Source organism: Choloepus didactylus, chromosome 7, assembly GCF_015220235.1.
Source record: "Choloepus didactylus isolate mChoDid1 chromosome 7, mChoDid1.pri, whole genome shotgun sequence".
NCBI classification, from domain to species: domain Eukaryota; kingdom Metazoa; phylum Chordata; class Mammalia; order Pilosa; family Megalonychidae; genus Choloepus; species Choloepus didactylus.
In genome coordinates, this window is record NC_051313.1 from 79,432,395 (window position 1) to 79,993,830 (window position 561,436).

Below are 561,436 nucleotides of genomic sequence, written 5' to 3' on the forward strand. Positions count from 1 at the left end.
TAGTTGAATGACTATTGCAGTATAAGATACATCATAGATCTATTCAGTGTGCACTTTAATCTTCCACTATCAATCCATTATACTCCAGCAGGCAGAGGCCACACCTGCTTTCTCAGATGGGAGTTCTCAGGACTTTTGCATACAGCCTAGCACATTGTGATCCCTCAAGGATTTTTTGACTCAATGATTAACCATCAAACAAACCAACCCAGCTCTTGCCAATCCAAAAAAAATGCAGCCTTGTGCTATATTATGTGTTCCGGTTTTTTGTGTCAGATCTGTACAATCATTCCAAAATATGTATTTCAAAAGAGATTATATTTAAAATGGAGAGAGGGAAGTTTTTCAACATTACAAGAGTGAGAAGCAATTAAAGCAATTGTGATATAGATGGGCAGTATATGCATATTAAACCACTCCACCCCATTCTAGAAATGCATCCTATGAATCCCAGACTTTCTATGAGTGTGTGCATGAGAAGAGAGGTCTGCTTGTGAAGGTGTGTGGGCAAGTTATCTGCAAGAAGATCATCTATGGTAAATTCTGAGAGAGCTGAGCTTTCTATTGAGTAAAGAAAGTCTTTTTAAAGGCCCAGAGTTTTAGAGAAAATGAGTCTCAAAATTCTAGCTGTACACTGAGTTTGAGCATCACTTGTGTTGGGTCCAAAGAGAGTCAATTAATAAAATTTGGCAGTTCCTCCAAAAATCACATAATTCACATGTATAGAGATGTTAGAGAGTCAGTGGCCAGTTAATAACCCATGGGCAATAACACAGAACATATGGTTAGGGCAGCAATGCTGAGACTAGTTGAACATGGGTAATTTTAACCTAGGTACATGTTTTCCCACTGAAGCCTCAAAGATCTTTCAAGAATCCCCACAGGGCAAAGACATTTTCTGTCTGTGCTGGTTTGTATATATTATGCCCCCAGAAAAAGCCATATTCTTTAATGCAATCTTGTGGGGGCAGACATACTAGTGTCAGTTAGGTTGGAACCTATTGATTATTTCCAAGGAGATGTGACTCAATCAACTGTGGGCAAGATCTTGGATTGGATAATTTCCATGGAGGTGTTACCCCACCCATTCAGCTTGGGTCTGAATTAAATCACTGGATCCATATAAAGAGCTCACAGACAGAAGAAGCAGAGAGCAACTGAGAGTGACATTTTGGAGAGAAGCTACAGCTGAGAGATACATTTGAAGAAGGCCATTGGAAGCTGACACTGACATTTTGGAGAAAGCCATTTTAAATGAAACCAGAACTCAAGAGCAGACGCCAGCCACATGCCTTCCCAGGCAACAGAGGTTTTCTGGACACCGTTGGCCATCCTCTAGTGAAGGTACCCAATTGTTGATGCCTTACCTTGGACACTTTATGGCCTTAAGACTATAACTGTGTAACCAAATAAACCCCCTTTATAAAAGCCAATCTATTTCTTGTTTTTTGCATAATAGCAGCATTAGCAAACCGGAACACTGTCCAACCCCATTAAAAGGCTCTTAATTTACATAATAGATATGGTACTAAAAATAGTACTTCAGAATTGTGTATGTTAACAAGCTAAATTCAATTTTAACTGTATTAGGTTTGTTTCTATTGAGTGAATAATATTCTAAATCATTTTGGAAAATAAAGAACATTTTTGTAAAATATATAATTACCTCATACTTTCTTTTCTGTGTAGATGTGGCCTATCATATTTGCATTTTAACAGGCAAGAGGCACTGCTCTAGAACTTCTTTTAAAGAGCTCTTTCACATGAAGAGATAAAAAACTCTTTGGGGCTAAAACAACGAGATTGTTACCAAACAATAACGTTCCTTCAGTATCTGTGACCCTTGTATTTTACTTGTGTTAAAATCTCCAGGTGTTTTATTGTATCAAACCACCAAGCAACTCTTCTTAGATGTCATGCTAAAATCTCTCTGACTATGAAAGGGATGGGAGATGGTATTATTTTAGCGTTTAAGGTGGTTGAAACTGACAGAGGGCAGAAAAAGCCTTGTTTATTAATGCAGTTGTTCTCAACACATTAGGATCATTCAGGGACTCAGCTGGACATGCACATTCTGAGTTCTGACCCTCAAAGTTTCTGATTCACGAATCAGAATCAGGTGTGAAAAATCAGGTGCAATGTAAGGACTAAGAAACTGTACTTTAACAAGCATCCCAAGGAATATGCTGCAGGTGATCAATAAACCAGACATTGAGAAAAATGCTTTAAACTTTAATGTTTAAAGGCCACAGTTTGTTTGTAATTTACAGCCCTCATAATATGTCCCATACCTTAGGAGCCAGGCTATCCCATATACCCCCTCCTCCTGACCCATTCCACATACATAAACACAGACACACACACACACACACACACACACATCATTTTAATATCCTACACCAGATCAAGCTCCTTCTGCCATGCACATGGGGCAGTATGCAAACAGGTGGTGAAGAGCTGATGATTTTTCTTCTTTAATAGATTCACTGTTTAATATCATCCTTGAAATCTGGTCCACTCATTGAAGGGGTCTTTCTTCAATAACTCAACCAATCAAAGAAGTGCCAGTGTGTGTAGTAGTTGTGTAGCAGTCTAACCCACGGAAACCCATTGTGTGCCAACCCAGAATATCAACATCAACGCCTGGGCCCCGTACATTCTCTGTTGAAACCTTGAGCCCTGACCTTGAACTTTGATTGGAAAGCAATAGTGAAATTACCATAGGCTTTTTATCGGAAGGGCACTTCAGGAAGCCGGTGACAGCAACTGTTACCCACACTACCCTTGTGGCTCCAAAATGTATCATAGAGACATTGTGGGAGTGGGTGAGGGAAGTGCCCTGGTCAATTTTTTTAAGCAAAATTTTACTTAATCATTTATATTGCAAGAGGTTGACAGCAAGATTTAAAAAAAAAAAAAACACTCTACCAACCAGAATAATATTAGTCCAAATGCCCAATGTTCATAAAATGAATACTTTTGGCATCAGAACCTGAGAAAACCAAAATGCACTAGAATTCCACAAGGAAATAAAGTTATTCAGAAGTTTAAATTCATGAATGACTTTCTGTATTTAAAAAAAAAAATCATATGAACTAAGCCTTCAAGCTCTTAATTCATTTTTGTAGGATGAACAAAATTGAGTACCTATACATTTCTGTTAAATAAGACCATTTTAACCCTTTAATATAGGAGTAGTAAAATAATAGAATATCTAGAATGTTATCTTTGAATGTCTGGGTATACATGGGTTGCATTCATCACTATCAAGCATATTATTAACAAAATACAGAGAGCAATAAAATTCTGCTCATAGAATGGTTGTGAAAAATGAAAATGATACACAATAAATCTAAAACTTTTGGCATAATTTCAGGCATGTTAATAATGCTGGGTAAGGTCCTAAGGACACAGTGACATTCTTGAAATATAAAATAAAAACAAGGAATATGTATTAATATGAAAGAAATGACTTTTGCATTTTACCTTTTTATAACTTGCCAAAAGTATGCGTGAAGGCAAAGGAAAACTTCTAGGAAATAAAGTGTGCAAAAATAGACAGAATGGGCTAAATGACCTTTATTCATGCTATGAAAATGCCTTCTGGGCTTTAGTTTATGGAATATCATCATTGGAAATAACATTTATTTAACACATTTTAAAAATGAATAACCATTTCAACAGGAAATGCTACTAACATACTGTTGGAATGCCTCGTGCTGTTTCTATTACTAAAAATTTATGAAACAGGAAAAAAAGAAAAATTTTTATTATGAGAGACTGTAGTGAAAATGCCATAGAATAAATTTTCATTTACAAAAACAGCAGGTACTACTTTAACAGGTGACACAGCTAAATAGGCAATGGCCTTTTAGATAACTTTCAGTCAGATTCCCACTCTGGGCCACAGGATTTTGCATATAAATTTAGATAGATTTACCCATCTTGGGAACCTCTCCTTGGATGTATCTAAGGGTATTCTTGAAAGTCAAAGCCCTATAAGGAAAACAAAGAGAATAACAGAACCCACACTACCAAATGCATTATGAATGTTTTCCAAATGTGATATGTAAGCAACTACTACAAAGGACAGGAAAAACAATAATTACACAGCTATTAAAGTCTGGTGTTACTATCAATTCTTCATAAGTATAATAGCAGTGATATCACCAGAATACGGAAGTAAAACATATCCTGGGCCTGTTCAGGTCCTCATCTCACATCATCCAAATTAATATCAGCCCCAGAGAATCGGTCATTGGAAGCAAATTTTCCAAAAGGAATGAGCCAAGTGTCAAAAACTGAAAAAGGAGGCAAGAAAATTGCAAGCTAGAGGAACTAAGCCAAGACAAGACAAAATAGCAACAGGAGGTCAAGTGTAGAGAAAGCCAAAAGTATGAGAAAGTCAAGTTGAAGGCAGAGGTGGGGTCTGCTTGGTGGCTACTCTGTAAATGCCAATTGTGCAACTTGTAGGTGGAAGGAAGTTTATTCCATTTAAAGTCCTAGAATATGAAGATTGTATTTTTAATAGGAAACAAGTCAAAATATTAGTCATATGTCTCTATTCTTAAAATTGTTGTAGGGGTTAAGTATTTCTGTAGATGAAGAAGAAAAATCTTCTCTAAATGAGGACTCAGGGAATATTATAAACACTTGTGCTTGAAACTCTTTTAATGAACAAAATTACCACTGGCAAATGCACTGTGGGACAGCTCTAGCACTAGGTATAAGGATCTAAAACAGATGATCTAATGGTGGGTCTTTTCCTTACCCAAAAATGATAATTCTGAAAGGTACCTGAATCATTTTAAAATAAGCTTTAAAAAGAAAGCAAAGACATGAAAAATGAAAATAGCTGTTATATTATTAGAATGCAGCTGAATTTGAAATATACACAGGGAAAATTATGCTCCAAGGAAAGGCAAGAAGCCAGAACTAGTATCTTTCTTTTGTTTTTGCCTGGGGAAGAAAAAATGGAGATACCCAAAAGCAATTCTCACTTACATGCTGTCTGGAAATGTTTCAACTGGGATGGAGACAGAAACAATTCAGGGTTTGGCGAAGATTAAACCATGAAGAAGGTAGAAAACAAATGAAAAAACGCAGGAGGTGTTTCTGTTGTCAATAAATGCTCTAGATAAGCATGTACAAAAAATACAGAACAATGTAAATTATTTCTTTTGGTATTTGAGCCTGTTCCATATGAGTTTCATGACTGAACGATTCTAAAGACAGGATCTAGCAGTAGAAGCAGCCCAGAGACTGAATGGGACAAGGCTCAGTGGAGACCGTGCACTTATTCTCTTAAAATGACTCTAAGATCAGCTTGTTTTGTTGGCTTTGTTTATTTTTTCACTACTGTACTTGCCTCTTTCTCAGAAAGATGGTATAAAGTATATAAATTATGAAGCCTAATCCCTCTGGAAACTGGTCTCTATCATGCATGACCATATTTGATTCCATGACCCTGACTCAGCTTCAGCTTTCACCACTCTACTACTGTACTGTTCAATCTGACTGCAGGGATGTTAAATACACCACAGGCCACTCATGCATGACATCCCCAAGGAGTATCACTATCGAGTCACCACATTCTTTCCCGGGGAAAACAGAGTTGACCTCAGAATTCTTCACAAGACTGCACACCAGAAAACTGCTGTCAGTGAATCAAAGTTAATGCCAGTTTGTCATTAATGCTAATTTCCCCAACATTTGCAATACTCTTTAGTTACATATCTTGGTCATGATATTCCTGTACCAGAAGCATGACATCTCTCCTCAACTATCCTTGCCTGTCAAATTGATCTAATTCTTCAAGGTTATTCTTTAAGACTGTGACTTCCATGAAGACTTTCTGGATCCAGATGTTTTCTGTCCCTTTCTAAACCCTTAGACCATTTGGTTTGTACCACAGGATTTTGTGTCACATCACCATTCTTTCATTCAACATTCACTGATCCTAATTCTATAGGGATACCAAGTGAATGAAGGGATAATGTAATCAATACAGAGGCAAATATAGGAAATCTGAAGGGAGAGAGAGATTTACTCTTGCTCAGTTATGAAAAACTTCACAGACAGCAAACTTCACATTGAGCTGATTTTAAAAGGTTAAATAGAGGAAGGACATTCCACAAAGAGGGAGCTATTTGTACAAAGTGGAAGAACATGATAAATTCTGAGTATGTGGAGTAGCTGCACGGCAAACATGGGGAGGTGACATGAGAGAAAATAGAAGAAAATCATTTAGAGTCTTACCAGCTTAACACAACTGTTATATGCTTGTCAAAATGCATAAAATTGGACCAATTTCCAGATATAGAAAATCTTCAGAATGAACAAAGGATCAAACAATTAGTAAGACTTAAAATCCAAGCATTTCCATTTAACACCAAGATCACCATGCCAGTTGTTAAATGGACACTGCCATTACTTTTGCTTTCGTTTTCAAGAACACCAAGACTATAAATGTCAATGAAGGACAGAAGTAGGAAGTAGGCTGCAAACAGTACAAAAATCTCCTTAAACCAGGGTTTAGGGCCCTCCTCCCTTCATCTTGAGAACTCTGACTCCAGTGTTGGTTTCGGTCCCCTGGCCAAACCCTGACTGATTCAAAATTGAGGACCAGGAATGGGTCCCAGGAAACAAGCCTGCAAAGATGGATTGGGGAGTTTGGTTTGTTTGTGTCCTTAGGCTTAAATTAAGTGCTTATCTCCTTTCCAATCATGATTCTGTGAATTAATATCGTGGCATGCAGTAACATCATGATCAATCAAATGATCACCTGTGATTGATTGTGATGAAATGCCTCTTGGAGCAAGGGCATCGGGAGATCAAATGACTGCTGCACTTGACTAGTTTACCACAAGGACTGTGATAAGGGATGGATTTTTCTGAGTGCACTTGAACACTTACAGAAAGCAAATGACATGCCCATGTACTTACGCTCTCAGTCCAAGCCAAGCTCAGAGATTCAGAGGGCTTCTGAGATAGCCCTAAAATAAGCTCTTATTTCTTGTAGTCACAAGACCAGTGTTGCTGAAAATCAATATTTAATTGTATTGGTGGCAGTTGAATTCAGAGCTTCACTTAGTTTTTCGCATGAAAGTTAGGGCCTTGATTGTGAAGAAGTGTGACCTCAACACTTGGAATGGAACCATCTGTTTGGACTCAAGCGAAGCTAAAAATCTTGAATCCCTGAATTACTCTTACACTGGAAGTGGCTTTCCCTCTCGGGTGTAAGAAGACTCACCTTCCCTTGCTTGAAGAGCCTGTAAAGCCTCACCTAGGGCGAATGCCTTGTGGGAATGTCCATTCTCATCAACACCTGCCCAAATACCCCTTGTTACCATTAGACCCATAAAGAGAGTCATATCTCATTGTGTTCCAGGAAGGGAAGGCCAAAGGCTGTTTCGAAGGAAATTGCTTATATAAAAAAGAATTACAAGATTTTACTAACATCTAGATAGGTAGGTAGGTAGGTAGGTAGACAGACAGATTAATAGAAACCTGACACCAAGGAGGACAGACTATAATTCTGGATCAGACTAAATTTGTTGATATGGGTGCACTTACCAGTGATATTGTAGTTAATGGCAGCTCTTGCAGCTGGAAGTGGCTTCAATAGTGTACTTGGTTATTAGCTAAAACTTGGACTTAACTGTGGTTTATATTTAATGAGGTTAAGGTGTCAGAACCTCCCTGCCATAATGTAGAAAAAGGAATTCAAAGGTTTGGAGATATAAAAATGTTAAAGTGGGTTTATCGTTTGTGACCTGCACTGCCACCCACCCCTACACTATACATGGAGTGGCAGAAGACACTACCTTTACCACTGAGAAATACATTTGTAAGAGGAAGACTAGCACCCTTGAAAGCTCTATTGTTCATCAACTAGATGTGTCCCATTTGCTCATAAAGTTGACATACCTTTTCAACATGAACAGGTTAGGGTGGTCAATGTCTAGACATCCCTGAAGATCAGGAAAGTGATTAAAATAGAGGAAGAGGTAGCAACAGATAAGATGGAATTTAATAAAGGATTATGAATACTGAATCTTTATATAATTTTCTTTTTCTTAGTTGTCAGGGTATTAGGATAGTTAGAAGGAAAGAATTGAAACGGTGGAACTGTAACCCATAGCATCCATTGAAATTTGTTTATAGCTACTTGTTAAATTGTAATTTGAAAGCTGTACATTTTTGTATGTATGTTAAATTTCACAATAAGGAAATAACTGAAACTATGGTACTATAATTCATAATAACTTTGGAAATCTCCTATATATCTACTTGTTAAATCATACTTTGAAAAATATTACTTTTTTGTATATATGTTATATTTCATAATAAGGAAATAATTGAAACTGTGGAATTGTAACCTATAATATTCTTTAAAATTTGCTCTCTAACTACTTGCTAAATTGCACTTGGAAAGTTATCACTTTTATGTATATATGTTATATTCTACAATAAACAAATATGATTAAAAAAAAAACCTCTATTGTTGCCCTCCTAGATAGGCCATGTATGATGTAGAAGATACCACCATTGAGATGGGCTCCCAGATCTCAGTGGGATGATGGGATTCTGGAGCAGCAAAGACCAAGTAGTAGTGCTTGCCCACCAAAGACAAGTGGATGTATTTACTGTAAAGGACAGCAGGGGCAATGTGGCAATCAGAATTACTTGACCTGTAGGAATCTCTGGCAGGGCTAGTCAGAGTGTACCTAGGAATGAAATAGGTGGACAGCTATAATATTACTAAATATTATAAATTTTTTTTAAAATATTAAAATAAATATTACTAAAATATTACTAAACCAACATCTCAGGAAAATTCCCCAGCTTGGTGGCCAGAAACCTGAACTGAGGTGCCACAGTGGAGAGTCATAGCTCTCACCCTATCTCCAGACCTAAGCTGGTTCCCTGGCCTAGTGTCTCTTAATTGAAGAAGAGGCAGGGTCCCCTTGAGGAAGAATCCTTCAGCATTGCCACCAGTATGTATTGCAAATTTTCCTCCAAGCCCTTTCCAAAGAATCTATGGCATTTACTAGAATGACTGGGTACTTGGGAAAAGGAAATACTCCAGATTTGTCAGGAATTACTAGACATGGCTCTGAATTTCTAATAATTTCTGGGGACCCAAAACACCACTGTGGTCTCTATTCAAAGTAGAGGTTTATGGTTGTCAGGTGATTTAAAAAAAAAAAAAAAAAAAGAAGAGCTTTGGCCCAAGGTCAAGCCACAGTGGGGTCAGTAGTTACATGAACCCACCTGGAATTATTGCTCCAGGTCCTAAATGTATTATTGGAGCAGATATAATTGGTAAAAGCAGAATCCCCACATCAGCTCTCTGACCTGTGGAATAAGGGTCATTATGGTAGGAAAGCAATAAGTGAAAGCCTCTTAATTCCTCTCTCTGCCAAGACAGCAAACCAGATGTAATACCATGTCCCTGGGGGGGGGGGGGGTTTCAGAGATGAATGCCACCTTAAAAACTTATCACAACCCCCATTTAGCTTGTCTACATCACCTGTGCAGAAGGCAGATGAATCTCGGAGAAGAACTGTGAATTACCATAAGCATAATCAGGTGGTCACTCCAACACAGTCCCTGATACCTGGTTTGCAACTACTGACCTGACAAATGCTATATACGTATAGCATTGCTAGGACAACCAGAAACAATTTGCTTTTACTTGATTTCTTTATTCCAACAGGAAACTCTAGTGGAATCATAGAATATCAGAGATGGAAGAAAATGGGATACTCTTATCCCCAGTCTTCCCATTCACAAATAAACATACTAAATCCCAAAAGAAGTTAAATTATTTTCCACGATTGGTAAAGACAGGCGGAACAGGAATCCAAAGTTCGTTCCTCCCTCCAGGTCTCCCTCACAGCCACTGAAATGAATGGAGTAAACTTCAAGGGATTTTGCACTCTAACAATGATCAACCACCTGACTTCTGTTACAGCCTGGAGCATCTTAATTCAACTTTCGTTTTTCAACTCCCTGAGATAAAAATGTGGCAAGATACAGATCTTTTAAATTACCCTTAATGATAAAGAACTAAAATGGCAAAATAACTCAGTGCTAATCCTGTTGCTCAATTCCCACCCTGTGCTCATTACTTTCAATTCCTCAAAACAAAATGGCTGGTGGGGCTCGGATTGGAAATAAGAAAGTGAATGAAGATCAGGGCTTAGAAGATAATGGTAAATTAATGGACAAAAAATATGACTAAGCCAAAATATAAGATATGTATCTCTTCTTTTTTTTTCTCCCCACACCAACAAATTTGCTGTTCTGAAGGAATCATCATACTCACCAACAATTAAACTTGTTAAACAATCTAATCACCATAGAGAGAAACACTCAATGTAAACACAGTAATCCCTGTGGAAAGATTGGAGGGCAAAGACCGGTTTCTTGCCCTTAACATCTGTGTCTAACAATTTTGTGGAAAAGACAATCAAGGAACTATGAGAATTTCCAAAGGAATGCTTTGAAAGATCATTGAAATAGGCCCACAGAGATAAGGAAGGATCAGCAGGTTAGATTTCCATTCTTTAACTCCTAAATTCATAGTTGTGCTTATTTCAGTAGAAGAAACCAAATATGCCTTAAAAATATATACATTAAGAAAACAGATCATAAAAGTGAGGAGATGAAACCAGGGCTCATTTTAGTAAAGCAACTCGCGATTACTCAGAAATCTGAAGTATTTTTGTCACGCATAGAGATCAGGCTTAAAAATAAAACACTATGGTGCCATGCTAATTTTGTTCACTTCCCTCTTGTAAATACTCTGAAGGATATAATTTCCCTCTAAAATTATAGGAAAATTTCTTAGATATGAGATCAAGGTCACCATGACTGAATTTGATTTTGATATAACATCTAACACTGAGATTAAAATTCATGGTACTTTAAAAAGTTAATCAAGATAAATACAAGAAGGATTTACAGAAGAATAGCAAAAAATTATATATCACTTCTCAGGCACCACTTCAACCACATGGAAAAAACTGGGAAACCAGGACTAAATTTTAAAAGCCTCTGAATAAATGAAATACATGACAAAAAAATTCAGTTTTAGGCAGCCAAACAGACCTTAATTCACATTAGTGAGTTTCAGAAAGATATCTAAAAAATATCTAAGAAGGTGGAAGTGCAGTGATTTGTAAGAAAACAGTTCTGGAGTCAGTTTGAATCCCGGATCCAGTTCTTATTCCCTATGTGAAACTGACCACCTCATTTAGCTTCTCTGAAATCCATCTGGACAATGGGAAAAACGACATTACCCATCATTATGAAGATCAAATGAAATAATCCACTTAGAACACTTAGAATAATGCCCAGCACCTAATAAATATTCAATAAAAGTTGGCCGTCGTTATTAGCTACCGTCCCAACCACTGGCACATTAGAAGCAGCAAACTACAAATGAGACCTTCAAGAAGTAGTAGACCTTTGCAAATGCAGGACAGCCGATGACTGGTTAATACAGAATACAAATGCCCCTAAAGTGGGCAAATTCTGAAGGGCTATTCCAGCACCAAAATGGGGAAAGGGGGTGGTTGTTGCAACTGCATCTCAGTTCAGTTATACCTCTGCCCAATCCAACTTTCTTCACTCCCTCACAGGTGTTATTCCTGAGGGCACATGTCCTGCATGCAAATATGCATCTCAGAGTCTGTTTCCTGAGAAAATCAATCTAAGTCATCAGGCAAAATGTACCCAGTTAAACACTTTTGTTTCCCAGCCTCCCCCACACCTGGAGGTTGCATTAACACGATTTTGATCAATGAGTTTCTGGATGGAGCATCTAGGAAAGATCGGAAAAGTGGTAAGACTCAACACATTCCTATTGCCCTTTACCCTACCCTCTTCTTCCTGCTTAGAATACGGGTGTGATCTATAGAGACACTCACCGAAGATGGTGTTACAGCCTCCCTGCAAATTCCTTGTTAGGGAGATAAAAATTAAACCCCACTCACGACCACCACTAAACAGTCAGGGCTTCTGTTACTCAGAGATTAAAGCATTTCTAGCAGATACATGAATTGACAACAATCTGGCATGTATCCATATAATCACATGCTGACGTCTTCTCCAGTGTCAAATCATGATCTGAGTCGAAGGCTTCTTCATGGACAAAGTCAAATGACCCTTCTCAGTCCCTTTTGGCTATCAACAGTTGTTCATAGGACCCTGGTGTTTTCTGCTCTTTATTGTCCAAGATCATGATTTTGACTTTTAAGAATCTTCAGGACTAACAATATAATCTCAAAGTATATTGAAGACATTGACTCCATTTCTTATTGATTTCTTCCTGACTGTCATATCACTTGAAGTTAAATAGTTGCCCTTGGAAGTCAGACAAGTTTTTGACCAAGAAGTGTTCACTATCTGTGCAATAATCCCTAACAACACAGAGAACATAGCAAGCTCATCTAGCTTTGGAAGTTCTATGCTCCACTCTGAGGTATCTGGCAATTTCTACCACTTTTCATTGCATTGCCTATAGAATGACATGCATTCCTTGGCAGAGACAACTTTCTGTTTTATTGCTGCATTTGCTCATAATCTTGTTAGATGACTTTGTGTGACAATTAAGGATCCAGATTTTAAACTCAACCATGTGTGCAGATAGCAATGCCATAATTAAACTAAGGTGATAATCATATGAACTGATGACATCTGTGCATAGCATGGTTCTTGCATGTACAATGACAACCATGTCATAAATTTTTCCTATGCTTGGCAGGCAAAATGTTTTCCACATTACATTCTAGTTTCAGACATATAAGAAAAAAGAAATGCACGTCTTAGAACTGTGGGAATTTGGTACTGATATATATTACTTAATCTAGATATAATCATATTATAGCATCACTCTGCAACTTCTCTTTTCACTTAATATTTAAAATAGTCATCTTTGTATCAGTATATATAAATCTACATATTCTTTCTAAAAAGGTATTCTATGCTGTGTTTAATGGGATTGCATAAAAGAATGTTCTTGTTCATGGGAATTGTATATGTGAATTATAGTGTTTGTTCAAGGATGTGTGCAGCTAGCTCTCATATGTTCAGAAAACAGAGCAATAGATGATGGATGATAGATAGAAAGGGAGGCAGGGAGGGAGGGAAAGAAATAGCGGTGTGACAGCATGTTAAAGTTGGTGGATTGGGGTATCGGGGGAGGGGGGTCAGGGTATGCTGGAGTATGTTATAATGTACTTAACAATTTCCAAATTTATGTGCATGTAAGTGATTTCTTTCATTATTTGTATTCATTACAAATAATGTTAAAATGAACATCCTAGAAGTGAAATTCATGGTTTCAAGGGTATACATGCTTTTAATGTAAAGTGGTACTGACAATTGCCCACCAAAGATGCTGTATTAATTTACTTTTCCATAAAACAGTGTATGAGAGTATATGCTTCTCTACATGCCCAACTCCATACCGGAATTATTAATCTTTTAAAATGTTTGCCAGTTTTATGGACAAAAAGTATTATCACCTTTTCTTTTAATTTATATATTTTCAGATTTATTGGTCACTCATATTTCATTTGTGAATTGCCTGTTCATATCTTTCACCTATTTTTCTATTACACTGATGTCTTATTTCTTTATTGATGTCTATGATGCTTTCATTTTTTTATATTAAGACTTTGTGTTATATGTTGCAAACATGTAAACCTGAATCTCTGTCAATTATTTCTTAACATTGATTATGGTGTCATTTGCCATATTAAAGTTTTAGATTTTTTTGTGATTAAATCTTCAATATTTTTCTCTGCAGCTTTCAGTTATCTAGTCGTACCCAGTCCAAAATTTAAAATAATATTCATTTACTAATAAATGCATTTGAGACTAAAATATTTAGTGCTCTTTAGGTAGTATCTTACAGTCTTTTGTGGTTTTAAGTGGTCTCATTTTCACTTACTCTAATAGAAAATTATTTCAATTTGTATTTGACCCTTTAGGACAAAAGGCTTTTAAAGGAATATCTTATAATTTCCAAATGTATGGGGTGTTTTTTAACCTTTTTTTAATGTTTATTTTCTTTTCATATATTCCAAAATATAGTATGTTTTATTTTTAGTTTATGAAAATTGTTGAGATTTTTGTGTGGCTAATATATGGTCAAGTTATATAAGTGTTTTCTAAGAATTTTAATAGAATAAATATCCTTCATAAGTTTTGTACAAAAATAGATGATTGAAAAATTAATTTCATTACTCAAATACCATGTAGAAATAATTTTTGTTTTCTACCTGATATATAAAATTCTGAGTGCTACATTCAAATCTCACACTGGTGTTAGGGTTTTGTCAGTTTCTCCTTTTATTTCTAAAAATTGTGGCTTTAAATAACGTGATGCTGTGTGGTTGAGTTGTGGGGAAATAATGTGTAGAGGCTATTTTTAGTTAGGTCTTGATGATTAGGCATACCAAGTAGAGAAGAGAAGAAAGAGCTTTTAAGACTGGTAGACAACTTATGCAAAAACATAGCATACATAAAAGAAGTGGTAACCCCATTTCTTCTTTGCTTAGAGAGTCCTGATTTTTCCAAAATTATGCGACAAAAAGCTCCACGAAGGTAAACTCCTCCCCAACCACAAGAGATTAAATACAATTGTGAAATTGCCAAGGTAAGTTTAAGGATGAATATGTGATTCAGATACAGCAAATGGGACGTATGGGGAATTCTGCTGGGGGCCTTCTGGAAAAGAATTTCCTCTCTTATAAAAAGACACATGCAAGAAGAAATCTCCCTTCTTTCTTTTGGATGTGATATGGGTGAGCATGAGGCCTGGAGCTGAGGATGAGTGTGAGTACAAAACCAAAATGCATGGAATGCAAATTAAAGCTTAAAGCACCTGTGTCCTCGATGACTTCTTGTGCGGCAGAATTATCAACCCTATCTGCTGTTGGACTTCTTATTACATGAGTAATAAATGTCTTTATTCTTTACACCAGTTTTAGCCCAGGCATTCTGTTTCTTGCAGTTGACATACTGATAGAAAAGGAAACATGGAGAAAACATCGAGAAGTCTGATAGGACTGGCACTAAAAGCAAATTAGGGAAAGTGATGGGAGAAAGAAAGGCTGAATATAGGTTTTAAAGGAGCTTTGGATACTGTGCTCAGAGCCATACTATAAACAATGAGGAACTGTGGATCTGCTTGCATGTTGGAAAGAGCATTTGGGAAGAAATTGGAGAGACACTGAAATTAAGGCCTGGAAACAGCAGTAAAGCTAAGATTCTCACCCACAGGCACAAATTGACCACCCTTTCACTTCCCTCCTCCTCTCATTCTCTCTCTGTTCCTTGGTCCCTTTTATTTCTTTCCTTCCAAAAGCACTTTTAAGCACCTGCTGTATGCCAAAAAGTGCTGTGGTTCCAACCAAACTTCTTGAAAGGGCAGCATGCCCTTGTTGACTTCTTTTTCATCTCCACTCCAAGGTAGTGAAAAACTGCTCTGCATCCTTAAACTGAGACTTGAGATACTCCCGTTCTATTTCCCATTCTACTCCTGATTTGCTGCAAAATCTTGAGTCATTTTATGTATTTCATATACTTTATCTCATAATATTTTGGTAAAGATTTTTAGTATTAGGTTTCAAATTTGGGACATTTTTGCATTCCAAGGATATCTTGTTCGGGACTTAAATTTCTTATGCAGTGTTTGATGCAATATATATAAATAGCTTTTTGAGTTCCAAAATTACTATGTGCTGCTTTGCACATTTCTGTAGTGGAAACCAACCAATGAGGTAGCCAATCACCCAGAAGAAATATCTACAATATTACCTAATAGTTTCCTTAACTCAACCTGACATGTACCAGATTATCAGTATCCTCATTCACCATCACAAGAATTGACAACGACATAGGGAGCTTTATCGTCTTGATACCATAATGTGATTCCAGCAGCCTAGTGCCAAGAAAATGTGAGAAAATTATGGGACTCTATGAAAACGCCAATTTTTTCTGGTTCGCTGTATTTCAGTTCAGTGTTTTTTTCCAGATCAGTTAAAGAAAAATAGCACTTCAGTCAATATTCCTTTATTCCCTGATGTCACAAGCCCACATCCTGTAAAAGCAGTCAGCTTGCGCATACATAGTTGAAAGCATTTGGCAGCTGGCTAAGTGATCGTGCCTTGAGTGGGCTTGGCAAATGGAGGTTCACTGATATACTGTGCAAATTTTATTTCCAGACTCCCTAGGAAATAGCATGAGAATGAGATTTGTGAGTTTGACTAAAATAAAGTTGATTTCTTACAGAAAGAGTAACAAATTCATGGTTAGAAATGCAGAATTGGAAACTAAGAAATAGTGAAGAAAGGACAGGAAGAAGGAAATTGCAGTCTGGGAACAGATACATTACCTAAATGTAGTTCTTTTCTCTCTTCATTCTCCTCATTGCACTCTTCACCTCAAGCAATAGTCCCGTTCTTGCTTGTGAGAACAATTGCAGGAAGCAACAAAAGTCAATATCCCTACCTGTCACTTGTTATTTAGATATTTTTAAAGTTCTGTAACTTCAGAAAGTCTGTCAATGCCATATTTAAAAGTTTGGAAGCATATCAAGATCTTTCTGCGTCTGTGCATACAATAGATAATAATAATGATGACCTTCCCTAAACACTGATCAAATATGCCTTCAAAAAAATGGGTAGAACAAGTAATCTACATACTCCTAGAATCCATAGTCTGGGTGGCACTATTTCCAAATATGTTTCCGAGCATTTCCATGTTTGGAATGCTTCAATTAAATAAGAAACATTCTGTTCTTGATTGACAGATGAACAAAACCTTTCTAGAGGGTACACAACTGGTACAAGTCTACTGAAAGTCTACTGTTTAACTCTCTGCAGCACTGCTTCATAAGTGTGCAACATAGTACACCCAAATTCTTTGAGAAAAAAAAAAAACTGCAACAATGACAACCACAAAAAAAAGAAACCTCTAGGGAAAAAAAATTATCTCTCGAGTTGGATTTTGGCCAGAAATCCCCTTTCTAGAAGTATTGAATCTTTCTACAGATACCAGAGGGTAAAAAAAATCAGTATGAGGTAACCACAAATCCACAATAATATCCAATATTTACCAAGAACCTCTTTCACATTAGATGCTTTATATTAATTATTTTGAATCCTCATAACTCTGTATGGTAGGTATTATTATCCTCATTTCACACCTAAGAAGGCTTTTCTTTTAGTCCTAGTCCAAGATCAAATGCCTAGACATTAGTAGAACAAAAATTTTAATCCATTTATTGTGACTTCAAAGCCTAGGAACTTTCCACTCTACTACAATGTTTCTAAAGAACTTTAAAGATGAAAAGGCTTATGTAAAGGGACACCAACCGTTAGTGGCACAACAGAGCTAGAAATCTATTCTCTGAATAACATTACATTCTGCTTATTCTGAAGTAAAGATTTTTCAAAATACTTTTTTAAATTTACATTTAATATTTGTAAAGAATCACACATATTCTCCCTTTGTCCCCATTTTAATAATTAATTGCTAAAAAGCAACAACAATCATTTTGTTATAGGGAAATCAGATAAGTCTGACAAAGATGTTTTATGAAGCATTTGTATTATCTATATTATTTCCTCAACCAAAAGAGTTAATTATGCACTAATCCATAACCCCTCTTTGCCTATGCCAAGAGTGAGTTTTATGAAACCATGTGATGTCGGAACAGATTCAGTACTGTCAGAAGAGGGTTGGAGCCTCTGGTCTACCACAAATAACTGCCTGATCACTGACAAATCACTTAATTCCTTTATCTTTGTTTTCTCACCAGAAATTAGGGGAAATACTTACCTAGAATATCTGTGGTGATGATCAATGAGAAATTGTAGTGTTTAGTGTACGATGCATGAGATAATGACTAACATTGACTCTTTAATAATAATGACCAGTCCCACTCTTAACACACTATTTTAAACCAATTGATAAGCAAGAATGATAAGAATCATGGGTTGCTAGTTATATGCTTTTTTAGATTAATTTTTATGCAGGCAAGGAGTCATCAAAATTATCTCTTTACCTGGATGTTGTTTTGTATATGGTATTTGGTTCCTTGATGTTTCACTAGGTCTGTGTTATGAGTGATCAACACACTTCAAATTATGGGATTTCTTAAGATATTTCCCAAAAATATAGTCTACTACACAGAATAAACCAATTTCTTGTACAATATTCTCTTCTTAGATTCTTTTTCAGTAGTCTGCATAAACTCTGCTGATTCCAAACAGACCCATTAAATTTAGTCTCACCCATCTTTTCACCTCTAAGTCAAATACCTTACACATAGTAGAATTCAATAAATTGAGTGGCATTGTAAGAGCACTTAATTTACACAAGTTTCAAGTATATGGGGGAAAAAAGACAAAGGAGGAGGAGAGAAATAGCAACTATATAGTTTAGATAATTCTTCCATTCATTCTACTAAATATCTCTATCTATACCTATCTATCTACCTATATAGGTATATATATATTTATATGTGTAGATATGCATATTTATATGTATAGGTATATATACATACATATATAGATACATACACATACATACATTTATACATACATACATATATATATACACAAAGACAGAGGGATTTCTAAGTGAGCACAAAATGGAAGATGTGAATTTGCTTTGCCACTGTTTTTCTGGCAACCTCTCAAGATATGAAAAAATCACTGAACTACTTGACTTTACCATTGCAATATTCATATTTTTCATACAAGATGACTCCTGAACAAAGCAAAATATGTCATGTATTGCTCAATCAAAGAAAGAGTTTTCTGTTCCAACACCAGAGGTAAAACTGGCTGTGCTGAACTTAATGAAGGATGTGAACTCTTCGCCAAAGTGGCATTTTCCTAAGAACTTTTTAAGTAAAATTTCAGCTCTACACAATCTAGCTTTTTGTGCTAGGTTTAGAATGTATGCTGGGTAACTGATCTTTACTCTCACGTCCATCCTACTCCCATCTCCTACTGTCTTATGTATTTCAGGGGGCTACAGTTTCCAAGGTTCCTTGCCCTCTGCCTTCCAGGTAGGTTGGTTAGTGGGATGCACTGGCAGAAGACTGGCATGCAGGAGGAGTAAGTGAAGCAGAGTATTTCTCCCTCTCTCTCTCTGCTTTTGTTGGTGACTCTAGCAATTGCTGTGTCACTTCTGTAGCTCCAGTTCCCACTAGACAGTCCCCACCATGGAAGCCCCAAATTCTAGGATCTGGAAATATCACTTCTCCCATGGTCCCTCTTATATGAAGGAGGGATAGGTGTCCTGCTCTTGCTATTCTCTGGATTGCCTCATCAACTGTGTCACTAATTCCCTTTATTAAATTCTCTCTGCTGAAAAGCCCAGCATAATTATTGTTTTCTAGTTGGAGTCTAATTGATGTAGAACCTAACCCACCTCCCACTCCGCTGCAAAATGGACTGCCTACAATTTGTATTCCTCATTGTGATTATTTTTAAGTAATTCGGAAAGAATAGATTCTGAGCAGAAAAGTAAAGGGGAAAATATGAGCAATAACATAGAAGAGAAAGCAACTCTATCCTCTAACTTCTGAAATGCCTCACAAACAATTAAGAGCCTCATTTTTGGATAGCTAATCCCATATGGAATCAAACGTGAATGCCCAAATATAGGGAAATGAAAAAAAAAAAGTCACCACTAAATGCTAGATGATTAACTTAAACTGGATTGGATGCCTAACCTCTGATGATAATTATATGATTTTATTCTTAAATAAAGTTATTCAACTTCTTAGTGTCTCAGTTTCCTCAACTCTGTTAGCTAGAGGATTTAGGCTAGATCAGTGATTTTTCAATTTTTTGAGATATCTACTCATTTGAGAATATGATAAAAGCTATGAACTCTTTTCCCAGAAAAATACATTTATTCACAAAGATTTGCCCACCATTTCAGGGATTCTCAGATCCTTAAAGTTCATACACGGTCTTTCATCCATGGTCCATGGACTGATGGCTATGAACCCCTGGGCTAGCTCCTAGATATCTCCAAAGGTGCATTTAATTAAGTATTGTGGTTTTTCCCACGTCAGGTAAGGAAGATGAGACAGATGGAAAATGATTTGAGAAGACAGCTACAGTTATCTTCAAAGTTTCCCAATAAGAGTGAGCTGACAAAGATTTTCCCAGTCCTAGGACACACAATTTCTCCCCAGATGCCTGAGATGAGATCATTTTCTTGGAGTTATCAGAATGCTGGCAGGCACACAGAGCATGATAGGCAGAGTTGTAGAAGCTCACTGGGCCTGATGATGGAACAAGGCTGTTTGCCATTCCCTCCCTAGTCTGTGAAAAGGCAAGTATAAACTCCTAGGGGAACTGCAGAATGCTATTATTTCCAAACTTCAGAACAGAAACTGGAAACTTTAATGAAATTCAGGATTGACTCAGCTGTTCCAACATCATTCATTTGGATGGTTCTTTCCCAGTCTCCCACTCCCCAACTCTTCTCACTCCCATCCTTAGACCTCCTGGAGCCCATCTGTTTCTGAATTGACTTCTGCATGGACAGACAATGCCAAAATCTAATCGTAACACTTCTCGTGAAAAGCAGGCATAGTTTTGATCAAGAAGGAAATGCTAACAATTCTAGAGAGTATTATTCAGATAGCAGAAAGAACATCAGTTTTATATTTAATTTAAATTGAAAAAATGCAGGCTTAATTCCTTTGTTTTGGCCCAATAAACATATGTAATTTTAAAAGCTCTATTTTTATGTGTAAGTTGTTAAAATGGGTGTCAGTGGTTACACTGGGCTTCAGAAAACCTGAGCTTTATGTTTCAGCTCTGCTAGTAAATAATTGTGTGACTTTAGATAACTTAAAATATTAGGATTGGGATAAATCATTTCTGAATTGTATTCAGCTGTAAAAATTCTATGATTCTGCCAGCATTTCCCAAAGTATATTTTGGGGAAGATCCATCCTCAGGATGTTTTCCAACATAAAAAGTGCCAATATGCAAATAACTTTGGGAGACTCTGGAAATCTCTCCCCACTTCCTTCCTACACATGAACTTACTGAAGGCTATGAGAAATCCTAAAGGGAAAGAAAGAAGGGAGAAACCTGTTTGGCTTTGTTTAATTCACCATTTACTAAATGTATTTGGCCTCAGAGACTTCATTAAATAGTACCTTTTGACAGTCCATGGAACACATTTTTAAAAATGTTGTACTACATATTAGCAAAAATGCTAATGGTTGAAAATTACTCTTAATAAAGTAGAGTTCTTAGAAATTTGAAAGAAGAGGATATGTCTAGATAATGTGTAAATAAAAGGAAAAAGGTCTAGAATGTTGTGACCCAATGTCACAATTGCTAATCAAGTTAGAGGGTTTGAAGTGGATCCCCTGATGAAGTATTAATCTATTAATTGGAGTCACATGTTTTTAAAACTAGAAAGACTGGCTGGAAGGTGGGAAGTATTTCCAAGAGATAACCTTGCCCCTTCCACTATGCAGTTAGTAGCCAGCTGAGCTCTGTGGTGTGACCGATCCCCTGCAAGTAATACTTTCCAACCATCTGTTGCCAGGTACAACGAGGTGAGCCTTACACTAAAAGTCTTAACAGGACTCTAAGACCTGCTCATAAAAGTCCTGGATCTTCTGTATGAAGGGTTGTTCCAGGACCTCTAGTCTTTTACTTGTGGAATTTATTGTCCTTCTCAGCCTGTTTATATATTATATATATGTTATTCATGTTGGACTCTTATTAGAATATCATACACCTTAAATTCTACTGATTGTGAAAGCAATTAAGTTTGCTTTCACTTTTTTGTGCACTTAGTAATGAAGCACCTTCAGTTTTTCATTTTGAATTTCTCCATCTAGAAATTTGGAAGAAGCATGAAGGGGAGGGCAAGAAAGGGTACAGAAAGCCTTTGCTTTGCTAGGCACCAAAATAGCGATCTTCTTAATTATATTCTGTTGGGAATATTTGGGTAAGGGATGATATTTGTGCTGCAAAGCCTCCATGAGGATCAAAACAGGATAGAAAAATTCCAAGCTGGTTTCTAAAACTGTGATTCTCTGCTTCATTGCAGGAGGTAGATGTCTAGACTACAATAGCAAACATTACTGAAATGAACCAGGTGAGCACATAGCATCAGGATGGATGTCATTAACCATGACGCTAATGCAGACCCGCCATTGCCTCTTTGCTCTTTTCCCATTTGTATTAATTTTCTATTGCTGTGTAACAAGTTATCACAATTTTAGTGGCTTAAAAGAATGCAAATTTATCTCTCACAGTTTCTGTAGGTCAGGAATCTGGGCAGTGGGTGGCTGGGTTCTCTGCTCAGTTTCTCTGAAAACCAAGGTGTCAGCCTGGGCTGCAGTTCTCATCTGAAGCTCAAGATTCCGAGCTCACTGGTTGTTGGCAGAATTCATTTCCTTGCCGTTGTGAGACTGAAGTCCCCACTTTACTGCTAGCTATCAATGGGGGACCACTTTCCGGCCCAGAGGCCTACCACAGTTGCTTGGAATCTGGCCACCATTGGCAGTTCAAGTTCTTCCAAGCCAGCTGGTGCGTGTCTCTCTGACTTCCTCTTCTGCAACCAACCAGAAAAATCTCTCTGCTTTTAAAGGATTCACATGATTGAGTCAGGCCATTCAAGATAATTTTCTTTTTGCTATATAATAGCATAATCACAAAACTGATAGCTCATCATAATCATAGCTTCCACCCATAATCAAAGAAGGGGATTACACAAGAGGGAGGCTCACTGGGGGGTCACCTTAGAATTCTGCCTATCACATCATTCAAGTTTTCTCTTTTGTGTATCCTGGACACTTTTAAAGCCTGAGGCATTTCATTTGAAAAGCATGAACAGGTCCAAATGGCATCAGAAGCCATAATTTCATCAGCAGTGTTCAAACTGTTTCTAAAAACTAACATGTTTCAGTTGTTCAAAGTTATATAGAAAATCTATCATGAGGCTGGTGCTGTCTTTTTTTATCTTTATCCAAAACATAATTTTGGGGGGCTATTTTAAGAGGAGTAGATTCTGTCACTGTCAAGTTATACACCTGGAGAAAACATGGGAGGGAGAATATTATTTTTAATTTCTTTTGAGTTATTTCCCTAGAATGTGGACTTTGAAACAAATCTGCTTTACATCAGGCTGAGAAAAAGTATGACAAGCTGCACAAAAACTTAAGAAAATGTGTCAGATAAAGATACAATTCCTTTTATTAGAAAATGATACATGCTTCTCTACATTTTTTTCTAGAAGTTTGATAGTTCTGGCCCTCATATTTAGGTCTTTGATCCATTTTGAGTTGATTTTTGTATAAGGTATGAGGTCAGAGGCCCTGCTTTTTTTTTTTTTTTTTTTTTCCAAATGGAGATCCAGTTTTCCCAGCAACATTTATTGAAGACACTATTCTGTCCAATTTATAGGTCTTTGGCCCCTTGTCAATAATCAGTGGACCATAAATGGGAGGGTTGATTTCTGGGCTCTCAATTTGATTCCATTGGTCTATATGTCTGTACTTATAGCAGTACCATGATGTTTTGATTAATGTGGCTTTGCAGTAAGTTTTGTTCTTCATTTTTGTTTTCCAAGACTGCTTTATCTATTTGGGACCCTTTACCATTCCATATAAATTTGATGATTGGCTTTTCTATTTCTGCAAAGAAGGTTGTTGGAATTTTGATTGGTATTGTGTTGAATCAAATCTATAAATTGCTTTGGATAGGATTGGCATCTTAATGACTTTAAGTCTTCCAATCCATGAACTTAGGCCATCCTTCCATTTCTTTAGGTTAGGTCATCTTTGACTTATTTTAGTAATGTTTGTAGTTTTCTGTGTGCAAGGCCTTTACATGCTTGGTTGCCACTGTGAATGGAATGTTTTTCTTGATTTCTTCTTGTGATTGTTCATTGCTTATGTATAGAAACACTACTGATAGATAGGTGTAGATCTTGTACCCCACCACTTTGCTAAATTCATTTATTAGCTCTAGGAGCTTTGTTGTGGATTTTTCATGATTTTCTGCATATAGGATCATACCACGTGAAAATAGGGAAAGTTTTACTCCTTCCTTTCCAGTTTGGATTCTTTTATTTTTTTTCTTGCCTAACTGCTCTGGAAAGAACTTCCAGTACAATGTTGAATAACAGTGGGGACAGTGGCATCCCTGTCTCTTTTTCCTCATCTTAGAGGGAAAGCTTTCAGTCTTTCACCATTAAGATGTCAGCTGTGGTGTTTGCATATATTTCCTCTACCATGTTTAGGAAGTTTCCTTCTATTTCCAATGTTCTAAGTGTTTTTATCATGAAAGGATACTGGATTTTGTCAAACACCTTTATGCATCAATTAAGATGACCATATACTTTTTCTTTTGTTCTGTTAATATGGCATATTACATTAATTGATTTTCTTATGTTGAGCCACCCTTGCATACCTGGGATAAATCCCACTTGCTCATGTGTATAACTCCTTTTATATGCTGTTGGATTTTGTTTGCTATTATTTTGTTGAGGATTTTAACATCTATGTTCATAAGAGATCTTGGTCTATAGTTTTCTTTTCTTGTAGTATCTTCACCTGGCTTTGGTATGAGGGTGATGTTGGCCTTGTAGAATGAATTAAGGAGTATTCCCTACTCTTCAATTTCTTGGAAAATTTCTAATTTTTTGGAAAATTTTGGGAAGCATCTTTAGCATCTTGTGTTAGGCAATGATTTCTTAGACTTTACACCCAAAGCACAAGCAACAAAAGAAAAAATTTTAAAATGGGACCTCATCAAAATAAAAAATGTTCCTGCCTCAAAGGACTTTATTATGAAAGTAAAACAACCACACAATGGGAGAAATAGTTGGAAAGCACATATCTGATAAAGGTTTAATGTCCAGAATATATAGAGAAATCCTTCAATTTAACAAAAAAAGACAAACAACCTAATTTAAAAATGGGAAAAAGATTTGAATAAACATCTCTCGAAAGAAAATATACAAATGGCCAGAAAGCACATGAAAAGTTGCTCAACCTCATTAGCCATCAGGAAAATGCAAATCAAAACCACAATGAGATACTATTTCACATCCATTAGAATGGCTGCTATTTAAAAAAAAAAAAAAAGGAAAATAGCAAGAGCTGGAGAGGATGCTGAAAAATAGGAACATTTGTTCATTGCTGGTGACAATGTAAAATAGTGCAGCTGCTGTGGAAGACAGTTTGGCGGTTCCTTAGAAAACAAAGTATAGAAATGCTATATGGGGGAGGCAGGGCAAGATGGCGGACTAGTGAGCTGTATGTTTTAGTTACTCCTCCAGGAAAGTAGGTAGAAAGCCAGGAACTGCGTGGACTGGACACCACAGAGCAATCTGACTTTGGCCATACTTCATACAACACTCATGAAAACGTGGAACTGCTGAGATCAGCAAAATCTGTAAGTTTTTGTGGCCAGGGGACCCACACCCCTCCCTGCCAGCCTCAGTCCCGTGGGAGGAGGGGCTGTCAGCTCCGGGAAGGAGAAGGGAGAACTGCAGTGGCAGCCCTTATCGGAAACTCATTCTACTGATCCAAACTCCAACCATAGATAGACTGAGACCAGACACCAGAGAATCTGAGAGCAGCCAGCCCAGCAGAGACAAGACAGGCATAGAAAAAAACAGCAAGACAAACTCCAAAATAAAAGCGGAGGATTTTGGAGTTCTGGTGAACATAGAAAGGGGAAGAGCAGAGCTCAGGCCCTGAGGCTCATATGCAAATCCCGAAGAAAAGCTGATCTCTCTGCCCTGTGGACCTTTCTTTAATGGCCCTAATTGCTTTGTCTCTTAGCATTTCAATAGCCCATTAGATCTCTGAGGAGGGCCCTTTTTTTTAATCCTTTTTTCTTTTTCTAAAACAATTACTCTCAGAAACCCAATACAGAAAGCTTCAAAGACTTGCAATTTGGGCAGGTCAAGACAAGAGCAGAACTAAGAGAGCTCTGAGACAAAAGGCAATAATCCAGTGGCTAAGAAAATTCACTAAACACCACAATTTCCCAAGAAAAGGGGGGTGTCTGCTCACAGCCATCATCCTGGTGGACAGGAAACACTCCTGCCCATCGCCAGCCCCATAGCCCAGAGCTGCCCCAGACAACCCAGTGTGATGGAAGTGCTTCAAATAACAGGCACACACAACAAAACTGGGCATGGACATTAGCCTTCCCTGCAACCTCAGCTGATTGTCCCAGAGTTGGGAAGGTGGAGCAGTGTGAATTAACAAAGCCCCATTCAGCCATCATTTCAGCACACTGGGAGCCTCCCTACACAGCCCAGCAGCCCAGAACTGCCCTGGGGGGACGGCACTCACCTGTGACATAGCACAGTCATCCCTCAACAGAGGACCAGGGGGTGCACAGCCTGGAAGAGGGGCCCACTTGCAAGTCTCAGGAGCCATACGCCAATACCAAGGACTTGTGAGTCAGTGGCAGAGACAAACTGTGGCAGGACTGAACTGAAGGATTAGACTATTGCAGCAGCTTTAAAACTCTAGGATCACCAGGGAGATTTGATTGTTAGAGCCACCCCCCTCCCTGACTGCCCAGAAACACACCCCATATACAGGGCAGGCAACACCAACTACACATGCAAGCTTGGTACACCAATTGGACCCCACAAGACTCACTCCCCCACCCACCACACAGGCTAAGCAGGGGAGAACTGGCTTGTGGAGAACAGGTGGCTCGTGGATGCCACCTGCTGATTAGTTAGAGAAAGTGTACCCCACGAAGCTATAGATCTGATAAATTAGAGATAAGGACTTCAATTGGTCTACAAATCCTAAAAGAACCCCATCAAGTTCAGCAAATGCCAAGAGGCCAAAAACAACAGAAAATTATAAAGCATATGAAAAAACCAGACGATATGGATAACCCAAGCCCAAGCACCCAAATTAAAAGACCAGAAGAGACACAGCACCTAGAGCAGCTACTCAAAGAACTAAAGATGAACAATGAGACCATAGTACGGGATACAAAGGATATCAAGAAGACCCTAGAAGAGCATAAAGAAGACATTGCAAGACTAAATAAAAAAATGGATGATCTTATGGAAATTAAAGAAACTGTTGACCAAATTAAAAAGATTCTGGACACTCATAGTAAAAGACTAGAGGAAGTTGAACAACGAATTAGTGACCTGGAAGATGACAGAATGGAAAATGAAAGCATAAAAGAAAGAATGGGGAAAAAAATTGAAAAAACCGAAATGGACCTCAGGAATATGATAGATAATATGAAACGTCCGAGTATAAGACTCATTGGTGTTCCAGAAGGGGAAGAAAAGGGTAAAGGTCTAGGAAGAGTATTCAAAGAAATTGTTGGGGAAAACTTCCCAAATCTTCTAAACAACATAAATACACAAATCATAAATGCTCAGCGAACTCCAAATAGAATAAATCCAAATAAACCCACCCTGAGACATATTCTGATCACACTGTCACAGAACACAGAAGAAGGAGCAAGTTCTGAAAGCAGCAGGAGAAAAGCAATTCACCACATACAAAGGAAACAGCATAAGACTAAGTAGTGACTACTCAGCAGCCACCATGGAGGCAAGAAGGCAGTGGCACGATATATTTAAAATTCTGAGTGAGAAAAATTTCCAGCCAAGAATACTTTATCCAGCAAAGCTCTCCTTCAAGTTTGAGGGAGAGCTTAAATTTTTCACAGACAAACAAATGCTGAGAGAATTTGCTAACAAGAGACCTGCCCTACTGGAGATACTCAAGGGAGCCCTACAGACAGAGAAACAAAGAAAGGACAGAGAGACTTGGAGAAAGGTTCAGTACTAAAGAGATTCGGTATGGGTACAATAAAGGATATTAATAGAGAGAGGGGGAAAATATGACAAACATAAACCAAAGAATAAGATGGCTGATTCAAGAAATGCCTGCACGGTTATAACGTTCAATGTAAAGGGATTAAACTCCCCAATTAAAAGATATAGATTCGCAGAATGGATCAAAAAAAATGAACCATCAATATGTTGCATACAAGAGACTCATCTTAGACATAGGGACACAAAGAAACTGAAAGTGAAAGGATGGAAAAAAATATTTCATGCAACAGCCAAAAAAGAAAGCAGGTGTAGCAATATTAATCTCAGATAAAATAGACTTTAAATGCAGGGATGTTTTGAGAGACAAAGAAGGCCACTACATACTAATAAAAGGGGCAATTCAGCAAGAAGAAATAACAATCGTAAATGTCTATGCACCCAATCAAGGTGCCACAAAATACATGAGAGAAACACTGGCAAAACTAAAGGAAGCAGTTGATGTTTCCACAATAATTCTGGGAGACTTCAACACATCACTCTCTCCTATAGATAGATCAACCAGACAGAAGACCAATAAGGAAATTGAAAACCTAAACAATCTGATAAATGAATTAGATTTAACAGACATATACAAAGCATTACATCCCAAATCACCAGGATACACATACTTTTCTAGTGCTCACGGAACTTTCTCCAGAATAGATCATATGCTGGGACATAAAACAAGCCTCAATAAATTTAAAAAGATTGAAATTATTCAAAGCACATTCTCTGACCACAATGGAATACAATTAGAAGTCAATAACCATCAGAGACTTAGAAAATTCACAAATACCTGGAGGTGAAACAACACACTCCTAAACAATCAGTGGGTTAACGAAGAAATAGCAAGAGAACTTGCTAAATATATAGAGATGAATGAAAATGAGAACACAACATACCAAAACATATGGGATGCAGCAAAAGCAGTGCTAAGGGGGAAATTTATCGCACTAAACGCATATATTAAAAAGGAAGAAAGAGCCAAAATCAAAGAACTAATGGATCAACTGAAGAAGCTAGAAAATGAACAGCAAACCAATCCTAAACCAAGTAGAAGAAAAGAAATAACAAGGATTAAAGCAGAAATAATGACATAGAGAACAAAAAAAACAATAGAGAGGATAAATATCACCAAAAGTTGGTTCTTTGAGAAGATCAACAAGATTGACAAGCCCCTAGCTAGACTGACAAAATCAAAAAGAGAGAAGACCCATATAAACAAAATAATGAATGAAAAAGGTGACATAACTGCAGATCCTGAAGAAATTAAAAAAATTATAAGAGGATATTATGAACAACTGTATGGCAACAAACTTGATAATGTAGAAGTAATGGACAATTTACTGGAAACATATGAACAACCTAGGCTGATCAGAGAAGAAATAGAAGACCTCAACCAGCCCATCACAAGCAAAGAGATCCAATCAGTCATCAAAAATCTTCCCACAAATAAATGCCCAGGGCCAGATGGCTTCACAGGGGAATTCTACCAAACTTTCCAGAAAGAACTGACACCAATCTTACTCAAACTCTTTCAAAACATTGAAGAAAATGGAACACTACCTAACTCATTTTATGAAGCTAACATCAATCTAATACCAAAACCAGGCAAAGATGCTACAAAAAAGGAAAACTACCGGCCAATCTCCCTAATGAATATAGATGCAAAAATCCTCAACAAAATACTTGCAAATCGAATCCAAAGACACATTAAAAAAATCATACACCATGACCAAGTGGGGTTCATTCCAGGCATGCAAGGATGGTTCAACATAAGAAAATCAATCAATGTATTACAACACATTAACAAGTCAAAAGCAAAAAATCAATTGATCATCTCAATAGATGCTGAAAAAGCATTTGACAAAATCCAACATCCCTTTTTGATAAAAACACTTCAAAAGGTAGGAATTGAAGGAAACTTCCTCAACATGATAAAGAGCATATATGAAAAACCCACAGCCAGCATAGTACTCAATGGTGAGAGACTGAAAGCCTTCCCTCTAAGATCAGGAACAAGACAAGGATGCCCGCTGTCACCACTGTTATTCAACATTGTGCTGGAAGTGCTAGCCAGGGCAATCTGGCAAGACAAAGAAATAAAAGGCATCCAAATTGGAAAAGAAGAAGTAAAACTGTCATTATTTGCAGATGATATGATCTTATATCTAGAAAACCCTGAGAAATCGACGATACAGCTACTAGAGCTAATAAACAAATTTAGCAAAGTAGCGGGATACAAGATTAATGCACATAAGTCAGTAATGTTTCTATATGCTAGAAATGAACAAACTGAAGAGACACTCAAGAAAAAGATACCATTTTCAATAGCAACTAAAAAAATCAAGTACCTAGGAATAAACTTAACCAAAGATGTAAAAGACCTGTACAAAGAAAACTACATAACTCTACTAAAAGAAATAGAAGGGGACCTTAACAGATGGAAAAATATTCCATGTTCATGGATAGGAAGACTAAATGTCATTAAGATGTCAATTGTACCCAAACTCATCTACAGATTCAATGCAATCCCAATCAAAATTCCAACAACCTACTTTGCAGACTTGGAAAAGCTAGTTATCAAATTTATTTGGAAAGGGAAGATGCCTCGAATTGCTAAAGACACTCTAAAAAAGAAAAACGAAGTGGGAGGACTTACACTCCCTGACTTTGAAGCTTATTATAAAGCCACAGTTGCCAAAACAGCATGGTACTGGCACAAAGATAGACATATAGATCAATGGAATCGAATTGAGAATTCAGAGATAGACCCTCAGATCTATGGCCAACTGATCTTTGATAAGGCCCCCAAAGTCACTGAACTGAGTCGTAATGGTCTTTTCAACAAATGGGGCTGGGAGAGTTGGCTATCCATATCCAAAAGAATGAAAGAGGACCCCTACCTCACCCCCTACACAAAAATTAACTCAAAATGGACCAAAGATCTCAATATAAAAGAAAGTACCATAAAACTCCTAGAAGATAATGTAGGGAAACATCTTCAAGACCTTGTATTAGGTGGCCACTTCCTAGACTTTACACCCAAAGCACAAGCAACAAAAGAGAAAATAGATAAATGGGAACTCCTCAAGCTTAGAAGTTTCTGCACCTCAAAGGAATTTCTCAAAAAGGTAAAGAGGCAGCCAACTCAATGGGAAAAAATTTTTGGAAACCATGTATCTGACAAAAGACTGATATCTTGCATATATAAAGAAATCCTACAACTCAATGACAATAGTACAGACAGCCCAGTTATAAAAGCGGCAAAAGATATGAAAAGACAGTTCTCTGAAGAGGAAATACAAATGGCCAAGAAACACATGAAAAAATGTTCAGCTTCACTAGCTATTAGAGAGATGCAAATTAAGACCACAATGAGATACCATCTAACACCGATTAGAATGGCTGCCATTAAACAAACAGGAAACTACAAATGCTGGAGGGGATGTGGAGAAACTGCAACTCTCATTCATTGTTGGTGGGACTGTATAACGGTTCAGCCACTCTGGAAGTCAGTCTGGCAGTTCCTTAGAAAACTAGATATAGAGTTACCATTCAATCCAGCGATTGCACTTCTCGGTATATACCCGGAAGATCGGAAAGCAGTGACACCAACAGATATCTGCACGCCAATGTTCATAGCAGCATTATTCACAATTGCCAAGAGATGGAAACAACCCAAATGTCCTTCAACAGATGAGTGGATAAATAAAATGTGGTATATACACACGATGGAATACTATGCGGCAGTAAGAAGGAACGATCTCGTGAAACATATGACAACATGGATGAACCCTGAAGACATAATGCTGAACGAAATAAGCCAGACACAAAAAGAGAAATATTATATGCTACCACTAATGTGAACTTTGAAAAATGTAAAACAAATGGTTTATAATGTAGAATGTAGGGGAACTAGCAATAGAGAGCAATTAAGGAAGGGGGAACAATAATCCACGAAGAACAGATAAGCTATTTAACATTCTGGGGATGCCCAGGAATGACTATGGTCTGTTAATTTCTGATGGATATAGTAGGAACAAGTTCACAGAAATGTTGCTATATTAGGTAACTTTCTTGGGGTAAAGTAGGAACATGTTGGAAGTTAAGCAGTTATCTTAGGTTAGTTGTCTTTTTCTTACTCCCTTGTTATGGTCTCTTTGAAATGTTCTTTTATTGTATGTTTTTTTTTTTTAATTTTTTTTCATACAGTTGATTTAAAAAAGAAAGGAAAGTTAAAAAAAAAAAAAAAAAGAAAAACAAGAAAAAAAATATGTAGCGCCCCCTTGAGGAGCCTGTGGAGAATGCAGGGGTATTGGCCTACCCCACCTCGATGGTTGCTAACATGACCACAGACATAGGGGACTGGTGGTTTGATGGGTTGAGCCCTCTACCATAGGTTTTACCCTTGGGAAGATGGTTGCTGCAAAGGAGAGGCTAGGCCTCCCTATGGTTGTTCCTAAGAGCCTCCTCCCAAATGCCTCTTTGTTGCTCAGATGTGGCCCTCTCTCTCTGGCTAAGCCAACTTGAAAGGTGAAATCACTGCCCTCCCCCCTACGTGGGATCAGACACCCAGGGGAGTGAATCTCCCTGGCAACATGGAATATGACTCCCGGGGAGGAATGTAGACCTGGCATCGTGGGATGGAGAACATCTTCTTGACCAAAAGGGGGATGTGAAAGGAAATGAAATAAGCTTCAGTGGCAGAGAGATTCCAAAAGGAGCCGAGAGGTCACTCTGGTGGGCACTCTTACGCACACTTTAGACAACCCTTTTTAGGTTCTAAAGAATTGGGGTAGCTGGTGGTGGATACCTGAAACTATCAAACTACAACCCAGAACCCATGAATCTCGAAGACAGTTGTATAAAAATGTAGCTTATGAGGGGTGACAATGGGATTGGGAAAGCCATAAGGACCACACTCCATTATGTCTAGTTTATGGATGGATGAGTAGAAAAATAGGGGAAGGAAACAAACAGACAAAGGTACCCAGTGTTCTTTTTTGCTTCAATTGCTCTTTTTCACTCTAATTATTATTCTTGTTATTTTTGTGTGTGTGCTAATGAAGGTGTCAGGGATTGATTTAGGTGATGAATGTACAACTATGTAATGGTACTGTGAACAATCGAATGTACGATTTGTTTTGTATGACTGCATGGTATGTGAATATATCTCAATAAAATGAAGATAAAAAAATAAAAAAATAAAAGAAAAAAAAAAAAAAAAAAGAAATGCTATATGACTCGACAATCCCACTACTCAGCATAGACCCAAAAGAATTGAAAGCTGGGACTCAAACAGGTTGCTTATCAATGTGTATAGCAGCATTATTCACAATTGCCAAAAGACGGAAGCAACCCAAGTGTCCATCAACCAATGAATGGATAAATAAAATGTGGTATATATGTACAATGGAATTTTATTCAGCTCTAAAAAAAAATGAAGACCTGATACATGTGACAACATGGATGAACCTTAAAGACATCATGTTGAGGGAAATAAGCCAGCTACAAAAGGACAAATATTGTATGTTCTCACTGATTTGAAATAATTAGAATAAGCAAAGTCATAGCATCAGAATCTAGAATATAGGTTCCTAGGAGACAGGATGGGGAAAGGAAATAGGAACTTAAGTTTTAAAATGTATCAAGTTCCTATTTAGAATGGTGGAAATATTTTGGTAATGAAAGGTGATGATGGTAACTCAACATTGTGAAAGTAATCAACAGCACTGAAATATATATCTGAATATGATTAAAAGAGAAAATTTTTGATTGTATGTATGGTGACAGAATAAAATTTTTTTAAAAACCCATATAACTATACTATATAAAGTATATTCTACCTTAATCCATGGACTGTAGTTAATAGTACAATTATAAAACTGTGCTTTCATCAATTGCAACAAATGTTCTACACCAATACAAGGTGTTAATAAAGGGTGATATATGGAAATCCTGTATTTTATGCATGATTATTCTGTAAACCCACAATTTCTCTAATAAAGATAAAAAAGATGATGAAAAAAGTTATATATTTTAACATTATATTTTATTTAAATCAGCAATTGCTATATAATTAAATACAAAGTTTCAGTATCCCTTTCTAAACATGCTTCATTCTGAGGCAGAAGTTCTAGAACACTGACCCAAAGCATTCTCCTACATAAACAGTCCTACCTATAGCATGCAATATGCACTTTCACAATAGGGGATCCAGAAGAGAAGTGAAAATATAATGAAAAAGAATTAATTCATACATTTGTGTTTGTGTGATTAGCTGATAATCTCTCTGGTGGGGAGGGACTTGCTAAGCATATTAAATCAAGATGGGAATTGGAGAAAACAATTTTATTTACATATTAGACAGACTTTGTTTCATTTGGGATATATTTGACTGCAGGTAACAGAATACACGACTAATGATGGCTTAAACTATGAGGATTTCTGCTTTTTCTGTGAAGAGGTTCCAAGGTGAGTTCAACAAGTCAACAATGTTATCTAAGACATTGACTCCTTCCACTCTTCCCATTTGCCATCCTCAGCATCATAACTATGCCATTTCTCAGGACCACAGGGTAGCTGCATCCACTGTGAGCATCATGCACTCAAGCAGGAAGGAGGAGAGCAGATGGAAAAATAGTTCTCTCCCCATACCACCCTTCCCTAGGAAACTCTTGTTAGATGTCCCCTAACATTCACTGGCCAGAACTGGCTCACATACCTACTCTAGTTTATCACACTATTGCAAGAATTTTAGCACCTTCATTGGGAATTAATTTGAAATGAATTCTGTTGGAGCAGTGTTAGATGTCTACCCAAAGTTCATTTCTCCTTCTCTACAAATGCAACTTTTCTCTCCATGTGTCTCATGTAAAGGTAATCCCATCTCCAGCTGTTAATTTTTCTAAGTCAATGAAGGATATTCCAATAAACTGGGGTTTGGGGATGCTTGCCACTGAAGGTATCTTAACCAGTGCACTAAACAATTCACTAAAATGGACCTTGAGCCAGCCCAAGCATCCAAAACAGGATTTAGTGTAGAAGAAGAAATCATGAAATGGAAAATATTGATTATATATTAGGTGTCAAAACCTAAATAGAAAATAATATAAGCCCATTTCTGAATAAATAAAATATATATACATAGGGAATAAAAGACTGTAAGGATATAGGCCAAAATGTTAGCAATGTTTATTACTGGATGATGAGATTATCAATAATTGACCCCTTTCCTTCCTTGTCTTTTCTGTGTTTCCTAAATGAATATGCAATATTCTAATAATAAATAGCACTAAATTTAGTTTATGCCAAAAAGAAGGACTGACATTGCCCATTAGTTGAATGTACTTATAAAACTTGATTTCTTCAATGTATTTGATAATACCATAAAGTAAACTAATTTGATATATATATTCCAATAAGTATACTTTATAACACTATTTATTTGTTTTCACTGAAAAACATCCATGCAACAATAGTAAAAATAAGTAAAGTTTCTCCAACACAACATTAAAATCACTTGTTATAAAAGTAATAACTATTGGTTAGCAGAGAATGGCGATAACTTTATTAATATAGTATAGGCCAAGAAATTGTCACTAATGGGTAGAGTTTCTTTATTTTAGGAAGTTTTAGGAAGAAGAAGGTAAAAATATGGGGCAGTGGGGGTGGAATAACTAGTCAGTCTAAGGCAGAGCAGTTAAGAAAAAATATTGTAAAGCCTAGAAAAGCTAATTTCCTATTTTCCAGAAGCCTTAAGTTCTGCAGCGATGTCTTGGGGGACAGCACCCTTGGGATACAGTGTGAGGCTGGTAAGTTGGGTGCCTGGTGCAACTTCTCTCACTCCAACTGAGCTGCTTCTCTTTCACCCACTTTTTTTTTTTTTTAGCAGCTTAATATAACATGCATTTATTATCTCACAGTTTTCATGTATCAGGAGTAAAAAACATGTTTCCTAGGTTTCTTTTGGGAAAAATAAAAGGCAAAGTAGATTCTGCTACTAAACACCAAGCACCACTGTCCAATCAAAGCTCCTGGTTCCTTCTAAGAGAATGAATAGGGGTCCCCAGATGCCTGAATGATTTGTTTTTCCAATGAAAACAAACTGGCTTTTAAATTTCCTTCCAAATATGTCATCATACTCTGAACAGCTTTTAATGAAGGTGGGGTTATGGGAGGAGAAATTGAAAGACAGCTCTGGTTCCTGCCAAGATGCTGGCTCCCTCCTCCAAAATCAATTCTAGAAAAACAATAGAAGCTAGAGGGAAACACAGTTTGCCACAATTAATAACAAATAGAAAGATAAGAAAGCCTGGAGACTGAAGCCTTCCAATAAACTGGATTTTGTTTGTTGGGTGGTGGGAGCCAAGGAATCCGCATGAGAAGATGGGCTGGAGAGGTCTTTTTAATTCTGTTCTTGCCTCTTCCCCACTTTGTCTTGGGATATTAATTTCCTGACTCTATATCAGATATTTCATTAGCAATCACCTAGTCCATTTGTGACCACGAGGAGGAAATATCAGAGCAGTACATGAACCCAGCAGTCGTAAAGAATGTTGGGAAATAGATACTGACTGACGAGCCATCCTCATTTCTCCAAATCCCAGGGCTGGTGGGTTATCATTCAGGAGTCTATCTCCTTCCCTGCTGCTTCTCTTCTAAGGTTTCAAGAAAAGTCCATGGCCAGAGAGGAACTGAATGAAGGACAACAAACAGGAATTATATGTAAGGGTTCTGTGGTTGCTGGGGCTCTCCCTACCTCTTCCCTACATTTATTGAGACTGAGCCTGACTAGCATCCTTTCTCCAATACACAGAATGGCTGAATAGCCCCAGGAAAGTGAACTCACAGTCTCAAATAACAAACAAGACATCTGAGAATAAAGAATAACTTTTATTCTTTAAAAAAAAAAAGCAATGAACTAGAAAACCTATACCATTTGAAGTAGAATTATTGGAACAGGCAAGATTTTAAATTAAGCATGGTAGATATTCTTTAAGAGATAAAGAGAGAGGCGGGGCAAGATGGCAGAGTGGTGAGGAGCAGAATTTCGTCTCTCCCCTAGAGCAGCTGGCAATTACCCAAGAACTATATGAAACAGTGTTTTCGGGGTCTCCAGTAACCAGTCACACATTGGACACAAGTTTGGAATTGGAGGAAAAGCTGAGATCGCAGCAAACATTGCTTCAGTCAGCCACGCCCCCGACAGGATCAGAGTCACCAGGAGAACTAAAGGCTCCACACCTCCTTACACTGGTGGGGGAGCTGTGGGCTGGCCAGCACCACCTGCTGGACAGGAGAGGAAAAGCACCAATTCTAAAGGCCTCATAGGAGGGTCTCATTCTCAGGAAAACTCCATACCCTCCCACTGAGACCTGGGCCTCACTAGACTGGGAAAATCTGACTAGGGTCGACCATATCTGAGGAGACCCACTCACAAAAAGGTTACATAGAGGCAGAGCAAGAAACAGAAAAAACAAGAGGGGAAAAATTCTGATCAACTAAATAGAACCTAAGTTAGAGGTCTAGAATAAGCTGAACTGAATAACAGAGGCCAGAAAACAAAGCCAACCAACAAGAAAACCACTAGGTAAAAGACAGAAAACAAGCTCCAAAATAAACTAATCAAGAGAATCAGATGCCTAGACAACTTAAGATAACAAGCCATACCAGGAAACACGAAAACATGGACCAGCCAAAGGAACAAACTAATAGCTCAGCTGAGACACAGGAGTGGAGGCAACTAATGCTAAATAAATTTGATGAAATGAAGGAAGATATAGCAAAAGACCTGAAGGATATAAAGAAGACACTGGCTGACCATAAAGAAGAATTCATAAACTTAAAAGAGATAAAGAGAGAATAAAATGAAACAAGGACAGGACATTGGAGGAAAAAAATAGCCTAAGTGGAAATTTTAGGTATGAAAATAAAATTGTCAAAATAAAGAATAGAGTCAATTGGAGTAATAGAAGGTGAATACTTTAAAGAATGAATTGTAAGCAGACCAAGCTGAAAGGGGGCAGGAAGAAGGAAAAAAGGAGAAAAATATAGACATATGAAGGCAAACATAGAACTAGAAACATCCACATAAGAGTCTCAAAATGATACAAAAAATAAAAACAGAATGAAAAAATATTAGCAGACATAATGGAGCTAAATGTCCTATTGCTAAAGAAAGAGGAAAGCTCTCTTATTGAAATTGCCAGTTCTGTGCCAAATAGATGGTACAAACCAAATTTACCTCTAGATATACTGAAGTGAAATTAAGAATACTAAAGACAAAAATTTTAAATATTCCAGAGACAAAGAACAGATTACTTACAAAAGAACAAGGATCAAATTGACATCAGACTTCTCAAAAGTAGAACTGAAGCAAGAAACAATGAAGTTACTTCTTTAGGTATTGTAGCAAAAGATTTTGAACCTGGAATTTCATATTCAATTGAGATGTCGTTCAATATTGAAAGTATGCTAAAGCCATTCTCAGTCTTACAAGGCCTAAGAAATTTTGCCACCCAAATAATCACACTGCAAACTTTTAGAAGTACTCAAATAAAAGAGGATGAAAATGCAAAAGATGCTACAACAAATATGGGAAGTTAGGTTACTCTAACATTAAAAAAAAACTAAGACCAAGGAAAAAAACAGAGAAAGCATATTCATACAAAGATCTAAAATTCTAGAAGATATCAACATCCCATGAAGAAAAGTGGAGGAAAAGGGAGATTGGAACCCAAGGCAACCTGAGTTCATGAGCACTTGCCTAGTAGTATGGAAAGGTACACAATAAGTTCAAGAAACCAATAGAAGTAAACAAACATGAGGATACCTTGATTAAGAGAAACTGCCATAAAAATGAAAGCAAAATACATATTTTTAACCAGAAGAAGAAAATTTTATCTATTGGAAAACAAGGAAGAGAAAACTTTGAAAGTAAATGGAAAATATAAAATAAGATAGCAGAAAAAAGACCTGATAGAATAGTAATTACAATAAATGCAAATGATTAAACTTACCAAATAAAAAGATAGGACTCCTAGATTGAATTTTTTAAATCCTATAATATTGTCTATAAGAAATATATGAAAAACAAAAAGATGCAGAAAAATTTAAAAGAGAAAGATGAAAAAGATACACAGGCAAATATGGTATAAGAAATATGGGATGACAATCATAATATCTGAAAAATTTAAAATGTGAAAGGTGACGACTGACCTGGGAGAGCCGGAGGGTCACCTTGGACTCCGTCTGAAGGGAACTATCTGTTTCTTTTTTGGCTCAGTGGAGAAAGCCCCAGTCATTTTCAGTTTCCAGGGCTGTGACTCTGGGAAGGGTGGAGACACCACAAGCAGAGCGAGACCATTGAAATGCTAATGACCTCCACCTGAGGGGTCTTTCTTCTCTAGGAGGAAAGGGGTGGGGCCCTTTCCATTCAGAACCAGACCCCAGAGCCTGGGGGAACACGGCCATACCTCCTCACACCAGTCAAGGATTATAGGCTGACAGGCGTCACCTGCTGGGCAGAAAAGCACAGTGACCGAGGCATCAAAGGGTGGAGCAATTTTCTAAGACGCACCCGCAGGGAAACCAGATACTGAATATTTCTTCCCTCTGGGACCTGAGCCTGTTCTGGTCTGGGAAAACCTGATTTGGATAACCAAGGAAACCATGCCTAGACAACAGAAAATTACAGCCTACACTAAGAAAAACAAAGTTATGGCCCAGTCAAAGGAACAAACGTACACTTCAACAGAGATACAGGAATTTAAACAACTAATGCTAAATCAATTCAAAAAGTTTAGAGAAGATATTGCAAAAGAGATAGAGGCTGTAAAGGAAGCACTGGACATGTATACGGCAGAAATCAAAAGTTCAAAAAACCTACTAGTAGAATCTATGGAATGAAAGGCACAACACAAGAGATGAAAGACACAATGGAAACATACAACAGCAGATCTCAAGAGGCAGAAGAAAACACTCAGGAACTGGAGAACAAAACACCTGAAAGCCTACACGCAAAGGAGCAGATGGAGAAAAGAATGAAAAAATATGAGCAACGTCTCCGGGAACTCAAGGATGAAACAAAGTACAATAATGTACGTATTATTGGTGTCCCAGAAGGAGAAGAGAAGGGAAAGGGGCAGAAGCAATAATAGAGGAAATAATTAATGAAAATTTCCCATCTCTTATGAAAGACATAAAATTACAGATCCAAGAAGCGCAGCGTACTCCAAACAGAAGAGATATGAATAGGCCTACGCCAAGACACTTAATAATCAGATTATCAAATGTCAAAGACAAAGAGAGAATCCTGAAAGCAGCAAGAGAAAAACGATCCATTACATACAAAGGAAGCTTAATAAGACTATGTGCGGATCTCTCAGCAGAAACCATGGAGGCAAGAAGGAAGTGGTGTGATATATTTAAGATACTGAAAGAGAAAAACCACCAACCAAGAATCCTGTATGCAGCAAAGCTGTCCTTCAAATATGAGGGAGAGCTCAAAATATTCTCTGACAAACAGACAATGAGAGACTATGTGAACAAGACACCTGCCCTACAGGAAATACTAAAGGGAGCACTACAGGGTGATAGAAGACAGGAGTGTGTGGTTTGGAACACAATTTTGGGAGATGGTATCACAACAATGGAAGTACACTGAAAAAGGTAACTATGAATACGATTGAGAGAGGAAGATGGGGAGCATGTGAGACACCACAAGAAAGGAGGAAAGATAACGACTGGAACTGGGTAACTTGGTGAAATGTAGAGTATTCAACAATTGTGATAAAATGTACAAATATGTTCTTTTACGAGGGAGAACAAGCAAATGTCAACCTTGCAAGGTGTTAAAAATGGGGAGGCATTGGGGGAGGGATGCAATCAGCATAAACTAGAGACTGTAACTAATAGAATCATTGTATTATGCTTCCTTTAATGTAACAAAGGTGATATACCAAGGTGAATGCAGATAAGAGGGGGGATAGGGGAGGCATGTTAGACACTTGACATTGGTGGTATTGTCTGATTCTTTATTCTACTTTGATTTAAGGTTATTTTTCCTTTTGCTGCTTCCTAGCTGTCATTTTTTTGTTTCCTCTTTCTTTTGCCTCTCTACCTTCTTTGACTCTCCCTCCTGCCTTGTGGAAGAAATGTAGATGCTCTTGCTTGGTATGAGCAGAATGTTCAATTAGGATGAACTAAAAACTATGATAAGGGACAAAGAAGAATATTACAAGAAATAGGAAAAATCAAGAAGATAAATTCGTCATAAAATATACTCAAATAACACAAGACTTCAAAATATGTCAATCAACAGGTGATAGTACCTTAAGAAGAAATAAGGTATTCTAGCTGTAGATTTTAACAAACTCCCTCAGAAACTAACATATTAAGCAGAAAAAAAATATATTGATATCAATGACCTGAACAATAAAAATAATAAGCTCCAGCTATTAGATATAACAGAATATTCATTCTTTACAAACACATGATGGATGAAATATTTAAAAATAAATAAATCTTACATTGAGCCATAAAGGAAGCCTCAATAAATTCCATAGTATCCATATTCCATATACAGTGTCCTTCAAGCACAATCAAATAAGTTAGAGATCGCAAACAGCTTTTTAAAAAATCTCATCTGTTTGGAAATTATATGTTTCTGAATTATCCTTATGTTAAAGAAGAAATCAAGAAATATTTATAACTAAGTGATAATGAAAACTCTGCTTTTCAAATTTTGTGGGACATAACTAAAGCAATACTTATAGGAAAATTTTAACATAAGAACAGTTAAAAATAAATTAGTAGATCCTTCAACTTGAGATCATGGAGAACAAGTGACAGAGTAAACTTAAAGGAACAAGAAGGAATAAAATAATAAAAATGGTGAGAGAAATTAGTGAAATAGAGAACAAATGTTAAATAATGGGAAAAGTAATAAAACCAAAACCAAATAAATTTAACCAAATTCTAACAAGATTTAAAAAAAATAGAGAGAAGATGAAAATAAGATGAAAAAGGAAAAATGGAGACTAATTATAAACAACATGATAATTTTTAAGGAAATAAAAATTTTTATGGCCAATGATATATTAATACTTTTAAAACCGAAATGAAACAGCAAAATTGCTAGAAAAATTAGAAATGCCCAAATTGGTGTAAGAAGAAACAGAAAAGCTGGGTAAACCAATAAACATTAAAGAACAAACATTAAAGAATCTGAAGAGGTACTCCATCTCCCTCAGAAAAAGAAAAAGAGAAAACAAGCCCCAAATGGTTTTGTATGTGAGTTATATCAAACTTTCAAGGGATTATTAATTTTGGTATTAATATGCTATTCCAGGAAATAGAAAAAGAACATAAACCAATCCATCAGACTGTTTTTTCCAAAACTAGTAAGGACAGTGCAAGAAAAGGAAAATATAGGCTCATGGCACTTAGGAACACAGTGACAACCAAAAGAACTAACTAAAACATTATGTAGAGGAGAGAGGGAGCAGTGCCCTAAAAATTATAAAGGCATTAGAAAAACTTTCATTTAATGATTCTATTTTGTTACTTTAATAAGAATGTTAGCAAATTAATGCATATAATTTGCTAACCATTCTATCTGTAGGCAAATCATACAACTTTGTTACTTTGGTTGGATAAGCATTGAAATGACTCTACCTAAGAAATATTTCCCCATCACACATGAAATTCTAGATAAGTGCAATAACAGACATAAAGCATTTTATTACGTAAAAAGACAGCATACAGCTCACATATAGAAATAGAACGATTGGTTTATTATACTCATTCTACTTACCCCAAAGCCATTCATTTGCTAATGGGGTACAATCCAAGGAAATGAAATATGGAATGGCAAGTTAATAGAGGAGAAATAATTAATTGGTGTAGGCTTTGCTCAGAGCAAGACTGGATGCTCCGGAGAGGTCAGCAGGCCTGTACTGGATTCCTGGTGTGACAACTCTCCTGAGTCCGCCATAGACTGGTCCCAAAATACAAAACCACTAAAGCCATTTGCCTGCTACCAAAATGGCTGCCCGCAGCCGGGAAGTGCATAGATGCCATGGCTGATTATTTTATGTATATTTCTTTGTCCTCATCTTTCTGGGTAATTTGAGTTATTAAGGAGGGGAGAAACCAGTTTTCTAGGAAGCCATTCCATAACAAAAGAAGCATTATAAATCCCTTCACCATATCCAGAAGAAAAGTGGATTATATATTTAGACTAAATATCAGACCACATCCTGTCACCTGGCAGGGTATGGCCTAATGACTGTTCCCTGGCACCAAACATAAGTCTTTGGAAAAAAAAGTCTTGTCCTTTTTCAGGAGTCATTACTTTAAAAATGTAATGAAGCTAATTCTTCAGGAAAGAAGGCCAAAACCAGTGTATCTGCCAGGCAGACAAAGATGAATTCCTCCACCCCCCTTCACCCCCTCCACTGTCAGGCACCAGACCACAGATGCTGTACGGGATGGAGTTCCTGAGAAGAACCCCAAAGCCACACAGCAGGGCCCTAGAGGCACCAAGGTTTGGGGCTGTCAAGCGCATCTCAGGATTTTCTCTCTTGTTCTCCTATTTCTTTATGCTTTCTTATGTGGAGGCCAAGGGAAGTCATGTTTAGTTAAACGATGTCTCCATCCAGGAATACTGTTGCCAGGAGAAATCAATTCTGACCCTCACCAGGGTAGAAAAAGACTTTCCCCCAAAACCTTATAGAGAGTTTGCATTCTTTTGTAAAAAGAGGATGGGGCAAGAATTAGGAAATCCTAATAAAAAGAATCAATAGCAATCTTCATACCATTTAATACTGATTTCATTCTTGTTTTGTTTTTTTGCTGTTCAAAACAATTTTTGTGTAAGTCTTATAGTCCACAGGATTGTAAGGCAGGAAGAAGTCCAAATGAGGACATTTTATAAATAAGGAAGCTGCAGAAAGGCTCATTCCAAATGCCATGTTTAGGCAGAGCCAAGACTTTAACCCAGGTGTTCTGATCACCATTCCAGAATTCTTTCCACTCTGCTGTGTTGCTCTTCTGATAATGATGCATACACCTATTTTTGAAGATACATTTTTAAAGGAAATCTCATTAGTCATCATGTTTTAATTCACAATCAAGTAATTTTGCTGATTGATTACCGTATATCCATGTCCCCCTATAAGACCAGGAATGGTACTTACAGCTCTACTTAAATAAATACAGCAACAACAAGTGAAAATAAACTAATAAGGATTTTCTGCTAAATAGGTACTGTACAAGCCAATTTTGTTTCTTTGGGAGAAAACTCCCATTAATGCTTAATAACATTCAGAAAAATAGGAAAGATGAAAATCTAGTTTCTTAAATTGTGATTGAAATAGATTACTGAGAAAGTAGGAAGGATCTGGTATGTAATAAAAGAGAATTATACCTCATACTAAATTAAACATCATATCATGTCTTCATTTGGCATGCTGCTGTCACTAACTACAGTGATGCCACTGTAAATGCCTTTTCATCTAAGCCTTTCATTAAGCATTGCCATTATTTTATTTATTCACATGTAGGGAATTTAAAGAGAAAGGTGGGGGAAGTTCCAAATTCTCTGCATCTATAAAGACTTTCTACTATCTTTTACTTCAAATTCTTCTGTTAGAACACATACCAAACTTAGTCATCAGTGCCAACATAATAATCAGATAAAACTAAAAGCAATAGCCTGTGGCTAGAAACGAGAGTAGCCCCAAGTTATTCTTTTGAATTAGAGGCAAAAGTACTGATTAAAACAAATGATTAAAAAAAAAAAACTCCCTCAAATTTGGCTACAAACTTCCCCACATGCTTGGACTAGCCAAATTATGTCATCAAGCAGGGTCTAAATTAAAGGAAAATTCTTGTACTGACTAGACAACTGTCTGTTCTGCAATGAAAGCTTTTGGAAATTGTTTCCTACCTTATATTCCCACTAAGCTCTTCCTATTAGGCTGAGCCATATTCGGTTCATCCAATGACATGTGTTCTAGTTTGCTAATGCTGCCAGAATGCAAAACACCAGAAATGGATTGGCTTTTATAAAAAGGGGTTTATTTGGTTACACAGTTACAGTCTTAAGACCATAAAGTGTCCAAGGTAACACATCAGCAATCAGGTACCTTCACTGGAGGATGGTCAATGGTGTCCGGAAAACCTCTGCTAGCTGGGAAGGCACATGACTGGCATCTGCACTGGAGTTCTGGTATCAAAATGGCTTTCTCCCAGGATGTTCCTCTCTAGGCTTCAGCTTCTCTCCAAGATATCACTCTCAGTTGCTCTTGGGGCATTTGTCCTCACTTAGCTTTTCCGAAGCAAAAGTCTGCTTTCAAAGGCCATCTCCAAAATGTCTCTGTAAACTGCAGTTCCTCTCTCACCTCCTGTGCATTCTTCAAACTGTCCCTCTTGGCTGTAGCAAGCTCGCTCCTTCTGTCTGAGCTTATATAGTGCTCCAGTAAACTAATCAAGGCCCACACTGAATGGGCAGGGCCATGCCTCCGTGGAAATTATCCAATCAGTTATCACCTACTGTTGGGCAGGTCGCATCTCCATGGAAACACTCAAAGAATTACAATATTATCAACACTAATACATCTTCCCACACAAGATTGCATCAAAGATAATGGCGTTTTGGGGGACACAATACATTCAAACTGGCACAACATGCTTCACAATGGCTTAAAGTATGTCCTATTTTCTTCTAAAGCAATGTTTTAACATGTCCAGTGTACACGAATGTATTAAAGATTCTCTGCTCTTTCTTATTCCCTGTTACAAAAAAACTCACAGAATTAGAGACTCACCCTATAATCGGATAGTTGAGAAAACTGAGATAAAAAGAGATTTACACCTGGTCCATTGTTATTTCTCTGACATGATAATGACTTTTCCCATCCTCATTACTAAATACAATATTGTGTGGTCCCAGCAGTAACATAATAAGTCCTACAATAAAAATAGCTCAAGTTTCATTACCTACAAAAAATTATGCTTAAGTATTTCCAACCCTTATCCAAATGGTGCATTTTAAAAGAAACATTTGATAATAAAATTTCAAATCAACAAAATATTTAGATGTCTCCTTAAAGCTAATTGTGCTTATATGTAATTCCTTTGTTCATTTATTCACCCGCCTCTTTTTGAACATCAACTTTAGGAGTTGATAATGCTGCTGGAAATAGGAGACAAGGTCTTTGACATCTTAGAACTTATGATCCACTGGGGAAGCAAGTAATAAAAAGTAAATTTAAAAAAGAATTTTTATCATTTCTACTAGTGAAAAGGACCATATCCAAAAAAAAAAAAAAAAATCAGTAATGCAACAGAAAGGGATTGCTTCAGGGAGATGGAAGACAGGATTGCTTTAGATTGAGTAGAAAGGGAAGACATTTCTGAGAAGTGACATTAGAGCCCAGTTCTGAATGACAGATAAAAGTAGGATAAGTGTGCCAGTTTGAATGTATTGTGTCCCCCAAAATGCCATTATCTTTGATGTAATCTTGTGTGGGCAGACATATCAGTGTTAATTAGATTGTAATTCTTTGAGTGTTTCCATGGAGATGCAACCCACCCAACTGTGGGTCATGACTCTAATTGGATAATTTCCATGGAAGTGTGGTCCCACCCATTCAGCATGGGCCTTGATTAGTTTACTGGAGCACTATATAAGCTCAGACAGAAGGAGCAAACTTGCTACAGCCAAGAGGGACAGTTTGAAGAATGCACAAGAGGTGAGAGAGGAACTGCAGTTTACAGAGACATTTTGGAGATGGCCTTTGAAAGCAGACTTCTGCTCCAGAGAAGTTAAGAGAGGACAAATGCCCCAAGAGCAACTGAGAGTGACATCTTGGAGAGAAGCTGAAGCCTAGAGAGGAACATCCTGGGAGAAAGCCATTTTGAAACCAGAACTCCAGTGCAGATGCCAGTCATGTGCCTTCCCAGCTAGCAGAGGTTTTCCGGACACCATTGGCCATCCCCCAGTGAAGGTACCCATTTGTTGATGTGTTACCTTGGACACCTTATAGCCTTAAGGCTGTAACTGTGTAACCAAATAAACCCCCTTTTATAAAAGCCAATCCATTTCTGGTGTTTTGCATTCTGGCAGCATTAGCAAACTAGAACAGATTTTGGTACCGGAAGTGGGGTGCTGCTGAGTTTGCAAATACCAAACATGCTGGAATGGCTTTTTAAATGGTTAAGGGGAAGATTCTGGAAGAATTATGAGGAGCTTGATAGAAAAGGCCTAAACTGCTTTGAAGAGACTGTTTGTGGAAATGTGGACTCTAAAGATACTTCTGATGAAGCCTTGAGCAGAAATGATGATCGTGCTGTTGCAAACTGAAAAGAAGGTGATCCTTGTTTTAGAGGGGCAGAGAATTTGGCAAAATTGAATCCTGGTGTTGGATGGAAGGCAGAATTTGAAAGCAATGACCTGGAATATTTAGCTGATGAGATCTCCAAGCAAAATATAGAAGAGGTAGCCTGGCTTTTACTTGCAGCTTATCATAAAATGTGAGAGGACAGAGATAAGCTGAGAACTGAACTCTTGGTTTCAAAGAAACCAGAAACTGATGGCTTGAAAAACTCTGGGCTTCCAAGAGATGAAACCCCAGAAGCTACAGCCCAATGTGAGGATGTAACCAAACATGGAACTCAGCCACCATTTCAGTACAAGCCAAGATTGGAGAAGGAGTTAAGCCAAAAGGATTTGTGGAAAGTCCTATTGTCTGACTTCTTTGGCCCCTGTGTGCTTCACGTGAAGCCAACAGAATTTTTGTGAGCTCTTTACAGACAGAGCCGCCGCCAGTCGGGACTGGAAGAGACAGACAAGGAGCAAATTGAAGGAAAATTTTCTTCAAAGACAGAGCCATGGATATTGAGATCTGGAGTCAAGAGGTCTCAGGTTGGGAGAGCAGGGTGACCCACATGCATGGAAAGGGTGAGTTTGCCCCAGAGGTCAAGGGTGGGCCTTCCACCTCAATGCTCAGGAAAAGTTCTGCTACCCCAAGCCCCAAAGAGGGTGGAGCACATTCCCAGGGAATTGGGGAGAGCCTGGCTGCCATCCCACTGTTCTGAAGGGGTTGAGCGTTTGCCCTGGAGATGGAAGGGAATCTGGGTGCTGCCCTGATGTTTGAGGAGGGTGGGGCTGAGAAGGTGGTCTTCCCAATGTGTGGATATGTTGGAGCACTCACCCCAGTTTTTGAAGAGGAAAGGGCTGCTGCAAAGGCCCTTAGGAAGAGTTAGACTCTCACTCTCTCAAGCCCCAAGGATGCAACGTGGTTCTGTTAATGACTCTCAGACTTTGAATCTAATGGAGTTTGCCTGCAGGTTTTAGAAACTGTTTTGGTCCTGTTAGCCCTGTTTTCCTTTCAGTTTCTCCTTATAGCAATGGGAATGTTTACCCTATGACTGTCCCTCCTTTGTATATTGGAAGTACATAACTTGTTCTAAATTTCACAGGTCCACAGCTAGAGGGGAGTTATGCTTTTGGACAGACCATGCCTGTAACTGATTTTGATGGGCTCTTGTACTTAACTGTTGTTACTGAAATGATTTAAGTTTCTGATATTGTGATGGGATGAATGTATTTTTTATAAGGAAAGATCATGTCATTTTGGGGTCCAGGGGGTAGAATGTGCCTGTTTGATACATTATGTCCCCCCAAAATGCCATTATCTTTGATGTAATCTTGTGTGGGCAGACATATCAGTGTTAATTAGATTGTAATTCTTTGAGTGTTTCCATGGAGATGCAACCCACCCAACTGTGGGTCATGACTCTAATTGGATAATTTCCATGGAGGTATGGTCCCACCCATTCTGCATGGGCCTTGATTAGTTTACTGGAGCACTATATAAGCTCAGACAGAAGGAGCAAACTTGCTACAGCCAAGAGGGACAGTTTGAAGAATGCACAGGAGGTGAGAGAGGAACTGCAGTTTACAGAGACATTTTGGAGATGGCCTTTGAAAGCACACTTTTGCTCCAGAGAAGCTAAGAGAGGACAAATGCCCCAAGAGCAACTGAGAGTGACATCTTGGAGAGAAGCTGAAGCCTAGAGAGGAACATCCTGGGAGAAAGCCATTTTGAAACCAGAACTCCAGAGCAGACGCCAGCCACATGCCTTGCCAGCTAACAGAGGTTTTCCAGACACCATTGACCATCCTCCAGTGAAGGTACCCGATTTTGATGCATTACCTTGGACACTTTGTGGCCTTAAGGCTGTAACTGTGTAACCAAATAAACCCCCTTTTATAAAAGCCAATCCATTTCTGGTGTTTTGCATTCTGGCAGCATTAGCAAACTAGAACAACAAGCATTCCAGCAGAGACAGCAGAGCAGGGTTTGACCTGTGAGATAGTATACATGTCCTCTCCAGATAGCTCTTCTCCAAGTGGTTAGGCCCAAGGAAAATTCTTTCTACCTTTAGGCTACCTATGGGCAAAATTGGTTTTAGGTGAAATTTGTCCAGGTAGTCCAACGTCTTTCTACCCATCCTTTACTTTCCTCTCTTCCCTCTATTGATGTCCAAGCCTTAGTCTTCAAGTCACTCTCACCTCCTCCTTCCTCTTCCCAGCACTCACCTAGCCCTGCACACAAAGTGACACTGTGATGCAGTGCTTCTCAAACTGCTCCACAAAACCTCTATTGCAGTGAACCATGAACCCATGCATATAGGATCATAGAGCTAGTGACCATCAGTAACCCACAAATGTCTTTCATCTCTACAAATTTGTTACTCATGCCATGATAAATCCTTGTTTCCTTTAATATAAAAATTTATGTTTCAAATTACCAATAAATAAAATTGGAGTTTCGGGAAGAAGAGCCACATAACCCAATGCTTGCTCTCTCTCTCTCACACACACACAGACTCATACACACACTCCAAATACCTAGACATGGGGACACATCATTTCAGAAGGGTAGATTAAGGTGAAACCTCTCTCAGGGATATCTACATTTCAACAGGGGCATCTGCATTTTAAGAGAGGGATCTGAAAGATTTTCTGATCTCAAAGGGATCAGAAAGAAAAGAAAAATTAGGCAAGCTCTTCACAACATTTTTACAAAGGACATTACATAAGTAAACTATTCTACCTGCTTTAAAAGCCCTGCCTGCCCATCATTGATCTTCCCATCTTAAATGATAAGGATGAAGGAAAAGCAGCATTAGACCATCTACCATCCTTGATAAAATAAAAGAAGCTGTCGATATAAGCACATATTCACCCAGCATCAATCCAAGAATACAACTATAGGGGCCCTGCACATGCCCAGCTCTGAGCTGAATGCCATGTCTATGGGAAATGTAAGTCATAGGTCAAGCTCTCCAGAAACGAACAGTCTGATTAGGAAGACTCAACATACAAATAATGATCAGAAAGTCCAAGAAGTGCACTAACCATGTGGTAGAAACCAACTTCATGGTTAATTCACATTAACAGGGGTTCCTAAAAAAGGAGTACCACCATGGGTGCTAATGGCTGTATTAACTTGGACACAACATTATTTTGACTATGTGTTTTTCAGTTTTATCTTCCTTCCTCAGAAATGAGAACCACATTTAATATTTTTGTATAACTTCTAGCCCCTCTTACAGTTTTCAACATCCTAGAGGCTCTTATCAAGAAACTAATTTTGAGTAAGACTTTATCTTGCCGTTATTGCAGTTTATTTCTAAAAACTTCATCCGTTTCATACGAGAGCCATACTTGATCTTAAATGAGAAAGAAAAAGGAAAGACAGCATTAAGGCAAAAGATATTCACATCAGCATTTGTTTTTTAATGCAATTTTATTGCAATATAATCACATAATATGCAGTCATTCAAAGTGTACAATCAGTTGTTCACAGTATCATCATATAGTTGTGCATTCATCACCACAATCAAACTTTGAACATTTCCATTACTCAAAAAAATAAAATAAAAAAGAACATCCAAAACATCCTATTCCCCTCCTCACCACTTTGTTCATTTACTTTTTTTAATACAGTTTAATTGAGATATATTCACACACCCTACAGTTATCTACAATGTACAATCAATTATTCACAGCACCATCATACATTTGTGCGTTCATCACCAGAATCAATTTTTGAATCTTTGCCTTACTTCAAAATAAAAATAAAGGCAAAAAAGAATACCCAAAACTTTCCATCCCCTCCATCCCACCCTATTCTTCATCCCATTTTTGTCCCCATTTTTCCCTCATCTGTCCATACACTGGATAAAGGGAATACAAGCCACAAGCTTTTCACAATTCCACAGTCACACTGTGCAAACTGCATAGTTATACAATCATCTTCAAGAATCAAGGTCACTGGGTTGCAGTTTGACAGCTTCAGATATTGCCCTCTAGCCATTCTAACACACCAAAAACTAAAAAGTGATATCTATATACCCTCCAGAGTGACCTCTCATCTCCACTGAAATCTCTCAGCCACTGGAACATTATTTTGTTTCATCTCTCTTCCCCCTTTTGGTCAAGAAGATCCTCTCAATCCCACATTGCTGGGTCCTGGCTCATCTCCAGGAGTTGTTTCCTGCATTGCCAGGGGGATTTACATCCTGGGGTGTCATGTCCCATGTAGGGGGTAAGGTACAGGCTGGGGTGAAATCCCGATACATCCCAGAGTGATCTGGGCAGAAAGTAAAAGTGTATTTGCGGGGCCCCCTGAGGAACTGGGGAGAAATGAGGAGGTGTTGGACATCCCCACCTGGGTTATTGCTGATTTTCCCGCAAATATTGAGGACTGTCAATTTAGTGGGCCAGGCCTTGGATCTGGGGGCTTTCCCTTGTGAGGCTAGTTGCCGCAAGGGAGAGGCTAAGCCCACTTATAATTGTGCCTAGGTGTCCCCTCCACACACACACTTATAATTGCTCAGGTGTGGCCCCCTCTCTCTCTAAGCCCACTCTGCAGGTGAACTATTTACAAATACTTTTATAATTACCTCTCTTAATCCTTACAGAAACTTGGTTAAGTTGTCATTGTTATCCCCATTTTACAGAGGAAGCAACTGATGCTCAGAGATTCTGTGACTACTCAAGACAAAAGCAAGCTCCAGTCTTCTTGTCCTGAATCTGCTCTTTCTACAGGATCACAGGATTGAAGCATGACTTGTTGCAATACATCTTTCTAGGTGGAATATATGCAGAGTTGCTATAACATCAGACAACCTTAAAAAGCAGCTGTTAAGAGTGAATGAGGGAAAATGCAATATAAGACCTAACCAAGAATTATTATAAAACCTTAGTCAGAAATTCAGAGCTACAAAGACTGGCAGATGGCACACAAAGCCCGTAACGCAGCTTGAAGAGGGGATTCCAAGGTGGACTTTATAAATCCAAACTTACTTTAAAGTATCATTGAAATAATCAACTGCATTAATTGAAGAGTTACCAAACAAAGCTTCAAAGAGACGTGTGACCACCAGCAAAACACTTAACTGCTTCTATATAGTTTTATTATAAAATGAAGGAGGTGGACTAGCCGATTTCCAAATTCAGTTTTAGCTCCATAATTGTATTGTGTAATTTAGGCTTCTCTAGGGAAACAGAACCAACAGGAGATACCTGTAAATATGAGGTTTTAGGAAAATGTCTCACACAACTGTGGGGATGCACAAGTCCAAATTCCGTAGGGCAGGCAGTGAGCTGGCAACTCTGATGAAGGTCTTCGATGAACTCCCCAGGAGAGGCTGGCTGGCTGAAGAAGAAATGAAGGTTCTCTCTTTTCTCCCTTAAAAGTCTTCAACTGATTGGATTAAATCCAGCTGATCAAATTCTCTCAGTGCGGAAGACACTCCTTTCATTGATGTAATCAACCACAAATGCAATAAATTGACTAACGATTTAATAAACCAGTCTTCTGGTTTATTAACCAGCCACAAATGTCCTTGCAGTAATGGTGAGGCCACTGCTTGCTTGAGCAGATAACTGGGCACCATCACCAGGCCAAGTTGACACATGGATCTGACCATCACATGTATAATCAATCAATATAGCATGACTGAATGCAAGAATGTTCCCTGTGAAAAGCAAGGTGGAAAATAAGTGGGAAATGTGTTTTTTAAATGTACCAGAGTCAATATACCAATAGGTGGTGCATTATACCCTTGAATGATTTAATTTAACATGTTCTTCTCTTCCTTCTCTTTCTTCTTATTCTTCCTCTTCATAATTTTCTTTATTTTCCATAAATATAAATCAAAACACACTTATATACATCAAAACACCCTTTAAAAAAAAATAAAGGCTTAGTTGATGAGTAGAGGTGGAACTAATGGTGAGACCCTCAAGATTCCCAATTTTTTGTACCTCATGAAAGCCCAAAGTCTTCAGAAGCACCATTTCTATTAGAAAGGCTGTTTCTTCAAGTCCATTTTCCATTCTGGCATCTAAGACATGCTCACTACTTGCAGCATTTCTAAGTTATTTGTGATATTTCCACTAAAGTAAATATGTGAAAAAAAATGCAATAAGTAATAAACATGGTGATAAACTGTTTATACAGAGAACATCAAGTGGAACTACCAAACGCAGTTGGTTTAGGAAGAACTTTAGGAAGAGAAGCTGAGTGTGGAGTCTATTCCTGCTGGAAGAAACAGAGGGCTCTGGATTCTAACCACCCATATGCAAACTGCACACTCCAAGCAGAACATTTAAACTTGTTTATAAGTGCCTCGTAAGGAACTGAACTTTGAAAGAGACTTTGATGAAATTTGGCTTGGCTTTCTCAGGTCCAAGAGAGTGGCATCTGGGGTTTGTTTGTACAGTTTGGGATAAGGCACTATTTACATTTCAAACACATATTTTCTTTTGAAAGAATCAACTTCAGATGGTTTGGAAGTTTTATTTGGAGACCCAGCCAGAAGGCTGAGTTTTCAAACATTGTCCCAATTTTGACTGTTACAATGGGGTGGTGTTTCCACAGGCATCCAGTATCTGGGGTAATCGAGGAGCCAAACATCACGCAAGGCACAGTCACACACAACCAAAAATTGTCCCACCCAAAGTGCCAATAGTGCCTCCAGCTGATATACATCAAATGCCAATGTGATCTTGAATCTCCCAAATTGAACATCAGAGTCAAGGAACAGGCTCCATTCTCTTCTGTTACTCAGCAATAACTAAGGGTATATTGTGTCGTTTAGTCATAATATGAGACCCAGAGCCAAAAAACAGTCTAAAGACCCATGAAATATAAATAAGATGCTAGTACATATCAAATTATTGTGAGATATGTGAAAAAATTATTCCATTTGGTCTAAGAGCTCAGAGAACACCTCATTTGGTTCCAAATGTGATTGTGTATAAAAGATCTTTTTTAAACTGTAAAACAATATATAAATAAGGCATTATGCTTCTTATTCAATACAGATCCTTAATCCTGTCCCTTCAAATTAAGACATACATTCTACCACAAACAGAATTGGAAGGGCATTAACTAGCCTAAGTACCTCAGAATACAATGATTATTACACATTGGGGGTTGGGGGACATGTGAATTTGGCATGATGGTATGTGCTATCAATTTTGATGTTTAAACTCTTAAAATCAGTAAGGAAAATATGACATCCCTAGTGGAAAATGGGAAGGGACATGAACAAGCAGTTTTCTAAAGATTTACAAGTGGACAGATAAATGTATGAAAAAGTGTTTAAGTTCATTAATAATCAGAAAATGCTAATTAGAATAATTAAGATGTTTAGTCTTATCAGCAAGATTAGAAAATACATGGCTGTAGCATCAGCCCTCTTTCTTGCCTTCCTCTAGATGAAAACAGAGAAAAATAAGATCTTTGACTAAAACACATCCTTGCTAGAATGGTCTCACAGATTGCTTATGATATGCAAAGATACAGGCACTAAAGAGAATGTAGATCCTTTCCTATTCCCCCAGACCCTAAGGTGAATCATCTGAAGCAGAAATAAAGAGAACATGACCCTGAACGAAAAGAGAGAAGCAGTTTGGATGTGATTAACAGCACTGAATTATATATTTGAATGTAGTTAAAAGGGGGAAATGTTAGGTTGTGTGTTAGTTAGTAGAATAAAATTTTTTTTAATCCATGGAACTGCCCAGCACAAACAGTGAAACCTAAGTTAAACCACAGACTATAGTTAATAGTACAATCATAAAAACCTGCTTTCATCAATTGTATCAAATGTTCCACACCAATGAAAGGTCTTAATAATAGGGTAGTATATGGGAATCCTGTATCATATGCATGATTGTTCTGTAAACCACAACTTCTCTAATAAAAAAGGGAGATAGAGAAGCAGTTTGCAGTTATAGGACAAGAAAATAATTCATCTTCTTTAGAAGTTTAGACTATAAGGTGTCTGAGAATTAAAACTTAACCTTGGGAGATATGTGAATACTTTCCAGATTTAACAGGAATAATGGTAAAGAAATAGAGCTGAACGGGCTCCCCAGTGTGGATTACAAAGGATGCACAAGCCAGAGAGAGGGGTCCTCACCCATGCTGGCTCCACTGAGAGAGATGCTCACCAAACCCTCTCTGGGAGAAATATTTAACTTCTTAGCTACTGCCCTTTGGAATTTGAAGAAAGTCTTACTTAATACATTATTTTATTTTTCCCTTCCTTTGTTCAAAGTCCCTCTTTAAACTACCTGGGCTCTTCAATAAAGAAAGTTGGGGAAGTGGAGGACAAAGGGTGCAGAGAAAGGTTCCAGTGGGGCCTGGGGAGGCTGCAGCATTCTGTCAAGGGGTCTGTGTCCTAAAGGTTCAAGCAATGGGTCACAGTAGAGAGGCCCCACTGAGATTGCAAACTCCGGCAGTGACGGGATCTTCTCCATTTTTGTATCTTCTCTGGCATTAGGCTCAATGCCTTATCCATAAGCGGTGCTCAATAGACATTGTTAATCAAACAATTCCATGATACATTCATTCCCAAGAGCTAATACTTCCTTGGGCCCACTTTGCTGGTAACCGTCCAGTGGCATTTTCCTTTAAATGAAACAAAAACTGACTCTTTTCCTCCTTGTGTTTTTCTTCTACTAGAAGTTTAGTGCAACATTTTATTAACTAAAATATCTCAGTGATGGGTTACAAATGGCCCTGGGGAAAGAAGTGGGAAAGTTCCTTAACAAAACATCCCATCCCCATTTCTTCTAGGGCGAATCACATGGGGCCCAGGGTCTGCCAGAACACCTTACATCACTTATGGATTGCAAGGCTGTGTTTCATTAGGAGATCACTAGGAATTTATTTCAATGTGAATTCTGGTTGGGTCCCAGAAGCCAAGTGCTGATGACGGGTGAGACACTTTATGCCCAGCTCGCCTGGAATGAAAGAAAACAACTGTGTTTGTAGAAAACAGGTGGACATCATTAACACAATGGCTGAGTGTTCACTGGATAAAAAATAATTTCTTCCCTTTACAGGAGGCAAGGAGATGGGTCCGTCAGAGGAATGCTCTTTGTAATTAGTGCCTAGAAATTTGGAGAAGTTGCAAAATTCTCTTCATTACTATCAGTTCCCTAGAGTCCCAAAAACTTTGTAACAATGGCACATCTGGTGGCTTTAGTGCCATATGGTTTTGAGAAATAAGTAAAATTCCCTGATGTGATATTTTCCTTTAGCTATAAGTCAGGAGCACAGTCTTGGCTCCAGATGTCTAGAACTACCATCAGGATGGATCAATCCCAGGCTGGGAGGGCATCTTACAACTACAAAGAGGGGAAAAACAGACACACATTCCAATGCTGTACATCAGGATGACTCAAGGCATGTCAAGAATCTTCCATGACATCTGTTACAATCCATTGCCACCTAATAAATGGTTCCCCTCTGACCCCCTGGCATGCACCCTTCCCTCACAGAACCATAGTGCAGGGAGAAAGAAATGGGCAGCATCCCTAAGTCTGCAATCAGAACCATACTTCTGGGGTTTGTTTCTCACTGACTCTGTCACCTATTCCTTTCAGTTCTGGATATGTCTCAAAAAAAAAAATGTCCTTTATCCCTGCCACCTTCGGGCCTACCTTACTGGAATAGCCTCTGAAAATCCCCACATCCTCTCCAAATAACCCTCTCACCTCCTCCAAATTTACCCACATACTACATTTTCCTTTAAGAAAAAATTTATGCAATTCATTATGACCCTCTCCAACTCAATTATAATAATAATAAAAGCATTGTTTGTAGATTAAAGTCCAAATGCCTCACCACCACATCCAGTCTAGCCCCACCCTTCTTATCCTAAATTCCTGTCCACAAGCTATTAGGGTAGATTACTGGACAGAACTTGCCTCAATGGACCTAACCACACAAACACAGCTTGGCCTGTGGTTTCAAGACAGTCTGAAGTGAGATTGGATCTCTTTAGGCAAAGGTGGGAGTCTTCTGCAAGCCTGGCCATAAGTAAAAGTGGGTGAGATGGGGAGGGGCATGAATAGGGCTCTGAATTGTCTGGTCAACGACATGGGCTTCAGTCTTGAATCAAAGGTGAGTAGGTTGTAGGAGTGGGCTGAGCCAAATGAAAAGTGAGCCCCCACAGGGAGCCTCAGGATGCAGCTGCAGCCACTTAACCTTGAACATGTGCATCTGCGAGAGACTGGGTATGTGCCAAAGGCATCTCAACAGAAGCCGGTGGACCACAAAAGCAGCCTGGAATAAGGATTCAGTTATAGGTAGAGTCTTCCCCAGTCCTTTAGGCCGTTGAGTTTCTCAGTCAGGTCTGCAAGGCAGCTGAGTTCTTCCTGTGCTACAGAGCACCCTCAAGGTTCTAGATTTAACTCTTCAGTGCCAGGACTAGGCTGGCAGCACTAGACTGGCTACACAGAATTTCATTCTGCATTTCCAAGGAGGGAGCTATGGCAGGACCAACCTGGCAGCTTACGGATATGTCTAAAGACACCCACTAGCACAGGGTATCAAGTTGGCTCTGAATTTAATCACACGGGAGAAGGAAGCCTTCCCCAGGAAGCAAATTTTACAATCCTGAGCAACTTCACTGCAAGAGGTAGTGCAAACACCAGTGTGGTGCAGGAACAAAAAAGGGTGCACACAAGAGAGAGTGGTGGGGATGTCATGACTCCAAATTTCTCAACTTTGCAAGAATGCAATGATGGTCTCAAACACCACTGGAAGCAAGATGGATTTCCCCCCAAACATGGTAAATGCATATTGCCAAAACTGATGAAAATATGCTCCCGGTTGATTGTAAATTCATTCGTTGTGGATTCTGGACAAACAGCATTGATTGGCATCCTGGTAAAACTAACCAGTTTTGTTGTTGTTTGGCAGGCTGGTTGGTTGGTGCCTTGCTTTGCTTTGTTTTGTTTTGTCTTATCTGTGCTCCTAGCATCAGATACCATTGGGTTTCTGCCAAGTCCTTTGGCAATGCTGCATACTAGGTTCTGGGAATATAATTGTGTCTAGATGACTTGCTAACCTGAGGTTGGGGGTGGAAACAATGCTCTGAGAGCACTATTGACATTTTGGGCTCTTTTAAAAAGATATCTCAGAGAACTGGCAATAAGGAATTCTTCGACCCTTTACCAGCTGCACCCATTCATGACAGGGGTCCAGAACCTCTCTACCTGAGATGGAGCAGAATGAGAATTTGGGAGGGACTGTAATTTCTTTTATAGTCCAGGCACAAGAGAAAATAATTTTGGACATTAATTTCTTTCGATTTTCTTTTATAAGGGGAAGGGTTTACGTCCATGTTTGGGACATCTCTATGTTTTTGTGGACAGAATAAACTAATACGTGCTTTAGATGCTAGAGATTTATGCTGATTTTTATTAACGGATCAATTTAATAGTCCCATTTAATCTCACCGAAGCCTTGATAGACAATGTCAAACTACATGGCTGGATATAAACTGGGATGAGAATTAGAAGATGGAATATTTTCATCCTTAAACATGAAGGGTCTTTGAACTTTTTTAATTAATATATGTTTTAACCCATTTCTGTACTTTCTAGGTCAAAATCTATATTGTCCACCAGTGGTCCCAGCAGTTGGTATTGAGGAGTGGGTATGTGAAAGTGGGATCAGGACTGCCCTGAAAGACAGCAGATCATCCCACCCAAGGTGATAGCCGTGCCCCCAGTTAACCTTGAACTCAGTGGTTCAGGCCAATAAGTAAGAGATCACAAAGCTGGGAAATGTTAGGGGGGCACATTTCCTCCACACTCCTAATGTTTCCTTCCAGGTAGAGAGAGCTCCTTTGTTGTGCGACTGCTCGCCTCTTGCCATCACTTTCCTCTCTCAAAACAGGCAAGGTGCAGTGATTTTTGTGATTAGCAAATTTGGAGAGTGTAACAGCTCAATCCTCTCTTCCTCCTGTTGGAAGTGAGCTTCTTAGGGACACCACCTACTGTGCTCCTCCTCCAGGGATCAGTTAGCAGTCCTTTTGGCTCTCACACTAAGCTAGAATCTTCGATTTATCCTTTATTGGAAAGACAAGTGATATCTTGGTTCCTCAGCTGTTACTCCTTTGTTTTACTTCTCAGTTTGCTCAGCCCTGGCACTATTTATTGGGACCTCTACTACTCCTCTAGCACCACCACTCACTGGAGCCAGGCCTATCGTTGATTCTAAGCCTTTTAGGTGGTTCCACCTTCCTCAAAAGTCTTTCCTCCTCATTTTCCAATTCTCAAGGTTCAACAACTCCACAAATCGCTTTCTAAACTTTCCCATCCCCTGTAACTCATCTACTTTCCACTCTAGCATTCATGATAATACAGAGCTATTTTACATGGCTTTGTCTTAATTTCCCAGGAGGTCAAGTTGTACAACAACTGAAGTCTTGTCTTGTATTCATTGTGTAATGTCTCCATCTTATAGCACCCAACATAGAGTATGGATGTAGAAGGTACTTGGTGATAAATTATCTTTTTAAAGAAAGTATTTTCTCTTCATTTCTCTGATATCTAAAAAGGCTGAAAGCTTCCCTTTCTAATTTTCAAAGAATGATAATAATTTCAGGACTCTGAATGTTTGGACAACAAAAGGCAGAAATTCTTAGGGGTATATTGCTTTCTTCAAAGTGTATAACTCATGTGTGGGAAGTCAAAGGAATTATATATTTCTATGAACTAAACCTCAGAAAAATTTTGGCATTCAATATATATTTGTCTCTTGAGTACCTACTGTATGCCTGGCACCATTCTAGGGAATTCAATGAGGAAAATAAGGGTCTGGCTCTCACGGAAATTGCCCTCAAAATTAATGAGATCTCAAACTGGGCCCTAAGACCATCTCATCCGAATCACCAAAACCAGTAGCTTGTAAAATATTCAAACACATGGGTACTGGAATCTACTGAATCAGTATCTTCGGAAGTGGGCCCAATATTCTCTTACTAAATGTGTTCCCCAGGTAGTTCTTAGGCATGCTGAAAATCACTACAGATGAGGACAACAGAGACAAGTGAGTGCTGTGATCAAATTATGAACAGGACACCAAAGAAGCACAAGGAAAAGCATCTGGTGTAGGCTAGGCTTGAAGGGAAACAGAGAAGGCTTCTTGAGGGACCTGAGGTCTGAGCAGAGATTAATGATAGATAGTTAGCCAAATGACAAAAAAGAGAAGGAAGTTCCAGGAAGAAGCCGGTGTTTCTGTTTTTGGTTTTAAATTTTATCTGTAATGGTTCTTACTCAAAATAAATTCACCCAACTGGATGTTGTTGGTGTTGTTTTTTGCATTACCACCTGTCATCTAGATAACACCACTCCCTCAGATTCTCACAACACCTCTCCAAGACAAGCAAAGGTAATTTTTTTTAACATATTTCATAGACAAAGAAACTGACATTAATGATGTGTCTAATGTCATACACCTGGCCTGGAGTAACTAAGGTGTTGTAACCCCAATACCTGTGCCTTTTGTTTCACCATGACATGCTATCTCTTAAAAGAATTTATACCACCTTTAAAATACATTCTACCACTCAATCTCCCTGTTTCAATTAAGGATTCAAAAAGGATTTATGCCCAATAGGTTACCTTTGAAGCCCACCCAAGTACTAAAATTCCACAGATTTGAGAAAAATGTTTAAAACTTCTTAAAGTAAGATTTAAGATCATTCACCACCAATAGATTTATTCATGAAACATTGCCCTCCAGATTATTTTCCAAGCATGTGTTTATTTTCAGACAAAAGCCATGGTTAAATTGGGAAACACCAGCTGGAAAAAACATCACAAATTAATGTTATGATTCAACGAAGAATGCAAATAAAAGGAAAAGGCCACCAAGACTGAATATTGTGACATGAGATGATGTCATATGAATATTATTCAAATACCAGTAAACTTTTAAAGGAAAATGTTTAGCTACTCATAGAATTAATTCTGGTTTTGGAATCATTTATTGGACTCAAGACACAGCCTTTATTAACTTGACTTACGTTTGGCATAACAAATGAATTGTGTAGAAGACATATCCAGATCTGTCTTTCAAACAGCATTTGTATTTGCTTCAAGTGTGACTATTGCTAATTCTGATAAATATCAGTAAAAGGCTTCTTTAAGAATTGGAGAGTGGGAGCAAGAAAGCAAGAAAAGATATATCATTTAATATGCCTTTAACTTAAGTAACTGAAAAAAAACCTTGGCTTAATTGACTTAATCAATAAGGAATTTATTATTTCACATAGTAAGAAGTCAAAATACAAAATAGTTTCAGGACTGATAGATTTAGCATCTCACTGGCACCATTAAGGATAGAGTCTTTTCCCTTTTACTGTTCAGCAAATTCACCTCATCCTCAAGCAAATGGTAGTCACAGCTTCCAGACATCATATCTTCATGACAATGGCCAACAGACCAAAAAAACTGTTTCTTCTCACGTGTCTCATTTTATCAATGGGTTATATCTTTCCCAGAAGACTTTCCTTCGCATTTCACTGGCTAGAATTGGGTCAGATCCCCTTGCCAATACCATTCACTAGCAAGAGAACTAATGGTTCTCACCCCGGCTACTACCGCCGACTACTCCCCACATACGCCCACATGCCTTCCCATCCCCTGCTCACATGGGCATCTAGAAATGTTTGAGAGTGTTTTTGGTTATCACCTGATAAGGGATGCTTTGAAATTTAGAGGGTGGGGGTCAGGTGTTAAATGTCCTGTAACACAAGAAACAGTCTAGCAAAACCAAGAATTAGCCTACCAATAATTCCTCAAGTATCCACCTTCCCCCTTTGAAAATCACCAGCCCTCTCCGCTGGGGCTGAATATAGGGCCTGCCTCCCCTGAAGCACACAGTCCTGTGGAAAAGGGTGGATCCTGGAACAAAATCGGGATTCTGGTGGGTAGGTGGCATCATTAGGATCTGCTTAGGTGCACAAACCAGTGAGACCAATTAGAGAGTGACAGTGGTAAAAGTGAATTAAAGGTACACCTTCTTACTAAGCTCTTAGAGTCACACTTCAAAAGTCTAGCATAATTTTATAACAATCAGCACTTCAAACATGAAACACGTAGGAGAGTCCATGTTCAAATCAAATGAAGGGATGGGCATAATGACCATCACTGTTAGTCCCTACTGTTTTGACAAGAATGATAATTACCAGTGCCTGTTTCATTCCTAGTTGTGAAACAGCAAGTTATGCACATCCCTAAATGGTTACAAGGAGAAGCATATTTTATTTATCCACCAGTGCCAACTTTTTTCCATTAAAAGCAACAAAGCACTGTGAGGGTTGGCTATGGAACGTGGAATACACCTACACTGGGCTCATGGACGATAGGGGCCGCATGAAAGAGGTGGGGTGGGGCAAGCGACACCTGGCTGGTAAATTAGCAAATCTTGTTCTGATTTACGGGGGGATGGGGATGCTAAACTCTGCCAGTTCTCTTTGTTTTCCTCTTGTACACATGCCTCTTGAATTGAGCCCTGGGCTATATGGATAAAAGATTCCAGTCTTTGAAAATAAAATCATATTGTCTTTAATTATCTGAAGACTAATCACATGAAAGGGAGAAAATTTTCTAGCAGTCAGAGATTTCTGAAGATGGAATGATAAGTCTTCAGAAACAGTGAATTCATAGGTTTTGCAATCTCTTATAAAAGAGTTGAGGTGCCAGGTGTTCATCCTAATTTTAAAACATGCTTTGGGCAGCCAATCCCAACACTCCACTCCCACAATCTGACCACATATTTCACGGAGAATTTCATCAGATCTCCGCAAACCAAACCCAAATTGTGGTAATCCAAATTGTGCTAATTTATATCACTTTAAAGAACTAGTGCATTATAATATAACTATTTAAGGAGGAAGGGGAGGTTAAAATGTCCTGCTCACATTTAACTGGTGTTCAAGCAACTTTCACTACTGCATGATAAATACATCAAAGTAAAATATATTAAGAAAATTCTTCACAAATCAAACCCAACTTTGTTCAAATATCCTCCCTAACCCAGACTTTGGGAACCTATCCAAAAACCTTCCAAATCACATGCAGTTCTAAAGCATCCATCTTTTACAGCCTTCAGAAATTTCTGGCTTCTCTAGTCAGTTGTTAAAAGCATCACCCCATATATTTGAAACACTCCCTTAGAAAGTTAGATCTCTCATATTTCAATATATCTATCTACATAGATAGATATGTAGATAATATACATTTTTTAAAGTGACTATTTTTCTCATTAGAGAAGTTTTAGGTTTACAGAAAAATCATGCAGAAAATACAGAGTTTCTATATACCTTCTCCCCTATCATTAATGCCTTAAATTAGTGTGGAACATTTGTTACAACTTATGAAAGAATATTATTGTATACTATTAATTATAATTTATGGATTAAGTGACTTTTTAGTGTTCCAGATAGAAAAATATAATGCAGAATTCATGTTCATCAGTGAAAGCTTTACTAAGTGGTTATAAATTCACTTATCCCTTTTCTGCTTAAGTGGCAAAGATATTAAATTATATTTTCTTTTCTAAGTACACAAACAATTCCAGATGAGAAGAATGATAAATGGAGTCAGGAAAAATAGATAAGATTTATACATTACCAAGGTCAAGCATTCATTATTTATGAAATTGACAAATATTTAGATGCTTGATCAACATTTTCAACTATAATAAATATAAATATTTAGATAATAAACATATATGGAAGTTTCGTTTATTTCTAAGATGGCACTTGCCAAATCAGTTTCATCAACTTCAAGATAATCTGTTACTTAAAGCTTCAAAACTACTCTTACTGAGGCTGCCCTTCAATATAAAATTCAACCTTCCATAACTCTAGATTTGTGGGACTCCAGTAATACATATGATGTGACCTGTTTAATGATTTTTCACTGTACCGGTATGTTAAATTTCAGGAAATATGACTTGAATATATCTAAATAAAAACAGTCATTTTAAAATGTGTTCAACTATTGACACCATAATGTTCTGAAAATTGAATTTCAGAGTACACGTCATATAATAACCAGTCCTGATGTTACAGGTGTCAAAAGATAAAAACAATCTCCCAAGTCCTCCAGTGAGGTCTGTATGTCCTCAAATAAGACTGAACACTCAGGAGTCACAAGCTTAATGCAGTACCCTGTGCAGGGTGTGCCTTCAATATGCATAGACAAAGGGTTCTCAACCTCAGCACTATTGACATTTGGGATCAGATAATTCTATGATGTGGATGACTGTCCTGTACATCTTAGGAGGTTCAGGAACGTCCCTGGCCTCTACCCACCAGGAAAACACACCCCCAAGTTGTGACAACCAAAAATGTCTCCAGACCTCACCAAATGACCTGGGGTGGGGAGGGGGAGCAAAACATTGCCCCAGTTTGAGAACCACAGGTGTAGACTGACCGAAAGAGAGAGAAAAGGAGAGAGACAGAGAGAGACATACAGAGAGAGAGAGAGGTGGTTTTTAATTCTCTTCTATTTTTTTCTCTGTGCCTGTTAAATCCTGATTTTTAAGAAAGAAAATTCAGTTCAAAAGTCTGTTCTCTCCAATTATTCAAAGTAGAATTTGTACACTGAAATAAATGAAAACAGTTTGAAGCTTTATCAATCTTCCTAGAGCCCAACCCTGATTGTATGCTTCCCTTACTCAAAAGTCTCTAAGAGTTATTACCAAAATAAGTTCAAACTCCTAGCCTGGCATTTGGGACTCAACACAGTTTCATACCAACCCACATTTCTAGACTTATCTTAAACTTAACTAAAAGTGACTAGAAAATATTGTCAAAGGACACATAATGATTATAAAAGTGAAAAACATTACAATGACATCCTAGGTGAGGGGTCCAAGATTTATGCATACAATTAGGTTACAGAAAAGTTCAAAAATATAACAAATCAAGCATTTGGTTTAGTTTAAAAATATAGAGCGTGAGACATAGTAAAATTGATACTTAAAGAAAATGGATGTTATTCATGTAAAAGGAGGGAGAAGCTCAAAAAAGAGAGGAGAATAATTTGGAAATGTTTATATTTGAACAAGATAAAACAAGTCATTAAACAATAAAGAATTTATTATTTCATATTATAAGAAGTCTTGATGTAGAATAACTTCTGGGCTGACTTCAGCATGAATCCAGCTCATTTTCATTTTTCCACTTTTTCTGCCTTTGCATATGGCCTCATCCTCAAGCTCTCCTCATATTTGAAAAATGGTAGCCACAGCTTCAGAATTCACATCCTCTTGAGTATATCCAGAGGAAAAAAATATTAAAGCACTATGTTATCAAGTTGGAGTTAGAAAATAATATAGAAATGATTATAATGTTATAATGGCATCATGATCCTTAAAAAAATTATCTCATATTTCTCTGTGTCTTTCACTAAATTGGACTGGCATCAGACTTGCCTGCTTTCTAGTACTCACATGGAATAATGTGTACATCAGGAACCCAGATCTTGGTTTCTATTACTATTTTCTACTAAAAGGAGCCAGAAATCCTTGAAAACAATATGATTCCCTGGTTTCTCTTGGCCTGGAACTTTTTACTACTGCAGAAAAAAAGTAGTGGTGGGTGATCTCGCTGCCCTCCCCTCTATGTGGGACCTGACTTCCAGGGGTGTAAATCTCCCTGGCAAGGCAGGATATGACTCCCGGGGATGAATCTGCACCTGGCATCGGGGGATTGAGAACATCTTCTTGACCAAAAGGGGGATGCAAAATGAAATGAAGTTTCAGTGGCTGAGAGATTTCAAATGGAGTCGAGAGGTCACTCTGGTGGACATTCTTATGCACTATATAGATAACACTTTTTAGGTTTTGATGTATTGGAATAGCTAGAAGTAAATACCTGAAACTACAAACTCCAACCCAGTAACCTTGACTCTTGAAGACGGTTGTGTAACAATGTTGCTTACAAGGGGTGACAGTGTGATTGTGAAAATCCTGTGGACCACACTCCCTTTATCCAGTGTATGGATGGATGAGTAGAAAAATGGGGACAAAACCTAAATGAAAAATAGGGCGGGATGGGGGGGTGATTTGGTGTTCTATTTTTATTTTTATTTTTTACTCTGATTCTGATTCTTTCCAGTGTAAGGAAAATGTTCAAAAATAGATTGGGGTAATGAATGCACAACTATAAGATGGTACTGTGAACAGTTGGTTGTACACCATGGTTGATTGTATGGTATGTGAATATATCTCAATAAAACTGAATTTAAAAAAAATAGGCCAAGGATTTGAATAGACATTTCTCCAAAGAAAACATACAAATGACCAATACACATCTTAAAAGATACTCACTATCATTATACATTAGGGAAATGCAAATCAAAACCACAATGAGATACCACTTCATGTCTACTAGGATGGCTATAATCCAAATCAAAAGGAGGCAACAGCAAGTGTTGATGAGGACGTGTAGAAATTGGAACCCTTGTACATTACTGGAATGTAAAATCACTGCCAGACCAGCAGTTCCTCAAAAGGTTGAACTTTATTATCAAGTTACTTTATGACCCAGAAATTCCACTCCTAGATATAAACACAAAAGAGCTGAAAATATATGTCCACACAAAGACTTGTATACAAATGTTCACAGTAGCATTATTCATAGTTGTCAAAAAGTGAAAACAGCCCAAATGTCCATCAAATGACAAATGGATAGACAAAATGTGGTATATCCATACAATAGAATATTATTTGGCCACAAGAAGGAATGAAGTGCTGATTCACAGTACAACATGGATGAATCTTGAAAATATATGTTAAGTGGAAGAAGCTAATACAAAAGGTCACAGATTGTATGATTCCCTTTAGATGAAATTTTCAGAATAGGCAATTCCATACAGACAGAAAGTAGAGTAGTGCTTGCCAAGGTCTGGGGAGAGAGGGAATAGGAAATGAATGCTGTGCCAGTTTGGATATACTATGTCCCCCAAGAAAAACCATGATTTTTTTTAATCCAATCTTGTGCGATATTTGGATTTAGTTGTTTCCATGGAGATGTGGGTAACCCAACTGTAGGTGATAATTTTGATTAAATTGTTTCCATGGAGGTCTGGACCCACCCATTCAGTGTGGTCTTGATTGGTTTACTGAGGTCCTTTAAAAAGAGCCACCACAGGCCTAGGCATTTGGAAATGACCATCGAAAGCAAACTTTTGCTAGCTCAGAGTTTCCCTGGGAGAAACTAAGAGAACACCCCAGATGCTTAGAGAGAAATGTCCTGGGAGAAAACCATTTTGAAACCAGAACCCTGGAGCAGATGCCAGCCACATGCTTTCCCAGCTGACAGAGGTTTTCCGGAGCCATCACCATTCTTCAGTGAAAGCACCCTATTGTTGATGCCTTTGTTTGGACACTTTTATGGCCTTAGGACTGTAACTTTCTAACCAAATGAACACCCTTTATAAAAGCCAATCCATTTCTGGTATTTTGCATAATGGCAACATTAGCAAACCAGAATAAATGCTAATAGGTATGGGGTTTCATTTAGAGGTGATGAAAATATTCTGGAATTATAGAGTGGTCATGATTGCACAACTTTGTAAACATACTAAAAACCATTAAAGGGGAGAATTTTATGTATGTGAAATATATCTAAATAAGAAACCTAAAATTAATAATAATATGGGAAGGATAAAAGCAAGTAGAGCTGTAGATGAAACAAAATTGACAATGAATTTATAACTTTTGGAGCTATATGATAGATGTAGGATGTACCTTACATTATTCTAGCTACTTTTATCTATGTTTGAAATCTTCCATAATTAAAAATTTTTTTAAGATTTTTGCAAGGCAGGGAGGGTATACAAAATTCTACCAGTTCAAATCACACTATTACAAATAAATCTGCTATGAAAATAATTGTACAAAAAATAGCAAAAGATGTTAGAGTAAAAATATGGACATATTGATGTGGAATGTGCAGGAAGCGAAAATAAATAAATAATAAGGCAGTAAATACCTGGCCATAAGAAAGGCACCATATTGAAAACCACCAGCTTGGATCACAGAATTCTAAAAAGTGCATCCAGGTGCCATATTCCAATCCAAATCCCCAACCAAGTAACTTTTCAGCCAAAGGTGGTAGTTCTGCTTTTCTTGGTTGTGTAGATAGCCTTCAGACCCCAGGAAGAGAAAAAAAAGGAGATGATGAAGAAATTAATCAATCTCAATTATTAATTTCAGGGGGATGTTGTTAGGTTAAGTAATCATAATTTTTGTAATCATAATATTGCCTTTGTATATTTTGAGTTCTAAGGATGTTTGAAACACTAAACATGATCTATTATATGAAGTTCACAAATTATAAGCTTGATTTATGACATTTTTCAGAGATTGTACTTGCTTAATGTATAAGACTACCTTGTACATGAGTGAAAGAACCAGTGATTTTAAATTGCAATTGTATATTGAAATGACAAAGAGAATTTACTCAAGCACCCAAATGGCATTAATTGTTCAAAAGCACTATATATATCAAATTTGTAATGCTAATTGACTATTACTCAAATATTACTCTCAATGTGATTATAACAAGTGCAAAAAAAAAAAAAACACATGAAATTCATTAGCAAAATAGCAAGATTTGAGGTGAGTCTAGGAGGTGGTGGAGTAGAGAGCCCCAGGACTCAGTCTCCCTACCGAAATTATCATTAACCAGGCAGGAATGGTCTGAAGCAACTATTTTGAAACAACAGAGGCTAGAAGAACACTGTGCAGCACCCAGGGAAAAGCAGGAAGAAGAGGCTGGTAAATTATGGTAAAGAACTATAAATTGCTCTTTCCGTACCATGGCTACCAGTGCCCATCTCCCACTCTCTTGGCAGGTGACAGCAGGGTACAGCCCCTGGTTAGCTGCTGCTAACAGAGAGAGACATAACTACCCTCTTCCCCAAGAACAGGGGTGGGCATAGCTGATCACTGATCACAGTTTTTGATTAGTGAATTCAGATCACTAGGTCCCAGCAATGAGGGCAACCATTGTTTCAACCCACCTTGGACAGGGGAGGAGGCAGTGAAGATTTAGAAACACAGTGCTACCTCAGGGATACTGGGAAGTTTGCTGAAGGGTTGTATTTCCTCGGCAGGCCAGGAAAGCTCAACTTTGGGAGCTGTTGGAGAAGTTTTTGGTGTCCTTCATTACCCACCTCCCCCCCTATACAGGCACACCAGGACAATTTGGAGCCAGTCTGTACCCCCATAACTGGGTCCCTGGCCCTGTTTTGCCTAGAAAAGATTGAATTGGGAAAGTCCTCCCCAGGTGACCCTCCTCCCAGAATTTGCCCTCCAGGCAAAAGCACCATGAAACAACAAAAGAGTGCTGAAAACTATAGAGGCAGATAGTCTAAGAAAGGTCTGCCAGCATCAGATACCCAGGAGAGGGAAGTTTATCCCCTGGGAAACAGAGGGGACAACCAGCCTCCTGCAAACAAGCCAACTCCAAAACAACTAACAATCAAAAGTGCAGGACAAGACACTGTGCACCTTGGCTAGACCTTCCTGATAGAAAGGCGGAAGCTCAAGAAAATCTCTGTCTTATCACCAGCTGGTGACAAAAACAGGAAACAGACATCCCAGGGAGGAAATCCCAGAGTTAACATTCTTAAATACTAAAATGTACAGCATGCAACAAGCAAAAGACAAACAAAGAAACAGGAAATGATGGCCCATCTGAAGGAAGAGGATAAAAATACAGGAAACACCACCAAGGAAGACAAGAATGTGAACACACCAAAGATTTTTTTTTTAATTATCTTAAAAGTGCTTAAGGAGATAAAGAAAAGTACAGAGAAAGAACTACAGTATATCAGGAAAACAATGAATGAACAACATGAAAGTCTAAGAGATAGAAATTTTAAAAAGGAACCAAATAGAAGATCATGATAACTGAAATGAAAAACTCCCAAGAGGGTTTCAAGAGCAGAATGGAGCTTGCGGAAGAAAGAATCAGTGAACTTGAAGACAAGGCACTTGAAATGTGTCAGAGTGAGGAGTTGAAAGATAAAAAGAAATATTAACAGCAAAAATAGCATAAGACTGCTATGGGACACTATATTAGGGTTCACCAGGGAAAAGAACCAACAGGAGATATCTGTAAATAGTATAAGATTTTATAAAAATGTCTCATGCAACTGTGGAGATGCACAAGTCCAAATTCCCTAGGGCAGGATGCAAACTGGCAACTCTGATGAAGGTTTTCAATGAATTCCCCAGGAGAAGCTAACTGGCTACGGTAGAGATGAAAGTTCTCTCTTCTGACTGCTGAAGTCATCACTTCTCCTTTTAAAGCCTTAAACTGATTGGATTAAACATCTCTCATTCCTGAAGACAAATGAAACCTCATCAAAATCAAAAACTTATGTTCCTCAAAGGACTTCATCATGAAAGTAAAAAGAAAGCCAACACAATGGGAGAAAATATTTGGAAACCACATATCCAATAAAAGATTAATATCCAACATATATTCATATATATATTCATATATATATATATGAAATCGTTCAACTTAACAATGAAAAGATAAACAACCCAATTTTAAAATGGGTAAAAGAGTTGAACAGACATCTCTCCAAAGACGATACAGCCAGAAAGCACATGAAAAGATGGTTAATATCATTAGCTATCAGGGAAATGCAAATCAAAACCATAATGAGACACCATTTCACATCCATTAGAAAGGCTAATGTTTAAAAATGAAAAATAAGAAGTGTTGGAAAGAATTCAGAGACATAGGAACACTCATTCATTGCTGGTGGCAATGTAAAATGGTGCAGCCCCTGTTGAAGACAGTTTGGCAGTTCCTCAGAAAGCTAAGGATAGAACCACCATATGACCCAGCAATCCCAGTCCTAGGTATATATCCAAAGGAATTGAAAGCAGGGGCCTGAAAAGGTATTTGCACACCAGTGTTCATTGCAGCATTATTCACAATTGCTAAAAGATGGAAGCAACCAAGTGTCCATCAACTGATGAATGGATACATAAAATGTTGTATTTACATACAATGGAACATTATTAAGCTTTAAAAAATGAATGAAGTTCTGATACATGCAACAACAAGGATGAAACTTGAAGAAATAATGTTGAGTGAAATAATTGTTTGTCAGCACAAAAGGCCAAATATTGAATGATTTTACTGATTTGAAACAAGTAAATAAACTCATAGAGTCAGAATCTAGAATATAGGTCTCCAGGGGATGGGGTGAGGATAGGAAATGGGAAATTAAGGCTTACAATGTACTCGGTTCCTACTTGGAATGATTTTGGTATGGATGGTGGTAATGGTAGCACAACACTGTGAACAGAATTAATAGCACTGAACTATGTATCTGAATGTGATTTAAAAGGGAAATGTTAGATTGTACTACAATAACTGTGCCAGTTTGATTGTATTATGTCCCCCAAAATTGCCATTATCTTTGATGCAATATTCTGTGAGCAGACATATCAATGTTGATTAGATTATAATTCTTCGATTGTTTCTATGGAAATGTGACCCACCCAATTGTAGATGATAACTCTGATTAGATAATTTCCATGGAGGCATGGCCCCACCCATTCAGCATGGGCCTTGGTTAGTTCACTGGAGCCCTGTAATAGCTCAGACAGAAGGAGCAAGCTTGCTACAGCCAAGAGGGACACTTTGAAGAACACACAGGAGCTGAGAGAGGATCTGCGCTTTACAGACACATTTTGGAGATGACCTTTGAAAGCAGACTTCTGCTCCAGAGAAGCTAAGAGAGGACAAACACCCCAAGAGCAACTGAGAGTGACATTTTGGAGAGAAGCTGAAGCCTAGAGAGGAACATCCTGGGAGAAAGCCATTTTGAAACCAGAACTCTGCAGCAGATGCTAGCCACATGGCTTCCCAGCTAACAGAGGTTTTCCAGATGCCATTGGCCATCCTCCAGTGAAGGTACCTGATTGTTGAAGCCTTATCTTGGACACTTTATGGCCTTAAGACTGTAACTTTGTAACCAAATAAACCCTCTTTATAAAAGCCAATCCATTTCTGATGTTTTGCATGATGGCAGCATTAGCAAACTGGAACAGTAAAAAAATTAAAAATTTTTTTAAAATCCATGGAACTACACTACACAAACACTGAACCTTAAGTTAAACCATGGACTCTAATTAATAGTACATTTATAAAAATGTGCTATCATTGATTGTAACAAATATTCCACATGAACGCAAGGTGTTGGTGGTGGGGTGGTGTATGGGAATCCAGTATTTTATGCATGATTGTTCTATAAACTCACAACTTTTATGATAATGTGAAAAAAAAAGATTAAAAATAGCAAAATTTATAGATGGGGCTTAAAGACATAAGAAAAACAAAGGTTTTTAATTTACGACTTTAATAAAATTGAGTATTAATTAACATGCAAACCAACTGTGTACTCTCTCCCAGGCAAAAAAATTCCTTGCATACATTTGAAACTCAGTGAATAACATTATTTTTAGCTCTTACCCCATTGTGCCTTACATTAAATTCATTTGTGTATGCATCTCACTTTCTCTGCAAAATTTTAATTTCCTTTGAAGTCACAAATCATGTCTTTCTCATCATTTATCCCAACAGAATCTAACAAAATACTTTGCACATGAACTAGTGTGTTATATAAAAGCACACATGTACCATAATATACAAATAAAATTTTTTTCATATTAGGCACTCCATAAATTTCTAATAATGATGCATATACTTAATCTTTAACAATAAAAAGGGTTCATCTTAATGTATTCACTTTCTCCTATATGTCACAGTCCAGATTGTCAGTATCATTACTTATACCACAAATGCTTAATGAAAATGTCACTCTGAGCTAGGACTGCATCTGATCAATCTAAAGTGGGCAGCATTTCCTAGAAAGCTATTAACCCTATTTTCATGAAATGCAGGAGTTTTGCACTAACAGATTTGCCAAGTTTAGCGCCAAAACAGAATTTACTGTTTCTATTTTTGAACTAAGTTTAGTTCTTTGATGTAATAATTTAGAAAACCTTGGCTACATCAGGATTTCCTAACTTCTGAACCAAGCTCCCAAATGGTCAATTTTAAACAATCATAGAGAAGTGCTTCATTCTTGGATAAAACAGCTTGGAAAAAGTAAACTTTTTTAAGAGTTTAAGTATAAATTAGACCCCTGCCAACTCTAAGATTCTATATGTGAATGAGAAACATAGGGATTCTATTTTTCCTTTAGGGAGAAGACAATTTGGTTTGAATTCTGGATTTTATCTCACCATGGGCATTTGAAATGTCGAACTGATCCTCTCAAAATTGAGCTCATCATTTAAATAAATGTAGCATGTGATATTTAGAAAGAGAAGTCTCATTTTGGAAATAGGACTGAAAGATTCCTTTTCCTATTTAAGAGAGATGGAAATATTTACTCTAAAGGTGAAAGATACTTTTAAATTTTGATTTATTTTACTATTGAGTTCCTCATAATTGAAATGTGTGTGGTCAACCATTCCTTACTTTTTCCATATTAAAAAATAGGGAAACTTTACAAATTAGATGGGAATAAAATTAGAAATAATGTCCTCCAGGCAAAAAAATGTATTTTACTTGTATGAAGTATTAATTTCATTTCCAAAGTTCCAGTTATTTGGAATAATTCACAATATTTCCCACTCTGATATCATTCATAAGCTCTGAGCACCAAAGGAGCCAAATATAAATTTGACAAAGACTCTTTCCTGGAAGTTGAACAATATATATTCAGTACATTAACAAGAGACACAGTTGGAAAAGAATGAAGTCTATGCAAGAGATATAGCATATGAGAGATTTTAGATAACTTTTAAAAGAATCTGATAACATTTTATTTAAGCAGCATGTATAAAAATTATTTGCAATAAATTTAAATAATTGAATAGAGAGTTTAGAATGTATGTGCTTGATTATGTGTGCCTTGACAACAGTCCATACATCTCTATTCCCTCCTTAATATATGGGATCAGGAGTCACATTAATTCTCTCTAGAAGTCACATCTAGAAACAATATGCCTTAACATGTCTAAAAGGGAGCATTAAAAAGTATGTATTCTAATTCTGTTGCTAGCATTTCTATTATCTGATCCTATTACCTCCTATGCTTCATTGACTATGTTAAGTAGTCAACACGGCTGATGCTAGGGTCTTCTCTACAGGCGTGAACTTCCCAACCTCTTTGGTTGTTTACTACATCTCACAATTTTTTTTATACAAGGTAAAATAAACACCTAAAGCAGAGGTGACAGGGAAAGAATCACAAAGATAGGCATAAGAGAAGGGCAGAGTTGGAAAGAGAAAGGGAAAGCCCCAAGAACTGACCTGGAGAATGCTTTATGAACTGATTTTATGCCACCATATGGAAGAATCCACTGCCTTGGTGAATCTGTACCCAGCCACTCCCCTCACCACACTACTTCTATATTACCCATTAACGCATCTTGTGGAACACTTTGTCTTAAGATAATATCCCTGCAGGTGCCAACTTCAAAGGAAACAAATCTTCATCTAAGCGTCTTGGCCATACCACCTCCTTATGATATCCACTTTCACTCCTCGGCTGGCCAAACACTAGTGTTCTCTGAACATTTCCAATGTCATGTAGAATACACCACTCTTCCTTTTCCATCCCTGATTTCTATTTTTGTTCATATCCCGAACATCAAGTACAACCAAATATTTCTTATCCCCTCTTCATAATTCCAGTTACAGCACTTGAAAACCCAGAAATCCACCCAGTAAACTAAGTAGATACTTGTTGACTGGTGATGGGTGGAGGGAAGAAAAGACAATAGAGCCAATGGACTAAGCAAGTCCAAATAAAGGACACAGAGAAGAAAATGAAAAGCATTTGAGCCAGAATAGAGATGGAAATACCAAACGACAATACTACATTCAAAAACAAAATCTGAAAAATACGTATAAGCCTAAAGCAGGGACCTCCAAAGCTCTGAAGATGACTGTTAAGTGCAAAGGCAGCTAATTCTCATCAGTTCTGCATTCCATGTGTCATCATTCATGCAGATCATCTATGAGTTCTCCCAGACATGAAGGTGTCTTTACTTAGCTAGAATTCACCATAAAGAAATTGTTTAGCATTCTGATATTATCCATTTTCCTCACATTTCTTGCTTATTAAAGTCAACTTTCTATGATTGTTATTTCAACCAACTAAGGCTCTTGCCTCGCAGATTGATTGTTGGGAATTATAAGGCTACTCTCTTCTCCTTCAGGAAATCACCCAAAAACAACTAGGAGAATGAGAACCAGAAAGTCAGACTCCATTTTTAATAAAATTCAGAGACTTTTATAATTCCAAAATATAATACATGAAGATGGGCTGTCAGATGCACTGAAGGTCAAGAAGAGGTATAGGAAGACAAATAGAGAGGAAGTATTTAGCTGAAGATCTCAAACAAAGCTGTCAGAGCACAGGTCCCCAGGACTGGTAGGACAATCTGAAAGGGTGTGCAGGCTGGATCATATTTTAGGAAGCTGTGAGAAAGTAAGGCAGGGTATAGTACATTACGGACAGTGTTGCAGCTGCCTATCCCAGGAGACTGAGAAGAAATAAAGGCTAAAAGAATTTTCCCACATACCCTGTACAGTAAGGAATTTTACTTGTAGCAGAAATTTTCTACAACCCTGGAGAATTCCCTAACCCCTGTTTCAAATAAATCTATAGATATATGGTGTAGGAAGAACCCTACTCATTCAAGGATGAGGGAGAAAACAAAAAGGGATCATCAGATAAATATTACCAAAATATCCAAAACAAAAATGAGAGAGAGAGAGAAAGAGATCAAAAAGAGACTTGGAAAACAAATGGCAAAGAATATAAGAAAACTATTTTCATGGAGCAGATAAAACACATTTTAAATCTTAATGATGACTTCTATAAAACAGGAGCTCAAAGCAAAGATTCAAGAGTTCAAGCAAGACATGGAGAGATCACAGGAGATGAACTATGAGCTGTCAGAACCCAAGGAAAACATGGAAAATTCAAACCAAAATCTTTAGAAATGAAAACCAGAACAACAGTGGACACAGAGTCCAGGATTTAGAAAAGTATGCAAAATTAAATAGAAAAGAACAGAACTTTAAAAGATGAGAGAGAAAATGACAGACATAGAAGAGAAATAAAAGAGCATAACTGATGTCCCAGAGATAGAAAAATAAAATAATGTAGGAAAAAATATTTAAAGACATAATTCAAGAAAACTTAGCAGAAATTTTGAAAAGACTTGAATCTACTCATTTAAAAGACATACTTGTGTCAGAAAAATATAATCCAGAAATATCAATACTGACACATAGTTTAGAAAGGTTGCTGGACTTTGAATATACATAGACAATCCTCTGAGGAAAGAGACAGAAGGATCAAATCGCCCATAAAAGGGGAAAAAGCCTGTTTTACACTTTAATATTTACATTCAGTATCATTCAATCCCAGGGGACAACTCAATCTACAAAGTTTGGGACAAAAAAGAAAACCTATGTTATTCAGGCATAAAAGCAAATAACAAACATATTGTAATTGGTAAAACTCATGTGAGAGTACTAACTTCAGCTAATCATCATATAAGTGGAAAAACTACTGTAACAAGTGCAGATATTGAGCACTGAATCCATCTACTGATCTTTAAGATTAATACTAGAACAACTTTGGTGATTGTGGTTACAGAAGATAATGTAAATGTTGCTAATCTGACAACATGAAAATTAAGTTGGCACCCAGTGCCCAGATCTCGAATTTTAAAACCATTCTTCAATAAAAGGAACCAGGGCTCCTTGGAAAAAAGGCTGAATCTAGGACTGGAGCAGGGAATAAATAAGATAAACCTGGAGAATCCTATAGTGCCAGAAAGTAAAGAAGTGCTCAAAAGAAGTTAAAGGATGGAAGCATTTTAAAGGGACACAGGAATTAACTGAAAGAGTTCCCAATGGCCAAAGATGGAACAATTTAAACAATAAAATATATAAAATAGGATTGGATTATAACACAAAGTATATAAAAATATCCATGAAACCATGCTGATATAAGGTATTGAATAAATAAATAAATGGGAGAGAAAAGAGAAACCTCCCATACAGAAGAATTTCAAATACTTTATGTGGATACTTCACCTTCAAGAAGAGGGAGCATAACTCCTCACCTTTTAAGTATTGGTTTCATGACTTGCTTCCAAAATGTACATATGGAAAGAGTAGAAGGTAATTTTACATGGGAGAAACCTGACAAACTATCTGAGCCGGGTGATCAAGGTTGACATCTTCAGTGATAAACCATACAGAAAGCATATATCCTTGATATGGTATTTTGAGAATAGAACTTCAACTCTGTAATCTTAGAGGTATACCTATTCAGTGTTAGTAGGGTAGCAGAATGGTGCAGCCCCTCTAGAGGGTAATGTAGTGGATCCACAGGAGGCTAAATATAGGGTCGTTATATAATTAGGCAAGCCCGTTACTAGGAATATACTGAGAAGAACTGAAAGCAGGGACTCAAAAAGACATTTGCATACTGATGTTTATGGTGGCATTATTCATGATAGTCAATGGATGGAGATGGCTGAAAGTTACATTAACTAGGAAGCAGAAGGGTGAACTATAGTGCATACATACTATGAAATATAGTGTGGCTACAGAAAGGAATGAATTCATGAAGCATGCAATGAGGTAAATGAACTTGAGGACTTTATGTTGTGCAAAATAAGTCAGAAACAAAAGGACAAATTTTGTATTGTCTCATTTAGAAAGTACTTATAACACAATTAGGACCTAGATTGTAAGCTCTTACAGCAGTCACATTTATTCCTGAGCTTTAAGTGTTATTTCTAAATTCTGAGATGCTATGCTCTGTGTATTTTCTGGTATTTCCCTGGAACTTTGGGTATCTGTATGACACCTAAGACTCAGAGTTGGAGTCCTGCAGTTCTGAAAGGCAGCATTATTCCATACAGAAACTGTTAAAGAAACCAAAAAAGATATCAGACTTCAATTAGAGATAAGAACAAAGCTGATCTGGATGGGACAATGATAAATCAGAACATAGGGTAAAGGATGATATTGTCTGTATTTTAAAACTTTACCACCTGTGTGAAACCAAAGGAAAAGATGTTCATTTTGTTCAAATCTTAAATTTTCTGTAGCACATGATCTAAATTAACTTGTCTTGCCCATTCATTTAAACAACCTAAACACATGGAGCCTAGAATAAAGAATGAGATCTTATAATTCTATATAGCTTAATTCTATATACCCTGATACATTCCAGAGTATGTTGGGTAATAATCAAAAAGTATTGGCAAAGTCCCTTGAGGGACTGGAGAAAAAAATATGTAACTATTAAACTTCCCCACCTGGGAAATTCCTGATACTCTCTGAAGGAGTTGGGATGCACAAGTTAAAAGGCCAACCCCTTGATTTTGAGTCTTTCTCCTATGAAACATATTTTGGTAATGGGGTTGCTAAGCCTACCTATAATTATGCCTAAGAGTCACTTCCAGAGAATCTCTTTTGTTGCTCAAATGTGGCCTCTCTCTAAGCCCAACTCTGCAAGTAAACTCAACCTCCCCTCTATGTGGGACATGATTTCCAGGGGAGTAAGACTCCCTGGCAATGTGGGACATGATTACCAGGGATCAGCTTGACCCTGGCATCATGGGATTGACAAATGCTTTCCTGACCAAAAGGGGGAAGAGAAATGTAACAAAATAAGGAATCTGTGGCTAAGAGATTTCAAATATGGTCAAGGGGCCATTCTGGAGGCTACTCTTAGCTAGATATTACAAATTGCCATGGTATGTCAAGCACCAACCAACAGTATTCCTGAAAACCCTAAAGAATACCTAGGGCTCTATCTGAGGCTCTATAAAAGTTTAACTCACTAGGTTTGTTTTTCAGAAACTTAAAATCTTCAGATAAGCCCTGAAATCCAGAGGCACTAGGTTTATTTTTCAGAAACTTAAAATCTTCAGATAAGCCCTGAAATCCAGAGGCACCAGTCTCTCTAAAAACATCAACTAGTTGCATTCCCCTAACCCATAATATTGATACCCCTTTTCAACATGAAGAAGTTAGAATGGTTGTTGCCCAAATATCTCTGAAAATTGAGAGAAGGATCAAATGAGAGGGAGGAGTTGTAACAGAAAAGATAGACTTTAACAAATGATTGTGACTACTGAATCATTATATTGATATTTCTTGTTAGTCTCTAGAGTATAAGAACAGCTAGAAGGAAATATGTGAAATTATGGAACCATATCATACTTTGACATTTGCTCTGTAACTACTTGTCAAACTGTACTTTGAAATTTATCACTTTTCTATATATATGTTATATTTTACAATTTAAAAAAGCTAAAATGCCTAAAATCTGAAAATCTATTAAGAATCCTTTTTTGTTTGGAAAAAAAAGTGAAATATAACTGACTGCATGCAATAAAATACCCCAGTGTAAGCAAAAAAGGAGATGTGTTATAAGGTGGGTGAGTCTGAAAGCACCAAGGGCAGAGTTGCAAATGGACCTGGGCAACAGATTAGAAAAAGCAGAGAGGACAACACTGTAGAAAAACAGGAAATTCTGTTTCTCATCTCTGCCACTACCTATGCACCTCTCTCAATATAGTCCTGATTTTGATCTCTTTTTGAGAGAACAGCCAAACTGACTAGACTCTCTTGGTCCCAGCATTAAATTCAAAAAAAGACATATTGGCGCACATTTGACCAAAGAGTCACATAGCAGGGAATATGCTGTGAAAACATGGCGGCTCCTGCTATACTCACATGAATGGAGTGGGAGAGGGGTGAGAGATGGAACATTACAAGAGAAGAGGCAATCACTGTGAGCTAGGCAGGCAATCACATGGATGTCCTCTATAAAACCCACACACGTTTTTAGCTTTTCTCTTATTTTATCAAATTCTTCCTTTTCTCTTTCCATAACTGGTTCCTACTGCCACCCCACTTTCTTCAAGGTTCTTGTGCCTTCCAAGCTCACTGGCCCACCCATGCCTGCCTTGATTAAAATGTTCGATACTGGGGATAGATAACCTGTCCTGGACCCCCTTTACCAAGAGTTCCTCCTTCTTCTCTTCAACTCAGAGCAACTCATTTTGGTCCTTCTCAGGTGACCCCATTTGAATTTTTACCAAACTTTCTGGGTGTCATATTTTATTTCACTGTGCCTTTAATAAATGTTTTAGGGCAGAAGTTTGTATACACCCCTCAAATCATGCCATGTGAAAAGAAGTGACAAAGGCAAATGAGTCTGGGTTATCTGTGATGTTTGTCCTTTATAAGGACAATTGTAGGGTGGAGAATTTATAAATTTAAAATTATATCTATAATTATATATAATTTTTAATGAAAACACCAGTCATGGTGCTATATAAATTTCATTACCCTAGTGAAAGAATAAGACTTCAAAGTGGTAAAATATATTATTAAATTAACTACAAAAAAAAATGGTTTCCATAGAAAAAGAAACAAAAACAATACAAATTGCATAGAGGAAAGAGTTTGCACAAATCAAAGACAGATGATAAAAGTTGAATACTAAATAAAGAAAGAATGGCACACAGATGGTTCAAGAGCAGAACAGAATTAGCAAAACAATGTTGAGGAACACAGAGACTGTGTCTACAGTGCTCCCAATTTTTCAGAAAAGCTATCTGCTTGGAAGGATGTCTGTTCTGAGTTGCAAGGCAGCCAGACAGAGTACTGATATATCTCAGTGGTTAAGAATGTGGACCCTGGAGTCATAGCATTGGGTTTAAATCTCACCTCTGCCTCTTGGCAATATAAAACATTGGAGAAACTACTCAAAAATCCTAATATCATCTGTAAACTAAGGACAGTAATAGTATCTACCGCCATGTGATGGTTTGAACCTGTATGTACCCCAGAAAGACAAGATCTTAAATTTAATCCATTCCTGTGGGTGTGAACCCATTGAAAGTAGAATATTTTGATGAGGCTACTTCAGTTAAGGTTTGAGTCACCTCATTCAGGATGGGTCTTAATCATCTTTCCGGAATCGTTTATAAATGGAATGAATACAGAGAAAGAGCGCCACGGAAGCAAGAAGCTGAAGGCAATGAAACCCAGGAGAGATGGGAGAGAACAGCAGATGTTGCCCTGTGCCTTACCATGTGGCTGCAAAGCCAAGGACTGTGGCAGCTGGCCTTCAGGAGGAAAGCATCGCCTTAGTGATGCCTCGATTTGGACATTTCCTCTGTCTCAAAACTGTAAGCTAATAAATTCCCATTATTCAAAACTGAACCATTTCATGGTATCTGCTTTAAGCAGCCTAGGAAACTAAAACACCCCATTTGGTCACAGAGTGGATTAAATGTAGTGTATGTGAAGCACTTCCTTTACACTTAGTTAAGGTCTAAATAATATTTTAATAAATACTAGCTATATAATTTTAAAGTAAATATTAATGAGACAAATACAAAGAGTGATATCCCAAGTCACATTATTCCTTGGTCACTACTGAAAAAAACTCTGGTTTTAACTCTGGATTGCTCTCCTCTAAGAGTAACTTCCATTTAGGGACTCACACCAGAACCAGACTGCTAGGATTTGAATCCAGGCTCTCCACCAACTATCATTTGGTAGATACCTAACCTCATTTCGTCAGGATCTTCATCTGACAAAATATTGTTCCCACCCCACAAGGCATTTGGAAGGATTAACTGACAATCAATGTTAGCTACTGTTACCAGTGACATACCATGGCCCCTGAGAGTTGCTTGGAGGGCAGCCGTCTTTGTGACAAGACAGTACAGGTATTCTGGAAGCCCCTCCAACGACCTGTGCTATGATGTCTCCTTTCTCACAGGAGCCCATGGGGTTAATATTCTATGACTATAAAGCAATTGTCATCAACATCTGGATATTCCTTTCCCAGGAAATAAACAGCATGGAGGAGTAAAAAATGAAACACCCAGACTCTCCTGCTCAAAGCCCCTTTGTTAGGATGGGAATGGCTTGCTTCCTTCATTTCTAAGTAAAAATAGAAAGGACTTTGCCCTTCAGTGACCAGGATGAAGGAAGAAGGTAATGATGATTCAAAGTCACTGCAGCCTACTATTTCTTTCCAAGGGAAGTCATAAAAGAGGTCGCACACACACACACACACACTCCTCTGAAGAAAGCATCTAACCGCACCCTCAGGGCATGTCTGTGCTCAAGTTCCTAGAGTGCTTGAAAGAATCCCACTTTCAGTACAGGGCTGGAGGCCATGCAACTAATATCTAATATTGTTTAGCACTGTCTCGGGTGGAGAAAAAAGAACCAACAGAAATCTTTTGTGACTGGTTTTTATCTCTAGTTGTCCTGAAATTTTATCTAATTGCGGAGAAAGACTTGGCCAACAAAATGAAACATTCCTATTTCGGACAATGTCATAACAACTTGGACTCAAGAAATATGAGTTTTAGCCCCTGCCTAGACTTTAACCTCGTGACCTTGGGAATGTCACTTGACCTCCCTGAACCTCCTTACAGTTGGGTGAGGCAGTCAGCTCTCAGTTGATAATAGATAATAGATGAATCACCTACTCGGTCTTCTCAGTCTAGTAACAAATAGAATAGAAAGAACTTGGTCAAGGGAGATGCTTAGAGGGCAGCTGTCTGCAGCATTCTGTGTGGGAAGAAATGCCCACCCTCCCCTCATTCCAATGTCCTAATCTGAGTGTCTGAGAGGACCCCATCACCTTTCAAGGTGGCAATGAATGAAGGCTCTCGTGGGGAGGAGGGTCGGGCCTTGTAACCCTGACTTTAACTTTGTGATCCTGACATTCAAACTCCTGCTTTCAAAGTCTGATCTATTAAAGCCACCATCTCCACACTGGCCTCACAGGAAAGAATGTCTCTCACTTTACAATTTTTGCTCTCCCTTCTATTCTCCTCAGTACAGCTGGAATAAAGCCAAACCCTTTAGAAATCACTGACATCTAGGAGGTAAGAGGAGAATAAATAAGCAACTTGATCACCTGGTTCACAAGGTAAAATTCAGTCATCTTCAGTCTCCTCCCTGCCTCCCAGGCTCCCTCTGTGTGGCAGAGGCCACCATAAACCCCTCAAGCTATTTAAATACTCCGAAGTCTAGATACCAGAGAGAAATGCCCTGAGAAAGTCAAGAACTCCCCCCTGGTCTCTTAGACCCACAACTTCCCTAGATTAAGGCCTTCAGGAATGACTGCCCATTCAGGGGCAGGCTCTCCACATCCCCAAGGCCTTCCCTCACCAGGACAATTGTATCACAGACAAACATTCATGCCACGGAAGGAAAAAAGAGAGCAGGTGGGCCCTTTGGAGGGGAGGTCTCCTTATTGCTGTATTAAACATTATTAATGCACATTCTTGACTGAGAATTTTTAGACAACCCTCCCAAATGAGAAGGGTTTCCTGGATGCTCTTAAAACATTCTTATACAGATAAGCAAGTTCACAATGGAAAAAAACATGTGAGTCCCAGTGCTAAGAAGCACACTGTGCAACCAAACCTCCCCTCACAAGTCCATTTTGCTACCTTTCAGCTATATTTGTTCATTTCCATCTGTGATTAGGAAAGAAGCAGTATCTAAAAAAAGAAAATACTTCAAGCACAAAGCCAAAGTAGGTGGAAAAAGATAGTAACAAATACATGTTAGATGATTAATCGAGACTCTTTGATTCCATCAGGACATTAAAATTCCACAAATTCTAGGTCAAACTTTACTTGCCGTAACTTATTCTCTAACCAAAACAGGCAAGAAGAACAGTAGTACAATTTGACAATCATACCTTTTTCTAATCTCTCCAAGGGCTAATGATCTCCTGGCTTTTGAAAATCAGGATTTATTTTTAGAAAATCAAAAAGCAGCTCCCAATGTGTCCATCTTCTATACACACAAATCATGAGTTAAAGTAAAGAATTCATCCTTTAAAAAGTATATGGTAAAAGCAGTAAGCAGAATATTTTAATAATCTTATTATCTGTTTTCACTGGAAGGAGAAAACACCTTTAGATTTTATTTCATTTCCATCATTCAGAATTTTTTTAATTAGGTAACAATTTGGTTGAAGTAATTTCTTTCCTCTAATCCTTTTCTGCCCCCTAGTGGCAACATAGTGTTATGTACTAAAAATTACCATTTAAGGATATTCAATTTTTATATTTCCACAAACTCTATTGTATTTTATGGCTATTTATATAGAGGTCCTGTATCACCAAGTTTATTGTAAAATAAACTTAATAAATACATTTGACTATGTCATAAGATTTCATGATCACTTTGTTACTTACATATTGTGTATTACATGACAGCTCTTTTACCCATAATGTTTTTCCTAGAAAACTCACAGCGAGAGCTGATCTGTGGAAAATGACATTCATTTGGTGGTCTAAAGGTTTAGAAAGCACAAAATATATCCTTCTCTTAGAATCCAAAATATGTGTTACCAAATTAATATATATCCTACAGTAATGACACTAACTTGTTAGTGATTTCCTAAATGTTGCACTTTTTTTTCACATCAGACCTACTGGCATCCTGTAAAATACACCCTAGAAAGTGGTGGGTAGACACAGTTTTCTGTTGTTTTCTCCCAAGAATTGCTAAGAAATTCCTTTGTAATTCTTCTTCTTTGTCACACCTGTTATTCCCCATAATACCCATTTCAATAATTTCATTTGAACATTTTATATCAGTTTGGCAAGGTGATGTACACTCCATCCCTAAAACCCAGCATGATATCAAAATCAAATCCTTGGAATACTACTCCTCAGTAAAAGGGAATGAACAATTGATTCACGCAACAACTTGGATGGATCTTAAGGGCATTGGGGGGGGGACCTCAACAGATCAAATACTGTGTGATTCCATTTATACAATATTCACAAAATGACAAAATTATAGAGATGTAGAACAGATAGTGGTTTCAGGGATTAAGGAAGGGGAAGTTGGGTGTTACTATAAATGTGAAGCCCAAGAGAGTACCTTTGTGGTGATGAAACAAATCTGTATCTTGATTGTAATGGTGATTAAACAAATCTATACATTTGATAAAATGTCATAGAATTATACACAAAGACTTTTTTTTAAAGTGCATGCAAAGAGATTGTGAATGTTGAGTAAGAGCTATAGTCCAGCTAATTGTATTGTGCCAATCAGTGGGCTGGCTTCAACAATGCCTCATAGTTACACAAAATGCCACCACTGGGGGAAGATGGGTGGTACAGGACCTCTATGTCCAATGTTTTACAACTTCTTGTGAATCTATAGTTATTTAAAAAGCCACATCCTACTCTCATATAATGATTTGATGAGTCTCATAGCTAAAGACCTATCAATGGGCAAAGATAAGATTTTCCTCATAAAGTATATGCTGGCTCTCTGCTATCCCACAGAAAATGGGATAATCAAGATCCCAAAGTTCAACAATGTAGAACAGGACCATGATAATTGTAGCATGAAGTTTTTTCCAGCAGAAAAATGAAAATCTGCATTCATTTAAAAAAACTCAATATGGAACCCACTATGGGAAATTTAACTTCAAGCCTACAACTCCCTTCCAGACCTGCAAGAAAATAAACTGGTGAGAAAATACATTCATAAGAAAGTGAAAGTTAATTTTTATATGGGGTTGTTACCTCTAAGTCAGTAAAATGTCAAGAGTTATCTACTAATAATGATTATGGTTTTAGAATACATGATCTATTGGGCTCATTTTTGTGCAGCTAATTGATAACAAAGATCAATATGGATTAAGGCCATCCCCTAATGTTACATTTCCACCCATACATCTCATAGCACCTCAAGCTTCATTTTGGTAACCGGGAGCCATGTACCCCAGAAAAACATGTTCTAAAACTTAATCAATTCCTTGGAATCGGTGTGAACCGATTCCATTGTAAATAGGACCTATTGATGGGGTTATTTCAGTTAGGTGGTGGCCTGCAGACTCAGGACGGGTTTTAAGCATATTACTGGAGGCCTTATAGGGAAGGTCACAGAGAGAGAGAAAAGCCAAGGGAAGAGGGGTTTGGAGGCTGGCTGTGTGTGCCACCAGAAGCTGAAAGTCAGCAGAACCTGAAAGAGAAAGGAGAAGCCAGGAGAGGCTGCCATGTGCACTGCCATGTGACAGAAAAGTCAAAGACCTAGAATGACTGGCAGCTAGCCCCAGAATGCCACAGTCCTCTGAGAGAGTGTACCACTTTGATAGTGCCTTGATTTTGGACTTCTCTTAGCCTCAAAACCATGAGCCAATAAATTCCCATTGTTTAAGCCAACCCACTGCATGGTATTTGCTTTAGCAGCCAGGAAACTAAAACACTCGGCATGTCTAAAAATGAACTCAATGTCTTGCCCAGGTATGTTCACCCTCCTGTTGTCTCTTTCCTGGTATTTATAGCACTACCATCCTTGGGCACTAGAGCTAAAAACTGAGACTCTCCCTGGGGACTCCTTCTACTCCTTAAATGTCTCTAGAATCAAACTCCTCCTTCCCATCCCCACAATCAATTACTGAGTTCAGGCTTCTGAAGATTGTTCCCCTAGATTACTGCAAGGGTGTCCTAGCTGATTTCCCTGACATTAGTCCATCCTCCACACTCCACAGGTACAAAGCTCACTTCCCAATGAGATCTGAGTTCTCTGAGAGCCAGGCATCTCTGTTTTTAGAATGAATGGATGAAACAACATCAGTGCAAAGACCATGACCTTGGTCCCTTTCATCTCCAAACACTTCAATAAACTATTGTTAACCAACTGCTGCATTATTGTACTTATTATTTACTATTGCATTATTATAATTATTATGGGAGAATGCCAAGTTTAAAGGCAGTCATAACTATTTTATTCATTTAATGAACATTTTTACTGAACCTACTACGCATAAAATAAAATGCTTTAAGGCAGTAGTTTTCAAGTTCTGGGGCAGTGAAACCATTTATTTTCTCAAATAAACACAAAGATTTCCAAAATATTGAACATATGGATTGAAGTAGATCTTAGATTCAATCATTCATTCAACAGATGCACCAGGCACCAAGAACAAGTCATACATTATTTCAAGAAAAAAATATATATTTGTATTATGGAGGGAGGGAAAAGCATATGAAGAAAAGACTTTTCTTAATTTTCTTTTTACATTGTGTGATGGGAAATGAGGGAAAGAATGCAAGGAGAGATTCAATATATTTACTCCGGTGGGAGGGGAATCATTAGACATTGTTCTTGCCTTCAAGAAGCTTCAACATACCCCCCTTAGAATCACTAAATTAACTCTCTTAAACTACAGGTGGTAATGTTGTTCTGAGTTATATTATTCCACCACTCACTTCTCACCACAATGGAAGTTACTTTTCAGTCCCAAAAAGGAAAGGGTCCTCAGATGGTATACAGGTGAAGTCCCATGGTCGTAAGAGCTTGTAGCAATCAAGGGAAGGCCTCAGATCTTACAGACAGGGTCAAAATCTCACATTCCACCTCCACCTGTCTGTTTTCTACAATTTTTTCAGACCATGTCTGCCTATATTACTGACCCACACACAAAAAATTCCTTTCAAAATTGGCCTTGTCAAATATTAAAATGTAGCTAGACTATTAATACTGCATAGAAGTCTAATCAAAATGCAATAACGTTCATTATGTCTGCTCTGTAATTTTAACTCCATTCTAGAGAAGATAGCTACGGAGGCGGGGCAAGATGGCAGACTGGTGAGCTGTATGTTTTAGTTACTCCTCCAGGAAAGTAGGTAAAAAGCCAGGAACTGCGTGGACTGGACACCACAGAGCAATCTGTCTTTGGGCATACTTCATACAACACTCATGAAAACGTGGAACTGCTGAGATCAGCGAAATCTGTAAGTTTTTGCGGCCAGGGGACCCGCGCCCCTCCCTGCCAGGCTCAGTCCCGGGGGAGGAGGGGCTGTCAGCTCCAGGAAGGAGAAGGGAGAATTGCAGTGGCTGCTCTTACCGGAAACTCATTCTACTGATTCAAACTCCAACCATAGATAGACTGAGGCCAGACACCAGAGACTCTGAGAGCAGCCAGCCCAGCAGAGAGGAGACAGGCATAGAAAAAAAACAACACGAAAAACTCCAAAATAAAAGCAGAGGATTTTTGGAGTTCTGGTGAACACAGAAAGGGGAAGGGCGGAGATCAGGCCTTGAGGCGCATATGCAAATCCCGAAGCAAGGCTGATCTCTCTGCCCTGGGCACTTTTCCTTAATGGCCCTGGTTGCTTTGTCTATTAGCATTTCAATAACCCATTAGATCTCTGAGGAGGGCCGTTTTTTTTTTTTTTTTTTTTTTTTAAATCCTTTTTGCTTTTTCTAAAACAATTACTCTAAGAAGCTCAATACAGAAAGCTTCAAAGAATTGAAATTTGGGCACGTCAAGTCAAGAGCAGAACTAAGAGAGCTCTGAGACAAAAGGCAATAATCCAGTGGCTGAGAAAATTCACTAAACAACACAACTTCCCAAGAAAAGGGGGGTGTCCGCTCACAGCCACCATCCTGGTGGACAGGAAACACTCCTGCCCATCGCCAGCCCCATAGCCCAGAGCTGCCCCAGACAACCCAGTGTGACGGAAGTGCTTCAAATAACAGGCACACACAACAAAACTGGGCGTGGACATTAGCCTTCCCTGCAACCTCAGCTGAATGTCCCAGAGCTGGGAAGGGGGAGCAGTGTGAATTAACAGAGCCCCATTCAGCCATAATTTGAGCAGACTGGGAGCCTCCCAACACAGCCCAGCAGCCCAGAACTGCCCTGGGAGGACGGCACTCACCGGCGACATAGCACAGTCATCCCTCAACAGAGGACCCGGGGTGCACAGCCTGGAAGAGGGGCCCACTTGCAAGTCTCAGGAGCCATACGCCAATACCAAAGACTTGTGGGTCAGTGGCAGAGACAAACTGTGGCAGGACTGAACTGAAGGATTAGACTATTGCAGTAGCTTTAAAACTCTAGGATCATCAGGGAGATTTGATTGTTAGGGCCACCCCCCCTCCCCGACTGCCCAGAAACACGCCCCACATACAGGGCAGGCAACACCAACTACACACGCAAGCTTGGGACACCAATTGGGCCCCACAAGACTCACTCCCCCACTCACCAAAAAGGCTAAGCAGGGGAGATCTGGCTTGTGGAGAACAGGTGGCTCGTGGACGCCACCTGCTGGTTAGTTAGAGAAAGTGTACTCCACGAAGCTGTAGATCTGATAAATTAGAGATAAGGACTTCAACTGGTCTACAAACCCTAAAAGAACCCTATCAAGGTCAGCAAATGCCACGAGGCCAAAAACAACAGAAAATTATAAAGCATATGAAAAAACCAGACGATATGGATAACCCAAGCCCAAGCACCCAAATCAAAAGACCAGAAGAGACACACCTAGAGCAGCTACTCAAAGAACTAAAGATGAACAATGAGACCCTAGTACGGGATATGAAGGAAATCAAGAAGACCCTAGAAGAGCATAAAGAAGACATTGCAAGACTAAATAAAAAAATGGATGATCTTATGGAAATTAAAGAAACTGTTGACCAAATTAAAAAGATTCTGGACACTCATAGTACAAGACTAGAGGAAGTTGAACAACGAATCAGTGACCTGGAAGATGACAGAATGGAAAATGAAAACATAAAAGAAAGAATGGGGAAAAAAATTGAAAAACTCGAAATGGACCTCAGGGATATGATAGATAATATGAAACGTCCGAATATAAGACTCATTGGTGTCCCAGAAGGGGAAGAAAAGGGTAAAGGTCTAGGAAGAGTATTCAAAGAAATTGTTGGGGAAAACTTCCCAAATCTTCTAAACAACATAAATACACAAATCATAAATGCTCAGCGAACTCCAAATAGAATAAATCCAAAAAAACCCACTCCGAGACATATACTGATCACACTGTCAAACATAGAAGAGAAGGAGCAAGTTCTGAAAGCAGCAAGAGAAAAGCAATTCACCACATACAAAGGAAACAGCATAAGACTAAGTAGTGACTACTCAGCAGCCACCATGGAGGCAAGAAGGCAGTGGCACGATATATCTAAAATTCTGAGTGACAAAAATTTCCAGCCAAGAATACTTTATCCAGCAAAGCTCTCCTTCAAATTTGAGGGAGAGCTTAAATTTTTCACAGACAAAGAAATGCTGAGAGAATTTGCTAACAAGAGACCTGCCCTACTGGAGATACTAAAGGGAGCCCTACAGACAGAGAAACAAAGACAGGACAGAGAGACTTGGAGAAAGGTTCAGTACTAAAGAGATTCGGTATGGGTACAATAAAGGATATTAATAGAGAGAGGGAAAAATATGGCAAACATAATCCAAAGGATAAGATGGCCGATTCAAGAAATGCCTTCACGGTTTTAACGTTGAATGTAAATGGATTAAACTCCCCAATTAAAAGATATAGATTCGCAGAATGGATCAAAAAAAATGAACCATCAATATGTTGCATACAAGAGACTCATCTTAGACACAGGGACACAAAGAAACTGAAAGTGAAAGGATGGAAAAAAATATTTCATGCAAGCTACAGCCAAAAGAAAGCAGGTGTAGCAATATTAATCTCAGATAAAATAGACTTCAAATGCAGGGATGTTTTGAGAGACAAAGAAGGCCACTACATACTAATAAAAGGGGCAATTCAGCAAGAAGAAATAACAATCGTAAATGTCTATGCACCCAATCAAGGTGCCACAAAATACATGAGAGAAACATTGGCAAAACTAAAGGAAGCAATTGATGTTTCCACAATAATTGTGGGAGACTTCAACACATCACTCTCTCCTATAGATAGATCAACCAGACAGAAGACCAATAAGGAAATTGAAAACCTAAACAATCTGATAAATGAATTAGATTTAACAGACATCTACAGGACATTACATCCCAAATCAACAGGATACACATACTTTTCTAGTGCTCACGGAACTTTCTCCAGAATAGATCATATGCTGGGACATAAAACAAGCCTCAATAAATTTAAAAAGATTGAAATTATTCAAAGCACATTCTCTGACCACAATGGAATACAATTGGAAGTCAATAACCATCAGAGACTTAGAAAATTCACAAATACCTGGAGGTTAAACAACACACTCCTAAACAATCAGTGGGTTAAAGAAGAAATAGCAAGAGAAATTGCTAAATATATAGAGACGAATGAAAATGAGAACACAACATACCAAAACCTATGGGATGCAGCAAAAGCAGTGCTAAGGGGGAAATTTATAGCACTAAACGCATATATTAAAAAGGAAGAAAGAGCCAAAATCAAAGAACTAATGGATCAACTGAAGAAGCTAGAAAATGAACAGCAAACCAATCCTAAACCAAGTACAAGAAAAGAAATAACAAGGATTAAAGCAGAAATAAATGACATAGAGAACAAAAAAACAATAGAAAGGATAAATATCACCAAAAGTTGGTTCTTTGAGAAGATCAACAAGATTGACAAGCCCCTAGCTAGACTGACAAAATCAAAAAGAGAGAAGACCCATATAAACAAAATAATGAATGAAAAAGGTGACATAACTGCAGATCCTGAAGAAATTAAAAAAAAAATTAACTCCATTCTAAAATTTTAAGACTAAAATAGGAAATTATGGTACCAAAGACAAGTACTCAAAGAGTGTCTTAAGACTCACATATGGATTTTGGTCAAAATGGTCAGAAATTAGAAATAGGCACTATTCCTGGACAAGTTGAAGCAGTGATTTTAAAGGATCTTAAATATTAAAATAAGATTAATAAGAAAATGCTGAAGAACCATCCCAAATATATATTCAATAATAAATCCATTTTTCATATTTTTCATAAAGTAATGTTGAACTGACCACATCTATGATATAATTGCTTTAATAGGTATTATTTCTGTCAAAACATTGAACCCCATTCATGTCATTTCAAGGGATGAAGAAATTTTAGGAAAAAAGCAAAGGATGTCAAGAGATACAGATTGGGGGTTGTTTGAGTTATAAAAGCTGAATTATATTTATCATTTTAGGAATATAGACTTTTAGACAATTCTGAAGAGAAGAAGACAGGAGTTTTCTTTCCAATCACTGATTAAAGCCAATAATGTTCTAAACCCTGATAAACAAAACAAAACAAAATAAAACCTAAACATTAGCTATGGCCCACACCAATGAGTTTTACAATATGAATTCCTTTGCATTCTTCTAAATTCCTCATTAATAGCAAAATTCCTCAAAAATTACAAAAGAACAAAAACAGGATTAGAGCATTATTTGAAAATAATTAGGTAATATATTATTATTTTCTGCACTGACACATCAACTGGGGATCATAAGTCTTCACCAGGTATGGAACAAAATAAATGCAACCCGGGATAAGCACACACACACACACACACACACACACACACACACACACACACACATTTTCTTCTTCCAATGTTTCCTCTTCATCCCAATAAATGCCTCTCCCCAGTCACCTTTTGCTGAGACCAGATTGCTTCACTTGCCCCTCTTCCTCACTTCCTACATCCAATCTATCACCAAGTCCTACTGATAATACCTCCGAAATATCCCAAGTCTTCAGCCAAATAACACACAAAGGGAAATGAGAATTAAGGAAACTGAGACAGTGCATCCAGACAGATGGAGAAAACTCAGAAGAGTGCAGGGACATAGGAGACCAAGGAAGAAGATTTAGGAAAGAGAGTGGGCACCAGCATCAACGTTACCAAGAAGTCAAGAAGAGAAAGAAAGAAACTGTCTATCAGATGCAGAGTAAAAGGAGAGAGTGGAACACTTTATTTGGAGTAGTTTGTAAAACCAAGATTTAGTGGTTTGAAGTATGTATGAGAAGTGAGGAAGTGTTCAAAATACATGTCTATCAAGGAGTTTGGATATGAAGGGAGAAGACAGTCATAGCTAGAAAGGGACAGAGAATTTTCAATGTGGGAAAGCCTTAGAATTAAAAAAAAAATTCTGCTATGGGGAGTCATAATTACTATTCTTTCATGATATATCTTATTTTATAATTATTATAGTACAGCAAAATATCTTTAGTAATTCACAACTACTGTATTCATTACTGAAGTTAGTAAAAACTAAAAATCTAAACCATCTTATTCCTGCAGATTCAGTCAAAGGCAGCAAGAAATTAGATAACACACCAAGAATACACATGGCAGGATTTTGATCATAATTTTATAAATTAAGATTAACTGTTTATTTAGCACTTAAAATACAGGACTAAATATCTATAATGTTTGGAAACTATATTCTAATAACTGAAATTTAATCATCCACCTACTGTTCAGCATACAGCTATTCTATGTTTCTCCCACCTCTCCACAAATAATGTATTGAGTGCTTGCTACCTACCAGGCAGAAATCCCAATATTGCTCTTAAGAAGGTGGGAGGTGGTGGGGGACAAGTTGTAAAACTTGTGGAGGGCATTTAACCTTCCTGGGTCTTAATAAAATTGGGGAACTAAACTAAAGATCTTTTAACCCCTAATATTTCTAACACACAGTGCAAAAAAAGTAATGGATGTGATACCACTTTTAAAATGTCAGCCACTTACTATTTCTAACACACAGTGCAAAAAAAGTAATGGATGTGATACCACTTTTAAAATGTCAGCCACTAATGATCATGATCCTCTGCTAAACAACTAAAGAAACTGTGTAATCATCACTTTCTAAGACAGTAACATTCTATTTGGTTCCTCCTAATATTAAACCAAAATCTATCCACTTGTAATGATTTGCAACTTGAGCTTGTATATGGTAGCCTTTCAGATATTTGAAGACAACCGTTACAGTCCACATTGTCTCTTTCACCAGCTGAGCATCCTCCCATCCTTTGATCTTTCATCTGACGCCATTGTGGCCACTCTGCCCCATATGGACTCCAGTTGGTCTACCTTCTTAAATTGCGACATTTGTAACTGGGCACAATACCCTGAAACATGCAGGCTGTGCTAGAATAGCCTCCTTGTTTTGAAACTGGAGGCTTTTGCTCTCATGACTGACTCATACTTTAACCAAGTCTTTTTCGTGTATACTGCCATTTAATATGTATCCCTCATCCTGAACTTACACAGTTGTCTGATTTTTTAGATAATCAGGATATCATAAAAGAGAATAAAAGCCTACTGGCAATTGGGGTGGAGAATCATCCAAATTCTTTCATCATTCCCCCACCCTAGGAACGTAGCCTAGCAGCAGAACAGGCAGAAGACAGAAGAGTTTGACTCACAGTTCCTGCAAGACAAAGAGAAAACTTAGGGCAATGGGGGAGACTCGAGACTGCTAATTCCTGGAAGGAAGTAGCTGATAGGAAAAGTAGAGAAGATGGGAACTTCAAAAGGGAGAACAGATATAAAAGACAGGGTTGTTGTAGAGGGTGGCCTAAAGAAAGCAGGAAGCATATACCCACAAGTTTCTCTGCTAGCAAAGGAAATATCCTTGTGGAGACACTGAAAAAAGTCTGGGACATGAGATCTCATGTTCCTATTCAGCCTGATAGTACAACAAAACTAGTTCAAGAGGCATAATACCCTCACATCTGAATCTCTATAATTTGGACTTACCACTGGTGACTTGAATAAATTGCTACTTGAACCTATTTCAAGGACCATTTGTGAATTCAGGTTAGCAGAGATGATGGCCCAGGCAGTAGCAGCACAAGAAGAAGAGAAGATCCACCCACCCCGAAGCCAAGCACCACCTCTGGTACATTGTGAGTATTAGAGACCCCTTGAGTATGGGTAAGAGGGCATCAAAGGGCCCACCCACAGATGGCTCCACTGGAGGATACTAGAGTTACCTCCCCTTCTGCCCAAAGGGTATACAATACAGCAAAAGCCTAAACTATACCCACTGACATATGCAGACTTAAATATACAACCATAATTTATTAAGCACTTAAGATGTACCAAATATTGCAAAACTTGCCCAAGATCACACTTTTAGTAAGAGGTGTTGGGGTCTCTGAGGGAGTGTAATAAATAGCATCCTTCATGCACATCTGGTGGGCAAAAGTCAACTGAAGAAGAAACCAAAAGTACTCACTCTATTCCTGATAAAGCCTAAGCTGGGGGACACAGTTTGGTGTGAGAAGCAAATAGACCTGCCCACTAAATGCCATTCCTGGCCATGCTTCCTCATCCATCCCAGGCAGCACTGGGGGAGGTAAAACCTAGGACAGCATGAGGGAACTGAGGAGATGTCAGTGTGGAACCCAAGATGGAGATGAGCCAACCACTTCCAGCACCTCCTTCCTAACATGACAATTCAGGGAAGTACACTGTCTTCTTGCAGGTGGAATGAGTTAAGAGAAAGCAGTTCAAGGATATATAGGAAAAATTCCACCTCACATTCATCAGAGAGGAAAAGGCTCTTCCCTCTGACAAGAAACAGAGCCAAGATTTGAGCCCAGGCCTACCTGATATTAAAGCCCAAACACTTAACCCTCATGATACTTCGGGAGTGGGATGGGGGCTACCAAGAATCAATTTTGCCTGAAAAATCTGGAGGGGTGGGGAGAGACAGCATGTGTGTATGTGTCAGAAAAAAGGCATATTGGGAGGACAGAATGGTGTCTGCACCCCATAGCATACAGCCCAGCCTCCTGGATTTGGGTCAGAGCCAGAGAGAAAGAGGCTGCAAGCAGAAATGGCAAGAACATTAACCATTAATGAGCACCGAGGCACAAGCAGCTCCACTCTGTACCAGAGGGACAGAGTACAGCACAGAGTCAGGGAGAGAACGAGTCCCCACTTCAGTGTGGAACTCGGTGTAGCTTTGGAGTAATGAGGGCTCCAGCGAGTGCAGTGATAGAAGTGACAGTGGCAGTGGAGGGCACCAGAGGTAATGCTAAAGTGCTCCCAGGCCCCTTAACAGCAGGAAAGATGGCAATACCACGTACACCTGTTAGAAGTAAGTTAGCTGCATATAACAGAAGCAATTTTTTTTTTGAAAACTGGTATATGGTTTTTCTATTGCTGCATAACAAATCACTGCAAACTTAGTAACTTAAAATAATGCACACTTATCATCTCACAGTGTCTGTGGTCAAGAGTCCAGGTACTTAGCTAGGTCCTGTTTAGGGTCCCACGTGGCTGTAACCGAGGTGTCAGCTGGGACTGCAGTCTCATCTGAAGCTCAACTGGGGAAGGATCTGCTTTTGTTGACGGAACTCAGTTTCTTGCCCACTGTCAGCTGGAGGCAGCCCTTGGCTACCAGAAGCTGCCCTCAGTTCCTGGCCACATGGCCCTCCCAACATAGACAGCCCACAACATGGAGCTTGTTTCTTCAAAGTCAGCAAAGGGAGAGAGAGAGCCAGGAGGAGGGACGCTACAATATTATGCACCTCCTGCCACCTTTCCATATTCTATTGGTTAGAAGCAAGTCACAGGTCACCCCTACAGAGGAGGGGATCATGCAAGGGCATGAATATTGGCAGACAGAGACCACAGGGCCAGGCTAGAGTCTGTCCATCAATACAGGTTTGAACAAGATAGAAGCTTTTGCTCTTATAAAAGAAATCCAAAGGTAGGCATTCCTAGGCATCTCCCTAATGATCAGGGACCCCAGCTCCTCCAAACTCTCCAGCTCATAATCCTTAGGGTTTGGCCTTCCTAATGGACCAAGAGGCTGACTGAGCTTCCACCAGACACACACATTCCAGGCAGAAGGATGAAGAAAGGACAAAAAAAGGGTCATACCCCTTCCCTTTTAAGAATGCTTCATGGAAGTACCACCAATGTTTCAGCTTACATCCCACTGGCCAGAATATCATCCAGGACTCTGCCTAGCTGCAAAGAAAGTTAAGAAATGTAGTTGCCACTCTGAATAAATTTAGGGCTCCGATGCTAAGGAGGAGGGGGAGAACAGGCAGAGCAGGAGGAAGCAAATGACACTCTCTGCTACACTAGACACTATAGACATTTTCAAAAAAACAATTACTACAGCTTTTCCCAGTTTTCAAGATAAGTTCACAAGAGTTGAGATAAGAAATTATTTGTTAGTCTAAATACCTGTCCAGTGGTTCTAATGATTCCATGGAGTACAAGAATGGCATTAATCCTATTCAGTTAATTGACATCACTAAGCAATCTAGAAGTGCCCAGGATCTCTTAGCTAGAGGGTTTCTTAACCTCAGCCCTATTGACATTTTGGGTTGGGTTTTTCTTTATTACAGGCAGATGTTTTGAGCATTTTAGGATATCTAGCAGCATGCCTGGCCTCTATGTACTAAATGCCAGTAACACACCCCTTCTCCAAGTTTTGACAAACAAAAATGTCTCCAGACTTTGCCAAATGTCCTGAGGGACAAAAGCACCCCAGTTGAGAACCACTGTACTACCTTCAGCAGTTCACGAAGCCCAGAAAATTCATGGTAAGGAAACTGTTAATAACACTGGGTGGGAGTCAAGAAAATGTACCCGAAGCATTATGCTGCAAATGCAGCACTTTGTGCTTCCACTTCCCATGCATACACAAATCATGTATTTGGTATTTGTATATAATTTTCTGAAATTGAGTAAGTGCTCACCTGATATTATTTTTTTACTTCTATATCTCACTGACTTCTCCACCAATACCACCCCAGGACCTAGAGCAAAGCATGAGGAGGGAGGTGAAAGGGACTGGTGGTCAAATGTCTCTCACCTCACCCATATCAGGCCCATGCGTTTTAGTTTCCTTGGCTGCTCAAGCAAACACCATGCAATGGGTTGGCTTAAACAATGGGAATTTATTAACTCACAGTTTTGAGGCTGAACGAAAGTCCAAATCAAGGCATCGTTAAGGTGATGCTTTCATCCCAAAGACTGGCATTCTGGGGCTGGCTGCTGGTGATCCTGGGCCCTTGGCTCCTCTGTCACATGGCAAGGCACATGGCAGCCTCTTCTGGCTTCTTCCTTCTCTTCCAGGGTCTTTTGATGTTCAGCTTCTGGCTGCTCCCTCTGTAGCTTTCTCTCTTTCTGTCTGAATTTCATTCTGCTACTAAAGGACTCCAGTAATAGGATTAAGAGCCATCCTGATTGAGGTGGGACACACCTTAACTGAAGTAACCTCATCAAAAGGTCCTACTTAAATGGGTTCACACCCAGAGGAATGGATTAAGTTTAAGAACACGCTTTGGGGAGTACATTCAGCTCCAAACCACCATACCATGTAACACAGTAAAGCCCACTGTAACCTGCCCCCAGACATCTCACTACTCACAATTAAATAGATTTAGATAAGGAATATTGCTATGTACATGCTTTAAGATAAAACAAAAAGAACACAGACAAAAAAAAACAGATGGGAAAGTTAATTTTTATTGATAACCCACAATTTCCTATTGATACAGAATAGTGTACAATTAACAAAGACATAACATTTCAACATTTAAAATAAAAACTTTCAAAATCTCTTTGATCAACATATAAAGCCTTGGTTTCTGGAAAAGAATGTTTTATTTCAAAAGTACTTTCCTCATATTCAAAACAGATCCTCAAAATAGAGGATTTATGAATAAAATTTTATAAAGTTTCCTGCATAGAAAAGAAAAACTTACTCTACCGTATTAACTCTACCCTACTAAATTCCAAAACATAAAGGTTTGAAGGACCAGACGAGAATTTCATCCCGTTGAAGTTATCAAAGACAAATCTTAAAGCTCTATGAATGGAATGTGGAACTACCCTCTACCTCCAATTTAATACACCTGGCAGAAGAGTGGCAAATCTTGCCCTTGTGACAGCAAGAAATAGAATACTGATTCTTAAATATGTACCAACACATGTTAATATCATCCCAATTACAGAGACACACACATACCAATGAATAAGTGTCCTTTGAAGCAAGAAACTCAGAAATCACCTAAGAAATATCTATCCTCTGGTATGTTACAATAATTGAAATGAAAATGACAACACAGTCTAGGCATGATGCAATGTGGCACTGTCTTTTGATGAAGCACATGGAAACAACTCACTGGCTAAAAATATTTTTAAAACAAGCCTACTCTCACTGATAAACTCAATGGAAAATTTACATTTATGTTTAATTTCCTGAAGAAAGTAGAAAAAAGATCCTCTATTCAAAGTAGTGATTAAAAAAAATTGCACTTCAAATTATTCCCAATGTAACTTAAGATATTTAATAATATTAACATAAATAGCATCTTGAATAGGTAGGAAAATTTTTTAAGTTCTTAAAAGTATGCTATGCTTTACTGAAATTTGAAAACAAAGAAAAATGAGGAATATACTTTTCTGCCTGTCAAACAGAAGCTTCTACTGAGAATGTAAAAGATTCTGAAGCTGATTCAAGAGAGTTTACAACATGCAAGAAGATGATGCACTCAACAATATATAATGGTACTTTGACCCATGACAGCTTCTCAGTAGGCTCAAGATAAGTACTGTCCTTTTTTTAAGAAATCTTGCCAATGAAGCATTTACAACATATTTTTACAGAAATCAATGTTCAAGTTCAATAAAGTAAATTAGAAAAGGTGGGACTGTTACAAAGAACACTAGATTATATGCCAGCAAGTTGATAAAATGGTTCCTTAAAAAATTACAAAGAAAAATCTGATCTCCAAATTTTTAAATGTCATAGAACAGCCAGAAATGTTGAATGAATTAATTGAATTATGTCAAAATATAATTGGCATTATATTGCCAGACTACTTATCACTATATTTATCATAAATAAAAATTAAGGCTAAATATAACTTTAAAAAAATAACTATACCCAGCTTGGAAAGAAAGGGGGTGAAGAGTGTTATACTATCCACAATTATGAAAATTCCCACATGTAGATTGTGGTAACTAATATTTATGTAACAAAATGCTAGACGGATACATATTTGTATTCTATATGAGCACAATGCTCCTCAGGTTATAATCTTACCAAAAGACTACTTTTTGAATATTTGGAAAAATATTAAGAATAATAGAACAATACAAATAAAAGGAAGTATTTCACTGGGCATATTTTATTGGGTTTTCTTTTTTTAGAATTATTACTGAAGGTGGTAAGATGATAAAACCAAATTTAACAGTGTTAATTTTGTTAAACAGAACAGTGCTGTTCTGCCCTAAAACTTTTTAGCTACTAGTTGTTGCCAAGGTTCAGTTTCTGGAGCCACTAGCCGGACAAAAATGAAAGTGAGATATACTGGTGTCTTAATAAGGTTCCCAATCAGTGAAAAAAAAAGGGGAGACTTTAAATTTGTTCATATCAGCAAATGAAATTAACAGACTTCTAAATAGAAAAGTTTCAACAAACCAGACTTAAAGGTAAAATGAGTTTTTAAATATTTATTACTCATGGCATGCAAAGAAAAACAAGTCTATACTGTTAATTAGTTATCACTACTTCCTGTACTCCCTTTCCTCATGCCCGTGGTTTTATATTCTCTTTTAATCCAAACCCACTGCTTGTTTTAGCAGAGAAAGTTCTCTGCTAAAAACATAAGGAGGAGGAAGTGGCCAAGGCATCTCCACAGCACCACCATAACATGATGCATTGCTAAATCTTTATGCACTTTCTTCTCCTTTTTTTTAATAAATTTATAAAAAGAGAAGAGTTTAGAAGTTACTTTTTACCTGAAAATTTGAGTACTTCACAAAAAATTATTAGAGTTCTAGGTTTTAAGCGAGTAAGTATTTTCTTAAAAAAGATACAACCTGCCTTCCAATGGCCTTTCCATTCTAGTGTTATCTAATTACTACACTGGAAGGTCAGTATAATTTACTGAAGAATATAAGGTATTGATGGCCAGTATAAGGTTCCATTGGCAGGGCAGGGAGGGGGCATCATTTGCCAATACACACCACTCCCAACTCCAGTATAAGATGTCATCTATAAAGAAGTACTAGTGTATAAAGGCCAAAACCACTATTACAGGAAGTAATAAGTGCCTTTTTTAGATCAGACTGTTTCAAAGGTGTAACAGATCTAAAAACATTTCCTCACTTAAAAATAAATACAAGGAAATCATTTATTTGATACTTAACCACTCTCTCCATAGACCACTCTGAGGTTTAATTTCTGCATATAAGTTATAGGCTTCAGAATACTTAATTTTGGTAATTCTTACCTTTCTACATCGGAATAGGTACCCTTGCTATCTAAAAACACCGTAAGCAATACATGAACATCCACTCCACTATATATCTTTGTAAATTCACTAAGATAAAAAGATTTTTAAAACTAGCCTTAAAAGCTAGATTTGTATATTTTATTTTCAATGAATCTTCTTTTTAAAATAGTTCCAAAAATTGTAATGTAGACTCTTTGAAGCCAATGGCAATTATTTTCATTTTAGCAAAACTAAACCATTTCTTAGAACAGTAAAAGAACTTTTTTTTTGTTATATCTAAAATATTTCAATGTTTTTAAAAAGGAAAGAAAAAAGGTAGAAGGAAAAAGTGAAGGAAGGAAAAGAAAGAAGGAAGAAAAGGTAGGAGGGAGCGAGGGAGGAAAGGAAGAAGGGAGGTAGGGAGGGGGGAGGAAAGGAATTTTTTTTGAACCTTTCACTCAGATAAATGAATATTATCCTTCGGAATACAGGGCAACCAATGATCCATGTCTTCAAAATTCAGGAATCTTCTTAAAGATTCACAGCCAGCATCAGATGTCACTGACACTCAGACACCTCAGCCTGGAAGGGATTCCCCAGGATTCCGGCCAGCGCTCTAAAATACTTTAGGTCAGCAGTCATGTCCAGACTCTGGTCTCACCAAACCCCAACTTCATTCCCAGACCAGAGAGACGATAAAATGCTGCTTTTCACACAGCATTTCATCGTACCGCTGGCTTATAGTTCACCATTACTAACAAAAAGTACGTCTCGTGCCTAGGATCTTCTAGTCTAAGCCATGTAAGGCACATTCTCTGGTGCTCTCAAAGTCTCAGCCCCAAAGCAACCCAAGTGCCTGGAGCTGGGGGCCTGAGAGGGAGAACAGCACACCAGTACCCCTTAGGGCGGTTTTCATTACAATCCTCAATCTCTGAATCCACATATAAACACAGAGCACATTCCTTCTCATTCTTCTCTCCAGAGAGAAGAATGGCAAAGATTGGGGCTCATGATCAGAGTTGGGATGGAAAAAGACCATTACACATTTAAAAAAGAAAAAAAAATCACCACTCACATTCTAGAAAGAAAGAAGCAATGTCCATAAAACAAATATATATTGAGGCCATTGGGTGTGGGGTGGGGTAGAGGGTAGGGTTAGGTCAGACCTAGGAAGGGAACAGAACAAGCATCCCGGCTTCAGGTTGTTCTTTCCCATTTCCCAGGGAAATGCATCTTTAATACTAAAGCAAACACTGATGTATAATAATGCATAAGACCTAAGTTCATTTCTTTTTGAAAATGGAAAGAATATTTAATCTAAAATAACAATTTTATTCCGGAGAAAACCAACATCTCAAAATTCCTAAGACATTTCAAGAGGGGAAATAAAGATATACAACTACAATAATTCTGATTCTTGTTCCACAAAATGTCAGGGGAAGAAATCTACACAGTTATTCATACCAGGACCTACTGTACATCACCTTCCCCTCTCACCTTTAAAGGAAACAAAAATGGTTTTCAAAACAGGCAGAAGCAGTATTCCATGATGAAAGCAATACAATCACACATGACCTCCAGAAATGTTAGTGTGACAAGAGGTCCTTAAAAAATAAATCACAGCCAACATTGCAAAGAGAACAGAAGTGGGAAACAGAAAATGAACATGACTGAAGACTGACGAAGGGATCCTGAGGCTCCATCCCCACAAGTGTGGCAGCCGGCGACATCTCTGCAAAGGTCACAAGAAGCCAGCTTCGCTTGGGAGTTGTAACTTCTCACCGCTTGTCTCCCTGTTCAAAGAAGTGGACATCAGTTTACACGTCTCTCTTGTTTAGAAGCGTTTACTTGGCCAAAACTCAAGAGTATTTCAACACACTTCTCTGAGTTTTCCATTCTTCACCTAATTTTATCTTTCTTTACAAGAAACAACTGAAATGCTACATCAGTTCGAGAGGGATCCAAACTGCTAACCAAATCCATGAGAGAAACAAAGTTTTCAGTCTAGTCTATCCACCACCAGCAGCTGGCAAACATTAAAAGAGGGAAAATAGACTGCAGCTGCATGTGGCCATCACAAGCACAACTTTAATCTATTACAGGAACAGGAAAGATTTTAAATCGGGATTGCTTAGCCTCCTTAAGAGTTTATTTTAAGGCAACATTTTCTATGAATTTCATACACAACTCTATAATTAGAACTATTGAAAACATATTTACAATGACCTTTATTAAAAATATACAAATATGAAGAGAAGTTTGCCCATGCAATGCCTTGTGTAAACATTTTAAAACACTGAGTACATAATATCTGCAAACTATTTATTCGACCTGGGTAAAATTTATAGCACAACCTAATACAAAATTTTATTTGAACCAGCTATAACACCACAGTAAACTCACTACAGCATGTTAAATGATTTTTTTGGGTTGACAATTTCTTTTTTAAAAATATTATATTTTCAATTTTCAAGATTTTCAGTTTTTCATAACTGTGTTTTCTAATTTTAAGAGTTTTAAAAATAGGTTGTTGGGATTTCATTATTCTGAACTTTCCTATACTTTCATTTTTAAATGGCTCCCTTATAAATAAATTGTTTTCAAAAGAAAATTTACATAGACTAAATCTTTTTTTCCTTAAATGTTTAATATGTTCTCTTTACCTGTGAAACATAATTGGGGAATTCTGCCACTAGGTTAACAGAGTTGGATAACTAGATACTGTCACTAAGTCTCAACAGTGTATCCTATCCCTCCACCAGAAAAAAAAGTGTCACATCACTGTTTTACCAAAATACCTGGAAGAGAACCTAGATGTCTGCTCTTCCCCCAATCAAGACTTGAAAAGGAGGCAAAAGACAAGAGGAACTGGCTTGTTGACACGGGAGTGAGAACTAATGCTAACCCTCAACACTCAATCAAATACTACCAACAGTGTAAACGAGTTCATTTCATTTTAAAGTCTAATTATCTACAACCATCTAACATGAAAACATTCACACTTCTCATGCACTCTGCTGACTCTGAGCCACCAGAGTGGTTATTTAGGATTTGACTGTTAATAAGTAGAAACTTTAACCCAGAAATCATACACCCCCAAAAAGTCACTCTGGGACTGAATGTAAATTAGTCCTAAATGCCATTATTAACTTCTGTGATCTCCAGACCACATCTACTTCCACTTCCTAAATTTCTATCATACTGTAAAGTAAGAAATTACCAGTAAAATAAAAAAAGTACAAGTTATTTTCCAAACAGACTATTTTTTCTTGATACACTAACTTAAAATTCTGCTTTAATGTATGAATGTTAGCAAAACAACAGACTCAATTAATGAATAGCTAAACCCAGGCGAAGCTATTGCACTGCTGATGCTGATCCTGTGCTCTCCTAAAGGACTCCCACCTTAAAACAGGAACAGGATGGAATGCATGCTCAGAATAAAAGCAAAACCTTGGAAACTAGGCAAAACTGAACTCTCTATGTCAATTTTCCTTTGTAAATTTTGTAATTGTGAGTTAAAAACATAAAACATAATGAGCAAAAGAAGTCACTGTCTATTTTCATTAGCTAAACACTATCATTCAACCTCCCACACTCCCACTCATCCTCCCCCTCCCCACTCTCCCCAACCAATCCAGTAGGTAAAGTGGACATCTGGGAAAAATAAACAGGCAAATCTGTGTGCCCGGCTTAACTTCTGAGTAACAGTATCAGGGGCTCCAGAAAACACTTACTTGGTTCATAGTAATCCACTATGGACACCAAAGCATCTTGGGTATTTGAAACTTTAAAGTTTCTCACGGCAGGAATATCGACACAAAACTGGGTTTCATTTACCTTGAAAAATACAAAAGACTTTTGAAAGGGTGGCAGACTATGTGTTCCTGTGACTGATGCCTCACCCAGATACCCTGTCCCAAGTAGTGTACCTACCCACCTCCACCCCCCCCACCCCCCGCTGTCAGCATCAGCTACTAATGCCTGACTGATATGGGGTACAAAATGCTGGCCCCCTTGTCTCCAGAAGGGACAGTTATGCTAATTTGGGAAACAATACTGGTTAAGGAATCTGAAATTAGTAAATTCCTTCAAATATTCTATTACTTGCTAAAAGTAATAAATGAAGTCAAATTAATCAGTCAAAAAGTATCACAGAATGCTGAAATTAAGAGAACCATTAACAAACTCCAAAATCAATTACATTACCAAACAAAAACTGTAATTTTTTTTCCAAGTTCCAAATCAGACTCATGGATTTCAAGCAATATTTAATATAAGAAACTTCCTGAACAGCAAAAGAATTTAGAGATTCTGAATTAGTTTTAATAGGATTTAAAACAGAGTGATTTTTGAAATTCTAGAACAAATTAGAAAATTGGAGAACTAGCATTTTAAAAGTAGGGATTAGCAACATTTTTTATTCATATTTAGCAGAATTGGAATAAAAAACATATATAATCCCTTCCACATAATATGAGATTCTAAGATTGCTTAGAACTCAATTTCGGTTCAACCTATGAGATTCATATGGATGTTAGGAAAAAAGAATACACTTACAAGCCAGGAGTTTTGAGACAAATAACATGTTGAATCAAGAATTCATCATTTATTTTTCCTCACATATTTTATGTATCTTATTCTTGGATCAGTAATTTTCAGATACTAATGGCAAGAGTATATGAAAATTAATAATTCTATGTCAAGACCAAACCTCTGGGAAATTCTTCTGTGATTTAAAGGACTTTTCAATGCAGGAATATTAAACTCTTTGGGATTTTTTATGAACTTTATGAAAACATATTAAAACATGTAACTAAAACTTTCATTTGCAGTAAACAAGTACTTTTAGCAGTTCCCAGAGGCAGGAGTTCTCAAAGTGAGGACTGGACTAAATTTTTGAAATTATAATATGGCACTTCTATATATTTTTATACCTAGCATGAAATAAGGATTTAGTTACCAAGACTTTCACTGGGCTCATCTTTGACCATAAATCTCTTTAAACTAATTTTATTGAGAAGTCTTTTTAACGGAGAAAAATAAACGCTGCCCTACTAAATTCATTCATGACACACAAAAATTAAAATAACGATGACTTAAAGAAAACATGTTTAAAGTAAGGTAGACTTTTGAACACACAAATGGTAGCTTTGTCAATAGTTACCTATTGAAACTTACGTTTTACTACTTACAGAATCTAAATACAAGTTGATTTTTCCATGATCATGTTCCACATTCTTTATTACCTCACTCTGAGAAATTGCATCTGGAGGCACAGTAAAACCACTGAGCATGTTAACCTCCATAAGAACCATGCCACTACGAGCTGGGCCCAAAAACCTAAAACCAAAGAGAAGAAGAAGGAAGGAAATCTTTTAGGGAAAACCTAAAACTGATGTCAACAAATGAACTTGAACTTCATATAGAATTTAAAACTGCCAAGTGTTATTCCACTGACTTACTGTTTGAGTTCAAATAAAAATCTTAGAAAAATTTAAATCAAGTCATCCTTTACTTACATATGTGATATTCTTATAACTTTCAATCATATGAGGAATGATAATATGGCAATGTGTTCTAGTTTGCTAATGCTGCTGGAATGCAAAACACCAGAGATGGACTGGCTTTTATAAAAGGGGTTTATATGGTTACACAGTTACAGTCTTAAGGCCATAAAGTGTCCAAGGTAACACATCAGCAATCGGGTATCTTCACTGGAGGATGGCCAATGGTGTCCATAAAACCTCTTTTAGCTGGGAAGGCATGTGGCTGGCGTCTGCTCCAAAATTCTGGTTTCAAAATGGCTTTCTCCTAGGACGTTCCTCTCTAGGCTGCAGTTCCTCAAAAATGTCACTCTTAGTTGCACTTGGGATATTTGTCCTCTCTCAGCTTCTCCAGAACAACAGTCTGCTTTCAACGGCTGTCTTCAAACTGTCTCATCTGCAGCTCCTGTGCTTTCTTCAAAGTGTCCCTCTTGGCTGTAGCTCCTCTTCAAAACATCACTCTCAGCTGCACTGAGTTCCTTCAGTTATGTCAGCTCATTTATATGGCTCCACTGATAAACTTAGACCCACCCCGAATGCGCGGAGCAACACCTCCATGGAAATTATCCAATCAGAGTCATCACCCACAGCTGGGTGGGGCGCATTCCAAATAAACACTCAAAGAATTACAATCTAATCAACACTGATAATGTCTGCCCATACAAGATTACATCAAAGATAACTGCATTTGGGGGACACAATATATTCAAACAGGCACACAATGCATTCACAAGACAGATACGTAGGAAATCAATGCCTGCATGTACCTGTAAGTTGTAACAAGTACCAGCAATGTGCCCTTCCAACGGACAAGTCCCTTTTTTAGTGCTGATTTTAAGCTGAATTGCATTATTCATTTTCTCAAAAGTTGACAGCACTAAACTTTCCAGCTGAAAGCTGAGAACCAAGAAGGAGATATAACTTGGATATTTGTGGGAAACCCTGGCCAAGTCTTTGGAAACCTTTTCTTCATCTGGTTTTGGAAAAAGATCAGTAAGGAGACACCTTCCCTTTGTTCTCCCACCTGCTTGGAGCACATTTTGTGTTTCTTTTGGCCACCTTGAGAGAATGACAAGCCTCGGAAAGTTTACTACACTGCATCAATCTCTCATCCTGTTGTACACATGTGAACATCAAAAGATCTGAGCACTTGGGGATGAGCCTGGACCTGGCATCATGGGATGGAGAAAGTCTCTGGACCAAAAGGCAAAATGAAACAAAATAAAGTTTCAGTGGCTGAGAGATTTCAAATGGAGTCAGGAGGTCATTCTGGAGGTTATTCTTAGATGCATTAGATAGATACCCCTTTTTAGTTTTCAGTGTATTGGAATAGCTAGAAGGAAATACCTAAAACTGTTGAACACAACCCAGTAGCCTTGATTCTTGAAGACGACTGGATAACTATATAGCTTACACTGTGTGACCATGTGATTGTGAAAACTTTGTGGCTAAGACTCCCTTTATCCAGTGTATGGACAGATGAGTAGAAAAATGGGGACAAAAATTAAATTAATAATAAGGGGAAATGGGGGTAATGAAGTGTTTTGGGTGTTCTTTTTTACTTTTATTTTTATTCTTATTTCTTTTTTAATGTTTTGGAGTAATGAAAATGTTCAAAAATTGATTGAAGTGATGAACACACAACTATATGATGGTACTGTGAACTGACTGTACACTGTGGATAACTGTATGGTACATGAATATATCTCAATAAAACTGAATAAAAAAAATAAAACCTGCAGAGAGAAAAAGAATTAAATGCAATACATGATCTTGGACAGGATCTAATAATGGAGGAAAAAAAGGCTCAAAAGGAATATTAATATTAGAATATAAGCTTTACATAAATATTAAATGTCTTAAACTTGACACCTGTACTTAAGGTGGTTACAGAAGTGAATATCCTTGTTTCTTAGAAAAGTATCATGTATTCAAGGAGCATGCTGCATACAACCTACTTTCAAAATGTTTAGAAAATAGAGGACAGATAGACACATTGGCAGAATGATGTGGCAAATGTGGTAAATATGTTAAAATTGGTGGATATTGGTATCTGGGGAAGGGATGTTGCTGGCATTCTCTGTATGGGTTTTGTATTATTTTTTGCAGCTACCCTGTAAGTTTCAAATTATTTCAAAAGAAAGTTTAAAGGAAAAAATTAAATCAATTTAAATTTAAGAAAAGAAAAAGAATCATGAACCTAATGTTCAACAGGAATTATGGTGGTACCATGCCTGGAAACAGGGAAGAGTAGAAGATGACTAAGTGAAAGTGGAGAGATCATGAGGTCAATTTAGGACATGTGGAGTTTAGGGTGCTGTGCTGGTTTGAAACTATTATATACCCCAGAAAATTCCATGTTCTTTTAACCCATATCTGTGGGTGCAGACCTGTTGTGGGTGGGACCTTTTGATTAGGTTGTTTCAACTGAGATGTGACCCACCCAATTCAAGGTGGGTCTTAATCCTTTACTGGAGTCCTTTATTATGATACAAGACAGAAAAGGCCCAAAGAGCTCAAAGAGAGAAACACCCAGAGAAGATTGGAGAGAGCTGAGAGAGAAAAGCCCTGGAGGAACTTAGAGAGGACCCACAGAGGAAGCCACTGGAACCAGAGCTGAAGGCAACAAAACTCAGGAGCGAAGAACCAGCAGACACTAGCCATGTGTCTTGCTATCTGCCAGAGGAGTCCCAGATGCTGGCAGCCTTTCTTCAGAGAAGGTTTCCTCTTGTTGAAGCCATAATTTGAACATTTTCACAGCCTTAGAATAGTAATTTGTAACCAAATAAATCCCCATTGTTAAAGGACAAAAAAAAAAAAAAAAAGATTTGGGCACCAATAACATTTTATCTCTTTGAAAATAACTGGTTTTCTAAAATGAATAGGTGGTGTTCTAGTTTGCTAATACTGCCAGAATGCAAAACACCAGAAATGGATTGGCTTTTATAAAAAGGGAGTTTATTTGGTTACACAGTTGCAGTTTTAAGGCCATAAAGTGTCCAAGGTAACACAGCAGCAATTGGGTACCTTAACTGGAGGATGGCCAATGGTGTCCAGAAAACCTCTGTTAGCTGGGAAGGCACGTGGCTGGTGTCTGCTCCAAAGTTCTGGTTTCAGAATGGCTTTCTCCCAGGACGTTCCTCTCTAGGCTGCAGTTCCTCAAAAATGTCACTCTTAGTTGCTCTTGGGGTATTTGTCCTCTCTTAGCTTCTCCAGAGCAAGAGTCTATTTTCAATGGCCGTCTTCAAACTGTCTCTCATCTGCAGCTACTCTCTCAGCTTCTGTGCATTCTTCAAAGTGTCCTTCTTGGCTGTAGCTCCTCTTCAAAATGTTACTCTTAGCTGCACTGAATTCCTTTTGTTTGTCAGCTCATTTATATGACTCCAGTGATTTAATTTAGACCCACCCTGAATGGATGGGTAACACCTCCATGGAAATTATCCAATCAGAGTCATCACCTACACAGTTGGGTGGGGTGCATTTGCATGGAAACAACCTAATCCAAACGTTTCAACTCAATCCCCACTAATATGTATGCCCCCACAAGATTGCATCAAAGAACATGGCTTTTTCTGGGGGACATAATATATACAAACCAGTACAGGTGGCAAGAGCTTTTTGCTTGGAACAAAAAGAGACCAGCATGATTATGAAAAGGAATTCATTTCCAATATGAAAGGATCATAACATTGTTAAGGTGGTTCCTCTTGTCATTTCAGCCGGCTTCTCCCAAGCAGGCCTTGGGAGAATCTTGCTTTTTAGAGCTTGGAGATCACGCCTACCAAACATGACTGACTGAAAAGTCACACAGTGGTCTCACCAATCCAACTCATCAGCAACTGAAACCATCTGCCAGGTGATGCAACTTAGCCAAAATAGATGCTACTGAAACAACTGGAGTGAAACTAGTGGTGTTTCACTGATCAGAAATTCCAGATGAGAAAAAATGGCCCATCTGTTGAAATACAACTTTCCATGTATCATCAAAAGAACCTTGGTTCTTGCCAGGGAAAGAATTTGTTATATTGCCATGCCTCACAGAAAACCTAGTCTGAAGTGAGTAATTACAAAACATTGAAATATCAGGTAATCTTTTTATATAGTACCACTGAAAAACTTCACTTAATACATTATTTGTGTTTCATCCCAGATTTTTTCTATTACAACATCTGTAGTGGCTTGGAGTTATATACCCCAGGAAAGCATGTTCCTAATCCCAATCTATTCCTGTGGCTGTGAACCCATTGTAAATAGGACCTTTTTTTTTTAATTGCGATTGTTCACATACCATACAATTAACCGAAGATTCAAAGTGTACAATCAGTTGCCCCCGGTACCATCATACAGCTGTGAATCCATCACCACAATTCATTTTTTTTTTCAACTTTTAGAACATGTTCATTACTCCAGAAAAGAAATAAAGACAGAAAAAAAGGAAACTCAAATCCTCCCATACCCTTAACCATGCCCCCTCCATTATTGATTCATAGTATTGGTATAGTACATTTTTACTGTTGATGGAAGAATGTTAAAATACTAACTGTAGTATATAGTTTGCAATACATATATTTTTTCCTATATGCTCCTCTATTATTAACTTCCAGTTATACTGTCATACATTTGTTCTAGTCATGAGAGAGATTTCTAATATTTGTAAAGTTAGTCGTGGACATTGTCCACCACAAGATTCACTGTTTTATACATTCCCATCTTTAAAACTCCAGCTTTCCTTCTGGTGACATAAGTGACTCTGAGCTTACCTTTTCCACCACATTCACACACCATTCAGCACTTAGTTATTCTCACAACGTGCTACCATTATCTCTATCCATTTCCAAACATTTAAGTTCACCCTAGTTGAACATTCTGCTAATAAGCAACCACTCCCCATTCTTTAGCTTCATTCCATATCCTGATAACTTACATTTCATGTCTATGAGTTTACATATTATAATTATTTCATATCAGTGAGACCCTGCAGTATTTGTCCCTATGTATCTGACTTATTTCACTCAATATAGTGTCCTCAAGTTTTCTTCAGCAACCTATTTTTTTAAGACGGTTTTGTTCACACACTTTACATTCCGTCCTAAGTAAACAATCGATGGTTCCCTGCATAGACACTTATTTATGTATTCACCACCATCGCCACTATCTATATAAGGACATCTCCATTTCTTCAACAAAGAAGGAGGAAGAGTCAAAGAAGGTAGGGAGACAAAAGAAAAAGAAAAAAGAGAGAAAAAAACAAAACAAAACAAAATGTGACAGCTAGGAAGCAACAAAAGGAAAAATAACATTAAACTAAAGTAGAATGAAGAGACAGAACACATCACCAGTACCAAGAGTCCTATACCTGTCCCATGTCCCTCCCCTCCCATATACATTTAGCTTTGGTATATTGCCTTTGTTATATTAAAGGAAGCATAATACAACGTTTCTGTTAACTATAGTCTCTAGTTTGCATTGATTGTATTTTTCCCCCAATCCCACCCCATTTTTAACACCTTGCAATGTTGACATTCATTTGTTCTACCTCATGTAAAAACATATTTGTACCATTTATCACAATCCTTGAGCACCCTAGGTTTCACTGAGTTATACAATCCCAGTCTTTACCTTTACTCTTTCCTTCTGGTGTCCCACGTGCTCCTATAACCTTCCTCTTTCAAACATACTCACAGTCATCTTTGTTCATTGTACTTACATTGCCGTGCTACTATCTCCCAAAACTGGGTTCCAAACCTCTCACTCCTGTCTTTTCCTTTCTGTCTGCAGTGTTTCTTTTAGTGTTTCCTGTAGAGCAGGTATCTTGTTCACAAACACTGTCATTGTCTGTTTGTCAGAGAATATTTTGAGCTCTCCCTCATATTTGAAGGGCAGTTTTGCAGATATAGGATTCTTGGTTGGTGGTTTTTCTCTTTCAGTATCTTAAATATATCACCCTACTTCCTTCTTGCCTTCATGGTTTCTATTGTGAAATCCACATATAGTCTTATCAAACTTCCTTTGTATGTGGATCACTTTTCTCTTGCTTCTTTCAGGATTCTATCTTTATCTTTGGTGTCTGATAATATGATTATTAAGTGTTTTGGTGTAGGCCTATTCAGATCTATTTGGTTTGGAGTATGCTGTGCTTCTTGGATCTGTAATTTTATGTCTTTCATAAGAGATGGGAAATTTTCATTGATTATTTCCTCTATTATTGCTTCTGCCCCTTTTCCCTTCTCTTCTCCTTCTGGGACAACCATCACACGTACATTCCTGTATTTCATGTTGTCATTCAATTTCTGAAGATGTTGCTCATATTTTTCCATTCTTTTCTCTATCTGTTCTTTTGTTTGTAGGCTTTCAGTTGCCTTGTTCTCCAGTTTCTGACTGTTTTCTTCTGCCTCTTGAGATCTGCTGTTGTATATCTCCATAGTGTCTTTCACATCTTGCGTTGTGCCTTTCATTTCCATAGATTCTGCCAGTTGTTTTTTCAAACTTTCTATTTCTACCTTATATACACCCAGTGTTTTCATTATACATTTCATCTCTTTTGCCATATCTTGATTTAGTAGCAGCTGTTTAAATTCCTATATCTCAGTTAATTGTAAATTTGTTCCTTTGACTGGGCCATAATTTCATTTTTCTTAATGTAGGTTGTAGTTTTCTGCTGTTTAGGCATCTGGTTTCCTTGGTTACCCCAGTCAGGTTTTCCCAGACCAGAATTGGCTCAGGTCTTGGAAGGAGGCAATAGTGTCTGGTTTCCCTGGGGTGTCTTAGATTGATACACCCTGTGAGGCCTCAAGTCACTGTGCTTTTCTTCCCAGCAGGTGGTGCCTGTCAGCTTGTAGCTCCAAACTGGTGTAAGGAGGTGTGGCCTGTGGCTGCTTTCCCCCAGGCTCTGGGGTCTGGTTCTGAATGAAAGGCAGGTAGTAGACCTGGGCCCCACCTCCTTCCTCTCAAGGAAGATACACCCCCTAGAGAGAGGTCATTAGCATTTGAATAGTCTCTCTGACTCTGCTATCTCCTTGTCTGGGTCAGAGCACTGGGAACTGAAAAGGCTGAGGCTTTCTCCACTGAGCCAAAAAAGGGACAGAAAGCCCCCTTACAGGGCTGGTTTGCAGCCCTCCTCAGTTTCACCAGTCGGCCAGAGATAGCACCCAGTCCTCTGGGCTTCCCCTCCCTCCCAGAGAGGTCCTCCTACTCTCCAAGGTCAGTTGTCACCAAAAGCCTCTGTCTGCTTGTTGGGGATACATAGTTTGTATTGAGCAGTCCATGTTTGTTAATTAAAACCCCAGCTGGAGCTCAGCTGAGCTATATTCGCTTGCTCAGAGAGTGCTGCTCTCTAGCAATGTGAGGCTTTGTCGTTCAGGCTGTAGGGGGAGGGGCTCCCGGCTCGTGTTCGCAGTTTTTACTTACAGATTTTATGCTGCGATCTTGGGCATTCCTCCCAATTCAGGTTGGGGTATGATGAGTAGGCAGTCATGTTTGTCCCCCTGCAGTTATTCCAGATTATTTGCTAGTTGTTCCTGGTTGTTTATTAGTTGTTCCATGGGGACTAACTAGCTTCCACTCCTCTCTATGCTGCCATCTTTTTCCTTACCATAAATAGGACTTTTTTATGAGGTTACTTTAGTTATGGTGTGGCCCAATTGATTTAGGATGGGTCTTAATCCTATTACAAAGGCTTTATAAAGAAACCTACAGAAAGAGAAAGCCACGGGGAAGCAGCAAGACAGAAGTCAACAGAGCATGGAAGAGACATCTGACAGAAAAGCCAAGGACCAAGGATCACCTGCAGCTAGCACCAAAAGGCCACAGACTTCACGGAGAAAGCATTGCTCTGCTGATGCCTCAATTTTGAACTTCTAGCTTCAAAACCATAAGCCAAAAAATTCCCATTGTTTAAGACAATCCACTGCATGGTATTTATCAGCCAGGAAATGAAAACAGCACTTAAATCCTTTTTATAAAACCTCTATTCTCTTCGGGTTCTCCAAAACTACCTCATATATGTGTGTGTGTGTGTATATATATATATATTCCATTCATCTATCAAAAGTCATTGCCCACCTGATTCCTGATGCTAGATATAAGAATTGGAAACCTGCATCCTTACAGGAGCAACCCCTATAAATGATGAGGCCCCTTCATGAGATAAATCCTGATTCCATCTCATTTTTTTTCTTTTTTTTTTTTTCTTTACCAGACCTCCCTGAGAGGTAAAAACCACTCTCATCACTCCACGAGACTATTCTTAGCCCTTCTCAAAACTTGAGGATTTTTTGGCTAATCTCTGTCTCCTCCTCCAAACAGTAATTTCCATGAAGGCAGGACCTGTCTCTTTCAGCTCATTATTATGTTCCTACACCTGACTCTATGCCTGGCACATAGAGACTCACCAATATTTAATGAATGAATGAATAAATGAATGAGTGAATGAGAAAAGCACACATGACAATAGCACCTACCTAATACAGTTATTGTATGGATTAAATAAGATGAATGTAAAAGGACTTGGTACAGTGCCTAGGGTGTAAATTTGTGATAAATAACAATACAATTATTATTATAATACAATAATAATAATGACTCAATGTTGTGATCCTGAAATAGAGTTCCAATTTCAAGCTTAGCAAAGAATAATGGGGGTCCTACTTTCTTCTCATCTGAAAAGGAAGCTACTGTAGAGATTCTGATAGCACCTGGCTGCTGATCCAAAATGCCCAGGCAGGTGAAGCATGGGGTAAACATGTGTGACATTTTACATCAAAATCATGAACAAGAAGGCCCAAAGAAAGTGGAGATGGTAGCAGTAAAGGAGATGTGTTCAGGCAATAGCTAAGAAGGTTGACCACCTGGAGGAACACCCAGAGATGACCTTGAAAAGCATCTGGCAGCTCGGAACCACATCAATTTACTCCTGGCCCAACAACAAGGTACATTCAACCAGAATACAATGGGATCTATAAATAGAGCAAACAGCACCACCTCAATATCAGTATACCTTTACAGTAACTTCCAGATCAACACCAAATAATGCAGAGGTAAAAGGCTGAATTGATACCAGAAAGAAATTGTAAAGCCTCTTGATTCAAGAACTTTCAAAAGGAGTTGTTCTCAGACTTGTACGTGTATTAGAATGACCAAAAAACGCTGAAGAACGCAAGTCACAGACCCTAACTCTGTGAAGTCAGCAATTTGCACTTGGGACCCTTTGCTCCTTATGACCCAACAAGGTCCTCAGATCCTTACTATACAGACCAAATTTAAGAATCACCCAGAAGCTTCAGTTAAGTACCCAAATATCCAAGGGGAAGACCTTCTGTGCCAGGTTGAATAGATTATGTCCCCCAAAACACCATTATCTTTGATGCAATCTTGTGTGGGCACACGTATTAGTGTTGACTAGATTATAATTCTTTAACTGCTTCCATGGAGATGCGACCCACCCAACTGTAAGTGATATCTCTGATTAGATAATTTCCATGGAGTTGTGGCCCCACCTACTCAGCCTGAGCCTTTTTTAGTTCACTGGAGACCTATAAAAGCTCAGACAGAAGGAGCGAGCTAGCTAGAGCCCAGAGGACACTTTGAAGAATGCACAGGAGCTGAGAGAGGAGCTGCAGCTTACAGAGACATTTTGGAGATGGCCCTTGAAAGCAGACTTTTTCTCTGGAGACGCTAAGAGAGGACAAATGCCCCAAGAGCAACTAAGAGTGTCATTTTTGAGGAGCTGCAGCCTAGAGAGGAACGTCCTGGGAAAAAGCCATTTTGAAACCAAAACTCTGGAGCAGACACCAGCCACGTGCCTTCCCAGCTAACAAGTCTTCTGGATGCCACTAGCATCCTCCAGGGAAGATACCCAATTGTTGATGCCTTATCTTGGACACTTTATGGCCTTAAGACTGTAAATTTGTAACCAAATAAACCCCCTTTATAAAAGCCGATCCATTTCTGGTGTTTTGCGAAAAGGCAGTGTTAGCAAACCGGAACACCTTCTAAAACAGAGTATGTTTGCCATGTCTAAAGAACTATAAGTCTCTTCACTGAATTTGAAGGCCTGTTATGTTTTGCATTAAAAGCATTACACTTAAGATTAATGTGAATGTAAATCATTATTTCAAAAGAAAAATAGCTCAAAACAAGAAGTTTTCTTTAGACCTGAGATTTTATTAATTTAATATTTGTTTTCTATTCAAATTTGTTAGAAATACAGGAAAATTCATAAATAACTTTTGGGCAAGTTTTTTTTAATAGCTTAAAATAATTAGTGGTATTTCTAGTTTGAAATCTGAAGTGAAACGTATAACTGAATTCTTGTTAAATATAACTCCTTACACTGATATAGCTACAGAACTACATATAATTAAATCTTCAAATCTATTTTTTTAAAAAAAGAGAAGGAGGGGACGCGAGAAGGACAAAACAAATACCTACCTTGTGCACACATTCAAATTCAAGTGGTTGACATCATCTTTGCTATCTTTTACAGCAATGTCTAAATCAAAGGCTTCTTCATTTTGGAGAGATCTTCGTCTTCTAGAAGACCCTGAATTCTTCACATTATAAATAACATTGAGCTGCAATAAATAACAATAAAATTGCAACAGATTATTAGCAATAAACAGCCATTATTTATATATTTGAAATATTAGGTAATGATTCATTTTGGGATAATCCCAATCATATTTGGAAATAATCTTCAAAGTAGAAAAAAAATAGTTTTAGTGGCTAAACAAGTATCACTATTAAAAACATTGTTGTAAAAGTTTATAAACAATGATTTTTTAAATTGAGAAAAATTGTTAGGTAATGTTCCAAAACAAGTATCAGAAACAACCATGAACGATATTCATGAAACAGTGTTTTTCCAATGAACATAAATATTCCCTTGAGGGAAAAGTAAAGCTATTGTCAACTTTATTGAGAGCATCCACTAATTTCTAAGCTCTGCTGCCTAACTGGAGTCATTTTCCACAAACTGAAACTTGAGAAACTCTCAGTAAGATAAATCAAAGCGAAAACATCCAAGAACCTTAGTTGAACAGAAACCTGGCCTCTAAGACCAGCTGAGGGTTCCTTTTGATTGCAGAACATTTTTTTCAAAGATGATAAAATAAATAATGGATTTCAAGTCAACAGTCTTTTTTTGGCATTTATTCTTCACCCACCAATGTGAAAATTACTGTGGGGACTCTGGGGGATAGTTCTTTCTCAAAGGAACTATAAAATCAGAAGCCTAGGAATGTACTCAAATTTCCTAGGTCAGCCTCTTCCCATCTCTTCCACTTTTCTTGACACCAAGGCACATAAAGTTTACTGTTGCTATGTCAAGTTGCCTTTTCTTATACTCGCACTTAAAAAAAAAACATGGCTTTTAAAACTAAAAATCTAGTGTCCTTTGTGGATTTACATACCTTTAAAAATCATGTAAGCTTTCATCTTTCAAACCTAAGAGTTCCAATCTTTATATTCTCAGACTCAAATAATCCTTCATCCCCTTAATCATTCCAGTTGTCTCACTCTGGACATTGTTCAACTCTTTCTTAAACTACAGCAATTAAAATTATAGGGTATTCCTGGAATAGCTGAAGAATGATTTCATAAAATTGAAGAGCTGATTTCTGTTATTTCATTATCCCCTTTCCAATGGCATACCATTATCCTTCAGCAAGTGATGTCATCAGTAACAAACTAGGACTACTACATTTATTCCTTGGGTCTAATTAATACCCACCTATAACTAAGTATTAGGGTTTATATTTGGCCTACAGTAAAGCACACTCAGAGAATTTCAAGAGATCTTGTAGATTATTCCCAACAGCTTAGCATTTTACTAGTCAGAAGAGGTTAACATTTACTGCAAGCCTGAGACTTTTCTTTGTCCTCCATATTCCAGAGCACTTATAAAAATATCAACTAAAAGAAATCTGAATATCCATTCCTGGGAGACCAATTTTTTTTCTGCAATTTTTCCTCCACCATGAGAAATGCCTGTTAGTACCTACCTTTTGTTTTCTGCATTTTGATAGATGTATAGGACTGGTGAACAATCTGCCCATTTACCCCTATGTCCTTCAAACCTCAAGTAAAAATCATTTGGTTGCAGTAATTTATCTATGTTGGTTTATCAAGAATGAATTCCAACCAGTCTGGTGATTTAAGTATATAAAACTTTTCAATTGTATCTAAATATCCTGTGTATTTATTATTGGATTTACAGTTTGCATCAAAACGCAGCTTTAGAATGAGAATTTTCCTGTGGTCTTTGTTAGTATAGACCAACACAAATAATTCATTCCTTCTCTTTCTATACTTTTCATTAAATACCTTTCCTTTTAACTGTGATCATCTTTCCTTGATTTTTAAAAACATTTACTGTGTTTTGAGTATCATGCAAAGTAAACTTAGCATTATTTGGAAGTTTCTAAATTATACCTGACAATCTGCTCTACTTAGCAAGCACACCTGTACTGTCAACTAGAACAATCACTCCAATTTTTGAAAAAGTACCTTTTCCTTATAATAGTCATTTCTTATACCTTCTTAAAACTCTTACAGGGTTTGTCTGGTTTGTTTTTTCTACCCAAACACATAATCATTTTTGGTCCCATCAAATATTACTCGGGGTTTTCAATAAGATGACTTTAAAGTCCCCGTGATTTTCATGTATTAGTTATTATAATAACTATTCCATGCAGTATTTTTTATACTAATTCCTTCTTATTGTAGCTCCCATTGCATTATAAAAGGTAGATTTCTTTGGGTTTCCTTCCTGTACCAGAACATTGAACATAATTGCTATATTTACCTTTATATAAGGAACTTTAAAGGGAAATATTTCCTATCTTCAAGTCAATACCCTGTAATACCACATTGACCTTTATAATCTTAGATAAGTCTTAAGAAGTTGTAAATAAATGTATATTTGTTTACTAAGTCATAATAGAAACTCCACCAGTATTACAATTTCTGAGCTATATTTTCACACACAAAAAGAGATGGGAGTTCCGAACAATTCACATGAATCATGTTGGAGGATTTTAACCCTCATTTCAAAAAGCAATTAATCACCAAGAAAGATTTTTCAAATAGATTATCAATTCCTATAATAGATGTCTATTTACTAGCTGGTAACATCTCATACTTTTTTTTTAAAAAAAAAGAGTGACTTATATTGCCTAAGCCATAGAAATAAATCATTAAGAATTTTATACAAGTTATCGAAGTTAAATACTTAGCAATTTACAAATCAAAGATTATAAAAATCATATTTAGCTAGACAAAAATGAACATTACTACATACCTGACAAATAGCAAATCCAAAACCACTTGCAGAAATATTAACTGCAATTGGCTGTTCCACAGTAAGCTGAATAAAGGGGTAAACAAAAGGTTAATGAGGTTAATTCTCCATATCTAGATACTACCAAGTAACAGGAGAAGATCAGTGTTATCCCATATTCAAAGCACAAACAATCTTTGGAAAGGGCTAATAGCTTTACACAGCCTCACAGGCCAAAAGCTATGGGTCAACCAGGTGAATGAGGTAAGGGCAAAGGAAGGACACACTCCAGGCACCCTCACCTCATCCCTTTGGGAGGGCACATTAGTGCTACTGACAGTTCTGTTCTGCTGCAGGGGTTGAGAATCATAAAAGACAAGTAACAAAAGTCATCTTCCTCCCCTAACCTCCGTTGGGACCTTAATCCTCGGAAACAAAATGGCACATCATCACCTTTGCCTACTTTTCTTACTTATTCTCCTTTTCCATTCTGTCTTCTTCAGTCTCCAGCCTTGAAGTCATCAATTTCATCTACTATCCTCAACTTGCCACAAGGTTAATCAAGGGAATAAAGTTAGGGACTAGCACATTCCTTCATTCCATTTTAAGGTAAAAAATTTTACAACTGGTTCTACTCAATTGTCCTAAGGGGAAGTGTAGTACGGCTGAAAAGAATATGGACTTTGAAATCATGGGTTCAAATCCCAGCTCTACTATTTCCAGTAACATTATCTTGAGCAAATTGTCTAAGCTCTCTGGTCCTCAGTTTCATCATGTGTACAATGGGGATAAAAGTACCTACTTCACAGTGTTGTTTTACAAAGTAAATGAAATAACATATGCAAAGCAATCTAGCACAAGGCCTGCAAAGAATAGGAACTCAATGAGTGTCAATTCCTTTTCAAGCTGGCCATGCTCATCTTTTCTCCTTTTCCACCAATCTTTGCAAAATTCCTATCCCCTCCACCCTTCTCCACCTCAGCAAATTCAACCAAAGGAAGGTACCCTTTCCTTTCTGTCTCTCTGAAGGGCCCTGGGAAAAAGTCTTTGTTGAAGTTAATATAATGGGAATAAGGCACAATTCCAGCAAAAATAATGATTTACACAGCATGTTAAATAACCACCCCTTATCCAAAACCTGCATTACTTACCTCTGCCATCTGAAGGAGAAAGCGGTTCTGTGTGTCAATTAGAAATTTTACAGGACTCGGTGAATTAGGCCCCACCACTGTCACTTGGATATTTGTCCTTTCTGTGTTTGTTAGGGCTGCAAATTCAGAAAGGGCCTTCAATGCCACAATAGTGTCCTGTTGAGGACAGAAAAATATTTGGACATAAAAGTTTATATCAAGGCCCCTAAAGAGTAAGTTTAGTAATGTTTACAAAATCTACCATACATTCATCCATCTTCTTTGGAAGTGGAAGTCTCCCTCACTCATCTTTGAATCTCCTTGCCCTAGCAAACAGGAGAGGCTCAGGAAATGTTTGCTGAATTGAACTAAGCATTTACTTGTATCAGTTACCACATGGATGAAAAACTGGTGAATTAATCAATTCCTTAAAAATATCACATATGAAGTTCAAAGCAATGATTAGAAAAAATTTAAATTAGTAACAAACCTTTGACTTAAGTTACTAAACTTTCAAACTGCCAAGTAATTTTATGTAGACGTAAGAAGCAGCAACATATACTTCCAATAAAAAAAAGTCATTTATATATATACATATATACGCACACACACACACACGGGATTAAAAGAAGAAAACTATCATTTCTCACCTGGGTAGATGCAAAACCTCCCAAGCTATTTCTTTGCCTGCTTAGCCACCTCATGATAGGGATTCCCTCAGAAACCCGAAACTGCAGGAAGTGGGAGAGGAGTGCATAGGCTGCAACTTCAATATCCAGTGAGCTCGGCTGCCAAGATTCAGAAAGTTTGGACACTGATGAAACCCAGAATTGCATACCTCCTGCAAGTGAAAAGAAATAGCATTCTGATCAATTATAGAAAAATCACATTTTATACCACTAAATATTCCTACACTGGGCCAAGTTCTACTTGATTAGCATATATACACACAGACACACACACACAAACACACACACACATATATTCATTCCAGGCAAATACATGTGTTTGTATTCACATATATAAACATGTACATATTTGTCACTTTTTAAACTATTTCGAATTATAAATTTTCATCCCTTTCCTATATTTGAGGATGTTTGGATAAAAATACTTCTCCCGAGAGAAATTCCGTAAGTTTGGCTCAAAACTAAACAGCTATAAATAAAAGTAAGAAAAATCATACCATATTCCTGAAAATAACATACATAACTTATCCAACCAGGCCATCTTAAAAAGATTTGAGCACTGGACAGAGTATTTTGGAAAGAAATTTGTTCCGGGATTTGTCATTAACCAGCGCAAATGTTCTGGAAACCTCTCCCTTTTCCACTATCTGAAATTTGGTGTTATATGTTCAAGATCCAAGCTCCCAAGGAAAAGTTAGATGAAGGACATGGCCAACCCAACCACTTTCCTACAGATATGACTGCTCTAGACCCTGGAAGACCATCCTGCCTGATCCCCACTTCCCCTCTGTCAAGTATTACTATCCAAATGATGATTACACTTAAATGGAATGTAAAATAACTACCACTTGGACAAGCAGAGAAGAAGAAATGTCAAGGACTACTTCAGCCTGTATGCAATAATCTTCTAGCCCCTAGCACTGGAACAGGTGATGAGGATTCCACCTAAGTTACTGCTAATAATAATATAATACTTTATGCAGCCCCTAAGCACTTTCTACAGTTACGTCTTCCTAAATTAAGAGAATGTTCAATCAGTGAGCATAGCCTAAAATTATTTCTGTACACACACACACACACACACACACACACAGATTCCTGCCTTCAAAGAACCCATCTGGGCAGTAGCGACAGCTGTACTTTTTGTCCTGTGTAGCCCCAACTCAGTCCTCCCTCAAAAAAAAAAAAGAAAAGAAAGAAAAGCACAAACAAAATCACATACACAACCCATTTACTAATAAACATTTTTTGGTATTTGGATTTCTATTAATTAGCATTTTAGTTCATATTTTTGAGCACTTGCTATGTGGCAGCACTGTACATTATTTCATTTAATCCTTGCAGCAACCCTAAAATAAGTGCTATTAAAGCCTTACAGTAGAGGAAACTGAAACCCATCGAGGTAAGCGGCAAAGTCAGAGATTGAAACCAAATCTCTCTAAAACCCAAGGCCTAAACTACCACGCAAGGTCTTCAAACCAGAAATGCTACCAGGGAACTAAGGACGTAACTGACAAAAGCAGAACATGTCTAATAGAAAGATACACCCAAGCCATGAAATATCTAGAAAACATTTGGGGGGAACAGAAGTAGGTGGCTATGCCAGGCCCATCATGATCCATTCCACATTTCATTTTCCATCTCATTCAGAGGATGCAAATTTAATCAATTTCATTCCTGCCTTACAAAATTTTCTCACTAATTTATATCTTTCACAATGCATAACACAATCTAACATCCTCAAATGGGTCCCATCACTCCACACATTACCTTCTTGTTCTGATCTCCAGGTCAGCATATTCAAAGCTTCCTGCGCTTTAGAACTCCCCACCGATGACAGCGCATAAGTTATAAGAGCTAGAGTATAATTATCTGAAATTCCTCTATTGAATTCTGACTCCAAAAAGTTGATAGACTCTTGCACATCAATATTAGGCTTGGAAGAAAAAATATATATATTTTACTATTTGAAATAATCTATTACCACATATTTAAACAAAAAGTACTTTGAAACAATCATTCAAAAAATAATTTCAGTTATCTGTTAAGCACCCAGACTTTCCTAAGCAATAGGAATCAACAATTGTGCTGGTTTGGATATATTTTGTTTCTCAGAAAAGCCATGTTCTTTAATGCAATCGTGTGGGGGCAGACTTATTAGTCTTTTGATTAGGGTGGGACTCTTTGATTAGGTTGTTTCCATGGAGATGTGACCCACCCAACTGTGGGTAAGACCTTTTGATTAGATCATTTCCACAGAGATGTGACCCCTGCCCAGTCAGGGTGGGTCCTTAATTAGATCACTGGAGTCCTTTAAGAGAAGCTGAAGGAGACATGTTGGAGAGAAGTTAACATATGTAATCCACAGTTTGCCCTTGGGAGAAGCTAAGAGCCGACACAGACCCAGATGCTTGGAGACATGGGCGATGCAGACAGATGTTTGGAGATGCTAAGCTAAGAAATGAAGCCCAGAGTTTGCCCTGGAGAAGCTAAGAGAGGCCCCCAGATGCTTAGAGAGAAACACCCCAGGAGAACCAAGCAGCAACGTGAGAGAAGCTAACAGAGACAGAAGCCCAGAGACATTTTGAAGAAAGCCATTTTGAAATGCAACCTGGGAGCAAAGGACCAGCAGATGCCAGCCACATGCCTTCCCATCTGACAGAGGTGCTCCAGATGCCACTGGCCTTTCTTCAGTGAAGGTATCCTCTTGTTGGTGCCTTAGTTTGGATACTTTTATGGCCGTGGAACGGTAAACCTATAACTTAACAAATCCTCTTTATAAAAGCCAATCCATTTCTGGCATTTTGCATAATGGCAGTTTTAGCAAACCAGAAGAATGATCACTGATATTTAAAGATTTGCCATGCATTTTGAAAATAACAGTTTATCAGTTTTTAATAGTAAATAGGCCCCATTCCTTAGAGGAAATAAGAAGTGGAGCTCTTACCAGTATTTCTCTAACTGGGTATCATGAACTCAGAAGACAGCAGAAAATATAGTTTGAGAAAGATATTTCTCATATTTGATCTTGGGTGTTGAGGCTATAAACTTGGGGAACAAGTTTATCTTCTACATGCCTAGTACTAGGCTAAGAAAACAGTAGCAGCTTATTAAAGAGAACAACTGTTTTGGATCATGTGAAATGCAGACAGCAGTAAGCAGTGAAGGCATCAATCACTAAGACAGCTCTGGAGAATTAAGCTTACCAGCATAACTTTACACGCACACATACATTCTTATCCAGGCATCCATGCTCATTAGAAAGTGCTTTTCAGAGTGTGGATGTACTTTGCATTAAATTATCAGACATTGCAATTGTTCTACGATATTTTAGAAATTAAAAAAAAATCTAACAAGCTAGACTTGTAAGAAAACATTCCCAAATTCTAAAAGATTTTATTGCCCCCAAAAAATCAACCTTTCCACTGATAAAATATACATTGACTTTCCTTACCAATACCAAGTACAATGACATTTATATTAGAAAACATTTTCAGTATTCCCTTAGTTACTCTGAAAGTGTAGGTTAATATTTTTATTCTCTGTCTTTGGAATGTGACTACAAATGCAAAGCAAAAGGGTGCCCAAATTCGGATTTGAATGTCAGGTAAAATTGCAAAATGCTTATTTTACAGTCACATATTTGACCCATTAAGGCCTATCTTCCTTTAACTTTCCATTCATCATTTATTAAATTATAGATTAAATACCTGATATTTTTTATATCCAAGGAGAGAAGTCACAATATAGGCAGTCAGTGTTACTGGGCTTCTATTGCCCCCTTGAAGCTCACTATGGATCACCCTTCCTGGCTCCCAAAATTCACCATTGGATTTTTGACGTCCTTTGAGCCAAGTATATGTTCTGTGTAATACATTCTCATCAATATCTATATAAGGATCAGCTTCAAGGAAACATCGCAAAACAAAAGCTGACAACCTTGGTAAAAGGGGGGAAAAAATTACGTGAAATACATTTTATGAAGTCCTCCAAATAACATTGTGCAAGAAAAAAAAAAAGCTAACAAAAACAATATTTTTTTTCCTTTTAGAGAGAATCATTGAAAAGGAACAAAGGGAAGAAACACAGCCAAGAGACCAGGTAAATGACCACCTCAGCCTAGCAGGCAGCCTGGGTTACATACGGAGCGGGGCCATGAAATTGCAGCTGGACTCACAAAGTATCAGACTTTGAAAAGAACTTAGAAATCATCTAATCAAGCCCCCCATTTGATATTTTCTAGATTGAGAATTTGACACTGATAGTTAAATAAATTGTCCAGATTACTCATCTTTACTGTACTAGGTATTTATCAAAGATCAAATTACACACTTCTTTCAGATCCAAAACCATGGATGAAATACATATAGTTCAGAACCAAACCATAGTACTTTTAGGGGTGGGAGTGGGGAACCTATATTTTCTCTCCTATAGAATAGGAATCAGCAAACTTCAGCCTGCTGACCAAATCTACCTGGCCAAAATCTGGCCTTTGGGACAAACAAGACCAAAGCCTGTTTTTGTGTGGCACCCTCCCCACTAACTAAAAGTATTTTCAAAGAGAAGAAGGAAGGAAGGAAGGAAGGAAGGAAGGAAGGAAGGAAGGAAGGAAAGAAGGAAGGAAGGAAGGAAGGAAAGAAGGAAAGAAGGAAGGAAGGAAAGAAGTAAGGAAGGAAGGAAGGAAGAAAGGGGGAAGGGAGTAGAAAGAGAGGGAGGGAAGAGGGAAGGAATATGGGAGGAAGGAAGGGAGAGGAGGGGAGAGGAAGGAGGGGAAGAATATGCCACAGACACTCTCTGTCACCAAGAAAGCTTGACATACTTACTACCTAACCCTTAATAGAAAAGGTTTGCTGACTCCTGTTACAGAACACTAAATACTGAGGTACGAGAACATCAAATAGAAAGTGGAATTTATAGTCAACCTAGATGGCAGCATAAGACATGCCAGGGTGTCACAACCCTACAGAACCTCTGAACTAGCAAAAACTAGCAAGGCCAACTTCCTCAAAACTACAGCAATCATTTTAACTGTGTCAGTAACTGGGAAAGTGCAAATCAAGAAAACATACTGGCATCCTTGCTGACCCCTCCCCCAACATGTCCCCAGCATGGCATGAGGCTGGCATCATTCCCTTTCTGGGACCCTGGCCCTGTTGCAGAGGGATCACAGTAACCCCTAAACAGACACTAGGGTGCCTATATATCAGTGCCAATCTATCGGGTGGCAGCCTGAAAGATTGAACCAGGACACTCATCTCTGGTGCACACTCCCAGAACTTGCCCTGTGAGCAGAAGCTGCTTGTGGACAGCTAAAGCAGAGTAAGAAATAATTTAGTCAAACTGGCCTATGGCAAAGGATTTCCACTTGTAAGACATTCAACAAAGCTTGGGGGTTCTGTTTCATAGGAAGTAGAAGGGATACTCATATACCTAAAAATGGGGGAATTCCTAAGGCCACGAATGAGCACAACCCAAAACAAGACACAGGCTCAGAGAAGATGGAGAGGACCCTGCACCTCACTTTGGCAAAGAAACTGAGTTTCTTGACAGGAGGGAAGGGCTAAACTTTGCAGGAGAGCACCAACCAAAGCAGAGCCAAATTGCAAAGACTGTGAAAGGTGCTCTTTGCATTGGTTTGTTGCTTTTTGTAACCTCCTGCCACTCAAGGTAATCTCTATCCTAGCATTCACTGAATAGAAGCTTAAGGAACAGACAGCTCAGGGACCAAATCCCAGAATTAACACATTAAATTATTAAAATGTACAATATGCAACAAAACATTACAAGACAAACAGAGAAACATGATATGATGACTCATCCCAAGGAATAAGGTAAAACTTCAGAAATCCATCAATGAAGAGCACCAGATTTGAACATACCAGACAAACACTTCAGGCTGAAAGAGAAAAAGGAAAACATGGAAAAAAAACTAAAGGATATCAGGACAATAATTAAAGAACAATATGACAATCTCAGTAAAGAGACAGATATTTTTAAAAGGAACCAAATAGAATTACCAGAATTGAAGACCACAATAACTGAAATGAAAAATTCCCTACAGGGTTTTAACAGCAGGTTGGAGTAGAAGATGAATCAATGAACTTGAATGATTGAATCAGTTGAAAAAACCTCCCAAGAGAGAAAAGTCCAGGACCAAATGGCTTCACATGTGAATTCTACCAAACATTCAAGATAGAATTAGTACCAATCCTACTCAAACACTTCAAAAAAAAAAAAAAACTGAAGAGGCAGGACAGCTACCTAACTCATTCTATGAAGTCAACATCACCCTAATACCAAAGCCAGACAAAAATACAAGAAAAGAAAATTACAGACCAATCTCTTTAATGAATATAAATGCAAAAATCCTCAACAAAAGACTTACAAATCAAATCCAGCAGCACATTAAAAGAAGTATATACCATGACCAAGTGGGTTCTATTATAGATACGCAACAGTGGTTCAACACAAAAAAAAATCAAATAATAATAAACCACATCAATAAATCAAAGGGGAAAAACCACATGATCATCTCAATTGATGCAGAAAAGGCATGTGACAAAATTAGGCATCCTTTCTTGATGGAAACACTTCAAGGGATAGGAATAGAAGGAAATTTCCTCAACATGACTAAGGGAATATACAAAAAACCCACAGCTAACATCATACTCAATGGGAAAAGACTAAAAGCTTTCCCCCTAAGATCAGGAACAAGACAAGGATGTCCACAGTCACCACTGTTATTCAGCATTACACTGGAATTTCTAACTAGAGTAATTAGGCAAGGAAAAGAAATAAAAGGCATCCAAATAAGGAAGAAGTAAAACTTTCACTGTTTGCAGATGACATGATCCTATATGATTAAAGCTACTAGAGCTAATAAATGAGTACAGCAAAGTAGCAGAATACAAGATCAACATGCAAAAATCAGTAATGTTTCTATACACTAGTAAGGAGCAATCTGAGGATATCAAGAAAAAATTTCCTTTACAATAGCAACCAAAAGAATCAAATATTTAGGAATAAATTTATACAGGAGATGAAAGACTTTTACACAGAAAACTACAAAAATTTGCTAAAAAGAAATCAAGGAAGACCTAAATAAATGGAAGGACATACTGTGCTCATGGTTTGGAAGACTAAATACAGTTGTCAGTTCTATCCAAATTAATGTGTAGATTCAATGCAATGCCAATTAAAATCCCAATAACTTACTTTGCAGAAATAGAAAAATCAATAATCAAATTTATTTGGAAGGGCAGGGTACACTGAATAGCTAAAAATATCTTGGGAAAGAAAAATGAAGTTGGTGGCCTCAACACTACCAGACTTTAAAGCATATTACAAAGCTAGAGTGTTCAAAACAGCATGGTACTGGCATAAAGATAGATGTACTGACAAGTGGAATCAACTTCAGTTCAAATTGAGTTCAAAAATAGACCCTCTCATCTATGGACAATTGATCTTTGATAAGGCAGTCAAGTCAACTCAACTGGGACAGAGCAGCCTCTTCAAGAAATGGTGCTTGGAGAACTAGATATGTATATCCAAAAGAATGGAAAAGGGCCTCTATCTCACACCTTATACAAAAATTAACTCAAATGGATCAAAGGTCTAAACATTAGAGCTAAAACCATAAAACTTTTAGAAGAAAATGTAGGGAAATATCTTAAAGATCTCGTGATAGGAGGTGGTTTCCTAGACCTTACATCCAAAGTGCAAGCAATGTAAGAAATTGATAAATGGGATATCCCCAAAACTGAATATTTTTGTGCATCAAAGGACTTTGTCAGGAAAGTAAAAAGGCAGCCTATACAATGGGAGACAATATTTGGAAACCACATAGCAGACAAGGGTTTAATATACAGAATATATAGAGATCCTGCAACTCAACAACAAAAAGACAGGCAACCCAATTTAAAAATGAGCAAAAGACATGGATAGACACTTTTCTCTAGAGGCACAGAAATGGCTTAAGAACATATGAAAAGATGCTCATATTCTCTAACTATTAGGGAAACGCAAACCAAAACCACAATGAGATATCTCACACCAACTAGAATACGCATTATCAAAAAACACAGAAACTACAAGTGCTGGAGAGGACATGGATAAAGAGGTACATTTATTCACTGTTGGTGGGAATGTAGAATGGTGCAACTGCTCTGGAAGGCAGATTAGCAGTTCCTCAGGAAGCTAAGTATAGAATTGAAGTATGATCCAGCAGTCCCATTACTAGGTATACACTTGGAGGAACTGTAGGGAGGGAAACAAATGGACATTTGTACACCGATGTTCATAGTGGCATTATTCATGATTGCCAAGAGACGGAAACAGACCAAATGTCCATCAACAGATGAGTGGATAAACAAACTGTGGTATATACATATGATGGAATTTTACACAGCTGAAGATGAAATAAAGTCATGACACATGCAACCATGTGGATGAACCTTGAGGACATTATGCTGAGCAAAATTAGCAAGAAACAAAAGGACAAATTCTGTACGGTCTCACTAATATGAACTAACTATAAAGAGCAAACCCTGAGAGTTAAAGTTGACAACACAGGTTATCAGGAGATAAAGAAAGAGGGTAGAGATTCAGCTTTAGATGATGAAGGAATACAGAAGTTTCAACAGGATTGACTGTAAAGATCAGAATGGATAGCACAATAGTAGGTGATGGTAGCACAACACTGTAAGTACAATGAACAAAGCTGAGTGTGAGTATGGTTGAAAGAGAAAGGCAAGGAGCGTGTATGACATCAGAAGAAATGGGATAAAACTTCATAACTTAGCGAAAACTAGAGTGGACAATGATGGTGATTAAATGTACAAATATAAGAAAGTTTTTATATGAGGGAGAACAAGTGAATGCCACTATTGCAAGGAGGTGAAAATGGGATGGTATACGGAAAAAATGCAATCAATGCAAACTAGGGTCTACAGTTAACAGTAACATTGTAGTATTCTTTTAATTGTAAGCAAGGCAATATACCAAAGCTAAATGTCAATAAGAGGGGGATATGGGGTATGGGATTCTTACTGTTGTTGTTGTTGTTTCTCTTTTAATTTTTTTATTCTTTATTTTTTTCCTCTTCTTTCTTTGCAGAAGAAATGGAAACGATCTCATATGGATTGTGGTGGTAAATGTGTAACTATGTGATTATAGAAGGAGCCATTCATAGTTCATTTAGGATGGATTGAATGGTGTGTAAAAAAAACTGTTTAAAAATAAACAGAAAGCTACAAGTGCTGGAGAAGATGTGGACAGTAGAATGGTGTAGCCCCTTATGAAAGGCAGTGTGGTGGTTCCACAGGAGGCTAAAGTATAGAGTTGCCATATGTTCCTGCAACCCCGTTATTAGGTATATACTTGGAAGAACTGAAAGCGGGACATGAATAGACATTAGCACACTGGTGTTTACAGTGGCATTACTCACAATTTGCAAATGATGGAGGTGGTCTAAGGGTACATTAACTGATGAATGCAAGGCAAACTGTGGTGTATACATACAACATAATATTGAGTGGCTGCAAGAAGGAATGAAGTTGTGAGGCATGCAACTAGGTGAATGAACACTGAGAACATTATGTTGAGTGATATAAGCCAGAAATGAAAGGGCAAATATTGTCTCACCAATACAAACTACTACAAGGAGCAAATGCTGAGAACTGAGTTCAAGAGATTAGGTTATCAGGGGATAGAACACGGACAGAGATTGGGCAATCAATGATTTAGGAGTACAGAATGTTCAATAAGGCTTATTGTAATGGTTCCTAGATTGTAAGCTCTTAGAGCAGTCACATCTATTCCTGAGTATTAACTCTTAAATAGTATTTAAGAGGGGTTTATGTGGTATAAAATTTATATTCTCTGCAGCACACTAACTAATTTAACATGTATGGTCAGTTTATTTAAACAGCATAATTATATGGAACATAGAATAGGGAATGAGATCTCGTTATTCAGTACATGGTAATGTAGTACCCCGATACATCTCAGAGTATTTGGGCAGAAAATAAAAAAGTATTTGCAAAGTCCCCTTGAGGGACTGGAAGAAAATGTGGAAATATTAAACTTCGCCACTTGAGGAATTCCGGATATTCTCACAAGCACTAGGGACTCCCAATTTAATAAGTCAAGCACTTGATCTAGGGGCTTGCCTTTACGAAACTTATGTCTGCAAAGGAGAAGCTAAGACTATTTATAATTATGCCTAGAGTCACCCCAGAGAACCTCTTTTGTTGCTCAGATGTGGCCTTTCTCTCTAAGCCAACTCTGCAAATAAACTCACTACCCTCCCCGCTATGTGGGACATGACTCTCAGGGGTGTAAGTCTCCCTGGCAACATGGGACATGATTCCCAGGGATGAGTCTGGCCCTGACATTGTGGGACTGACAATGCCTTCTTGACCAAAAGTGGAAAATAAATGAAACAAAATAAAGTTTCAGAGGCTAAGAATTTCAAGTAGAGTCAAGAGGTCATTGTGGAGGTTATTCTTATGCATTATATAGATGGTCCTTTTCAGTTTCTAGTGTATTAGAATAGCTAGAAGGAAACACCTGAAACTGTTAACTGTAATCCAGTAGCCTTGATCCTTGATGATGATTGTATAACTGTTTAGCTTTTATCATGTGACCATGTGATCATGAAAACCTTGTGACTGACACTCCCTTTATCCAGCGTATGGGTGGATGAGTAATAAAATAAAGAAAAAAAAGTAATAGGGAGGATAAGAGGTAAGGGATGTTTTGGGTGTTCTTTTTTATTTTTTATTTTTTTGGAATAATGAAAATATTCTAAAATTGATTGTGGTGATGAATGCACAACTATATGATGATACTGTGAGCCAAAGATTATATACTTTGGATGGATTATATGGTGTGTGAATATATCTCAACAAAATTGCAAAAAAAGAGAGTTGGGGTAGCCATACTAGTATCAAATAGAATAGTTTTTAGGTCAAAAACTGTTACAAGGGACAAAGAAAGTCACCATATCAAACTAATTCAAAAGAAGACATAACAATTACAAAAATATATGTCCTAATAAAGGAAGCAAATATTTTCAGGTTTAAAGGGAGAAATAAACAGTTCTACATTAATAGAAGACTCCAGTACACCACTTTCAATAATGGATAGGTAGGACATCAAGACAAATGATCAATAAAGAAATAGTATACTTGAATGATACCATAAACAAACTAGATATAACAGACATATACAGAACACTTCATCCAGCAACAGCAAAATACACATTTTTCTCTATTGCACATGGATCATTCTCCAGGATAGGCCATATGTTAGGTCACAAAACAAGCTGCAATAAATTTTAAAGTACTGAAATCATACATTGTATCATCTCTGACCACAATAGAATGAAGCCAGAAGTCAATAACAAAGGGAGAACTGGAAAATTCTCAAATATGTGGAAAGTAAACAACACACCCTTAAATAACCTATGGGTCAAAGAAGAAATCACAAGGGAAATTTGGAAATACCAAGAGGAAATGAAAAAGAAAACACAGCATACCAAAACTTATGGGAGACTGAAAAGGCAGTAGTACTGAAAGGGAAATTTATAGCTCTAAATTCTTACATTAAAAAAGAAGAAACACTTCAAAACAGAGACTTAACCTCAAAACTGGAAGAACTAGTAAAAGAAGAGGACACTATACACCCAAGGGTGGGGAGAAAGAAGGAAATAGCAAGATTACAGCAGTAATAAGTGAAATGGAGAATAAAACAATAAAGAGAATCAACAAAACCAAAGTTGGTTCTTTGAAAAGATCAACAAAATTGACAAACTTCTAGCTAGACTGACAAAAATAAAAAGAAAGTGGACACAAATAGCTACAATCAGAAATAAAAAGAGGGATATAACTTCCAACCCAACAGAAATAAAAAGTATTATAAAGAATACTATGAACAACTGAATTCCAACAAATCGAAAACCTACATGAAATGGACAAATTCCTAGAAACACACAAAGTACCTACACTGACTCAAGAAGAAAGAGAAGGTCTCAACAGACCAATAACAAATAAAGAGGCTGAATTAGTCATTGAAAAACCTCCCAAAAAAAGAACAGCTCAGGAACAGATGGATTCACAGGTGAATTTTACCAAACATTCCAAGAAGAATCAACACCAATCCTGCTCAAACTCTTCCAAAAAAAACTGAAGAGTAGGAAGCACCTCCTAACTCATTCTATGAGGCCAGCATCACCCTAACATTAATGCTAAATAAAGATTCCACAAGTAAAGAAAATTATAGACCAATATTCATTATGAATACAGATGTAACAATCCTCAACAAAATAAAGCAAGCTAAATCCAAGATCACATTGAAAGAATTACACACCATGATCAAGCGGGATTTATCCCAGGTATGCAAGGGTGGTTCAACACAATAAAATCAATTAATGTAATATACCACATTAATAGAATGAAGGGGAGAAAACTACAAGATCATCCCAGTTGACACAATAAGGGTATTTGACAAAATCCAGCATTCTTTCTCCACAAAAACACTTAGAAAACTAGGAATAGGGGGAAACTTCCTCAACATAATATAGGGCATATATGAAAAATCCATAGCTAACATCATACTCAATGTTGAAAAGACTGACAGCTTTCCCTCTAAGATCAGGAATAAGACAAGGATGACCACTGTCATTACTATCATTCAACATTGTAGTGGAGGCTCTTGCCAGAGCAATGAGCAAGGAAAAGAAATAAAAGACATCCAGATTGGAAAGGAAGAAGTTAGATGTTCCTTATTTGCAGAGGGCATGACCTTATACTTTAAAAATCCTGAAAAATTCACAAGAATGCTACTAGAACTAATGAACGAATTGAGCAAAGTGGTAGGGTTTAAGATCAACACCCAAAACCAGTGGTTTTTCTACACACTTAGAATGAACAATGTGAAGAGGAAATCAAGAAAAAAATTTCAATTACAATAGTAACTGAAAGAATCAAATATCTAGGAGCAAACTTAAAGAAGCATGTAAAGGACTTGAACAGAGAAAACATTACTAAAAGAAATCAAAGAGGACATAAATAAATAGATCTTGGATTAGAAGCCCAAATATTAAGATGCCAATTCTACCCAAAGCAATTTACTGATTCAACACAATCTTAATCAAAATTCCAAACAGCCTTCTTTGCATAAATGGAAAAGCCAATCGGCAAATTTATATGGATGAGTAAGGGGCCCCAAATAGCCAAAACCATCTTGAAAAAGAAGAAAAAAGTTGGAGGACTCACACTTCCCATCTTTAAAACTTATTACAAAGCTACAATAATCAAAACAACATGGTACTGGCACAAGGATAGACATACAGACCAGCGAAATCTAGCTGAGAGTTCAGAAATAGACCCTCACATCTCTGGCCAACTGTTTTGTTTTTTTTTTTAATAATAAATTTTATTTTGAAATAAGTTCAATCTTACAGGAACAGTTGTAAAAACAGTACAAACCCCATACACAGAACTCCATCATACCCCGAACCCCCTCCCCCGATACCCCGATCCATCACCTTTAAGATCCTGTCACACCACTGTCTCTTTCTTTCCCTCCCTCTCCCTCCCTCCCTCCCTCCCTAACACCCATCATCTATTGCTCTGTTCTCTGAACATATGAGATCAAACTGCACATATCTTTGAACAAACAATATAATTCACATATACCTTTCCCATGGACAAGAAGATTATTTTATGCAATCTCATTAAACGCAGCTAAGAAGTTCAAGAAATTCAACACTGATATAAAGCTTACATTCTATATTTCCTTTTTTTTTTTTTTCTTCTGTCCCATCTGTGTCCCTTTGAGCCTCCTCTCCTCCAACCTCAGATCCCATCAAGGATCATCCTTGGCATTTAATTGTCATCTATTTAGACTGTCTTATTTTTTTTTCAATTGTGGAAAGATATATATAGCCTAAATCTTCCTATTCCACCTCTCCATAGCATTCCATTAGTGGGATTAATCACATTTAGCATGTTGCAATTCTATCACCTTTCTACCATCCATTTCTAGAAGTTTCCCTTCACCCCAAACAAAAACCCTACTCTCATTTCTTAACTCCCCATTGCCCCTTCCCCCACTTCTTGGAACCCCTACTCTACTTTTCATCTCTTTGGTCATATTCTCTGATACTTTCTTTGTGTTTACCATGGGGCTTAAATTCAACATCTTAAATCTATAACAATCTTGTTTTTCTTTGATACCAACTTAACTTCAATAGGACACGTAAACTGTGTTCCTATACTCCTCCATTCCCCCACCTTTATGTAGTTCTTGTCAAGAATTACATATTTTACATTGAGTCCAAAACCACCAATTTATCATTACAGATTATGTATTTTAGATCCTGTAGGAAGTAAATAGTGGAGTTATAAATCAACAATACAGTAGTATTGGTCTTTATATTTACCATGTGATCTTTACTGGAAATCTTTATTTCTTCAAATGGTTTCAGTCCATTGTTTAGTGTCCCTTTCTTTCAGCCTGCTTAGAACTGATCTACTGGTGATGAAGTCCTTCAGCTTTTGATTATCCAGGAATGTTTTCATCTCCCCCTCATTTTTATCCTTCAGGTGTTTGTGAATTCTCTAAGTCTCTGATGGTTATTGACTTCTATTTGTATTCCATTGTCGGCAGAGAATGTGCTTTGAACAAATTCATTTTTTTATTTTTTATTTTATTGAGGCTTGTTTTTATGTCCCCGCATACAGTCCATTCTGGAGAAAGATCCGTGATCACTAGTGAAGAACGTGTGTCCCAGTGACCTGGGATGTAATATTCCATATCTCTCTCTCATTTCTTTGTTTCTCTGTCAGTAGGGCTTCCTTTAGCATCTGAAGTAGGGCAGGCCTTTTATTAGAAAACTCTCTCAGCATTTGTTTGTCTGTGAAAAATTTAAGCTCTCCCTCAAATGTGAAGGAGAGTTTTGCTGGATAAAGTATTCTTGGTTGGAAATTTTCCTCTTTCAGAATTTTAAATATGTCATGCCACTGCCTTCTCGCCTCCATGGTGGCCGCTAAGTAGTCATTACTTAGTCTTATGTTGTTTCCTTTGTATGTGGTGAATTGCTTTTCTCTTGCTGCTTTCAGAACTTGCTCCTTCTCTTCAGTATTTGACAGTCTGATCATAGTATGTCTTGGAGTGGGTTTGTTTGAATTTATTCTATTTGGAGTTCACTGGGCATTTATGCTTTGTGTATTTATATTGTGTACAAGGTTTGGGAAGTTTTCCCCAACAATTTCTTTGAATACTCTTTCTAGACCTTTACCCTTCTCTTCCCCTTCTGGGACACCAATGAGTCTTAAATTTGGATGTTTTATTTTATCTGTCATATCCCTGATGTCCATTTCTATTTTTTCAATTTTTTCCCCATTCTTTCTTTTGTTCTTTCATTTTCTGTTCTGTGCTCCTCAAGGAGGCTGAGTTGTTGTTCACCTTCCTCTAATCTTGTATTATGAGTATCCAGAGTCTTTTTAATTTGGCCTACAGTTTCTTTAATTTCCATAAGATCTTCTATTTTTTTATTTACTCTTGCAATATCTTCTTTATGCTCTTCTAAGGTCTTCTTTATGTCTTTTATATTCTGCACCATGCTCTTCTTCAAGTCTTTTATATCCCGTGCCATGCTCTCATTGCCTGTCTGTAGTTTTTGATTAATTCTGCCAGGAACTGTGTGTGATTTGAGTGTTTGGGTTCGCGTTCTCCATGTCGTCTGGTTTTATCATATGCTTTAAGATTTTCTATTGTTTTTGGCCTCTTGCCGTTTGCTTTACTTGATCTTTAATTTGTTAGAATTGCAGCTTGGTGACACACACTTTCTCTAACTAACCAGCAGATGGCGTCCGTGAGTCACTTATTCCCCTCAAGTCAGTTCTCCCCAACTTTGTGGTATGTGGGGATCTGATTCTTGTGGGGTCCAATTGGTGCACTTAATTTGGGTGTGTTGTCGGTGCTATCTGCCCTCAATGAGGGGTGTGTGCCTGAGCGGTTAGGGAGGAAGGGCAGGTTTAACAATCAAACCTCCCAGGTGTTCCCGGAGATTTAAGGCTGTTCTCTGCCACTGACACAAAAGTCCTTGGTATTGGTGTAGGGTCCCTGGGATTTCCAAGTGGTTCCCCCTCCCTGCTGTGCTTTTCCAGGACCTCTGCTGAGGAGGGGAGAGCCATGCCACGTTACAAGTGAGCGCCGGCCTCCAGGGAAACCCTGGGCCGCCGCTCTGTGTAGGGGCGCTCCCAGCCCGCTTCAAAGATGGTTGAATGGGATGCGTTAACTTCCCCCTTTCCGCACAGCTCCGCTCTCCCAGCTCCGGGACGATCAGCCGTGGGTGTATTCAAGGCCACTGTCCATGGCCGATATTGTGTCATGTGAGTGGTGCTGCGGGAAAGACTCCCTGTCAGGCTGGGTTTCTTGGCTCAGCTCTGTGCTTGTGTTCGGCCCGGGGCAGGAGTAGCCCCGCCCGCTGGGGAGATAGCTGTGAGGCTGGGTTTCTTGGCTTGGCTCTGTGCTGTGTGTTCGGCTGGGCAGGAGTAGCCCCGCCCACTGGGGAGATGGCTGCAAGGCTGGGTTTCTTGGCTCGGCTCTGTGCTGTGTGTTCGGCCAGGCAGGAGTAGCCCCGCCCGCTGGGGAGACGGCTGCCAGACTGGGTTTCTTGGATCGGCTCTGTGCTGTGTGTTCGGCCCCAGGCAGGAGACGGCTGCAAGTCGTGCATCTCCCCTTTGCTTTCCTGGACCCGAGACAATCAGCAGTGGGTGTGGGAAGAGGTATCCTCCACCCCAGACACCGAGGCGTTAGTCCAGACCGCTCCCGTCTTATCTGCAGCTGTTCCCGGGCTTCTTCTTTTTTTAAAAAAAAAAACACCAACCCACCATTTCCCCACACCGCAGCGTGGCCGAGGGATTCAGCCTACTCACTCACTCATTTCAGAATCAGACTCCTGGTTTCACCAAACACACGATCCCTGTGGCTTTAGCAGAACTTGTCTGGCTGGTGCTACTCTGGAAGTAGTGTTCTGGGTCCTTTCTGGTTTTTTATCTAGTGTTTTCCACAGAGGTGTTTTTTTCTCTGTCTCACCTAGTCGCCATCTTAGGTTCCTCCATCCAACTGGTTTTTGACAAGGGTACCAAGCCCACTCAATGACGAAAGAAGAGTCACTTCAACAACAATAACAAAAAACTAGATATCCATATGCAAAAGAATGAAGGTAGACCCCTACATCACATCATATACAAAAATCAACTCAAAATGGATCAAGGACCTAAATATAAGAACCAAAACTATAAAACTCAAAGAAGAAAACATAGGGAACCATCTCTAGAACCTTGTGCTAGGCAATGGCTTCTTAAGACTTTACAACAAAACCCAAGCAACAAAAGAAAAAATGGAGTGGGACACCATCAAAATTTAAAACTTTTGCATCAAAGACTTCATCATGAAAGCAAAAAGACAACCTACATAATGGAAGAAAATGTTTGGAAACCACATATCCAATAAGGGCTTAATACCCAGAATATATAAAGAAACCCTACAACTGAACAACCAGAAGACACAACAATTCAATAATAAATGGGCAAAAGACTTCAATAGGCATTTCTCCAATGAAGAGATACAAATAGCCAATAAGCAGATGAAAAGATGCTCAACATATTTAGCCATTAGGGAAATGAAAATCAAAACCACAATGAGATAACATTTCACACCCATTAGAATGGGTAATATTTTCGAAAAATGGAAAATTACAAGTGTTGGAGAGGACACATTCATTGTAGGTGGGAATTAAAATGGTGCCGCTGCTATGGAAGACAGTTTGGCAGTTCCTCAGAAAATGGGTATTGAATTACCATAAGACCCAGTAATCCCCATACTAACTAGGTATATGCCTAAAAGAAATGAAAACAGGTACTGAAACAGATATTTGCACACCGATGTTCATGGCAGTATTACTCACAACTGCCAAAAGATGGAAGCAACCCAAGCGTCCATCAATCAATGACTGGATAAGCAAAATGTGGTGTAAACATACAGTGGACTCTTATCCAGATGATAAAAGGAATGAAGTTCTGATACATGCGGCAAAATGACTAAACCTTGAAGACATCATGTTGAGTGAAATAAGCCAGACACAAAAGGATAAATATTGTATGATCTCAGTGATATGAAATAATTAGAAAATTCATCGAGTCAGAAATTAGCATACAGTTACAGGTGCAGGGATGGAGGTAGGGAATGGGAAGATAACACTTAATTGGTACAGAGTTTCTGTTTGGAGTGATGGAACAGTTTTGATAGTTGGTGGTGATGGTGGCGCAATATCGTGAATGTGATTGGCATCAATGAATTGTGTATTTAACTGTGGTTGAATGGGGAATTTGGGGTTGTGTATATGTCACTAAAATGAAAATTTACTAAAAAAGCCATAGGAGTGTACAACACAAACAGTGAACTCTTTTGTAAATTATGGAGTATGGTTAATGGTATAATTATAGTGATGTTGTTTCGTCAGTTTTAGTAGGGGTGTCACAATGGTGCAAAGTGTTGGTTATGGGGAAGACTGTGGGATAGGGGTGGGGATGCATATGGGAGCTCTGTATTTTCTGCAGAAATTTTCTGTAAACTTGCAACTTATCTAAAAAAAAATCAGAAGTAGTTCAAAACTAAAACCTTTCTATTTATGGATCCATATCCTGACTCATGCCAAAACAAAATCTGAAACAGATCTATTTCTTCTTATAAAAGGTTTAGTGCAGAAAACATTACTAATATTCAATAATATCCAGTTTTCTTGTACTTTTGGTATGTGAATTGAGAAAGTGAGGAGAAATTTTAGTCTCATGATGAAGCACCTAATTGCCAGTACCAGATACTCCAACCTTCTCTTTCCTGGCTGTGGCAAGCCCTGGAGCCTCCTGTTGTGATGGTGGCAATGGAAGCTAAATGACGGAGCCCCCTGCCAACCCACCAAGGAAATGCAGCATGAACAAGTAATAAAGTTACGGTGTTGTAAGCTACTGAGATTTGGGCAGGGGTGGCGGTGTTTGTTACCACAACATGCCTAGTTTAATGTGACTGATACAGTTAGGCAATCTTTTTCTGAGTGAAATATGAAATTGAAAACAGTGTAATGGGAGAGAGTAATCATCCAAAATCAGACACGCAGACATTCCATTCCTGAGACAACTCTGGATGTTCATCACTTAATTCCATCAATGCTTGTTAATCACACAAAAATAATCTTAAAGAAACTACACTAATTGTATTAACACAATACTTGCATTAATCATGTTCAGATTAAGAAAAGAACTATGTCACAAGCACTATGTATTTCTAATCAAATTTTCTTATCAGCTGCACCACCATCATAAAATATTTATATTGTTGCTTTTCCCACAAAAAAGAGGATTTGTTAGTTATCTTTTCTAAATATAAAACTTTGATTTATTTAAATATTTAAAATGATACTCTCTTAAAGTTGGGCTATGGGTCAAATGAAAAGCAGCCTCCAAGCACATACAAAGAAACATGCCCATCAATTACATGGCCATTACGGCCTAATGAAATCCCATTAGGATTTGGATTTGTTCAGTTGGCAAAAACACTTACCAAGTGCTCCCAGAAGGGTCATAATTCCCAAAAGCACTGAAAGAGCCATCTTCCCTCTGATACAGAAGTTCTCTCTGATAACCTGAAGACATAAAAATGGACATCCAATGTAATCAACTTGCAATGAATGAAAGTTTCTAATCATGATTATATACTGGGGAAACATGAGCAGAGAAGAGGAAAGAAGGAGACAGCAAGTCAAACAACTAATATTGAGCATTTTCTATGTTAAGTACTGCAGGACAGGTTACAATAAAAATTCAAGCAGAAATTGTAAAAAAATGATGACAATATCCCCAAATTAAATACAAAAGAACACACAGGCTAAACAACACTTCTAGCCATTCGAAATCAAGCAAATTAAGGGCAGAGTTTTATTTAACCCAGTATTCACTACAAGGGTTTCAACGCTTAGTCATTTAAAATTATTTGCTACTTAAGAAAAATACTATCTAGAGAACAATAATTAAAGTTTAAGACCAAAACAAAAAGAAAAAATTCTTTCTATTCTTAGGCCAGCAATACAGGGGAAAACACTAAATAATTGAAGACAATGGCTCTTACTTCTTTTGGCCATGGCCAACCAAGGTAAAACAAAACAATAACAATTCCAAGTTTCCACCAAAAGAACTTGGATGGAGGTGAGGCAAGATGGTGGCATAGGGAGGTATGGAATTTAGTCTGTCTCCTGGAGCAGCCAGAACAACCAGTAAATAGTTTGTAACAACTGTCTGGTGGACATCCATGACTGGACACACATCGTACACTAATCTGGAATGGGTGAAAGGGCTGAGACCATAGCATAGAACTGTAAGTAAAGCCCCCAAAACTGTAGAGGTAGTGCCCCTCCCCCACTGGCATGACAGGCTGAGTTGGAACATTTCCCTGTGGGAAAAAGAAGCAGTCTGTTGGAAGCAAGGGAAGGTAGCTCAACCAGGCTCCAATCATGGTTTTAATTAACAAATCTGGACTACAGAATAAAAGCTATGAGCACAGATAAACCCAGAGCAAGCAGAAAAGGAACCCTGAGGTCTCTCTTGGCAGAGAGGAGGTAGGACTGGTGGAAGGAATGAATGAATGAATAAATAAATAAATAAATAAATAAATAAATAAATAAATAAATAACAGAGGCTTTTGGAGTTGGCTGAGCTCAAAATACTGGAAAACGGCCGTGCCCCAAGAAAAGGGACACAGAGAGCCAGGTACCAACTCCAGCTCTTGACTGGCAAAACCGGAAGGCTAGGGACTGACTCTGAAAAGGGTATTTTTTCCTTTCTTTTTTTAAACTATTCTAAGTAGTTCATTAGAGAAAGCCTAAGGCATTTTCAATTGTCAGCTCTGATCCAGGCAAGGGAGGAGTTAAGATAGGTCTGAGAGTAAAGGTAAGGAGTCAAGTGAAAGAGATAATTCCCTAAAGAGCACATCCTCCCCAAGAAAAAAGGGGCAAAGCCCTCCTCAAGCAGTGGCCCTCCTTCAGAGAATTCAGACCCCAAAGGATGAGGGGGTGGTTACAGAAACAGCTTAACCTTGGATTCTGACTCACCCTCAGTCTTAACTATGCCTCTGGCAGGGACAGGGTCTGCTGAGAATTAAAGGTACTGCACGTCTTTATGCTGGTGGGGAACTGTGGGCTGACAAGTACATCTGCTGGGCAAGATATGAAAAGCATGGAGTCTAGAGGCCTCACCGGAAAGTCTGACAACCTGCTGGGTCTCAACCCCTATGGAACTTGCTACTGATTATACCCTCTTCCTGAGATCTAGGTCTGTCTGCTCTGGGAAAATATGTTTTGGGTCAATAATAGCTGGGTAGACCTTCCTCCAAAAAAAAAAAAGCTTCCATATAGTCAGGGAAAGAACCATATAACAAGTGCTAAAAATTTCTGATCAGTTAAACAAAAGCTATGCTAGAGGTCTAGAACAAGTTGACCTGAATGCCAAAGAACAAATAGAGAACAAAGTCAACCAACAAGAAAACCATAGGTAAAAGAGTGAAACTGACCTCTAGAATAAACAAATCAAGGAAACAAAATGCCTGGACACCAACAAAAAATTACAAGTCACATTAGGAAAAACAAAGATATGGCCCAGTCAAAGGAACAAACTAACACTTCAAATGAGATACAGAAGTTGAAACAACTAATTAAAGATGTTCAAACAAATGTGCTAAATCAGTTAAAAAATCAAATCAATGAGTTGAGGGAAGATATGGCAAAAGTGATGAGGATATAAAGAAGATATTGGGAAAACATAAAGAAGAACTTCAAAGTTTGAAAAAACAATTGGCAGAACTTATGGTAATGAAAGGCACAATAAAAGAGATGAAAAACACAATGAACACTTACAACAGCAGATATGAAGAGGCAGAAGAAAGGATTAATGAACTAGAAGACAGAATATGTGAAATACTCCACACAAAAGAACAGATAGGGAAAAGTATGGAAAAAATAAGAGGAGGGTCTCAGGGAGTTGCATGACAACAAGAAACACACAACTATACATGTCATGGATGTACCAGAAGTAGAGAAGGGAAAAGGGGCAGAAATAATAATGGAGGAAATAATCACTAAAAATTTCCCATCTGTTAAGAAACACGAAAAATGACAGATCCAAGAAGCTCAGTATACCCCAAACAGAATAGACCCAAATAGACCTACTCCAAGACACTTACTAATCAGATTGTCAAATGTCAAAGACAAAGAATTCTGAAAGCAGCAATAGAAAAGTGATCCATCACACACAAGAGAAGCTTGATAAGGCTATGTGTGGATTTCACACTGAAACCATGGAGGTGAGAAGGCAGTGGTATGATATATTTAAGACACTGAAAGAGAAAAACTGCCAACAAAGAATTCTATATTCAGCAAAACTGTCCTTCAAAAATGAGAGAGATTTTTAAATATTTTCAGACAAACAGACACTGAGAGAGTTTGTGACAAGACACCCGCTCTACAAAAATACTAAAGGGAGCACTACAGGGCAGATAGGAAAAAACAGAAGAGAGAGATTTGAAGAAGAGTATGAAAAGGAAGACTATAAGCAAGGGTAAAAACAGAGAGAGAGGGAAAAAATAAGATATGACATAAAAAATTTAAAAAGTGGTAGATGGTAGCACAATATTTTAAGTACACTGAACAAAGCTGAGTGTGAGTAGGGTTCAAAGAGGAAGGCTTTCTGACACCAGAAAGAAATTAGAAGATAAGGACTGGGACTGTCTAACTTAGCAAAACCTGGAGTGGACAATGATGGTTATTAAATGTACAAATATAAGAATATTTTTACATGAAGGAGAACAAATGAATGTCAACATTGCAAGGTGTTAAAAACGGTATGGTACATGGAAAAATACAATCAATGCAAGTTAAAGTCTATAGTTAACAGTAACATTGTAATATACTTCCATGAAATGTAACGAAGACAATATACCAAAGCTAAATATCAATAAGAGGGGGATATAAAGAAGGAGAATGGGATTCTTGATGGTGGTGTTATTTCTCCTTTTTATTTTATTTTTTATTTTTTTATTCTTTTTTTCCTTTTCTTCTTTGCAGAAGAAATGGAAATGTCCTTATATAGATTGTTGTGGTGAATGCATAACAATGTGATTATACTGGGAATAACTGATTGTTTACCTAGGATGGATTGTATGGTGTCTGAATAAACTGTTTAAAAAATAAACAGAAAGATACAAGTGCTGGAGAAGAAGTAGAGAGAGGGATGTACATACTCAATGTTGGTAGGGAAGTAGAATGGTGCAGCCCATCTAGAGGGCAGTATGGTGGTTCCACAGGAGGCCAAGTACAGAGTTCCATATGACCCTGCAACCCCATTATTAGGTATATACTTGGAAGAACTGAAAACAGGGATAAGAATGGACATTTACACACTAGTATTTATGGCAGCAGTATTTACAATTTGCAGTGGATGGAGGTGGCCTAAGGGTACATTGACTGAACCGAAGGGCGAACTGTCATGTATACATACAATGTAATACTAAACAATTGCAAGAAGGAATGAAGTGGTGAGGCAAGCAACTAGATGAATGAACCTTGAGGACAGTATGTTGAGTGAAATAAGTCAGAAACAAAAAGACCAATATTATAATGCTTCACTAATATGGACTAAATATAATGTGCAAACTCTGAGAATTGAATTAGAGAGCATAGGTTATCAGGGGAAGGTTTATTGCAAAGGTTCCTAGATTGTAAGTTCTTACAGCAGTCACATCTATTCCTGAGTTGTTACAGTTATTTCTAAATTCTGAGATTCTGGGCTCTTTGTGTACAACCTGGTCATTCCCTGGAACTTGGGGTATCTGTGTGACACATGAGACTCAGAGCTAGAGTTGTACAGCTATGAAAGTCAGTATTACCCCATACAGCAACTGTTTAAAAAAGCTGAAAAAGAGATCAGACTTCAATTAAAGATATGAAAGAAGCTGATCTGGTTAGGACTAAGGAAAATCAGACTAAAGGGTAAAGGATGGTATTGATGGCATTTTAAAACTTCAACTTCTGTGTGAGACCAAAGGAAGAGATGTTTATTTGGGGCAAATTTTATATCTTCTCTAGTACACTATCTAATTTAACTTGTATGGTCAGTTTATTTGAACACCATAATTACATGGAACCTTGAATAGGGAGTGAGATCTTGTTGGTTTGTACAGGTTACTGTGAAGCCCAGATTCATCCCAGAGTAATAAAAAAGAGAATAAAAAAGTATTTGCAATGCCCCCTTGAGGGACTGGGGAAAAATGTGGAAATGTTAAACTTCCCCACCGGGGATATAAAATAAAGATAAAAAAATAAAATATATTCTTATTTTTATTTTTTGGAGTAATGAAAATGTTCAAAAATTGTGGTGATGCACAACTATAGGATGTTACTGTGAATCACTGATTATATACTTTGGATGATTATCGGGTATGTGAATATATCTCAATAAAATTGCATTTAAAAATACATATTTTTTTTAAAAACTTGCAGGTAGTAATGAAGTATAGCTAAAACAGTAAATTGGAACAGGGTTAAAATTCATGTATCTGCTCTAGTAATCAAGGACAGATGTTTCATATTTGCAATGCAATGCATACAGGTCTCAAAGTTCAGTGGCTGAGAAATCATGGGCCAAACACTATAGGAATCACTAAACGACCCACAACAAACTAACTTGCTAAAAATGAAGTTAAAAAAAAAAAAACAGCACTTTATCATTTGCAAAGCAAGTAGAAGCAAGAACCAAAAACATTCCCAATTCAAGACATTATCAACAATGCTGTGATAACCAAGAATCTTTCCTGAAAACTATAAGATTCTCGCTATCATTAGATGAGCTTTGTAGCATGGCCAAGTAGAGTCTGGCAACCATACTCATCTGTAAAAAGTTGAATTCATTCCCCAGTAAACTCTAATAATAAACAACTTTTACATTATGAATACCACATTTTATGGACATCAATAACTATAAATAATCATTCATATCTGACTAATAAAACATGAGCTTTAATAACTTAAAATTATAATTAATCTGCTTCTTCCATGTCCCAAACATTTCTCCTTGGGACTTTCAATAACAGGCCCCAGATATAGTATCTAATTTAAGTTAGGATAAAACAAGGCACATGAAAAACAAGACACTATGCTTCATGGTGATCTTTTGGACCTGTAGTAAAAGGAATATGAACAACATTTAAAGTGGTGACAAAATTTTGCTTAATTTTAGAAGAGAGCATTATGCTATAATCTTTAGGATTATAACTGAAATATTATGGTAAATAGCCAACCTTTATTCAACACTGACTATGTGTAAGGAATTGTTCAAAGCACTTTGCAGGTATGAACTCAGTTAATCCTCAGAACAACCCTAAGATACAGATGCTATTATCATCTTCTTTTTACAGATGATGAGACAGGAACTCACAGAATACAAATACTGTGTGCAAGATCATAAAGCTGGTAGGTAGTAAAGATAAGAATTAACCAATGTCTATCTGGCTCCACTGTCACTGTCCCCTAATTCACAGAACCCTTTCAGTAATTAAACATGATAATATATGAAAGGTCCTGTGCTGATTTGGATGTATTATATCCCCCAAAATGCCATTATCTTTGATACAGTCTTGTGTGGGCAGGAAACATATTGGTGTTGATTGGGTTAGAGACTTTTGATTGGATGTTTCCGTGGAGATGTGATCACTCAACTGTGGGTGAGATCTTTCACTGGATAATGGGGGCATGGCCCCACCCATTCAGCATGGGCCTTGATTAGTTTACTGGAGAACTATATAAGCTCAAGACAGAAGGAGCGAGCTTGCTACAGCCAAGAGAAACACTTTCGAGAATGCACAGGAGCTGAGAGAGGAACTGCAGTTTACAGAGACATTTTGGAGATGGCCTTTGAAAGCAGACTTTTGCTCAGGAGAAGCTAAGACAGGATAAATGCCCCAAGAGCAACTGAGAGTGACATTTTGGAGAGAAGCTGAAGACTAGAGAGGAACGTCCTGGGAGAAAGCCATTTTGAAACCAGAACTCCGGAGCAGACACCAGCCACATGCCTTCCCAGCTAACAGAGGTTTTCCAGACACCATTGGCCATCCTCCAGTGAAGGTACCCGATTGTTGATGTGTTACCTTGGACACTTTATGGCCTTAAGACTTAACTGTGTAGCCAAATAAACCCCCTTTTTATAAAAGCCAATCCATCTCTGGTGTTTTGCATTCCGCAGCATTAGGAAACTAGAACAGATTTTGGTACCAGAGAAGTGGGTGCTTTTGCTGCTGCGTCTGCAAATACCAAACATGTTGGAACACCTTTTCAAATGGATAAGGGGAAGATTCTGGAAGAATTGTGAGGAGCTTGATAGAAAAGGCCAAAACTCCTTTAAAGAGACTGTTTGTGGAAATATGGACTCTAAAGATACTTCTGACAAGGCTTTGAACAGAACTGATGAATGTGTTGTTGTGAACTGGAAGAAAGGCGATCCTTGTTTTAAAGTGGCAGAGAATTTGGCAAAATTGAGTCCTGGTGTCAGATGGAAAGAGAGACTTGAAAGCAACTACCAGGAATACTTAGCTGAGGAGATCTCCAGACTACATGTGGAGGATGTACCCTGGCTTCGCCTTGCAGCTGATAGTACAATGTGAGCAGAGAGAGATAAACTTAGAACTGAACTCTTGGGTTCAAAGAAACCAGAAGCTGATGGTTTGGAAAATTATGGGCTTCCAGGGGGTGGAATCCCAGAAGCTACAGCCCAACGTGAGGATGTAACAAAACATGGAACCCAGCCGCCATTCCAGTACAAGCCAAGATTGGAAAAGGAGTTAATTTCCAAAGGATTTGTGGAAAGTCCTATTGTCTGACAGCTTTGACCCCTGTGTGCTTCAAGCAAAGCCAACAGAATTTTTGCGAGATCTTTATAGACAGAGCCGTTGCCGGAGTGGACTGGAGGAGACAGACAAGGAACAAATTGAAGGAAAATTTTCTTCAAAGACAGAGCCGTGGAGGTTGAGGTCTGGAGTCAAGAGGTCTCGGGCTGGGAGAGCGGAACAGCCCACATGCATGGAAAGGATGAGTTTGCCCTGGAGGTCGAGGGTGGGCCTTCCACCTCGATGCTCAGGGAATGCTTTGCCACCCCAGGTCCCAAAGAGGGTGGAGCACATTCCCAGGGAATTGGGGAGAGCCTGGCTGCCACCACACTGTTCTGAAGGGGTTGAGCATGTGCCCCGGCGATGGAAGGGAATCCAGGAGCTGCCCTGGTTTGAGGAGGGTGGGGCCGAGAAGGTGGTCTCCCCAATGTGTGGATATGTTGGAGCACTCACCCAAGCATTTGGAGAGAAAAAGGCTGCCACAAAGGCACTTGGGAAGCATTAGACTCCCACTCTCTCAAGCCCCAAGGATGCAACATTGTTCTGTAAATGACTCTCAGACTTTGAAATCTAATGGAGTTTGTCCTGCAGGTTTTAGGAACTGTTTTGGTCCGGTTAACCCTGTTTTCCTTACTCTTTCTCCTTATGGCAATGGGAATGTTTATCCTACGAATGTCCCTCCTTTGTATATTGGAAGCACATAACTTGTTCTAAGTCCACAGATCCAAAGCTAAAGGAGAATTATGCCTTAGGACCCACAACGCCTGTAATTGATTTTGATAGGATCTTGCACTTAACTTTTGTTACTGAAATGATTTGAGTTTTTGTGATATTGTGATGGAATGAATGTATTTTGTACTTGGAAAGACAATGTCATTTTGGGGTCCAGGGGGTGGAATGTGCCAGTTTGAATGTATTGTGTCCCCCAAATGCCATTATCTTTGATGTAGTCTTGTGGGGCAGACATTTTGGTGCTGATTAGATTTGCTTGGAATGTGCCCCACCCAGCTGTGGGTGATAACTCTGATGAGATATTCCCATGGAGGCATGGCCCCACCCATTCAGGGTGGGCCTTGATCAGTGGAGCCATATAAATGAGCTGACTCAAAGAGAAGGAACTCAGTGCAACTGTGAGTGATGTTTTGAAGAGGAGCAAGCTTGCTAGAGAGAAACGTCCTGGGAGAAAGCCATTTTGAAACCAGAACTTTGGGGCAGATGCCAGCCACGTGCCTTCCCAGCTAACAGAAGTTTTCCAGATGCCACTGGCCATCCTCCAGTGAAGGTACCTGATTACTGTTGTGTTACCTTGGACACTTCATGGCCTTAAGACTTAACTGTGTAGACAAATAAACCCCCTTTTTATAAAAGCCAATCCATCTCTGGTGTTTCGCATTCCGCAGCATTAGCAAACTAGAACAACTACATTCATGATAAGAGAAACGCAAATTAAAACTATGCTGAAATATCATTTCTCACCAATCAGATTTGCAAAGACTCAGAAGCTTGACCACTAACTCTGTTGGGAAGGCTGTAGGGAAACTGGTACATATTCAGTGCTAGAGTGAATTCAAAATGGTTCAACTTCTATAGAGGAGCATGTCTTTTCCTTTTAACCCAATGATCCCAATTCTAGGAATCCACCCTGAGAATATGCTTCCAACAGTACAAATATATATACATACACAGAAGATTATTCATTGCAGCAATCCATTGCAATTCATTGCAGTATTTTGCAATTATCGATAAGGTAATTGCAAAATACAGCAAACTACCTAAATGCACAAAAATTGGAGATGGGTTGAATAAACTATGGTACATACACAACAGAGTACTATGCAGTTATGGAAAAAGAATGAGGAAGATCTTTGTGAACTTATATAATTCCAGGATACACTGGTAATTGAAAAAGGCAAAGTCAAAAAATCAACATATACAGTATGCTACCTTGTGTGGGAAAAAAGGAAAAATAAGAAAACCTGCATGTATATGCTTATTTCTGCCCCCCCCCCAAAAAAAAAGAGAAAGAAAACCCAGAAAATGATAAACTAGGAATTAATAAAGTTGATTACTCACAGGGCATGGGGGAATGGATGGGAGACAGATAGAGACACCTCTAAATATACCTTTTAGAATAAATTTGACTTTTGGAAGTGTGTTAATATTCTGCATATTCAAAATATAAAATACAATCCATAAGAATGGAAAAATTAAATGATAGGCATTATTATTAACACTGCCCTAGTTTACTTTAACATGTTTTAATTTTCATATAACCTACAGAAAAACCCAACATGTAATCTCTTCATTTATTTGGAGGGGAAGAGGGATCACAGAGAAGCTGAATAATTTTCTAATGTTCACAAAGGGAACTAGCAAAAGAGTCCAGGACTTCCTTCCTCGATTTACAGGTTAGGACTAAATTCACCAGGTAGAGAGAGTTTTACTGTGAAATCAATCTGACGAGAGAGAGACAGACAGACAGACAGAGAGAGAGGGAGGGAGAGGGAGAGAGAGAGAGAAAGGAAAGAAAGAGAAGAGAAGAAAAGAAAAGCTTTGGGGCCCACCATCACTAGAGGAAGTACTTCTGTGAGAAGAAGGACCTGCCAGCCTCAAGGAGAAAACCATGTGCCTTCAAGCCCCTGAGCATCACATCACCAATTGCAGTTCCAAGTATGAGATATTGCAAAACTGGTCAGAGAGATGAGATCATGCAGATGAGATCAGTGCTTATGGAAATTACTCTCAGGTGGCTGACCTCCAACATTCCTCATGAATATCAGCAACCAGCACCCTTCTTCCACTAGGGTCAGCCAGCCCAGAGGAGGGGGCTGCCACACGCAATCTCCAGTAGTGGAGGGAATTTCTTGAGCAGTTTAGACAGAACAGAGAACCCAAACCTTCAGCTCTGCTCCCATGGCAAAATAAAGAAGAAAATCAGAACCAGGAGAGGAGTTTATTTGACGCTCCTTGTGGGAGTCCCCTGTGGGAAGGTTTCTTTGCTCATTTTAACCAGCCATGAATTACTGGGGTACCCTTGACTGTCTTCATATCATCCCCATGTATCAGGTCTGATTTCCACTCCTTAAACAAAAAAAGACACTGCTGACTCCACTGCTGTGTTTATTATTAATACAATTCAGCATTCCAGTGTAGTCACCAAAGTTGGAGTCTTTTCATCAGGAGGAGTGAGAAAGGCAAAAACATAGCTTTTTTTCCTAAGTTTATGAGGAAATAAGATATCATCTATAAGTTAACAGCTTTATGAATAGCTCTTGAGTTAGAAAGCAATCAGAATTATAAGACCCTTCTGCAAATTGAAATAAAAAGAAACTGAGAGATGCTTAGGATAATGACTCCTGAACTGCTACTTATAAAGAGCCAGATAAGATCCCTGTTTTGCTGGATCAAGAATTTTCCTTGGGATATCCTTGAGTGCACAAATTTCTGAATTTTTCATAGGAAAGTACTGTTCACAGAAATGCACAGAAGAGTGAAGTTGTGAATACAATTTGACTTTGTTTACTTCATGTCAAAATTACATGTAAATAAAAGAAACCAAAATTACAGCTCCTTTTGACTATATGATCCACTTTCTCTGATAAAAAGCTGATAAAAATATTCTCTGTCATAAAAGAAAAGTAATCACTATCAACTTCCTCTCTCTCTACAACATGAAAAGAAAGTAAGGACTTTACCAAGTTGTTTTTTAAGCTTCATCACTATTGTCTAGTCATTCTTGTGATCTCAGAATGCAACATGAGAATTCTGAAACTTAGTTTTTTCCTGTTTTTATTTCAGTAGAGAAAATAAAATGTGTTTTCAACTAGACTTGGTCTGAGTCTCACTTGAAAAATTGAGCCACAGGCACTATGATGTAAGTAGTTAAGGAAAGCAAATGGTTTAAATCAATTAACAGGGTCAAATTTGCAATGCTTATCAAAAACAGTTTTCATTTTATGGTTCTATTTTCCTTTTAGACAGTATAAGACACTCGTTCAACAACGTAGCTGTTGTTTTGACCAAAAAAACAATGGGTTAGGTTACAGGGCTGCTGGGCCAAGTATGATTTAAGTAAAACAATGCGCAGTTCATAAATGACATTTAAATGATATAAACATGAATCATGCCAAAGCCATTTAATTTCTTTTAAAATTTAAAACGACAGTATATTTAAAGGACTTTGGCAAATGTGGCAAAAGAAAAACAGATTCTCTGAAATGAGACACTGATTTCACAGTGAAAATCATTACACCGAGAAGGTTTTGTCCACTGCTTCTGAAATGTAATTTAGTTCAGCTTATGAGACGGTGTATTTGGGGGAGCTCTATTGGGCTGATCTTCATCACCCACTTCACCAGTTCAAAGGATAATAAATACTTTGAATCCACGGGTGATACTGCCTAGCTAGGAGAACGTGCCAACACAGGAAAGAACCTTTAGCTTCCACAGGTAATCACTGAGTGGTGGAAGCACATAGAGATCTTCTAGGCCCAACCTCAACAATGAGATGATGAACTTTAGGCCCAAAGCAGTGATATTGATAATAAATTCATTTGCCCATTCTGTATTTATTGAGGTGCTTAGTGTGAGTCAAGCAAAGTAGGAGCTGGGAATTGTATCCCCATTGTATGGGGAAGAAAATAAACATGGTGTCTGCTATCATGGAGATTACCTTCTAATGCAAGGAACATCAGATAACAGACAAACAAGATCATTTTAAATGATGTTACATGTGGTTAAAGAAAACAGAATGAAGTATTGTAAATGAGAGTTACTGAGTTGTCAGGAAAGGCCACTCTGAGGAAAAGATGTATCAGCTAAGACCTGGATGATTAGAAAGAGCCAGCCACAGAAAGATCCGGCAGAAGAGCATTCCAGGGAAAGGAAGAGCCAACTTAATGGCCCCGAAGCACCGTGTAGCTGGAGTGTTCCAGACGCAGCCAGAAGAGGAGCCAGAGGGAGCGGCATTTGATGAGGTCAAAGACAGAGGCCAGTTCACAGAAGGTCATGTAGGCCAAGGCCAGAAACCCACTGGAGGTCACACAGCTGGGAAAATGACATAATTTTGATGTTTTGAAAGATCCCTTTTATGATATATGGAAAATGGAATGAGCATAGAAGCAGAGACCACTTAAGAAAGCTACTGAAATAATCTCATATGATGGTGGTTTGAATGAGATGATTAGCCAAGGGCTCAAGAGAAGTGGAAGAATTTAAGATACGTTTTTGGAGGTAGATTGACAGGATTTACTTGCTGACTTTACACCCTGACTCCGTAGTTAAATGTCTAACTCTATGGTAGACATTTATTGGGCATTTACTATGCATTGAATGAAGTGCTAAAATATGTCTCTTAATTCTCGTAGCAACACTATGAAGCAGGTACTTTTATTAACCTGTCTTATAGGCAGGAAAACCCAGGCATGGGGAGACTAAGGAAACCAGCCCAAAGTAAGAGCTGGGATTTAGAGATCAAATCTGACTGCCTCCCAAGCCAGTGCTGTAACCACTGGACTCCACTCTATCCCAAAGTGGGACCTGCTTACCTTACAACAGTAATGTTCATTGTGCCAACAACAATTTGAATAATATTTTGTATTTAGAGAACAATGCTTTCTGTGTCCTCTGGCAGCTCTGTACCTTATAACAACCAACAAACATGAGGAAGGCTCCCAAGTGACCACCCTGACACCTATCCGATCAGGACTGGTGGACAGATGGGCCAGTGCTGCTTTTGGAGGAACAAAAAAAAAAAACAGACACTGAGGATTTGGACTATTCATTTTTAGGGCCTCTGCTGACCCAGAGCATAGTATCTAGGATACACACACAAGTTATTTTTAAGGGATGAGTTATGATTCCTTAAATGATTCAAACTATAAAAAATTCTCCTGTCTTTTTAAAACATTAATATTTGATTAGCCAAAGTTATAGTTCACAAAGCATACATAAATATAGAATTACATGGCATTTTCTGAAATATTTTACTTAATGCTTTTATTAAAAGATCCAAAATAATTTATACCAAAACATAAGCGCCAGTCATTCCTATTTACTTTCTACTTGAAACCAGCCAAACTGAATCTTTTAATTTTTTCTTTATTAGAGAACTTGTGGTAAATTTACAGAACAATCATGCATGAAATACAGGATTCTCATAAATCAGCCTATTACTAACACCTACACTGGTATGGAATATGTTACAATTGGCAATCACATTTTTATATTTGCACTATTAACTGTAGTCTATGATTTAACTTAGGGTTGGCTGTTTGTATAGTGTAGATCCACGGATTTTTAAAAAATTTGTACTCTGTTACCATATATACAATTTAACATTTCCCTTTTAATCACATTCAGATATATATTTCAGTGCTGCTAATTACATTTACAATGCCGTGCTCCCATCACCAACATCCATTATTAAACATTTCCATCATTCCAAATAGGAACCCGGTACATTTTAAGCCTTAACTTCCAATTCCCTATCCTCACCCTGTCCCATGGAGACCTATATTCTAGATTCTGACTCTATAAGTTGTTTGCTTATTCAAATTATTTCAAATCAGTGAGCTCATACAATATTTGTCCTGCTTATTTCACTCAACATTATGTCATTAAGGTTTACCCATGTTGTTACATGTATCAGAACCTTCCTTTTTAAAGCTGAATAATGTTCAATATTTTATGTATATACAACATTTTATATATCCATTCATCAGTTGATGGACACTTGAGTTGCTTCCATCTCACGGCAATTGTGAACAATGCCACTATGAACATCGGTGTTCCAGTTTGCCAATGCTGCCGTTATGCAAAACACCAGAAATGGATTGGCTTTTATAAAGGGGGATTATCTGGTTACAAAGTTACAGTCCTAAGGCCATAAAAGTATTTAAACAAAGGCATCCACAATAGGATACATTCACTGAAGAAAGGCCAGTGGCAGCTGGGAAGGCACGTGACTGGCATCTGCTCTGGGGTTCTGGTTTCAAAATGGCTTTCTCCCAAGACGTTTCTCTCTAAGCATCTGGGGATGATCTCTTAGGTTCTCCTAGGCAAACTCAAGGCTAGCAAAAGTCTGCTTTCAAAGACCATCTCCAAAATGTCTCTGAGCTGCAGCACTGAACTCCTATCTGAGCTCTTACAGGGCTCCAGTAAATTTATCAAGACTCATGATGAATGGGTGGGGCCACACCTCCATGGAAACAGTCTACTCAAAAGTATCACCTACAGTTGGGTGAGTCACATCTCCATGGAAACAACCTAATATAAATATCCCACAAGATTGGATAAAAACATGTCTTTTGTAGGGACATAACATATCCAAACCAGCAAAATCGGTGTGTAAATATCTGCTCAAGTCCTGGCTTTCAATCCTTTTGGGAATATACCTACTGGTGGGATTGCCAGGTCATATAGTAGTTCGATACTTAGCTTTCTGAGGAAACACCAAACTGTCCTCCACAGTGGCTGCACCATTTCACGTTTCCCCCAGCAATGAATAAGCATTCCTATTTCTCCACATCCTCTCTAACACTTGTTATTTTCTGGTTTTTAAACAGCAGCCATTCTAATGGCTGTGAAATATCTCATTGTAGTTTTGATCTTTCCATGTGCATCTTTCCATGTGCTTTCTGGCCATTTGTATATCTTCTTTGGAGAGATGATGGTTCAAGTCTTTGCCCATTTTTAAATTGGATTGTCTTTTTGTTAAGTTGAAGGATGTTTTAATATATTCTGGATAGTAAACCTTTATCAGATATGTGGTTTCCAAAGATTTTCTCCCCTGCGTAGGTTGTCATTTTACTTCCATGATAAAGTCCTCTGAGGTGAGAAAGTTTTTAATTTTGATTCAGTTCCATTTATCTATTTTTTCTTCTGTTGCTTGTGCTTTGGGTAACACAAGTTCTTAAAGATGCTCCCCTATATTTTCTTCCAGGAATTTGTTAGTTCAGGCTCTTATACTTAGTTCTTTGATCCATTTTGAGTTGATTTTTTGTACAAGGTGTAAGGTAGGGGTTCTAATGTATTTTTTTTTTTTTTTTTTTTTTTTTTTTTGGCAAATGGGGATCCAGTTTTCCCTGCACCATTTGTAGAATAAACTATTCTTTCCCAATTGAGTAGTCTTTGCTCCCTTGTCAAAACTCAGTTTGCCATAACTGGGAGGGTTGATCTCTGAGCTCTTAATCCTATTCCATTGGTCTGTATGTCTGTCCTTATGCCAATACCAAACTCTTTTGATTACTGTGGCTTTGTAATAAGTTTTAAGATCAGGAAGTGCAAGTCCTCCAACTTCAATCTTATTTTTCAAGATGGCTTTAGCTGTTTGGGGCCACTTAGCCTTCCCTATATATTTGATGACTGACTTTTCCATTTCTGCAAAGAAGGTTGTTGGAATTTTGATTGGGATTGTGCTGAATCTGTTAATCGTTTTCAGGTAGGACTGACATCTTAATGATATTTAGTTTTACAATCCATGAACACGGAATGTCCTTCCATTTATTTAGAACTTCTTTGATTTCTTTTAGCAATGTTTTGGTAGTTTTTTGTGTCCAAGTCCTTTACATCTTTGGTTATATTTATTCCTCAATATTTGATTCTTTTAGTCACTATTGTAAACGGAATTTTTTTTTGTAATTTCTTCTTCCAATTGTTCATTCCTTGTGTATAGAAACACTGCTGATTTTGAGGTGCTGGTCTTGTACACAGCCACTTTGCTGAATTCACTTATTAGCTCTAGGAGCTTTGTTGTGGACTTTTCAGGATTTTCTGTTTATAGGATTATGTCATCTGCAAATAGGGAAAGTTTTTAAAACCTCTGTCTCTTTATTAAGATTCTCATATTGCTCATTGTTTTCCTGATACACTTTCGATCTTTCTCTGCATTTTCTTTCATCTCCTTGGACATTGTTAAAATCATCATTTTAAAGGCTCTGTTCAGTATGTCCACATTCTGGTCTTTTTTGTTAGTGTTTTCTGTTTTTTTATCCTCTACCTTTTGATGTGCCATCATTTCCTGTTTCTTTGTCTTGTACTCTTTTCTCGCACACTATAAAATTTAATACTTAAAAATGTTAACTTGGAATTGATTCCCTGAGATGTCTGTTTCTTGATTCTGTCACCAGTTGATGAGAAAACTGAGATATCTGAGCTTCAAGCCTTCCTATCAGGAAGGTCTGCCCAAGGCAAATGCAGTGTGCTGGGTTTTCCCTGTTTTTCTGGGCCTCTGTCTTGTCCTAGGCTTTTGCTTGTTAGTTGTTTTGGATTCCCCCTGTATACAGGAGTTTGGCTGTCCCCTCTGTTTCCCAGGAGACAGACCTCCCTCTCCCGGGTGTTTGAACCTGGCAAGTTTTTGCCCCAGACTGTCCACCTCTGTTTACACTCCTTTCTTTGTCTCATGCTGCTTTTGCCTAGAGGGCAAATTCTGGAAGGAGGAGCACGAGGCAGAGAGGAGTTTCCCTAGACAGTCTTTCCCAGCTGAAACAGGCACAGGGCCAGGGACACATAAAGGGGACACAGACCAGCTCCAAAGTGCCCTAAAGAGGGGATCAGGAAGTGCACTAACAGCTTCTTCATCGGCTCCCCTAAGCTGAGCTTTCTTGGCTTGGGAGAAAATGTACCCTTCAGCTAACTGTCCCCCACAGCCCTGAGGAAGCATAGCATCTTTAAGTGTCCTCTGCCATGTCCTTTGTGCAGTGTGGGTTGAAACATGGCTGTCCTCATAGACAGGCCCCCAAAGATTCAAAGTCACTAATCAAAAGCTATGACCAGTGAGAGAAAAGGAGCAAGATGGTGGCATATGGAGGTGTGGAATTTAGTTAGTCCCCTGGAGCAACAAATAAACAACCAGAAACAACTAGTAAATAAACTGGAACAACTGCTGGGGGACAACCATGACTGTCCAAACATAGTACATCAACCTGGATTGGGTGGAATGGCTGAGATCGCAGCATAAAATCTGTAAGTAAAAACTGTGGAACTGTGCTGGGAGCCCCCTCCCCCTACAGCAGGCTGAGCTGCAAGACCTCGCTATGGGAGAAAGCAGCATTCCCAGAGCAAGAAAATATAACTCAGCCTAGCTTCAACTTGGGTTTTAATTAACAAATGTAGACTGATGAATACAAGCTACAAACATAGACAAACAACTAATAAGCAGCAAAGTACCCTGAGATCACTCCCAGTGGAGAGGAGGTGGACTGACAGGAAAAAACATTAATTAAAACAAAAAAGGAAAAATACAGAGGCTTTTAAAGATGACTGGCCTTAGAGAGCTAAAAAACACCTGTGCCCCAGGAAAGGGAGCCCAGAAGACCAGGTGCTCTCTCTGACAGACAGGCAAAACTGAGGGGCCATGGACTGGCTCTGAAAGAGGGCTTTCTTTCCTTTTTTTTCTCTCTCAACCTGAGTGGTTCAGTGGAGAGAGCCTCAGCCATTTTCAGTTAACAGTGCCCTGACCCAGACAGGGGTGGAGTTAACAGAGTCAGAGAGACAAAGAAATAATTCAAATGCAGAAGATAGCTCCCTAGGGGTGTATCTCCCCTAAGAGGAAGGAGGTGGGCCCAGCTCTAGTGCCAGCCATCCCTTCAGAACTGACCCCAGGGCCTGGGACAAAACAGTCAAAACAGAAACAACCTAAGAGGAGAATTAAACGGGCCGCACCTCCTTACACCAGTCAGGAGTGACAGGCTGACAGACGCCATCTACTGGGCAGGTTAGGAAAAGCACAGCAGCTAGAGACCTCACAGGGAAGTCTGTCAATCTTCTAAGACACACCCTCAGGGAAACTTGACACTAAATATAGTCCCATTCTGAGACCTGAACACATTCTGGTCTGGGAAAATCTGATTGGGGTGTCCAAGGAAACCAATGCCTAGACAACAGAAAGCTACAAATCACACCAGGAAAAACTAAGATATGGCCCAGTAAAAGGAACAAACTTACACCTCAATTAAGATACAGCTGAGATACTGTTTCACTTTAATGAAACAATCTATTAAAGATTTTCAGAGAAATATTCCAAATCAATTCAAAAACCAAGTCAATGGGTTCAGGGAAGATATGGCAAAAGAGATGAAGGATATAAAGAACACTGGGCAAACATAAGGTAGAAATCAAAAGTTTGAAAAACCAACTGGCAGCATCTATGGAAATGAAAGGCACAACACCAGAGATGAAAACACAATGGAGACATACAATAGCCGACCTCAAGAGGCAGAAGAAAACACTCAGGAACTGGAGAACAAGATATCTGAAATCCTACACACAAAAGAACAGACAGAGGTATGAAATATAAGTTACCAGAACATAGAACGAGGCTAAAGAATGGAGAGCAGTTGCTTATTATGAGCAGAATGTTTAACGAGGTTGAACCAAAGTGTTTGAAACTGGACAGAGGTGACAGTAGCACGTTATCATGAGAATAATGATATTATGTTTTGGGGGACATAATACATTCAAACCGGCACAGGCAGTGTGCATGGATCCTGACTCCCAACTCCTTGCCTGTCTCTATCATTCAACCTTTGTCTGTACCATCCTACTCAATGCAGATCCAGCTCATCTACCTGAATCAAACACCTTACAGCTCACTCTGGTCTAACCCAACACACTCCAGGTTCTAACCTTGGTGTCTCCTTCCCTACAGATCTACATTTTCCTCTCTTAGTATTTTATCAGAACTCCTATTGAGACCTCTTTCACATTAGCCATACCCAAGTATCTAGGCCCAATTCCTGGTTCTCTTTCATCCTATCCTGTTGCCTCTAACCACCTGGGAACCTGAGTTCATGGCCCAACTCTGCCCCATGTGCTGGGTAATCACAGGCAAGTTATTTAACCTCTTGTGCCTCAGTTTTCTCATCTGTAGAATGGAAATAATAAACAACAATACACCTACCTCATAAGGGTTTTGTGGGAATTAAATGAAAGCATTTGTAAAGCACTTGAACGGGATTAGTTGTTATTACTACTATCACATAGAATTTGGTTTAGGATAAACTGGTCTCTACATAATGAGGAAAACTAGAAGGACGGCTCACATCAAAATAGTATCTTAGCTGAGTCTTCTAATTCTTAACTGTGGAAAATTTATCAAAAAAGCATAACAGCTTGACTCTACTTTGAATTTAACTCATTCTTCATGAAAAAAAAGATTTAGGAATTGGAAAATGTTGAATCATGCTTTTTTCAGATTATACTAAACAAGCATTTTCCAATAATTCTGTATAAACCCTTCTAATATTCATGAGTTTGATGGATAGTGTGTATCATACAAATCATATATACACATCAACTCATATGCACAAAGATCTCTCTAGAGGTTCCCTGAAAAAGAAGCACAAAGCTGAGACTATAAGTTTGGGCATTTGGCTTTTTAAAGTATTTCAGGAAATCAATTTGCTTTGTTATTATTAAAAACTTCTCACAACTTCTAATTTTCACATAAGTATGGATGCTAACAGCATGGACTCTGGGGTCAGATATCAAGGCCAAATTCCAGGTCCACCAACTTACTTGCTATGTGACCCTTGGAAAATCAGTTAAATTTCTGCCTCATTGTTCTCATCTGTAAAAATAGGAATAATACAAATACTACTAGTGAGCATTAAATGAGCTATTGGAAGTAAAGTGCTTAGAGCACTGCCTGCTACACAGTAAGTGATAATTAACAGTTATTAATTAACATTTAATAAGTGCTGTTATTAGCGAGCTGCAGACACCAAGTGCCTGGGCATCTGTGAATGGCATCCATCTCTCAAGGAGTCAGCATACAGCCATCATCAGCATGGCATTTTCCAAGGGGCCAGCAGGTCCTTCACATACAGAACTTTCTCTCCTAACACCTGCTTGATATTTTAAATGAGCTGAGATGACCCCCACCACATGAACCACACAACACTATGTATGTTTGTGTACAGGACTGTCTTCCCCATTTAACAATGAATTCCTTGAAAGGAAAGGCTCTGACTTCTGTTTCTTCAGCACTAGAACCAATTCTGGCACAAAAGAGATACTCCATAAATGTGTAATGAATAAATGAACACCCACTCCTTTAGATATTTAAAGAATTTTAGGTTTTAGGTCCCTTATTAAAACGCAAACTGCTCCAGAGACTAACTCCTCCAAGCCATTTCTAACATCTTAGCAATAATTAATGGACAATTAGCTAGAAGTACGAATGGTAACAGCTTCCCATTGCTTGTATTTCTAGCACATTTCAACACCAACTATCCCTACCATCACATATCAAAGACAAAAATCTGTTTTTGAAATATGGTCTAGAGTAAACTCCACCTGGAAAAAAATTTAAAAAAACTTTTTTGTACAAATAAAAGTATGTCTCTAAAATGCTTACCTTGCCTCATAAATGAAAGGGCCTTTTCTTTTAAATTATCTGTCAGCTGTTTTGTTTTAGTCAAATAATCCAAGATATAAATATTTGGAGCAAAATTTATCATGTTCTGTTCACCACAGCCGTAAGGCATCTGAATCAATGAGGCTAAGCCGTTGATAGAGGGACCAAGAATATCTCCTGAAAGCAAAGACATCCAATTAATTCAGTAAATATTCAATAAGTGCTGGTTGCAGAGACTTCCACTGAGTACAGAAGGCATCTGTCACTGAAGAAATATGATTATTCCACTGCTCAGAAAAGAATAGAAACATTTGAGAATTTTAGGAAAACTGGTCAAATGAATGATACTGCAAGTTCAGTGGTACCGAACTTGCAGATTATAGAATAACCTAGGACCTAATAAGTTCTTCAGGGTGTTTAATTAAAGCATTTCCTTCAGTTATTTACAAAGCACAAGTACATAAACAGTTTATGAGGAAGCTATCTTTAATAGTTAATCCAAAAGTTCTTTCAGGTTACTGGGAGGTGACAGGAAAGGGTGACCAAATCTACTGTAAAGTTTACTTGGTTCCTGCACAGAGAACTGCTTTTGGCTGTAGTTCTCAATCTTTGGAGGTTGTAAGAATCACTCACAAACTTTTTCAAAATACACATGCCCTAGTCATACGCCATGAGATTCTGATTTAGTAGGTTTAGAGTAGAGCCCAGATATTTCTTTTTAATTTTTTTACAAAGCTCCATAGAAGTTTCTGATATTTACCAGTGGTCAAGAGCCACAGAATCCAAAATCTCTGTTCTTAGAAATAACCCAACCACATTATTATCAAGGTCTTGCTACTCAAAGTGTGGTCCGCAAACCAGAAGCATCAGCATCCCAGGCCCCTCTCCACACCTAATGAACCAGAATCTGCTTTTTAATAAGATCCCCAAGTCTTTCATATGCACATTGAAGAATGAAAAGAATTCATATAGAATTCATATTTTGATAGTTTTCCTATTACAATCAGGAGATGGTACAAACTAAAAAGTTTTTAAACCTCTTCTCATTAGGACTAAATAAGAAAAACACATCTATAAATAGATGGAAATATATATTACCATATACAAATAAATCAATAATGGAGATATATTCTATTCTTACCTATTGCAGTGATGTAAACTCTTTCACTACCACTCACTGTATCAGGAGGAAATGAAAAACTCAAAGTTTTCAGGGTAGCTTGTTTCTTGTTGTCAGTCAAGTCTAAGAAGATGGATTGTGAATACGATTTTTCTATTCCTTCAGCCTGTCCAAAAAAGGAACACAATTAACATGATCTCAACTAACCTATTTACAGGGAACTGTACGCAAATATGAAGACAAGCATCTGGCTTGTTGCACCTGCAATTTGTATATGGCTACTTAGGTACCCACCATTTCTTGATCCTTACTTCAAATCTGATAATAAATGTTTACTTTCTAGTTAAATTAGACAAAACATTTTATGGAATGGCAATAAAAATGGCAAGGAAGAAGAGAAAGGGTAATGAGAAAACTCCTCTGAAGTAGGCCCTATTATTATCCAAACAGAGAGATTAAATACCTTGTCCAAAGTCACACCTGGCAGAGCTGGGATATGAACCCAGAAACCAAGTGCTTGTTCACTATGCTGAGCTGCCTTTTTGTGCATAATGTATTCTCTGGAAAAATCTACAAAATCTCTTTTACCTGCTCTGAGGAATTCCAAAAATTCCAAATCTATATACCAACTTAACTAATTTAATAGGATCCCAAACAGTTTGTGGATGTAATTGACTGTAAACATTTTTTAATAGTCACATTCCCTTATTAAATCTAAAGGGAAATTGGCAATTACTTCTAAAACATATATTTGAGATATTTTTACACAGAGATGAGAAAATAGTTATACATTACTAGAAGGCTGGAGGAGATAACCCATGAGGTCTTGCCACAAATTTAACCAAGAGAAAAACCACTTTTTGCTTCTTTTCAATTATGTATTTTCCTTTATTTAAGACCTCAAACATTTACCTTTACTAAAATCTTCTGGGTGACAGCATCAGAAGCAGTGGGAGAAATAGCTGTGACAGTGATAGGAATTTCTCCCAAATGTGTTGGCTTTATAGGGAAAAGAACAGTTGCTCCATCTTCACTGCGAACCAGTACAGTCTGCTGATACCCTGTGGCATTTATTTCATTTGAAGCCATTAGAATATCAAATTTGTTACTTTTCCCAATGGTTATGTTAACCTGGAAGAAAAAAATATATCACTTGGTTTGTATAATAAATGCTCTCCGGTAAGTGTTGTTTTATCACCACTTTAAGTGCTATTAAATCTGATGCCCAAGACTAGAAAAACTATGACAAAGTTTCAGCCAAAGAGGACCTCATAAAGGTTTCAGGGAAACCTTAATTTCTTTTCTATGCTTTCTCCTTCTACCTTAATAAATTTGGGGAAAGATACTCTTCAGATCCACTTCAGGTCCTCCCACTAATATTAAATTCTTTCATTACCCTAAGCCATAGAGCAGTAAGAATGAGCCAGAAAGGTTATTTCATATATTGATATTGCTACCAGCCTGATATAACTGTGTCACCCTGGGACACTGGTCTCATTAGAAAAATCTGAGACAAATAGGACAAAATGTTATCACTCTTTGAGAGTCTCTGCTAAAATTACTCAAGTGTGACTCAGACATTAGTCCTGGTGCGATTCTGGTTATAAACTTTTAAAAATTATGCTGAAGTTGCCAGCTCATCACGAATAGCATTTCTCTAGGCCTTACACTGTATTGTAGCAACTGTTTTCCCATTTATTTTCTCATTTGCTTCTCAAAATATTTTTGTAGATATAATAATTAAGATTCCCATTTCACAGATGAGAAAATTAAGATTAAGTTATTTGCCAGTAAGCAGCAGAGCTTGACACTGAATCCAGGGCTTCTGATTCCAGATCCTTTCTCTTTACGCTATACCACATTGACAAGATTAAAAAGCAAAAACAAAAAACACAAAACAATTTATTTTATGAGTGGGGCTGGGGCATTAACACTTAATTTGTACGGATTTTCTGTTTGGGGTGATGCAAAAGTTTGGGTGACAGTGGTGAGGGTAGCACAACATTGTGAATGTAATTAACAACCACTGAATTCGTTTATTTGCGAGCATGGATAAAATGGGAAATTTTAGGTTGCATGTATGTTCCCAGAATAAATATTTTAAAAACCATAGAAATGTACTATATAGTGAGCCCTAACATAAACTATCAACTACAGTTACTGGTATAATTATAATAACATTGTTTCATCAATTTTAACAAAAGCACCACACTAATGCAAAGTGTTAATAATAGGGAAAACCATGGGGGTGGCAGTATATGAGAACTCTGTACTTTCTGCATGATTTTTCTATATACCTACAATTGCTCTAATAAAAAAAGTGACAAAAGAAAATAATTTACTTATAGTGCTTAAAGAGATTATGGTGTTTTCACGTAATAAAGTTAATTCTATATCCCTACTTACCCTGGATGGGGGGAAGCGATCATTTGGTTAACACTACTATGGACACAACATAAACAACTAACCAGCAGCTAAGAAGACAAAAGGCCCATGACTCAACAACATTTCCTTGAAAATATAACCCACCATATAAACATGGGACTACAAACATAACAGAATGGGGTGAGATTCCTCAGGGAAGGTATCTTAGTTTTGAGCCAGGTCTTGAAGGGAATAATTACTGCCAATGCAGTGGGCACAAGGAATGACAGTGAAAAATTGACAACATGGGGAGGAGCAGGAAAAAATGTGAGGCGGGAAAGATAAAGCCAGGCCTCAGAGACGCAATAAGGCAGTAACCTGCCTGAAGTGGAGAGCCTGTGCTGAAAACTAGGGAGAGAATGCTTAGACGTGTTAATAACATCCTTAAATGTCATAAATAAACAGAAGAAATTCCTGTCAAAGTGTATTTTCAATCTCTCAGAAATGTATAAAATGCCTTGACACCCAGATACCCCACCGTTACACACACCAATCCCTACATAATAAGAACATGCTTTCTCCATTTTCTCCAGAAATGCAAATGATTAACAAAAGCTTGAATATATTACCTCGGTGGCAAGTTTCAAATAATTGAGTATGGTTACTTCCAAAGCAAATTCTTCACCTCTGATAACAGAGTAGGGAAGATTCAAAAAAATGAAAAATGGTTGGAAGGCTTGAAGCTGGAAAGAACACAATGAATACATATCATTTTAATTCAGGTTAAAATGCTTCACACTTTACACTTAGTGGGTAAACGTCTGAAATGCTCAGCACAGTCCCAGACAATGAAGAATTGTCTCACATTCCTTACGACTCTTAAATGTCCCTTCAGACATTAATGTAGACATAGTACCTGTTTATAATTACTTAAGCCTAAAACTTAATTTTAATTTATATATAAATCCAAAGCATTTTTTGCACAATTTTAATACACACTTTTTTTCATGAATTCGACTTATTTTGTAAATTGGGAGAAGGTTGTGCCTTGTTTTGTTTGTAACTTTACCAAAAGTTGTTCACAATTTCAGAACTATGCATCACCACAGGCAACACCACTCAAAGTTTTTGAGTTGCTGAAACAATACATGTATATCAAACTGCATTTGTAGCTGTTACATGGAGGGTGATTCTATGTCTGGAGTAAACATAGAAGTATGTCACTAAGCCTTCTAGTGGAGCTGTGCCTGGTCACTTATACTCTGAAATACATATTATATTGTTATACATTACGTTCTTTTGTTTCTCTTTAGTATCTCATTTAGGGCATCATACTGATTTTTTTTTAATTGTGTATGTAGGTAGGTTATATTATCTATGAATTTAATTTCAGGATGGCAAAGGGACAATGCAAAATATCTGCTATGAAAAGGGAGCTTCAGCCATGGTAACTACAATGAAAATATTGGAGAATATGCAAGTCACAGAGACAGAAATTAGAGTACAGGTTGTCAGGAGCAGGAGGCAGGGGGAATGAGGAGTTAATGCGTAATGGGTGTAGGGTTTCTGTTTGGGGAGATGGGAAGTTTTAGTAATGGAAGGTGGTGAGGGTACTACAGTATTGTGAATATGATCAATCCCATTGAACGGTATGTTTGGGAATGGTTGTGCTGGGTATGTGCCCACAACTAAAAAGAAAAAAGCAACTAAAGAGACAATGACAACTAAATGGAATACATAATCCTGTAGGGGATCCAGCAAGGGTGGAGAAAAGGCTCAATCGGACACCACTGGGACATATGAAAAACTGGACTGTAAATAGACTGTTAGCTTTATGTTAATGTTAAATTGCTTGAACTTGATAACTGCATTTTAGTGGTTACATGAGTGAATATCCTTGTTCTTAGGAAACGTACATGGCAGTATTAAGTGTTCAAGGAGTCTGACATATACACCTACACTCAAGTGTTCAGAAAGTAAAAAGATAGATAGATGAGAGAGAAAGAAAGAAAAAGAACAAAAGAAAAAATGGCAAATATGGCAAAAAGTTAAAATTGACAGACCTAGGTATCTGGGATTGTAGGGGTATGTTGGAGTTCTCTGTATAGGTTTGTACCATTTTTGTAACTGTCCTGTAAGTTTGAAAGTATTTTCAAATAAAAAGTTTTAAAGGGGGAGAGGCATTCAGGTTTGACAGAGCTGAGAACTACTGGTCTAGGGCCAATCACAGTCACTATATTCCTCTTGCCAGTGACTGGTTTAGGAAGCAACATGTGATGCAATTTGACCAAAGAGAGGTGGAGGAATGTCTGCTAGGGTGGACAGCTCAAGAAGTTCTGCTGATCCTTGAAGAGGGACATGCAGAAAGCACTCTATATTCTGGCCTTTGGAAGTAGTTGGATCAGGTCAATAATAAACTTTTCTATTCAAATCTTAATATGGATCTAGTTTAATACAGCTCACATTCTAAACTATAAAACAGTTGAAAAACAGAAGGGCAAAGCCAAGGAATCCCTAAACTGTGATCAACATCATAAATAATCATTTATTAAAAATCCATTGAAGAACTGACACTTCCTTAGATTCATGGCACTATAACATTTATGAGCAGCCCTTTAAAATGCTACCTCCACTGGAGTAGTTGTTAGTCCAAGACCTAAGTCCTCGGAGATCACAAAAGCAGTAGCCACCCAAGAAGTGATAGAATCAGGTACAGTAACTTCAAAATCTTGGTAAATCCTAGAACTGAAATTAAAATAAACATAAAAATAACAAAACCAAGAACTGGCTCTGAAACATTTCAAAATAAGTCGATATAACCTATTTTTTAGAAGAATTTTTATTTCCCAAACCATTTACATATTTAATTTAAAGCCATTAAAAAATTTTAAGCATAAAACAGTAAATCCCAAGTTCTCAACAATAGGTCATAATATCCCAACAAAATCTTTCTACAATATGTTTATCTCTTCAGAATGAAAAATATTTTCATAAATTTTAGACAAGGAGTAAATACCTATTTCAAACAACTACAATTTTTTTCTCTCAATTTGCAGAAAAGTTTTTTTCTCTGTACTCCTAACAATACTATGTATTATGTTCTTGAGGCTTGACTTGTGTCTTATTTCAAATTTCCCTAAATGGCTGACCAATAAAATACTGTGTAAACTTCACAATTTACCTATTCAATCATCAGGCAAGACAGTGCAGTTATGTTAGCTAAGCTGAATGTTTTCCAGTACCCACACCACCAGCCAGCCTTGTAGCTCATGGGGATGTTTTATGGAGAGTGAGATCAGTTAGCAGCACTGCCACATGGGAGCAGGAAGTAATCATGAGTGCTTCAAACTCCGAGGCAACAAATGTACTACCAGAAATTTTTCTCCATTCAGGACAAGATTCAAGGTAAGTAAAAACCACCTTTCATTAAGAAAAGGCCAGAACCTATCTTCTCCTTAATAATTCTCTCATCAACACAATTTGCATGTGGCTTTATTAAATACTATATTAAAATATGATTAATGTTCTAAAACAAAAACCTCTTGGTCTACCTAGTTCTTAATCACACATATTTGTACTTAAACATTAGAGAAAGGTCAAAACTTATTTAAAAAAACTAAACAAAATATAAACAGGTAAAGAACTTTATAAATTTTTACCCCATGTTGGTGTCTAGCCAAATCCAAGTCTCTGGAAAATGTTTTCTAACACGTGGATTGCTAACCGAAGAAAAGTCATACGATTCATATACTATGGGTCCTCCATTTTCCTCTACAAACCTCTCAGCAATCTCTGCATTGTCATCTAAAAATAAACATTGAAAACTGTTAGGAAAAAACTAACTGGAGAGAATGAATTATAAACCTAGTTCACAGAGTCTAGCCCTTCTCTCTGACCAGGACTTCAGAGTTTGTCTTGGCTACCCTTCTAATTTTACAAGTAAGAAACCTGGAACCCAGAAAAGTCATGGCCATGAGACAGGTTACAGCAGAGCCAAGACTAGAAAAAATGGTCCCTATCCCTACAACCAATATCTGAAAAACTATTTACAATTCAGTTGCTTAAAAAAGCAAAAAAAAAACTTTTTTTTTTAATTAAAATCACACTTTTAAGAAAGCTACAATTCTGAATCTCTCCTCCTTTTAGCTCCCTAATGCCAAGTACTATTGGTTACACCAGCCATAAGATGCTACAGTCTCCCAGTTCACTGGTCTTTTTTGTGTTTAAAAAAAAAAAAAAGCTATGCTGCCTGTTGCCATACAAATTTCTGATCATCCGTTTCTATTTTTTCAACATTTCTATAACCCTAAACTATTTCAAAATAAAATGTGAAAAAAAAAAAAAACACTGTAGTAGGTGCAAGGATACAAAGATGAATAAGACAAGCTTGTTCATAGTCTATGGAGAAAGTATATACACAGAAAACTGTAATGAACATGATAAGGGTTATAATAGACAAATGTTAGGCATACATTGCAGAGAATGACTGATTTTACACAGATCTGAATGATGACTAAGAGTCTGGCTAGGAGAAAGCAAGTGAAACAGACATTTCATTTTGCACAGTCCCTCAAGTCTCCAGATAAAGAGCATCCCCTACAGAAAAAGAAAAAAAAACCAATAAGCCAAACAAAAAGGCATGTCCAGGGCTTGACAATGAGAATTAGGTAAGAGTGCAATAAAACATTAAGAAAAAGAATGGTTGGGTCCAGATTTTAAAATGTCAAGTATCCCATGCTGAAGGATTTAGGGTTATACTCCTTAAACAACGGTGAGCCACTGAAGGTTTTTAAATAAATGAGAAATACGACCTGACCTATGTTTTATGAAGATAACTTTGGCATTAGTGTGGACAGTGGTTTAGGGCTGGGAGGAAATGGGGGTAGGGAAAACATTTCGTTAGAAAGCTATTGCAATGGCCAAGGATCCACTGATGAGGGCCTGAAGCTGGAGAGAGGAGAGGAGGGAATGGTCTCGAGAGAGCATTCTGCTCCGCCTCTTGGTTGGATGCCTCTGGGAGAGCCTATGGCACTCTGTACTTCCCCCATCGTAGCCCTTAGCACTTTTCTAACTGCATGCTGGTCTGCCCCACTAGATCGGGTTGGAATCCCCACTGCCTGGTGCACGGCAGACATGCAATTAATATCATCACTAACTGGTAAATAATAAATAAACTGGATATGGGGGATAGGACAATGGTTAATTGCAGGCTTACTAAGTGCCAAGCATGTGCTAAGCATTTTACGTGCATTTGCATTAAACCTCATAACAACCATATAAGACAGATACTATTATTAGCCAGATTCTGCTGGAGAAACCTTGAGGCTTAGAGAAGTTCATTAACTTGCCCAGGATCATAAAGGCAGAATTCAGAGCCAGGAGTATTCAGTTCTTAACCACTCTGCCATTTCATCCATGAGAGGAGAGGGAGGAATTAAGGATGTGTTCTGGGTTTCTTATTTGGACATCTGGGTAAAATAGATGATGGTTTCATTAACAGAGATAGGGAAGAGCATGGTTGTGAAGGGAGAAAAGAACATGAACTTGGGTTGTGGTATACTCAATTCAATATATATGTAGGGCATCAGGATGGAGAAACAGAAGAGTAAGAATAAAAAAATTAAGTTATTCCAGAGTTGGAAGATATGATGGAAGGACAAAGAACTAAGAAGAAATTCTACCAAACTGAATAACCCTGTGGTCTGGGCCAGACCAAATAAGACATTTATTAAATTTATGGGAGTGAAGGAGTATATAAAATAGACGTATAGGCATTTGAAACGTTAGGAGCAGAGTAGTGTTCAGGTGATAATATGGCCTTGGTGACTGTTGTTGCCATAATAGTGACCTCAGGACAGTGTGCCTTAGATGGTTCAACCACATGGACATTCAAATGCCCCAGGATGACAATAGGAGTAAGACTTAGGATCTTTTGTAAGAGGCATAAACATATAGAGAGGGAGACAGAAAGGGAAAATAGATGACCTGAATGTTGCTAGAAGCTACAATTGAGCATTTTTAGCTTCAAATGATAAGGGGCTTTTGACTGAAGGTGGTTGAAAATGAATGGTTTGGAAGCAGTCAAGAAAATTCTGAACCCTGTATTTCTACTGCTCCCAGCCAGAAAAAAGACAGAGAAATGAATGTTGACAACATGAGGTGGCTTCTAGGGACACAATGCACTCATGAAAGGATTAGGTTTCTTCTACTACAGTGAAAAAGTAGAAAAAAGCTCTTGGAAAACTAAAGGATATAATAACTATCTATGACAATAGAATGAGATTACAGTAGGCATCAGAAAGGATTTGATAAGTAAAGATGAATAAAAATGTACAAAGGCTGAGACTGACAAAGAGAATTAAAAAATTATATACTTGGAAGGTTGTCTAGGATAGAGAATTAAATGAAGACAGCTAAAGGCACTACATGTCTTTAATGTATAGAGACAATAATGAATTTATAAAATATTTAAGGATATAAAATTATCTTTTAGAATATTTATTGTTAACACTGCAAACTCCAAAAATAAAGAATCAAGAAGCCTTCTAATCTTAGATGAAGGGATAGGGGTGCCTAAGTATAGTGCTAAGTATAGTGTACATGTTCTATGTACCCAAACAATGTTTTCACACAATTTCCATTTCATCAAGTCCACTGAGTCAACTAATGTTAATATTATATTAAAGTCATTCAATAGTGTATCTTCCTTGTAAATAAAATAACACTATTTTGTATTTTTCTTTTAGAATTTGTTGTATTGACTTATAAAGCGGTCGTGTGAATGCTTACATGCCCTTCCTACATGCATTTATCTCCATTTTTAATTAATAAACTCTGTGAAGACAAAAAAAAAAAAAAAGGAAGCCCTTCAAGCCATGTAAAAAAAATGCTAAAGACATCTCTTGTACTTAGTAAATAACCAAATTGAGTAAATTCCCTGCATTTTCAAGGATTGAAATTAAAAAGAAAAGAAAGCATCTTAAAATCTCAGTAAAAAGAAACAGTAAAATTCAGGCTAAACTGACTGATAACAAAGGGAAACCGCTCCCCCCACTTCTCTGTACAGCTTAATAAAGGAGGCAGCAATCATCACCCCTTGTCAATCCATGTCACCAGAAGAAGCAGCTCAGTGCTTAGGTAAAAAACCCAGATGAGAGAGGCTAAAATAAAATTAATTTCTCATGAAAATGGCAGGTCAGAAAGTTCCATCAAGCCCAAAATGTAATATAGAATAAGACTGAGTCAGAGCAGGATCAGGCATCAACAGGCCAGAAGCCATAAAACGAGACTGGACATAAAAACTGGGAAAGAGTAAGGGCTGGAGGCCAAAAATTCAAACACCCAAAACCAAATATCTTCAGAAATTAAAATGGTAGGATGAGGAAGGGATGTAGGGATCTTCCAGTACATGAAGATTTCCAAAATGGAAACAAGTGCAGCTCAAATGTTCCATGGTGGGAAGAACCAGCCCAAAACCAGAAAGCCTGGGTCTTAGCATGGAGTATCCGAGAAAACCTGTCAGAAATCAGAAATCAGGAAAAGGAACTGTGACAGTTACAGAAAAGTTTAAAGATGGTATCAGTATAATTTACCTAAAAGAAAAGAGAATGGGTTCTAGAGTTAATATTCTCATCTATACATTTCTTTTAGTCAGAATATTTTATGACTTCTTCCTAAACTCACATATTTTTGTTATTACAGGTGGCCAATTCTATTCAGCAATTCAGGGACCCTAGAATGTACAGATGTGACTCTGCCCAGAAAGAACTTAAATTTCTCTGAATTGACAAGATTTGTATATGTGTATATAAATACACACACACACACACACACACACACACACACATTCCAGCATGCTTTTATATCTTCTGGGCTATTTTCTAGGTAAACATCAAAAGCTAGAAAACACAGATATTTCAAAAATATATTGTCTTTTTTATCTAATTCCAAAAGAAGAGCACAGTTTGCAATTCAAATTGGAAGCACCAGAACGTTCAAAAATATAAACACCTCAAAAAATTAGAGAGAGCAAATGGAAAGCATTCATTTCAAAGATTAGACAGGAGATCAACTGAACATTCTAACATCATGGTCCAGATGTACTACCAAGTTCATTAAACTCTAAACATTTTAGGACCAGAGAACTAAAAATGAAAATCAAAATATCCTTCTTCAACCAGAGAATATCCACTAAGTAATGTTAAATATCTGAGATGAAAGACTTAAATATGTTTACAAGCATATTGCCAGTGTTTACTTACAGACACCATCAATGTAACCCTTCACAAGGTTTGCATCCGTCAATACCCAGAGGCCACATTCCTAGAAAGAATATTTTAAAATGAAGTTTATCATTAATTGTAACAAATTTTCCACACCAAAGCAAGTGTTGGTGGTGGGGAAGTGTATGGAGATTGCTCTGTAAACCCACAAACTCTTTAATAAAAATGTTTTATTTAAAAAATAAATAAAATAAAGTCTAAATGCTCTCTAAATTGTCACAGCAGTCTCCCACACACCTGACTCACTCTTGCTCTTTTTGACAGCTTGGGTACATACATGCACATACTCACTCTCTCTTTCTCTCTCTCAATCTCTCTCTCTCTCTCTCTCTCTCACACACACACACACACATGAATAAAGAGCCATTTCAGAGTTAAGGAAAGTATTATAAAGGAAATAAATTATTTGTTTAGTAATAATTCCATTGATTAATGGTGTATTTTTCTATTTCTTTCAAAACTGAAAGTATGATTCTCTTTCCATTTCAAATTACACTAATATACTGCACTTCAATGACACATTCAACAAAGTTATAATCATGATTATTCAAAAAATGTTTGCAATAATAAAACATATCAACTTTTCAAATTACATAGCAAATTAAACATACCTGAAACACTGCAAAAGAATTCACAAACATGCCTAAATAATATCCTGTGTTATAAAGCTCCAACTCATGGACCACCTAAAAATAAAGCAAAATATTCAGAATGAATGGATTTATATCAAGCTGGTTCTGCTAGTCACATTTTTATATGTAACATCTCAGTTACATATAAAATGCTTATCAAATTTGAAGATGACACAAATTGAAGAATAATGAATATATGAACACCCTTGTTCATAATTTAATCAGTCAAAATTCCATTTCTTATTTAAACTTATAATTACTCTATTCAGCAAGTATGGGCTTGTGTTTTGCCCAGAAAGAACTTGAGTGTCTCTGGCTTGATGAAACCGACATGTAGAGGTCAGCATTAAAAATGACCCATACTTTCAGCACAGGTTAAAACTGATAGGGATTAATGTAAGTTCTGCAAAATGTCAGTTGCCCAAATTTTAAAAAAAAGCATGAACTGGCAATTTACAAAAGAGGAAATGCAAATCATTAATAAGTAGAAAAAATATATTCAACGTCAATGAAAAGTAATGCAAATTACATCAATGAGATAAGGTTTTCTCAACAATAAGCTATCTTCATGTATCATATTAGCAACGCTATTTCTTTAAAAACAGTACTCATTGCTAGCAAGAGTGAATGCAATGGGTATTTTCATACTGCTTGTGATGGTTTGAAGCTGTATGTACCCCAGAAAAGAATGTTTTCAAAGTTAATCCTTTCCTGTGGGTGTGGACCCGGTGCATATAGGATCTTTTTGGTGGGTAGAATCTTAACTTAAGATGTCACCCACCTCATTCAGGGTGGGTCTTAATCCTCTTACTGAGTCCTATATAAGAGAATGAAATTCAGACAGAGAGAGAAAGCCACGGAAGCAAGAAGCTGAAAGCAATGAAACCCAGAAAAGAAGGGAGAGACTAGCAGACACCACGTGCCTTGCCATGTGACAGAGGAGTCCAGGATCATCAGTGGACAGTCTCCAAGAAGATGGTATTGTCTTGAGGATGGCTTGATTTGGACATTTTCAAGGCCTCTCTGCTGGTTTGGAACTGTTATGTACCCCATAAAAGGCCATGTTCTTTTAATCCAATCTTCTGGGGGCAAACCTATTGTGGGTGGGATCTTTTGATTCAATTGTTTCCATGGAGATGTGACTCTGCCCATTCAAGGTGGGTCTTAATCCTTTACTGGAGTCCTTTAAGAGAGCTCATAGAGACAGAAACTCAGAAAAGCTGAGAGAGACATTTGGGAGAGAAGCTAAGATATGTAATCCAGAGTCTGCCCCTGGGAGAAGCAAGTAAGGACCCACAGGAGCTGAGACAGAAGCCCAGAGACATTTTGAAGAAAGCCGCTGAAACCAGAAGCTAAACCCAGGAGAGAAGGTTCAGCAAAGACAGCCATGTGCTTTCCCATGAGACAGAGGAAACCCAGATGCCATCAGCCTTTCTTCAGAGAAGGTATCGCCCTGTTGATGCCTTAATTGTGGCATTTTCATGGACTTAGAACTATAAATTTGTGAACTAATAAACCCCTATTGTAAAAACCAATCCATTTCTGGTATATTGCATTTTGGCAGCTTTAGCAGAGAGGAACAGCCTCAAAACTGTAAGTTTGTAAGCTAATAAATTCCCATTACTAAAAGCCAACCCATTTTATGGTATCAGCTTTCAGCAGCCTAGTAAATTAGAGCACTTCTCTAAAAGAATAACTTAGTACCAACTTTCTAGTAAATAATTTGATATTAAAAATACAGAGCCTTAAAATGATCATAATTTTTAACTCCGTAATTCAATTCCTAAGCTAAAAAAATATAGGTAGATAAGGAAAAAGAGGAAACAACCGAAATGTCCCTAATTTAGGAGAATAGTTCATGAATTATAGCACATCCATATGCTGTAGATTATGCAAACTTACATTTGCTTACCTGTAAAATGGGTGTAATATGTATAGCTATCTCAAATAATTATAAAGATTAAATGAGACCAAATATATATAATGTGTTTATTGTTCCAGTTTGCTAATGCTGCTCTTATTGCAAAATACCAGAAATGGATTGGCTTTTAAAAATGGGGTTTATTTGGTTACAAAGTTACAGCCTTAAGGCTATTAAGTGTCCAAGGTAAGGCATAAACGATAGGGTACCTTCACTGGAGAAAGGTCATTGGCATCCAGAAAACCATTGCTAACTGGGAAGGCACGTAGCTGGCATCTGCTTCCTCCCAGGTTGTACTTCAAAATGGCATTCTTCAAAATGTCAGCCTTCAATGGCCATCTTCAAAATTTCCATCTAGGCTGCAGCTCCTCCTCAAAATGTCACTCTCAGTTGCTCCCAGCTGCTCTGGGTCTGGGCCTATGTGGCTCTTTTTAAAGTACTCCAGTGATCCAATAAAGACCCACCCCAAGTGGGTGGGCAACATCTCCATAGAAATGATCCAACGAAAGGTCTCACCCACAGCTGACTGATCACGTCTCCATGGAAACAATGAGCCAATAGGTTCCAACCTAATCAACATTAATACATCAGCCCTTACAAGATTACATCAAAGATAATGGTGTTTTGGGGGACATAATACGTCCAAACCAGCATATTTATCAATAGACATTTCTTCAAAGAAGATACACAAACAACCAATAAGTACATGACTAGATGCTTAGCATCATTAGCCATCAAAAATAGGATAGCTATAATCAAAAAGATAGATAATAATAATGTCTTAGCAAACATGTGGAGAAACTAGAACATTCATACGTTCCTGGTGGGGATAGAAAATGGTTCAGTCACTTTGGAAAACAGTTTAGCAGTTCCTCAAAAAGTTAAACATAGTTACCGAATGACCCAACAATTCCATTCCTAGATACATACTCAAGAGAACTGAAAAGAAATGTCCACACAAAAACTTGTACACAAATATTCATAATAGCATTACTCATAGCAGTCAAAAAGGAGAAACAACTCAAATTCCTATCAACTGACACTGGACTGGAATATTATTCAGCCATAAAAAGGAAAAAAGTACTGATACATGCTACAACATGGATGAACCTTGAAAATAATATAATAAGTGAAAAAAGTCAGTCACAAAAGACCACTGATTGTATGATATATTTACGTGAAATGTCCAGAATAGGGAAATCCATAGAGATAGAAAGTAGATTCGATTCGTGATATCCAAGAGCTGGGGGGATATAATGGTTGGAAAGGTGATAGCTAAGGGGTGCAGAGTTTCTTTTTGAAAATGATTGTAGTGATGGATACACAACTTTGTGAAAAATTAAAGCCACTGAATTTAAATGACTGAACTGCATGCTATATGAATTATTTCTCAAAAAAGTTGTTTTTTAAAGAAGTGTTTAACACAGTACCTGTAACCAAGTAAATGCTCTATCCTTGCTAGATAATGTTATATTTTTAATGATGTTTACAAAATTGTTATACTAATAGAGGAAATACCTGTGATGGGATGAATAAAAAGTACACACACACACACATATATATGTATGATTTCAACTATATAAAGGAAAAAAGTATGGAAAACCATCATTATGCTTTTCTATATTAGTGCTTGATAATCAAACACACACAAAATAAACTGTTCAAATAGAAGTAACAGTGCCTGAAAAAGTTCTCAAATTTTCAAGAACAGAGATTAGGATTAAAAGGCTCCGTGGAGATAAAAGCATCCAAATACTTCAAAGCCACATCTTGCCAACACTGATCCAGGGAAGAAATATTCTCTATGGGTAGATAGACCTCCAAAGTGTAACACAGTCCTTTGCTAACACTGATAGACAATGTGCCCAGAACAAAATTCAGTATAAATAGTTCTAGGTAACACTGCACAGACTAGATAGTGCACATCTATAGCTTGGTGTTTAATTTTTAACACTTTTTAAATATTTGCCAAAATGGAGCACATTCAGAAAAATGAGAATCCAGATGGGGAAGTCTAGAGGAGTAGTTGAAGGACTTGGGAATGCTTAACATAGAGAAGAGAGAGAAGAGCTGCCAGCTGGAAGAGAAACTAGACACAAACGAAACAGTTCCAGAGGACAGTCCTAGGATGCAGATTCCACACAGCATAAGGAAGGACACTTAAACAGTTAAAGCTATCCATCAACTGAATAAAACACATCATAAAATGGGAAACTCCATCTCTCTGAAAATATTCAAGCACCAGGCTAGCAGCCCCAAAAACAAGGAGTTTCTCTGTACTCCCAGCTCACCAAAGATCCTGACACACAGGATCGGTAAATATGTGAATGGTTGGAAAGAAGTAGGTACTGTATCCTCACCTGTTAACAGGGAGGATTCATCTTTGGGTGCAGGATTGGACCACCAAATAGTGAGCTTCTTTCCAACTCTATGATTGTATGCCTCAAAGACTGTGTGAAATTGTGCATGGCTATCAATTTTACATTTAGAGACAAATATCTCTGACGTTCATGTTCATATTCATATTGTCATATAGAATAAAAGGGAAAAAAGCAATGTTGATTCATATAAAAAAACAATTTTTAAAGTCTGAAGGAGGCTAAAATACCGTGATGAAAAAAGAGAAAGTGAATAGTATTCATTAAAAATATCTGGTTACTTCTAAGTAATTGTTGTCTGAAAGATACTATAAAGCATTAAGGAATTATAGCCTTTTTTGGTAACAATTTTGATACTTCTCCCTTATTTACATTAGCATGAGTCAGACAAGTTAAGACAGAGCCAGGATTAAATGTAAGATTCTAAGTCAAGTTCAAAACACATTCTTCCATTAAATTAAGCACCCACAACCACTGTTACTGCCATGCTAACAATCACCACTGCTACATCCAGAGTGAACAGACCTGATGCTAGACTAGGCACCAATTTCATAATGTTCTCAACAAGCTGGCAATATAGTTAGCCCAAGTACAGACAGTGCAGCCAGAGCCAGAAATAATGAGAGAAAAAAATTAGTTTCATGGCTCAAACTCTGCCACAAAACATAAGTAAATTCAAGATCTGCTTCTGCTCTCACTCAGGCATGAACGGATGGAAACACTCAGGAAGAAGCATCTATCTCTAAAGAAATCCTCCTTTTCCCAATGAGTCAATAAAAAGGCACTGCCAAAGCTGCAGCACAGACTGATGAGGGGAACGCAAGTGTCTGAAAATTATTCCTGGAAGACCAAGTACACTTCAATTATTCCAAGGAGTTCAAAAGTCTTTTGGCAACACATACAAATTTATAAAGAAAGCTCCTGACCCCCTCCAGAACCAACTTTGGAGAAACAACAAAAGCAAGCAGGAAAGTTGGATGAATGGATGAGAAAACCCTGGGAGAGTGAAGACTATCCTGAATTGATGTGTTTGGAGGATGAGGGTGGCTTCAGCCTTGGGCAAAAAGTATTACAGGCAGCAGTCAGATGACAAGTTGGAGGAAAGGTTTATAAATTCTGCTTTTGCTTCTCTCCAGTCGGCAGCCATGGGATAATCATTCCTTACTATTTCACTGCCAAAATCAGCAGCCACAGCAGCCCAGAATGCTTGTGCAGGTGTCTCAGGGATAACACCGGGTCAGCACCCTTGCCCTTCTGATGTTAGAAAGTGAGGAAAACATATGTGGACAAATCCATGGACCTCAAGAATTTCCTCTTCCTCCTCTGCTCCTCCAAACCCCCAGGGCTTGGATCATAACTCAGAAAACCACCTCTTCCTTACACTGCTTTCTTTAAGGGTTTAGAAGTGCACAGAACAGAGACAGCAAACAGAGGGATCAAGAGTTCTCTGATCCCTGAGGCTCAGTGGCTCTCCTCTCTTTAAACTCATAGGTCTGACACAGATTAGAGCCTGGTGTTCAGCACCCCCCCCCAAGAGATATCATCAAAGTAGCTGCTAAATCAAGTAGAGATCCAAAAACTTAACTACTGTAAAAGAAAGACATCAAATAGTCTAGAAGTATCAAATTAAACAACATATACCATGTGAAACAGAATTATTCAGCTTTAGAATTTAAAATAAGCATAATAAATATGCATAAGGAGATAAGGGAAAACATTAGCCATTAAAAACAAGAATAAAAAATAAGAACCAAATGAAAATAATAGATATTAAAATATAATAGTTTGCATAAAGAGTAGACCATAAGGGATTAAAGCAGAATAGAATCAGCTAACAAATGATCAGGAGTTGGAAGAGCCAATCAAGGAACTCTCCGAGAGATATACAGAAAAGACAAAGAGATATAAAACATAAGACGAGCAAGTAAGAGAGATGGAGAATGGAAGTAGAAGTGCTAACTTCTGAATATTAGGAGAAACTATACTAAAAATCTTCTGAAAACATTATACTTAATGGCAACATTTAAATGCATTCTCTTTATGACTGAGAACAAAACAACTGCCCACAATCACTGCTACCGTAATATAATTCTGGAGGTCCTAGCCAAAGCTATAAAGAAAGAAAAAGAATTAAGGTGTAGGAATTGAAATGGAAGACAAAAGATGACCATTATTTATAGGTGATGTGAGTATACACGTAAGAAATCAACAAAATCAATAAACTATTAGAACTAATAAGAGAAGTCAACAAGGTTGCTCACTATAAGATCAATCTACAAAAATTAACATTTCTCTACACAAGCAATAACTAAAAAATATAAGCTTAAAAAAGTCAAATATCATATAAAGAACGCCTACAACTCAACAACAAAAATACAGCCCAATTTAAAAATGGGCAAAGGACAAATGGTCATTAAGTACATGAGAAGATGCTTAACATAGTTTGTCATTAGGAAAATGCAAATCAAAACCACAATAAGACTCTGCTTCACACCCACTAGGATGGCTACTATTTTTAAAAAGGAAAAAAACTAGTGTTGGTAAGCATGTGGAGAAATTGGATCCCTGTACACTGTTGGTGGGAATGTAAAATGGTGCAGCCACTGTGGAAAACAGTTTGGCAGTTTCTCAAAAAGTTAAAAACAGAATTACCATATGATCCACAATTTCACTTCAATGTATATATCCAAAAAAATTGAAAACAGGAGCTCAGATACTTGTACACCAATTTTCACAGCAAAATTACGTGCAGTAGCCAAAAGGTGGAAGCTACTCAGGTGTCCATCAACAGAAGAATGGATAAAGAAAATGTGATATATACATAAAATACAGTATTATCCAGCCATAAAATGAAGTTCTGATACATGCTATGTGGATAAAACTTGAAAACATTATGCTGAGTGAAATAAGCCAAACACAGAGGGACAAATATGTGAAATATCTAGAATAAGCAAATTCATAGTGACAGAAAGTAGAGGTTACCAGAAGTGGGGAAAGGGAAGAACAGGAAGCTACTGATTAATGGGTACAGAGTTTCTATCTGGTGTGATAAAGATTTTGGTAATAGATGGTGGTGATGGTAGATAACATTGCGAATGTAATTAATACTGCTGAATTGCACACTTCAAATGGTTAATATGGAAAATTTTGTGATATATATATATACCCAATAAAAAAATTTTTAAAAGACAATTGTGCCAGTTTGTATATTTATGTCCCCAGAAAAAGCCATATTCTTTAATGCATTCTTGTGGAGGCAGATGTGTTAGTGTGGATTGGGTTGGAACCTATTGGTTCAGTGTCCATGGAGATGTGACCCACCCAACTGTAGGTGATAACTCTGACTGGATAATTTCCATGGAGACATGGCCCCCCCATTCAGCGTGGGCCTTGTTTAGTTTACTGGAGCACTATATAAGCTCAGATGGAAGGAGCTCATAGCTAGCTGGAGCTGAGACAGACATTTTGAAGATGGCCATTGGAAGCTGATGCAGACATTTTGGAGAATACCATTTTGAAACGCAATCTAGGAGCAAGCAGAAGCCAGCCACATGCTTCCCAGCTAACAGAGGTTTTCTGGATGCCAATGGCCTTTCTCCAGTGAAGGTACCCTTTGTTGATGGACACTTTACGGCCTTAAGACTATAACCTTGTAACCAAATAAACCCCCTTTTATAAAAACCAATCCATTTCTGGTGTTTTGCATACCAGCAGCATTAGCAAACTAGAACAACAATTCTCAAAGCAAAAAAATACATAAGACCTCTAACCAAGAACACAGAAGACCTCTATGGAAAAAAATATAAAGCTCTAATGGAAAGATATTCCATGCTTTTTGATGGGACAATTTAATGTAACAATAATGACGTCAACTTTCCCCCAAATTAATCTTTAAAGGTGATGCAATCCGAATTAAAAAAATCAGACTAATTTTTTAAGAATGTGATAAAATTACTGTAAAATGTAGATGGAGGAATAAGTGTTCATATGTAAGGTCGACCTTAAAAGTTAAGAGTTAACAAGGGGAAGAACAAACAATGGGATAAAAAGATACCATTGAAACACCATAGTATTGATGCAAAACAGAACCAGACCAATGGAATCTAATAGGGGCTCAAGACTATGTATTTACATCTCTATCTATACATGTAAATATCTACATTTATATATATGATAAATTCAATATATACCAAAAAGGCACCACAAATAAATGGAGAAAGGATAGATTATTTAGTAAAGTAGTTCTCAAAATACCCTTTCACAGGATTCACGAGGTTGAAAATTTTTTCATAATAATGCAAGACATTATTTGCCTTGGTCTCTGTACCGACATTTGCACTGACGATGCAAAATCAATAGTGGGTAAAACTGCTGATGCTTTAGCACAAATCAAGGCAATGGCACCAAACTGTAGTAGGAGTCACTGTGTTCTTTACCCCCAGGCATTCACAATTTTAAAATGCCAGTTTCACTTAAGAATGTCCTTCATGGAGCAGTAAAAATTATTAACTGTATTATACCTTGACCCTCCAGTACATGTTTTTTAATATTCTATGTGATAAGAAGGGAGGTACAGCAAAAAGCACTTCTGTTGCATAACAAAGTACAATGGTGGCTCAAAATAAAACACCTGTGTGATTGTTTTGAGAGCTAAACCAAACTCTTTTTTCATGCAACATCACTTGTACTTAAAAGAATGACTAATGTACAAATCATGGTTATTTAGTATTTGGTAGGCATTTCCTCTAAAATGAACTAAATAAACCTGTTACTGACAGTATTTGTTTCCAATGATAAAATTCAAACTTTCAAGAAAAAAATTAGAAGTTTGGAAAACCTGTATCCACTATGAGCTTGTGTCAAACTGTGAGCTTGACAGTGTCCTGATACTTACAGACTTTTATGATAGATCAGTGCAGATATTAACAGATTTGATTTTTTGGTATTGTAAAATGAAAACTGTCAATATTTGAAAGATCTGCCTAACTCAGTGAATATTTTCCAAATTACCAGTGCATGCTGTTACAAAATAATCATCAGTAAAAGAATCATTTGAAGTACAAGACAGCCCAGTGGATTTTAATGGCACAGAGGATGAAAAGTTCAGATGGTTTCAGATTCCACACTGTAATTAACCTCTAAGGAAACACCATTTGCAGTTTTGGTGTAAATACAAAGAATAATATGAACATATATCTGAAAAGACTATTAAAATTCTCTTCACTTTTCCAACTATACATCTGGGTGAGGCCAGAATTTCTTCATAGACCAGATTGCACCAATCTTAACTAAAAAAGCAGAACACAGGATATAGATTTTTAAAAATCTAACACTGGACTTTACATAAATTTCTAACAAATTTCAAATACTCCTACTTAAAAGTTTCTCATGCTGTGTGAACATACATTCAGGAAGACTTCACTCACAAATATAGAACAGCCTACTACATGCAAAGTACTAAGCAGAAAGGAAAGACATTCTGTATGTCCCTGCCCTGAAGCTCACAATCTAACAAAACTGATGTGAAATTATAACTATCAAAAATTTTTATGTGCTCCCTCGGCATCCATCTTACTTTGACTAAGCCATTTGCCTCAACACTGACTTTTGGCCTAATTCACAAGCAGCTTTCCAGCCCTGGGGTATAAACTCCCCCAGGGCACGAACCCACATCTGCCACCACCATCCCTATACCACCCCCACACCTCACCCAAAACCCACAGCTGGCTCCAAATGACAGTTAACCATACCCACCACCCTTGGACTCATAGTCTCTTTCCCTTTTTGCATGCTTGCTTTGGACTAACCAATCCTTGATTCTCATAGGAAATCTAACCTCCACCCCTGGTCTCCCGGACCAACAAAGGCACAAGCCCACAGGTCCCTCTTGCTCTCCCTGTGTGCTCCCCACCCGCTGATTGAGACACCAGAGCCGGGGGCACATCCCCTAGGCCCCTCATGGCACCACCACCCCCCTCTGGGACCTGTAAGTAACACACTGTCATTTCTCATGCATTATGGACTCGGTTTCCCATTGTGCCACACCTGGCTTCCACACAGATGCAAATTTAAAATCTAACTTAATTAATTTGAAACAAACCACAAGACAAACACAAGTAGCCATTCTCATCACAAAATATGAAATGAAATGGTGACTGATAAATGTACCATGAATGATCAGAGCCTTGCCAAACCAAATCAGCCACTCAGTCCTCACTCCCCTCACTTTCATGAGAGCAGTGTCTATCACAGAGCCACAGCCCTCATGATCCTTTTTCCCAGTGGGGATAAAAGAATTAAGAAACAGAGAAAGATGGAGCCCTAGTTAACAAGTCCCAGCCCGGAGTATAGTGCTTTGGAAACACAGAACCTCTACCATACAAGCCAATCTGCCTCTCCTCACCACAATGCTCTCCAAAGTGTGGCCACAAAGGACAATTTTCAAGACATTTCACAAGTACAGTCCACCCACAACATGATGTAGTAAGTAAACACTGGACTATGAATCAGAAAACTAGTATAATAATTCCAGTTTTATCATTTGCTAGCTCTCTTAACTTAACCTCTCTGTATCTTATACTTTCTACCTATAAATTGATGACAAGCCTGACATGCCTATCTCACTAGGTTATCGAAAAGGAAAAATGAAATTTATATATATACACACACATATACAGTTATATATATATACACATATGTATACATGTATGTATGTGTATTCATATATTTAGAAAGCCATAAAATAAAAGATATTAATATATTTAGTTAAATGTAGGATGCTATAGGAAAGGTCAAAGAGGGAAAAAATGATCAATTGTTTTAAAGGCTTCTTTAAAAAGGTTTAAGAAAAATTAGCTTTATAGACTGAAAGAAAATGTAGAAATTTTCTCAAGTGAATCAATGTTACAATATGATGACCAAATCAGCCTAAATATGTATCTTTTCTCCTAGCATATTGTTAATCACTGTACAGAATTAGTCAATGGACACAGGTCATACAGTGTAGCTTACAACACATGGTGGTACACAAGACTATACCAAGGACTTATAAAAAAGAATGAAATGACTAATCAGCATGGGATTAATTTATGCAATGCTATATGTTCATATGCTTCTTGTTTTGTACACTTTCTGCAGGAGATTAACGTGAGTGATCTTACTCCCCAATATAGTACAAATTCCAGATTTACAGGAGACTGGAATTATTTGTAACTATTATTTATAACCCAAATAGAAAGTACTCAAAATTATCCAAAGCTCTTTTCTCTACTATTATCCAGAATTGTGTGAGTGAATTTCCTAACACTTTCTTGAGTTTCTTAATTAAAATAAAGTATGAAAATGAGGAAAAACTCATTTAAGACAGCAGAGATACTTGACCACATTTCCAAAACAACCACTGAAAAGCAGATCTTTTTGATTTGGAAGTTTTACTGAGTGCTGACTTATACTTGAAAAGGAACTAATGAAATTTCCTTTAGCTATTTATAGCAATGCAATAACATTTCTTTTTTTCTCTTTTAAGATGCATTTTTGTAATTTAAAAAAAAATCTACACTCACATTTTCCATTGTAATATCGTTTGAGGCATTCATCAGATTCACACTTTTGTCAATAGCTACAATCCCAACTCTTGATTCAGGCTGTGTCACAGAGATCCTAAGAGATACTTTCTCTGAGGGCTCAGCAACAGCTTTACTCCAAAATAGCTTTATCTAAGAAAGGGAAAAAACAGGATTTATTTATTTCACTTTTTCAAAGCATTAATTACATGTCTTAGCAACAGTAGATCATTTAATGACTCCAAATCTAGCAGAATCTACATTTGTCTTGATTTACGGATAATTCTAAAATCATACATAAATCATCTCTAGAGAAAGGTGTAAATAAAAAAATTTTACTCCCAAAGTGTTTGCAAGTCACGGAACTTCTCGCAGTGGCATAATCTGATTATCCTTTCCTTCTCTATTTCTTTGCCTTTTCTCTTCCCTTTCTCCATTCCTTATCCCCACTCCCACCCCCAGCCAGTGCTGAGCAGAAGGCAGCAGTGCCTAGCAGACCTGCGGAAGGCTAGTACCCAGGAGGAGGAGCAGGAAAGGAAAGAACTGCAGATGCCTACATGGTGGTGACCTGGACTTAGAAGTGAGTACAAGTGAGACTTCCCAGGGACTCACAGAACTACCCAGGCTGAGGGTCCTTCTCAGGGAGGGGGCAATCATACCGAACCCTCGTCGGGCCCCAGCCTCTGGGTCTCTAGGTGGCCTGAACTTCCTCTAACTTTATACTCATTGCAGCATGATCCTACCGGTCCTTCTTAAAGAGCATCAATCATCTTGTCCATCTATACCCTAAGTGGGGCTGGGAGGGGTCTGGGAAGGGGTGGGGGTTGTGGGCGGAGTGATGTTGCATATTCAAGACTCCGTCTCAGGCCTTGAACTTCTCACTCTACCCTCAGCACCTCAGAGACCCCGTGGCTTCACAGCTAGCACTTCTGTGTGGATGATTCCAAAATCTACTTCTCTTGTCCCTTCTCTAGCTCATTCATTTAGTTCACACCCATTCTAGAATATCAACAAGGAATCACTAATTCTTTCTGGATTAAACATACTCTATTTCCAAATAAGTAATTTCTTTGTGAGAAAACATGATAATCATTATCATATAAAAATTAGAGAAAGAAATATATTTGCAAATGTAACCAAAACTAATTTCCTATCTCTTACATACTGTTTATATACCATGTTGCCTCAAAGTCAATGATCTTTTACACTGTTACTGTAACTAGTTTTAGAACTCACTCTCACTTTCAGAGGTGTGTACCTCCATGTTTAAGCCTGATTCCTACTTTAAAATTTGGGGGCAATTAATTGAATCATTGCAAGTAAAAAATTGTGCTCTGACACTAACAGAATATAGTGTGTCTTTAAAAAATTATTTTCATAACACAAAGGATAAAAGTCTGTATAATATTATTTTTTGCTCTGTATTTTATTAGTTTGTACTAGTATATTCTCATATTACAAAGGCAATATAGTGGTGGAACCTTCCCTTTGATATTGGAATCATCTGAAATAACACCAACAGAACTTTACATTAAAAACAAATTCTCAATTAGAAAACAAAACAAAACAAAAAGACAAACAAAAAAAATCTTTCCTTCCTTACAAGTGGATATTGAAGTGGACCTAATTTGATTTTCTTTTGAAAACCTCCAAAGACAAAATCAGCTTAAAATCTAATTAAAATGAGTAAAAATTGCATTTACTAAGTTACTGGTCTCCAGCACCGTTTTCTGTTTTCTGTTGTTTTGATGCAGGTTCTTCCTTTTCTGCTTCTTCTCTTGCTCTTTTCACTGTTCCAGCTGCACCATTTTCATTACGTTCATCATCCTATCAAACTTAGTTTTCTTGCCCTGAAACTGTTCTTTTCCTTTAGCAGACCCAGTCTGGGCAGCTTTGTATTACAGTTTGATAAGTAGAATTAACAGCCTTGAACCAGAGAAGATATGATGACTAATTCTCAAAATTTTACTAAATTAAGGAAAAAGAAATATTGCAAGAAGAAACATACTCTGCAAATCACAACTTTAAAACCATGATTATTTTGCGTAAGAGGGCCTGAGAAGGCAATAGGTTTTATCAAAAACACTGGCTTATTTTAATATGTGTGAACTGATGAAGTCCCTCTTGGCACTCCTGCAATCAGGTTTCTTTCCAGAGTTGATCTCGTGGGGGTCTCCAACACAAGCCAGGCACGTTAGGCTCTGAAATGACTGGTGCATTTGGAAACCGGATATTCACATGCAAGGCAAGCAAGCTTGTTGAAAATTTGTCCTTGGTTAATTTCCAGGCTGATAGAATGCATAGATAACACTCGGATCTGCTTCTACATACAATCGCAGATGGCCTCCCTCCTTCCCCCACCCTTCTTTTCATTTTCATACCAATATCAGCACCACACAAATTCTATATTGCCACTGGAACTCTGTGACAGAGCAATATTGACTCAACCATTTGAGAAATCCTCAAATGGCTTCATGGATTTGAGTTCAAGTCTTAAAATCAATAAGACCCACAGTGTTTAATAATTCCATATATGAAAATACATACGTAGTGACTAGTTATGAAGAGGTTGAACATAGTTCTAGAAATGAATAATACAAATTTCTACTCAATTTGATTTAATGATACTTTTCTGAAGAAGTCACAATGATCAGACTTCACTAATGTGAAGTTTTCTTCTACAAATCATTACCTTAAATCTTACCTCGTTTTTAAAAACAAGCCGGACTGGAATTTTTAGAACATCATTTATAATTTCCCCATCATCTTCAACATAATACACAATTATACAGGCTTTTGGGGCCCAAGAATTTTCTGGTGTTAAAGAGAAGGTTGCTGAATTTTGTTTGCCTACAGCTACCAACTGTCCTTTGGATACTACCTGAAAAGAATAGAGGACAAGTTTCATTTTATGATAAAGCCAATAAGAACCTCAACAGCAGCTACATTTATCATAATTTTAAGCATACACAACAATCTCTGACTTAAACCAGTTTAAAGGCCTTTTTAATGCAAGAAAACTTCCTGACAAACACAGATTGTATAAACTGGGAAACAAAAAATGATAAGATTAAGATAGCACCTACTGGGGCAACAGCAGCTTCACAGTTAAGAATTTGTTTTTGATTGGCAGGCAAACAGAGCACCAGGAGAAGAACCGGATTAGCAAAATTACAAGGCTGTGTCCAGGAAACTTTTTATTTTCCTTTTTGTTAGTCTTATATTTTATCATTTTTCTACAATGAATATATATTGCTTATCTAATAAAAATGTAAATTTTTAAACAATGCAAGATCTAATTATCCATTTCAAATTGGAAACACAAATATAGGTGAAGAAAGAAAAGAAAGACATTTTGTTGCAATATAAAAATGACAGACTAAAAAGGAGTGACACCAAATTTTTAAAAGTTAGTAAATTTAGTCTTGATGTAAGGTAAACACCATTCAAGACGATTCTATACTAAATCATAAATTTAAATTCTGTAAGAGATTACCATATAGCTTAATTCCTTCAATTGCTTGTTGCCAGTAACCACCAACTCAAAAGGTGATCCCACCTAGAAAAACACATCTTAATTAATATACACATATAAATGACAAGAGAGGCCAATTAGATTGTAATTATCATGTCAGTTGTAAACATTACCTTTATATTTTCATTTTTTGTCTTTAGTTTGATGTAGGTCTTACTAGGAGACACAAACATGCCATGAACTGCCATGTTACTTACACTATCAAGAAAATAGGCCTAGAACAGAAGAAAAGGAAAGTATTAATTTTCATCCTTAGAATGCACCTTGAGAAAAGATGCTGGCTACTGCACAATTACTGAAAGCCAAATTCACTTTTCTTTATGTAGGAAACATACATTCACCAGACACTGCATCTTCATCAAATTACAGCTTATACTAATTATAAAGAAACTAATAGTTTTAAAACATAGACAACGGTCTTTACCATCATAACCTAAGAGAAAAATGATAGGCCTAACTTATTTCAGAAACACTGTGAAAAGAGGGAATGAAAGAAAAAAGAATCCTTTCCTTCACTTCATAACACACAGCTTATTTACAAGTACGATTTTATACCACTCCACTTGATCCACCAATGGTCACCGTAAAATCACCTCCAAAGAAACCTGCTCTATTCAGGGCTGAACAAACAAAACAAAGGCAGCCAGAATGACTGGGATTCTCAGATGAGATGCTTTGGCAAGGAGAAGTCAGCTCCCACCAAAATAAAACTTCAAATGATTGAAAACCAACCTAGATACGGAATTTGAGAGCTTCTCCATTGTATCTTCACATTACTATATTTTACCGTGCTCTTCAAAATGACCTTACAAAGAAGTGTTCAGTCTAACCCTCAGCCACTGCCACTGAATTACTTTTAACACTTTCTACCCTTTTTTTAAATAGAAATGTGTCCATTCCCTTTGCACTTTGACCTCCAAGAGGTTGAATGCCTACCACAGATTACTATTGCAATGCTGTTGTTGCAGTAATACAATAATGGGAAGCAGATGGTACCTTCAATTGGAGCTCACTGGAACCATTCAGGATTGGGAATTCAATCTTAAAGATTCCATTTTGGGGGACAGTATAATTTATGATCTGGACATCTTCCATTTCCTTATTTTGACTTCTCCATGTGCTCCAGTAGTTGGTATAATTTTTCTGTGTCACTGTTATGACTACATTATTTCTTCTTTCTTCAGGAGTCAGTTGATTGCCATCAGAGCGGGTTAGCTTCACCTAATTGTCAAAACATGACATTTGAAAAAGAGGTTAACAAGAAAAGCAAAGGTTGTAAGTTCATTTGAACCTAGTTTCTACCTGTACTATTCCCAGGAAACTGAGCTCTCAAAAACTGTTAGTAGAACCCTGTCTTCCAGATTCAGTGGTCTCTCTCAGTCATTCTCTTGGCCTTCAGGAGGCACCCACTCAATGAACCATTCCCTTCTTGATATTATGGCTTCCCTTGCTTTCTATGGCTCCACAACAACCTTCCTACCCTTCTTTCTGCATTTTCTCTGTGTCCTTTCTGGTTCCTCTTCCTTCTCCCTAAGTGTGGACATCTGGCAAGACCAAATTAACAGTCTTCTGTTCTTCCCTCTTCCTGAAAGGGCTCAGCACTCCTGTGTCTTGTTACCTCTATGACTGCACCTCAAATCCAAAATTGCCATCCTCAACTTGTTCTGGAGCTCAGGAGCAATACCTCCAACTCTCTGCAGGAATTTCTGCTTAGCACATCTAAAACTGAGCACCTCATCTTGCCTTTCCTACTTTTGTTAACCCCACATTTCTGCCAAACTTAAGCTCTCCATTTTTCTCACCCTCTTCCCCACTTCCCAAATCCATTGAACACCAAGTGACCAACTTCTCTCTCCTCTCTCCACTCCTACAGCCACTACTACAAGGCAACTCAAAGCCTCACTCCTGGGCTGCAGCCATTCTCCTTCACACAGCCCTGATCAATCTTCTTTCAACACTGAATTCATCATACCCCTCCCTGCTTCATAAGCTTCCTAGACTCCTCACTGCCTAGAGTATAAGGTTCACTTAAGATCCTCTATACCTCCCCAAGCTTCACCTCCCGTTTTATCTCTGACCACTCCCAGATACACTTCAATTTGCATTGGTCCAGTCATTGCCTCAAATACACCCTGAACCTGATTTGCTGACCACAGCTCTTGCCTCCCCACCTCCCACTATCACACATTTAAAATGCTACTGATTTTTTAACAAATAGCTTAAATCTTCTTCTTCCATAAAGCATCCTTTATTGAGTCCCATCCCTATCCCAAAGCTAACTCTCCCTCACTGAACTCCCCTTCTTTCACTCTACTCATTTGGAAATTACCATTTGCAGACTTGTGTTTTTTTACTTACCTTTCAATCTGTCTAAATAATAAAATCATTGAAATCAGGAACTACCTAAAACTTCTCTTGATCCATTCAACAAGAAGTGACCTTCCTTTCTTTAAATCAGAGGTCAGCAAATTATGGTAGGCAAGCAGGCCACTCTAGCCCTTTTGTAAATAAAGTTTTATTAGAATACAGTGACTTATTTATTTATGTTTTGTCTACGTCTGCTTTTGTACTACAACAGCAGACTTAAGGAGTTGCAACAGAAACCATACAGCCTGCAAAGCTGAAAGTATTTACTATCCAACCCTTTACGGAAAGTTTGTCCATCCTTTCTTTAAATCTTTATAGAAATTTATTTCTGACCCTGATCTTATTCTACCTTGAATTATAGTTATGTGCATATTTTCCTGTCACCATCACAAAAACTATGAAATCCTTCAGGGCAAGGACTAGGTCCTTCTTAGCTCTGTAAGTCTCACCCAGCACCATGCCTTTCACATCCTCAAAACTCACTCAATAAAAAGGTGTTAATTCAATATCCTTTTCAAAAAAAATGGGTAGATCTGTTGGTAAATTTTGAATACTAGAGCATTAAAATTTGAATGTTTTGCTAGAGACAAAATTACTCATCCTTGAGTAATTTGCTAGAGCTAAAATTATTCATAATAGAAATCAAAGTGAAATTGAAATTTCTAAATTGACAAGCACCTAATTCCTTCAACTAATTAATAAAAGCTTCAGCGTAGCAATCCAAATCTAACTTACATTGCTTATTAAGTAAATTTTCAAGAAAATATTTTTGTTGCTGTTAGAGACTACTTTTTCAGAAAATTAGATAAGATCATTGGAAAACAGTCCTACATACTTTCCATATCTAAACTGGGGGGAAGTAATCTATCTACTTTTTGCCTTAAATTTGTAGAAAAATTTTGAAAATACTACTTCTCATTTTATTTCATTAAATAAGACTGCAATAGACCAGTAATAAATATGCCAACTTACTGTGGCTGTGAAGTTGAGAGATGGCTTCAAGACAGTAGCATAATCAAAAAATTCAATGATGTAATCATGTTGCTTGAAAAATACATTGGAACTTGCATTTCTTGATATGCCTGTTTTGGAAATTGCACCATTTAGCAACCAAAAATAATACTTCACTAACAGTTTCTATCCACTAAATCTCTCTACCCAAGCTACTGTCCAAAAGGTTAACACACTAGGGCACACAGCCTTATTCCCATATTGGCTTGGGCACTGAAAGTACCATACAGTTCTTTTATGTTCTCTAAGCACCATTACTGCCATACTCCCCTCAATTACATGTGCAGCAGCAGATTACTACCATTGAAAGAACAGTCTTTGTGCACTTTATGTTGGTGAAAGAAAAGTCCAAGGAATTAACCTCTCTTTTCTTATTCAAAGATAAAACTATCTAAGAAGAAGGGATATTTCAGGAGAGTCAGGTGATAAAAGAAAAGATGTTTGGCCAGTGAAAATGTAGGCCTTTCCATGTAGTTTTCAGGCTGAAAGAAAGAGTAGAAACAGGAAAAAATGACAAATAGCTATCACATGTGGTTGAAGTAGAGCCTTGCATACATAATGTTTCCCCTTCATTATGAAAACATACTGCAAGTTAGACTAATAGTCACGACTTTAGCATTCAATGGCATCATTACAAAGGCAGTGATACTCCCTAATAAAGGCGCTAGTTATAATTAGAAAGGTGATAGAGCAGCACCACATGAATACCTTTACCTTCACTTCAAAGTCTACAAACCTGTAAGTGATTCTGTCACTATGGCTAAAATTTCCACAGGCCCAAGGGAAGACGCCTCCATGTGCTCAGAAAGGTCAGCTGAAAAATCCATTACTTTTTTCATCTCTTCATCATTAAAGGAGAAGTGTGCAGATCCATTTATCTGTTTTGTTAAAAAGTTCAATTTTATTTTTCACTTTAGCAATTCAAATTTTAGAAATAAATAAAACTCAAAGTTACAATAATCTGATGGCTTCTGGCTCCATTTTAATCACTCTAAATGGGTAAATGCCCACTTGTTCATACCGGAAAGCTTTTGATTTTCTTACACTCTATCAATCTTTTGTTCATTCAGTACAAAAATCTTATTTCTAGAAAAAATACACTTACAGTTTTCCATTATAAATTACAAAAATATGCAAAAGTTACCTTAAAAGTTTTTGTAATATTTTTCTCCACTCCCCAAAATGATAAAGGTAAAAATATAAGTGTTACATCTCCTTTCACTGGCTTCCCATATGTATACCTATAAATATAAAAACAGATTTTTTACATTTTAAACTTGATATTGTCAAAATAACTCAATGAAAATATTATTTAGAAAAGCATACGCTATCAATCCAACAGAAAATAATTATATTAAAAACACACTTCTACTACAAATCTTTTTTTAATAAATACAGTTAGGAATGTCCTTAATAAATGGTGATCTCTGGAATTAAGTCTTCAAACTGGGAAGACTTTTAACTATAGTATCTCAAAACAGTTCATGGTACACACTATCCAGCCTCCGACCATCTGTGAGACCTCAGAGAAAATCTGATCATATTTGGAAAGTGATGGTTTCCTGTCCAAAACATTTTAAAAGCGTGTGGAAATCTTTTACTCCTAGAAATATGGACTGGCCCATGAACAGCAGGCCCCGGAAGTTTAACAGCTTCTGAAGGCTTTTAAATGTTATCTGAAATTCCAGGCACCAAGGCCTTCGGCAGCTTATTCCTACTTTAGACGGGTGGTTTATTAGACCATAGATCCAAGGGCACTTAGTCAAAAACTGATTTAACATATTAAAGTGCTCAAGGAGGAAATTTTTAAATGGGTAGTTTTTTAAACCCACCATGGTACTAAAATTGTCTTCTTGAGCCAAAGCTTATTCTCTGCTGCTTTGCATTCTATATATTAATTTTATCCCCTCATGATGGGAAAGCCTCTTCATGTGGGGAAGAGGTAGTCTTTGGTAAACCATTTTACTGCTGGAAAGTCTTTTTAAATGCATTTCCTAGATTGCTTCAATCTCTATTGGGAAATGGTGAGCCAAAAGGAAGTCAATTTTGCTTAACACTCTGTAAATCATAATAGTAAACTCCTGTTTCCTGAACCCATTAATTGAACATAGAAATAGCCCCTCACCTGGATCAACTCAACCTAAAAGGCAATGGTAAAATATAGCACACTGTAAATTAAGAAAAGAAAAACAAATTCACCTTCAAATGCCCTAGTCTTCCAAAAGTAAAGGGAAACCCCAGTTAGCAATTTCAGTATCAAATTCACTCATTCCGATGAGAGTCCCTGAAACCTGATATTGCTTGCATCTTGTTAGAGATTAAATAAAAACATAACTAGAATACTAGAATTTAGTATTTTAAAATAGAGTTGCATCACATGACAGTGCAGGGAGCTTTAAAATCCAGACATAATTTCAAGTATTCTCAGATGCAAATATCTTCAATTTTGATTTAAATGTGAAACAGATTTAGCTTTCCAAGCACCAAGCTAATTATAATAATTGTGAATTCAAAAACTAATAGCTTGACAACATTTAAAAAAGCAACCACAGATACTTTGGGATAGTATCATTGGTGAAACAAGGAATAATTTTTTTTCCCAAAAAAACTAGTTTTTTAGCACAAAAACTTAATAAAATAGTACCTAAAAAATTGAACCTATCAATATAATTCATACTTCTCTCCACCTTTTTCTTTTCCTATGTCAATTCCAGAATAAAAATGTCTTGATTTATCATATTTCTATTAACCTTAGATTAAGTAACATGTGAAAAATTCTACTGTTCTCAAGAGTTATGAAAGCATATCAGATGTATGCTAAATCATTTTCTTTATAATCCTCTAGAACCCACTGTGGCTTAGTGGGAAAGAATCTATTACTTGTTTTAATGAGGGTGGCAACAGTGAGCAGATGTTCACATCAAAGCTAATAAACAAATACAGATTTTTATTCACCTCAGTTAAAGATTTCAAAACCAAAAAGAGTCTATTCTTCTCTGGGAAATTTCTAGCAACACTCTGCATATTAATTAATTAAACCTTGATGGGTGGGACAGATGGCTACTAGGAAAAGAGTAATCTAAATTGTCTACCTACTCATAGAAGTGATTATAATGGCTATTATGAAATAAATATTTACAAAATTATCTCTGTAATTTAATAAACCCATCTAAGTAGTAATATAACAGAAACCGTCTTTGAAAATACAGCCAAGAAACAACTTGACTTCACACCCTACTTTATACCCACTAATTCGATGATGAGACCAGAACTATCGCCCACAGGATTCAATTTGGTTCACTCCAAACAGGCAGGCTTTGATTGGGTTTAAAGACTTTTGCTGCGCTACTTACAGCTTGGAACTGAAATTTTAGGGTCATCATTTATCCATTTGTTCTTTCATTAAGTATTTATTGGATGCCTAGTCTTTGGCTGGCACTATACCAAGCAACAAGATGCAGTAGTAAATAAGACTCAGACCTGCCTTCAAAGAGGTGGACCAGCAAACAACACTGTGTGAATAATGCTGTGAGAGGTACAAGGCTAGAGGGTTAGGGGCAAGTAGACAAGTCCCTTAAAAATGTCTATGTAAAGGACTATTGGTCAGAAAAAGAGTTTTCCATTCTTAGAAGTTCACGTAAAATTTCACGGTGGACTGGGAAAGTAGAGAAGGGCCTGAGTGGGAGGTTTCAAAAGACATGAAACCAGAAAAGAAAAGAACCCTGTAAGATACATCAAAAAAAATTTTGAAGTTCACTCTCAGGGAACTGGGAGTCTGAAAATTTCTGAGCAAAAGAGTGATAAAATTATATTTTCCTTTTAGGGAAAAAAAACCACTCTGGATACAATGTACAGTAAAGAGTGGAAGGGGTAAACTAGAATCAGGAAAACCATTTAAGAAATTACTACAGTATTCAAGGGGAGAGATGATGGTGGTCTGAATCAAGAAAGTGGCAGTGGAGAAAAGTGGACAGACTTGCGAGATATTAAGGAGAGAGAATCAATAGCATTGGATGTTGACTGGATATGGGGATTGAGGGAGAGGGAAGAATGCAGGTGACTTAGACAACTGAACAGATGGTGATGCAGTCCATCATGACACGGATGCCAGAGAAGAATCAAGTTTGGGAGACGATAAAATGTTGAGTTTAAAGTACCCACAGGACACCCACATGGGAGATGTCTAGTGGACAGCTAGATATGAGGATCTGAATCTCAGGATAGAAACGTGGACTACAGAGAAGGATTGACGTGTCATCAGATTATAAATAATAGCAGACGCTCCAGCCATGGAGAAGAAAACTCTAAGAAGATAACAGAGCCCAAGACAGAGCTCTGAGGAATAAGAACTTTCAAAAGATGGAAAGAGTGCCCTTATAGGAGACTAGAGAATGCGGCCAAGATGACCTGGACACTAACACCATAGGGCTACTCTTGGAACTTTCAGGGCCTCTGGGAAGGGGATGTGGTTGGGTTTCAGAGAAATGTAGTAACCTCCCTCAGAGAATTTCGGGAATCTGACAATATACAAGTGTGAAAACCCCCAATTGGAACATAAGGAAACAGTTGCTGTCAGGTCCCCCAAAGAGACAACCCAGGCTGTGGGACAAAAGGATATGAAGGCTGCAGATGTACAGGGAGATTAGGATGCAGTGCTGGAATTCCCATCATATCTTTTCCTAAGATTCTCAGTGATTTTAGTCAGTTAAGACCTTAGATTTCAACCAACTTGTGCAGGACTGGACTGGTCTAGCAGGTAGATGTGAACAAAATTCAGACAGAGAGAAAGAAAGCCACTGAATCAAGAAGCTGAAATCAACAAAACCAAGAAGAGAAGGGAGAGACCACCATGTGCCTTGCCATGTGACATAGGAGCCAAGCATTGCCAGCAGTCAGTCTTTGGAAAGAAAGCATCCTCTTGATGATGCCTTGATTTGGACATTTTTCCACCTTCAAAACTGTTGGAATCTTGTAGCCTAACTACAGGCTGTTGTCTAAGTATCTCTAAGGCTGTCATCAAAGCCAAAGACTGGAGTTCCAGGAACATGGCAGATTACGAGAGACAGAGCAAATTTCTCCTCCATGAAAAACACTAGATAAAGAACAGAAAGCACTCCAGAACAGCAGTTCCAGGGTTCCAGTGGCTGGGCAGGGACTTCTACACCCATAGTGAGCATGTACTTGGAGAAGCCAAGAGACTACATTTAAAACGGGTGCATGTTTGGCCCAGAATGCTGCCAGGGAATGGGCGGTTGAGCTGGCGGAGGAGAATGGAGGGGAGCAGCCTTCCATGCCCCAGCAACCTCCTCAGCACTTGGCTCAGGTAATAACCCTTCACAGACCCACGGCCAACATCCCCCATGCCAGGGACTGGTGGTTGGAATAGGCAGACGAGCTTGGAAGGGGGCAGCTTTCCACACCCCATGCAGCCATCTTTGCAGTTGGCTGGGGAGATGAACCTTCACAGCCCTGTAATTGAGAGCTTCCTTGAGGGAATTCAGGATTTGGCGGGCTTGTGATGGCATCTACTCTTCCTCCATGGAAGCCCACAGTGTGCAAAGCCCAGAGGAATGGGGACTGCACGGAAGTGCCAGGAGGCCTCCCCCAATTCCAGGGAACTCGTGGGCACAAGGCAGACAGGGGTCATGGGGCATTTGAGCTGGAAGGTGAGATGCACATACTGCAGCTCCAGAGTACTCAACCTGCAGCCCTGGGAATGGCCAGGACCACTGTGTCCTAGAGGGGACTCCCTGCCAAACAGCACAGGCATGCCCCCCAACCACAGGGCTGGCAGTCCCCAGTGCACACAGAAAATTGGTGCACTGACTGGAGTTCGACATGCTTTGGACCCCACTCTGAGCATGGATGAAGTTGGGGGGAGAACTGGCTTCAGGGTAAGAGGTGGCTCAAGAGCACCATCTGCTCGTAGGTCAGGAAAAGTGCCCTCCACCAAGCTGTAGCTCTGCCAAATTAGAGATAAATGCTCAAATATCCTGCACATCCTAAAAGAACCCTATCAAGATAAGCAAATGCCAGAGGCCAAAAACAACAGAAAATTATAAACCATATCAAGAAACCAGAAGATATGGATAACCCAAACATCCAAATTAAAACACCAGAGGAGACACAGAACTTGAAGCAATTAATCAAAGAAGTACAAACAAACAACAATGTCATGGCTCAGGAAATAAAGGACATGAAGAAGACCCTAGAAGATCATAAAGAAGAATTTACAAGAGTAAATTTTAAAAAAAATCATGGATCTTATGGAAATAAAAGATTCTGTTGATGAAATTAAAAATATTCTTGAGACACATAACAGCAGATTTGAACAGGTAGAAGAATGAATTAGTGAACTTGAAGACAGCATGATGGAATGTGAAAGCACAAAAGAATGAATGGTGAAAAAAAATCAAAAAATTTGAAATGAATCTCAGGGAAATGAAGGATAACATGAAGTGTACAAACATAAGAATCACTCATGTTCCAGAAGGTGAAGAGAAGAGTAAAGGGCTGGGAAGAGTATTCGAAGACATTGTTGGGAAAAGTTTCCCACCCTTCTAAACGATATACATACGCAAATCAAAGAAGCCCAATGAACTCCAAAATAAGTGTCTTATAATGTAGAATACACAGAACCCAGAGATAGTCAGAAGCTAGTGAAGGGGGAATGATAATCCAAAATGTATAGATATGAAAATGGGGGTAAACTTAATGGTATGGGAATGGTCAGGTGTGACTATGGTTTGTTAATGAGATTATTAAAAAAAACTGTGATAAACCTATTACATATTAACACAAATAACATTTTTATAAAAATAATTATTTTTCCTCAAACAAAAAAATTTGGGTGGCTTTTCTTTTTGTAAATACATAGTTGTGACTCTCTTTAATGTCTGGCTTAATAGAAGGCAGCTATTTCTGTATTCAATCTTTTGCGATATGTTGTTTTGGCTGAAGTATATGAAGAAAATCTGACTTCATACAGATATGTAGTTGGAAAATGGAAAAGTGTCTTAGTAGCCTTTTCAGATAATCATGGTTATTCTTCTTTGATACTATACCAAAACACTAAAAATGGTAGTTTTTTTTAAGATTATTTGCTATTTGGACTCTGAAACCACATCAATGAACATTTAATATCCTGTTACATTAAAATTCATTGATTTAGATTGCACCTTGAATGCATATTTTCCTATGCATGATTTTGTAATATGCATTGGTCGTTTGAAAAATATTGATTAAATCATGCAGTTCTTCCAAATATAGACACATTTCATTATTCAATATAAACAATCATGTGTTAAAAACACTGCTAATGTCATCAGAAAATTCATTAAGTATTAGGAAGTTGTCAAACTTTTGGTGGCAGATACAAGTTTTTTAACATTCAAATTGTTGCATGAAAATTCAAATTTTATCATTAGCCACAACTATTTTCCTTGAAGTGAAATGCTCACTTCATTTATTTTCAAGAAAATGTCTGTCAAAAACCCAGTCTTAATAACCTTAGTTTTTCTGTCAGTTTTTCTTTCCAGTAAAAATGGTGTTTCAAGATTAGAGCAGTTAATTGGTTCAGCTGACATTCAAACAGTCTCACAAGTGGTCTTCCTCAAGATAACCATCATATGTATTTTGATATATAACAAAAATGCTATATGTATACTTCCCATTTTGTTACACAGGCTAATAAAAAGGTGAGTACTCAAAAGTGTTCAGAAAATGGATTGATAGATAGATAAATACTACATTGTTTCATTGATGGTTAGCTAGATAGAATGATACAGCAAATATGGCAAAATGTTAAAATTGGTGGATCTATGTATTATCTAGAAGGAAAGGGGTGTGTTGTTCTCTGTATAAGGTTTGTATTATTTTTGTAACTGTCCTGTAAGTTTGAAAGTATTTCCAAATAAAAAGTTTAGAATTAAAAAAAAAAAAAAACAATGGAGGGAATAAATAAAACCAAAAGTTGGTTCTTTGAGAAGCTCAACAAGATTGAAAAACCCTTGGCTGGATGAATGAATATAGATGCAAAAGTTCTCAACAAAATACTTGCAAATCAAATCCAAAGACACATTAAAAAAAACATATACAATGACCAAGTGGGGTTCATCCCAGGCAAGCAACGTGGTTCAACATAAGAAATCAATCAATGTAATATAACACATTAACCAATCAAAAGGGAAAAATCAAAGAATCATCAATAGATGCTGAAAAAGCATTTGACAAAATTCAGCATCCTTTTTTGACAAAAACACTTCAAAAGGTAGGAATTAAAGGAACCTTCCTCAATATGATAAAGGCCATTTATGAAAATCCCACAGCCAGCATAGTATTCAATGGTGAGAGACTGAAAGCCTTCCCTCTAAGATCAGGAATGAGACAAAGATGCCTGCTGTCACCACTATTATTCAACATTGTGCTAGAAATTCTAACCAGAGCAATCCGGCAAGACAAAGAAATAAAAGGCATCCAAACTGGAAAGAAAGAAGTAAAACTGTCATTATTTGCAGATGATATGATCATATATTTGTAAAACCCTGAGAATCAATGGCACAACTACTTGAGCTAATAAAATCAACAAAGTGGTGGGATACAAGATTAATCCATGTAAGTCAGTAATATTCTTATACACTGGAAATGACCTAACAGAAGAGACACTCAAGAAAAAGGTACCACTCACAATAGCAACTAAAAAAATCAAGTACCTAGGAATAAACTTAACCAAGGATTTAAAAGACCTGTACACAGAAAATAACATAACTTTAATAAAAGAAAAAGAAAAGAAGGACCTAAAGAGATGGATAGATATTCTGTGTTCATGGATAGGAAGGCTAAACATCATTAAGATGTCAATCCTACCCAAAATGATCTACAGATCCAATTCAATTCCAATCAAAATTCCAACAACCTATTTTGCAGACTTCGAAAAGCTAGTTATCAAACTTACTTGGAAGAGAAAGGGGCCTCAAATTGCTAAAAACATTTTTCTGAAAAAGAAAAACAAAGTGGGAAGACTTACACTTCTTGACTTTGAAGCCTACTATAAAGCCACAGTAGTCAAAACAGCATGCTATAGGCACAAAGATAGACATATTGATCAATGGAATTGAATTGAAAATTCAGAAATATACCCCCAGATCTACGGTCAACCAATTTTTGATAAGGCCCCCAAATCCACTGAGCTGAGACAGAACAGTCTCTTCAACAAATGGGGCTGGGAGAACTGGATATCCATATCCAAAAGAATGAAAGAGGACTCCTATCTCACACCCTATACAAAAATTAACTCAAAGTATATCAAAGATCTCAATATAAGAGATAGTAGATAAAACTCTTAGAAGATAATGTAGGGAAACATCTCGAAGACCTAGTACTAGGAGGTCGCTTCTTAGACCTTACATCCAAAGCACAAGCAATGAAAGAAAAAATAGATAAATGGGAACTCCTCAAAATCAAAAGCTTCTGTACCTCAAAGGACCTTGTCAAGAAGGTGAACAGACAGCATATGCAATGGTAGAAAATATTTGGAAACCATGTATCTGATAAAAGACTGATATCTTGCATATATATAAAGAAATCCTGCAACTCAATGCAATAGTACAAATACCCCAATTATAACAAGGGCAAAAGATATGAAAAGACATTTTTCCAAAGAGGAAACACAAATGGCTAAAAAACACATGAAAAACTGTTCATCTTCACTAGCTATTAGGGAGATGCAAATCAAGGGCACAATGAGATATCATCTCACACCAATAAGAATGGCTGCCATTAAACAAACAGGAATCTACAAGTGCTGGAGAGGATGTGGAGAAACTGCAACTCTTATTCATTGCTGGTGGGACAGTATAATGGTACAGCCACTCTGGAAGACAGTTTGGCAGTTCCTCAGAAAACCAGATATTGAGTTACCCTACGATCCAAAAATGTCACTTCTCAGTATATACCCAGAAGATCTGAAAGCAGTGACATGAACAGATTTTTGCACAGTGATGTTCACAGCAGCATTGTTCACAATTGTCAAGAGATGGAAACAATCCAATGTCCTTCAATAGATGAGTGAATAAACAAAATGTGGTATACACATACCATGGAATACTACACACCAGTAAGAAGGAATGAAGTCGTGAAACATATGACACATGGATGAAACTTGAAGACATAAGGCTGAGTGAAATAAGCCAGACACAAAAGGAGAGATATTATATGTTATCAATAATGTGAACTCCATGAAAAATGTAAAATAAATGTCTTATAACGTAGAATATACAGGTCCTAGAGAAAGTCGGAAGCTACTGAAGGGGGAATGATAATCTAATACGTACAGATATGATAAGGATAATGGTATGGGAATGGTCAGGTGTGACTATGGTTTGTTAATGGGATTATAAGTATAAGTGACTCATTGAATGCAAACATGTTGGTAAATGGTTGTTTAAAGGCATGTAACCCACAGAGTAGCACCACAAATCTAAATAATAGTTAGCATGATATACTTATAAGGTATGACACTGGTGCAGAGGGTTAACAACAGAGTGGTATATGGAAAAACTACCCATTACATATTAAAGACTATGTTTAATAGAAATATCTTACCAACACTACACTAATACTAGGGATGAATACTTAGCAGTTAATAAGAGCTCTGGGATGTTATGATAATTGTTTAAAGTTGAAAGTGATGAGGATTGCACAACTAAGTGAAGACAATGTAAGAAACTGACTGTTTAGCTTGGGATAGAATATATATTAAGTGAAATTAGGAACCCACTACTTAATAAATCAAACCCTTGCCTTGCGGCTTGCCCTTGCGAAACAGCGTCATAAATGGGAGGCTGAGTCCTCCTATAATTATGCCCAGGAGGCACCTCCAGGGAACCTCTTTTGTTGCCCATATGTGGCCTTTCTCTCTCTAAGCCCAACACTGCAAATAAATTCATTAACCTCCCCCCCACAGGGGACATGACTCCCAGGGGAATGAATCTCCCTGGCAACATGGGGCATGATGCCCAGGAATTAGCCAGGCCCTGGAAGCAAGGGATTGAAAATGCCTACTTGACCAAAAGGTACGGAAAAAAAAGAAAGGTGAGAAGCTGAGGTCAAGTGGCTGGAGATCCCAAATAGAGTCGAGAGGCTATCCCAGAGGTTTCTTTTATGCAAGCTCCAGCTAGACATCCCAAATGGTCACAGTATGCCAGGCCCTTACCAAAAGTGGTCCCCAACTACCTATGTCCCTACCTGAGATTCTATAATATATTCACTCGCTAAGTTTTATCTCTCAGAAACTTAAATCCACCAGTGTTCCTATACCAGACAAGTCCTAAAACCCAAAGGCAACAGCCTCTTTAAGAACAACAGTCAGATGCAGGCCTCTTCCCCATACTGTTGACACCCCCTTTCAATATGAACAAATTAGGGTGCTCCCTGTCTAGACACCCCTGAAGATAGAAAAAGATTAAGTGAGAGGAAGGGGTAGCAACAAACAAGATAAGATTTAACAAAGGTCTATGAATGCTGAACCTTTATATAATTGTGTGCGTGTGTGTGTGTGTGTGTGTGTGTGTGTGTGTGTGTGTGTGTGTGTATATATATATATATATGCTGCTGGGGTGTTGGAATGGCTGGAAGGAGGTAAATGACATGGTAGAACTCTAGCCTATAGCATCTTTTGAATTATGCCTTGAAGGTCTTCACCTTTCTGTATATACCTTGTATTGCATAACAGGGAAGGGACTGAGACTATGGAACTGCAGTCCGTAACAATTTTTGAAATTACCTGCATAACTGCTTGTTGAGCTGTACATCGAGAATGGATACCTTTCTATATGTATGTTATATTTTACAATAATGGAAATGACTGGGGTTTTGGAACTATGACCCATGACATTCTTTGACATTTGCTCTCTAACTACCTGCTATATTGTACTTTGAAAGTTATCACTGTTATGTATACATGTTAAAGTTCACAATAAAAAAATGCATTAAAAAAAAAAAAGATGAATAGAAGAGTTGTGGGCAAAGAGTCTCAAAGGCGCAGCCAAAGAGAAAAGAGGAAATTCAGAAGGGAAATGGGAATGGACAATGGTGTCACATGCTGCAAAGCCTAAATAAGTACCCACAGGAATGAGCAAGAAAAAGGTCTTCATGACCTTGGTGAAAGCAGTTGCAGTGGCGAGGATGAAAGACAGATGGCAGATGGCTTTAGAATGGATAGAATGCAAGGAAGTAGAAAATGCAAGGCTAGCTAGCTCTGCTGTGAGGAAGATGCGAGAGATAGGATGGTAGCTGGAAGGAGCCAAGAAGGTCAAGAGATGGTTTGTTTGTTTAATGATAGAAATGTGAATATGTTTAAACACAGAGTGAAGACACCACTAAAGAACAAAATGTTAAAAATATCAAATGGAAGAAGTCAAGACACAGGCAAGAGAGGAAGTGGGATTCTCCTGGCAGGAGACAGTATCCAAGGCCCCCATGGAGGAATCAGCCTCTGAAAAGAAGAGAGACGCAGCTTCCATTCTGTCAGACAGTCTGGATGATCATGATCAAAACCATGATCATTTCCATCATTTTAGGGACACGGGTTTTATAGAATAGGTCCTTGCAAATTTTATAGATAAAAGACTGCCAGTTAAAAGAATTCCTTAATGTATTACAAAGCTGTAAATTATATTCTCAGTCTGATTCTCCACCCTGGAGGCAAAAGTGGACTCTCCTGAAACTGCATTGGTAGACCCAGAATTCATCGCAGGGAAGGCAGAGAGGGAATGTTCACCCTTAATTCACAGGCCTCTGTGAAAAGGGGCCTCAGCCTTGTTGGTGGCAATTCCTCAAAATACTCTGGTCTGTGGACAACCGCTAAGAGAGTCAGTACTGCCCATCACTTGCAACTGCCAGAAAACCTCACCAAGACAGGAATAATGGTGATGAGATAGCAGAAAGAGGATGTCTAGTTTTCACTATTACAAATAAATTAAGAAAACATTTCAGAAACTAAAGCACAGATATTGTCACATCAAAAATAAAAGCTACAGTGATTAATCCCACTGAATGGTATGCTTGGGATTGATTGAGATGGGAAAATTTATGTTGTATATATGTTTTCACAATTTAAAGGAAAAAAAAGAGTAGAAAAAGAGGCAATGACGATTAAATCCAATACATGATCATGAACTGGATCTAATAACGGAGGAGAAAAATCCCAAAAGGACATTATTGAGACATATGAAAAAATTGGAATATAGACTGTAAGTTTTATATCAATGTTAAAGTTCTTAAACTTGATAATTGTTAAGGTGGTTATATACGTGAATATCTTTGTTCTTAGGAAATGTACATGGAAGTATTATGTACATGGTAGATTGGATGGATGGATAGATAGATAGGCAGGCTGACTAACTGGTAGAATGATACAGTATTGCACATATTTAACATTGGCAAAATGTTAAAATTGGTGGATCTGCGTATCTGAGGGGTAAGTATGTTAGAGTTCTCTGTATGGGCTTTGCACTACTTTTGCAGCTGCCCTGTAGGTTTGAGATTATTTCAAAACAAAAAGTTAGAAAGAAAGAGAGAGGGAGGGAGGGAGGAAAAGATTACAAGACACCAGACCCTGAATTACTTGAGGACATCCCTAGACCATACTTTTGGGAACCAGTAGTCTAAACTCTGAGTTTTGCCTCAGCAAAACAAAATTCTATGCTATTCAAGCCACGGAGTGAAAAATAACAAGAGCAACTATACATGTGATATGCAGGGTGGGCTGGAACCCTCTGTGTATATAGGCTGAAATGGATGAATGTGAATTAATTGCAATAAGACAACTAAATCCCTCCCCCAAGATCTCTATTCTGGTCAGCGGGGGAGAAAGTAGGACTTAAGAAGTCTTCAATTCCATGTCAGCTGGAAAATAAAGATACAACTTTTTTTTTTTAATCTGGCACAATCCCTTGATTAGATTGGAAAGACACGGGCTTGTGGGAAACATTTTAGGACTGGACCAGCTTGGTAGCAGAGAGGTGGATGCAAGACCTGTAGAGATCTATTCCATGCTTAATTATTTATTGTAGACATTTATTTATCGTCTACTAGGGCATTTTAATAAGCAAAACATTGTGATAATATTCTGGAGAATATAATGAGCTCTTTGTCATACAGTCTTACAACAGTTTATAATCATATAAAAAAGAAAAATAATACTTACTTTGCTGTGACAGTACCATTTAAACTTCTAGAATTCAAAGAACAATATAATGGTGTCTGCAAAACAACTTCAAATTTTGGTAATACTAAAAAAGAAAAGCAAGGACAAATCTTTTAAAAACTATTTTACTATTATTTCAGCTTAACAAAATAAAGAATAGAATTGTTCTGAAAGAGTTGATAATCAGTACTATTTGAACTTAAATTCATAATGATCCAAATACTTGTTAGTACACAGATGGAAAGCCCTTTGTTTCACACCAAAATTAGAAATCTCTACTTTGGTCTTTACATAATTACCATATGAATATTTTATAAATATTAATACTGTCTTATGTAAACCACTCCACCAGAGTAAAAACTTTTGTTTCCTTCCAGTCTATAGAAATATTTTTTTTCTCTAACTTCACTGACCAAAGGTGTATTTCACCAAACTTTCATAACAAAGCATCTCACTTTTCAATCAACACAAGAGAAGTATCAAGAAGGCCAATGGGTCAGCAACATAGGGCAGACCTCCAGCTCCAAATGAGGCTGAAGGTCTTTAAAATGCCAAGACCCTCCTGGACTCTAGACCAGTCTAGGACAAGGAGGGCCATAAAAGCCACATGTGTCAGCTAAGAGCCTCCTCCAAGGTTTCCACCAGCAAAGAAGTTTAACAGTCAACACAGGGAAACCTAAATGCCCTCTCAGATACACGGTGATACTCCATTCAGCAGCATACAACCAGCCAGCACCAACATTATGTGAAATTAAAATATCCTATTAAATGTTGTCCCCCCCCCCGCCAACCTACTCTTCTAAATCGGTGCTGTCAAAAAGAAATATAATGTGAGCCACATACATAATTTTAGATTTTCTACTACCCACATTTAAAAAGTAAAAAGAAGGTGAAATTAATTTATGTAACATTTTATTAACCTCTTATGTCCAAAATACTATCATTTTAACATGTTATTGATAGAGAAAATTACTAATGAGTTATTTTACTTTGTGTTTTGTTTTTTTTTTTTTTTTTGCTCTAAGTATTCAAATCTAGCGGGCATTTTACACGGTACAGCGTATCTCTTTTTTGATTAGCCACATCTCAAGCAAGCCAGCCACAGCCAAATTGAGGCTAGTGACTCCCCTATTGGACACTGCAGTCCCAGATAAAGGGTCAGCAAACAATGGCCTGCATAAGCTAAGAATGGTTTTAATGGTTGAAAAACAAACAAAAAGAATGTTTCATGACACATGAAAATTATACAAAATTGACAATTGAGTGTCTATATGTAAAATGTTATTGGATCATAGCCACACTCATTCATTAACAAATGTCTGTGGCTGCTTTTATGCTACACTGACACAGTTGAGTAGTTACAACAGCAAATTATAGCCCACAAAGCTTAAAATACTTATCATCTAGCCTTTATAGAAAAAAAATTTTCTGATCTCTGTTCTAGATGATCATGAAACTCAGACCTGACAATGCTGTATTAGATACATGGAGTCTGACTCACAAAGGTATAAGCAAACTACTTCCCAGAATATCTATTGCCTGAATGAGATGCAATCTCAAAACGTAGAACAAATCAAATGAGAAAGCTCATGCAAAACCTGAAAATAGCCACTTAAACTATAAACTAATATTGAGGTTCTATGCTTTCACTATCATCCACCCTTCCTTTCCTTCTATCAACAAAATAGTTGGGTCACTCTATTTTCATCTGTGTATTTCCAGTTGTGCTACTCTAAGTGTGGCAGGTGCAAGAAATGGATTTACATGACTTCAACAGACTGCCTTTAACTGTGCTGACCAAATGAAAATTATGGAAAATAGCTAATGTTAAGTTAAAAAAAAGAAACAGGGTACAAAATCATAAATACGTTATAATTTTGTAATATCACAAAGTAGAAAATTGAGCATAAGGTAAAGACGAGCAAAATGGGACCAAAGGTTTTTTTTTTTTTTACTTTTTTCTTTATAATAAGCTTTTATGACTTTCAATTTTACAAAGAAAAAAACATGTTTAGGACTATAAGGAACAATATAATTTGATCTTCACTGGGATTTTTACTGTAAATATAATATATCTTTTCATAATTTCTCTCATCTCTGTTGAAAGTAATAAAATTTTTCTTTTTCAAAATAAATTGAACAACTCTTACCATATTCTGAAACCTCAAAAGATTGATAATAGGTCTGGCCCTATTGGGAGAAGAAAAAAATAAAGAAAATACATGAGTTCTTATTTAATTATTTTGCTTGCTTACTTACCTGCATAAAAGATTTAGAAAATTATCTTCAAATTACATGTATAAAGATTCAGTGATTCCATACAGTTGATTTAAAAAGGAAAAGAAGGTTAAAAAAAGAGAAGGAAAAACAAGGAAAAAAATATCTAGTGCCCCCTTGAGGAGCCTGTGGAGAATGCAGGGGTATTGGCCTACCCCACCTCAATGGTTGCTAACATGACCACAGACATAGGGAACTGGTGGTTTGATGGGTTGAGCCCTCTACCGTAGGTTTTACCCTTGGGAAGACTGTTGCTGCAAAGGAGAGGCTAGGCCTCCCTATAATTGTGCCTAAGAGCCTCCTCCCAAATGCCTGTTTGTTGCTCAGATGTGGCCCTCTCTCTCTACCTAAGCCAACTTGAAAGGTGAAATCACTGCCCTCCCCCCTACGTGGGATCAGACACCCAAGGGAGTGAATCTCCCTGGCAACGTGGAATATGACTCCCGGAGAGGAATGTAGACCTGGCATCGTGGGACGGAGAACATCTTCTTGACCAAAAGGGGGATGTGAAAGGAAATGAAATAAGCTTCAGTGGCAGAGAGATTCCAAAAGGAGCCGAGAGGTCACTCTGGTGGGCACTCTTACGCACACTTTAGGTTCTAAAGAATTGGGGTAGCTGGTGGTGGATACCTGAAACTATCAAACTACAACCCAGAACCCATGAATCTTGAAGACAGTTGTATAAAAATGTAGCTTATTATTATTCTTGTTATTTTTGTGTGTGTGCTAATGAAGGTGTCAGGGATTGATTTAGGTGATGAATGTACAACTATGTAATGGTACTGTAAACAATCGAAAGTACAATTTGTTTTGTATGACTGCGTGGTATGTGAATATATCTCAATAAAATGATGATTAAAAAAAAAAAAAAAATGTAGCTTATGAGGGGTGACAATGGGATTGGGAAAACCATAAGGACCACACTCCACTTTGTCTAGTTTATGGATGGATGAGTAGAAAAATAGGGGAAGGAAACAAACAGACAAAGGTACCCAGTGTTCTTTTTTACTTCAATTGCTCTTTTTCACTCTAATTATTATTCTTGTTATTTGTGTGTGTGTGCTAATGAAGGTGTCAGGGATTGATTTAGGTGATGAATGTACAAATATGTAATGGTACTGTGAACAATCAAATGTACGATTTGTTTTGTATGACTGCGTGGTATGTGAATATATCTCAATAAAATGAAGTTAAAAAAAAAGATTCAGTGAACAAAACAGTTTATTTTAACTTGTGGGGGTTTATTTTCAATCAGCTGCAACGTGAAGACTGTGAGATTGCATGAGTTTTTCTTGCTAACTCACCAACATAAAAAGGGAATCTGTCTGCAATTGACTGCAAATAGGATTAAACAAACTGCTTAACCCCACTTCCACCATTTGCAAAATGAGGACTAGATTAAATTAGATAATTTCATCTCCCTTCTAGCTCTACAAATTTCTGAAGGAAGGATAACATGTCTAAAATAAATAACTTTAAATTTGTTTTTGATTACCAGTATCAAAAAACAAATGAAAAAAAAAACCCATAGGACTGTCAACACAAACAGTGAACCCTAATGTAAACTATGGATTATAGTTCATAGTACAATTATAATAATATTCTTTCATCAATTTTAACCACACTAATGCAAGGTACTAATTATGGAGTGGAGGGTAGTAATATGGGAACTCGGTATTTTCTTCTTCTGTAAACTACAACTTCTTTAATAAAAAATTTATATTAAGAAAATGGAAAAAATGAAAATCAGTTTACAGTTAATTAAATATTTATAAAGAATAAAGGATACAAAATCATCATGGGCCAATATTCTCCACCTTTCTAATTCCTTGAATGATTTTTCTAGTCATACATCCTACCCTATATTAGCAGATATTATTATTTCAATACATCAATACATCCTACCCTATATTAACAGACATTGTTAATTATTTCCTTTTCCAAACATCAACAAGAAAACATGTGGCCTATTATTAAATCATTTTTCTAACTCCTCATATTTCTGTCCATTCTAAATTATATGTAACACATTAAAAAAAAAAAACCTCTTCAAAATAACTAAATAATTCTACTAATGAAATTTGTTCTAAGTCTAGCTGAAACCCTTAATTTATCAAAGCAAACACACAGGTACAGCTACAAAACATTAGTTTCTCTTAAAAATCACCCTCAGTCAATCTAAAGCAACTGTACACTACAAAGTTATGTTTTATCCTAAAAGAATAATGGAGTTCATTATAACCCAAATGTAACTACTTACATGCTAACAAAACAATTGCTCAAGGCTTGGCTTCAATGTTGGCATTTAAAGTAGATTCCAAAGAAATTGTGTTGTTTTTATCAAATCCTTAAGAATCTCTACATTTATGTCTCCTAACTTAAACTGTTTTCATGTCAATATAAAGGAATGTTATAATTACATATATTTGACTCATTTATATGCTCTAATTTGTCACCCTCAAAAATCAGATCAAGAGGGTAATCTATCTATATTACCTGTAATTCATGGTAAACTTTAGGCTTTTACATTTTAAATTATTTTTGCTTTATTACTGAGGCTAGCACAAGCAAGGTATAGAATAAGTAATTTGACAATAATGATGGTTCTGTCAAGTTAAATTCAAAAGTAAATAATTAACTGAGTGACTACTGCATGCAAAGCACCATGAGGGTCTGTAAAGATCAATACATTGCAGTCCTCAGCCTCAGGGGGTCAGTGTAGTGGTGGAGACTGACACAACCAAGGTTGACAGTGACCTGGAGTTTCAGGCATGCACCCTTCCTCCTGCTTCCCTCTGCTTGACAGACACATACATCCATCTCTACCCATCTTCCAAGGCTCAGCGCAAATGTTAACATGCCCCTGCACCTCCAATCTAAAAGCACGCTCTCTGCCCTCTGCATCTCCATGCACTTTAATCCTTCCCTGCTACTTTCTACCCTGTCTCATAGCTATTTAGGTTTATGGGTTATCTTGCTGTAAGTTCTCTGAGGACCAGGTCCGTGCCAGATCATATTTTCATCCTTCACAGTTTATCCTTCACAGTGCCAAGTAACAACAAAGTGTCTGGTACAAAATAAATGCTCAATAAATATGTGTTTGATTAAATAAAGATTACTAGCTTTGACAAATTTAGGATGTCAACGAGTTTATTTGGGCCTACTTTAAACAACAACCTTGAAACCAAGTTTTAGGCAATTATTTGTTTAATACATAAGAAGTTGCATCAGATTATATTTGAAATGAATTCTGTCTCTTTTCCTACTTCCTACACTGCCAGTTATCCCTTATCACTCCTAGATTCTCCATTTCTCTGTTTACTGGCTCCTTCCCCTCATTCAGCCTACAAACATTTTCAAGTCTTCTTTCTCCTAGTACTCACAAATGTCTTTCTGACTCCTTTCTTGTTTGCTTTATGGTCCTCTCTTTCTGATCCTTAAATACTGGCCCTTCTCATCCTGAGTTCAATGCTCTTCCCACTTTGCTAACTCTTGAGTGAGCTCATCAATTCTCATGGTGATGACAACCAACTCTATAGTGAAGACTCCTAAATCTTCATCTCTAACCCAGACTTCAACCCAGATATTCAGACTCAAATGGGCCTGCTGGACATTTGCACCTGCATGTCCTACAGACCCCTCAAACTCTAGTACAAACTCCAATACAAATTCATTATGATCTTCTGATATCTGACCCTCTTCCCAAACTCTCTCTCTCAGTTGATGACAACTGTATGAGAAACCTAGCAGCATACTTGACTCTTTCCTTCCTCATCCCCAGTAATCCACACAGCACTAATTTTACCATCTAAACATTTTTTATTCCATCCCCTCTTCTCCATCCTTTCTACCAATGCCTTAGTTAAGACCCCCATCGTCTCTCACTTGAATTACTGTAGCAGGGTCCTAACTAGCTTCCGAGCCTTCTATCATTTTATATTCAAATATGTCCTCCATACAGAACTAAGGAAAACACAAATCTGACAAAGAGACTAGCAGGTTTAAAACCTTACAATCCTGCTAATGACGTTAACTGCTATAGGAATTACCTTCCCACAATAAACAGCAAGAAAAGCAGGAAAAATATAGAAAAGAACAGTTTTCAAAAAACGTACAAGAGGCAGCACAGTATTGTGATCCCTGAAACTTAACAGCAAATGAGGAGATCCCTATTTGCTGACACTGCCTGGAAGCAATTTTCATGCCACAGCACAGAGAGGAGGAATAAAACTGAGCCTGGTGGTCCTGTTGAGTTGAGAGACAGGAACCAGAGTCAGGAAGCTGAAGCAGATAGAATTTGCCAGGCAGAATACCAGAGAGGAGGGAGATGCACAGAGAGTGCTCTAGATATTGGCAGAGAAGTCCCCTCAAGTCCCAGCTGAGTTTTGATCTGCACATGCATGGGAGGAAACTAACATATGGTCAGGAAAAGGACCACTAAAAAGTAGTAGACTAAATAATTCCCAAAGACCATACATGGCTGGGAAGGGTTCATGTTCTCACCAGCAAGAATAGAAATTATGTCAACAGAAGGGTTATGGCTTAGTAGTAAGGTTCAGTTACTCCTAGAGTAAAGGCCACTTTGGAACCACCATAATAAAGCTTAAAAACAAGCCACTTTGGGGGCAGGTCAAGATGGTGGACTGGTGAGCTGTATGTTTTAGTTACTCCTCCAGGAAAGTAGGTAGAAAGCCAGGAACTGCGTGGACTGGACACCACAGAGCAATCTGACTTTGGGCATACTTCATACAACACTCATGAAAACGTCGAACTGCTGAGATCAGTGAAATCTGTAAGTTTTTGCGGCCAGGGGACCCGCGCCCCTCCCTGCCAGGCTCAGTCCCGTGGGAGGAGGGGGTGTCAGCTCCGGGAAAGAGAAGGGAGAACTGCAGTGGCAGCCCTTATCGGAAACTCATTCTACTGATCCAAACTCCAACCATAGATAGACTGAGACCAGACACCACAGAATCTGAGAGCAGCCAGCCCAGCAGAGAGGAGACAGGCATAGAAAAAAAAAAACAACACGAAAAACTCCAAAATAAAAGCGGAGGATTTTTGGAGTTCTGCTGAACATAGAAAGGGGAAGGGCGGAGCTCAGGCCCTGAGGCGCATATGCAAATCCCGAAGAAAAGCTAATCTCTCTGCCCTGTGGACCTTTCCTTAATGGCCCTGGTTGCTTTGTCTCTTAGCATTTCAATAACCCATAAGATCTCTGAGGAGGGCCCTTTTTTTTTTTTTTTTAATCCTTTTTTCTTTTTCTAAAACAATTACTCTAAGAAGCCCAATACAGAAATCTTCAAAGACTTGCAATTTGGGCACGTCAAGTCAAGAGCAGAACTAAGAGAGCTCTGAGACAAAAGGCAATAATCCAGTGGCTGAGAAAATTCACTAAACACCACAACTTCCCAAGAAAAGGGGGGTGTCCGCTCACAGCCACCATCCTGGTGGACAGGAAACACTCCTGCCCATCGCCAGCCCCATAGCCCAGAGCTGCCCCAGACAACCCAGTGTGACGGAAGTGCTTCAAATAACAGGCACACACCACAAAACTGGGCGTGGACATTAGCCTTCCCTGCAACCTCAGCTGATTGTCCCAGAGTTGGGAAGGTGGAGCAGTGTGAATTAACAAAGCCCCATTCAGCCATCATTTCAGCAGACTGGGAGCCTCCCTACACAGCCCAGCAGCCCAGAACTGCCCTGGGGGGACGGCACTCACCTGTGACATAGCACAGTCATCCCTCAACAGAGGACCCGGGGTGCACAGCCTGGAAGAGGGGCCCACTTGCAAGTCTCAGGAGCCATACGCCAATACCAAGGACTTGTGGGTCAGTGGCAGAGACAAACTGTGGCAGGACTGAACTGAAGGATTAGACTATTGCAGCAGCTTTAAAACTCTAGGATCACCAGGGAGATTTGATTGTTAGGGCCACCCCCCCCTCCCTGACTGCCCAGAAACACACCCCATATACAGGGCAGGCAACACCAACTACACACGCAAGCTTGGTACACCAATTGGACCCCACAAGACTCACTCCCCCACTCACCAAAAAGGCTAAGCAGGGGAGAACTGGCTTGTGGAGAACAGGTGGCTCGTGGACGCCACCTGCTGGTTAGTTAGAGAAAGTGTACTCCACGAAGCTGTAGATCTGATAAATTAGAGATAAGGACTTCAATAGGTCTACAAACACTAAAAGAACCCTATCAAGTTCAGCAAATGCCACGAGGCCAAAAACAACAGAAAATTATAAAGCATATGAAAAAACCAGATGATATGGATAACGCAAGCCCAAGCACCCAAATCAAAAGACCAGAAGAGACACAGCACCTAGAGCAGCTACTCAAAGAACTAAAGATGAACAATGAGACCATAGTACGGGAAACAAAGGAAATCAAGAAGACTCTAGAAGAGCATAAAGAAGACATTCCAAGACTAAATAAAAAAATGGATGATCTTATGGAAATTAAAGAAACTGTTGACCAAATTAAAAAGATTCTGGACACTCATAGTACAAGACTAGAGGAAGTTGAACAACGAATCAGTGACCTGGAAGATGACAGAATGGAAAATGAAAGCATAAAAGAAAGAATGGGGAAAAAAATTGAAAAAATCGAAATGGACCTCAGGGATATGGTAGATGATATGAAACGTCCAAATATAAGACTCATTGGTGTCCCAGAAGGGGAAGAAAAGGGTAAAGGTCTAGGAAGAGTATTCAAAGAAATCGTTGGGGAAAACTTCCCAAATCTTCTAAACAACATAAATACACAAATTATAAATGCTCAGCGAACTCCAAATAGAATAAACCCAAATAAACCCACTCCGAGACATATACTGATCACACTGTCAAACACAGAAGAGAAGGAGCAAGTTCTGAAAGCAGCAAGAGAAAAGCAATTCACCACATACAAAGGAAACAGCATAAGACTAAGTAGTGACTACTCAGCAGCCACCATGGAGGCAAGAAGGCAGTGGCACGATATATTTAAAATTCTGAGTGAGAAAACTTTCCAACCAAGAATACTTTATCCAGCAAAGCTCTCCTTCAAATTGGAGGGAGACCTTAAATTTTTCACAGACAAACAAATGCTGAGAGAATTTGCTAACAAGAGACCTGCCCTACTGGAGATACTAAAGGGAGCCCTACAGACAGAGAAACAAAGAAAGGACAGAGAGACTTGGAGAAAGGTTCAGTACTAAAGAGATTCGGTATGGGTACAATAAACGATATTAATAGACAGAGGGGAAAAATATGACAAACATAAACCAAAGGATAAGATGGCTGATTCACGAAATGCCTTCACGGTTATAATGTTCAATGTAAATGAATTAAACTCCCCAATTAAAAGATATAGATTCGCAGAATGGATCAAAAAAAATGAACCATCAATATGTTGCATACAAGAGACTCATCTTAGACACAGGGACACAAAGAAACTAAAAGTGAAAGGATGGAGAAAAATATTTCATGCAAGCTACAGCCAAAAGAAAGCAGGTGTAGCAATATTAATCTCAGATAAAATAGACTTCAAATGCAGGGATGTTTTGAGAGACAAAGAAGGCCACTACGTACTAATAAAAGGGGCAATTCAGCAAGAAGAAATAACAATCGTAAATGTCTATGCACCCAATCAAGGTGCCACAAAATACATGAGAGAAACACTGGCAAAACTAAAGGAAGCAATTGATGTTTCCACAATAATTGTGGGAGACTTCAACACATCACTCTCTCCTATAGATAGATCAACCAGACAGAAGACCAATAAGGAAATTGAAAACCTAAACAATCTGATAAATGAATTAGATTTAACAGACATATACAGGACATTACATCCCAAATCACCAGGATACACATACTTTTCTAGTGCTCATGGAACTTTCTCCAGAATAGATCATATGCTGGGACATAAAACAAGCCTCAATAAATTTAAAAAGATTGAAATTATTCAAAGCACATTCTCTGACCACAATGGAATACAATTAGAAGTCAATAACCATCAGAGACTTAGAAAATTCACAAATACCTGGAGGTTAAACAACACACTCCTAAACAATCAGTGGGTTAAAGAAGAAATAGCAAGAGAAATTGCTAAATATATAGAGACGAATGAAAATGAGAACACAACATACCAAAACCTATGGGATGCAGCAAAAGCAGTGCTAAGGGGGAAATTTATACCACTAAATGCATATATTAAAAAAGAAGAAAGAGCCAAAATCAAAGAACTAATGGATCACCTGAAGAAGCTAGAAAATGAACAGCAAACCAATCCTAAACCAAGTACAAGAAAAGAAATAACAAGGATTAAAGCAGAAATAAATGACATAGAGAACAAAAAAACAATAGAGGGGATAAATATCACCAAAAGTTGGTTCTTTGAGAAGATCAACAAGATTGACAAGCCCCTAGCTAGACTGACAAAATCAAAAAGAGAGAAGACCCATATAAACAAAATAATGAATGAAAAAGGTGACATAACTGCAGATCCTGAAGAAATTAAAAAAATTATAAGAGGATACTATGAACAACTGTATGGCAACAAACTGGATAATGTAGAGGAAATGGACAATTTCCTGGAAACATATGAACAACCTAGACTGACCAGAGAAGAAATAGAAGACCTCAATCAACCCATCACAAGCAAAGAGATCCAATCAGTCATCAAAAATCTTCCCACAAATAAATGCCCAGGGCCAGATGGCTTCATAGGGGAATTCTACCAAACTTTCCAGAAAGAACTAACACCAATCTTACTCAAACTCTTTCAAAACATTGAAGAAAATGGAACACTACCTAACTCATTTTATGAAGCTAACATCAATCTAATACCAAAACCAGGCAAAGATGCTACAAAAAAGGAAAACTACCGGCCAATCTCCCTAATGAATATAGATGCAAAAATCCTCAACAAAACACTTGCAAATCGAATCCAAAGACACATTAAAAAAATCATACACCATGACCAAGTGGGGTTCATTCCAGGCATGCAAGGATGGTTCAACATAAGAAAAACAATCAATGTATTACAACACATTAACAAGTCAAAAGGGAAAAATCAATTGATCATCTCAATAGATGCTGAAAAAGCATTTGACAAAATCCAACATCCCTTTTTGATAAAAACACTTCAAAAGGTAGGAATTGAAGGAAACTTCCTCAACATGATAAAGAGCATATATGAAAAACCCACAGCCAGCACAGTACTCAATGGTGAGAGACTGAAAGCCTTCCCTCTAAGATCAGGAACAAGACAAGGATGACCGCTGTCACCACTGTTATTCAACATTGTGCTGGAAGTGCTTGCCAGGGCAATCCGGCAAAGACAAAGAAATAAAAGGCATCCAAATTGGAAAAGAAGAAGTAATACTGTCATTGTTTGCAGACGACATGATCTTATATCTAGAAAACCCTGAGAAATCGACGATACAGCTACTAGAGCTAATAAACAAATTTAGCAAAGTAGCGGGATACAAGATTAATGCACCTAAGTCAGTAATGTTTCTATATGCTAGAAATGAACAAACTGAAGAGACACTCAAGAAAAAGATACCATTTTCAATAGCAACTAAAAAAATCAAGTACCTAGGAATAAACTTAACCGAAGATGTAAAAGACCTATACAAAGAAAACTACATAACTCTACTAAAAGAAATAGAAGGGGACCTTAAAAGATGGAAAAATATTCCATGTTCATGGATAGGAAGACTAAATGTCATTAAGATGTCAATTCTACCCAAACTCATCTACAGATTCAATGCAATCCCAATCAAAATTCCAACAACCTACTTTGCAGACTTGGAAAAGCTAGTTATCAAATTTATTTGGAAAGGGAAGATGCCTCGAATTGCTAAAGACACTCTAAAAAAGAAAAACGAAGTGGGAGGACTTACACTCCCTGACTTTGAAGCTTATTATAAAGCCACAGTTGCCAAAACAGCATGGTACTGGCACAAAGATAGACATATAGATCAATGGAATCGAATTGAGAATTCGGAGATAGACCCTCAGATCTATGGCCGACTGATCTTTGATAAGGCCCCTAAAGTCACTGAACTGAGTCATAATGGTCTTTTCAACAAATGGGGCTGGGAGAGTTGGATATCCATATCCAAAAGAATGAAAGAGGACCCCTACCTCACCCCCTACACAAAAATTAACTCAAAATGGACCAAAGATCTCAATATAAAAGAAAGTACCATAAAACTCCTGGAAGAAAATGTAGGAAAACATCTTCAAGACCTTGTATTAGGCGGCCACTTCCTAGACTTTACACCCAAAGCACAAGCAACAAAAGAGAAAATAGATAAATGGGAACTCCTCAAGCTTAGAAGTTTCTGCACCTCAAAGGAATTTCTCAAAAAGGTAAAGAGGCAGCCAACTCAATGGGAAAAAATTTTTGGAAACCATGTATCTGACAAAAGACTGATATCTTGCATATACAAAGAAATCCTACAACTCAATGACAATAGTACAGACAGCCCAATTATAAAATGGGCAAAAGATATGAAAAGACAGTTCTCTGAAGAGGAAATACAAATGGCCAAGAAACACATGAAAAAATGTTCAGCTTCACTAGCTATTAGAGAGATGCAAATTAAGACCACAATGAGATACCATCTAACACCGGTTAGAATGGCTGCCATTAAACAAACAGGAAACTACAAATGCTGGAGGGGATGTGGAGAAATTGGAACTCTTATTCATTGTTGGTGGGACTGTATAATGGTTCAGCCACTCTGGAAGTCAGTGTGGCAGTTCCTTAGAGAACTAGATATAGAGTTACCATTCGATCCAGCGATTGCACTTCTCGGTATATACCCAGAAGATCGGAAAGCAGTGACACCAACAGATATCTGCACGCCAATGTTCATAGCAGCAATATTTCCAATTGCCAAGAGATGGAAACAACCCAAATGTCCTTCAACAGATGAGTGGATAAATAAAATGTGGTATATACACACGATGGAATACTACGCGGCAGTAAGAAGGAACGATCTCGTGAAACATATGACAACATGGATGAACCTTGAAGACATAATGCTGAGCGAAATAAGCCAGGCACAAAAAGAGAAATATTATATGCTACCACTAATGTGAACTTTGAAAAATGTAAAACAAATGGTTTATAATGTAGAATGTAGGGGAACTAGCAGTTGAGAGCAATTAAGGAAGGGGGAACAATAATCCAAGAAGAACAGATAAGATATTTAACGTTCTGGGGATGCCCAGAAATGACTATGGTCTGTTAATTTCTGATGGATATAGTAGGAACAAGTTCACAGAAATGTTGCTATATTAGGTAACTTTCTTGGGGTATAGTAGGAACATTTTGGAAGTTAAGCAGTTATCTTAGGTTAGTTGTCTTTTTCTTACTCCCTTGTTATGGTCTCTTTGAAATGTTCTTTTATTGTATGTTTGTTTTCTTTTTAACTTTTTTTTTCATACAGTTGATTTAAAAAAAAAGGGAAAGTTAAAAAAAAAAAAAAAAGAAAAGAAAAACAAGGAAAAAAAAAGATGTAGTGCCCCCTTGAGAAGCCTGTGGAGAATGCAGGGGTATTTGCCTACCCCACCTCCATGGTTGCTAACATGACCACAGACATAGGGGACTGGTGGTTTGATGGGTTGAGCCCTCTACCATAAGTTTTACCCTTGGGAAGACGGTTGCTGCAAAGGAGAGGCTAGGCCTCCCTATGGTTGTGCCTAAGAGCCTCCTCCCGAATGTCTCTTTGTTGCTCAGATGTGGCCCTCTCTCTCTGGCTAAGCCAACTTGAAAGGTGAAATCACTGCCCTCCCCCCTACGTGGGATCAGACACCCAGGGGAGTGAATCTCCCTGGCAACGTGGAATATGACTCCCGGGGAGGAATGTAGACCTGGCATCGTGGGACGGAGAACATCTTCTTGACCAAAAGGGGGATGTGAAAGGAAATGAAATAAGCTTCAGTGGCAGAGAGATTCCAAAAGGAGCCGAGAGGTCACTCTGGTGGGCACTCTTACGCACACTTTAGGTTCTAAAGAATTGGGGTAGCTGGTGGTGGATACCTGAAACTATCAAACTACAACCCAGAACCCATGAATCTTGAAGACAGTTGTATAAAAATGTAGCTTATGAGGGGTGACAATGGGATTGGGAAAGCCATAAGGACCACACTCAACTTTGTCTAGTTTATGGATGGATGAGTAGAAAAATAGGGGAAGGAAACAAACAGACAAAGGTACCCAGTGTTCTTTATTACTTCAATTGCTCTTTTTCACTCTAATTATTATTCTTGTTATTTTTGTGTGTGTGCTAATGAAGGTGTCAGGGATTGATTTAGGTGATGAATGTACAACTATGTAATGGTACTGTAAACAATCGAAAGTACGATTTGTTTTGTATGACTGCGTGGTATGTGAATATATCTCAATAAAATAAAATAAAAAAAAAAAAACTAGCCACTTTGGAAGGATCAAACTAAACCACAAGTAATTAAACAACATTCTAGAACAAAATCTAATGCTCCTTAAAGGAATACAATAAAGCCAGCATCCAAAAATGCCAGCGTCCAATCAAAACATAACAGGAAAGCAAGAAAAGTAGGAAACTATGACCCATAATCAGGAGAACAGACCCAGAAATGATGGAGAGGACAGACAAGCTATTATAAATATGCTCCATATGTTCAAGAAGGTAGAAGAAAACATGAACATGATGAGGAAATAAATGGAAGGTATTAAAATACTCAAATTGAACTTCTAAAGATGAAAAATACACAGATTAGTTATTGCAGAAAAAAAAAGCAGGGAGCATAAAAAAACTCTTCAAAATGAAGCAAAAATACTGGAAATTAATAAACAAAGCCTCAGTTAACTGTGAGATGATAACAAACCATCTACCATATGCATAATTGAAGCCCCAAGAAGGTGGGACATAAAAACATTTGAACAAAACACATAATTTTCCAAATTTGATGAAAACTATATAACCCACAGATCCAAAAAGCTCAATGAATCCCAAGCAAAATGAACTAAAATAAAACCATGACAAAGCACATCAAAATCAAATAGCCAAAAACAGTAAAAAAAAAAAAAAAAAAAGAAAGAAAGAAAGAAAAAGATATATATTAATAAATGCAGCCATAGGTAAAAAAGACATATGACATACAGAAGAACAAGACATATTACATACAGAAGGCAGACTTTAACAGAAACTATGCACACCAGAAGAGTTTGAGGTACTGAAAGAAAAAACTATCAACAAAGAAATCTTTATCCAGTAAAAATATCTTTCAGAAACTAAAGGAGAAATAAAAAAATTTTAGACAAACAAAAGCTGAGAGAATTCATTGTCCACAGACCTAGACTGCAAGAAAGAAAATGCTTCTTTTTAGTCTTTTAAATTGTTCCAATAAATCAAGAAATCATTTTGAAACTGAGTGCTGATAGCGTACTTTGTACCAGACAGTGTCTTCCCAGGGTGTTTATAAGTGGTGAAATGCAAATCAAGAAATAAATTATTTTGATGTCCAATGAGTTTAAAACGCAGAAATGAGTGTTGCAATTTTCAATGTATTATCCATTAAACAATCAGGCCATATCAATTTTCACAATGAGTTTAGTTATTTTTATAAAATATATGATTCAAAAATGGTAGGGGGCACTGAAATATTTAAAATCAATAATAATTCAGAGAATTAGTAGCAATTTATACCATATGTAACCACCAAAACACTCATGCGAAACAAAGGTCTGCAATAGTTTTCCGTAAAGATCCAAATGGTAAACATTTCAGGGTCTGCGGGCCTTGTAGTCTCAGTTACTCAGCTACACCATTGCAGCACAAAAGCAACCATAGATAATATGTAAACAAATGAGCATGACTATGCTCCAATAAAACTTTATTTATAAAAACAGGTGTGGGGCCAGATTTGACATTGAGGGTAGGGTTTGCTGACACTAAGTCTAAAAAAGAATAAAACTGATTTTTGAATTGTTGTATGTCAGTTCTAGTTTAACTAACTAAACTTAACTTCGCTAAAACATGGTGGGGAGGATCTAGATCCAAATTTTTGTCACCAAGGCCTTTTGTAGGAAGTACAAGTTTCATTTACTAAACAATTTGCCTTCAGAACCATAGGGACTAAATCTCCTTCAAAATGAGCTTTTATGTTTACTCTAGTTCATCAAATATGGCTTGTGCTCATTCATCCTGCCAGCAGCTGGAGAAAGAGGCTGACCTGAAGGCTTAAATTCTTAGACAGTATATCTTCTAAGCAAATACCTTTCCAGACAAGAAAATACATAACTCATCAACTTCTGCTGAGTTCTTTTTTCCCCAATATGGTCAATGTTCCATGAGAAAATCTCTCCCCTAGTAAACTTTCTCTGAAGCACATATATCACTCTCTACTTGTACTAGATGTAAGCCTGCCTCAATTAGATTTTCAGAACAACAGAAAAGAAGAACCAGTAGATAATTACCTAATAGGATAATTACTTTATCCCCTTAACTCTTAAATCAATAGTTCTTTATGAAAGTTCATCTTATGGAACACAGTCAATAAAGGGGAGGGAAGAGAGAAAACATGCTATTTTTACTACCCTTCTGAGAAGTATTCTATGACTAGAGTATAAATTGAAGACATGTGAATTACTAAAACCATCTTTTCTGGTTACAGACTTCTCCCTCTCTTACCACAAAGCATTGTACTCTGAAAAGCTTCTATTTTTAGCAAACTTGAAGGGATATAGCATACTATATGACCATTAAAATCATATATTTTAAAATGCAGGTCAGTTTTTTCAACTATTGCTTCTGAAATGTGTTAAAAAAAAAAAAAAAAAAAAAAGAGCCAGACACAGAACTAAGGAGCTGGATGGATTATTTTGTTCGCACATTTATAATCATTTCAGTTTCCCAAAAGTTTTCTTTAACCCTGATCTCCAGTGTCTGGATTTAAGTTTTATTTAAAGACTAAAAAGGCACTGAAATTTTTAATTCTTTCTTGTCTCTGACTTATCACTGCCCTTAAAATGCTTGAACATACATAACAGGATGTTAAAATGGAACTATTTCAAGCTCAGTTTTGGCTTTGGCCCTCAAGACAATAGATGCCAACTAAGTCCACATTCCAAGGCAGTATGGTACAAGACTACCACACAGGACTTGCAAGGGAGACTTCCAAAAATTGACTTTACAGCTCTTCGTCTTTCACCCATGTTGAGGGCACAAAAGAGTCAAGAGGACATTAAACTAGAAGACAATTTTAGGAAAAAGCTTTCAATGTGCTAGGAGTTGCGCATACCCTGCCCCTGGGGATCGGGTAGAGAGCTATACCTCATTTCAAGCCTAAGGAAAGGCGCGTCAATTGAGCCATCCAGAGGGCTGGAAGATACAAGCTCCCAAGAGCATCTCCAGGCTGTCAGTGGCCGAGCACTCGACATACTTGAAAAATCCAAAGAGCAAAAAAATACCGACCAGCCACTCTGTCGGTAGATCTAAGAGTGTGCTGTTGGGGTGGTCTGCACCCCCTGAGTTAGAGCAAAGAATGCATGAGCATTTTCCCTCAATTAGATATGAAAGAGAGAGACAAAGGGTGAGGAGAGAGAAAGCCAGCATGGGACTATCTTCTATCCCAATCAAAATGGCCCCAGAAGGGGTAAAGCAACCTTAGGAGAAGGAAGCTAGAGGTGTGTTCTAGATGCCCAGGAGTTTAAGAAAGGGTTATAAACTGCCAGTTGGAGGAGACAGATTGAGAAGCATCAAAGGAACTATACATGAAAGACCTCCCAGCAATGGTAGGGTGCTCCAACAAATCCTCCACCAAGAGTTCTAAGAAAAAAGGTGTTAGTTTTAAATGCCTGCAAGCCCAGAGAGCAAAGATGCCAGATCACAACAATATTATGTTAGACCATATTCAACTGACAATTCTGTAGGTCAAATATTGGCAACTTCATGTGATTCATCTTCATACATCAAGAAAGAATTTTTTGCCCCTCACCTCTCTTCCTTCCACCCACTTCAATCCTGGAGGAGTCAAAGGCAGCCTAGCAAGTAGGGGACAGGCAGCCAGTCCAGAGAAGTACCCAAGCTGGTTAAAAGAAGTACTTTTATTTTATCGAACCAGACATATTAATTACTGAATGTAAACTGTTTCATGTGTATGAATGTAACCAAAACGACAGGATCGTTGATTACCTAAGGATAACCAGGAAAATGACAGGATTCGCCTTATATTTCATGCAGGAGAAGGGAAGAATTGGCTCCAAAGAACAGGACTAAATGGCAGAACAACAATGTGCTTCTTTATTGCACCTGTCAAGTAATACATGTTCAACCTCACAGTCTTACACCAATAATTGGGCATACAAAACCAAGAAGGCTGGGGATACAGAGGGCATCCAGATTTCTGACTTACAAGACACTTTCTCATAGATACAGTCATGTTAAGAGATCTAGAACAACCCACAGAAGTTTACTTAATCTACAATATGAATGAAATTATATAGCATTTTGCTGCCGTCCCCATAAGATCCCACATGAATTCTCCCTTCCCAGGGACAAAAGTATCAAATGAGCTGTCTGAACTCGTTATGGCCCCTGTAATCTGGATTATGCCCCTACTACTTCACTGGTACCGAGAGGTTGCTCAGTAAAGGAAGCCTGCTTGCCTCTGCTAATTGCACATCACCTGTCTTGAACTTGTTCTCCTTGAGGCCTCTTCAGCATCTGGCACTGCAGCCACCCTTCTGTGAAACTCTTCCCTCTTCTCCTATTCCTGCACTCTCATGAGTATCTTCCCAAGCTTGGCTGTTCTTTCTCTTTGGCTTTGGGTGACTCCTTTCCTAAGCTCTTACGTGTGATTTCTGACAGCTCAGACTAAAGACCTCTTGCTCATCTCCCTCCCCCAAGCAGAGCTTCCAGCTCTGACTTTTCTAGAGCTTGTAATGGGTCATTTTCCAAAAGACTCACATTTTAAATCCCAGTCACCTTTTATACTCTTTTCTCCTTTGCCTCCATCACTATCCAGTCACTAACCCTGACGATTCCTCTGTAAGGATCTCTCTTGAATTCAACCATTCCTCTTGAATATTTGCTGCTTCCCTAAAGCAGTTCCCTATTACCTTAAGTCTGGACTATTATAATCTAATATAGAAAGTATCCAAATATTTATTAAATAACTGACACTAACTCCTATAGCTCTCAGACTCTAGTTTTTCTCCCTCTAAGCACCCCTCACAGTGCCACCAAAATTTTCTCCCTAAAATACTATTTTAATCACATTGTTCTACTGCCTAAAAACTTTCTAGAACAATTTGCAAGAAGACAATAAATATTGATGAATTTTTTGTTCAGGGGTTTATCATAAAGGTGTCATATCTTCTACTGTATAATGTTCAGGTATTTTTACATTGAGCATGCATTACTTTTATAATCAGAAGAGAATAATAAAGGTATAATTATTATATCTTTAATGATTTCAGAGATGCACTCATAAACATTTTTGCTTTCCTTATCCCAGAAGTTGTACATTAAATTTATAACTGACATTAAGAGTAAAGCAAATTAAAGTTTTGTAACTCACCACTGTCTGTATGTGAATTCTAAAATTATTTTTAATCTGATACGCAAGACCCTCCACAGCTCAGCCCATAAGCTTTTCCAACTTTCTTTTCCACTACTACCCACTCTCCAAGCCCTCTGCTCCAGGTCAGCGCACGCTCCCAGCTCTACAGCCTGTCACCTAGCCAAGAGCCTCACTCCACCTCCACCCCCACCCATCCTCATCCAAAACCTAAAGTCCTCTTGAGCCCCATTAGTTGAAGCACGAAATTTTAAAGCTGTGAAAAGCCTTAAAAATTCTCTGATCTAAGCCCCTTATTTTACAGCTGATATCCAGAGCTTAAACGACTTTCCTACAGTTCCTTCACAAAAGACCTGAGACCCAGGTCTCATAACTCCCAATCTAATGTTCTTTGCATTTGTTATGTGAAGCCATTCCTGATTATAAGCTCCTTGAAAGCAGGGTCTGTGTCTTCTCATCTTTAGATGTGTACTGATTGGTGTTTTTTCCCACCTAACTACAACAGAAAAGTTTCATATTTTTAGCTTTATTCAGATCCCTACTAATGTTCCTATACTTAAATTTAATGCCTACAGAATGGTAATCATATAAGATCCTATCATTTTCCATCTTAAATTTTTCCCATAAAATTGGCAAAGCTCTTAAAAATGAACAGGAAATCACAAATGGCAACATCATCCCACAAAAGTGTCAGTAGCTGTATATTGGCCTTTTACTTAGATTAGAGGAATGACAGCCTGTGATTTGCGAAAAAACTGAAAGTGTTTTTAACCTTTACATTGTCCTCTCATTTCCTGTTTACAGTTTAAACATCTGTGGCCTAAACTGTGGTTGTAACATATTTCTCCAAGACACTATTTTTCTATCTGGGCTGAACATCAAGATCATCTGCAATGGGTTTAAAAAATACAGATGCCCAGTTCCTACCTCATGGCTAATAAATCAGAATTACCAGGGCTGAGGCCCAAACATAACAAATGCACGCATTCATCCATTTCTTCCACAGAGATTTATTGTGCTTAAGTGCATTGGGTCACATGATGGGGATACACTTTTTTTGCATAGAGCTTTTGGCTCGTGGAAAGATAAATATTTATCAATCATATGCACAAATACATAATTACAAACTATGATAAAGGCCATGGAGTAAATTTACTGGGAATTTTAATTCTCTGTAGAATCAGCTCAGACAGGGCCTTGGGTAGGTCATGGTAAAACAAGTGAATGTTATTCTAAGGGCAATGGAAAACCTTTGGAGAGTTTTAACCTGGGAAATAACATGGTGCAATTTAATTTAGATTGCTTTTGCCACTGGGTGGAGAATGGATTACAAGAAGAAAGAAGTACATTTAGGGAAAATCAGTTAAGAGATGCTAAAAATATCCGGGAAGAAAATGATGGTGGCTTGGACAAGGTTGGTGGAGGTTGAAATAAAGAGATATTTAAGTCTTGGATATGGGTGCTGATAGAACACGAGATGTTAAAAAAAAGAAAAAAAAAAAAAAAAAAAAAAAAAAAAAAAAAAAACCTAGGCCACCAGCTTACAAAACCAGATGGATGCTGGAGAATTCACTAAGATAGGGAATGCTAGAGAAGAACCAGTGAGGTGGGATAATATGGGAAGGATGATTTGGGGGTGTGAGGACTTTAGGGTACCTTTGAAACACCCAAGTGTGAGATGTTAAGTAGGTGGATAGCTATATGAGTCTGGAACTCAGAGATCTGGACTGGAGAAAGAACTCTGAGAACCAGTGGTGTATAGATGGAAATAGAAACCAGATCTGTGAATGAACTTGCCTACCACAAGAAATGAAGGACACCTAACCAAACCTTGAGAAGCCTCAACATGTAAAAGAGGATAAATGGCAAAGGAGACCAAGAAGAATTCAGACCAGTAGAAAGCAACCTAGGAGCCAAACAGAAGTTTGTTGGAAAAATGGGTACAAGTGAGAATAGACACTATTTTTGTAGAAGAAAATCAGCTTGAAAGGGAGAGAGAGACAAAGGGGAGTGTTTCTCTTTTTTTTTTTTTTTTTAAGTGTGAGAGAGTTGAGCATATTAAATTTTATGGAAAAGTCCAGGAGAAAGGGAGATCCAGGTTGAATACCCAGGAAAAAGAAGAGATGATCAGTACTGTAAGGTTTCTGAAAAAAAGGAGAAGAAGGGGGGAACCAGGACAGAGAGGGAAAGATTAGTCTTAGAAATGGAGTAACATCTTTTCAGTAAAGGGAGTGAACATGCATGAGATGGGTGCAAAGGCAGGGAGACATGTAAATCTGACAGAGGAGTTAAAGAAACCCCCATTTGATGCCTTCTGTTTTCTCTGTGAAGTAGAGAGGGAGAGGAACTACTGAGAGTGAGGCAGGAGGAAACAGAACCTTCCCATGAGCTGGCATTTTCTCAGTCCTTCCCTGTCTTTGGAAGGAATCACAAATATCCTGGAATAAGAATGTTCTGGTTCAAAAACTAGAAATAAACAGTTGAAGAACTGAAATTGTTCTATACACCATGATTATTCATAGAGATAAGACTAGAGAAAAACAGACCTAACCAATAACCAAGACAGACCGTAGGAGGCCCCCGTTAGTGACCACGCATCCAGAGTCACAAGCACACTCACATTTCTAAAGCATTTTATCATTTGCAGGTTCTTATGCTGTTCAAGACATAAACCAATATTCGCAGCAGAAAAGTACTAAAGGAAAGCACAGACTCTAAAAAGACAAACAAAACAAAACAAAACATTTACCCATTAAACCCTCTCTGTTCCTACTGAGAATGGAAAAATTTAAGGTTTTTAAAGAAATGCAACCCAATCACCTTTCTTGGGCACCTATCTCAAGCGGGGGGGGGGGGGGGAACGCAGCAGTATATAGCCACTGTATTAAATGTAAAAGTTACTATTCAAGCAGTTTGACAACCCTTTCTTTAAGGCAAAATATGAAGTAGTGAATTTATATTTATACCTCTCAGCTTCTTTCCATTTCTAGCTCTTTTCTCCTTTCCTCACTCCACCCAGTGGACTCAGTAGTTATTTCAGTACCCCTCCCAGGTATCCAGTGCTGCCACCACTGGTCAGAGTCTGGTGATTTATAATTTTCCAAAGCTCCCTCCAGGCCATTAAAAATTAAGCATAAATAGCAAATTCCTGCCTATGACCTTGTCCTATAGGATGGAACCACTGGAGCAAACTGTGTGAAGGATACACAGGTTCTCTCTGTACAATCTTTGCAACTTCCTAAGAATCTATATTTATCTCAAAATTTAAAAGTTTTTTAAAATTAAGTTTCTTATTTTAATTTAGTGATAGTTTTATCACTAAGGTTTTACAGTCTGCTAGGAGAGAGCAACCAAATCCATAATAATGAGTTACTGGATTTCAACATGTTTCCCCTACCAGATAACCTATATGCTGCAATGCAAGTCTCTCAGACTCAAGTTTCTCAAGCTAAAGGAATGGCTGTTGTGGTCAGAATCCACGACACCTTGGGAACAATGCAATATGTGAGTGGATAATCCACACAGTACTCTTAAACCTCATCATAGATATGGGCACATACATTCTCCACCAGTGAATTCAGCAAGTCCTGTTGACATCTAAATTCAACCCAATAGGGTTAATATTTTAAAACAGAATTGTTGCACATATAAAATAATTTAATTTTATAGTGCTGAAAACACTGGGAAATCTAGCTTCCAGTCCTGACTCAACTGTATAACACATTGCATGAACCTAACCATATCATATCACTTCTCTCAGTTTCTTCCTCCATAAAATGAGCAGATGGATCTAAGAGACATCTAAGATCCTCTCCAGCACTGAAGCCCTGTGATATGTGCTGACAGTTTCCTCAGATCCTCCATTACACTGATGAGCAGGACATACCAAAGTCTGATCCCAAGGTTTTCTGACTGATGCTGAAAAGAAGTGCCCTGCAGAGAAGGGGAAGAGATACTTGAAAGGAGGGGTGTGCCTAAAGTAGCTTCTTGGGGGAGAGAACAAGACAAAGAAGCCCTCATGAAAATTTGTTTGAGGTACAGAAATGAAAAAGCATATACCTAAGGACTGACTATAGCAGATCCAATGGCTCAGTAAAATCACAGGAATAGTATGGCACAAAATTATCAGTGCACTTTAAATTTCTGTAAGAGGCTAGGATAGTCAGCCCCTGTTTTTATTTTCATTTTTCAAAATCAGAAAGTCCAAAAGCTTTACTCCAAAGGTCCTATTTTTCCATAAAATACAAGTTCATCAAATACAGCAGCCATATATATTCTCAAAATGAAAATATATGAGCCTATTCCTACTAAGTTATAGTCTCCAACAGAAGAGTGAGACTATAAAAGAACATCACAAAGGATAATGATCAATAGCAATAGTCTAGGAGAAACTGTTCATTTGTTCCAGTCACTGATTCTTTCATCCCACAAGCATCAATGAGTCCTACAACAGATCAGATACTATTTTAGAAACAATAAATACAGAAATTAATAAAATACAACTCCTTTCTTCAAGGACATCACAACCTAATAAATGAGGCAATCATATTTAAATTAAAAAAAAAAAAAAAACTACACTGACTGCCATAGGAGAGAAGAGTATACGGTCCCATGGACAAATGAAGAATGAAGTGTCACACTCTGCCAGCTGACCGCTGAGAAATCAAAATTCTAAAACTTACTACCTCTGTCCTTTTCTCACTGCTCATGGCAATAAGAACTTGAAGTATTTCCCACAAAAAAAAAAAAAAAAAAAGAGTCTTCTTTTAAGCAGAGGCTAACAAAAGTATTTTGGAAGCCAAATCCATATTCCAGAGAAAATGCCACTGTTTTCTGACCTGTCACAGTTTGCTCCACGCTTTCTGTTAAGCTGTCATCATGAGCCACAGGGGTTACCAGATGCTACTTCTAGAGCATGTCAGGAACAAGAACTGTCTAAACAAAGACGTGCTCTTTTGCAAAGGACAAATGGCTCAAGACAAACCTGACAGCAGAAGCAAGCTGACCCAGGAAACAGCTGGGCAGCAAGGCAAGGAAAGATAAGAACTATTCTGAAAGGCTATAAAAAGCAGTGAAGTGTTGGCAACCCTTACCTAACCTTTCTAGAACAACTAACAAGAGAAAGTAGATGTAACTTTTATAAACAAAGGAATAATTCAATGCAGATTGCTTCTGAATTACATAATAATGGGCTCCAAAAGAGTGATTTTAAGCCTTGAGCCTGCTGAGTTTTCTACATTCTATTTCTCATCCCCCACCCCACAAACACAGGTTTAAGACTGGGACAAGGACTGAGAAACTGCAGTCTGTTACAGTTACAAGAAACTACAAAGATTATCTAGTTCAGAAGTTCCCAATCCAGCTGTGCATCTGAGTCACCAGAGAAGCAGTTGTAAAAATACAGACGATTCCCAAAACTCTGCTTTAGTTAGTCTAGAAGGGAGCTCTGCTGAACTAGTCACCCAAAGAGGTGAAGTGAATCAAATAGTTAGAGAGTTCAAATAATAAATCAGGTGGCCTGTCCCAGTTCCATGCCTTTTCCACTATCCAATACTGTGTCTCAGTGCCTCATCTAAAGGCACTTGTCAGTGGGTATCTATCAGAACTTAACAAAATGTGGTCTAAAACAAATAGAATCTCCTAGAGTGCTTATTTAAATTGTGAATTCCTAGGATCCCTGCCAGAATTACTGAATCACAATTTCTCAGGGTGGGACGTGAAATACCAATCTCCAACAAAGCCCCCAGTCAGCTAACTCCTAATGCACACTGATGTTTGAGAACAACCAGATGTGCTAGAAGGTTAGAGTCTCTAGTGGCTTAGCTGCATAAGCCACTTTGGGAAGGGAAGACAGGCTTCCATCTGACGCTTAAGAAAAAAGGCACAGGGCCAAGATTATCAGGAGAACAGGAGTATCTCAGTAACTATGGCTCTTCCTTTGGGTTCTCAGAGAAACATGGGCCCCAATACTTGGATTACCCAAAGTCTTGGTAAAACATGTGAAGAGAGGGCTGAGGAAGCCAGGTCCCTCCAGCTCCCAGGTGCCAGTTTCTCAGACACCCAAGTTACCCTTTCTTTTCAAGAACCTCTAACTTTGCTTTCTAGTAGCCTGGAATATAATTTTAGAACTGCAGACACAAAAAGCATTTGCAACCATTTGGGAGAACTCATCCATACCAGTCAAGAGAGAGATAACTAGAAATAAGGTTTCTAGAGAAACCTCTAGAGAAGTACTGCAAAAAATGAAAATACAAGCAATGTTTAACTTATAAAACAAGGTAACTTCCCAAGGTATATTTGTAAACCAATTATCAAATGGGAAGTGGGGGTGTTTCCTTGGATAATTTGAAGTGTAACAACTCTGAAACACATTTCTATGGAGAGATGTTACAACTTAAACCTCTTTCCTATGAGGGGAAGGCTTAATGCTTAGGATGTTAGGGAGAAATGGTGGGAAAGGGCTGGGCAATCAAAGAGTATGCAGTTGAGGTGGAAGAGTGATAGTTCTTCTCAAGAAAAGAAGTGCAATCCTCAAAGCAGCAAAGAACTATTCACATTCAGGGCAGGAATATAAACTGAGCATGTACACTAGTAATAGGACAAAAAATTAGTGTTCTCACTAAATTTTAAGAGGTCTTATTTAAAAAATCATTTATTTGCTTTGCAATCTAATTAAAATAGCATTACAAAAATACATAAGTCTATGAATATATGGAGAATTTATGCTCCACTACCATATAATCTATAAAAAATAAGAGTAAAAACCTAGAAATTTCACTAGATAAAAATAATTACACATAATTTATCATTAAAAGTCTGAAGGTATAAAGCAATACCCGAAGGTGAAAAGCAACTGAAGTAATCCAGACAGGTGAACAGTATAATAAATTACTCATTTTCATTCTACAAACAAACAAGTTGCAATAGGAGAAATGCCAAGGAGTCTACCACGTGTGTTTTACTTAAAGGACTGCTTTTCCTGACCTAATGGAAAGGGTGACTAAAAAAATGCCACTTTTGGATTATCAGCCCAGTCACTCCAAATAAAAGCTCAGAAAAGTCCTTTTTTAAAAAATGTATTGTCTTTAAGTAGTAATACTGGAATAATGCCATATTTTTTTCTAGAGTAAAAAAAAAAAGGATTTCAAAACACTCTCCTGAAAATATTTTCTCCTTCCTGAGTTTTATTCTGAGAATGGTTATTGCCTTAGAAGAATGAAAATACAGTCTATAGTGGTGGACTATTAAAATAATAAATATATTTCCTTCATAGTCATTATTTACTGCTAAAAGAAAAGGGGTTTAATAATAACCAATCTATCATCCTTTAATAGTGTTCAGCATTCAAGCGAAGCTAAAAACTAGAGACCTAAGTGGGGTCCAGGTTTACCTCTTGTGACATTTCTTTGATTATACTGACCCCTGGTGGCCTTAAGCAGACTCATTTTTTTCATAGAGTGGCATATTTTTTCCTAGATGCATGGCTAAAATAAATATTTTATTACCTATGAGAAACTGGTCAATATGTTTGTTTCTGAAAATATAAAGATGCTTTATATAATGAGGCAAAGGGGGAAATTATATTTAGTTCAAGACAAATGACCATAGCTTTCATGCATTCATTTAATAAATACTGGCTTCTACCTACATGCAAAGCACTGTGCTAGGACACAAGGATACGGGGGTGAACAAGAGACTGCCCTTACAAAGATTAGTCTTTTGGGGACCACCAATTTGAAAGTGTCATGAATGAGGAGTGACGTCATCAATATGGCAATGTAAGACAGTCCCTGAAAAGGTCTCCCCAGAGATTCAGTGAATAAAAGACAAATCCCACTTGGTTAGAACTCTGGAGGATAGTAGAGACCGGAGAAGGACTCTACAAATACTGAATCAAAAAAAAGAGAAAAATATCAGGTAGGAAATTTCCGTCCTGGATGCATTGGTCCATTCCCATCCCCCTCACTCAGTTCCACTTAGCATGGGAGTCACACAGAGACAGAGGCCAGATTGCTGCCACCGTGGGCACAGACTGTAGTCGGTTAGAGCAGCAAGTTGGAACCTTATGTATAGCCAGGCACAGGAACCCAAGTTCCAGGAGACCCAGGGCAGAACCCACTGCCACCAAAGAGTGCTGCATACAAAAGGGCCTCAAGGGAGAAGGAAAAGAGACCGGTAAACTATTGGTAAGACGTATGCTCACTCAATCCAGATTCTGTTGGCTGGAACATCTAAAAGCAAATAGAGTTTTCTGCAGTGACCCACTTTCATGGATTGACCCCATCTGGGCTCCATAGGATGGGACACCTTAACAGGAATCAGAAAAGCCTCACAGAGAAAAAAAGGGAGGGGGTTTAAACTGAAGTGCTGTAAGACTGGATGGGTCCCAGAACTGAAAAGTATAAAGAAAAGGGGGAACTGAGTGAGGGAGAGAATTTAAACAAATCATAGGATTTGGGGAGAAAATTCTACACAAAAACAAAAAGAACAGATAAAGATAGCTAGAGAAGGAACAGAGGAAAGGGAGCTTTCTCCTGGAGGTGAAACAGGCACAAAAAAGTACAATTATAAAACCTGTACTGCATATCCAGGGCAAGAACCAGATAAAGAAGAATTAAGAAAATATGAACAGTTAAACTTGGGCTATTCTAAAGGTCTAGAATAAGTTGGAACAAGCGTCAAAGAAGAGTCTTCAAAGGAAGAGATGTTTATCTGGTGCAAAAATCTAAATTTTCTGTAGCACATTATACAATTTAACTTGTATGTTCTGTTTATTCAAACACTATAATTACATGGAACTTTTTTTTTTTTCAGATTGATGTAATTATTTAATGACATTATGTTGGTTATTACAAAGTAATGAGTAGAGGATAACTTCAGGTTAAAAAAAAAGTTGAAAGTATCAGTATGCCTAGAAAAAACCATACAGTTAAATACCCAAATATCAACAGTATTTAGTTCTGTTCAATGATTAAATATTTGCCTTTTTGCTTTTGTATCTTCTTTGAAACATGATTATTTCTGAAATAAACAAATGAAACAAGCCACTGGAGGGAAAGTTATTAAATGCCAGGAGCTGGGAGCCCAGCAGCCCGTTCTGATCCCCAGGAAGACAGGGCCAGCCCGGCGCCCGTGGTCAAGCCCAGATGCAGCACACTGCTCTCTTCTCTTCCTGCTGGAATGCTATGTGTAAGACTGTGTGCCCTACACCTGTCGTTCTCAGCGTACTTGTTTCATTGGACTCTATGAACGTAACTTGGCACAATAGCAAAATGATGCTGGCAACTTTTGGTTTTGAATTGCTACAAAATAGAACTACCACAGGACATAAAACTCACCAGAAATCAAGTGCTCTTACAACAGAAAATCCACCTGACTAAACCACTGACTTTGCTGATTTTTGCTGACCTTCCTTCATTTTTAACGTTCACTGCCAATCTGTTTTTGTTTCATGGATTCTGGAAAGAGGTAATTTTGCTCACAAAGACACTACCATGAATGATTGCAGAGCAATGACTACTTGACGGCTTTGCTACAAGTCTACTGATATGCAATCTTGCTGTTTAAATACTCTGCAAAGTCAAAAGTACCAAAATCCAAACTACCTTGAAATTAACAAATTTGAATGTTAATTTCAAACTATTGTTTTTTAAAAAAGGGTCTTGGCAAAGTTACCAAATATAGAACAATAGAATACACTTATATTGGTATAAAAGAGGCTCAAAAGGCCAGATTTTCTCCCCCATTGTAAAGACTGCAAGGAGTGTTTTATTCAAATAGCAGCCAGTATATAAAAATGGATACCACCTTTAACCTAAAGTGTTTCCAAGTTATTTCCCTAAGCTCTCTACCTTTTTATACTGCAGCATTTCCAGAAAGGATCAAGAACTGCTGTGAAAGACCAAAGAAACAACCAAAACCAAAAAATAAACCAAGACTATCTTCTGCATTACCACCACCTCTCCAGTACACCCTCTCACTTGCCTTTTCCAGTGAGTTAGTATAGACATCTTTGCATAAAAATTTTCAGGCACCAGGAAAGAAAGGTACAGAAAAAATTCTATTAACAACTAACAACAATGACATGAAATTTGGGGAAAAAAAAGATTTTAAATTGAAATATTGTATCATTACAACAAAGACTAAAATTTCCCTTGCTTTGCCTTTGGGCAACCAAGAAAAATTGAACTGTTTTCTGCCCAAAAAATAAAAAAGAGATTTGCTGGAAATAAAGAGTGCTCAGTACTTGCAACTGAAGTTAATTAATACTCTTATTAGATCAGTACAAATCATGGAAGTAAGTTCATTTGTTAGAGCAAGGGAAAATACTCCATTTAAGGACAAAGTTATTCAGGATGAAAGGAAGGTGTGTCTTCAGTGAGAGAACTGCCTTCTGTCAGATGATTTCTTGATAATGTTTTTGAAGATTTTGGACTTCTCAATTTTCTTGGCTTTCTGGTAGCCGAATCTGCCACCTCCTCCTCTCTTTTTCCGTTTGTCATCGTTGCTGTTCACATTCAGATCAACAAAAGGAGGCACCTTGAAATCGAAAGACAGAGCAACCTGAGGCAAATTTAAGTTACTGACATTATAGATTTGTTTCAGAGAATGGGAATCATATGCTCGAATGTATGACTTATATGCTTCCTGGGCTGACTTATGAAAGAAGTAGTTCTTTTCAATCAATTTCTCAAGCTGACACTGGATGTCAGAAATTTTGGACCAAGAAAACTCAAACTCACTTAATGGAACTTTGGACTGCTTCAAGTAATGAAGGAAACCCAATTCCTCTGGGCGCAAAATGAACAAGACATGTCCTCTTCCATTTAGGCCTCTGGCTGTTCTACCCACACGATGAATATATTCCTTAGGGTCATCTGGAGGGTCATACTGAACAATCCAGTCAACTTCAGGAATATCCAGCCCTCGAGCTGCCACATCTGTACACAACAGTGTCTCTGAATCTGCATTGCAGAACTGGAAGAAGGTGGTTGTCCGCTTATTTTGCTTCTGCTTTCCATGAATGGCCAAGACAGGCAAATTGATGTAGTTCAGCAACTCATAGTGGTATTTCACAGACTTACAGGATGAAAAGAATACCATCATTTTCTTCTTTCGGTTCTTCTTAAGGAATGTAAAGAGCAGAAGGAATCTCTTTTCAGAGGGACAAACAACATATCCCTGCTCAAGCCCATCTACTGTTGCATTAGTTTTATCATCATCAACACCAACATACAGTGGCTCCTTTTTCAGAGAAATTCTTGCCAGGTCTTCAACTTTTCGAGTTTGTGTGGCAGAAAAGAGCATGGTCTGTCTGCGTACTGGCAGAAGTTTAATAATTTGCTTTAATTCCTCTTCAAACCCAACATCCAAGATACGATCAGCCTCATCAATAACAAGACACTGTAGGTTTTTATACATAAACCCTGGGGTATTCTGCATATGGTCCAGGAGTCGACCCGGCATGGCCACGATGATGTTGATCCCATTAGCAAGTTTCTGTGCTTCAGCAGATCTGTTACTGCCCCCCATTATCAACCCGTATGTGTGGACATGGTGGGTCATTAGCTCCTTAAGCACACCAAATGTCTGCATGGCCAGCTCCCTAGTAGGTGAGAGAATAAGAACTCCTCTTCCATTCCTTGGCACGAATTTTAACTTAACAATGAGTTCAACAGCAGGGATGAGAAATGCCAGGGTTTTGCCACTGCCTGTCTTTGCAGCTGCTAGAAGATCTCTGCCTTCCAGAAGTGGTCTGACACTTTTATGTTGAATTTCAGTCATGTTCGTAAAGCCCATTTCTTTTATCGCCCTCAGAGTGTTTTCATTGACAAGGTTAGTTAGGGATGCAAATGAAGTATCCTCAAAAGCTCCTATCAGTCCCAGGGGCAAGGTGGGCACTTCACTGTCATTGTCATCATCATGTGGCTGCTTCACGCTATTTTCTGTTTCTTCAGGAGCTCCAGCACCTTCTTCTTCAGACTCCACTTTATCTTCGGCTTTTGCTTTTTTTGCATCAGGCCCAGCATTTTCTACAATTTTTCTCTTCTTCTTTTTTGATTCTGAATTGGATGACTGTGTTGCTGCTTCACCATTGGTTAATACAGTAGACTTCTTTGGGGATTTTTTAGCTTTAATGTTTTTTACTGTTTCATTAGCCAAGTCTCCATTTTGGGCTTCTGACAAGCCCACATTCATAGACTGTTTTAGGGACTTTTTAACTTTTCCAGCTTCCACAATTTCTTCAGACACATCTCCATTTCAGGTCTCTGATAGGCTCACATCTGAGGCCCCCTGTAGCTTTAGGTTTTGCTGCCGCAACTTTAGGTTCCGCTTGTTGATCTTTCTGTGCAGGAGTTTCATCGGTAGGTGAGACATGATGTCACCAGGGCACCTTCACCACAGCAGTGCAGCAGGATTCCAGCACATTCGGGGTTGATGTTCAATTACATGGAACTTTGAATAAAGGAGTAAGATCTGGTTGATCTGTATGGGTTAGTGCAAAACCCCAATAATCCCAGAGTAATTTGGGCAGAGAATAAAAAATGTATTTGCAAAGCATCCTTGAGGGACTGGGGGAAAATGAGGAAATTAAACTTCCCTACCTTGGGATCTACTGACATTCTCACAAGCATTGGGAACTACCAATTTAGAAGGCTGAGCCCTCAATCTTGGGGATTGCCCCTATGTACCTTGCTACTGCAAAGGAGAGGCTAAGTCTATTTATAATTATGCCTAAGACTCACCTGCGGAGAACCTCTTTTGTTGCTCAGATGTGGCCTCTCTAAGCCAACTCTACAGGTAAACTCACTGCCCTCCCCCTGAAGTGGGACATGACTCCCAGAGGTATAAATCTCCCTGGTAACATGGGACATGACTTCCAGGGATGAGTCTGGACCTGACATTGGATGATTGAAAAAGGCTTCTGGATCAAAACAGGGAAGATAAATGAAACAAAATAAAATTTCAGTGGCTGAGAGATTTCAAATGGAGTCGAGAGGTCATTCTGGAAGTTATTCTTATAAAACTCTACACAAAAGGGAGGAACTGACCTTCAAAATTAACTCATCAAGATAATCAGATGCCCAGACATCAGCAAAAATTACAAGCCTTACTAAAAATCAGGAAGATATGTCTCAGTCAAGGGAACAAATTAAAACTTTAAGGAGAAACAGAATCTAGAACAATTAATCAAAGAAATTCAAACAAATCTCCTAAATCAATTCAAGGAGATGAAGGAAAATATGCATAAAGAGATAAAGGATATTAAGAAAGCAATGTGTGAGCATGAAGAATTTGAATGTATAAAAAGAAACAACAAAAATTATTGGGATTAAAGTTACAATAGAAGAGACTAAAAATACACTAGAGGCATATAAGAATAGATTTCAACAGGAAGAAGAAAGAATCAGCAAACTAGAAGACAGGACAATCAAATGATACAGTCAGAAGAACAGATAGAGAAAAGAATAGAAAAAAAAGGAGCAGTGTCTCAGGGATTTGAGTGACAGCATGAAGCATTCAAACATACATATCATGGGTGTCTCAGAAGGAGAAGAGAAAGGGAAAGAAGCAGAAATAATATTTGAAGAAATAATGCCCAAAAAGCTCCCTACACTTATGAGTGACATAAATATACATGTGCAGGAATCACAATATACTCCAAACAGAATACACCCTAACAGACCTACTGTGAGACACACACTACCCAGAATGTCAAGTGGCGAAGATAGAGAGAGAATTCTGAAAGCAGCAACAGAAAAGTGATTCATGACATACAACGGATCCACAGTAAGACTAAATGCCAATTTCTCATCAGAAACAATGGAAACAAGAAAGTAGTGATATGATATATTTAAGGTACTGAAAGAGTAAAACTACCAGCCAAGAATTCTTTATCTGGCAAAACTCTCCTTCAAAAATGAGAGGAAGTTTAAAAGATTTACAGATAAGCATAAACTGATAGATTCATCAGCAACAAACCTGTTCTACAAGGACTAGTAAAGGGAGTTCTACAGGTAGAAAGGAAAAGACAAGAGTAGCTTAGAGTAGTGTGAAGAAATGAAGATCATCAATAAGGGTAACTAAAAGGGTAAATGCAAAACCCAATAGTACTGTATCAATATATAACTCTACTCTTTAATTCCTATAAGAGTCAAGATACAGTTGATCAAGAAAAAGGCATACTTCTTCATAATGGACATGCAAAACATAAAGTGGTAAAGTGATACAAAAATAATATAAAGAGGGGAAACAGAGGGATATGGGTGCACAGAACATGAATGCTATTAAAGCACAGTTGGTACTTTGTCAAATTAGTAGGTTATGGATGTACATTGGGTAATATAAACCCAGAGTAATCACAAAGTATTTAAAAAGTATACAGAAACAAAAATGCAAAAGGGATCAGTCAGGAGCATCACAAAGATCAACTATACAGAAAAGGAGGTTGCAATAAAGGAAAAGAGAGACCCAAAAAAAGATACGACATATAAAAATCACAAAATGGCTGAAGTAAGTACTGCTATTACATTAATAACACTGAATGTTAATAGATTAAACCCCCCAATCAAAAGACACAGCGTAGCAAAATGGATAAAAAGTACGATCGCTCCATATGCTGAATACAAGAGACTCACTTTAGATCCAAAGACACAAATAGGCTGAAAGTGAAAGGATGGGAAAAGATATTCCACACAAACAGTAAATAATATGAGCTGGGGTAGCTATACTAATAATGTACAAAATAGATTTTAAATGCAAAACTATTATAAGAGACAAAGAAGGAAACTATATATTAATAAAAGGGGCAATCCAACAAAAAGAAATAACAATCATAAATATTTATGCACCTAACCATGGTGCCCCAAAATATATGAGGCAAACACTGGCAAAACTGAAGGGAGAAATAGACACCTCTATCCTAATAGTGGGAGACTTCAATATACCATACTCATCAGTAAATAGAACATCTAGACAGAGGATCAATAAGAAAAAAGAGAACTTTAAATAATATAAATGAACAAGACTTCACCCCAAAACAGTAGCACATACATTCTTCTCAAGTGTCCATGGATCATTCTCTAGGATAGACCACATGTTGGGTCAGAAAACAAGTCTCAATAAGTTTAAAAAGACTGAAATTATTCAAAGCATCATCTCTGACCATAATGGAATGACGATGGAAATCAAAAAGAGGTAGAAAACTGAAAAATCCACAAATACATGGAAGTTAAGTAACACTGTCATAAACAATCAGTGGTTCAGAGAAGAAATTTCAAAAGAAATTAATAAATATCTTGAAATGAATAAAAACAAGAACACAACATATAGAAACTTATGGAGGTGTATAGCCTGGAGGATGGCGGACATTGGCTTGCGCCGCGTGGTTCCCAGAGACCTGTATCCCCTCGTGCTCGGCTTCCTGCGCGATAACCAGCTCTCGGAGGTGGCCAACAAATTCGCCAAGGCGACAGGCGTTACCCAGCAGGATGCCAATGCCTCTTCCCTTTTGGATATCTATAGCTTCTGGCTCAAGTCTGCTAAAGCCCCAAAGCGGAAGTTACAGGTAAATGGGCCAGTGGCTAAGAAGGCTAAGAAGACTTCATCCAGTGACAGCAGTGAGGACAGCAGTGAGGAGGAAAAAGCCCAAGGGCCTCCAGCTAAGAAGGCTGCTGTATCTGCTAAGCTTCCTGGAAAGGCTGTGGCCAAAGTATTAGAGAATAGCAGCAGTGAAGAATCCAGTGATGATGAGGAGGAGGAGGAGGAGGACAAAAAGAAAAAGCCTGTCCAGAAAGGAGTTAAGCCCCAAGCCAAGGCAGCTAACATTCCTCACAAGAAGTCCAAGAGCTCTGAATCTGATTCTGACTCAAGCTCAGAGGATGAGGTACCAAAGAACCAGAAGCCAAAGACAATATCTGTGGCAGCGAAAGCACAGGCCAAAGCTCCAGCCAAACCAGGCACACTGGCTCGGGCAGCTCCTAAAGTAACAAACGGCAAAGCAGCTAGCAGCAGCAGCAGCAGCAGTAGCAGTAGCAGTAGCAGCAGCAGCAGCAGTGATGACTCAGAGAAAGAAAAGGCAGCACCCATTTCCAAGAAGGTCCTTACAGTTCAGTCCCCCCACCTTCTGCTCCCCCACCAAAGAAGTCCCTGGGGACCCAGCCCCCCAAGAAAGCTACAGAGAAGAAACAGCCGGAAGAAAGCAGTGAGGAGAGCAGTGATGAGTCTGATTCAAGTTCTGAGGAAGAAAAAACTCCCCCGGCTAAGACAGTCATCTTTAAAGCAACCACTAAACCAACTCCAGCAAAAAAGGCAGCAGAAAGTTCTTCAGACAGCTCAGACTCCGACAGCTCTGAGGATGAAACTCCTGCCAAGCCAGTTAGCATCACCAAGAATCCTTCAAGTAAGCCAACTGCCACTACCAAACAGCCTGCAGCCAAAGCAGCTGTGGCTCCCAAGCCACCTCCAGGCAGTGGTCATAAGCCTCTGGTCAGAAAGGCTGATAGCAGCTCCAGTGAGGAAGAGAGCAGTTCTAGTGAGGAGGAGGAGGAGGAAAAGGAGGAGAAAACAACAAAGACTGTGGCCAAACCTAAGTCCAAGGTGATGGCCAAAGCAGCTGCATCTCTCCCTGCCAAACAGACCCCTCAGAGTAGTGAGGCCAGTAGCTCTGATTCAGACAGCTCCAGCAATGACGAAGAGGAGGAGGAAAAAAAGACATCTAAACTCCCAATTAAAAAGAAGCCTCAGAAGGTAGCAGGAGCTGTAGCCCCTTCCAAGTTGGCCTCCAAAAAGAAAGTAAAGGCTGAGAGCAATAGCAGTTCTTCCTCTGATGACTCTAGTGAGGAGGAAGAGGAGGAGGAGGAGAAGCCAAAGGGCAAGGGTACCCCAAAGCCGCAAGTACCCAAGGCCAATGGCACGTCTGCACTGACTGCCCATAATGGAAAAGCAGTCACAGACAACAATGAGGAAGACGAGGAGGAGGAGGAGGAAGAAAAGAAACAGGTGACAGTGGCAGTTTCCAAGCCAGGTTCAGGAAAGAAGCGGAAGCAGACTGAAGCTGCCAAGGAGGCAGAGACTCCTCAAGTCAAAAAGCTGAAGCTCCAGACCCCCAATACATTTCCTAAAAGGAAGAAAGTAGAGAAAAGGGCATCATCCCCATTCCGAAGGGTCAGGGAAGAAGAAATTGAGGTGGATGATCGAGTGGCAGACAACTCCTTTGACGTCAAGCGAGGTGCAGCTGGAGACTGGGGGGAGCGAGCCAATCAGGTTCTGAAGTTCACCAAAGGCAAATCCTTCCGGCATGAGAAAACCAAGAAGAAGCAGGGCAGCTACCGGGGAGGCTCCATCTCTGCCCAGGTCAATTCCATTAAATTTGATAGCGAGTGACCTGGGGCCATCCATGGTGATGCAGGGGTGATGATGTGAGACCACTCACTTTCCCCAGTGGACCTAGGAGCCCTCAGTTCTCTTAGGGGAGGTCTGGGTGAGGGCAGCAGTTTAGAGTAGATCTTAAGACTTTGCAACTTAACATCCTCCCTGGTCCTTTTCTGTGATCCTAGTTTTGTACAGATTTGTTTATGAGTATTGTGTAGCAGGGACAAGCTAAAGGGAGTGTCATTTTTTAAGAAAATTTGTTTTAGTTGTTGCCTTCTCCCTGTTCTGTGAAAGTCCTCATACAGAGAAATTTGTGTATTTTATATTAAATCATTTCCTATTGATTTTTGTTGTAATTTTCAGAGGCAGGTTCCCACAGACAAAAAATCTTAACCATTGTCCAAGACATAATAAAGGTCACGTGTGAATTTTTATAATTTATTTGGAGGAGAATTCTGCTATTATGAGTACACATGTGGTTCACTTTTCCTCCCTCCTACCCATCCGCAAAACCCTGGTGAGGGGAAGTGAAAATAATGGTTAATGTATACGTATGTGTCTGTTAAGCATGCACTATGTATTTTGTACTTTATTCATTGGGTCTGGGACTGAAGTTTTCAGCTAGCATGGATCTACCTACTTTTTGGGATAAAATTCACTGTTTTGTTACAGGCAGAATTTGGTGTGGTGTGAATGCTATAGGTCAGTCAGAAAATTTTTTCTGTAATTTTATCATTATTACATAATGTTTGCAATAAATGACTTTTTTTTAATTTGGAAAAAAAAAAAAGAAAGAAACTTATGGGATCCAGCAAAGGTAGTGCTGAGAGGGAAATTTATAGCCGTAAACGCGTACAATAAAAAGGAAGAAAGAGCTAAAATCGAAGACCTAACTACAAACATTGAGGAGCTAGAAAAGAACAGCAAATTAATCCCAAAAAAGCAGAAAGAAAGAAAAAACAAAGATTAGAACAGAAATAAATGAAATTGAGAATAAAAAACAGTATAGAGAATTAACAAAACCAAAAATTGGTTCTTTGAGAAGATCAATAAAATTGGCAAACCGTTAGTTAGACAAACAACAACAAAAAAAAAGAGAGAAGATGCAAATAAATACAATCAGAAATGAGAGGGGCAACATGGCTACTGACTCCAAAAAAATAAAAAAGGTCATAAGAGGATACTATGAACAACAATATGCCAACAAATTAAGACAACTTAGATGAAACAGAATAATTCCTAGAAACACACAAAAAACCTACACCAATTCTAGAAGAAATATGAGACCTCAGCAGACCAATTAAAAAGTACAGAGATTGAATCAGTCATCAAAAACCTCCTAACAAAGAAAACCCCAGGACCAGATGGCTTCACAGGTGAATTCTACCAATCATTCCAAGAAAAATTAATAATAATCCTACTCAAACTCTTCCAAAAAATTGAAGAGGAGGGAACACTACCTAACTCATTTTATGAGGCCAAAATCACCCTAATACCAAAGCAAGATAAAGATACTACACATAAAGAAAATTACAGACCAATTTCTCTAATGAATATAGATGCAAAAGTCCTCAACAAAACATTTACAAACTGAATCCAACAGCATATTATAAGAATTATATACCACAATCAAGTGGGATTTATCCCTGGTATGCAAGGGTGGTTCAACATTAAAAAAAATCAATTAATATAACACACCACATGAACAGAATGAAGTGGAAAACACACATGATCATCTCAATTTATGCAATAAAGGCATTTGACAAAATATAGCAGCCCATCTTGAGAAAAACACTAAGAAAATTAGGAATAGAAGGAAACTTCTTCAACATGACAAAAGGCATACATGAAAAACCCACAGCCAACATCATACTCAATAGTGAAAGACTGGAAACTTTTCCTCTAAGATCTGGAACAAGATAAGAACGCCCGCTGTCACCACTGTCATTCAACATTGTGCCAGAAGTTCTAGCTAGAGCACTTAGACAAGAAAAAGAAATAAAAGGAATCCAAACTGGAAAGTAAGAAGCAAAACTTCCACTGTTGGCAGAAGACACGATCCTATATATAGAAAGTCCCAAAAAATTGACAACAAAGTTACTAGAATCAACGAATTCAGCAAAGTGGTGGGGTACAAGATCAACATGCAAAAATCAGTAGTGTTTAATGAGCAAGCTGAGGAGGATATCGAGAAAAAAAAATCCATTTACAATGGTAACTAAAAGAATCAAATATGTAGGAATAAATTTAACCAAGAATGTAAGGACTTACACACAGAAAACTACAGAACATTGCTAAAAGATATCAAAGAAGACCTAAAGAAATAGAACAACATTCCATGTTCATGGATGGAAGACTAAATATCATTAAGAAATCAATTCTACTCAAATTTATTTACAGATTCTAGACAATCACAATCAAAATTCCAACAGCTTACTTTGCAGAAATGGAAAAGCTAATTATCAAACTTATTTGCAAGTTTAAGGGACCCAGAACAGCCAAAAACATATTGAAAAAGAAGAATTAAGTTGGAGGACTCACACCTCCTGGCTTTAAAGCATCTTACAAAGCTACAGTGGTCAAAACAGCATGGTACTGGCACAAGGATAGATATAATGACCAATGGAATTGAACTGAGAGTTCAGAAATAGACCCTCACATCTATGGCCAATTGATTTTTTACAACAGTGCCAAGTCTACTCAATTAGTAAGAATAATCTCTCAACAAACAGTGCAGGGAGAACTGGATATCCCTATGCGAAAGAATGAAAGAGGACCCATATCTCACATCTTAACCGAAAGTTAACACCATGTTGAGTGAAATAAGTCAGAAACAAAAGGACAGATATTGTATGGTCTCACTAATATGAACTAACTATAATGAGCAAACTGAGTTAAAGTCGAAAGCATAGGTTATCAGTAGATAGAAAGAGGGCAGAGATTGGTCAATCAATGTTTAAGGAGTACAGAAGGCTCAATAAGGTTGATTGTAAAGGTTCAGAAATGGATAGCACAATATTGTGTGATGGTAGCACAAAACTGTAAGTGTAATTAACAAAGCTGAGTATGAGTATGGTTGCAACAGGAAGGCTAGAGTTGTACATGTCACCAGAAGGAAAGCTAGAGAATAAAAACTGGGACTGTATAACTTAGAAAAACATACACTGGACAATGATGGTTGTTAATTGTATAAATATAAGCAAGTTCTTACATGAAATAGAACAAATGTATATCACTAACACAAGGTGCTAATAATAGGGTGGTATATAGGAAAAAATACCATTAATGTAAGCTAAGGTCTATAGTAAACAGTAATAATATAATATTCTAGCATTTATGGTAACAAGGCACTATACCATAGCTAAATGTCAATAATGGGATATAAGGGGTATGGGATTTTTTTCTTCGGAAGAAATGAGAATGTTCTTATATTAACTGTAGTGGTGAATGCATAACTATGGATTATACCAAGAGCCATTGATTGTATACTTGAGATGGATTGTATGGTGTGTGAATAAAACTGTTAAAAATAATAATAATGGGGGGATAAGGGCATGGGATGTTTTGGGTTTTCTTTTTTATTTTTATTTCTTTTTTTGGAATACTGAAAATTTTCTAAAGTTGATTGTGGTGAAGAATGCACAACTATATGATGATCCTGTGAGCCAATGATTGTATACTTTGGATGAATTATATGGTATATGAATATGACTCAATAACATTGCATTTAAAAAAAAGAAAAGAAAGCAACACAACTATAAGATAATTTTTAAAAATGGATCAAAGACCCACATATAAGAACCAAGACTGTAAAACTCCTAGAAGATAATGTAGGGAAGCATCTTCAGGATCTTGTGCTAGACAATGGTTTCTTCGACTTTAAATCCAAAGCACAAGCAACAGAAGAAAAAATAGATAAATGGGACCTCCTCAAAACTAAAAAACTTTTGTGCTTCAAAGGAGTGTCATGAAAGTGAAAAGACAACCTACTTAATGGGAGAAAATATTTGAAACCACATATCCAATAAGAGTGTAAAATCCAGAATATATAAAGAAATCCCACAACTCAACAAAAAGGCAAAGAACTCAATTTAAAAACGGGCAAAAGACTGAATAGACATTTCTCCAAAGAGGATATACAAATTGCTAAAAAGTAAAAGAAAAGGTGCTCAACATCACTATCTATTAGGGAAATGCAAATCAAAACCACAATGAGATATTTCACACCAACCAGAAAGGCTACTATTTAAAAAACAGATGATTACAAGTGTGGAGAGGATGTGGAGATATAGGAACACTTCTTCATTGCTGGTGGGAATGCAAAATGGTGCCACTGCTGTGGAAGACAGTTCAGCAGTTCCTCAGGAAGCTAAGTATAGAATTACCATATGACCCAGCTACTAGGTATATACCCAGAAGAACTGAAAGTGGGACTCAAACAGATACTTGCACACCAATGTTCATAACAACATTATTCACAATTGCCAAAAGATGGAAGCAACCCAAGTGCCCATAAACAGTGAATGGATAAACAAAATGTGGTATATACATGAGATGGAATATTATTCAGCTGTAGAAAGGAATGGAGTTCTGATGCATGCAACAACATAGATGAACCTTGAGGACATTATGCTGGGTGAAATAAGTCAGATACAAAAAGACAAATATTGTATGATCTCACTGATATAAACTAATTACAATAAGCAAACTCACCGAGTTGGAATCTAGAATATAGGTTACCAGAGGATAGTCTAGGGGTAGAGAATTAGAAGTTGCTGCTTAAATTGTACAGAATTTCTATTTAGGTTGATTGTAGAGGTTTGTAAATGGATGGTGGTGATGGTAGCACATTACTGTGAGTATAATTAACTGCACTGTATTATATAGGTGAATGTGGTTAAAAGGAGAAACTTTAGATCATATATGTTACTAGAATAAAAATTAAAAGATAAAACATTACTGTATAAAACAGTGAACACAATAGTGGTCGATGGACTATGGTTAATAGTACAAATATTAAACTGTTCTTTCATGAATTACAACAAATGTACATCACTAATACAAGGTATTAATAAAGGGTGGTATGTTGGGAAAAAAATACACGCAATGTTAACTATGGGCTAGAGTTAACAGTACTATTTTAACATTCTTTCATCAGTTGTAACTAAGGTACCAAACAAATGCAAAGTGTCAACAACAAGGGGTCTATGGGAACGCTGTATTTTTTACATGATTTTTCTGTAAATCTACAACTTCTCTAATGTAAAAGATTAATGTAATAATAATAATTGATAGTTAGGCTCATGTGTCAACTTGACCAGTTGCCTGGTCAAGCAAGCACTGGCCTAACCATTTACTGCAAGGACATTTTGTGGCTGGTTAATAAATCAGAAGGCTGGTTTATTAAATCATCAGTCAACTGATGGCATCTGTGGCTGATTACATCTATGATCAACTAAGGGAGTGTCTTCTGCAATGAGAGAATCGTTAGTTGGATTTAATCCAATCAGCTGATTAAGGGAGAAGAGAGAACTTTCATTTCTCCTTCAGCCTGCCAGCCTGTCCTGGGGAGTACATCAAAGACCTTCATTGGAGTTGCCAGCTCACAGCTTGCCCTTCGGAATTTGGACTCGTGCATCCCTGCAGTCACATGAGACACTTTTATAAAATCTCATATTTACAGATATCTCCTATTGGTTCTGTTTCCCTAGAGAACCCTGAAAAATACAAATAATAAAAGAACATATTTCATAGGCCTGTGTATTGGTGTTTTAAATGAGGTAATCCATGTAAATTTCTTCACACGGTATCTAGAACATAGAATCTCTCAATAAATGCTGGCTACTACTGTTTAAAAAAAACTGTACAATTATTAAAAAGTTATATCATCAGGACTACATAACTCAGTAAATCTTGTGGTGGATGATGACTGTGATGAATAGTACAAATATTAAAAAGTTCTTCCATGAACTGGAACAAATTTATGAAACTATTACAAGGAGTTAAATTATAGAGTGGTATGGGAAAAAACACACCTATTGCAAACTATGGACTATAGTTAACATAATCTTTCATCAACAGTAACAAATGTACCATACCAATGCTAAGAGTCAATGATGAGGGGGATAAGAAGAATGGGATGTTTGGGGTTTTCTCTTTTTTTTTTTTTCTTGAAGTAATGAAAATGTTCTAAAATTGATTGTGGCGATAAATGCACAACCATGTGATGATACTGTGAGCCACTGACTGTATACTTTGGATGGATTGCATGGTGTATGAATACATCTCAATGAAACTGCATTTTTTAAAAAGTGCTATCATCAACTGTAACAAATGTTCCACACCAGTGCAAGATGTTGGTGGTGGGGTGGTATATAGGAATCCTGTATTTTATGCATGATTGTTCTGTAAACCCCAACTTCTCTAATAAAAAAAAAAAATTAAGAGATATAAATGAACCAAAGAAGCACAGTGCTATGTCTGCCAGGACTAGGCCATTTTAGAGGAGTATGAAGGGTAAAAAGCAATTAGCTGGAATACCAGTAGAAAGAATAACATTCTAAGCAGAGGCAACAGCATATGGGAAGGCTCTGGGACAAGAAAGACTAGCGAATTGAAGAAACTGTAAGTCTAAAGCATAAATTTCAAGGGGAAGAAAGGCACTCTGAAGGGCTAAAGAGGTAAGCAAGGGCCGGGTCTTATAAATGTTTTTAATGTTTTAAGTACCTATATTTCTTTTAAAGCATTATCTTATTTTTTCCTACCAAAGCAATATGGTGAGTCAAGTTCAGTCCAATCTCACATCTTCCACAAGTCTTTCTCTACTATCCTATCCCCTTCTCTCTTCTGGCACTTATTCTTTCCACCACTCATTAAATGATTAAACTCCTAGAGCCTGCAGATAAAACGGCCCTGCCTGGTCTTGTACAGCAGTGGCATCTGAATGGACCAGGGGTGGACACCCGTTCATCCACAGGCTGCCAGTCACCCATGAAGGGGCTTGTTGTAGGGCTCTGAGGATGGTGGCTATTTAGCTTAGACAATATGACCAGCCCCAATGAGATTTGGACTGAAGAACACCTTACAAGTTGGTCAAAAGAGAGAGGGGAGAAAGGAGCAGACCAAAGGAGACAGAGGGAGCAGCTGGCCCCAAAAGCATCAGTGCTCATCCTTACAATATATCCTCTTTATCCCAAGGTGACCTAACTGAGACTCTGTTCTTGGCATACAAAGTTCTTCAGTGCCTTCTTTAGAACGTCTAATGGGTAGAGGCCAGAGATGCTGCTAAACATCCTACAAAGCACAGGCAGCCCTCCCCAATAAAAAAACTATCCAGTCAAAAATGTCAACACTGAGAAGCCTTGTTCTAATAGAGCTATTTTGTAAAGCTCCTATTCATAAGTTTATATGTATCTTAATAAACACCAAAGAAAAATGGGAAAACAGTCAATGAGTCCTCTAGTATCACACAGTGACGCATGGGAGAAAACCTGAGGCACAAAGAGGTGGCAGGCATTTCAATGTCCCTGCCCTTTGAGACCTCAGAGCTACATTAGTTGGCAGCAAATAAAGGAAGTAGGTGGAGAAGTTGGGAAAAAAAGGAATGGGGAAAAAGTCTGATGTGGCTATTGAAAGTCAACATTTATTAAAACAAAGATAAAGGATGTTAGTCCAATCACTCATCATAAGTCATTATTCTTATTATTACTATTATTGCCAATAATAGCTGCAAACCTTTCTTAGCTTTAAAATACTCAATGCATACAATAAATATGTAAAATCAACATTTATTTCATCAATTTTATACTAAAATGCCAAAATGCTCTAACCGTCAAACTGTATATTAGAGAAAAGACAACAATGATTAAAACACTAATATATTATAAGAAAATTAACCTGTTGAGAAACATAGTAAATTAAAAATAAACCACATAAATTGTCTAAATGTTCACATTTTATTAACTTTTTCTGTTAATTAAATAAATGACTTTGGAGATGTTACCCCACCTGACCTATTTAAATCATTTTAACTTTACCCCCAAAGTATATATTTATACTCACAGTCACTTGAACTTGAATAGACCAGTCACCAAGTATGGGATGGGAAGATAACTGAAAAGTTTTGGAAACAACTCCAAGATCATTTTGTTCTGACAACCACTGTTGGATCAAATTTGATTTGGGGTCCTATAATGAAAATAAGACCAGTTAATTATGTAATTGGCTGCCATGTATAAAAATATCCTACATTAGTTAGGATTGGTGCCTCGCAGCACTCCCAGGCATGTCCAGAACTTCCCCCCAAATATGACACAAAGAAAGTTTTTGGAAAATGTCAGCTCTATACTGCTAAAGAATCAGATCAAGATTTCTTCTTTTCTCATATTTCTCTTGGTTACATCTTTATTCTGCTCCACCTTTTATTCTTGGCACCATATTTCCTTCTACATGAAACATAACAGTGTACATCACCAACCCTGTGTTGTCTTCGTTGCTGTTGTCATTTTGAGAAGAAAATTCCACTGTAATGACAATAGGTCCCATTTACTAAAGGCCCACTATGTGTTAGGCACTCTGTATTATCTCTAATCATTACAGTTCTCCTTCAGAGTAGGAGTATTCTCATTTTAAAGTTGAGAAAACTGGGTCTGGAGGGGTTAGGAAAGCACTCAATAGTTGTAAGCAACTGGCATTGGCCAGAATTACAGCACCAATATGAGACTGAACTCAGGAATCAGACCCATGTCAGGCTTTTAATTCAACAAAAGTATATTACTGAAGGGAGCTGCAGGGTCTGTGTTTGGGGTGTTAGAATAAGTGCTGGTAATGGATAGCCAGCATAACATTGGCTAAGATTGTTGTAACAGACCACTATAACAAAATGGCAGAGTAGGGAGCTCCAGAACTCACTCCTCCTCCAAAACAGCTGGTGGACAGCCAGGAACTGTCTGAAACAACTGTTCTAGGGCTCTGAGGACAGGGGAGCACCGTACAGCCTCCAGGGAAGAGGGAGACAAAGAGGGGAGGCACAGTTGAGCACTGATTACAGTTTTTGATCAGCAAATTTGGATCACTGGGTCCCAGCTCTGAACTGCTGTTTCAGTCTACCCAGGACAGGGACCTCTGGAGGCCACTGTTTCAACCCCACCCCTGACAGTGATGGAGCAGGTGGAGGTTTAAAGACACAGTACCTCCTTAGGGCTGTGGGGAGCAGTTTGCTGAAGAGCACCATCTTCTGGGCAGACCAGGAAAGTGCAGCTTCAGGGAGCCATTAAAAGGGTTTTTTGGCATCTTTCCTGACCCTCTAGGGCTTTTGGAACAGGTCTATGGCCCCCTCATGGGCTTTTGACCCTTAACTAATGCTTAATTTGTGCATAATTTCTATTTAGGTTGATTGCAAATGTTTGGAATTGGATAGTGGTGATGGTAGCACATTATTGCGAGTGTAATTAACAGCACTGAATTATGTTTGTGAATGTGGTTGAAAGGAAAAGTTTTGGGTCATTTATGTTACTAGAAGGAAAGTTAGAAGATAAAACATGAGACTATAACACAGTGAACCTGGTTATGGATGATAGCTCAAATACAAGAATGTTCTTTCATGAATTATAACAAATGTACATCACTATTATAAGATGTTAATAATAGAGTGGTATTTGGGGGAAAACACACCTAATGTAAACTATATAGCTAACAATAACAATTTAATGTTCTTTCCTCAATCGTAACAAGGCTACCACACCAATGTAAAGTGTCAACATAGGGGATATATGGGAACATTGTATTTTTACATGACTTTTATATAAACCTACAACTTCTCTAACTAAAAAAAAAATTATTTTTTAAAAACATTATGCTAAGTGAAAGAAACCATACACAAAGTACTAGATATTGTATGGTTCCATCTGCATAAAATGTAAATATAAAGAAATCTATAGAGACAGGAAAAAAATGGATTTTTCTCTGAAATTACCAGGTCATTTATCATCAGATTACTCCTAGAAGCTTTCCAAGGAATCTAGAAGACCAGAATTTAACATCTCAGATCTGATCTGTCTTGAAGAGCAATTTGTGGATTCCAGGACTGTGACCAAAGAAGGGAAAAACAAGTGAAATTAGCCTGATCCGCCTCGGGGGCTTCTGGGTTTCCAGTCCCCTTGTCAGGAGTAAACAACTTATTTTGTTAATTCTTCCAACTGAGGACCTCAACAAACAATTATGGGTAAAACAAACAATTTTTTTTCTTTGAGAATTATCAACTTTCCCTTGAATTACAGTAGTTTCTTTAAGATATACTCTTAACTTTCTCATTCTTTAAATTAATGGAAAAGTGCTTTCTACTTCTGGAGCATCTTTTCTTTTTTAAGAGATTTTAATGCCATCTGAGCCAGATTGTTGATTTTTTTTTCCTTTGTCATCTGCTTCTCTTTAAAAGCATCTGAAGGAAGCAGCAGAAATACAGTGAAACAGCCTCTTGACTCTCCTGGCCTGGTGGTACAAGCGGACCTCCCAGGCCAGCACAATACCCTTTATAGGGTGGTCAGCAAGGCAGGTATACAAACAGCAGGAAGGCCTGCCCTTCCAGCAGTTCACACGCCAAGATCAAATGCCCTGCAAAAATTTCTTCTGGGAAACCTTCTCCAACTGCAAATAAAACTCCACCATGATTATTCATTCAAAGGAGTATAATAATGGACCTGAATAAAATTCATTAAGCAGCAAAAAAAAAAAAAAGATATTGTTATGATTCTACTCATACAAAATAACTAGAATATACAATTTCAAAGACAGAAAGTAGAGCATAAGTAACCAGAGGTGGGGGATGGGGAAGGAAAGTTAATGCTTATAAGATGCAGGTTCTGTGTTTGGAGGGGTTAGAATATATTGGTAATGGATAGCCAATATAACATTGGCTAAGTTGTTATAGCAGACCACTAAGGAATGTTGGCTTTTGTTTGCCTACAGAATAAATTTTATGCTCCTTTGCATAGTTTACAAGGTCCTTAGTAATCTGACCCCACCTACATTTCTGGACTCATCTTCCTCCAAACATACAGATTTGCTCAGAGTTCACCCCAAAAACCCATACATCTGGGCCTCTGCAATAGCTCATGGAATGCCCTTCCTTGTCCAACTGGTGACATATGCTCCAGCTTCTAGCCTTCTCTACATCCCTCCAACAAGCAGAAGTGACTATTCCCTTGAAAGCTCCCAGTACATCAGGACCTTACCCCTCTTGAATACCTATCACTGTTGAAGGTACTCATTGATTATGTGGATTTTTTGTGGTTGTTCTCAACTAGACTGTGAACTCCTGAGAGTTCTCTAGACCAAAAACTTCCCCTTGTTCTTATTCTCTATTCTTTGGCTAGAGGCAGTGGGTGGCACAGTCGTTAGAAGCCAGAGAAAACCTCTCTCCCGTAGTGGGAGACAACCTGAAAGACAGGGGTGAGCACAATGCTGAGAACTAAGGGAGTAGTCTAGCAGGCCAGAAACCAATTGTTAAAACCAAAGACCGAAACCAAGTCAAGAAAAAGCAGGTCACTGTCTTTGACAAAGTCCTGGGAGAAGCATGGTAATGAGCAGTTGGCTCTACTGTGCTTGCCACAGCACGCAGCATGGGAGGGCAGTGGAGTTTAAAAGCTCGGCAACAAAGAAAGAAAGAAATACAAGTCTCTAATAACCATATGAATATGTTCAGCACGTCTGGGAACTAAGGGAATGCAAATTAGAACAATGAAATACCATTTTTCCTATGTCAGACTGACAAAGACAAAAATAGTAATATTCCCAGTGTTACCTAAAGGGTAGGGAAAGAGAATGTTGATATTCTGCTAAGGTATTATTTTGGTGAGGTGTGCATTTCTCCCAGATCTTGTGGCCCAACAAAAGAAAGATGCCCCAAATGAAGACTTTGCACCTGAGGGATCTGGAGGGTTGGAAGTAAATGAGATAATCCCTCTGGTTTCCCAAGCCTGTCACCAGTAAGGAAGCCACAGAGTATGTAGAAACACCAGAAATTTCTCCAGTGCACAGTTGAGATTTGAACGGGCCATTGTGGCATCAAGGCAGAGCGCATCATTAGCACATAGTCATTAATTACACAGGTCAGTCATAAACAACATGAATGGTGCCCCTTTCACAGCCAGAAGAGCAGCATGAAGAACATACTGGAAGAGTGGCCCCTCTGGATCTCTGAGATGCCGCGGCACAGCACAGTGCCTGCTGCCTGTGCCAGACCATCTCATGCAGTAAATTCCCTGGCTGGAGGATTTGTCCACTGTGTAGATTTAGAGAAGTCACATCACTTACACAAGGTGGCTCCTCCCCAGGCAGTTTGCCATGCTGTTTCAAGTGGTCAGGGCACAGTCACGGGATATAATCCCAAATCAGCAACTCCTGTTCCCACACAGGTTTTCATCTCTACCAGGCCTGGCTTCTTGAAGAAGACAGGTCAAGATAGAAGCCAGCCATGCGAGCTTCCATCAAAGCACTGGGGACACTTATTTCCATGGTGCTGGGAAAGTGTTTTCTGCTACTGGAAGGCCTCTGAAACTCCGTTCTTTTTGAGGAAGGAAAATGAATAATACCATTGATCCCTGTACCCCCACCCCCAACAAAATGCTGAACATCCCTAAATATGCTGTGACAGTCAATATCTTAGCTACATCCTACAGTCATTCTCTCCTGGGCAGGATGGGTCCCAAAAAATTGGCTAGATAGCTCTCAGATGCATTAGTCCACGTTAGCCTGGAGGTGGAGCTGCAACTTCATGAACAATTTTGTCCCAGTCAAGGACTCTTGTTAGGCCAAGTTCCGCTTTTTCCTGGGAAGTTTTGCAAGAAGCCAATTATTCCGCACTGAAAACAACGGAGTCTGGTGAACCCTGGCCTAAATGACTGCTTTCACATGGAGGAGAACCAGAGGTGTGGGGCATTCGCCTCAGTGCTCCAAACTGGCCTCTACAAGGTACATGGAGTGAGCAGCTGCAGACCTGAGTTCAGAGCTGAGCCTCTTTGCCCAGTGCAAACAGCAGGGTGTGGCCACCACTCATTCATCGCTCCCAAACACTTTGGGTCTCAGGTGGAATGTCTAACTCCCCTCTGCTGGTCTATAGAGCCAACGGTTGGCCAGGCTAGAAGGATGTCTCAGGACCAGAGCTAGCAAGAGAAGAGTCTCTCTGAGTGCTCCCGGAACACCCAATGTTACAGGCTAAGTCAAAAGTTGAAGAGAAGAGCCCAAAGAATTTACAAAACACAAGTTTCAAAAGGCAGATACTAGAGCAGAGTAGAAAGGCAAAACTGTAAGGAGAAAACAAAAAAACTGCACAGACTAGATGTCCAGAATAGGTGTATTAAGTTCTGGGTTAATGCATAGAATAAGCACTTTTTCCATTGTTGACTTTTATTTGCCTGGAGTGGAAGGAGCAAGTTGAATGTAAAAGGCCAGAGATAGGCAGACATTTATTTCTAAATCCTCCATTTTATGCAAAGCTTCTGGCATCTATTAACTGTATGTTGTTAAATGATGATGGATGGTATTGAATTGCATCAATTCAACCCTGCTCAGAGAATAACATGAATTTAGAAATGCTATTCACATATCAATTTATTTTATAAACATTTCAATATATAACTAAAGCAGAAATTCACAAAGCTGCAAATTCCAAAATAATACTAGTTCAACTCAAGAACTCTGCATTGAGCACCATGCCAACCAATGTGGTATTTGCTACAAACACACCTTGGTTTGAAGTCACATGTGTACATGTTTGTTTGCTCGGGTTGTTTCTGGTTTGTTTTGTTTTAATTTATAATAACAAAAAGAAACTAAGAAGAATAGGAAGATACTGAACTAAAAAGCCTGAATTTACCTTCCCTACTATATTATTCCTCAGAATGTTTGGAGTGACTGAATGTCCCAGATTCAAAGGGTTTCCAGGATCCAGGAGAGTGTGAGGCAAATTGGGATGAGTTGGTTCCCTATTTCCATCTAATGATCAAATGTCTAGTATTCTCCTCAGCTTAAATGTAGAAAGCCAGGCCCAGCTGGATCTCAATTGTCTTCGACTTGATCCTCAGAGGAAAGCTCTCAGTCTGCAAATCTTGCTACTTCCAGATCACCAGAGCGTTCAAGCAGCAGAGGCTAAATAACTACCTGTCAAAGGGGACTCTAATAATAATAATCGTAGCTAATATTCAGTGAACATATACTGTGTGCCATGCACAGTTCTAAGTACTTTACTTGAATTTCATCACTTAATCCTCACATCTTTGTGAGAAATTATCATCATTATACACATTTTTACAGATAAGGAAACAGAGGTCAGAGAAGTTAATTCATTTCCCCATAGTCACATAGCTAGAGTCTACTCTTAGAGCAGACAAAGTGATCCTTTTAAAATATTAAGTCATATCATATCAGCTCCTCCTTAGAATTAACAAGCGACTTCTCTCACTCAGAGTAAAATTCAAAGTCCTTATACAGCCCACAAGTATGTGCGAGCACCCCCAACCCAGCTCCCATATTTGACCTCATCTCAGTACTTGCCCCCTCATTCCCTGGGCTCCACTGCACTGGTCAGCTTGTTGTTTCTCCAATGCGCCAAATAAGCTCCCACTTCAGGGCCTTTGCATGAGCTGTTCCCTCTGTTTGTATGAGCTCATTCTTTTATTTCCTTTAAGACTCTGTTCAAATAGGGCTTCCCTGACAACCCTATAGAAAACAGCAAGTACACAGATACTACACATCAGTCCCTTCATCTTGCTTTATTTTCTTCTTAGTATTTATCATATATAACATATATATTGATTTGTGTGTTTATTTATTGTCTGTCTCTCCCCTACCCACTGACATATAAACTCAATGTGAGCAGGGACTGGGGCACAGAAGTTCAATAAATATATGACAATTCAGTAAATCAAAGAAGAAGACAGGAATGGAACCCAGGCAGGCTGACTCTGGAATCCAAGCTCTTAACCATGATGCTCTACCACCTCCTTTCCTAGAAAGAGGATCCCTACGTTCGGAGGGAAGCTTAGCTTATATGAATTCTAAAATATTTCAATGTCAATAACAGGGCAGAGCTGCCATGAGAATGTCAGTAAAATGGCTTGAACTCCCTGCTGCATTTCTATCTTGCACTTACCTTAATTAGAATGCTTAAAGAGGTTTTATAAGGCTTGAAATCTGAGAAGAGTGTAACAACACGAAACTTCACATCTTGCTTTGGCTTGTACAGGGGCTTGTCTGTTTGAATGAAGACAGACAGTCTCTTGGTCTCAAATGATAAGCGCGTACTATTGGAGAATAAAATCTCATCCTGGGCACGTCCAGTTACACGTAGCTCATAAATCTCATCTACACTGTTCAGAGGTAGCTGGAAAAAAAAGAGATCAGACGTATCAAGGTCTCATTACTTTACCACAAAAATGTTTTAATTATAAGTTCGAATAGGAAATTTAAATATACAGGGTTATCAAATGTAATTACAATGTTGGAAAATTTGCTCCTCCTAGGCAATTCCAAAGTTTAACAATTTGCTTTCCCTCTTTTAACATCCTGTAGTTTAGTCTCCAAATAAATCACAGGGTTCCTAGAAGGCAGGACACACCCCCTGCAGCTCTCTCAGCAGCAGTTACCTTGCCTGCTCCTATCTCGAGTGTCAATTCTTTCTCACTAACAGCTATTGTGGGTCAGACCACGCAACATCCTTCAATATTTTTGCAAGCTCCACCCAATTCGAGGAAGCCAATCGGTGAAAGGTGCATTTCCAGAGGATTTGCTTTCTTGCTATACTCTCTTAAGCTCTTTCCTCTCGAAGATGCTCTCTCTTCCTGTATCTCACTCATCATGTGTTACTGTCTTGGTAAAAATTTCGGTGCGCCTTCTCTTGCCACCACCATTATTAATGGTGTCTTCTGGCATTCAGAGGACCAGAAGCCATGATGCTGAGCAGTTTCCCTGTGCTATATCATTTTACCTCACAACAGTCCATCAGGAGGGTGCTCTCATTCACGCATCTTACAAATAAAGAAACTGGGGCTTGGGAGTTAAGGAAGATGTTCCAGGCCACTAGGCAAGATTCAAACCCACGATGAGCTATACTGCTCTAATAAGAGCCCTGATGTGATGGTTTTAAAATATGTCCACAAATTCTCTCATCCTTCTCCTTTCAAGAGGTGGAGCTTAATTCCCCAGACTTAGTGACTTAATGCTTTGCTTCTTAAGAAGAGAATGAGCCAGGTCATAAAAAGGGTAGATTCTTCTGCCTTCTTCTCTCTTTCTCTTTTGGATTACTATCCTGAGGGAAGCCAGGCGCCACATGATGAGGACACTCAAGAAAACCGGTTCGGGGCCCACATGGGGAAGAACTGAAGCCACCTGCCAACAACCACCACCAACTCGCCAGCCATGTGAATGAACCACTCTCCAGCAGATCCCCCTGCCCTAGTTAAGTCTTCAGATGACTGCAGCGCTAGCTGACATCTTGACTGCAAACTCAAGAGAGACCCCACATCAGAAATACCAAACCATGTTGCTCCCAAATTCCTGACCCATAGAACCTGTAAGAAATTACAAATGTTCCTTATTGTTTTAAGCCACTAGATTTTGGGATAATTAGTTATGCAGCAATAGATAACTAACACACCTGACTTTCAGCCAATTTTTGTATTAATGAAACTGAGATCCTGAACCTGAATTCTGACTCATTTTTGCAACTAAGTTTTGACCACAGAAGGCTCAGAGGGGATTTTCCAGTAATAACAGTCATCATAAAGCCAGCAATATGGATAAGAATTTGAAGGAAATGTAACAAACCATCATCATCAATAAAATGGTCAACAGGAAATACTTAGAGAAAAAGAGTACTGATGTCTGCAATTTATTTGGAAATGCATTTAAAAATAAGATGATTAATCAATGGATAGCAAGATAGGTAGATGGAAAGATACGTAATAGAGCAAAAATAGTAAAATGCCAATAATAGAATCTAGGCAGTGGGTATGAATTTCACTAAAAAATTCACTCAGATTTGTATATTTGAAAATTATATAATAAAATGCCGAGAAAATCAGAAACCATCAGTTATGTCATCTTCAAATGACCTCTAGTATCAATTTATGCTTTTGCTTTTCTTCAATCTATTGAACAACTTCTATGTGCCAGGTTATTCTAGATATTTGGGTTACAATATGAACCAAAGGTCCATGTCTTAGTGGAGCTGAGACTCTAGCCTGGAACTTACAAATTATATTCTATTTTCTCAAGTGATACTTTAGTCCTCCTTAATACCATAAGCAGGAGGATCCATATGCCAGGAACCAGCATGTTATATGCTTATATATGGTGTAGATTTATGATATTTCATGATTAAAAATATGATATTTGATGACACTGCTCTTTATAATTTGGATTCATTTTGATCATTTTTCAGTGACACAGAGGTCCAAGGATAGATGGATTGAAGCCTATTATCAAATTAATGATGCAGAGGCCTATCAACAACAAGGAGGCCAAAGAGTCAGAATATTAGAATTAACACAAATGTGCCCCCAAAAATTTTGCTGTCTCCTACCCCATCTTCCTTCAGGGTACTGACATTGCCTCAAGGAGAAATATAATTGACTATCTTTCTGCTCCTCTCAATTGCCTTGTCTAACCTGCTGTTTCAACTCTCCCCTGTTAGAAATCCAGCCCCTCTATATGAAAAAGTTAGGTAATTTGGAATCCTCAAAAACTCATTGCTAATTCCATTGCTGGGACAGTTGGAGATGATGATTCAGACCTGATATATGAGTGTATGAGTCATCCCTGTGAACTGTAAGGAATCATTACAAGCCTTGGGGTGTCACTGTGTTCGTTGGGTGTCACTAAATCCTAAGACATCAAAACGAGCCTGGAGAAAACACTATAGATTTTAAACAATCTTTATGAAAGTTTCTCTCTCTGTGCCAAACCTGAAATGGGTTATATATAACCTGCTTCCCATAGTGCAGTGGAGATGAGGTCATATAGGCTCCTGAATCTCTGCTGGTCAGTTAGCTTCTGCCTCCTTGAGGCCACAATTACTGAAAAGGGTGCCAGGAATTGATTATAAAGCAGTTTGCTGATAAAAGACTTCTATATCTCTCAAACAAGAGTCAGTTATTTACTTACAAAGAGATTGTGGACTCCTGCTCCTTGACCTGGGGCACAGTACTAGAGGAGGTTGTAGTTCCCATAGCTGGAGACTGGCAGCCAGAGAAGAGCCCAGGAGTTGAGAATACCCAGGGGCTTTGATCAGCGAAACATCAACCTCTGAGTTGGGCACTATTGTCTATTTTGTGGTACAAATAAATGTAAACTATCTGAGTAGACAATTATTCTCTACCCAGGATCCATGAGAAAAGCATGATCACAAAGGTCCTTGTTAGACAATAAATGAATAACCTATTCTCATCTGTGCTGTCTAAAGACATTTCACCATCTCTGAGAGATTATTTGCCTTTAGGAAACTGCGACAACACAATAGTACTCATACTAATTTACTTCATTAATAATGACAGTTACTAAAAGTAATAGAGACATAATTTCAAAATAAAACACAGCAATGTACAATAGTTCCTTTTATAAATATACTAGTGATTGTATTTTAAGTATACACTAAAAACATTTCTAACTAAACAAACCACTTCCTCATTTTTAATTGATTTATTTACAAAGAGAATAACATAAATGATCTTTAGCATATTTTGTAATAAAAAATCTTTATATTAAGCATCAATTGTTTTTCATTTACTTGCTATTGATGGCTGATTTTAGTGTATCAAAAGCAAAAACAATGAGAAAATCAGATATAAACACACTTGTTTTAATGCAGGCTTAGAATATTCTTATTTTATAGCGAAAAGTCATTAGGAGCTTCTGGTCAACCAAGATGGAGGTATAAGATACTCCAGAGCGCCATTCCTCTACAGAATTTTTGAACAACTAGCAAAAACTGACAGAGCCATCTTCCTCAAAACCCTGGTAACTGAACAAGTGCCAAATCAAGAAAACACATCTTGAAAACCAGGAGAAGAAGCCTATAGCACCCTGTGAGCCCCTCTGCCAGCCTTCTTCAGTTCAGTGTGGAAGTGTTACTGCACTCCCACAGTGGGTCCCTGGCCTTTTCCAGACGAAGCACAGTGACCTGTATGCACATACTGGAGTGCTTGTATGCCCGTGCCAATCTATCAGGCGCAACATAAAAGCCTGAACCAGGAAACTCCTCAGGAGCCCGCCCTCCCAGAACTTCCCCTTCAGGTAGTGCAGCTTGCAGAGAGCTAAAGCAGAGTAAAGAACAATTAAGTAAAAGCTGCCTGAAGCAAAGGATTACCTGCTTTAAGTCATATAATAGAACTCCTGGGACAGGAGAAAGTCTATTTCATAAGGCATAGAGTAGAATTTAGATTCCTATAAACAGGGATTTCCTAAGGCCATGAGTGAGGCCCATGCACTTCACTTTGGCCTCAGGCTGAAGTTCTTGATAGAAGGACTAACCCCTGAAGAAAAGCACCAACCAAGACAGAGCCAAATTGCAAAGCCTGTGGAAGGTGTTTTCTGCATTGGGTTTTTTGGTTTTTACTAGTTCCTGGAACTTAAGGATATCTCTGTCATATCACTAGCTGAATGAAAACTTAAGGACCAGACAGCTCAGGCCCTACATCACAGAGTTAACACTTTAAAATATTAAAAAGTATTGTGTGCTGCCCTCCCCCCTACGTGGGATCAGACACCCAGGGGAGTGAATCTCCCTGGCAACGTGGAATATGACTCCCGGGGAGGAATGTAGACCCGGCATCGTGGGACGGAGAACATCTTCTTGACCAAAAGGGGGATGTGAAAGGAAATGAAATAAGCTTCAGTGGCAGAGAGATTCCAAAAGGAGCCGAGAGGTCACTCTGGTGGGCACTCTTACGCACACTTTAGACAACCCTTTTTAGGTTCTAAAGAATTGAGGTAGCTGGTGGTAGATACCTGAAACTATCAAACTACAACCCAGAACCCATGAATCTCGAAGACAGTTGTATATAAATGTAGCTTATGAGGGGTGACAATGGGATTTGGAAAGCCATAAGGACCACACTCCACTTTGTCTAGTTTATGGATGGATGAGTAGAAAAACAGGGCAAGGAAACAAACAGACAAAGGTACCCAGTGTTCTTTTTTACTTCAATTGCTCTTTTTCACTCTAATTATTATTCTTGTTATTTTTGTGTGTGTGCTAATGAAGGTGTCAGGGATTGATTTAGGTGATGAATGTACAACTATGTAATGGTACTGTAAACAATCGAAAGTACGATTTGTTTTGTATGACTGCGTGGTATGTGAATATATCTCAATAAAATGAAGATTAAAAAAAATGACATTAAACTATAAAAAAAAAAGGCAATATTACAGAAACATAGGTCAAAGTATGCTTGCTTATTATATTAATAACACCTAGCACCTAAGGTAGTTATGGACCACATAACTGAACATGCCAAAATATTCCTCTGGAGATTCAAGTTTCACTTACATTGAATGTGATAGAAACATGTACTCTTGATTAGGAATGAATGCCTTTTTTTTTTTTTTTTTTGATTTTACAAAAGTATTTTAATACAACTTTCAAATCAATTTCTGTTAAACTTACTAAGTTTAATAATCTATAATGACTGTTTTTGTTTGCTAACCTATAAGAACAATACCTTGTAATATACAAAACGGAGCATTTAGTAGTATAGATAATACACCAAAACATCAAACTTCCAAAAAGTTTAGCATCCGTGTACATTGCCACTACAATAAGTTTTAATTTAATGCAAACATCACACTGTATTTCAAATAATCATTGAACATCATATATTAAGAAAATATATTGAAAGATTACCTTGCCAAAAATGAAGTAGTTATTTAAAAATAAATATGTCCTAAATAAAACAAAACAATCACATACACATACACCTATGGTGATAAGAGCAAATCACTCAATAAACCCTTGAACTGAACAGCTGAATAACCAATTACTCTAGCACATTTGAATTCATTACAATCTTTAGCACATTTAAATTAATCAATTACTGTTTTTAGCAAGAGACAACATGACTGTAACAGACTAAATCCAAACATGCATGAACTAAGTCAAGTAAAACAAAATAAACTTGTTTTTCTTTTTGTCTATTAAAAAAAAAAAAAAAAAAAAAAAAGAAGTATTGTGTGCAACAAAAGACTACAAGACAAAAAAAGAAACAGGAAATGATAGACCATCCAAAGGAACTAAATAAAAATGCAGAAACCACCAACAAAGAAGACCAAATATTGGATAAACCGAGGGCTTAAAAAATGATCCACAACACGCTCAAAGAGATAAAGAAAAACACTGGGAAACAACTAAGGAATATCAGGAAAACAATGAAAAAACAATATGAGAATCTCGATACAGACAGACTTTAAAAAAAAAAAAAAAACACTGGAGTTGAAGACCACAATAATTGAAATAATAAATTTCCTAGAGAGCTTCAACAGTAGCTTAGACTTGGAAGAAGAAAGAATCAGCAAACTTGAATACAAGACAATTGAAATGACTCAAGCTAAGGAGCAAGGAAAAAATGAATTTAAAAAATAGGGAACAGACCCTAACAGGAGTGTGGGAACCACCAAGTGCACCAATATATGCATTGTGGGAGTCGCAGAAGAAGAAAGACAGAAAGGCGCAGACAGAATATTCAAAAAAATAATGACAGACAACTTCTCAAATTTAATGAAAGACAAGAAAATGCTAATTGAAGAAGCCCAACAAACCCAAAACAGGATAAACTCAAAGAGAACCATGCTTAGACACATGGCAGTCAAACTGCTGAATGACAAGGACAAGGAGAAAGCTCTGAAAGCTGCAAGAGAAAAGCAATGTGCTAAGCACAAGGGAGTCCCAATAGGATTAAGTACGTATATTTCATCAGAAACCATAAGGGCAAGGAGAGAGTGGGAAAAAAATACTTAAAGTGCTAAAAGAAAACAATTGCCAACCAAGAATTTTATATCTGCAAGACTATCTTTCAAAAATGAAGGAGACGAACAGATATCTGCATGCCGATGTTCACAGCAGCAATATTCACAATTGCCAAGAGATGGAAACAACCCAACGTCCTTCAACAGATGAGTGGATAAACAAAATGTGGGATATACACAAGATGGAATACTATGCCGCACTAAGAAGGAATGATGTCGTGAAACACATGACATAATGGATGAACCTTGAAGACATAATGCTGAGCAGAATAAGCCAGACACAAAAAGAGAAATATTGTATGTTACCACTAATGTGAATACTGTGAAAAATGTAAAATAAATGGTTTATACTATAGAATGTAGGGGTAGACCTAACAATAGACAGCAAATAGTGAAGGGAGAACAATAATCTAATAAGAACAGATAAGTTACGGAGGGTAAACAATGTTCTGGGAATGCTCAGGAATGACTATGGTTTGTTAATTTCTGGGGGGTATGGTAGGAACAAGTTCGCAGAAATGTAGCTATTTTAGGTTATTCCTTCATTGAGTTATAGTCTGTCTACTTTCTTGGGGTAGGGTAGGAACATGCTGGAAGCAATGTAGTTATTTTAGGTTATCTGTTTTTTCTTATTCCTTTGTTTTGGTCTTGTTTGAAATATTGTTTTTCTATTGCTTGTTTTTTTTAATTTTTTTATAAAGTTAAAAAAATGAATAAGTGTGGAAAAAAAGAAAATGAACAATGGGTAGAGGAGGGGAATGGAATATTTTGGATGCTCTTTTTTATTCTAATTTTTTTTTTATTTTTGGGGAGTAATGAAAATATTCAAAGATTGTGGTGATCAATGCACAACTATGAAAAACTGATTGTACACTTTGAAGGATTGTATATGAATATATCTCAATAAAATTGCATTTTAAAAAATGAAGGAGAGATTAAGACATTCCAGATAAACAATAACTGAGGGAGTTTGTCACCACTAGACCTGCCCTATAAGCAATGCTAAAGGGAGTTCTGAAGGGAAAAGACACCAGGTTGTGGACTGAAGTGGCATAAAGAAATAAAGATCTCAGTAAAGGTAACTATATGTAATTATAAATGCCAGTACTACTGTATTGAATTTTTTGGTATGTAACTCCACTTTTTACTACATTCAGTTTCTGAAATATAAATGCATAAAAAGTAATGATAAATCTATGGTTTTGGACATAAAATACATAAAGATATTGTAACAAGTACAACAAAAAGGTGGGGAGACAAAGAGCATAGGAACCATATACATGTATGCTATTGAAGTTAAGTTGGGATCAAATCAAACATGATTTTTCTACATTTACAATGTAAAATTTAGCCCCATGATAACCACAAAGAAAATATATGAAAATCATACGCAGAAAGAAATGAGAAGATACTCAAAACGGTAAAATTTTTAAAAATCAAATAAATATGAGAGTAGGCATTAACAAATGAATTGAAGGATAAAAATGGTATAAGACCTACAGAGAACAAATAGCAAAATGGCAGAAGTACTGGATTATCAGTAGTCACCTTAAATGTAAATAGATTAAATGCTCCAGTCAAAAGGCAAAGAATGTCAGAGTGGACAAAAAGGCATGACTCAATTATAGCTGTTTATAATAGACTCACCTTAAATTCAAAGACATGAGCAGACTGAAAATAAAAGGTTGGGAAAAAATATACCATGCAAACATAGTAACTAAAAGAGCTGTTATAGCTATACTAACATCCAATAAAATAGACTTTAAATTAAAAATAGGAGGAACAAAGAAGGTCACTATATACTGATAAAGAGGTAAATTCAACAAGAAGACATAAAAATTATAAATATGCATGCACCTAACTGCAGAGCCCCACAATACATGAAGCAAATATTGACAGATTTGAAGGGAGAAATAGACGGTTCAACATTAACAGAAGAGTCTTCAGTACTCCGCATTCAATAATGGACAGACCATCTACAAAGCAGATCAATAAGGAAATAGAAGACTTGAACAATACTATAAACCAAATAGACTGAACAGACATACATAGAACATTTCACCCAACAGCTGCAGAATACACATTCTTCTCTGGTGTACGTGGATGATTATACAAAATAGACCATATGTTTTCACAAAACAAGTCTCAATAAATTCAAAAATACTGAAATCATACAATGCATACACTCCAACCAAAATGGAATGAAGCTAGAATTCAATAACAGAGCGAGAACTGGAAAATTCTCAAACATGGAAATTAAACAACAAATTCTTAAACAACCAATGGGTCAAAGAAGAAATCACAAGAGAAATTAGGAAATATCTTGAGGGAAATGAATGTGAAAACACAACATAACAAAAGTTATGGGATAAAGCAAAGGCAGTGCTGAGAAGGAAATTTATAGCTCTAAATGATTACATTAAAAAAGAAGAAAGATCTCAAATCAAAGACCTAACCTCACAACTGGAGGAACCAGAGAAAGAGTTCAATTAAACCCACAGCAAGCAGAAGGAAGGACATGACAAAGATTAGAGAGGAGAAATATGAATAGAAAATTTTTAAACAATAGAGAGAATCAACAAAACCAAAAGTTGGTTCTTTGAAAAGATCAATTAAATCAACAAGTCTTTAGCTAGAGTAACTAAGAAAAAACAAGAAAGGATGCAACTAAAATCAGAAATGTAAGGAGAAACATTATTACCAACCACACAGAAATAAAAAGATTATAAGAGGATACTACTAACAACTGTACACTAACAAATTAGATAACCTGGATGTGATGGTTAGGTTCATGTGTCAACTTGGCCAGGTGATAGTACCCAGCTGTCTGGTCAAGCAAGCACTGGCCTAACAATTGCTGCAAGGACATTTGTGGCTTGTTAATAAACAAACTGGCTAGTTTATTAAATTATTAGTCAATTGGCTGCAGCTGTGACTGATGACTCACTGAAGGGCATGTCTTCCACAATGAGAGAATGCAATTGGCTGGATTTAATCCAATTAATCAGTTATAAGCAAGACAGATAGAGGACCTTCATTTCTTCTTCAGCTGCCCAGCGAAGTGTTTCCTGAGGAGGTCATCGAAGATCCCAGTTCATTTCCTGAGGAGTTCGTCGAAGTTGCTGGTTCGTCTCCTGAGGAGTTCATCGGATATCTTCATTGGAGTTGACAGTTTGCTGACTGCCCTACAGAATTTGGACTCGTGCATACCACAGTTACATGAGTCACTCTTATCTTATATTCATTGATTCTGTTTCCCTAGAGAACCCTAACTAATACACTGGATGAAATGGACAAACTCCTAGAAACAAAATACCTACACTAACTAATGAAATAGAAGATCTCAACAGACCAATAACAAAGGATTGAATCGGTCATCAAAATCTCCCAACAAAGAAAGCCCAGGAACATATTGCTTCACTGATGAATTTTACCAAATATTCCAAGAAGAATTAATACCAATCCTGCTTAAATTCTAAATTAAAAAAAAAAAAACTGAGGAGAAGGAAACATTACCTAACCATTACCTAACCCATTCTATGAGGCCAACATCACCCTAATACCAAAGCCAGATAAAGATACCACAAGTAAAGAAAATTACAGACCAATATCTCTAATGAATATAGATGCAAAAATCCTCAACAAAATACTAGCAAACTGAATCCAACAGCACATGGTAAGAACTATACACCATGATCAAGTGGGATTCATTCATGTTATGCAAAGGTGGGTCAACATTAAAAAATCAATTAAAGTAACACACCAAATGAACACAATGAAGGGAAAAAACACATGACCATCTCAATTTATGCAGAAAAGGCATTTGGCAAAATCCAGCACCACTTGCTGAGAAAAACACTAAAAAAAAACTAGGAATCGAAAGAAATTTCCTCAATATGCAGAGCACATACATGAAAAATCCACAGCTAACATCATAATCAACAGTAAAGGACCGAAAACTTTCCCTCTAAGATCAAGAACAAGACAAGGATGCCCATTGTCACCACTGTTATTCAACAACATACTGGAAGTTCTAGCCAGAGCAAAGAGGCAAGAAAAAGAAATAAAAGGCATTAAATTGGAAAGGAAGAAGAAAACTATCCCTATTTGCAGAGTACATGATCCTATATAGAGAAAATCCTGAAAAATCCACAATGAACTACTAGAGCTAATAACCAAATCCAGCTAATTGCTGGGATACAAGATCAACCACAAAAGTCAGTAGTAGTGCTTCTGCACACTAATAATAAACAATCTGAAGAGAAAATCAAGAAAAAAAATCCATTTACAATAGAAACTAAAAGATTCATATTGAGGAATAAATTTAACCAAGGATGTAAAGGACTTATATAAAACTACTTATATAAGAAATTATATAAGTAGGACTTATATAAGAAATTAAAGAAGACCATTTTACATTCCCACAAACAATGAACAAGTGTTCCTATTTCTTCACATCCTCTCCAATGCTGATTATTTTATATATTTTTAGTAGTAGCCATTCTAATGGGTGTGAAATGGTATCTCATTATGGTTTTGATTTGTGTTTCCCTAATGGCTAATGATGTTGAGCATCCTTTCATGTGTTTTTTGGCCACCTGAATATCTTTTCTGGAGAGATATCTATTCATGTCTTTTACCCATTTTTAATTGGGATGCTTGTCTTTTAGTTGTTGAGATACAGAATTTCTTTATATATTCTGGCTATTAAGGCCTAATTGGATAAGTGGTTTCCAAATATTTTCTCCCATTCTTGTCTTTTTACTTTCACGATGAAGTCCTTTGGTATAAAAAAAAAGATTTTAATTTTGATGAAGTCCCATTTATTTTTTTCTTTTATTGCTTGTGTTTTGGATGTAAAGACTAGGAAACCACTGCCTAACAAGGTCCTAAAGATGGTTACCTATGTTTTCTTCTAAGAATTTTATCTTTTGGTTCTTATATTTAGGTCTCTGATCCATTTTGATTTTTGTACATGGTGTGAGGTATGGGTCCACCTTCATTCTTTTGAATATTGATAGCCAGTGGAGAAGAGTCTGGCAGTTCCTCAGAAAGTTAAAGTACTGAATTACCATATGACCTGGCAATCCCAGTTCCAGGTATATACCCAAAAGAAGTGACAGCAGGGATTCAAAGAGATATTTATACACCAGTGTTCATAGAAGCATTATTCACAGTTGCCAAAAGATGGAAGAAACCCAAGTGTCCATCAACTGATGAAGGGATAAACAAAATGTGGTATACATTAATGGAATAATATTCAACCATAAAAAGGACTGCAGTTCTGATACATACAACAACATGGAAGAACTTTAAAGACATCATGTTGACTGAAATAAGTCAGACACAGAAGGACAAATATTGTATGATCTCACAGATATAAATAATTAGAATAAGCAAATTCATAGAGTCAGAAACTAGAAATACACTTTACTAGGGGCCAGGATTGGGGTAAGGAATGGGAAGTCAAGGCTTAATTTGTACAGAATTTCTGTTTGGATGATGGAAAAGTTTTGGTAATGGATGGTGGTATTGGTAGCATAACATTGCGAATATAATTAACTCCACTGAGTAACATTTTTGAATGTGATTTAGAAGGTGAAATTTTTGGTTGTATGTATTTTACTAGAATAAATTCTTTAAAGAAAAACATAGGACTGTACAACACAAACATTAACACTAAGTTAAACCATGGACTATAGTTAATAGTACAATTATAAAAACATTCTTTCATGAATTTTAACAAATATACCACACTAATGCAAAGCATTAATAATAGGGCAGTATATGGGAACTCTAAATTTTCTGCATGATTTTTCTGTAAACTTACAACTTCTCTAATAAAAATATATATTTATAATAAAGTCATTATCACCTTAAAATAATTTAAATTTATTAAGTTTACAAACATCAGAATGCAAGTGCACTTTGAAAGTTGATTCTATTTTAATTGAAAACTCATAAAAATGCAGAACCTTCTATTTTTGCCAAGCATTATCAAATTTGCTTCAGACACTTTGACTAAGTCTTCAAAATCTGTTTTACTAAAAAGGGGTATACTCCTAAATACAATCTCCAGTAAAGCTTTCAATAAATAATCATATCTACATACAACAGAAAAGACAAATAAAGGATACTGGAGTTTGTATTTCTTACACTTAAGAATTAAAAGAATTATAGTAGCCAAATTTCTAGCTAATGATAGTAAAGACACATACTGTTTACACACTATCATTAATGGAGAAAGCCCACACCTTTGTCCCACCTCTTCCTTTGAGCCTTTACACCCTTCCAGCCTATGAGACTGCGGATTCCCTTGAGGAAACCAGTTATTGTGCTTTAAGCTGTGATTCGTGAGCTTAAACTCCACCCCTCTCCTGCTATAGTACAATTAAATTACATATCCACCCCTCTCCTGCTATAGTACAATTAAATTACATAGGATTTATTTTAACCTTACTATTAGAACATTCTTTCGACAGAGTTCTACACACAGGCACTGGTGGCCAGCATCTAATATTTGTTGTTACTAAGGTTGGGGTTTCTCCCATCTTCTGCCTGCTTAAGCCTTTTTCTCTTTCCCATTTGCTATTGTTAGTAGCAGTATATTTCTTAATAAGGAAGAAAAAAGCATAATAAGTAAAAAAAAAAAAAAAAAAAAAAAAAGATGGCTATGGGATATAAGCAATATTTAAAGTAATGTTTAGAAGTATTGTATTCTCCAGGAACCCCCAAAACTGAATGTGGTTTCTGAATGTACTTGAAAAGTAACCTTCAAGAGGTAATGAGGGAACCTGGCTCATCAGGTAAAGTGGCAGAGTTAAAGTCATTTGTTATCTATTCTCAGACATCAAACTGCACTTCTTATTGAATGTTCTGGTCTACTGAGCATTAAATTTTTGCAGCACAAAAAACAAACCTAGGAAGAAAGGTACAAGCTTGCAGATCAAAGCTATAGGAAGCAGGATTTGTTCACAAGCTAACAAGTAGGATTAGTTAATAATCAGGTTTTATGACTGTCTCAACAAAATAATAATCCCTTCCTATTTCTACAGCAAATTTCACAGCACTTTCACATTGCATTTCACCCCCAAGATATCCCTAAGAAATAGACGTGGTTTCTTGATCCACTTTTCCAGGGGTGGATTTAGGGTGAGGTGAGTGAAGTTCATGACTTAAGTGCAAAATTTCAGGCAGTGTCAAAAACTCAGTAATCAAGATAAGTGATATTTTAATACAATATTTTAAAATATCAAAAAAATGCAAAAAAATTGTATTATGACCAAAATATAAACATTTTAAATTAAGACAGGATCAGTATTACTGATGTTTCCTATTGCCTCAGACTCCAATATGGCTCAGCATGGCACTGCCCTTTTCAAGGACAAGGAAATCAAGGAACAGTGTTAATTACCCACTCAAGAATATAAAGCTCATTAAGGCAGAAGCAGGATCAAACCAGTGCAGGCCAGTTTCCCTCAGTGAAGTTCTCTACTTCCCAAGTGAGAAATTCCTCCCTGAAGAAATATTATTCTTAAATAGTCTGAAGGCTGAACTAAACTCGAGCCAAACTCATAAGAAACACAAATTGATATGAAAGCCAATAAAATAATTCATTTAGTGCACTGATGTAATTTATATTTCTGAAACAAAATTTTTTTAATGGATACTTACCGATGGAAGGATAAGAGTCCTGAAAGATCCTAAAAGCAAAAGAGGGAAGAAAAGAGAATCATCATAATTTGAATATGATAATATAATCAAAACTCACAAAAGTCTATTAATACTCTTTCAGATGCAGATAGAACTATTCACTTATTTGGGCAAACCAAAATAATTTTGTTAAGGCCCAGAACACTCCAGAGATTATTCTATACTCCTGTGCCAAAGAATTAAGGAAATCTGAGCCAGGCTTAAAAGGAGATCAGTTGGTGAACTCCCCCAAAATTAGTAAACTCTGCTTCTCTGTTTCAATACCATTTTTGCTGCTGCTGCTGCTGCTGTGGCGGTTTTAAGTTATCCATGTTGAGGACACTGCAGACAGAGCACAGGGTGGCCCTGAGGTTTATTTCTTATGCTCTCATCCTCTCATGATAAAGGAAGGAGTGGATGGGATTAGTCATGTCAGGAGTGGGCTGGGACTCAAATGACTGATGAGTACCAGCGTGATACAGACTTTTTTTCTTGCAAAGTTTCTAAACATAGGACCGCTACTTAAACTTATGCCAATTTCTCATCAGATCCATTTATTTCAAGGAAAAAAAAACAGCTTTGAGTTAAAAAATAAAAGAATATTTATCCAAAGTTCCCATCTGAGTGGTATGAATTCAGAGATGGTGATAGCCCCTCAGTTCCTTCATTCATTAAAGAAATCATTAGTAAGGGCTGCACAATGGACAAGATGATCAGGGGCCCCCTCCTCCTGGAGTCCACATGGTCTGTCGTGTGGGAACAGAGCACGGCCCAGAACAGAGAGAGAATTAAGGGAATGGCCTCTGGAACTACACCAGATGGATTCCATAATGACTCAGCCACATACTAGTTCTGCCCTTGAACAAGTTACTTGATTCTCAAGTTCAGTTTTTTCAGGATGCTGATAATCGTACCAATCTCATAAAGTAGCTATGAGGAGAAAATATGTTAATACCTGAAAAGAGGACAGAATAGTGCCTGGCACATAGTATTAGCCATTATAGTACCAGAAACCCTGAAAAGTCATCCTTTGGGGTTGTTAATGTGCTTCTTCAAATTTTTATGATGTGCTCCCCCTCATTAAAAATACTTAGAACACATTACCAACATCAAATTAGATTTCTAAAGTTATATACATGCATTTCTCTCAAACAATATTTAAGATGTTAAATATTGGGAAAGTTTAATTTCTTAGTTTTTCTCAATAAAAATTAAAAAGATGAAAGTTAGTACATGTCTACCTACATCCAGATTCTCAACCCCAGATTTGTGCACACCCACTTTGAAGACCAATGGATGGGTAGGCTTTGGTGCAGTGCAAAAATTCATCAACATCACTGAGCAGCCAGCAGAGATAAGTTTATCTGATAACTGAGTGTCACTATAGGAAGCAAAGAGCAGGACTCTTAAATAATAGGATACTGGACTAACAGTATTTTGAAAGGGAGAAGAAGGAGGAGCAATGGAACAGAGAGTTATGGTTCAATGGGTCAGGGCTATGATAGACGTAGGATAGGAAGCACATCAGAGGGACATCCAACACAGACTGAGTTGTAAGCTGGATTGGGGAAGGCACCCAGAGAAAATGATGCCAGCATCTAGAGTTATGGGATGAGGAAATATTAACTAGGTGAGGACAGAAGGGAAGAGTGTTCCAGGCAGAGGAACAGCCAGTGCAAAGGAGTGGAGGTCAACAAGAGTCTACCAAATTTGGAAAGTGCAACAAACTCAGTGAGACAAGACCACAGGCATGAGTGGAGGTAGGCAGAGGAGAGGCTGGGCCAGATCTTGAAAGGCCTTTTAGACAGGTGAGAGCTCACCAGGTTAAGACTGTTACTCCAGCATCCTGATTTAGCATTCATCCTGGATTCTTAAAAATAATTCTTTTAGCAAAATTTTATTACAGAATGTGTTTTGTTTACACAAGGTTTAACTTTAAGAGTCTTTAACTGTGCTTTGGGACTATCTCAACTTGTGGAAGAATCTTCTTTTCATTAGCTTATTTCTTTTTTTTAAAGAAAAAATATTTTTATTTTACTGTTAAATAACCACAATTACTAACAGCATGTATGTGCCTTTTGGACACAGCACAACTTCGCAAACCTAGATATCACCACCCTCAATTTCCATTCTACATTGATTTTTGCATAGTACTTTAAAAAAAAATCACAGCAATTGCCAAAAACCCAGCTTCATGATGATATGATGTTATCAAAATGAATGTAGTGAAATCTAATGTTGAAACAGTAAACTATCTTGATCTAATGATTTGCACAAAGTTGGACAAATGTCAAAGATCACTCTTTAAAAACTTTCTCTTGAAAATTAAAAATTCCTTCTGATGCCCTTTGCAAGTTCACAGTGGCACTACGGGGTGCCTCAGTGCATAGTTTGGGAACTTGTGGTATAACATCTTTTGATTGCAAAATGGTTGCCTTGGCTCCAAGCACACATTTCTACACAATTGTGTTCATGACAGGAAGAAGGTACAGGCTTTCTCATTACCTCTTTCTCACGTAATCAAGACTATCAAGCCAAAATGTCATATAAAAATATATCTTTGGTGAGTTTTTTTAATTAATTAGCTTATTTTTAATGGGATAAACATATTCTATATTGAATTGAAATGAAATTGGGAAGCTCTATAATATTGCAGCAACTAAACTTGGTTAGACAATCAAACAAATCATAAATAGAGAAAATATTTGTTGAAGAGAGGTATAGTACTCTGCAGGCAAAAAGATCTGTGAAATATTTGAACTGAAATATTTAAACATTTCAACACAGAAAAAAATGGAAATTGAGAATATTCTCCATATATCATAATTTGCTCTGTTCTTACCAGGTCCCTCAGCACATGGAGAGAAAGTGTTTTCTCTATTAAAAGAAGTACAATCATGGCAATCCCACTTCTAGGTTATATACTAGAGAGAACTGAAACAGGGACTCAAACAGATATTTGTGCACCAATATTCACAGCAGCATTATTTACAATTGACAAAACAGGGGAGCAACTCAAGTGCCCATCAACAGATTAATGGATCAAACTAAAATGTGTAAATATATACAGTGGAATATTATTCAGTCATAAAAAGAAATGAAGTTCTGACAAATGCAACAACATGGATGAACCTTGAAACATCATGCTGAGTGAAATAAGCCAGACACAAAAGGTCAGATATTGTGAGATTCTACTTAAATAACTAGAATATGCACACAAAAAAATTTCATGGAAATTGAAAGTAGAGTACAGGTTACCAGGACAGTGGAGAGGGGGAATGGGGAGTTAAGGTTTAATGGGTACAGTGTTCTGTTTGGGGTGACAGAAAAGTTTGGCAATGAATGATGGTGATGGCAGCACATCATCATGCATGTAGTTAACACACTGTGCGTGTAATTAACACCATTGAAATGTATACTTGAAAGTGGTTAAAGTAGGAAATTTTATGTTGTACATATTTTACCACAAAAAAATTCAAAGGATATATAAATTGTGGCCAATTTGAACAATAAAATAAAAAATAGTAGTAAAGGTTTATAAAGTACTGAATAAAACAAGATTCTATGAATTCATGCTGCTATAATCATTAAAGAAATGACTAAATGGAGAGGAAAAAAGTTCTTTACCATAGAATACTAACTATTAAGTGTGGAAAGAATCATAGGAATTAGAAAATTTTTTGCAACCATCACAGCAGTAATTAATTTAGGCAATAATCATCAATGGATTAAAAAGCTAGTAAATAAAAGTGAGAATTGTAAGAAATAATAAACCACTATTCTTGTAAGCTACTAAGTTTTGGGAGTGGCTTATTTCACAGGAATAGATAACTAAAGCACTTTTGAAATGAAAAAGATTAGGTAGCAAATCTCTAACCAGTCACATTAGACTATGGAGCACTTGAAATATGGCCAGTCCAAATTGAATTGTGCTGCAAGTTTAAAATATATCCCAGGTTTCATGTCTCTAACACTTGGAACAACAACAAAAAAAAGTTAAATATCTTGTTAATAATTTTATTAGTGATTATATGCTAAATTGATTATAAAATATCAATAAGTAAATAAATAAATAAAATATATTCTAAATAAAATAAAAATAAATATTTTTATTAAATAAAATAAAATAAATTATTATTTATTTTAAATAAATAAAATATATTATTTATTTTAACAAATAAATAAAATATATTAAAATTAATTTCACCTGTTTATTTTTACTTTTTTAATATGGCTACTAAAAAATTTAAACTTACACATGTGGCTCACAGCACTGCTCTAAAAAAACGGCAGACTTGCATTTTTACTTTGAAGCTATAAAATGACCAACAGACCTGAAGGCATAAGACTTTTTAATTTTGTGACTAATATAATAATAGATAATACTTATTGAGAGTTCTAAAAGCTTTACACATATTAATTCATTCAATTCTATGAAGTATCACATCGTTATTTTACAAATGAGAACCCTGAGTCATAGGGTTAAGTCATAGAGAAAAGAAGTAGAGGAGCCAAGAATCTAACCCAGGCAGCCTGGCTCTCAGATCTGTGCTCTAAACCACTCCCTCAGTACTGCCTCTCAGTACAGGAATAACAGCTGTATTTTTGTTCTTCTATTATGCATGCATTTGATTCTTATGGAAGTTCCACAGCCTGGATAGCCTGTTCATGCACGTCGATGTCAGTACCTCCTCAGTCACAGAATTCTAAGTTTCAGTCACCTTGGACTCCTTTCTCTCCTCAAGTCTACGAAATCAGTCACCAAATGTTCCATAATGTTTCTTCCAACCTTTATAGTTATACTATAAACACTGCAGTAGCAGTGCTCATTTTAAAATAATTTCTATTATACAAGAACTTCTGAAAAGGATATAAAAACCAGAAAGCTCTTCTGTCAGTTCTTCAGACTACACAGTTTTGGTATGTTTGAAGTTAATTCCAAGATCTGAAAAATCTATCTTCAAAGGAAAGTTAAACAGTAGCCACATCTGTCACAGGTCGGGCTCCCTAGAAGCAGATCCTGAGATAGAAAGTACAGGAGGTTCACTAGGGAGTGCTCTTGGGATCAGCAACTGGAGAACGGAGAAGGAAGAAGGAAGGACTGTGCCAAGGCAGAAGTGGAGCTGCAATGCAGGCTCAACAGAGGCCTCAGCAGAACCCATGGGGAGCCAGGAAACTGAGGTGACCCTTGAGAGTTGTACTGAGTTGGAGTGAAGGGGCTGGTCCTTTATACCCAACCTCAATCAGACATGGGATGTGAACTGCCCCCAGAAGGGTTGCAACCATAGGTAGAACAACTGTCTCCACCTGATGCAATCACCTAAGGGGGCCGGCTCCAAGGGCAGTCTGCCACCAGGCAATTCGACAGCCGCACTCCCAGCAGCTGGGGGAATGGGTCCTTCATCTCTAAAGGGGGATCTGGGCAGCACAGCAAAGCATTGGCCACAATGTCCCACATTCAAATAAAGGAGAAAAAAATAAACTGTAGTGACCTGGGCTCCAACAAACCAGAACCCTGGATTAATGCAAGTTACTTGTCTTTCAGTATGTTAGGATAAACCATCAGGGTTGACTATTTTGTCAGCTCGGAGACTAGAGGAAACAATGTGCTTCCTTTTCATCATGAACTGACATACAAGCTACCTCCCACCCTGCAAATTTACAAAGAATTGGGGGGGAGGGGGGATATTTTTATCTCAGTGACATCAAGCAAGAAGAAAGTAAAAAACAGCCAGAGTCTACAATCCAAATAAATCTCAGAAGTTGATAAACTGGAGGGCAAGCATTTTTGCAATTCCAAACAAGCTAACCAGATCTGAAGTGCAGGAAATCTCATTTCATAGTTTTTTAAATGTAATTCTTAACAGAGTCAAACTTTGAGGGATTTCCTCATTAGAGAGAAACTGCAAGAGAGGGTTAACTGCATACCTACATCGGACTGCTCAGACATGTCACAAACCCAGGAAAGATACACAGGCAGAAACAGACGCTCCACCCAAACACTGCAGTGTAGAAACTGAGATGCCCCCAACCACCCCCTATTTCTTGCTCCATCCAGGGAATAACTCAGAGGATATGCAGAGAGATCTAATTTAAGGCCTACTAACTGGTCTTATTAAAAGGTCAACTTTAAGTACTCAAAATTTTCTCAATTTGCTATCTCCCCTTAAATTTACAAACACAGCTTGGAATTTCCTAGGCACTTAATAAATCTTATTTGAAAGTCATAACATTTTAGCAATAATGTACACCACCGAAACATAAAATTGGGGAAGAAGGACAGGGGAGTACAGAAGACCTTTGAAGAGTATTCTCTTTTTCTGCTGTTGCTAGATTCAGGATTAAATAGATAGTATTTGCAAATTACTGTGAACCTTTTTTCCCTTTTGGCAAGGCTTTACTCATAACCAGAAAATAGTCACCACTTTGTGAAACACTGCATGGCATCCTTTTAAATCACTAATTAAAGAGTCTCTCTGTTATGTAAAGTTCTTCTTAACACTGTAGATAACTTTGTAAAATACAGATCATTTTTTGTGTATAACCAGAGAAAGTCCATCTTAAAAAACTTTCAGATGCTTTCTCCTTCCCAACATCACCTCAGCAACTCAAAAGAAACCTTGTTTTTATGCTTCACACTTGGCACAGGCCTGAGAACTGTTCATTTGATTTACAAATATAGTCAAAGCTATTTTTAAATTGTGTAATAAGCATACACAAAAACTAACCTTTCCTTAACTTTTTAAACACACTCTATAATACCATATGTTGCCTCTTTCGACATCTGTGCTCACCAAAGAGCTTGATGGAGAATCACTGATGGGACAGAATAGTGTGTAACTAGAAATCCAACTAAGCCAGAAATATTCTGTTTAAAAAAAATGCATTTTCCACTATATTAAGCACAATTTAGAATTTGCTGCCTAATTATTTTCAGCAGTTCTCTGCTATTCAGTAATATGTAGTCACTAACTTAAGTGTATCACTTTTTCAACTGAGAATTTTTATCTCTTTACTAATTTATTAAATATTCTGTCATTACTGTGAGAAGGATTTTCTTTGATCTACAGATGGACAGAGTAAGAAATGGGATTTTCTACCACAAATCTGTGGAAGACAACACCTTAAAATATGTTTCTGCTTCACAGTTTAACGTCACTTTAAGGCTAAGCAACTATTCAATTAATTAAATCTGTAAAGAAAACACAGTTATTTCAAGCAAAACAAAACAAAACAAAAAGATCTCTATGGATCCCTTACATACTTGTTTTATTTTTTCTCTCCTGCCTCCTCTTGCTTCCAAATTTCTAAACAAATGTTTCATAAATAACATTTTGTTCCATTTAGACCACTGAACCTAAAATAGGACAAACAAAAACCCACTAAAAGTAAAATTAATAAAATGACACAAGATAAACTAAATGTATTCTAAATACAAATGAAAAACCAAAGGGTCAAGCAAGGCTTCTGGGTGCTAAACGTACAAGGCATTTATTATAGCAGGGATGAGCTTTCCAACCCATGCCAGAAAATAAGAGTGGTTTTACATTTTTGAATAGTTGGGGAAAAAATCAAAAGAAGGAGAATATCTCATGATGTGAAAATTCTAGTAACTCCAAATTTGAACATTCATAAACAAAGTGCTGTTGGTACACAGCCAAGCTCATTTCATTTATGCACTGTCTACAGCTGCTTTGTACTACAAAGGCAGAGTTGACCATCAAGCCAGCAAACTCCTAAAATATTTACCATCCGACCCTTTATTGAAAAAGTTTTTATCGACCCTTTGTTACGTATGGTGTTCTCGTTAAGGAGACTTCCTCAAGAGATAAGTGGGTTGAAGGCCCACTTGACTCAAAATCAAGCAGCATCACCAGAGACCTGGATTCATGCCACAGGCCTGCACTTGGGAAGAGACATCACCTGTATTATCCTGACACTGGGAAATCCTAAGTACAATACAGCTTACATTTATTTAGTATTTACTATGGGTTGGGCATTGTGATAAATGCTCTAAAGCAGCACTTTAAAAAAGTAAAAAGAAATGGGTAAAACTAATTTCAATAATATAATTTATTTTAACACAATATATCAAAGTCCAGCTTGTATTTTACACTCATGGCACATCTCAATGTATACTAGCCACAATTCAAGTGCTCAGAAACCACATGCAGCTAGCGGATACCATACTGGACAGTGCAGCTCTAAAGCATTATCTCATTTAATCCTCCCTACAACATTATTAAGTAAGAACTATTATTATCCCCATTATACAAATGAGATGAAGTGACTTTCCCAAGGTTACATAAGCAATAAGAGGTGGTACCAAGGTTTACTTCCAGTGTGGCTCCAAAGTCCCCATTCTTATCCACTGAGCCTCTCAAACCGTACTGGACAGACCCAGCTAGCTGTTCCTTCCAAAACAGCAGTCTTAACACAACCTCATATTTCTCTCTGTCCCTCCTCTGTAGCTCACTCCCCTCTCATGTTACTATTTGGACACACCCACTCTTCCATCTTTTATCATGATCTATGTTATTATTACCTCAAGCCCCTCTGAAAGCCCCCTATGTAGTCACAACAAGCCTTGTAGGCAATCTTCCCTCTCCTACCCAACAGAATCATTTGCGGCACTCATTCCACACCCCCTCCTTCCATGCCCATAGCAGACAGAGCTAATCCAGCTAACACTCTGTTCCAGTAAACCCAGACTTGACCTTGAAACCATCAATACAGCACTCTAAGCAGCCTCTACTATCAACTTGAGTTGGCCATATTGAAATGGTCATGACATGAAACCTACTTTCCTTCCCTATGAGGAGCACAGGGATGAGAACTTTGTGTGGTCACTAAATATTTATGTCCCCCAGCATTGTGCCATCTATAGTTTGGTACCTAATACATGTTTGTAATGCTCTAAATAATAAATGTCCTGCCTTAGCTATATTTCTGATTAGACTCAACACATATTTTGGTGAAATTTAAGTTTTAATAATTCAAAATCATTTCCGTCAGCTACCTTTTCACGAATGTAAATTCCTAACATTGGCCTGCCAAAAGGAAGGTACCAGGTGCTCTTAAAAACAACTTTCCTCACCATTTATTTGCAAGCTCTTATCACTCTGGCTTTCAGATATTAATGCATGAATCATTTCTACAAAACTAAATACCCACAGACCTGCCCACTACCTACTTACTCCTACTCCCTCAACCAAATCTTCTGTGACCATTTCACCTTGACCTCTGCAAGGGAAGAAAGTTAAGTCATGGAATCTTCCTGAGAAAAGTGTAGAGTAGAAGAGAAAGAGCAAAAGCAGGATCCACTGTAATCTTTGCAAGTTTTGTCCCTGCACTGAGAGATGGGGACTTACAATTCTACTTTTTATTCAAACTGATAACCACAGCAGTAATAAAAAAAAGAAAACTCTACCCCATCCTTTCAAGCTTCAAGTGAGTCATATTACCCCCAGAAACAGCTCTCCTCTTCTCTTTTCTCCCTCAAGCAGTATCCCCCAGATACCAATGAAAGTACCAGCTCTTGCATTCTAATATCCCATAATTGAGCAGTGACGCAGTTTAAGGCACCACCAGGGAATATCTCAAATCCTGTGTTTCTCTTCAAATGTGCCACTACTTTTAACATTTATCCTCATTTCCTATAATGGGATGGCCAGATCTGTAAAAGTTAGAGAAAGGTAGATTACTTATGGCAAAGTTTTCCTAAAACACAACTTTATTCTTTATCTCAATTTTATACATCAAAATATTTCTTTCCTAACCCATTCTCTATTTCCCTCCAGTATCAAAGGAAAAAGTAAAGGTTGTTTTAAGGATAATCTACTCACCTGTGCTCCTGATCCCACCCATTCTTGCTCGTAAATTATCTACTATCTTTTGCACCAACTATTCTTATCAGCCATTGCACCAACCATTTCTACTGGGCGCTTTAAGAGACAATCTCATCTCCCTTCTCTCAACAAACTTCCAGAAGGACTGTGTACACTTTCTGATATTTTCTCATAATCCATTTATTCCTTAACACTTGGCTTTTGCTCCCAACACTTGACTTAAAACCATTTGCCTGAGGGTCACCAGAGAAGGTCTTTTCTCTGTCCTCAACTTTTCTGACCTTCTGGGATACCTGGCACTATTAAAATCTTCCTTCTTGGAACTCCCTCTTCCCTTGGCTTCTGAGACATTTCACCATCTTCAGTCTATTCCTGCCTCTGACTGCTCATTGTCTACCCCTTTCATTGATTTCATTCCTTTTCCCAAGCTTCTTATCATCAGGCTTGTGCTTTCCATAAGCTCTGCCTCTCTTGTGCATCTCCGACATTCCCATGACTTCAAATACTGTCTGCCTCTATGAAAATTAGGCCTTCAACTCTATCCCTGGCTACAGTTTCAAAACCATCTGCTGGGCATTTCCACCTGGATGTGTCTCTAAACTCACATCCAAAGCAGAACATAATTATCATTTTGGAAAACACACAAACCTCTCTGCCATTCCCATGACTGCCACACCCAGCCGTCAGCTCCACCCTCCAGCACACCCTTGCCTTCTCTAATGCCCTGGTATGTGAAATAACTGTTACCAGTAAATGCCAAGTAAGTCAGCAGAGGTGGGACATTTATGAATGGACATTTGTACGGCTCTGGAAATAAAAGGTAACAGTTGCCAGGCACAGGGTCACACACAAGAAGCACTGTTTACAAACCTCATTGAACTTTTTATGTAAACAAGAAATAAAACTTCTCCAGTCTTCTGCACTTTTGCTATTATATATTATCTTTCTGGGACCTCTAACCTCCCCCAATATCTTCCTTTCTCTTTTTCACCATCCCTCTTCCATTCACATTTCATGTACAGCAATATTCAACAAATAAAAAATAAACTGGGGAACTGCCAGTGAAGAAACAACTAGTTTAAAGCCCTCTTAACAGAACATAAAGGATCAAACAGCAACCCAGCCCAAGTTCATACAGGATCTGATTTCTGTTTCCACCGCAACCCTTTAGTGAGTCACTAGGACAATGACTCATTCAGGGTTAGAAAAGAAGCAGCACATGTTTATCCTGGAGTTTAGAGAATCTGCATATTCACTTTCAAATTCACCCAATCACTGATTCATAATCAAACCCCAACACATGTTTTTCCACCACTTAAAAATTAACACCAAAGCTTAGGGCTGGGGGCTACTTGAAATGCAAATACAGAAGTCAGAGAGAGGGGCCTCTCAGCTGCCAGGAATTATTAGCTTGCAAGGGTATGCCACTCATGCTCCAGCTCTGCGGTACTCCGTCAAGTAAAATTTGTGAGATACAAAAGGGCAGGGCTCACACTTTAATGTGAATCACCTGTGGCAACCACTTACAATACAGCTCAGAGTCCTGGACCTTACCTGTGTCTTGAGAGGAGGGCACGAAACTGCATTTTTAATAAGTACAATACACACTTTGAGGAACAATGAAATAGAATTTAATTTTAGAAAGATCTATGAGGCTTCCAGCCTCGTCCCCACCCCTTTCTCAGAACCATCAGTCCATAAAGAGCAATTCTGCCATGAGCGGAAAGAAGAAACTTGCACAAATACACAAGTAAGCATTTTAAACTCCTTAGTTAGCCTTATTTTGTCCCCTATCAGATGAATCAACTTTTGCAAATAGATCCTAGATTTTACACACACTTCTCCATATGCTAGGAAAGTTTCCTAGGGTATAATGGAAATAGCACTGGGTGGCAAATTTGAGGAACTACCCTCTGTTTCCTGCTCTGCCACCGATAAACCTTTTACCCTTGTGCGAGTCACTGAATACCAAGGGTCGGGCCTCCTCAGTCATGAAATGAGGTGACTGAATTGGCTTATCTCTGGGGGCCTTCGGAGCTCTAAATCCTATGATGTTCAAAGTAAATGAAGAGGAGTGCAGGCATTTCATCTTGTGGTGCTTTTGACTGAAATGAGATTTCATTCGATCTAGGACTAAACCACAGCAAGCAAATGTGAAAATAACTTTAGAGGATGATGACTGATACAACATTGCACTGTTATCCCAAATTGAAGTAGAACAAAAATATTTCATTTTCTTCCAGAAAGTGGAAAACCTTATGGTCTCTGGACTCAGAATAAATTTTAAATGCAGGCTTCACCATTTTACTAACTGAGCTAACTCAGGAAAATTAATTGTTCTCTCATGGCCTCAATTCCCTCATTTATAAAATGAAGATAATAGTGATAACAGATAAGATAATCTCATAGGAATGTTGATTTTAAATAATGCCCACAAAGTCCCTGGCACATGGGGAAACTCATTATTTAATACATTAAATCCCTTCATCCCATTTTCTCAACTTCCTCTCCCACCTAGTGATGTGCCTTTTATATAGTTCCCAGTTTAAGCTCATCCCAATGATTGGTTAATAATTGTCTTCAGACATGAATTGTTGCCACTCTCTTCTAATAACAACAGCTACTATTTTCTTGAACAGTTCCTTTGTGTCAAGCACTGTAAATATGTTAACTCAATCCTCACAGAAATGCATATAATGTGCATAATTGTATAAGGCAGAAACCACTATTTTCCAGATGACAAAGCTGAAGTCTGACGAGGTGATGACTGCTCCCAGCCACACAGCCATCAGCGGAAGGGCCAACACCTGCACCCGGGTAGCCTGGCATCAAACCCCAAGGACACCATGAATACACTATGGTCTTTTAACCTCAACCAGGTACCTGCTGAGATATATATATATATATATATTCCTATGTCTTCATTCTTGTGTGCTATATATATATATATATACTTATATATATATAAATATATATCTTCATATATATATTTAATATTTAAATATATTTTATATTTAAATATAATTCTCAAGTAGGTGCAGGTTTAGACTGAGTTCTATTGGCAAAGCTGCCTGTGAAAACCTGCCTGGGAGATCTGCCCACACACTACACTAATTAATCTGCTTTCATAAACACTATGGGACCATTTTGATCTATGAGTCATGAAATTTATATTCAGGAACTTTGTTTCAACCAGAAAGCCATCCTAACTGAACTGGATGTTTTTTTTTTTTTAAGTTTTTCAAATAATATCTAAAGTTTTATCTAAAGATTAAGAAATATTGATTTACCACCCTTAGTGGATCAAGATGGAAACAAAATACACTGTAGTCAATGTGAGAAAGATGGTGAGACAATAAAGGACAAATATACCACTAAATCTCCAAGATTTGGGGGCAAAAAGAAAAAGCAAGTTACTGAAGGACACAGGAACACTCATAGAGTATGTCTTACCACAACACCTCAGTGGAAAGGAGGAAGTGGTCGCGGTCCCTTCAGACCAATGGGCACTCACCAGGAGGGAGATACTCATCTGCAGAGGACCCAAATATTTCAGGTTTGGCATTTTCCATTCAGGTTTTATCTTAAATCAGGTTTACATGAAACCAGTGATAATGAATTCGTTAATGGCGGCTGAAAGGTTGTATTCTTTATCATTTGAAGCAAATCTTGCTAGGGAAAAATACTGAAAGATTACAAATGGAAAACTGCAAATTGTAAAAGCAGAAGGAACAAAAGCAGAAATTACGGTTTCAAAGACCTCAGAAATACTCTAATTATTCATGTACCTTAACAAATGAAGAGCTAGTTCTCACTTATGAACTGTGAATTAAAATGTTCCTAGCTTTTCTTTCTTGATTCAGCATGGAATTCCAGGGCAATATCACAATAAATAAGGGAAGATATACCAACCACTATGGGAAAAGACAAAGGAACAGATTCACCTTCTATCCAACAATATAATCTGACTTGATTTCAAATGCCAATAGCTGCTCCATCTTCTCTCCTCTGGTAATTATTACTATCATCTTTTACTATGTTTTGTCAATTATGTTTACTTAACTAAATCTGTTTTGCAAAGGAAGATAAGCTTCATGAATCTAGTTCCACTCACTGGAATTGCTGATAGTGCTGATGACAATGATGACAATGATGACGACGATGGTGGTGGTGATGGGGGTGATGGTGGAGATAATGAAAAGTACACTTCAGTATGTGAATCTCACCAATAAAGAAGCAACAACCCACCTTCACTGATGAACTTGGCAAAGTTGAATAGAAACACTTTTTCTGAAGGACTATTGTTCACCGAAAACAATCATAATCAATCCCCAATAAATGCAAAATTAATGTAAAAAAAAAAAGAAGAAAAGAGACTAACTATAATGTAATCAGTGCTGCTGACCTCAAGGGTGGGAATGTAAATAAAACTTCCCCTATATCTCTCAAATGAGTAAATAAACTCATCCCTGAGAACGATAACTATGATTCTGCATTTATTAAAGTATATTCTGCAATTCAAATGCTTTAGTTATTACTATTTCTGACATAGATTAAGCCAGAAATCAATTCTGGTTATAGGGAAGCAGTTCCCCCAAGGGATTTCTAAGAAGGTCAGGACTGCTGGAAACAAGCCACTCGGAAACAGTCCTTCTCTTACTCAGCTCTGCTAGGAGATAAATCTTTACTAAAACCAACCTTTTCTTAGAGGCTCTCATGAGAAAGTGATGAAACAATCAGATCTCAGATGTATTTATTTGTGTTTATGTGACAAGGGGAAGACAGGAAAAAAACTTGAATCGTATAAAGACACAGACACCACTGATTTAGAAATCCTCATTTATCTACATATTGTTACAACTGGAGAAGTCAGATAAAGAAAAGGATGTGAGTACAAGGAGGGAGAAATGTCTTGATCCTTAAGCTCTAATATTACAGGAAGCATCTGCTCTGAGAACAATAACTCACAGCCTCTGATAGAGTAATAGTCTCCTCTGAAAAACAGAGAGTGCTCTAGCAGTGGCATTTTCAATGAAATTAGTTGTCAACAGAGTCCAAAACAGCCTCTGAAAGAAACAGCTTTTTCCTTCTTTCTTTTTCAAAGACCCGGTTTGCTCCCAAGACAAGTGTTGTCCGACCTGGACTTCAGCACTTGAGCCTTCCCAGGAGCATATGATGGACTCTCCTCACAAAAGAAAACTCTGAATAAAGTTAATACAATAATACGAACCCTGGTGCTGATATTATTTGTTTGCAGACAAGGAAAAGAAGAGAGACTGATAAGGGAGACTGCAGATAAGCCAATGACAGAAGGAATTCTAAAGCACGAGTAGGCAAATGTTCATGCAAAGCCCCCAATATTTATCAAAATCACCCATGTTATTTTTGATCTCTGCATTGCAGCAAAACTGCCATACTACTAAAGCCAAAATTATAAATTCTTCATGGATAAATAAAAAGTAGAGCCACCTTAAGTATTGTCTGCTATGATTTAGTATTTCAATGTTTTCATTAGCCACTCTCATAAGCAAGGATTCATTCATTTTCAGAAATGATTGTTCAGTAATGAAAGTTGAGGTCTGCCCCCACATAAAAAGGAAATGATGCCTCCTGCATCTGCTTTTTTGATATTATTACTAATAATAATATTAACAGCTGCTGTTTATCGAATACCTAATAGGTACAAGATATTGACTTTAACTTGATAGCTGCCCTGAGCAGTAAGTTCCATTATCCCCATGAGCAGTTAAGTAACCTGCCCAAGGTTACCCAACTAGTATACCGCAGTGCTGAGATACAAAGGCAGATCTTAGCACTAACCTACACTTCCTCCTCTGCAGGAAAATAAGGCCTCCTGCTTCCCTGACATTGCTCCTACAAGGAACAAAGTGACCTGGTCCCTGCACACATCATCTCTTCCTGACCACCCATCCAACCAGTATCTACCCTGATGTAGATAAGCTTTGATTCATGATGGTGTTAACTTCTCTATGCTGGCACAGGATAAACATTTATATAATGGACTGTTGTGGAGTCCCATCCACCCTTTATTATGTGCCTTTACATGATTTTTGTAAAGTTAACTCAACATTATCAGAACTTATGCTTCAATTTCTGGCCTCTGACTAAATTTATCTAAACAAGCTTCTAGTTAACAGTGTTTAAATTTTGGCAGTAGGATTACAGGTCATCTGGTTCATTTCCTTTACTTCCAGTGTTTATCAAGTTGTACGCACTAAGCCTGTATTACTATTGCAATTCGGAAAAAATACAATAAACGTTAATTTTAATGAAAAAAAGTTTAAGTATTTACCCCACAAATACGATATTTTCCCTCATTCACCCAGTTTAATCCAGATCACATTAGAGCTCAAACTTGAACCAAGAGACAGTAGTTCTTTTACAAATGGCTCCCATTTTCACACTATTTTTCTTTTTCCTTTGTTATTTTAAAAATTAGGAAACATTCCATAAAACTGGGTTTTAACTGTGGTGTAGCTCTTTTCCTTCTCACCAGCCTATTTAGCAAACTCCTCTGCATGCAATAAATATGGCTTTGTTCCAGAAACTAGGTGTTAATTATATGCTGGCCTACATTTCCCAGCCTCCTTTGCAGGTAAGTATGGCCATTAGAAAATGAGCAGAAGGGAAATAAACCATTTCTAGGCTGGCCTATGAAAACCTCCCACATGAGAAACTCCACGCTTTTCCCCTGCAGACTTGGGAGCCACATGTTGATGATGATGGAGGCACAAAACGGAAGGAACCTGGTCACAGAATCTCCATTTGGAAGAGAACCCATGAACACCATTTCAGACTTTATATGGATGAGAATTAAAAGAGTATTATTTAATCCACTGCAAGTTTGGGGTTTCTCTGTTATCCTACGTAACACGTGGTTTTATTAACATATTCTACTTGTTACTGCAGAAAGGTAGGACTCGGTGCTGTTTATCTTGCTGTTTATCTTACCTTTTTCAAAGACCTCTTCTGCTTCCAGTATGGTGATGGTGATGTTTGACACCATTTTGCGCACCTCTGCCTTCACAGTGACTTCTGAGGGGCTGTGGTCCAGAAGCTCCACCCCTACAGTCACATTTCCTCCAGGCCTGATGATCCCAGGGGCTACCACCAGAAACCGGGGCCTAAAAAGTTCCCAAAAACAGAAAATCAAAGTTTCTTATCCAAACATCTCCATTCTTTCACCAGATAGTAAGACAGACTCCCTATACTGCGACAATTGCAGTTGTTAGTTAAATTGCTCCACTGCTCCATTTAGCAACTGCATTAAAATCTATTGAATCAACTTGAATTCAGTAATCATGAACCATTACTAGGGGAAGGCCTGTGTTATTATTTCCATTTTATAAACCACAAACAGCACAGGATGAGACACAGCATAAATGGCTTACATTGGGGCTTGCATAAGTTACTGGCAAAGTACAAGCCTCTATGCTGCTCCTTTACAAAGGACCTCATCCCAGCGTGATTTTTTTCTTGGTAAAAAAAAAAAGGAATTACTAGGATTTTGCCTGTTTCTTATTCAAACTTTATGCTTGGGCATCTGCCCAAGAAAAACGTCATCTAACCAATACCATTGATTGAAATATAGCAACTGAAGATAAATACCAATGGTGAAATTCCCAGGTGTAGTAATGCATAAAAGAAGTCAAAAAAAACAGCACTCTGCCCAAGGTTGAGTTCAATTGCAGAAACCTTTAGGAGTGAGGCACTTTCCATTTTTTGGAAGCTGTCATTAGTTATCTTCCTACAATGCCTGCACCTGAATCCATACTTCAGTTACCTCAGCCATACTTTAGCATTGTCAAAGTTGAGACACCATGTTTAGAAAAGATATGTCACAAGTCTTTGAGAAGCAAAGGTACGTTATTTGGGACCAAGAAGTTAAGAAGCAAAAAGCAGGAGAAACGTGAGCTAAAAATAAAACGACCTTCTAGAAAATAGTATGGTCAGCGAAGCGATAAAGCAACTTCATGGGTGGAGAATGTAACTGTCCCGTGGAGAAGCACACTGAAGCGACATATACTGAAGGCTCGAGGCCAGCGCCTGGCAGGGGACTGCCCCGCCCGCTGTCGGGTTCCCGCTGGCTGCAGCACAGCCGGCTGCAATCCGCCGCAGTCCCGGGCCCAGGCGAAACCAGCTCCCCCGCCGCCGCGCCCCGCGCGCTTCCCAGGCTCCTACCCTGGGGCCGCGGCCAGCGCGGCCGTCCACACGCAGAGAAGGTGGGCTGCTGGAAGGAGCGCCGGGGTCCGCATCTCGGCGGCGTCTGCCCAGGCGACGGCCGGCTGCAGCGAAAATTCGTGGGCTCCACGGGGTGTGGCTTCCCACCTCCTCCCTGAATTTTTTTCTCCTCGACTGGAGTTCAGCAATCTGAAATGGGCGCGCCTAAGAGTGGAGTGAGAGATCTAAATTGAGACAGGGCGTCGTGGCTCCACCTCTCCCACCCGCATCACAATGGCGCTTCTCCCAGCCCTGGCAAATACCGCAAAGCCAGGGGAGTCGGAGAACGGTCTCTGAACGCGGTCAGCCCAACCTGGCCCCGCATCCCTCCTCCCCGGGAAGAACAGAGGGCGCCCACTTCCCCGGCCCACCGGGTTCCAGGGGTTGTTTACACTAGCGCCCTACCAACGATGCCCAGAGTGAATAAACAGGCCCATCCTTGTGAGGAGAAATTCATAGCAGCTATGTGAAGTGGAAAAAAATCAATCATTGTCCTCCAGACTGTGAGTCAGAATTTTAGAGAAACGGCAAACCACAGACACACGCACACCACAATCCGTAAACGGGGGTGTATTTTCTGGGCAGTTAAATGTATATGAAGATAGGAGAAAAACTTTTTTTCCTAAAAGAAAATTGAGGTATCGTGTTTTCCTCTCCAGGAAAATGTGGTTTCTCGGCTTAAAAAAAAAAACCGAAAGAAAGTTCTGACACATGCAAAAGTTAGGTGTTGCTACTTCAGACTCTAAAAAACAATTGTCTGGGAAGATGCTTTTATAGGTTGGGCTGTCTCCACACACATTTGCTAAAAATAAAAAAAAAAAAAAGGATTTATTAGAACTGTAAAGCTCAGAGCAATTTGTATAAACTCCATTAGGGCCGGGGGAAGTGTTCCTTTCTGAAGGTGGGGTGGTTCTGGTGCCCAGCAGTTGTTGATCCCCAGGTCTTCACTGTCCTGACTTGTGTACAGCAACTTTCCCAGGCTCTTTGGCACTGCCCCATCTTCAGATGACTCAGGTTTCACCATGACTATGCCATAAAAGCAGTTGGGAACAGCCAGAGACTGTTGGAGAACAGGCACATTCGATCCCTGACAACCTAAACATTCTAATTCATGGAGAGAAGTTTTAGAGGGTGACATTTTAATATTGGACAAATGTAAAAGGAAAAGAGGTCAGCAAAGGGATGTCTCCTGGCAAAGCTATGTGCTAAATAACAGAGAAAATAGCACCTAGACGAACTGTGGTTTTTGGAGTCCAGGAACTTACTTTCCTCCCTTTCCTGTTCCACCCATTTTCACCCTACTGAACAGCTTGCAGACGTCCCTTATGTCCTGTCCTAAGAGCAGCCTATCTTTAGTGACCGACTTCCTGTCCAGGCAGGACTGGGCTTTGGACAAGTGTCTGAGTAGATCCTTGAGTGCAGACCCTGTCCCGGGCACAGCTGTTACTGCTGGTCTGGTCTCCCCCCACTATACCGGTTTATATACATTATATCCCCCAGAAAAAGCCATGTTCTTTGATGCAATCTTGTGGGGGCAGACATATTAGTGTTAAGTTGGAACGTTTGGATTAATCACCCAACTGTAGGTGATGACTCTGATTGGACAGTTTCCATGGAGATGTGGCCCTGCCAATTCAGCCTGGGCCTTGATTAGTTTACTAGAGCACTATATAAGCTCAGACAGAGGGAGCCAGCTTGCTACAGCCAAGAGTGACACTTTGAAGAATGCATAGGAGCTGAAAGAGGAGCTGCAGCTTACAGAGACATTTTGGAGATGGCCTTTGAAAGCAGACTTTTGCTCCATAGAAGCTAAGAGAGTACAAATGTCCCAAGAGCAACTAAGAGAGACATTTTTGAGGAGCTGAAGCCTAGGGAGGAACATCCTGGGAGAAAGCCATTTCAAAACCAGAACTCTGGAGCAGACACCAGCCACATGTCTTCCCAGCTAACAGAGGTTTTCCAGACGCCATTGGCCATCCTCCAATGAAGGTACCCGATTGTTGAAGCGTTACTGTGAACACTTTATGGCCTTAAGACTGTAACTGTGTAACCAAATAAACCCCCTTTATAAAAGCCAATCCATTTCTGGTGTTTTGCAATCTGGCAGCATTAGCAAATCAAAAACCCACCCTGTTGTTCAGAAGGGAGAACCAGGAGAAAGTGTAGGCTAAGTGTGGGGGTCTAAATCAGTGCTTCTGAAATAAATGTGTATGATAATCACATTAAAATGCAGATGCTGATCCAGCAGTTCTGGGTTGAGGCCCGAGATTCTGCTTCACTTCAGCAAACAGTGGGCCTCAGGGAGTCTACTGGTAGAGGCAAAGGTGGGGAGCTTTGATGAGAAAAGGAAGGTGGGAACACCACGAAAATTGTTTTCAAGCTTTCACTTCCTGTAGGTGGACCAATAACCTCAAGTTTCTTCTAGAGGCAAACAAATGTAAGATGGATTCCAAAATATTAATTGATAATGTTGCATTCAAGAAGACATACAGAAAGGTTTAGAACTGCCTAGTTATTTTATAAAATTAAACCCATCCAAATATTTAAATTGACTCAGTCTCCCTGTTTATGACTTCCTTCTCCAATACACACTTGTTGAAAGGTTTAACCACACAGTAGTCTAGGCATGGGAATATGCACAGAGATGTGGCTGGCACAGATATAGATGCATGCAAAGAATAGCTACTCAATAAATATCTGTTGAAAGAATTAATGACCTGAAAATGACCTGAACATCTAACAGTAAGATAATTGAGTTAAATAAATGATGGCATATCCATGCAAAGGAATACTGTGAAGTTATTAAAAATTATGTAGTGTGTTGCAGACATTGTCTAGAGACAAATATTTACAGAATGCTGTTGAGGGGAAAAAGTCTGTTTTATAAATAGAATTTAAATGTGGCTCCATTTTTATAAAAATAAAGTGTGTTTATGTATACATATACATTAGAGATATATACATTGAAGAAGGACTTGAAGGGTAATCACTAAAATGTTATTGGTATCCTGTTGATTACCTGTGTCTGCCAAGTTTTCTACAATGAATATATATTACTTTTTCTTTAAGAAGAAAACAGTAACAGTGATATTGTTTAAGTAAATAGTCTTGGAGAAGGAATCCTAAAAACTCTCTCTTGAATAAAATTAATGAATTTTTATACCAAAAATTATATATGTTTCTCCCATGAAAACTGAATGGTCTTTGGCATAAAAATCCCACACTGTTCCTATGTTCCTCCAAGCTGTCTTTAGGGTGGGATTCAATCAGAAAACCAGAACCACTATAAGTGAGACAGAACTTATGCAATTGTGGGAGCTCACGGAGCACTCCAGACAGGCCATTGCCTCTGCATATAGTGTTGAGACTAACACTGCTCTAAGTCAGCCAGCAGTAGGGGAGAAAAGCTAAATGTGAACAAGGACAAGGAAAAACCTAGAAAACAACAAGGAAAACTTCCAAGGGAGAACTAGAACCCACAAACACAACTGGAACCCACAAGGTCAAAATGGAATGCAAGTCTCCCTCACCAGCTCTAACTTCATTGTTATGAGTAACCTGCAGGAGAAACTGGTACCCTTCACCCAGAACTGCATACACACATGGCCCAGAGTTCAGAAAAGCTGGAGGAGGAGATCCTCTGGGAATTGAAGGAGCTACCTATAGATCACTGCCCCACACCCACAAAGTAATCTAATAGATCGGTAACAATACACCCAAGCCACCACCAACCTAGCAACCTGCACCACCCTTCAGAGAGTAAAAAAATATAGTTTCTGCTTTACTGCTGGCTTCCAAATCTCATACAAAATGTCTCTTCTGGGAAATACCAACTTAGAATCTTACAGGGAAGGGAATTCTGAGAAATTTGTCTCCAATCTAACTAAGGTGGTATAACACAAAGCCACTAAAGTCCACTCTTCATCAACGTGGCATATGTATGCACCCCTTTTTATGGTTAAATAAATATTTAGTATTTATTTTCAATTTTTAAAATAAATAAAATAAAGTTAAATAGTTAACTGACAAATAAAGACAATAGCAAATTCATGCTTTTGCCTAACATGATGCAACTATCCTTCTTACAACCAAAAGCATCTTAACCCTGTCTCCAAAAGAAGGTACGGAAGTCCTTTTATCCACCTCTGGATGTTGTTCTTGCCTCCTCTAGCTGAATCACATTCTCCCTTTGATAACCTGTAACATAAATATTGAGGTATAGGGTTACCACATCTTATGTTAGATGATAGGGGAATGGAGGCAGAAGGGAAAAACACAAATTTATTCATGCCAAAATAAGGAGGAAATGCAAACAATTATTATGACCCCTGTTTCTGCTACTGGTCATATGCTCACAGCTGGTATTTATAACTATCTTCTTCCACTACCCATTCTATATTCCCTTTGCCCTCAGCAAGCACCTAGGTTGGTCATGGTTCCTTGCCTGTTGGGGTAACCCAAACTTTCATTCCTGAAGGGTCTGGGCCCTTAGCAGTCATCCCTATGTTCTGTTATTGTTTTCTTTCGACTCTAATCACAGGACCTGGGACCACTAAGAGACACCCCAGGATACTCCTTACTCCCATTGTGTAGTGGCAACCCGTTGAAAATCACGGCCATTCAGTCATCCGAGCCAGTAGAGCAATGCCTCTGGCTGTAGATTCACTGGCATGAAGAGCCCCAAGTGGCCAGGTGGCATCTCAACTGCCAGCTTAACTGAACCATTGCACTGTCCCATATTAGAAGCACTCCTGTCTTGAGAACTGTGACCTCTAGACCAGCAAAGCCCACTGTTGGGGTGATGAGAAACAATAATTTCTCTTGCAGATCACTAGGGGTAATCTGCAATATACTACTACCATTTCCACCTCTTGATTCCCAGACAAGTAAAGGTGGCTTTGAAAGAAACAGCATGATATTGGGTGCTAATTTAGAGCATATACCACGTCCTAAAGTCTGTTGTTTCATTTTCACATATTCAAATTTTGTAATGTTACAAAAACATTATGTATGAAATTAATGTCTACTTGTATTTATCTATTTGAGAACTATTTAGATAGAATCATACACAAAACACCAGATTATTCCCTTAGAATCCTTTATACCCAAGGGAAAAAGGAAGAAATTCCTGTCACAAACTCTTTTTAGGAAGTTACTTGATAAGGACATATTTACCAAAACAATGAAGTAAGCCAAGAAAAAGGAAGACACAAATTCAGGAAAAAATATATTTAACCCCAGAAAACAATAAAAAGAGAAGTTCCAATAGGAAGAAGAATTCCACAAGTAAGGTCTCAAGGAGAAAAAAGGAGTCCTAATAGAATCAATAACATGATGGAAAATTGGGGAAGTAAATTGAGAATCTAACAAGGTAAATAGTGCAATAAACAGAAAGGGAGCTTAGAAAGTAAAGGGAAAAGAAAAAACTGAATAAGAAAGAAAGTATAACTGTAATTCATTCATTGGCTCTCAAGCAAGCAATAATTATATATTCAGGTTGATGTAAGCATGGTTTATTGATTTATAACTTTTAGAATCAACCTATTTACAAAGAAGATTTAATTACCATATTTCACCATTTGTAAACATGAATTTTTTCACATTTTTACATTTCTGATGCATCTTACACTCGGTGGTGTCTTACAGATATAATAAACAATACATTTTCTTTCTCGGTGATATGTAAAGTAAATAGTGTGTCTTACAATTGATGACATCTTAGATTTGATGAAATATGTGATTTATGGTATGTTTACTTAAGAGAATGTAAATAGTATTACTATTTACAAATGTAAAAAGTTCAGATGATAAAATTGATAAGGCTCTATTCAGGTTAACCAAGAAACAAAGAGAAAGGACACAACTTACTAATATCAGAAAAGGAAGAAAGGACATCACAACAGATCCATGGGCATTATAAGGGCAATAAAAGAGTATTATGAACAACTTTCTGCCCAAAAATTTGATACCATAGATGTAATGGATCAATTCCCTGAAAGACACAATATACCAAAACTCACACAAGGCATAATAGATGATTTGAATAGGCTATATCTATTAAAGAAATTGAATAGATAATTTGAATAGGCTATATCTATTAAAGAAATTGAATCAACAATTAATAACCTTCCAAAACATAAAGTATCAGGCCCAGATGGTTTCACTGGTGAAGGCTATGAAATATTTAAAGAACATATGATACCAATTCACCACATTCTCTTCTAGAAAATAGAAGCAGAAAGAATACTTCCTAATTCATTCTATGAAGCTAATATTATCCTAATACTTAAACCAAAGACATTGCCAAGAAGGAATTTATAGACCAATTTCTCTCATGAATATAGATGCAAATATCCCCCATAAAATTTAGCAAATTCATTCTGTCATGAATAAAAAGAATTATACACCATGGCCAAGTGTGATTTACTCAAGTTATGCAAGGCTGGTTCAACATTTGAAAATCAATTAATGTAATTCATCACCTCACCAGGCTAAGGAAGAAAAATCACAAGCTCATATCAATAAATACAGAAAAAGCATATGACAAAATCCAATACCCATTCATGATAAAAACTCTCAGCAAACTAAGAATGCAGGGGAGTTTTCTCAGCTTGATAAAGAACATCTACAAAAACCTTTAGCTAACATCATACACAGAAATTAGATGCTTTCTCCACTAAAATTGAGAACACAACAAAAATGTCTCCTCTCACCTTTTCTATCCACATCATACAGGAAGTCAAGGCTAATTCAAAAAGACAAGAAAAAGAAATAAAAGGTATTCATATTGAGGTGACGTCAAGATGGCTAGATAAAGCATCCCCCAGATAAGTCTCCTTTCAGAAACAACTAATAAAAGAATAAATCCTACTTGCTTGGAACTCTGGAGGACAAGGACAATACAGACTGGAGAAGGCATCTACAAATGCTGAGTCAAAAAAAAGTGAAAAAAAAAAAAAAAACACAAAAGAAGGTAGGAGATCTGCAACTTGGACTTGCCAGTCCAGACCCTCCCACTCACTTGGTCCCACAAGCTTAATAGTCACACAATGGCAGCACACAGTACTTCCTGCCATGGGCACAGACCACAGAGTCACTCACAGTAGTGAATTAGAATGCCATGTATATCCAAACACAGGTTACCAAGGCTGCAGAGACCAGGGTGGGACCCAAGTAGCTGGTGAGCATGTGCATAGAAAATGGTCCCCAGGAAACAAAACAGACCCACAATGGAACTGCTGGCAAGAGCTACACACACCCAACCCAGTCTCTAATTGCTGGAATACATAAATGAAAAAATAGATGTTTTGAACATTGACCTCATCTGGCTCCCTGGGGCAGAACACATTAATGTGGAAACAAAAGAGTCCTGTGGCAGAATTGGCAAACAGTGCACACATCCAACCTGGTCTCTAATTGCTGGAATGAAAAAAAAAGGAAGTTTTTGAATACTGACCCTATCTGGCTCCCTGGAGACGGACACCCTAAAATGGAAGTTACTGAAGGCAGAAAACATTCACAGAAAAAAAAAGGAAAACTGAACTGCTGTAAGGCAGGACAGGCCCAGGACTGGTAAATATAATGAAGAGGGTATACTGAATGAGGGAGAGCAGTTGAGCAAATCATAGGAGGTGGGGAGAAAATTCTGCACAAACAGCATAAAGAACAGATTAGAACTCCCAGAGAAGGAAGAGAGGAAAGGAAGCCTTCTCCTGGAAGTGAAACAACTGCACAAAAAAGGACAATAATAAAAGTTGCATTGCATTTCCAGGGCAAGAAACAGGTGGAGAAGGTGTAAGAAAATCTGAACAGTTAAACAATGACTTCTCTAAAGATTCAATATAAGCTTACCAAGCATGTAAGAAGAGCCTTAACACACAGCCAATCTACAATAAAATCCCAAGCAAGAGTGAGAACTGACTTTCAGAGTTAGCCCAGACATCAGCAAAAAATTACAATCATACTAAGAAACAGGAAGATGTGGCTCAGTCAAGAGAACAAATTAAAACTTCAGATGAGACACAGACTTTGAAACAGAGAACTTGAAAAATATGATAAATGAACTACACCTAACAGACATATACAGAACACTCCACCCCAAAACAGCAGGATAAACATTCTTCTCAAGTGCACAAGGATCATTCTCCAGGATAGACCACATGTTGGGTCACAAAACAAGTCTCAATAAATTTTTAAAAATTGAAAGAATAATTAGGGGCTGATAAGAGCTTTGGGATGTTATATGTTATGATAATTGTTTAAAATTGAGAGTGATGATAATTGTACAACTTAGTGAACATAATGTGAGATACTGAGTGTTTACCCTGGACAGAATATATGCTACGTGAAATTAGGAACCCCATATTTAATAAGTGAAGCTTTGGTCTTGAGACTTGCTCTTGAGAAACTTATGGCTGTAAAAGGGAAGCTAAGCCTTCCCATAATTATGCCTAAGAGCCATCTCCAGAGAACCTCTTTTATTGCTCAGATGTGGCCTTTCTCTCTCTAAGCCCAACTCAGCAAATAAATACATTACACTGCTGCCTATGTGGGACATGACTCCCAGGGGAGTGAATCTCCCTGGCAACATGCGACATGACTCCCAGGAATGAGCCTGGCCCTGGCATCAAGGGATTGAAAATGCCTTCTTCACCAAAAAGGGGGAAAGAAAGGTAACAAAATAAGATTACAGTGGCTAAGAGATTTCAAATAGAGTTGAGAGGTTATCCTGCAAGTTATTCTTGGGCAAGCTCCAGCTAGATATCCCAAATGGCCACAGTATGCCAAGACCTAACCAGTAGTAGTCCCAAAATACCTAGGTCTCCATTTGAGACTCTATAAAAGTTTCACTAAGTTTATTTTTCAGAAACTTAAATCCACCAGAGTGTTCCTATGCCAGAGAAGTCCTAAAACCCAGAGGCAACAGCCTCTTTAAGAACATCAACCAGAGGCAGCCCCCTTCCCCATAATGTCAACACTCCTTTTTAATATGAACAAGTTAGTGTGGTCACTGCCTAGACACCTCTGAAGATCAAGTAAGTGATTAAACAAGATGAAGGGGTAGCAACAAACAAGATAGGATATAACAAAGAATTACAAATACTGAATCTTTATATAAATATATATATATGTATTTTTGGATGCTGGGTGTTGGAGTGGCTTGGGTCGGCGGGGTAGGCTGGGGTGGTGAAGCTGTGGCCCATGGCATTCTTTGGGGGTTTGCTCTGTGGCTGTTCATTGAATTGTGCTTTGGGGGTTGTCACCTTTCTGTATATATCTTGTGTTTCACAGTGGGGGGATGGCTGGGGCTGTAGAACTGTGGCCCATGGTATTCTTTGAGGTTTGTTCTCTGGCTACTTGTTGGGTTGTGCTTTGAAGGTTGTCACCTTTCTGAATGTATGTTGTATATCACAGTAGGGAGGTGGCCAGGGTTGTGGATCTGTGGACCATGACATTCTTTGAAGTTTGCTTTATGGCTGCTAATTGGATTATGCTTTGAAGGTTGTCACTGTTCTGTGTATATGTTGAATTTCACAGTGGAAAATGTATTAAAAAATTTAAATCATACAAGCTTTAAAAAAAAGAAAGTATCCAAAAATCTTCTTCTCTGGTCACAATGGAATGAAGCTGGAAATCAATAACAGGTGGAAAACTGGAAAATACAAAAATATATGGAAATTAAATAACACACAAACAATGGGTCAAAGAAGAAGTCACAAGGACAACCAATAAATATCTTGAGATGAATGAAAATGAAAGCACAATGTATCAAACTTATGGAATGCAGGAGGGCAGTGCTCAGAGGGAAATTTATAGTCCTAAACATTTAGGACTATAAATCAAAAGACCTACTGCATACCTGGAGGAACTAGAAATCAAATCAAAGACCTAACGGCACACCTGGAAGAACTAGAAAAAGAAAAGCAAATATACCCAAAGTGAGCAGAAGTAAAGAAATAACAAAAATCAGAGCAGAAATAAATGAAATAGAGAACAACAACAAAAAAAAACTAAAGAGAATTAACAAAACCAAAAATTGTTTCTTGAAAAGAACAATAAAATTGACAAAACTTTAGCTAGACTGACAAATAAAAAAGAGAGAAGATGTAAAGAACTAAAATAAAAAATGAAAGGAGTGTTTGCCAGATTTTATTTTCCAAAGATAGCCAAGATAGTATACTCTATCCCACATTCTCTTCTGCACTCCTTCTTGAGACTCTCCATCCCCTTGGATCTGGGCAAGTGCCATATTTTCTCTGACCAATTTAATGTGACAAAATTGATGCTGTGCTATTTCTGGGCATAGCTCTTAAGTGGCCTAGACTCCTACTCCTACTCCTACTCCTCAGAAGCTAGCTGCCATGTGTGACTCCCTGAAACCACCATGCTGTGAGGGTAAGATGTCACACGAAGAGAGAAGCCGAGAAGTACCAAGACACCAGACCTGTGAGTGAAGAACATCTTGGATACTGAGGCCAGTCAAGGCTTCAGATTATTTCAACCCTAGCCATTATCTGACAGCAACTATATAACACCATCTAAAAATCACCCAGTTGATCTCAGCCAATTCACAGAAATGTGAAGAATAATAACAAAATGTTGTTTTAAGCCAAGAAAGAAAGAAAGAAAGAAAGAAAGAAAGAAAGAAGAAAGAAAGAAAGAAAAGGGGGACATAACTACTGACCCACAGATATAAAAAGGATCATAAGAGGATACTATGAACTGTATGCCAATAAATCAGACTACCTAGATGAAATGGGCAAATTCCTAGAAACACACAAATGACCTACACTGACTCTAGAAGAAAAGGAGTTTCTCGACAGACCAATTACAAGTAAAGACATTGAATCAGTCATTCAAAACCTCCCAAAAAGGGAAAGCCGAGGACCAAGTGATTTCACAGGGGAATTCTACCAATCATTACAAGAAGAGTTAACACCAATCTTGCTCCAGCTCTTCCAAAAATTTGAAGAAGACGAAACACCACCTAACGTGTTCTATGAGGCCAACATCACTGTACACCAAAGACAAATAAAAATACAAGAAAAGAAAATTTCAGATCAATATCTCTCATTAATATAGGTGCAAAAATCCTCAACAAAATATTAGCAAAGCCAATCCAACAGCACATACAAAGACTATATACCATGATCCAAGTGGGATTTATCCCAGGTGTGCCAGTTTGTATATATTATGTCCCCCAGAAAAAGCCATATTCTTTAATGCATTCTTGTGGAGGCAAACATATTAGTGTGGATTGGGCTGCAACCTATTGGTTCAGTGTCCATGGAGATGTGACCCACCCAACTGTAGGTGGTAACTCTGATTGGATAATTTCCGTGGAGACATGGCCCCACCCATTTAGCGTGGGCCTTGTTTAGTTTACTGGAGCACTATATAAGCTCAGAGAGAAGGAGCTCATAGCTAGCTGGAGCTGAGACAGACATTTTGAAGATGGAAGCTGATGCAGACATTTTGGAGAACTCCATTTTGAAATGCCACCTGGGAGCAAGCAGACGCCAGCCACATGCCTTCTGTGCCAGTTTGGATGTATTGTGTCCCCCAAATGCCATTATCTTTGATGTAATCTTGTGTGGGCAGACGTTATCAGTTTTGATTAGATTTCTTTGAGTGTTTCTTTGGAGATGCACCCCATCCAGCTGTGGGTGATGACTCTGATTGGATATTTCCATGGAGGCGTGGCCCCACCCATTTAGGGTGGGCCTTGATCAGTGGAGCCATATAAATCAGCTGACAGGCAGAGGGAATTCAGTGCAGCTGTGAGCGATGTTTTGAAGAGGAGCTACAGCCAAGAGGGACACTTTGAAGAAAGCACAAGACCTGCAGATGAGAGACAGTTTGAAGACAGCCGTTGAAAGCAGATTCTTGCTCCGGAGAAGCTAAGAGAGGACAAATACCCCAAGTGCAACTAAGAGTGACATTTTTGAGGAAATGCAGCCTAGAGAGGAACGTCCTGGTAGAAAGCCATTTTGAAACCCGAACTTTGGAGCAGACGCCAGCCACGTGCGTTCACAGCTAACAGAGGTTTTCTGGATGCCACTGGCCATCTTCCAGTGAAGGTACTCAATTGCTGGTGTGTTACCTTGGACACTTTATGGCCTTAAGACTGTAACTGTGTAACCAAATAAAACCCCTTTTATAAAAGCCAATCCATCTCTGGTGTTTTGCATTCCAGAAGTATTAGCAAACTAGAACACCAGGTATACAAGGGTCATTCAACTAAAGAAAATCAATTAATATAATATACCACATTAAGAGGAGAGGAAAAAATAAAAAAGATCATCTCAAGCTACTCAGAAAAGATATTTCACAGAATCCAGCACCCCTTCTTACTGAAAACAACTTAGAACACTAGTAATAGAAGATAACTTCCTCGACATGATAAGGGGCATATATGAAAAACCCATAGCTAACATCATACTTAAAGGTGAAATACCGAGAGCTTTCTCTAAGATCAGGAACAAGACAAAGATACTGTTATTAAACACTGTACAGGCATACCTCATTTTATTGCACTTCACTTTATCATGCTTCTCAGATATTACATTTTGCACAAATTAAAGATTTGTGACAATCCTATGTTGAACAAGTCTATCAACACCATTTTTCCAACAGCATGTGCTCATTTCATGTCTTTGTGTCATATTTTAATCATGTGCATTGTATTTTTAGACATACTGCTATTACACACTTTGACTACAGCATAGTGCAAAAGTAACTTTTATATGCACCGAGAAACCAAAAACTTTGTGTGACCCACTTTATTGTGATATTTGCTTTATTGCAGTGGCCTGGAACCAAACCCAAAATGTCTCCAAAATATGATTGTACTGGAAGTTCTAACCAGAACACTTAAGCAACTGGAAAGAAGCAAAACTCTCACTATTTGCAGGCAACATGATCCTATATATAGCAAGTCCCCCAAAAATCTATAACAAATCTAATAGAGCTTATAAACAAATTCTGCAAAGCGGTGGGATATATGATCAACATGCAATATTCAGTAGATTTCCATACACTGGAGATGAACAATCTGCAGAGGAAACTGAGAAAAAAAATTTCATTTACAATTGCAACTAAAAGAATCAAATATCTAGGAATAAATTTAACCAAAGATGTGAAGGACTTACATAGAAAACTACAAAACATTGCTAAAAGAAATCAAAGAAGACCGAAATAAACGGGAGGACATTCCATGCTCATGGATTGGAAGACTAAATATCGTCAAGATGCCAATTCTACTGAAAACAATTAACATATCCAATGCAATCCAATCCAAATTCTAACCGCCTTCTTTACAAAATGAAAAAGTCAAGACCAACTTAAGGAAAGTTTTTGGTAAGGGGCCCTGAATAGCCAAAATCATCTTGTAAAAGAACAAGGTAGGAGGACTCATACTTCAGAGTTTAAAACTTACTGCAAAACTACAGTGGTCAAAATAGCGTGGTAATAGGGCTGCTGTCGCTCTGGAGAAGCCGCCCGCCAATAAGGAGACTAAGACCTCCGAGGAGCCCCAGGCCAAGCAGAACGCCGCGGAGACCCGGGCCAGCGCTGCTGCCTGCGAGGCGCCCTTGCCCGCCCACCCCAGTGCGCCCCCAGAGCAGGAGGCAGCCCCCGCGGGGTAGCCCGCGGCCGCCGCTGTCTCATTAACCAGAGCAGCCCCCTCACAGGAGGCCCAGCCTGAGTCCAATCCATAAGCAACACCCCGCTACCCACCGCCCACCACCCACCACCCCCCGCCCCCAGCGGAGGCAGCAGAGTAAGAGGGCACGATTCTCTGAGCCAATCGCTCAACTTTTTCTCCCCCCACCCCCCACCCCCCTTTGTTTGTTGGAGTGGTACCAGGTACTGGTTTGGGAGATCTTGTCTACAAACAGGGATTGATTTTAAAGAAGTCTTTTTTTATTTTACCTTTTGTTAGCAGCAAATTTCTCCCCCCTTCCAACAGATCCCATCTCAAATCATTCTGTTACCACCATTCTAACAGGCCAAGCAGAGCTTAAAACCTTTTCTCTTTTTTCTTTCTTTTTTTTCTTTCTTTCTTTCCTTTTTTTTTTTTTTTAATCAGGATTAATGTTTTTGCATACTTTGCATCTTTATTCAAAAACGTAAACTTTCTTTGTCAATCTATGGACATGCCCATATATCAAGGAGATGGGTGGGTCAAGAAGGAATAGCAATGAAGTGATAGGGGTCACAATGGGGAAATGTAAGTGGTGCACAATATTGCCAAGATAATACACCGCTAGAAATGATGGTATAAAGGCTAGACTTTTTTTTTTTTAAAGAAAAGCTACCATGATGTATTTTGTGAGACAGGTTTACAACATTACAAGTCTTGACTAAGTCAGAAAAAGGAAAAAAAAAAAAAAAAAAAAGCAATACTCAAATTTAAAAAAGAAATCATAGTTTTAGGAGTTCATTTAAACAATGGGAACTTTTCACTTATCTCATGTTAGCTGTACCAGTCAGTGATTAACTAGAACTACAAGTTGTATAGGCTTTATTGTTTATTGCTTGTTTATGACCTTAATAAAGGGTAATTATGTATTACCAGCAGGGTGTTGTGTTTTTTTTTTTAATTCAGTTTTATTGAGATATATTCACATACCATATAATCATCCATGATGTACAATCAACTGTTCACAGTACCATCTTATACTTGTGCATTCATCACCCCAATCTATTTTTGAACATTTTCCTTACACCAGAAAGAATCAGAATCAGAATAAAAAATAAAAATAAAAAAAGAACACCCAAATCACCCCCCATCCCGCCCTATTTTTCATGTAGGTTTTGTCCCCATTTTTCTACTCATCCATCAATACACTGGATAAAGGGAGTGCGATCCACAGGGTTTTCACAATCACAGTCACCCCTTGTAAGCTACATTGTTATACAATCATCTTCAAGAGTCAAGGCTACTGGGTTGGAGTTTGGTAGTTTCAGGTATTTGCTTCTAGCTATTCCAATATATTAAAACCTAAAAAGTATTATCTATATAGTGTATAAGAATGTCCACCAGAGTGACCTCTCGACTGCATTTGAAATCTCTCAGCCACTGAAGCTTTATTTGGTTTCATATCGCATCCCCCTTTTGGTCAAGAAGATGTTCTCAATCCCATGATGCCAGGTCCAGATTCATCCCAGGTAGACATATCAGAGCAGGGTGTTTTTAACTGTGACTATTGTATAAAAACAAATCTTGATATCCAGAAGCACATGAAGCTTGCAACTTTCCACCCTGCCCATTTTTGTAAAACTGCACTCATCTTGGTCCTTTTAAACACAAATTTTAAACTCAACCAAGCTGTGATAAGTGGAATGGTTACTGTTTATACTGTGGTATGTTTTTGATCACAGCAGACAATGCTTTCTTTTCCAGTTGCCTTTGACAATAAAGGGAAAAAAAACCTTCAGATGTGATGGTTTCGTGTAGCATCTTGTCTATCATGTTTTGTAAATACCGGAGAAGCTTTCACCAATTTGACTTAGAGCTGGAATGTAACTTTGCTTACAAAAGTTGCTATTAAACTCCTGAATAAGGTGTTCCAATTTTCTGTGAGTACACTAAAAGAGAAAAATAAATGTGAATAAAATGTAAAAAAAAAAAAAAAATTGCATGGTACTAACACAAGGATAGATACATAGACAAATGAAATCAAATTTAGAGCTTAGAAATAGACCTTCACACCTATGGCCAATTGATTCTTGACAAGGTTGCCATGTCCACTCAATTGGGAAACAATAGTCCCTTCAACAAATAGTGCTGAGAGAACTAGGTATCCATATAATGAAGAAGGACCCCTACCTCACACCTTATACAAAAAATTAAATCAAAATGCATCAAACATCTAAAATAAGAACCAGGACTATAATACTCCTAGAGGAAAAAGTAGGGAAGCATATTCTGGACCTTGTGTTAGGCAATGGTTTCTTAGACCTGACAGACCTTGTGTTAGGCAATGGTTTCTTAGACCTGACACCAAAAGCACAAGCAGCAAAAGAAAAAAATCAATAAATGGGATAGATAAATGGGACCTCATCAAAGGGGTGGGGTTGCGTATCATCAAAATTAAAAACTTTTGTGCATCAAAGAACTTTATCAAGAAAATAAAAAGACAACCTATAGAATGGGAAAAAGTATTTGGAAACCACATATCTGATAAGGGATTAAATTCCAGAATCTATAAAGAAATCTTACAACTCAACAACAAAAAAGACAAACAATCCAATTTAAAAATGGGCAAGACATGAATAGACATTTTTCCAAAGAGGAAATACAAATGGCTAAAAGGCACATGAAAAGATGCTCAGCTTCACTAGTATTAGGGAAACACCAATCTAAACAATGAGATATCATCTCACACCTAAGAGAATGGCCTCTATTAAATGAACAGGAAACTCAAGTGTTGGAGAGGATGTGGAGAAATTGAAACATTTATTCACTGCTGGTGGGGATGTAAAATGGTACAGCTGCTGTGTAGGATGGTTTGGCCATTCCTCAGGAAGCTAAGAATAGAGTTGCCTTACAACCTGGCAATCCCACTACTTGGGATATACCCAGAAGACCTGAAAGCAAGGATGCAAACAGACATTTGCACACTGATGTTCATAGTGGCATTATTCACAATTACCAAAAGATGGAAATAAACCAAGTGTCAATCCACAGATAAATGGTTAAACAAAATATGGTATATACATACGATGGAATATTATTCAGCAGTAAGAAGGAATGAAGTTCTGAGGATGTGACAACATAGATGAATCTTGAAGACATTATGTTAGTGAAGTAAGTCAGACACAAAGGGACAAATACTGTATGATCTGAACTAACTATCATATGTAAATTCATAGACATAAAACACAGAATATAGGGTACCAGGATATAGTATGAGGCTAAAGACTAGGGAGTGGTTGCTTAATACGTGCAAGTGTTTAATGAGGTTGAAATTAAATTTGGAAATGGATAAATGTGACAGTAGCACATTCTTGTGAGTATAATTAGCAGTACTGAATGATGTGTGAATGTGGTGCAAAGGGGAAGTTTAGAGTCATGTATGTCACCAGAAGGAAAGTTGGAGGTTAAAACATGGGAATGTATAACACAGTGAATCTTGTGTGGTGGACAATGACTGTGATTAACTGTACAAATATTAAAAAGTTCTTTCATGAAGTAGAACAAATGTATGCTACTATTACAATGTACCTCTTTCAAACTATGGACTATAGTTAGTAGTAATGTTTTAATATTCTTTCATCAATGGTTACAAATGTACTACACAATACTATGGGTCAATAATAGGTGGGGATAAGAGGTACGGGAGGATTTGAGTTTTCTTTTTTATTTTTATTTCTTTTCTGGACTAATGAAAATGTTCTAAAATTGATCATGGGGATGTATGTACAACTATGTCATGATACTGTGAGCCATTGATTGAAAGTTGATCCACATCATTAGTTAAGAGATCTGATTATTTCTAGAACTACCTGGAGGAGAGAAATATATAAATATAAAATTGGTGCCACTTCTTTTCTGCTATCCCCTCAAAACTTTGTATTTCTGCTTCATATTTTAAAAATTAGAACAGACAATGGTAGTGAGCTAAGATATGTATGACGTTCTTGAAATGAATATTGTCTTTAGTTATCCAGTGTAGGCACAGTTTGGTGAAAAGGAAGGAAGGAAGGAAGGGAGGGAGGGAGGGAAGGAGGGAGGGAGAGAGGAGGAAGAAATGAACTATCAACGAAGGTAACTTAATTGCATATAGCTAAGTGAAAAAAAGCCAGTCTGAAAAAGCTACATACTGATTAACTCTAGCTATATGACATGCTGTAAAAGGAAAAACTATAGAGATGGTAAAAAATCAGTTGTTATCAGGAGGAGGGGGAAGGAGAGAGGGATGGATAGGTGGTACACAGCATTTTTAAGACAGTGAATCAATTTGTATGATACTATAATAGTGGATATGACATTTTACCTTTCTCAAAACCCAGAGAACTGTACAACTCAAAGAGTGAACCCTAAAAGATCCCACCCACAATAGGTCTACACCCACAGGAATGAATTAGTTTTAAGAACATGATCTTCTGGGGTCCATACAGCTTCAAACCATAATAGGTAGATAATTAAAGGAATGACTGAAATGACTAAAACCTTAATATCTAATGTAAACTATGGAACTTAGTTAATAATAATGTATCAAACTTGATTCATCAATTGTAATAAATGTACCACACTAATTCAAGATGTTAATAAAAGGAGACATGGGTGGTGGGGAGATAGTATATGGGAACTCCCTGTACTTCCTGACCAGTTTTTCTGTAAACCTAAAGCTACTCTAAAAAATAAATGGAATAAAGTGTAACCAAAAAATAAATAAATAAATAAAAGATGAAAATCAGGAAGTCAAAGAGGGGTAGTGTTTTAGTTTGCTAAAGCTTGTGAAATGGAATATACCAGAAATAGGTTGGCTTTTACAATGGGGTTTAGTTTACAGTTCTGAGGTCATGAAATATCCAAATCAAGGGATCAACAAGACATGCATTCTCCCCAAAGACCAGCTACCAGCGATATGGGACTCCTCCGGCAAGGTACATGGACAGCATCTGCTGGTCCTTCTCTCCCAGGTTTCATTGCTTTCAACTTCTGGCTGCTTCTCTCTCAGCTTCTCTGGTTTTTCTTTCTTAGCTTCTGTGTCTTTTTCTTTCTCACATAGGACTCCTGTAAGAGGCTTAAGATCCACCTTGGGAATGCCTCAACTGAAATAACCTAATTAAAAGATCCCACCCACAATAGGTCTACACCCACAGGAATGGATTAGTTTTAAGAACATGATCTTCTGGGGTCCATACAGCTTCAAACTATAACAGGTAGATAATTAAAGGAATGACTGAAATGACTAAAACCTTAACATATAATGTAAAAAAAAAAAAAAAAGTAAGATATCTATAGTTTTTGGATCAAGAAATAAGAAGTAACAATCAATTTGAGTTCTTACAAAGTCCCTAATGTTCTAGGGCAAGATTTCAATTATTATATTTTGAACAGCACAGTGCTATTTGGGTAAAACACATTAATCTGAGACAAGCTCTACTAATGCCAATTTGGATATTGATAGATGTCACCAAGTGGAATAATTTAGAAAGACAGAAAGAGGGAGGAAGGAAGGGAAGGAAGGAGGGAGGGAGGAAGGAAGGAAAGAAAAAAGAAAGAAAGAAGGAAAACAACCTGAAAATCTCAACAACAATAAACTTTTGTTTCAGGTTCCAAGTCTGCAGATCAGTTGAGGCAATTCACTGTTTCTCATCCTCCTTCTGGGAGCTTCATAATGAATGAGGCATGTTCTTCTAATGGCTGTGGCAGAAGCACAAGAGAGCTAGCTCTGCTCATAAAGTACATTTCAGTCCCTGCCCGCTTCAAAATCTGCTAAAATCTCATTGGCCGAAGCAAGTCCCATGGTCAAGAATAAAGTCAAGGGGTGGGGTGGGGTGGCATGCTCCATCTTGGATTAGAGGAACTGCAAACTTAACTACTTGGTGATGGGAATGAATGGATGAAAAATTGTGGCCAATAATGCAATCCAACACAGTTACCAGTTAGTCAGAAGTCATGTTCTGTGCATTAGGACAATGTTTCCATAAAGAACAATTAGTCTATTGAGCCAAAATAAAACAAACAAACAAAAAATAGGAAAAAAGGTGTTGAATATGTCTAAACCCATGAGCACATAATTGTATTAAACTAATTATTCACTGTTGGAGAATATAATACTATGAACTCATTAAACTGAAAAAATTAAGCTTTATCCTGCCTTTCCTACGTGAAGCGTATCACTGGATGACCATGTAGTAGATATGCGAAAATTTCTCTTAATAGAAATTTTCTAACTAGTAAGTGAAAGAGGATGTTAGAATCAGTATAGCACTATCATAACCTTTGCTGAATTAATGGTTCTAAACCAGCACTGTACAATACAACTTTCCGTGATGATGGAAATCTTCTATACCTGCCCTGCCCAATACCATAGCCACTAGCTACATGTGTCTATTGATCATTTGAAAGACAGTGCAACTGAGACACTAAAATTTTAATTTTAATTAATTTAAATTTAAATACAATTTGTGGCTAGTGACTACCATATTGGATGGTGCAGAACTGGACAATGATTATAAGTGGCTGCTAATAATACAAAAAAAAGACAACCAGATATTTCATGTCTCCTGATGGAAGAACACCATACCATCTAAGAAGTAATCATGCCAAAAAACTGAACCTGAATCTAATCAAGCTCTAAACCCAACTACCAATTTGCAAGGTAATGCAGAGAAACATATTAAACACCACATGGATATAATTAACAAAATCCAGGCTGTGAGAACTCTATCAAACAAACAATCTAATTTTTTCAACAAATAAATTGTGATGAAAAATAAAGAGAATAGTAAGAAACTATGGATTAAAAGAGACTGAAAAGATAACTAATCACAATGTATGAACCTTATTTGGCTTCAGATACAAACAAGAAAACTGAAGAAAAGGATTATTACATTTCTAAAACAATTGAAAATGTGAACACTGTATATTTGATGATATTAAGGAATTTTTATTAATTTTTTTAGGATTTAGTTATATGTTTTTAAGAGTCCTCACCTTTTAGAAATACATACTAAAATGATTGTGAATTAAGTCTCAGATTTGCTTCAAAATCATACAGAAGGACAAGCGAGTGGGGTTATAGAAAGAACTATATGGCTGAGAGTTGATTTTTGAAGCTAGGTGATAAATACATGAGATTTATTGTGCTCTTCTCTCTAATTCTGTACAAGTTTGAAATTTTCCATAATTAAAAGATTTTTAAGTACTGTCCTAGTTTTGTTGGTCTATGATCATAAATACCACAAATTAGTTTGGCTTAAACAACAGGAATTTATTGGCTCATAGCCAGCTAGAAGGCTTGCTTCCTGCCAGAGTCAGTAGTGTTCTGGCTGGCCAGCAAGCCTTAGGTTCTTTGACTTTCCTGTCCTCTCCTTTCTCTTCTGGGTTCCCTTGATTTCCAGCTTCTGTCTCTACCCTGTGGCATTCTCTCCACATGTCTTCTGCTTATAAAGAACTCCAGTAATCTGGATTAGGGCCCGACTTCATTCAGTTGGGTGACACCTTAACTAAAATAACATCTTCCAAAGCTCCTATTTGCAATGTGTTTGGACCCGCAGGAATGCAATTAAGATTAAAAACAAGCTTTTTTCTAGGGTATAGGCACAATATCAAAACAAGATTATACAAAGATATAAGAAAAGTCAGGTAAAAAAAAAAACTATAACAGAAAAATAAGTCACCAGAAAAAAATGCTATCATAGAGAAAATTTAAATTATGACCAAAAAATTTGCCTCAAATTACCACAGCCTAATTCAGATATCTAGTTAAGACCTCAATGAAGAGATGGAAAGACAATAGAAAAGATGAAACTTGAGCTGGAAATGCCACAAAAGAAAATTCTCAGAGTTTAAAATGGCTTCTTCTGGAAACAGAAACTTGGAGGAGGTGAAAAGGATTGTTGGTTTTATTTTTGTGTTTGCACCATCTTATAGAATTACTTGTTCTTTAAACTTTGTGCATGCGTATGATTTTTACTTTTTTTAAACACTGAATTTAAATTTTAAATATATGTATTTTTTAAAGGAAGCAGATCTAAGGCTCTGTCTCAAGATTTTTAAGCCTGCCCAACATTGTACACATATCAAAAGTTAATTGTCAAATTGACCTACTATTTTTGCTTTGCCTTTTTTTTTTTTTTAATTGTTTTGTTTTGCTTTGTTTTTTGGCTTCTCACTGTTTTTCATTTTTATTGTTCTGTTTTGGTTTTTTGGACATCTCCTTATGACCACCACCTTGTCTTAGAAAGGTACACTGTAGGTTGCTATTCAAAAGCCATCCGTTGCCTCCCTCTGCTCTGTATTCCTTTGCCAGAGAGGCTGGAGAGTTAGAATATCAAACTTCCCAAAATCAATCCAGTAAGAACAGGCATGTGACATAATTCTGATCAATGAGATGTAAATGGAAGACTGCAGGGAAGGTGTTCACTTCTGGAATAAAAAGGTAACACCTCAAGAGAGCAGGGCTTTGGCCCTTCCACTTTCATCCTTCCCAGAACACAGGCATTCTACCTTGCAACTCTGAGGATGAAAGCCACCTGAGGAAGGTCAACAGACAGCTAGAAATAAATGGGGTGCCTGAGCATACAATTCAGCAGCTGCAGCAGCCCTGAGCGTCTCCAAATGCCCCTTGACCATCAATCCATTCCCTTGTAGAAAGGAACTCCTGAGTCAGTGCCAGATTTTCAGGCCTGGCAGTCCTTTCCTACCTGGGATGTTCTTTTTAGGTAAGATTGGTAAGCTGTGTGTTGCCTCAAAGCTCTCTGCTACCACTTCCTGTTCACTGCCTGCCCAGAATATAAAAGCCAATCTTTCCCTATCCTGTCATACCCCACAAAGTACAACACACCCTTGAGGTCAATGATTTCTATCAAGCCTTCTTCCAAAGAGGACAACTTCTCTACTCATTCTTAAATCTATTTTCTTTTGCGCATGACATACCCTTCCACTGACATATTTTAGTCATAAGTATCATCCATTCAAGCTTCAGTAACTGTTATAAAATTATATTTACCTGCTTGTGCTAAAATGTGTGGTTTGCCTGTTGAACTTTCATCAAATCACACATTTTTACAAAAAGGAATTTTAAATAAGAGAAAAAGAATAAAAAATAAATAAACATAATTACATAAATCTGTACATAATTCAGCAAAAATAAAGAACAAAAAATGAAAATGACTTGAAAGAGAAACAAACAAAATAGAAATGAATCATGAATCTACCTATGTCCCTGGGTTCGTGGTCCCCAGGTTTACTCTCTTTTGTTACTTGACCCCAGGTCTTGGATTCAATTTTGATATTACTTCATACATCCTGGCTTGACTTGTTTTTGCCATGCAGTCCCCACTTCTAGATTCACCTAAAGCCTGTGCTCATCCATGCACATTTAGCTCATTTTGGCTTCTGCTCCCCCTCCTGTGCTCAGCTCTGCCTCAGAGCCAAACAATTGCTCTTCCCAGCTTGTTGCTTTCACAGCTGCCAGATATGCACTTTGGACTCCTAGAAGGCCTGTCACTACCCACCAGCTACCACCACCACCAAACTAGTCTTGTACATGGGCTCTGCAATAAAGATGAGGTTTTCATTTTAGATATGTTAAGAAATCAGATATTAATGAGGCCTTCATTTCAGATGCTTCTTTCAATTATTGAAATAATTTATTATTGCAAACTGCCTTTTTTTCTCTTTTAATTTTTTTTTTAATTATCTAGAAGTAACCTATGGATCAGGGACCACCGGATACTTTATCAAGACTTCCTGGGCTTTTGTTGGGGAATATACTCTGCCGAGAGAGAACAAATAGACTCGGGTAGCCTATATGCTCCCAGGAGTTGGAGAATAGGAGGGGCTTTTGAGGATGTCAGAGAAAAGAGCATGCTCTCCTTTTGCAAAGCTAGAAGATGAACAGATATCCTGTTCAAAATTTAAGATAAGATCCCTGTATTTCCCTTCATACAGATATGGCAGCTAGGAGAACTAAAGCCAGAGGGCTTCTGCATTAATGATGGGGCTGCCCTACTCAGCCATGGTCCTGGTGACAAGAACAGATACAGTCACCAGGAACAGAAAGTCCCGTAACACTTCAGACTGTCCCCTCTACACTCTGTCATGCACACAGGGGCTAACAGATGAGTAGACCCCAGAGGGCCTCAACTAAGTATGCAAATGAAGTTGAAGAAAGCTTTATTGAGAGGGTTTTGTGGTTTGATTTTGTCCTTTATTTTTTTATTATTATTACTAAAGGCTAGGCATTATATAAAAAGTTAAACTTTCCTTTATTCCCTCTCTTAGTCCCACTCATCTCCCTCACTAGATATTTGGTGTTGTCTCTGCAAAGAAACCATTATTGTAACTTTGTATGTATCCTTCCATCACATTTAGGTTTTTAATGCATCTAAAAATTTTCTTTATGTACAGTGTGAGGCAGTTATCTAATTTTATTTTTTCATATGAAGCCACTGTCCCAGCACATGTATTAAATAATGTACTTCTCTTCCATTGATTTATAGTGCCATGTTGCCATCTGTAGCAGAATTTTCTAGTTGTTCTTCAATATCCTTTCTCTCCTTTCTTCTATAGAAACAGAAATTTTAGATGAAAACATGGTGTGCCAGTTTGGATATATTATGTCCCCCAAAACACCATGTTCTTTAAGGCAGTCTTGTGGGGGCAGACATATTAGTGTTGATCAGGTTGGAATCTTTGGATTAGGTTGTTTCCATGGAGATGTGACCCACCTAATTGTGGGCAATCTCTTTCATTAGATTATTTCCATGGAGGTGTGGCCCTGCCCATTCAGCATGGGTCTTGATTAGTTTACTAGAGCTCTATAAGAGCTCAGATAGAAGGAACTCACTGCTGCAGCTGAGAGACACATTTTGAAGACAGCCGTTGAAAGCTGATGCTGACATTTTAGAGAACACTATTTTGAAACACAACCTGGGAGCAAGCAGATGCCAGTCCTGGGCCTTCCCAGCTAGCAGAGATTTTCCAGATGCCAATGGCCTTTCTCCAGTGAAAGCACCTTATTGTTGATGTCTTACCTTGGACACTTTATGGTCTTAAGACTGTAACTTTGTAACCAATAAACCCCCTTTATAAAAGCCAATCCATTTCCGGTGTTTTGCAAAATGGCAGCATTAGCAAACCGGAACACATGGCCACCCAAAATTAACTACATTTCCCAGCCTTACTTGCAGCTGGTTGTGGCCACATTCTGGCCAATGAGTTATTAGTAGGAGTAGTGTCTACCTCCAAGAAATGTTTCCAAAGAAAAGAGTCATGCATTTTCCCTTTCTCTCACTCTTTCCTTCTTGGGGAATGCAGACATTGTAGATGGAGGTGTAGCAAATGCCCTGAACCATTAGTTGACGTTAGAAATGAAGGTCATGCATAGTGATAGAGAAATATAAGTCTGGATCCCTATCTTCCTCTGGAATTTTAGGTGAGACAGAAATAACCATCTATCTTGTGGAAGCCACTGCTGTTTTGCGTTTTCTGTCACAGATAGAAATTCTAACTAATATACTATATTTATCATATATCAATTTACCATATATGCTTCAATCTAATTCTGAGCTCTCATTTCTCTTCCATTGATCTATCTGTCTATCACTGGGCCTGACATCATGTGCTTTTTAATATAATTTTATATTGAGTTTTGATGTCTAACAGGCAGAGCCACACTCTCAGTTCTTTTTCAAAAAACTTTTTTGGCAATTACTCCTTCATATGAACTTCAGAATCTCAGTTCTTAGGGAAAAGAGCCTGATGGCATTTTTGTTGAAATTTCATTCAACTTACAGATTACCTTAGGGAGAAACAACATCTTTATAAAATCAAATGTTCCCTTCCATGGTCATGATATAGTTCTGTATTTGTTTTTAAGATCTACAATAGCATTTTGTATTTTTCCTTCACAAAGTTGTATATTCTTTGTCAGATTTGTTCTGAAATATCTTGTAGTCCTTGATGTTATTATAAATGGTATATTTTTTCTATTCCATTTCATAATGGGTTATTGATGGTATTCAAGATACCATTAATTTATGTATGCCAATTTTGTATTCAGCAGCCCTGTTGAACTCTTATTATTTATAAGGGTTTGTCTGTAGAGCCTCTTGAATTTTCCATTAATTAGTTTCCATCAAATGAAAATGTGGTTTCATTTCCATCAACCACAGGGAAATGAAAAAAAGCAGAGTTGAATTGCCTTGATGGTGACATCAAGACTCTTGAAACAGAGAAGTAGAATAAGCAAGAAACTCAGTTGGTAATAGAAAAGCCTACTAAGTAATTTTGCAACAGGATTAACAAGGCAGAGTTGGAATTCTGAACAAGAACACCACAGTGGGGAAATGTTAGCACTAGAGCCAGAGGTAGGGCCATGAGAGACAAGAACTTGGGAAGAAACAGCAAGAGTAGGTTAGAGTCTGGGAAGATGTGGGTATCAGAGACAGTAACTGAAGCAGAAGATAAAAATCATTTCCATGGAGATCATTTAGGACAAATCAACTTGAGCCAGAAACAGACTTTGTTTAATCTGAAGAAACATAGAAACAAAAGTTGATTTATTTTTGGTTGAAATACTGGACCCCACTAAAGGAGGTAATACCACTACAAAGCAAGAAAGAATAAAGTGAAAAAGAAAAGAACCAGATCCCGACCAGGGCTGGACTACTAGAATCCAATTTAAACTGAAATCTGTTGATTTCTCATAAACATTGAAAAGGGAGACAATTTTGGGGGGCTGCAGTATCTCTCTAGGAGCTGTAGTTAATAAACACTTCTTTACAATTCTCATTACCACTTCTGGGTTTGTGTTTTGTTGTTGTTGTTGTTGTTTATGGTTATATAATTTTTCAGAAAGGACTCAAAAATTTAGACTGTGACCCTTCTAAGTTCTAGATGTCTATTTAGAGGCCCCTGAAATTGCATTAAGATAGTGAGAGAATAGCTCCATTATCTGGAAAAAGGGCAATTAGTCTTTGTGTTTGAAGGTCTAAAAGCAGAATTGAGGACTAACGGTAATTGGGGCTGCCCGTGTTTGAGGTGACAGAGGCTTGAATTTATCCAGACCTCACATTCTGAATTCAGGAAAACTTGTTGCAAATGATCATCTTTATGCCACTGCCCAGAAAAGAAGCCAGAAAATAAAACACTATCCAGAGTCAAGTTCAAGGTTAGGAAGACTCTCCCAGGAAGCAGCCATTCTGCATCAGCCTGCCATCTAGTGGTCATAGCAGTTGATGCAACATGTTACTGTTTCCGTTCTTTTCTGTGCCTCAGAGGCAGTGCTTACTGAGTACAATCAGGGGGAGAGGAAAGCGGACAGTCCTGTTACAATGTGACAATGGTAACAGAGTTGTTGATAAAGTTCTTAAGATGTTTCCGTCTATAAAGAAATGTATAGTTCTTATATCTGTTATATTAGGAGTTCACCTGAGACAACTGTTTTATTATCACTCGCCTAAACATCAATGTAATGGACCACCAATAACCTCAGTTTACACCAGTCATATGATCTGGCTTAGGCCATGCAGAAAACTAGGAGGGATACAAAAATGAAACCATGGAGATTTCAGGATTTCCTGCCCTGATCATGAAAACTCTTGTCATCATCACTGTAAACCCATCACTGTGGGCAACAGATCTACAAGTTTCCTCAAAAAAATTTGAATAAGGCCTTAATTCGGTGTCAAGATTAATCTAGTTTCTCTAGTACCTGAAACTAGGACTCAAACTAGGACTGGGTTACTTATTCTAAAATGGTTTCCATTGTATTTAGACTTTTCTTGTGAAAAGGGGTTCAAATGGGTCAACACCAAAGATTCCCAGGGTAGACGTCAATGTTTTCTCAACTTCAGTTATCTTCAGAAGCAGTGGCTATGGAGGACAATAAGCCAGCAGGCAGGCTCTGGAGTTTTTCTGAGTAGCAGTATCAGGCCCAAGTCCTAAATTTGGAGCCCTGTAAATGCAGGATTGTCCATGGCAGAGACCATTCATGGATCATTCATAGCATCACTTCTAGTTTTATTATGCACTCAAAAGGCATCCTCGGCCCAAAATTTAGGACCATGATAATCTCTTTGATTTGGAACTACTCAGTGCCATCTTCTCATGTTTTTGTTTGTTTTTTATACTTTGTTTAGGTTTTAGGTCAGAAAAGGTTTTCACTACTTGTTGCCTGGAAGTCATATTAAAATAGGCTGACTTCACAATAATGCTGTGTAACGGACTGAACTTACATGTTTAAGTGCAAAAAAGTGCAGAGAGAAGAATGCCTGTGGGGGGGACATCTCCTTTCCCCCAGTAGCAGGGGAAAAGGAAACAAATCAATATTCATGGAGCACGATGGTGCCCCAGGCATTGTGCTAACTTGTATCTTACTTAAATCTTCAGACAAATTTATGAGGTTAAGAAGATAGTACCTGGGTTCAGATCCTGCCTCTGCCACTTAATATCTTATCCATGAGCAAATCATTTACCATCTGCAAGTCTCAGTGTCCTTGTCTATCAAATGGAGATGATACCTCAGAGAGAGCTGTAAGGATTAAATGAGATAAGGAGTTTGACACATAGATATCACACAGTCAACTGTAGTAACTATTAAACTGAAGGCAGGTATTAATCTCATTTTATACCTAAGCATATTTCTGTGAGATGCTTTGGCATTATTTTATAACTCTTTTGAACTTACACAGAGTCCTAATTATTAAACTGTTGGTACATTAATTATTGTGCACCAACCCTGGTTGGGAGACAGCAGGATGAACTACTTCCATCAAATGTAATGGGGGTGACATCATCAACACGGTGAAATAAACAGCTACTGAAAACTTCTCTCCAGAGATTCAATGAAAAAAGGACAATTATGAATTGTTTGAAACTCTGGAGGTGGATATAGACTGGAGAGTGACTCTGCAAATGCTGAATTGAAGAAACAGAAGAAATATCAGGTAGGAATCTTCCATCCCCTCCCCCTCACTTGGTCTCATGGTGGGAAAGGCATACAATCAGTAGACAGGAACCCTCCCACCAGGAATACAGACTAGAAAATTGCTCACAGCAGTTTTGAAGACCTGGGGGAAAGGGGAGGACATTTCAAGGCCCTTATCAGTGAGGGACAAAAAGACTGAAAAAACGTGGAGAGAGACTCCACTTTCAGCCCTGGATCTGAAAACCCTTCCCCCACCCTTGAGGGACATAGCAGCAGGTGGTCATTCCCTTGCCTTGAAGACAGCTGGACTACTGGGTCAGCTGAGGGAGTACTTTGCCAACGTGGAGCCCCACATCAAGCCAGATATTAGCTGGCAAAGTGGGGGCAATAGGAACCCCACAGTTTCAGCTCACCTGTGTAGATGCAGCCTGTGCTTGGAGGCAAAGCAGCTTCAGAGGATGAGTTACTGAACAATGCTATCTGCTGGACAGTCAAGAAGGTGCAAGGGAATTAAAACACTTAAAAAGATGCTCCAGACCCTTTCTTAGAAGCATAGGAGCTGGTTTACATGCTCCGTACAGAAACCCAGACCTGTTTGGTCTGAGAAATACAGAAGACCCAACTGGTAAAGCAGGGCTCTAAAACAAATCCAGGTCTTGCTAGCTGGCAGAAAACAGTGCACCACTGGAAGCCAGCATATTTGTATTATCACACACAGTGAAATTGCTGGGATGCCCAGTGCCTACCTCCCATATCTGTGACAGGCCATGGTGGGTGACTGATTTGGGGGGAAGGACAAAGGAACAGAGCCAATCTGACAACTGTCTAGGAAGAGAAACAAAGAAAAGATAGAGATCAAAAACAACCAACAAGAAAACCTTAGGCAAAAGAGAGAAAACAAACTCCAGAATAAGCCAATCAAGAAAATCAGATGCCTAGACAGCAAAAAATCATGAGCCACACCAGGAAACAGGAAGATATGGCCCAAACAAAGGAACAGACTAACCCTTCAACTGAGATTCAGGAGTTGAAACAACCAATTAAAGATGTTTAAACAAATCTCCTAAATCAAATCAATGAGTAGAAAGAAAATGTAACAAAAGAGATGAAGGATATAAAGAAGACACAGGGTGACCATAAGGAAGAATTTGTAAGCTTGAAAAAACAAATGGCAGAACTAATGGGAATGAAAGGCACAATAGAAGAGATGAAAAACACAATGGAGACATAAAACAGCAGACTTGGAGGGGCAGAAGAAAGTATCAGTGAACTATAGGACAGAACATCTGAAATCCTACACATAAAAGAACAGATAGGGAAAAGAATGGAAAAATATGAGCAGGGTCTCAGGGAACATGAAGTGCATGAATATGTGTTACTGGTGTCCCAGAAGGAGAAGAGAAGGGAAAGGGGGCAGAAAGAATAATGGAGGGGGTAATCAATGAAAATTTCCCAACTTTCATGAAAGACATAAAATTACAGGTCCAAGAAGTACAGCATACCCCAAACAGAATAGATCGAAATAGACCTACTCCAAGAGACTTACCAATCAGGTTTTCAAATGTCAAAGACAAAGAGAGAATTCTGAAAGCAGCAAGAGAAAAGCAATCCATCACATACAAGGGGAGCTCAATAAGACTAAGTGTGAATCTCTCAGTAGAAACCATGGAGGATACATATTGAATATATCTTGATATAGTCAAGATACTGAAAGAAAAACTGCCATTCAAGAATCCTATACCTGGCAAAACTGTCCTTCAAGAATGAGGGAGAATTTAAAATATTTACAGATAAATAGACACTGTGAGAGTTCATGAACAGGAGACCTCCTTTACAAGAAATATTAAAAGGAGTGCTACAGACAGATAGGAAAAGACAGCAGAGAGAGGTTTGGAGAGGAGTATAGAAATGAAGATATCAGGAGATAGAAAGAGGGTAGAGATCAGGCATTTGATATTGTAGTGTAGAATGTTCAAGAGAATTGATTGTATAGATCCAGAAATGGATAGCACAATATTGTGTGATGGTAGCACAATATTGTAAGTATACTGAAAAAAGATGACTGTGAATATCATTGAAAGAGGAAGGTTAGGGATATGTGTGACACCAGAAGGAAAGAAAGAATATAAAGTCTGGGACTGTATAACTTAATGAAACCTACAGTGGTCAATGAGTGTGATTAAATGTACAAATATAAGAATGTTTTTACAGGAAGGTATGGCAAGAAGGAATGAAGTTGTGATGTATGCTACTAGGTGAATGGACCTTGAGGACAGTAAGTTGAGTGAAACAAGTCATAAATGAAAAGACAAACATTATAACAGCTCACTAATATGGACTAACAACAATGTGCAAACTCTCAGAACTGAATCTGGGAGCATGGGTTATCAGGGGAGGTTTATGTAAAGGCTCCTAGACTGTAAACTCACAGCAGTCACTTCTGTTCATGAGTTGCAACAGTTATTTCTAAATTCTGAGATGCTGAGTTGTTTTTGTATGACCTGGTCAGACCCTGAAGCTTTGGGTGTCTGTGTGGCACCAGGAACTCGGAGCTAGAGTTCAGAGCTGTAAGTGTCAGCATTGCTCCATGAAGCAACTGTTAAAGAGGCTGAAAAGGAGATAAGACTTTGATTGCAGGTATGAATGAAATGGTCTTGGTTGAGATTTGGGTAGATTCGACTAAAAAGTAGAGTATGATATCAACTGGTTTTAAAACTTCAACTTGTGTGTGAGACCAAAGGAAGAGATGTTTATTTGGTGCAAAATCTGTATTTTCTGTAGCACACTATATAATTTACTTTGTATGGTCAGTTTACTAAAACACAATAATTACATGGAAACTTGAATAGGGAGTGAGATCTAGTTGGTTTGCATAGGTTAGCATGAAACCCCAATAAAACCCAGAGTAATTTGGGCAGAGAATAAAAAGTATTTGCAAAGCCCCCTTGAGGCCCTGGGGGAAAATATGGAAATCTTAAACTTCCCCAGCTGGGGAATTCCTGATATTCTCACAAGCATTGGGAACTACCAGTGTAGTAGGCTAAACCCTCAATTTTGGGGCTTGCCCTTATGAAGCTTGTTACTGCAAAGGAGAGGCTAAGTCTACTTATAATGGTGCCTGAGAGTCACCCCAAAATAACCTCTTTTTCCTTAGATGTGGCCTCTCTCTATAAGGCAACATAACAGGTAAACTCACTACCCTCCCCCCCAACGTGGGACATGACTCCCAGGGGTGTAAAACTCCCTTGCAATGTTGGATGTGACTCCTGGTGATGAGCCAGAACCTGGCAGCATGGGATTGAGAAAGACTTCTCGACCACAAGGGGGAAGATAAATGAAACAAAATAAAGTTCCAGTGGCTGAGAGATTTCAAATGGAGTCGAGAGGTCTTTCTGGAGGTAACTTTTATGCTAATATAGATAATCCCTTTTTAGTATTTAGTGTAATTGGAATAGCTAGAGAGGGAAATAACTGAAACTGTTGAACAGCAATCCAGTATCCTTGATTCTTGAAGACGATGATTTAACCATATAGCTTATATGGTATGACCACGTGATTGTGAAAACTTTATGGCTCACATTCCCTTTAACCAGTGTATAGACAAATGAATAGAAAAATGGGAACAAAAGTAAATGAATAATAGGGGAGGTGAGATATGGAATGTTTTGGGTGTTCTTTCTTTACTTTTATTTTTATTCTTATTTTCATTTTCATTTTTTGGATTAATGTTCAAAAATTGATTGTGGTGATGAATGTACAACTATATGATGATACTGTGAACAATTGTACACTCTGAATGATTGCATAGTATGTGAATATATTTCAGTAAAATTGCATTTAAAAAAATGTAATGGGGTAAAGAATTTAAGGGACCCATTATGGACAGGAATGGACCTGTCCATAATGGACAGGAGTGGCACCAGAAACTTTGCTTAGGCTGAAGGACAGTTTTCATAGAAATATTACACATCTTGATAAAATATGTCAATGCAAAAAATATATATCATATGGGAAGTTTATTGATAACAATATACACTACATTTTATGGTTTTCAATAAATGAAATCTTTATTTTTTTGTATTCATTTTATTGAGATATATTAACATACCATGCAGTCATACAAAACAAATCATACATTCTATCATTCACAGTACCATTACATAGTTGTACATTCATCACCAAAATCAATCCCTGACACCTTCATTACCATACACACAAAAATAACAATAATAATAATTAAAGTGAAAAAGAGCAATTAAAGTAAAAAAGAACACTGGGTGCCTTTGTTTGTTTGTTTGTTTTCTTCCTTCCCTATTTTTCTACTCATCCATCCATAAACTAGACAAAGGGGATTGTGGTCCTTATGGCTTTCCCAATCACACTGTCACCCCTCATAAGCTACATTTTTATACAGTCATCTTCAAGATTCATGGGTTCTGGGTTGTAGTTTGATAGTTTCAGGTATCTACCGCCAGCTACCCCAATTCATTAGAACCTAAAAAGGGTTGTCTATATTGTGCATGAGAGTGCCCACCAGAGTGACCTCCCAGCTCATTTTGGAATCTCTCTGCCACTGAAGCTTATTTCATTTCCTTTCATTTCCCCCTTTTGGTCAAGAAGATGTTCTCCATCCCATGATGCCGGGTCTACATTCCTCCCCCGGAGTCATATTCCACGTTGCCAGGGAGATTCACTCCCCTGGGCGTCTGATCCCACGTAGTGGGGAGGGCAGTGATTTCACCTGCCAAGTTGGCTTAGCTAGAGAGAGAGGGCCACATTTGAGCAACAAAGAGGCATTCAGGAGGAGGCTCTTAGGTACAATTATAGGGAGGCCTAGCCTCTCCTTTGCAGCAACAGTCTTCCCAAGGGCAAGTCCTGTGGTAGAGGGCTCAACCCATCAAACCACCAGTCTCCTATGTCTGTGAGCACATTAGCAACCATCGAGGTGGGGCAGGCCAATACCCCTGCATTCTCCACCAGCTCCTCAAGGGGGCTCTGCATATTTTTTCCTTGGTTTTTTTGTTTGTTTTGTTTTGTTTTAACTTTTTTTTTTTAATCAACTGTATAAAAAATAAAAAAAAATTTAAAAATTTAAAAAACATACAATAAAAGAACATTTCAAACAGACCATAACAAGGGAGTAAGAAAAAGACAACTAACCTAACTACTTTACTTCCAACATGTTCCTCCTCTACCCCAAGAAAGTAACCTAATATACTAACATTGCTGTGAACTTGTTCCGACTATACCCATCAGAAATTAACAGACCATAGTCATTCCTGAGCATTCCCAGAATGTTAAATTTACCCATGATAGCTTATCTGTTCTTATTGGATTATCGTTCCCTCTTCCTTAATTGCTCTCTATCACTACTTCCCCTACATTCTACATTATAAACCATTTGTTTTACATTTTTCAAAGTTCACATTAGTGGCAGCATATAATATTTCTCTTTTTGTGCCTGGCTTATTTTGCTCAGCATTATGTCTTCAAGGTTCATCCATGTTGTCATATGTTTCACGACATTGTTCCTTCTTACTGCCACATAGTATTCTATTGTGTGTATATACCACATTTTATTTATTCACTCATCTGTTGAAGGACATTTGGGTTGTTTCCATCTCTTGGTAATTGTGAATAATGCTGCTATGAACATTGGCTTGCAGATATCTGTTTATGTCACTGCTTTCCGATCTTCCAGGTATATACCGAGAAGTGCAATCGCTGGATCAAAGGGTAACTCTATATCTAGTTTTCTAAGGAACTGCCAGACTGACTTCCAGAGTGGCTGAACCATTATACATCCCACCAACAATGAATAAGAGTTCCAGTTTCTCCACATCCCCTCCAGCATTTGTAGTTTCCTGTTTGTTTAATGGCAGCCATTCCAATTGGCGTGAGATGGTATCTCTTGTGATCTTAATTTGCATCTCTCTAATAGCTAGTGAAACTGAACATTTTTTCATGTGTTTCTTGGCCATGTGTATTTCCTCTTCAGAGAACTGTCTTTTCATGTCTTTTGCCCATTTTATACTTGGGCTGTCTGTACTAGCGTCACTGAGTTGAGGATTTCTTTATATATGCAAGATATCAGTCTTTTGTCAGATACATGGTTTCCAAAATTTTTTTCCCATTGAGTTGGCTGCCTCTTTACCTTTTTGACAAATTCCTTTGAAGTACAGAAACTTCTAAGCTTGATGAGTTCCCATGTATCTATTTTTTCTTTTGTTGCCTGTGCTTTGGGTGTAAAGTCTAGGAAGTGGCCACCTAATACAAGGTCTTGAAGATGCTTCCCTACATTATCTTCTAGGAGTTTTATGGTACTTTCTTTTATATTGAGATCTTTGATCCATTTTGAGTTAATTTTTGTGTAGGGTGTGAGATAGGGGTCCTCTTTCATTCTTTTGGATATGGATATCCAACTCTCCCAGCCCCATTTGTTGAAAAGACCATTATGACACAGTTCAGTGACTTTGGGGACCTTATCAAAGATCAGTCAGCCATAGATCTGGGGTCTATCTCCGAATTCTCAATTCAATTCCATTGATCTATATGTCTATCTTTGTGCCAGTACCATGCTGTTTTGACAACTGTGGCTTTATAATAAACTTCAAAGTCAGGGAGTGTAAGTCCTCCCACTTTGTTTTTCTTTTTTAGAGTGTCTTTAGCAATTTGAGGCATCTTCCCTTTCCAAATAAATTTGATTACTAGCTTTTCCAAGTCTACAAAGTAGGTTGTTGGAATTTTGATTGGGATTGCTTGAATCTGTAGTGAGTTTGGGTAGAATTGACATCTTGATGACATTTAGCCTTCCTATCCATGAACATGGAATATTTTTCCATCTTTTAAGGTCCCCTTCTATTCCTTTTAGTAGAGTTACGTAGTTTTCTTTGTATAGGTCTTTACATCTTTGGTTAAGTTTATTCCTAGGTACTTGATTTTTTTAGTTGCTATTGAAAATGGTATCTTTTTCTTGAGTGTCTCTTCAGTTTGTTCATTTCTAGCATATAGAAACATTACTGACTTATCTACATTAATCTTGTATCCCGCTACTTTGCTAAATTTGTTTATTAGCTCTAGTAGCTGTATTGTTGATTTCTCGGGGTTTTCCAGATAGAAGATCATATCATCTGGAAACAATGACAGTTTTACTTCTTCCTTTCCAATTTGGATGCCTTTTCTTTCTCTGTCTTGCCAGATTGCCCTGGCTAGCACTTCCAGCACAATGTTGAATAACAGTGGTGATATCGGGCATCCTTGTCTTGTTCCTGGTCTTAGAGGGAAGGCTTTCAGTCTCTCACCATTGAGTACTATGCTGGCTGTGGGTTTTTCATTTATGCTCTTTATCATATTGAGGAAGTTTCCTTCAATTCCTACCTTTTGAAGTGTTTTTATCAAAAAGGGATGTTGGATTTTGTCAAATGCTTTTTCAGCATCTATTGAGATGATCATTTGATTTTTCCCTTTTGATTTGTTAATGTGTTGTAATACATTGATTGATTTTCTTATGTTGAACCATCCTTGCACGCCTGGATGAACCCCACTTGGTCATGCTGTATGATTTTTTTAATGTGTCTTTGAATTCGATTTGCAAGTATTTTATTGAGGATTTTTGCATCTATATTCATTAGGGAGATTGGCCGGTAGTTTTCCTTTTTTGTAGCATCTTTGCCTGGTTTGGGTGTCAGATTGATGTTAGCTTCATAAAATGAGTTAGATAGTGTTCCATTTTCTTCAATGTTTTGAAAGAGTTTAAGTAAGATTGGTGTCAATTCTTTTTGGAAAGTTTGGTAGAATTCCCCTGTGAAGCGATCTGACCCTGGGCATTTATTTTTGGGAAGCTTTTTGATGACTGATTGCATCTCTTTGCTTGTGATTGTTTGGTTGAGGTCTTCTGTTTCTTCTCTGGTCAGTCTAGGTTGTTCATATGTTTCCAGGAAATTGTCCATTTCCTCTACATTATCCAGTTTGTTGCCATACAGTTGTTCATAGTATCCTCTTATAAGTTTTTTAATTTCTTCAGGATCTGCAGTAGTGTCAACTTTCTCATTCATTATTTTGTTTATATGGGTCTTCTCTCTTTTTGATTTTGTCAGTCTAGCTAGGGGCTTGTCAATCTTGTTGATCTTCTCAAAGAACCAACTTTTGGTGTTATTTATCCTCTCTATTGTTTTTTTGTTCTCTATGTCATTTATTTCTGCTTTAATCCTTGTTATTTCTTTTCTTCTACTTGGTTTGGGATTGGTTTGCTGTTCACTTTCTAGTTTCTTCAGTTGATCCATTAGTTCTTTGATTTTGGCTCTTTCTTCCTTTTTAATGTATGCATTTAGTGCTATAAATTTCCCCCTCAGTACCGCTTTTGCTGCATCCCATAGGTTTTGGTATGTTGTGTTCTCATTTTCATTCGTCTCTATATATTTAGCAATTTCTCTTGCTATTTCTTCTTTAACCCACCAATTGTTTAGTAGCGTGTTGTTTAACCTCCAGGTATTTGTGAATTTTCTAAGTCTCTGATGGTTATTGACTTCTAATTATATTCCATTGTGGTCAGAGAATGTGCTTTGAATAATTTCAATCTTTTTAAATTTATTGAGGCTTGTTTCATGTCCCAGCATATGATCTATTCTGGAGAAAGTTCCATGAGCACTAGAGAAGAATGTGTATCCTGGTGATTTGGGATGTAATGTTCCATATATGTCTGTTAAATCCAATTCATTTATCAGATTGTTTAGGTTTTCAATTTCCTTATTGGTCTTCTGTCTGGTTGATCTATCTATAGGAGAGAGTGATGTGCTGAAGTCTCCCACAATTATTGTGGAAACATCAATTGCTTCCTTTAGTTTTGCCAGTGTTTCTCTCATGTATTTTGTGGCACCTTGATTGGGTGCATAAACATTTATGATTGTTATTTCTTCATGTTGAATTGCCCCTTTTATTAGTATGTAGTGGCCTTCTTTGTCTCTCCTAACATCCTTACATTTAAAGTCTATTTTATCTGAGATTAATATTGCTACACCTGCTTTCTTTTGGCTGTAGCTGGCATGAAATATTTTTTTCCATCCTTTCACTTTCAATTTCTTTGTGTCCCTGTGTCTAAGATGAGTCTCTTCTATGCAACATATTGATGGTTCATTTTTTCTGATCCATTCTGTGAATCTATATCTTTTAATTGGGGAGTTTAATCCATTTGCATTCAACATTATAACCATGAAGGCATTTCTTGAATCAGCCATCTTATCCTTGGTTTATGTTTGTCATATATATTTTTTCTCTATATTAATATCCTTTAATATACCCATACTGAATCTCTTTAGTACTGAACCTTTCTCCAAGTCTCTCTGTCCTTTCTTTGTTTCTCTGTCTGTAGGGCTCCCTTTAGTATCTCCAGTAGGGCAGGTCTCTTGCTAACAAATTCTCTCAGCATTTATTTGTCTGTGAAAAATTTAAGCTCTCCCTCAAATTTGAAGGAAAGCTTTGCTGGATAAAGTATTCTTGGTTGGAAATTTTTCTCACACAGAATTTTAAATATGTCATGTCACTACCTTCTCACCTCCATAGTGGCTACTGAGTAGTTACTACTTAGTCTTATGCTGTTTCCTTTGTATGTGTGAATTGCTTTTCTCTTGCTGCTTTCAGAACTTCTCCTTCTCTTCCGTATTTGACAGTGTGATCAGAATATGTCTTGGAGTGGATTTATTTGGATTTATTCTATTTGGAGTTCACTGGGCATTTATGATTTGTGTATTTCTGGTGTTTAGAAGATTTGGGAAGTTTTCCCCAACAATTTCTTTGAATACTCTTCCGAGACCTTTACCCTTCTCTTCCCATTATGGAACACCAATGAGTCTTATATTTGGACGTTTTATATTATCTATCATATCCGTGAGGTCCATTTCAATTTTTTCAATTTTTCCCCCATTCTTTCTTTTGTTCTTTCATTTTCTGTTCTGTCATCTTCCAGGTCACTGATTCATTGTTCAACTTCCTCTAGTCTTGTACTATGAGTATGCAGAATCTTTTTAATTTGGTCAACAATTTCTTTAATTTCCATAAGATCATCTATTTTTTTATTTACTCTTGCAATGTCTTCTTTATGCTCTTCTAGTGTCTTCTTGATGTCCTTTATATCCTGTGCCATGCTCCTCTTCATGTCCTTTATATCCTGTTCCATGGTCTCATCATTCATCTTTAATTCTTTGATTAATTGCTCCAGGTAATGTGTCTCCTCTGATCTTTTGATTTGGGTGCTTGGGCTTGGGTTATCCATATTGTCTGGTTTTTTCATATGCTTTAAAATTTTCTGTTGTTTTTGGCCTCTTGGCATTTGCTTAACTTGATAGTTCTCTTAGGATTTGTAGACCAATTGAAATCCTTATCTCTAATTTGTCAGATCTACAGCTTCGTGGAGTACACTTTCTCTAAGTAACCAGCAGGTGGCATCCATGAGCCACCTGTTCCCCTCAAGCCAGTTCTCCCCCGCTTTGTCTTTGTGGTGAGTGGGGGAGTGAGTCTTGTGGGGTCCAATTGGGGTAACAAGCTTGTGTGTGTAGTTGTTGCCCGCCCTGTACATGGGGTGTGTTTCTGGGCGGTCAGGGAGTGGGGGAGGCTCTAACAATTAAATCTCCCTGGTCTTCCTGGAGTTTCAAAGCTGCTGCAATAGTCTAATCCTTCAGTTCAGTCCTGCCGCAGTTTGTCTCTGCCACTGACCCACAAGTCCTTGGTATCAGCGTATGGCCCCTGAGACTTGCAAGTGGGTCCCTCTTCCAGGCTGTGCACCCCCAGGTCTTCTGTTGAGGGATGACTGTGCTATGTCACAGGTGAGTGCCATCCCCCCAGGACAGTTCTGGGCTGCAGAGCTGTGTAGGGAGGCTCCCAGTCTGCTGAAATGATGGCTGAATGGTGTGTGTTAATTCACACTGTTCCACCTTCCCAACTCTGGGACAACCAGCTGAGGATGCAGGGAAGGCTAATGTCCATGCCCAATTTTGTGGTGTATGCATGTTATTGGAAGCACTTCCATCACACTGGGTTGTCTGGGGCAGCTCTGGGCTATGGGGCTGGCGACGGACAGGAGTGTTCCCTGTCCACCAGGATGATGGCTGTGAGAGGACACCCCCCTTTTCTTGGGAAGTTGTGGTTGGCCATTGGATTATTGCCTTTTGTCTCGGAGATCTCTTAGTTCTACTCTTGTCTTGACCTGCCCAAATTACAAGTCTTTGAGGCTTTCTGTATTGGGCTTCTTAGAGTAATTGTTTTAGAAAAAGAAAAAAAAAAGGCCCTTCTCATAGATCTAATGGGTTATTGAAATGCTGAGAGACAAAGCAATTAGGGCCACTAAGGAAAGGTCCAGGGGTCAGAGAGACAGTTTTTCTTCTGGATTTGCATATAAGCCTCAGGGCCTGAGCTCTGCCCTTCCCCTTTCTATGTTCACCAGAACTCCAAAAAGCCTCTGCTTTTATTTCTGAGTTTTTCTTGCTGTTTTTGCTATCCCTATCTTCTCTCCACCAGGCTGGCTGCTCCCAGATTCTCTGGTGTCTGGTCTCAGCCTATCTATGATTGGAGTTTGGATCAGTAGAATGAGTTTCTGATAAGAGCCACCACTGCAGTTCTCCCTCTTCATTCCCAGTGCTGATGGCCCCTCCTCCCATGGGACTGAGCCTGGCAGGGAGGGGTGTGGGTCCTCTGGCCACAAAAAACTTAACAGATTTCACTGATCTTAGCAGTTTCACATGTTCATGAGTGTTGTATGAAGTATGCCCAAAGTCAAATTGCTCTGCGGTGTCCAGTCCATGCAGTTCCTGGCTTTCTACCTACTTCCCTGGAGGAGTAACTGAAACATACACCTCACCACTCTGCCATCTTGCCCCACCCCCAAAATCTTTATTTTTTTTAAAGTAATTTGTTGCTTCCCAACAAATGAAAGTGGTATTTTTTAACCTTTTATTTTGAAATATTCTCAAACTTACAGGACAGTCACAAAAACAATACAAACCCCACACAGAGAGCTCCAACACACCTTTACACCCCCATCCCCAGATAGCCAGATTCACCAATCCCAGCACTTTGCCACATCTGCCACACCATCCCACCCATCCACCCATCCATCCATCTGTCCATCCATTTGTTCATCCATCTATTTATCAATCCATTTTCTGAACACTTGAGCATAGGCTGCACACATCATGCTCCCAGAACACCCCATATTGCCATGTATTCCTCTTAAGAACAAGGACACCCACCTATGCAACTACCTTAAGTGCATTTATCAAGAAAGTGTATTTTTTAAAAAAACTCTGAAAGTTTACTTCTTAATAACTTTCAATCTGACTTGAAAGTTATCTGACTTGACCATCTTCTAAAACAGCAAGAGAAGATTTAGAATCACTGGTGAAAATAGTATTCACTCCATATGATGAAACAGAAATAGATAAGGAAGAACTTGCAAAGCCAAGACTCTTGTGGGCTCTTTATTATAACATGAGAGATTCCTCTGGAATTAGCAGAAGCTCATACAATGGCTTACCTTCCCGGGTTTATATCTGTTCTGGGCCTAACTGTTATCTGGGAAATGAGCATGCAGTCAAGCAAGTGGAGACACTTTCCCAGGAGCTCTTACCAAGTGAAGAATTCTGCCCCCCACCTCCAAATCCAGAAGACATTATCTTTGATGGTGATGATAAGCAATCAGAGACTCCTGGAACCAATAATATAACAATGGCCAAACTGGAATCCACTGAAGAAATAAAAAACCTAGAAAGCCCAGGGAATCACTTTTAAAATTAGAAAAGAGCAAACTGGAAATTCCATCTTGGACCTTCATCCTGGCATCAGAATATTCTCATTTAAATGACAGTTAACTATATTAGAAATGCTTATATGATAAATGCTATGTATGCAGATATTGTCTTTAACTTTCTTTGAGACATTCAGTCATTTGGATGTTGTGCCAGTTTGAATGTATTATGTCCCCACAAATACCAGTATCTTTGATGTAATCTTGTGTGGGCAGACCTATCAGTGTTAATTAGATTGTAATTCTTTGAATGTTCCCATGGAGATGTGCCCCACCCAACTGTGGGTGATGAGTCTGATTGGATAATTTCCATGGAAGTGTTGGCCCGCCCATTCAGAGTGGGTCTGGATTAAATTACTGGAGAACTATATAAGCTCAGACTGAAGGAGCAAGCTTGTTACAGCCAAGAGGGACACTCTGAAGAATGCACAGGAGCTGCAGATGACAGACATTTTGAAGACAGCCATTGGAAGCAGACTCTTGCTCCAGAGAAGCTAAGAGAGGACAAATACCCCAAGAGCAACCAAGAGTGACATTTTGAAGAGGAGCTGTGGCCTAGAGAGGAACATCCTGGGAGAAAGCCATTTTGAAACCAGAACTTTGGAGCAGATGCCAGCCACGTGACTTCCCAGCTAACAGAGGTTTTCCGGACACCATTGGCCAACCTCCAGTGAAGGTACCTGATTGCTGATGTGTTGTTACTTGTGACACTTACGGCCTTAAGACTGTAACTGTGTAACCAAATAAACCCCTTTTTATAAAAGCCAATCCATCTCTGGTGTTTTGCATTCTGGCAACATTAGCAAACTGGAACAGATTTTGGTACCAGAAAAGTGGGGTAATTTTGCTGCTGAGTTTGCAAATACCAAACATGTTGGAGCAGCTTTTTAAACAGATAAGGGGAAGATTCTGGAAGTATTGTGAGGAGCTTGATAGAAAAGGCCTAAACTGCTTTGAAGAGACTGTTTGTGGAAATATGGACTCTAAAGATACTTCTGACAAGGCCTTGAACAGAAATGATGAATGCGTTGTTGCGAACTGGAAGAAAGGTGATCCTTCTTTTAAAGTGGCAGAGAATTTGGCAAAACTGAGTTCTGGTGTCAGATGGAAGGAAGAATTTGAAAGTGACAACCTAGAATACTTAGCTGAGGAGATCTCCAGACTACATGTGGAGGATGTACCCTGGCTTCTTCTTGAAGCTTATAGTAAAATGAGAGCGGAGAGAGATAAACTTAGAACTGAACACCTGGGTTCAAAGAAACCAGAAGCTGATGGCTTGGAAAATTACAGGCTTCCAGGGGTGGAATCCTAGAAGCTACAGCCCAATGTGAGGATGTAACCAAACATGGAACCCAGCCACCATTTCAGTACAAGCCAAGATTGGAAAAGGAGTTAAGCAGAAAGGATTTGTGGAAAGTCTTATTGTCTGATGGCTTTGACCCCTGTGTGCTTCATGCGAAGCCAACAGAATTTTTGCAAGATCTTTATAGATGGAGTGTTCTAGTTTGCTAATGCTGCCAGAATGCAAAACACCAGAAATGGATTGGCTTTTATAAAAGGGGGTTTATTTGGTTACACAGTAACAGTCTTAAGGCCATAAAGTGTGCAAGGTAACACATCAACCATCGGGTACCTTCACTGGAGGATGGCCAATGGTGTCCAGAAAACCTTTGTTAGCTGAGAAGGCAAGTGGCTGGTGTCTGCGCCAAAGTTCTGGTTTCAAAATGGCTTTCTCCCAGGACATTCCTCTCTAACAAGCTTTCTCCTCTTCAAAACATCACTCACAGCTGCACTGAGTCCCTTCTCTTTGAGTCAGCTCATTTATATGGCTCCACTGATCAAGGCCCACCCTGAATGGGTGGGGCCATGCCTCCATGGGAATATCTCATCAGAGTCATCACCCACAGCTGGGTGGGGCACATTCCAAGCAAATCTAATCAGCACCAAAACGTCTGCCCCACAAGAATACATCAAAGATAATGGCGTTTGGGGGACACAATACATTCAAACTGGAACATAGAGCCACTGCAGTTCTAGACTGGAGGAGACAGACAAGGAACAAATTGAAGAAAAGATTTCTTCAAAGACAGAGCCATAGAGGTTGAGGTCTGGAGTCAAGAGGCATTGGGCTGGGAGAGCAGAGTGGCCCACATGCATGGAAAGGGTGAGTTTGCCCTGGAGGTCAAGGGTGGGCCTTCCGCCTCGATGCTCAGGAAATGTTCTGCCACCCCAGGCCCCAAAGAGGGTGGAGCACATTCCCAGGGAATTGGGGAGAGCCTGGCTGCCACCACACTGTTCTGATGGGGTTCAGTGTGTGCCTCAGAAATGGAAGGGAATCTGGATGCTGCCCCAATGTTTGAGGAGGGTGGAGCCAAGAAGGTGGTCTCCCCAGTGTGTGGATACTTTAGAGAACTCATCCGAGCATTTGGAGAGGAAAGAGCTGCCAAAAAAGCCCTCAGGAAGGGTTAGACTCCTGTTATCTCAAGCCCCAAGGATGCAACATCATTCTGTAAATGACTCTCAGACTTTGAAATCTAATGGAGTTTGTCCTGAAGGTTTTAGGAACTGTTTTCGTTCTGTTAACCCTGTTTTCTTCACTGTTTCTCCTTATGACAATGGGAATGTTTATCCTATGAATTTCCCTCCTTTGTATATTGAAAGCACATAACTTGTTCTAAGTTCACAGATCTACAGCTAAAGGAAAATTATGCCTTAGAACTGACCAAGCCTATAATTAATTTTGATAGGATCTGGTACTTAACTATTGTTAGTGAAATGATTTTAGTTTCTGTGATATTGTGGGATGAATGTATTTTTTATATGGAAAGATAATGTCCTTTTGGGGTCCAGGGGGGTTGAATGTGCCAGTTTGAATGTATTATGTCCCCCCAAACACCATTATCTTTGATGTAGTCTTGTGTTGGCAGACCTATCAATGTTAATTAGATTGTAATTCTTTGAGTGTTCCCATGGAGATGTGCCCCACCCAACTGTGGGTGATGAGTCTGATTGGATAATTTCCATGGAAGTGTTGACCCGCCCATTCAGGGTGGGTCTGGATTAAATTACTGGAGCACTATATAAGCTCAGATAGAAGGAGCAAGCTTGCTACAGCCAAGAGGGACACTTTGAAGAAAGCACAGGAGCTGCAGATGAGAGACATTTCGAAGACGGCCGTTGGAAGCAGACTCTTGCTCCAGAGAAGCTAAGAGAGGACAAATGCCCCAAGAGCAACCAAGAGTGACATTTTGAAGAGGAGCTGTGGCCTAGAGAGGAACATCCTGGGAGAAAGCCATTTTGAAACCAGAACTTTGGAGCAGATGCCAGCCACGTGACTTCCCAGCTAACAGAGGTTTTCCGGACACCATTAGCCATCCTCCAGTGATGGTACCTGATTGCTGATGTGTTACCTTGGACATTTATGGCCTTAAGTAACTTGTAATGAAATAAACCTTATAAAAGCCAATCCATCTCTAGTGTTTTGCATTCTGGCAGCATTAGCAAACTAGAACAGATGTCTTTGTTAATCTGTCAATAACTGATTTATTGGCTATTGGGTTTATTGGTTGGTTGGTTGGTTGTTGGTTGCCAAATAGACTCCATATTCCAGAATCTTAAACTGCATTAGCTTTATTTTGGAATTAGGTACATATATGAGGGGTCCATATTAGGAACTCTGCTTAAAGGAAGGTAATATTGTATCTGCTAATGATCTTTAGATTTTACCATGGTCTACAGAAAAATTAATATCTAAGGAATAGTTTAAATACTTTTGCAGCCATTATAAGTTACTATCACCTCTGCTTTCTGTGGAGATCTTTTTGAATAGTGAAAAACACACAAAGTAAATTATTTGGTTCTCTTGTATTATAGACCTGCGGCCATGATGATGGCATTGCAACTAATGCAAGTGCCAATATGATACAATACATTTGTCTATGATTGTTAAAAAGATTATCTTTGCATGATCCTTTATTCTTTGTGGAAGTCTGATGTTTAAAATACATCTTGCAAAATAATTCATCAACCTGACCCATATAACCAACTGGGGCAGTGTGCCAGTTTGGATATATTTTGTCCCCCCAAAAGCCATATTCTTTAATGTAATCTTGTGAGCACAGACATTAATCTTTTGAGTGTTTCCATGGAGATGTGACTCAATCAACTGTGGGCTAGAACTTTGATTAAATTATCCCCATGGAGATATGGACTATGCCCATTCAGGGTGGGTCTTAAATCACTGGAGTCCTATAAGAGAAAGATTTCTGGAGAGAGGTTTGCTGACTGTTATGGTTAGGTTCATGTGTCAACTTGGCCAGGTGATGGTACCCAGGTATCTGGTCAAGGAAGCACTGCCCTAACTGTTGCTCTGAGGATGTTTGTGGCAGTTAATAAGCCAACAGGCTGGTTTATTAAATCATCAGTCAATTGGCTGCAGCTGTGACTGATGATGTCAACGAAGGGCATGTCTTCCACAATGAGAGAATGCAGTCAGCTGTATTTAATCCAATCACTTGAAGACTCAATTACAGCACCAACTAGGTGGCAATACCTTGCAGGGTTGGGGCAGTGTTCTCCAGGAGGCTGTGTATGCTCTGAATCACTGTCCACTCTATGGTGCTGTTTCTCCCATAGCCAGGATTCATGGGTCCAGGAATCAAGGGGTGGAAACAGGAGTGGCACCACTCACTATCACTCCTAGTGATCCACTAGGTAAATTTTTGCTTCCTGTCCCTGCAAGCCTAAGCCCTGCTGGTCCACAAGTCTTTGTTCCAAAAGCAGGAGTGCTTCCACTAGGAAACACAATAATCCCATTGAACTGGAAGTTAAGACTGCCACCTAGCCACTTTGGGCTTCTTATCCCTCTGAATCAACAGGCAAGGAAGGGGATTACTGTACTGGCTGGGGTGATTGATCCTGACTATCAAGGGGAAATAGCACTGCAACTACACAGTGGAAGTAAAGAAGAGTTTTCCTGGAATACAGGAGATCCCCTGGGGCATCTCTTAGTACTACCGTGCCCTGTGATTAAAGTCAATGGAAAACTGCAACAACCCAATCCAAGCAGGACTACCAAGGCCAAGAAACTTCAGGAATGAAGGTTTGGGTCACCCCACCAGGCCAAGAACCACAGCCAGCTGAAGTGCTTGCTGAGGGTAAAGGGAACATGGAATGGGTAGTGGAAGAAGGTAGTGATAAATATGAACTACGGCCATGTGACCAGTTACAGAAACGAAGACTATGATGTCATGAATATTTCCTCCTTGTTTTGTTACAATTATGTTTGTATTTGTCTGTAAAGCAAATATCTTTTCTTTATTCTGTCTTATCCCCTTATCATATGACATAAGCTGTGTTGTTCATTTTGCTGTATTTAAGTTAAAGGAAATCAATTTTAAGGGTTAAAGTCACCCAAGTACTTGCACCCTATTCTGCAGAGATTTAGTGCATTTCTGGTTGTACACTGGACAGCAGAGTACTGTTAGGCAAAATATATATCTGTTATTGTTCTCTACTTAGAGATAAATTATGGTTTTAGGTGACGTTTATAACTGCCAAGTCGACAAGGGGTGGACTTTGATGGTTAGGTTCATGTGTCAACTTGGCCAGGTGATGGTACCCAGGTGTCTGGTCAAGCAAGCACTGGCCTAACCGTTGCTGCAAGGATGTTTGTGGCTGGTTAATAAACCAACAGGCTGGTTTATTAAATCAGTCATTGGCTGCAGCTGTGACTGATGATGTCAATGAAAGGCATGTCTTCCACAATGAGAGAATGCAGTCAGCTGGATTTAATCCAATCAGTTGAAGACTTTTAAGTGAGACAGACAGAGGACCTTCACTTCTTCTTTGGCTGACCAGTGAAGCATTTCCTGAGGAGTTTGTTGAAGTTGCCAATTTGGAGTTGCCAGTTTGCTGCCTGCCCTACAGAATTTGGACTCATGCATACCCACAGTTGCATGAGACACTTTTATAAAATCTTATATTTATAGATATCTCTTGTTGATTTCTGTTTCCCTAGAGAACCCTAACTAATACACTGACTTTTGGAGTGACGCTTAGAGTTGCAGAAAGAAAGACATTTGGAGATGCTAAGCTAAGAGATGCTAGCCCAGAGTTTGCTCCAGAGAAACTAAGAGAGGACCCCCAGATCGTTAGATGCACAGGAGCTGAAGAGGCTAAGAGAGACAAGCCCAGAGACATTTTGGAGAAAGTCATTTTGAAACTCAACCTGGGAGCAAGCAGACGCCAGCCAAATGCCTTCCCAGCTGACAGAGGTGCTCCACATAGCAATGCCAGTCTTCAGTGAAGGCATCCTCTTGTTGATGCCTTAGTTTGGACATTTTTATGGCCTTAGGACTGTAAATTTGTAAAGAAATAAACCCCCTTTTGAAAAGCCAACCTATTTCTGGTATTTTGCATAAAGGCAGCATTAGCAAACTGGAACAGGCAGTGAATGACACCACCACAGGCTTCTACATTACAAAAAGAGTTGGAGAGTTCAGTTAGTAGTTTAAGAGCTCATTCTTGGGAGGTTCATTCCAAAGAGAATTTAGGAGATAAGTTTGACCTGTTAGAATAGTTAAGAAAATTTCTGCAGAGCACTGCTGTAGCAAGAAATTCAGTAAAGACCAACCCTAAAGAAAAGAATTTCTAACAAGTAGCTCAGACCAAAAGAAAAATTAAATTGCCCCAGGAAAATATACTTCAGATTGGTTATTCTGAAATTCCTAAGGAGAAACTCTCTGAGGTGGTTTTAAAACCATCTGTAAATAGATTACCTGAGGTATCTTAATGAGGATGAAATAACCATCATGTTGACTCTGCCACTTTAATGAGCAACACTAAATTACAAGTGTTAGTAGTGAATCAAAGGAGTATTTAACATGCCCCTTTGGTTGTATTCCATCCTACAAATAATGAGATAACATACCCTTCCTGATCAAGTCTGCCTTCTTTCTGTGCTCTAGAGGATGGAAACATTTTTTTTCCAGAACCACCAGAAGTTACAAAACTGGTTACACTCCAGTAGTGGAAAAGTGTGGAGATACCAGAAGAGGTGAACCCCCTCTTTTAGTCTCATTTCCATTCCCCATGCAGAGAAGGATAATCCTTTAGGAAGAGAGCTGGTAATGATGAGTTTTACTTTGGCACAGAGCATTTATTATTGTGCTAGGCACTTCATATTGTGCTTTCTCATTATAGCTTCTCAGCAGCTCTGTGAGGCAGATATTATTGCATAAGTTTCAAAGAGGAAATAGAGACTTAATTATTAAAGTAGGTTCAGGCTCTGGGCCCTCACCCCACCCCACCCTTAGGAATTTTGCCATAGAGCCCTCACCCCTCTCTAGGAACCCTGCAGATCTGCAATAAGTCACTGCCCCAGCCCTAGGAACCTTGTGGGTCTGCACCTAAGGGTGCCCCCACCCTTAGGAATCCTGAATGTTAACATTTTAAGCTTCCCACTTCCAAGCCCCTGCTTTCAAGCCAGCCAGTGGAAACTTGCCAGCTACTGCCTTTCCCAAAAGTAGCCACTGAGAAACTGCCGTACCTAGACCTGCCAGCCTCCCCTTCCCTGGACAAAGAACTTCCCACCAGCCATCCTTTATAATCCCTACAGTACTTTGGCTCAGGGCTGTCGCCATTTTCTTAGGCTTCAGCCCCCCTGCGCACAGCCAGACGATAAAACTACTTTTGATCGAGTTTTCGTCACTTCTCTTCTTGATTGAAAAACCTAACAATTAATAATTTGTTCAGAGTCTGGTATGTGGAATAGGGAACTTTGGAATCCAGGCTTATATTCTACAACTCTTGATGTTTCCACTGACTTTCACTACTAGAAGAGGGTAGCACTATAGGAAAAGGGAAAAGTGCTCATGAAAATCAGAATCTAGTATTACTGGTGAAGATAGACATCGGGGACCCCACTGGTCTCTCAGCTTATTGAATCAGAGACATGAAGATTAAGACTGATTAAAAATATACATATTTTTTAGATTTATGTATCTCCTTAAAGCAGAATTTGGCTATGTTTTAACAAAATAATTATCTTTAATAAAGTAATTTTTGATCTGAAGATTGTGTATGAAATCCAAATGTCACTAGGCTAAAATATGCACTGAATAGTCTTGTTGCTTTTCTATATCTGAGGAAAATAACACAAGAAACATTTAAATAATTTATAGTTTACTGAAAGGAGAGAAGACATTAACTGGTATATTAGTATTGATGTATTTTTGAATATGGCAGGGTATTGGGTGGATCCTAAGGTTTAAACCTATCAAAACAACTGAAATGCCTGAAATAGACCTAAAAACTAGTAATTACAATGAAACCAATTGTAAGATGATAAATAAAATGGAGGATAGAGGTAATGCAGACCTATTGAAAACTATCAAAATGAATATATTTTTTTTAATTTAAATGACTACAAAATAAAATTTTCTTTTGTAACAAATGAAAAGCATTTAAAAATTTAGGAAATGTTATAACTTAGTATAGTTTTCTGCTGAATTGGACTTTGACCCTTATGACCTTATTGGTGAACTTTTTCAAAGGTTTAAAGAATAAATAATACCCAGTATATATCATGAAAAGATGATAGACTACCAATTGCATTTTGAGGCAAATATGACCTCCATACCTAAAGTCAAGCAGATTTTTTAAAGGGTCTCATTCTGAACAGATATGCAGAATGGAGAACAAAATACAGGCAAATATTGCAGAAACAAATGACAATAACTGTTATGACTCAAGATTACAAGGCTGGTGTTTGACAGAACAACCATGAAATCAACAGAACAAATGATAAAATTCCAAGGTATTAACAACAGATAGCTTTTAAAATATCAATAAAATTCACCATCTTTGATTTAATTGCCTCTGGTAATGACTTCATAGGCTTCTCCAGTAAGTGTGGTAATTTCTTAAAACCAAGAATAATATTACCATTGAGAAAATACAAAAGACATTTCTCAGGGAGAAACTAAGCAATCTTGGTACCATTTTTATTTATATGTAGTTGAAGAAGTGTGTCACTACAATAAAACATAAGTGAGAAAGATAGGAAAGAAAAGCAGTATACATTTGTGTACTTTTCCTCTAGACAGCTACCTTTTCTGTACGGTAAATCTGTTAACATACCTGTATAACTAGCAAAACATATAATATGTAAATGTACTAGCAAAAGACTAATTCAAGATGTTGTAGGATATACAATTTTAAAAATGAATCTCTGAAACTTGAGGACATTATGTTGCATGAAATAAGCCAGAAACAAAAGGACAAATATCATTAAGGCCTCACTCATATAAAAATGAATCTCATTTCTAGAGCCTAACAATGACAAGCTACAACTTTTAAAATGTTTGGGTATTAATTTACATGAGCCATTTATAGAAGGTTATGAAACTGTATTGGGTAAATTAAGAAAGATGCTTAAATAGAAGCAAATTGTTACAGATTGGAGGAACTAAATTTAAAAGACCATATTCCCATGAGAAACTTCCTAGTATAATGGGAAATTACTAAATGGGGAGTTCCAAAACCAGAATTTTAGTCCTTGTGTCTCTACTTACCAGTTGCATAATCTTGGGAAAATCACTCTGAGCTTCCATTTTTACCATGGATAAAACAGAAATAATTCCTTACAGAATTATTGTAAGAATTAAGTTATATAATGCATGTGAAATGACATCAAAAGGTATTCCAATGTGCGGCATTTAACATTCCAACTGGATACTTTATGTAATTTGACAGAATTGTGATAAACTATATTTAGGAAAACAAGTAAAGATAAATGTCTTTTTAACTTAGGCAAAGAACAACAATGGGAGCCTTACCCTTCTAATCCTTAAAACATGCTATTAAGCAACATTTATAAATATTCTTTGGTGCTGAATAGAATGTTTAAGAGTAATAAACCAATTGGAAAGAAATATTTAATAACTACTATGGAAAAACAAGCTGACTATCACTGTGGAAAAATAAATTAGATCCACTCTACATGTAACACAATTTCTTGCAGACGGTTTAAATGTTAAATATAAAAATCAAAAAGACTAGATTTTTATACCTTTAGTGGTACAAAGGAAACCGTACAGTAATTGAAAACCATTATTGACATGGTAGAAGAGACTAACTGAAAGAAAAATGAAAAATATATCCTAAACAGGAAGACAAAAAAAGAAATGGATAAAGTACTTAATATTTTTTAGAAAAAGTTTTCTACTCCTTATGAGGCAAATTCATAAAAGGATATAGTACAGATGAGAAGATACAAATTAAATCAATTCTTAGAATGATATACAGATTTCCTAATATTAAAAATGAAAATTAAAATAACTTTGACCTAGTTCATGCTATTAACAAAATTTTTTAATTGCCTATGTCCTCATACCAGTAGCATTGTATATTAGTCTTAGAAAAGCTATTTACATGAATACAATAAGAATTCTATAGTTGATCTATCTTTTGCCATACTAATTCCCTTTAAGCAGCATATGCCCAGGACATATTTATTTATTTATTTATTTTTTTATTTTTTTTTTAGTATATTTAGAGTTTGAGATCATTTATTCTGGATTAAAACTGCAAATTCCATCTCACTTTAGATATCAATATTTACTGGTATTTAAAATAGGTACAAATTAAAAACTTTTGCTTCTTTTTACTCAACCCCAAGCTATAAGCTTAATTATGACTATCTGGATATATAAATTTCATTTTTAACAGTTTGTGATACTCGTGGTACAAGTCTGGGCATTACACTAAGAAAATCAAATGTTTTTGATCCATCTTATGAAAGTTGTAACATAAGTAGACAGGTGAAAATTTTCAGAGGCAAGAATTTGTTTTTCAGGATGATATTTGACATTGAGTACAAATGTATTTCCCAAGGCAAAATTAAAAATTATACATTGCCAAATCCAGCTATGATTTTTCCAAGTTCAGTGTTTCTCCATGTCCACTCCTTCTCCTGAATTTATTCACCTTCTTGCTGAAGTACATTCTTTGGTAGTTCTATCGCTGTGTCTATGGATAATAAATTCTCTTAGTCTTTGTAAATAAGTGTCCTGTTTCCATCAATGGTGAGGTGGCTCACATTCTGGGGACTCTGAGCCTTTGGGCTTTCCTGGTCTCCATTCTTGGACAATGCAGTAATTTCACAGCCCCTGCAGGTATAGGGGAGCAGTCTCAGCTCTCATCCCTAGATTTGCCCAACCCCAAAGGCATAGATCAGGTTTGATTCCTCTTTTGGGCAACAAAGCTTCAACTTCTCCCTGCCATGTCTATAGATTTCTGGAGATTTTCTTTTCCTGCTTTTGAGGTTGGCTATATGTTTTTTTTGTTTGTTTGTTTGTTTGTTTGTTTGTTTGTTTTTTATCTTCATTTTATTGAGATATATTCACATACCACGCAGTCATACAAAACAAATTGCACTTTCGATTGTTCACAGTACCATTATGTAGTTGTACATTCATCACCTAAATCAATCCCTGACACCTTCATTAGCACACAGTGTTCTTTTTTACTTTTTTACTTCAATTGCTCTTTTTCACTCTAATTATTATTCTTGTTATTTTTGTGTGTGTGCCCAGGACATATTTAAAAGAAAAAAAAAAATTCTTGAACAAAGATTTTCTAGCAATTCCATTCATAAGAGTTTTTTTTTTAAAGCCCAATAATTGGGAAATAGATAAGTAAGTTTTGATGTCTTGTTATTGCTACCATAGAGTGTTATATAGCCAGTAAATACTGTTAATATATGTAAAATTGTATGCAAAAAGTGAAACTCAAAAATGTTAATTATAAATTGTATATAGTAATGATATATACACAATAATTTAGGTCTCTACCTTGAAAAGAATCAGAAGACAGGCAATTAACTGGACTTTAAGGAGTTCCAGGTCTTTTTTTCTATAAAGAGATGAAGTATGCAATAAAAAATAAAAGAATAATTGGTAAAGTTAAAAAGAAAAAAAAAAAGGCATTTACTTTACAACATTATTCTGCCAAAGTGTGGAAAATTCTGTAAAACAAATGACCTGGTTTCTTTAACAAATAAATGGAATGACAAAGGAGAGAAGGTGTGCTGGTTTGTATATATTATGTCCCCCAGAAAAAGCCATATTCTTTAATGCAGTCTTGTGGAGGCACACATGTTAGTGTTGATTAGGTTGGAACCTTCTGATTGAGTGTTTCCATGGAGATGTGACCCACCCAACTGTGAGTGACACCTTTGATTAGGGTGTGAACTCTTGATTGTTTCCATGGAAATGTGGCCCCACCCATTCAGGGTGGGTCTTGATTAGTTCACTGGAGTCCTATAAAAAGAGCTCACACAATGTGATTGGGAAAGCCATACGGACCACACTCCCCTTTGTCCAGTGTATGGATGGATGAGTAGAAAAATGGGGTCAAAAAAAAAAAAAAAAGAGCTCACAGAGGGACCCCAGAAAGCAACTGAGAGTGACATTTTTAAGAGAAGCTGAGCTAAGAGAGGACAAAATGCCCCAAGAGCAACATTTTGAAGAATGCCATTTTGAAATGCAACCTGGGAGCAAACAGATGCCAGCCATGTGCCTTTTGAGCTAACAGAGGTTTTCCAGAGCCAATGGCCATCCTTCAGTGTAGGTACCCTATTGTTGATGCCTTACCTTGGACACTTTATGGCCTTAAGACTGTAACTTTGTAACCAAATAAACCCCCTTTATAAAGGCCAGTCCATTTCTGGTATTTTGCATAATGGCAGCATTAGCAAACCAAAACAGAAGGTAAAACTATTACAGGCTAAAAGACGCTTACAGACATAGCAACCAATTTCAATTTGGGATCCTGATTTTAACAAACTAACTATAAAAAGATCTTTGAGACAAATGGGGAAATTTGAATATGGATGTGTAATAGATGATAGTAAGAAATTATTATACATTCTGTTTAATGTGATAATGGCATTGTAATTATTTTCTAACTCCTTACCTGAAATGTATGAAATGAACTGACATAGGGAATTTGCTTTAAAATAGTCCAATGGTTGTGAAGGGGGAAGGGGCTGGCACTTGGGAGCAGGGAAGTACAAGGTGGTAGAAAATCTGGAAGATAGAAGAAACAAATTTGGCAAACTATTGATAATCATTGAAGTCAGGTGAATATTCAAAGCAGTTTATCATTCTATACTTTTGTGCATATTTGACATTTTTCATAATAAAAAGCATTTTTTAAGGCATGGACTTTTAAATGTAATAAAGGATTGTACTGATCTGTTTCCCTCATAGCTAAAGAGCATAAGAAACTGGGCTAGAACATATTCCAAGGTTTTCAGATAGAAAGATCTGCTGCACAGTGATGAAGGAGGCAGGGTTTTAACTAGGTCTTCCAGTTTGCTTATGCTGCCATTATGCAAAATATCAGAAATAAATTGGCTTTTATAAAGGGATTTATTATGTTACAAAGTTACAGTTATAAGGCCATGAAAATGTCCAAACTAAGGCATCAACAAGAGGATACCTTCACTGAAGGAAGGCCAGTGGCATTCAGAATACCTCTGTCAGCTGGGAAGGCATGTAGCTGGCATCTACTGGTCCTTTGCTTTTGGGTTACATTTCAAAATGGCTTCTCCAAAATGTCTCTGGCCTTCTGAGTCTCTCTTAGCTTCTCTCAGCCCTCTGCTTGGGTCTCCTGGGGCATTTCTCTCTAAACATCTGGAAGTCCTCTCTTAGCCTCTCTGGGGCAAACTCTGGGCTTCATCGCTTAGCTTAGCATCTCCAAACATCCTTCTGTCTGCATCTCCAAGCATCTCCAAGCATCAGCATCAGTGTTGGCTCTTAGCTTCTCTCCAAAATTTCTCTCTCAGCTTCTCTTGGGGTGTTTTGTCTTCCCTGCTCTCTGTGTGAGCTCTCTTTAAAGGACTCCAGTGATATAATTATGACCCACCCTGAATGGATGGGGTCACACCTCTATGGAAATAATATAACCAAAGTTCTCACCCACAGTTGAATGGGTCACATCTCCATGGAAACATTCCATCAAAATGTCACACACTATTCAAAAAGATTAACAAGTCTGCCCCCACAAGATTACATTAAAGAACATGGCTTTTCTGGGGGACATAATATATCCAAACCAGCACACTAGGTAAAAATTGGAATTCTTTTTCAAGTTTTATGTTCTACTAGCAAGCCAATCCAAAGGTAGGGCAATTTCTTAAACCTGTATCATAGCATTCAAATTATACATTCCCAGCTGAAGTAATCAGAAAATATTGACCTCAAAAATAGTGACTCTGAGACACAACAGAAACTCTTTCAAAGAAACACAAATGTATGTAAAAGAGAATGCAAATCTTAGCAGATTATATACCCTTTCTCCAATTTATCTATCCCTCAAAATACTTTTGGAACCTCCTTCCTAGAATTGTCTTCAGAGTCAATTTCTCAAATCTCTCTCCTTCATAAATCTCATTATTTTATAGCCATATCTTGTAAGTTAAACTGAGACCTATCTTAAGCACTTTCCTCCATATGCAAGGATGTCACTACAGGCACTACTGATTATGTACCTTACTATCATTGGTTTTTCTTTGGGGTTGGGGGGTAGATTAATCACAGTCTCTGTACCTAGTTTTGTTTTCATGTAGTTGGTTTTTTTGTGTTGTTCTGTTTTGCTTTTCACAAAAAGGGGGGCCTATTTGGGCCTACTTATAAGGAATGTACTCATCTAACCAAATGATATAACCAGTTCTGATAGAATTTTTAAAAATAAAAAGAATTGAATTTTAATCTTCTTGTTACCGGACCAAGGCAGTGGATTCTTTTGCCCAATGCGCTCAAATGACCTATTCCTGAGATACTGGGGTTTCAAATAGAGAAAAAGTTTTATTGCTAGGCACTAAGCAGGAGAACAGATGGCCTACCAGTCCAAAATCCATCTCCCCAAACTTCAATAATTCTGATAGTTTCATAGTATCAAAAGATGGGCAGGTTTTAGTATCATGAGTACAATGGCCCCAGATGATGTAATTAGAAGTGATTTAATTATTGAACACGTGCAGATTGATTACATGTTTAGTCACAGAACATATGTAAGAAAATGGCGGCCTTAATATGATGATGGGCATGACTTTTAGTATTACAATGAGGTATAGGTGACATACCATAAAGTCTAAGGTACTGTGCATGTCAGGCAGGCCCATTTTGGTTAGATCCAGCTTCAGTTATCAACATAACTTTGGACTTGGGGTGGAGTTAGTTTTGGGCTGACCCAAGGCCCTTCATTAATAATCATTAGAGGCTATCTTTAGTGATCATAAGACTTTAAAGTCAAAAAACTGGATAAATGCATACAAGTGAAGGTAAGCCACAAAGCTTTTGCAATCACAAGGGCACAAGATAAAGGCTATACAATCATCAAAGATCAAGGTGACTAGATTACAATTTGACGATTTCAGGTATTTCCTTCTGGCTATTCTAATACACTTAGTAAAAAGAAATATCTATATAATGGTCTAATAATTATGATCATTTGTTAATTCTTAACTTCTCGGTTACAACTCCCTGTCATTTGACCATTCACCAATCTTGAGGGAGTCTGGACAATAACTGCTCTGGCTAATTTGGCTGAAAAGGGGTATGGTCCTAGGGGTTGGGGAAATGGAACTTCTTAGATTGCAGTTGTACATATTGCTTAACCTCAGTTTTTTTCTGGCATATTAAGGCTTTTCCCATATTCCAGTTATGGCAAGGCTGGGATAAGAGACAGAGACATGTTTTAAAGATAAGTATGCATGCAATTATTGGTAGAAATATCATTAGTCCTGCTTGTAATACCGAACAAAACCAAGATCCTATTCCTGTAAGAAGCCAGCTAAACAGGTCAAATATGCCAAAGGAGGTGGAGCTAATGTCATTGCATTAATTTGATTTTTCATATTTTCTAATACTTCGGTTACATTATTAGATTCATCTGTATATAGGTACAACATTCAGTATTTTTATCTAGAACAGTGTCCCTCCTTGTGAAACTGTTAATACATCTAAAGCCATTTGATACTGTAGTACTGCTTTTTGCATTAGAATCATTTCAGTATTTAAAAGAGATATAGTGTTAAGGTTATAATTTAAGGCTCGTTGTGTAAAATTGCTTAGTGCCTCTTTCCTAAGTATAACATCCTCTATGCCTTATGAAGGCAGAAATACAGCAACTAGGTGATCATACCAATGAAATACTGATCGGGCCCACTGAGCTTTTAGCAATGGTAGATTTGCTCCTGATGGTAAAACTTCATGAATACTTCCTTGAGCCCAGGGTAAATCCAAGCTGCATCTGCCTATTCAACCTGGGGGCAACCAAGGCCATAAACTGGTGCTGCATAACCACTGAGATCCATTCGGGGCTACCGAGCAAACATTAGGTCTATTAACCCAGTCTGTCCCAAACCAGTCGCTTTCCTGTAATATTATGATTTGGAGACATTGCTCTGGAGGCAGCCATCCCATTTTCCCTGTAATGAAAGGATTATATTGTTGTGAATGATTCTGTTGTTCCCAAAAGAGAGGGGCTGTCTGGCTTATTCTGCCATATCCAGGTGTTAGCCATAACGTGCCATCCCAAATTTCCAAATGTCCCTCTTTTTCTCTAATAGTTAAATGCTCAGCCTTATTGTCTAATCGTTTTGCATGTTAAATGGCCCATTCCACTGTTACAAGAAAAGGAAAGTTGATGTCCTGGGGTTTCTAAGGTAACTAAGAAATCATTTTTCTTAGTTACCTTAGAAACTAAGTTAAGGTCATTTCTTTGGATCTACATTAGTTATGTCTAGGGTATCTGGAATCTCTTTTTGTTCTTGCATCTTTTTAATTAATTTTCTTAATTCCTTCCAGTCAGTTCCCTGGAGGGCTGATATCCACCAGGGTAACCCAGAAACACTAGACATAGGTAATTGGCCACATACTCAGAAATCAGATTGATTCTGCATAGGAGTGTGCCTATGGTAAGAAAACTTTAGTGCTTGATAATATTTCAGTTCCTTGGGCTATACTACAGCATAGATACAAAACAGGGATATGCCAAAAATACATATCAGGAGGAGTCTAATGATCCTATATAGTAATCTATCTTTTCAGCTACAAGTGAAGATGTTTTATCCTTTGGGCAGCATACACATTTGTAACATTTTGTATATACTTAATGGTACTCAGATAAAATAAATGCTCTAGTTCTTATCTGTTTTCCTGAAGATATATTTTAAATCTTCTAGGGGTTCGCACTGATATCCGCCTCTTGGAAGTTTGTCAGTTTCCTCTTCTTCTTCAGGATTCTCAGCAGTTTTTCAATATTTGTCCTGTGAAGCAGTCTAGGAGAGAAAAAGTTGGTTAGAAGGTGCTATTTTTATCCTACTACGGTGTACCCATGGTTTCACTCCCACGAATTTGACAGAGGAGTGAATTGTTAGTAAGATTTCATAGGGATCTTCCCATTTTGTTTCCAACTGATCCACTGGATATTGATTTTTCTTTCTTTTTTTTTTTTCTAAAGAATTTGGTCCCCAGACTATAAATTAATCTAAAGGAACATCTGTAGGGAAAGAGAGCCGACTTGAGGCATACTGGTGAATTGCATCTAATGTGGCCCCCTCATGACTGAAAACATTTCTTAGTTTCTAATTCTTGGACTTGTTCAGTCCAGGTACATATACCACCTTGTTTTAGGAATGGTCTCCCATATACCATTTCAAATGGGCTCAAAGGGAGCCTGCTTCTGGGCGCTACTCTTACCCACATCAAAGCCACTGGAAGTAACTTATCCCATGAGAGATGAATCCCTTGGCAGAGTTTTGCTACCATTTTCTTCAGGGTATGACTCATCTTTTCCATTTTACCATTAGATTGTGGTCTCCAAGATGCATGTAACTTCCAATGTATATTCAGTGCTCCTGAGAATTCCTGTAAATTTTTTTATGTAAAAGCCCACTGATTATCACTTGGTATTGAAAATGGGAGTCCAAAACATGAGATTATTTATTTCAGGAGTGCCTTCGTTACTTCTGAGGCTTGCTCTGTCCTGAATGGAAAGGCCTCTACCCAACCGGTGAATATATCTATTAAAATGAGAAGATATTTATAATTTCCACATGCTTTTAGCATGACAGTAGTCTATTTGCCAGTCCTCACCTGGTGTTGTGCCCCTGACTTGCACTCCTTTCATAGGGGGCAGAGGTCCGGGTTTGGGTTGTTTTTAGCACAAGTTAAACAGTTTTGTGTTATCTTCTGAATGGTTTTCTGCATCTTAGGTCCTATAATATAATTTTTCAGCCACTGATACATGGCATCTCTTCCATAATGAGTGCTTTGGTGTAAACAAATAATGACTCTTTCCATTAAGTATTCAGGAATAAGAATTACTCCATCCTTATTATAAATCCATCCTTCCTCTGTTCTTTTGTGCAGAATGTTTGATTGAGAACCAACATCTGTCTTTTAGGTCAAAGCCCCACTCTTTGCTATCAACAAATTGTGGGCTGAATACAGAGGAAAAAAAATTTTTGTCCTATATCTGGTATCAGAGAAAGTACCAATGATGAGGATGGAAGTTTTAGTTTGGCTGCTGTTCTTGCTTCTAGATCTGCTATTTGATTGCCTTTTATAAAGTCCATTTCTCCTTTCTGATGACTGTAGCAACGTATTATGACAACCTCTATAGGCAACATCACTGCTTCCAATAAGGCTAAGATTATGTTTGCATACTCAATTTCCTTTTTATCAGATGTCAGAAGTTCTCTTTCTTTCCAAATGGCTCCATGAGCATGAACTATATTAAATGCATACTTAGAGTCCATATATATGTTTATCTGCTGTCCCTTTCCCAGGTGTAAAGCTCTGGTAAGTGCAATAAGTTCTGCTCATTATACAGATGTACCTAGTGAAAGGGCCCTACTTCCAGTACTATTTGTAGAGTTACTACTGCATAACTGGCTTTTCGAAGTCCCTGTTCCATGAAGCTGCTTCCATCAGTGTACATCTCAATGTGCGGATGTTCTAAAGGTTGATTGACTAGATCTGGGCAGCTGGAATAGACTTTATCAATTATTTGTATACAGTCAAGCACAAGTTCCCCTTCACAACTTGGAAGTAAGGTAGCTGGGTTTAGGCTTTATGAGGCTTTTAGAGTGATGTTGGGATTATCTAGTAAAATGGCTTGATATTTACCTAACCGTCCAGTGGTGAGCCAGTACTTGCCTTTCTGTTCTAACAATGGCAATACATAGTGTGGCATATGCATAGTGGTGGCTTGTCTTAAAGGGAATTTTTCAGCGTCTTGAGGCTGTCACAGGTAGCTGCTACAGCCCTTAGTCATACTGGCCATCCTTGGGTAGTATGGTCTAACTGTTTAGAAAAATAGGCCCACAAGATGTCTGGCATTTCCTAATTTTTGAGTAAGCACCCTTAATCCAATACCTAGTCTCTCATGTATGAAAAAGTCAAAGTTTTCTGCGGTCTGGGAGACCCAGAGCTGGGGCTGTTAAAAGTTCTCTTTTTATTTTTTTAAGGCATTTTTACATTCAGTAGTACAATCTAGAGTCTCTTGCTCAGATCCTGTCAAGGCTTTATATAAGACTTTTGCTGTGAGTCCAAAATTAGGTATCCAAATTCTACAGAATCCTGCCATTCCTAAGAATCCTCAAAGCTGCCTCCTTGCAAGTGGCTCTGCTATTCGGGCTAAAGTATCTCTCTGGTCTAGCAACAGATTTCTCTGTCCTTGAGATAATTCAAACCATAAGTATTGAACTATTATGAAATTTGGGCTTTTTTCTTTGAGACTTTGTAACCTCAGTTTGCCAAGAAATTCAGAGTATGAATAGTGTTCTTATCTGATGGCTTTTGGGTTCAACTTGTGATTAAGATATCATCTACATACTGTAATAGAACCCCTTCTTGCAAGTGTAACTCCCTTAAATCTCTAGCTAGCACTTCTCCAAATATTGTGAGAGCATTTTTAAATCCTTGTGGGAGAAAAGTCCAACAATATTGTTGTTTTATATTAGTAATGGGATCCCCATTCAAAAGCAAAAAGTTCTTGAGATTCTGGATCAAGTGGTATGCAGTAAAAGGCATCTTTCAAATATAAGATGGTGAACCAACAGAGCTCTCCAGATAATGTAGTAAGTAAGGTATATGGATTTGGTTCCACAGGGTAGATGTCTTCTACAATTTCATTAATAGCTTGGAGATCTTGCACAAACTGATATTTATTAATGGTACCTTGTTTTTATACAGGCAATATTGGAGTATTATATGGAGATTGACAGGGTCATATTGATATTTCAAAAATGTCTTTATTGAGCAGAAAGATAGTGACATAGAGAGGAGTGGAATTTAGTTGGTCCCCAGGAATAACTAGTAAACAACCAGGAACAACTAGTAAATAATCTGGAACAACTGCTGGAGGACAACAGTGACTGTCCACGCATCGTACACCAATCTGGATTGGGTGGAATGGCTGAGATCACAGCATAAAATCTGTAAGTAAAAACTGCAGAAATGTACTCAGAGCTCCCTCACCCCACAGCAGGCTGGGCTGCAAAACTTCACTGTAGGAGAAACCAGCAGTCCTGGAACAACTGAATATAGCTCAGCCCAGCTCCAACTGGGGTTTTAATTAACAAATGTGGACTGCTGAATACAAGCTACAAACATAGACAAACCCCTAACAAGCACACAAGAGGCTTTTAGTAAGAACTGACCTTAAAGAGCCAGAAAATTCCTGTGTCCCAGGAAAGGGAGCCCAGAAGACCAGATGCTATCTCTGGCTGATGGGCAAAACTGGGGGACCATGGACTACCTCTGAAGTGGGGCTTTCTTTCTCTTTTTCTCTCTCAACCTGAGAGGCTCAGTGGAGACAGCCTCAGCCATTTTTAGTTCACAGTGCTCAACCTAGACAGTGGTGGAGACAACAGAGTCAGAGGGACAAAGGAGCAATTCAAATGCAGATGATAACTCCCTAGGGAGTGTGTTGTGGAAAGCCGCCTCCCGAATCGGGCCTAGCGTATGCGCTGCAGCCTGCTCTAGAGTTACCCCCCGCCCATCGAGTGAGCCAAGATGGCGCCTGCATCCTGTTTCCGCATAGTGACGCATGTATCCGCCACCCGCTCCTACCAATCGAAATCCTGTATACGCGATACTAGCCTAGAAGCTTATTGGTTGTTAATTGTGTATAAAAGGTCTTACCCGGACGGGGTAGGGTGAGACAGCCCACAAGGAGCCGTGCCTGACGGCCACATCGAGGCTGCTCTCCCACGAGGCGCCGTGCCCCGTGTGGGAACCAGTAACACAGAATGTTCATCTAGCTGTAGTAAAGGGCTTGCTTTCACAACTGCCGTGTGGTTCGAGTCGTGATTCATGACCAGGTTAGTTCGCGCAGTCTGCATCTCTCTCTCTCCTTCCCTGTTTCCCCTCGCCGGCCGGGAACCGGGGACCGAGCGGGGCAGCGCTGGACAAGTGGTGGCCCGTACGGGGCAGCTCCTCCTCCTGCCTCGCTCTCGACGGTCCCTCTGTGAGGAGAGCAGCGCTGCGCGTCGAGCTTACGGCGGACTTCCCGCGCCTGATCAGGCGCGGGAAGGTGAGTGCGTCTTATTACATGATAGTTAGGGCCCGTGGGTTTTCAGGTGACCCCGGGGGACTCGGAAGAGCTCTCCGAGTGACTGAAGTATAGTGCCGACTGCAATCATGGGGCAGTCCGGAAGTTCACCTCTCTTAGCTCCCTTAAAGAACCTTTTGAAACAACGGGGTATCTCGGTCAGGAAAAGCTCCCTTCAGCGTTTTCTTGATGATGTTGATACTTTTGCCCCTTGGTTTGCCTGCACCGGCAGCCTTAGCCTACCCTCTGGATGAAGCTCGGTCGCGACATAGACCGAGCGCGCCAGACGGGCGTGTGTATGGACCCGATTCTAGTACCCATATGGGAGACCGTCCGTGCGGTCCTTGAACTAGAATCGGCTACCGGCCTAAGCCCGTCCTCTGTCTTGCAAGAAGCACGGTGCGCGCTCCAAGAAACCCAGTCAGTTTCGTCAGCGGACGGCTCCTGTAAGGGCAAACCGCCGGAGGTCCAGTGACTCTGACTCAGAGTCAGATAGCGATACTGACGAGAAGGCGGAAGCATCCCCGCTAATTGAGTGGGAGGAGCCTCCCGCCACACCCGTGCGGCCTTCCGCCCCGCCAATGTCTACCGCTGCACCCCCAGGGACAAACCCAGCTCCCAACTGACGCCTTGGGCGGTCCCACCAAAGGACCTTGCCGAGAGCTCCCTCTAGTGGCCATGCCCAGTAAATGTAATTATCCTTTGCTGCCAGACCCGGAAACCCCGATGGGTCGGTCAGGGGAGGGGCAACCTTTGCCGTACCCCCCGCCCGAGTATACAGGCCCTCAGGACCCTTTGCCATTAGGTAGTGGTGGGAGACATTTCTGGAGATGGAACCCTTTCACAACATTTAGACCTTTTGGCATGCTGGGTGGCTACCAGCCACTTGAGCCGCAGCCAGTCTCAGAAATGTACCCGGTTATTATCAATCCCCAAGGTGGCAATCGGCACGAATCATATGATTACAAACTATTGAGGGAATTGAGGCAGGCCGTCCATCAGTATGGCCCCAATGCCCCTTATACCTTGAACATGATCGAGAACCTCTCTGCTCTAAATCATACACCCGCAGATATTTTTCAGCTAGCCCGTGCTTGCTTGCCGTCAGGCCGATTCATAGATTGGAAAGCATGGTTTGAGGAGTTAGCTGAAGAGCAGGCCGCAAGGAATGCGGCGGGGAGACGTGGCGGGTGGAATGCTGACATGCTGTTGGGGAGAGGCGCCCATGCCCAGAACCAAACGGGTTTCCCACAAGAGGTCTATGCCCAGATCTTCCGCTGTTTTGTGGGTGCCTGGAAAAAGCTAACAGGTGAGGGAGAGGCTCAGGCCTCACTCAGCAATATACACCAAGGCCCCACAGAACCATTTGCGGATTTTGTAGCCAGGATGCAAACCGCAGCTGAGAGAATCTTCTCAGATCCAGGAGTAGCAGAGACTGTGGTTAAGCAAATGATTTTTGAGCAGTGCAACAAGGAGTGCAAAGTTATCCTGGCACAAAACAGAGCAAAAAATTTGACAGAGTGGGTCAGGCTCTGTAGAGATGCTGGCAGCCCTTTAACTAATGCAGGTCTAGCTGCCATGCTAGCCAGCTCCCTACAGGTGGCTACAAAAAGCCCGAGAACCTTAGGGGCAAAGTCTAACGGGTGCTATGGCTGTGGCCAATCAGGGCACTTTAAGAGAGATTGTCCCAATAGACGTCAACCCCCTGCCACTCAACGGTTTGGCGAACCAGGTGCAGCAACCAGGCCGTGTGGCCGTTGCCACAAAGGCCCCCACCGCGCAGAAGACTGTAAATCGGTTTTCGATGCGCAGGGTAGACGCCTCTCTGGCCGCCCCGAGCAGATTCCAAAAAACGGGAAGAGGGGGTCCGCCCTTTCGACGGACCCCCTTGCATGCCATTCGACAACACAGGATCCGATCAAATTCGTGCGTCCCCCGGCTCAGCAGGACTGGACCTCTGTGCCACCTCCAGACTCGTACTAACCCCCTCCATGGGTGTCCAGTTAGTAGGGACCCTCCTTCAAGGGGCCCTTACCGGCTGGTACTGTAGGGCTCATATTGGGAAGAGCATCCACGGCCCTGAAAGGATTAACAGTTATACCAGGACTTGTAGATTCAGATTTCACAGGCCGTGCCCAAGTTATGGTTCAATCTCAGCGGGGCACCTTAGTCATTGCAGAAGGTGATAAGCTGGCGCAGCTCCTGCTCTTACCCAGCTTACATGCAGTCTTTCCAAGCAGAATCAGACAGAGAGGGGAAAAAGGGTTCGGATCCAGTGGAGCGATTTTTGAGGGACTCCATATGTCCCTGGAGTCTCGACCTATGCTAACCATTAAGGTGCAAGGCAGATCTTTCTTGGGCCTGCTCGATACAGGGGCCGATCGGTCTATCATAAGACAACAAGAATGGCCCCCCACCTGGCCAACGAGCAGGGCGGAAGAGCCCATTAGAGGAATAGGCCAAATTTCAGCGCCCATGCTCAGTGCAGCTGCCCTTCATTGGGCCGATGAAGAAGGACACCAAGGCAGTTTCCAGCCTTATGTATTAGCCCTGCCTGTGTCTTTGTGGGGAAGAGACATTCTGACCCAAATGGACGTTACTTTAATTAGCGGCTACTCCCCAACCTCTAAGCGACTGCTAAAGAAATGGGGTATACCCCCGGCAAGGGTTTAGGAGCTTCACTGCACGGACGTGCGGAGCCTATACAAGCTGCCCCCAAGTCTGACAGACGAGGCTTGGGTTTTTCATAGGGGCCACTGAGGAGAGATTCCCACCCACACCTATAAAACTAAAATGGAAAACCGAGGCTCCGGTGTGGGTGCCTCAGTGGCCCTTGCCACAGGAAAAACTTGCAGCGTTGCACGCCCTAGTATCAGAACAACTAGAAAAGGGCCATATCGCCCCTTCCACGTCACCGTGGAACACCCCTATATTCGTAATAAAAAAGAAATCTGGTAAATGGAGACTGCTACATGATCTAAGAGCTATTAACGATTGCATGGAGCCTTTAGGGCCCGTTCAGATGGGACTGCCCCCTCCTCTCGGCATTACCGGAGCACTGGTCGATTTTCATCATAGATCTGAAAGATTGCTTCTTTTCTATTCCGCTCCACCCTGAAGACACCCCTAAGTTTGCCTTTACTGTGCCCTCTAGTAATCAAGAGGAGCCCTGTCAACGCTTTGAATGGACAGTCCTGCCCCAAGGCATGGCTAATAGTCCTACCATGTGCCAGCTGTATGTCGCTGCGAAGCTAGCTAGCACTCGGCAGCAGTTCCCTCAAGTGAAAATCATCCATTATATGGATGACATTCTCTTAGCCCATAGAGACACAGATCTTCTTAAAACAGTTTTGTCACATTTAGTCCTTAGTCTTAGAGAAGCTAACCTAGAGATTGCCCCTGAAAAAATCCAAATGACTGACATTACCACTTTCCTGGGGGCGAAAGTCGCACCCACTCATGTTTCCCCCCAAAAGGTGTCTCTCAGGCTAGACAATATACACACTCTCAATGATCTACAAAAACTCATGGGGGATATCAATTGGATCCGTCCATACCTAAAAATACCCAATGTCAAACTAACACCTTTGTTCGACCTGTTGAAGGGGGATTCTAATATAAACTCACCTCGAAGCTTCACTCCAGAGGCAAGGCGAGCACTATGCCAGGTGGAACAGGCGCTCAGTGGCGCTGCATTGAAGAGAATAGACCCTGATGAGCCTTTTGAAGCCTGCGTGCTGCCGACAGAATTACAGCCCACTGCGGTACTGTGGCAGTGGGGGCCGCTGCTCTGGGTCCACCCTGGAGTTTCCCCCAAAAAAGTCCTAGAGCACTATCCTACAGCGGTTGCAGACTTGGCCCTAGAATGCATTAAAAGGGCTGTGCAGCATTTCGGTCAGCAGCCCAAAAATCTCAGGGTGCCTTATTCTTCCCAGCAGCTTGAGATACTCACCGGATGCATAGATCAATGGGCCATTCTCCGGTGTACATTTCTTGGTCCCATTAACAATCAGTTCCCTAAGGCTCCTCTCTTGCAGTTTGTCACCCGGCACCCAGTGATTTTTCCCAAAGTAACCTCTCCTAGGCCACTAGCAGGCGCCCCCACCGTATACACGGACGGCTCCAGCTCTGGAACAGGGGCGTATTGTGTGGAGGGGGACACTCCTAAAACAGTGCTCTTCCAACCACAAAAGCCTCAATGGGTAGAACTGCAGGTTATCATTGCAGTCCTGGAAAGCCTTTCCGAGCCCTTAAATGTCGTCTCGGATTCTGCTTATGTTGTGAACTCTGTACAAATTTTAGAAACGGTGGGCATTGTTAAACATTCCTCTACAGTAAGGACGTTCTTTGCCAAACTACAGGAGGTTATATGGACCAGGCAACACCCTTTTTACATAACCCATATTAGAGCCCACACAGGTTTGCCTGGCCCTATGGCCCAGGGGAACCATAGCGCAGATGTAGCCACTCGACAGCTGCACATCTTTCCGACGCTGGTACCGTATCAACAAGCCCGAGAATTCCATGCCAAGTTTCACATCAATGCAGGTACCCTAGCTAAGCGGTTCAGCATACCACGTGCAGCTGCTCGAGATATTGTCCGAGCCTGCAACAATTGTGCAGAGCAGAGAGCAGTCCCCTCGGTTGGGGTCAACCCTAGGGGTCTCACCCCAGGGGATACTTGGCAGATGGATGTCACTCATCATTCAGAGTATGGTAAGATCAAGTACTTACATGTGTCGGTGGACACATGCTCCCAAGTTTTATTTGCCTCTGCTGAACCAGGAGAAAGAGTCTCCCACGTCATTGCACACTGCCTTGCTGCATGGGCAGCTTGGGGTAAGCCAAAGACGTTAAAGACGGATAACGGGCCTGCCTACACTAGTAAATCCTTCCAAAAATTTTGTGACAACATGGATGTCCAATTAAAACATGGCATCCCCTATAACCCTCAGGGGCAAGGAATCATTGAAAGAGCGCACAGATCTCTCAAAGACTTGCTTAAAAAACAGAAAGAGGGTATAGGCCACGGCCTGTCCCCAAAAGCTCGACTGTCTGTAGCCTTGCTCACATATAATTTTTTAAACGAAAATTCACAAGGAATGACACCTGCCCTGCAACACACCACCCCGAGTCCTCCGCATAGAGGTCTAGTCCGTTGGAAGGATGTCCTGTCGGGGCAGTGGAAAGGCCCTGACCCGGTGCTCAGCTGGGCCAGAGGCTCTGTTTGTGTTTTTTCCCCAGGAACCAGGACGTCAACCAGTGTGGGTTCCGGAAAGACTGGTGAGAACCGTGACATCACCTGAAGAAGCCAAGGAACAGCTGTCAGAAACGCCAACGAATATACAACCTGAACCATTAGACCAAGCCTCCGACCCTGCTGATGATGGCGACGACCGACAAGACGATAATAGTAGGACTGACCACCCCGCGGTTGCCCAAAAAGAGGATCGGTAACTCTGTTCTTTGCTCTCCTATAGCAATCCTTCTAATCTGCCTTTTTCTTTTTAGTGGAACTATATTTCCTCCACAAGCTTCAACGAGTCCTTCCTCCTCACCAATGACACACTGATCCTCTCTTTTGCTAACCTCTCTGTCAAGGTTGTCAACACCACAGTTGCGGCGAATGCTACTTGTGAAACTGGGCTTGCTCCTACAGTCTGCAACCGTTCCAAAGACCCGGATGCCTCGCCGCCCCGCTATCCTAGTGTATCGCCCAAGTTATGTCTGGCTCCCCGTCAAGGCAACCGACTGGGTTGGCCCTGTTTCTCAAGTTGTTTCACTTAACAATATCCCCTTCTCTAAGTCTAGGCGTCCAAGAGGCATAAAAGAATGGCTATCGAATGCTGCCAGTGTAGCTTCCTCTTTGTTTGTCCCAACGATCGGGCAGGCTGTGCTACAAGCATGGACAGATCGGCAGCTCGCCATAACGATGGAAACGGTAAATGGCTTGGTCAACCTTACCCGAGACGTGCTACGCCGCCACAATCAGATGCTGAACTTAAATTTCCAGGCCATTCAGAAACTCCAAGCGGAGATAGATGAACTTGGACTGGAAATAGATGGACTCTGGAGAGTGCTTCAGCAAACATGTGACACCCGGTGGCTTACGGTTAAACTCTGTGTCACTCCTGTCAGGGCCAACGTGACCGGAAGCATTTCCAGAGTCTCTGATTGGCTGAAAAGGTCATATTTTCCTGAATTTGTTAATCTCTCCCAACAGGTGGAATCTAGTTTAGACACAATTGGGGGGATCAAGTTAAAACCCGTTAAAGTCGATCTCTCCGGGTTAGGCGAGGTTCTACAGAAACTATTGCACAGTGTTTCTTCCTGGTTCTCTTGGCCCAATTTAACTAATTGGATCCTCATTGCAGTGGGATTATTGGTGGGATTAGTCGTTGTTAAATGTTTGCTAGAACGCCTGTTTCAAGCGCAGCAGCAATTGCGTGTTACCACTATGATGGCTATGACTCCCACCTCTGTTACCCCCGATAGTGACCGATTTATTAACCATACCCCTTCCTGGTCGCCTCAGGTGGGGCGCTTTGGAGCAAAATTTGTAGCGAATCGCATGGCTGTTTCTCGGGTGTAAAAGGCGACACCAGTAGTCATAATTTTGTCTCAGGTGGGTCTCTAGGGCAGAGTCCTAGTTGTGGCCAGACTGGACCCTAGCCATTGCACAGAGACACCTAGTGACACCCCCGACTCTGGTTACTGCTGTTCCTGCCCCCGTCGTTGTTCCCCAGTTGCCAGGCAAAGCACTGCAGGGAGAGTCACGTTGCTTCCAGCTTACGGACTCTCCGGTCTCCATATGACGTGAGCATTCTGGTTGGTGCTAGAGGCTCCGCCGCTGGATGGCTGAGGCCTAGTCCAGACTCCCCAAAGCACCAAAGAGGTTGTGAACCATTTGGGTTCACGGGAGCACGCTCATCACTGGAGACACTGGGTCAAAAATAAATAAGAAAGGGGGAGATGTGGAAAGCCGCCTCCCGAATCGGGCCTAGCGTATGCGCTGCAGCCTGCTCTAGAGTTACCCCCGCCCATCGAGTGAGCCAAGATGGCGCCTGCATCCTGTTTCCGCATAGTGACGCATGTATCCGCCACCCGCTCTTACCAATCGAAATCCTGTATACGCGATACTAGCCTAGAAGCTTATTGGTTGTTAATTGTGTATAAAAGGTCTTACCCGGACGGGGTAGGGTGAGACAGCCCACAAGGAGCCGTGCCTGACGGCCACATCGAGGCTGCTCTCCCACGAGGCGCTGTGCCCCGTGTGGGAACCAGTAACACAGAATGTTCATCTAGCTGTAGTAAAGGGCTTGCTTTCACAACTGCCGTGTGGTTCGAGTCGTGATTCATGACCAGGTTAGTTCGCGCAGTCTGCATCTCTCTCTCTCCTTCCCTGTTTCCCCTCGCCGGCCGGGAACCGGGGACCGAGCGGGGCAGCGCCGGACAGTGTGTCTTCCCTAAGAGGAAGGAGATGGGGTCTAGCTCTAGGGCTGGCCTTCCCTTCAGAACTCAGACCCCAGAGCCTGGGGGAAAACACCCAAAACAGAAACTAAAGGGGCCACACCTCCTTACAGGAGGCCACACCTTATTGGGAGCAATAGGCTGACAGGTGCCACCTGCTGGGCAGGTTAGGAAAAGCACAGCAGCTAGAGACCTCACAGGAAAGTCTGTCAATCTTCTAAGTTACACCCCAGGGAAACCTGAAACTGAATATAACCCCATTCAGAGAACTGAGCCCATTCTGGTCTGGGAAAATCTGACTGGGGTAATCAAGGAAACCAGATTCCCAGACAACAGAAAACTACAAACTACATTAGGAAAAATGAAGATGCAGCCCAGTCAAATGAAAAAACTTACACCTCAATCAAGATACAGCTGAGATATTGTTTCACTTTAAGAAACAATCAATTAAAGATTTTCAAAGAAATATGCTAAATCAAAACAAAAACCAAATCAACAATTCAGGGAATATATGACAAAAGAGATGAAGGATATAAAGAAAACACTGGGTGAACACAAGGTAGAAATCAAAGTTTGAAAAAACAACTGGCAGAATCCATGGAAATGAAAGGCACAACACAAGAGATGAAAAACACAATGGAAACATACAACAGCAGATCTCAAGAGGCATAAGAACACACTCAGGAACTGGAGAAAAAGACACCTGAAATCCTACACACAAAAGAACAGATAGGGAAAAGATTGGAAAAATATGAGGAATGCCTCAGGGAATTGAATGACAACCTGAAGCACATGAATGTACGTATCATGAGTGTCCCAGAAGGAAAAGAGAAGGGAAAAGGGTATGAAGCAATGAGAAGAAATAATCACTGAAAATTTCCCATCTCTTAAGAAAGGCATAAAATTACAGATCCAAGAAGCACAGCATACCACAAACAGAATAGATATGAGTATACCTATGCCAATATACTTAATAATCAGATTATCAAATGTCAAAGGCAAAGAGAGAATCCTGAAAGAAGCAAGAGAAAAGCAATCCATCACATACAAAGGAAGCTTGATAAGACTATGTGCTGATTTCTCAGTAGAAACCATGGAGGCAAGAAGGAAGTGGTGTGATATACTTAAGATACTGAAAGAGAAAAACCACCAACCAAGAATCCTATATCCAGCAAAACTTGTCCTTCAAATATGAGGAAGAGCTTCAAATATTCTCTGACAGACAATGAGACAGTTTGTGAACAAGATACCTGCTCTAGAGGAAATACTAAAGGAAGCACTACAGACAGATAGGAAAAGACAGGAGTGAGAGGTTTGGTAGCACAACAATGTAAGTAAACTTAATAAAGATTCCTGTGAGAATAGTTGAAAGAGGAAGGTTAAGAGCATGTGGGGCACCAGAAAGAAAGAGTAAAGATAAAGACTGGGACTGTATAACTGAGTGAAACCTAGAGTGCTCAACAATTGTGATAAAAGGTACAAACATGTTTTTACACGAGGGATACCAAATGAATGTCAACCTTGCATGGTGTTAAAAATGGGGTGGTATTGGGAGAAAAACAATCAATGCAAACTAGAGGCTATAATTAATATAATTAATGCTTCCTTTAATGAAAAAAAGGCAATATACCAAAGCTAAATGTCTGTAAGAGGGAGACATAAGGGAGGGGTATGGGACTCTTAGCACTGATAATGTTATCTGACTACCTTATTCTACTTTAGTTTAATTCTATCTTTCCTTTTGTTGCTTTTTAGCTGTCATTTTTTCCTTTCTTTTTCTTTTTCTTTTGTCTCTCTAACTTCTTTGACTCTTCCTCCTTCTTTGTGGAAGAAATGGATATGTCCTTAAATAGACAGTGGCAGCGGTAGTGAATGCATAAATATGTGATTATATAGGGAACCATCAATTGTTTACTTGGAATGGAATGTATTATAGGTGAACAAAACTATCTTTAAAAAAAAAAAACAGTTTGATGAAGAAAATTTGAGGGCACTATATTGAGTGAAATAAGTCAGACACATAAGGACAAATATTGTATGGTCTCACTGAAAAGAACTAATTACAGGGACCTCTGGAAGACGGTGGTTAGGAGAGACAGGGCAAAAAAACACCTCCATGAAAAATACTAGATAAAAGCCATAAAGTCACCCAGAACACCAGTTCCAGGGATGCACCAGCTGGACAAGGTCTGCTAAACCCACAGGGACCATGCACTTGATGAAACCAGGAGTATGCATTCTGAAGTGAGTGAGTAAGCCTGCTGAATATCCAGCAGCCACACTGAAGTGTGGGGAAACCATGGGTTGGTGTTTGGAGTCGGACTAGTTCTTTTTTAAAAAAAACCCAAAAGCAGCTGCAGATATGGCAGCAAGAACCACACAGGGAAGCGTGGCAGGAACGGCATCTCCACAACCTGTGAGTATGCCTCAGTATCTGGTGTGGATGATAGCCTTTTGCACACCTGCTGCTAATTCTCTCAGAGTGAGGCAGGCAGAGGTTAGCCAAAAGGGGGAAAAAACCATGCCCCTTATAGCCATCTTCCTGGCAGGCTGGGAACGCTCCTGCCTGGCACCAGCACCACAGCCCAGAGTTGCACCAAAAAACCCAGTGTGACAGGAAGTGTTTCCAGCAATGCATGCACATGCTACAACACTGGGCACGGACAATAGCTTTTCATGAACCCGCAGCTAATTGTCCTGGAGCTAGGACGGCAGAGTGGTGCGAAAAGGGGGAAATTAACAAACCCCATTCAGCCATCCTTTCAGCAGGCTGGGAATGCCCCTACACAGCCGTTTGGCCCAGAACTTCCCTTGAGGGTCAGCGCACACTTGTGATGTAGCACAGCCTTCCCTCAGCAGAGGCCCTAGAAGGTCATGGCTTGGAAGAGAGACCCACTCAGAAATCCCAGGGACCATACGCCATTACCAAGGACTTGTGGGTCAGCGGCAAAGACAATCTGTGTCAAGACTGAAATAAAGGTTTTGACTCTTGGAAAAGCCTTAAATCTCCAGGAACACCTGGGAGGTTGGATTGTTAAAGCTGCCCTCACTCCCACAGACACAGACCCCACATTCAGGGCAGACAGCACCAACCACACAACTGGTGCACCAATTGGACCCCATAAGAATCAGACCCCCACACACCACAAAGACAAAGTTGGGGAGAACTGGCTTGAGGGGAATAGGTGGCTCACAGATGCCACTTGCTGGTTAGAGAAAGTGTACACCACCAAGATACAGATCTGACAAATTAGAGATTAGCCTTTGAATTAGCATACATATCCTAAAAGAACCCTATGAAGTAAAGCAAATGCCAAGAGGCCAAAAACAACAGAAAATTTTAAAGCATATAAAAAACGCCAGATGATATGGATAACCCAAACCCAAACACCCAAATCAAAAGATCAGAGGTGACACAGTACTTGGAGCAATTAATCAAAGAACTAAAGACAAACAATGAGACCATGGCACAGGATATAAAGGACACAAAGAAGAGCATGGCACAGGATATAAAAGACAGGAAGAAGAGCCTAGAAGAGCATAAGAAGAAATTGCAAGAGTAAATAAAAAAATAGATGATCTTATGGAAATAAAAGAAACTGCTGACCAATTAAAAAGATTCTGGATACTCATAGTAAAAGACTAGAGGAAGCTGAACAATGCTTCAGTGACCTGGAGTACAAAAAAATGGAAAACAAAAGAACAAAAGAAAGAATGGGGAAAAAAATCAAAAAAATTGAAATGGACCTCAGGGATATGATAGATAAAATAAAACATCCAAATATAAGACTCATTGGTGTCCCAGAAGGAGAAGAGAAGGTTAAAGGTCTAGAAAGAGTATCCAAAGAAATTGTTGGGGAAAACTTCCCAAACCTTCTACACAATATAAATACACAAAGCATAAATGCCCAGCAAACTCCAAATAGAATAAATCCAAATAAACCCACTCCAAGACATATCCTGATCAGACTGTCAAATACTGAAGAGAAGGAACAAGTTCTGAAAGCAGTAAGAGAAAAGCAAGTCACCACATACAAAGGAAAAAACATAAGACTAAATAGTGACTACTCTGCAGCCACCATGGAGGTGAGAAGGCAGTGGCATGACGTATTTAAAATTCTGAAAGAGAAAAATTGCCAACCAAGAACTCTTTATCCAGCAAAGCTCTCCTTCAAATTTGAGGAAGAGCTTAAATTTTTCACAGACAAACAAATGCTGAGAGATTTTGCTAATAAAAGACCTGCCCTACTTGAGATACTAAAAGGAGCCCTACCAACAGAGAAACAAAGAAAGGAGAGAGAGAGAGATGGGGAAAGGTTCCATAATATTAGACGAAGATGCATTTTTAAGCCATATAGTGACCACTGTAAGTTTGGCTTCATTAACAACATAGTCATCATAAGACACAACTCTATATTAAATTATTTTTAATTCTGTATTTCAGAGAGGAATAAACAGACATTGCAGAATGGTGACATTATGAAGGAGAAAACATACTTGATATCACATCCTATTCCATGCTATCATTTTTTTCATTCTATTTCAAATGGATAACTCAGGTTTATGGTATGGCATTCTTTCTGAAACACTAGAAGTCAGAAGATGAAGATACTTGCCTCATTTTCTGACTTGCTGATTATAAATGTGGTCATCTCACTTAACTCATAAGATAGCTCTTAGTTTCCTAATTGATAAAACAGGAATTAGACTAAAAATAACTAAAAACTATTAAATTTAAGTCTGAAAATATAGACTTCTTTTGAAAATCCAAAGGAATACTCCAATACTTTTTGAGACCATTGAAAAATGTGTATTCTCAATTACGTTTTATTTGTTGGTGTAGATTAGATGCCACTGTCTGGAGATAGGCATGAGCTATATAGAGCAAAGGCATATAGAGAGCAGTGTTGGTGAAAACGTCTATTTATATTTGGAGAGACATCTGTTATGGTAGTCATTGAACCACTAAATTTAAGTGGCAATTATTAACTTCTATTTCATACAATGAAACAAAAGAAGATTAATTGTGGACCCAAGATTTGCTATTTATTGCATAGTTAATGGAAAATACTGAACCATTTTAGCTTCTGAGTTCAGATAGAGGGTTTGGGGAAAAAAAAAGTCTATTTTGTATAGTTTGTATAGTTTACAGTGAGAATTCTTATAAACAAAACAAAATTATCTCAATGCATTTAGTTCCTTAGTTCACATAAAAATAATTTGAATAGCAAGGGCTATGTGTAGGCATGTTTGTAAATATACAAAGGAGGAAGAAGGGGAAGTATTGCTCTGCATTCAGATTTATTCTGTAACCTATGTATGGTGAGAATAGTGCAACAATATCCTCATCTGTAAAATTTATAACACGGCCACTATTTTGTGATATCAAATAAGATGACTATAAATATCTGAAAATTAAATACTATTCTGAAACTTAAAAAAAAAATAATAGAGGGGCATATAGGGAAAACTATACCTACTGCAAATTATCTACAGTTAGTAATATTTCAACATTCTTTCATCAAAAGTAACAAATGTACTATACCAATACTATGAGTCAACAATGGAAGGGGGGTAGTTAGGGGTATGGGAGGATTTGAGTTTCCTCTTTTTCTGTCTTTATTTCTTTTCTGGAGTAATGAAAATGTTCTAAAAATTGAAAAAAATTAATTATGGTGATGGATGCACAGTTGTATGATGGTACCGGGGGCAACTGATTGATTGTACACTTTGGATCTTTGGATAACTGTATGGTATGTGAACAATCTCAATAAATAAAAAACTTTTCAATTAAAAAAACTAATTATAATATGCAAGCTCATAGACATGAAATATAAGTTAACAGGATATAGAATAAGGCTAAAGAATGAACTTAAGTGTTTGGAAATAGACAGAGGTGATGGTAGCACATTGTGAGAATATCTAACAGTGCTGAATGGTGTGTGAATGTGGTGGAAAGGGGAAGCTTAAAGTCATGTATGTCACCAGAAGGAAAGCTGGAGGTTAAAATATGGGAATATATAAAACAGTGACTCTCGTGGTGGACAATGTCCGTGATTAACTGTACAAATATTAGAAATCTCTTTCATGAACTAGAACAAATGTATGACACTATAACTAGAAGTTAGTAATAGAAGGATGTATAGGGAAAAAATATACCTATTGCAAACTATGTACTACAGTTGATAGTATTTTAACATTCTTTCATTAACAGTAACAAAGGAACTATGCCAATACTATGAGTCAATAATGGAGGGGGATTGTTAAGGGTATGGGAGGATTGAGTTTTCTTTTTTTGTCTTTATTTCTCTTGTGGAGTAATGAAAATGTTCTAAAAATTGAAAAAAATTAATTGTGGTGATGGATGCACAGCTGTATGATGGTACCACTGGCAACTGATGGCACACTTTGAATCTTTGAAAGATTGTATGGTATGTGAACAATCTCAATAAAACTAAACTTTTTAAAAATGTCTCTATTAATGGAGCAATTCCTTCTCTGGATTCTAGCTTAAGTGGATATTGATTAACATGATGTACAGTACTGGGCTTTCAAAGTTTCACTTGAACTGGTCTCACTGTTTTTGCCCATCTGGGTTTTCCATCAGCTCACATCTCCAGTTTTAAAGCATTTAGGATTTCTTCTGGGATAGGTGTCATCTGCTCTCCTCCAGCAAACAGCAATGCAGCTTGCAATGCACAAGCTTGTCCTGGGGGCACTTCTATTGACAAACAATCTGGAGAACATGTTATCTGGGCATTTAACTTGGTTAACAGGTCTCTTCCCAACAAGGGAACTAGACATTCTGGTACATACAGGAAACTACACTTTAAATTTTTGGTCCCAATTAGACAGTCTAGTGGCTGCAAGAATGGTTTATTTGCTCTCTTACCAGACATCCCAGTTATAGTGACTGATCGGTTGGAAATTGCATTAGGTTTTTTATTTAATACTGAATACGTGGCTCCTATATCAACAAGAAAGTCGATTAATTGTTTTCCCACCTGTATTGTTACCTGAGGCTCTTGATAGGAGACTGAAAGAAGTGATGTTTCTTCTAACAGAGCCCCTGGGCCCCTTCATTCCAAGTTGCTGTGAATTGCATCATCATCTCACTGGGGCATCTGGAATTTGGGTCATCCAATTTGCCTCTGGGTTTTTTCCTGGAGGCAGCTAGGACAATCCCTCTTCCAGTGCCCTTCTTTTTGCAGCATGCATACTGATTGGTTCCTAATTCCTTAGGAATTCTCCCTTTCCTTCGAGGGGGCCCTAGGGGTCTTACCTTCTTGCTGTTATTTCAACCCAGTTGTCCTTGGTTCATTAGAGCCCTGAGAAGTGCATTTGCCTCCTAAGATATTGATCCTCTTGTGCTGCTTGCTTTTTTTTAAATGCAATTTTACTGAGATATAATCACATAACATACAATCATTCAAAGCATACAATCAGTTGTTCACAGTATCATCATATAACTGCTTTCATCACCACAAACTTTGAACATTTCCATTACTCCAAAAAGTGAAATTTAAATTTAAATTTAAAAGAACATCCAAAACATCTCATTCCCCTCCTCCCCCATCATTCATTTACTTTTTTAAATACAGTTTAACTGAGATATATTCACACACCCTACAGTCATCCACAGTGTACAGTTATTCACATCACCATCATACAGTTGTGCATTCATGACCAGAAACAATTTTTGAACCTTTTCCTTACTCCAAAATAAAAATAAAAGCAAAAAAGAACCCCTAACTCTTTCCATCCCCTCCATCCCACCCTATTCTTTATCTAATTTTTGTCCCCATTTTTCCACTCATCTGTCCATACACTAGATAAAGGGAGTGCGAGCACAAGGTTTTCACAGTCACACAATCACGCTAGGTAATCTTCATAGTTATACAATTGTCTTCAAGAATCAAGGCCACAGGGTAGCAGTCTGACAGCCCCAGGCATTTCCCTCTAGCCAATCTAACACACTAAAGACTAACAGGTGACATAAAAATACCTTCCAGAGTGACCTCCTGACTCCATTTGACATCTCCCAGCCAGCCACTGGAACCTCACTTTGCTTCATCTCTCCTCTCCCTTTTGGTCAAAAAGATCCTCTCAATCCCACAGTGCTGGGTCCAGGCTCATCTCCAGGAGTCATTTCCTGGGTTGCTGGGGGGATTCACACCCCTGGGAGTTGCGTCCCACGTAGAGGGGAGGGCAGTGAGTTCACCTGCCAAGTGGGCTTAATGAGAGAGGGGGGCCACATCCCAGTAACAAAGAGGCTCTCTGGGGGGACCCCTAGGTGCAATTATAAGTAGACAGCCTCTCCCTTGCAGCAACCAGCCTTACAGGGGAAAGACCCCTGATCAAGGTCTTGGCCTACCAAATTTGCAGTCCTCATGTTTGTAGGAAAATCAGCAACAGCCCAGGTGGGTGTGCTGGTTTGAATGTATTATGTCCCCCAGTAAAAGCCATATTCTTTGATGTAGTCTTGTGGGGCAGACGTTTTGGTGCTGATTAGATTTGCATGGAAATGCGCCCCACCCAACTGTAGGTGATAACTCTGATGAGATATTTCCATGGAGGCATGGCCCCACCCATTCAGGGTGGGCCTTGATCAGTGGAGCCATATAAATGAGCTGATGGGCAGAGGGAACTCAGTGCAGCTGTGAGTGATGTTTTGAACAGGAGCTACAGCCAAGAGGGACACTTTGAAGAAAGCACAGGAGCTACAGATGAGAAACAGTTTGAAAACGGCCATTGAAAGCAGACTCTTGATCCAGAGAAGCTGAAAGAGGACAAATATCCCAAGTGCAATGAAGAGTGACATTTTTGAGGAACTGCGGCCTAGAGAGGAACATCCTGGGAGAAAGCCATTTTGAAACCAGAACGTTGGAGCAGATGCCAGCCACATGCCTTCCCAGCTAACAGAAGTTTTCTGGACACCATTGACCACCCTCCAGTGAAGGTACCCGATTGCTGATGCGTTACGTTGGACACTTTATGGCCTTAAGACTGTAACTTTGTAACCAAATAAACCCCCTTTTATAAAAGCCAATCCATCTCTGATGCTTTGCATTCTGGCAGCATTAGCAAACTAGAATAGTGGGAAAGTCCAACACTTCTGCATTTCTCCCCAGCTCCTTGGGGTGGGGTGGGGGGCACAAATACACTCATACTCTGCCGATATCACTCTGGGATGTGTTGGGATTTCAACCCAGACTGTACAAACTCACCAAATCCCACTTCCCATTCAAAGCTCCATGCACCTATGGTGTTCAAACAAATTGTGCAAGTTAAATTATCTAGTGTGCTACAGAAAATATAGATCCTGCAACAGAAAAACATCTCCTCCCTTGGTCTCACACATAAGTTGTAGTTTTAAAACCCAGTCAGTATCATCCTTTACCCTTGGGCCTGATTTGCCTTAGTCCTAACCAGATCCTCTTCATTCATATCTCTAATTAAAGTCTGAATTCTTTTTCAGCTCTTTCAATAGTTGCCATATGGGATAATACTGACATTCATAGCTGCCAAGTTCTAGCTCCAAGTCTCATGTGTCACACAGATACCTAAAGTTCCAGAGACTGACCAGGTTATACACAAGGAGCTCAGCATCTCAGGATTTGGAGATAACCATTACAACTCAGGAATAGATGTGACAGCTGTAAAAGCTTACAATCTAGGGACCATTATAATAAGCATTTCCCTGATAAGCTGTACTCTAAGATTCAATTCTCAGAGTTTACACATTATAGTTAGTCCATATTAGTGAGGCATTATAATGTTTATCCTCTCATTTCTGGTGTGCTTCTCTCAAGATGTACTCAAGATCCATTTACCTAGTTGCATGTCTCACAGCTTCATTTCTTCTTGTGGCCACTCAATATTCTATTGTATGCATACACTACAGTTCAACATTCTGTTCATCAGTCAATGTACTCTTAGGTCACCTCCATCTATTGCAAATAGTGAATACTGCCACTACATATACTGGTGTGTAAATGTCCATTTGTGTCCTTGCTTTCCAATCTTCCAAGTATACACCCCATACTGAGGTTGTAGGACCTTGAAACCTCCACATACCTAGCTTCTTGTGGGACCACCATACTGTCCTCCAGATAGGCTACACCATTCTACTTCCCACCAACAGTGAATACATGCATCTCTCTCTCCAAGTTCTCTCCAGCACTTGTGTCCCTCTGTTTATTTTTTTCCTGCAATTTTATATGGATATATTCAAATACTATACAATCATCCACAGTGTACAATCAATTGTTTACAGTATCATTATATGGTTGTGCATTCATCACCACAATTAGCACTTACACATGTTCATTACTCAAAAAAATAGAATTGAAACAAAAGAATAATAAAAAGGATAAAAGGAAAATTAAAAATAAAATAAAATACAGCAATAAGGTCAATAATAAAAAGGATAAAAGGAAAAGTAAAAATAAAATAAAATACAGCAATAAGGTCAGTAATAAAAAGGATAAAAGGAAAAGTAAAAATAAGAAAAAATACAGCCATAAAGAAAGAGGAAGAGGTGAAAAAAGTAAAAAGACAAAAGAAAAAGAAAGAGAGAAATGGCAACTAAAAAGCCATTTTTATAAAATACCATTAAAAAAAAGTCAGGCAAGTGTATGGAGGAGTGGAGGAATGGGGATAAAAACTAAAGGACAAATGGGGTGGGATGGGGGGATGATTTGGGTGTTCTTTTTTCACTTTTATTTTTTATTCTTGTTCTGGTTCTTTCTGATGTAAGGAAAATGTTCAGAGATAGATTGTGGTGATGAACGCGTAACTATGTTATCATACTGTGGACAGTGGATTGTATATCATGGATGATTGTATGGTGTGTGAATGTATTTCAATAAAACTGAATTTAATAAAAAAACATAAATAAAATAAAAAAATAAAAAAATAAAAAAATAAAAAAAGTCAGGCAACAATATTAATGTCAAGAATCCCATACCCCACCCTTATGCCTCCTCTAATAGGCATTTAGCTTTGGTGTATTGCCTTTGTTATAATTAAAGAAGGTATATTGCAGTGTTACTGTTAACTATAGATTCTAGTTTGCATTGATTGTGTTGTTTCCCCAATACCACCCCCTTTTTAACACCTTGAAAAGTTGACATGATTTGTTCTCCCTCATGCAAAAACATATTTGTACATTTTATCACAATCATTAACCACTCTAGGTTTCACTAAGCTACACAGTCCCAGTCTTTATCTTCTATCTTTCCTTCTGGTGTCCTATATGCCCCTAACCTTTCTCTTCCAATCATACTCACAGTCATCTTTGTTCAGTGTACTTACATTATTGTACTACCATCTCCCAACACTGTGCTCCAAACCTCTTTCTCCTGTCTTTTCCTATTTGTCTGTAGTGCTCCCTTTAGTATTTCTGGTAGAGTTAATCACAAACTCTCTCATTGTCTGTTTGTCTGAGAATATTTTAAACTCTCCCTCATATTTGAAGGACAGTTTTGCTGGATATAGGATTCTTAGTTGGCAGTTTTTCTCTTTCAGTATCTTAAATATCTCATACCACTGCCTTCTCACCTCCATGGTTTCTACTGAGAAATCTGCACATAGTCTTATCGCCCTTGTATGTGATGGATCGCTTTTCTTTTGCTGCTTCCAGAATTCTATCTTTGTCTTTGACATTTGATAGTCTAATTATTAAGTGTCTTGGCATAAATCTATTCAAATCTATTTTGTTTGGAGTTCACTGCACTTCTTGGATCTGTTGTTTTATGTCTTTCGTAAGGGATGGGAAATTTTCAGTGACTATTTAATCCATCATTTCCTCTGACACTTTTCCCTTCTCTTCCCCTTCTGGGACAACCATGACATGTACATTCACAAGCTTCACATTGTCACTCAGTTCCCTGAGACATCACTCATATCTCTCCATTCTTTCCCTCATCTGTTCTCATCTGTGTAGAGTTTCAGATGTCCTGTTCTCCAGTTCATGAATCTTTTCTTCTGCCTCTTGAAATCTGCTGCTGTACATCACCATTGTGTCCTTCATCTCTTGTGTTGTGCTTTTCATTCCCGTAAGTTCTGCCAATTGTTTTTTCAAACTTTGAAGTTCTTCCTTATGTTTGCCCTTTGCCGTATCTTCATCTCCTTTGCCATATCTTCCCTCAACTCATTGAATTGATATTTTAATTGATCTTTTAATTGATTTAGGAGATTTGTTTGATTAATAATTAGTTGTTTCAATTCCTGTATCTCAGTTGACTGAGCCATATCTTCATTTTTCCTAGTGTGATTTTCTTCCTAGGCAGCTGATTTCCCTGAATGCTCCAACCAGATTTTCTCAGACCAGAGGGGCTCAGGTCACAGGAGGAGGGTGTGTATTCAGATTAGGTTTCCCTGAGGGTGGGTCCTAGAAGATTGACAGACTTTCCTGTGAGGCCTCTAGACTCTGTGCTTTCCCAATACAGCCCAGTGGGTGGCAGTTGTCAGCCCGCAGCTCCCCACCAGCGTAAAGAGGTACAGTCCCTTTAATTCACAGTGGACCCTGACATGGTGAGGGGCGGTGAGTGTCAGAAGCCAAGCTTAAGTTATTTCTGGTTTGTTTGTTTGTTTTCCCCCAGGCCCTGGAGTCTGAATTTTCTGAGGGAGGGCAGCCACTAGAGCTGGTCCCACCCCCCTTTTCTTAGGGAGGATATGCCCCCAAGGGAGTTATCTTCTCCATTTGAATTCCTCCTTTGTCTTTCTGGCTCTGTTAACTCCACACTTGTCTGGGTCAGCAGGGAATTGAGGATGCCTAAGGCTTTCTCTAATGCGCTGCTTAGAATGAGAGAAAAAAAAATGGGAAAAGGGCAAAAACCCCTTTTCAGAGCTAGTCCCCAGTCCCTCAGTTTTCTTTGAACACAGCCATCTTCCAGTATTCTGAAGTATCTGTTCTTATTTATTTAAGTATTTTTTCTAGTCAGCCCTGCCTCCTCCCTGCTGGAAGGAATCTGCTTCCCTTCCTGCTCTGGGTTTGTAGCTTGTATTCAGTAGTCCAAATGTGTTAATTAAAACCACAATTGGAGCTTGGTTGAGTTACTTTCTCTGTAACCTGTTTCTTTTTATTCACACAGCAGTGTTTCAGCTCAGCCTGCCCTGTCCAAGGAGGGGAGGGGCTTCAGCTCCCGGTTTGTAGAGCTTTACTTATGAATCCGTGCTACAATCTCAGCCATTCCACCCATTCCAGGCTGGTGTATGATATGTGTCCATTCACAGATGTCTCCCAAAAGTTGTTCCAGATTATTTACTTGTTGATCCTGGTTATTTACTAGTTGCTCTAGAAGACTAACTAAATTCCATACCTCTCTATGCCACCATCTTGCTCCACTGTTGCTTGCTTTTGAAAGTACCATTCTTCTTTAACTTGGACCATATTGTTATAGACTTTAAAGCAAGTTAAACCAACCTAGAGATAGGAAATCCTAGTCCATTGTCAATTTTCTGAAGCTTCTTGCTTATAACAGGGAAACTTTGAGTAATAAAAGTCATGTTTAAATTGCTGACATTTTCTGGACTTTCTGGGTATTGCTGGTAGGTAGTATAAATTCTTTCAAGGAAAGCTGAGGGACTTCCCTTCCTTTGGTCCCTGTCTTACTTCATTTATTTTTTGGTAGTTTATAGCTTTAAGGACTCCTTTTCACAGACCCGCAACAATGCACTCTTTATAATGCTCTAATTTAGCCCTGTCGCCTGCATCATTCAGATTCCATTCAGGACCTCTTACTGTTACTGCTAAGTTTGCTCCAGCATATACTGGGTTGCCAGGATTTTCTCTCTGTTTCCTAGTGGGTTCCTGCTTTGCTTTTTCTATTACCATTCTGTGCTCTTCTTCTGTTATCAGGGTATTTAACAAGGCCTGAAAATTGACCCAACTTGCGTTGTAGGCTGCAAATATTGAAGCAATTAAGCCCTCCATTTTCTTTGGGTCCTCTCTGTACAGGAGAGTGCTATTTCTCCAGTTATACAAATCTGACATGGAGAATGGGACATCCTTGTTCATCTACCCCTATAGGTACTTGCTGGAAAGGTAGAAGTTTTTCTGGTGGCTCTGCTGCTGGTTTTAAAGAGCAGCCCCAGCTGAACTGAGTACCCTGGTGGGTTTGGGAGGAAGAGACCATTTCTATCCCAGCCTGTTTTCCCTCTGATAAAGGGGAATACAGAGGAGGATGAGGAAGAGGTAGGAGAGCTTCCTCCTTTCCTGCTCTGTTAGCCCCTTTTTTATAGGGTGGAGGTGGAGCCGATGAGGGAGTTAATAAAGATTCTATTGAATCCTCCAGATTTGAATCAGGGAAGACATTTTTCCTTTCTCCACTCATCTTTACAGGTAAAATATTTCATTTTCCCATCAACATTGATTGCTGGGAGAGACAAATAAAGAATTGAACATACATAATCTCATCCCATTTTTGTTCTCTTTTGCAGAACAGTTCTAACTGTAGTATGATGTTCTTTTCTGTATAGCCATTCTCAGGCCATCTTTCTCCTGATTCTAAATTATATTGAGGCCAGACTGTGTTACAGGAATAAACTAAGTTTTGTTTATCAATAGGATCATAATTAAAATTTTCCCAATTATTCAAGATGCAGCCCAGAGGGCTATCTTCAGGAATGCTATCAGAATTATAATTTTCCATGGTAAAAGATTTTTTTGGAATCAGTAACCAATTAGGAATACTTAACCAATATAAATGCAGTAACACACGAACTAACAAATTTAAGGATACTTAATACTCTTGCTAACACACCAATTAATAACTAGACCAAACATATAAATTAGCAATTAAACAGGCATTATTATATCTAAGTAACACATCAATTAACAATTAAACAAGCATTAAACACTTACTATACCTAAGTAACACGCCAGTTAACAGTTAAACAGGCCTACTTAATTTCATTAAGTACCAATTAATTGTTGGATGCTTCATATGCCTCATTTTTCAAGAGTATACTCAAATTGAGGCAGGGTCCTCAGCCCTGTACAGAATGGTAACCAGAAAACAGAAGGTGTAGAGGTTAGAGCAAGGGGGATCACTCTGAAAGCAAGACCCACATCCTTATGCCTAGGTTTAGGGACTTGAACCACTGTATTAACTCCCCAAGCCACTTTTACTCTGATGACCCACTCACACAGTCAGATGTCTGGACTTGAAACTAGAAATGATTTCTCTTTGAAGATTTTTAAGGTGCCAAAAGGGTCTGGAGTGCTGGCAGGACACAGAAAAATCCGATTGCTGAGCCTCTAGACTAAATACAGTCCAGCGGCCACAAAAGGCTCAATTACCATGCTTACCTGTCCTACTGGGGCTCTACAGCCTTGGGCATTGTCCCATCTGGGGGTCGCCAGATTGTTACCAGACCAGGGTGGTGGATTCTTTTGCCCAATGTGCTCAAATGACCAATTCCTGAGACACCAGTGTTTCAAATAGAGAAAGAGTTTTATTGCTAGGCACTAAGCCGGGGAACAGATGGCCTATTGGTCCAAAATCTGTCTCCCAGAACTGCAATAATGCTGATGGTTTTATAGCATCAAAAGTTGGGCAGGTTTTAGGATAATGAGTACAATGGCCCCAGATGATGTAATTAGAAGTGATTCAATTAATGAACATGTGCAGATTGATTACATGCTTAGTCACAGAATGTATGTAAGAAAATGGCAGCCTTAATATGATGATGATTTTGTGATTTTTAGTATTATAATGACACATAGGTGACTTGTAGGTTAAAGTCTAAGCTACTTTGTTTAGGTTATCTTTCTAACTGAATTCCTCAGGTGGGTCCATTTTGGTTAGCTCCAGCTTCGGTTATCAAGATAACTTTGGACTTGAGGTGGAGTTAGTTCTGGGCTGATGCAAGACCCTTCATTAATAAACATTAGGAGCTATCCTGAGTGATCATAAGACTTTAAAGTCAAAAAACTGGATAAATGCATACAAATCAATGTTAGTCACAAGATTTTTATAATCACAAGAGCACAAGATAAAGGCTATACAATCATCAAAGATCAAGTTGGCTAGATTACAATTTAACAATTTCAGGTATTTCCTTCTGGCTATTGTAATACACTTAGAAAGTAAAAAAGAAAATCTATATACTGGTTTAATAATTATGATCATTTGTTTATTCTTAACTTCTTGTTTACATTCTGGTTTATTAGCATTATTACCAATAATTTATTATTGCAATTTTTATTTCTGAGGAATTCAGTTAGAAAGATAACCTAAACAAAGTTGCATTTCTCTTTTTACTTAAATTACTAAAAAGGAAAAACCATGTGCCCTCCTAAAAGAATACCTAAAAACTGAAAATTCAGCTATCCCTTTACAAAAGGATTAATCATAGCTTCTCCATAAATACCAAGCTCTCATGTGTCATCTTAAATATAGTTGAATTTATATAAAACTTTAGAACATCTATTAGAAAAATAAGATACAGCTATTTTAATTGGCAGGTTATCATGACATTCTAACACTTTCTAACAACAAAATTCTATTGATCTCAAAAGATGGAAACAACCCAAATGTCAATTGATAAATGAATGGATAAACAAAATGGGGTATATCCACTCAATGGAATAACTCCTTGACCATAAAAAGGAATTAAGTTCTGATACATGGTACGACATGGATGAACCTTGAAAACATCATGCTAAGTGAAAAAATCCAGACATAAAAGGACATAATGGTATGATTCCACTTAGATGAAAAATCTAGAATAAACAATTTCATAGATACAGAAAGTAAATTAGAAGTTACCTATGGGGTGGGGAAGGGGGAGTTATTGCTTAATGGATAAAGAGTTTCTTCTGGTTTGGGTTAGGAATAAGTTTTGTAAAGGAAAGTGGTGATAGTAGCAAAACATTGTAAAATAATTAATGCTACTGAATTGCACATTCAAAAATAGTTAAAATGGCAACTTTTATGTTATAAATATGTTACCAAACACACAAAAAAATCTATCAATTTCAGATTTTCTTTTCAGTTATAAAATAACAACAATTAGCTTTGAGCCAGTATATCTTTCATTAGTCAAAAAATATGAATGAATATATGGAAAGAGTCTGACCAAAAAGGATTATCAGGAAAGGCTGACTCAACGGCACTATGGCTTCACATATGAGTAAGAAAAACAGATTTGAACCTTAATCTTCTAATCTGCTTGAATCATTCAATTTTGAGTTGCTTTGCAGGCACTTTTAGCTCATGTCTAAAGGTCATTCTGCTTCTTGTGTGTCTTATGTTACTCTCTCAGCTGATTTACTATCTGCTCTACTAATATTTCACATTATTTACAAAATTTGATTTATTTTAAGTTCCCTGATGTTGGAGAGCTAAAACTGTGATATATCTACTTAAAATTTTCAGGGTAGCATAACTTTTATTTTAATTTGGCTACTTTTTCAGCTCTTCCACAGCAAGTCAATGAAAGAAAATTACCACAAACATGCCATATGATTTGTAATCAGCAATTGACATATGTTCTTATAATTCAAATGACTTCCAAGACTAAGTGCAACTATACTCAAAAGTCTTAAGATGCAAAGACACAATGTGTAGAAAATTAAGGGAATTAAAAAGCAACATCATAGACTTTTGAGTACTAGGAAAGGCAATATGCCTGAATCGTCACAGTGGCTCTCATTGAACTTGGAGAAATCACTTCATTCAATTGCCATCTATTAGCTTCCCTCTTTAAAGTAGTTATAATAATATTCATTTATCTGTGGGCATGTTGCAAGAATAACCCAATTGTTAAGTTGCAAAGCTCTGAGGAAATTCAAACTCTGCCCTGAACAAACTGAGTACATGCTATCACATAAAAACTGCACATTGACCCATCTTATTTTGTTTCTATTTTGATCAGTCTGAGGGTATCTGGCAGTAAGCAGACTATAGGAAAAAAGGATATGGGAAAGTATGTCCAGACTATCCAATTCTGGAATAAAATGTCATCACTCTTCATCAGGAATATATTAATCATATACCAATGTAGAACATACAAATTAAAAATAAGTCCTCTAACTTTTATAATTATTAGGGACATATAAAACATTTGGATGGTAATTAAGAAATATTTCTTTCAAGATACATCTCACTTCTCAGCTTCTTGAGGGCAGAAACCATATTTATACATCTTGTCTGCCCCCATGGCAACCTGGACAGTGCCTCATTTATGATATGGTGCTACACAAGTATTTCTTAAGTTGTTCTCCCTTCTTAGAGCTGGAAATATAAGATAAGTAATTCAAGGTTCCTGTCTCAAGGAATGACTCACACACTATTAAACTGTCTTAGGTAATTTTAACACAATCAGCTATAACAAAGGTACGTATAATATACATGTGAGTGCAGAATAAGGAAGAGATCATCAAGGAATCTTTAGAGAAAAGATAACATTTTAGCCTCAAAGACTAATGAGAACTCACCATACATAAAAAGAGAAAACAGGAGGAAGGAACAACACAAAGAAAACCTAATATATATAAGATTCAATGAGTAGCCCAAGGTGTAAAGCACAGAGCAAGTGGTAGGGAGAGTGGAAGATGACACTGAAAATGTAAACCAGAGTCAGTTTGTAAAGGGCCTTGTATGCTATACCAAAGAATTTGGATTCTGTCATCTAGACAAGTGGTCTCCAAAATGCACTCACTCAAGCAAAATGATCCAGGGGAAAAATCAGAATATCTATTTATATTTATATTTCTCTTTTCTCTTTCTTTTTAATACATGTATGCACATGTTGGGTGCATATTCAAAATTTTATTGATGGAGTATACAATTGAAAAAATGTGAAGAACCAGGCAATAAGCTACCACTGAAGGGTTTTTAAAAAGGGAATAATATGACCAGAGCCATATTTCAGAGAAATAACATTGAGGTCTATGTAGATGATAATTTAAAGGGGAAAGAGAAGTATTGCACCGGGAATACATTAGAGAGAGGAGGAACGTTAGGCTTAATGGAAAATTCTCTATCAAGCATATCTGTATAAAATATCTTAACACTCCTTTTTAAATAATTAAATTAAAGCATTTTCCTAGTTAAGCTGATTTGGGTGGTATTAAAGTTTTAGTGTTTCTCCTTTGCATAAAGTTGTATTCTGAGCAAATGTTTTGATTAATACTCTTATGACAGTTGCAAAGACATTATGAGAAGAAAATGATCAGTGGAATTTAATCACAGAACTCTCCAAGGGAAAGTTCTCCAAATGGTGACATTTTTCATCATCCATAATAATGTGATATTGTACAATTTGAAGAAAATTGTGACAAATCCCAGAGAATGAAAATTATAAAATGATAAAGAATTGAGAAATTAACCTGAAGAAATCAACTTTCATATGATTAACTATCAAGTTTGGTAATATAAACAAATTAGGAGGATGGCAGCATAGAGAGGAGTGGAAGCTAGTTAGTCCCCCTGGAACAACTAATAAACAACCAGGAACAACTAGTAAATAATCTGGAATAACTGTGGGGGGACAAACATGACTGTCCACTCATCATACACCAACCTGAATTGGGAGGAATGTCCAAGATTGCAGGATAAAATCTGTAAGTAAAAACTGTGGAGCTGAGCCAGGAGCCCCTCCCCCAACAGCCCAAACTGCAAAGCCTTGCAGTGCTAGAGAGCAGCACTCTCCAAGCAAGTGAATATAGCTCATCTGAACTCCAACTGAAGTTTTAATTAACAAATGCAGACTGCTCAATATAAGCTATGACTCCCCAACAAGCAGACAGAGGCTTTTGGTGACAACTCACCTTGGGGAGCTGGAGTACCTCTATGGGAGGGAGGGGGAGCCCAGAGGACCGGGTGCTGTCTCTGGCCATTGGGTGAAACTGAGGGTGGCTGCACACTGGCCCTGAAGGGGGGATCTCTGTCCCTTTCTCAGATCAGTAGAGAAAGCCTCAGCCATTTTCAGTTCCCAGTGCTCTGACCCAGACAAGGGTGGAGATAGCAGAGTCAGAGAGGCTATTCAAATGCAAATGACCTCTCCCTAGGAGGTGTGTCTTCCCTAAGAGGAAAGAGTTGGTGCCAAGCTCTACTACCTGCCTTCCATTCAGAACCAGACCCCAGAGCCTGGGGGAAAACAGCCATGGGCTGCACCTCCTTACACCAGTCTGGAGTTACAGGCTGACAGGTACCAACTGCTAAGCAGAAAAGCACAGTGACTTGAGGCCTCACAGGGTGTATCAATCTGAGACACCCTCAAGAAACCAGATACTATTGCCTCCTTCCAAGACTTGAGTCCGTTCTGGTCTGGGAAAATGTGATTGGGGTAACCAAGAAAACCAGATGTCAAGACAGCAGAAAACTACAACCTACACTAAGGAAAACAAAGTTATGGCCCAGTCAGAGGAACAAACTTACACTTCAACTAAGATACAGGAATTGAAACAACTAATGCTAAATCAATTCAAAAAGTTTAGAGATGATACGGCAAAAGAGATGAAGGCTATAAAGAATACTCTGGGCATACATAAGGTAGAAATCGAAAGTTCGAAAAAAAAAATGGCAGAATCTATGGAAATGAAAGGCACAACACCAGAGATGAAAGACACAATGGAAACATACAACAGCAGATCTCAAGAGGCAGAAGAAAATACTCAGGAACTGGAGAACAAGGAAACTGAAAACCTACACACAAAAGAACGGATAGAGAAAATAATGGAAAAATATGAGCAACGTCTCTGGGAACTTAAGGACAAAATGAAATACAAGACTGTAAGTATCATTAGTGTCCCAGAAGGAGAAGAGAAGGGAAAAGGGGCAGAAGCAATAATAGAGGAAATAATCAATGAAAATTTCCCATCTCTTATGAAAGACATAAAATTACAGATCCAAGAAGCACAGCATACTCCAAACAGAATAGATCTGAATAGGCCTATGCCAAGACACTTAATAATCAGATTATCAAACATCAAAGGCAAAGAGAGAATCCTGAAAGAAGCAAGAGAAAAGTGACCCATCATATACAAAGGAAGCTTAATAAGACCATGAGCAGATTTCCCAGCAGAAACCATGGAGGCAGGAAGGAAGTGGTGTGATATATTTAAGATACTGAAAGAGAAAAACTGCCAACCAAGAATCCTATATCCAGCAAAACCATCCTTCAACTATGAGGGAGAGTTCAAAATATTCTCTGACAAACAGACAATGACAGAGTTTGTGAACAAGATACCTGCCCTACAGGATAGTAAAAGGAGCACTACAGACTGATAGGAAAAGACAGGAGTGAGAGGTTTGGAACACAACTTTGGGTGATAGTAGCACAGCAATGTAAGTACACTGAACAAAGATAACTATGAATATGGTTGAAAAAGGAAGGTTAGGAGCATGTGGGACACCAAAAGGAAAGAGGAAAGATAGAGACTGGGACTGTATAACTCAGTGAATCCTAGGATGCTCAACAATTGTGATAAAAGGTACAAATATGTTTTTACATGAGGTAGAACAAATGAATGTCAACATTGCAAGGTGTTAAAAATAGGGTGGGACTGGGAGGAAAATACAATCAATGTAAACTAGAGACTATAATTAACAGAAACATTGTATTATGCTTCCTTTAATATAATGAAGGCAATATACCAAAGGTAAATGCATATGGGAGGTGGTTATGGGGGAACAGTATGGGACTCTTGGCATTGTGACTGTACAGACTTTTATATATTATGACCCCCAGAAAAAGCCATGTTCTTTGATACAATCTTGTATTGGGGCAGACAAGTCAGTGGGGATTAAGTTGGAATGTTTGGATTAAGTTGTTTCCATGGAAATGCGCCCTACCCAACTGTGGGTGATAACTCTGATTGGATAGTTTCCATGGAGGTGTGGCCCCACCCATTCAGCATGGGCCTTAATTAGTTTACTAGAGCACTATATAAGCTCAGAGAGAAGGAGTGAGCTTGCTACAGCCAATAGGGACACTTTGAAGAACCCATATGAGCTGAGAGAGGAGCTGTAGATGAGATACAGTTGAAGATGGCTGTTGAAAGCAGACTCTTGCTCCAGAGAAGCTAAGAGAGGACAAACGCCCCAAGAGCAGCTGAGAGTGACATTCTGAAGAGGAGCTGCAGCCTAGAGAGGAATGTCCTGGGAGAAAGCCATTTTGAAACCAGTATTTGGAACAGATGCCAGCCACGTGCCTTCCCAGCTAACAGAGGTTTTCCAGATGCCATTGGCCATCCTCCAGTGAAGATTGTTGATGACTTACCTTGGACACTTTATGGCCTTAAGACTGTAACTTTGTAACCAAGTAAACCCCCTTTATAAAAGCCAATCCATTTCTGGTGTTTTGCATTCTGGCAGCATTAGCAAACTAGAACAGTGGTGTTGTCTGACCCTTTATTCTACTTTAGTTTAATGCTATCTTTCCTTCTGGTGCTTCCTAGCCGTTATTTTTTTTTCTTTTCTCTCTTTTTTCTTTTTCTTTTGTCTCTTTACTTTGTTTGACTCTTCCTCCTTCTTTGTGGAAGAAATGGAGATGTCCTTATATAGATAGCGGTGATGGTGCTGAATACATAAATACATGACTATACAGAGAACCATCGATTGTTTTCTGAGGACAGAATGTATGGTGTGTGAACAAAACCATCGTAAAAAAAATGGGTTGATGAAGAAAACTTGAGGGCACTATATTGAGTTAAATAAGTCGGACACATAAGGACAAATATTGCAGGGTCTCACTGATATGAACTAATTATAATACGTAAACTCATAGACATGAAATATAAGTTAACAGGATATAGAACGAGACTAAAGAATGGGGAGCAGTTGCTTATTATGAGCAGAATGTTCAACTAAGGTGAACTTAAATGTTTGGAAATGGACAGAGGTGATGGTAACACATTGTGAGAATAACTAACAGCACTGAATGGTTTGTGAATATGGTGGAAAGGGTAAGCCCAGAATCACATATGTCACCAGAAGGAAAGTTGGAGGTTAAAAGATGGGAATGGATAAGACAGTGAAACTTGTGGTAGACAATGTCTGTGATTAACTGTACAAATATTATAAATCTCTCTTGTGAACTATAACTAGAAGTTAATAATAGAGGGGCATATATGAAAAAAATATACCTATTGCAAACTATATACTACAGTTAGTAGTATTTTAACATTCATTCATCAACAGTAACAAATGTACTATACCAATACTATGAATCAATAATGGATAGGGGGTGGTTGGGGTTTGGGAGGAGTTGAGTTTCCTTTTTTTTTTTTTTTTTGGTCTTTGTTTCTTTCCTGGAGTAATGAAAATGATCTAAAAATTGAAAAAAATTAATTGTGGTAATGGATGCACAGCTGTTTCATGGTACCATGGGCAATTGATTGTACACTTTGGATCTTTGGATAATTGCATGGTATGTGAACAATCTCAATTAAAAAAAAATAATAAGTAAAAAAATTTTTTTAATTAATTAATTAAAATAGTAAACTAAAATCTCACTAACCAATATATTTCAATAATCATTGTAATTTTTCATATAAATATGTATTTTAGAGGAAAAGCTGGAATAAAGACAGGATGATTGTATAAGACTAGATTGTTCATTCAACAATTCCTTTACCAGTTTTACCATTTCTAAATTAATGGATCAAAAATTTGTCCCTCTGTTTTGGTTTGCTAAAGCTGACAAAATACAATATAACAGAAGCAGACTGGCTTTTAATACAGAGGATTTATTAGCTTACAAGTTTACAATTCTAAGGCCACAAAAATGTCCAAATTAAGGCAGCAACAGGACAATCAATACCTTCTCTGAAGAACAGTTACTGGTGAGTTTGGGCTTCTCTGTCAGATAGCAAGGCACATGGCGTCATCTGTTGGTCCTTCTCTCCAGAGTTTGTTGCTTCCAGCTTCTGGGTTCAGTGGCTTCCTCAGCTTGTCTGGGGCTTTTGTTGTGAGCATCTCTCAATTTCATCTCTTAGCTCCTGTATGTGTTTAATTCTCTTATAAAGGACTCCAGTAAGAGGGTTAAGACCCAGTTTGAATGAGGTAGGTTACATCTCAATTGAAATAACTAGTCAAAAGATCCCACCCACAACAGGTCTGTACCCACAGGAATGGATTAAAAGAACATGGCCTTTTTTGGGATACATAACAGCTTCAAACTATCACACCTTCCATTCAATTTTTTACTCTAATATATTCCTGTCAACTTGAAATTCTCATTTCCGTAGTCTCACCAAGGCAAACATAATGAGGCACTACAAAATATGATAAGCAAGTTGAAAGAACAAATATTAGGAATTGCTCAGGTTGTAAAGATAAATAATAATTGGTCCCAGCTTCTAAGAAACCTACAGTCACAAAAGGAAAACTAAAACAGTTACATGAGTGTGATGATTTAAAACTGTATGTACCCCATAAAAAATCATGTTCTTTTAATCCATTCCTGTGGTTGTAGACTTATTGTAGGTAGGACCTTTTGATTAGGTTATTTCAATTGAGATGTTACTCATCTCATTTGAGGTGGGTCTTAATCCTCTTATTGGAGTCCTTTATAAGAGGATAAAACACAGAAAAAAGCCCCAGAGAAGTTTAGAGAGAAGGACACAGAGAAGCTAAGAGAGAGAGAAGCTAAAAGAGAAACATGCAAAAGCTAAAAGCAATGAAACCCAAGAGAGAAGTAAGAGATCAGCAGACACACCATGAGCCTTACCATGTGACAGATACCAGCAGCCAGTCTTCAGAGTCCAGATATCATCCTGCTGATGCCTTGATTTGGACATTTTCACAGCCTGAGAACTGTAAACTTGTAAGCTAAATAACTGTTGTAAAAGGCAACCTATTTCTGGTATATTATATTGCATCCACTTTTGCAAATTAATATAATGACCAACTATAAACTATGTAATTCCAGACAGAATGTGATACTTATCTTTAAAAAAGTAAAATGAAAATAGCATGGGAGTTTCTGAGATGGGTATGCTCATTTTGCAAAGCAAAATTTAAAAAAAAATGATCATAATAGCTAACCTCTATTTGGACTTACTATCTACCAGATACAGTTACTTCTATTCATTATCTCATTCAATTCATAAAATAAGATTATTTCTATTATTATCTTCATTTTACATAAGAGGAAACTGAGAAAAACAGCTAGACACTTTTGAGTTAGGTCTTGCAAGATAAACAGGACCCTGGCAGAGAGATATGAGCAAGAACTCTTTCCATGTGAAGCAAATGGCACAAAGAATAGTGGGATTAAAGTATAGAAACTGCTTGGGAACTAATGGTTTGTTTGACACATGGGATAACTCTATGAGGAGTAGGAGAAGGATCTAGAAAGAAACTTTAGGGTCAGAGCTTCTAGGATCTTCTTGAATGCCATGCCAAGACTTTTAACTCAATATAGTAGAAAGATACTGAAGAGTCTGTGAGATGTTGGAGCAGAAGAGTGATAATAGAGAACTATGATTTAGGAAGGTTAATCTTAGAACTGAAAGCTCCCAAAGGGAAAAGCTTAGCAATTATGACACTAGTTAGAAGGCCATGTCCATAAATCCACATGAGAAAAAATGAAGGTCTAAACAAGGGAGATTGGCAGTGTGAAGGGAGGGGATGAATACAAGAGACTAGGACAGGCTATAGCCAGCTCTTGATGTGGTTATTGGAACATAATAGGGTTTATGTAAAATTTTCAAGAATATACATGGAAAGGTGAACATGGGTCAGATCAAGAAAGATCTAACATATGATGTAGTAAGAAATAGATGCTAGAAGAATATGACTATGGTGAACAAAACTGCTTCCATAACAGTAGGCCCTTAAGAGCTGTCAAGACCCTTCCTCAAGCCTAGGTATATAGGAAAGTAGTTCATGGTTCTGAGTGGCTGTGCTCAAGTTCTATTGACCAATAGCTTTTGGTCATGTCCAGTTGAGGAACCAGAAAGGCATCAAGAAACTGTCTCTCATTCATTTAAATCATTATTTTATATATCTGATGAACTTCTTGTTTGCTCATTTTGTAGTAAAGTCATATGAGAGGAGTTGCACAGCCTATCTCAGAGCCTAATTTCTCTTGAAAGAGGGGACGAAAAAGATTCCAAGACTAGGAAATTGTAGTAGTACCATTAACATAAATAGAAAACTGAGCAGGAAATGGGTTGGGATAAGATGTTGAAGTTCCAGAACACATTCTTAGTACGGTATAAAAGGACCTTTATGATCAGACTCTTGTCTACCTTACAGATCCATCTGAACCCATTTTATATATCATGCCCTAAACAAAGAAAATTTGTATTTCCTTGTATACCTCATGTTCCTACACATTCCTACATCTTTACAAATGCTATTTCCTCCATGAAAAAGCCAGTGTTCCCTATTCATCTTACTCAGTCTGACACTGTTCCCTCCTCACCTATTTGCTCCTCAATTCCTTACAATCAGCCTCCACTTCCTAGTGAAACTTTTTTCTTAAAGTGCACCAATGACCCCTAATCAATAAATTCAATGATCTTTCCCCAACATTCATCTTCTTTTACTTCCCTGCTGTGCTTTACACTATCACCCTCTGTTAGAACTGTCTACTCCACTCTCTGACATGACATTTTACTCTCCTTGCATTTTCGTTCATGTTTTCCTCCTTGCCATCCATATCAGAAAGTGGGTCATGATGCAGAGAAATTTCAGGGTGAAAGGCCACAAATCAACGGACTCAGGTCAAATAATCTCTGTCATCCCTTGAGGACAAAAGCAAGAGAATCTCCTGAAAGCAAAAAGCCAAGAACTGGATTGAGAACTTAAAAATACTGAAGAAGGCCTGGATCAGCTCCTGGAGGAAATTTTATATAAAGTCAATGCAGGATAAACAAAAGAATGGCAAGGCTGTGGTGATAACTCATTTGAAATTGGGTAGAATCAACACGGTGGAACCAAATCAGCACAGTTGATTATTTTTTCCAACAATGTCTGGAAGTCAGAAGGGAAGAAAATAGGCTCAGGAAACCAAGAAAGTCAAGAATTGTATGTTGACAAGAAGGGCAACATTAAAATGGCAAAAGATGGGATTTAGGCTGGATTGGGGTAAGTACAGTTGCAAAAGGAATTATAGTGGCAAAGGGGCTAAAAAGCAGTGGAGGGATAAAAAAATCAACAGCCTCAGAGACACTCAAATAACTTTTTTTAAATTATTACAAAAGTAATAAGAAACAAACAACCCAAATGTGTATCAAGTGATGACTGGATAAACAATGTGGTATATCCAGACAGTGGAATATTATTCAGTCATAAAAAGGAATAAAGTACTGATTCATGCTACAACATGGATGCACCTTGAAAATGTCACATTAAGTGAAAGAAGCCAGACACAAAAGGTTACATAATGCATGATTCCATTTTTATGTAAGTTCAAAATAGGCAAATCCATAAAGACAAAAAAAAAAAAATAGATTAGTCATTGCCAGGGGCTAAGAGAAGGAGGAATATGGAGTGACATTCCTAGCTGAAGCTTAATCTGCATTTTAAAACGATCCCCCAGGCAGCACTGCTCTGTAAGGCTTGTGGAAACCTGAGTCTCCCCTCAGAGAGTTTACAAGTCATATGGTTACTTCAGTAACTCAGAAACAAGGCTTAATTTGCTATTTTAACTTGAAATCTCTGCTGGCATCTACTGTTCCCTGAAGTTAGAGATACCTTCAGAAATCCCTAATTCCCAGCTAGGCAAGGAACACTCCTCCTTGCTCCAACACAGACCTGTCTCCGCCTGTTGAATGTTCTGTCACGTCCCACCCCCGCTGTAAACACCGAACTCTCTGAGGGCATCTACCACAATCTTTCCTGTCTTTAAGCCTATATGATAGCTGCCAAATGGATGCCTGTGATAGGGACAACAGCTCCAGAGCTCCCCACCAAGGCAGGCTGATACATTTGTAACTGAGAAGTTAGGACTTGGGGGATGACTACTATCACTGAGTCATTACATATATATATTCTGTTGTACTTACTTTCTGGTATATTAGAGCTGTTAGAGGGAAATACCTGAAATCTCTGAACTAAAATCCAGCTGCCTTGCTCTCTGATAATGATTGTGCTACTATTAGCCTTTAACTTGTGATTATAAAAACCTGTGATTGCTCCAGAGAAGCTAAGAGAGACAAGCCCAGAGACATTTTGGAGAAAGCCATTTTTGAAACCAGAACTCAGGAGCAAAGAATGAGCAGATGCCAGCTACATGCCTTCTACAGCTAACAGAGATGTTCCAGATGCCATCGGTCATTTTTCAGTGAATGTATCTCCTGTTGATGCCTTAGTTTGGACACTTTCATGACCTTAAGACTGCAAATTTGTAACCAAATAAACCCCCTTTATAAAAGCCAATCCATTTCTGGTATTTTGCATAATGGCAACTCTAGCAAACTGGAACAGAGACCACAGGAAGAGATGTTTATTTTGTCCAAAATTTAAATTTCCTGTAGCACACTATCTAATTTAACCTATCCGGTCAGTTTGTTTAAACAACCTAATTCAGTTTTATTTGATGCAGAACCTAGAATAGGGAGTGAAATCTTAATATTCTGCATTTCAGAATATTTTGGGCAGAAAATGAAAAAGTATTTGCAAAGACCAGAGAAAAACGTGGAACTATTAAATTTCCCCACCAGGGGAATTCCTACTATTCTCTTAAGCAATAGGGGCTCCCAATTTAATAAGCTAAGCCTTCAATCTTGAGGCTTACTGTTATAAAACTTATTTCTGTTATGGCAAAGCTAAGCCCACTTATAATTAATTCCTAACAGTCATCCCCAGAGAACCTCTTTTTGGTCAGATGTGGTTTCTCTCTCTCTAAGCCAAATTCTATGACTAAACTCATTACCTTCTCAGCTTTGTGGAACATGACTTCCAGGGGTGTAAGTCTCCTCAGAAACAAGGGACATGACTTCCAGGGATAAGTCCCGGCATCATGGGATTGGAAATACCTTCTTGACCAAAAGGGAGGAAAGAAATGAAACAAAAATGAAGTTTCAGAGGCTAAAGATTTCAAATAGAGTCAAGAGGTCATTCTGGAGGTTACTCTTAAATGAAAGTTTTAGCGAGATATTGCAAACTGCCACAGTATGCCAAGTCCCAACCAAAAGTGTTCCTGAAAACACTAAAGAATGCCCTGAGCTCTAACTATGACTCTATATCAGTTTTAAGTTTATATTTCAGAGACTTAAAGCCTCTGGACTATTCCTAAGCCAGATAAGCCCTGAAACCTAGAGGTACTGATCTTTCTGAGAACAACCACTTCCATTCCCTTACTCCATAATGTCAACACCCCTTTTCAGCATGAAGAAGTTAGAGCAGTCATCACCCAGATATTGCTCTGTTCTGAGCAAGGTGAGGGGCTGGGTAAAAAGACAGCCTTCCACCGAACTGCAAGGGGTCCAATGGACCAAGTCCATCTTGGTGGGTAAAAGCAGCTATTGGGGGCTTACGCAAGGGCCTTGTCATTGGCAGCAGGAGGAGGGACAGCAATTCCTTGCTATGATGGTCTGCACTGACCAGAGGGGAAGGCAGGATTTTATAGTGGGTATAGACAAAGAAGTCATGGGGCCAAGAGAGTGCATGCACATGATTGTTAACAAAGTTAACTCTTTCTTAATATTTGTCCTTCTGGGCACAACAACCCATGAAGTTAACCTTGGAGAAAGGTAACGAAGGCACAGAGCTGAGAGTACATGTAGGAATGTGCATAATTGCTGATGAAGTTGGAAAAGTTGGGGGATTTTGGAAAATGTAAAAACATTACTATGTTATACCCTCAATAATGAGAGAATGATCTAATGAGAGGGAGGAGATATAGACAAGAAGTTAGGACTTAGAGGATGACTATGATTAGTCCAGAATTAACCCACCCCAATTCCAAAACTCTCTCTCTAAATGAAGATGGATCTAACCAAAATGGGCCTGCCTGACATGCACAGTAGCTTAAACTTTAAACTGTAAGTGACCTATACCTCATTATAATACAAAAAATCATGCCCATCATCATATTAAGGCTGTCATTTTCTTACATACATTCTGTGACTATGCGTGTAATCAATCTGCGCATGCTCAAAAATTAGAGTATCTATAACTTTGTCATCCCAAGCCATTGTGTTCATTATCCTAAAATCTGCCTATGTTTTAATACCTTCAAACTATCAGAGTTACTGGAGTTCACAAAGACAGATTTTTAGGACGATAGACCTCTGATCTGCTTCATGCCTAGCAATAAACTCTTTCTCTCTTTGAAACCCTGGTGTCTCAGGAATTGGTCATTTGACTGCATTAGGCAGAGATCCTACCACTCTTAATTGGAGCCACATTTTCTTAGTCCCTTTTCATCAGAACCTGCAAATGCCAGCAGAATCTTTCAAGTTAGATCTGTGAAGACATACACACACATACACAGTAGAAGATTCTGTGGTTTGAACCATATGAAACTGCTAATACTGGATTGTTTTGACCTACAAAGCAGCAATTTTATATAACACAATCTAATATGTTTCCATTTACTGTTTTTCACCTTAAAGACTACATTAGGTGCTGAAAGAAATTAAAGAATAAATAAATAAATGGAAACACATTCCATGCTCATTGATTAGAAAACTAAATATTGTTAAGATGTCAGTACTACTCAGAGCAAGTTATAGATCCAATGCAGTCTCATTACTCTTTTCTGGAGTAATGAAAATGTTCTAAAATTGATCATGGGGTTGTATGCACAATTATGTGATGATACTGTGAGCCAGTGATTATGTAATTCATATAGTTTGTATGGTATATGTTAATATTCAATAAAACTGCACCCCTCATGGGTCTTATGCTGGTTTGAATGTATTATGTCCCCCAGAAAAAGCCATATTCTTTGTTGCAATCTTGTGGGGCAGACATTAGTGGGGATTAAGTTGGAACGTTTGGATTAGGTTGTTTGCATGGAAATGTGCCCCACCCAACTGAAGGTGATAACTCTGATGAGATATTTCCATGGAGGCATGGCCCCACCCATTCAGTGTGGGCTTTGATCAGTGGAGCTATATAAATGAGCTGATGGGCAGAGGGAACTCAGTGCAGCTGTGAGTGACATTTTGAAGAGGAGCTACAGCCAAAAGGGAAGAAAGCACAGGAGCTGCAGATGAGAGACAGTTTGAAGATGGCCATTGAAAGCAGACTCTTGCTCTGGAGAAGCTAAGAGAGGACAAATACCCTAAGTGCAACTAAGAGTGACATTTTTGAGTATAGTTTTTCTATATCTGGAAAAACTATCTTTCAAAAATGTAGGGAGAGAGTGTCCCTGCTGAGGGTCCCAGCAGCTTGGGCGGCAGCCTAAAGAGGAACATCTGGGGAGAAAGCCATTTTGAAACCAGAACTTTGGAGCAGACTCCAGCCACATGCCTTCCCAGCTAACAGAGGTTTTTCTGGACACCGCTGGCCATCTTCCAGTGAAGGTACCCGAATGCTAATGTGTTACCTTAGACACTTTATGGCCTTCAGACTGTGTAAGCAAATAAACCCCTTTTATAAAAGCCAATCCATCTCTAGTGTTTTGCATTCCGGCAGCAATTAGCAAACTAGAACAGGTCTCAAGAACCAGACCACACTCCAATGTACAAATCCCTGGTTCCAGGTCCAGATAGAGTGGAGTAACTCTTGTGCACACATGGGAAGCATGTCTATCTAACCCAATCTATCTGGAAGTTGCCTGAGGTACTTTTAGTCCCACAATTTGCCCTGTGTTTAGAAGGACAGCACTTAGAGCAAGGCATTGCTGGCCATAGGACATACAGTGTAATACCCAGGATTGTGAGGAAACTGTTTCCTGGGAAAAAGGAAACATTTATATCCAGTAAATATGGGGATTCCTAGGGCCACAAGCACATGCCTAAGACAAGAAACATGCAGAGAAAGATCAGAGAGGCCCCTACACTAAAGACTGAAAAGGTGTTTTCTCTTTTACTTTTTTTTTTTTTGGTTAGCTCCTGGCATCCAAGAAAAACTCATTCATAACACTAGCAAGATACAAGCTTAAAGAACAGAGGCTCAGAGTGTAAATTCCAGAGATAACACATTAAAATATCAAAATGACCAGGTTTCAATAAAAAATTACAGAACATACAAAGAAATAGGAAATGATGGCCCAGGCAAAGAAGAAAATTAAAGCATTAGAAACCATCAGTGCAGAGGATCAGACCTGGGACACAAGAGAACAAGACTTTTTTAACTGGTCCCAGCATAAAGAGTTAAAGGAAAACATGGACAGATCAGGAAAACGATAGCTGAACACAAGGAGACTATCAACAGAGAGATAAAAATAATGAAAAGGAACCAAATAGAGCTGAAGACCACAGTAACAGAAATTTAAAATTCCTCAAAGGGGTTCAACAGCAGATTGGAGCTGACAAAAGAAAGAATCAGTGAACTTGAAGATAAAACCATTGAAATTATCCAATCTGAGGAGCATAAAGAGGAAAGAATGAAGAAAAGTGAACAGAGCCTGAGGAACTTTTGGAACGCCATCAAACATACCAATATATGCACTGTGGGCGTCCCAGAAGGAAAAGAAAGAGAGAAAGGCACAGGGAAAATATTCAAAGAAATAATGGCTGACAACTTCCTAAATTTAATGAAAGACATGAATATATATATCCAAGATGCTCAACAAACTCCAAACAGGATAAACCCAAATAGACCCACACCACAGCATATTATAATCAAACTGTTGAACCAAAGATAAAGAGAGAATTCTGAAAGCTGCAAGAAAGAAATAAGGGAGGCTCAATACAATTAAGTGCCATTTTCTCATAGGAAAACATGAAGGTAGGAAGGTGAGGGGATGACATATTTAAAGTGCTGAAAACAAAAAAAACTGGCAACCAAGAATTCTATATCTGGAAAAACTATCTTTCAAAAATGTAGGGAGAGAGTGTCCCTGCTGACGGTCCCAGCAGCTTGGGCGGCAGGAGGAATGGCAGTGGCCAGCAGCTCTGCTTCACAAAGGCTCTCAGTGTACGTACCACAGGCTGCAGCATCTGGCATGAGCCAGCTCCACCAGTAAGATGCCCAAGATGCAGGTCAGCTCGGCCGAAGGTACAGGGAAGAAGGATCCTAAACCTGCTGTGAAAAGTGGAAAATGAAGCCAAAAAAAGGCAGCAGGAAAGGATAAAACTTCAGACAAAAAAAAAGTGCAACCCAAAGGGAAAAAAGCAACAAAGGGAAAACAAGCTGAAGTGGCTAACCAAGAAACTAAAGAAGATATACCTGCAGAAAATGGAGAAACTAAAAATGAAGAGCCCAGCCTCTGATGAAACAGGAGAGAAAGAAGCCATGTCTGATTAATATCATATATCATGCCTTATCAGTGGTCCATTTCTCCCTTCTTGTACAATCCAGAAGAACATTTTTATCAACTGTTTTGTAAATACAAGTTTTTAGTAGCCTTAGTATAAACATTTTAAGAAGGAGCCTGAAATCCCACCTCATCCCATTTTTAAAGTGTAAAACCTTTTTTTTTTTAAGAGGAGAAATTATTTGCTGGTTGTTTATTTTTTGGTACAACCAGAAAATAGTGGAATATTGAACTATGGGAGGCTTTAACTGTCTTGATGTCAACTTTAACATTCCATAGGGTAGGTGAGTGACTGTTTTTATACGCTATTATTCAACGCATACTAAATGATGATTTGGACTCACAGCATTGCATTTAATATGTGTTGAACATTTTAAATTACTTCTATTCTCATGTTTTTTAGTAGAATTGTTTCTTCAAAATACTCCCTGATCTTGACTCTCCCTGTCAGAACCGTGTGCACTCTGTAACATCCTTGGTTGTGGTCATCCTCTTTTCCTGATGACTTTTTATATGCTGTGAAAGATTGGAAATGTGAGTATGTTGTGTGTATGATATTAAATTGTAAATTAGTGGAACGTACGATGTAACATTTAACAACATTTGAAGATATTGGTACTTGATATCCTCTTGAGGAAAACTTGCCTACAAATCTTAAGCTGGAAAGCCACTGGAATGACTTTAGAAAAGAATTACAACTAAATGGCCTTTTAATTTTCAGTACATACATTAATTGTGTGCAAATTGTTCATAATGTCTGTGTGCTGATATTCAGAACAACTAGTAAAATCTCAAATATGAAAGAAAAAAATGAGGGAACAATTAAGACATTCCCAGATAAATAAAAGCTGAAGGAGTTTGTCGCCACTAGAACAGCCCTACAGAAATGCTAAAGAAAGTTCTGTGGGTTGAAAGGAAAGGACAATAGACCATAAATCGAAGCTGCAAGAAAAGGTAAAGATCTCCAGTAAGGGTAATGACATGGGTAAATATAAAGCTATTGTATTTTTTACTTCCTACAGGATCTAAAAGACAAATGCATAAAATATAAGAGAAATCATTGGTTTTATACTCTTTATGTATAAGCATGTAATTTGTGACAATAGCTACATAAAAGTAGGGGGATGGAGAAGTATAAGAATATAATTTGTATATACTATTGTAGGTAAGTTGGTATCAAAGCAAGTACGATTGTTGCAGATTTAGGATGTTAAATTTAAGCCCCTTGGTGATTACAAAGAAAGTTATCAGAGAATATGCAAACTTATAGAGACAGTAGTTAAGAGTATAGGCTGCAGGGGCAGGGGCAGGGGGAATGGGAAGTTAAAACAAAATGGGTATAGGGTTTCTGTTTGGGGATATGAAAATGTTCTAATAGTAGAAATGGGTGAGGATACCGCAACATAGTGAATATAATTAATGTCACTGAATAGTAAGCTTGTGAGTGGTTGCGATGGAAACATTTATGTTGTATATATGTTCTCACAATTTTTTTTTTTTTAAAAAAAAAGAGCAATTAAAGAGACAATTACAATTAAAGGCAAAATTTGGTCCTGGATAGGATCCAACAAGGGAAGAGAGAAGGCTCAAAAGGACATTATTGGTACATATGAAAAACTGGAATATAGGCTGTAAGCTTTATATTAATGTTACATTTCTTGAACTTGATAAATGAATTTAAGGTGGATACATAAGTGAATATCATTGTTCTTGGGAAATGTACATGGCAGTATTAAAGGTTCAAGGAGCATGATGTATATAATCCACACTCAAATATTCAGAAAAAAGACTGTAACGAGACAGACACACAAACAGATGGATGCAGACACAGATACACTGATAGATAAATAAATTGAGAGAACGATGTCTAGATAGCTAAAATGATACAGCAAAGGTGGCAAAATGTTAAAGTTGGTGGATTTGGGTATCTGGGTTAGGAGTATGTTGGAGTTCTCTGTATGGGATTCATATTATTCTTGTAATCATCCTGTAAGTTTGCAAGTATTTCAAAATAAAAAGTTTTTAAAAAATCATATGTAAGGGAAGGCACCCCAAATAGGCCAAATAAACTTGAAAAAGAAGAAAGTTGGAGGACACACACTTACTAACTTTAAAACTTATTTTAAAACCACAGTAATCAAAACAGAATAGTGCTGGCACAAGAACAAACATATAGACAAATGAAATCAAATTGAGCATTCTTACTCATATGGCCAGTTTGATTTTTGATAAGGGCGCCAAGTCCACTCAATGGGGGAAAACAGGTACTTCAACAAATGGTGCTGGGAAAATTGGATATCCACATCTAAAGAACGAAAGTGGACCTACACCACACACCATATACAAAAAGTAACTCAAAATGGATCAATGACCTAAATATAAGAATTAAAACCATAAAACTCTTAGAAGAAAGCATAGGGAAATATCTTCAGTGCCTTATATTAGGCAATGAATTTTTAAACATACACAAAAAGTATGAACAACAAAAGAAATAAAACAGATAAATAGGACTTCATCAAATTAAAAACTTTTGTGAATCCAAGGACTTTATTAAGAAAGTGAAAAGACAACCTACAGAATAGGAGAAAATATTTGGAAGCCATATATCTCATAAGGTAGTTTAACATCCAGAATATATAAAGAACTCCTACAATTCAACAACAAAAGGACTCATAAGCCAATTTAAAAATGGGCAAGGAATAGACATTTCTTCAAAGAAGATACACAAATGGCCAATGAGCACATGAAAAAGTGCTCAATATCATTAGCCATTAGGGAAATGCAAATCAAAACCATGAGAAACCACTTCACTGATCCACTAGAATGGCAATTATTTTAAAGCAGGGAAAAAAAGTGTTGGCAAGTATCACAGCCCAAAGGGTCTTTTGCAGCCAAGAGGCCAAAGAAGATGCCAGGCATGGTCTGAGACATGAGCTTTAACTTAGGGCTTACTTACAGGAATAGAACTGGAAGACAATCAAACTGCTCTGAATGAAGTTCAGCTGAGCTGCTCTGAATGGCGGCCAGTTCAGAACTCAGTGTGTAGGTATTTCGCACTTTTGGGTGGACTGGTCAAGCCTGTTATAGGGGCTTGAGACAGAGACATTCCATTGTGTATGAGGGCATAAGCATGGGAAAAAGGGGTCTTGTGGCATAGGGAAGTATTGATTGTATTCAACAAGAAAGAGGGGAGGGTTACCTTATAGATAAAAACAAGAGTGATAGTATCTCAGGGAGTTCAGAATGGAGGTAAGCTATAGATTACATTTAGCCCAGGAGGCCTGGTTTTACAAGGAGGGTAGGTTAAACCTTAACTGACCTAGGTCACACAAGCTGCTGTGTGCAGTCTTCAAAGCCCTTAGGGAAAGCCCTGGGCTCGGGGCTCCCACAGCAAGGATGCAAAAAAAATAGGAATTCTCATGCATTATTGGTGGGAATATAAAATGATGCAGCCACTACATAAAATGGTTTGGTAGTTTTTCAGAAAGTTAAGAATAGAATTACCATACAACCCTGTAATCCCACTTCTAGGTATATACCCAGAAAGAACTGAAAGCAGGAACTCGAACAGATATTTTGTACACTGTTCATAGCAGAATCATTCACAATAGCCAAATGTGGAAGCAACACAAGTGTCCATCAATAGACGAATGGATAAATAAAATGTGGTACATATATATACAATGGAATATTATTCAGCCTTAAAAAGGAATGAAGTGCTCACACAGACTACAAACATGGATGAACTTTGAAGACATCACATTGAGTGAAATAAGCCAGACACAAAAGGACAAATATTGTATGATCTTGCCTATATGAAATAGCTAGAATTTGCAAATTCCTAGAGACAAAAAGTAGTTTATAGGTTACCAGGGGCTGGAGGCTGAGGGGTAGAGTGAGGGTAGGAATGAAGTGTTATTGCTTAAAGGATACAGAGTTTCTGTTTGGGATGATGGAAAGCTTGGTAATGGATGGTGGTGATGGCAGGACACCAGGGTGTCTAATTAATACCACTGAAATGCATATTTGAAAGTGGTTAAAATGGGAAATTTTATGCTGTATAATGTTACTATAACAAAAATTAAAAACGAAGCAAAATCAAAATCCCATAGAACCCTACAACACCAAGAATGAACCCTTATATAAACTAGACTTTAGTTACTAATTCTTTAACTTTAGTTAATAATATATAACTTTAGTTAATAATATAATTCTAATATAATTCTAATAATATTGGTCCAATTGTAACAAGTATCATACTAACACAAAATGTCTAATAATAGGGAACACTGTAGGAAAGTTGGGCGTATATGAAAACTGTATTTTCTCTGTAATTTTTCTGTAAATCTTCAAGTGCTCTAAAAAATAGTCTATTAAAAAAACTATTTTCGGGTCAACATGCCGCCACGAAATAAACAGCACCAGGATGAATTAATATTCATGGCAATTAACTAATGATAAGTTAAAAACCATTCACTTCCCCAGATCAGCCCAAGCTCTCCTCTTGTTGAATACAATCAATACTTCCCTATGCGCGACTCAAGCTCATGCTGTCCACTTCCCGTCTCCTACTTGCCCTGGCTCCGGGACAGGTGGCTTTTGTTCTTGGCAACCGGGGACAAAAGCCGGCAACATGCTTCACTAACCGAACAGGCCTAGAGTCAGAGGGGCGGGCTAAGTACGGGCGGGCCATTCGCCAGCAGGCCGGAACTCCGCCTTCCCCAGACGATACCACGCCAGCGTTGCCCGAACTTAAGATGGCGGCGAGGTGCAATTGGCGCAGGCGCCTCTGGGCGGAGCCGTGGTAAGGTGACGGGGCCGAGGGGTGGGCTCAAGCCGGGAGCAGTATCAGCACCCGCGCCCCGCCCCGCCTCGCCAGCTCGGCCGGGGGGCTTGGGCTCTCCGGTCCGGTCATTTTTCGTCTGCTGGCTGGCGTGGAAACCTGCTTCCCCGAGGCGTCATGAGATCCCCGACTCGTGGCTTGGCCCCGAACGATGGCGAGGAGGGCACAGACAGCACGCCCCTCCTGCAGGACGTCGGGCGGACCGAAACCGGTGAGCAGCTGGACCGTGTAGGGGCTTCGGGTGGGCGGCGGTCCTGGAGCGGAGCGGTGTGGCCAGAGCGCCAACGCCCTGGGCCGGTGGGGCCGGAGCTGCTCGTACTTGAGGGGACCCGAGATAGGGGACCACTCGGGGTCCCACCAAACCTCCCCTGCCCCACTGCCCGCAGATCCCTCTGGGGAAGGGTGCCGGGGTGCGGGGGCTTCGACAGGCGCACCCTAGGGGGGCGGGGGCGTGGTACCGCTCTGCTCCAGCGGGCGGTTTTCGGTAGTGCGGGGCAAGGAACTCGGTGGAAGAGCGAAATGGGGGAGAAACCTCAAATTCCTGGGCAAAGGGTCACAAGGAGAAGTCTTCCTTCTTGTCACGGCCGGGTTTCCGCGGCTGCAGATTGGCCGGCGTCGGATTTGGTATCTCCTTGGGCGGGGAGGGGAGTAAAAAAAGAACTAGCGTAAAATTTGTGAATATGCGGAGGGCAATTACTGGATAACCCAGCGAATACCTTGAAATTGTGTAAAAAGGGACTAAAAGTATTGCACATATTTCATTTTTGTTTTCTAGCAGTCTATGTTTGTTGGGAAATCATTGTTATCCTTGAGATAGCATATCTATAGCACGCTAAAGTAATTTGACAAAGGTCTTGCAACAAATAGGAAAGTATCTTCCCTGGATTTGGGAAAATTAAAATATTTTGCTATTTGACACTTTTTAACCTAGCATCTTTAAAAGAAGTTAAAGAACAGATCAGTTTGCGTTCTATACTTTCAAAGATGTATACATGAGAAAAAGAGTTGAACTTAAAATTTTACTTTTTCCTTGTCAAGAACAGGATGTGGTGTCTTTATTTGTTTTTAACATTATCAGATGGTGGCAGTAGAGGTGGCAACATAGCTCCATCTGCCAACTGGGAGCTTAATTTAGTCAGTGCTAAATGTATATACTGTATTCTTTTATCTGGCAGTCAGACTTAGTTCCATAAATTGATCTTGTTTTGTGTCTTTTAGTGTTAGAATTCTATAATCTTCTGCAAAATAATCTCCTGTGGAAATAACAGAAATAAATACCATAGTAAAAATACTCCCTAGAGACTACTATATTCTGTTGCAATTGAAATATATATATATATATATATATATATATATATATATCAAAATTTAGCTAAATGTTTAACATCATTAATTTTCAGGAAGGGAAATGCAGATTATTAAAACCTCAACGAGGTGCCATTACATACCCACCAGAATGGCTAAAACTGAAAAGGCTGAGGATATCAAATTTTGGCAAGGATATAGTGTAACTAGAACTCAGACATTGCTGGTAAGAGTGTAAAATGATACAACTATTTTGGAAAACTGTTCAATTTCTTTTTTTTTTTTTTTTTTTGCCTTTTTTTTTTCTTTTAAATTCAGTTTTATTGAAACATATTCACATACCATACAGTCATTCATGGTATACAATCAGCTGTTCACAGTACAATCATATAGTTATGCATTCATCACCACAATCTATTTCTGAACATTTTCCTTACATCAGAAAGAATCAGAATCAGAATAAAAGTAAAAAAAGAACATCCAAACCATCCCCCCATCCCACCCTATTTGTCATTTAGTTTTTATCCCCATTTTTCTACTCATCCATCCATACACTAGATAAAGGGAGTGTGATCCACAAGGTTTTCACAATCACACTGTCACCCCTTGTAATCTACATTATATAATCATCTTCAGGAGTCTAGACTACTCGGTTGGAGTTTGGTAGTTTCAGGTACTTACTTCTAGCTATTCAATACATTAAAACCTAAGAGGTGTTATCTATATAGTGCATAAGAATGTCCACCAGAGTGACCTCTAGACTCCATTTGAAATCTCTCAGCCACTGAAACTATTTCGTCTCAATTTCCATCCCCCTTTTGTTCAAGAAGATAGTCTCAATCCCACGATGCCGGGTCCTGATTCATCCCTGGGAGTCATATCCTGCATTGCCAGGGAGATTTACACCCCTGAGAGTAGGGTCCCATGTAGGGGGGAGGGCAGTGAGTTCACCTGCTGAGGTGGCTCAGTTAGAGAGAGAGAGGGCCATATCTGAGCAACAAAGAGGTACTCAGGGAGAGACTCTTAGGCACAATTATATGCACGTTTAGCCTCTCCTTGTTCAATTTCTTTTAAAGTTAAACATACATGGTCATATAACCACTCAGTTTTATTCATATTAATGAAAAACTGGTAAGTTTATCAAGAGATGTTTGGGTGAAAAATATCCATTCAATGAAATACTACTCATTAATAAAAAGGGACAAACCAATGCACACAGCAATGCAGATTAATCTAAAAAACATGCTGAGCAAGAGAAGCCACCATATTAATGTATGATTCTATTATTAAGAAATCCTAGAAGAAGCAAACTAATCTTTTAGCAGAAAGGAAACCAATGCTTGACTGTAAGCTACGGATATTTGAGGGAACTGACTGCAAAGAGGGACTAAAGAACTTTTGGGGTTGATGAAAATATCCCATATGTTTTTTGGGGTAGACAGATGTATGTATATTTGTCAAAATTCATCAGACTGAATGCTTGAAATGGGTATATTTTATTGCATATAAATTGTACCTCAATAAAGTTGATGGAGAAAAAAAGAGCTCCTAGCATTGCTTTTAAAAACAATCCCTCTTTGATTCATGGATTGAGTGTTGTCAGTCTTACGCCTTTATGGCTTGAGGTGTTTGTCTACATTGTGGCCATTTCTCTTTTTATTTTTATTCAGTACATACTCACTGGAGAGCAAGTGACATAGAAATAGCAGCAACCCGGTGGTGGATACCTGAAGCTATCAAACTGCAACCCAGAACCCATGAATCTCGAAGACAATTGTATAAAAATGTAGCTTATGAGGGGTGACAATGGGATTGGGAAAGCCATAAGGACCACATTCCACTTTGTCTAGTTTACAGATGGATGAGTAGAAAAATAGGGGAAGGAAACAAACAAACAAACAGACAAAGGTACCCAGTGTTCTTTTTTACTTCAATTGCTCTTTTTCACTTTAATTATTATTCTTGTTATTTTTGTGTGTGTGCTAATGAAGGTGTCAGGGATTGATTTAGGTGATGAATGTACAACTATGTAATGGTACTGTGAACAATCGAATGTACTATTTGTTTTGTATGACTGCATGGTATGTAAATATATCTCAATAAAATGAAGATTAAAAAAAATAATTCAAATATGCCACAAAAAAAAAAAAAAGAAATAGCAGCAACCATTATTTTTTGCTCTTTAAAATATGATAAATATTTTGTAGAGGAGGATCCTACAAGTTATAGGGCATTACATTAGTCAACAATATTTTAAATTCCATCCCACTTAATTCATGTGTCTGAGGTGTTCTGAGGAGAGTGTAAGAAAAAGAGCACCAGGAGAGAGAAGATGGAAAAGACAAAGATGGTTATAACAACCAACACTAGTCAGCGATAGGGGTTACCTCAGTTACTGCTCAATGGTGCCTGTATCTTAGTTTTAGTAATAATAACTACGATGTATGGTCTAATAGGGGAAACAAGATCGCCTAGATTAAACTGTTCTTTGTATTTTTTATAAGTTTTGCAAGTTTAAGAAGGCGTGTGGGAGTTTGTTAAAAAAAAAAAAAACTTCAGAATTACTTTTAAAAGGCTTTGATGCTTGAAGGAATAAATCTTTGAAGTCCTTAAAACTTCTCTTTCTATATGTTTACATGTGTTATGCATTTTATTTACCTTTCCTATTTGTTTCTGAAACAAAATGATAAGAAATTAGTTGTACCTTATCTATGCCTAAATTTCTAGTTTTGTTTTCCAGAAGAGAAAAGCTTTTAAAAGGTCATAGTCATGAAATTTTATGGTAGTAAAAGACCTTGGAGACTAACTACTGTCTGGTGGACCTTCATTTTATACCCAGGCAACTGAGGACCAGAGAGGTTAATTACTGCACATACCTGTATTGGTGATTAGCCTCACCGTTTTCTTGGATTTGAGTCCAGTCCTCCTTCTTCAACACAACACTGCCACCTTGGTGTTATATTTGAGAAATTCCTGTTTGCAAAATGCTTAATTTGTACTTGATCCTTCACAAATTTGGAAGCCGCCACTAGCACCAAAAATAAGGGTCTATGATTTTAAATTATGCCCAGTATTTCTTTAATAAGAGAGCTAAAATTAGGGTATGTTTCTTTAGTGTTGATAAGAATCAGTACCCCTCAGATTGATAAAATATGGCTCAGAGTTCTTGTTAAACTGATCCAACTATGACTTGCCCTTCAAGCATTTGTTTTTACTGGGCCCCGTGGAATTCAGAGGTGCGCAGCAAAATGAGGTGCACACTAAAATGCTAATAAACAACGGGAAGTCTGTAGGTTCTGCCTAATTTGGGTAGGAGGAAGGGAGGGAATTAGGCAAGGAAGAGCAAAGCTTCCCTTCTATACCTAAAAATTCTTCATTACTCACACTGTTCACCAATTGAAGGTTTATTTCTGTTCTATGAATGAGATGTCTCCTGAATCCAATTGAGTTTTCAGAATACTGTGGGCAACTCCCCGCTACATGGGATCTGACTTCCAGGGGTGTGAATCTCCCTGGCAATGCAGGATATGACTCCCGGGGATGTCTGGACACGACATCATGGGAATGAGAACATCTTCTTGACCAAAAGGGGGCTGCGAAATGAAACAAAATGAAGTTTCAGTGGCTGAGAGATTTCAAATGGAGTCCAGAGGTGACTCTGGTGGGCATTCTTATGCACAATATAGATAACCGTTCTTAGATTTTTATGCATTGGAAGAGCTAGAGGTAAATACCTGAAACTATCAAACTGCAGCCCAGTAATCTTGACTTTTGAAGACAGTTGTGTAGCAATGTAGCTTACAGGGGGTGACAGTGTGTGAAGGCCTTGTGGATCATACTCCCTTTATCCAGTACATGGATGGATGAGTAGAAAAATGGGGACAAAAACTAAATGAAAAATGGGGGGTGGGGGGGTGGGGGGTGGATTTGGGTGTTCTTTTTTACTTTTATTTTTTATTCTTGCTATTACTTTTTCTGGTACAAGGAAAATATTCAAGGAATGCATTGGGGTGACGAATGCAAAACTATATGATGGTACGGTGAACAGTTGTATACTTTGGATGATTGTATGGTATGTGAATATATCTCAATCAAATTGAATTTTAAAAAGTACTGTGGGGCAAAGATGTCAGCATTTCATATACAAGAAATCAGCTTTAGGGTTTCAAAGACATTTCTTTGCATTTAAAGGCAGAACATGGATCTGGAGCCAGAGTGCCTAGTTGCCAATCTGAGCTCTACCACTTATTAGCTGTATGACCTTGAGGAAGTTACCTAACCTCCTGATGCTTTCCTTATCTATAAAAAGAGGGAAATAATATACCTAATTTATAGAGTTATTGTAAGCTTTAAAAGAGCTAAAACAAAGTGTTTGGAAGAGAGCCTGGCACATAGCAAGTATTAGCTGCTGTCATCATCATCAATGAAGACCATTTGGATTTTTCATTCCTCATGAGAAGCTGGGCACCGCAAAATGAGAGTTCCATTCTTAACTGCCATGCTTTATCAGAACTTTCTAGTTGATAATAGTGATACTCTCCTGCATTCTGTGCTTTGTGTTTTTTTTTTTTCTTTTTTTTTTTTTTTTTTTTTTTTGCCTCTACTATTCCATAGAGGAAAAAAGGATTTGCATTCAAGGTTCAGTTACACAAGGCTTGAGTTTCACAGGTATGCTCTGTGTATGAATGTAGTCTTAAATAGGAGGTAAGATTGCTGGTAGAGAACAGCCATATTACAAAATAAAGGGAAACAGCCTTGGATAGTGGTGTGATAATCAGTATTAATATTGAAGTAATCCCATCTTAATGAGACTTGGTCATTTCACATAATGGATATTAATTTGGGAATTAGGAATGTGTAACAGTTTGTCAGGAGTTAATTACCCATAAGGCAGGGTAAGACTAGTTGAATGTTACCCTTTTTAAAAGCAACAGTTATTACATCCATTTTAGATAGGCAATGTTTTGTTTTATTTTGTTTAATGCAGTATCCTGGCCAAGGGAGCCCATGAGGTCCTGTGCCCACCCTGCCCTAGAGAAAAGTATCTTTTGTGCAAGTCAGTGTCCCCAGCCCTGGATTCTCAACCTCACTCTCAGCCCCTCACTGCTCAGTGCTTCCTTGCTGTGACCCAAGCACACTCCTCCCCACTGCCAAACCCTTCCATGAGGAATAAATGCCCCTACATCCTGACGTCTTCACCGGCCTTTCTTCACTGCCCCCACTTCCTGGCTTCAACAGAAGCCTGCCCTTTAGGGGGGACACCACTCTCTCTCCCCACTGCTCTCCCAAGAGGTGATTATTTTCTCATACCTCGGGGCTAATTGATGGCTGCTTGACAACTCCTTGCCCTACATTGATGCTTCCAGACAGTTGCCCTCTGACCTCCTGCCTTTGGCCACACCTTTTTTCCCCTTCATTGTTACTATCATCTACCCACCTCCCGGGCACTCCCTTTGATTCACCAAAGACTTTGCCACCTGAAACCTCCATCTTCCTCATGCCAAGTCCTGCCATTATCTTGGTGTTTTCTCATCCTACACCATGTCCCCTCAATTCTCTGGACTCCTACATGTCTAATGGCTTCTTTCACTCCCTTAATCACACCTTGGACTTTGTCATCTCCCATGACTGCTTTAACCACAACTAGGCTTCCTTTTTACTTGCCCCACTTTGACAGCTCTCTGATTTCATCTTGGACTTTTCATCCAGTGACCCCTCTAATTTGTAGGGAAAAGTTCACACATATTCAAAAGTAGAGAGAAGTGTATAATTAACCCCATGTAACTAACACCCAGCTTAAACAGTTATCAACTTGTGCCCAGTCTCGTTTCATTTATTCTTTACATGCACATGCACCCATGTGACTGTTTTGAAGCAAACCTCAGATGTCATGTTATTCCATTTATAAATATTTCAGTATACATATCTAAAAGATGTCAGCCTTTAAACATATTTGCACCCCTGAGTACCTCTTTGTTGCTCAGATGTGGCCCTCTCTCTCTCTAACTGAGCCACCTCAGCAGGTGAACTCACTGCCCTCCCCCCTACATGGGACCCTACTCCCAGGGATGTAAATCTCCCTGGCAATGCAGGATATGACTCCCAGGGATGAATCTAGACCCGGCATCGTGGGATTGAGAATATCTTCTTGAACAAAAGGGGGATGCAAAATGAGACGAAATAGTTTCAGTGGCTGAGAGATTTCAAATGGAGTCTAGTCACTCTGGTGGACATTCTTATGCACTATATAGATAACACCTCTTAGGTTTTAATGTATGGAATAGCTAGAAGTAAGTACCTGAAACTACCAAACTCCAACCGAGTAGTCTAGACTCCTGAAGATGATTATATAATGTAGATTACAAGGGGTGACAGTGTGATTGTGAAAACCTTGTGGATCACACTCCCTTTATCTAGTGTATGGATGGATGAGTAGAAAAATGGGGATAAAAACTAAATGACAAATAGGGGGGATGGGGGGATGGTTTGGATGTTCTTTTTTTACTTTTATTTTTTATTCTGATTCTGATTCTTTCTGATGTAAGGAAAATGTTCAGAAATAGATTGTGGTGATGAATGCATAAACTATATGATCGTAATGTTAACAGTTGATTGTACACCATGGATGACTGTATGGTATGTGAATATATTTCAATAAAACTGAATTAAAAAAAAAAAAACTAACTTTGCAAACATTAAAAAAAACATATTTGCAATACCACAATACCAAACAACAAATTAAAATAATTCTTTATCATCGTCAGTGTTTGTATTTCCCCAGTTATCTCATAATATTTTCTTATTTGTTCAAATCAGAATCCCAATAATGTCTGTACCTTCTAAATGGTTGATATATTTCTTAAGTCTCTTTTAATATATAGGTTCTCCCTCCTTGTTTCTTTTTTTTTAAACTCCTCTTGTAATTTACTTGTTGAAGAAACTGGATCATTTCCCATAGTCTACATTTTGCTAATTATATCTCTGTCATTTAATATATTCTTTTACCCCTGTGTTTCCTAAAAGTTGGTAATTGGTAAATCTAGAGGTTTAATCGTTGTGATTCTGTTTATCAATTTAGCTGTCTACTGTCAAGAGTGCTTTGTAGGTAGAATTGTGAATTTCCATCAGGGAGCACCTCTACTTTGAGCTCAAGAATGTTACATACCAACTCTCCCAGGCACTGCTCTTGTCACTGGAGATATATAGCAAGCAACAAAACAGACCAAAAATCCCTTCCCTCATGGAGCTTTTATATTCTAGCATATATTTGCCTACGCCATTAGCCCTTTCCATTTTACACTTTCATTTTATCTGGGCCAAATCAGTCCATCACTTTATTTTCTTACCAATAATTTAAATTCCCTTGCCCTCTGCTTTGTCACACCCATCTCAGGGCTTGCTATCTGCTTTCTCAGACCTGCCCCTGAGCACAGACATGAATTCCATGAAGGTCACACACTAGAGCAGATTGTTCCTGCCGGTTTCGCTATCCTGTAAGTTTTGCTGGGAGCCTCACCCATTCTTTTCAAAAACTTCACTTTTCTCAATTCCTAATTTTTCACAAATGAAAAATAACCTTGATTCCTAACAAATGATCTAATTCTTAATATCCAATAAAAGCAATAATAATAGTAGTTCACATTATTGAAAGCTTACTATGGACCAAGTACTGTTCTATGTTATTTTATATGTACTAACTCCATTAATCCTCTTAACAACCCTGATACAGGTAAAACATTCGAATTGGTGCTGGGTACATAGTAAGTGCTCAGTAAATATTAGCTGTTATTTTTTGCTATTAAACCTGATACCTGCTATCCCACTGAATAGTATTAGTTCTTAGAGTTCTTACAGTGGCCCATAGTCCAGCCACATCAGATCTTTTAAAATTTCACCCCGTGTCTGCCTTTCTCAAGTCCATTCTTCTGTACACTCTACTGCCTTTGCCCAGATGCCCTCCTTCTGCTGACCTACCTAGTGACTTCCTGCTCAATGATGACATCCAATGCAAATGTCCTTTCTGCAGGAGACGTTCCCTGACTACCCTATGACAGATTAATGTGCCAAATCCTTTGCCCCTTGTCATACATATATACTGTAGCATTTTGTCTTATTGGTATAACTTATTCCAGGGTAAGCAAGAAAAGAACTCACTTTCACTGAGTGCGTATTATACGGCCATGGAGTATTTCAGTTAATCTCCATACAGCTCAGTGAGGTAGATAGTGGTAGTGCCATTTTAGAGCTGAGAAATCTGAGGTGGAAAACTATTAAATGACTTCCCCAAGAACAGACAGTCAATGCAAACCAGAACTTAGATTCATTCCAAGGTCCGCGCTGCTCTAAATTAGCCAGTGTTCTTTCAGCTACACCCACATTCCTAAGTTTAGACCGTATTTTACAAGCTGATATTTGTTTTGACGGGTGCTCCATTTGTTATGCAAGCATGATTTTGCTTTGAACTCAGTTTCAGCGTGGTGGGTGCTCAGTGGATGTTCTTGCTCTGTCATGCAAGCATGGTTTTGTTGAATCAGTTCCAAAGATTATCCAAATTCATAGGTATGTTTTGCTGTACTCCCATTCTTTCACTTTTTTAAAAATTTATAGTTTTTTATTGGAGAAGTTGTGGGTTTACAGAACAACCATGCATATGGATTCCCATATCCTACCCTATTATTAACACCTTGCATTGGTGCAGAACATTTTTGGCAATTGATGACAGCACATTTTTATACTTGTACTATTAGTTATAGTCCATGGTTTAACTTAGGGTTCACAAATTGTGTAGTGCAGTTCCATGAATTCTTTTTTTTTAAAGTTTTATTCTATTACCATATATACAACCTAATATTTCCCCTTTTAACCACATTCAGATATATATTACAGTGCTGTTGATTGTATTCACACTTTTGTGCTACCAGCACTACCATCCATTACCAAAACATTTCCAACATTCCAAACAAAAACCCTATACATTTTAAGCCTAACTTCTATTCTCTATCCCCACCCCATCCCCTGGTAACCTGTATTCCAGATTGTAACTCTGTGAGTTTGCTTATTCTAATCATTTGATATCTGTGAGATCATACAATATTTGTCCTTCTGTGTCTGGCTTATTTCACTCAACATGATATCATCATTCATGTTGTCACATGTATGAGAACTTCATTCCTTTTACAGCTGAGTAATATTCCATTTGTGTTTGTGTGTGTGTGTGTGTGTGTGTGTATACACCAACATTTTGTTGGTCTTTTTCTCAGCTGATAGACACTTGGGTTGCTACCATATTTTGACAATTGTGAATAATGTTGCTGTGAACATAGGTTTGCAAATATCTGTTCAAGTCCCTGCTTTCAGTTTTTTCGGGCACATACTTATTAGTGAGATTGCTGAGTCATACCGTAATTCTATACTTAGTTTTCTGAGAAACTGCCAAACTCTCTTCCACAGTGGCTGCACCACTGTGCTTTGCCACCAGCAATGAATGAGTGTTCCTGTTTCTCTGTATCCTCCCTAACACTTGCTGTTTTTTCAATAGCAGCCATTCTAGTGAGTGTGAAAGGGTATCTCACTGTGCTTTTGATTTGTATTTCCCTGGTTGCTAATGTTGAGCATCTTTTTATGTGCATTTTTGACCATTTTTATATCTTCCTGGGAGAGATTTCTATTCAAGGCTTTTGCCCATTTTTTATTGGATTGTTTGCCTTTTTTATTGTCAAATTGAAGGATTTCTTTATATATTCTGATATTAAACCTTTATTGGATATGTGGTTTCCAAATATTTTCTTTCACTGTGTGAATTGTTGTTTTACTTTCATAATAACGACATCTGAGGCACAAAAGTTTTTCATTCTAATGAGGTCCCATTTATCTATTTTTTCTTTTGTTGCTTGTGCTTTGGGGGTAAGGTCTAAGAAACCATTACCTAACACAAGGTCCTGAAGATGCTTCCCTAAATTTTCTTCTTCAAGTTAGATAGTTCTGGCTCTTCTATTTAGGTCTTTGTTCCATTTTGAGTTGATTTTTGATCCAGTTTTCCCAGTACCGTTTGTTGAAGAAACTGTTCTTTCCCAATTGAGTGGTTTTGACACCTTGTCAAAAATCAGATGGCCATAACTGTGAGCGTTGATTACTGAGCTCTCAATTTGACTTCATTGGTCTATATGTCAGTCTTTGTGCCAATTCCATGCTGTTTTGATTACTGTGGTTTTGTAGTAAGTTTTAAAATCGGAAAGTGTGAGTCCTTCAACTTCATTCTTCTTTTTCAAGATGGGATTGGCTATTCAGGACCCCTTACCCTTTCCATATAAATTTGATAATTGGCTTTTCCATTTCTGCAAAGAAATGTGTTGGAATTTTGATTGGGATTGTGTTGAATCTATAAATCACCTTGGGTAGGAATGACATCTTAACAATATTTAGTCTTTCCGTCCATGAAAACAGAATATCCTTTCATTTATTTAGGTCTTCTATGATTTCTTTTAGCAATGTTTTGTTGTTTTCTGTGTGCAAGTCCTTTACACCCTTGGTTAAATTTATTCTTAGGTATTTCATTCTTTTAGTTCTATTGTAAATGGATCTTTTTTCTTAATTTCCTCTTCAGCTTGCTCATTAGTAGTGTATAGTTGTTGATTTTTTGCATGTTGATCTTGTTCCCCACCACTTTGCTGAATTCATTTATTAGCTCTAGTAGCTTTGTTGTCATATTTTCAGGCTTTCTGTATATAGGAGTATGTCATCTGCAAATAGTGAAAGTTTTACTTCTTCCTTTCCAATTTCGATATCTTTTTCTTTTTCTTGCCTAATTGCTCTGGCAAGTACTTTCAGCATATTGTTGAATAATAATGGTGACAGTGGACATCCTTGTCTTGTTCCTGATCTTGGAGGAAAAACTTTCAGTCTTTCACTATTTAATAGCATGTTGGCTGTGGGTTTTTCATGGATGCCTTTATCATGTTGAGAAAGTTTCCTTCTATTCCTAGTTTTCTAGGTTTTTTCATCAGGAAGGGGTGCTGGATTTTGTCAAATGCATTTTCTGCATCAATTGAGATATTCATGTGGGTTTTTTCCCTTCATTATGTTAATATGGTATATTACATTAATTGATTTTCTTACATTGAACCACTCTTGCATAACGGGGATAAATCTCACTTGATTATGGTGTATAATTCTTTTAATGTGCTATTGAATTCAGTTTGCTGGTATTTTGTTGAGGATTTTTGCACCTATATGCATAAGAGATATTGGTCTGTGATTTTCTTTTCTTTTGGTATCTTTACCTGGCTTCGGTATAAGGATGATGTTGGCCTTGTAGAATGAATTAGGGAGTGTTCCCTGCTCTTCGATTTTTTGGAAGAGTTTGAGCAGAATTGGAACTAAGTCTTCTTGGAATTTCTGGTAAAATTCCCCTGTGAAGCCATCTGATCCTGGGCTTTTCTATGTTAGGAGGTTTTTGATTACTCAGTCAATCTCTTTACTAGTAATTAGTCAGTCAAGATCTATTTCTTCTTGAGTCAGTGTAGGTAGTTTGTGTGTTTCTAAGAATTTGTCCATTTCATCTAGGTTGTCTAATTGGTTGGCATACAGTTGCTCATAGTATCCTCTTAGAGTCCTTTTTATTTCACTGGGGTCAGTAGTAATAATGCACCCTTTCATTTCTGATTTTTGTTATTTGTATCGTCTCTTTTTTTTCTATGTCAGCCTGGCTAAAGGTTTGTCAATTTTATTGATCTTTTCAAAGCAAAGATCATTGTTTTCTGATATCCTTTAGATCTTTCTCTGTATTTTCCTTCTTCTCCTTGAGCATTTTTAAGATCTTTTTTTTTTAAGTCTTTGTTATGTCTACATAGCGTTTTCTGGATTTTGATCCTCTTCTTTTGCATGGGCCACCATTTCCTGTTTCTTTGTCTTGTACTCTTGTTGCACACTGTACATTAAATATTTTAGAAGATTAACTCTGGGATGTATTCCCTGAAATGTCTGTTTCTTGATTTTGTCTTCAGCTGATGATATGACTGAGATGTTTTTTGAGCTCCAGCCTTCCTATCAGAAAGTTCTGCCCAAGGCTATGCAGTGTGCAGGATCCTCCCTGTCTTCCTGGGCTTGTGCTTGTCAGTTGTTTTGTGTTCCCCTTTTTATAGGAGTTTAAATACCCCCTCTATTTCCCAAGAGATAGACCTCCCTTTCCATGGTGTTTAAAGCAAGCAATCTTTGCCCTAGATTGTCAGCCTCTGTAGTTTCTTTCATTGTCTCAAGCTGCTTTCATCTGGAGGGCAAATTCGGGGGTGTTGGGGTGGGTGGAGCATGCCAAAGAGCAATTTCCCAGGTCAGTCTTTTCCAGGTAAAATAGGACCAGGGACCCACAAAGGGGGCTATATTAGTCAGGGTTCTCTAGGGAAACAGAACCCACAAGAGACATCTGTAAATATTAGGAAATTTTATTAAAATGTCTCATGCAACTACGGGGATATACAAGTCCATATTCTGTAGAACAAGCTGCAAGCTGGGAACACCAGTGAAGGTTTTTAATGAATTCCCCAGGAGAAGCTGGCTGGCTGAAGTAGAGATGAAAATTCTCACTTCTTTTAAAGCCTTCAACTGATTGGATTGCTAAAGGTAATCTCCTCAGTTGACTGTGGATGTAATCAATCTTAGGTGCAATCAACTTAATGATGATTTACAGCTATAAAATATCCTCACAGTTACAGTTAGGCCAGTGCTTACTTGATGATCAACTGCGCACCATTACCTGGCCAAATTGACACACAAACCCAACCATCACAGGGGCTTATACTGGCTCCAGAATGCCCTGGGGAGGGCCTCAGGAAGGGCATCAAATGCTTCTTCCACTGCTCCCCAAAGCTGAGCTTTTTTGACCTGCCCAGCAAATGCACCCCTTCAACTAACTGTCCCCGTAGCTCTGAGGAAGCATAGAGTCTTTAAGTCTCCTCTACTGTCACCTTTGTCCAGTGGCACCCTCAGAACTGGGCCCACAGGGATCCAAAGTTGCTAATCGAAAATCGTGATCAGCTATGCCCACCCCTGATCTTGGGGAAGCGGATTTTTATGTCCCTTTCTGTCACCAGTGAGCTAGCCAGGGGTTGGATCACATGGCAGCCTGCTGCAAGAGAGGGGGATGAGCGCTGGTGCACAGAGAGCAGTTTACCATAATTTGCCAGCTTCTTCCTCCTGCTCTTCCCTGGATGCTGTACAGTATTCTCCTGGCCTCTGGAGTTTCAAAATAGTTGTTTCAGGCAATTCCTGTTAATAGTTGTTCTTGTGGATGGATGAAGCTATGGAGCTATGTACACCACTATCTTCCTGCAATCCCTTCCCCATTCTTTCTTAAAATAAAATTTTTCTGACTGAATAGATTTATAATCAACAATCATTTTTATAAAGCTGGTAACCATTTATGTTTAATATTTCTTATGACTTCATAGTCACCTTAAATACTTTATGACATCTGTGTTGGTTTTTTATTTTCTGATTACTGAGTCTGCTGCAAAAACTTAAAGTTGCCTAATCTATACCTTCTAGATCAGATTTTCAAGTAATATCACTAGCAACGTGAAGTCGTTTTACTCACCTTTCATTCACGTTCCAAGTTTCTACCCTGCATCTTATTCACATAATGTGGTATATCAGAGTCCAAATCAAACATCACTTGGGAGGAAATTAATAACATAGTAAAATAAGGGAACTGCAAATAAGGGTAGAATGGAGTAATAATATTACAAGTCAGAGTAGCATAAAATTATTTAGAGTAAGAGAATTACTAACACCTTCATCCCTCCCTTTCACTTACCCCCACATCTAATATGCCAATCAGGTCTTGTAAACTCCAGTCTAACACACCTTCATCTTTGCCCTGGAAAACTCCAATAGCCCCATATGTGGTCTCCTTGAGTCATCATTCTCCACACCCGTACATACTTCTCCCCTTTGAATCTCCACACAGCAACTATGTAAGCTATTTAAACCATAAATCAAACCTTGTCATTCCTCTGCTAGTAGACAATGACTTTGTAAATAGTACCTTGGCAAAACAGCACAGTATATAAATCTGGATTTTTCTTGCTAAAAATTACTCAAAGTAACACATTTTAATTGCCTATACTTGGTGAGATTATGGGACAGACACACACACACACACACACACACACCCGCCTTATCTAGACTTCCATGTTCTGTTGCCTGACACAGACCCATGATAAAATGCTAGTAGACAATGACTTTGTAAATAGTACCTTGGCAAAACAGCACAGTATATAAATCTGGATTTTTCTTGCTAAAAATTACTCAAAGTAACACATTTTAATTGCCTATACTTGGTGAGATTATGGGACAGACACACACACACACACACACACACACACACACACACACACACACACACACACACACACACACACACCCGCCTTATCTAGACTTCCATGTTCTGTTGCCTGACACAGACCCATGATAAAATGCTAGTAGACAATGACTTTGTAAATAGTACCTTGGCAAAACAGCACAGTATATAAATCTGGATTTTTCTTGCTAAAAATTACTCAAAGTAACACATTTTAATTGCCTATACTTGGTGAGATTATGGGACAGACACACACACACACACACACACACACACACACACACACACACACCCGCCTTATCTAGACTTCCATGTTCTGTTGCCTGACACAGACCCATGATAAAATGCACTCTCCTATAGAACATGTCTTACAGAATAACCATACCTTAACAGAATAGCTGGCCATTTGGCTGTAGCAGAGAGAAAATTTGTCTAGATTCTGGTAACAGGGGCAGCATAAATGGAGCCTTAGAAATACAGATATTGCAAGCCTGGATCTAACTATAGCAATCCTGCCATATCCTAATAGCTGTATCCCTGAAAAAAAAAAAGGATTCAGGAATACTGAATGAAAAGCTCTCTGTTAAAAGATATAAATCTTGCCTAGAGAAAAAATTGGTAGAAATTGTTAAATGTGTGAGAGCTTACAGAAAACGGAGTTGGATCATACTATATTAGTATCTACCTGGTATCACTGTACCACATTCATTAGTGTTTGAGTCTGAATCAGTCAGTTGAGAATCACCAAGAGCCTTGTACTCTGAGGTCAGTAAAAACACTAGGATTCCTAAGTAGGGGGGAAACACACAAATATTTATAATGATAATGTGTCATTACCAAATAAAAGCACACATATATTCATATATATTTATTTGAATGTGTCATTACTAAATGAAATAGTCATGTCTTTCAACAGGTATTTATCAGACATTCAGTATTAAATGTATACAGGTCCTGGATTATGCCAATTTCTCTTTCTCACTGAAGGGTCAATCCTTAGTATGCTCCCCAAATTCCCATCTCCTCTCCAATTCTCCAACTCAGTAAAAGAAAAGAGAAAATACATGCGTAAGCCTACAATTATGTAAAAGATAAGTGAAACTCCTCCTCTCACATGAGCCTTCATCCATTGGTTCCTACTTCACTTTTTTTTTTTTTTTTTTACTAACGATTGTGGTACAGTGCTGCATTAACTTATTTCTCTTTTTGCTGTGGGCCCTTTAAGCATGAATAACTACCAAGCAGTTGTCACAGGTACTGAGAATAAATGCTGCGGGTTTGCTTCTGGATTCTTAAATGCATTTAGTTTAGGAGAGCTTTGAGTATATATTATGTCTCCTGATTCAGATCCAGCCACTGAGGATACTCTTCAAGGTAAGAAATTCATCAAGAGGAGTTTCTTGACCTAGTTTTTTTATCTGTGCTACATTTATGTGAGATGGCTGCTACACCGTAGTCAGTAGTATGTATGCTATGCCCTAGTTAATACTTAAATAATTATTGACCATGTTTTAGTTTTTCAGCAATAGTGATGCCTTACCTATTTTCCCTTGCCTTATCTTTGTCCGCTGACAGGGGTTCAGTTTTGATTATGGAATGGAGATTTTTCTGAGCAAAGTTGATACAGCTGTTACCTCCATGTTTTAATGAGCTGTCTTACAGTTCAAGTTTTCATGTTTTAAATTTTTATAAAAACTACAGGGAGGGGAAAAATTCTCGTCAATAAATATTTTTAGATATGCCCAATCTGAGAATATTCTCAGAAAAATATGCATGATTTATTAATTTGTCTTTACACTTCTAAAAAAGTAACCTATTTTTAGTGATTTAGACAGTAATATCTAATTTATTCTTTTCATTGAAGTTTTTTCCCCAATCTTTATTTCAGCTCCGGTGTGCTGTTCTGCTCGTTACAACCTAGCAGTTTTGGCCTTTTTTGGTTTCTTTGTTCTCTACGCATTGCGTGTGAATCTGAGTGTTGCATTAGTGGATATGGTAGATTCAAATACAACTTTAACAAATAATAGAACTTCCAAAGAGTGTCCAGAGCATTCTACTCCCATAAAAGTTCATAATCAAACGGTAAGTGCTATTTTTTTAAGCAAACATTCTTAATTAATTCTAAAATACTTCCAAGTAAAAATATTGAAAGGTCCATCTTCATGTAAACTCTGAATGACCTTCTTTTTGTGCTTGCCCAGGAACTGGTTGAGCAATAACTTTTATCTGTAGCTTCAGCTGCTGAGTTGTAATACTCATTGATCTCTTTGAAAATTAGTTCTCCATCCCCTTCTATAAATATACATTCTGAAAGAAGATTTTGGAAAACCTGTTTGGCGTATAAGTAAATTGAATTATTTTATGTATTGCTTAATAGTTTTTATTAAGCTACTGTTTAATAGCTGTTTCACTTATAAGGGTGCTATTACAGGTGAGCTTAGTCAGTCTTAGATGAAGGATGGAAAAATAAGACCTAGTCAATTTCTTAACATTCTTTTCCAAATTGTATACATTCCTAACCTAAGTCATTTTGCCTGCCTACGTTGTAGTGGAATTGATAAATGTGTTTTCATTTGGTCAGAAGAAAAAGATAAGCCTTAGGCTTTACAAACTTTAAGTATTTTGCTTACTACATGGGGAGACAGTACAGGGAGAAAAGACTAGTGTCCTTTTCATGGATATACTTTCATCCATTTTCAGTGCTTACAAAGGAGTCAGATCATGCTTGATTGAGTCTCTTCTGCCATTAACGATCAGGAGCATTCAAGCAGAGAAGAGGGTTTCTCCCCAGGCAAGCATAGACACAAAATAATGACATCAAAAAATCTTCATATTAGACTTGAATAATGTTGTGAATAGCATATTTGAGTACATCCACTTTCTCCCCTCCAGCCTGTAAACTGCACCGCTTAACAGTTTAAAGGGTCCTAGAATTCCACAGAGAAGTTGCACATTGGTACTCTAAACAAAGATATTAGGGATTTGCTTTGTGTCTTTTCCTTTGGCAAGTGCTTTTGTTGATTTAGCAGCAACATATCTTCATCTGCCTTATATTGACCATGAAAAGAAGTCCTGGAATGATTCTTGGCACATTGGCTCAGTTATATATAGCTACTTGCATTAAAGGTGTCAGATATTCAGATCAGTCACTAAATCATTATTACCTTACTATGTGCTGCTACTAGTAGTTAAGAGGCAGTTCCCATTTACATGGAATTTATGACTTGGTTTAAATTCTTGCTCTTTTGTATTGTTCCATATGCTTGTTCAAATACTTGGTATGAAGTGGGAAATATTAAAAATCTGTGTTTTTCCATACTAATAGCCAACATTAAGTGAACACTCACTGTGTATCAAGCCTTATTTTATGTGTCTTTTTAATTTAATCTTCTCAGAGCACATGTCTAGAGAACCCAGTCCTATCTGACTCCAAAGCCTGAATCAGCCTCTTCAGTAGCCTGTTTAATAGCTTTCTGGATTAAGTCTGTGTCTCTTTTTTGAGGCTTTTTGGCCATGGTTATTACAAAGCCTCAACAACTCATCCTAACGTGTCATTTTACAAAATAGCAAACTTCTTGAAGTTTATGACTTTCTGTCCTTTTCCATTCAATACCTGAAATTGTGTGTCTGTGTCTGTGTTTTGGTAATTGGCCTACCAACTAGAAGTATGCATGTTTTTTGGTCCAAAGCAGTGGTTCAAAATTACACTTATTTGTACTTACATACTAATGAAAGAAAGGAGCTGTTAAGTCAAGGACTTAAAGAATTGTTTTTCTCCTCCTACTCTTTACAGGGTAAAAAGTACCAATGGAATGCGGAAACTCAAGGATGGATTCTTGGTTCCTTTTTTTATGGCTACATCATCACACAAATTCCAGGAGGATATCTTGCCAGCAAAGTGGGGGCGAAACTGCTGCTAGGATATGGGATCCTTTGCACCACTATCCTCACTCTGTTCACCCCCATTGCTGCAGATTTAGGAGTTGGCTTTCTCATTGCAGTCAGAGCACTAGAAGGACTTGGAGAGGTAATTTTGTTTTTTCTTTTCATTTCTACTTTTTACTCTGTATCTCTTTCTCTTCTTCTTAAGGATACCCATTGGAAGGTAACCAGGATTTGTTTTTTAATTAGGGAAAGGATTAACTAGAAAATAACATGAGTAGATTTTGTTTGTTGTAAAGGTGGCAAGTGGGAGCATCCCAAAATTGGGAGCTTAACTCGAAAAGTAATAAAAACATTTTCTGGACAAGACATTTTTAATAGCTCACGCTTTGGAGACAGAGAAATTAAGCCACTATTAAGACAGTTAGAATAGGACCTCCCTACCTCTTTTACTTTTGCCACCGTTTATCTGTTCTATCATTGATTGCCCAGATCTAGAACACATTTTACACACAGTTAGTAGTATATATGCTGTGTCATAGCTAATATTCAAATACTTATTGACCATGTTTTTAGTTTTTCAGCAATAGTGATGCCATTAAACCCCCTTACCTGTTTTTCCCATGCCTTTGTCAGCTGATAAAGATCAGGGATTCAGGTTTTTTTTTTTAGTCATATTTTTTAATTGTAGAATATAACATATATACATAGAAGTGATAACTTTCCAAGTGCAATTTAACAAGTAGTTAGCAAATTTCAAAGAATATTATGGGTTACAGTTCCACAGTTTCAGTTATTTCCTTATTGTGAAATATAACATATATACAAAAAGATAAAATCTTTCAAAGTAAGATTTAACAAGTTGTTATAAAGGAAATTTCCAAAGTTGTTATAAGTTACAGTACCATAATTTCAGTTATTTTCTTGTGAAATGTAACATATATACACAAAGGTGATGGCTTTCAAATTACAAATTAACAAGTAGCTATAGAACAAATTTCAAGTTTTGATTATGGAATGGAGATGTTTCTCAACAAAGTTGGTACAGCTATTAGCTCCACGTTTTAATAAACTGTCGAATTAATTTGATTTACTTTTTTTAATGCAATTTTATTGAGATATATTCACATACCATACAGTCATCCAAAGTGTAAAATCAGTTGTTCACAGTGTCATCATATAATTGAGCATTCATCACTACAATCAATTTTGGAACATTTTCGTTACTCCAAAAAAAAAAAAAAAAAAAAAAAAGAATAAAAAATAAAAAAGAACACCCGAAACATCCCATACCTCTGTCCCTATTCCCCCCCACCACCATTATTTATTTTCTGTCTTTATTTTCTTATTCATCTGTCCATACCCTGGCTAAAGGGTGTGTCAGTCACAAGGTTTTCACAATTACATGTTCATACCATATAAGCCATATAGTTATTTAATCATCTGCAAGAATCAAGGCTACTGGATCGCAGTTCAACAGTTTCCCTAAAAAGGGATGTCTACATAATGCATCAGAATGTCCTTTCAACTCCATTTGAAATCTCTCCACCACTGAAACTTTATTTTGTTTCATTCTCTTCCCCCTTTTGGGCAAGGAGTCTTTCTCAATCCCAGGATGCCAGGTCCAGGCTCATCCCTAGGAGTCATGTCCCACATTGTTATGGAGATTTACACCCCTGGGAGTTGTGTCCCACCTAGTGGGAAGGGCAATGAGTTTACCTACAGTATTGGCTTAGAGAGAGAGGCCACATCTGAGTAACAGAAGAGTTTCTCTGGGGGTGACTTTTAGGGACAATTATAAGTAAGCTTAGCCTCTGCCCCGCAGCAACAAGCCACATAAGGACAAGCCCCACGAGGGCTCAGCCTTCTAAATTGATAGTCCCCAGTGCTTACAAGAAGAGCTTTGATTTACTTTTCATTTTATTGTTATTCATTGAACTTCCTCTTTGTTTATCATTTGTTCTTTTCTTTTTTCTCATGTCCTAACTTAGAAACAAATAATTTATAATTTTGTATAACTGCCTTTCTTTAGTTCTGTAACTATTCTGGCCTTTCTGCTGTTTCTAGAATTGTTGTTACCAATTTTCATCTCTTTTTTTCCCTCCTCCAAAGATTTTTATCATTTTTGAAATTTTAATTCCTTATCTTTCTTTTCTTCTCCACTTCTGTTTTTCATTTTACAGCTCATCATATACCTCCATCTTTAAATATGATCTCTTTCCCTTTCTAACTTTGAACTACCTGTGAAACCCTGGCTGAAGTTTATTTTGCTCTCTCTCGCATTTCTTTAACTCAAGCAAGATGGCAACCTCTGTATTTAGTGTATGATATGAAGGTCATTTTTGGTAGCATTGCTTCATACTGTGTTGGAAAGAACAGTAGACTGGAGTGAAAAAGCTCTAAGTAAAACTTTAAGTAAATCTTAACTACTTGACCTCAGTTCCTTTAAGTAAATCTTAACTACTTGACCTCAGTTCTACCATCTTAAAAACTGAGATAATAAAACCTGCCTATCTTCAGTCACAAGATAACAATAAGACTCAGATGTGTTAATGATTTCTAGAGTGCTTTGAAAATTGTCAAGTACTTTTTTAAGTTTAAAGTATTATTATTCATATGAATGTTCACATTCTGTCCTTATCAAATAGAAGTCTATTAAATAAACCGTTCCTGATTACAAAGTAATTCTCCTTCTAGCACCAGTTCCTCTTCTCCTTGGCTAAGTAAAATGTACTTAATTGCAGTGTATTTTCTCTTACCTGAGTATTGAATCATCTTGCTGAAAATATTTTAGTTTCATGTCTGTTTTTACCACTAATTTGGCATTATAGTGTATTTCTTACCCTACTATTGCTATTTCAAATGGTATTTTATCCCTACATAGAATTTATGTTTATTCTTAGATTCTTTCTATTTTTCCCCACTCCTTCAATATGTATCACGTATACATTGCCTCATCCATAACCTTAGGCCCACAGCTTTCATCCCTAGCATCTGATCCACCATAAATACAACTACATTGTTCCTAGATTTGTGTGTGTGTGTGTGTGTGTTTTAACTATTTATGATAGTAACGTATATACAGCTCAAAATTTCCCATTTTAACCACGTTTAAGTGCAATTTAGTGGTATTAATTATATTCTCAATGTTGTGCTAACATCACCAATATTCATTACCCCAACTTTTTCATTTTATCTAACAAAAACTCTGTACCCATTAAGCAATAACTCCCCCTTCCCTAACCCCGCAGCCCCTGGTAACCTGTAATCTACTATCTGTCTCTATGAAATTTGCTCCTTCTGGGTATTTCATATAAGCAAGATCATACAATATTTGTCTTTTTGTGTCTGGCTTATTTCACTCAACATGATGTCTTCAAGGGTCCCTAGGGTTTTATAATAAAATTTTCCACAAAATAATGTCTGTGGGCATTTCCAAATGTCTTAAATTTTATTCTGTGGTGACCCACCCTGTGGATGTTCCATTCTTACCCATTTGCAGTGCTGCCTAAATCTTCATTTTCCATTGGTCTTTCTTCCCTTTTTGTTCCTGAAATAATCAGCAAAAAGTGCAAAGTATTAAAATGTTTATTCTTCTCTCCATTAATAATGGCAGTAATTACCATTTATCTTTAAAATAACCGTGGAAGATAGGGGATATTATCTCTTATTTACAGATGAAGAAACTGAAATTCAAGGAAGTTAACTAATCTTCCTGAGGTTACAGTTAGTGAGAGCCCAAGGAGAGCTGTGAATACACGGCTTTGAATCTTCTACCAAAACCTATTCCTTCCCACCCCCTGTGGCGTCTCCTCATCTACCAGGAGCCTGCCTCTCTGGTTCCCTTGCCTCTCCATATCAGTAACTGGCACTTATTGGGGGAAAAGTAGTCCATAAACACTCTAATTGAATTCATCCTTTGTTGGTAGAGCCATTTTTCCAATTGATTAAGGTAAATTTGATATTTATTTCTATATTCCAAAGTATTAGCTCAGTATTTTTAAAGTTATGAATAGACAACATACCTATTTCATTTGGGCCATTAACAAATGGAGTGAATAAAATTATCCTTGAGAATGATTATTCAGTACATTATTTTAGATTAATGGTAACCTTTCTCTTAACAATCCTCAAACCAGTTAACAGAATCCATGGATCTTTGTTCAAGTTTTAAAAATACTTAACACTGTAAAGCCATCTCACTTTATGGAACTTGATCCTAGTTTGATTCTTATCTCGACAACTTCTTGAACAGCAAGTTTGCAACAAAATATGTGACTGAGTTGAAACACTAGCAAAACTACCTTACATTTCATCAGAAATAATCCTTTTCCCCTCCTCAGGGTGTCACATTTCCAGCCATGCATGCCATGTGGTCTTCTTGGGCTCCCCCTCTTGAAAGAAGCAAGCTTCTTAGCATTTCATATGCAGGTGAGATGATAAATACTCTTATAAAAGTTTTTGCTACAATTTGTTAATAATATAGCAACCTTGGGAGAAAAAGTGCCTGCATATCAGAATCATGCAATGTCAGATGCCTCCTCTTAGGAAAAATAAAGGTTTGGGAGTCCAACTTTATTATTGATTTTTCTCTTTGACACAACACTGTAGCAATGACAACTGTCATTAATTCACAACTGTCATTTTCTCCATCTGCCATCATTTATTTCAAAGATTATTGCCTTTTCAGATGATGATGTAGAGAATCTATTTTTCTAAGAATCCAACAGCAGGAAAACTGAGCACTTTTGTGCTTAAGTTATGATTTCTAATTTGATCTTCTAATGAGTGTATCATGACTCTCAACCCCTCTTTATCTGTTTATTTTTCTACACATTGATGTGCCATCATTTTGACCTACAGGTGAGATAGCATGAACTTTTTATGTAGACTACAGTTTTACCAGATTGCACCAGAATTTTTGGCCTTTCTTCCATTGATTGAGTGAATAATTCTCAACCTGACTGCTTTCAGATACAATCATACATAAAAGAAACCACAGAAAAGCCTCTCTGCAGTGACTTCTAGTAGAAAATCTGAAGAATAAGTAGGAACCAGCCATGCAAAGAGCACAGAGAAGAGCATTCCAGCCATTTAGAACAACATGTACAGAGGCTAGTGGGCAGGAAATAGCTTAGGGGTTCAAAGAAATGAAAAAAGAGTGTGGGTGGCTAGAACACAGTGGAAAAAAAGAGATAATGGCGTAAGATGAGGTTAAAGAACTAGGCAAGAGCCAGATCATAATCAGGCTTTCCAGGCCTCTGAAAGGAATACAGCCGTTTTTTGTTTTTAGAATACAGTGGGCAGATATCAGAGGTTTTTAATCAAGAGAGAGATGTGATCCAATTTACATTTTAAGAATATCATTCTTGTAGCTATGTGGAGCTTGACATGAGAAATCTGATTATAAATTCAAGAATGGATAATATCGATGATTTCCCTTTACCTGTTGAATGAAGTCCAAACTCCTTGAACTCTGGTTAAGTTCTTTACAGTCTTCACCACCTCATTTATCTAGCCTAGGCCCTGGCACATAGTTCCTGTCACAGAGTTGGTTCTCAATAACTATTCAGCCTATTTTTCTAGCCTTATCTTCTATTCCTTTGTTTAACCTGTTGGAACTGCCTGTATACCTTCTTTCTTATATCATTTCTACAGGACCAGATCTTTCCTTCTTTTCAAATTCCAGGTTAAATACTACTTCTTACATCTTAGAAATGAGAAGTAATCGCTCCCATATTTGAACTTCCATATTGCTCTGAGGCACTTAACGCTTTCTGCATGTAATAATTATTTTTATTTATTTCCTCCGTAAGAATTAAACTTGAGAGCAGAAACAATGTCTGATTTCATCATTCTGGCTCCCACTGCACCTACTTAAAATGTTTTCATTTGGTGGTTAAATGTATTTTATTAAGTATTTATATAAAACAATTCTTTGCAATATTTTTTGGCAAATTAGATATTAAAAACTTCATTTTTATTTCATTGAGTGTGCTGTGGTGGATTGTGATTATCAGCCTTAGAGATCATCTTTGAAACTTGACCAAGACACCTGAATTTCTAACACATGTGGCATTTGCTAGCTCCTATTATATGGATCTTAAATTGTTTGATACCTCCTATTCATCAGTAGCTACTGGTCACAACCAATATAATGGCATATTAAGGTATACTTTTTATGTATTGTGGGTTTTCTAGTAAATGATCCCTTAAGAAAATGGATTTTTGTATTTACATGGTGACTAACTCAACTCCTGTAAGATTTGAGTAGTTCTTCCTCTTCAAGCAGTAACCTATTCCTTCTTTGTTCATCTGTCTTCAAAGTTTATGAAGTCTTTTTTGTTGTCTTCTAGGAGCACAACTTGGAACAGTAATTTCTCTTCCTCTTTCTGGAATAATTTGCTTCTATATGAATTGGACTTATGTCTTCTATTTTTTTGGTAAGTTTATTCCAAAATTTAACCTAAATTATAATGTAATAAATCCCAAATATAACAGTAGTCTAATAATTGGTTAAAAATATATTCCAACTCACTGAAGTAATATCTACTAAACCACAAAGTTCTAAAACACTTACTGATAGCCTGTTTTCCAAGTTGGTACAGTTAAAGTGATCTGGAGAGTTTTGTAATATTTTTCTGTATACACTTCTGTCAAATCCTGGACTTAAATGAAACATGTCTACAGTCAAAAATTGCTATCTTACGTATTATAAAAATGTGTATTTTTACAATATTTCTTCTCAAGCAATATAGGATGCCTTCAATGGTAGTTTTCTCTTCCTTCTTCTTCTCTTCTCTTCCCAAGGATTTTCATTTCTTGATCTCATTGGCAGATGAAATAACTTCTGACACCAACTACAATGCAATTGTGACTTAACTATCTGATTGAGAGAAACTTTAAATAAAATCTAAACTTAAACCATTTTTACATTGTTTGTAGCTATATAATATTTTCAGGATATGAAAAGATTGCTTTTGGTGCATCCTAATTTTTCATTTTTTTTATTGTGGACTATAACATATACATAAATGAGATAACTTTCAAAGTGCGATTTAACAAGTAAGTAGAGAGCAAATTTCGAAGAATGTTACAGGTTACAGTTCCATGGTTTCATTTATTTCCTTACTGTGAAATATATATGTAGAAAGATAAAAACTTTCAAAGTGCAATTTAACAAGGAGTTATATAGGAAATTTCAAAGAATGTTATAGATGAGAGTACCATAGTTTCAGTTATTTCCTTATTCTACAATGTAACGTATATACAGAAAGGTGATAACTTTCCAAGTACAATTTAACAAATAGCTATAGAGCAAATTTCAAAGAATATTATGGGTTACAGTTGCACAATTTCAATTCTTTCCTTCTAGCTATTCTAATAACCTAGCAACTATGAAAAAAAATGATTTAAAGATTCGGTATTCATAATCCTTTGTTAAATTCTATCTTGTCTGTTGCTACCCCTTCCTCTAGTTTAATCACTTTCCCGATCTTCACCAACTAGGCAGTGACCACCCTAACTTATTCAGGTGCATTCTAATTTTACTTAATATTATTTTTTTATTTTAAGGTATAGTTGGAATATTTTGGTTTATTTTATGGATCTGGTTAGTTAGTGATACACCAGAAACTCACAAGACAATCTCCCATTCTGAAAAGGAATACATTATTTCATCATTAAGAAATCAGGTATGGACTTCAGCATGTTTCAGAAATAATTTGTTCTTATATTTCTTTCTTATATTCTTATGAAATAATTATTTATTTTAATGTGAGTATTTCTATTTTGCATGTCCTGTGCAGAGTAAAATAGGCTAATAAAATGTACAAAGTACTCGTTTGTTTAGTCTGAGGAATTGCAATTTCTGTCTTAAAAGTAAGAAAAATTACTTTTTGAAGTCATTTTAAATATTTTAGAGTAGTGATTATCAAGTGAGTCTTAATTGTTTTTTTCTTCTTAATTAGCAGGTAATACAATGTTTTATTAATGAAAGAAATCTCATAGCTATATTCTAAATGTTAGTTTTTAGAAAACCAACTAGTGTGTTTATATCTGTATTTTAAATGAGTGTTTAATAAAAAGGATAGCACATTTATTATGATATGACATAAGAGTATGTGATACACCTGTTTGCTCCTGTAGAATAGATCATGTTTAGAAAAAAACTTGTATCTTATTAAAATGGGATTTGTATCACTTAATCAAGCACAATAGGAAATCAGAAATAAAAGTCAATATGGTGAATTTTCAAGCCATGGAAACAAAATATTTGCCTTCTGGGGGGAATAAAAGAGAAAAATAAAATCATTAGGAAAAATGAAAATATATGCAGTCTGAGTTTAGCATTCTTAATGGCTTTGGAGTTACTTTATTAGTCTAAGAACATAAAATATCTCTTGTAAAATGTGCTTCACCTATTAAGTTACCATGATTGATATTTCAAAATTTTATGTATAGTATAACCATGAAGTAATTACAAATTTACTGATTAGCATTTCTTTTTAAGTTTTGCTATGAATGTCCTTACAAGCTGCTGAACTTTAAGAAATGTGGTATTTCTTTGTCTTTGCCAAAGGTTAGCAAAAACTTAGAAACAGAAGAAATTAGCAATGTAATAAAGAAAATTATTTTGTCTTGGGAGCTAAGTGTCCTCTAGGATATTAATCAAGTGAATCACCCACTTTTTCCCCTTATAAAACAGATTAAGACAATTTAATGCATTGGAAACAGTTCTTGCCACATAAAACTTGATGTTTTGTCACATTGTCTCATCATTAATGATTAACGGCTTGCTTCTTCCAATACTCAGTTTTATCATTATTTTTATAGAAATGAAAATTTGCAGTTTAACTTTTTAAGAAGTTTTCTCTACTTTGATATGTCTTAATCTGTCCAATATCCAAACCTACATAAATTTGCTTTTCCATATGCTTCAGAAAATGAAATATTCAGAAGCAAGAACAGTTAGGAGGACTAGGTTTCATAGAACCCCATTTTGCATTCTTAAACCAGATGATGTAGTTGAAAATGCCATATGATAATGATGTGTTGCATGGAGTTCTACCTTTACTTCTTGGATCCAAGAAATATGCAGCATCTCCTGTACTTCATTCATTCTTTAAAGAAAAAAACATTTTTTCTTGAGAATTTACAATGTTGTACATTCTTTGTCAGGTACTAAGGACTTGAAAAATGAATAGGAGGATGAAAAAAAAGAAGACATGGTTCCTGTGGAACTTGTAGTCTCTAGAGGGAGACAGACATGGATAAACAGAATTTAAATATAATCTTGTCTGCACAATACAGTGCTGTAAGACACAGTGCACCTTAGGAACAGAGAAGGCAGGGGTCCTAAGCCAGCCTGGAACAGATAGGAAAAGCTTCCTGGTATCAGTGCCCTCTGGCCAAAAATCATCAGGAATATACCTGTAGTCAAAAAAAGTTGAGTTTCTTGGGCCGTTGCAGTGAGGAACACAACACACCAGGGAGAACCATGGAGCATCTCAGTATGAGAGTTGGGAAGGGCTTCTTATGGTTTAGACTTGTATTAGGTGACTTTGTGGAGGGCTTACAGAACTGATGTTTTGTTCTGGATTCAGTGCCACTGGAAAGGAATAGCAATTCTATGATTGAGTATTCTAATTTTTACCTAGTTGGTGTATTAAAGCTTTAATTGGTAAGAAAGCAGCGCTTACTCATATTAGCCAATAGAGAAGAAGATGTTTACTCCTTTTTGTGGTTCACAGTGTTCTTGTTTTTTTATCTGTACTCAGATGTGATTATAGAGTGCTCTTAATTGGTCCTTCTCCATCATCACTGAGTGACCTTGTTTAAGTTCACCAGGTGAACACCACTCCTACCTGTTAGAGGCATGCCAGTTTGGCTGAGAAGCAGCTCACTGGTGAAAGCTGTATGTGCACAGTCTTGAAAGGGAAGTTGGATTTAACAGGCAAATTAAGAAAGTAAGAGGTGTGCAGGCATTCTAGGCCAATGATATGGTGTGAGCAAAGGCACAGGAGTGAGTGAATATTTTCTGCCAGGAAGTCAGCAGTCAGGTATTGCTGACATGTAAAAGGCAAGGGAAAAGAGCAGCAGGCAAAATAGGAGGTTGGCGGGAGGCACATCATGGAGGGTCCCGTCTGTCTCCTTAAAGAACTTGGGCTTTATCCCATAGGCACTGGGATGTGAAGAGCTTGTATGCTTGAGGTGACAGAGTTCAGGTTTGCATTTTAGATAGCTTATGCTGACTGTTGTGTAGAGAGAGGATCTGAGCAGGACAAACAGGGTTCCAGTTACAAGGCTCTTTCAGTTATTGTGCTAAGAAAAAGCCAATACGTTTTATAATTTTTGTATTTTACTTTTTGATATTTCAAAGGAGTTGATTTAAAAATCTGCAGTTTACTAAATAAGGCTGATGTTCTATATGTGTTCCAGATTAAATTGTAGATGTTAAAGTACAGATCTAAGCATAAACACAGCTGTAGCTTATCCTAATTGTGCCTTTTTTCTTCAGCTATCTTCACAGAAATCAGTGCCCTGGATACCCATGCTAAAATCACTGCCACTTTGGGCTATTGTAGTTGCACATTTTTCTTACAACTGGACTTTTTATACTTTATTGACATTATTGCCTACTTATATGAAGGAGATCTTAAGGTTCAATGTTCAAGAGGTAAGAAAAAAATAATTGTTTGCTTCTTTGCTTCTACAGGGTGTATATATATATTTTATTCAGTTTTATTGAAATATATTCACATACCATGCAGTCTACAAAGTGTACATTCAGTTGTTTACAATACCCTTATATAGTTGTGCATTCATCACCAAAATCAATTTTTGAACATTTTCATTACCACACACACAAAAATAGTAAGAATAAGAAACGTGAGAAAGAACAACTAAGTAAAAAAAGATACTGGGTGCCTTTTTTTCTTTTTTTGCTCCCATTTTTCTACTCATCCTTCCATACACTGGACAAAGGTGAGTGTGGTCTATAAGCTACATTTTTATACAATCTTCTTCAAGATTCAAGGGTTCTGGATTGTAGTTTTATAGTTTCAGGTATTTGCTGCTAGCTATTCCAATTCATTAGAACCTAAAAAGGGTTGTCTATATTGTGCGTAAGAGTGCCCACCATAGTTACCTCTCGGCTCCTTTTGGAATCTCTCAGCCATGAAGCTTATTTCATCTCCTTCCACATCCCCCTTTTGGTCAAGAAGATGTTCTCCATCCCATGATGCCGGGTCTAGATTTCTCCCTGGAAGTCATATTCCATATTGCCAGGGAGATTTACTCCCCTGGGTGTCAGATCCCACGTAGTGGGGAGGGCAGTGATTTCACCTGCCAAGTTGGCTTAGCTGGAGAGAGAGAGGGCCACATCTGAGCAACAAATTGGGATTCAGGGGGAGACTCTTAAGCACAATTGTAAGCAGGCCTAGCCTCTCCTTTGCAGTAACAGTCTTCCCAAGGGCAAGTCCTGTGATAGAGGGCTCAGCCCATCAAACCAGTCCCCTGTCTGTGAGCACATCAGCAACCATCGAGGTGGGGAAACTCAACACCCCTGAATTCTCCACCAGCTCCTCAGTGGGTCTCTGCATATTTTTTTCATTGATTTTTTTTTAATTAACTCTTTTTTTAAATTAACTATTAACTATATGAAAAAAAAATTTTTTAAACATACAATAAAAAAACATTTCAAACAAACCATAAAAGTGAGTAAGAAGACAGCTAACCTAAAATAACTACTTTACTTCCAACATGTTCCTACTCTACCCCAAGAAAATAACCTAATATAGCAACATTTCTGTGAACTTGTTCCTACCATATAGGGTATATATTTTAAAGCCACACACAGAATTTGTTTATACCTTAGAGTTATTTCTCATATCTTCCATTTTACGCTGATATATTAAATTTTAGAGACTTCTCTTTTTGGCCTCCCCAGTTATTTTTCCTCACCGTGGGTTAAATCTTTATTCAGTGTATCTTTTTGTTGGTAACCCCTTTAACCATAAAGGCCTTACTAGTCTCTAGTAATATGCCTGTATATCCAATCACATATTCAAACAGTACCAATATTCACTTTTAAAAGGGATGGTAGTGGGACTGCTGAGAGGGGAGGCTGGGAGAGGCAAACCTTTTGTGCAGATGTTGCTCTGCAGTATTAATAGACATTGGAGGAGCTGTAGTTGTAACTCTGTGTAAGATTGGCCTTCCTGAAACTGCCCGTCCTTTAGAACTTATCAAATTTGAGGCTGTTCCTGTCATCTCTACATTGATGGATTTAAGGCAAATCTTGTCTTTTAAAGAGGTTGAGAAAAAGCTTGAAGAGAAAGAGTTTGTGAAGAAAATTGGTAGTGTTTTTGCCTTCACAATGAAAGATGGATCATAGACATAAATGTACGCAATAAAACTATAAAAGTCTAAAGAAAACATAGGTGTACATCTTTGTGACCTTGAATTAGGCAACAGCCTGGGTGGTGAATGTAAAGTGAAAGATAGCTCTAGTAGTGAAGAAGCAGCCTGGGTGATGAATGTAAAGAACAGCAAAAGGTGTGTGGTTCTTAAGATAAGACTGCACAACTGCATTGGCTACATGGAATTACCAGCTTTAAAGACTGAAAAAGTGAATCTTCAGTCACCTGTCTTGCAAAGCATATTGAAAACATTGGCCACATTGTTCATCCAGGCAGAAATAAGCTGTGAAAAACTGATCGGTTATATCAAAATACATCCACGAATTACATGGCAGAAGTTAGAGTGAAACTAGGCTTAGACAATAGCATGGGATAGATTTATTGTAAGCAATTTTGTTTTTCCTGACTTCTCTGTTAAAAGGAGCCTGACTGTAATCTAGCACTGCAGTAATGAATAGCATGCAACTATGCATTGTGTAGTTAATATGATAATTATGGTTTGAAGTAAAATTGAGATCCATAGCAGGGTATAGAACAACAGATTCTCAAAATCATATAAACAAAACCTCGTTTTACTTATAATGCATATTTAAAGATTATTCTACTGACATTTCAGTTTGAGATTTTTCTTGGGAGAACTATGGAAGAAATAATAACAGTTGGTAGCCAGTAATTAGTCTTGTACACTTAATTGCCCCTATCTGTTTTTCATTGATTGCTTTTTGAGAGTTCGGTAATGAAAGGCTTTTAGAATAAGAATGTTTTAGCTTACATCTTCATGCAAAGAAAGCATTTTCTTTCTGAACCAAAATTAAAAGAAGTATGAATAGAGTTTTTAAAAGTTCTATGGTTGTATAGAAACCTGTTTTTAAAATGGATATTTTTTACTTGAACATCAATATGTTGTATTCATGAAATGGCGTTTGTTCAAAATAAAGAGGCAAAAGAAAGTTTACTTTGAGAAACGTGTTTAAAATTATAATTTCATTAATTAAAAATTTTAAAGCTCTTAATCCTTTGTTATAAGCTTGCTATTTTGGATATTAATATTTTGGAATCAATTTTGAAATAAATGAAACCAAGGTATATTCTTGAACAGAAAGCTGAACAGCTGTAAAAGATGCCCATGGAATATATAAAGGACTTTTTTTAATAGTTTTGGGTTGTTTTGAGGAGTTGTTTTTGTTTTTGTTTTTTAACTTATTATTTTTTTTTATTGAGATATATTCACATACCACGCAGTCATACAAAACAAATCGTACATTCGATTGTTCACAGTACCATTACATAGTTGTACATTCATCACCTAAATCAATCCCTGACACCTTCATTAGCACACACACAAAAATAACAAGAATAATAATTAAAGTGAAAAAGAGCAATTAAAGTAAAAAAGAACACTGGGTGCCTTTGTCTGTTTGTTTCCTTCCCCTATTTTTCTACTCATCCATCCATAAACTAGACAAAGTGGAGTGTGGTCCTTATGGCTTTCCCAATCCCCTTGTCACCCCTCATAAGCTACATTTTTATACAACTGTCTTCGAGATTCATGGGTTCTGGGTTGTAGTTTGATAGTTTCAGGTATCCACCACCAGCTACCCCAATTCTTTAGAATCTAAAAAGGGTTGTCTAAAGTGTGCATAAGAGTGCCCACCAGAGTGACCTCTCGGCTCCTTTTGGAATCTCTCTGCCACTGAAGCTTATTTCATTTCCTTTCACATCCCCCTTTTGGTCAAGAAGATGTTCTCCGTCCCACGATGCCAGGTCTACATTCCTCCCCGGGAGTCATATTCCACGTTGCCAGGGAGATTCACTCCCCTGGGTGTCTGATCCCACGTAGGGGGGAGGGCAGTGATTTCACCTTTCAAGTTGGCTTAGCCAGAGAGAGAGGGCCACATCTGAGCAACAAAGAGGCATTCGGGAGGAGGCTCTTAGGCACAACCATAGGGAGGCCTAGCCTCTCCTTTGCAGCAACCGTCTTCCCAAGGGGAAAACCTGTGGTAGAAGGCTCAACCCATCAAACCACCAGTCCCCTATGTCTGTGGTCATGTTAGCAACCATGGAGGTGGGGTAGGCGAATACCCCTGCATTCTCCACAGGCTCCTCAACGGGGCACTACATCTTTTTTTTTTCCTTGTTTTTCTTTTTTTTTTTTTTTTAACTTTCCCTTCTTTTTTAAGTCAACTGTATGAAAAAAAAGTTAAAAAGACAACAAACATACAATAAAAGAACATTTCAAAGAGACCATAACAACGGAGTAAGAAAAAGGCAACTAACCTAAGATAACTGCTTAACTTCCAATATGTTCCTACTTTACCCCAAGAAAGTTACCTAATATAGCAACATTTCTGTGAACTTGCTCCTACTATATCCATCAGAAATTAACAGACCATAGTCATTCTTGGGCATCCCCAGAACGTTAAATAGCTTATCTGTTCTTGGATTATTGTTCCCCCTTCCTTAATTGCTCTCTACTGCTAGTTCCCCTACATTCTACATTATAAACCATTTGTTTTACATTTTTCAAAGTTCACATTAGTGGTAGCATATAATATTTCTCTTTTTGTGCCTGGCTTGTTTCGCTCAGCATTATGTCTTCAAGGTTCATCCATGTTGTTATATGTTTCACGTTAACTTATTATTTTGCTATAATTTCAAACTTACAAGAAAGTTGCCAAACTATACAGAAACAAAACATAGAACTCCAGTGTACACCCCTACCCAGATACCCATATTTACTAACTATTAGCATTTTACTGCATTTGTTTTATCATTCTTTCTGTTTGTCTACCTATCTACTTTCTAAACATTTGAGAGTACGTTTTGTACACTTCCATGTACATTTCCTCAGAACAAGGACACTTACTTATATAACTACCTTAAGTACAGCTATAAAGTTGAAGGAATTTAACATTGATATAAAGCATACAGTTCATATTCCAGTTTTTTTTTTAATTTTCCCAATAATGTCCTTTTGGGCATTTTCTCCTCCATTACCAGATCCAATCCAGGATCATAGATTGCATATGTCATTGTCTCTTTCATCTCTCTTTTTTTTTAATTGTGGTAACATATATATATGACAGAATTTCCCATCTCAACCGTTCTCAAACATACAATTCAGTGTCATTAATCACATTCACATTGTTGTGCTAATATCACTACCATCTATAACTAAAATTTCACCCTCACCTCAAACAGAAACCCTGCACCATTTATGTATTAACATACACCATTTATGTATTAACATTGAAACTTTAAGTAGAAAAATTCAGTAACTCTCAAGTATTATTAGTCTTATCTCACTAGGGGATAAGACCAAGATCAGAGAATTCACTTCTCTGAATTGCTGCAGCTTATTCATGTGCAGGATTCTGCACAAAGAGCAATTGACATGATCCCACTGTGTAGAAGTCTAAATAGAATAAAATTTATTGAGGAAACTATAAACTCCAGAAAGAAATAAAAATCTTAAACTACAAACATAGACTAGAAACATGCAACATCTGACATAGAGGATCACAAACTATGATGAAAAAATTATATCTTCTTTTCTTGAGGACACTTGCATTTGAAATATTAACAAATTTTACTGGTCTGTACCAACAGTGATGCTTAAATGGGATTATTACCAGATTTTAAATACCATTGATAAAATACCCTTCTACCTTTTTGTTTGTGCATAAAATACTGATGGGTCTAGCTATCTCCCTGACTAAAAGAATTTTGTTTATCAGAATTAGACCATTTAGTCTTGACCTCTTAAATTTGTGGTGAGGAAAAATTAATAAGTTAATAGAAGAAAGGAATTTCTTTCCACAAGACTTTCTGGTTGTTTTTTTGGGGGGAGGGAGGTGGTGGTGAAGGGTATATATTCTTCATTTTATACAATTTGCAATTTTCTAAAAAATTGACTGTCAGTTTCCTACAAAGCAGATTGCACATTTCCATGATAATTTTTGTTTCATATTTCCTGGTGTTTTCATTTTGTTTAGGCAGTAACTTAAAGAAGAGGGGAAAAAGTAGAGGTATCTCTATCACCTCCCTGCCTCTGTCCTCTGCTCAAAGCAAGCAGTAGTGCTCCAGGCACCTGGCAAACTTCATGGTGAAATAGGAACATCTAAAAGCAAAAGATAGAAAGCTCCTGGAACCAAATGCCAAATGTATGCCCTTCTTTTCTAATTCACTTGCAGCAAGTTTCATATAACGCATCTCTGTAAAACGGCATTCCATACTTTGTGTTGCTAGTATTAGAAATGGATCACATAGGCATTTATTAAACAAAATTTTATTGAGCATTTGTGTGCCAGGGACTACTGTAGGTGCTGGAAATACAGCAGAACAAGAAAGACGTATCTTTCTCTTGAATACCTTATGACAATGGAAGAAGTACAGGGTGTTCGGGACACACAATTGTTGCTGTATAACCTGGGTGAGGAATTCAGGGAAGGCCTTCCAGAGGAAGCAAAATTTTAAGAGAATCCTAAAGTTAGCTGTGCAAAGTACTGTATCTATGTATAGAACAAGGGGCCTGTGGAGTCTGCATTAGCATAGAGAAAAAGGCAATAACATAATAAATTATACAGTGTGTTGGAAGGTGATGAGTTCTGTGGAAAAAAGAAAAAGTAGAGCAGCATTAAGAAGATTAGTAGTTAAAAAGAACAACAACTACAAAAGTGTTATCACTCCTCTACCCCTCCTGACCAGACCGTGGCTCTGAGTAATTGAGTGCGCCAGAAGGGAGGTCGTCTCCTTCCAGGTATGGCTGGGCATGGAGTTTCCCACAGGCTGCCTCCATGCCCAGACACTAAAGGGGCTGGTCCTTACCCTCAGGCCTGGAGCTCAATCAGAAGGAGCCCAGAGGCAGCCTGGCTGTTCCTATGAGAAACAAGAGAATTTTCTTGACTTATGCAATTTCTCAGTGTGATTATTAATTTTGTGAGACAACTTGGTGAGGCTACAGTGTCCAGTAGTTGTTTGGTCAAACACTAGTCTAGATGTTGCTACAAAGTTATTCTGTAGATGTAATTAACATCTACAACCAGTTGATTTTAAGTAATGCTTTACCCTCATTAATGTGGGTGGGCCTCATCCAATCAGCTGAAGACCTTTTTTTTTTTTTAAATTATTATTTTTTTGTTTCATTTTTATTGAGATTGCTCAGACACCACACAATTATCCAAAGATCCAAAGTGTACAACCACTCGCCCCTGGGCACCACCACACAGCCGTGCATCCACCACACTTAATTTTTGTTCAATTTCTAGAAACTTCTCACCACTCCAGACAAGAAACAAAGTGAAAGATGAAAAAAGAAAAAAAGAAAAGGAAACTCCAGCCCCCCCATCCCCAACCAACCCTCCTCAATCGCTGACCCCTAGCATTGATACAGCACACCCGTCACCGTCCACGAAAAAATGCCGAAACACTACCAACTGTAGTATACAGTCTGCAACAGGCACACAGTTCTTCCCCACACGCCCCTCCACCACCAACCCCCAATTGTACTGTCACACACCTGTTCTGGTTCATGAAGTGACCTCCAGTATTTGTGCAGTCAACCATGGACATTGCCCACCACAGGACCCAGCCCTATACATTTCCATCCTTCGACCTCCAACCCTCCCCCCGGCGACACACATGACCTTGAGCTTCCCCCCTCCACCTCACCCACACACCACTCGGTGCTGCTAGCCACTCTCACATCTTGCCACCAACACCCCTGTCCACTTCCAAACACCCAAGTTCATCCTAATTGAACATTCCGCCCACACCAAGCAACCACTCCCCACCCTCAAGCCCCACCCCACATCCTGGCACCCTACATTCCATGTTTATGAATCCACACACTGCAACCAGTTCCCATCAGTGAGACCCCACAATAACCGTCCCAACGTGTCCGGCCCACTCCACCCAGCACACTGCCCCCGAGGTTCCGTCATCAACCCATTTCCTTCAATATGGTTTTGTTCACTCACCACACACTCCACCCCAAGCAAACAATCGATGGTTTTCTGCATGGTCATACACCTACGTGCTCACCACCTTCACCACCATCCATACAAGAGCATCCACATTTCCTCCACAAGGCAGGAGGGAGAGTCAAAGAAGGTAGAGAGGCAAAAGAAAGAGGAAAAAAAAAATGACAGCTAGGAAGCAGCAAAAGGAAAAATAACCCCAAATCAAAGCAGAACAAAGAATCAGACAACACCACCAATGTCAAGTGTCTAACATGCCTCCCCTATCCCCCCCTCTTATCTGCATTCACCTTGGTATATCACCTTTGTTACATTAAAGGAAGCAGAATACAATGATTCTATTAGTTACAGTCTCTAGTTTATGCTGATTGCATCCCTCCCCCAATGCCTCCCCATTTTTAACACCTTGCAAGGTTGACATTTGCTTGTTCTCCCTCTTAAAAGAACATATTTGTACATTTTATCACAATTGTTGAATACTCTAGATTTCACCAAGTTACACAGTCCCAGTCGTTATCTTTCCTCCTTTCTTGTGGCGTCTCACATGCTCCCCATCTTCCTCTCTCAACCGTATTCATAGTTATCTTTGTTCAGTGTACTTACATTGTTGTGCTACCATCTCCCAAAATTGTGTCCCAAACCACACACTCCTGTCTTCTATCACCCTGTAGTGCTTTCTTTAGTATTTCCTGTAGGGCAGGTGTCTTGTTCACAAAGTCTCTCATTGTCTGTCTGTCAGAAAATACTTTGAGCTCTCCCTCATATTTGAAGAACAGCTTTGCTGGATACAGGATTCTTGGTTGGCGGTTTTTCTCTTTCAGTATCTTAAATATATCACACCACTTCCTTCTTGCCTCCATGGTTTCTGCTGAGAGATCCGCACATAGTCTTATTAAGCTTCCTTTGTATGTAATGGATCGCTTTTCTCTTGCTGCTTTCAGGATTCTCTCTTTGTCTTTGACATTTGATAATCTGATTATTAAGTGTCTTGGCGTAGGCCTATTCATATCTCTTCTGTTTGGAGTATGCTGCGCTTCTTGGATCTGTAATTTTATGTCTTTCATAAGAGATGGGAAATTTTCATTAATTATTTCCTCTATTATTGCTTCTGCCCCCTTTCCCTTCTCTTCTCCTTCTGGGACACCAATGATACGTACATTATTGTACTTTGTTTCATCCTTGAGTTCCCGGAGACGTTGCTTATATTTTTTCATTCTTTTCTCCCTCTGCTCCTTTGTGTGTAGGCTTTCAGGTGTTTTTTTCTCCAGTTCCTGAGTGTTTTTTTCTGCCTCTTGAGATCTGCTGTTGTATGTTTCCATTGTGTCTTTCATCTCTTGTGTTGTGCCTTTCATTTCCATAGATTCTACTAGTAGTTTTTTTGAACTTTTGATTTCTGCCGTATACATGCCCAGTGCTTCCTTTACAGCCTCTATCTCTTTTGCAATATCTTCTCTAAACTTTTTGAATTGATTTAGCATTAGTTGTTTAAATTCCTGTATCTCAGTTGAAGTGTACGTTTGTTCCTTTGACTGGGCCATAACTTTGTTTTTCTTAGTGTAGGTTGTAATTTTCTGTTGTCTAGGCGTGGTTTCCTTGGTTATCCAAATCAGGTTTTCCCAGACCAGAACAGGCTCAGGTCCCAGAGAGAAGAAATATTCAGTATCTGGTTTCCCTGCAGGTGTGTCTTAGAAAATTGCTCCACCCTTTGATGCCTCGGGTCACTGTGCTTTTCTGCCCAGCAGGTGATGCCTGTTAGCCTGTAATTCTTGACTGGTATGAGGAGGTATGTCCGTGTTCCCCCAGGCTCTGGGGTCTGGTTCTTAATGGAAAGGGCCCCACCCCTTTCCTCCTAGAGAAGACAGACCCCTCAGGTGGAGGTCATTAGCATTTCAGTGGTCTCGCTCTCTGCTTGTGGTGTCTCCACCCTTCCCAGAGTCACAGCCCTGGAAACTGAAAATGACTGGGGCTTTCTCCACTGAGCCAAAAAAGAAACAGATAGTCCCCTTCAGACCCAGTCCAAGGCGACCCTCCGGCTCTCCCAGGTCAGTCGTCACCCAAAGCCTCTGTCTGTTTTTTGGGGCTGTGTACCTGTAGTGAGCAGTTCACACTCGCTACTTAAAACCCCAGTTGGAGCTCAGCTGAGCTGTATTAGCTTGCTGGGAGAGAGCTTCTCTCTGGCACCACGAGGCTTTGCAGCTCGGGCTATGGGGGAGGGGGTCTCCCGACCTGGTTCCGCAGGTTTTACTTACAGATTTTATGCTGTGTTCTCAGGCATTCCTCCCAATTCAGGTTGGTGAATGATGAATGGATGGTCTCGTTTGTCCCCCCGCAGTTATTCTGGATTATTTACTAGTTGTTTCTGGTTTTTTGTAGTTGTTCCAGGGGGACTACTTAGCTTCCAGTCCTCTCTATGCCGCCATTTTGCCCTAGTCAGCTGAAGACCTTTAAAATTAAAAAATGAAGATTCCAAAAAGAAGATGAAATTCTGCCACAAAACAACATTAACTCTTGACTGAGTTTCCAGCCTGCCAGATAGTTCTCAGACTTGCCAGCTCTCATGGTCAAGTGAGCCAATTCCTTAAAATGAATCTCTTATTATACATATAAAAAAAAGAAGAAGATTGGGAGTGCTGGGAGCCAGGTTTCAGTATTAAAACAAATTATCAGGGTAGGCCCCATTAAAAAGTTGGAATTTGAGCAAAGACTTGAAAGAGGTGAAGAGTTAGACAAGCAGATGTCTAGGGGAAGGGCATTCTAGTCAGAAAAAAAAAAAACAGCTAGAGCAGATTCCAAGGTGAGAGCATGTCTGGCATGTCCAGGGGGATCATTATGGTAGAGCAGTCTAAGCAAAGGGGAAAATAATAGCTGATGAGGTCAGAGAGGTAATGGGGCTAGATCATGTGGAGCCTGGTAAGCCATTGTAAAGATTTTGAGTTTGCTCTGAGTGAGTTGAGAAGTTACTTAGATGGTTTTGAACAGGGGTGACATGGTCTTAAAAGGATGAATCTGACTACTGTGGGGAGAATAAGTTGTGGTCGAGGTAAGGTGGAAGCAGGGAGACCTGTTAGGAGGCTATTGTGGTAATCCATGCAGGTGAGAATAGTGGCTCAGACCAGATTTGTAGCAGTGGAGGTGGTGAGAAATGGTCATATTTTGTTCAGATTTTGAAAGTAAAGCCAACAGGATTTCTTGACAGATTGGATATGAGTATTTAAGAGAAGTAGAGGAGTGAAGAATGACACTAAGACTCACTGGGACAGGGAACGCTGCAGGTGGAGCAGGTTACAGGGGGGGAAATCAGGAGTTCAATTTTGGACATACTGTACTGAGTTTGAGATGCCTATTAGATGTGCAGTAGGTGTCTAGATATGAATCTGGAGTTCCAGAGAGAGGTTTGGGTTGAAAGCATAAATTAGTGAGTCATATTTAAACAGGTGAGACTAGTTGAAATCACTAAGAAAGTAAATATAGTTAGAGAAAAGAGGACCAAGGACTGAGCCCTATGGACTCGAACATAAGGGGTCAGTAAAGGAGACTGAGAAAGAGTGACCTCTGAGGTGGGAAGGGTGTAATACCCTGAAATACGTTTGAGTAAAGGGTATCAAGTAGGAAGGAGAGATCGCCAGATTTAGTAATACATGTATTATGTGACCTTGACATTATTAATGAACACTTTCAATGGTGAGGTAGGGGTGAAATCCTGTTTGTAGTACATAAAAGAGACAACAGGAAAAGAATTGAAGACAGTGCTTATAGAGAGCTCATTCAAGGCATTCCACTGTGGGCAACAAAATGGTGTGGTAGATATTAGAAATAGTGGGATTGAGAAAGGTTGGTTCGTTGGTTGGTTAGTTGGTTTAAGGAAGACATTTGTGTGATGATGGGAATAATCCAGTAGCAAATGTAAAATTAATGATGTGGAGAAGGGATCCACATCCTTGAGTAGATATGAGAGGATGGGCATGGGGTGCTGGCAAGGAGGAGCCAGACTTAATGGAAGCTTGGGTAGTTCATCTAGATTAACAGGAGGGAAGGCAGGTAGGTAGGTAAAGTCTAGAGAGGTTTTCTTGTAATGGCTTCAGTTTTCTCAGTAGAATAGGAAACCAGGAGGTCATCAGGGGAACATGAGGAAGATAGAAAAGCTTGCAGACTTACCAGGAAGCTAAAGAAGCTCAAGCTTCACAGACCCCCTCCCTTACACGGGCTCCTTCTAAGAGGAGTCTTAGTAATTTGTTCAAATGATCATATGTTTTTATAAAACATAGACAAAGCAGCATGTTATTGCTGCAGACAGTAAAGATCCATCTCTTTCCCCTCCATTCCACTTCACCTCATGTCAGATGGCATTGGTGTAGCAGCTGTGAGCATTTTTGTGTAATCCAATTACTTTAATACTAACATATTCCAATTACTTTAATACTAATACTACTACTAATGTAGTAATTGGATTACACAACTATGTAACAATGTAACAGCAATTTTTAAATGCCTTTGAATTACCCTCATGTAAAACTTAATTTCAGGAGGCGGGGCAAGATGGCAGACTGGTGAGCTGTATGTTTTAGTTACTCCTCCAGGAAAGTAGGTAAAAAGCCAGGAACTGCGTGGACTGGACACCACAGAGCAATCTGTCTTTGGGCATACTTCATACAACACTCATGAAAACGTGGAACTGCTGAGATCAGCGAAATCTGTAAGTTTTTGCGGCCAGGGGACCCGCGCCCCTCCCTGCCAGGCTCAGTCCCGGGGGAGGAGGGGCTGTCAGCTCCAGGAAGGAGAAGGGAGAATTGCAGTGGCTGCTCTCATCGGAAACTCATTCTACTGATTCAAACTCCAACCATAGATAGACTGAGGCCAGACACCAGAGACTCTGAGAGCAGCCAGCCCAGCAGAGAGGAGACGGGCATAGAAGGAAAACAACACGAGAAGCTCCAAAGTAAAAGCAGAGGATTTTTGGAGTTCTGGTGAACACAGAAAGGGGAAGGGCGGAGATCAGGCCTTGAGGCGCATATGCAAATCCCGAAGCAAGGCTGATCTCTCTGCCCAGGGCACATTTCCTTAATGGCCCTGGTTGCTTTGTCTATTAGCATTTCAATAACCCATTAGATCTCTGAGGAGGGCCGTTTTTTTTTTTTTTTTTTTTTTTTTTTTTTTTTTTTAAATCCTTTTTGCTTTTTCTAAAACAATTACTCTAAGAAGCTCAATACAGAAAGCTTCAAAGAATTGAAATTTGGGCACGTCAAGTCAAGAGCAGAAATAAGAGAGCTCTGAGACAAAAGGCAATAATCCAGTGGCTGAGAAAATTCACTAAACAACACAACTTCCCAAGAAAAGGGGGGTGTCCGCTCACAGCCACCATCCTGGTGGACAGGAAACACTCCTGCCCATCGCCAGCCCCATAGCCCAGAGCTGCCCCAGACAACCCAGTGTGACGGAAGTGCTTCAAATAACAGGCACACACCACAAAACTGGGCGTGGACATTAGCCTTCCCTGCAACCTCAGCTGGATGTCCCAGAGCTGGGAAGGGGGAGCAGTGTGAATTAACAGAGCCCCATTCAGCCATCATTTGAGCAGACTGGGAGCCTCCCAACACAGCCCAGCAGCCCAGAACTGCCCTGGGGGGACGGCACTCACCTGTGACATAGCACAGTCATCCCTCAACAGAGGACCCGGGGTGCACAGCCTGGAAGAGGGGCCCACTTGCAAGTCTCAGGAGCCATACGCCAATACCAAAGACTTGTGGGTCAGTGGCAGAGACAAACTGTGGCAGGACTGAACTGAAGGATTAGACTATTGCAGTAGCTTTAAAACTCTAGGATCATCAGGGAGATTTGATTGTTAGGGCCACCCCCCCTCCCCGACTGCCCAGAAACACGCCCCACATACAGGGCAGGCAACACCAACTACACACGCAAGCTTGGGACACCAATTGGGCCCCACAAGACTCACTCCCCCACTCACCAAAAAGGCTAAGCAGGGGAGATCTGGCTTGTGGAGAACAGGTGGCTCGTGGACGCCACCTGCTGGTTAGTTAGAGAAAGTGTACTCCACGAAGCTGTAGATCTGATAAATTAGAGATAAGGACTTCAACTGGTCTACAAACCCTAAAAGAACCCTATCAAGGACAGCAAATGCCACGAGGCCAAAAACAACAGAAAATTATAAAGCATATGAAAAAACCAGACGATATGGATAACCCAAGCCCAAGCACCCAAATCAAAAGACCAGAAGAGACACACCTAGAGCAGCTACTCAAAGAACTAAAGATGAACAATGAGACCCTAGTACGGGATATGAAGGAAATCAAGAAGACCCTAGAAGAGCATAAAGAAGACATTGCAAGACTAAATAAAAAAATGGATGATCTTATGGAAATTAAAGAAACTGTTGACCAAATTAAAAGATTCTGGACACTCATAGTACAAGACTAGAGGAAGTTGAACAACGAATCAGTGACCTGGAAGATGACAGAATGGAAAATGAAAGCATAAAAGAAAGAATGGGGAAAAAAATTGAAAAACTCGAAATGGACCTCAGGGATATGATAGATAATATGAAGCGTCCGAATATAAGACTCATTGGTGTCCCAGAAGGGGAAGAAAAGGGTAAAGGTCTAGGAAGAGTATTCAAAGAAATTGTTGGGGAAAACTTCCCAAATCTTCTAAACAACATAAATACACAAATCATAAATGCTCAGCGAACTCCAAATAGAATAAATCCAAAAAAACCCACTCCGAGACATATACTGATCACACTGTCAAACATAGAAGAGAAGGAGCAAGTTCTGAAAGCAGCAAGAGAAAAGCAATTCACCACATACAAAGGAAACAGCATAAGACTAAGTAGTGACTACTCAGCAGCCACCATGGAGGCGAGAAGGCAATGGCACGATATATTTAAAATTCTGAGAGAGAGGAATTTCCAGCCAAGAATACTTTATCCAGCAAAGCTCTCCTTCAAATTTGAGGGAGAGCTTAAATTTTTCACAGACAAAGAAATGCTGAGAGAATTTGCTAACAAGAGACCTGCCCTACTGGAGATACTAAAGGGAGCCCTACAGACAGAGAAACAAAGACAGGACAGAGAGACTTGGAGAAAGGTTCAGTACTAAAGAGATTCGGTATGGGTACAATAAAGGATATTAATAGAGAGAGGGAAAAATATGGCAAACATAATCCAAAGGATAAGATGGCCGATTCAAGAAATGCCTTCACGGTTTTAACGTTGAATGTAAATGGATTAAACTCCCCAATTAAAAGATATAGATTCGCAGAATGGATCAAAAAAAATGAACCATCAATATGTTGCATACAAGAGACTCATCTTAGACACAGGGACACAAAGAAATTGAAAGTGAAAGGATGGAAAAAAATATTTCATGCAAGCTACAGCCAAAAGAAAGCAGGTGTAGCAATATTAATCTCAGATAAAATAGACTTCAAATGCAGGGATGTTTTGAGAGACAAAGAAGGCCACTACATACTAATAAAAGGGGCAATTCAGCAAGAAGAAATAACAATCGTAAATGTCTATGCACCCAATCAAGGTGCCACAAAATACATGAGAGAAACATTGGCAAAACTAAAGGAAGCAATTGATGTTTCCACAATAATTGTGGGAGACTTCAACACATCACTCTCTCCTATAGATAGATCAACCAGACAGAAGACCAATAAGGAAATTGAAAACCTAAACAATCTGATAAATGAATTAGATTTAACAGACATCTACAGGACATTACATCCCAAATCACCAGGATACACATACTTTTCTAGTGCTCACGGAACTTTCTCCAGAATAGATCATATGCTGGGACATAAAACAAGCCTCAATAAATTTAAAAAGATTGAAATTATTCAAAGCACATTCTCTGACCACAATGGAATACAATTAGAAGTCAATAACCATCAGAGACTTAGAAAATTCACAAATACCTGGAGGTTAAACAACACACTCCTAAACAATCAGTGGGTTAAAGAAGAAATAGCAAGAGAAATTGCTAAATATATAGAGACGAATGAAAATGAGAACACAACATACCAAAACCTATGGGATGCAGCAAAAGCAGTGCTAAGGGGGAAATTTATAGCACTAAACGCATATATTAAAAAGGAAGAAAGAGCCAAAATCAAAGAACTAATGGATCAACTGAAGAAGCTAGAAAATGAACAGCAAACCAATCCTAAACCAAGTAGAAGAAAAGAAATAACAAGGATTAAAGCAGAAATAAATGACATAGAGAACAAAAAAACAATAGAAAGGATAAATATCACCAAAAGTTGGTTCTTTGAGAAGATCAACAAGATTGACAAGCCCCTAGCTAGACTGACAAAATCAAAAAGAGAGAAGACCCATATAAACAAAATAATGAATGAAAAAGGTGACATAACTGCAGATCCTGAAGAAATTAAAAAAATTATAAGAGGATATTATGAACAACTGTATGGCAACAAACTGGATAATGTAGAAGAAATGGACAATTTCCTGGAAACATATGAACAACCTAGACTGACCAGAGAAGAAATAGAAGACCTCAACCAACCCATCACAAGCAAAGAGATCCAATCAGTCATCAAAAATCTTCCCACAAATAAATGCCCAGGGCCAGATGGCTTCACAGGGGAATTCTACCAAACTTTCCAGAAAGAACTGACACCAATCTTACTCAAACTCTTTCAAAACATTGAAAAAAATGGAACACTACCTAACTCATTTTATGAAGCTAACATCAATCTAATACCAAAACCAGGCAAAGATGCTACAAAAAAGGAAAACTACCGGCCAATCTCCCTAATGAATATAGATGCAAAAATCCTCAACAAAATACTTGCAAATCGAATCCAAAGACGCATTAAAAAAATCATACACCATGACCAAGTGGGGTTCATTCCAGGCATGCAAGGATGGTTCAACATCAGAAAAACAATCAGTGTATTACAACACATTAAAAACTCGAAAGGAAAAAATCAATTGATCATCTCAATAGATGCTGAAAAAGCATTTGACAAAATCCAACATCCCTTTTTGATAAAAACACTTCAAAAGGTAGGAATTGAAGGAAACTTCCTCAACATGATAAAGAGCATATATGAAAAACCCACAGCCAGCATAGTACTCAATGGTGAGAGACTGAAAGCCCTCCCTCTAAGATCAGGAACAAGACAAGGATGCCCGCTGTCACCACTGTTATTCAACATTGTGCTGGAAGTGCTAGCCAGGGCAATCCGGCAAGACAAAGAAATAAAAGGCATCCAAATTGGAAAAGAAGAAGTAAAACTGTCATTGTTTGCAGATGATATGATCTTATATCTAGAAAACCCTGAGAAATCAACGATACACCTACTAGAGCTAATAAACAAATTTAGCAAAGTAGCGGGATACAAGATTAATGCACATAAGTCAGTAATGTTTCTATATGCTAGAAATGAACAAACTGAAGAGACACTCAAGAAAAAGATACCATTTTCAATAGCAACTAAAAAAATCAAGTACCTAGGAATCAACTTAACCAAAGATGTAAAAGACCTATACAAAGAAAACTACATAACTCTACTAAAAGAAATAGAAGGGGACCTTAAAAGATGGAAAAATATTCCATGTTCATGGATAGGAAGGCTAAATGTCATTAAGATGTCAATTCTACCCAAACTCATCTACAGATTCAATGCAATCCCAATCAAAATTCCAACAACCTACTTTGCAGACTTGGAAAAGCTAGTTATCAAATTTATTTGGAAAGGGAAGATGCCTCGAATTGCTAAAGACACTCTAAAAAAGAAAAACGAAGTGGGAGGACTTACACTCCCTGACTTTGAAGCTTATTATAAAGCCACAGTTGCCAAGACAGCATGGTACTGGCACAAAGATAGACATATAGATCAATGGAATCGAATTGAGAATTCAGAGATAGACCCTCAGATCTATGGCCGACTGATCTTTGATAAGGCCCCCAAAGTCACCGAACTGAGCCATAATGGTCTTTTCAACAAATGGGGCTGGGAGAGTTGGATATCCATATCCAAAAGAATGAAAGAGGACCCCTACCTCACCCCCTACACAAAAACTAACTCAAAATGGACCAAAGATCTCAATATAAAAGAAAGTACCATAAAACTCCTAGAAGATAATGTAGGAAAACATCTTCAAGACCTTGTATTAGGAGGCCACTTCCTAGACTTTACACCCAAAGCACAAGCAACAAAAGAGAAAATAGATAAATGGGAACTCCTCAAGCTTAGAAGTTTCTGCACCTCAAAGGAATTTCTCAAAAAGGTAAAGAGGCAGCCAACTCAATGGGAAAAAATTTTTGGAAACCATGTATCTGACAAAAGACTGATATCTTGCATATACAAAGAAATCCTACAACTCAATGACAATAGTACAGACAGCCCAATTATAAAATGGGCAAAAGATATGAAAAGACAGTTCTCTGAAGAGGAAATACAAATGACCAAGAAACACATGAAAAAATGTTCAGCTTCACTAGCTATTAGAGAGATGCAAATTAAGACCACAATGAGATACCATCTAACACCGGTTAGAATGGCTGCCATTAAACAAACAGGAAACTACAAATGCTGGAGGGGATGTGGAGAAATTGGAACTCTTATTCATTGTTGGTGGGACTGTATAATGGTTCAGCCACTCTGGAAGTCAGTCTGGCAGTTCCTTAGAAAACTAGATATAGAGCTACCATTCGATCCAGCGATTGCACTCCTCGGTATATACCCGGAAGATCGGAAAGCAGTGACACGAACAGATATCTGCACGCCAATGTTCATAGCAGCATTATTCACAATTGCCAAGAGATGGAAACAACCCAAATGTCCTTCAACAGATGAGTGGATAAATAAAATGTGGTATATACACACGATGGAATACTACGCGGCAGTAAGAAGGAACGATCTGGTGAAACATATGACAACATGGATGAACCTTGAAGACATAATGCTGAGCGAAATAAGCCAGGCACAAAAAGAGAAATATTATATGCTACCACTAATGTGAACTTTGAAAAATGTAAAACAAATGGTTTATAATGTAGAATGTAGGAGAACTAGCAGTAGAGAGCAATTAAGGAAGGGGGAACAATAATCCAGGAAGAACAGATAAGCTATTTAACGTTCTGGGGATGCCCAGAAATGACTATGGTCTGTTAATTTCTGATGGTTGTAGTAGGAACAAGTTCACTGAAATGTTGCTATATTATGTAACTTTCTTGGGGTAAAGTAGGAACATGTTGGAAGTTAAGCAGTTATCTTAGGTTAGTTGTCTTTTTCTTACTCCCTTGCTATGGTCTCTTTGAAATGCTCTTTTATTGTATGTTTGTTTTCTTTTTAACTTTTTTTTTCATACAGGTGATTTGAAAAAAGAAGGGAAAGTTAAAAAAAAAAAAAAAAAAAAAAAAGAAAAAAGACAAACAAGGGAAAAAAAAAAAAAAAAAAAAAGATGTAGTGCCCCCTTGAGGAGCCTGTGGAGAATGCAGGGGTATTCGCCTACCCCACCTCCATGGTTGCTAACATGACCACAGACATAGGGGACTGGTGGTTTGATGGGTTGAGCCCTCTACCATAAGTTTTACCCTTGGGAAGACGGTTGCTGCAAAGGAGAGGCTAGGCCTCCCTGTATTTGTGCCTAAGAGTCTCCTCCTGAATGCCTCTTTGTTGCTCAGATGTGGCCCTCTCTCTCTGGCTAAGCCAACTTGAAAGGTGAAATCACTGCCCTCCCCCCTACGTGGGATCAGACACCCAGGGAAGTGAATCTCCCTGGCAACGTGGAATATGACTCCCAGGGAGGAATGTAGACCTGGCACCGTGGGACGGAGAACATCTTCTTGACCAAAAGGCGGATGTGAAAGGAAATGAAATAAGCTTCAGTGGCAGAGAGATTCCAAAAGGAGCCGAGAGGTCACTCTGGTGGGCACTCTTATGCACACTTTAGACAACCCTTTTTAGGTTCTAAAGAATTGGGGTAGCTGGTGGTGGATACCTGAAACTATCAAACTACAACCCAGAACCCATGAATCTCGAAGACAGTTGTATAAAAATGTAGCCTATGAGGGGTGACAATGGGATTGGGAAAGCCATAAGGACCAAACACCACTTTGTCTAGTTTATGGATGGATGTGTAGAAAAGTAGGGGAAGGAAACAAACAGACAAAGGTACCCAGTGTTCTTTTTTACTTCAATTGCTCTTTTTCACTCTAATTATTATTATTGTTATTTTTGTGTGTGTGCTAATGAAGGTGTCAGGGATTGATTTAGGTGATGAATGTACAACTATGTAATGGTACTGTAAACAATCGAAAGTACAATTTGTTTTGTATGACTGCGTGGTATGTGAATATATCTCAATAAAATGATGATTAAAAAAAAAAAAAAAAACTTAATTTCAGGTTCATGTTGTGTAATTTTTTAAGAATCAGAAATACAGGAGAAAAAGTATTCAGGTATGTCAAGTGTTAAGTTAATAAAAGTGTTTTTCTGGATTTTGCCTATATTTGTAATATTTAATAGCTTTATAAAATTTGTAATTTGTTCGTTCCCTTTTTCCTTCTAAATATTTGCTTTTGTTTCTAATTGTGTATTTATAATTCTGCACTCTTTTTCTTGAAGAGGGTCCCCAAAAGTGTATAAACTTCAGGCCCCACAAAACCTGGATTAACCCCTAAGAAGGAGGTGTTGAGGGTTTGAGGCAAATGAATAATGTGAAATATTCATCTAGGTGGGTGAGTCACTAGTGAGCCAAGGACACTGTAATTGCCTGGCAACATTGAGGCCCACTTGAGGTTCCTGGTTATGAATCTACAGGAAGACAAGGGGGCGTTGTATTTTTCTCTGCTCCCTTCCAAGAGGGAAGCACAAGAGTTGGGTTTAACCGTGGCAATGGTTTTACTAGGGAAGTAAGATAAAGTGAGAGAAGAGCAAGGAAGCCAGGGCCTTTGTATAGGTGTGGCTATAATGATTGACCATGGAACGATATTGGCTAAGGAGTGGAGTGAGAGCAACAAAGAGATGAGGGAGATGAGAAGATATTAGGATCAGTGGATTGGAAGACCCACTGGGGGCAGGTATAGAGAGAATGAGCTGGAAAGATAGGAAATGGTAATTAGAGAGTGGGAAGCATGCAATCGAAATAGTGAAGTTTGAAGTTATTAGTAATGAGAAGATCTAGGCAGGATTCAGAGGCTGTTGTAGTAGTCCAGGCAAGAGATGAGTAAGACCTGGGAATAGGATGGAGGGCAGGATGATTAGGCTTTTTTTTAAAAGCCATATAACAGAGAGTGCTTTATAATTGGAGATTGAGATGAGGGAGAAGAAATCATCAATAATGATTCCCAGATTCTGTTTAAAAAGATAATTAAGTGTATGTGTGTGTGTAATGCACTTTGAGCCTTAATAAAGTTTCTTTGAATTCTGGTTTTAATTGGCACTGATCTTTTAAAGATAAATAAAACACAGCCTAGGTTCTTTAACAGGAAATTACCATGTATTTCCTTTGCTGTAGAGTGGTGATGTTGGCTGTGAGTTGTGTGTTTATGTGTGTGTTGTTGTTTTTTTTTCCTCCCACCATGATTAATCCAGTATCTTTTTATTCCTTCAGAATGGATTTTTATCTGCAGTGCCTTATTTCGGCGGTTGGTTATGTATGATCCTGTCTGGTCAAGCTGCTGACAATTTAAGGGCAAAATGGAATTTTTCAACACTGTTTGTTCGCAGAATGTTTAGCATTATGGGTAAGTGAATTGAATCAGGTTTTGTTTGGTTTACAATTATTTAAATGTTTATAATGCAAAGCAAAATAAAAATGATAATATTGATCATTTATTTTGTTCACATTTAAAACACTATGATGCATTTATTGCCTTTCTGTACAAGATTGTTGTCCTTTTTGAACCATGCATTTTGAGGATGAAGATTTATAATATCCTATTATCTTCAAACAACTTTAAAAAAAAAATGGCTTACTTTTCTGGACAACATCCCCAGTTTTTATACATCATTTAGTTTTTAGCTCTAAATTTACAATGAAAATAATATTTTTAAGCCTCCTCCCCTCTTCTAAAGTGAATACATTTTAAATATTATTCCAAAAATATTTACTAAAATCATTATATCAAATGAGGAGCTATAGACCAAAGAACTCAAAGGAACCTTAAATAATCATGTTTTTCAACTCTGCTTTCAGAAATACAAATTATAAAACTATCTGGGACCGTTATTCAATTTCTTAAAGGTCTCCAGTGACTAGAAACCCTAGAAGTCATTAATGGCTATAGTTCGGTAATGACATTGTAAAAGGACCCTGTTTTAGCTTAGTTCTTAGCACTGGAAATGCTGAACTGTTCTATTGCTTAGTTACTTTGACGCTTAAGAAATTTTTCCACATCTGCAAGTGAAACAAATCCCATTGATTCAATCCAATTTTCTCTTTTTTTTGGCTTCCTGTGGACCTGTTTTATCCAATATTGTAGCCATTAGCCATATGTGGCTATTTAAATTTAAATTAACTGAACTAAAAAAAAAAAACAGTTCCTCTGTTTCACTACATATATATAACATTCCCACCATTACAGAAAATTATTGGACAGCACTGCTGTGGACAGAGGAAAACTGACAGCCCACTCATTAATTCCCCTTCCTATGTTACTTGTATTTCATGCTTAACTGCCTGTAATATACTGTGCATTTTATTAGTGTTCTCAGTTGTTAAAACTGAAATGGCATGTTTTTGTTACTTTGTCCAACACAATCTATTACTTAGTTTGTGTTCTTTAGTTACGTGAATTTTAACTCATATTCTCTCCAAAACTACATCTTTCAGTTATTCTCTTCTTGCTCTTCTCTCCAACACTGTAGAACTTTAGCTGTCTCCTGGTCACACGTATATTTAATAATATTGCATAGTGCGATTTTCCTGTTACTTTTATGTTAGTCACATTTCGTGTATATCTTTTCCAGCAGTTATTTTTTGTGAAACTCTGCATATTTGAGTCTTCTGCCCAGTACAGTGTTTCTACAGTAGGTGGCAGTAATATCAAATTTCAGTCTTACACTGTATTAAGATAATGCAAGCAACTATCAATGCTAAGGTTACTTCTTTTTTATAACTTTTTAAATTCCAGGAATGATCGGACCTTCAGTATTCCTGGTAGCCACGGGATTTATAGGATGTGATTATTCTTTGGCTGTTGCATTCCTAACCATATCAACAACACTGGGAGGCTTTTGCTCTTCAGGATTTAGCATTAACCATCTGGATATTGCTCCTTCGTGAGTACCAATGTAAAGATTTGCTGTGATTGAGTTTAAATTCTTAAGAATATTTCAGTTTTTACCCAACAAGTAAAGCATGAAGTCATTTTTAAATTTAAACCTAACTACCATCACCTGTGTCCATAGTGTTCTCATAGGAGCGTATCAAATAACACAATGTAATCTAATTATTAGCAAGAATAGGAATTCTATGAAGACAGAGACTCTGTCCTGTCATCTTCAGAATTTGCCATAGTGCTTGGCACATTGTGGGCATTTAGTCGGATGGATGAAATCCAAGAGCAGACGAAGTGATTTTTCTAATTGTTATAATGTTACAGGTGGGTAACACTTGATAGTTTACAGATCACTTGAACAAACATTATCTTGTTTTATCCTTAAAGCATTCCTTGTTCACTTTTAAAACACTATGATGCATTTAGTGCCTTTCTGTACAAGATCATTGTCCTTTTAGAACCATGCATTTTGAGGCTTAAGATTTATAATATTCTGTTATTTCTACCATAGTCTGTTAAGAAAGGGTGGGGGGGCTTAAGTCTTACAGCTGTTAAAAAAAGGGGGAGGGGGCTTACTTTTCTGAACACCATCCCCAGTTTTTATACAGTATTTAGTTTTCAACTCTAACTTTGCAATGAAAATATTTTTAAGCATCTATCCCTCAATTATATCGTGAAGATAGTGTAAATTCCAAATCCCCTCTCCACCTTAGACTTAGCATCCATTGATTTTTTTTAATCTTCATTTTATTGAGATATATTCACATACCATGCAGTCATACAAAACAAATCGTACTTTCGATTGTTTACAGTACCATTACATAGTTGTACATTCATCACCTACATCAATCCCTGACACCTTCATTAGCACACACACAAAAATAACAAGAATAATAATTAGAGTGAAAAAGAGCAATTGAAGTAAAAAAGAACACTGGGTACCTTTGTCTGTTTGTTTCCTTCCCCTATTTTTCTACTCATCCATCCATAAACTAGACAAAGTGGAGTATGGTCCTTATGGCTTTCCCAATCCCATTGTCACCCCTCATAAGCTACATTTTTATACAACTGTCTTCGAGATTCATGGGTTCTGGGTTGTAGTTTGATAGTTTCAGGTATCCACCACCAGCTACCCCAATTCTTTGGAACCTAAAAAGGGTTGTCTAAAGTGTGCGTAAGAGTGCCCACCAGAGTGACCTCTCGGCTCCTTTTGGAATCTCTCTGCCACTGAAGCTTATTTCATTTCCTTTCACATCCCCCTTTGGGTCAAGAAGATGTTCTCCATCCCACGATGCCGGGTCTACATTCCTCCCCGGGAGTCATATTCCACATTACCAGGGAGATTCACTCCCCTGGGTGTCTGATCCCACGTAGAGGGGAGGGCAGTGATTTCACCTTTCAAGTTGGCTTAGCCAGAGAGAGAGGGCCACATCTGAGCAACAAAGAGGCATTCGGGAGGAGGCTCTTAGGCACAACCATAGGGAGGCCTAGCCTCTCCTTTGCAGCAACCGTCTTCCCAAGGGTAAAACCTGTGGTAGAGGGCTCAACCCATCAAACCACCAGTCCCCTATGTCTGTGGTCATGTTAGCAACCATGGAGGTGGGGTAGGCGAATACCCCTGCATTCTCCACAGGCTCCTCAACGGGGCACTACATTTTTTTTTTTTCCTTGTTTTTCTTTTTTTTTTTTTAACTTTCCCTTCTTTTTTTAAATCAACTGTATGAAAAAAAAGTTAAAAAGAAAACAAACATACAATAAAAGAACATTTCAAAGAGACCATAACAAGGAAGTAAGAAAAAGACAACTAACCTAAGATACCTGCTTAACTTCCGACATGTTCCTACTTTACCCCAAGAAAGTTACCTAATATAGCAACATTTCTGTGAACTTGTTCCTATTATATCCATCAGAAATTAACAGACCATAGTCATTCCTGGGCATCCCCAGAACGTTAAATAGCTTATCTGTTCTTCTTGGATTATTGTTCCCCCTTCCTTAATTGCTCTATATTGCTAGTTCCCCTACATTCTACATTATAAACCATTTGTTTTACATTTTTCAAAGTTCACATTAGTGGTAGCATATAATATTTCTCTTTTTGTGCCTGGCTTATTTCACTCAGCATTATGTCTTCAAGGTTCATCCATGTTGTCATATGTTTCACGAGATCGTTCCTTCTTACTGCCACGTAGTATTCCATCGTGTGTATATACCACATTTTATTTATCCACTCATCTGTTGAAGGACATTTGGGTTGCTTCCATCTCTTGGCAATTGTGAATAATGCTGCTATGAACATTGGCGTGCAGATATCTGTTCGTGTCACTGCTTTCCGACCTTCCGGGTATATACTGAGAAGTGCAATCGCTGGATCGAATGGTAACTCTATATCTAGTTTTCTAAGGAACTGCCAGACTGACTTCCAGAGTGGCTGAACCATTATACAGTCCCACCAACAATGAATAAGAGTTCCAATTTCTCCACATCCCCTCCAGCATTTGTAGTTTCCTGCTTGTTTAATGGCAGCCATTCTAACCGGTGTTAGATGGTATCTCATTGTGGTCTTAATTTGCATCTCTCTAATAGCTAGTGAAGCTGAACATTTTTTCATGTGTTTCTTGGCCATTTGTATTTCCTCTTCAGAGAACTGTCTTTTCATATCTTTTGCCCATTTTATAATTGGGCTGTCTGTACTATTGTCATTGAGTTGTAGGATTTCTTTGTATATGCAAGATATCAGTCTTTTGTCAGATACATGGTTTCCAAAAATTTTTTCCCATTGAGTTGGCTGCCTCTTTACCTTTTTGAGAAATTCCTTTGAGGTGCAGAAACTTCTAAGCTTGAGGAGTTCCCATTTATCTATTTTCTCTTTTGTTGCTTGTGCTTTGGGTGTAAAGTCTAGGAAGTGGCCTCCTAATACAAGGTCTTGAAGATGTTTTCCTACATTATCTTCTAGGAGTTTTATGGTACTTTCTTTTATATTGAGATCTTTGGTCCATTTTGAGTTAATTTTTGTGTAGGGGGTGAGGTAGGGGTCCTCTTTCATTCTTTTGGATATGGATATCCAACTCTCCCAGCCCCATTTGTTGAAAAGACCATTATGACTCAGTTCAGTGACTTTGGGGGCCTTATCAAAGATCAGTCGGCCATAGATCTGAGGGTCTATCTCTGAATTCTCAATTCGATTCCATTGATCTATATGTCTATCTTTGTGCCAGTACCATGCTGTTTTGGCAACTGTGGATTTATAATAAGCTTCAAAGTCAGGGAGTGTAAGTCCTCCCACTTCGTTTTTCTTTTTTAGAGTGTCTTTAGCAATTCGAGGCATCTTCCCTTTCCAAATAAATTTGATAACTAGCTTTTCCAAGTCTGCAAAGTAGGTTGTTGGAATTTTGATTGGGATTGCATTGAATCTGTAGATGAGTTTGGGTAGAATTGACATCTTAATGACATTTAGCCTTCCTATCCATGAACATGGAATATTTTTCCATCTTTTAAGGTCCCCTTCTATTTCTTTTAGTAGAGTTATGTAGTTTTCTTTGTATAGGTCTTTTACATCTTTGGTTAAGATTATTCCTAGGTACTTGATTTTTTTAGTTGCTATTGAAAATGGTCTCTTTTTCTTGAGTGTCTCTTCAGTTTGTTCATTTCTAGCATATAGAAACATTACTGACTTATGTGCATTAACCTTGTATCCCGCTACTTTGCTAAATTTGTTTATTAGCTCTAGTAGCTGTATCGTCGATTTCTCAGGGTTTTCTAGATATAAGATCATATCGTCTGCAAACAATGACAGTTTTACTTCTTCTTTTCCAATTTGGATGCCTTTTATTTCTTTGTCTTGCCAGATTGCCCTGGCTAGCACTTCCAGCACAATGTTGAATAACAGTGGTGATAGCGGGCATCCTTGTCTTGTTCCTGATCTTAGAGGAAAGGCTTTCAGTCTCTCACCATTGAGTACTATGCTGGCTGTGGGTTTTTCATATATGCTCTTTATCATGTTGAGGAAGTTTCCTTCAATTCCTACCTTTTGAAGTGTTTTTATCAAAAAGGGATGTTGGATTTTGTCAAATGCTTTTTCAGCATCTATTGAGATGATCAGTTGATTTTTCCCTTTTGACTTGTTAATGTGTTGTAATACATTGATTGATTTTCTTATGTTGAACCATCCTTGCATGCCTGGAATAAACCCCACTTGGTCATGGTGTATGATTTTTTTAATGTGTCTTTGGATTCGATTTGCAAGTATTTTGTTGAGGATTTTTGCATCTATATTCATTAGGGAGATTGGCCGGTAGTTTTCCTTTTTTGTAGCATCTTTGCCTGGTTTTGGTATTAGATTGATGTTAGCTTCATAAAATGAGTTAGGTAGTGTTCCATTTTCTTCAATGTTTTGAAAGAGTTTGAGTAAGATTGGTGTCAGTTCTTTCTAGAATGTTTGGTAGAATTCCCCTGTGAAGCCATCTGGCCCTGGGCATTTATTTGTGGGAAGATTTTTGATGACTGATTGGATCTCTTTGCTTGTGATGGGTTGGTTGAGGTCTTCTATTTCTTCTCTGGTCAGTCTAGGTTGTTCATATGTTTCCAGGAAATTGTCCATTTCTTCTACATTATCCAGTTTGTTGCCATACAGTTGTTCATAATATCCTCTTATAATTTTTTTAATTTCTTCAGGATCTGCTGTTATGTCACCTTTTTCATTCATTATTTTGTTTATATGGGTCTTCTCTCTTTTTGATTTTGTCAGTCTAGCTAGGGGCTTGTCAATCTTGTTGATCTTCTCAAAGAACCAACTTTTGGTGACATTTATCCTCTCTATTGTGTTTTTTGTTCTCTATGTCATTTATTTCTGCTTTAATCCTTGTTATTTCTTTTCTTGTACTTGGTTTAGGATTGGTTTGCTGTTCATTTTCTAGCTTCTTCAGTTGATCCATTAGTTCTTTGATTTTGGCTCTTTCTTCCTTTTTAATATATGCATTTAGTGCTATAAATTTCCCCCTTAGCACTGCTTTTGCTGCATCCCATAGGTTTTGGTATGTTGTGTTCTCATTTTCATTCGTCTCTATGTATTTAGCAATTTCTCTTGCTATTTCTTCTTTAACCCACTGATTGTTTAGGAGTGTGTTGTTTAACCTCCAGGTATTTGTGAATTTTCTAAGTCTCTGATGGTTATTGACTTCTAATTGTATTCCATTGTGGTCAGAGAATGTGCTTTGAATAATTTCAATCTTTTTAAATTTATTGAGGCTTGTTTTATGTGCCAGCATATGATCTATTCTGGAGAAAGTTCCGTGAGCACTAGAAAAGTATGTGCATCCTGGTGATTTGGGATGTAATGTCCTGTATATGTCTGTTAAATCTAATTCATTTATCAGATTGTTTAGGTTTTCAATTTCCTTATTGGTCCTCTGTCTGGTTGATCTATCTATAGGAGAGAGTGATGTGTTGAAGTCTCCCACAATTATTGTGGAAACATCAATTGCTTCCTTTAGTTTTGCCAGTGTTTCTCTCATGTATTTTGTGGCACCTTGATTGGGTGCATAGACATTTACGATGGTTATTTCTTCTTGTTGAATTGCCCCTTTTATTAGTAGGTAGTGGCCTTCTTTGTCTCTCAAAACATCCCTGCATTTGAAGTCTATTTTATCTGAGATTAATATTGCTACACCTGCTTTCTTTTGGCTGTAGCTTGCATGAAATATTTTTTTCCATCCTTTCACTTTCAGTTTCTTTGTGTCCCTGTGTCTAAGATGAGTCTCTTGTATGCAACATATTGATGGTTCATTTTTTTTGATCCATTCTGCGAATCTATATCTTTTAATTGGAGAGTTCAATCCATTTACATTCAACGTTATAACCTTGAAGGCATTTCTTGAATCAGCCATCCTGTCCTTTGGTTTATGTTTGTCATATTTTTCCCCTCTCTCTATTAATATCCTTTATTGTACTCATACCGAATCTCGTTAGTACTGAACCTTTCTCCAAGTCTCTCTGTCCTTTCTTTGTTTCTCTGTCTGTAGGGCTCCCTTTAGTATCTCCAGTTGGGCAGGTCTCTTGTTAGCAAATTCTCTCAGCATTTGTTTGTCTGTGAAAAATTTAAGCTCTCCCTCAAATTTGAAGGAGAGCTTTGCTGGATAAAGTATTCTTGGCTGGAAATTTTTCTCACTCAGAATTTTAAATATATCGTGCCACTGCCTTCTTGCCTCCATGGTGGCTGCTGAGTAGTCACTACTTAGTCTTATGCTGTTTCCTTTGTATGTGGTGAATTGCTTTTCTCTTGCTGCTTTCAGAACTTGCTCCTTCTCTTCTGTGTTTGACAGTGTGATCAGTATATGTCTCGGAGTGGGTTTATTTGGATTTATTCTATTTGGAGTTCGCTGAGCATTTATGATTTGTGTATTTATGTTGTTTAGAAGATTTGGGAAGTTTTCCCCAACAATTTCTTTGAGTACTCTTCCTAGACCTTTACCCTTTTCTTCCCCTTCTGGGACACCAATGAGTCTTATACTCGGACGTTTCATATTATCTATCATATCCCTGAGGTCCATTTTGATTTTTTCAATTTTTTTCCCCATTCTTTCTTTTATGCTTTCATTTTCCATTCTGTCATCTTCGAGGTCACTGATTCGTTGTTCAACTTCCTCTAGTCTTGTACTATGAGTGTCCAGAATCTTTTTAATTTGGTCAACAGTTTCTTTAATTTCCATAAGATCATCCATTTTTTTATTTAGTCTTGCAATGTCTTCTTTATGCTCTTCTAGGGTCTTCTTGATTTCCTTTGTTTCCCGTACTATGGTCTCATTGTTCATCTTTAGTTCTTTGAGTAGCTGCTCTAGGTGCTGTGTCTCTTCTGGTATTTTGATTTGGGTGCTTGGGCTTGGATTATCCATATCATCTGGTTTTTTCATATGCTTTATAATTTTCTGTTGTTTTTGGTCTCATGGCATTTGCTGAACTTGATAGGGTTCTTTTAGGGTTTGTAGACCTATTGAAGTCCTTATCCCTAATTTATCAGATCTACAGCTTCGTGGAGTACACTTTCTCTAACTAACCAGCAGGTGGCGTCCACGAGCCACCTGTTCTCCACAAGCCAGTTCTCCCCTGCTTAGCCTTTTTGGTGAGTGGGGGAGTGAGTCTTGTGGGGTCCAATTGGTGTACCAAGCTTGCGTGTGTAGTTGGTGTTGCCTGCCCTGTATATGGGGCGTGTTTCTGGGCAGTCAGGGAGGGGGGGTGGCCCTAACAATCAAATCTCCCTGGTGATCCTAGAGTTTTAAAGCTGCTGCAATAGTCTAATCCTTCAGTTCAGTCCTGCCACAGTTTGTCTCTGCCACTGACCCACAAGTCCTTGGTATTGTCGTACGGCTCCTGAGACTTGCAAGTGGGCCCCTCTTCCAGGCTGTGCACCCCGGGTCCTCTATTAAGGGATGACTGTGCTATGTCACAGGTGAGTGCCATCCCCCCAGGACAGTTCTGGGCTGCTGGGCTGTGTAGGGAGGCTCCCAGTCTGCTGAAATGATGGCTGAATGGGGCTTTGTTAATTCACACTGCTCCACCTTCCCAACTCTGGGACAATCAGCTGAGGTTGCAGGGAAGGCTAATGTCCACGCCCAGTTTTGTGGTGTGTGCCTGTTATTTGAAGCACTTCCGTCACACTGGGTTATCTGGGGCAGCTCTGGGCTATGGGGCTGGTGATGGGCAGGAGTGTTTCCTGTCCACCAGGATGATGGCTGTGAGCGGACACCCCCCTTTTCTTGGGAAGTTGTGGTGTTTAGTGAATTTTCTCAGCCACTGGATTATTGCCTTTTGTCTCAGAGCTCTCTTAGTTCTGCTCTTGACTTGACCTGCCCAAATTACAAGCCTTTGAAGCTTTCTGTATTGGGCTTCTTAGAGTAATTGTTTTAGAAAAAGAAAAAAGGATTAAAAAAAAAAAAAAAAAAGGGCCCTCCTCAGAGATCTAATGGGTTATTGAAATGCTAAGCAACAAAGCAACCAGGGCCATTACAGAAAGGTCCACAGGGCAGAGAGATCAGCTTTTCTTCAGGATTTGCATATGCGCCTCAGGGCCTGAGCTCTGCCCTTCCCCTTTCTATGTTCACCAGAACTCCAAAAATCCTCCGCTTTTATTTTGGAGTTTTTTGTGTTGTTTTTTTTCTATGCCTGTCTCCTGTCTGCTGGGCTGGCTGCTCTCAGATTCTCTGGTGTCTGGTCTCAGTCTATCGATGGTTGGAGTTTGGATCAGTAGAATGAGTTTCCGATAAGGGCTGCCACTGCAGTTCTCCCTTCTCCTTCCCGGAGCTGACAGCCCCTCCTCCCAGGGACTGAGCCTGGCAGGGAGGGATGCGGGTCTCCTGTCCGCAAAAACTTACAGATTTCGCTGATCTCAGCAGTTCCACGTTTTCATGAGTGTTGTATGAAGTATGCCCAAAGTCAGATTGCTCTGTGGTGTCCAGTCCACACAGTTCCTGGCTTTCTACCTACTTTCCTGGAGGAGAAACTAAAACATACAGCTCACCAGTCCGCCATCTTGCCCCGCCTCTGCATCCATTGATTTTATTTGCCCAAACCAGTCTTTACTATGATGGTTTCAAAATGGTGATATTACAACCTCACTATTCCCTCCACATATATTATTTGGCATTCTGTTACAAGGAATATTCTCCCTTCTCCCCCATTTATCTACTTATCTAACTGTTAATTAGTGTAGGCTCCAAGATTCCTGTTTTATTTAATGGATTATAATCCATTAATGCCTTTATTTATTTTCATGCTCAAATTGTCACAGATTTGGCCAGGGGGAGCCCCTTCAAGATGACTGCAGTGGCTTTTTTACATGCCACCCCACTATTGTTTGTTTTTGTTTTGTTTTTTTTTGGAGGGGGGGCACACTTCCTTAATGACGGTACAAGTGTTTCAGGTTCCCTTGTACCTTCCCTGTCCCAACCTGGAATTATGCATTTCTCCAAGGAACCCTAGTTCCTTTTAGTGCTGAATGGTATTTAGAAATCAAAGATCCCCAGCAAATATCATATGTTTTAATTACTAAGTTTTACTGTCTCTTTTAAGCAGGTATTAATTACTACCTAGAAATGACATTAATATTAAGCATGGAGTATAGTCAAAGATTCATTAACAAGATTTATTAGAAACAAAAGTCTACAGTTTTATCAAATTATTTATTTTATGTCTTTTGTATGTTGAATAATCATCTACTAGACTTTATTTTAAACTTCTTTTTCTACTTTCTTATCTTGGGGTTTTGAAAAGTGATTCTCCTGTCCTTCACAGAATTATAAAGATATCAGTGTAGACTTTAAAATCCTTTTAGAGTGAAGTGTAGTGACCCCTTTCTTCACAAATTGCTAGATTTTTTTGAGGTTATTGTGGAAGATGGAGCTTTAAATGTATATTTTAATGAATGGTATTGCTTTCTGGTAAATGAAATATGAAACTTGTTTAGCTATCATTTCATTTTTATAACCACAACTGTTAATTAAAGTATTGATGGGGTCACATAGCTGAGTTTGTGTATCTGTATTTAAATAGCTGTAAAAAGTATCTGCATAATAGTAAATTCCATAGGATACTATGTAAGTTTATATTTAGTTTTATAATATGAATTTGAACTAAAAATATATTAACGTTAAAATTTAGTTGGAAGTAGAAGGTGCAGTATTTGCTGAGATCAGGAGTAGAAAGGAAATAGTGTATCTAAATGAGGTTTTTGCTTAAGGCATTTTGTCCACTCACCTTCTCTGCATTGTACTTTCTCAAAACAATTTCAATAAACTTATGTTAATATTCAGTCACATTCTATGGATATTATGTTATATATGGTATATATTCACTCTTCACATATGTATTTGCTTTCACATAATTCTTTCATAGAATTATGGTATAATGATACATAACTATATCATATTTTTACCTCAATCTAATTTATACCTTGCTAATCTAATGAAAATCCTAGGCTGCAAGAACCCTCCCAAAGTTCAAAATTCCAACAAAAGTTAAACAGTGTAAGACCACACGTCTCATCATTCTTTAGTGTAGTATGAAACTGTTGCTTATTTGACAGGGGCAAGAACAGTAATATTTTTCTCAGTAATTGCAAATTTGTAGGAATAATAGTTGGTTTTAAACTAAGTAGCCATCCATTTTACAGAGAAAATGGTACCTTCTTTAGTTAATTAGTTTCATTCATATTTTTTTGTATAATTAAAACCAATTATACAAAAGATTCAATTACTTATTAAACCTATTAGTTACCGTCTTTGCAGTATTTAAATTTTCAAGTCCAAAATTATTATCCTTTGTACAGTTTTATATAATTTTCATTTTTAAACTAGAAGTTTGCATTAATCTCTTAAATATAAAAATTTTTCTTAAATGTAAATGTGTTTACTGAGTTACATTTGTTTTAAAAGCGTAAGGCCTTGATAATCATAATAATAATAAAACTGTTATATTGTGTGTAGGAAGTCTATTACGGCGAAAACACTGAATAAATCTTTCATCTTATATAGCAATAGTGTTGTGTTTTCAAACATGCATGAAAGTCTTAGGACAGTGCCTGTCATATAGAATGTGCTCAATAAATATTTGTTGAATGAATGAGTCTCTGGTTCTAATCACAAGACTAAATGTCTAATGTTGGAAGTACTTATAATATACCAGAGACTTTGGTCAAAAATAAAAGAAATTAAAATAGAGGGAAGAATTTTGTGAACCTTACAATCTAGGAAATGTTTATTGAGTATATGTCTTGGTGAGTTTTGACCTAAGGAGTTTAGTATATTGATGAAAAAAAAGAAGAATATTTGAGAAGCAAATTAACCTCGAGAAAACTTTGTTAAATTTAGTGATAGTTTGAAAAATCAGATACAAACATAACTAAAATAATGAAGAACTTCTTGAAAGTTGAAGAAGTAGACGTAAGAAGCCATTTCTCTGGGAGATAATAGGAAGAAGGCTGCACAGTCACTTGAGGCACATACTTGAAATTTACAAAGTAGGAACTAAGCCTGATTACCCAAAAAGGGATTCAAGAAAAGAGCAAATACTCAAAGGACTGATTTTTTTTTTCCTTTATGCTACTGATTAAAGATATGGAATCTGGGAAGGATTTCACTTGAAGTAAGTTAAATAAATTACATCATTCAGTTATATAAATTATAGAATCATAAAAATGTTAGAACTGGGAAGGATTTAGAGTCATTTCATTCCTTACTATTCAAAAATGTGGGTTCAGTGGCAACAGCATCACCTGGGAGCCCAATAGAAATGCAGAATTTTAGGCTTCACCCCAGGCCTGCTAAGCTGGAATTTGCATTTTAAGATCATCAGGTGATTCTCCTGCGCGTTCAAGTGTGAGAGGCACTGGACTAGTCCAGTCCCCTCACTCAAAGAGCAAACATTTATGGAGAACCTATTATACATTTAGCATTCTACATGACACTACAAAAAATAAGAGTCACCTCCTGCTTGCAGAAAGATTTGTATAGTTCAGAAAAGAAACAAAAAATAGACAATTGTTGTATACTGTGATGCATATTATGGCGCATTCTTTCAACAAATACTTATTGAAAACAAGTGCCAGCCATAACAGATAAAGCCCTGGTCTCTGGAGCTTTTAATAAAGAGTGGTAGACAGAATCACAAAAATGAAAATGGACTTTTTGAAGAAAAAGTGAGAGTATAACAGGGGGAACATCATGTAGTTTAGGGAGTAAGGTAAGGAAGTTCTGTTGAAGGAAGTGATGTTTAACTGAAACCTAAAAAATGAGTAGGAGGAAGTTAACCAGGTAAAAAGGGAGTGGTATTCCAGACTGAAGGATTTACATGAGAATAAAAAGAAATTGGTTTGTGTTTCAGTTAACTGAAAGAAAGCTATTTACAGCTGAGATACAGAGAAGGAAGCCACTAGAATAGTGGCAGGAAATTTCTCTAGGGAGTAAGCAGGAGCCTATAGTAAGCATTTTGTATTGTGCCCTGAGTAGAAAATGACAGTCTCTATATTTTAAGATCATTTTTGTGAGTACAAATAGAGGAAAGCAATTAGGAGGCTTTGCAGAAACCCATATGAGAGGGATGAGGTATAATAGGAGATATAAAGAAGTCAGTAGGTTTGAAATGTTTTAGAAATACTATAGATGGAACTTGGCAATGGATTAGAGTTGAAGAGTGAGGAAGATATCAAGGATGATAATAATTGGGTGAATGGATGTTCCCCTTACTGTAATTGGGATTCTGGAGAAGAAGGAGGAGTCTTGGGAGAAGATCAAGATTTCACACATGCCATGTTTGAGAGGTATGTGAAAACACCTAGAAAAGATTAGTTTGTAGGCAGTTGGATATTTGGATCTGGACCAACTCAGAAAAGATGTCTGACAGGAAATGAAAATTAGGAAGGAGTACTCCGCATTTCACTATTTTTAAAGCCAAGGATTGCCTGGGAAGAGAAGGTAAAATGACAAGATGAGAGATCTCAGGACTGGATCTTGAGAAACCTCAATATTTAGAGGTGAGCAAGAGGGGAGATAACCAGCAAGGGAGACTAATAAGGAGCAACTAGAAGAGGTAGAAGGAATATTCAGATGTGTTATCAATGAAAGCAAGAGAAAAGAGTGTTTCAAGGAGAGAACAATATGTATTAAAATAGAAGTTAAAAACAGCATACTACAGAAGCCCATAAGCATACTGCCCATAGGACAAACAGTGGTTAGCCAAATAATGGAAGAAGTAGAAAGAGGCATTTCAGGCAGAGGACATGGATAAAGGTATCAAGGCTCAAGATGCCCAAGCATGTAGTTCCATGTGAGTAGAGTAATGGGTACAAAGTCTGGTACAAAAAGAGATGAGTCTTGGAGAGATAGGCAGTGCCACAGCATGGAGGGATAATGAATTTAGATGTTATTGTGTAGTCAATGGGAAGGTATCACATCAAATTTTAAACTTAGAAATGTCCCGGCAGCAGCATATAAGATGCATTTGTGGTGGGCAGGACTAGGGCCAGAGAGACCACTTAGGAGGAGGTTGTGGAAGTAATCGAAGCACTTTGTTATAGGAGATGGCATAAAGCATTGTTGTATAAGGAAGCCAAGAGGAGAGGGTATTTCACGAAGGAGAGAGCACTAAGTATTTAGAAGTTATGAACTGTATGCTATGGAGGGTGTGCTGGTTTGAATGTATTATGTTCCCCAGAAAAAGCCATATTCTTTGATGCAATCTTGTGGGCCAGACATGTTAGTGGGGATTAAGTTAGAACATTTGGATTAGGTTGTTTGCATGGCAATGCGCCTCACCCAACTATAGGTGATAACTCTGATAAGATATTTCCATGGAGGCATGGCCCCACCCATTCAGGGTGGGCCTTGATCAGTGGAGCCATGTAAATGAGCTGACAAACAGAAGGAACTCAGTGCAGCTGAGAATGACATTTTGAAGAGGAGCTACAGCCAAGAGGGACACTTTGAAGAAAGCATAGGAGCTGCAGATGAGACACAATTTGAAGACAGCCGTTGAAAGCAGACTCTTGCTCCGGAGAACCTAAGAGAGTTCAAACAACCCAAGAGCAACTAAGAGTGACATTTTTGAGGAACTGCGGCCTAGAGAGGAACATCCTGGGAGAAAGCCATTTTGAAACCAGAACTTTGGAGCAGACACCAGCCATATGTCTTCCCAGCTAACAGAGGTTTTCCGGACACCATTGGCCATCTTCCAGTGAAGGTACCTGATTGCTGATGTGTTACCTTGGACACTTCATGGCCTTAAGACTGTAACTGTGTAACCAAATAAACCCCCTTTTGTGAAAGCCAATCCATCTCTGGTGTTTTGCATTCCGGCAGCATTAGCAAATTAGAACAGGGGGAGAGGTATAAAATTAAGAGCTATTAAGTCTTTCTAAAAGAAACCAGAGCTTCTTGGAGAAAAGACTTGTTCCAGTTTGCTAATGCTGCTGGAACGCAAAACACCAGAAATGGATTGGCTTTTATAAAGGCGGTTTATTTGGTTACACAGTTACAGTCTTAAGGCCATAAAGTGTCCAAGGTAATGCATCGGCTATCGGGTAACTTCAGTGAAGGAAGGCCAATGGCGTCCAGAAAACCTCAGTTAGCTGGGAGGGCATGTGGCTGACATCTGCTTGCTCCCAGGTTGTGTTTCAAAATGGCTTTCTCCAAAATGTCTGCCTCAACTTCCAACGGCCATCTTCAAAATGTCTCTGTAAGCTGCAGCTACTCTCTCAGCTCCTGTGCATTCTTCAAAGTGTTCCTCTTGGCTGTAGCAAGCCTCTGGGCCTGTGTGACTTTTTAAAACACTCCAGTGATCCAATTAACACCCACCCTGAATGGGCAGGGTAACGCCTGCATGGAAATTATCCAATCAAACATTTCACTCACAGGTGATTGTCACATTTCCATGGAAACAGTCAATCACAGTATTCCAATCTAATCAACACTAAATACATCTGCCCCCACAAGATTGCATCAAAGAACATCGCATTTTGGGGGACATGATACATTCAGACTGGCACAAGGCTATTCTATTTTTTTGAGAAAATACAAATGAATTCAAAGCCTAATGGAGACATGTATAAAGGACATAGGGCATGGTGGCAACAAATTACACAAGCCCAACTTGAAGTAGTTCATGTTGGCCAAATTTGAGACAATTAGAGCATCAAAGAGAATAATGACAGTGCTGGATTTTAACATTCAGAGGACAATTGGTGAAATTTGAATGGGTCTGAGTATAAAATGGTAGTAAAGCATCTGTTAATTTCCTGCTTTTGGTGATGTTATTGTGATTATGTTGGAGAATGTCCTTGTTTGTAGGAAATACACACTCAAGTATTCAAGGTTGTTGGGACAAAAGGTTGGCAACTTATTCTCAAAAGTTTCAGGGGGAGAAAAACAGCCGATAACTGTAGGGAACCAGACTGGAAATATGGGAATATGGAGGATGTAGGAGTTGGGCAGGAGACTGCTATTTGTTTTATTAGCCTTTTAATACAATTTAATTTTTAACTATGTGTATATATTCCTTCAATTAAAAATAAAAAAGAATTGGGTTTCCCATATCCACCTCAAAATGTATTTTGTATTCTTAACATCAGTAGCATATTTTAATTATTTCGAGTATCTTTAAGTTTTCATTGAATTAAGCTGAAAACATGTTATAATGACTTAAAGATCAAAATACAATTGTAAATTTCTGTTATGTACCAGTGTAGATAAAATTCTTCCTGACTTCAAAAAAAATCCATTCTGGAACTTTGACTCATGACATCCTTTGAAATTTGCTAACTACTTGTTAAATCCTACTTTGAAAATTTTCACTGTTATGTATATATGTTTGTGCCAGTCTGAATGTATTGTGTCCCCAAATGCCATTATCTTTGTGGTCTTGTGGGACAGACGTTTTGGTGCTGGTTAGATTTGCTTGGAATGTGCCCCACCCAGCTGTGGGTGGTGACTTTGGTGGGATACTCCCATGGAGGTGTGACCCCACGCATTCAGGGTGGGCCTTGATCAGTGGAGCCATATAAAACATGCTGACTCGAAGAGACTGAAGGGAGTGCAGCTGTGAGTGACGTTTTGAAGAGAAGCAAGCTTGCTAGAGAGGAACGTCCTGGGAGAAAGCCATTTTGAAACCAGAACTTTGGAGCAGACGCCAGCCACGTGCCTTCCCAGCTAACAGAGGTTTTATGTGGAGGATGTATCCAGAGAGGAATGTCCTGGGAGAAGCCATTTTGAAACCAGAACTTTGGAGCAGACGCCAGCCATGTGCCTTCCCAGCTAACAGAGGTTTTCCGGACGCTATTTGCCATCCTCCAGTGAAGGTACCCGATTATTGATGTGTTACCTTGGACACTTTATGGCCTTAAGACTGTAACTGTATAGCCAAATAAACCCCCTTTTTATAAAAGCCAATCCATCTCTGGTGTTTTGCATTCTGCAGCATTAGCAAACTAGGACAATGTTAAAGTCCACAATTTTAAAAAAGCATTAAAAAAAATCCATAAGTTTCTAGTGATAATAACAACAAAAAAGAGATGAGGGAGAGACTTCTACAGGGGAAGCTTACCTATAAAGACATACTCCTTCTAATAAGTGTAGAAAAAAATGACATAATTAGAAAAATCACCATTTAAGTTACCACCAATCCAAGTAGTTGATTCAGATGAGGAACACCAATGAATGTTAAAACCAGTGGGTGGAATATTTCCTCCTTCTGCGACCTGAGCCTGTTCTCTTCTGGGAAAACCTGATTGGGGTGGCCAAGGAGGTAAGATGCCTAAACAACAGAAAACTACAATCTACACTAAGAAAAACGAAGTTATGGCCCTGTTAAAGGAACAGACTTACACTTCAACTGAGATACAGGAATTGAAACAACTAATACTAAGTCAATTTAAAAAGTTTAGAGAAGATATGGCAAAAGAGATGAAGGCTATAAAGAATACACTGGGCATACATTAGGTAGAAATCGAAAGTTCGAAAAAAAACCCCAGCAGAATCTATGGAAATGAAAGGCACCACACAAGAGATGAAAGACACAATGGAAGCATACAACAGCAGATCTCAAGAGGCAGAAGAAAATACTCAGGAACTGGAGAACAAGGCACCTAAAAGCCTACACACAAAGAACAGATAGAGAAAAGAGTGGAAAAATATGAGCAACGTCTCTGGGAACTTAAGGACAAAATGAAATACAAGAATATAATTATCATTAGTGTCCCAGAAGGAGAAGAGAAGGAAAAAGGGGCAGAAGCAATAATAGAGGAAATAATCAGTGAAAATTTCCCATCTCTTATGAAAGACATTAAATTACAGATCCAAGAAGTGCAGCGTACTCCAAACAGAATACAACTGAGTAGGCCTATGCCAAGACACTTAATAATCAGATTATCAAACATCAAAGACAAACAGAATCCTGAAAGCAGCAAGAGAAAAGCAATCCGTCACATACAAAGGAAGCTTAATAAGACCATGTGCAGACTTCTCAGCAGAAACCATGAAGGCAAGAAGGAAGTGGTGTGATACATTTAAGATACTGAAAGAGAAAAACTGCCAACCAAGAATCCTATATCCAGCAAAACCATCCTTCAACTATGAGGGCAAGTTCAAAATATTCTCTGAAAAACAGACAATGCGAGAGTTTGTGAATAAGATACCTGGCCTTCAGGAAATACTAAAAGGAGCACCACAGACTGATAGGAAAAGACAGGAATGAGAGGTTTGGAACACAATTTTGGGTGATGGTAGCACAGCAATATAAGTACACTGAACAAAGATAACTATGAATATGGTTGAAAGAGGAAGGTTAAGAGCATGTGGGACACTAGAAGAAAAGAGGAAAGATAAAGACTGGGACTGTATGACTGCGTGGAACCTAGAGTGTTCAACAATTGTGATAAAATGTACAAATATGTTTTTTCGCGAGGGAGAACAAACAAATGTCAACCTTGCAAGGTGTTAAAAATAGGGAGGTATTGGGGGAAAAATACAATTAATGTAAACTAGAGACTATAATTAACAAAATCATTGTATTATGCTTCCTTTAATGTAACAAAGGCAATATACCAAGGTAAATGCAGATAAGAGGGGGGGATGGGGAGGGGTGTGAGACACTTGACATTGGTGATGTTGTCTGACTCTTTATTCTATTTTGATTTAAGGTTCTCTTTCCTTTTGCTGCTTCCTAGCTGTCTTTTTTCTTTCTTTCTTTTTTCTTTCTCTTTTGCCTCTCTACCTTCTTTGACTCTTCCTCCTGCTTTGTGGAAGAAATGTAGATGTCCTTATATAGATAGTGCTGAGGGTGGTGAACACCTAAATATGTGACTATACAGGGAATCATTGATTGTTTACTTAGGATGGAATGTATGGCATGTGAACAAAACCATCTTAAAAAAAAAAAAGGGTTGATGACGAAACCTTGAGGGTAATATACTGAGTGAAATAAACCAGATACATAACGACAAATATTGCAGGGTCTCACTGGTAGGAACTAATTATAATATGTAGACTCACAGACATGAAATATAAGTTACCAAGATATAGAAGTAAGCTAAAGAATGGGGAGTGGTTGCTTAGTATGAGTAGAATGTTCAATAGGATGAACTTAAATGTTTGGAAATGAACAGAGGTGACGGTAGCACGTTGTGAGAATAACTAACAGTGCAGAATGGTATGTGAATGAGGTGAAAAGGGGAAGCTCAGAGTCATGTATATCACCAGAAGGAAAGTTGGAGGCTAAAAGATGGGAATGTATAAAACAGTAAACCTTGTGATGGGCAGTGTCCAAGATTAACTGTATAAATTTTAGAAATCTCTTTCATGAACCAGAACAAATGTATGACACTACAACTAGAAGCTAATAATAGAGGGGCATATAGGGAAAAAATATATACCTATTGCAAACTATATACTACAGTCAGTAGTATTTCAGCGTTCTTTCATAAACAGTAACAAATGTACTATACCAATACTACAAGTTAACAATGAAGGTGGGGGTTGTTAGGGATATGGGAGGATTCGAGTTTCCTTTTCTTTTTTTTTTTTTTTTTTTTTTTAATCTTCATTTTATTGAGATATATTCACATACCACGCAGTCATACAAAACAAATCATACATTCGATTGTTCACAGTACCATTACATAGTTGTACATTCATCACCTAAATCAATCCCTGATACCTTCATTAGCACACACACAAAAATAACAAGAATAATAATTAAAGTGAAAAAGAGCAATTGAAGTAAAAAAGAACACTGGGTACCTTTGTCTGTTTGTTTCCTTTCCCTATTTTTCTACTCATCCATCCATAAACTAGACAAAGTGGAGTGTGGTCCTTATGGCTTTCCCAATCCCATTGTCACCCCTCATAAGCTACATTTTTATACAGTTGTCTTCGAGATTCATAGGTTCTGGGTTGTAGTTTGATAGTTTCAGGTATCCACCACAGGCTACCCCAATTCTTTAGAACCTAAAAAGGGTTGTCTAAAGTGTGCGTAAGAGTGCCCACCAGAGTGACCTCTCGGCTCCTTTTGGAATCTCTCTGCCACTGAAGCTTATTTCATTTCCTTTCACATCCCCCTTTTGGTCAAGAAGATGTTCTCCGTCCCACGATGCCGGGTCTACATTCCTCCCTGGGAGTCATATTCCACGTTGCCAGGGAGATTCACTCCCTGGGTGTCTGATCCCACATAGGGGGGAGGGCAGTGATTTCACCTTTCAAGTTGGCTTAGCTAGAGAGAGAGGGCCACATCTGAGCAACAAAGAGGCATTCGGGAGGGGGCCCTTAGGCACAATTATAGGGAGGCCTAGCCTCTCCTTTGCAGACTCTTTGTCTTTGTCTTTATTTCTTTTCTGGAGTAATGAAAATCTTCTAAAAATTGAAATTAATTGTAGTGATGGATGTACAGCTGTATGATGGTATGGGGGACAATTGATTGTACACTTTGGATCTTTGGATAATTGTATGGTATGTGAACAATCACAGTAAAAAATAATTAAAAAAAATAAAACCAGTGGGTGACAAAACATCCATGGAACTGCACTACACAAACAGTGAATCCTAAGTTAAACCATGGACTATAATTAATAGTACAATTATTAAAATGTGCTATCATCATTGTAACAAATGTACCACACCAAGGTAATGTGTTTAATAATAGGGTAGTATGTGGGAACTCTGTATTTTATGAATGATTTTTCTATAAAACCACAATTTCTCTAATAAAAAAAATCATTGGAAATAAGCTTCAGTGGCAGAGAGAATCCAAAAGGAGCCGAGAGGTCACTCTGGTGGGCACTCTTACGCACACTTTAGACAACCCTTTTTAGGTTCTAATGAATTGGGGTAGCTGGTGGTGGATACCTGAAACTATCAAACTACAACCCAGAACCCATGAATCTCGAAGACAGTTGTATAAAAATGTAGCTTATGAGGGGTGACAAGGGGATTGGGAAAGCCATAAGGACCACACTCCACTTTGTCTAGTTTATGGATGGATGAGTAGAAAAATAGGGGAAGGAAACAAACAGACAAAGGTACCCAGTGTTCTTTTTTACTTCAATTGCTCTTTTTCAGTCTAATTATTAATCTTGTTATTCTTGTGTGTGTGCTAATGAAGGTGTCAGGGATTGATTTGGGTGATGAATGTACAACTATGTAATGGTACTGTGAACAATCGAAAGTACGATTTGTTTTGTATGACTGCGTGGTATATGAATATATCTCAATAAAATGAAGATAAAAAAAAATCATTGGGTGAAAGGTCATTGGAGAACACACTATTCATATATTTGAAAATATCACCCAATAGATTATTACTAATTACAAAAGGGAACAGTAATTAGAGATCTGGTAGAAACCACTTCTACCAAGTAATCAAACCTAGCATCCACGGTAGTAGGACAAGCTGACCATTATGTGCCTCCTGTTGTGATGAAATGAGACGTACACATCACCTGTATTATTTTTTTGCCCCCAATTTTTAACTTCAATTTAAGCATGGGAAAACAAACCAATAAATCCAAACTGCAGGACAGTATACCAGACAACTAGCCTGGACTCTTCAAAATTATAAATGCCATGAAATACAAAGAAGGGCAGGGAGACTGGTCTAGATTAAAGGAGACTAAAGAGGCATGCCAACCAAGTGTGATTTGTGTGTTAATTTTTTTTAATATGATGATAGTATTATGGTAACATAGGAGAATGTCCTTGTTCTTAGGAGTATTTAGTGGATACATGTCACTATGACTGCAATTTATTTTCAGATGGTTCAGGAAAAAAATGTGTGTATTTATATATGTGTGTGTGTGTGTGTATCTATACACTACAAGATCTGTAGTTTAATTAATAATATTTTTAATGTTAGTTTCCTGGTCTTGGCAATAATACTGTAGTTATATAAGATATTATCATTAGGCGAAGCAGGGTGAGGAATATAAGGGTACTCTTTGTATTCTTTTTTGCCACTTTTCTGTAAGTCTAAAATTAGTTCAAAATAGTTTTTTTAAAAAAGTAAATAGGTATGGAATGTTTGGGGTGTTCTTTTATTTTTTATTTTTCTTTATTTTGGAGTAATGAAAGTGTTCTAAAATTGATTGTGGTGATGAATGCACAACTATATGATGATACTGTGAGTCATTATTGTATACTTTGGATGGATTATACAGTGTGTGAATTTATCTCAACAAAATTGTGTTTACAAAAGTAGGTAGGAAAGAAAAGGTGCTATGGATTTAAAATAGGAGTTGGTGACTGACTAGATACGAAGACGAAGGAAAACAGGAGAAGCTCAGAGCAGCCCCTGGTTCAGGTGATGGGATGGCAGTGCAAGTTTCTGAGGAAACACAGGAGGAGAAACAGGAATGAGGTCAATATTGGGTATGTTGAGTTTGAGAGAGATTTAAGTGGCAATGTCTGCTGGGAGTTGATGATTATACAGCCATCAATTCAAGAGTGAGATCTGGACTGGATATAAAGATTCACGAGTCATCAACAAATGAGTGATAGATGAAGCCTTGGAATTGGAGCTGTGATCAGAACCATGGGCACCCTTCAAGAGAAAGAAGAGTCTGATGCAAACATAATTGAGAAGAAGTGACAGGAGGGGAGGATGAAGGAAGTAAGTAAAGTAAGTAAAGATTGGGATCAACAGTGTCCAGTGCTACAGAGAAGGTGAGTCAGGTAAGAATGAAAATGTCACTTGGAATGAACACCTAGGAGAAGTTCATTAAACATCATGGTGAAAATTGCTTCCATGGAGCAAAGGTAAAGGAAAGTAGGCTGCAGTGACTTAAAGAATGAATGGAAAAATGAGGAAATGAAGATAGCGTAAACCAGTGATTTCAGAGTGAGATCTTTGGACCATCCTTATTAAAATATCAGGAGTACTTATCAAAAATAAAGCAGAATTGTTCATTATAGGACATTTTATTGTTCCTCCAAGTGGTTCTCAGGAACATTAAAGTTTGAGAACCACTATCAATAAATAGCTGTTTCAAAACTATTAACTCTGAAGGCAAGGAAAAAAGCTAAAGTTGAACACATGTTGACAGAGGAATTCTTTTTTTTTTTTTTTAAGATAGAAGAGACTTGAGCGTGTTAATATGCTGAGATAAGAAGACCAATACGGGGTAGGAGTTTAAAGTTACAAGAAAGAAATGAAAATAACTGGCTGCTAGAAGGCAGGAAGGAAAGAAATCTAGAGCCCGGTGAAAGGATTAGCTTTTTTTTTTTTTTTTTTTTAAGTTTTTTCATACTTTTTATGGATTACCCAATGTATGCCTTTTTTAAAAATTAGAACATGTGTAGGTTTACAGAAATATCATGCCAAAAGTACAGAGTTCCCATATACCATCCTCCCACACACACACAGTTTTCCCTATTATTAAGATTTTGAGTTAGTGTGGTACCTTTATTACAACTGATAAAACATCATCATTAATATTATTATAATTATAATAATTATTATTATTATCATTATGCTATTAACTTTAGCCCACTGTTTACATTAAGGTTTACTTTTTGTGTTCTACAATTCTGTGGATTTTGTGTGTATGTACACGTTAACTTATATACAAGTTAAAATTTCCCTTTTTATCTCTTTTTTAAATTTATAATTCAGTGATGTTAAATACACAAAGTTGTGCCTCCGCCCCTGTCATCCATTGCCAAAACTTTTCCGTCACCCCAGACAAAAACTCCATACTAGTTAAACATTAATTCCCTTCCCAGTTCGGCCCCTGGTAACCTATATTCTAGTTTCTGACTAACGGATATACTTATTTTGCTTATTTCACATAAGTGAGATTATAGAGTATTTGCCCTTTTGTATCTGACTTATTTCTCTCAACCTTATGTCTTCAAGGTTCATCCATGTTAGTAGCATGCATCAGAAATTCGCTCCTCTTAACAGCGGAATACTATTCCATTGTATGTATATACCACATTTTGTTTATCCACTCATCTGTTGAAGGACCCTTGAGTTGCTTCCACCTTTTGACAATTGTGAATAATACCACTGTGAGCATCAGTATGCAAATATCTGTTCCAGTTCTTGCTTTCATTCTTTAAGTATATACCTAGAAATGGGATTGGTGATTCATGTGATAATTTTATACTTAACTTTCTGAGGAATCACCACACTGTTTTCCACAAAATCTGCATCATTTTACATTCCCACCAGCAGTGTACGAGTGTCCACATTTCTCTACACCTTCTCCAATACTCGTTATTTTTCATTTTTTTAACAGTAGCCATTCTAGTGGGTGTGAGATGGTATCTCATTGTGGTTGTGGTTTTCATTTCCTTAATCGCTAATGAAGTTGATATTTTCATGTATTTTTTAGCCATTTGTATATCTTCTTTGGAGAACTGTCTATTCAAGGCTTTGTCCCATTTTTTAAATTGAGTTGTTTGTCTTTTTGTTGTTGACTTGTAGGAATTCTTTATATATTCTGGATATTAAATCCTTATCAGATATATGGTTTCCAAATATTTTCTCCCTTTGTAGGTTGTCTTTTTACTTTCTTGATAAAGTTCTTTGATGCACAAAAGTTTTAATTTTGATGAAGAATTAGCTTTTAATTGTGAACAGAAGGAAGATTGTAAGATTGGTTCAGCTGAAGATATTTTCAAATGGGATGGAAAGTTGAGAGTTGTGGTGGTTTCAGAATGTGTCCACAGATTCTTCAACACTCCTCCCTCCAAAAGAAGGTGGTGCCTATTTCCCCTCCCCTTGAGTGTGGGCTGGATTTAGTGACTCATTTCTAATAAATAGAATATGAGGAAGTGATGAATATCTGACTAGGTCTTAAAAGGCATCACAGTTTCTTCTGGCTCTCTGGCTCTCTTGGATGACTGACTCTGGAGGAAGCTAACTAACCAGCTGCTGTGTAATGAGGACATTCAAGCAGCCCTGCGAGAGCCATATTGCAGGAACTGGAGGCTTCCGGCCACCAAGCCACTTGGGGGAACTTAGAAGTGGATCCTCCAGTCCCAGACCAGCCTTCAAATGACTAGAGCCTTGGCCAACATCTTGACTGAAACCTCACTGTGAGACCCTCATTCAGAACCACCCAGCGAAGCTGCTCTGGGATTCCTGACCCACAGAAACTATGAGATAATGAATGCTTGTTGTTTTAAGCTCAGTTTGGGGGAGACTTGTTACATAGCATTTGCTAGCTAATTGAAAGCTCTTGACTTTAAGTCTTTGATTTCTCTGACATGGGGGTGAAAAAGACTTGAAAATGATAATAGTTTGAAATAGCTGCTGAGGAAAAATAGTCTCTAAAACTCATAGAAGAGATTTGGGGCATTGATGGGAATCAGCTGAAATTGGAGATTAATTTTGTACTGACACTATTTTTTGTTGTTGTTTTGTTTTGTTTTTTAATTCAGTTTTATTGAGATATATTCACATACCATACAGTCATCCATACTGTACAATCAGCTGTTCACCAGTACCATCATATAGTCATGCATTCATTACCCCAATTCATCCTTGAACATTTTCCTTACACCAGAAAGAATCAGAATAAGAATAAAAAATAAAAGTAAAAAAAATAAAAAATAAAAATAAATAAAAATAAAATGTGGTATATACACACAATGGAATACTACACGGCAGTAAGCAGGAACATGTCGTGAAACTTATGGATGAACCTTGAAGACATAATGCTGAGTGAAATAAGCCAGGCACAAAAAGAGAAATATTACATGCTACCTGTAATGGTGCCTAAGAGTCTCCCCCTGAGTACCTCTTTGTTGCTCAGATGTGACCCTCTCTCTCTCTAACTGAGCCATCTCGACAGGTGAACTCGCTGCCCTCCCCCCTATGTGGGACCCAACTCCCAGGGGTGTAAATCTCCCTGGCAATGCAGAATATGACTCCCGGGGATGAATGTGGACCCGGCATCGTGGGACTGAGAGTATCTTCTTGACTAAAAGGGGGATGCAAAATGAGACGAAATAGTTTCAGTGGCTGAGAGATTTCAAATGGAGTCCAGAGGTCACTCTGGTGGGCATCCTTATGCACTATATACATAACACCTCTTAGGTTTTAATGTATTGGAATAGCTAGAAGTAAATACCTGAAACTGCCAAACTCCAACCCAGCAGTCTGGACTCCTGAAGACAATTATATAATAATGTAGATTACAAGGGGTGACAGTGTGATTGTGAAGACCTTGTGGATCACACCCCCTTTATCTAGTGTATGGATGAGTAGAAAAATGGGGATAAAAACTAAAGGACAAATGGGGTGGGATGGGGGGATGATTTGGGTGTTCTTTTTTCACTTTTGTTTTTTATTCTTGTTCTGGTTCTTTCTGATGTAAGGAAAATGTTCAGAGATAGATTGTGGTGATGAACGCATAACTATGTTATCATACTGTGGACAGTGGATTGTATACCATGGATGATTATGTGGTGTGTGAATGTATTTCAATAAAACTGAATTTAATAAAAAAAATTATAATAAAAAAATATTACATGCTACCACTAATGTGAACATTGAAAAAAGTAAAATAAATGGTTTATAATGTAGAATGTAGGGGAATTAGCGATAGAGAGCAATTAATGGAGGGGGAATGATAACCCAATAAGAACAGATAAGCTATCCTGGGTAAATTTAACATTCTGGGAATGCCCAGGAATGACTATGGTTTGTTAATTTCTGATGGGTATAGTAGTAACAAGTTCACAGAAATGTTGCTATGTTAGTTTATTTTCTTGGGGTAGAGTAGGAACATGTTGGAAGTAAAGTAGTTATTTTAGGTTAGTTGTCTTTTTCTTACTCCCTTGTTATATTATGGTTTGTTTGAAATATTTTTTTACTGTATTTTTTTTTTAATTTTTTTGATATAGTTAATTTAAAAAAAAAGTTAATTAAAAAAAAAAAAAACAATGAAAAAAATATGCAGAGCTCCCTTGAGGAGCTGGTGGAGAATTCAGGGTTGTTGGGCTTCCCCACCTCTGTGGTTGCTGATGTGTTCACAGATTAGGGGACTGGTGATTTGATGGGTTGAGCCTTTTACCACAGGACTTGCCCTTGGCAAGACTGTTGCTGCAAAGGAGAGGCTAGGCCTGCCTATAATTGTGCCTAAGAACCTCTTCCCGAATGCCTTTGTTGCTCAGATGTGGCCCTCTCTCTCTAGCTAAGCCAACTTGGCAGGTGAAATTACTGCCCTCCCCCCTATGTGGGATCAGACACCCAGGGGAGTGAATCTCCCTGGCAACGTGGAATATGATTCCCAGGGAGGAATCTAAACCAGGCATCGTGGGATGGAGAACATCTTGTTGACCAAAAGGGGAATGTGAAAGGAAATGAAATAAGTTTCAGTGGCTGAGAGATTCCAAAAGGAGCCGAGAGGTCACTCGGGTGGACACTCTTATGCACAATATAGACAACCCTTTTTAGGTTCTAATGAATTGGAATAGCTAGCAGTAAATACCTGAAACTATCAAACTACAACCCAGAACCCATGAATCTTGAAGACAATTGTTTAAAAATGTAGCTTATGAGGGGTGACAGTGTGACTGGGAAAGCCATATAGACCACACTCCCCTTTGTTCAGTGTATGGATGAATGAGTAGAAAAATGGGGGCAAAAAAAAAAAAAGCACTCAGTGTTCTTTTTTACTTTAATTGTTCTTTTTCACTGTAATTTTTATTCTTATTTTTGTGTGTGTAGTAATGAAAATGTTCAAAAATTAATTTTGGTGATGAACACACAGCTATGTAATGGTACAGTGAACAATTGAATGTACACTTTGTATGACTGCATGGTATGTGAATATATCTCAATAAAAATGAATGAATGAATGAATGTAAAAAAGAACACCCAAATCACACACACTCCATTCCACCCTATTCTTCATTCAGTCTCTGTCCCCATTTTTCTGCTCATTCATCCATACACTGGATAAAGGGAGTGCAATCCACAAGGTTTTCACAATCACTGTGTACTGACACTATTTTGCAAAGTTATTTTTTTCAGAAGTGTTTAGCAACCCAAGAGTAGGATTGAAAATGTGCTATTAGATTGGTCTAAGCTTGACATTTGACAACTTAGAGTTGATGATCAAAGGAGTATGGGTGGGATTTGAGAGTTTAGTAGGAAAGAGGTCTAGACTGTGTTGTCAGATGCTTTTAGTTGAAGTAATAAAAATCCTAATTCAAACCTAAATCAAACTATTGATTTACTTCAAAGTCCAGAAGCAGTAGGCTTCAGGCAAGAGCTGATATCCAGCTGCCCACTGATATCACCAGACTTGGTTTCTTTCTACTCTCTACTCTGCCTTTCATGGTACTAGTTTTATCCCAAGGCCACTTGTAAAAATCACACAATGACCAGGACAACACGCTTCTTTATTTACATGAAGCAGGAAAGAAAAGGATCTTTTTCTCTCCCAACCAGGGAAATAATTCCTGGGCTTCATTTTGATTGAACCGAACTGAGTCATATGTCCATACCTGAACCAATCCATATGGCTAGGGGAAATCTATCTGACTTTAGGGCAGTCAACACCCACCCCTAAAGTTGGAGGTGTAGAGGTCATGCCCCTCAAAACTCATTATTGCTATATAATTTGGGGGGGGGGGGAGGCATAGGTGCCCAAGAGGCCATCAGTAACATCCACTCCAAGATGTGAAGATGTGAATCCAAAGGACTTATTTTAAAGATGAAGAAACTCAGGCACAGAGAAGTTATATGACTTCCAAAGTCATACAGCTAGTAAATGGCAGACCTAAGATTTGAATCCACGTCTTCCAGCTTCCTAGTCCAGAGATCTTTCTGCTACATGAAGTTGCGTCTCAATTACTTATTCAGAAGATCATAAAGAATTGGGCAAATTTATTGTAGCGGCACTAGTAGTTATTTTGAGAACTTGGGGAAAGTAACTCATTGCAAACTTTGCTGTAGTTGCTCTAAACTGACTCAGGTACCAGATTTATGGTTGTGACAAAGATATATATGTGAAAAAAATTTTAAATCAGTTTTACACCTGTACAAATGTAAGGTAATCTCATCAAAGCCAAGATTATTTCTCTCACTTTTATGTTTTGATTCAGCCATTGAACCAAGCTTTCAGCTTTTATTTTTCTACTAGAATTTCTTGGTTCAGCACACTAGTTGCTTCTAGCTCTTATGTCCTGGTTAACTGGGCAGTTTCCTATGTTCTGACCGTGTGGTCCTTTCATTGTGTTTTGTCTTTGGTAACAACTGAATGTTTATTCAGTGGGGAATACTGTACTAATTAGAATAAGAACATTTGTGGACTGCAGACCATTAAGCATGCAGCACCAGTGGTTGTGATGAAAAAGTAAGCATGAGAAAATTGTCTTTCCTACAGGTTAAGTTTAGCAATCACTTTGTTTTTAACATGTGACATTATAGAGTATAACATTATAATATTAAGTACTGATTTGGAGTAAAATTGGGTAACATTTTATATAGCTTTTCTTTCTTCATCTATGAAATGAAAGTAAAAATCCTACCTCTTGGGGTTACTTTTATTATTAAAATGGGATAATATATATTAACTGTGCCTGGCATAAGGTTGTTCAATAAATAGTCAGTATGCCTATTAACACATAACACATAATTAATACATGGTATTTTTCTAAGCCTTTTCTTCCAAAGCCTGACCCAGAGATTTCCCACAGGTAACATTGTTGCCCAAATTCCAGGGATTGGATAGGTTTTCAAATATTAATCCCACAGAATTCTAGTACACCAATAGCACTGAATCCAGACGAGTCTGTACAACATGGTTTTCTTCCAAACAGTCATCAATCTTTCATGGCCCTTCCTGGCCAAGTGTAATACAACTACTTGAATGAGCTTCTTGGTGTTGACATTTAGAATTTCACAGCATTCATCTGCACTTAATATCTCTCACTGAAAAAGGCCTGGCAGCGTTGCAGTCAGTTCCTCCTACTGCCAAGGTGTTAATGGTTGTAAAAAAAAAAACAAACAGGTCCTGCCAAGCTGGGTTAATTTAAGATACACTCCCAAAGGGGATAAGCCAAAAAGATCTGTGCCTCATGGTTTTGTGACTGTATCCTGTATACACAGGTTTTGAACATAGAAATTTGTGATGTTTACAGATAACTATATTAAGTTTAGCAGAATTTTTTACTCAAGCACTTTTCCGTATCTAAAGTGGGGAGAGGGGATTTCAGATCAGTAGTCCATAACCTAGGTATTGAGAGCCCTAAATCCTAATAGAAATTCCCATAATATATAGGCTAGCAAAACATCAAACTTCTTTAATTTTGAATGGAATTTTATTTTACAAAAATACCAATTATCTCATGAAAAATAAAAGCTTTAATTGGACTTTTTATATATGTCTAAATGATTGTTAAGAAAAATAAATTAAAAAGTGCCATTTACTTGGTTAACTAAAATTTTTTATAACAACTCCACCACCACCTTTAAGTTTCCTTTGAAAGAATAGCAAACCTAAATCTGACCAACTCTCTAGGATCTAGAATCAAGATCTACTACCAGTATATAAGAAATACAGGACATAGGTTATATTAAGTGATAACCCAGGGATGCAATCTACAAAATCCAAAAAATCCAAAATGTAGGAATCTACAGGACAGACATCTGTTTAAGTTTCTTCTATTAAAGAGAGAGAGTCATAAAAAGGAATAAATCAGAGTTGATAAATCTGGGTATCTGGGTAGCTGATAATATTGAAGTTCTCTGTATTGGTTTTGTATTATTTTTATAACTGTCCTGTACATTTGAAATTATTTCAAGATAGAAAGTTAAAAAAAAAAGAGGAAGAAACCATTGATGCAGGCAGCAACTTGTAATGATGCTCAGTGACCCAAGTATGTAACCCAAAAGATTGCATACTACATGATTCCATTTACATAAGGTTTTAAAATGACAAAATTTTTGGAATGGAGGATAGGTTCCCAGGGGTTAGAAGGAGGAGAGTGAAGTTATAAAAGGGCAAACACAGGATCCTTGTGGTATGGGAGCTATTCAGTATTTTGACTGTGGTGGGTGAGTTAGACAAACCTACCCAGGTGGTAAAACTGTATAGAACTTAACACATGTACACATGAAAACAAGTAAAACTGAGGAAATCTGAATAAGATTCATGGATTGTATCAATGTCAGTGTCCTAGTTGTGATATACTATAATTTTATAAAATGTTTCCACTGAGGGAAACTGGGCAAAGTATACAAGGGATCACTCTACATCATTCCTCTTTTTTTTTTAATAACTCATTTGCCTGTATTATTTCTTACAACTACGTGTGACTTTACAATTATCTCGATAAAAAAATTTCAATTAAAAAAACCTCACACCCTATACAAAAAATAAATTCAGCATGGATCAAAGATCTTAATATAAGACTGTACTAAAACTCCTAGAAGATAATGTAGGTAAACATCTTCAAGATCTAGTATTAGGAGGTTGCTTCTTAGACCTTATACTTAAAGCACAAGCAACGAAAGAAAAAGCAGATAAATGGGAACTCCTCAGAATTAAAAGTTTCTGCACCTCAAAGGAATTTGTCAAAAAGGTAAAGACAGCCAACTTAATGGGAGAAAATATTTGGAAACCATCTATCTGATAAGAGACTGATATCTTGCATATATAAAGAAATCTTACAACTCATTGACATTAGTACAAATAGCCCAATTGTAAGATGGACAAAAGATATGAAAAGAAATTTCTCTGCAGAAGAAGTACAAATGGCTAAAAAACACATGAAAAAAAAATGATCATCTGCGCTAATTATTAGGGAGATGCAAATCAAGACCGCAATAAGGTATCATCTCACACCATTAAGAATGGCCGCCATTAAACAAATAGGAAACTACAAATGCTGGAGAGGATGTGGAGAAATTGGGACTCTTATTCATTGCTGGTGGGACTGTATAATGGTTTAGCCACTCTGGAAAACAGTTTGACAGTTCCTCAGAAAACTAGGTATTGGATTACCCTATGATCAAACAATTCAGTTTCTCGGTATATACCCAGAAGATTTGAAAGCAGTGACAAAGGCAGATGTTTGTACACCAGTGTTCATAGCTGCATTGTTCACAATTGCCAAGAGATGGAAACATCCTAAATGTCCTACATCAGATGAGTGGATAAACAAAATGTGGTACATACATGCAATGGAACACTACACAGCAGTGAGAAGGAACAAGGTTGTGAATCATATGACAACATGGATGAACCTTGAAGACATAATGTTGAGTGAAATAAGTCAGTTACAAAAGGAGAGATGTTGTTTGTTACCACTAATGTGAACTCTGTGAAAAATGTAAAACAAGTATCTTATGTAGAACATAGGGGACCAAGAGATAGACAGCAGCTAGTGGAGGGGGAACGACAATCTAATAAGAACAGATAAGATTGAAGGTAATATTAATGATATGGGAATGCTCAGGAATGACTATGGTTTGTTAATTTTCTTGTGGTATGATAGGAGCATATTGGAAGCAATGAAGTTATTTCAGTATATTTGTGTTTTTTATTCCTTTGTTTTGTTTGGAAATGTTTTTTTTTTTTAATTTTTTTATAAAGTTAATAAAGAGAGAAAGATGGAGGAAACTTACAGATTAAAAGACTTTTGATAGATATCAACCAATTTCCAGGTATGGGCCTTATTACAGATCCTAATTTGAACAAACTGTAAGAAAAAAAAAAGAAAAAGAAAAATTAGGTATGCTACAATTGGAGAAATTAAGGAATTAATTTTGTTAGGTAAAGAAATTTGAGTCTTTAACTTATAATGACATATGTGTATACTGAAATATATAAAGCCAAAATAATAAAATGTCAGGGATTTGCTTCAAAGTAATCTGGATTGGGGAAAATGGGTATGAGTAGACGTTTTAAAAAAAGGTTGGCCGTGACTTGATCATTGTTGAAGTTACATGATGGCAAATATAGTATTTTAACATACAAATATTCAGTTTTCAATATAATATTCAAATATAAAAATATATTATGTGTTTGAAATTTTCCATAAAAGTTTTAATTTTTTTTATTATATGGTTTATGTCAAAATGAAATGGCTTTATACATGTACAGGAATTTCCTGATTTAAATTTTGGGAGACAAAGGAACATGTCTCCATATTAGTTTCTTCCAAACTTTTAAGAGTTAAACGTTTATATTGAAACTTATTTTTAATATATGGTGATGAAGTAAGTCCTGCCTGTAATCAGTGGCACAGCTGATCAGGAATCGGCACGCTTTAAAGAACCAGTGCCCCAGTAGGGTGCAGAGCTTGTCTGTATGGGACAAAGTGCCAGCAGTCAGTGTGGCCAGAGCCCCATGGGTCCATGGCAACTGTGAATCACATTCCACCTCTCTTCAGTCAGTGTGTATTTAATGAGCATATATGTTGTGCTGGGCATTGGAAATAATAAAGGAGAATAAACAGTGAGTTTGCAGTGAGACTATGGAGTCAGAATTGGCAAACTTGAAGAATTAGAAGACATTTTGAATGTAATTAACACCAGTGTAATTAAATTGTATAGAATTTTAAGCACACACACATACACACATGTATAGTAGTGGCTTTAAAGACCATACAAATTCTGAGAAAACAACTCAATATAAGCTGGACTAGATCGAGAAGACTTCATGGAAGCGGTATGCCAAGTGAGTAGTTTGGATAGGAAGAGTATGAATTTTAGGAAATAGTATGGTATGAGTAAAGATAAGTAGCCGGAATGAGTGTGGCGGATGTGAGCAACTGGGACAAGAGACGACTAGATCTGAAGATGTGTACTGTGCAGTTCTAGGAAGTTAGACTTGGGTAGATGGACCAGGGCCAGGCCCTTGCAAATCAGGCAAAATATTGCAGTCTTTTAAACCATTATTGTACGTTTTTTAGTAAGAGAGGCGTGACCTAACATAATTATTGAAAGTCCTTAAAAACGGTTATGCCATTAGGTTCTGTTTCTTGATCTCGGTGCTAGTGACGTGGTTACATTCAAGCTGCAATAACTTATGATTTGTATACTTTTCCATTTATGTATCAAAAAATTGTTTTAGTATACTTGGTGCAGTATGAATAAGCTTGAGTGGGACCACTATATATATGTTACATATGTTCATCTGTGAACCCATAAATGGTAAGGGATACCACTAACTTGCCCAAGGTCACACAGATAGTTAATGGTGGAACTGGGTCAAGAATTTAGGTCTCCTGATTACCAGTCCAGTATAATTTATTTATAGGAAATCATAAGCATCTCGTCCTTTTTAGGATGTACCTACCAGAGATCTTGGCTATGGTAGCCTTCCATAGTCTACTCATTGGCAAAATCAATAAATCATTAGCATTTCCTAGATGCAGGCAGGGTTTCTTTAGGGATTTACATCTAAACATAGAAAAGGATATTCTACTCCCCTAAGATTTACACTTAAAATAAATCATTGCATTTTAGAAACATTTTCCAAGCTCAATGAAAATGCCTTTTTTATCATTTATACACACACTAATGCATAGGCCTAACTTGTCTACTTCTAGGAAAGTGCAAGGATTTAGCTACCAGTTAATATATAATAAGTGGAACAAGTAAGTTATTAAGTTGTATGTTCAATATGATCCCAGTTCTACAATAATATGTTGGAAATATACACATTCTGAAAAAAAATTAGGATACTCACCGAAATGTTAATCTTGTTTATCCCTCTGTAGATAGAGTATGGGTAATTTTATTTTCTTCTTAGTGTTTTTTGTGTGGTGTTTTCTTTTTGTTTTTGCTTTTGTTTTGTAATTTTCAACAATGAAATAATTTTGTAATCAGGAAGTAAATTCATTTTTGTTTTACTTTCTTTAAATTTCCTATCAAGACACCATCATGTATGAAAATCATATCTCATCACTTTTCTGTATCACTATAAAAGGGATCATTTGCAATGGCCACATTTCCCTATATAATGTTAGAATGCTAATCAACAACTGAAATGCAAGTTTTTTCCCAGCTAAATATTCAATCCTAATTCAGTAAGACATTTCATTTAGACATAAAATTTCACAAGAAAGAACACAATCTTGGAGTACTATATTTATCTATTGAAGAAGCTGCTTAAATGTATAACAAAGTAATAAATCTCTATGAAAATGTTTCTGCAGGTATGCTGGTATCCTCCTGGGCATCACAAATACATTCGCCACTATCCCAGGAATGGTTGGACCCGTTATTGCTAAAACATTGACTCCTAATGTAAGTAATTTGCTTGTAACTGAAAAGGTCTAAACAGATCACTTTGAGCTGCACATCTTTGTCAAAATTTAATATATTTTAATTAAGGATAAAATTCTGACTATTTACTCTTACGTAATTCTTTATGCAACAAAAAGCTAAACAGCTTCATGGACAGTATCTTAATTTGATAGGACTGCCATAACCAAGTACCACAAACAGAAATGTATTGTTTCTCAGTACTGGAGGTTAGAAATCTGGAATCAAGATGTCAGCAGGGCCTTGTCTCCTTTAAAGACCATAGAGAAGAATCTGTTCCATGCTCTTCTAGCTTCTATTTGTTTACTGGCAACCCATGGTGTTCTCTCATCTATCTTTCTGCCTGTGTCCAAATTTCCTCTTCTTGTAAGAACCCCAGTCATGTTGGATTATAAAGTCATATTCCAAGGTACTCGGAATTAGAAGATCAACATATCTTTTGAGGGGACACACTCAATCCATAGCAGTTGGGAAAGTATATTTTCAAATAACACACTTTGGATTTTAGACAGAACAATAGAACTAAGTTAAATGAAGACCTGTAACTGAAACCACACAATCAAGTAGTTAAAAGTTATAATATTATACCAGATAAATCACTTATGTCTTGGGTTTGGACAAAAATAAAAATTGGCAATGTAAAATTCAAGAGGATCCACAAAGGTGAAGTGTCAGGAAATCATCTCACAATGAATGAGGAACAGTTTACATAATAGAGAATGTTTAAAGACATCATAGGTGTCTTCATAAATTTAAAAGGCTGATATAAAAGATGGGGACTTGTGCTTGGCAGTCCATGAAGACAGATGGAGAGAAGTTAAGAGAAGACAGAAAAGTCTTCTGTTTAAAGCTGTTACTATGTGGAATGGGCTGCCTGGTAAGTTAGCCCTGAAATAGTCAAACATTTATTCAACAGGCATTTCATGAATGCTTACGTGCTGTAAACCAAGGAGTCAAACACAAAATAACATAGCTTTTACACTTGAGGAACTCATAATTTAGAGATTACGTGTATCAAATATGCTGGTCTCAGAAATATATGTCTTTACTACAGATAGTTTCCTGTTTCTTCACCACTCCCACCATTTCTAATTCCCTACTTAAATGAATTGTTATTATTTTCTCTCATTTAATAGAAAGCAATGTTTGGGAATTTTTTCCCCCAAAGTTCTGTGTATCAAGATGGACACTTCAGAAATTTTTAACCTTATCTTTTTGGAGCATTATAGTAACAGAGGAGCCTAAGTCAACACATTATCTTGTGTTCATTTCACTTATTATTGATAATCCTAGCACATCTGCTAGGAAAATATGAATAATTGAATTAAAGTCTTGAATGTTTAAATAAAGTGAAATCTGACCGGGATTTTGGATATGTTATTATAGCATTTGCTTAATATTACTAAAAAGATATTATTTTTAAAGAGAAAAGGTTTTTGCTTTTACAATTATAATTGCTTACAATTAAATTTACTGTACTACTTCAAAAAAAACTTTATAGCATGAGTTAGAGTACAAATAATTAATGAAATATTTAAGATTGAAAGTGTGTCTGAGATTCAGTTTTCTTAAAAACAAAACAGCATCCTCTAATCACTGGTGGAATTTCTGTTAAAAAGACAAAAACTAGAATCTATGTGAAATTTTAAGTCACCTATTGCCTCCAGATAACACTGAAGTATTATTTTATCCTGTAGAACAGAGCTTTGTCTTAGGAATTCTAAGAAGGTGTCTTAAACATTTCTTTCTGATACAAGATGTAATTACTGATTGACTCCTCTTGAATGGTGACACATAGTTAGAATATCTAAGTAGACGTTAAATTCTAAGATTTTTTTTTTTCACCAGAAGACATTCATTTCAGACAGATATAACTTAACTACAGTGGTGCTCATTTCTTTCTCCATGTTTTCTCTTTTTTCTTAATCATATGACCCTCATACTTGCCTTCCCAGTGCCTTTCTTTTGTCCTCCTCATTGCCACTTCTACTGCTTGATTTTTTTTTAGTGCTACAAATGCAGCACTGTGGTAAAAATCCAAAAAAAAAAAGGTTGTTAAGTGTAGTCAAATGACCCAGAAATTTAGATAACTGCCTGATATTTTATACCACTGAATTATACACTAAACAGTTGTGTTTTGTGCTTTCTTGTTGATAAACCCACACATGCCCTGCTTAGTGTGTCATCTGAGATTCCTGCCAGATCTTTCACAGTGGCCAGGCCTCCCTTCAAGAGTCCCTAGCCCTCAGACCTGAAGTTCAAAAACCATCCTGTTAACTCATCATCACTTGGACCACTTGACACCTCCCACCTCAGAACTTGGCATAAAACTTTCCTAATAACACAAGATCCAAGGACCTGCTGCACCTTTTTTTTAGTGACCTTTTTAATTGAAGAACAACATGTGTATTTTTAAAATACACAAATCTTAACATATATACCTTGATGAATTTTCACAGAGTTAATGATCTGTGTAACCAGCACCCAATCAAGATACAGAACATTACCTACATCGCGAGGCCCCATGTACCCTTTCTTGTCATTCCTTCTCACCTCCCACCACAAATAACCCCTCTCCTGACTTTTAACACCATGGATTATTTTGTCTGACTTTGAACTTTATATAAAAGGAAGCATTCAGTATGTACTCTTTTGTGTCTAGTTTCTTTTGCCCAACATTTTGTTTACGACATGTATCTCTCATTGTAGTTCCGCATCCTCCTTGCTGTACATATTCCATTCTACTGTTGGTGGACATTTGGGCTGTTTCCAGCATGAGGCTGTTATGAATAATGCTGCTCTAACAGTCTGGACACCACCTTTTTTATAAGGTGGACCACAGTTTTTCACCTGCATGTTTTTTCTTTCTTTCTCTACAGAACACTGTTGGAGAATGGCAATCTGTTTTCTGTATTGCTGCTGCTATTAATGTATTTGGTGCAGTTTTCTTTACACTATTTGCCAAAGGTGAAGTGCAAAATTGGGCTCTCAATGATCAACATGGACACAGAAACTGAAGGAACCAATAAATAATCCTGTTTCTATTGATGTATTTTTATTTAATCATGTATCCTAAAAGTGCCTTTGATATTTTAATGTATAAACATTCTATATACAAAAAAAAAAATTGTACTCGTATTAAATTTTTAGGGCAGATAATCATAATATGTCACTAGTTGCCAGATCAATAAAATTAGCTATTTTTAATTATTAATAATATTGATGCTGGAACTTATATTTCAGTTTCACATACTTGGCTGCACGTCAGGAAACATGAAGTAGGACTTCTATTTATTTTTAAGGGCCATATTTATGGGTTAAGGGTATGAGGTGAAATGGATCCCCATACATTGGCTTAAATTAAGCTAGATAATAATTCTCAGGTTTTTTGTTTTGTTTTTGTTTTTTTGTTTTTTTTGGTCCTCTTCCCTCATAAAAACCACCCCCTGACACTTAGGTCTCAAATGTTAGCATTGCCACAGAGCTGCCAGCCACTGTATAATTTGGCCTGGCAACTGGACTAAGGGAAGCATACCCAGGCAGCTGCCGGGCATTCCCTCCCTGGCTTGGGAGACAGAGTGTCCAGCATTTATCAGAGGCAGCATCCACGCCCGGGGTCAGCACCACATCTTTGCACAGTGTTCTCCCCCTCTCCCCAGGGCTGTAAAGCCCTGAATCTGCAGGAGCTGGGAGACCCAGCAGCCATGGTTCCGCTGCACCTCAGACCATCCTTTCCCAGCACACAGGAATTTTGATTGGCATGTAACCTGCAAAAGAAAAGTGCAATGCCCAATGAATCACAAATATTATCCTTGATTAAAACTAGCCTCCTGTGGATCAGAGTATAAAGTTCTCTGTCCTATATTTTTTAAGCTACATCAGAATAAAAAAACCTCACTTTTTTATCAGCCTGTCTTGAAGTAATTCTGGTTGCAACTTGAGGTTAAAGTGACTTTTAACAGCCACATCACCTGAGACCAGTGATATAATCATCTTTGCTGCTAGTTCCTGAAATTAAATTTTTCCATATTGAGCATGCTTTGAAGGCATAATGTGATTTAAAACTTGTTTTGTGTTTTGTTGTGTTTGCTCAACACTATAACATTTTAAGAAAATTGCTTAACGTAATATGATGTGAAAATTTATGTAAATTTACTTCTAAATTTGTAAATTAAGTTGCTATGGTGATATTGCTTTTATAAATCATCACAATAATAAAACTTTTTGTATTGATTTTTGGATTTGACAGTTATGTGATAGTTTCTAATGTCCACAGTGGCTACTTTACATCTTTATTGCATCCTTCTCAAGCCACCAGTCTTCCTCTACATCCATCTCTCCTCTCTCACAAAGGACCCTTCCACCCCAGGCTGCAGAAATGTAGGCCATCCAAGTAATGCAGCATCAGAAATCTATTGCCATCAGTCTGGAAAGAGTCCATTCTTGCAAAACCATATACCTACATCACTGCTTTTATTCTTTTCACCTCCTCTGAGACCTTGCTTCAATAATTCCTCTCTAATTTGCTTCTTCAATCTCTACCTCCAGAAGACTTATCTTTTCCTTTACACAAGTCTTTTCTAGCCTGTAAAAAGCAAAAATACAAAACTCTACTGGGGACATAAAAACACATATGTACAGAAGCTCTCTAGGATAATACTTGAGATACTGAAACACTGATTAGAGAGAAAACTGCTGGACATCCCCAACTGAATATCTTTTGCACCTGAGATGTTTAAATTCAACCGTATTTCCCCATCCCTATCTACCACCACCACCACCACCCCACCCCCACAATAAAATCAACTCCTGCTGCCTTCCTTATTCCTGTTTAAAAAAACACCGTGTCCCCCATCATTTAGGCTTGGACCTGGAGTCAGTTTTTATTCTTCCTCCTCCCTAGTCTCTTACCTCCTATGTCTAATCAACCACCTGGCCTTTCCTTTTCAGTTTTTCAAATCTCTAGAATTTTTTTAATCCCTCTGCCATGTCCTAAATGAGAACCTTGTAGCTTTTGTTTCCTCCTGGAATATAAACATTACGTGGTCTCACTGCCTTTATTCCAAACCTCTTCTGTCCCAATTTCCCTCCGGTGCTAGGTTTATCTTCCCAATACATCTAATCTCCCTGATCAGGTCTTCCCCAAAGTGAACCCCATGGCTTCCCTTTGCCTACCCAAGAAACACTACAACCCAGCAGCCGTACCCTCCTCACCCCTAAACCCAGCCTACTTCATCCTTGACTCCCACCATAACTTGTTCCAGATCAGTCAGGCTACTTAACTCTCCTCACACCGGCACTCCAGTTTATCATCCGTGCCAGTTTGAATATATTATGTCCCTCCAAAAGACATGTTTTAGTCCCATTTTGTGGGACATTTGGATTAGGTTGTTTCCATGAAGATGTGACTCACCCAACTGTAGGTGATATTTTTGATTAGATTATTCCCATGGGGATGTAGCCCCACCCATTCAGCATGGTTCTTGATTGGTTCACTGGAGTCCTTTAAAAAGAGCCACACAGACCCAGATGCTTGCTGATGCTGATACTTAGTCATGCTTGGAGATGCAGACAGAAGGACATTTAGCTAAGAGATGAAGCCCAGAGTTTGCCACAGGATATGCTAGGACAGGACCCCCAGGCACTTAGAGAGAAACGTCCTGGGAGAAAACCATTTTGAAACCAGAACCCTGGAGCAGACGCCAGCCATGTGCCTTCCCAGCTAACAGAGGTTTTCCAGACACCATCAGTGTTCTTCAGTGAAGTTACCCTATTATTGATGCCTTTGGACATTTTCATGGCCTTCGGACTGTAAATTTGTAACCTAAGAAACCCTTTTTATAAAAGCCAATCCATTTCTGGTATTTTGCATAACAGCAGCATTAGCAAACCGAACACCATCCCTCTCCATACTTTTACTAATTTCATTCTTAGGGCCTGGGAAGTCACTCTTCAATCCCATCTCTGTCATGACCCTGATCTAGATGTGTTCTAAAATTCCTTTGATCCAGTAAAAGAACATATAACTTGTTCTTTCTTTTTTAACAGTTTTATTCACACATCATACAATCCATCCAAAGTGTACAATCAGTGACTCCTGGTATAATCACAGAGTTATGCATTCACCATGATTTGTTCTTTCTTATGTCTTTTTTTCCCTTTACCTTAAACTCAAAGATTTAGGCTCAGCTGTAAGGGAGATCATTCATTCATTCATTCATTCAACAAATACTGAGTATCTGTGCTAGGCAATAAGGATATGAAAATAATAAAAAAAGGATACAAAGATGAGTTTGACACAGTCCACCTGGGAGGCCTCTCTGGAGCTCAGTCTGGCTCCTTGATCCCCTTTCTCCTCCAGGCCTTCTTCATAATAATACTTACGAATACATGTTTGTGTCTGTCTCCCCTTTTACATCACAAACATCTTGAGGGCAGAGTCCATTTGATTAGTCTCAACCTGGTCTCCATAACAACGTGTGCTTTGCCCATTTTTATTGCATAATAAATATTTAGTAAAGAGCCCTTTGGCTAAATGGCCTATATTGAAATATTTTTAGCTCACATGTTTTTTCAATATGTGTTTTCTTCTCCAAAAACAAAAATTTTCTTAAATAAAAATGTGCTGACACCTTTTAATGAAGAAATGATATGCTAAGTTTGAAGTAAGTGATAAGTGACAGTTATTGGTAAATGGCTTTGAAAGTATTCGAGAATAGTTTAGTTATATGTAGACACAATACTTCTAGTTATTCAACAAATATTTATTGAGTATTCATTATGTACCAGGCTTTGTTTTTTGCACTGGGATACAGCAGTGGAAAAAAAAAGCAAGTCCCTTTTCTCATGGAGCTCACATTCTTATTTATCAAAGCTCTCGTCACAGGTTCAAGCCTTTGAAACCTTTCATTGCAAAATGTCATTATCCACCCAACAATCAAATCCAGTGGGAATTAATGTGCCAAATGACCTTGAGAATCAGATTTATGAAAGAAATTGAGACAAATGCTGAAGTCAGCAGTTTGTATTAACCATTGTAATGTCTTTCTTACTTCAGCTTTTGTTTCACGTGCAAGAAATCAGAAATAGAGATGTCTGAATTTGGACACTGTTGCAAAGTAGATTATCCCATCTTTTTTGTGAAGGTGGCACACTGCTGTTCAAAATAAAATTCTTCCAAATAGAAAAATGTTGAGGTAGTACTTAAATTTGAGGGCGAGAAGAGCACTATCAGAAATGTCCTCGTTCTCATCAGTAAAAGCATATTACTGCTGCAAAAGAACAGACATGAGGTAAAAGTCTAATTTCAGAGAAAGAATAAATTATCTTTCTCATAGAAATGTAAATTAAGAAGGATCACAAAGCCTATTCAGAAGCCTCTGCCTTTTAAAGCAACCATAAACAGAAAAGCCAACTAAAATTAAAAGTTTTTGCTCTAAAAGAACGTAGAAAATATTTTCTAGGCACTCTGCTATGGAAAGCTGTGAGTACAACAATATGGAAAAGAAAGAAAATGTAACAAATTTTCTGCCACTCTTTCTCATGTGCCCAGCTTAAGAAGAATACTAGTAATTTTCCAAGCTCTGTTTACTTTCACTTTATCTTGATGTTGGGGGAGGAGGAAACTTAGAACTTTCCACGTCACTGCCAGTCCAGAGCTTGTAAATGAAAAGCCTTCATAGTATCATGGAGCTGAAAAAGTATTTAATAAACTATCCATCCCCCTCACATGTCCCCATGCCATGAGAGTCTGGAGTTTCCAGGGTGGGGTGGGGGTGGGGGGGTGTTAAATCTTAAAAGTTGTATCAACGCCTTTCCTTAAGCACTCTCTCCAACAGCGGCATCACCTCTCAGAGGGTCAAATGTGCATATTAGTCCCAGTCTTCCTTTAGAGGACCACAAACGGTCTCTTGTTTTGAGCATTTTGTTACTGCCACTTCACAGTCTGAAACCTGAGCTTCACACAGAAGTTTGGCTACGACTGAAAGCAATCAGGATAGGAAATATTTTAATATTTTTAATGATCAAGAATTGTTTTGTGTGAAGTACTGATATGCTGTAAGCAAAAAATCAAGTCCATACATTCTATAAATTACCTATACAAATCTATTATAATGCTCTTTTTTTTTTTAACACCAAGAGGACGCTTCAGGCCTCTTTAAGTGCTTTGCATTGTTACCTGTCATCAGTGACAGGAAGTTTATCGTGGGATATTCACAGTGACTTTTTTTCACCATTACCAGCTCCCAGAAAACATACGATAACAGCTCTTACATAGCACTGTCTTATACATTACCTCATTTAGTACTCAGGTTATTAAACCCTGAATATATAAGAACCAGTCCTATTTAAGAGCTGGGATCCCAGCTTCAATCTCTGTTCATCGAGATATCTTTTACCTTTATAGAGACTCCCAGTCCAACTTCAACCAATTAAGCCAACCGGCTCAAATTATTACCTTAGGCCGAAGAAAAAGTCCTTAATGATACTTGTCCCTAGCATAGATTGACTTATTATTTGAAGGACAAAAACTTTTCTTATTGATTTAAAAAAAAAAAAAGAAAGAAAGAAATTCTATTAGAAGCCTTGTGCACATGGTACACTGAAGATTTTTACATTCTCCCAAGATGAGTGGTGAAATTACCCCTGGGGCTCAAAGCAACTCCAGTTGGGAATTTATTATAACATTATCTTAGCTCCATGCAGGATATTAGACAGTATTTAATTGCCCTACGTTTATTCTATATACTATGAATCTTTTTAATGTTTTCTGTAAAACTAAGCATGTCAATACACAATTCAGTTGCTTCTGTGAAAAAAGTTTAATTTGTTATTTCTGACATTTTTCAATGATTGGAACATTTTGGTGTAGCTAAAAGACCAACCTTCCCACACTGTTACTGAAAAATAAACTCCCCCCAGAATAGCTATTGATTTTCTATTCTTGGCTCATGAACCTTGTTATTTCAAATTATGGGATGGTAGGCAAGGATTTGTGGGGGACGGAGGCAGAACCTCAGTTCCCAATGGGAAGTGAAAGTTCAGAAAGCAAAAGAAAAATAAGTCTAGAAACCTCACTTACATTTTTAATACCTTCCCTCCATATCTTTCTCATTTCCTACTTCCAAGACAGCCTGCCCCCATAGTTAGGGGTCTCTAAACCATCAACCCTTTTTAATCTCAGCTGCTAGCAAGAATGGTAGCTACAGAGTAACTGTCCTGTTCCCCTTACCTTTCTGTTCTTTCTGCAAAGCTTCCTCAGACACCAATCCTTCTTTCAGGCCTTTGCTTTTTGGCCCACTCCCTAAAAATGAAGCCAATGGAGGCTGATGAAGAACAATAGTGAGTTTCTTTCCAGGTCTAGTTGGGCCAAAGTTGCAGCCATGCTTGGGGTGCCTTTATTAAATCTTCTGAATCCAAATTCTCCCACTGTGAGGTTGAAGAGGTGGGGAAAGAAGAGGAGGAAGTGTGCAATGGGTTGAAACAGGACTATCTGAGAATGTCAAGTGGATAAATACTAGAGTAGCTGAGGAAACAGTAAAAAAAATGTGTTCAAAGTTGAATATAAATTTTAAAAGACCCAAATAAATGAAAAGATAGTCCATGTTTATGGATTGGAAGTCAATATTATATACAAACTATGTACCATTTAAACATTAACTCCCCATTCCCTACCTCTACCCTGGCCCCTGGTAACTCATGTTCTAGTTTATGATGCTATGAATTTGTATACTTAATTATTTCATATCAGTGAGATCGTACAATATTTGTTCCTTTGTGTCTGGTTTATTTCACTCAACATGATGTCTTCAAGGTTCATCCATGTTGTCACATGTATCAGAACTTCATTCCTTTATACAGATGAATAATATTCCATTGTGTGTGTTTATCCATTCATCAGTTGCTGGACACTTGGGTTGCTTACATCTTTTGAAAATTATGGATAATGCCACTATGAATATCAATGTGCAAATATCTGTTTGAATCCCTGCTTTCCTGCTAGATATAGACTATATATATTCTAGATATATACCCTGCTTTCAATTCTTTGGGGTATATACCTAGAACTGAGATTGCTGGGTCAAATGGTAATTCCATATTTAACTTTCTCGGAAACCATCAAACTGTTTTCCACAGTGACTGCAATATTTAACAGTATCATCAACAATTAATGAGTGTTCCTATTTCTCCACATCCTCTCCAAAACTTATAATTTTCTGTGTGTGTGTGTGTGTGTGTGTGTGTGTGTGTGTTTATTAGTCATTCTGGTATACATGAAATGGTATCTCGTTGTGGTTTTGATTTGCATTTCTGTTCCAGTTTGCTAATGCTGCCTTTTTGCAAAACACCAAAAATGGATTGGCTTTTATAAAGGGGGTTTATTTGGTTACAAAGTTACAGTCCTAAGGCCATAAAGTGTCCAAGGTAAGTCATCAACAATCAGGTACCTTCACTGGAGAATGGCCAATGGTGTCCGGAAAACCTCTGTTAGCTGGGAAGGCATGTGACTGGCGTCTGCTCCAGAGTTCTGGTTTCAAAATGGCTTTCTCCCAGGACGTTCCTCCCTAGGCTTCAGCCTCTCTCCAAAATGTCACTTTCAGTTGTTCTTGGGGCACTTGTCCTCTCTCAGGTTCTCCAGAGCAAGAGTTTGCTTTCAAAGGCTGTCTCCAAAATGTCTCTGTAAACTGCATTTCCTCTCTCAGCTCCTGTGCATTCTTCAAAGTGTAGCTGTAGCAAGCTCGCTCCTTCTGTCCGAGCTTTTATAGGGCTCCAGTGAACTAATCAAGGCCCACCTGAATAGGTGGGGCCATGCCTCCATGGAAATTATCTAATCAGAGTTATCACTTACAGTTGGTGGGTCACATCTCCATGGAAACACTAAAAGAATTCCAATCTAATCATCACTAAAATTTCTGCCCACACAAGATTGCATCAAAGACAATGGTGTTTTGGGGGACAAAATATATTCAAACCAACACAATTTCCTTAATAGCTTATGATGTTCAGCACCTTTTGATGTGCTTTTTAGTTTAGTCATTTGTATATCTTCTTTGGGGGAATGTTTATTCAAGTCTTTTGTCCATTTTTTTAATTGAGTTGTTTGTCTTTTTGTTGTTAAGTTGTAGGATTTCTTTTATATACCAGATTTTAAAACTTTATCAGAAAAGTGTTTCCAAATATTTTCTCCCATTGTATAGGTTGCCTTTTTACTTTTATGATCAAGTTCTTTCAGGAACAAAAGTTTTTCATTTTTATGAAGTCCCATATATCTGTTTTTCCTTTTGTTGCATGTGCTTTGAATGTAAAGTCTAAGAAACCATTGCATAATAGAAGGTCCTGAAGATGCTTTCTTATGTTTTCTTCTAGGAATTTAATACTTCTGATTCTTATATTTTAGGTCTTTTATCCATTTTGAGTTGATTTTTTTATATGGTGTGAGGTACAGATACACCTTCATTCTTTTGCATATGGGCATCCAGTTTTCTCAAAATTATTTCTTGAAGAGACTATTCTTTCCCAATTCAGTGGACTTGGCACCCTTGTCAAAGATCAGTTGGCCATAAATGTGAGGGCTGTTTTCTGAAATCTCAATTTGATTCCATTGTTCTATATGTCTGTCCTTGTGCCAATACTATGCTGTTTTGATTATTGTGGCTTTGAAATATGTTTTAAGATCAGGAAGTGTGAATCCTCCAAATTGGTTCTTCTTTTTCAGATGGCATTGGCTATTCAGGGCCTTTTACCCTTCTGTGCTGGTTTGGATCTGTTATGTACCCCAGAAAAGACTATATTCCTTTAATCCAATCTTGTAGGGGCAGACCTATAGTGCATGGGACATTTTGATTAGGTCGTTTCCATGGAGACGTGACCCCACCCATTCAAGGTGGGTCTTAATCATCTTTACTGCAGTCCTCTATGAGAGGATAAAATGCAGAGACATTGTGGCGAGAGCTCAGAGACAGAAATGCCCCGGGAGGAACAAGCAAGGACACACAGAAGCCCAGAGACATTTCAGAGAGAAGGGCCAGCAGACATCAACATATGCCTTCCCATGTGATGGAGGAACCCTGGATGCCATCAACCTTTCTTCAGAGTCAAGGTATCTCTTTCTGGAGGCCTTAATTTGGACATTTTCTTGGTCATAGAACTGTAAATAAATTTGTAACCTAATAAATTTCCATTGAAAAAGTCATTCCATTTTTGGTATATTGCATTTCAGTAACTTTAGCAAACCAAAACACCTTCCATATAAATTTGATGATTGGCCTTTCCATTTCTGCAAAAAAGCCTGTAAGAATTTTAATTGGGATTGAGGTGAATCTATAAAATGCTTTGGGTAGAAATGACATCTTAACTAATTTAGTCTTCCAATCCACGAACACGGAATGTCCTTCTTTTATTTAGGTCTTCTTTGATTTCTTTTAGCATTTTTTTTTTTTTTTAGTTTAGGGTGTACAAGCTCTTTACATCCTTAGATTTATTCCTAGATATTTGATTCTTTTAGTTGCTATTGTAAACGGAATTTTTTTCTTGATTTCTTCTTCACATTGTTCATTACTAGTGTATAGAAACACTATTAATTTTTGCATGTTGATCTTGTACCCTGCCACTTTGCTGAATTTGTTTATTAGTTCTAGGAACTTCATTGTGGATTTTTCAGGATTTTCTTTATATAGGATGATGTCATCTGCAAATAGGGAAAGTTTCACTTCTTCCTTTCCAATTTGGATGTCTTTTATTTCTTTCTTTGGCCTAATTGCTGTAGCTAGAAATTCCAGTACAATATTGAATAACAGTGGTGACAGCAGGAATCCTTGCCTGGTTCCAGATCTTGGAGGGAAAGCTTTCAGTTTATCACTATTGAGTATGATATTAGCTGTAAGTTTTTCATATATGCCCTTCATCACGCTGAGGACGTTTCCTTCTATTCCTAGTTTTCTAAGAATTTTTATCAAGAAGGGGTGCTGAATTTGTCAAATGCCTTTTCTGCATCAGTTGAGATGATCATGTGGGTTTTTTCCCCTTCAGTCTGTTAATGTAGTATATTACATTAATTGATTTTCTTTTGTTGACCCACCCTTGCATACCACAGATAAATCTCACTTGCTCATAGTATATGATTCTTTTAATGTGCTGTTGGATTCAGTTTGCTAGCATTTTGTTGAAGATTTCCACATTTATATTCATAAAGGATATTGGTCTCAGATTTTTTTTCTTATAGCGTTGTTCTAGTTTGCTGATGCTACTGGGATGCAAAACACCAGACATGGATTGGCTTTTATAAAAGGGGTTTATTTGGTTACACAGTTACAGTCTTAAGGCCATAAAGTGTCCAAGGTAACACATCAGCAATCGGGTACCTTCACTGGAGGATGGCCAATGGTGTCCGGAAAACCTCTGTTAGCTGGGAAGGCACATCTGCTCCAATTTCTGGTTTCAAAATGGCTTTCTCCCAGGATGTTTCTCTCTAGGCTGCAGTTCCTCAAAAATGTCACTCTTAGTTGCACTTGGGGTATTTGTCCTCTCTCAACTTCTCCAGAGCAAGAGTGCTTTTAATGGCCATCTTCAAACTGTCTCTCATCTGCAGCTCCTGTGCTTTCTTCAGTGTCCCTCTTGTCTGTAGCTCCTCTTCAAAACATCACTCACAGCTGCACTGAGTTCCCTCTGCCTGTCAGCTCATTTATATGGCTCCACTGATCAAGGCCCACCCTAAATTGGTGGGGCCACGCCTCCATGGAAATATCCAATCAGAGTCATCACCCACAGCTGGGTGGGGTGCATCTCCAAAGAAACACTCAAGGAAATCTAATCAAAACTGATAACGTCTGCCCACACAAGATTACATCAAAGATAATGGTGTTTGGGGGACACAATACATTCAAACTGACACAAGCATCTTTATTCAGCTTTGGTATGTGGGTGGTGTTAACCTCATAGAATGAATTAAGGAGTGTTCCCTCCATTTTGATATGTTTTGGAAGAGTTTGAGCAGTATTGCTGTTAATTCTTCTTGGCATTGTTTTCTGATTTGCTAAAGCTCCCAGAATACAAAATACCAGAAATGGAATGGCTTTTATAATGGGGGTTTATTAGTTCACAAATTTACAGTTCTAAGGTCATGAAAATGTCCCAATTAAGGCATCAATAGAATGACACCTTCTCTGAAGAAAGGCTGATGGCATCTGGGGTTCCTCTGTCACATGGGAAGGCACATGGCCAGAGTCTGTTGAGCCTCTCCCAGGGTTAGCTTTTGGTTTCCATTGCTTTCTCTAAAATGTCTCTGGGATTCTGTCTTAGCTTCTCTCTCTCAGCTCATGTGCATCCTTGCCTGCTTCTCCCGGGGCATTTCTCTCTAAGCATCTGGGGGTCCTCTCTTATCTCCTCCAGGGCAAACTCTGGATTTCATTTCTTAGATTCTCTCCTGGTTCTGGTTTCAAGCTATCTCCAAAATGTCTCTGGGTGTTTTATCTCTAAGCATCTCTGAGTCTCTCTTCAAAATATCTCTGCCCTTTATCCTCTTATACAGAATGCCAGTGAACTAATTAAGACCCATTTTGAATGGGTAGGGTCACACCTCCACAGAAATGATCTACTCAAAAGGTCCCACCCATAATAAGTCTGCACCCACAAGATTGAATTAAAAAATCATGGCCTTCCCAAAGTAATTTGGGCAGAAAATAAAAATATATATGCAGGTCTCCCCTGAGGAGCTGGGGGAAAATGCTTCCTTACCTGGATTGTTTCTGATGTTCTCACAAACATTGAGGACTGACAGTTTGATGTGCCAAGCCCTCTATAACGGGGCTTGCCCTTACAAGCCTCATTACTGCAAAGGAGAGGCTAAACCTGCTTATAATTGTGCCTAGGAGTCTTCCCCTGAGTTCCTCTTTGTTGTTCAGATGTGGCCCTCTCTCTCTCTAGCTAAGCCAACTTGGCAGGTGAAATCACTGCCTTCCCCCACCACATTGGATCTGACTCCCAGGGGTGTAAATCTCCTGGCAACATGGGATATGACTCCCAGGGATGAATTTGGACCCAACACCATGGGATTGAGAACATCTTTTTTTTTTTCTTTTAATAATTCAATTTTATTGAGATACATCCACATACCATGCAGTCATACAAAGCGTACAATCAGTTGTTCACACACAGTACCACCATATAGTTGTGCATCCATCACCAAAATTAATTTTCGAACATTTTCATTACCACACACACAAAAGTAATAAGAAGAAAAATTAAAGTGAAAAAGAACAATTAAAGTAAAAAAGAACACTGGGTGCTTTTTTTTTTTTTTTTTTTTGCTCCTGTTTTTCTACTCATCCATCCATACACTGGACAAAGGGGAGTGTAATCCACATGGCTTTCCCAATCACATTGTCACCCCTCATAAGCTACATTTTTATACAATCATCTTCAAGATTTAAGGGTTCTGGATTGTAATTTGATAGTTTCAGGTATTTACTGCTAGCTATTCCAACTCATTAGAACATAAAAAGGGTTATCTATATTGTGCGTAAGAGTGCCCACCAGAGTGACCTCTCGGCTCCTTTTGGAATCTCTCAGCCACTGAAACTTATTTCATTTCACACCCCCCTTTTGGTCAAGAAGATGTTCTCCATCCCACGATGCCAGGTACAGATTCCTCCCTGGGAGTCATATTCCATGTTGCCAGGGGTATTTACAGCCCTGGATGTAAGATCCCACATAGAGGGGAGGGCAGTGATTTCATCTGCCAAGTTGGCTTAGCTAGAGAGAGAGGGCCACATCTGAGCAACAAAAAGGCATTCAGAAGGAGACACTGAGGCACAATTATGAGCAGGCCTAGTCTCTCCTTTGCAGTAACAGTGAGAATATCTTCTTGACCAAAATGGGGATGCGATATGAAATGAAACAAAGTTTCTGTGGCTGAGAGATTCCAAAGGGAGTCGAGAGGTCACTCTGGTGGGCATTCTTATGCACTATATAGATAATCCTTTTTAGGTTTTATTGCAGTGAAATAGCTGGAAATAAATACCTGAAACTATCAAACTACAACCCAGTAGGCTTGATTCTTGAAGATGACTGTATAGCAATAGAGCTTACAGGCAGTGACAGTGTGATTGGGAAAGCCTTGTGGATTGCAGTCCTTTTATCCAGTGTATGGATGGATGAGTATAAAAACTCAAATGTGACAAAAACTAAATGAAAAATAGGGGTGGGGGGATGATTTGGGGGGTTCTTTTTTACTTTTATTTTTTATTCTTTTTTTCACTTTTTCTGGTACAAGAAAAATGTCAAAAAATAGATTGGGGTGATGAATGCACAACTATATGATGGTACTGTGAACAACTGATTGTAGACTTTGGATGATTGTATGGTATGTGACTATATCTCAATAAAAATGAATTTAAAGAAAAAAAAAAAAAAAGATCATCGTTTTCTGGGGTACATAATAAGATTTAAACCAGCACAGCATTTTTGGTAAAATTCCTCTATGAGGCCATTTGGTCCTGGGCTTTTCTTTGTTGGGAGGTTTTTGATTATTGATTTAATCTCTATAGTATGGGTTTGTTGAGATGTTCCATTTCTTCAGTATGGGCAGTTTGTGTTTCTAAGAATTTGTGCATTTTACCTAAGTTATCTAATTTGTTGACAAGCAGTTGTTTAGAATATCCTTTTATGGTTCTTTTCATTTCATTGGGGTTGGTAGTAATTTCTACCTTTTCATATCTTATTTTAGTTATTTGTATCCTTTCTCTTTTTCTCTTGTCAATCTATCTGAGTAAAGGTTTGTAGGTTTTATTGATCTTTCCAAAGAATGAACTTTTGGTTTTGTTGATTCTTTCTATTGGTTTTTTGTTGTTGTTCTCTATTTCATTTACCTCCATTCTAATCTTTATTATTTCCTTCCTTCTGCTCACTTTGGGTTTAGGTCCAGCAGGTTTAGGTCCAGCTGGTTCAGATCTTTCAGGTCTTCCATTTCCTTAACAATCGTCTATCTAGATGTTCTACCTATTATTGAAATCTCCTACTTTCAATGTAGAATAGTCTATTTTTTCCCTTCAAATCTGTCAATATTTGCTTCATATATTTTGGGGCTCTGTTCTTAGGTGCATATATATTTATAATTATTATGTCTTTTATTGAATTAATACTTGATAGAAAAAGAGAGAGAGATGAATAGATACGGCAAATATGGCAAAATGTTAAAAGTTCATGGATCCGTGTATCTGGGTAGAGGGGTAGGTTGGCATTCTCTGTATGGATTTGTGTTATTTTTGCAACTCTCATAAGTTTGAAATTATTTCAAAATAAATTTTTAAAAACAAATTGAATGTACTATTATCTAGTATTATAATATTATAGATAAAAATATTTGTACATTTCTCAGAGTAGCGAATCGATGCCAGGTACTGTTTGAGACCTCTATACTCAACATTTATTCAATTCTTACCACAGCCTTATCATGTAGATATTAGCACCCTATTTAACAGATGAGAATACTAAGATAGTCATACAGCTAAGTGACAAAGACAATGTTCAAACAAGGTCTGTATGATCTTAGAGAAAAATCCCTTTGCTCCTGTGCTATACTGTCTCCGTTATAGCACCATCATGTTTGAAAACCATCAATGGGCAATAGGAATCATTGCCACATTTTTGCAGGGTAATTTGGTAGTAAATCAAAATTAAAGAAGCATACATTCTTTAAACTAGCAATTCTACTTAGGGTAATCTATTCTTTAAAAAAATAATAATTAAGCACACAAATTTTTTTGTAATACTGTCAATTTTTCATCAATAAAGAAATCGTTAAAAAAGCTATAGTACATTCATGGGAGGAAACACTATGCAGCCATTAAAAATAATGAGAAACTCACTTCTAGGTATATATCCAAAAGAACTGATAGCAGGGATTCAATTTGTACACCAGTGTTCATGGCGGCAATGTTCACAATGGCCAAAAGATGGAAGCAACCTAAGTGCCCATCAGCAGAAAAACAAAATGTGGTATAAACATAAACACCGGAACATTATTCATCCATAAAAAGGAATAGAGATCTGATATATGCTGCAACTTGACTGAATCTTGAAGACATTATGTTGAGTGAAATTAGCTAGAAATAAAGGACAAATATTGTATGATTTCACTTATAAGAAATAATTAGAATCTGCAGAGTCCTAGAGTCAGAAAGTAGATTACAAATTACCAGGCACTGGGGTGGGGAATGGGGAGTTAATGCTTAATGGGTACAGGTTTCTTTTGGGGGTGAAGGAATGGATGGTATTGATTGTTGCATGACATTGTGAAATTAAGACCACCGCACTGTATATTGGAAAGTAGTTATAATGGGAAATCTTATGTTATATATGTATTAACATAATACAAAATTTTTTTAAAATTAATGATGATGAGAAATATCTGAGACAGACATAGAAGAATATGTAACAAGAAACATAGTGTTAAACTATTTGTTAACAAACAAACAAAAACCTGTATTGATATGCCTGTTAATAGTAGCAATGAAAATTATAAAGTGAACAGAAAACTGCTGGAAAATATCTTTACAGCCAAGGAGTGGTGCAAATCTTAGTTGGATTTCCCTACATTAACTTACATTCTCTGTTGAAAGAAACCACAAAGTTAACAATGATAGACTGGAAGTGAGACTTGCAACATCTTTTTAGTAAAAGGGGTTAATATCTAGAATATTCAAAGAAAACCTCCTGCAGATCAAGAAAAAAAAAACTAACAGAAACATGAGAAGACAATGAATAGGAATTCACTTAAGGGAAGACCAAATGTAAAACAAAAGATGATCAAACTTCCTAGGAATGAAAGAAACTTAAAAAAAAAAAAAAGCAAACTGAAACTACAGTGAGATATTGGCAAAACTTAGAAAGTTATATACCAACAAGTGTTGGCAAGGATGTGGAGAAATGTGAATTTTTGTCAACAAGAGGATAGGGAAGAGAAAGAATACAAGCTGGCATGTCTGTTCCAGAAAGTTGAACATTTGTACTTATATTAAATAGGTGTATGTCCTTAGACACTGTGACTACGCTATGTCCCTGAGTGATTCTTGCTCAAGTCCATAAGGGATCAAATACAAGATGTTCCTCACTACACTGTTTGTGGTGGCAGAGTCGGAGGCAACTCAGGTGTTTCGGTTTGCTGAAGCTGCCAGAGTGCAATACACCAGAAGTGGGTTGGCTTTTACAATGGGGATTTAATAGCTTACAAATTGACAGTTCTAAGGCCATGAAAATGTCCTAATTAAGGCATCAACAGGGCGATACCTTCTCTGAAGACGGGCTGCTAGCATCTAGGGTTCCTCTGTCACATGGGAAGGCACATGGCCAGAGTCTGAAGGCCCTTCGCTCCTGGGTTTCGTTGCTTTCAGCTTCTGGTTCCAGTGGCCTCCTCCCTGAGCTTCTGTGGGTGTTCTCTTAGCTTCTCCAGGGCTTTTCTCTCTTAGCTTTCTCAGCTTTTTCTGTCCTTTATCCTCTGGTAAAGAACCCCAGTAAAAGGATTAAGACCCACCTTGAATGGGCTGGGTGACATCTCAATTGAAATAATCTAACCTAAAGGTCCCACCCACAGTAGGTCTGCACCCACAAGAATGGATTAAAAGAACATGGCCTTTTCTGGGGTACATAACAGCTTCAAACCAGCACACTAGGTTTCCATCACTGGGAGAATATATATAAATTAAATGTGGTAAATGTTTATTATAGCATAGTATCATTCAGGAACATGCATAGACCTCAAAACGTTTTGAGTCAAAAGAAGAAGAATTATAAACACAATAATACTTAAATTTAAAACCCATAAGAAAAACAAGAATATTTTTTCCAAGGATACTTGTATAATTTAGAACACATAATAAACACATTAGAGTTAGGTGACAATGGAGATGGGGAAAATGGGAATACAGGTGGGGGATGGATAGGGAAAACTAAAATAAAACCAGACTGTGGGCTTGCATTGACCATAAGGTTCTCTGAAAAGAAAAGCATGAGATAAAATCATATTTAAGAGAGCACCCTGAAGATGTTAAAGTTGAGGAGGGGGACTCCATGTAATTCTGTTGCTGTCTTTCTATTACCGTTTCTGATCAAGAATTTGTTTTAGGCTGATAATTGCTGAATCTGCTATGGTGGATAAAAGATATCATGTTGCCTTTAAATTTATTTTTATGTTTGTCATTAAAAGTTACAATAAAACTTGGAAAAAAGTTGAAGGGAGCAGAAATACCTTTCTGATTTTCACTTTTTAAAAAGATGTGTATGTATTACTCTGTTTATTAAAAATATTAAAATGTACAATATTGGGGAAATGTTTATAATATATTACTAGTTTAAAAGAAGCAAGAGGAACAGTGTAATTCTACTTTTTTGGATTTTTTAATAGCAGCTTTATTGATACATATATAATTCACATACCATAAAATCCATTTTAAAGTGTACAATTCAGTGGTTTTCAATATATTCACAGAGTTGTGCAAATATCACCACTATCTAATTCCAGAATATTTTCATCACCCCACAAAGAAACTCCATACTATTAGTAGTCACTGCCAGTTGTCCCCACCCACACCCCCTAGCAACCACTAATCTATCCTCTGCTTCCAGATTTGCCAATTCCGGACATTGCATATAAATGTTGTCATACAACATGTGGCCATTTGTAACTGCCTTATTTCACTTAGCATAATGCTTTCAAGGTTCATCTATGCTGTAGCCTGTGTCAATACCTCATTCCTTTTAATGGCCAAATAACATTTATATGGTTATAACACATTTTTGTTTATTCATTCATCAGTTGATGAACATTCAGGATGTTTCCACTTTGGAGCTGTTATGAATAATGCTGCTATGAACACTCCTGTACAGGTTTTTGTGTGGACATAGGCTTTCAAGTCTTTTGTTTACAGTGACTGCATTTTGATTAAGTAAAATAAGAAAGAAAAAAAAAAAACACTCTGAACCTGTGAACATATACACTAAAATATTAACAGGGATTACCTCTGGATAGTGAGAAAATGGGTAATTTAAACTGTTTTTCTCTTTTGTGCTTTCTTTTTATTTCAATTTTTATAAAATTAAAATTTTATTTTTTTAATCAAGAAAAAGAAACTGTTCAAAAAAATACAAATACTCAGGGTCAGCCCCAGAACTGAAATCCCCTGGCTTTCCAACTCCAAACTCAGGGTCTCTGGCACTGCAGCATAAGGCCGGAGTGCCCAGCCCTCACTTCCCCCAGTTTCATTACCCTTCAAACTTTAAACTCCAGGCTGGCCTGGAAAGTGAATTCTCTGGCTACAAAGTGGCCCTTGTTGATATTCATGTCAGCCTACAGGCCATGCCAAATGACCCATATTTACTTGCCAAAAAACTTGCCTGGGAGATGCCATTCAGTTAAGCTCATTTCTGTGGGCTTCCTTATCCCAGTGTAATATCCATAATTTTCACCCTAGGGATTTTAGATATAAAAAATAAATACTTTCTCAAGAACCGATTTTCAAAGTGTACATGCAAACACACATCCATATTTATCCTTCTTCAGAAGCTAGGAATACACTGCAGTTTCGCTGCCCTAAAAACTAGGGATCGTTTTACCCCGGACAGCAAACAAATCCTCCAAATCTGAGCCGCTCAGTGGGCATTTCTCATTAGGGTGGGGTGGAATATCAGATATTTATAGCTCTCAGGAAACAGGTTTGACTCATATTTTCGCTGGCTCGTGAATCAGAACTATCAAAAGCTAGATTTCTTTTGTCTGAGGAAAGAAGATGAGTATTAGGGCAACGATTCCGCGCGATCGCCGAGAGAAAGCACAAAGAAAGGAATTGAGAATGACTCAGCCCTGGCCGCGCAGCGGGCGCTGGCCTCGCGCACAATGGAAAGTCACAGCCGGGCGTCGCAACCGGCCCCTGGCGGCGTCTACACCCGCCCTGCCGCGTCTAACCCTCCGGTGCCGCAAGGACGCTAGGCAAAAAGTGACTATTCTTTAACCTTCATTTCTTACTTTTCAACCTAAAACACAGTATTAGCTCTTAAGATTAGAATATAATTATGCTAGCTTTGTAAACCCCATAGGAGCTATGGGACCTAAAAGCAAAGGTCCCGGGCTTCGTTCCCAGAGCCAAGAGATCACAAATCGACTCACTCCCCTCTCGGGGGATGAAGGTTGGGGGATGGGGAAATGAGGGGTGGAGGCAGGACCCCGCACACTTTTTTTGACTCACCAGAAAACTATACTGAAAACAGGCACGAGGGGCCCACACCGCAAGCCTTTAGTCGGTGCCAGGGGTGAGGGTGTTCGCTCAAGTTGGAGATGGGCTTGGACCTCACAGGATACGACTTGGAGCTTTTTGGCAGAAACTGAAGAAGCTGGCCCGAGGCCTGGTAGTTAGGGAGATCGTTACTGGAAAAGGCAACAGTGTAATACAGATTCGGCTGATCTTGGCGTTCTTTGTGGGAATTTAGTAACTCTCGAGGAATAAGGCGGCTGCAGCAGAGATTAAAAAATCAATAGTAGGTGTTTAATACTCTGGCTTTGGTCGCTGGCGTGTCTGCCGGTTTGCTTGTTTTCTGGTGCGCGGGATGCAAAGAGGTCCTGGTTGGAGCAGGTCAGCTCTGAATGTCTTCAGGAAGTACACAAAGTTCCCCTGGGTCGGGTCGGGTTCCGCCAAGCCCGTAGAGACCGCAGAAGGCGCGGAAGGCAGCCCCAGCCCCCACCTGCGGATTGCGTGGGGTCTCGGTGCATGAGGTCCCGGAGGACTTGCCGCTGGGGAATCGAAAATCTTTACCTGCCCAGACTGCTTCCAGGCATCCAAACTCAAAGGTTGTCCCCCTAAACCTGGCTTCCCCGCTACGGGGATACACTAACCCCCGATACACTAATACTTCCAATGCCCTATACACTAATACACTCAAGCCCATCTTTGCCCCTCCCATTTTCCTGTAGGTGAGATTACCATATGGTTTACCATCAAACCAAGACTTTTAAGAAGGAAGGGAATGCAATTAATAATTAGCCGGAACAACAGCCGAACACGGAGATTGTCCTGGGCAAACCTGGAAACCTGTATATAAGTATTTGAGCAATCTATCTAAATTCAGAAAACATTTTTCACTCCCCACATTCTCCCGCTGAAAAGGGAAGGAAAGAGAAAGGGAGGGGTTGGTGGGCAAGTGGACCGGCAGGCAAGCAATTTAAAAAAAAAAGGAAAGCCCAATTCAGGACTGCCTTTTGAAAATTATCCTATTTTGTTAAGAATTCTTACTCTTCTATAGTCCTAATGAGTATTTTTTGCACCGCTTTTGTTAAATACTTGGAGATTTGTAAACACAAGCAACAATTTATATGGACATCAGCACAGCAGGGCCAGCAAGAGGGCACGGGATGGGGAACTAGCTTCACTGTGTCAGACAGACAGGCAATGGTATTTCTTCCCACAGAATTTTCTCTGTGCATCTTTATATTCATATAAGTATTACTTATAAATATCAGATTAAAAATAAACAGGAATATTTTTTCCAGCAGTTGCTTCCTAGTTGCCTAGTTGTGTAGTCAGCAATAGCAGAACTATTTTTATTAACAAACTCTTAAAGCACATACTATGTGCAGGCACTGTGTGCCCTAAATACTTTATATTTTTAATTAATTTAATCCTCACAACCACCCTATGAAATAGGTACTATTGTTATCCTCTTCATTTTACAGATAGGGGATCTGATGCACAGAGAAGTTTAGAAAATTGCTCAAAGTCTCACAGCTCCTAAACTTCACAGGGAGGGTTAGAACCCAGGCAATCTATTGCTAGGGTCCAAGCACTAAAATATGGTGACCTGACTTGTGAATGTTTCCTAAGGGCAATAGGAGAGATGTGAACAGATTTAATTAAGCAAATTTACTTAAAGTACTTTAAGTATTTTACTGTTGCCCATACTTTTTTTTTTTTTTTTTTTGCTTTAATTTTTTATTGTGGTAACATATATAGAAAATAACATTTGCCATTTTAACCATTTTAAGGGTACAATTCAATGGCATAAATTGCATTTTAAATGTCATGCTACCATCACTGTCTTCTATTACTAAAACTTTGTCATCACCCAAAACAGAACATCTTTACCTATTAAGCAATAACTCCACCATACCTCTTTAACAAATATTCCCATCAGCCATCCAGGAATAAGGCTGCTACTGGGTTCCACCCTGGAGGTATAGATTAGGCCTTTAGCAGTGTGACCCAGTCTTCACCAGTTCATACTTCCCTGCCTCAGCATTTTGTCTGTGTTTTTCTCTCCACTTAGAATGCCTCTTTAGCCATCCCTTTCTACCCACTTCCGTTATGGAAACCAAGGCTCAAATCAAACTAGGATTCCATTGTTGTACATGTCAGAAGCTCTTTTTGAGGTCTGAAATCCCGCCACCTTCATTATCTGCACCTGCCTGCATAGCTGGTCTCCCCTACTCAGTGGGCAATTTCTCTCCTCCACAACACTTAGCACAGCACATTTTCACATGAACAGTTTTCAGTGATTGTATAGCCCCACACATTTGCCCTTCATCCATTCTCTTTGTTAAGTATCTGTAAAGAAAAATGATGTGTTGATTATTTCAAAAAGAGAAGACTTCCTTCTTAAAGAACCATGATTTTGTTCAGGTATTTTTCCCTGTGCAGTTCTGGAAGTAGACCCTGACTTGTGTGAGCCAGTGCTATCCAATATCCAATATATGAGTCACGTGTGCAATTTAAAATTTTCTACTAGCCACAATTAAAAAGTAAAAATAAACAGATAAAATTAATTTTAAAAAGTTTTATTTAACCCTATAGCTCTTCAGTGCTATCATTTCAAATATATAATCAATTTAAAAACATTAAAGAGTATTTTATATGTGTCTGTGTATGAAATCTTTGGAATCTAGTGAGTATTTTGCACTTTTAGCACGTATTAATTCATTCCAGCCACATTTTAAGTGCTCCATAGGCTTCCAGATCTGAGCCCATCTGCAAGTCATTCCCATGGAGAGCATTACTAGTCCAGGAGTGGTAGGATAGAGACCGAAGTTGAACTGATCAAACTGAAGAGAAGGATTTATAATCCATGTTTGGGAGAGGTTTTCCTCCTGCTGGTGGTGACCAGGGAAGCCTGTAGCCCTGATTGCCATTAGCAACCTTATTAGGAACCATCTTTCAACCATGAGGGGGAACTCTCAGGACTGGTGTTGGGATGTTACCAACACTGAGAATGACAGTGAAAAACCCTGGGTGCTGAATGACCTCACTCAGCCACTGATCTATCAAACCGGGCCTGGAGCTCACCTAACTTCCAGTTATACAAAATAATATATTTCCCTTTGGTTTAAGCCAGACTGAGTCAGAGTTTTCTGTAGCATTCAGGAATATCCCAACACCTGAGCCAACCCTTGAATCCAGGTCTGCAGCGTTCTGACTCCAAGCTCCTCTACCACAATGCCTCATAAGAAAGATTTTTGGCTAATTCTTCTGGATCCCTCTTCAATTCTGTGGCACGATGGAGGTAACTCCCAATGGATTCCAAGTGGTAGTGATGACCTAGGGAACAGGAGCGGCCAGAAGTCCCTTCTCAGAGCAGCTGCCACTGCACCATGCTCTCAAGTACCCAGCCACTTGCTCTATCTGCCAGAGCAGACATTTGTCACAGTATTTCATCACCTCTCCTGGAACCAATAGACCCTGGGGCTTGCCCAAAGCTGAACAAGCAAGACTGCTTTGCCAAGAGGCAAGGTGGAGAGCCACACTTTCCACTGTGATATGGCAGCTTTTTCTGACAGGGTGCTGAGGATAGAATCAGCATGTCCTAGGCCAAGTGCTGGTGCAAGGAATTTGGACGAAAGAACAGAAAGATTGACAGAAGCACTAACAACTGCAGGACCATAAGCTGAAGAGGAGCAGAAATAAGGAAAATGAACAGAAGAAATGCCACCATCGGAATGAGATATAATTGCTCATGAGCACAGTGTGAGCTAACCTCTCTGATGCAAACCTTAAGGTTCACTTACAATGCATAAATCATATAGCCCAAAACTTGGGAGGGGAGACAGAGCTTCCATTAAACAAGCCTCCCTCCAGTCTGGCTTGAAAAATACTCACTGTGCATCAATTGGTGAAAAATGGCAACACAGAGAAGAATGCAGCCTTTGGAGCCAGATACACGTGGGCGCAAGTCGTGGCTCTGCCACCCACTGCCAGTGTAATGATGAGGACTGGAGAGATGTCTGAATAAGGTTCCAGATCCAAGGTTTACTAAGTTTTAAAGTCCTATACAGCAGGGGTGTCACCCCAAAATATTTATATAATCTAATTGCAAAAGAGCTTGCCAGGGTATAGGTTCCAATTCCCAAGCCCTCTAACTGGGAATACTATGTCTCCTTTCCTTCTGATCCTAAAATCAGCACTTCAGATACACTTCTTGTACCAGTCAAGGAAACAACACCTGGAACTAAGGCTCTTGATCACCTGTGCCTAAAGATGAAGGAGCACGTAATGTATGAGACTATGCCCCAGATTAATTGACCCAGACACTAACCTAGAACACACTCACCCATGTGCACACCCACGTACACACTTCTGCTTGGTATTTTCCACTCAACCTTCAAGTCTTAGCTCAAAAAACATTAACATCTGTTTAATCAGTACTCTTCAAGCTTTGAAACATTTCATAAAATGTTTTTAATAATGAAAAAGACATAAATCAAGTATCAACACCTTCTCTTGGGTGTATTTTTGCCTTCTAACCTTCCACATACCTCAAAGTTCCTTTGGAAGCTGCTTCTCTGTCTATCTGTGACACTCTGAGGTGATTTCTATTAAATCACTTATCATACCTTATTATGACTTCTTATTACTTCAGGTTTTGAGCTCTTTAAGGGCAAGAGCCTGCCCCTTCATTTCTGTATCTTAACCAAGCCCAGCACTTGGTATACTCCCAGCTTAATAAAATGTCTCATAAATGTTAACTAAGTAATTTACTATGAAGTTTTCTGTTTCCCTCTAAACCTTCACCAACCACAGAAACTTTTCCCTTTCTGCAAACCTGCTTCTTTTCTCTTTTTCTCTTTTGTGCCAGATGTAAATTCTTCTGAATGTTGTGATTCTGTATAGCTAAGAAAAATCTGATAGCCACACATCAGAGAACTGTGCTTTCATTAAAATTGATCTGCATAGGGCCCCCCTGAGGAGCTGGGGAAGAATGCACAAGTGTTGGACTGCCTCACCTGGATTGCTTCTGATGTTCTCACAAACATCGAGGACTGATGGCTTGGTCGGTCCTCAATCTTGGGGCGTGCCCTCTATCTTGGGGCGTGCCCTTTTGAAGCTCATTACTGCAAAGGAGAGGCTAAACCTGCTTATAACCGTGCATAAGAGTCTCCCCCTTAGTGCCTCTTTGTTGCTCAGTTGTGGCCCTCTCTTTCTTTTTTTTTTTTTTTTTTTTTTTTTTTTTTTTTTTTTTTAAATCATCATTTTATTGAGATATATTCACATACCACGCAGTCATACAAAACAAATTGTACTTTCGATTGTTTACAGTACCATTACATAGTTGTACATTCATCACCTAAATCAATCCCTGACACCTTCATTAGCACACACACAAAAATAACAAGAATAATAATTAGAGTGAAAAAGAGCAATTGAAGTAAAAAAGAACACTGGGTACCTTTGTCTGTTTGTTTCCTTCCCCTACTTTTCTACACATCCATCCATAAACTAGACAAAGTGGTGTTTGGTCCTTATGGCTTTCCCAATCCCATTGTCACCCCTCATAAGCTACATTTTTATACAACTGTCTTCGAGATTCATGGGTTCTGGGTTGTAGTTTGATAGTTTCAGGTATCCACCACCAGCTACCCCAATTCTTTAGAACCTAAAAAGGGTTGTCTAAAGTGTGCATAAGAGTGCCCACCAGAGTGACCTCTCGGCTCCTTTTGGAATCTCTCTGCCACTGAAGCTTATTTCATTTCCTTTCACATCCCCCTTTTGGTCAAGAAGATGTTCTCCGTCCCACGGTGCCAGGTCTACATTCCTCCCTGAGAGTCATATTCCACGGTGGCCCTCTCTTTCTAGCTAAGCCACCTCTGCAGGTGAACTAACTGCCCTCCCCACTATGTGGGATCTGACTCCCAGGGGTGTAAAGATCCCTGGCAATGCAGCATATGACTCCTGGGGATGAATATGGACCTGATATCATGGGATTGAGAACATTTTCTTGACCAAAAGGGGGATGCAAACTGAAACAAAATAAAGTTTCACTGGCTGAGAAATTTCAAATGGAGTAGAGAGGTCACTCTGGTGGGCATTCTTACGCACTATATAGATAACACTTTTTAGGTTTTATTGTACTGGAATAGCTAAAAGTAAATAACTGACACTATCAAAATCCAGCCCAGCAGCCTTGACTCTTGAAGATGATTGTATAACAGTGTAGCTTACAAGGAGGACAGTGTGATTGTGAAAACCTTGTGGATTGCACTCCCCTTATCCAGTGTATGGATGGATGAGTAAAAAAATGGGGACAAAAACTAAATGAAAAATAGGGGGGGGATGAGGGGGATAATTTGGGTGTTCTTTTTACTTTTATTTTTTATTCTTATTCTTATTTTTTTATGATGTAAGGAAAACGTTCAAAAATAGATTGGGGTGATGAATGCACAACTATATGATGGTACTGTGAACAGTCGATTGTACACTGTGGATGATTGTATGGTATATGAACATAACTCAATAAAACCATATTTAATTATAAAAAAATTGGTCTGCATGTACAAAGTGCAAGGGAAAAGGCAAATTCAAATAGAATAACACTCTCTTCTTAGATGTTCAAGACTAGAAATACAAATTGAAAATACAGAACTTCTTAACATTGATAGTCTAACAAATCAGTCCCAGGACCTTGTTCTTTGCTTAGAGGATAAAAGGTCTACAGAGTTGGAAGCGTTTGATCCAACTGGATATATCCCTTTTGATAAGATTATTATTATAGTTATAATATTCTTCTTATACTTATAATATTCAAACACTGTGAGTGAAATAAGATACTAGAGTTTATACTGCATAGTATTTTGAGTTTCTTTCTTTTGGTCACCTAAACTGCCCTTCCTAATACACATTGAACTGAATGTTTGCCTTTAAGGTTAAAATAAATATGCTATTCTGTAAGCTTTGAACTGAGCTAATAAAAAAATAAATAAATAAATAAAAATCCTGTATGTAACTATGTCACATTTTCTGATGTTTTCCTATGTTATGTTTAACCAACTCAATCCAGATGACATTATCCAGGACTGAAGATGATATATCAGGTTACATGTGCAATTACATTATTTGATATCTTGGTCCCATCTGCTACCACTCCCCTGCCACACCCTGCATGCCAGCCAGGCTAAGTTATTCTGTTTTTCACTTCCTGGCTTTTACACATATGGTTCCCTTGGCCAAGATTAGAATGTCCCACTTATCCCCCATGATTTAGATCCATTGTCACCTCCTCTGGGGAGCTTCTCTGAGCACTCCTTGCTCCATTAGTCTTTGTTACAATATTCACATCTTTGCTGGAATTATTTGCTTCCACATCTGCCTTCCCTACTACCCTGAAAGCTGCTAGAGGTCTGAAACTGTGATTCACTCATCTTCGTCGTCCTAATACTGAGTATGGTGCCTGACACTAAATTGATATTTAGTGAACAAAGGGCTGAGACTAAACAAGTGAAGGAATGAATGCATATGACACAACAAAGCTGTATTTAAAATCATTTGCCTGTGTGCCACCAGAGAGCTTAGAAACAAATGGTGAAATAAAATGCATAGACACAAATAGAGGAAGCATTTAACCAAGCAACCATTTAAGTTAAGCCAGGAGACTGTTGTGCCAAACAAAGCGAGGCTTCCACGCTGGGGTTTGTGGCTCTTTTGCGTCCCTGGAGCTGTGCACCCTTGTGGTTTGGAGTAAGCTCAATGCAGAGGTGGTAGTTTTCACTGTGATGAAGGTTTTCTTGATTGAAAGCCAGCTAGCTCATCATGTCTTGCCTGAATCCTGCTGTTCCACACAAACTGCTCTGTTCTCACAGGTTTTGCAGGGAATACTATAGTTCAGTGTGCATATTAAAGTGAGCAGAGGTGAAAGCAGCAACACCCAGGGAGCTAGAAGAAAAGGATAGTTTGCATAATGAGGCGACATGGGCAAGACTAGCTACCCCTGGAATTCTACTGGAGACCACAGGGTTTGACACCTGCTTTCAAAAGCTAATCCAGCTAGGAGAGCAGCCAAATTTTTTTTTTACAAGTATGAATTCTTTGAAATTATCCTACAGTCTATGTGGTTGCATTCTTGATTTTAAAAACACTAATATACCTAAAAACTTATTTTTACAACTTATTGACATGGATATAAACTAACTGGGAGACTTGTAGCAAGGCAAAATGATAGGGAAATAACCTTTCCTGAAACGATTTTTGAAGGCTGACAAGATTAAGGACAGGAAGAGTCTTGGGAGTGTGCAGACTGGCCCTGGGGCATGCTCCCTGACTACTAGCAAGGCCCTTGGTTTCTGAGTCTGATCTCTAATACAGATGCTTTGCCAAACCAGTCACCCATTTCAGGCAATGGTTCTCAAACAGAATCAGCAGAATCAGCATCACTTTGAAACTTGTTAAAATACAAATTTTCAGGCCCCACCCAGACTCACTGAATCAGAAATTCTGGATATAGGGCCCAGCAATCTGTGTTTTACCCAGCCTCTAGGGGATGCTGATAAATCAGGAGATGTGAGAACTACTACTCCAAGGTGCCCGGGACTCCTGCCTTGGCTCCAGGGTAAAGGCCCTGAATCACATCATCATCATCATGCTCGCTTGTGTGGAATTTGGAACCAGTCACCCAGTCGACCTCATGTGTACACAGCCACTACAAGGACCCACTTCCTGCATGCACAGTCCTTGGCAGTCTAAACCCTGCTAGTCCCCACCTCTGCTCAGCTTCTCCTCACTCACTCATCTTCTCAGTTTAACCTCGCATCACCAAACCCTAAACACTTTGCAGATATGTGTAACAGACCAAGTGGATGCACACTGATGCATTCATTACATGCGTACTTTGTACCTTGCTCGCTTATGCAAGTTCAAGTTGCCACGCATGCGCACGGACTGAGCACGAGGCAACCTAATTCCGCCCTGTGAGCCGAGAATCCGCCAGGGACCCTCCGGGAACACACCGGGAAGCTTCCTCTCCCGGGAGTTTCCATAAGGTCTGCACTTAGGTAGTGTTATCGCGGTTCCCTTGAGGTAACGGGAAATCGAATTATAAAAAGTAAATTGTAGCTTATATTTTAGTATATATTTTTTGAAATATTGCTCTTTATTACATTTCTAAAGCACTAAAAAAAATGTTTTCCATGGTTTATTGTATCCTTAGGTTGATGATATGAAGTAAGTTTTGAAAAATCAGGAATTGTTGCCATTATTTCCCCAGAGTCGGCTGAGAGGAAGCCGCATTGGATCAGGTGGTGGTTTTGTGTTGCCGTGGAGAGCCAGCCCCTAGTGGAACTTGCCTTACTTAGGACCTAATAAGGTCCTTGATTCTGGTATGAATTCATCTTCCACAAATACCTTTTAATCATACCACAATCCATCCCCTCTCCAAATCAATTAATTAAACTAATCTTCCAGTGGTTCCCAGAATAAAGAACAAGACCATATCATTCGAAGGCCACCACAGTTGGTCCCGACGGTGACTGATTTGTTCTTTCCACAGTTACTGAAAATTACTTTGCATCAGTCCCTGTGGGGATTCAAGGAGTGCAAGGACAGACATGGTTCTTGTCCTCACAGAGGACTTAACTTTCCCTTCAACCTTATGTTCTGCCAGTGCCTATAAAATTCTTCCCTCAAACCAAATTGGTCTAGACTGTTGCTTGCACTCTCCTGCCCTCCTGACTTGTGTTCAAGCCAGTTCCTCCACTTGGAAAGCTCTTTATCCTCTTCTCTGTGTTGTGAACTCATACCCATCCTTCAAAATCTAACTCAAAGAAATACCACTTTCACTTAAAATGCCTGGGCTGTGCATCAGTTATTCAGTAGGGCTTGTTGCTGCATCCACTGCAAGAATGAAGACCATTCTCAGCACCCAGAATGCTGACATTCCAAAAACATGGTCATCACCTGGAAGGGACATGCGGTTATTGTGACGGGCTCCAGAGGAACCCTGGGGAGGGACTTCAATCCCATTAATGTAGAACTCAGTCTTCTTGGAAAGAAAAAGAAGAGACTTCAGGTTGACAAATGGTGGGGATATAGAAAGGAACTGGCTACAGTTTGCAGTATCTCCAGTCATGAACAGAACCTGATCAGGGGTGTTACACTGGGCTTCCATTGCAAAATGAGGTCTGTGTATCAGTGTCAGTATTCAGAAGAGTGGGTCTCTTGTTGAAATCTGGAATTTCCTGGGTGAAAAATAAATCTGCAGGTTTCAGATGAGGGCAAGTATTGCTTGTTCAGCATCTCAAGCCCAGAAAGATGAATTAATTCTTGAAGGAAATGACAGGGAATCTGTATCAAATTCAGCTGCTTTGATTCAGCAAGCCACTCCTGTAGAATTTTACAGGAGTGTGGTTTCAAATAGTTAAAAACAAGGATACCAGAAAAGTTTTGGATAGTGTCTGTGTCTCTGAAAAAGGAACAGTTCAGCAGACTGATGAATAAGCTCTAAGAGTTGTTCAGCTATGGAAACCACAAGAATGCCAAACCTATTTGTGATATTTTAAACATGCAACAAAATTCATCTGTTGAAGAAAAAAATCATTCAGTAGGAGAAGGGGGATGTGGGCAGGGGTAGGATGAATTAAGTCTGGCCATGAGTTAATAATAGTTGAATGTAATGGATGGGTGCGTAGGACGAAAAATTAGATTATTCTTGTATTCTTTCTATTTTTGTATGTTTGAAGTCTTCCACAATAAAAAAGTTAAAAGCATATATATAATACGTTTACACACACACACAAACACACATACATATATAGTCTTTCCTAGCATTTTCAGTCAGTCATTTGCTCCATTCTCTTTGCTGGACCAAAATGTTGTTTATTATTTTTACATGTTTAAATGTCTATCTCCCCTATAGACTATGAACTCCTTGAATTTAGACCTCTCTCTTTTTTATTTTTTATTTTTTGGTCTTATTTATCTATATATCTTTGGAAAATAGCACATTCTCTACTGGTTGAATGAAAAATCACCCTTAAATATGTAGTTTGTCAACTTCCTGGTGGTAAATTGAGACTACAATCTCAGAGAATGGGAATATTGTGATATTTAATGGCACGTAATAAAGAGTTTTTAGCGGTAAACTCTAGAATTTTACAGGAGTGTGGTTTCAAATTAGCCCTTAAATTCTTTCTTGAATTTGAGTAATGATTACAAACAAGTTAGAAAGTTCTAAAAAGGCACATTTTCTTGCAGAATATCTTTTGAGGCAGGACTGAAGGCTGCACCATCTTATTCACATCTATTCTAGCATTTATAAAAATACTTTAGTAAAATCTTTGAGCTATCTTTCTCAAAACTTCCTTATGGCAGTACTTCAGGCCAGTTTCTAGGGGAATGGGCCTTAACTGCTTGTCAGGAAGTCCTTTTTCTGTGCATAAGATAATGCTAAAGATGGGAAGTTGGATAGTGGCTAATTTTATTATCTGCCTGTTGATCGACTTTGTTCAAAAAACAATGACAAAACACTTTAATAATTAAAAAACATAAAGATGTATGTTAACTTGCACATGGCTTTTTATTCCCTGCATTAAATATGCAGGAATCCTGAGGCCTAGTGCAGGAATGTGTGACTGCCAGACATTCTTTCAATGTCTGGGGAGTCTGTCCCCTACCCCCTCCATTCCTATTTCCATCTCCTAGTCTTAAACCACCCTGCCTCCTAGTCAGTAGGCTTGCCCTCCTCCAGCTCTTCAGCCAAGAGTAGCACAGAATTTTAACAGTGCTTCCTACACTTGAACATGCATACAAATCGTTGGAGAGCTTGGTAAAATTCAGATTTGAATTCAGAAGGTTTGCTGAGGCCTGCAATTCTTCATTTCTAACAAGAAACATTTCTCTATTTATGGGCCCTGAACTTTGAATTTCACATAATTTTCACATGAAATTGTATTCTTTTAATTTTTTTCTACCCTTTAAAAATGTAAAAACCATTCTTATTTCACAGGCTGTTCATTAAAACAGGCAGTAGTCTTGGCTGGATTTGGCTCAAAGGCTGCAGTCTGCTGACCCCTGCTCTAAAACACAAACTTTGGATGTAGACAGACCCAAGGGTGAGTCCTAGCTCTGCCATTTACTAATTTTATAGCTGGATTGAGTCACCGGACCTCTCAAAGTCTCCTTTTACAGAGCTGTTAATGGGAGCAATAATTTCTTGTCCTTTTAGGGTTGTTGACCCAATATAAGATAGATGGAAATCAATTTATTACTGGCCCTTGCAGCCCAACTTCCTTAAACATTACTTTCTTCAGGTTACTCATCCTATTAAAACCTTTCCTTGGCTTGCTGTTTCCCACTGGATCAAGTGTACATGCCTCTGTGTGACTATTGAAGCCCTCCATGATCTGAGTTCATCCCACTCGCCCATCTCAGAGCTCATCCCACTCTCCCATCTCATTCCCTGAGGCTTCCCACTATCAGTTTAGTCAAGCACATTTCCCATTGTTTCTTACCCAGGTGACATTTCCCCCTTCTCCCCTTTGCTTACTACAAACTAAGGCTCTACAGTCCAGCTCAGTTCTGTCTCCTCCATAAAAACTCTTCGGCATTGTCATTTTTTCCCATAATCCCTTTCCTATCCAAATTCCCCCATACAACATCATGAACTTCTTGGCTAATGATTACTTGAATAATGTTTGCCTGGTCAAGGCAGCAAAATAAGTTCATGTTGGCACTTAAAATAAGAAACATAGTATACTTTTGGTCCTATTTATCCATTGTAACTTGGTGATCAACTTCATTTCCAAAAGGATCATACATCAGAACATACATTCATGTTTTCAATGAATATTTGTCTGTTTGTTATCTAAGAGCATCAACTAAAAATCAAATATTCCAGGCCCTTAGTTTACAATGATAAGAAGAACGAGGGGGAAAAAAACACACAATATCATGTAACAGATTTTTAAAGTAATTTCTTTGTTTAAAAGGACTTAATCATTTAAATCTGATAGTTTTTTTTTTAATTCAGTTTTATTGAGATATATTCACATACCATACAATCAGCCATGGTGTACAGTCAGCTGTTCACAGCACCATCATATAGTTGTGTGTTCATCACCCCAATCTCTTTTTGAACATTTTCCTTACACCAGAAAGAATAAAAATAAGAATAGAAATAAAAGTAAAAAAGAACATCCAAATCATCCTCTCCTCCCACCCTACTTTTCATTTAGTTTTTGTCCCTATTTTTCTATTCATCCATCCATACACTGGATAAAGAGAGCATGATCCACAAGGTTTTCGCAATCACACTGTCACCCCTTGTAAGCTACATAGTTACACAGTCGTCTTCAGGAGTCAAGGCTACTGGGTTGGAGTTTCATAAACCTGACAGTTTTTGATAAGGCATTTATTAAGGGTAAATACACTTTTCTCAAATCTTGGTATCAAAACCTCCTGGAGTAATAGATTGAAAGTCAGACTTGAGTCCCCACCCCAAAGATCTTGATTGCTTTGTTCTGGAATACATGGAAATCTAAAATACAGAGTGGGTGGGTCACTTAGTGAGAAACCTTGGAGGATTTTTTGCTGCTTTCGCAGGTAGGAAAGGTGGTTTCATGTATAATGACTGATTCAAACCCAGCATCTGAGTCACAAGTTCCAAATGTCTGGTGGCACTTTTCTGTTATTTGCAAGACACATTTTCTAACTGTAGGAAAGCATCCCCTGCGCGCACATACATACACAGAAATAATCATTGATATCAGTGAGTTTGACTTTAATTCTTAAGAAGTCTTAGTTTGAATATAATTCTTTTTTTGTGGAGGTGAACACTGACGGTTTTATTTCTTCCTTTCTAATTATGACAGCTCTTTTTTTCCTTCTGTAGATATTAATGCTAAGCCTTCTCATAATACGTAAAATAGATGTGATAAAACTGAATAATATTGTCTTGCTTCTGATTTCAACAGGAAAAAAAATTACCAAGAGATTTTTGTGGCTACTTTTATGTGGTTAAAGATGATCCTTTTCATTCCAAGTTTGGTATGAGTTTCTATCCTGAAAAGGTCCTGAATTTTATCACTGATTTTTGTTTGTTTGTTTGTTTTTAATCTCTAATGCAGCATTATGTGCTTAAAATTTTGGACTCAATAGCAGTGGTAAACCACTTAACTTCATTAGCACTTCACCTAAAATGCAACTATATGGTAATATAATCTGATGAGAATTTAAAATAATTTATGTGCATATAACAATGATTTCACAAACATTTTAGTGCAGGTCTAGATCTTCTTAATGATCCAAAGACAGACAATGATACCTAAAAGGCAATCAAAATCCAGTTAGCCAGAGGAATAAGTTTGATTTATCCTGTTTAACAGTATTTGACCAAATTAAAAATCTATCTTCTTGAAATAAATATGTTATGAATTATGTTTTTTCCTAGAAATATTCATTAGAATCAAATTATGGCTAAGGGATAGACATCAGTATTATTTTATTTGTTAGTATGGCATCCCTTTTCATTAGTTTTTTTCCAAATTTTTATTTTGAAATAGTTTCAAACTTACAGGAAAGTTATGAAAAAAAAAAGGGAAAAATAATAGAGAAAATTCCAATATACTACCTACCCCCCAGATACCCAGATTAAACAACTTTTAATATTTTGCCACATTTGTAAATCATTCTATTGCTCTATATCTCTAGCTAGCTGTCTCTTTTCCAAACATTTGAGTAGTGTTTGCATACATCATGCTCCTTTACCACTGAATCTTCCATGTATATTTTCTCATCCTTTCTTTCCCCCCGTTCCTTTTTTAAAAAAGTTTTATTTTAATAACATTTGCACAACCTAAAATCTCCCCTTTATCCACATTCAGATAAATAATTCTCTTTGGAGTGATGGAAAGTTTTGGTAATGGATGAATTTCTGTACCAATTAAGGATTAACTCCCTATTCCCTATCCTTACCCCAGCCTCTGGTAATCTGTATTCTAGTTTGAATGTAATTCTTGAGAGGATTTATAAGAATTCTTCAAAGGGGTGGATTATGGGCATATAGAAAAGAAAGCAACTTTTACAGAAAAGTTTGGCCCTCACAAACTCACTGAAACACTACGCTTCCATCTATGACTGGGTTGACAATCAGAAAAATGCAGCGACATTGTGTATCTGAAATTCGGTGATGTATTTAACAGAGTGGAAACTGGTGAAGAATTATTACTTTTGTCCTGAAGGGCCCAAAGGGCTGAACCAGGCTTTTAAAAAATGGGAGGTAGTGGGCTCCCTGACAATGGAGGCATTCAAAATAAGTTGGACAATTAATTGGCCAGGATGTTGGAGGGGGATGAATACTATTGGTTAAACTGAATAAGCTTTAAGGTCCCAACTGAGATTCCACTATTCTGTTTCATGACACTACTGCAGTCATACTCAATGGACAAACAATACAAGAAAATGCCTGACGTTTGCATAATCACAAATAGGAACTTTAAAGATTGGATACCGAATTCTCAATACTCTAACGTCCAAAAGCACAAATGCTAGTTAGAATGAGATTCTATTCATTCTCTTTGGGACTGATCATCAGGCCGCCGTGAGTCCTCCCCACTTTCTGGTGAGATCAGTAGGGTTGCAGCCCCTGCATATAGATCCACATTGTTTCCTGGTGATACTGGGTATTCATGAACTGCTGGATAAACTCCAAAAATCCTTTTGATATTTTCCAGTGGCAAGTGAACAATATTGTGAACATAATCATTTTCCAAGTAGCTTGAAACCACAAAGTCATCTGTCAATGTCTGGGGTCAATAGTTAAAATGTTAAAGGCTGCCATGATTTAAAGAACTCTAAACTTTAGAGAGAAAACTTGAGCTATTAACATAGGTGTTTTTGTTGAACATTCACCTCTGAAATACAGCAGACAAGTGTCAAGAAGGCTGAGATAGTGAGGAGATGGGATTAGGGTGTTTCCTGGGATTTTGAAATCAACTTTTTGTTTGCTGTGAGTCATTTTTATGCTTGCGCAGGGAATTATAGAATGATATAATTATCATATGTAAAATTTCACTCTTGCCAATTTCAATTATGGAAATAGGATTAGAAATCAGGTGGCAGGGAGGAGATTGCTCAATGATTTTTGTCCTAGAAACTGGGTTTGGGAGGGACTTTGACAAATAGAAGTGGCTTTTTGTAGTGGCTCTGTGGTTTCTATGGTTAAAAGCAGCAGCAATTAGCAATTCTTGGGGAAGGAGAGAGGCAGGAAATTTTGGAAATTCTTTACTCTCTCTTTTCATCTTTGGGTGCCATCTCCATCTGCTGGCAAAAACCTCCCAAAATAGCCCCTGAGTTTTGTTGTCAAAAGAACTGTCCCTAAACACTTAAATTGGGTACTTTGATACAAAGCCTAATCAAAGAAGATAAGGATTCCTGGTCTTTGAGGTCAGGGTGGTGGCATGAAAACACAAAGCAAAAGAGGACAAGAGCTTGAATAATTCAAAGGTTAAATAATTCGAAGAAAAAAGGAAACACGTGGTTTTTTTGTGGCAAATAGCTTTCTTTGACCACAAACCTGGTAGTGATTGCTGATGGTGGTGGTGGTAAAAAGCCGGGAATAATATAATCAAAGAGCTATAGTAGTTCCTGGTTCCACTACTTTTTGTTGTGTTAACCTTAGACAAGTCACCTAAACCCTCTGGACCTCATTTGCCTATTATTTAAAATGGGGAGCAACAGCTGTTACCTCCCAGAACATTGCAGGTCTTACAGCAGGTAATGTTTGTAAAAAACCCTTTGTAGTCACTCCAAAGACACTTCTGGGCTCGTCCTGTAAAAGCCTCATATGAGGATGATGCCACAAATCCTGCATGTGTTTCTGGTCATTTTATAAATGATTAGGCATCCACATTGGGGTGAATAGGTTCCAAATGAAATCTGTAGCCAAACTAAGCCTCAAGGGTTGGGTTAACATTTTGAAAAGAACTTTAGAAAAGGAAGGAATGAGGATTTGCAAGGATGGAGCTTGGAAGACTTGCCTTATAATTCTCTGAAGAGAAACTAGCCAACCAAATGCATCCCTAGGCTCTTGAGTACTTTACTAACCAACCCAAATGCTTGTGGCATATGCCAGTTTAGGGTTTAGAGCTTTGCTCAGTTGTTTGCTGTTGTTGATTGAGAAGATAAGACTGGGGTGAGGAGTGAGGGTGGAGAAAGAACTGTGATAGCAGAGGTTAAAATTAGTGCAGAAGGGAAAACCAAGGGTCCAAATTAGCCTCAGTCTTCCCTGGAGCTCAGCTGCGCCCTGTGGATCCCTGGTACTGCACCCCCTTCCGCAGAAGGGCCTGCACGCTGGAGCCATCCGGGCAAACAAGACAACCAGTGAGCTCCGTCCTATACACCTTCAACTCTGTGTGACACCCCCTTTCCTGAGGTGCCCAGGATTCTCATATTCCAGGAGCAGAAGGAATGTAAGGGGTCTTTTAATACCTTACTGAAGTACTTAACACTTGGTGTTTGTGCCCACCACTCCACCACCAGCCTCCTGAAGGTGAGGGATCTAGTCTTTTGTGATTCTGAATCACCTAACGCCAAGCCCACTGCTGGAGACACAGTAAGGGGAATTCAGTTGGTTAAACAGCATCAGAATTGGAAGGGTTGGAGTGTTCACTAGTCTATAAATTCCTTTAATTGTAAAGTTAGCATACAGATTAATTTTGACTAGAGAATTGTAGGACTCACCTATGGTTTTTCTTAAGTATAAATGCAGCAAGTAGTGACTAATGACATTCCAAATCTATGTGACTTTGGCTTGTCTATAATTTGTATATGCCTTAAACACCTATATATATTAGGCAATTCACATTCAAATATTCTTATCAGCCTAAGACCTGATTAAAACTTCCTATTTTCTGTGAATCACTGAAATCTCACCCACTAGCCTACATTTAGGTTTCTAATGTAAAAAAGTAACTCCAAATCAAAAGAAAATTTAGGGCAAGTAGTGCTGAAGTTTATCTTAGTAGCTTTATAAAGGATGAGCCCCTGACCAGTACTGATAACAGTTCTATATCTGAATGTATTACCACAGCCACTTAACGTGGTGAAAATGTCTAAGACTATATTCCCATTTTTTGTGATACAAGGGGACTTCTTTAGTACTGGTTTAAAATATTTAAGTGAGGTTTTCACACATCTAAGAAAGACTTAGACTTTAGGTGGCTAAAAATATCTTCATACTTAGAAGCAAGTGCTGTGTCTGGAGTCAAAGCGAATTTCCCTATTAGCCTGAAGGCTCGCAGCCAAGACAGCTGCGGTGGTTTTCAAATTCCTGGGTATAACCCTCCTTGGCTGGCTTGAGCAAGAGCAGCTTTGAGGGCAGCCGGGAACGCTCCTTGGAACAGCCCTGACAGCCTGGCTGTACTCAGTGGTATGTTCTCTAGGGAGCAATTCACCTTTTCTCTCTGTGCTCAGTGAACAATCATAGCCCTGCTTCAAATACAGACTGAAAAATTCACAGTCCCCAGAGTGATCAGGGAAATTATCAAGGCCACATGGCCTGGGAAGCGAGAGCCTGGAGGGCCTGGCTGCCTTCCTTTCACCTTTGCCTGATGTCCTGTGCTGCTCACTCTCCAGAGCTTTCTTCATCATATTTAGAAGGCAAAGTTAAGGGATGCTGCAGAGGTCATAAATGATTATGAGGTCCCTCCCAAAGCATAAAACATTTTACATGTGTTTTCCTGTTTCCTTGTGGCCTTTTGATAACTGTGGTGGGCGGAATTGTGTTCCCCAGTTTGAACATGGTCTCGGTCTTGGTCTGCATTCTGGTGGATGTAAGATTTCTTCAGGATTTTACTTCACTTCAAGTGTGGCCCAACTGAATCAAGTGAGGCTTTAATCTGGATTACAGGAGTCCTTTACAGGCAGTGAAAGTTAGACAGATAAAGAAGCCACCAGGAACAGCCAGAAGCTGGAAGTCAATGGAACCAAAAGAAATAGGGGAAGATGCCACCATGTGCATTGCCATGTGACAGAAGAGCCAAGGGCCAAGGCAGCCAGCCCCAGAATTTTGGACTGCCAGCCTCAAAACCATGGAGCAAATAAATTCCATTCTTGACACCAACCGAACGTATGGTATTTGTTTTAGCAGCTAGGAAACTAAGACAATAGTAAGAGACCTGAGATCTTTAGGATTATGGAAAGAAATTATTATTCAAAACCACTTTCTAAACCAAGGATGATCGCTTCTGCTCTGTTATTTGCTGAGTGGGGGAGGGCAGCAGATGGAGATTCAGAAAACTTGTGACCAGCTCAAAGATGAAGGGACTGGCTTTTCTACTTGCCCTGTAAGAATGTTAAAAATAGCATGGAATTATAAAGCAGAATCTCAACACTCCAGGAGAAAGAGGCTATACATAAATGCAGTGTGGTTTATGCGTACATAGTAAGGAGAAACAGTGTGTCTTTCATTCCAGCAAGAGTCATCCAGCTGCTTTCCTAATACAGAATTCACAGTTGGGGAGTGAGAGAAGATAGGGTCCGCAAGAAAAAAAGAAAAGCAAGGCAGAAGAAAACAACCTAGAAAAAGAGTTTTAATTTTTCTTTATTATTTTCAAAACTTTAACCTAACTGGTGGAGAAACGCAATGATATAAAATAATTTCACCCCACTCCCCCTCCTTTTAGGGTAGTAGTGGTCACGGGGGGTTTCCTTCCACAGGTTTCTCCATTCTCAAACACACGTGTTTTCAAGTTTCTTGACTGATCACTTGCAAGCCTGAAAGTAGAAAATATGGGGATAAGACAAAGAAAAGTACTTATCCATAGCCACATTAATAGAGACAACCACTGTTAACAATTCAGTATATATTACTTTTCAGCATTTTCAAACAGGAGAGGAAAATGAGAAACAAAAGAGAGGACAAAAAATGATAGAAAATGAAAACTGAAGGAGTGATGTAAAACACCTACACCATCCAACACTTGTTATCAAGTGTTGAAAGTGTTGCGTGCTGTTTATGTAGGAAGGCCAAATAGTAAATTCATCTCTCAGAGGAGCCATCTGAAACAATGGAAACCTAAAACTAAGGAGTTGTGTTTATTTGCATTTAAAAATGTGATCTGTAATTCCTAAGTTCTGCGACTTTTATTTGCATTTCTAACCTAGAAGCTTTTTTCTTGCTTCCCCTAACAACATTGAGTTCCCCTAACAACCTTCCACAAAGCTCCATCAAAGCAAAGTGATTGATTTTGAGAGTTCTTAGCAACAAGTGTAGGGAGGGCATGAGTGTAAGAACTGTGGCTGGAGATGAGTGTATGCACTGGTTAGCTGTTCAAAAATACCAACTCTCTTCTCATATTTGGATGCATACAGGAATTACTGGGGAACTGGTTAAATGGGAAGATTTCCTAGGCCCACTCCAAAACTTGTGACTCTATTGATCTGACATAAGCGCAGGGTCCCAAATGGACCACACTTTAAGAAACACTATATGAATGCAGGATTTAAATTTTAGCTATTACTGACAAATAAGAAAGAAGATATTTTAAAAATGGATAGGGCAACCCAGAACCCATGAATCTTGAAGACGATTGTATAAAAATGTAGCTTATGGGGGTGACAATGTGATTAGGAAAGCCATATGGACCATACTCCCCTTTGTCCAGTGTATGGATGGATGAGTCGAAAAATGGAGGGGGGGGGGGAGACACCCAGTGTTCTTTTTTACTTTAATTGTTCTTTTTCACTTTAATTTTTACTCTTATTATTTTTGTGTGTGTGGTAATGAAAATGTTCAAAAATTAATTTTGGTGATGAACTCACAACTATATAATGGTACTGTGAACAGCTGAATGTACGCTTCGTATGACTGCATGGTATGTGAATATATCTCAATAAAAATGAATAAAAAAAATGGATAGGGGAGATGTTTTACATTTCTTACCTAAAGTTGGAGTGGTGGCAAAAGGCTTTGTAATCTGACAGATCTGGAACCAAAACTTCTTTCCACTTTTTTACTGGCTGCAGATCTGCAGAAATTTAAGGACTCTGAGCCTTTGTTTCCTGACAGGCAAACTGGGAATAGTAAAACCTATCCACTGTCAGGCACTTTTGTGAAGATTAAATGCCACAGCATTTGTAAAGCACCTAGGATACTGTAAACACATGTTAATTTCTCCTCAAAGGTTTATCTCTTTGTAAGTAGTTTACTGGAAGTTGGTTGTTAGTATAAACAGGACTTTATTTTAGTCATTAAACTTTTATTTCTTTTAGGTTCAGATATCAAAAGAGAGGCTTAAGATGTTAGAATGTAAAATTTTTCTGCTAAAGTTTGTCCTTTTCCTGCATTATCATAATGCCTCCGGTGCTTGAAAATGTAAATAATGGAATTTTTTTGATAGACTGTATGTTACAGATGAACTTGAAAAGTTTCATTATGGTAACAATGAGAATCAAGTTGAAATTAAAATTAATTCCCATGTGAGAACAAATATTGATTATTTAGGTTTACACATAGGGCGGCTAACTTGGGGTAACTTGCCCAGTGTTTTCACTTCTATTTCTAAGAATAAAAGACTAGTAGAATTTCATGGAGCTTACAAAAAGCATAGTTGGGATTGTTGGGGAAGGAAGTTGTTTCCCCCCCCAAATCCCAAAAGAAGTGAGAAATAGTCAGGACTTCACAAAAGAGATTTATTTTAAAAAATAAACTTTATTTTGGAATAATTTTACATTTACTGAAAAGTTACAGGGATAGTACAGAGTTTCCATGCATTCTCACCCAACAGAAAAAAACACTTAAGTACTTTGTTCTCTGTGAACATTAATCACAAATTTCTGGTAACATAATCTTGATGACTTCGTTGCTTTGCTGTGATCCTAGGCTGAGTTCTCATCCTCCCTTGCTTTTTACCTAAGTGATCATTTCCTAAACTCACAAGTGTATTTCAGGAGAAACCTCTACCCTTCATTCTAAGTTCTAGGAGTTTCCGGGGTATTGCGCCAGCAGGCTGGTTGAATACATTGGAGACAACTTGGCTTTGATCTACAGATGGCACAATCAGTGCTGACCATTATGAATCTCAATTAAACCAGCTACAAAATCTAAGTAGGAGACATTTTGGTTTCTTCCCATCCTTCCATAAACAAGCCTTAGATGCCTGGTCGTTTATCATATCTTCTCAGGGCTGATTTAAATGATCTCTGCACAAACCATGTGTACCTTCCAAGATAGATTCTGGCACTGTAGCTGTATTTTAAAACTGAAATTAAATTTAGATTAAATATTTTTAATTTTAGATTAAACATTTTTGCTTTATAGAACTTAGCTCCATGCAAAACACATTCTTGTGGATCCAATGGTCTGCTACGAGTTTCTTACATCAGTATGGCCCTTTTTCTTGTTATACTGATTCTAACAATGGCCATTATTAAAAATCACTGAATTAGGAAGTAAGTTATTTTTCACGTTAACTCTTCAGTTTCTTAATGGAGGACATTGAACTAGATAATCCAAGTGGTAGAGAAGGAAAAGAATTTGCTTTGGAGCCATATAGTCACTTGCAAGCCTGCCACCTTGAGCAAGTTTCTTAATTTCTCAAAGCCTCAGGTTCCTCATCCATAAAATGGCTACAATACCAATCTCATTTAATAGTTGTGAGGACTAAATTATATAAAATATAATACAGTGACTTGCAGCAAATGGGAATTCTCAACTATTTAATTAGTGAATTCATTATGGCTTCTGTCGTGTCTTTCCCACTGGATTGTGAAGTCCTCAAAGAACAGAGGACTGATGGTAATACTGATTTGTCGTTCCCCAGGTTAAAAACTGGTTTGAATTTTAATTCATGAGTATTTAAAGATACTCATGAGCTGATATTGACTCACCAAATTCAGAGTTGCAACATAAACCACACAAATTGAGTAATGATGGTTTGGCTTAAAAAAAAAAAAAAAACTGGAAAAGAACAATTAGCAAAACTGTTTAAGTCCAGTTTGTAGTTCTGATGCTGCACTTTAGCTGTGTACATGGTTAAGTGATTGACTTACACTGGGGTGTACCATGCAACATGCATCTCATTCATAGTCATATTCCCAGCACTTTGATCAGAACATGGTGTATAAAAGGTTTGCTAGTCAGATTCATCACCAACAATAAGAAAAACAAAAAATGTCTTCCTGAGCAACTTTAATGGACTATCTTTTAAGAATCCAGTATTTTAAATGCTCTCTTTGGGCTCTTTAAACAGTTTGATTATTTTCTATAGTAAAGTACTTTGTGTTTAGGACAGACAGGAGAAAAAATATTTGACCTCTTCACCTTCATTCTTTAAGGTTATTTTTATTCTTTCTTGACCTAATAATCGATTACTCTTTAATTCTTAAACTTCCCAACCACAAACCGCAAAACCAAACAGTCAGTACCAGGACAAAACAAAACAAAACACCCCCCCCGCCAAAATTCAAAACAAGCACCCCCACCCACCCACCCACACACACTAAACAAATCAGGAATTTGGAGAAATGAAAGTAGCTGTGAGAGGAATGTGAATATCTCTTTATTCCTACTGGATTCTAAGAAGTTCTTTTCTACTATTATTTAATAGAAAGAGGCCGTTTCAGCTTTTGGGCCTAAAAACTGATGTGACTTCTAGAGATATTGTCATTGTTAATGTCACTAAAACATAACTATTGGATGTCCATGCCCAGCAGTTTAAATTAAATTATGTACATATTTGTGAATAGTATGTATCTTGTGCACATATAAACACACATAAAGATTGACATGGCAACTTAATGACATGAGGGGGTCTTTAGAAAAGAAATTGGGATTTTAAGAACATCCTGTTAAAGAAATTACAGTGATTGGTGAAGAGGTATGAATAGTTGAGACCATTTCAATTTTTAAACAACTTTATGGAAGTGCGTGCTGGTTTGGATGTTTTATGTCCCCCAAAACTCCATGTTCCTTGATGCAATCTTGTGGGGACAGATTGATTAATGTTTTTTATTAGGGTGTGCCATCTTGATTGATTGTTTCCATGGAGATGTGACTAGTAACACCTTTGATTAGGGTGTGACCTGTTGATGGGATTGTTTTCATGGAGGTGTGGCCCTGCCCATTCAGCCTGGGTCTTGATTTAATTACTGGTGTCTTATAAAGAGCAGCTAAGAGTGACATTTTGGAGAGTTGCAGCCGAGAGACACATTTTGAAGATGTCCATTGAAAACTGACGCTGACATTTTGGAGAACCCCATTTTGAAATGCAATCTGGGAGCAAGCAGACACCAGCCACGTGCCTTCCCAGCTAACAGAGGTTTTACAGATGCCAATGACCTTTTTCCAGTATAGGTACTCTATTTTTAATGCCTTACCTTGGACACTTTATGGCTTTAAGAATGTAACTTTGTAACCAAATAAACCCCCTTTATAAAAGTCAATCCGGGAGAGGCGGGGCAAGATGGCAGACTGGTGAGCTGTATGTTTTAGTTACTCCTCCAGGAAAGTAGGTAGAAAGCCAGGAACTGCGTGGACTGGACACCACAGAGCAATCTGACGTTCGGCATACTTCATACAACACTCATGAAAACGTGGAACTGCTGAGATCAGCGAAATCTGTAAGTTTTTGTGGCCAGGGGACCCGCACCCCTCCCTGCCAGGCTCAGTCCCGTGGGAGGAGGGGCCGTCAGCTCCGGGAAGGAGAAGGGAGAACTGCAGTGGCAGCCCTTATCAGAAACTCATTCTACTGATCCAAACTCCAACCACAGATAGACTGAGACCAGACACCAGAGAATCTGAGAGCAGCCAGCCCAGCAGAGAGGAGACAGGCATAGAAAAAAACAACACGAAAAACTCCAAAATAAAAGCGGAGGATTTTTGGAGTTCTGGTGAACATAGAAAGGGGAAGGGCAGAGCTCAGGCCCTGAGGCTCATATGCAAATCCCAAAGAAAAGCTGATCTCTCTGCCCTGTGGACCTTTCCTTAAAGGCCCTAATTGCTTTATCTCTTAGCATTTCAATAACCCATTAAATCTCTGAGGAGGGCCCTTTTTTTTAATCCTTTTTTATTTTTCTAAAACAATTACTCTAAGAAGCCCAATACAGAAAGCTTCAAAGACTTGCAATTTGGGCAGGTCAAGACAAGAGCAGAACTAAGAGAGCTCTGAGACAAAAGGCAATAATCCAGTGGCTGAGAAAATTCACTAAACACCACAACTTCCCAAGAAAAGGGGGGTGTCCGCTCACAGCCATCATCCTGGTGGACAGGAAACACTCCTGCCCATCGCCAGCCCCATAGCCCAGAGCTGCCCCAGACAACCCAGTGTGACGGAAGTGCTTCAAATAACAGGCAACACCACAAAACTGGGTGTTGCCGTTAGCCTTCCCTGCAACTTCAGCTGATTGTCCCAGAGATGGGAAGGTGGAGCAATGTGAATTAACAAAGCCCCATTCAGCCATCATTTCAGCAGACTGGGAACCTCCCTACACAGCCCAGCAGCCCAGAACTGCCCTGGGGGGACGGCACTCACCTGTGACATAGCACAGTCATCCCTCAACAGAGGACCCAGGGTGCACAGCCTGGAAGAGGGGCCCATTTGCAAGTCTCAGGAGCCATACGCCAATACCAAGGACTTGTGGGTCAGTGGCAGAGACAAACTGTGGCAGGACTGAACTGAAGGATTAGACTATTGCAGCAGCTTTAAAACTCTAGGATCACCAGGGAGATTTGATTGTTAGAGCCACCCCCCCCTCCCTGACTGCCCAGAAACACGCCCCATATACAGGGCAGGCAACACCAACTACAGACGCAAGCTGGGTACACCAATTGGACCCCACAAGACTCACTCCCCCACTCACCAAAAAGGCTAAGCAGGGGAGAACTGGCTTGTGGAGAACAGGTGGCTCGTGGACGCCACCTGCTGGTTAGTTAGAGAAAGTGTACTCCACGAAGCTGTAGATCTGATAAATTAGAGATAAGGACTTCAATTGGTCTACAAATCCTAAAAGAACCCTATCAAGTTCAGCAAATGCCAAGAGGCCAAAAACAACAGAAAATTAAAAAGCATATGAAAAAACCAGACGATATGGATAACCCAAGCCCAAGCACCCAAATCAAAAGACCAGAAGAGACACAGCACCTAGAGCAGCTACTCAAAGAACTAAAGATGAACAATGAGACCATAGTACGGGAGACAAAGGATATCAAGAAGACCCTAGAAGAGCATAAAGAAGACATTGCAAGACTAAATAAAAAAAATGGATGATCTTATGGAAATTAAAGAAACTGTTGACCAAATTAAAAAGATTCTGGACACTCATAGTACAAGACTAGAGGAAGTTGAACAACGAATCAGTGACCTGGAAGATGACAGAATGGAAAATGAAAGCATAAACGAAAGAATGGGGAAAAAAATTGAAAAAATTGAAATGGACCTCAGGGATATGATAGATAATATGCAACGTCCGAATATAAGACTCATTGGTGTCCCAGAAGGGGAAGAGAAGGGTAAACGTCTAGGAAGAGTATTCAAAGAAATTGTTGGGGAAAACTTCCCAAATCTTCTAAACAACATAAATACACAAATCATAAATGCTCAGCGAACTTCAAATAGAATAAATCCAAATAAACCCACTCCGAGACATATTCTGATCACACTGTCAAACACAGAAGAGAAGGAGCAAGTTCTGAAAGCAGCAAGAGAAAAGCAGTTCACCACATACAAAGGAAACAGCATAAGACTAAGTAGTGACTACTCAGCAGCCACCATGGAGGCAAGAAGGCAGTGGCACGATATATTTAAAATTCTGAGTGAGAAAAATTTCCAGCCAAGAATACTTTATCCAGCAAAGCTCTCCTTCAAATTTGAGGGAGAGCTTAAATTTTTCACAGACAAACAAATGCTGAGAGAATTTGCTAACAAGAGACCTGCCCTACTGGAGATACTCAAGGGAGCCCTACAGACAGAGAAACAAAGAAAGGACAGAGAGACTTGGAGAAAGGTTCAGTACTAAAGAGATTCGGTATGGGTACAATAAAGGATAGTAATAGAGAGAGGGGAAAAATATGACAAACATAAACCAAAGGATAAGATGGCTGATTCAAGAAATGCCTTCACGGTTATAACGTTCAATGTAAATGGATTAAACTCCCCAATTAAAAGATATAGATTCGCAGAATGGATCAAAAAAAATGAACCATCAATATGTTGCATACAAGAGACTCATCTTAGACACAGGGACACAAAGAAACTGGAAGTGAAAGGATGGAAAAAAATATTTCATGCAAGCTACAGCCAAAAGAAAGCAGGTGTAGCAATATTAATCTCAGATAAAATAGACTTCAAATGCAGGGATGTTTTGAGAGACAAAGAAGGCCACTACGTACTAATAGGGCAATTCAACAAGAAGAAATAACAATTGTAAATGTCTATGCACCCAATCAATGTGCCACAAAATACATGAGAGAAACACTGGCAAAACTAAAGGAAGCAATTGATGCTTCCACAATAATTGTGGGAGACATCAACACATCACTCTCTCCTATAGATAGATCAACCAGACAGAAGACCAATAAGGAAATTGAAAACCTAAACAATCTGATAAATGAATTAGATTTAACAGACATATACAGGACATTACATCCCAAATCACCAGGATACACATACGTTTCTAGTGCTCATGGAACTTTCTCCAGAATAGATCATATGCTGGGACATAAAACAAGCCTCAATAAATTTAAAAAGATTGAAATTATTCAAAGCACATTCTCTGACCACAATGGAATACAATTAGAAGTCAATACCCATCAGAGACTTAGAAAATTCACAAATACCTGGAGGTTAAACAACACACTCCTAAACAATCAGTGGGTTAAAGAAGAAATAGCAAGAGAAATTGCTAAATATATAGAGATGAATGAAAATGAGAACACAACATACCAAAACCTATGGGATGCAGCAAAAGCAGTGCTAAGGGGGAAATTTATAGCACTAAATGCATATATTAAAAAGGAAGAAAGAGCCAAAATCAAAGAACTAATGGATCAACTGAAGAAGCTAGAAAATGAACAACAAACCAATCCTAAACCAAGTAGAAGAAAAGAAATAACGAGGATTAAAGCAGAAATAAATGACATAGAGAACAAAAAAACAATAGAGAGGATAAATATCACCAAAAGTTGGTTCTTTGAGAAGATCAACAAGATTGACAAGCCCCTAGCTAGACTAACAAAATAAAAAAGAGAGAAGACCCATATAAACAAAATAATGAATGAAAAAGGTGACATAACAGCAGATCCTGAAGAAATTAAAAAAATTATAAGAGGATATTATGAACAACTGTATGGCAACAAACTGGATAATGTAGAAGAAATGGACAATTTCCTGGAAACATATGAACAACCTAGACTGACCAGAGAAGAAACAGAAGACCTCAACCAACCCATCACAAGCAAAGAGATCCAATCAGTCATCAAAAATCTTCCCACAAATAAATGCCCAGGGCCAGATGGCTTCACAGGGGAATTCTACCAAACTTTCCAGAAAGAACTGACACCAATCTTACTCAAACTCTTTCAAAACATTGAAGAAAATGGAACACTACCTAACTCATTTTATGAAGCTAACATCAACCTAATACCAAAACCAGGCAAAGATGTTACAAAAAAGGAAAACTACCGGCCAATCTCCCTAATGAATATAGATGCAAAAATCCTCAACAAAATATTTGCAAATCGAATCCAAAGACACATTAAAAAAATCATACACCATGACCAAGTGGGGTTCATTCCAGGCATGCAAGGATAGTTCAACATAAGAAAATCAGTCAATGTATTACAACACATTAACAAGTCAAAAGGGAAAAATCAATTGATCATCTCAATAGATGCTGAAAAAACATTTGACAAAATCTAACATCCGTTTTTGATAAAAACACTTCAAAAGGTAGGAATTGAAGGAAACGTCCTCAACATGATAAAGAGCATATATGAAAAACCCACAGCCAGCATAGTACTCAATGGTGAGAGACTGAAAGCCTTCCCTCTAAGATCAGGAACAAGACAAGGATGCCTGCTGTCACCACTGTTATTCAACATTGTGCTGGAAGTGCTAGCCAGGGCAATCCGGCAAGACAAAGAAATAAAAGGCATCCAAATTGGAAAAGAAGAAGTAAAACTGTCATTGTTTGCAGACGATATGATCTTATATCTAGAAAACCCTGAGAAATCGACGATACAGCTACTAGAGCTAATAAACAAATTTAGCAAAGTAGCGGGATACAAGATTAATGCACATAAGTCAGTAATGTTTCTATATGCTAGAAATGAACAAACTGAAGAGACACTCAAGAAAAAGATACCATTTTCAATAGCAACTAAGAAAATCAAGTATGAACTTAACCAAAGATGTAAAAGACCTATACAAAGAAAACTACATAACTCTACTAAAAGAAATAGAAGGGGACCTTAAAAGATGGAAAAATATTCCATGTTCATGGATAGGAAGGCTAAATGTCATTAAGATGTGAATTCTACCCAAACTCATCTACAGATTCAATGCAATCCCAATCAAAATTCCAACAACCTACTTTGCAGACTTGGAAAAGCTAGTTATCAAATTTATTTGGAAAGGGAAGATGCCTCGAATTGCTAAAGACACTCTAAAAAAGAAAAACGAAGTGGGAGGACTTACACTCCCTGACTTTGAAGCTTATTATAAAGCCACAGTTGCCAAGACAGCATGGTACTGGCACAAAGATAGACATATAGATCAATGGAATCGAATTGAGAATTCAGAGATAGACCCTCAGATCTATGGCCGACTGATCTTTGATAAGGCCCCCAAAGTCACTGAACTGAGTCATAATGGTCTTTTCAACAAATGGGGCTGGGAGAGTTGGATATCCATATCCAAAAGAATGAAAGAAGACCCCTACCTCATCCCCTACACAAAAATTAACTCAAAATGGACGAAAGATCTCAATATAAAAGAAAGTACCATAAAACTCCTAGAAGATAATGTAGGAAAACATCTTCAAGACCTTGTATTAGGCGGCCACTTCCTAGACTTTACACCCAAAGCACAAGCAACAAAAGAAAAAATAGATAAATGGGAACTCCTGAAGCTTAGAAGTTTCTGCACCTCAAAGGAATTTCTCAAAAAGGTAAAGAGGCAGCCAAATCAATGGGAAAAAATTTTTGGAAACCATGTATCTGACAAAAGACTGATATCTTGCATATACAAAGAAATCCTACAACTCAATGACAATAGTACAGACAGCCCAATTATAAAATGGGCAAAAGATATGAAAAGACAGTTCTCTGAAGAGGAAATACAAATGGCCAAGAAACACATGAAAAAATGTTCAGCTTCACTAGCTATTAGAGAGATGCAAATTAAGACCACAATGAGATACCATCTAACACCGATTAGAATGGCTGCCATTAAACAAACAGGAAACTACAAATGCTGGAGGGGATGTGGAGAAACTGGAACTCTTATTCACTGTTGGTGGGACTGTATAATGGTTCAGCCACTCTGGAAGTCAGTCTGGCAGTTCCTTAGAAAACTAGATATAGAGTTACCATTCGATCCAGCGATTGCACTTCTCGGTATATACCCGGAAGATCGGAAAGCAGTGACACGAACAGATATCTGCACGCCAATGTTCACAGCAGCATTATTCACAATTGCCAAGAGATGGAAACAACCCAAATGTCCTTCAACAGATGAGTGGATAAATAAAATGTGGTATATACACACGATGGAATACTACGTGGCAGTAAGAAGGAACGATCTCGTGAAACATATGACAACATGGATGAACCTTGAAGACATAATGCTGAGCGAAATAAGCCAGGCACAAAAACAGAAATATTATATGCTACCACCAATGTGAACTTTGAAAAATGTAAAACAAATGGTTTATAATGTAGAATGTAGGGGAACTAGCAATAGAGAGCAATTAAGGACGGGGGAACAATAATCCAAGAAGAACAGATAAGCTATTTAACGTTCTGGGGATGCCCAGGAATGACTATGGTCTGTTAATTTCTGATGGATATAGTAGGAACAAGTTCACAGAAATGTTGCTATGTTAGGTAACTTTCTTGGGGTAAAGTAGGAACATGTTGGAAGTTAAGCAGTTATCTTAGGTTAGTTGTCTTTTTCTTACTCCCTTGTTATGGTCTCTTTGAAATGTTCTTTTATTGTATGTTTGTTTTCTTTTTAACCTTTTTTTCATACAGTTGATTTAAAAAAGAAGGGAAAGTTAAAAAAAAAAAAAAAGAAAAACAAGGAAAACAAGTTGCAGTGCCCCCTTGAGGAGCCTGTGGAGAATGCAGGGGTATTGGCCTACCCCACCTCGATGGTTGCTAACATGACCACAGACATAGGGGACTGGTGGTTTGATGGGTTGAGCCCTCTGCCATAGGTTTTACCCTTGGGAAGATGGTTGCTGCAAAGGAGAGGCTAGGCCTCCCTATGGTTGTGCCTAAGAGCCTCCTCCCGAATGCCTCTTTGTTGCTCAGATGTGGCCCTCTCTCTCTGGCTAAGCCAACTTAAAAGGTAAAATCACTGCCCTCCCCCCTACGTGGGATCAGACACCCAGGGGAGTGAATCTCCCTGGCAACGTGGAATATGACTCCCGGGGAGGAATGTAGACCTGGCATCGTGGGACGGAGAACATCATCTTGACCAAAAGGGGGATGTGAAAGGAAATGAAATAAGCTTCAGTGGCAGAGAGATTCCAAAAGGAGCCGAGAGGTCACTCTGGTGGGCACTCTTATGCACACTTTAGACAACCCTTTTTAGGTTCCAAAGAATTGGGGTAGCTGGTGGTGGATACCTGAAACTATCAAACTACAACCCAGAACCCATGAATCTCGAAGACAGTTGTATAAAAATGTAGCTTATGAGGGGAGACAATGGGATTGGGAAAGCCATAAGGACCACACTCCGCTTTGTCTAGTTTATGGATGGATGAGTAGAAAAATAGGGGAAGGAAACAAACAGACAAAGGTACCCAGTGTTCTTTTTTACTTCAATTGCTCTTTTTCACTCTAATTATTATTCTTGTTATTTTTGTGTGTGTGCTAATGAAGGTGTCAGGGATTGATTTAGGTGATGAATGTACAACTATGTAATGGTACTGTGAACAATCGAAAGTACGATTTGTTTTGTACGACTGCGTGGTATGTGAATATATCTCAATAAAATGAAGATAAAAAAAAAATCAATCCATTTCTGGTGTTTTGCAAAAGGGCAGCGTTAGTAAACCAAAACAAGGTGTAATTTACATATCATAAAATTCACCCATTTTTCAGTGTACATTTAAATGATTTTTAGTAAACTTACCAAATTGTGCAACCATTATCATGATCCAGTTTTACGACAGGAACAACATTTTTTTAGAGTAGTTACAGTTTTACAGAAAAATCATGCAGTAAATTCAGAGGGACAATTTCATTTTAATAACTTATAAAACTATCCCTCAACCTTGTTTAGTAATGGAAAAACATAATATAACAGAAAGAGCATGGGCTCTGGAGTAAAGACTTGGGTTCAAGACCCTACAGATACTTACCAGACACATCATGCTGGATAATCACTTAACCTAGGACAAAATTACTTAAATTTGGGTTACTTGTGAATAAGCAAGTGTTGTTTCTAGACACGTATATTTATTTTGTAAGAGTCTCAAAATATTCCTGAGTTTTGGCAGAATATCTTTTCAAATCTATTTGCATTGTTGTCTTTTTTTTTTATCCCCAGGGACCCAAAATATCATATTTACAAATATATCTCTCACATTTCTTATTTGAATTAGTTAATCTTTCAAAATCCAAATATCGTGGTCACATCACCAATCAAAGATGACACCTATGTCAAGGTGAACTGTGTAGAAACCCTCATATAATCCAGAGCAGTCCCTATTTGTAAACCCGGTATTGTAGGACTTGGCCCCTCCTGGGCCTATTGGTTAGGCTGGGCAAGAGAGTCAAAGACAGAAATCATTCATAAAAAAGAAAACCCTCTGTAACAAGTAGTCCTGGCTCTGAAAATAGCCACCTATGTAACTAATTATGGAATCCCTAGGATAAAAGAAGCCCAGGATCTACCAGGTAGTGTGAGAATTTTTCTGTTCTCTGTCTGGCTCTATCTTCTGCAGTCTCTCAGGACGATCAGCCCATGTTGGTTCACTTCTAGCATTAAGGGAGCCTTCTGTGATAAAACTATTGTTTTGATCCCTGGAGTGGCAAGTGCTTTCATTTGCTCTCACTGAAATCTTTGAACAGTACGGAGGGCCACTTAAAAATGCCAAAAAGACAACATAGGAAGAGCCATAACCCAGAAGTAGATAGTCACATTTATGTTCAGATCAGTTGTTTCAATGCAGATATTTGCATTGAAATAACCTGAGCTTTAGATAACTTTGTTACATGACTCTCTTCTGATTCTCCACCCATCAGCCATGCAGCCTAGCTGATTAATTTTTTATTTTTCTTAACTTCTATTTGGGCATTATAGAAGAAGAAAACTCCTGTGGCTTTAAGAGTTTTAACCTTGGCCTTCAAAAAAAAATGTTTTTAATAACATAAAGCAAAAGATGGTTAGTGAAAATTAAAGACTGTAATTTGGTCCATTGGAATCTCTTGAGTAACATGACTGTGTTATTATACCCTACCTTTGTACTTTGTTTGCCATTTTCAGCTTGATTTTTTGTACTTTTGCTATGTTAATATTTTTATATTTTGGTTGTTTTCAATTCAGTAATCTTTTTACTTCTAAAAGAAACCCTCTGCTCAGAAGAAGTCCAATTGTACGCTTAGATAATTGCAAAAAGAACACCTAAATGTCCAAGGGCTTGTTTCAATTATTCATTCCTGAAATCTAACTGAATTGCTAAACTGTCATTTATCAAATAGGGTTAAATTGCTAATAAAACATAACAAAAAGAATACAATATTATTTAAACTGCTGAATTAAGTCTCAAACACATCCTTCCTTCCATGGAAATATAGAGTAGAAGAAGGCCCTTTTAAAGATGAATGAATGTCTAAAGAGAACTGAACTTACATCTGCCTGACTGAAGAGGAAAAGTACTTCCTCTTCCTTTCTGTATCCTGTAAAGTTTCCTTCCACATTTGCCTTGAATTTAACATTTAACTGATTTTAAAAACTTAAATCCATTCTACAACTATTTATGCATAGAACTGTGTCCTAATCAGTGTTGGGATTGAAAAGATGAATTTGGGGGCTTCAAGGATAAAGCCTCAAACTGAGTATCCAGCCTTGTTTATTCTAGAGCAGGGTTTCTCAACAGCAGCACTACTAACATTTTGGGATGGAAAATTCTTTGTTGTGGGGCTGTCCTTTGCTTTAAGATGTTTAACAGCATCTCCGGCCTTCATTCGTTGAATGCCAGTAGCAACATGATGTTCAAAAATGTCTCCAGACATTGTCAGATGTTCCATGGGGGGAAAGGGGACGAAACCACTCCTAGTTGAGAACCACTGTTCGAGAATCACAAAGGACTACTCGTTTTTCCTAAAAATAAAAAACATACAAACTATGAATGTACATGTCTTAAATTACTATTTTTTAAGACTTGAATGACAGTAAAAATCTTTTAGCTCTTTCAAGACCCAAATCCTCTGTGAGGATTCCCCAGGCACAGGGAATCCAACGATGAACCTGTTCCCTGTTTTCTTGAGGATGTGGAGTTGAGGCAAGAGGGACAATTACCAATATTCATTATAATCGATGTCCAATTTCAAACTAAGATGAGTGCCCTGAAGGAAGGTGACTTAAACTTGCTTCTATAAAAATACATATGAAGGAATCTGCCTTAGCTTTTGGGGGATGAGGAAGAGTCAGGGAAGGCTTCCTTGAAAAGCAAAGGAGCTGAGATCTAAAGGATGAGTCAAATTTAACTAGGAGTGAGGGTTCCATTCAAGTCCTGGGGTCATATGTAGAGTAAAATACAGTTATGTGGGGAAAACACTCCAGTGATTGCATTTCATTTTATGATAGTTAAGACAAATGCATTTTTAAAATCAGTTTTCATATAATTCTGTATAATTCCACTGAAGTATTCAGTATCCATGAAGTATTCTGACACTGAAAGCTGCGAGTTTTCACTCTGTAGCTGCATTCTTTTCCATGTTCTCCCACATTTCTGTCACTAATGAACATGCCCGCATCTAAAGAGGCTTTCTGTAGGCAAGTTTTGCTTCAGGTTAGGAATCTGATAATAAACTCCTTCGCCTTACTGTGCAGTGGACCCATAGGTGGCAGTTGTATGAATGAGAGAGAACAGTCAATAGTTTTTTTTCATATGATGGCTTTCAGATTCTTTCTTCATTCTGAATGAGTCCTAAAAAAAAACAAAAAATTAAAAAGATCTAATAGCTTACCTTAGTGGTACCCCAGTTACTGAGACCTGATTTTCCCTTTTCATTGACGACTGTATGACATGATGTTTCCATATCAGTAGTGACTTATGAAATAGTTTGGGGTTTGAAAAAATAAGTCTGCCTACAAAGTTCCTTTAGCAGCAGGAACAGCTTGTCAGTAGATTTAATGGAAGCAGATGGTACTAGAAAAACAGAGGAGAAGGGATGGTAACAATTCAAAAGATACACACACAAAAAAAGAAAAAAAAGGATAAAGGACTTTTAATCTTAGGAAGTACAAGACTGTTCATGCTGCCTTTGATTTAAAAAATCATAGCTACATTTTTTTTTTTCTTAAGGAATGAAGTTCTGATATATGCCAGAACATGGATGGACCTTGAAAACCTCATGTTGCGTGAAATAAGGCAGACACAAGAGGACAAATATTGTCTGATCTCTCTGATATGAGATAAATAGAATATGCAAATTCATAGAGTAAAAAATCAGAATACAGATTACCAGGGGCAGGGATGAGGGTGGAGAATGGGGCTTAATGCTTAATTAGTACCAAGTCTCTGTTTAGGTTGAGGGAAAAGTTGTGGTAATGGATGGTAGTGATGGTAGCATAATTGTGAATGCAATTAGCACCACTGAGCTGTCTACTCAAAAGTGGATAAAAGGGGAAATTTTATGTTGTATATATGTTGCCCCAATAAAAATAAAAAAAATTAAAACAACCACCACCATGGAACTGTACAACACAGAGTAAACGCTAATGTAATCTTATGGACTTTAGTTCATAATATAAGTATACAGTTGGTTCATCAACTGTACCAAATGTAACACACTAATGCAAAATGTTAATAGGGAAAACTGGGGTGGGGGGTGAGATGGAGTATAAATGAGAACTATACTTTCTGCATGATTTTTCTGTAAACCTACAACTGTTCTAAAAAAACAAACAAATAAATAAAAATGTTCTTTAATCTTATACCTTTGCAATTATTTAAAACATGCCATCTTTAAGTTTATGGAAATAGAGCTGATAGGAAAATTAATAAGCGAACCTAAATTGCAGGTGTGCCGGTTTGAATGTATTGTGTCCCCCAAATGCCATTATCTTTGTGGTCTTGTGGGACAGACGTTTTGGTGTTGGTTGGATTTGCTTGGAGTGTGCCCCACCCAGCTGTGGGAGATGATTCTGATGAGATGTTCCCATGGAGGTGTGGCCCCGCCCATTCAGGGTGGGCCTTGATCAGTGGAGCTATATAAATGAGCTGACTCAGAGAGAGGGAACTCACTGAGTGCAGCTGGGAGTGATGTTTTGAAGAGGAGCAAGCTTGCTAGAGAGGAACGTCCTGGGAGAAAGCCGTTTTGAGGCCGGAGCTTTGGAGCAGACGCCAGCTGCCTTCCCAGCTAACAGTGATTTTCCGGACGCCATTGGCCATCCTCCGGTGAAGGTACCCGATTGCTGAGGTGTTACCTTGGACGCTTTGTGGCCTTAAGACTGTAACTGTGTAGTGAAATAAACCCCCGTTTTATAAAAGCCTATCCATCTCTGGTGTTTTGCATTCTGCAGCATTAGCAAACTAGAACAGCAGGGATGTTGAACACAGAGCTCAAAGAGAGATCTTTATGACATTTTCTTAGCAAAGAAACTTTTTCACTCTGTGATGAGTCTAATGAAATAGAAAAATAATAACAAGCAACAATTGAGATTTATTAAATGCTTACTACATTTCAGGTACTGTACTAAGTGCTTTACATGAATTGTTTCATCTAATCCTCACCACAACCCTATGGGGTAGATACTGTTTCTTATTATCCCCTACTTGATAGCTATGAAAACCAAGACTTACAGAGGTTGTCACTTGCCAAAAATCCCATGACTAGTAATGCTAGAGCCAACTGGGATTTGAGAGATGGCATTCTGGCTTCTGAGCTGCTTCCCCCTTAAAAGCACTATACACAATATGCAGTGGATTAAAACAAAGAAAAAGGAACAAACCAAAAAATTCCCATGCATGCTCTTTCCCCTGGTTGATTCCTACTCTCATCAGGTCTTAGCTTTGATGTCTCTTACTCTGGCAAGATCCCCCTCACACCCCAGGCTGGGTTAGAGGTTCTGCTTTATTCTCCCACATCCTTCCTGTGTTTCTTGTCTCTCCCCTGTCATTGCACTTCAGTTGTTACCTGTCTGTCCCACTGGAGATCCTAATCTTGGTGCCTTTGTGTCCCAGTGTAGCACAGTGCCTGGCACAATAGGCACTCAAAAACTTTATCATGGAATCCATATGCTGGATTTCAAATTCTTTTTAATTAGTCAAATACCTCTGTTTTAAAATTCTTGGCATACTTTTATAGACTCAAAATTGAAAAGAGGCAAATGCGAAGTGTCAGCATCATCCTGGTCAAATCTCTAGTCTATACGCCCATCCTTTTTGCTTTAATTTAGTTTTTAGAACACGTGCATGATTTACATAGTTCAAATATAACTATTTTAAAAGGTATACTCAGAATTCCCTCTTCTAATCCTACATCTTCCACCCATTTCATTACCATATTCATTAGTTTCTGGTTTACCTTTCCTGAATTTGTTTTTATAAACATAAGGATATATATGGGATTTCTCATTTATATGAATAAAATACATTTTTTCTTTTCTTTTTTTTTTTTTTTGCATTTCCACTTCTTACACAAAATGTACATATTCTATATAATGTTCTTCATTTTGCATTTTTCACTTAACAAAACAATCTGGAAATTACTACTATCAATTCATAAATATCTTCTGCCTCCTCTTTTTTTTTTTTTTAAACAAACTCATATACACTCTTGTGATATTTAGATTTGATATGGGATATTAGTGTTTTTAACATTTTATGACATTTTATATATTAATGCTATTAACCCTTTATCTTTTATATATTATATATATCATAATATATATTAATTTTTTTCATAATTTTTTGTCATGGCATTAGTCTTTGTATAATGTTTCCATTTTTGATAGTAGATAGGGTTAAAGCCATTTCCATAATGAACTGAATCCTCAATAAAGAAAATGTAGAAGGAAAAAGCCTATTGTAATGTTAGAGTAATCTTCCGCATGGTAAATAAGATTTTGTCCTTTTAGTTGAATTCCATCTAGAGCATTCAAATCTTTTATTTCTTCAGCCAACTCTTCTCTTAATCTTTCACAAAATAAGAAGGAATTTTCTAAACCAGTAGTTCTCAAAGTGTGGTCCCAGGCATTAGTGTCACTTGAGAACTTGTGAGAAACACACATTCTGGGGTCCCATAAGACCTCCTGATTTACAAACTCTGAGGATGGGGACAGCAATCCGGTTGAACAAGCCTCTCCCCAGGTGATACATGCTAACATTCTAAACTCTTCTTTACTGTTTCCTTCAAAGCTGATAAAAAGAGAAAGTGATACAGGTGTGAAACGAGGTTTGTACATGTTTACTCATCACAGTATTATTCAACAGCGAAATATTTGAAACTTAAATATCTCATTAGGGGATAACTAATCACTGTATATCTATAAAAAGGAATAGTATAAAATTGTTAAAAATGAATGAGGCAGCTCTTACATATTAATAAGAAAAGATCTCTCCAAGATATACTGTTAAGAGCTAAGGTGGTATTTTACCATTTTGTTCAGAAAAGACAAACTTAAAAAAAAATGTCTGTATTTCCTTATGTCTGCATAAGCTATCTCTGAAAGGGTACATAAGAAACTGGCAATGTGGTTGCTTGTAGGTAGGTAGCTGAAGACAGAATTGGAAAGGACACTAATTTTTCATTATATACCCTTTTTTATCTTTTGACTTTGACTTTAGTACCTGGAAATGTATTACCTACTCAAAAATTAAATTAAAATTAAATAAGCCTTTTTGATTTAAAAAAAAAAGAAGGAAAGTGATAGAATTAGAAATGCCAATTAATGTTTTTCACTGTTCTCCAGAGAATAATTATCTCTGTATATGTAAAGTATGAACTTTTAATTTATATAAAGTACGTAAGAGAAAAAGACAGTGTTCAGCCCACACATTTTTGGAAACATAAGTAGTATAAGGAATAATGTTTTGTTACCATATTTTTAGAAGAAGAGCATTTCTAAGTATTTACATTTTCAAAAAATTAGCCTTCTGACCATTTTTACCCTACTGAGTAAAAGAAGAAAACTTTCCCTCATACCAAATGAGAGAGCATTTCTCTTGGTAACCTCTAAAAAGAGAGTAACTTTTCACAGAATAACCTCGGTCCAAATTTTTATGTGCCAGTATTCCTATTTTAAAATTTTAACAAAGAAGAAGATACTAAATGATTTTATTTTCTCTAACCAAAGTTCATTTCTCAAGGCATACCAGGTGAAGGCAGGTGTTCTCCAAAAGTCCTGTAGAAACACTATTTTTACTAATTAGTAAAGTACCCTCATGTTTTTTCTTGTCTATGGCATATTGGAATTGTGAGATAGGTGGTAAGATTAAACAATGAGCAGACCCATTTTACAGATGCACTGAGAGACCCAGACAGTGCTGGCTGTCACAAGGTATGTCTCCAATGACAGTTCTAGTTTCATTATACCAGGCTGCCAAGACCTAATGGTAAGGGTTAGGACTAGCTCCCTGGTCAGACTACCTGGGTTCAGAATCTGCTCTGCTGGCCCTAATGTACTCATAAGAAAAGATCTTGAAGGTGCATTGTTAAGTGAAAAAGACAAGGTGGTATAGTAAACCATTTTGTGCAAAACTGTAAAGCTTTAAAAAAGAATGTATTTGCTTATTTTGCTTAAACTATTTGTTGCCTACAGGTTCCCCATCTGTAATAAGTGGGAGATCGAATTACATTAAATACTGCTAAGTTGTAGAACAGTGCCTGGCCATTTTATTTGAATCCTCAGTCCAAATAATTCCTTGGCTTAATCATTTTCTAAAAATACCCTTTAAAAATCATTTTCAATTGGCACAGACAAGATGAAAATGTGAGGAGCTGCAACAAAATGTAATTACTTAAAGCTGTTTTACATTAGGCCCAATAGCAGAGTGATTAGCCAATACTGAAGGATGGTTGCTGAAGTACAATTATATATATATCAAAGAACTATTACAGTTCATCCTTTTTAAGTAAATAGGTAAACCCCTCCCCCTCCCTTTTTTCCTTCCTGAAAGAGGTTACACAGATGCTTAATTCCAATGTATTTTAACTTGGCCACTCTAAATGGTATGTAAGTTTAAGGAAAATCTTAAAATACAGTTTTAGATAATGCCTCCTCCCCCATTTAAAAGTCTTCACCATGTTGCTATTACCATTTTAACAATTAAGTTAATAAGAGGCATACTTATCTGTTGTAAAGTCGTGGGGGAAAAGGGGGTTATGATTATGTTAGAGAAACAATAGGGCCCAAGGAAAAGTGTTGTTGTTGTTGTTGTTGTTGTTGTTGTTGTTGTTGTTGTTGTGTTTTATGTAACATTTGCCCCAATCTTTTAGAGGCCTGCCACGGTAACGAAAACCGACCCACGCCCCGAGGCACGTGGGCTCTTCTGCCAACTTCCCTGCCTTTTCTTCCGCAGTCAGAGAACTCAAGAAACTGATCTCAAGCTGGGGGCGTGCCGGGGGCGGGCCCGAGCGAGCTGGGCGCTCCCGAGATCCGACGAGTCACCTCGTTACTTACCGCGGGACCTGCCGGACCCATAAGTATCCAAGCGCTGGAGAAGAGGCGGCGGCGCGGGACCTGGCCGGGGTAAGGGCGGCCCTGCGCCGTCTTGTCGCCCCGGAACGGCCGCGTAGTGCAGCTGCACCCCCGTCGGAACCCTGCGGGGCCCCGAGCCCCGCTTCTTCCTCGGGACCCGCGTTCACGTCCCTCTCCGGCTCCCGGCACCAGCCCCGGCATAGTGCAGAAGTGTGAGCTCTGCCCAGAGAGAAGGCTTCTGGTCAGTGTCTACCTCAAGTGCACAATAATATGGCTCCGACGGGCTTGAAGGTTCTCAAGCACAAGAATTGAGATCCCCCAGCCTCCTAAAAAAGACTTAATTCAGTGTCGCAACATTAATAAGAGCACCCAGTCGGTGGTCAAAAGTAGGTTACTTGGATATAAATCAAGTACTTGTGTATAATTTTGCTGTTCCTTAGGTACAATTTTAAAAGCATGCCCTTTAAGATATTTGTTTATAAAGTGCATTATCTGTAATTACGGAGCCTTGGGAGAAACTTGCTTATATTCTTAGATAGCTTTGGATTCACACTTTATTTTCCCTTTCTCTCTGGGTATAATAGTGAAAATTTGGATGCTATTATTAGTGTTTTGGGAACACCTTTGGGTAATTTTGTTATTTAATTATATTTAAAATGTTGAATATGTGTATTTTTTTAACTATCAAAACTAAGGTTGGCATACTAGTAAAGGGTGAAAAGGTGGCATTTCAATCAGGAACTGTGGTTTTTATAAGCTCTTGTGGAAATGTTTGTTGGTCATTTCTTCAAGAATTCCACAGTGCCCAACATGATGCTGAGTACACACTTACACAAACATATCTACATATATATGAAAAGTACTGCTTGAATTATAGTGGATCCATATTTTCAAACAGAAGTTAACTGAAAGCATATATATCTCCAATTATTGCAATTTTAGGATTGTGTAAAAGTACATAAGTTTATAATGTCATTTCAGTGATCTGTGTAAATTTCACAAGGTGATTGATTACTTTTCTCACTTTAATTTACTTAACTGAAATTATCTTTGATACTTTCTCTCTTACCGATATCCACTTTCATTTTGACTTTTCATTTCTTTCTGAGACATTAGCTACAATTTTGGATTCCATGTAAAAACTTTCAAATATTCAACTTTCAGTTTTTCTTTAGACTTTGATTTCTTTACTCAAGTCACTAAATAACCATTTCTTTTTATTCCCCAAAATCTGCCATTCCTTCTAAAGTCCTGTTAAAATATTTATGTGCCCCAGTGTTATCTCCAAGAGTGTACAAACCTAAACCATTTGAGGCATACACTGCTAAAGAGGGCATGGAAAATAAGTCTGATGTGGCAATCTAATCGTAATCCGAAATAAAATAGTGTGTAGTCATTATTACAGTTACATACAAATATGGCTGATTTGGGAATCTAGTTCCAAAGAGAATAGTCATTAATGAACATTTCCAAGGAAACAAATAAGAAAGCTGAGATATTTGTGTTGTTTTATTGCTAGTATTGGATTTTCATTGATCCATCTTTCTCTTGTTACAGACAGGGACTACATTGTCAAGGTTATATTATTCCACATGTATGTGATTGGGTCTGGGCACTAGGAAGATGCAATGTGAAAAAAGAATTTTTGAAAGAAGCCAGGAATACAGACATTATAGAAGAGGCTTTTGTGGATAGAGACTAGCTGTGTATATTTCTAGGGAAACTTTATTGGGCCTAGTTTCTTTTACTAAAATTATCTCAAATGAAAACGAGAAACATCCTAGTGAAGAAAAAGAGAAACCTGATTTTAGAAAGATACATCTACAAAGATACAGGAAAAAAAAAGGAGTTTGGATTGTGAGCTGTAACTAAAAGGTAGAAATAGAACCATATTCTACAATGAACTAGAAAGTAAGCAACATACAAGTTTGCCTTTAACTCTTCCCAATTGTTATATATTGGTTTTACTCTTCCAACTGGATTATGGATTCCTTTCTAGAAAGAAATATTTATTTTGCATGCGCCACAGTGTTTTTCTTAGCACTGGACAATTCTTGTTATTCAAATACAATACTCAAATAGGTGTTAACAGGTTGGTTTGAGAAGTTGGGCAGTGATGTTCTACACCCGGAAGAAAAGACATAATGATCCAGTAATTAGCTCATTAAACATAAAGGTTTTTTTTTTTCCTCAGCGGAGCATTTCCCAAGGACTGACCTGATAGGCAAAAAGGTCGACTCATGCAATCTCGCCCTTGATATTTGCTAAAATGCACTTATATTCAATAGGACGACAGAAGATGAAGCCATGTACTTAATGGCACAAGCCACTTTTGAAAAGCAGTGATTTTACACCGAGTGTTGTGGATAGGAGACTGGGTGTATAAGCTTGGCGACGCTGTCTTGTAGATTTTTATCACCATATGAGATCATGTGGAAAGACTGGATTTGAAAGATTCTTTTTAGATTTCTCATGCTTGCAATCTAATGTGTACACTGGAAAAAAATGTATCACGAGTACACGCACACTCCTGTGTATCTCGTTAGTGAAAAAGAACTAGAGTTACAAGTAGGATTGAGATCTAATCTAAACTGAAAAATTGGACGTTTGGCGTAACACTGAGCGGGAGGGGATGAACGCGTGACGGGCTTTGATAAAAGCTGCTGGCTTTGAATGGGACCAGCCAAGAGGCCTGCGCGCCCGAGAACAGATTCGTCGAGCCCACGGTCATCGAATTGAACACCCTGGAGATCGTGGGGACTGAAAAGGCAACCCCGGGACCTGTGGGCCTCGGATGGATCCCTCTCCAAACTAGAGGGGCGTGGAAGGCAGCGGCGGAGGAGGAGCCAGTCCCAGGTGGGGATGCGGCCAGCGGAAGAAGCAGTTCCTAACGTTTCTCCAGAACCTACGAGAGGGCAAAGCCGTGGAGAGGAGGCGGATTGCGGAGTGAGGGGATTTCCCAATCTGGATGCTGCGTTTGCTATTAAACTATGCCCGGCAAAAGAAAGATTCTAGACGTCCCCTCCGGGCCGCCTCCTCGCACCCTCCCCACCACTCCGCCCCAGCTGGTGCTGAGAGTAATTCATACAAAAGGAGGATTCGCCTCTGCTGTAGGGAATCCCAGGGGCCGTCGTAAAACTCCCACTAACCTAGAACAGAGTAATCGCTGTGTCCCCGCCCCCCACCCACTCTTTCTCGTCATCGTCGGGGTCGAGAGGAGCATGCGCCAGATGCTGTGTGCTCTTCAGTAGGGGAACGCACATCGCCCACGGTCCCCAAGAAGAGAGGTGGGGGAGGGGACGGCGATTGAACCGGTGCCTGGAGGAGGCGCGGGGTAAACTGGGAAGCGGTGTCGTGTTTGGCTCCACCCCTTTCCCGAGGGTGGGGGAAGATCGTATATAAGAGCCGAAATCGCCCCGAACGTTCTTTTTCGCAACGGGTTTGCCGCCAGAACACAGGTAAGTGCTGGGGGTGGCTCCCGCGGGCCGGGCCTGCTTGAACAGGCGGTGGCTGTCGCGTGCGTTTTTTCTGCTTCCATCTGATCATCGACCCAGTTTACGGGATCCTTGACCCCTAATTTTTGGTTGTAAGTGGATGGGAGAATTCAAGGTACTGCGCTTTTTCCGGGGCCCCTTCTCGTGCTTCAGCTGAGGCCTGGCTTAGGCGCGGTGGCTGCCGCGTGCGAATTCGGCCGTTCCGTCGTGCCTGTCCCCTAAAGTCTTAACCACTTGATTTAAATTACCTCACTGGGATGATAATTTAGTTGATATTGGGATATCACCTCGTCAAGATTCGGGTTTGTCGGGCGCGTCGTCGGGTTTTTCGGATTGTGTGGCTGCCGTGAGGCGTGGAGGACGAGCGCACTCGTCCCGTCCCGCGCACATGTCCGGCGCGACTTCGGTCGTCCGAGGTGGGGCCCTCGAGTTGGCGACCACCGAATCGGCGAGGGGTGGGGTTACGGGGTTGGCCGGAAGACTCCGGCACTCGGGCTCGATCTCCCACGCTACCCTGGGAGGTGAGCCCGGCCCTGCTCGGCACCAGTTGCGTGCGCGGAAAGATGGCCGCTCCTCGGCCCTGCTGCAGGGAGCTCAAAATGGAGGACGCGGCGGGTCGGGAGAGCGGGCGGGTGAGTCACCCACACAAAGAAAAAAGGCCTTTCCATTCTCGCCTGCCGCTTCCTGTGACCCCACTGTGTACCGGGCGCTGCACTGGCACCTCGACTAGGGCCCTAACCCTCTGGATGAAGGCTTGTTCAGGTTGTGGGAGGAGGGAGTTTTCTGCTCTGGAGTTTATCCACACTGGTGGGTGGAGACTACAGTTAGGCCAGGTTGGCACTGGATGTAATTCTCCTTGGAATTTGCCCTTTCGGTTTGGATAGTGGTTTACTCTCAAGCTTCTCAGATGGTGGCTCAAAGGTTTTTTTTTGTTGTTGTTCTTTCCTAACTCAGGTGTCGTGAAAACCATCCCTGATTCTTAAGCCAAAATGGGAAAGGAAAAGACTCATATCAACATTGTCGTTATTGGACACGTAGATTCGGGCAAATCCACCACTACTGGCCACCTGATCTACAAATGTGGTGGAATCGACAAAAGAACCATCGAAAAATTTGAGAAGGAGGCTGCTGAGGTACGTGAAAGGGAAGGGCAGTTTGCTAGCAAGAACATTAGGTGGTGGTTAGATTCTAACAGTGACTTAAGTTGACTTGAATGTTTGTAAAGTGGTCAGCTACAGCTTTTTTAGTTTACAATTAAGGCCACTTAGGGTTAGAGTTAGCAGTCATGAAGTGGAATGGCATTTGTGCCAAATGGAAGACTTTCAAGCTGGAGTTTGAGCATGTCATAATATACCAAGTAACCTTTCTTTCTTCTTTACAGATGGGAAAGGGGTCCTTCAAATATGCCTGGGTCTTGGATAAACTGAAAGCTGAACGTGAGCGTGGTATTACCATTGATATCTCCCTGTGGAAATTTGAGACCAGCAAGTACTATGTGACCATCATTGATGCCCCAGGGCACAGAGACTTTATTAAAAACATGATTACAGGCACATCTCAGGTTTGTAAGTTTAATAAGTTGGAAACATAACTGGGTTTGTAACTTGTTTGTCTTAGGGTTTAGTTTTTTCTAATCAAAGCAATCTTATAGTGCAAGGCTTTGGTTGGTAATTAACCACAAAACGGACTATTTGCAGTAAGAGTTTGTCCTCAACTTGGAGGGGTCCTTCGATTGAACAGGGTATGACCTTCTTTTCTCTCAAAGGCTGACTGTGCTGTCCTGATTGTTGCTGCTGGTGTTGGTGAATTTGAAGCTGGTATCTCCAAGAATGGGCAGACCCGTGAGCATGCTCTTCTGGCTTACACACTGGGTGTGAAACAACTAATTGTTGGTGTTAACAAAATGGATTCTACTGAGCCACCCTACAGCCAGAAGAGATACGAGGAAATCGTTAAGGAAGTCAGCACCTACATTAAGAAAATTGGCTACAACCCCGACACAGTAGCATTTGTGCCAATTTCTGGTTGGAATGGTGACAACATGCTGGAGCCAAGTGCTAACGTAAGTGACTTTCTAAATTGTTCAAAAGCTCTGGTAGTGGCAATTTGATGTCGTTAATTGGCAGTCTCTTGTTTTTAGATGCCTTGGTTCAAGGGATGGAAAGTCACCCGTAAGGATGGCAATGCCAGTGGAACCACACTGCTTGAAGCTTTGGATTGCATCCTGCCACCCACTCGTCCAACTGACAAACCCTTGCGTCTGCCTCTTCAGGATGTCTACAAAATTGGTGGTAAGCTGAAGTTAAGATGTAATGTTCTGGGCTAGCCAGAATATCTTGTCTTCACATGAGGAATTGATAATATACTATATTTAGGTATTGGTACTGTCCCTGTGGGCCGAGTGGAGACTGGTGTTCTCAAACCGGGCATGGTGGTCACCTTTGCTCCAGTCAACGTTACAACTGAAGTCAAGTCTGTTGAGATGCACCATGAAGCTTTGAGTGAAGCGCTTCCCGGGGACAACGTGGGCTTCAATGTCAAGAACGTGTCTGTAAAAGATGTTCGTCGTGGCAATGTGGCTGGTGACAGCAAAAACGATCCACCGATGGAAGCAGCTGGTTTTACTGCTCAGGTAACTTACGACACTGTTAAGTAAAAGTAAATGATGTGTTTTTAATTGCTGCAGAGCCTGAAACTGACAAAGCAAAACTTTTTCCAAGGTGATTATTCTGAACCATCCAGGCCAAATCAGTGCTGGCTATGCACCTGTGCTGGATTGTCACACAGCTCACATTGCTTGCAAGTTTGCTGAGCTGAAGGAGAAGATTGATCGTCGTTCTGGTAAGAAGCTGGAAGATGGCCCCAAATTTCTGAAATCTGGTGATGCTGCCATCGTTGATATGGTTCCTGGCAAGCCCATGTGTGTTGAGAGCTTCTCTGATTATCCTCCTCTGGGTAAGGATGGTTTTATAAACTAACAAAAAATTGTATTAAAGAGCAAAGTCTGCTTTGAGCTGTGTTGCTCATGGTGATACAAAATTTGTTTTAACAGGTCGTTTTGCTGTTCGGGATATGAGACAGACAGTTGCTGTGGGTGTCATCAAGGCTGTGGACAAGAAGGCTGCTGGAGCTGGCAAGGTCACCAAGTCTGCCCAGAAAGCTCAGAAGGCTAAATGAATATTACCTATAACACCTGCCACCCCAGTTTTAATCAGTGGTGGAAGAACAGTCTCAGAACTGTTTGTCTCAATTGGCCATTTAAGTTTAATAGTAAAAGACTGGTTAATGATAACAATGCATCGTAAAACTTTCAGAAGGAAAGGAATGTTTTGTGGACCATTTGTTTTTGTGTGGCAGTTTTAAGTTATTAGTTTTTAAAATCAGTACTTTTTAAATGGAAACAATGACCAAAAATCTGTCACAGAATTTTGAGACCCATTAAAACAAAGTTTAATGAGAAACCTGTGTCTTCTTTTGAAAAGTCAGCCTTGAATTGCTCAGGCAAAAGACAAAGTGCTCATAACCTATTTCTGGTGTTTTATCCGCTGAAATTTGATACGATAGTTCAGTTAAACAGTTTTTTTCAGGACAAATTGAGGGATTTTTCACCTAATTGGAGGGATCATCATTTAAGTTGATTTAAGTACTTAGTTAAAAAAATGGGGTGGTTTATTGGTGGCAACCTTAATGGAAAAGCAAAGGGTAATTTGTAATGTTCATAAGCTACCTTAGAAGGCCAAGTTCTGTTACAGAGGCCATGTGTTGCATATAGAATTTTAATTTTGTGTAGTTATGTCTATATTAATATTGAGTGAATGAGTTTATTGTATCTAGGAAAAATAAAAGATACTGGAAGTTGAATGTGTTTTCCTGTAACTTAAGAACTGGAACCCTACCATAGAGGAATTAAGCACCTAAAAGAGCAAGGTTGGTTATTAAGGTTGGAGATTAAAAGCCAAAGTTTGTATTGTATAGAAGAGGGGGAGGACCTATTGGTAACTGACTAGTTTGAAATGCTTTTCAAAAACTACCTGGAACAAGGTACTATGGAGAATGTTTCCCATCATGAGTGATAATGAAAAATTATCCAGACAATTTGAAGTAGCTTAGAAATTGACACGAAGGGATGAATCTAACCTAGTCCTCTTAATCTAGTGGAATGATTTGCTAATTTAAGGTCCACACCTTAAATCCTACGGTTGGCTGATTATAACTGGTACTAGAGCAAGGAAATGGTCTCAACAGGTGGCTGGATTTTTTTGGTTGGTGGCATCCGTAGTAAGTTGGTGGTTTCTAATAGTTGCTAAGTGAAAGAAATAGCATGAAATGCAAATTTTTTCTTGGTTTCTAATTCAGGTTTGAAATTTTGGCTTAAGCCCTTGAAATTACATCACAGCATTTGGGGGTTCTTGAGTTAGAAAGATTCTTAGTCCACCCAAAAGTTTTGACGATTTGACAATACATTAATAAGTGGCAAATTTTACTAAGGGAAATTTACACAATACAATGAAATGGCTTAAAATTGGCACTTTTTAAATATTGGACTGATAGAAGGTCCCATCAAGGTACTAAGACTTGAAAAGATGTAAGATGTTGCAGTTTTTAAATTAAACTAGCAGTAAATGTTTTTTATTCCTTTCCTGAAGAGTAAACTGGGCAAAAGCCACCCTACCTAACAGTTCTCCTGAGGCATTGACAAGGGCTATGAGCTAAATGACATACAGATATTTTGCCCGCACCTATGAAGGTTGCCTACTTTTTGCTTGCTAAGATTAAATGAGACAAGTCCTGACCATAAATGGTGTAGTGAGCAAATATGGGACCTGGCTGTATCATTCACTGGGATAAATGTATTGTCCATCTCAAGGAATCTGTCTTAATTGGAGTTGCTGCCACTGTGGAATAGTACAGTAAGATGAATGATTAGTTCCCCAAAGTTTGAGTTGCATACTTAAGTTCACTAGTGCAGAAATTTGATAGTTAAGACAATTGTCTTGTTTGAGCACCCCATAAAAGAAGTAAATTTAAGAATAAAGTATTTTTGCCTCTAAATTTCTGAGTTTCATACTGACTGTGTAGTGCTTTAACAAGTTTCAGGTGTTACAGGGTCGATTCCAAAAGTGAAACTGGAATAGCTCAATTGGTGGTTGGCTTTAAGCCATATATTTTGTTGGCCAGTTGTATTGGTTGTGAAGAACTTCAGATGACTTGTTGAAATTTACCCCCAGAAATTCTGGTGGGTTACAGTATATAGAAGGGAATGGGAAAGGCATTCTGGTTCAGGACTTGGCTAAACACAGTTTAATACATTAAGGCATATCTGATAACTTAACTTACCCTCAAAATAGGTCCAAGATGATAACTGGGTTTTGGCCAAATAGACTGTAGCATGTCCCCTGATAGTTTGTCCTAGTAATTTTTACCTCCCAAGTCTTGAGTGCATCAGGAACTTGTAACTATGAGTCAACCCTGTTTCTGCTGCTAGTGAGACGAGATCTTAACTGCTTTCTCCATTAAGAATGTTGATTTGTGTCAATAGGTCAGCATTTTAGCATTGGGTTGATCGGTTTGCCGACATTACATTAACATTTCAAACATTTATTATTTTGATTTACCACTTAAATATAATTTTTATTCATCCAGAGACCCTGATAAC

At 38.3% G+C, this 561,436-nt stretch overlaps 5 protein-coding genes, 1 long non-coding RNA gene and 1 pseudogene across 7 annotated transcripts; 4 read left to right on the top strand and 3 right to left on the bottom strand.

The window, feature by feature from the left end:
- Positions 1-102,733: 102,733 nt before the first annotated feature.
- CD109 (CD109 molecule) lies at positions 102,734-346,077 on the bottom strand. Of its 2 annotated transcripts, XM_037844053.1 has the most exons (34): positions 346,063-346,077; positions 292,760-292,963; positions 291,530-291,702; positions 274,692-274,720; positions 260,152-260,382; positions 253,065-253,190; positions 209,943-209,982; positions 207,793-207,877; positions 194,731-194,827; positions 194,323-194,464; positions 193,548-193,657; positions 191,205-191,429; positions 190,322-190,423; positions 190,170-190,232; positions 189,378-189,554; positions 186,674-186,826; positions 174,792-174,866; positions 174,160-174,220; positions 169,558-169,702; positions 168,526-168,643; positions 166,528-166,641; positions 164,447-164,665; positions 163,556-163,700; positions 162,415-162,591; positions 141,696-141,777; positions 125,774-126,002; positions 123,834-123,999; positions 122,025-122,215; positions 121,396-121,551; positions 120,266-120,331; positions 117,397-117,539; positions 106,618-106,765; positions 105,160-105,262; positions 103,040-103,215 (listed from the first exon to the last, which is right to left on the bottom strand). In XM_037844053.1, exons 2-34 carry the CDS (start codon positions 292,831-292,833, stop codon positions 103,040-103,042), a joined length of 4,341 nt encoding a protein of 1,446 aa, XP_037699981.1. In that variant the 5' UTR covers positions 292,834-292,963; positions 346,063-346,077. The 2 variants fall into 2 exon arrangements, with proteins under 2 accessions (XP_037699982.1, XP_037699981.1); XM_037844054.1 differs by lacking the exon at positions 346,063-346,077 and having other exon boundaries at positions 102,734-103,215; positions 292,760-292,976.
- On the bottom strand, positions 237,853-240,008 carry LOC119540059 (annotated as a pseudogene).
- Positions 242,979-245,530, top strand: LOC119540058 (nucleolar and coiled-body phosphoprotein 1-like). The gene is given in 2 exon segments (XM_037844055.1): positions 242,979-243,718; positions 243,721-245,530. Coding segments are annotated over 2 exon segments (2,022 nt in total). The 5' UTR covers positions 242,979-242,991; the 3' UTR covers positions 245,016-245,530.
- Positions 254,163-255,657, top strand: CORT (cortistatin). Its single transcript, XM_037843282.1, is given in 2 exon segments — positions 254,163-254,171; positions 255,439-255,657. Coding segments are annotated over 2 exon segments (228 nt in total).
- Positions 346,078-401,447: 55,370 nt separating the features above from the next.
- On the top strand, positions 401,448-493,144 carry SLC17A5 (solute carrier family 17 member 5). The gene is made up of 11 exons (XM_037844151.1): positions 401,448-401,700; positions 419,036-419,229; positions 420,941-421,174; positions 425,373-425,460; positions 427,386-427,472; positions 428,605-428,723; positions 431,549-431,707; positions 453,033-453,165; positions 454,555-454,702; positions 488,853-488,943; positions 491,841-493,144. The coding sequence occupies exons 1-11, from the start codon at positions 401,607-401,609 to the stop codon at positions 491,976-491,978; spliced, it is 1,485 nt and encodes a 494-aa protein (XP_037700079.1). The 5' UTR covers positions 401,448-401,606; the 3' UTR covers positions 491,979-493,144.
- A 52,366-nt stretch (positions 493,145-545,510) lies between these two features.
- LOC119539309 lies at positions 545,511-552,575 on the bottom strand. Its single transcript, XR_005217840.1, has 3 exons — positions 552,269-552,575; positions 546,466-546,569; positions 545,511-545,740 (listed from the first exon to the last, which is right to left on the bottom strand). It is a non-coding gene; the product is annotated as an uncharacterized LOC119539309 (long non-coding RNA).
- A 3,042-nt stretch (positions 552,576-555,617) lies between these two features.
- On the top strand, positions 555,618-559,021 carry EEF1A1 (eukaryotic translation elongation factor 1 alpha 1). Its single transcript, XM_037842745.1, has 8 exons — positions 555,618-555,744; positions 556,735-556,913; positions 557,162-557,341; positions 557,546-557,842; positions 557,921-558,071; positions 558,156-558,412; positions 558,501-558,735; positions 558,833-559,021. Exons 2-8 carry the CDS (start codon positions 556,770-556,772, stop codon positions 558,955-558,957), a joined length of 1,389 nt encoding a protein of 462 aa, XP_037698673.1. The 5' UTR covers positions 555,618-555,744; positions 556,735-556,769; the 3' UTR covers positions 558,958-559,021.
- Positions 559,022-561,436: the final 2,415 nt, after the last annotated feature.

Coding starts and splice junctions, on each gene's coding strand:
- SLC17A5 (XM_037844151.1), top strand. CDS start 401,607: ATGAGATCCCCGACTCGTGGCTTGGCCCCGAACGATGGCGAGGAGGGC. Junction 425,461..427,385: donor TCTTAGCATTTCATATGCAG/GTGAGATGATAA, acceptor GTTGTCTTCTAG/GAGCACAACTTGGAACAGTA. Junction 453,166..454,554: donor CAGAATGTTTAGCATTATGG/GTAAGTGAATTG, acceptor TTTAAATTCCAG/GAATGATCGGACCTTCAGTA.
- EEF1A1 (XM_037842745.1), top strand. CDS start 556,770: ATGGGAAAGGAAAAGACTCATATCAACATTGTCGTTATTGGACACGTA. Junction 557,342..557,545: donor TGATTACAGGCACATCTCAG/GTTTGTAAGTTT, acceptor TTTCTCTCAAAG/GCTGACTGTGCTGTCCTGAT. Junction 558,413..558,500: donor CAGCTGGTTTTACTGCTCAG/GTAACTTACGAC, acceptor ACTTTTTCCAAG/GTGATTATTCTGAACCATCC.
- CD109 (XM_037844054.1), bottom strand. CDS start 292,833: ATGCGGACCCCGGCGCTCCTTCCAGCAGCCCACCTTCTCTGCGTGTGG. Junction 191,430..193,547: donor CTCTCAACTTCACAGCCACA/GTAAGTTGGCAT, acceptor TTTGACAATTAG/GTGAAGCTAACCCGCTCTGA. Junction 163,701..164,446: donor CCCAGAAGATTTTAGTAAAG/GTAAATGTTTGA, acceptor TTTTTTGGACAG/GCTGAAGGAATAGAAAAATC.